This window comes from Delphinapterus leucas, chromosome 20 (genome assembly GCF_059928025.1).
Source record: "Delphinapterus leucas isolate spDelLeu-1000000601 "Yukka" chromosome 20, BTC_Dleu_Yukka2, whole genome shotgun sequence".
Classification (NCBI taxonomy): domain Eukaryota; kingdom Metazoa; phylum Chordata; class Mammalia; order Artiodactyla; family Monodontidae; genus Delphinapterus; species Delphinapterus leucas.
In genome coordinates this window covers 52347788-52924503 of record NC_143148.1, presented here as the reverse complement: position 1 = coordinate 52924503, position 576716 = coordinate 52347788, and the positions used below count along the sequence as shown (strand labels likewise).

The 576716-nt window shown below is 45.1% G+C and overlaps 1 protein-coding gene and 1 long non-coding RNA gene across 5 annotated transcripts; both read left to right on the top strand.

Annotated features, from left to right (window-relative positions):
- The first annotated feature begins 175134 nt into the window (after positions 1-175134).
- LOC111179479 (uncharacterized) lies at positions 175135-459008 on the top strand. 4 transcript variants are annotated; one of them, XR_016390888.1, is made up of 16 exons: positions 175135-175673; positions 212304-212414; positions 222735-222929; positions 223464-223613; positions 309666-309749; positions 311763-311866; positions 324151-324252; positions 383093-383202; positions 429074-430319; positions 430941-434060; positions 438231-438392; positions 438555-438988; positions 440205-440402; positions 446622-446811; positions 450553-451756; positions 458928-459008. It is a non-coding gene; the product is annotated as an uncharacterized LOC111179479 (long non-coding RNA). The 4 variants fall into 4 exon arrangements; XR_016390887.1 differs by lacking the exons at positions 175135-175673; positions 212304-212414; positions 222735-222929 and adding an exon at positions 222937-223276 and having other exon boundaries at positions 429074-429227; positions 433872-434060; XR_016390890.1 differs by lacking the exons at positions 175135-175673; positions 212304-212414; positions 222735-222929; positions 450553-451756; positions 458928-459008 and adding exons at positions 222937-223276; positions 447472-448597.
- On the top strand, positions 452883-458920 carry MAF (MAF bZIP transcription factor). Its single transcript, XM_089902461.1, is given in 3 exon segments — positions 452883-454172; positions 458358-458412; positions 458415-458920. Coding segments are annotated over 3 exon segments (1221 nt in total). The 5' UTR covers positions 452883-453045; the 3' UTR covers positions 458454-458920.
- Positions 459009-576716: the final 117708 nt, after the last annotated feature.

Genomic DNA, 576716 nt, shown 5'->3' with positions numbered 1-576716 from the left:
ATTTCCATTACTCTAGGAGGTGGATCAAAAAAGATCTTGCTGTGATTTATGTCAAAGAATGTTGTGCCTATGTTTTTCCTCTAAGAGTTTTATAGTGTCCGGTCTTACATTTAGGTCTCTAATCCATTTTGAGTTTATTTTTGTGTATGGTGTTAAGGAGTGTTCTAAATTTTCTTTTACATGTAGCTGTCCAGTTTTCCCAGCACCACTTATTGAAGAGACTGTCTTTTCTCCATTGTATATCTTTGCCTCCTTTGTCATAGATTAGTTGACCATAGGTACGTGGGTTACCTCTGGGCTTTCTATCTTGTTCCATTGAGCTCTGTTTCTGTTTTTGTGCCAGTACCATATTGTCTTGATTACTGTAGCTTTGTAGTATAATCTGAAGTCAGCGAGTCTGATTCTTCCAGCTCCGTTTTTTTCCCTCAAGACTGCTTTGGCTATTCGGGGTCTTTTGTGTCTCCATACAAATTTTAAGATTTTTTGTTCTAGTTCCATAAAAAATGCCATTGGTAATTTGATAGGGATTGCATTGAATCTGTAGATTGCTTTGGGTAGTATAGTCATTTTCACAATGTTGATTCTTCCAATCCAAGAACATGGTATATCTCTCCATCTGTTGGTATCATCTTTAATTTCTTTAATCAGTGTCTTATAGTTTTCTGCATTCAGGGCTTTTGTCTCCCTAGGTAGTTTATTCCTAGGTATTTTATTCTTTTTGTTGCAATGGTAAATGGGAGTGTTTCCTTAATTTCTCTTTCAGATTTTTCATCATTAGTGTATAGGAATGCAAGAGATTTCTGTGCATTAATTTTGTATCCTGCAAGTTTACCAAATTCATTGATTAGCTCTAGTAGTTTTCTGGTGGCATCTTTAGGATTCTCTATGTATAGCATCGTGTCATATGCAAACAGTGACAGTTTTACTTCTTCTTTTCCAATTTGTATTCCTTTTATTAAAGAAACTATTTATATTGCATATTAAAATTTTGGTTTTGCTTTAAATAGGCGAATATGTACTTGAAGCTAGAGAAAAATCTCAATTTAGAGCTGATATGTTGAGTTCCAAAGGAGTGGAATGACTACCCTCCAATTTAATTTAAAAAAAGGAATTTCACTGCTTTTTGGGTTCAATGAAAGGGAGATTTTTTAAAATTGATTTTTGTTTTAAAGTTCAATAAAATTTTATTCATTTAATTCATTTCTATCAATTTTTAAATAAGCAGTAGCTTAGATTAAATTTGCTCTCTCTCTCTTTCCTTATTTAACCCAAACTCCTCCGAGCGTATTAATGGATCTGGTCTTCATTTTTCAGTTGGGACATTATTGGTGATTGTAAATCAAGTGAAAGTTTTAGACCAGGATTTGAGGTGTTGTTTCTGTTAGGATGTTGAGGTGTTTCCATTAGGGTGTATTTTATGGAAAAACAGCATACAAACGAGGAAAAAACTTTTCACTGGAAGCAGGAAGGGGGTCCTGGTGATGGTGGCTCTTAATCTAAGACAATCGCACCGGGTGTCACATTCAGACAGGTGGTTTAAGAGTGGAAGTGGTATCAGTTGGCATCTGTAGGATGGTCTGAGTTCACCCTCCAAGTACGTGGGGGCCTGGGGGGAGCTGGAGGAGGAAAGGGATCATGCAGTGTGATCAGAAGTGGACCAAGCTAGAAGACGAAGGACCCACACTTCACCGTTCTTTTAAGGGAGAATTAATAACTTCCTGTCAGGATGGAAACCACAATCCAGAGGAGGTAGAAAATGGAATAAATAGGTAATACGACTGGAGTTAACTTCTGAGGAATGACGGTCCGAGTGTGAGAAAACCTTTTCCCTAGTGTTTTCTTCCATGCTCTCATTCTACGTGATGATTTCCAAAAAACAAGGATGTGCAGTCAAATAATTTTGCAACCTAATGGCTGTATACTCTACCCCCACCCCCCAAAGAAATGCACGATGGGCGCTGGTCTGTTTAAAGCTTTGACAGGTTTTGTAGTTAATAAAGGCATTTAGGTTTGCTTAACCAACTCCTTTGAGCATAGAATACATTTTTGGCATCACAATGTACATTCTGCAGAACCACATCCTGCAGAAAATCAGTTTGACATGTGGGATGGCAGAAAGGGCGTGGACTTTGGTCCAACACTCCCAGACCCAAAGTCTGGAGACAAGGTCTGTCAAGAGACTGGCGTAGCACCAGGCATCTAACAGACCCTCAATACACTGTGGCCTGAATCCTCCCAGCGGGGAGGCAGGTGTGATTCTGAAAGAAGGGCTGACCTCACAGGGGGAACCAGGTGGGCTACTTGCTGTCTGCAAGGTTACCTGTCTGGAGCGAGGGCGTGAGTAGGTCCAAAGAAGTCTACAGAGTCTAAAAATCTGACATTGACTCCTGACTCTCCTCTTTTCTTGGGCACAAACCTGAGTTGATCGTTTCACCATTTTGAGCCTCGTTTTCCTCAAGAAGAACTAACTTTTGTCAGTGACAGGAGATTAGGGGCCCCAAAAATCAAGTATGGGGCAGATAATGAATATGAACACAGGGTCAGCCTCCTGCTTTTGTTAATGACAATATCTGTCCTTGAGCATCTGTTTTCTTCCCTTTCCAGAAATCTGTAAGGAAAGAGTTGTGTCTTCTGGAGGCTCCCAAGTTCCAATATGAGAGGATTAAATGAAACAATGTTTGTAAAAACAGCAGGGCTCTGGAGAAAGGGAGGGGCTGTTTGCATTGTGACGATCTTCAAGACTTCTTGGATGGTTTTCTTGGTGTTTCTCCAGGGGTGCGGATCCATCCCCCGACCCCGGAGTGGGGTGGGGTGCACCGTGGGATTTGCATCCAGGGAGTCTTTTCCCAGCTCTCCAGTCTTTTTGAACACAGCCCTGCATTGGCTGAGTCATAGTAGAGGGTGGGTTCTGATATTCATTTCTGGGATATTCACTGTGCCAGGCCCTGTGCTAGCTGCTGGGAGCACTAAGATGAAAACAGAGCAGCCCCCTCCCTGAAATCACTCGTGGGCTGGGGAGGGGAACAGATGTACATACCAACTGATCATTAAGCCACAAAGCAGTGAATGCTGGGAGAATCCAGGAAAAGTGCTTAGAATACTGTCTGAGCACATGATAAGGGCTCAATACATCTTGATTACTATTATGATCAATATAATTATTATTATTAAGCAGGCAGGTTGCAGTGGGAACATCAAGGAGTGGGAGGCAGGGGGATGGGGGTGGCTCATTTTGCCTGGAAGCTCAGAGAAAGCTTCACTGAGAGAAGGTGACATTTGAGCCTTGAAAAAATGAGAATGTGGCCAAGTTCAGGAAAGGGAAGGCGTATCCCTCTGGTCAAAGAGAGGTGTGCAAAAGCTTTGACGTGAATATATGAATATCCAGGCATGTCAAGATAACTGCAAGTATCTCAGCATGGTTGAGGCAGAAGGAGTGTGTGTGTGTGTGTGTGTGTGTGTGTGTGTGTATCTGTGTGGCCAGAGACAAAAATGGGAAGGTGAGTGGATAAAAGTCAGCTTGAGAAGGTGCTCGCTTTTCCTGTTGTCAAGTTTGTGATTAAGCCTGTTTGCAATAGGAACATGGCTGTTTTTTTTTCTTTAAGAAATGTAAATTAAAATAATTAAAAACTCTATGACCAATTGACCCTGATTCAGGGAGTCTATCCTCATAAAGCAGAATTGTTTATGTCAAAACATTAGAAAGAATCTGAATGAAGAGGAATTGTCGAATACACTTGAATATGTCTCCATGATTCCATTAAGTAACTATTAAGATTGTTATTAAAGAACAATATGAAATAGCTGGGGAAAATGCAAACAGTGTAGCATCAAGAGAAAAAGTCTAGAAATAAAACTGACCACAAGAAAGAATCTCAACTCTATTACCAAATGTGCTTAGCTAGAAGATTAGAAGGCAATATTCTGAAAGGTTAAAGTCATTATCTGTGGATGGAGGGGTCATGGGAATTTTTTTTCTTTTTTTTTTTTTTGGTATTTATTCCAATCAAGGGAAAAACATGGGGGTGGCGTCTTGTATTCCAGTGGAGAACCCCGGTAATCACCCTGCAGGTTACAGCCTCTCCAAAGCTGCCTGGTTTGTGACTTGCCTTCCCGAGCTCCCGGGACATTGAGCCGTTCATCCGGGCTGACGGTGGAGCTGAAAGATAAGGCTTGGTGAGCTAGTGAGCAGAACGAAACCCCACAACCGCAGGTGGTAACAGTAAAGCTGAGCCTTTGTCTCCACCAAAGGCTACGGGAGTTCTCAGGGGAGAGGTCAGGGTGGCCGTGGGGAAAGGGAAGGTGTCTTGAAGGGTATGGAGGTTTAGATGGGTAGAAGGAAGGAAACTTAACCTGAAGCCTCTTATCTTTTCCAGCTCTTTAATGAGGAGTTTAAACCCCCATTCTTGAAGGTCTGTTGCCCACTGGAGCCATATTTACCGGTCGATGGTTCTTAGTGGGAAGTGTGCTACCCTGAGCCGGTGGCTGGTTGGATCCATGTTTATAATCATAGAAGTGGTGATGATAGCTACCAATTGCTGAGAACTCGCTATGCACTTTCCCTGCCTGGCCTCATTAATACTCACAGGAGCCCTGTTATAAATTGCTCTTTGTACAGATTGGAAAACTGAGGCTTTGAAAGATTCCCCAGGACAACGCATAAGTGCTAGAGGTAAAAGGCAATCCAGGCCAGTTGAGCTCCAAAGTACGTGAGGGGAAGCAATGGAGGCTTTCCATGGCATGAGTTTTCGTTTTGTAACTATTTTCCTTGCCTTTATTCAATTACTATCTCATCTGTTCTCATCACACCTGGTGAGAGAATCAGGATCCGCGATATCCAGGCTGCATTTTCTGGATGAGAGCAGTGAGGTACTGGATCCGTTCATTCGGTCAACAAGTATTTGAGTGTTGGTTGAATAAGTACAGTGTGAATAATGCTGAGCTAGGTGGGGTGATGGCAGTACACAGGGAGCTATTAGAATGGACCTGATTACAGAGCCCCGAGGCTCTGGGGGCTGTGAGGGGAGACCGATGCTTTAGTCCTGAAGCCCTGCATTCACTGTGGCTATCAGTGTGGGAGCCTTATCTTCGAGGGGAGAGACCTCGGAGCAAGTTGTGTGAATTTTGGGCAACCCTCTGCCCATCTCTGTGCCTCCTTCTCTCACTAAAAAAATGACAAAACTGAATTCATCGATTTCCAAAGTCTCTCCAATTCTCTGATATGACCCTCTGCCCCACCTTAGAAAAATACAGCGCCTCCTAACACAGAGGCGGGATGAATCATACAAATGAACACAGAGTGAGGAAGCATTGCCACGTGTATGGCTTACTTTGTATACAGGTCAAAACAGGTGAAACTCACCTGTGGAGTTAGAAGTCGGGACACTGGTCACCCTTGGAAGGAATGGGGAATGGGAGAGAAGGGGCTGCTTCCAGGAGGGCTGGCTCTGCTCTGGACGTGGATCGAATGCTGATTCCACAGGTGTGCTCGCTTTGTGATGTTCTGTCAACCTGTACACTTACGAATCTGGGCTCTTTACGGTTAAAAAAAAAACCAAAAAACTTTAAAAAAAATGCAAACAGCATCAGAAGAGAGTGGTAGGGCGGGAAGTGTCCCTGATGGGTGGCAGGGAGAGGGCAGGGGCTCTGGACTGGCTTTATGACTCAGGCAAGTCCCTGTCCTTCTCTGAGCAGTAGGAGGTCGCTGGGGACTACAGCATCCCTTTACCAACGGGTAATGCAGAAGGCGCTGGCTGGCGGCACTGGCTGGATTTCCCCTGAAGCATCCCGCCCTAAGCCCGGAGCCCTTGGAAGGAGCACGCTATCGCCAGCACTCAACAGGTGGCAGTCTTCCCTCAGCCTCGGCAGGCTCGGGGTGCCGGTGAGGGCTGCGCTTACCCAGCGGAGTTAGCTAGGACGCTGATATCCAGGGGAGTTCTCTCCCTTCCCTGGCATGGGGGTCTCATGCCCGGGCTCCCCACTCAAATATTCTGCGCCTGCCTACTCTCCTAGGACTCCCAGTATCCCTAGGAAGAGCCTGAAACTTCCTCTGCCTGCGCCACCCCCAGTCCCCTCCTCTGTGGAGGAGTGCTCCCACAGCCCCTCTGCCGGCCTCAGCTGGGGGGTCCTAGGCCTCAATTTGGAGCGGGATTTGAAAACAAGAGAGAGAATTTCCGGGAACCGGGGTGACTGCTCCAACAGAGAAAGGACTGTGGATATTTCATTAAGGTGGTTCAGCTAGCAAACAACATTACAAAACTGAGTGTGTTGGCAGGAACCTGAGAAGCACATTAACATGGGTGAAATAGTGGAAAAAGAAGCCCAGAGTGGGAAAAGCCCCTGGGGGGGGTCTCTGAGCAGAGATCCCACTTCTTCAGACCCCTCCTGGTCTGCCTGAAGTGGCCTCCTGCACACCGGTACCCCCCTTCCAAAGACATTCCAAAGGGGGTCTCAGAAGTGGCAGGATGGGGTAGGGCGGAGCCCTTCCGGCACCGCAGGGACTTTGGCTCTTGAGTCTGGGTCCTTCTGGAGCATGGGGCTCTCAGGCACCACTTCCCTGGTCTGAGAGGCCCAAGGAGCTGGAAGAGACTTGGAACCCAGAGTTGCCCCAAGAGGCTGCCCTAGAGTCTCAGGTGCCTGAGGCAGGGGATGTCAAGGCCGGACAGATGGTGAGACCTGCTTGTCACAGTGAGGGTGGGTGGGATCCAGCATGGGGTCCTGTGACACCTCTGGACCACCACCGGGCTGGATGTCTCCCAGGTCTTCCCCCAGGCGTCCCTCTGGCTAAAGGACAGGAACACACAGAGGCCCCTTTGTTTGGCCTGCACCAAATGCTTTAAGACATCTTTCCTCTGCATCTTGTGTGTCTCCCCCGGTGCAACTCAAGGCTACTTCTGTGTAGACTCTTCTGTGTTATTTCTGTACGATATAGTAACACAGCAACATGCATTGAACTTAGCACTTTGCATGTTTAATTTCTCATCAAGCTCTGAGGTAGATGGTATTATTATCCCCATTTTACAGACTAGGACATTGAGGCTTAGAGAGGTTAGGAAATTGCCGGAAGTCACATTACTAGTAGATACAGGAGAAGAATTTACATGCAGGTTTGTTTGAATCCAGAGTCCTCCTCAAGCCATCTTGGTGGGAGAATGTGTCAGAAGCCTCTGGTTCTCCAAGTCCCTGACAATCCCAGAGAGAGGCATGGGGGAGGGGAACTCATGAAGGAACCGCAGAGTAAGGGCAGGGGAGCAGGAGAAAGCCAGGCCATTTATGAAGTCTGCCATTCACTCGAGGCCCTTGGGCGGACAGCTTAGCTGCTTAGAGCCTCCGTTTTCTCCAGTTGCTGTGAAAACGACCCAATGGAAAACCTGTGATGTGCCACACCTGGTGTCTGGCAAGAATTGGTGCTCAGTAAATGGTACAGCCCTTTTTTTACTTCCTGCTGCTTCCTTTGTCTGCCCAGCTACACGTGGTTCTCTTACAGGGTCAGTCCTTCTACCCAGGCAGCGTTTCCTCAGAGAGGCTGTGACTGGTGACTCCAAACCCAAGTTACATGTCAGCTGGATGTTCTCTCCCTGCACCTTGAACTCCTCCTATCTCAGTACTTATCACCTTGTTCTGTAGATTGTTTAATTATCCACATATCTCTCCTCAGCTGAGGACTTGAGGTGGCAGGAAATGTGTCTACCTGGTTCACTGTGGAAAATCAAGGTACCGTCCAAGAGCCTAAAATGTTAGAGTGCTCAGTAGATACCTGTTGATGTATGGATGTATCGATGCATGGATGGATGGGTGGATGAGTGGATGGAAGGACTAACGGGTGGGTGGAGGGATGGATGATGGATGGGTGGATGGGCTGGTGGAAAGATGGACTGATGGGTAGAGGGATGGATGGGTGGATGGATGGATGGAAGGTTAGATGTGAGGGTGGATGGACTGATGGGTGAATTGGATGAATCATTTGTATACAGATAATCAGCTTAAGTACCTTCATTTATAACATTTTATCTCATGTATATGCACTGGTATTTTTAGGAACACTGTCCTGCTTACTATTATATTTTTGGCTTTTACCATCCTGAGATAGATAGAAGCAATAACTAAGGCTGGCCCTGCCCAAGTAGATAAGGGCTACTGTACAGCTGAACACTCACAAACAAACAAAAGCATTTCCTAAGCCTTCTCCTTCTTCACAAGCTTCTGGAAAATTGTTTTTTAATTCTGTTTGGCGAGAGTAGATGCCACACTCTGTCACTCATTACCACAACCTGTCCTCCGCTCAGGAAAAGGGGCTGCCTTCTGCCTTCTGGAATCTTAAGCTCCCCCCCTTTTTTGGTGTTGATAGGAAGGAGGGGGACTGATAACCACTGATAACCAGGTTGCTAATTGCTCCACTTATCAGAAGATGGTCTTTCATTGCAGTGCGTATGTGGGCAGCGTGTGGTTCAAAAGGCGGAGCGGTGCTGGGGTCTGTGGCTTGGCAGTGACAGGGTTCCAGTGGAGAGATCAGGGTTCAGAGAGAAGTGAGGGAGGGCAGGGTCAGTGGAACGCTCTCAGGATCATCTCCCGTTCTTATCGATGGCTCGTTTCCCCAACACACACGCTCAACGTACTTGAACTTATAACCCCGGGAAGCCAAATAGCAGCTCCAGCCTGTTGGGCCCCGAAGGAAGCAGATTCTGGTTCTGGTTCTTGAGAAGGCTTGACTGGAGAGCCCCTTCTTCCTTGGAAATGTCATTGGGGGTTCCCTTCATGCCCACCCCACACCCGCTCCTGAACAAGTTCTCAAAGTATTGATAGAATCAGATCAAGGTAGATCCATGGAGGTTTTAAGGACTGAGAAAGCTCTCAGCTGCACCGGTGATTGGAATTATACCAATTCCAATCGGTATAATCGGAAGCTCCCGTTTGCATTTAGCCAAAGACACGAAGTTCATGTCTTAGAATAACGGATTCCCCAATAAAGGAAGGTATGGATGTGACCTTGTCAAGAGCTACTGCAATTCTTCCTATAGGAGGGAGAAACAGGATAAAAGGATGGAAGGAAGGGAAGGGGAGCCCAGGAGGAAGGAAAGAAGGGGCATTTGAAAGGATGAGTGGTAAGAAAAGAGAGGGAATGGTGTAGAATGTTTATGGAGCATCTGCTTCAGTCAGGGACTAAGCCACACGTACGTCTTTGCTAATATCCACAGCAATCTGGCCAGGCAGATTTGTTGACTTACCGTTAATAGATGAGGAAACCTAGGCCCGGCAAAGTTAATTAATGGTGCACAAGGTCACACAGCAACTGGAACTGAAGCCTGGAAATCTGACTCTTGCAGGCTGCCTTCTGTCTCTCCCTCTTGCTATGATTAGGTGGGTCAAGCAGGGCCCAGTGGGGTTCGTATGGTCAGCGGGACAGCACCTCACTCTTAAGCGGTGACTAGGGCCTCCTTCCTGGGCCAATTCCTCCTTCTCCAACTCAGGAGCTGGAATTGTCAGATCTTAGAACCCACTACCTGGAGACTGAGGCCCAGTGAGAGGAAAGGCCTTGTCCGGGGACCCACAGTAGTTGGAGGCAGGAGCTGGGACTAGATCTTTAGTCTCTTGAATCTCAGTGTGGCTGTTTTGGGTCTACTTCAAGGCCCCTGTGCAGTCAATTCCATTATTGTATCTAAAGTCACAGTTCAAGGGGGAAATAGCATAGGAGGATTAGATGGAGCATATGAGGCTATAAATCTCTGGCATCTACCTTCACATAGCTTATCTGTGAAATGGGATTGCTATGGGCTGGTGTGTTCAGAACAGTCCTCATGACCTCATCCTTTCAGTCTATTAGTGGAGTATTTTGAAGACATTACTAGAAAGCATTCTGTAGATATGAACTATATGCAGTGACCTATGACTCCAGAAGCAAGTTCACGGGCGTGATACTTTGAACTCTCATTATTGGGGTTGGTCAATACAGCTGATAGGGATTCCAGGAAAGGAGGTCCTTAAGGCGAAGGGAAAAGACACCTGGAGTCAGAATGCTTAGCTTGTGCTCAGGCTTTGACTAAACTTCCTGGTGTCAATTTCCTCATTTTTTAAAACAAATGAAGATGATATAAACAAGCTTTCCTGTAGCCTTATTTCACCCAGTGCTTATGAACAGCAGCTCTGAGCAAGTCTCTTGCCCCTTTAGGGCCTTTCAGTGGTCCTCATCATCCTGGCGATAAAGCCCAGTTCTTTTTTTTTTTTTTTGCGGTACACGGGCCTCTCACTGTTGTGGCCTCTCCCGTTGCGGAGCACAGGCTCCGGATGCCCAGGCTCAGCGGCCATGGCTCACGGGCCCAGCCGCTCCGCGGCACGTGGCATCCTCCCGGACGGGGGTACAAACCCGTGTACCCTGCATCGGCAGGCAGACTCCCAACCACTGCGCCACCAGGGAAGCCCAGGCCCAGTTCTTTAGAGTGGCCTGTGGGGCCTCTTCTGGGAAATCTCATCTTCCTCCCTCCCCGTCCCATCCTCAGGTCGTCAGATTGTCATGCTGCCTCCTCTGCGGGGCCGCTGTACTGGGATGCCACCCCCACCACATTTTCCCGTCCAGTTCCTCTCCTCTCCCTCTGATCTCGTCCCTGTTGTCATTTCCTCAGGAAAGCATTTATTGATCCTCACATGCATGTCCCCTTGTGTTGTGTATCTTCTTTCCCACATAACTCTTACAATCACACTTTTATGTTTATTTGTGCGTTACCTTTAAAAAGAAACTGAATGATAAACTCCATGAGGTTTGGGATCATGTTGGGTCATGCTGAACATTTTATTCCTACGCTGAGAATATAAAGTCAAACATTTGCATGAATGAGTGAAGGAACAGATGGAGGGAGGGTGATCCCCAGATGTAGCTGACTTCTCCAAAAAGACATTTATGGTCGATTACTAATTGGTGGACCTGTCAAATGTGATGCCAAGGCAATACGGCTCCTTTGAATTCCTTCTGATTCCCCAAGGCTGAATTCTCGTGGAAGCCCCACTCTGGTACTTGAAGTCCTGAAAGAAGATTCCATACTTTCTGAGCTCTGGCCAGCAGACTGTGCACATTATTTATTGCTAAGGACTGGTGGCTTGCTTAATGCCCATCCCCGTTCTTTTATTACATACTTTCTTGATCAAACTGTAAACCAACAAGAGAGTGCTTAGCAATCATTAACAGCTGTTCTTGGAAAAGGACTAGATCACATAATTGTACCTTTTACAACGCTCACCCTGACCACTGTTCCACCTCCGTGGCCACGCGTGTCCTCTGGAGCTGGAAGCATCACAAACAAGTCTCTTGGCTAAAATCAGAATAGGAAGGAACAAGAAGATGGGGAGAAAGATCCAGAAAACAATTGACTCATTATAAAGTTGCTGAGAAGCTTAAGGCCGCTGCATTTCTGTTGGCTGCCAAGTGAATATGTAACTACTTTATATATTTCAACAAAATTAAACTTAAACCTACAGAATTAGGTTTATTAATTTCTGTCAGGGCTCAGTGGGGGAATAAGAATGGCCATTCATTATGGACACACAATTACTGGAGACAAAAATGAAGCCCAGCACTATTAAGTATAATAAAAATGTTGAACAGTGAGGAAATTTTCATTAAATATAATCTGTTCTTTATATTACTACACTTAATCCTTGCTGTCTGCTTCTCTGTTTTTCTCCAACCTATTTAATTTTATTACTTAACTTTTTATAAATGTTTCTTAATACAATTATGATTAAATATTTGGGAGAAGAGAAGAATGTTATTCTCTTAAAAAAGAAAAAGAAAGGAAGAAGTCTCCTTCCATGTCCTCTTTTCTTCACTGCTAAGATGGTGAAAAATGATGTTTTTTTGGAAAAAGCAAGTGCTAAGTGGGATTTTATTGTCGGGGCAAGGCCGGAGCATGAGAGAAGGGAAGGCAATAAATAAGAAAGAAGCTCCGATCAGCAATGGTAGGAGAGGTCTTTATATTACGCATTTAAATGAAAGTCCATTGCCTTATAAAAATGTCTGCAAATATTTGTGTGGCCAAACCATGTAATTAAAAGATGGGCCCGGCTAATGTTATTGTTTGCACTACATGAAGACATTTGTGATCTGAGCACTTTTTTTTTTTAAGTCACGATGTGTTCTTCTGTGAATTGCTCTCTGTTTTATGGAGTGGTGAGGGTGGATAGTGGGAAGTGAAATGGGGAATTTCATTTTCTTTGCCAAAATACGGCTGTCATCGTGTCTCCAAGCTTCTTGTTGGGCCTACCATGGTCTTACGTATTTTTCTTAGCACAACTCAATCAAGAAGCAGCCATCAATCCAAGCGTGGGAAATAGGGGTACTGAAATAAAACCAAGACTCAACCTTCTTCCACTAACGACTGCTTTAATGACTATGTTCAGAACAGAGGAGTTTTGGTTCCATGGCCACGTCATTTTGGGAGTTCAGTTCTGGGCCTCACATGTTGGGTTTTAAGAGTTGTCTGTTTTCTTCCAGCTATGTAAGATGAGAATTGAACTTTCGTTCTTCACAACCACACAACCCTGCCCAACTTCCAGGACCCACTCCACATATTCGTATTTCCCAGACCCCATCCTCCCAATATGCTTATGTGTAACTTTACTCAGCCAGGTGTTTGATGTTTATATGGTAATGGTTGTGTATGATACTTAGTATGATGCCTTTTTCATTCAGGGATTTGTTTCTTTGGAAGCTGACAATGTTTGTCATCCTTGTTGGTGCTGATATTATTACTATTTGCATAGTTCTTGACATAATTTTTCTTCCCCTAAGCCTGCCCACCATTGGTGTAAATCCTCTCAAACTAGGATATTCTGTCAATACCCTCTTCTTGGAAAAAGCTCTCTGAGCCTTCCGACCTGCTCCAGCCTGGATTGGTGGCTTGCTTGGTGGCTCCCAGCTGTGGTCTTGGGATCTCCTTTCACCACTGTCCTAGGTGTCCTTCCCTGCCTCTCACACTGTGTCCCTGTTTCCTGAGTCCTCTGTGTGCCTGTTGATTTCACCCCATGTTTTGTAGAGCATATCTTCTAGTAACTTCCAAAGATGGAATGCATGGGAATTAAACCTTGGGGAACTTGCCCTGTTAGAGAAGACTTCTCTACCAGAACCACTGAAGTAATCTCCTCCTGTTTCTCTCTAGAAGATCACCTTATTTTAGTCCTCTGCATAGCCTTTATGTAAACTGGTGACCCTCATTCTTACTCACTAGCTTACATTAGTTTTGGGCAAGCCTATAAGAAAGTAAGGTCATGAGTGGTGAGAGTTCGTCTGCTTTGCTCACTGCTGAGTCCCAGTGCCAGGAACAATAACACATCTATTAGACACTCAGTAAATATTCATTGAATAAAGGAATTGACGAATTTATTAGCTTGGTTGAACATATGCATCTACACAGAACAGGAGGTGTTGGAGAAGTCTAGCCCTCATGTGACATAGCCCATCTTGAGACAGAGGGCATGTGGTTCTCTATATGGACCAGAACGTGCATCAGCCTTTAAAACTGAAATCGATAGCAGCCTTCCACTTGGCCACCTACTCCTGACACCTCCAGCATGGGGCTCCCCTTTGAGCGATGACACAGAAAACCTGGATTTCAGGCGCTTGCTGGAGCTCTCTTCTTGAGAGATTTGCTATTGCCCTCCTGCCAAAAGTGCAGAAAGACAAAATCCAGAGAGGTAGACTAAGGGGTGTCCTCCCCAAGGATTCAGTATTCCAGACTGGGAGTCTCCGGACTGTTTTGAATATGTGTGTGTGTGTGTGTGTGTGTGTGTGTGTGTGTGTGTGTGTGTGTGTAAACACATAGACATGGTATACATACACACTAATTTTTTTTAAGTAAGTGATACATTTAGAGTATTGTACTAACGTATTATAGCCAGTATAAAATATGTGAAAAATTGATTTTAAAAACAGAAGAAATAAAAATAACCTTGAAGACAGAAACGTTAATATTTTCTTTGTATACTCTATAGGGTCACTCTCTTTTCGGAGACCCTGATGTACATTAGTATTTGCCAAACTTTAGCGTGCTGAGGAACCATCTGGATGGCTTCTTAAAAATGTAGGTTTCCAGGCTCCTTTCAGAGGGTGACTCATTAGGACGTGTAAGTCTGCATTCTCCCCAGGCACTCCAGTTGTTCCAATCTCTGTGGTTCACAGATCCCATCCACCTAAATACTCTGGGCACTGCTTCCTTATTTGGGCAGATTCAAGCAAAGTGACGTATTGGGAGCATGTTAGCTTAGCTTCTGTTTGCAATGCCTTCACAGAAACATACAAAATAGTAGGGAGGGGGTATCAGTTAACAACAGCAAAAAAGGACCAGGATCTTCCATTTCTGCATCTCTTATTAAAGAGTTAGTATCAGTGCCTTCCATGTAACTGTTGATGTTCCTTAAGTTATAAATTCTTCAAATTTAGCGTTAAGTAGTGTTGTTACTGTTGGTGTTGTTTTTTACTTAAAAATGGTGCAGTAATACTGATAGCTATCTATTTTGGATCACGTATTTTGCACCTCATTTAGTGCCAGTCACTTTTCTTTTCTTTAGTACTCACAAGAAAGAGCATAATGGGGTAAGTAATGTTATTCCCGTTTTATAGATGTAGAAACTGAGGCCTAGAGAAGTAATTTCGTCAGTCACTGTGCTGCCAAACAAAGCAAAACAAAACGAATGGAAACATAAACCAAAACCTCTTGACTCCAGACTTACAAAGTAATATATTAAAACTTAGAGCAAGTAAGTGGTTGGTGGGATGTGAACTGGGGCCTCCTGACCCAAGTTCCATGCTCTTTCCATAAGATAGTAGCCGGCTTCACTTCCTAACACCCCTCCACCAGCCCTTGGCTCAGTCAGCAAGTACACGGCAGAACCCTTCAATCCTTTGCTCTGTTTTTCTTCCGTTAAATCCCCAGCCAGCTGCTCAGCTTTGTAACCTTCCTGTGATAAGCAGCGGACGACACAAAAGGCAGTTCAGCTATCATCACAAGTTACAGTGTCCAGTACGCCGCCAGCGAATGGGACCCTAAAGTTCTGCTTCAGTGATTCAGCAATACCCCATTTTGCTAGGAAACCCTTCACATACTCGGCCTTGGGGATGGTTTCCTGCTCAGCCAGCACCCACACACCCATCACTCCATCCACATGCTGGGCACCAGCTGAGCAAAACAGGAGGATGCCAAACAACTTTCTCTCTTTTCATCCCGATGTTTTGGCAGTGTGTACACATGGCCTCTGGGGGCATTTTGATGGATACCTTTTTCCCCCCTCCATCACAGTAATATTAACCTTCTTTAATAATCTATTAACAAAGAGGATAAAGGTCTTATTAACATTTATGTGCTTTTCTTGCCACTGAAATAACACTGTCTTTTTGTGTATTCAGAAGGCTGGTTTTTGGGTTTTTTTCTTCAGTGACAGAGGGTTGATGGATGTGGCGGCAAGGACACTGGTAGAAAGACAGTAGTTCACCTGGTTCAGACCCCAGCCTGCCACTTACTCTCTGTGTGACCTTGGTGAGGCCACTTAGCCTCTCTGAGCCTCCATTTCCTCATTTGTAAAACGGGGACATTTGAATCTACATCCATTGTTACTTTGAAGGTTTGAGAAAACTTACAACTTGGGATACAGAAAGCGTTAATATATATTGGCCCTTTTTACAGTTCTTCCACCCCATGAAATGAGTTTCCATGGAATTTTAATTAGGGCCATCAATGAGTGATACATAACCAAGTTCCCCCTTTAAGATGCTTGCTTTTGGCTCCTGAGACAAAAACCACCCTGTCCACCACGATAGCTGTGTCTCTTCATGAGCTCAACCAATACCTGATGAAAAGAAAAAGAAACCCAATGGACAAAGCTATGCTGGATGTTAGGAAACAGTTACGAGGAAGAACAAAGATTCTGTTTTCCTCTGAAATGGCTGTTTTCATAAATGACATGTCTCCAGATCATCCTGGGCTTGAATGAATCAAGCAGCCTCTCTGGCCATTTATATTTATAGCTAGTCAGAAGCTGCTGAGTGACTCACAGAGTCCAGTCCAGTTGTGTGTCCGTGAAGAGCTGTCATGGAGAGGAAGAGAAAGCGGGGGACAGCCATTAACTCCAATCACAGGGCGGTTCTGCTGGCCTCTCACAGAATACCCAAGAGGTGTTTCTCAGACTTGCCATGCCTGTGCATAACCGGGGTTGTATTAAAATGCAGATTATGGATTGAAAATGCAGATTTCCAATCTTGGGGTGGGGCCCAAGACTCCATTTCTGAGATGTTCCCCCTTCCTGCTGGTGCTGGTCCTTAGACCACACTTGGAGTGACAGGTGCTAGGCATTCTGCACACCTCACTCCGTGGGCACAGAGACATGTTTTTTCCTGCTCCATTTATCAACCCCCCTTCTGCCTCCATGTGATTTATATCCTTCCTTCTTCTTAGCCCTTTGATGCTGTGACATCCCCTTGTCCTTCTCTGGTATTCCTGTCATTCTCTGTCTTGTTTAGAGCCTGCATGGCCACAAACAGCTTCTAGTTTGATCTCTAAAGGAGGAGAGGGCAACAAAGCAACACAAAACAAACAGGACTGCAAAGCTACAGAACAAAGTTATCACTGAGGAGGGTAAGATATCAAACACTAGTTAAAGGAGAGAGGTTGTCCTTCCAGAAAACCTCACATTTCTGAGGTCCTGATTGAAAATTTAAGATACTTGGCCCTGCTAGGAAGTCTGGGGAGAGGCGGTCAAGATGCTGCACACACCTGTGGAGACTCTTACCTTCACTGCTACCAAGTGGAACTCTTGCGTTGGAAGGCTGGGAATGAGAATCTGACTTCTGGTGTGTTGGCCTTAGAGGCAGTGAAAGAGAGAGAGAGACAGAGAGAGAGAGAGAGAGCGAAAGGAAGGAAGGGAAGGAGGGAGGAAGGAAGAGGGAGGGAGGACAGAAGGAAGATAGATATTAAAATCCACTCCCACCTCCTCTCCCCATCCCAGTCAAAGAATCTGAGGTGAGACTCAAGTATTGATTTTATTTTTAAAAGCCACTATAATTGAGAATAGTGCCCCAAGGCGAATTGTGGGGCTGGGGGTGTAGGCTGAGAGGGACATACTCTGCCCCAACCCCCAATTCAGGGTTATTTGGCATAGAAATGTAAGAGTACATTTCTATAGGGATTCAGAACTGATATCTTCATTAAAAAAATAATAAAACACGTCTCCCACGTGCTATGCTTTCCAAACACATTCTTCAACAGAGAAATATTCATTTCCCTCCTGGATTAATTGCAGCCCTGTTGCTGATGGTTTTTGCGTTAAGTTCAGCTGCTGCTTCCCGTGGGTAAAGGCGCTGTGATTGGGAATGAACACCAAAGCAGAGGGGCAGCTGCAATTCTTGGGGAAATTATTACCATTTCACATGTCACTCAGCTTGATTTGTGATTAAGGGGAACGGGAGTCTCCTCCCGTCTGGACTGCTACAAAAAGTGGAAATCTCTTCTCCAGGCCCAGCGCGATGCATTGTCATAACCAATGCCTGTCACCTCCCAGCCGCCTCTTCCTGCACACCCGGGAGCCTGAAACATTTAGCTTCAATTACACACGTCACTCGTCGTGTCTGGGATGCCAACTACATTAATAAACTTTTTTTTTCCTTTTTGGAGAATTTGATCAAAGTGTCTTGTGGATAAATAACATTTCCCTATTTTCCTTTCATTCCCATGTTGTGTCAGGGAACAGCAGGAATGAAGAAACACCTGAATTTTCAGGTCCGGAGTGGGCACATCTCAGTCTGTACTCCAAGGCTCTTGCACAATCTTAGGGAGGTTTTTGTTTAACTTGATACACTGAACCTTTCAACCAACAGCCTTCCATGCACACAGGGATGTGGTGAATTCTTGGAAGAAGAAGGAGCCAACTCTGCAAAAAGTGCAGGGCCTCTTGGAGCCAAGGCGGGCAGGCTGGGCTCAAAGGTGTGGGGAAGGGGGCACATGGCCAAGGGGGGCAGGAGACGCGAAGATGACCCATTGGCAGGTGTTTTCTTGCACGACTGCAGTTTCCATGCTTACACAATACATCTGTGGTTCCAGTCCAGCTGGACCCCAGAGCACATGGCTCTTACCAATGGCAGCAGAGCTCGTGGGGAAAAAGATAGGGGCTCTAGGTTGGACAGAAATGGGATTGAGTCCCAGCTCTGTCCTCAGGCACCTTGGTCCAGACACGTATCTGGGCCTCAGCCTTCGGTAGAGAGGAACAAAGTAATGGGGATTCCGTGAGAATACTCCCTTGGCAAGTGCCTCTTATCACTGCTGAGGTGTGACCCTCAGTATGTAACAACCAGTAAGACCTGTCACCACTGGCACAGAGCTCTGGAGCCAGGTTCTGGAGGCCCCTGCTGGGTCGGGCCTTAACCCTTTCCTTGCTGAATTGTAGAGAAAAATAGGAGAGCCACATGGGGATAGTGGGAGACAGCTTGCACGGAAGTATTTCAGTGTTTTAACAACTGAACAAGTGCATTAGTCCAAACAGGCTGAATAGCAACCTTGGCACTACAGGGACTAATGGAGTGGCCTGCTTCGTGCCAGCCCTCTGTGCAGGCTGGGCAAGAGGACTCCGTGGAGGGCGCTGTAACCCCAGGGGCTCATGGTGCAATCAGACCCACCCAGAGGTTCCTGGCGAGACCCTCTGGCTGATTCCCGTGTGCCGAGCACCTTCTGCGTATGAAGTAGGTGGTTAAACAGCAAGTGACAGAGGTGGGCAGGAAATGCCTCAGCCCTCAGTGAGCACGTGTACACATGAGGGAGACACGTATGTAAACAGATAATCACGAGACAGAACATTCAAATAATTCAAAAGCGTACAGATGCCAGGGGAGTGGATTCTGCCAGGGAGACTTAGAGAAAGTTTGGGAGACATTTGAGCTTTTTGAAAAATTATGAAATTTTAGTTATTCCAGATAACATACATTATTAAATATCACCTGTAAAAAATTGAAAGTTTGGAGATAAGGCTAAAGACCCCTAGGATCCCCCCGTCTCCATCCCCAAGACCACGGGTAACCACGGTTGTTAGTTAGATGTGAATCTTTGAGTCTGTTGCTCTGGGAAACATAGTAACAGTGTATCTGTATGTTTGTGTGTGTCAGTGGATGTTTACATAAATTGTATCAGATTACACATATCAACTTTCTACTTGCATTTTATTTCTTGCCAGTATGCCCAGAGGGCTCTCCAGTGAGTGCTCAGAGAACCAGCTGATCTTCTAACATTGACAGTAGGTTCATAATTGGTAGAGCTGTTCCCCTGTTGATGGGTATTTATGTAATTTTTGATTTTTCATGTTATAACCAGTATTACACTAAACATCCTATTCTGGTCTTCTTGTTAGTAAGCGTGAACATTCGATGGGGGAGATGTAGAAATATGCGTTTGTTGAGTCATTAACTATGCAGTAATTGTCCCCCTCTGCCCACAGCCCAAGTAGCCGTACACATGCAAGTATCTCCCCACCAGCTGGGGGATAGAAATACCAGTTTTCCACACCCCTGCCATCTATGTGATATTATCAACCTTTTTCCCTCCCCTTACCTTACAGCTGAAAACATTAATCATTCTCCAGCAGGATGTGTGGGTATCACACTTTAATTGATCTTCCCCTGAGCATTATTTTAAAAGTACACCAGCCATTTATATTCCTTTGGGTTTGGATTTAGAAGATGATTAAGGCTCTACCGGGCAAGTATGTTTACCATGGAAGAGAAAGCAGTCAGGGCAAAGGTAGCAAGCATTGTCAGAGGTCTGCAGGTTTGGGGAACGTGTTGTGGACGAAATATTAGGCGCCGAGAGAGGCATGTGGATGAGGCTGGTGAGCGTATGAGAACCAGAGGTGCAGGGTTCCAGACCGCACTGAGCAACCTGCCTTTCATCATGTTGTCAATGAAGACATATGTAGCAGGACCTAAGAAAGGTCCTGAAGGTTTGAGGTGATGTTTGAATTTCAACAGGATGCTTTTGGCCCCCTTCCAGTCTGAAGAAGGACTGAACACAAGCTAATTGAAGAATAAATGGAGAGACGCAGGACCTATTTCAAAGGTAAAATCAACAGGGCTTGATGACTCAGTAAATATGGAGGCTGAAGATGAAGTTGTCCTGGACACATCTTATGCAGCCCCAAAGAGCTTTTTTCTGTAGCCTTCCAGCTGGATACAGAGGTCCGTGTAGAAAGGTTCTGCTCAGAGTATGGTCCACGGACCAGCAGCATCAGCATCACCTGGGACCTTGTCCAAAGTGCAGATTCATGGTCCCACTTCACACCTGCTGAATCAGAACCTCTGCTGGTGGGTCACCCTCTGAGAGATGATTTTGTACGCTAAAACTTGAGAAGGGCTGATGTCCAAGATTCCATCCAGGTTTCCAGATGTGCGGAATTTGGATACCTAGTCACCATTTGGAGGAGGGCCTCTCAGGAGAGCCAGCTGAACAGGATCACCTGCATTGGATTTTATGCAAGGGAAAAAAGAAACACATCTGGTGAAGTGGCTGAGATCATTACTGTGTGTTACAGCACTTAGCCTTGTCTTCAGTGACCAGTACACAGTTAATTTGAATGAGGATCCAGGTTTCCACTCAGTGCCTCTCCTAGCAGACATTTGCAACCCCACCTCTGGGAGAAGAGTGTTTTTATAACCAATGGCCGGGTTTGCAGCTTCCAGGTCGCCACCGGAGAACAGGGCTAGGATAACGTCCTCGCCCTCCTATGGAGGGGGGCTGGGCGGGGGAGGGACCAGGGCCAGCACAGCTGGTCAGTCGCCATCTTGATTACTGATGAAATACTTTCAAAGACCAGTTTCTTCCTTGTTCGGGTCTGACATTCTTCAGATTGAGCAGTGACCACAGAGGTTTCTTCACTGGGAGGAAGACCTGGAGGAAAAAAAAACATCTCTCTTCTCACATTCTTGTTTCCCATTCACCATCCCTGACTTCCTTAACCACAGCTGCCCTGAAGACGAAACACCAGCATCGCAGCTAGCCAGGTGCCTTCAGCCGAGGATCCTGTGGTCCTCTATCTAGAAAAAGGAAAAAAAAAAAAAGGAAAGAAACGTATTTGATGGCAGACTTCACTTTGTGCGCTTGCATCACGCTGTTGAGAGTGTCTGCCCAGATCACTGGGTTGTGAAAGATTCTGAGGTTTTGTTGTAACAGTGGGAGACGGCGCTAGTCAGTTAATGAGCCTGTTAATTGTGTTGCATTGCTACCTATTGCCAGTCCTATTCTGGTTAATGCCCTGCTTGCTGTATCTGCCAGCCTCCTCCTCTGACCCCACACACTTTCTTCTCTGCCTGCAGAATGAAATTGCACTCAGGGGTCCTGGAATCCTCTCTGAGGCTCCTTCAGGATTCCACCCAGGAGCCCTGTCTCCTGTGGGAATTCCCCATTGGCCTCCCAGAGGGTTAGTGTCTCAGCAAGAAGGTACATAGAGAGAAGTGACACCAACCACCTACTCTACGCCACAAAGAGCAGTTCTGGGTTCAACAGAGCATCCTTGGATTTGGGTGCTGCAGGAGGCATCTGAGGCCATTCAACCCAACGCCCTCTATACCAGGAGTCAGCAAACTAGATAGCCTGTGGGCCAGATCTGGCCCAACAGCTGTCTTTGTGCAGCTCGCAAGCTAAGAATGGGCTTTGTATTTTGAAATGATAGGAAGAAAATCAAAAGAAGGAAATTTAGTGACACATGAAAATATTTAGTGACACATAGTGAAAAATTACCTGAAATTCAAATTTCGTTGTCCATAAATAAGTTTTACTGGGACTCAGCCACGCTCATTTGTTTACATAGTGTCTGTGGTTGCTTTTGCACCACAGTGGCAGGGCTGACTGGTCTGAGATGGAGGCTTGTATGACCCGCAAAGTCTAAAATGTTTGCCATCTGGCCTTCTCCAGAAAAAGTTAGCCAATCCCGGTCAGTCCAGTTGGGGAACTGGAGGCTTTTAGTAACACTTTCCCATGCTGTCACATGGATTTCCTGGACTGACGCAGGAACGGTGTGGCTCCGTTTACAATGGTTCAGAGGGATAGGGTGGTTTTGAGGGTTTTCCGATTTGAAAATTGGGCTTCAGGCAGGGCGTGGAGTCAGGCGGACGTTTTGCCTGAAGTGCCTGGGGAATCACACAGGTGTGAAAGAATTTGCCTGGTTGGTAGTGGCTTTCACCTGAGGGAGGAGGCCAGAGGGAAGTTTTAATGGTGAAGGCTTTGCTTTCGCAGGTGCCATTCTTTTTTATTAGGGTGTGGACTGGTGAGGCCCAGCTCCACCCCAGAGGCATCACGGGAAAGGGGTGGAATCCATCAGACATCAAACAAATGGCTTTGGGTGAGAGCATCTCACCGCCGGCCTGCACAGACATAACCGTGGGACTCATGGCTCCCAATGGGAGCTCAGGAAATTAAGATGAGATTCAAGATGGCATTTCCCACCTCCCCTGGAAATGGGGGGAAATCAGTTTTATTTATTAATTCCATCTTGCCGGCTCCCAGTTGGGTGCGGACAGTTATGTTTTGCAGCCTGCTTCCGCCTTGCAACTAGCAGAGTTAATTTAATGGAATGAGTAGTCTTGTGATGACCTGAAGGGGAAAACACATTAATCTGGAAACTATCAAAGCCATCTGACATGTATTATTGTAGGACTCAGAAAAAATAAACAATTTATGCAGAAGACTAAGTGGCAGTGTGGATTTGTTTTTGACGTATCTTCTTGTCTCCAAATCTAAGTTGAGGATTTATTATTGCGCTATCATGTCACAGCTATCTCATTTATATGATAACACATCTGTAATGTTTTACAAGTGCAGCACTACTTGCTCGAAATGGGGCTTTTTTAAGTCCTAAATTATAGTACCTGGAGAGGCACGCATAATTATAGTGCGTGTTAGCAAATGAGAGGGTGCATTTTCCACCCACACTCAGCATTAATCGTCAGCACAGTGGGCACAATAAAATCATAATTGCTTCTTCCAAACTTCTCATCTGAGCTGTACAGGTTGACGTTGGTGGTTTGGTGGAGAGACGCCTACCGTCATGCCTACTCCCCTGTTCACCGAGAGCCCCTGGATTGTATGGCCAGAGACAGCTCTGAGTCCAGACAGAGAGCTAGACCCCACTGGGGCTACACACTGATCTCCCCTGATCTCAATTATACTCGCAAGTCAGTATATCAGAAGGCACTCTAGAATGGTAATTATGGGTCCTGGTGTTTGGAACTGGGTTTGGATTCTAGCTCTGCTTTTCAAGTTTGGACAAATTATCTTACTACTTCTCTGAACAATTGTTTTCTCATCTGTAAATGAAAGTTGCGAGTCCTGAACTCAAGGTGTTCTTAAGGCAATTAACAATGTTTATAAAGCACAAAATACCTGCGTGATAAAGTCAGACGTTATTACAACTCTCTCCTAAAGATAACTGCCTGAGTCTTTGCTGTCCAGTATGGCAGTCACTGGCCACATGTGGCTATAGAGCTCTTGAGACATGCCCAGCCCAACTTAGAAAGGCCAGAAATACAAAATATACACCACTTTTTGAAGACTAATTATGAAAAAGAATGTAAAATACATCAATAATGGTTTATATTGATTACATTTGAAGTGATAATATTTTGGCTACATTGGCTTAAATATATTAACATAAGTTCCACCTCTTTTTGTTTTTTTTTTACTTTTTCATTGTGACTAGAACATTTAAAACTATTCAAGAGTCTCACATTATAGTTTTATTGGACAGCACTGGTCTAAACAGATGAATGCTGACGAAAATGTTATGTATGTGTTTTGAGTTGCAACTCATGGTTACTGGTATTAATATTACTGTTCTCATTGATTTATACTTAGCCTCCTTTGGAAAAGGTATTTTAGATGGTTTGCTAGAGAAAAATGCAGAAGAGTTAGTGATTGCAATGAGGTACACAATTTAACTCTAAGCTCCCTGGTAGCTAAGGCCAAAAAAAAAAAAAAGCACATATTTGGATCATATGGGTCTTTTTATTTTTTTAACATCTTTATTGGAGTATAATTGCTTTACAATGTTGTGTTAGTTTCTCCTGTATAACAAAGTGAATCAGCTGTATGTATACATATATCCCCATATCCCCCCCGTCTTTCATCTCCCTCCTACCCTCCCTATCCCACCCCTCTAGGTGGTCACAAAACACTGAGCTGATCTCCCCATGTGATGCAGCTGCTTCCCACTAGCTATGTATTTTACATTTTGTAGTGTATATATGTCAATTCTACTTTCTCACTTCGTCCCAGCTTACCTTTCCCCCTCCCCATGTCCTCAAGTCCATTCTCTACGTCTGTGTCTTTGTTCCTGTCCTGCCCCTAGGTTCATCAGAACCATTTTTTCTTTTTCTTTTAGATTCCATATATATGTGTTAGCATACAGTATTTGTTTTTCTCTTCCTGACTTACTTCACTCTGTATGACAGACTCTAGGTCCATCCACCTCACTACAAATAACTCAATTTTGTTTCTTTTAATGGCTGAGTAATATTCCATTGTATATATGTGCCACATCTTCTTTATCCATTTATCTGTCGCTGGACACTTAGGTTGCTTCCATGTCCTGGCTATTGTAAATAGAGCTGCAATGAACATTGTGGCACATGACTCTTTTTGAATTATGGTTTTCTCAGGGTATATGCCCGGTAGTGGGATTGCTGGGTCATATGGTAGTTCTATTTTTAGGTTTTTAAGGAACCTCCATACTGTTCTGCATAGTGGCTGTATGGGTCTTTTTAAAAGGTCGAGGATTCACTTAAGTTCATTGGAAAAGAAAGGCTTTCTCCCAGCAGGGAATTCTCCAAGGACCATTTCCCGGTGCAATCCTGAAATTTGCAGATACACCTGCACCTCTCCTCCCTAAACAAGGCTTTTGTGGACTTAGAATGAGTCATACCGACGCAATGATGGTAATTACACCTCCCTTCATTTATGTAAATGATCTGATTTGATCCTCACAGCAGCCCTGCAGGATGGGCTGTGCAGGGACTATTGTTCCTTTCTTTATGGATCAGGAACCTGAGGATCAGGTAGGACTTCAGGGACTTGTTCAAGTTTTGGTAGCCAGTTAAGTGGTGAGGCCAAAGCTCAAGCCCTCATTGCCCCAGAAGGAAACTCCTTCTGCTTTTAGCAGTCATGTACACTCCAGCATGAAAGAAAGCTCAGAGGAGTGACTGATGCGAGGGAGAGAGCAGGGAGCGTCAGGGCCCCTGCCAAGAAAGGGGACACACATGCAGCTGGGAGGCTGATCGCTCCAAAGACAAACTTTGCTTTAGCCAGAGAGAAGAAATCGCTGTTTATACACATGCGTTCCATTATTTTACTAACTGCGGCACACCCAGCTCAAGACAGCCTATGCCTGGGCCTCAAGGGATGACTGATACTAGAGCATATTAGCTTGCTTACCTCTGAGATGAGCTCTCCTGCAACGTTAATGCACACACCCATCATCTAGGACCTTGTCGCAGTGCAGATTTCATTCAGAGGCCTGGGGCGGGGGCTGAGCGTTTCTCCCAAGCTCCCAGGTGATGCCCCTTCTGTCGGTCTGAAGGTTGAGTAGCAAACTCTGTCTTCTGCTTTCCCCCCAAACTGCCTCACCATAGTGTTTTATACAAGGAGTAAGGATGGATTCTTCACCTTGGCTATAAATGAAAACCTCCTTGGGGGCTTTTCAGCAAAACCCATGCCCAAGACCCACTCTAGATCAATTAAATTAAACAGTTCCTGGGAGCGGGGCTCTGAGTTTGATGATCTTCACCGTTCCCCGCGTGTCCTAACATTAGAAGACTACATTTGTGAACAATGGGATCTTGTAGCTTAGATATTTTTTGCCCACCTAGGAATTGCCCGAGTACCCCAAATCCGAGCGCTGGCTCAGAGGGCTTTTACCCTTTTGCCACCTAAGGCAAGGTGTGTTACACCACCTGGTCCTTCATTCTTGCATTCATCTATTGAGGGCCAGCAGCCAGCAAAGCAGGAGTCTCGCTGTGGATGCAGACTGGACGCAGCAGGCAAGGTCCTTGCCTTCTCAGCGCTTATATTCGAGTGGGTTAAATTGCTAATGTAAGTGTGACCAAGAAGAGTGACAGAGCCATTTCAGGTAGTGATAAGTGCCATGAAAGAAATAAAATAGGGTGGGGTAGAGAGACACTGATAGAGCTTGATGGTGAGGATTTCTTTGGGGTGAGCTCAATTCACCGAAATGTTGACTGTAAAAAGTGTATGAAGATAAGGCCCTTTGGCAAGGGGGTGGCACTCTGGAGAGGCTTTTCTTTTCCCTGTCCTATTAGATGCTTTCCTTGATTCTAAGGCTGAAATGCTACCATCAGCAGCAGTTGACGTCCATGGTGTGGCCAAGGAAGATGCTGAGGGGAGCTGGGAGAACAGGGACCGGGCCCAGGAAAAGCAGGGGAAGGGGATTCTAGTGGGAGGGGAACCCGAGCTCACAGGCTGTGCTGGCTACCAGGAGACCAACACTGGGACATCAGCTGTTTTCAACCCAGGGCGGCTTTTAGAGACACTGGCAGGGGATTGTAAAAACCTGGATCCCTGGGTCCCACCTCCATCCTGGTTCATCAGAATCTGCAGGGTGGGGTATGAACGTCTGCATGTAGATGTTAAAAGCAACTGGGATGACTCTGATGAGAAGCCCCAATCTAGACTTTGAAGAGCGCTGACATTAGCCAAAAATAGAAGGTACGTTGTCAAGCCTTCTCACGGCTAAACAAATAGCTCGCATATCTTCTTTAAAGTACAGGCACAGTCCTCAAAGCAGCCTGCACAATTCCCAGATCACTCCCTTTCTTTTCCTTTTGAATAAACAGCTGGCGAATATGACATCAATTTAACTGTAATGACTGCTTTTAATTTTCATTTTAAATCTATACCATGACTATATATTGGGATCCTGGCTGTGCGAACTGCTCCGGCCACACGTCTGGTTTTCATTTAGTCTCTGAGTTCCTTTTGGGTAGTCGTGTTCAGAGGCCTGGTTTAATGCATAACCCTAATTGCAACGTGGAATCAAGTTGGTGCTGACTGTAGCATTTTTAGTCTTAGAATCAAGGAAAGTATCTAATAGGAGGGGGAAAGAAAAGCCTCTCCAGAGTTCCACCCCTTACCAGGGGCTTATCTTTATAAATTTTTTTACATTCAACTTTTTTTTTTAATCGAGTACATAATATGGCTATAAAACATAAGTTTAGGTAATGTGCTCAGCCTACTGGTTTATATATGTCTCTTCTCGGTTTCAGAATGTCCCCTTCTCCTCTTCCTAGTTTGACACTGGCTTCACTTCTCATTGAAAATGTTGGCAACTTGGAAGCGAGGGTAAAAATGCAGGCTGAGTTCCTTCTTCCAAGTTCTGTTCGGCACTGAGTCCTTCCTGGAACCCTCAAAGCTTTTGAGGGGAGCTACGTTGCCAGCTGGTAGTTATTTCCAACAATGTTTGGCCAGAGAATCTCCTACGTAAAGGATTAAATGTAATCTTTTCATATCCAACGTATAAGAAAACAACATACTTTCTCTGTGATGGCAAGTACCTCTTGATAAACTAGGCTGGGGCCACGGTGGTGAAAATTTACCCGTGTTTCTAGTTCATGGGAAAACATAGATAAAAGGAGAAGCTGAATGGAGTTTGAGCAGTGGATGGAAAAGAAGCTGAGCTGGTCAGGCTCTATTGGGGTGGGATGGGAGGGATAAATCAGAAGCAGGAACAGTGCCCAGACCTGTGCTTGACACATAATCCTTCACTATACAAATGTTTGCTGAATGAAAGTTAGTCATTAGCGAAGGCAGGTTGATTCCCCTCCAACATAGTTCCCTCGCATTGGTTTCTCTCTTCTGTTTGTTTCTTCGTGCACTCATTCAATATGCTAATTGTTGAGTAATTGCTGTAGTAGGTGTTGGGGGCCATGGGAAACCCTGGAGATAGCGAATGAGCAAGAGGGCCATGTCCCCACCCTCCTGGACCTTCTAGTGTAGCGATAAATAGGGAAGAAAATGTGCAATGAGGGGCTTCCCTGGTGGCGCAGTGGTTGAGGGTCCGCCTGCCGATGCAGGGGACGTGGGTTTGCGCCCCGATCCGGCAAGATCCTACGTGCCGCGGAGTGGCTGGGCCCGTGGGCCATGGCCACTGAGCCTGCGCGTCCGGAGCCTGTGCTCCGCAACGGGAGAGACCACAGCGGTGAGAGGCCCGCGTACCGCAAAAAAAAAAAAAAAAAAAAAGTGCAATGAGAAATGTCCTGGCATATATACACTACTATGTATAAAATAGATAACTAATGTGAACCTACTGTACAGCACAGGGAACTCTACTCAGTGCTCTGTGGTGACCTAAATGGGAAGGAAAGCTAAAAAAGAGGGGATATATGTATACGTATGGCTGATTCACTTTGCTGTACAGCAGAAACTAACATTGTAAAACGACTGTACTCCAATAAAAATTAATTAGAAAAAAAAAAGAAATAAGTGTTCCAGGTGGATTTGTAGGGGGCAGGTAGCGATGCTCTTGAGCACCAGCAAGTGCCTGACCCAGGTTGAAGGGGCTCAGTCCTTACCCAAACCATCAGAAAATGGCCTGTTCTTAGAGCATTGTCCTGGGATCACACCCGAGGCCCAGCTTGGAGGCTGATGTGAAATGATCACATGGGAAAATTTGTATTGACTGAAATGATACTGTTGAAGAAGATTTTGAGTCTATCATAGTTTCTTTTTGGGTAGACCCACAGCAGAGATGTCTCTCTGGTCTCCATACCAGGAAATGCTGTACTTTTCCTAGTTTGGTGTATCTTCAGAGCAGTGCAAACTTTGTCACTGAAGATATGGGTTTCCCTTGAGAGCTAGATAACTCTGGTCACACTTGCATCTCCCTTTTGGAAATCATGCAGGATCATAGAGTGAACTGTTTAGAAGTTAATATCACCCCGATCTTACTATTCCTCTACCCTTATTTTCTCATTTTACCCTATTCCTTTATTTATTTTATTTTGTGTTTTATCCATTTTTTAGAAACCATCTCCTGTCCACCAAGAAGGAAAACAAGGGAGGGAGGGCGGAAGTTTGGTTTCTGTTGAGAATAACTTCCAGGCTGGTCTAGGAACACATTTAGTGTCAGTGAAATCATTTGAGAAGATAAGCAACTTCCAATGGGACGATGTAATCAGAGTAGAGAGAAAGGAGAAATCGGGGGGTGGGGTGGAGCTTAAAAGTCAGGTTTGAACTGTAGCGGTGATTCAAAATAGTTAAGTTAAAAAACAAAAAGGGAAACAAGAGCAAATCCTTCCAGTTTCTCCAAATCCTGAACATCTGACACCCAGCCAGTGTCATTATTAGCTAAAGAGGTTTGTCCCCTGTTCAGTCTGATCAAAAATAAATTAGGAGGATGCTTGTAAACAGGGTGAGGGGGAGGGACACACACACACACACACACACACACTCTCTCTCACACCCCACAAGTAAGGATAATAATTACAGGCTTTTAATAAATGCTAATTTAGTGATAACAACTTTACAGACAGTTGTTTATGCCAAGGTCTGACATTAGCTGATTTGGGATTTTAGCCATTGACTTAGAAGCCAGCTGGTGCGTTCACTCGACATCTCCTGCTTCCCCTCCCCACTGCTTCCTCCTCCCCCATTTCTGACCTGCTGCTTGCCTGCTTCGCATTGGCTTGACCCCGGCATAGCTCAGGGTAATCCCCGTGGTGGGACCTGGCATACATCGCTGCGCCTTGATGCCCAGTCTCTCTCACTATGCACCAGACCGAGTTTCTTCACTTGTCTATGGAGGGAATGTTGAATACGTAGCATGGGAATTCTGGTTGTTAGGGTCCAGGTTTTCCTTCCTCCTTTGCTTTCCCTCTGGTAGGTCTTGGCTCCAGATTTTTCCAGATCACAAGAGAGAGAAAGGTTTTTTCAACTCTGCACGGGCTGCGTTGGGAGTAGTAGGGAATAGAGAACTAAAATTCTAGCCAGTGATTCTAGCAGAAGCTTGAGCATGTGGAGCAAAGCTGCATACTAGGTTGCCCCTTGCTCCAACTAAGCCAGAACGGTCCTTGTATAGCTGTGTAGACACAGCGACATATTATCGAAAGCATGGGTTTTAGTTCAGTGGCTCTGTGTCCGAACTTGGGTCCCCCATTTGCTAAGTATGTGACGTGGAGCCCACTTCCACCTCCTGAGTTCAGTTTCCTCATTTGTAAAAGAGCAGGAATGTTAACTGCTTTATAATATTATTCTGAAGATCCAAAGTGATGGTGAATAGAATTCAAGTTCTATGGCAGTGCCTGCTATATGGTAGATCCACAATTAATCACAGCTAACATTTCTCTTGGACCATTATGTGCCAGGCACTGTGCTCAACAATTCGTGTGTAGTTTTTTTTATTATTATTATAATCTTCCCCTGAGAAAGCTCCAAGAGAAGTATTCTGAGGCCATAGTAGATACTTAATAAATTCTTGTTAAAGAAGGGCCAGTTCCATTTCATCCTCTAAAGAACCTCAGTTAAGTTTGTACCATAAGTATCCCCCATTTGTCAGATGGGGAAACTAAGGCACAAGCAGATTAACTAGTTTGTGCAAGGCTGTGCTCGGCTAACAAATGCCACAGTGAGCATTTAAATGCAGACGCTCCCATTTGCAGCAACATGGATGGACCTAGAGATTATTGTACTAAGTGAGTCAGACAGAGAGAGACAGAGACCGTATGATATCACATATGTGGAATCCAAAAAACTGAGACAAGTGAACCTATTTACGAAACAGAAGTAGGCTCACAGACATAGAAAACGAACTTACGGTTACTAAAGGGGAAAGGAGGAGAAGGATGAATTAGCAGTTTGGGATTAAAATATATGCATTACTATATATAAAATACACAGCAAGGTCCTACTGTGTAGCACAGGGAGCTATGCTCAATATTCTGTGATAACCTATAATGGGAAACACTCTAGAAAAGAATACGTGTGTGTGTGTGTGTGTGTGTGTAACTGAATCATTGCACACCTGAAACTAACACAACACCGCAAATCAACTTAAGTCCACTAACAATTAAAATAAATAAATAAACAAATGCAGGCACTCCTAGAGCCTCTGGCCTTGCCCACCGCACTCGACCAGCTCTGTAAATATTTTGAAGGTGGAGTAAGCAACTCCCATGGTCTTCTCCAGTCCTCCGCCCGGCTGTGCCCAATGCTAGTGTACACACCAACCCTGGGGCACGTCCTGAGCGGGGCCGAGCCGGCAATAAGGCAGCGCCTGGATTTAGAGCCCGTGGGTGTGTGCCGGGGATGTAAAACAGCACATGCTACAGGAAGTCCCGGGAAGGACTCCTTTGACACCAAGGAAGCTGTGAGCCTCTTGGTGGGCCCCAGCTTGCCACATGCAAGTCGTCTGTGAGCGGGTGATCTGGCCTCCATCCACAGCGTGTTCACGGAAGCTCCATGCCAAGGCTCAAGAAGGAAGGGGAAGCTCTCCCTAAGACTGTGGTCTCTCAGCCTGAATGGCTGGGTGGGAGGACGGGTGAGGGACGCTGGCGGAGGCAGCGGGCGAAGCAGAGGCAGGGAGAACTTAGAGCGGGCTGGGGTTTCTACTCCCCCCACTGCTGTTCTCTCCTTACCCTCGAGTCCTCAGCGACCTGCTCTGTTCTCCCCCTTCTTCCTCTCTTTCTTCGCTTCTCTCTCCATCTTTACTTCTTCCTTTCTTGCTCGTTCCTTTGTAACTTTCTATCTCGATCTTTGTCTCTTTCTCATCTTCATTTTCTTTCTCTCTTTAAAAATTATTTTCCTCTCTTTCTGTTTCTGCATCTCTCTTTCATTCCATCTGCATCTCTCTCTGTCCAGGTGTCCTTCCCCTCCACCCTTCTGTCTCCTTTCGATGTCTCTCTTTCTCTCTCCATCTCTGTGTCTCAGCTCATTTCTCTCCGTGTGTCTCCTTCTCCCCACCCCTCCTTCCCTCTTTTTCCCTTGAAAATTTGAGATCTTTTCTCAGAGCCCTTGCAGTCCAGGGGAAGAGTTAGAGAAACCAACAGTTAACTGCCGGAGACTGAGACTCCCCTACTCCCCACTCCCGCCATGATGGTACAGAGTCCAGAAAGAGGCAGCTGTTTGGCCACCTGTCCTACCACTGATTTGTACCGGCGGAGAAATACTCTAAGGTTTTGGTTTTAGAGAGATGCCTCTGGCAGCTTTGATGGATAGATTGAGTGGAAGTGAGACTGAAGGCTGGGAGAGGAGTGGATGGGAGCAAACTGCGGACGTCTGGGGGGATCTTTTCTTGACTGAATGAAGCCACTGCTGGTATTTAAGGTCTAGGAAGGCATTGTTTGGATGTCACTCATGGAGAACTAAAAACATTTAGGACAGTGGTGGTCTGCCTTAGGGTTTAGAGCCAAGTTATACCTCAATTTTTCCATCACTTGTTGGCTGAACACAGGGCACAGTGACAAGCATCACTGTAGTCACCTCCCTCGAGCTCACAGTCTGGTCTGGCGCACTGAGGGAATTTCTCCAGTGCAGGAGCCATGGGAACAAGTAACACTCAGAGGCACAAGCTAAACGCGAAGAAGAGCTGAATGACGGCTTGAATTTGGGCTGCAGAAAAGAGACTTTGGCTCAGCTCTGCATTGTTCTACTGCTTGGGGTGAATTGTGCCCCTCCAAGGGTTAGAATAATGATAATAGTAATAATAACCCCATATCAGAGAGCCCTGTGCAGGTGAAGAACCATCTTATACTTTTATATATTCCAGTCACATTAAATGTCCCTCACGAGGCAAAAAAGGGAAGTTACCATGGTTCAATTATGTCAAAATTATCTCCAAAAAAGGCAGGAAAAATAGCTATTTCTCGTGGACCTGCTATGAGTCAAGTACCGAGCTAGGCACTTTATATTCGATGTCTAATTTAACGCTATGTAGCTGGCACTTCTACACCGCCTGTCACGCAGCAGACATTTATCCAGTGCTGTTAAGAAGCTACTGTTAGTTATTATCCCCATTTTACAGACGAGGAACCTTAAGGAGTGTCATGAGAGAGGCACAGAAAGGAGTTGGGGACCTTTGGCGTGGGCTGTCTGTAGTGACTTCCACAGAGTTCAGTGTGGACAGAGGGGTTACAGAGAAGCAGGTGACCCAGGGTGATATCAGCAGTGATGTCATGTTGATAGCTTATACTTTTGATATCACATGATGAAAATGGCACTTTTCCCTGTGGTCGTCTTCCCCCAAACCCATAATCCCAGCATAATCATGAAAAAAAAAAAGTCAGAGAAATCACAACTGAGGGACATTCTATGAAGTGCCTGACCAGAAGTCCTCAAAACTGTCAAGGTCATTAAAAAAAGAAAAGTGTACGAAACTGCCACAGTCAAGAGAAGCCTAAGGAGACATGATGATTAAATATAACGAGGTGTCCTGATAGGATCCTGGAACACAAAAGGGACATTAGGTAAAAACTAAGGAAATCTGGGTAAAACAGGTACTGTATTTAATAATAATCTGCCAGTGTTGGATTATTAATTCTAACAAATGCATATCTATAGTTTGTATCTATGTCTATTGCTGGGTTTCTTATTAAAGTTTACTATTTATCCTCTGTATTCACTTTTAATCTACATGTCAATGGGGCGAAGAAACTTTTATTCATCATGCTTCTAGCTACAACATTTAGTTTGGGCTACATAAAAAAATGTGTATTATTATTATTTTTTGGCCATTTAAAAATCCTTTCTTTCTTTCTTTTTTTCTTTTTCTTTCTTTCTTTCCTTCTTTCTTTCTTTCTTTCTTTCTTTCTTTCTTTCTTTCTTTCTTCCTTCCTTCCTTCCTTCCTTCCTTTCTTCCTTTCTTCCTTCCTTTCTTCCTTCCTTCCTTCCTTTCTTCCTTCCTGCCATGCCACGCAGCAAGCAGGCTCTTAGTTCCCCAACCAGGGATCAAACGGGTGCCCCCTGTAGTGGAAACGCAGAGTCCTAACCACTGGAATGCCAGGGAAGTCCCCCCTAAATGTGTATTATTTTGTTGAACTGAAGTGTTTGCTGAACAGAGACCTCTTGCATCTGTAAAGCGCTACATTGCCATAAAGAATAGTTTTATCTATTAAAATTCTGAACTTGCAAGAGAGGCTCATTTGCTAATGATAAAATAGTTCTCTTTACAGATGCCTAGTGATTCTTCTAGATTTGCCCAAACAGCTTATCAGCTGTCTCCTGCTTCCTCTTATTTTCTCTGGGTTCAAATGCATTGGGAGCCCAAATTCCTCACTCTGTTATTGCTGACAAATGAAACATCTGGCCAAGGCTATTACACAACCCACTGGGATTGACTGATTGGAAGAGGGTGAGAGATGAGACCCTCCTGCCCTGATACAGATGTGTCAGTGCCATTGTTCCCCAGCCATGGTCCCATCAGACAAGGGTGATTCCCTTGAGACTGAAGCCCTCAACTTGGTTTCCTGTTTATGGCACCACAGCCAAACTCTGTTGGCTGATACCAGGGTACTCTCTTAGCAACCAGACTGGACCAAGCTTTATGTTACTTAAGATGATGGTAGTAGACACAGCTGAGGAGAGGATCAAGAGTTGGTACCGAAACAAATACCCATTGTCTATCCAGGGGTTCACCAAGAGGTGATGCAGGAAGTCAAGGCCAAGGATTCCAGTTACAGGTCAGGAAATGGAGTACATGTTGATTCAAGACCAAGTCTACAAACACAAAAATAGTATTTTCCCTTAGGTTCTTATTAGTTGCTGAATCTTATTGTGAGAAAGTTCACAGAGGGAAAAGGCAGAGGACTAGGGTGACGCCATCCCATGGAACAGGCGTCTCTTACTGCCTGGTGACACGGGAAGGGCAGCATTTCCACCATTGTTCACCTTCCCCTCTAAGCTGCCTGGTAGTTTCTTTTCTATGGTTCTTTCAGCACTAACCTGTCTGTTCCTTGAAAACATTAGCCATCCTTAAGGGTTCTTTAGAAAGGGAGTTAAATAGCATTTAGTACTTTGTCCATTACCCTATTCTAATGAAATGTGTTCTTTGAAAGAATTATTTAAGTCTATGTAAATTGGTCAATGCGAGAAGATGTGGTGCTGGGGTGAGGGCCAGCAGAGTTGAGCTGGGTGATAAAAATAGAGAGTTTTCTCTCCCTTGGGACTGATTTTGAAAAGGTTTTTAACCATTGCCACTGAATCCTTTTCAGAACCCTCCTTTTTTTTTTTTTTTTTTACCCGAGTTACTATGAGACCATGAATCATCTCTTTAGCACAATGACAGCAAGTGTAGCATTTAGGAGCGGACCCTGATTTTTCACTGTTTGTTCTTTGCTCTCAACAAGATAAGCTGTTGTTATTTCTTTCTTCTTGAACAAGCACACCATGATTGCTGAAGTGGGAAGAATAATTGGACCAAATAGTCATGCGATTAATGCAAACAGAGAGAATTCATCTGTTTCGAGTATAGTAAATGCACTTCTGAAGATGTGGAGAGCTTGCTTTCTCTGTTTATTCTTGGGCTGGGTAACAAATGTTGCTGAGTTCACTGCCACAGATTCCTGTGTTCCTTCCGTGGGGCGGAGACCTTAAATGAACTGAGTTCAGGGAGAAACCAGTCCTATCTGGGAAGTGGCTGGGCTTGGAGTTGGGGGCTGCGGGGTGAACAGGAAGCGCAGAGAAGACCGCTGGGCCCCAGCATGACACCCTCCTCCCCACCCACTTCGTGGGCGCAGGGGTTGCGAGGTGAGCTCTGCTTTCTTAATGATACATTTTGATTACAAGTTGATGTGACCAACTGAAACAGAAGGGGAATCAGCACTGATCAGAGCCTTCACAGAGCCCTAGCTCTGAGCTCAGCATTTCTGTTGCTTAGATGCCTCAGGCATGAGGCGGGTTCCATTGTCCCCATTGGACAGAGAAGGAGACTGAGATCCAAACTCACAAAAATGGTTTGATGAAGCTCTGGGGTTTGAATCCGGGTCTTCTGGCTACTGTTGTGGTGAAGGCAAAAGGCCAGACTGTCTGCTTTTGAATCCCGATTCTGCCACATAGTAACTGGGTGACCTTGAACAAGGGGCTTCACCACTCAGGACTTGAGTTTCCCCATCAGTAGAAAAACTGGGAATGATCATCGTACTTACAAGGCTGTTTCAGGATTAATTGAGTTATTACATGAAAAGAGCATAGAATTGTGCCCGGCAGACAGAATGTCCCTAATTCACAGTAGCCACTCTGATGACTTAATGCCCAGGTGCTTCTACTATAGAGGGTGACTTTCACAGCATACCTGTGGTTCACTACAATGGTACCCGAACTCATCTGTCTTCATGCTGTCACCCTGGCACAACCTAGCCAGGCGAATGGCCTAAAATCCCATTTTCCAGGTCACTTGCTAACTTCGGCAGCTGCCCATTGCCTATAGGGACAAAGCTTGAATGTTCATCCGTTGACTGACCGTGTCCCATCTTCCCCATTGATTTCCCACTGCACCCCTCACCGCCTTTGGAGGTGCTCCCTGCACACATCTGTCAGCTCCCACCTCTGGCTCTCAGGTCACTCCCCCTTCTATCATCAGTCTGTCTACATCATCCTGGGCATCTCTCAAGTCCTCCACCCAATTCCATCTTCTTCCAGAAATGCCCCCTGCAACATGAACTCACAGAGATCTCAGCCCCCTCCCCAGCCCCCAGAGCCTATCCTATGGGTGGCCCTCAGTCAGTGCTTTTTATTCACTCACCAGTGCCACCCCACAAATCCCTGTTTCTCTTAACGGCAGATGTGAGGGAGGGGACCAAGGTTGTCTGTTAACTTCTCTTTTCCGATGATATGCAGAGGGTACTGTGGTTCTGGAAGCCTAGGAGACTTCGAAGGTCGCTGCAGGAGGAGAAGTCAGAGTCTTGAAGGATCAGGTGAAGTTTGGCACCTAGGAAGGTAGACGAAGGAATCCTAGGCAGAGGGAAGCCTTGTGCAAAGTCAAGAAGGCAGGGAATCTATGCAGATGCAAAAGTCTGAGTGTCAGCAGATGTTGGAGAGGCCGCACCGTGAGGCTGGAAGTTCTCAGTGACCAGGGGCAACAAACGTGATTCTCCTCCTGCGCACACTCCCTTTGCCCTTCACCTCTCCTCTAGAATCTGCTTCAGCTCCGAGGAGCTTGGTTTTTCTTTCAGTCTGATAGATGGTTCCACCCTTTTGCTTAATTGTTTCCTTCCAGTATTCACTAAACAGAATGAAGATTAAATCCAATTAAATAAATAAAGCACATTGCATCAGCTTTGGCCAGGAGCGCCTCATCCATTTGTGTTTGTTTGGAGTGAAGGAGTCACTGGATGCTAATTACTATAAATCAGTGGTCTGTCCTGGGTTGGAGAACGTGGGGGACATCTGTCCTCCTTCTGGGCCCTTTCTCTCGGTTAGAGCACCTCAGTGTCTCTCAGAGGATCTGACCTCTCCCCTGTCCTCAGCGCACATCTTTAGTTCCAGGAATGGCTCTGGCCTGTGGTTCTGGCCAATTAGCTCGTGACATTCTCCAGTCACTGTGACTGGTTTGGTGACGAGGACAGGATCCACATTACAGACAGACAGCGGGGCCGTTGCTGGGTCGCCCGGGAAAGAGATGTTAATCTGTAGAGGAGCAAGCCCGGCCCTGCTGCCCCACCTTCCCCTCTGTGTGGCTGACACAAAGGAAGGAAAGGGAGGAAACTGATGCAGAAGTACCGAATCTGGGAGCCACCGTGTGGTCCCCTTGGTTAAGCCAGGCCTGAAGCTGGACATATTCCAGGAATTTTCATTTAAATGAGCCCAGATATTCCATTTTTGTTTAAACAAGTTTGGGTTGGGCTTTCTATCTTCTTGCAAACCAAAAATATCTCACTAATTTATGGACATAAGAATTTCACTGAAAGTGGCTACCACGTTATACATACATTGAGCCTTATAATGCATTGAACTTCTCTTTGGCCCAGCAATTAGGAAAAATGGGCTTCCGAAATTAGTGCGTGGAGGTGGTAACTTTCTTAGCATCCTTTGCTTCACCCCACCCACAAATCCTATCCGTCCCTGCCTATAACTGGGCACCTTCCCTGCCCCAAACAGTGAGAGAACTGACTCAAATGGCATTTTATATCTCAAGCAGCAGACACTTACTATGGGCATGAGATGATTTCCCGGAGACTCCAGCCAGGCCTGAGGTCTTTGTGTTCTGAATTTACCAGTCAGTGGCAATCTGCTAAAATAACATCTTCACATTTGCTGTTAATACTCGTGCTTCAGGCCGTTACAACCAAATTGTTGGTCACTTCCAGTAATGGCCAATTTTTCAGGGATTATTGCTAAAATGATTAGGTGCATTGTGATTTCCCAGGGCACATGCTTTGGAGTTGAGCCATTAACAAATAAAAGGCTTCAGGGCTGATTTGGAAAGTGGGGAATGCTTATCTGAAAAGGTAAATAGATGTCATCATGTCTGTTTTTTTTTCCTTAGCCAAGTGCTAGCTTTACTTTTTTTCCTGCCCGTTATTGGTTCATTATTTAGTCACTAGACAGTGTGCTTCTTTGCTTGCTCTAAGCCGTTCATTGGGGCTGATGGGCCTGGGAAACCTTTTACAGCAAACCAGATGGATCAATTAACCTCCTTTTAGGAAACATCCGTTCTTGGATGAGCCAGGCACCAGCCTAGAAATATCTCATTGAATTTTCTCTGCAAAGTCCTGGTGCCCACTTTGCATATGAGGAGCTGAACCCCAGAGAGGTCATTCACCTATTGCATGCCATACAGCTAGTAAACTCATGGCCTACTTTTGAATCCAGTGTTCTTCCCACTGCACCAGGATGCCTGCCTTTCTCATTCAGCTCCACTTGCCCAGGTCCCCACTTGTGCCAGGGCCGAGCGTGGCACCTGAGAGCCCAGCCCCAAGTGGAGGCAGGTTAGGACACCAGTAGGCGAGCATGGGAAACCACAGCGAGAGCAGGCCCGGTTTGCGTGTGGCTGCCTGGTTCACACCCAACACCAGCATGTCTGTTGCAAACCCTGGGCTTTCAGCCCCAGCTCCTGCAGCTGGAGACACAAGGTGAAAGAGGGGAGAAAGAAAAGAGACTTTAGGGAGGGCATTCTAGGCAGAACTTGACCTGAAAATTACTCTTATCTTCCAGAACAAAGAGGGGGAAGTACCTTCTCGTTGCAGTTGTAGTAGGCATTTTATAGACGCCATCCACAGACCCTCAACTGAGAGTACAAAGATGTCAGACCTTGATCCTTTCCTTTGGCATTGAATCAATGCACGTAGGAGTAAGTTGGGCCACAAATTCTAGAGAATTAGGGGAAAATGAACAAAATTAGAAACAGACATTGTCAGGTCTTTATAGAATAGACAGCATTTGGGGCAAAGCTGGCCATTCTCTGCAATTTGAACACTACCTATGACACCAGGAAGTGGCTGTTCTAAAATGGATCGATGTGAGCACTAGAAAGAGATCCTTACATGACACAGAAGCTCAATATTGAAAGGGAAGAAGATCCCACCTGGATCAGAGCAGACATATCTCTAGACACACCTGGCAAGATGTTTCACCAACAAATTAATGAGAAGCCTTTGGTAACTAATAGAAGAACTGCACTGTACTTTTCTGGGTATTGTATCCTTGAATGTTTTACTCTTAAAAATAAATTGTTTACTTTTTACAACAAAGCTACTACTTATTTGCCTCAAAATGCAAGTGCAGGACCCTTTCTTAACTTGATAGACATCGTTCGTGAAAAATCAACATCAAATGTTCACCTTAATAGTAAAGTGGTGAAGGCATTTCAGTTAAACCCTTCAGGGTATCCAAGCTGGACATATTAATACTTACGTTCAGTCTTAGTAAATTGTACAAAGTTCATTCTGTGGGGTAGGCTAATTGATCAACTCTGGCTGCTTGGAGAGGTTACTGTTGCTTTCAACTCATTGGTCGGAACAGGTGACATGATGCTGACTTAACTGCGAGGGGCTGAAAAGTAATCTTCAGTGCCTAGGAACAAGAGAACTGGATCCGGGTAAGTTCAAAAGTATCACTTCCGGGACAAGGCAGGCGAAAACCCATGTACCTGTCCTTGCTCTCTTCCCCTGCTGAGATGACCTTGAAAGCCATGCACTTCAGATGGCTCAGCCACATGATGGTGGCGTTTCTGTTAGCCTGGATCCCTGAGTGACACTGTGGAGCAGAGGTGCCCATTGACCCAAGCTGGGGATCTTTGTGAAGTTAAGTCACTGAAATTCCAGGGTTAATTTGTTTTCTGTAGTGCAACCTGGTCTCTTCTGACAAAAACAGATGAACTGAGAGACCCAAATTCAAAGAATCTCTGCAGGTCTTTCAAAGGACGCATATCTGAAACAGATGAACTTAACTGGTGTAATCAATCCCTGACTCAGTGTCCACATTTGACAGACCAAGACAGGGATCCTAGCAGAGATGATTCCTTTTTGAGGGAGTAGTTTTTTGTAACTGCAGTAGGATTTAAAGCACGAGAAGAAGAAGTGCGTGCCACAATATTTGCTCCTGCTCTTGGAGGATAAAGAAAATTGTTCATAAGAACAGAAGGAGAATGACCTAAGAATTGAGGAAGCAGACATGGAGAAAAGGGAGTCAACCGTGTCTGCACCTTGGTGCTATGCTGGATGTTGAAGCTCTGGGTTATCCCCTTGTCTTTTGCTTTGAGTCCCTAAGTTAGAGTCTCTCGAAGTGGATTGACATGATGAATCATTCTTTCCCAAACCAGAAACAAACTTTGTAAGCAGGTGATGACTAGGGAATATTTTCAAGGAGGGTTTCTTCAAGTGGGATTTTGCAACTGCCTGATGTAGAATTATTTAGTGAATCAGAAACTCAAAGGCTGAGGCTGAGAGAGGTTCCTATGGGCAAACTCTGCAGTAATACGCTCTCCACTAATGTTTGAAAATAACTGGTCTAAATCCTCCCCTCTGGCTAATATGTCATGCTTTGACTAGTAGATCTACCCTGAGTCTCTTGACTAGATTATTGGAAAGCACTTTCCTCCTCTCCTTTTCTCCTCAGTCATGATAACTATCAAGGGAAGCTAAGAAAAATGATGATCCGTGAGAAAAGATGTCATAGCGAACTGGTCACAAGCAAACGTGACCAGTCTCACAGGTGCCGGTTTGGGACAAACCTCTGCTTTCCCTGTTGATGCAGTCAGAGAAACCACATACCTTTCCTAGAACAGGTACTCCCAGAGGTCTGGGTGGCTGAGCACGGATGAGTCACTGACTGCAGGTGGCCAAGTGGCGTGAGGTTTACGTGCATTAAGACCCTCTACCTCTTCCTCGTTGTGAACCTGCCTCCAAGTCTCAGGCTGGAATTTGTCATGGGCTGCAACCACAGAGGAAAGCCCAGGTTTTGGCACCCCTTCCTCCTTTGTGGAAGGTAGTACTTTCAGTCATCACCTGAGGCGTGCCAGAGACTTGGAGACTTGGTCTGAATTGATGTCTGAGGCTGGGATTTGCATCTGAATTAGAACTGCTCTGTACACCATAGGGCTTGCCAAGTGAATCACTACACATTGTGCCACAACAGACTCGCAAAAATTAAGTAAAAGTAGAGCTACTTCCCGGGAGATGGAAAACCTTTTCGGATTTTGTTCACCTCCTGGCACACTGAAAACTAAACTGACCTAAATGAGGTCACCGCAAACTACAAAGCCCAAACAAATTTTAAGGATTACCATTAAGTCAGGGAGCTTTTTCATGAGTTCTCCTATGTGTTCTGCAAGCGAATGCAATGGGATGGGCAGGGCAGGGATGATCCTGATTTTACACATGAGGAATCGGGTGTGAAGGGATCAAATCCCCTGCAGGGAGCGGCAGATTCCTCTGATCCTCTGATTCCAAGTGTATACAATCATTTTGCATGTGGAAAAACAGAGAGAATCATACTCAGAGCCTGAGTTTCAATCCTGGAACATTTCCTTAACCTCAGCTTCTTCTCTTGTGTAATGACTATAATATCTTCCTCACAGTGTGATCGGGAGGTTAAATGAGATTACTTTTAGAAGTACCTAGTATAGCAGACCTTCATGCCGCTAGACATTCTACAATGCACAGGTCAGCAACAAAGAATTTTCTGGAACCAGCGGTCAACAGGGCTGAGCTTGAGAACCCTTGCTACAAAGTAGTACCAACATCCTTCCCGACATTTTGGGGTCCCCCTAGAAATCCTACCGTAATTGGCACCCTCCTTAAGGACATCTACAAACCAAGTCCGTTTCTTTTCAGTTTTCTGACTCCTCTAGCAAAGACATAATCCCATGATGGGAATGAGTTCCTCAAGCATGTGGTAACACTGCCCCAGAGGGGGTGATGTGAGAATTGGGTAAGAAATTGCATATCTTTAACTAGCAAGAGGCCTTCCCACAGTCAGGGCATAATGCATGGGGGCTCTTCTTGCTACATTGTTATTATCGCTGATCTGGAGACATCACTGTTACTCTCCCCACAATATCTGTCAGTGATCCCTTGTCTCCATGCGAGGCTGCCTCTGCTTCCCTCTTCTTGTCTTTCTGGTCATTGCCTTGGGAACCCCTGTTACCCCTTTCGATGCGTTTTACCAACTCCAAACGTGCCGGGGGAAAAAAGTGAATTTAATTTCCTGTAGCTATTTGTTTACCTTGTGAATACCTTTGGCCCAGACTCAAGCTTGCATCAGAGAGTTTCCGTTTCCAAACCATGAGTCACTTAGCAAAGGAGCAGGCTAAGGGCGAGACACCCCAGGGCTCTTGACAGTGGTGGACCATGTCTAGGCTCAGGGACCCTGGACGTGCCACTGCTGACCTGCAGCAGAACTCACAGCTCCCAGCACGGGTACCTAGTTAGAACCAGAGAGATCGTGTTATCTCCTATCTGGGGGGTAGGGTGGTAAGCAAACTCTTATCTTAAGAGGATGCGTGAAAGCTCACCAGATACACGTTGTAGATACATCAGAACCATCTTTGCAAGTTCACCAGACACACATCCCTGGCACCTCAGATGCATTAAAAAATGTCTTATTGGAGTATAGCATATATTCCAAAAACTACACACATCCTAAGTGCAAAGCTTAAAGACTCAACCAAAAGAATATCACCATGTGACCCACGACCCAGGCCAGAAAACAGACAGCTATTAGCTCCCTGGAAGCCCCCTTGTGTTCCTGTCCAGTGACCACCACCCCTCTTCCCCAAAATAGCCAGACTGCTGATTTCTATCATCATAGATTAGCGTTCCCTGTTTTTGAAATGCATGTAACTTATTATATGGGATGTATATTTAGTTTTTTTCCGCAGTATCTGAAATTCAACCCCGCTGATAGTATAGCAATAATTAATTACTTTTCACCATTATATATGGTACATTTTAAAGTATGTACCATAATGTATTTATCTTGTTCTATTTTTGATAGACATTTGGGTTCTTTTCCAGGTCTAACTATTATGTAATGACCTCATGGGCGCTCTCATCGCTGTCTCTTGGTACACATACACGTCCTTGGATTTATACACAGGAGCGGCATAGCTCCACCACAGAGGTCTCTGGGGTCTGGCTTGAGGAGATACCGCCAGTTTTCCAAAGTTGTTGTACCATGTTACTCTCCCACAATAAGTGCGGGGGATTTCTAGTTGTTTCACATCTTTGCGGACATTGGTGATGTCCACTACTTTTGTTTTTTTTCATTTTAGCTATTCTGGATGACATCTTCTCATGGTTTTAATTTGCATTTCTCTGATGACTGATGGAATTTAGCATATTTTCATATGCATATTATCAATATGGTTGTCCTGTTCTGTGAAATGCCCATTCAAGTCTTTTGCCCACATTTTCATTAGATTGTCAGTTTTTTATTGATTCATAGAATTTCAGTTTATATTCTGGATAAGAGCTCTTTGATGAATATCTATCTATCTCTCTAGCTAGCTAGCTATCCATCCATCCATCCATCCATCCATCCATCTCTTGTTTCCTCTATATGCATCTATCTATCTATATGCTATTATTCCATTATGTGTCTTATCCTTTCACTGAGTTATTGGTGTCTTTGGGTGAATAGACATTCTTTATTTTAAAGAAATCCAATTTATCAATTATTTTCTTGAAGATTAATAATATTTGTATGTGGTTTACTGTTTTCTTATCTTAAGCTCATGAATATATGCTTTTTTTATATTCTAGAAATTTGACTGCTTTAATTTTCACCTTTAGGTTCACAATCCATCTGGAAATGATATTTCTGTACGGTGTGAAATAGGAGTCAAAATTCAACTTTTTCAATTAATTGCTTCAGCACCATTTATTGAACAAACCATAATTTCCCCACTGCACTGCTGTTTATTTATTTAACATAATATTTATATGCTAAATCAAGCAACCATATATATGTGGATATGTTTCTGGACTCTCTATTATGTGACACTGATTCATTTGTTTATCCTTGTATCAATAACTACACTTTTAATTATCATACACTTAGGATGTCTTGATATCTTGTAGAGTAAGTCCTTCAGCGTTGTTCTTCTTCAGGATTGTCCTGGCTATTTTTGGTCTTTTGCATTTCCATATTAATTTTAGAGTCAGCTTGTCAATCTCAACATACAACCTGTTAGGATTTTGATTGGCATTACATTGACTCTGTAAATCAGTTTGGGGAGAATTAATATCTAACCAATATCGTTTTCATCCGTTTACTTTCAATATTTAATGATTCCTCGTACTGCAGTTACATCTCTTATAAGTAGCATAAAATATTTTTCAGGTTGACAATCTTCGTATTTTAATTTAGATGCTTGAAAATCTATCCACTCCATTTATATTTAATGTAATTACATTACATGTGTATTTCAGTTTTAATCTGCCATTCTGCTCTTGGTTTTCTATTCTTCCCGCTATTTATGCTCTTTCCCACCCCCACTTCTTCCCTTATTTTGGATTAATCAAGCATTTCTTATTTATCCATCCCCATAGTATTCTTAGGTGTATATTACTCTTTTTTTTTTTTTTAACCTTACTGGCCACACAAAAGATTAAACCAAACGTCACTGACTGATTAGAGTTTAACATAAATAAGTACCTTTACCAATTCTCAGAAAACATGACAAATTTAGGGCACTTTAACTCCATTTATTCCCTCACACATGATGTATCTTTTTTCTTCATGTATGTTAATTGACAAATGACATTCTGTCATTTTATTCAGCTAATATTATTTTAGAATTATCCATATACTTACCTTTTTCACTGTTTTTCATTCCTTCATGCATTTCTGATTTTAAATCTAGGATCATATTTCTTTCACCTGAAGCACTCCGTATAGTGATTTCTTTAATGTGCTTCTGTGAGGGGTGATTTTCTCAGTTTATGTTTTCTGGAAATGTCTATTTTTTTCCTTCATATTTTAAAAATATTCTTGCTTGGAATAGAATTCAAGTTTGGATATTATTTTCTTGCTGTTTTTGTAATGGTGTCATTACAGAATCTTTTGGATTCCATCTTTTCAGTGGAGAATCAGCCATCATACTTACTGTTGCTCTTTGAAGGTAATGCGCCTTTTTTGCTCTTCAGGCTTTTAAGATTTTCTCTTTATCTTTGGTGATGTTGTAAATGGAATTGCTTCCTTAATTTCATTTTCAGACTGTTCATCGGTAGTGTTTAAGAGTACAACTGCTTTTTTGTGTTATTTTTTATCCTGCAACTTTGCTGAATTTGTTTACTAGCTCTAATAGTTGTGTGTGTGTGTGTGTATTCTTTAGGATTTTCTACACATAAGATAATGTCATCTGCAAATAAAGATAGTTTTGCTTCTTTCTTTCCAATTGGGATGCCTTTTTTTTTTCTTGCCTATTTGCCTTGGTTAGAACTTCTACTACAGTGCTAAACAGAAGTGGTGAGAGCAGGCACCCTTGTCTTGTTTCTGATGTTAGGGGAAAAGCTTTCAGTCTTTTACCGTTAAGTATGATGTTAGCTGTGGGTTTGTCATAGATGCCCTTTATCAGGTTGAGGAAATTTACTTCTATTCTTAGTTTGTTGAGTGTTTTTATAATGAATGGGTTTTGGATTTTGTCAAATGCTTTTTTTGTATCGACTGAGATGATCATGCATTTTTTCCCTTCATTTTATTAATATAGTGTGTTACCTGGATTGATTTTCATTGCTGAACCACCCTTGCATTCTTGGGATAAATACCACTTGATCATGATATATAATCCTTTTAATATGCTGCTGGATTTCATTTGGTAGTATTTTATTGAGGTATCTTTATCTTTTTAGTAGTTTTTCTATGATATGCCTAATTGTGTTTTTCTTTGTACTTATCTTCCTTGGAACTTGTGATGTTTTTTATATTGTGGCTTGAAGTCTTTCATCATTTTTGGAAAAGTCTTAGCTATTGTCTCTTCATATATTGCTTCTGCGTCTTTTTCTCTTTCCCTTCCCTTTAGGTCTCAAATTACACGTATAATAGACCTATTTCCCATTCCTCATAGGTCTCTTACACGCTTTTATGCATTTTTATCCTTTATTATCTCCATACTTCAGTCTAGTTTCTGCTAACTTATAGTTTCTTCCAGTTATCCACTTCCTCTGGGTCTAAACTGCTGATAAACTCATCTGCTGAGTTCTTAATTTCACCAATTGTAGTTTCTAGAATTCTAGAATTTCCATTTTATTCTGTTTATAAATTTCTGTTCTTTTGTCATGATTATTTAAAAATCTGGGGGGGGGGGCATTCCCTGGTGGCACAGTGGTTGAGAGTCCACCTGCCGATGCAGGGGATGAGGGTTCGTGCCCTGGTCCGGGAAGATCCCACATGCTGCGGAGCGGCTGGGCCCGTGAGCCATGACCGCTGAGCCTGCGCATCCGGAGCCTATGCTCCGCAGCAGGAGAGGCCACAACAGTGAGGGGCCCACGTAATGCAAAAAAAAAAAAAAAGTCTGGGGACTTCCCTGGTGGTCCGGTGGTTAACACTCCACAGTCCCAGTGCAGGGGGCCCAGGTTTGATCCCTGGTCAGGTAACTAGATCCTGAATGCTGCAACTAAAAATCCCACATTGCTGCAACTAAGACCCGGTGCAGCCAAAAAAAAAAAAAAAACCTGTCTGACAGCTTCAGTATTTGCTTCATCTGTATTCTGTTCCTTTTGTTGGTCTTTTTTGTTCAGTGTTTAGTCCTGTCTTTTGTTAGCTCTGATAATTTTTTTATTGAGCACTGAACATAGACATTATATATGAAAAATTAGAGAAAGTCTAGATGAGCCTTCAGCTTCTGGTGGGCAGATAGAGTAGGACTGAGCTATTCCAAGCCTGGGTAAGATCTGGTCTATTTCTCTTTGCCTTATATAGAGAGTGTAGTTCTCTCAGCATCCCAGTGGAGAGCCTGGTGAGTTTACCTCTGCTCAGCCTCTTTGATGGAAACTGAACTCCAAATTTTATCCCCCAGGACAGTGAGACACCTGAAATCTCTGTCTCTTCAGCCCACTGCCTGCTATTTCTTCCTGGACCTTCTTGGCCTGTAGAGCTCATGAATTGGCAAGTGCCTCCCTGGAATAAATCATTCAGACCTTTACACTTTTTCCTCTCTGCTTCCCTTTACACGATTGTGGTCCCTCAAGTCTTGGTTACCTCAGAAGCCTAAACTTCAAATTCTCCCTTCCTCACACCATAGGACTGTCAAAAGTTCTGTTTAGCTTCTTTGCTTCATACAATCTGTCACCACTTGGCTTTTTACTCTGTCTGCCCAGGATTCTTACAAATTGGTAAATGCCCCAAAGGACAACACTGTATAGGGTGCTGTGCTAGCTTCACTGAGCTTTCCTTCTCTTCAGAGGTTGTCCCCTGTTGTTTTGGCTGCCTTGATAGCTCTTTAATGGTATTTAGGTTTTCTAGTCATCCTCGGTGAGAGGCTTGTTTACTACAGGTTAGTCTGCTATTACTGCAAGCAGAAGTTCCCCAGAGCGGCTCTGGACTGTGTATCTGTAAACGTGAGACGACTAACAAGTGTGAAGTGAGTGACGCCTTTAACCACAGAGAGTGCTTAGGGAAGCTCCCTTCACTTCCACCTCTGAGGAGACCCATCCTCAGGTCCTTATCATATCTTACTCCCTGTCAGTCTCTCGGCCTGAAGTCTGTTTTCCAAAAAAGACCCTCAACCTTTTGGACTAGAATGATCAGTGTTACACTGAAAGTATAAATTAATAGCATGTGGTTATGTTTAAAAATATATAGTCCTTATCTATTAGAGATTTATTCTAAAACATTTAGAGATTAAATGATGAGTACCTAAAATTTCCTTTAAAATAATCCAGCAGGGGTTTCTAGTAGGGAGAGGAGAAAAGTTGCTGTATGTTGATATTTGTTAAAGCTGTGTGATGGGTACATGGTGGTCCATTATACTGTTGTATGTCAGGGTGTTTGGATATTTCCATAATAAGAAAATTAGGCATGTAAAGAGAGTCACAACCATGAAAAATATATACCTAGCCCTCATAGAATAAAAAGCAGAATTTCTAGGCTATTATACAAAGGTTCATATACCCTTTGCACCCCCTAGTTATGCTGTGTTCTCAGTCCCTTACAAATGCTGGTGTATTTGCTTGTTATATTTCTTGCCTAATATTCTTTGAAAAAAATAATAAAAATAATTGTCTTTATTATTGTTAAGACAGTGAGTTTCAAAAGAGTTTGAAGGGGAATTTATAAGCTATTGGAGGTACAACAGAACCCCCTGAGAAGTTTTGCACACTGTCACATTCCATAAAGGTACAAATAAGCATTCCCCTGCCCCCAAGCCTCTACCATATTATAAAACCACTGCCTTTGAAATCAGCATTAATCTTCACTGACTGTTTGATATGTGCAAAGCATTATGCTAAGTGCTTTACCTGGATTACTTCAGTTAATTCCCTAAGATTATTATTATGCATTATTCCCTTGCCAGGTGGGGAAACTGAGGTTTACAAAGTCTAAGTAGCTAGAAACAGGTAATAGCTACCAAGTGGCAGCCTCGAGCATACTTAATTAATAGAACAGTGGTCCTCAAACTTTGAGTGGAGGGTTTGTTAAGACACATATTACTGAGCTTACTACCCCGCAAGTTTCTGATTTACTAGGTCTGGGTGGGGCCCAAGAATTTGCATTTTGGTAAATTTCCAGGTAATGCTGATGCTGTGTGTTCAGGGACCAGACTTTGAGAAGTGTTGTACTAGAGTATATCATTTTAGGGAAGCAGTAATGTGATTTGTTCCCCTTAGGCATGCAAGAGAACCTTGGTGGTTCCTCTGGGTCCTGGGGAGACCGGGACTCTACTGAGGGCAGAACAGATGACCTGTGGTTTTGGGTTCTTTCCCTAGTGGATTGGACCCCCTCTGGTAACTGCCATAGCCAGAAGGAGACTAGACTTGCCCCTTGGGCCTGAAACACTTTCAGTCTTTCCTGTCGGCTGGTAAACGTGGCCATCTTCATCTTGCAGCAGCACGTTAGATGGTCTCCATTTATGAGCTGTTTTGATAAGTTCCTTAGCACCTCTCAAGGCCACGGTGTTGGGCCCATTCGGTCCTTTCTTGGTGAGGCCTCGAGTGCACTCACAGTAAACCGGTGAATCCTTCCTCCTCTCCTGGCCCCATCTGCCAGTCCAGCCTAGTCTTCCATTCTTATTTTTCAGCTCCCAAAGCTGCACATTCTCGCTCTTTCTTCCCAGGGCATTTTCTGCAAGACTTACAGTCTAGTAGGGGGATGGTTACATTCAACAGCGGTGTCTTATATTCAAAAGGGTGAATCAGGATAATGGCGATAGAGAGGTTTAGGGGCTCTGGGGTCCTACTGCCTAACAATGAAGGACCTGCCTGCCTTCTAATCCAGCTATTGTATTTTGGAGCTGGATGGTCTTATGGAAGTTACTTGGCTACTTGGTGTGTCAGTTTCCTCATTTACAAAATAAAATAACTGTGATGTATGCCAGAGTTGTTTGGAATATCAAATGACTTATTGCATGCAACGGTCTTAACAAGTCGTCTGGCACAGAATAAGAGCTTAATGCACTAGAGAAGAGTTCCTTCTCATATACATAAAGGTCAACAAGAGCATGGAGGAATGACGTTCGGACTGGAACTCGCAATGACCAGTTATTAGGATTTGGATGAGAACTGTCTTGGTGGAAGGGATGGGATAAGCAAAGGCACAGAAGTGGGATGCAGGGTTGGGTCTTTAGCAAAGATAAGATCCCTTGCCTGTTCTTGAGCCTCTTCTTCCTTTCTACCCACCACTCCTGCTGGACTAGAAATTCAGAGAACGGTTCACCGTCCTTGGAATACTGGACCTCTACAACCCATGAAAACATCACAACTGGCTAGGCTTACCTGGGCTTCCTCACACCATGTTTTGGAGGGCTTGCCCTTACTCATGGCTGGAATCACCCCTGCTTTGTGCACCATGCTGCAGAACGAGTCCTTCTGTTTTAGATCTTGTCATGTTCTATTATAATCATGGTTGTGTGTGGTGGGGTTTTGTTTCCTTGTTGAACTGATTTTTCTCTTTGTTTGCCATGGAGATGTGCCCATCTTTATTTTCTCAGTGCTTGACTCATGGTGAGGGTTCAGTGGATGTTGGCTGGATGTGTAAATGGACAATGAATGGGTAAAAAAATGAAGGAATAAGTGAATAAAATGTTTTCCAACTAAATAATAGCCCAAGGCATAGTGAAAATACTATAACATAGAGCCTTTTACTCAAACCCTGGTCCAAGGACCAGTAGCATCTGCCTTTCCTGGATGCTTGTTAGAAATGCAGAGTCTTCGACCTGCCGCAGACCTGCCAAATCAGAATCTGCCTTTTAACAAGACTCCTGGGTGATTCATGTGCACCTGACACATTAAGATGACTGGTCTGGTGGTTAAGAGAGAAAGCTCTGGAGCCTGGGTTCAAATTCTAGGTCTGCTTCTTACCCAGCTGTGTGGACTGGACTTGATCAAATCACTTACTCCCACTGGGCCTTAGTTTCCACATCTGTCAAATGGGCATAATGGTATAGCCACTTCTCAGTCTTGCTGTGAGGATTCAATGTGCTAACAGATGTCAAGTGCCTTGGGTGACACCTGGCAGACTGTAAGGGCTCAAAAATATCAGTGATTACTTTTATTATTCATGTTCCTCTGACTGCCCATGAGGCAATGAGGGAAGGACTGAAAGTCACTGAAGATGTAAACAGCTGCGGTGCCCTTGTGTTTCCTCTCCGCACCTGGGAGCTGGGTGGAGGAGGCCACTGGCCTCAGGGCTGTCCCTTCCTGTGCGGGGCTCCCTCTGAGGGGCATTGCTGACGTGCGTGGCGTGGCGCTGAGAGGAAGGCCGCTGAGCTCCAAGTCTGGAGCTTCCTGGAGATGAGGACACTAGCCAGACAGAGAGAACCACCCTTCCCTGGTGCTGAGTCATGCTATCTCTGTTCAGACAGGGATCAAGGCTGGTGGGAAGCTCTAGGAGCCTGGCGCTGGTGCCCCAGGCAGGAGATTGGGTGACGCATCCTGTAACATGACTCATCCGTATTACAAAAGGGCAGATCAAGAGCATTCAAATGCCACACAAGCCCAAATCTGTCCCCACAGACTGGGGAGGGGAGGGGGGGGTGTCAGGGGGAGATTTTCCCAGAGACACGTCTTGGAATCTTCAAAACAATTTGACTCCACTTGTCGTAGATGTCTTGTTACATACGTGCCCAAGGACAATGTCATCATCACCGTCATCATCATTGATGTGGTTATAATTTGAAACAGACAGGAAAATTACCTCTCAGAATCAGAGAAAAGCTGTAGATAACTTACTTTAACTTAAAGCGATAGAGATTAGTTAGCGCCCAAAGATTGGGGATATGGAACAGCATTAACTTTTTCTTAAAAGCTACGTAGTAAAGAAAAAAAAAAGCGAAGTTAGAGTAAAAAGCAACTCAACAGAGGAAGTCCATTTATTTAGCAAACAAAGGAATAAGGATTTTATACCGATTAAGTGAACAAAGATCTTCTCTTAACATATGAAAAGTTAGGGATTGTGAAGGTAGGGAGGGATGAACACCCACGCTCCCAGTGGTGACAAAAAAATCAGTCGACGATTTCTGGTAGCAAATTGGCCTTAGAGAGACCTGTGACATTCAGCCTTCTAGGTTCATGCTAAAGACACAGTCTGAAACGAAAGATGTCTATATATAAAGAGAAAAATGTTTACTAAATTATTACTTATAATAAGGGCATGTTGAAGGCGTCTTTTTAGCCCAACTTTACAGGTGGGTTGTATCTATAAATATTAAACCTACTGGCCATGCAGCTATCAAAAAGGCCTTTGAAAAGCCCTCCACACCATAGAATATGCTATCGCTCAAATACTAGGTAAAAGAATAACGCAGAAAACAAGAATTTTTTTTAAGCTTGAGGATCAAAGTTGCATTAATAACAACAACAAAAGGTTGCCCTACTTTGAAAAAAAAAAATCAAAATGTGAAAGACTCAAATGAAACATTAAAAAGTGACTAGTTGTTATCGGGATCCAGTAAACATTTTTTCTACCTTGGGTAAATTTTCAAATTTTTCTATAATTAACATTATTTTTATACTATAAATAGGTATATATATATATATAAATTAATGAATATATGTTGGTATATAACACATATGAATATATATTATAAAAGCTGTATATAGCATCTATAACAAATATAATATGCAGTAAACTGTAAGATTAAACTTGAAAGAAAGGGTCTTTATATCTAGTGCTTTATATTCATTCAAGTCTTGTTCTGTATCATATTCTCCTTTATATTTATTTGCAAATGCTGACCAAAGGTTAGGTAATTTATAACTTGCGTCCAGAGGAAAACTCTATGGGTGTGGATTACGCACTTTATTAATCTCTCTGGACTATCCATTTCTGCATAGAGAACTCTGGATTGGTTTCCCTGTTGCTGGCTAACGAACGAGGTACCAGCTTTTACTTGTAGTAGTTACAGGTCTTTAAGCTTCACAGTAGGTAAATCAGGTGGCACCTGAGTGCGTTATCCACTCTTTCATCCTCTCCCTCACCCCTTCAATAAATGCTAATGAATTGGGTTTTCCTGGGCCATAGAATATCACTGTCATGGCCAAGTTCACCGGAATTCCCAATCCAAACACAGTTGTGGAAACTCCACATCCACCTGCATGGAATAGGGTTCTCTGGCCCTACACCCCAAAATGTAAAAGAGTCTCCCACCCCCTATGCAATCTCCAGAAATCCATTTTATGAAAAGGAGGACATTGGCTGAACCAGATACCTCTCTCCTGATACATCAATCTGGCTAATCCTCTCATTGGACTAGGCAGCAGGGACTTTGAAACACACTCACCACTAATTGTAAGGCATAAAGTTCTTTCCAAGCCCTGATCCACCCTGCAAACAGCTGCCATATCCACTTGACAAAGGCCGTCCCTTCTCCTGTTGTCCCCTAACCAGGGCTCCACACACTGCAGCCTGGGGTCCAAATACAGCCAGCTGCCTGGGTTTGGTTTGGTGTTGTTTTACAGCCCTTGAGCTAAGAGTGACTTTTCTTTCTTTGTTTTTAACACAATGGTTTTAAATGCTTACATAAATAGGTACCTATTAGTCCTGAGTCTGCCTTTTGGCCTCAGTTTTGCCTAAAATATTTACTCTCTGGGTCTTTAAGGAAGCATTTCCTGAAGGTTTTCGTTGTTACCACTCCAGCCCAAGCTATTACTTCCTGTTGGAGCTACTGCCAGGATCCTTAGTGGTATCTCTGTCCCACTTGCCCACACCCCCATTTCTTTCTGCACATAGCGGCCAGAATGCAAATCAGAGCACGATTTTCCCTTGCTTAGAGCCTTCCAGCAGCTCCTCGTTGCTCTTAAATAAAAGTTCAAGCTCCCTACCCTGCTCCCCAAGCCTGGAGCCCCTGCCTACCTCCACTCTGGTCACCAGCCATCCCATTTCCTCACTGGGTTCCAGCCACCCAACCTTGCCGATCTTTCTCACGTCGAGCCTTTGAACACAGCCCTAGGATATAAGCCTCACAGAGGTATGGACCTGGTCTTGGTGACATCATCCTCCCCCAGAATGGTATCTGGCACATAATAAGTACTCAATAAATATTTATTGACTAAAGACCTTAAATCTTTTTTTTTTTCTTGTCTGAGAACCATTTTCTCCCAAAATACTATAGAAATTGTGGACAACGTATTTATCACTCTCTAGACATGAGCAGAGATTTTAGAAACTAAATCTTGTTCTAAGCATCCACCTTGGAAAGACCTTAAATCTTCAAAGCACCCCTGTAAAGCAGGATTTTATTTTTTTAAATCACCATTTTTCAGATGAATAAAGAGGTTCAGGAAGGAGGGAAAATCCAGTAAGTTGTAGAATTGGGATTAGGATTCAGGACTTTCTGACATCCCCCCCCCCCCCCCACTGCCCCACTGCATTAGGTTCCCTTCATTCAAGCATTATGGCTGCCTAACTACATAGAACAAGTCACGGCACCTGGCAACACATGAGCTCCTCCTAGAGGAAGTGTCTTCCTCCTTGGATCAGTTGTCTGCTCAAGGTGCCCTGACCCTGGCTGCCTTGTGGTACTAAACAATTCAAATTGAAGTTTGCCTGTAGTCCCCTAAAACCAGTGTCTGGCTTTGGGCTTCGGAGCCTTGTTTTTATGCTGGAACATTCCCATGTAACTACTGCCTAGTAGAGGACTTAAAAAACACCGCCTGTCCATCTTCTCCCCTCCCAACTGGGAAGCATGAGGCCAACCCTCTGATCAGAAGTCTGGGCTCCGGCTGCTTTTTGCTGATGCTCAGATGTCTCCCTATTTATGGTCAGAATAGGGATTTGGGGGGGATGGGGATCTGAAACATCACTGCAGCCTTGCTGTCCATGTGGAACATGACCCTTTTACTGGATTTCCATCATCAGCCATAGTTTTTCCCAAACTTTGGTCATGCTGTTGCTACTCTCCTGACTTGTGCTATACTTACCCAATTAGCTCATTTTTTTAAAAAAACTTGTTATTTTGAAATAGTTATCAGAAAGTTGCAGGAGCTCTTATATACATTTCATGTAGATTCTCTGAATGATAACATTTATTGCATTTGCTTTATTATTCTCTTTCATATATAAGTGAAATAAATTTATATATGTATAAATTTTCTGAATTTTTATACATATATGTCTACACATATATGTATAGATATAATTTATGCATATGTATAATTTATACATATATATGTATAGACATAATTTCTGAACTGTAGGAGAATACGTTGTAGACATGAGTATGTGTTTCTTAAAATGACGGACATTCTCACATAACCAGAATACAGTTATCAAAGTTATGATGAACTGTTCCAGGCTCATATTAGACTTTCCCAGTCCCAGCTCTGGACTCAGCCATTTCTCCAAGGAGCCCCAGGTTCTTTTAGAGTATGATGACATTTGAAAACTAAGTAGCTCATTGTTATGGGGATGGCATTGCTTCTAGGCCCTTTCAGTGAGCAGAGCTACAGAATACATGTATGATACCTGGGTATATGTATAAGTCCATACGCACACCCATACACATCTATATCTTATAAATCATGAGTGCAAGCCAGTACCTTGAATTCCAATCCAGAACACAGGGTTCATGCTGATCTGGACCCTTTCCGCATTTATTTCTTCCTTCTCTGACTGTGAGAAACCACGATTCCATTATCCACAACATATTTACTTATTTCATCAACCCTAGAGTACACAGACAGTGGTTTCAGAATCACTAATCCATGTTACTGTGAAGAACAAACCTACTAACTAGATTTCAATATTTACGTAGTTATTTTTGTCTGTATTGTGAGGGATATCATCCAAATACTGTGTTTAGGTTATTTGGGCTCATTTCTTATTCTCCTTTCGGTATGGTCATCTGATTCATTTGAAATAGAGTTAGCTCATTTGTCACTGTTCATGTTCCACTTTAGGGTTTTTCCCTCCTCCTCGATGATTTTTTTTTTCCCATGGGAAACATTAACATCCTTCCAAATGTCACTACCCTACAAAAAGAGATCCTCTGAGAAGTATCCCTCCCCCATCCCTGCACCCACCCCTCTAGTCTTTTCCGTCCTTTCTGATCCTTTCCCGCCCACCCCTGGAGATAACCAAGCTCATTAGTTTCTGATTTATCCCTCCTGTATTTCTTTTTGCATAAATTAGGAGGTGCAAGTGCATCTTCTCATTTACCTTTCCTTCTTACACAAGAGGTAGTGTATTGTGGATACTCTTTGTACTTTGATCTTTTTCACTCAGCAATAATTCCTGGAAATCACTCCCTATCAGTTAGTAGAACCCATCCCCCTTCTTTTTCACTGTGACATTGTTCTCTACTGTGTGTGGATGTCGCAGAGTTGATTCACCCGTGTCTTCTCTGGGTGGGCATTTAAGTTGTTTCCAATGCTGAGATGAATAAACTTGCGCACCTCTTATTGTTGGAGCTATATCTCCAGGGTAAATTCCTAGAAGTGAAACTGCTGGGTCAAAAACTAAAGGCATGCTGTTTTGTTAAATACTGTCAAATTCCCCTCCACAAGGGTTGTACCAACCCACATTCCCACCAGCGATGTATGAGAGCGCCTCAGGCAGTTCACTTTTTAAAAACTTATGCAGACTTTGAAAATAAATATATGTTATCACTAACATTATTGAACTAAATCACTGTTCAGAAAAAGACGATAATCTGGGAAATAAATGCAGTGTCAAGAAAAGGTAAAATGTAGTATATTATAGCAGTGACAGTGGACTGACTGCCTAGGCTGCATGCCTGGGGCCCTGTAACTATGTTAAAAAGGGAAATCAGCAAATGCTCAAGCAATGCTGATGATCGGCTAGTGTCAAGGTGAGACTTCTTAGTAACATAAGCAGAAGGTTTAAAGGGGGAATGAAAGGTCAGGAACACTGTCTCTGTGATCCAGGGTTGGTTAGTGCTTGGTCAAGGTACCTTGTAGAATCTGACACCTTCTACTCACTTCACATTTGTGATATTCGAGTCTGTGGACACCGGACCACACTTTCAGAAGGCTCGTCACTCTCTGCCTGGCCTGTATCTCGGCCAAGTCTCTGTCTGCTCCCCATACATCACTAGATTTTCATGTGACTGGAATCTCATCATAGCCGCTGACGGAAGGTTTGCCCAAGGGCTTACCTTGTCCTAGGCTCCTGTGCATCATATTTAGTTAATCTTCCCGATAAGCCAACCATTTGCCAAGGTCTCACAAAGATGAAGCAAGGCAAAGCAGGGGTGGAAATCCTGGGGATGTTCCCATACTTATTTTTTCCAGGTCCAAACCACCCCCCATCCCCCCAAAATGACTTTTCTCTCTCAGTCAGGATCCTTCAGCTATAAGCCCAGAAACAAGCATGCATTTGACACTTTCGGTCTTTTTCTAAAACTGCCCAATGGCTGGTGACTGGAGGGGACCATTTCCAAGCTTGACACCTGTGCCACGGAGTCCAGGGTCTGAGGCTTTGTTGTATTGGCCAGAGGAGGGAAAAAAAACATTTAAAAAGATATTTTCATGAAGAGATGAAGAAGTAGGCATACACTGGTCTGCTTCCAAATCGGCAACAGATAAAGGGTCTCGTTTATTTATTTTTTAACCTGGTGCCAACTCTTCTTTATCCAGAAAACGCATTTACTTTGCTTCTTTTATTTCCCCCTTGAGACGGGCTCCCGAGGCCAGGGAATAAAAGGGCCACAAGCCGTAAGCCATGGGTAAGCTGGCCTGCCATTCAGTGTCTTTTCTTATACAACATTTATTTGTAAACTAATCAATAAACTTTTCTTATTTTGTGTGCTCCTTTGGAACTCTTAGCAGCTGCCTGCTGAACCATGAAGAAACTTAAAATAGCGATGATCTCCCTTCCACGCTGCCTCTTTTCCCCCATAGAACCCGCAAGCCAATCTGTGGTGTTTATACTCAAGGCCCCTATGAAGCTAATCTGTATGGAAATAAAGGATAGAAATATTCAGATTGAGTTTTACTAAGTGAACCTGAGGTTTTTCTGTTCAGCAAAATCGGCCAGGTAAATGCGTTTCTGATACAGAATAAATCACTCGTATGAAGACCTGTATTTCCCTTTTGCCATTTTGCTTAGAAGTGAAGAATTCACAGCCTTCTGCATGGACTGTGGAAAGCCCAAGTCCCTCCCCCCGAGGCTGTTCCCTGAGCTGGACTCATTTTCCTCTTAGGGTCTGAGGGTCCTGCTCTCCCAGCCTGGGGCTGAAGCTGCCGGGGCTCTTCATAAATTGCCAAGGAAGAGACAAGACAGGGCAAGGGTCAGGGATACACTGACAGAGCACTTTACAAGCCAGACCCCGGGTCCTCAGTCAGGGAATCTTGAGCGTGAAAAGGATAGTGTCTGGCTTTGACTAATAGGTTGTGGTCGCACAGTTATTGTTGTAAATGTGCAGAGGTGCCGTAGGGGAACATAGGAGGCGATACCCACCAGCAAGGCCTGTGGCCAGGCCAACCTTTCTGAAGCACTTGATTCTAGACTAGGTCTTTTCATTCATTCATTTACTTAGTCATTAATTCAACTAATGCCTATTGAATGCAGGTAGCTTTTTAGGAAGATAGCAATGGACAAGACAGACAAGGTCCTTTCCCTCAAGAAGCAGTAGTCTTAGTGTGTCGTAAAACAATACTCAAGGTTTGGGCAAGAAGGATGTGGAGAAAAAGAAAGGCAAAGGCATTTCGGGTAGAGCGAACAGCAGGTGCAAACACAGGGAGGCGAGAAGTAGCTCAGTGCTCTCTGCAACTGCACCACTGGGTTCGTTATTACTTCACTGTAACGGGAGGCTGGAAATGGGAAGAAATAATCATGGCAAAGGCCATATCACGAGTTTGTCTAGTAGGTAGTAGAGAAAAACTAGAATCTCCTCTCTTTTATGACTCTCCTATGTGCTTCTTCAATGTCTCAGGTGGGGAGGAAAGTAAACCTTATTTTATTTTAGAACAAATTTTAGAGCACATCTTTCGTAGACAGCTCTTTGGTTCTGTACGGCCGACATATTTCAGTCTGTCTAGGGACATAATGCCACGTGGCAGAAGCAAGGGAAGCAAAGCCATGGACAGGTACTGACTTGGTCTTGAGAGAAGACCATTGGCCCAGGGCACCCACCTATGGCAAAGTGGTTACAAACTCGGTGACAGCGCTTGTATAGATGTGATTGAGTCCATTTAGTCCACTTAGAGAATCCAGTTGAAGGGGAAGCATCTGAATGTGCTCTGGTTTATGGATCCTGAGCCATGAATAGCCCTTCCTGAATTATGAGAATTCTGCCAGGAGTGAAATCAGCTCCTGTTAACTGACATTTATAACTTAAACCGTATGAAACTGTCAAAAGATCAAAAATGACAATTTCATATGGTTTAACTAGTATGTTGCAGGGACAGTATGGGGCTCTTGATATTTATCATCTCCCCGGATCTCACATCCCCTAGCTGAGGTATATACTTTGATGATCCTCACTCCACAGCTGAGGAAATTTGCAGCTCAGAAAAGTGATGTGAATTTCCCAAAGCCACACAACCAGAGGAACCAGGACGCGGGCTTAAGTCTGTTTGACGTCGAAGTCTGACTGTGATTGAGATACAGGAGATCTGTTCTCTCTTTATGGGAGCCTCTGGGGCCATGGAGAGCCCCGTGGCCTGGGTGGGCCCAGCTGGACCTTTTCTACTCTGCAAGTCAGCCTCCGTGCTCTGAAGCCAGCCTGACTGTGGGTGTGCCAGTCCCCTGCGCGGACAAGACACAGACGTCTACTGAAGACTTGGCTTCTGATGATGGGGAGAGGCCAGGCAGGATTCTGGAAGTGTTTCAGAGGTGACTCAGTCTCTACTGGGGTTTCTCTTAATGAGTGTCTCAGCACCTGTTTCCCCCACCTCACCGCAGACCCTGTTTTGTCAGAAAGTCTCCATGACTGAATTGTTGACGTCAAATCTTGTAGAGCTGCCAGCCCTTCCCCAGACCCCTAGCCCGCCGAGCGTGAGAGCAGCCAGGGTGGGCAAGGTCATGCTGGGGACACCAACATCTTGCAACTCTCAGAGCCTTAACATCAATTCTCCTTGGGTCTCTCTCTTTCCCTCTGTCTCTTTCATGCTACATCTTCAGCAAGGGTCCGCCAGGAGGCTCTACCCATCAGAATCACACAAGGTCCCTGGCTGAAGGAGGCTTCGTAGCAGCATGTGCTGCTACAGTCCTCTTGGTGTAGGGAGGGGACACGTCCAGTTGTGCACTGGCTCTCACAGCTTCCACAAAGAAGTGACACACATCACCTATGCTCGCACTTCACTGGCCAAACCCAGTCACTTGGTCATAGCTATCCTAGAAGGGGGTGGGGAAGTACAATCTTACCGTGTGTCTGGGAGACAGAGCACAAGAGATATTTGTTGAGAGTGTCAATGACTTCTACAGCTGTTCAACGTAGTGCAGAGGAATGGGGGCTCATCCCTCGGCCATTAAACACGGCTCTGCCAGACATGCAGGCTCATGAAGGCTGGTTCAATAGGACAAGATTCTGAACCACGCAAACTCTAACAAACACAGAAATCATGAGGGCACCTCTGAGTGCAGTCCCATCGCTGCGTGTGTCTATTGTGATAAGAGACTAGAATCCAGTGAGCAAGGAGAGTTTGCTTTCCAGCATGTCTCTGTCTTGCTAAGGCATCTCTTTTCCCTTAGTCTCCTACCTCAAGTAAGCCTGGGCCCAGAAAGTAGCCTTACTTGAATAAGTGATAATAAAAGTTAGACATTACATCTAAATAATCCTTCTAGAGGAAAGTCAATGGTAATTTTATGGGAAAATATGCCAAAATGCCATTCTAGGATCTCTCTCCGAGTTAGGCAAGACAAATAAACATTCTGAAAGCTTGCTTTGAACAGATGTCAGTCACTGGGATGAGTTGCACACTCTAAATTGATGACATTTAATGTTCATACCAAATAAATTAAAACTGTTTACATGTAGTTTATGTCTTTATGTAATAGAATACATTGATGAGTTCTTACAAATTCTGACGTGTCTGATGTGAGTGCAGAGAGCTTATAGGCAATACTAGGAGTAAAGTAATAAAAAGAGAAAGCTACTGGTTTACTGTATATTGTGACATTATGTCACAATATACAGTAAACCATTTGCTTAAACTCCATCTAACTCTGGAGGAGATAGAGCTAGTGGGTAGAGATTTACATAAAGTTTTGATGCCAACACAAGCTGTCTTCTCTTGCTGCTTTTCTTATTTAAGCCAAATGATCAGGCCTAATGTGAATACAAAGAAGCGAAAGTGCTGAGAGCATTTCACAATTATTATTATTTCTACCAATACTATCAATCATTTCTACCAGTAGTATCAAGTGTATCATCAAGAAGTGTTTCTTTAGCATCTACAATGTGCTGCATATTGAACACTGGATGAGGTGGGTGAGGTCCTTGATCTCATGGAAATTATATTCTAGTGGAGACATGGGCAGTGAGTGAGGAAAGAAATACTGGTATTACGGAATTTCAGGCAATAAGGCTCTTTTAAAGAAAAACAGTGCGAGGAATGAGGTTGATGAATGACATGTTGGCTTTAGGGTGGTAGTCAGAGATTCTTCTCTGAAGAGGTAATATTTGGGCCAATAAATGAATGAAGTGAGTGAGTAAGTCATTTAAAGGTTTGGAGGAAGAGTTGCAAGCAGGGAGAACTACGGATACAAGGGCTCCGACTTGGGAATGAATCTCGTGTGTCTATAAGCATTAAGGCCAATACAGTAGATCAGAGCTAGTGAGGCTAGAGTATGGGAGGTGAATCCAGAGGGATAAGTGAAGGTAAGATCATGACAGCCAAGGTGAAGAGTCTGGATTGTATTCCATGCTTGTTACAGAATCACTGGAGTTTTATGAAAAAAGAAGTGACATGATCCAATTTACGTGTATCTTGACCAAGCTCACTCTGGCTGCCGTGTGGAGAATCGACGGTAGGGCCAAGACTGGAAGAAGGGAGACCTCTTAGGATATTTCGCGGGTCCAGCTTAGAAATCATGGTGGCCATACAGGTGCTCAGAAGAGGCAAATGTTGATATATCTTAAAGTTAAAGCCAACAGGACTTGCTGATGGGTTGCATGTAAGGGTGATGGAAAGAAAGGGAGGCCAACCCCTTCATTTTTTAATTGAGCAACTGAGTACAAGGCAGCACCTTTCACTGAAAGAGGAAAGAATGAGTTTGAGGAGGGAAATCATGAATTCTATTTTGCATCTCTAATGTTTGAGATGCTTATTAGGCATCCAAGTGGAGATACCAACTGTGCAGATGAATATATGAGTCTGGAGTTCCAGGGAGACATCATAACTAGGTATAAACTTAGAAGTCATCAGCAGAGAGTTGATATTTAAAGCCAAGAGGCCATATGAGGTCATCGTGAGAATGAGTTGTAGTTATGCGAAAGAAGAGGACTAAGGTCAAAATCCTTGAATGAACCAATATTAAAGATTGGAAAAAGACTAGGATGGGCCAGTGGTGAGGGAGGAAAACTAGGGAAGTGTAGTGACTGAAAAGCTAAGAGTAAAAACAGGCTTTGGGAGGGACTTCCCTGGTGGTCCAGTGGTAAAGAATCTGCCTTCCCATGCAGGGGACGCGGGTTCTATCCCTGGTTGGGGAACTAAGATCCCACGTGCCGTGGGGCAACTAAGCCCACGTGCCACAACTACTGAGCTCGTGTGCCTCAACGAGAGAGCCCACGTGCCGCAAACTGCAGAGCCCACGCACCCTGGAGCCCGCGCGCCACAACTAGAGAGAGAAAGCCTACACAACACAACTAGAGAGAAGCCTGTGCACCGCAACAAAGACCCGACGCAGCCAAAGGAATAAATAAAATAAATAAATATTTTTAAAAAGGCTTTACGAAGGAATGTCTTGACCAGGTGTACCAAATGACACTGAGAATTCAAAGACACTGCAGTCTAAGATATGGGAATTGAGTTGAAAGAGATGAAAAACTTAAGGGAGTTTCACAAGAGCTGTTTCAGTGGAACAGTAGTGAGGAAAGTTTTGAAGTTTGCTGAAACGGTGGCAAATAAATGGGTTGAGGTACTCTACAGAGTTGTGAGGTCAAGGGAAAGTTTCCTTATCTGTCAGTGGGAGATCTCTTGGCATGTTCAGATGCTGATGTGAATGATTCAGTTGATTGGTGATGCAGGGGGTGGAGGAGTAACTTTGGGAACCAAGTCCTTGGATGGGTGAGGGAGGGTGGGTTTAGAGAGCAGTAGGGATGTTTGAGTCATCATAGCAGAGAAGAGGAGGCTGCGTCTACATGTAGAGATTCAGGTAGAAAAGAGAAAATGCTCTTCTGATTGCTTCTACTTTCTCAGTAAAATAAGAATCAAGGGGGCTTCCCTGGTGGCGCAGTGGTTAAGAATCCTCCTGCCAATGCACGGGACACAGGTTCAAGCCCTGGTCCCGGAAGATTCCACATGCTGTGGAGCAGCTAAGCCTGTGCACCACAACTACTGAGCCCGTGTGCCACACCTACTGAGCCCACACACCTAGAGCCCGTGCTCCACAACAGAGAAGCCCCCGCAACGAGAAGCCTGTGCACCGCAACGAAGAGTAGCCCCGGCTCGCGGCAACTAGAGAAAGCCCGCGCGCAGCAACAAAGACCCCACGCAGCCAAAAATAAATAAATTAAATAAACAAACAAAAAAAAGAATCAAGGTCATCTATACACAATGAGTGTTGGCTGCCTTAGGAGTGAGAAGACGTGTCAATAGTCATCTGGATAAACGGAAGGAGGTTTTGACTGGGGAAACTGTGTTTAGCTTTTCAGATGGTGCTTAAAGACCCACTTGTGATATGTGGTCATACATCTAAAGTGAGGCAAGTAAGCATGGTTGTAAATTTTCCTCTAGCCACGTTCTGCTTCTCAGGTCGAGGCATAGAGCAAGAAGGGAGGTGAGTTTTAACAGGGATGAGGTTTACCATGGCAGCAACAGAAGGGGAGCAGGAACTGAGAGGGAACAGGGATTATTGTAGGGGTGGACTGTGGAATCCAAACTGGAGAAAGGTGGGTGATAGTGTGTGAAGCTAAGATTAGGGTCTCTGTGGTGTGTAAGCACTGTTTGTTGGAGAGTGTAGATTAGAAGAAGCCATCTGTTTGTGGCTACAATGACTGATGGTTAAAACCTAGATACAGGAAATGGTGTGGCTATTAACAATATACAGCTTTGAGGTATATCTTTGGAAGAGGATGGCTGATGTGTGCTAGAGGAAAATCACTAGAAGGTCACTATCCAGGGGGAAGAAAATGTAACAAGAAAATATTGACATGTTATTTTTAGACTGCAGCTACTGAAAAAAAAAAAAAAAGTGGGGAGGTGGGAATGAATTCCTAACTTGAATAAGTTATTTTGACTGGTGAATCCTACCCCAATGCATTGACTCTTAGCAGTTTTGAGGTCTGCTCCCACAATTTGTGACTAATAACAAAGTGTTAACAGTGAGATAAATGACTTTTTTTAAAAGAAAACAAGACAAGGCTAATCTTGATAATAATCTGACAGCGTATGACTCACGTTGGCCATTTTTTCTGAATGTGAGAGAAGAGATAGATTTAGAACAGGGTGGGAAATGCTATGGATTCCACAGCCTCTCTTGGCAATAATGCAAACCGCAGTGAGCAACCTTGAACTGATGTGCCATTAATAGTTGCGGTGATTGTGCAGTTTTGTGGTATTGTGTAATTCCCATGTAATCTGCGGGGTTTCATGAGCAACTGGACACCACCACGGGTGCACGTTAGTCATGTGAACAACATCCAGTGTGCGAGTCTTTGTGGAGACATAAGGGAGGAGGGTGTTGTGGGCTAAGCTGTAGGCAGACAATGCGGTCGCTCGTAGAAATGGCCCCGGTGAATCACACTCCCTGTGCACACACGCCTTTGCGACGTGCCTTTGCTTCTTCTACCTAGAAGTGGAGTTTATTTCCCCTTGCTTGATCTGAGCTGAGCTTGTGGCTTGTTTTGACTAACAAAACGTGGTTGAAGCAACATGGTGTGACTTCTCAGTCTAGGCTTCTAGATGCCTTGTGGTTCCTGCTCTTGTTTTACTGGAATAGGGCTGCCTCCACGTAAAGGTCCAGGCTAGCCTTTTGGAGGAAGAGCCATAGGCAGTGCGAGGCCCTGCAGACAGCTGGCTCTAACAGCCAGACTTGTGAAGGAGGCCATCAACCAGCCACTATTAAGTGAACGGATCGACCAGCCCATTTAAGTCAATAGCTGACTGCTGCCATAGACAGGACCCAAATCAAGGCCAGCAGAAGAACCACTCTCCTGAGCTCAGCCCAAACTGGCAACCCCTGGAGTTGTGAGCTAAGGAGTGGCTATTGTTTTATGCCACTAAGTTCTCGGATTGCTACACAACAATAGGTAGTTGATGCAACCCATAAGAGTTACTAACAACAAAAACAAAGGGAGGGGGAGAAGTAGCATTTATCGAGTACCTATCTGGCGTTGAGTAACTCCTGAGAACATTACCTTGGTTTTGCTCGACAACACCTCTGGGAGGAGGGATCATCTTCTCCCCAGGGAGGAAACTAGAGGTCTAAGAAACTTAGTAATTGGTCCAAAGTCACATATCCAATGAGTAATAGAGCTTAGATAAAACATGCCCAAATCCCACTCTTGAAATGTATCAGTTTCACAACCTCAACTTCATAGAACATCTTCATAAATTTTGGCATACCTTTACACTATCTAAACTATTATTTATTTAAGAATATATTTTTTAATTGGCTCACCTGAATAAGTGACTAAACAAATAAATATGTGTAAAGCAGAGCCACTTCGTTACTAGGACAAATGGCCATGGCTAATATTAATTGCATGCTTTCCTCCAGTGAACTCCCTCCTGATTGCTTTGCATGAATTAATGGATTTAATCCTCACAGCAGCTCAGTGAGGTTGGAGCTACTGTCTTCATCATCCCCATTTTACAGATGAGGAAAAGGAGGCAGGGGGAGAAAGAGTTGCTCAGTGTCACTAAAGAAGTGACATGGCTTGTGCTTCTGGCATCTAGTGGGTGGAGACCAGGGATGCTGCTCAATATCCAACAATGCACAGTACAGCCTTCCCACCCCCAACAAAAAATTATCCAGCCCAAATGTCAACAATGCCAAGGTTAACAAGCCCTGTTTCTGCCTTTCTAAATGGTAAACAGAAACAAATATCACGTGCAGTCAATAGAAACTCTGCAAAAACCAAAGCTGAAGAATCTCTCTAGAAACTGTTGCTTGCCAAGGCTAAGAGCCTTGTGATCTCTCCTTTTGTTGAAAAAGCGATTAGCAAAATGTTAGAGGTATGGTAAAGGCTAGCACCCTACAGAGACTTTCTCCTTGGTGTATCAGAGGATTATAAGAGACTTAGATTGGAATGAAATCTCCTCGTGTGATTCTAGGTCATTTACACCGTGTCTGTGTACCTACCAAATCAGCCCACAATCCACCGGCGCATAGCCCATCTGGGGAAATGTGATGCTATACCTGGGTGGGCAAGCTGTGCTCTAGCTCATCACCTGTTTTGTAAATAAAGTTTTATTGGAACATAGCCACACCCATTCGTTTACGTATTGTGTATGGCTGCTTTTGTGCTACAAACAAGAGTGGCTTAGTGGCCGTGGAGACCGTTTTGCCCTCACAGCCTAAAATATCTACTCTGGGATGATTGACAGAAAAACTTTGCAGCCCTGCCTAGAACTATGCTTGGTCCGTAGCAGGCACGCAGTAAATATTTGCCGAATGAGTCAAGCCCAGGCAGGCACCGCTTTGGGCTAAAACCCTCTTTCTCCGTTTCTCTTTCCTCCCTTTCTAGTGGCATTCCCTTCCTCCTGCTCCATCCCACTTGTCCCTACTTAATTCATTATTTGTTAGTTTGTTGATCTCTTTTGCATTTCCATTTCTCTCATCACAAAGCCATGGTTCCACTCTTAGAACAAACACTTGTCGGCTGTGTAGCTGGTCACTGGGAGCTGCTCCGTTGTAGGGCTCAGAGGTATAAATGGATCTCCCTGTAAGGCGATGGTGATGGATCACCAGCATCTCAGGAGTTTGAGCTGTTTGTTCCCTTTCTCCTCGTAGCTGTTGGCATTCACCACGCTCTCTCAGTTCCAGAGCTAAGGGATATGTAATAGACGTGGGAAGACCTATAAAAGTAACATCTGAAGCTGCCGCAGAGCTGAGTATTGATTTATTCATTACTATAAGCTTTTTGTCATTACTGGGCAATTGCTCTATCTCAGGAAGAATTGATAGATGTGATTGGAAGCTGCAACCCACTGTGCAAAACTTTTTCCCTCTTCTGTAGTTCCCCGTAACTATTCTAAAGAATCATTATTCCTTATTACATGGTTCTGGCATGCCACCTATTTAGATAAATGCGTGAACAAGTGTGCAGTAAATATTCATAGTGGCCCATGTGTCAACGATGTATGTCACTAATTAGATAATTTAGTGGCTCAAATAAATAAATAAGAAAATAGAAGCACACCCAGGAAAACAGTGAAATAAAACACAGACTCCTTGTAGGAATCTAGGCAAAAAAGGACAGGTTTTTGGGCTGTAGTATCATGTTATATGTTGGAGGCCAATCAAAAGGTCACAGGAGGGCTGCATGAGGCTGCTTACGCATGGGAGAAAGCCGAACCCATGTGTGCATAACATCTAGTTGGGTCTTGTCAGCAAGCCACACACTCGTTACCTAGGCAGGTCTGTTCTGGAGGGTCTCAGGGGGTTCAGTGGCCCTTTGTCTCTTCCATCCTCTTTGTTCTGTTGAGTCTGCTATTAATGATCCCATTAATACAAAGAGAACTGGGCTCAGAGTCTGAAGATGATGAGTTCAAGTTTGACTCTGACTCTGACCGGAAGTGGATAAGTTCCTTATTCAACTCGGGCCTCAGTGTTCTTATCTGTAGAATGGGAATCGTTATAATTTTGATGATAATGACAATGACGGTGATGGTGATACACAAATGAGGTAATGGACATGAAGGCCCTTTGCAAAGTTCAGAATTTCAAACAGACATCAAAACAGGTTGTTTTTTTTAAAAAAATAAATGATCTCAAAGAAAGTGAACTAGGCAGACAGAGCAACTATTCAGAGAATCAGGAAATGAGGGTCTACTATTTATTGGGGGCCATCTTTGTATTATCAGGTGTTGAGCTAGACTCTCATGTAGGTTATCAACTGGAGTCCAACTGTGTGAAGTAAAGGATACTTTTCACATTTTCAGGATGGGGAAACTGAGGATGAGAGACATTCCGTGTACTTTGCCCAAGACCACAGATCTAGTAAGTGATGCCTGGTGAAAATCTACATCTCTCTGGCTTTATCCCCATGTCCTCTATGCTACTAGTGACATGCTGTGTTGCCTCCAGGTTTAAATTTAAAAGACTTACTTATTTTATTTTTTAGAAATCAAAGTCAGGACTTTAATCTGTGTTGTCCAGATAGCTTGACTGTCTTGACCAAACTCAAAGAGTGATCTTCCTCAACTGAATACATCAGAGTTCTGTTTATACAAATGTAGTTATCCCAAACAGTCAGTTTGATTAAGGGCTTCTGTGGAGGCCTCCTGATGTGGTGTTAAACAAAAATAATTGGATCTACTGAATTCTGCAGTCTGACTGGTTAGCCCCTGATACATGGATCTGGCTTCAGCCTTTTCCAGTGGTGTGTTAGAACCTGAGGGAGATGGATTCACTTTGTCAAACAGCTAAAGCCAAGTCTTGTAGACATGCCTAAACTAGTCATGGCCTCATCTGGGCATATTAACTGCTTAAGTGTAGTTAGGGTAAATCCTGCACAGTACCATTAAGCAATCGTATAAAAAGTAAATGTATGCATATCGGCCCTAGTGCCAGCCAAATTATCTGCTCAAGGGGCCACATTTCTGGTTGGGTTTATCTCATCAAAACTGAGAGCCCTCATTCATTTATTTAGCAAATATTTAATTTGCACTTGCTGTGTGTCAGTAGCAATGGAAGAGACTGGGAATGCAAGGATGAATTAAACTTATGTGATTGTACCTATTCATGAAACCCTGGTTAAGACCCCCTGCTATAATGGTTGAACAGTAAAAATGTAGATGGATGGATGGGTGAATCCATGGATTTGTGAATAAGTGGATAGATGGATGAATTGTTGGATGGGAAAATGGAAATGTCTTAAACATCTCGGCACTTCTATTTTTTTTAATTTTTATTTTTATAAATTTATTTATTTTTGGCTGCATTGGGTCTTTGTTGCTGCGCGTGGGTGCAGGCTTCAGTAGTTGTGGCACGCGGGTTCAGTAGTTGTGGCTTGCGGGCTCTAGAGCGCAGGCTCAGTAGTTGTGGCACATGGGCTTAGTTGCTCCATGGCATGTGGGATCTTCCTGGACCACGGATCAAACCCGTGTCCCCTGCGTTGGCAGGCAGATTCTTAACCACTGCGTCACCAGGGAAGCCCTCTAGGCATTTTTAAAGCTTCCTTCTGACCCACAAGAAGGCTCAGAACTCTTTATTAATATCTCTGTGACTAACTTCAGTACCAGAAGGAATCTCCAGTTCCAGACTCTTGTCTCTAGTCTAGTTTCTGTCTTGTAGCCAAGTCCTTCCCAACTATCATTTTGGTTGCACCCTATGCATGGACTTGAATCAGCGTTCGTCTCTACTTCTCTCTTTGAAACTCCCTGGGATCCACCCAGTAACCAATTCAGGGCCCACAGGGGTGGAATTCTACAGGTTCGATAAATAAATAGATGCCAATCAATGGGAGATTGGTGGGTGGTTGGGGGAATGGGAACCATACTGTTCGTCCTTGTTCTTCTAACATCAACAGCATTGCCTGACTCAGAACAGGTGATTATAGATTTTGTAAGAAGGTGATTAGGTGATTGAATAAGTAAGCAATTGAGAGACTGAGTGAAGAAACGGTGGGTACTGAGTAGGTGATGAATGGAGACATGCACCTATGCATGAATAAATGGATACCTCCCTGGGTTCGTTATTGAGTCAGTGGGTAGGTAAACAGAGGAATTGATAAGTAGATGAATGATTAAAAGGGCGTATATGGGTGGATGCCTGAATCAATAAATGAATGAGTGGATGAGGGATGAATAGATTAATGGATGGGTGGCTGTATGGATGTACAGGTGCCGGGATACAACTTGGGAGGATCTAGAGGTAAGTGTGAATAAAAGAATGGACGGTGGGATGAATGTTTAGATTATAGCTTTAAAGCCTCGGGCACTGAGAGAGGGCAGGCTGATTCTTAAAATCTGCCCTGATTATGGCCAAAGTAAACAATTCTCTTGGTTTAGGGAAATGAGGCTGCTGGCTTAGGAAAGATTAAGGGCATCACACATAAGGGCATGGAAAGTCTGACTGGCTGGCCAGAAGAGTGATAATGACTCGTGGTTTCCAAGCACTGTTTATAAAATAACCAAAGAGGCAATGAGTGTGTTTCCTGGGTTCCTTGAGGCCACGGTGAGGCGGGATGTAACCTCAGCAGGCATAGCCTCATGTGAAAAGCCAGCCAGCAAGCAGTGCATGACTGCCTGGAGCTTAGAGCCCCACTGTTAACTGGACAGCCTCTCTATTTTCTGCTTTCCTTTTTCTTTCTCTCCTCCTTTCTCTTTCTCCTTCCTCCCTCCTTCTTTCCTCCCTCCCGCCTTGCCTCCCTTCCTTCCTTCCTCCCTTCCTTCCTTGCCTTCTCACTGTCAGGGATGACCCAAGGCCAGGAAGCAGAGCCTTCTGGAAACCGACCCATGCTTTGCCTTGCAATCTGGAACTTCACCCAGGAGGCCAGTCTAGACTTCTAGCTGAGCTGGCGGGATGATTTACCTCATTTGTGTTCAGATTAACGGAGGGGGAGCTGTGCCATAGTGGATGGGCAGAGGGCTTGGAGCCAAAGAGTTATCATTGTCTGGTGACCTTGGAGAGTTTCCTACACTCTCCAGCTCTGCTTTTCCTGCTAAAAATAATGGAGAAAGGGTATAAAATGAAAAACACTTGCTTCATATGGTTATCGTAAGAATCGGAAGAGGTAATGTGAAAAAGTCAGTACCTGATGGGCGCATTCTAGATGTCTTATAAAAGTTATTAATTCTTTTTTGTTGTTAATTGCTAAATGTCTCTTCTATAGTTAGGGCACACCAGCCCATATGAGACCTGGGTATGGGTTAGGTATCGGGGGGCTCATTCATCTGGTCTGTTGAAGACTTGTGGCAAACAGTTACCGTAAGATATGGCAATGACACAGATATTCAGTTCTTTCAATATCCCCAAAAGAATCGAAAGCCAGAACTCAAACAGGTGTTTTTACACCAATGTTTTATAGCAGCATTATTCACCCTAGCAAGAAGGTGGAAACAGCACAAATGTTCATCAACAGATGAACGAATAAACAAAGTGTGGTTTTTGCCAAACAATGGAATATCATTCGGCCTTAAAAAGTAATGAAATTCTGATACACACTATGACATAGATGAACCTTGAAAACAATATCCTAAATGAAATAAGCTAAAGGACCAAAGGATGATTATTGTCTGATGCAGTTATAGGAGGTAAATTCATAGAGACAGAAAGTAGATTAGAGGTTACCAAGGGCTGGGGGCGGGGGGATGGGGAGTTATCGTTTCATGGTACAGAACTTCTGCTCGGGATGATGAGAAGTTTTGGACATGGACAGTGGTGTTGGTTGCACAGCACTGTGAATGCACTTTATGCCACTGAATTGTGTACTTAAAAGTCATTAAAATGGCCAATTTGGGGCTTCCCTGGTGGCGCAGTGGTTGAGAGTCCGCCTGCCGATGCAGGGGACGCGGGTTCGTGCCCCGGTCCGGGAAGATCCCACGTGCCGCGGAGCGGCTGGGCCCGTGAGCCATGGCCGCTGAGCCTGCGCGCCCGGAGCCTGTGCTCCGCCAACGGGAGAGGCCACAGCAGTGAGAGGCCCGCATACCGCAAAGAAAAAAAAGGCCAATTTTGTTGTGTATATTTTAATCTGATTAAAAATCGCCCCCAAAGAAACCTAAAAAAATAAAACAACAACCATACTTGTGCCCCTGAGCTACAAGGGTGAAGACACTGGTGCATTCCCATTCTTGGGTCAGAGAGCCTGGCTAAGCTAGTTAATCTCAAAAATATATTTACAGCTTGGCTTTCTAGGATGGGAGGCAGGGGCGATCAGCATTAGTGGTCCTTTCGCTCATATTCCTGCAGGCATTGCTATCTCATCATTAATCTCATTGGTTTCAATGAGATGGCTGTTTACTAACTGTGCTTCAGACCATCCAGCCCCATAGAGGGCAGGATCCTTCCAGGTCCCAAGATGAGTTGCTGGTTCTTTAGATGTGCTCAAGTTACACTCTGAGCTTTTCCTCACATAGCACTTGCATGTTATATAGTAATGGCTTGTGCAATATCTTTCCTCCCCCTTAGACATTACGATCTGTAAGGAAAGAGCGTGCGTCGACTTGTTCACTGCTGGATGCCAGTAACACACACATAGTAGGGACTCCAAATAAAATGTTAAAAAAAAAAAAAAAGAATGCTCAACTTGGTCTTATTCAAAAAAAATCCAAAGAGAGGTTTTGTTCACTATTGAATCCCCAGCTGCTAGCACAATGTCTGGAAGGAGAGGAGAAGGATTTAGTTGGGGTTCTTTGATTATAAGCGATAGAAGCCAACTCCAGTGATTTTAAGCATAAAATATGAGATGTGTTGAAAGACACTGGATCGGTCACAGATTACAGGGAAGAGCTGGACCACCAAGACTTGGAAAGGACAGTGGCCGGGAATTCACAACCAGTCCCTTTAGCACAAAGACACTGGAAATGATTTAGTTGCCATCGGCTTTTGACTGGATGATTGTACTCAAGGTTTACATTTCTGAAAGTGGAAGAGTGACTGGCCTAAGGTCCTAGCAAAAGGACAATGGACCCTGAACAGACAAGAAGAGCAGTGATGATGAAGGCGATGATGTTAAGACTATTCTCACTCCCCCCATCATCACCCAGAAGCCTTGAAGACCATCTTACCCCATCACCCTTCCTGTTCCCAGATACTTAGGAGCTTTGAAAACTTGCCTGCGTCACACTGGGGAGGCCACAGAACGAAGCAAGACTTTTCTGGCCCAAACAGAGAATGGCATACGTGGAAAAGCCAAGCCCTGCTAGAGTCCTGTTACAGTATGTGAAGAGCCAGAGCCTCAATTATGGGTACTCTGAGGGCAGAATTTCAGACTTTGCTCTGGCTTTTGTCAGCTTAAGACTCTTAAGGTAGTTTACACAGAGATTTGTATGTCTGAATTTTTCCCTGGCAGGTTCTCATTATAACCTAGATAACACAAACCCTAAATATTTGTGGTTGGCAACAATGAGGAATTTTCAAGTTGTCTGACATCTTCTAACTGTGCAGATCACCTCCCAGGATCAGCATTCGGCCCTGAGACAAAAGGAGACAGAAGGATGGTGGGAGATTTTTCCATGGTTTGTGCAATGTCTGAGTTTAAGCTCCTCTAACACCTTTGATCTCTCTCTCTCTCTCTTTCTCTCTCTCTCTTTTTCTTTCTCTCTCTCTCTCTGTCATACACACACACACCCTCCAAACCTTTTTGCCCTCCAAAGGGTTCTCTCAGAGCTAAGGAAAGAAAATGTTGATGTCAACCATTGGTTGGATGGTGTCACCTAACCTAGTGTCACCATCAAACTAATGCCTTCCAACACTGCAGAAGAGGGAAGGGGCACTTCTAAGTGAGGTTTTTGTGTTCTCTTTCCCTGGCAGTCTCCCGGCCATGGGTTATACCCTTTGCTTCCATGGCAAGCTGGTTTCATATCTTCCAGAGTTGAGCAAAACAACTGGACCACGTCGGTAAACAGAAGACTGTTTACATAAAAAATATAGATTTCCTTTAAGCACTTGGCTTAAGCCTTTAGTCAGTCATACTTACGTTATTATTGTTTATGTTCCCAGAAGTCAGCAGGAGGATGGCCTTGCTGCAGTGTATGTGGTTTCATGATTCACACTTGATGAGGCAGCTATCGCATGGGGCGGGGATGCGGAGGGGGGCAGAGTCAGGGAAGCACAGAGAGGATTAGAGCAAGCTCGCGTGTGGGATCCACGGCCTTAACGTAATGGTCCATCCGAGGACCTGGGAATTTCTGAGTCAGTCTTTCAAATTCCCAGACATGTTTATCAGTTTTGGGTTTCAAAACGGGCCCACCCAGAATAAAGCTCTGTTTGCACCTGATGTTTCGTTTTGGCTGCATTTTGGGAGATGCTTCTGAGCTCTGAGCTCCTTCCCCAGCTGTCAGCTTGACAATGTACTTGGCACTGTCCCTGGGTCCTGTGAGCGCCATGCGGTGACCTGCTCTGCCAGCCTGCAAGCAGCTACTGGCTGAGCTCCTTCTCTGCACAAGAGCTGCCCATCCAGATGTGTTTCTGGACTCTGGTGGTGGCGGGTGTTGGAGGAGGGGCATCTGATTCCCAGGGCCAGAGGTTTTCCAGCATGAAAACTTGGTGGGCCACCACCGTGAGTTCTCACCTATGGGCCTGTCCCCTTAGGGCCACGTTAGCGAGTTCAGAGCCAGATTTCCAAGACAAGATGAGGGAAAATAACAAAGAGGACACACTCTCTTTTACGAGGCATTGAAACAGAGCGGATAAGAACCTGGGTTTTGGAGACATTCAGATCTTTTTGTTTGCTTGATTCTTTGTTGTTTGTTTTGTTTTTAAGACCTGGCTCTGCTTCTTGTTAGCCGCATGGCTTTGGGTAAATTTCTTAACTTCTTTGTGCCTTATTTTACTCGCCTGTAACTGAGAGATACTCTCTACCTCAGAGGCTTCTTTTTTTTTTTTTTTTTTGGCTGCACTGGGTCTTTGTTGCTGTGCACGGGCTTTTCTCTAGTTGTGGCGAGCGGGGGCTACTCTTCGTTGCGGTGCGCGGGCTTCTCATTGCGGTGGCTTCTCTTGTTGCAGAGCACGGGCTCTAAGTGCATGGGCTTCAGTAGTTGTGGCATGCGGCCTCAGTAGTTGTGGCTCACGGGCTCTAAAGCGCAGGCTCAGTAGTTGTGGCGCATGGGCTTAGTTGCTCTGCAGCATGTGGGATCTTCCTGGACCAGGGCTCGAACCCATGTTCCCTGCATTGGCAGGTGGATTCTTAACCACTCCACCACCAGGGAAGTCCCGTCAGAGGCTTCTGAGAGGATTAGATGAAATAATGAGTGGAAAGCACTGGGCATAGCAAGTGGTAAATAATAAGCTCATAATGCCTGGTAGCAGGACATAAAAAGTATTTTTATTATTAAAGGCAGCAAGCAGGGAAGCAGAGAGGCTTCTGAGTTGGGAGGAGAGTAAACCAGGAGGAATTTCCTGGGCCATGTTTCCCGTGGAGGCATTATGGCTTTGGTGTGAGATGCTGGGAATATTTCAAGGAGCCTCAAGTTGCCAACTCTCCTGGGAGTAGCTCAAGAACCAGAAGGATTAGGGCATATGTCCACTTGGGACGCCTCGTCCTCTGGGACGTCACAGGACCATCCTTTAACCAATTCTCTGGGCCCCTCATGTCCTGGACCCTGGATATTTTAACTTGTAAGCTTTCTTCAACTAAAGCTCTAGTCAGATACGGCCACTAGATTTGATTTAATATTTGGGGACAATGTCTGTTATCAAAGTCTGCTAACTTTGACCACCAGATCTCTACTCTGAAGCTAAACCATTTATTCCATTATTCCTTTATTACTTTATTCAACAAATGTTTATTGAGTACCTACTGTGTGCCAGGCTTTATACTTAGTGCTAAGGATATTATGGTGAGTAAAACACACAAAACATTATCATCATGAACATAGATCCTAGTGAGGGAGACAGTTATAAATAATCATAAAAAGAAGTACAGATTATAGCTTATTATCAGTGTTATGAAGGAAAAGTATGAGTTGCTATGAGAACATATGGGAGGGTGCCTGAGCATCTGGGGTGACAGAAATGTCCCTCTGTGGGAATAATGTTTGAGTTGAAAAATGAGAAGGAATTAACAAGTCTAAATGGGCTGGAGATGGACAGAGAAGTGTCCTAGGGTGTTCTGGTTATCTCCTGCTGTGTGACAAATCACCCCAGAATGGTAGTGGCTTTTCACAGCACTTTACGATTGCCTCTCCCAGTTTTGTGGTTGACTGGGCTCAGCTGGGTGGGTTTTTGCTTGTAGTTGCAGCCAGTTGTTGACTGGGACTAGTCTGGACTGGACATCCAAGATGGCGCCTCACATAAGTGGCAGTTGATCCTGGCTGTGGATTAGGAGCTCAGCTGGGCTTGTTCAGTAGAGCATCTGCATGTGGCCTCTGGGCTTCTCAAAGCATGGCACCTGGGATCCCTTGAGAGGGATCCAAGGGGTCCAGGGGAACCTGTATGACCTGGCCTCAGCAATTCCAGAATGTCACTTCCGTCCCATTCTAATAGTCAAGAGAATTGCCGTCGCCAGCGCAAATTCAAGGCCAAAGGAGAAATAGATTACGCTTCTCAGTGGTGGGAAGGTATCAACATACAAAGAGGCAAGAACTTGTTGGTGGCCATCTTGGGAACAAGTTACCACATGTGGCTTTTTGCTCTTGCTATTTGGTCTGTCTGAAATGATCCTCCCAAAATATTCACACGACCTGCACCATTTAGACCTCTGTTCAAAATAGCTCCTCCTCAAAATATCCTTCTCAAAGAGGGTTTCATTGACCTTTGTATCCAGTCACTTTCTCTACCACAACCCTGTTTAATTGTTTTCATAGTACGTATCATGGCAAAATTATCCTTTTGTTGGATTATTTGCTTCAGTCTTCTCACAGTGACCCTCATACACCCATAAAACATAAGCTCCATGAGGCCACAGTCTTGGCCACCAGCGTATCCCCTATGAAAGTGCCTGACACTTTTGATTGACACTACTGAGTGAAGGAAAAGGACCCTAAGCAAAAAGAAATGGTGCATGCAAAGATCCTGAGGCAAGAAGCCAGCACGGTGATCTGAGGCAACGGACAAAGCCACATGTGTTGGCACATGGGAGTGCCACGGGGCTCGGAGTAGCATCTTGCTTGTCCACATCCAAACTGATTCAGCCCTGACCATGGCCACCATTTCTGAAATGCAAAAAGTGTCCTTATTTTCCGGTATATAAACGCTCCAGTTTGAACATGTCTGTGTGGCCAAAATTATTTATTCCACGGATACATGGAGCCCACTGAATTTGGGCTATTTCCTACTCTTTCTAAAAATAACTGAAAGATCAACAACAGAAACCAAACAACTAAGCGATGATCTGCTTATGATCAGAGGAGAAGTTTTGCCCTTTTCCAGGTAGACACCAGGATATTGTTTCATTTATTTCTTACACTATCTCTATGAGGTTGATGTTTTAAACCCCTCCATTTTAATGCAAATGATGACCCCCCAGAACACAGGAAGGTTGCCCAAGTTTCTCCAGCCTGATACTGGTAGATGTTGGGTTCAAAGAGAGGTCTGCTTTACGTCAGAGCCCGGCAAGAGTGTTGGGTAATGGCTTAAGATGGAAGGAGAAAGAAATCAGGGGAGATGAATGTCTAAACCAAACCCCAGAATGATATATTTTCCCTGCGGCATTGAATCAACTTACTGAGCCCCATGATAAGTGGCCGGCTCTGATTATAAGGCAAGGATCTGATTCCTGCCTCAACTATGACTGAATAACCACTAGTTAGGAATCATGAAAAGACCCAAATGAAGGCAGTGGGGATGAGGAGAGGGCTGCTGGTTGCCAGAGATGGAGGCAAGGGCTGTCAGAGGTGAGAGCACTTCAGTCAAGCCTAAACCAAAGCCATCAGAACATCTTGTTCGCGACCAGGCCGAGGGGAGGGGGCTGTACTTGTGAAGATTGCTGGCGCTCCGTCTGCCATTCCCCATCATTTCTAACCGGGGGTCACTCTTGGTGAATATGAGCGTGTGTGTAAGTCACGTCAGGGGGCTTCCAGCTGGCTGTCACTTACACTCTCCGGCCCCGGGGCTCTCCCCACTAAACCCATGTGAACCATGGTCATTTCAATATTTTTCTGTGCTTGAATAGCCTCTCACTTTAGATCTCAGTCTCCGTTTTGAGCTATTTTCCTCTTTATTTTTGCTCCATATAGGGAAACCCTAAATACATTTTTTAAAAAGACGGCTATAAAAACTTTTCTTAAGTCAGACCATCTGTGTTAGTGGAAACTTTAGCCTTTTGTCTGGGAAAGGAAATTTCTTTTTCTTGTTTTCTCCTGTTCTTTGGGAAATCCAGGGAATGAAAAAAAAAAAAAAAAACCTGCAAAGAAAAAAAGCTTTCAAAGGAGAGCTGGAAACAAAAAAATTAAGATACCTAACAGATTTTGCAGCCAAGTTTAAAGGGGGATAGATTGAAGAACTTGTATTGGACTTGGAGAGCCAATGGTATGTGTTGCTTATTTCTTACCTAGATTGTGTGTGCTAAAGCCAAGATCGGCTTCTCAGAATAAGTTCTAGGTAGGTTTGGAAGTTGAGGAGAAAAGTGGAGACAAATGGTAGAAGGAAGGGGAGAATCGTTCAGCCAGTGTTGCCCATCGTTCAGATCGGTGTTCCTGGCCTCCATCTCTTACCTTGATGCCCTTCAGGGTAACTGTGACCTCAGCTGAACCCCTACCTGGCACATGATACCCAGAACCTTCAACTCCAGTTCTTGCCCACCCCAGATCCTTCTCTGGCTCATTACCGTCTTTGGCACCAAGTCTGACTCTGTGAATGGTGAATGAATCCACTAAAAATGGACTGCCAAGGCAACAAGAACCTCCCCACCCACGGGACCAGTGTGGCAACAGCTGATGGCACTCCAGTGGCTGCCCTTAGTGGTGAGGCTGTTGAACTCAGGCATGGATGGGGGTTGAAGCATCTCATTGTCTATCATTTGTTTAAAGCCAACTGTGGGCAAGGTGCGGTGATATTATGCCCGTTTTACAGGAGAGAAAATTGAGGCTCGGGGCTGTTCACTCACGGGTCTTCAGTGGAAATGTGATTTCAATCAAGGCCTCTCTGACTTCTAGGACTGAGTCAGTCAGTCATTTAAAATTGAATGTAGGAAAGGTCCAGCTGGAGGGAAGCTGTAACGTTATTCGTTCATTCGTCCGTTCATTCTGTACTTACCTGGGGAGTGCCTGGGAGGCTCACCAGCTGACTACCAGGCCCCAGGGCTGCAGAAGTAACGGGCAAGATCTCTACCCTCAGGGAACTCATGGTGCACCTGAGTCTTGCTACTCAGAATGTGGTCTACGGATCAGCGTCCCTGGGCTCCTGTGAGCAGTATGGGGTCTCAGGCCCCACCCCAGAGTCCTAAATTAGAATGGTCATTTTAAGCTGGTCTCCAGGTCGTTTGTGTGCACATTAAGATTTGAGAAGATGAATAAAACCTAAGAGCAAGGCAAATGGAGAAGAAAGTGGAAAATGGAAACTGGCCATCCAGGCAGTGGGCAGGCTGTGTACAAAACGTGAACCATCTGAGCACATTCAGAAAAGCGGGTGATAAACCAGAGCAGGAGAGAATGTCTGCCTCTCACTGGCTGCAAGATCTCATCCAGCCTCAGTTTCCTCATTTGTAAAAGGGAGATAATATTAGTATCTGTTTCACAGAGTTGCAGCGAAGTTGAGTCAATCTCTGTAAAGTGTGTAGTAGAGAACTTGGCACATGGCAAGTCCAAGGTGTATTGGCTACTGTCATTGTCATTGTTATTCCTGTAAATTGGCTGCTCTGAAGACTTCCTGGGTGGGACACACTGCCCCCTTGAGGAACGTGCATTCAGAGTAAAAGATGGAACAAGCATGTTAGCTTGGCTGTTGAGACTGAAGGCAAATGCCCAAGATGCTTTCTAATTGTCTTCAGAAAGGAGCCTAAGTATCACCTCCTCTTAAAACCATCCATGTATTTCTTCTTATGTTTTTATTAGTATGAACAATATTACATGTAATCATATAATTAATCATAGATAACGTCAAGAAAGATAATAGCCAATGTTTATTGAACGTCTATTACATTCAGGTACTGTGTAAGTCCTTGTACAAACGTTGCCTCAATTTAATCCTCTCAAATCTCTATGAGGCTATGAGTAATCTCACCCCCATTTTCACAAATGGGGAAATCAAGGCTTGGCAGATAGATAAGAAATCCATCTGTTGATGTTGTCATACAATGGAGGCACAGGCAGGATGCTACGGGGCAAGCACAGGCAGGGGCCATCAAATGCACAGCCCCTCTCCAACTTCTCCCCACCTACAGCTCAGATGCCCATCCTCTGGTGCCCAGTTTTATCCCTACAGTGAGCAAAATTCTAAAGATCTTCCCCCAAGATTCCCATCCTCTGATTATTTAATTGAATGCTAATCTAGGTACTGCTGGGAAGAGGTTTTGCTGAAGTAATTAGAGTCCCAAGTCACCTTAACACATGGAGATTATCCAGTTTGGCCTGACCCCATCAGACAAGCTCTTTAAAAGCAGAGAGTTTTCTCCCGCTGGTGGCAGAAGGGGAGTCAGAAAGATTTAAAGCACCAGGGGGACTTGACGTGCCATCTCTGGCTTTGAAGATGAAAGAGACCACGTGATGAGGACCCCAGAGGGGCTTCTAGAAGCTGAGAGTGGTCCTACTGATAGCCAGGAAGGAAGCTACACTTCAGTCCTACAGCAGAGAGGAACTGGATTCTGCCCATAACCTGAATGCATTTGGCAGCAGATTCCCTCCCAAAACCTCAGGATAGAGCCCCATCCACCTGGCTGACACGTTGACTCTGGCCTTGTGAGGTCCTAAGCAGGGAACTCCACTAAGCCCACCTGGACTTCTGACCAATGGAAACAGTTAGGTACTAAATAGTTATCATTTTAAGCCACTAAATTTGCGGAAGTTTGTTACAGCAGCGGAAGACATACTGTAGTACAGTCTCCATCCATGAAAACATCACAGTATATCACACTGTTGGGTTTTCACTCCACAAATTTTTGGCTGTGAAATCAAAGGACATTGTTTTACTTTTCTCTCAAACAAGTAAACATAAAAGTGATAAAAATAAAAGGATGTTTCCTGAAGGAAAGACTGGAGGGGGCATAGGTTTTTCTCCTTTTGATATTACACTTCCCTGACTCAAAGTTCAACTTCTTCCCTTCGTAATTGTCTGGCCTTGAGTTTTTCAATCAGTCTCTCCAGGACTCACTGTTATATCCATAAAATTGGGATAATCATAGGCTTATTGTATCATTGAGGATTAACTGATACAATACTCATAAAGCATTTTTTCGTGTGTGTGGTACGCGGGCCTCTCACTGCTGTGGCCTCTCCCGTCGCGGAGCACAGGCTCCGGACGCGCAGGCTCAGCGGCCATGGCTCACGGGCCCAGCCGCTCTGCGGCATGTGGGATCTTCCCGGACCGGGGCACGACCCCGTGTCCCCTGCATCGGCAGGCGAACTCTCAACCACTGCGCCACCAGGGAAGCCCATCTCATAAAGTATTTGATTCACTGCTGAGCACACAGTGATCACTTGATAAGTGTTTTCTGTACAACGGGATCTCTCCCTGGGTGGGTTAATGAATGAATAAATCCAGCAAGAAGGAGATAAGCCTATTAACATCATCACCATTAACACAGCTCTCAGGTTTTGCATCCCAGGCCGTGTTTTGTACTAGGTCAGATCAACGCGTATTCCCAGATCTGTGAACCTGATGGATGATTCTCACAATGGGTCCTGGAATGCAGAGGTATATCCTAAAGGAAATGGATGGGCAACCTAACTGGAGACTCTAATTGGAAACCGGAAGAACCACATGGCTCAGCTGGGATGACTCCGCAGGTGTTGGAACCACCAACAATTCAGTCATCCAAACTGCTAACTCAGGGAGTGGGCTGCTCACAGAAGGCTCACTGAATAACAGGACTGTCCATTCATTCAATCCTGAGCCAGCAGCCCCAGGTTGACAAAGCCAGACTCAACTCTAGCCTCATTTCACGGCATCTGTTCATTTCAAGCCTCGCCAAGGAACCAAAGGTAGAAATCTACAAACATGTCTGCTGTTTTAACCAAGTGTGTAATACTCTTTTTAATTTTTCTGAAGGACAAGTAATCTGGACCAATATTTGTATGGTCTGTTTTTGTTGTTGCTTTTAAATCTAATGTGCTTTGTCAAGAAAAACAGGTATCTTAAAAGAAAACAGTTTGTCACTGGAAAAAACAAAACAAAACAGAAATATTTAATGTCAAACCTCAGCCCTGCACACAATGGCAACTGGATTTTATTAGAGCTGGGTATAAGCTGTCATCCTAAAACATGCTGTATAGGGAAAGAGGGGAGGTTTCATCCACACCCAGACAATGACTAGAGTCTCTCTTGCACTTTTCCCCAACCGTCTATTATTTACAAAGCCCTCATGGAAGTGCCTTTTTCTACCTTTCTTGCCCTATACCCCTATTCTCTAATTTTAGCAAGTTAGAAAAGACCATGGCACGCTGTGGAGGAGGAAGCTGGAATACTTGTAAATAACTGGCGGATGCAAAGATCCAATTCAGCTGAAGGGAAAAAGAAGAATGCAGGGTGCCGCGTGGTCCCTGCATGGGTGTGCATTCAGGGTCTGGCGCACAGAGGAGGGGACGACAGCAGAGAGGGCTGACCGGAACAATGGGCCGTCACAAATGCCATGTTATGTAACTGGGTTATTTGAATTCACAATTGTGAAGGCCACAATTGTAGGAGAAGGCGTGTCCCCCGGCTCCGTGGTGGGAGGGAAGCAGGCTCCTGTGCTCCCACCCAGGTGCCCTGGGAGCCGGCTCTGACCCTCCTGATGAGGCCAACAGCTGCCACTCAGGAGAGAAGGGCTGGGTTGCTCCTGGCATGGCAAAGGTGCCCAGTCACTGTGTGCAGCTGCACTTTTGGATGGTGGTAACAAAAGAAGGCAATGAGCGCATCAGATACCTTTCCCCATACAGCAACGGGCCATTGTGAATGACCCGGGTATTTCCATTCACTGCATACTCCTTGAGCTCAAATGGTCTTCTCTGGGGCTCTCTAGAGAGTGCCTTCAGGCTGTAATTCACACGTTGCACAGCTGGGTCAAAGGACATGGACATGAATTTGCAGAAATTCATAGCCTCGCAGGGAGTCAAGGAAAGCTGCTTGGGAGAGCTGAGCTGTGCAGGCAGCCTGGCCGTGGCCGTGGTAGAGACACCCAGGATCACTCTGAAGGCTACTTTCCATCGTGGTGGCTCGCGCATAGCGCCTGATGAACCGGGCAGGAGCAGTGAAGAGACAGGCTTTCCCGGGCCTGCCTCCCAGTTTCATGTGAGCGCCCTGTTTGTAAGCCCTGAGCTGTGGCGACGGCGACGCCCAAGAGTGCCAGGGTCGCCTTCCCCACCCCCTCATCCCTGACCATCCAGCTCCTCAAACCCAGCTGCGATCTCCCTGCCTCTGTAACGCCCTCTTCAGGGTCCCTCCCCTAACCAGTCCCTCTTTGGTTACCATGCCCTCTTTCCTGGGATGTTTATTAGTTCCTGCAGTCACTCCCCCACCCCCCCCTCCTGGTCTACTTGCAGACCTGCTCCCTCACTAGAGTGTGACCTGCCTGAGGGCCGAGGCCAGATCTTTCCACTTCTTTATCTTTCATGTTCAGCTCTAAGGCGGCTTTATAATGTCCGAGTAATAAGAGTGTTTTTCCTGGATTCTGGGTGGTTGTAAAGAAGCTTTAGAATCAGTAAGCTCACTTGGCAGCAGATACAGGCTGAGTCCTCTCTTCCTTGCGCTTGCGGTTGTGTTGCTGTTGTGTATTTAAGCTGGACGTGCAGTCAGAGGCTTGGCTCTCAGTCTTCAGCGATTCCACCTGTCTGGGCAGGTTCTGTCGGAGGTGATTTGCAATTCTTATTGGAGAGCGTTCCAGGCAGGAAGGGCCATGGGAACAAATGCCTCAGGGATTTGCTCACTCACTGGTGTCCTCAGGTAGAAATAGAGGGATGACGTTGATGACGATGACGATGTTCGTGATGATGTTGATAACTTGAATGGGTGTTTCTGCAGTGCTTAAGAACTTTTCATTTCTTTCCATGCTCACACTACAGAAGATAAGCGGAGGGGAGGTATGATGATTCTTCTTCTTTTTTCTTTCCTTTAAAGAAACACTTTATTGGGTTATGATTAACGTGTAAAAAACTGTATATATTTAATGTATACAACTCAGTGAGTTGGGGGAAGAGTGTACACCTGTGACCCCATTACCACCATCAAGGCCATAGACATACCGATCACCTCCCAAAGTTTCCTCCCACTTCCTTTATTAGTGTTACTGTTAAGTTATCATTATTTATGAACACTTAAGATCTACCCTCCTAGAAAATGTTGCATATACAATAGAGTATTGCTAGCTATAGGCAGTATGCTGTATAGCAGATCTCCAGAAATCATTTATGTTGCGTAAAACTTAAATAATGCCCCTCCCTCAAGCTCCTGGCAACCACCATTCTACTCTCTGCTTCTGTGAGCCTGACTATTAAAGTCACGCATCTTAGGGAAGCGACCACTGGTGCCCGAGCAGCGCTATACGTCCACATACTTCTCATCACTGCTTCCTGGTGTTACAAGTGTGTAAGCACGTGCACCCTTACGTTCATATGCACACATGAGTAGATACTTGCAGAGTTGGGTGTCTTACCTATGCTACGTGCATGTGGGTAGGTGTGTGCTAGGGCATATCTTGTTTTGTCTGTTCACAATAGAATGTCTGTATATGTGCGCGCCGTGTTTGTATGTGTCTCTCTCAACTTGGAAAAAGTATCGGGGTCCGAATACGGCCATTATTAACATGGTGAAAAGTTCCCCTGGTGGCAGGTGCCCCCACCCCTGGTTCCCTCCCTCCTTGTCCTCTTTGAAACAAGAAGACATTAAGTAGAGCCTGCCTTGGGTGGAGTGTGCATCCTCACCTTACCCCAAGCAGTACTGCAGAGAGAGTTGCAGATTTGGGGGAGGTAAACTTCCACCAGTGAAGACTTGCCTTTCAATGGGAATTTACATTTCAATGCACCCTGTCATTGTTAATCTCAGACACTTGGCACTATCACCTACTTCCAGCCAGGCAACGCCCAGTCTGCAGGAGTCCATTGTAGACTCCAGGGTCCAGAGGCACGTATGAGTGTGGATATATGCAGATTTCACCGTCAGTGCCAAGGGGCATTTTGTGTTACCAGGCCATGGGTGGTGTCCCCTGAGACAGGAACCCTCCTGGTAGGAGCTGGGACTGCTGGGTGGCTTGTTCAGTCCTATTAAAGGTGAGAATACATTGAAGGTAGATGACAAGGTGAAGTTACCCTTTGTCTTATAAAGACAAACCGTTGACAGTTCAAAGAGGGAAGCAGGTTTCCTTGAAGTTCCCATCATTGCTCCCAATCCCAGATTCAGGGCACAGAAGCCTGGCTGGGGTTTATTTCTTCCCTTCATTGTCAGAAAGTAAGCTGCTTACTCCCAGGGTTTATTTTGCTTTGTTTTATTTTATTTCACATTATTTCATTTTGTTCAGATCTTCAAGTTCATGATTACTAGCCATGCCCTCATGGATCCTAGTACATAGGTACATGTTAGACCTTTGTTTCTACCCCTTGTAACTGCTCGTCTTGTTTTGAGTCTGTATAAAATCTTCCTACTTTTTCAAAAGTTCCTATCTGAATTGAAAGCCCACAGCCTCTCTTACAGCATCAAGCAATCCAAAAGGAGTTTTCTAATGTTTGCTGTGGGTCTGGAGCGTGAAAAGGCTTTTTGTTTTACACAGAAAGACACTGAACTCGGGGTCTGGCAAAATGCCTGAGGCCACTCAGTAAGTAGCTTTAGGAGAGCCAAGAGCCTCAGTGTGACAGGCAAAAATATCCAATAAAAGTTTCAACTTGTAAACTTTGGCAGACCACTGGGTGATGTGAAATGAACCATCTATCATGGAGGATCCATTCAGACAAGACTTGAGTCTTTATGAGTCTATCGGATGAATGTCAGGTACGGAAAATAGTAAAGGCATATAACAGTTACTGATTTTTGAAATTCTAAAATAGTGCTTTTTCCTTATGGAGGCAAAATGGCCAGAAGGTATAAAGGAGGAATTTTCTTAAACATTTATATTTTCATCACACAGATGGAACCCAGATTCCCTTCCAGTCTTTTTTCTCCTTGTGTAAGAATATCGATACTGGAGTTGGAGGAGGGCTGAGGTCTCAGCTGGCTGTGCGGCAGGGGAATACATTTCTGTTTTAAGCCACCCAGTTGGTGGTATTTTGTTATAGCAGCCCCAGGAAACTAATACAGTAAGATTCTTGTTTCTGTCCCTGTGTGAGCGCTGGCCACCATTTTTGTTGGTTGGTTTTGTTTGGTTTGGCTTTTGATAGAAAAAGCACAGGTCATAAGACGTAAACGTTTGGGATTCGTGAGCCGAGAGGTTGCCTAGGGGTCAACAAAGTACAAGAACAGCTCCTGGAACAGACATTAAATGCTATGTGTGTGCTTACCTGTTCCTCTTCCTGGACACACAGGGGGCTTCCTGGGCTCCTTTAGAGTTAAGTTGATGACAACATCCTGCTGCCAGGCCTTCAATTTCTCTTTCTGCTGCTGTGACCTTGGAGGCAACTGCTCTACATGCACAGAGACAAGATGCAGGGGAGCCATCCACTCCCCATCAGACTTTGTGTGCCTGAGAAATAAACTTTATTTGTGTTATGCTGGGATATCGGGTTTACTTTGTAATTTAGAAAATTCCTATCCCATCCTCTTACCCCACCAGGGGTTGTTCGCAAAAGGTTTAAAGGGGATGTTCAGGGAACTGAGAATACAGCATCGTTGACCCTGGTGGCAGACTTTTAAAAGAAGTCCACACTCTGAGACCCATCTCCTCCTCCCACCCATATCCTTGCAGCTTGGAGAAAATGTCATTAAACAAAGTGCAGTAATTGCGGGCTTGGGCTCAAGAGTCAGAAGTCCTGGATTTTAATATATACTAGCTACATGACCCGGGGCAAATTCCCTGTATGCTCAGAACATCAGTTTGCTCATGTGTAAAGTGGGATGGTAGCAGCTATCTCTTAGACCCGTTGAGGGGTTTCAACCCAATATGAGGGCAATTGATAGCGTCCGTCCACTGGTAAATCACTAAGCACAGCACCTGTGCTGTGTCAGTTTGATTACCGTACTTCTCTTACTTAATCAAGAAGGCTGATATCTTTGGTGATCAGGATGAGCTTCTCTCCCTGGTGGTTCAGAATCTTTGTATGTCTGAGCACCAATGGGTACATACAAACCCATGAACTCCCTTCGCAGTTCCATATCTCTCTCTTAAAATGGACGGGATGAACATTGCCTGTGGACTAGGGTTTCCATGTTTTGTCCTCCAGATAGTGACGGTTGGCTTTGCTACACTTAGGGACTTGGGAACATACTTTAGAGTACATTTTAAGACAACGTCATTGCTTATTATATCCAAAAAGAGAAGATACTATAGCAATGTGTTTAAATAAAACTCAATTAAAAAGTAGGGGTGGGTGGGTATTTCTTGATGTGGAAGAGAGTGATATTTCAGTTTAAATAATGGACATCAACATTTATGTTTAAAATGCTCTTCTTAAAGCTCTAGTTTTCACCCTTGACTATGTTCTGTTTCTTGTACCTGGAACAAATAAATCGCAGTTTCTGGAGTGGGGTCCTGGGAAGATGTGTTTTTTGAGGACCCTGAAGTGATTCCAGTGGGCAACCAAGTTGAGAAACGCTCCTTTGGAGAAAACTTGATCAAAGACCCATAGTAATAATTCTTACCATCTTGGGGGTGCAGTTGGCAAAGGCTTCTAGAATTTTCCAAGGCACTTTTTTACAAAGTGATGACGAGATAATTAGCATTCTCTCCATTTTTTAGATATGGAAACAGAGCCTCAGAGAGTTGAAGTTAGGAAGTTAAGAAGCAGTGGAGTTAAAAATTGAACCCTGCTTTGTCTGCATACAAAGCCTTCTGCAGAGTGGACAGTCCCTTATTCTGCTGATTTCTCTTAGAATGGCTTAAGCATAATTCTGGTCATGAACATCTGAATCGGTTTGTTGCCTCTGGTGGTAAACCAAGTCATGAATTTCTAGGAAGCAACGTTGTCTTGCAAAATTTTCAAACCAAGAGACAATGATATTGGTCATAGGGAGGACAGTTAAGTTCCCGCGCATTTTGTTCTGAAAATTCTGACGCAGAGGCCAGCCTGTTAACTGCATGGAATCACAGAATAGAGGTGATTAAAATCAGTAAGAGTGAGAGAGAAGGTGCATCTTCTTGGGTGGGGTTTTTAAAGGACCAACTTCCTGAGTCATACTCTCTGCACACAAACCAACCTCCCCATCCACCCAAATGGACCCTCTCATAATTCTAAATGTGCTTTGATACCCCAGCCTTTGAAAATGCCATCTCCTCATTGGTCCTTTCCCCCAAACGACTCCTACTTTTCTTACAGGAGTTTAAGCTTTGTTGTTGTTTTTTGTTTGTTTGTTTGTTTGTTTTGCCTGTTCTGTTCTGTTTGCTTTCATGGCCAGCAGTCTGCTCTGGAATGGCTCTTTTCACACTGTAATCCAAAGGTCACTAGACCTGGCATTGGTCCCACAAGAGGGTCTGCCTCTATAGGGCTGGGACTACATCACATCACGTTCATCTCGGTATCCCAAGGTCTGGATTCAAGAACACTGTCTGGCATGTAGCAGGTGCATGACTTAAAGAAATGAACAAATGGAGAATCCATGGGGAGTTTGGTTCCTCTGAGCTAGGCCTAGAGATTTCACAAACCAAAGAATCCCTGCTAGCCCTCCAGCTATATTAAAAATAAAAGCACCAGTGCAATGTGTGGAGCCATTTGCTGTCACCCCCTGGTTCATTGTATCATGGGAGAGTCACTTCAGCTTGGAGCCCAAGCACCGGCTGAGAGGAGCATGAACGTACCATCCTCTGCCCCATTAAGAGAATGAGAATTCCGCCCCCCCCCCGCCCCGCCCCAGTAATTACAGGGTAAATGACTTGTTAAATCCAAAGCCTTCACAATACATGTCTCGACATGTAGTTCATATTCCTTGGGCAGTTTATCGCACTTTTGAGTGGTACATATTTTATAGAGAAAGGAGAGCTCTCCAATTAATAGTAATTGTGATCGAAGCGGTAGTGCCCGTCTCCAGCCTCACTGCGCAAGAGGAGACTGGAAGGCCCATCTTAATTGCCACAAAGAGCTATGCCTATCCGCGGCAGTATATAAATAATAAATTAGAGGAAGGGAGAGCATTGCAATTCTTATGGTCTTCGAGGAGGTACAGATATTTATGTAGTGCTGATTGCTAAAAATCCTCTCCAAGTAATTATTAGTAAAAGCGGAATGTCTACATTTGTGAGGGAATTTTAGTTAAGGGGAAGGTGACTCTCATTATGGGGAAGCAGTAGCATTTGGGGATTAAAATGCAGGTCCAGGACTGGAGCATCAAGGTCTGATTGGCTCCCCTGCTGTCGTTTGGGCAGTGGCAGGAAACTCAATTCCTCTGGGTTCAGTTTCCCCTGGTTTTTAAACCAGGGGAAATAAAGCAGTTATAAGTGCCTGAAGTTCCATTGGATAAACAAGCCCCACAGTTGGAGGCTCCTGATCTGATTCAGCTCAGGATTGCCCAGTAGGTATGGGACATATCTCCACTCTTTTGAGCCTCACTTTCTTCCTCTGTAGCATTTGAATATCACCATTTACATGGTGACTTCAGATGGAGAAATTGAGACCAAGTATGCAGAGGACATGGGACCATTTCTGGTGTATTGCAGACTTTCAATAATACTGTGAGAACAGCTTTTGTCTATTCCTTCAATTTTCTTTGATGTAAGTACTTTGGCACTCAAGATTCAGGAATAAGGAGGGTATTCATGATTCTTGACCCCCAAGCTACTCACCATCTACAACAGAATGAGGTTCTCTCAATTCTTCGTCACTCTTCATTTCCACAGTGAGTACAGAGGTTCTTAAATATTTATTTATTTTTGGTAGGGGTTAGGAGTGGAGGACAGACATAGATTCCTTTAAGGAGCTAATATAGGCCATGCAGTCTTTTCCCAAAAATTGCACATATTTTGCAGAATTCCACATTTCATGAAGCCCTATGTTGACCATCCATGTACCTTCAGTTGAGGACCCATGGCCCAGAGGGCTGGGCTACAGAGATTTCCAGAGCTGGGTGCAGGAAATGGAGAAGCAAATGATCCCAGGTGACTTACGAGCCCTAGGAGTGATGAGTAGGATCCCTCTTCCCCTGTAGGAAGATAAGTTAATTTCAGACTCAGTCCAGCCCCTTCTGTACACACCAAAGAGGATGCTCGTATATCCTGGACATGCATCCATAGACAGATGGTCAGGGATTCTCATTTGGCCTGTGGGAAACACTGTTTAGTCTTGTCTCCCAACCATCCCAAATGTTAGAAATAATAACAGTTAAAGGGTCTGGCCCTTGGAAAAGAGGAACAAAATTCAAATAGAAGATGTAATGTGCAAGGAAATAGACCTGACAGAGGAAATAGAGACGTTTAAATTTATCTATTATCCCTTGACCAATTCAGAGGGACATCGTAACATTAATATGAAGACAGCTCTTGTTAAAAATCTGAGTTCTCTGAAATTAAATCTTCAGTTAGTTAAGGGAATGACTGGCAAAAATTGTACAATTAAAGATCACATTAGCACCCTAGAGCAGGGGTTGGCAGATTTTTTCTTAAAGGACCGGAAAGTAAGTATATGCCGTTCTTTGGGCCACAAAGTCTCCGTCACAACTATTCAGCTCTGCCCTCATATCTTGAAAGCAGCCACAGACAACAGGTGAATGAATGAGCGTGCTGTTTTCCAATAAAATTTCGCTTGTGAATACTGAAATTAGAATTTCACGTAATTTTCGCATGTCACAAATATTCTTCTTTTCATTTTTTCTAACCACTTAAAAATGATCAAGCCATTATTAGCTCATGAGTTGTACAAAAATGTCTGATGGGCTGGGTTGCCTGCAGGCCGTAGCGTGTTGACCTCCAACATAGAAAATGAGGCTGAGTGATTTTTTAAAAATTTATTAGAAATGGGCAGCGGTGTGGAAATTCTGAAGGAGGAAAGAAAAGTTGAAGATAGATTTAGCTAAAGTTTCTTTCTCACTGAAATTAAAAATGTGTTTGTTTATTTATTTGCTGTCTGCAGTGGGTCTTCGTTGCTGTGCGTGGGCTTTCTCTAGTTGCGGTGAGCGGGGGCTACTCTTCGTTGCGGTGCGCGGGCTTCTCATTTTGGTGGCTTCTCTTGTCGCAGAGCACAGGCTCTAGTTACGCAAGCTTCAGTAGTGGTGGCACACAGGCTCAGTAGTTGCGGCTCACAGGCTCTAGAGCGCAGGCTCAGTAGTTGTAGCATGCAGGTTTTGTTGCTCTGCAGCCTGTGGGATCTTCCTGGACCAGGGATGGAATCCATGTCCCCTGCATTGGTAGGCAGATTCTTAACCAATGCACCACCAATGCACAGGGAAATCCCTGTACCACTCTATTTTTTTAATTCATTCGTTCACCCATTCATTCACACTACCCTAAATAACTGGCAAGTGAAGAGAGAAATTAACATGTGATCAATCAATGTTAGCATGTTAACAAACATGTTATTTTTATGCCTCACCTTCCTGAAAGGTAAGCATTATTTTAGTTTTCAAGATGAGGCACCTGATACAGAATAGGTAAAGTATCTTAAGCGCGAAGTACACAAGCAGAAAGCAGGGCTACAAGCTGAGGCCAGGTTTGTCAGCTTCTGAAGCCCATTGTCATTCTGCTTCATGATGTGAGGGTTTTAATGATTCTTGACCTGGTCCTGGGCCCAGTATTCTTTATATTTTGTGTCTCATTTATTATCCCAATGTAGTTGAGAAAAATCAGCAATTAAGAGGAAATTTCAATCCTGTACCGCTGGTAAGTGGCAGAGCCAGGAGTCAGCATTAAGAACCTAAACTTACCAAGGCACAGACCAACGCACTAACCTTAGTAAGTTAGTAACTTAATGATGCAGATGTTTTTTCATTCTATAGAATTTAACTCGCAAGGCCAGACAGAGATAAGGTATGCCTTATATAAAATGGCAGTGGCCTGCAGGCTTGGATATCTCTTCTTTGCAAGGAGCTGTGATAAGAGCATCCCTTGCATCATTTGCACAGTGGATGCGTGGAGACAAACACTACTTCAATCCTGGTTTTGCAGAAAGGAAACCAAGGCACAGGGAGGTTGAGTAACTTAGGCTCTGGAGTTAGCTTGTAGTTATTCATTTTCTTGTTTATCATTGTCTCTCTCCTTTAGAATGTATGCTTCATAGGGAAAGCATTTTCCTCTGACTTGGACTACATTCCCAGAATTTAGAACAGTGCCTATTGCATATATAGATACTTTAAAAATATTTGTGTAATAACAGAATGAGTAAAGAAATGAATAAATGAGTGGATGAGTGAGTGAATTTACCCACTGTGCCATAGCGTATAGGTACCAGAGCAGGGGTGGCTAAATGTCTGCATCTCATTAACTCCTGCAAAGAAACTATAACAGGAGTGTGAAGAATGACTGACGGTCAGAAATGAAGGAGAAATTAAGAGGAAGATGAGTGTCTCTGGATTTATAGTAAGCTCTATAAAAATAGTGCACGATTTATGAAAACCCAGTATCCACCTTCATGGCCGTATCTGATCTGCAAAGCCACGTATTGCAATACTGTGCCCACCATCAGACAGAGCACTGGTATTTTCTAAACCACATCATGTTTTCTTAATGTATTTTAAGCAAAGCTACTCACATAGGAAGCACTGCATAAATATTTGCTGTTAGGATTAGTACAGGGTACAGAAGGTGGTTTGTTGGTGTGGCCAAGGGGAAAGACTTTAGTAAAAGTGGCTGCAGACGGTTGTGTCTGGGTTGGGCATTTGGGGAGGAAAGAAGGGAGGACAAAGGAAGGCCAGAGGGAGGGAGGGAAAGAGGGAGGGAGCAAGAATTGTTGATTTGGGCTGGTGGGTAGGTATAGCAATAAAAATATGGAAGCAGCCAGAGAGTTTTCTAGTTTCTGAGACTTCATTATTCTATTCTTGTCATCAAGGGGGTATACTTATAAAATTTCTATTGAACTTGTATTGGAGCTGGAAGGATCTGGAAAACCTGCAGAGCAGGCTGATGAAATGCTCTTGGGAGGTGGCTTGGCAGTCACATATGAAAGGACACTGCTTTGGTCCCATCGGAGGTCAGAGCTCCTGGCAGTCACCAAAGCCACTGTTGTTCAGCAGACCCTTCCTGTGTTCCCCTGTGGTCCTGCCGGTGGGGTTCCTGCAGTCCGTCCATCCAGCCGCAGGGTGGCAGCTAGGCTGTCTTGTGGGGAGGAGGCCTGGCAGACTCAGGCGGCTTTGGCTGGTGTCTCCTCCAGGGGGGTTTCACCAACTCGACCTGACGTCTCAGATAACGGGTGCGTGCACACACACACACACACACAAACTCAAGTACACATAACAACACAGGCATATACCACACACACTCACGAGACTCATAGAGACACACAGATACTCATCATACACACCTTCACATGTACACTCTCGTTTCCCCACACACCCTAATGCATATACACATATTCACACATGTACACTCTCACATGTGCACACCCTCACATACGTACACACACACATACGACACTCACGATGACACATACACATGCACATGCATTGTCATGCACACAAACATACACACGTGCTCACACACTCATACATAGGAATACTCATGTCCGCACACGCTCCCACGCACAGAGACACAGACACATACACGATCGCACGTACACTCACACGTGTACACTCTTGCCCAGATGCGCCCATGCACATTTGGACATGTATTCTTCTGAACATGGTGTTTATTCTCAGACCTCAGAATTCACTGCGTGGTCCCAGAGAGACCTTGTAAGCCATGCTCCTTGAGCAAGAGTCACGAATCTCTCACAGGAAGATTCCTGCTCAAGTGAGTTAATCGGATTCCGTCAGGCTACCTGCGTGGTTCAGGTCGTCTCCCCGCTGCTGCAAAATTCTTGAAGAACCAGGTCAAATTCGTGGAAAAGCTGGACAGAGCCGGGGGGTAGGGGCCCCCTCTCTGCTCAATAACGTTGCCATTGGTGTAGCTGCTATTATTCGCCCGCCTTTGTGTTATTCAGAAATCCATACATTGTGTTTGCCTTTTGTGTCCTGTGCCCAACAAGCCTCCCTTTGTCTCCGTCACACAGCCCAGTCAACTCTGTGTGGCAAATAAGTTTCAGGGACTTCTGGACATGATGACTAATTGTAACGCAGTCTATATCCTTGAGACTCTAAGCTGATACGAGACGACAGTGGCAAAGAGGGAGCCCATTGAGATGAGAGAGTCCCCTGGTCCCCCGCCCGGGGGCCGAGATGGGCAACAAGGCGACTATTGATGACGGCCACCCCAGCTCAGACCCCGGCCGAGGGGGCGTGGGTGGCACGACCACATCGCTGGGCTCGAATGCCGCTTTTGTTTGCCCGGCAGTGAAAACTGGCACGTTAGAATTAGTTCTGTTTAGACTGCTCAGAAACTCGGAGAAGAAAATTTTTAAAAAAGAGGGAGAGAGGCCTTCCCAGCCCCCTCCCCAGCCCTGTGCGTGAACACAGGCCTGCTCTGCCACGAATCCTTGGACGTAGTACCACGAAGTTCAGCTTAACTACGATGGATGTTAAAAAGATACGGAGGAAAAAACTGATGGACACCCGTCTCACTTCCGCGCACTAAAAACTACCCCTTCCACCTGGCTCCTCTCTGCTCTGTCACCAGGGTACCTGTCCTCTTATGATGACAGGGTCATTGGCTCTGCCCAAGTCTCTAACACTGAATTCCTGGAGGAGAGCTGATCATTCTTCCAGAGGCAAATAGTACTTGTTTATTCATTCGACAGATGTTTCCCGCGTGCCTTCTGAAAGCCAGGTACCAGAGAGAGAGCTGTGGGAGAAGTTGGGGAAATGTCTAACCTTTCTCTCTCTGTTTTTTTAATAATAGCCTTGATTTGATTTACTATTTTCAGATTTAGAAATGATTTCTATTTTGAAAAAATGTCGAGCAGCCATTGAAATGGCTTTTTCTTTCTGTCACAGAACGTCACTGAGCAACTAACTTAGGCAAACAGTGTGCAGTTAGGGACTGCTGGGAACAGCCTGGACAACCTGAGATTCCAACGCAAATCCAAATGCTGGATTTTATTCATTTTGAGGCTGCTTCTGAGGAAAGTGGGCCCCTAACAAAAAGATCATTATGATACCATATATAATGTGCTCTTTTATTTTTCTGTCCCCCGTTACTGATTAGACTCCTTCCTCTTATTCACATTCTTATTCCCAGTGTGGAGAATGGAATAGAACTCAGTTACCTAGCCTATTTTTTAGCTGAAGGTCAAGAAAGTGAAAAGGCAGTGGAGTTCGAAATGTAAGGAAACGTCAGAGGCTGCTACGTTTATAACTTACAGGAAACAAGTTTGCAAAGGAGAAAACTTTCCCCAGCAAAACACCAAAACATTATCACAATTCTAAAAGTAAATCCATTTTCAACAAACACCTTTCACAACATTACTGGTTGTAAAACCGTAATTTTTACACTTTTAACATCATGGCTTAAATTTTCCCTATTAAAAGATGTAATCTCCGTGCCCTCTCGGGGTGGACATGCTGTTAAGAGAGGGAGCATGCCCCTGAGGACAGATGGCGACAGGTATTCAGAGAGAAAGCATGGGGACTGGGTGAGGAGAGCGGTAATGGACTATTTTACACGGAGCTCCCGGGAGGCCTCGTATTGAGGTGACTGAACTGAGACCCCAGGATGGGGCCTCAGCATGCTAGTGATGGGGAGAGTGGAAGCAGGTGACCTGGGGAGTGTGGACGGGGCCAAGTCAGGGGAGGCTGGACTCTTCCTCTGACTGACAGCTGTACCTAGGCCTGAGTTCCACTCCCATCACCTACTTCTTTTTGTCTCTGTGCCCGTGGATGAGTTGCTTAAACTCGCTGAGCTTTACTTGTCTCTAAAATGGATAAACAATCCTCCCCTTTGGATAGGGTTGATGACATAAGTCCATAAAGATTCTCGTACAGTTCCCGGCCTCTGTCCAACATGAAGTGCGTACACTGTCATCTAATGGTCGAGGCTATTGTTATTAATAGTCAATATGATGATGCTGCTGTCTGGCTCAAATTTTCCTCTCAAGCCAGGCAAAATGTTATCCAGAGCAGAGATCCACGGGGTTAGGGAGGCCTTTCTCAGTACCCAGTGTTTGCCAAACTCAGTCTCTAGTGCTGGGTATAAAGAGATGTCTAAAGATTAAGGGAGGTCACAGACTAACAGGAAAAGTAGGTAAAAATGTTTTAATAAAATGTGTTAGGGGATGCACCAGATGCTGGGGAATACCGAGCAAGGCACGGAGCCAGAGTCAGAAATGGAGCCGGGATGCTCCTTGGAGCAGGTGATAGTTGCCCAGAGCAGGAAATTCTAATAGGAATGAACCCGGCAGAGAAGAGGGGAAACAATGCAGGCCCCAGGTTCTACACGTCCAAAGGCAAGAAGACGCAGGTGCCCTCAGCATTCCCATGAACTCCCTGGCAGTACGGTCGGCTGGAATACAAGGTGTGGAGATAGAGGAAATGAGGCAGTGAGGCAGGAGAGGTGGTACCCAGGAAGCCCACCTGCGAAGCTGGAAGACAGAGGAGAGAAGGCCCTAAAAGCAGTGTCGGTCACCCTCACCTGTTCCAGAGCTTGGTTATATGAACTTCCCTCTTTGCTTAAGGTAGTTTGAATTGGAGTTTTTCTCATTTACCACCTATGTGATCCTTACACAATGGCAGGATAAGTGGAAGGCTTTTCAGAGCAGAACAACAAGTGCCCTAAACTCAAGTGTGACCACTCAGGGCCATGGAGCCCTTGGCCGGTGTTCTGAGGAATCATCCACCAGCTAATCCAATTTTCAAAAATTAATTACAAGGAAAATCCTGTCCAATCGATGGGCACGGTGTTTGATTCTCTCTCTCTGGCATGGTGCTCAGAGACTTACATGATAAGAGAAAATCCTTGTGTAGATTTTTAGGGCAAAGTGTTGTCAACTTTGCTGCGTACTCATTCTTTCACATGAGGAGTTTTAACATACATATTCTTAGTTCACTTCTTCCGAGATTCTGATTTAGTTGGTCCAGGTTTTATATTTAATTCCTCATTCGATTCTCATGTAGTTAAAATGTATGATGCACTGATTTAGAGAACCATCTTTCCTGAAGGAAACAAAACAGTCAAAAGGCTTTAGGAAGAAATAAACTTTGGGAACTCAAGGAGCAGAACGGAGGACCGAGAAGCTAGGTTACAATGAGAGCAGGAAGTGGGATGGGAGATCAGTGCCAGAGGTCAGAGGTGAGCAAAGGCAAGTTCACAGTAGGTCAAGTTAAGGAGTCTGAGTTTTATTTTGATTGCAACGGGATGTCATTGGAGTAGTATCTTGCGTAATCAGATCTAATTTATACTTTTAAGATATTCTGTCCGTGAAACAGTAAGGATGGGTTAAGAGAAGAAACTATTGTGGGAGGGAATCTAGGAGAGAGGATGGTAGCTTGAACCAGAGCGAGGAAGAGAAGACGCTGAAAAACAAATTGGATTCCAGATATATTCTGGACATAGAACCATCATGGCTGGGTAGTGAAAGGAAAAATAGAAACGAAGAGTGACTTTTAGGATTTTGGGTCTGGCAACAGGATGGACTGATGTGCCATTGACATAGGTAGAAAAGATTGCCAGAGGCACAGAGTGGAGTTGGGGGGGAATTAAGAGTTCTGTTTTGGACACATCCTGTTAGAGATTCTTAGTAAATCTCCGAAGGGCGATATTGGTTGACTTCTCTGGAACTCAAAGAAGAGACAAAGTTGGAGATGTAAGTAAGAGAAGCATCAGTGTATAGATGGCATTTGAAACCTGGAGTGTTTCTAGAAATGACCGGTCAGCTGTGTCAAATGAAGCTGAGCCATTGACTGAAAGGAATTCAGATAATTGACCACAGCTGCTTAGGTGGCACATGGAAAGAAGGGAGGTTGAGGAAGTGGAGGGTATGGGTATGGGTGACTCTAGAGGAGTTTTAAACTTAAAAGATATGAAGAAATTGGGCTTCAGCTCAGGTCTGCTATTACTGTGTTTAAGATGGGCCATAAATGAGTGTATGGATGGACGGATGGATGAATGAGTGAATGAATCAATCAATCAATTGTTGATGCCTTAGGTGAAGCCCAAAGCTAATTGCTTGATGCTGTGTACACCCTGCAAATGGTCCTCTGGCCTCATGGAGTCTGCACAGTGCATTGTTTGGCATTGACTTATCAAAGACACAGTTCATTCTCAAGTGCCCTCATGGAAAAACAGCCATAAATTTTCCTTTCAGGATTGGGGCTGTTTCCAGGTGTTTCCTGGATGATCCAGGTGGATCTGTGAAAGCACTTCCCAGGGAGGCCTGGTACTTTCCTTGCCCAGCAGGCTAGGTTCTGAGAAATCCCATTGTAGTTATCAGACATGGAGTTTGTATTGAGTCTGCAAATAGATACAGCAGCTCACAGAGAGAGTTTTTAGGAGAAAAACTACACTTGATGTCAGTGTTCTTCCCAACAACCTGCCTTAATTTTTCCCCCCATAATTTTCTTTTCCTCCTTCCTTAAAAAAAGAAAAAGAAAAGAAAAAGAAGAGGAAAAGAAACTCGAGAAAGAAAAACATGCAAATGAAAAAAACTCTCTATTTTTCAAATTAGCCCAAAGCAAACAACATCAAATCAGGGGCCCTATCCTGCAATCTGTTATTTTGGCGTGGTTGTGTTTCACTCCCCTGTACCTGAATAATGTTCTTTGAAGGCTGCTTCATCAATAAACTGCTCTGGTGACATCTTGCAGGCCTAGAATAATGAATAACAATTAAAGGCATTTAAAAAGTAATATTTTTTCCTGCAATTTGGTAATTGATTTATGAATTTGGGGATCCTCCAATTTCATCAAATAAATGGTTTCTTCAATTGAGTTCTTTTGCCAGCTGAGAAAAGCCCCCTGAAACCTGGCAAGCTTGTGGAAGTTTCTTGCCAGTTTATTGATTTTGATAGAAAAGAAACTTGTGACATTTAACAAAATTTGACTATGTGCATGAAGAAAATCCAGAATCATTTTCACCTAGATAATTCCTACTTGGGAACCATTACTCAAGCAGTTTGGATTTCTCATCACTTGAACCCAGTTTTCTCAAGAGGTTTTGTCTAAGGAGTTTGGTTAGAATATTTTATAAATATGTCTCGAAAATTTATGAAAGAGGATAGAGTCTATTCTCTCATTATTAGAAAGCAGTAGATCATTGATACATAGGTGATACATGGTAAGTAGTTAGGCACATAGAGAGATAGATAGATAGAGATAGATAGATAGGTAGAAGGTAGATGATACTACATTGAGAGAAAACATCACATCTTTGGAATTAACTTTGTCTCAAAGTTCTCTTCCTCCCTTTCCATACATTTTCCACCATCAACAAGCTACTTCCTTTTGTGTTCCATCTTTTCTGAATGTTATCACATCTCACGGCTGCAGATGCACGAGGAAGCATCATGTGTCCTCCTACAAGGTGAAATACATGAAGAAGAATTAGAGATGTGGCCAGATTTCCCTCCTCACATCGTTTCCCAAACTGAGCCAAAACATTCCCTCCATCTGCTTAGACTTCCTTGATTCATTTTGACCAATTTGAGTCATCTCGTCAGTATACAACTCCTATGATCCTTTAACTTACAAGGATTATTCATTCACAAACATTTATTGAGCACTTACAGTGCTCCAAGAACTGACATGTGCCTTAAGGATACAGAAATGGACGAGATATTTTACCACCTAATAAGATTCTTAACCTAGACTCTAGAACAATAGAGAGGAATGAAATAAATAAAATAATATAAAAATGTACGTCTGTATATTAAGCTACAGCAATCAAGACAGGATGGTACTGGCACAAAAACAGAAATGTAGATCAATGGAACAGGATAGAAAGCCCAGAGATAAACCCACGCACATATGGTCACCTTATCTTTGAAGAAGGAGGCAAGAATATACAATGGAGAAAAGACAGCCTCTTCAGTAACTGGTGCTGGGAAAACTGGACAGCTACATGTGAAAGAATGAAATTAGAACACTCCCTAAAACCATACACAAAAATAAACTCAAAATGGATTAAAGACTTAAAGGTAAGGCCAGACACTATAAAACTCTTAAAGGAAAACATAGGCAGAACACTCTATGACATAAATCACAGCAAGATCCTTTTTGACCTACCTCCTAGAGAAATGGAAATAAAAACAAAAATAAACAAATGGGACCTAATGAAACTTAAAAGCTTTTGCACAGCAAAGGAAACCATAAACAAGACGAAAAGACAACCCTCTGAATGGGAGAAAATATTTGCAAATGAAGCAACTAACAAAGGATTAATCTCCAAACTTTACAAGCAGCCCATGCAGCTCAGTATCAAAAAAACAAACATGGGCAGAAGACCTAAACAGACATTTCTCTAAAGAAGACATACAGATTGCCAACAAACACATGAAAGGACGCTCAACATCACTAATCATTAGAGAAATGCAAATCAAAACTACAATGAGGTATCACCTCACACGGGTCAGAATGACCATCATCAAAAGATCTACAAACAATAAATGCTGGAGAGGGTGTGGAGAAAAGGGAACCCTCTTGCACTGTTGGTGGGAATGTAAATTGATACAGCCACTATGGAGAACAGTATGGAGTTTCCTTAAAAAACTAAAAATAGAACTACCATACGACCCAGCAGTCCTGAGAAATTTCTCAGGTATATACCCTGAGAAAACCATAATTCAAAAAGAGTCATGTACCACAATGTTCTTTGCAGCACTATTTACAATAGCCAGGACATGGAAGCAACCTAAGTGTCCAGCGACAGATAAATGGATAAAGAAGATGTGGCATATATATACAATGGAATATTACTCAGCCATTAAAAGAAACGAAATTGAGTTATTTGTAGTGAGGTGGATGGACCTAGAGACTGTCATACACAGTGAAGTAAGTCAGAAAGAGAAAAACAAATACCGTATGCTAACACATGTATATGGAATCTAAAAAAAAAAAAAAAGGTTCTGAAGAACCTAATGGCAGGACAGGAATAAAGATGCAGACGTAGAGAATGGACTGAGGACCTGGGGAGGAGGAAGGGTAAGCTGGGATGAAGTGAGAAACTGGCATGGACATACATACACTACCAAACGTAAAATAGATAGCTAGTGGGAAGCAGCTGCCTTGCACAGCGAGATCAGCTCGATGCTTTGTGACCACCTAGGGGGGTGGGATAGGGAGGGTGGGAGGGAGACGCAAGAGGGAGGGGATATGGGGATATATGTACACGTATAGCTGATTCACTTTTTTATAAAGCAAAAACTAACACACCATTGTAAAGGAATTATACCCCAATAAAGATGTTAAAATAAATAAATAAATAAAATAAAAACACAGGACTTTTTTTTTTTTTTTTTTCACTTTGGTCTAGAGATTTCCTCCCTGATGTCGTATCCACATCATGCTTCTGAATTGAGTTGACTCTTTTGAATCAATGGTGTTAAACCACAAAGTCCACCAGCATCTCAGGTGTGTTGTGGGGAATAACAACTGCCAAGCAGCGAGTCCCAAGCCTGGGCTAATCCCTTGTACTTCGATGGATTGAGTTTTCTGTAGACTCTCTGTCCCTATTGGGCTGTAGGTGCCAAGGAAGGCCACAGGATTGATCTTTGTGCCTTGGGCAAGATTCTCACTAAAATAATATTCAAATGCTCTCTGAGGACTGTTTGATTACCAAGTAGCAAAAGATTTTAACAGCCAAAAGTCAATCCTGTTCTTTGGAATTCTCCACATCTGTGTTCATTACCTGGGTTGATTCTTACAGAATCATAATCTCAGTTTTCATGCTCGTGTTGAAGATTTTAGGTCTTTATTTTTAAGTCCAGCATCAACGTGCTCTATAGATATGGATATTAGGATATATGCCCCCAACAGCTCCTCTTGGATAGTCTTTAAGTGTTTGAAATGAACACATCTAAAGAAGTGGCTTGTCTGATGTCTGGAAGTTGCAGACCTGGGTTCCAACTGTAGCCTGGGTGTTTACAACTGTGTATGAAATTGGAAAGTACCTGCACTGTTGATTTAATTAGTGTGGGGCGAGGCTGGATATGTGTTTCTTTACATGTTTCCTAGGTGATTTTAATACAGTGGACCTCAACCTTTCCTGTTTCAAATATCCCAATGCGCGACCTGTGCCCCACTTTAATTAAATCAGAGCCCTTGGTAAGCCCCGGTATTTTTTAAAGTTCTAAATGATTTCAGTGAACAGTCAAAATGGAAACTAGTGCCCCCAGCCCTGCTAGTTACTAGCTGTGTAATCTTAGTCAGTAGCTCAACCTGACTGAGCCTCAGTCTGCTAATCTGTAAATTGAGGATAATTATCATGCCTGTTTCAGAGAGCATTATAAGGATTATATGAGATGATTTACAGAAAGAACTTCACAGTGTTTAGCACACAATAAATAGTTGATAAATAAAACTATCATCATCTTAGTCAGCTCGCGCTCTCATAACAAAATACCATGGACTAGATGGTTTAAACAAGAGCATTTTATTTTCTCACAGTCCTGTAGGCTAGAAGTGCAAGATCGGGGCTGGGTTCTGGTGAGGGATCTCTTCCTAGCTTACAGGTAGACTCCTTCTTGCTGTGTCCTCACATGGCAGAGCTCTCTCTCCTTCTTCTCCTTCTAAGGCCACAGTCCTATTCAATTAAGACCCAACGCTTAGGACCTCATTTAACCTGAACTATCCCCTAAAGACCTTACCTCCAGATACAGTCACACTGGGGTTTAGGGCTTCAACATATGCAATTGTCGTCATCATTATCCATTTCCAGAGCTCTATTGCTCAGGTGACTAAATGTCCAGGTTTGCCCAGGATGTTCCTGGTTTCAGTGCTTAAAATCCTGTATCCCAGGAAGCCTCTGTTGCAGCCTGTATCAAATTCATCCAACGTAATATCCGAGCTAGAATCCGTTGCTAGCCTGGAATCTTCTCTCACATCTACTTCCTGTATCTGATCAATCATCAAATCTAAGCAGTTCTAACTTTTAAAAATGTATTTTAGTTTTTCCTCCATATCTCCATTCTTACTGCTACCTCCATTGGTTATGCCCTTGTTATCTCCCACCTAGAGCACTGCAGGAGCCCCCTTCACTCTAAACCAAACCCGAGCATGCATCAGAATCCCCTGAGATCTGTTAAAACAGAGAGATTTCTGTATCTCTTTTCTTTCCTCCTTTCTGATCAGATAGGTCTGGAGCGCTGAGAATTTGCACTTCTAACAGGCGATGCTGATGCTTTGGGCTCCACAACTTTTGGGTTCTTAACTGAGTGGCTGGGTGGTTCTCGCTCTGCCCATCCAGAGCCATTGGAGAGATGGAGCCCGCTGGAGATTCCAGAAGCATGTGGGTCCTGCAGCAGCAACATTCCCGTCCAGGGGCTCTTTGTGGATTGCAGAATTCCACATCAGCAGGAAAGACCTGGCACCAAACTAGCCTATTATCAAGTGACCTGCTCAGCTGTGAACTCTCTTTATCCCATCCTCGTTTCTGTTCACAACAGTTACTCCTCATTTAAAATGCTGAGTCAGCCGCTCTTCACAGACGATTTAGGCTGGGACATCCCTGACTTGTGAATTGGACTGTGTTGTCATTAACCATGCTTAAGATCTCAAGTTGTTCCAGACTCCTCACCAGCCCAAGGTAGAGTGGATGTCTCCAAACAACTGGAAAATTGTTTCTCCGGAAAAATCTTCATCAAGTCTAAAATATTTATTAATGTATTCATTCAACCTGGTTAAATTCTGGCTGCTCTTCAACCATTCATTCATGCTTTCTTTCATTCATTCAATAAATCTTTATTGTGCTTGTTATGTGCCAGTACCAGCCATACAGGGATGAGATCATTCAGAGCCTCTTCCAAATCCCATGATGTTTAGAGCATAGGGAAGTTCCTTGATGTCTGAAACTTAAGCACAAGCTCAACTGCCCTGATTCTGGTATTCTGTCTTATATAGAAAACAAAACATTTTTCCTTCTGCTCTTGGGCCTCAGCATAAACAATCTGACCAACTCCTAAAGTCTCTACCTGCTGCCATGTTCTTAATACATTATTGACTAGGGATTTTTGAAGAAACTAATGCCTGTTAGTCAAAAATGTGTCAAGATATGGATACACACACTCGCACTTGCATGCATCTTTCATGTCATATTAATCATCACTTCTTTGGTGACGCTTCCATCAGCTTATTGTATTAGGTATTATTGTTACTAAACAAACGTGGTCCCTAAACTTCTCAATTTAAAATAGCACACAAATCTCAAAGTTTCTTTGGAATAAGAATCTGGGTACAGCTTAGCTGGGTCCTCTGCTTCATGGTGTCTCACATGGCTGCAGTCAAGGGTCTGCCGTCTCAGCTGAAGGCTCAGCTAGGGAAGGATTCATTCGAAACTTCCTTGCTGGTCATTGGCATCATTCAATTTCTTTTGGGCCATTGGACTGAAGAACTGAATTCTCCTCTGAATGATCAGTGACAGACATGATCTGTTCCTTGTCCTGTGGCCTCTCCCACAAGGCAGCTTGCTTCACCAAGAAGGCAATAGAGAGAGTCTATGAGCAAGATGGAAGGCACAACTTTTGTAATCAAATCACAGGGATGGCATCCCATCACCTTTAATCTATATTGTTGGTTTGAAACAAGTCACTAAGTCCTGTCCACACTCAAGGGGAGAGAGATGTGAATATCTGGAGGCACGGCTCCTTGAGGGCCATGTTGAAAGTCTGCCTGCCACATCCACAGATGATGTTAGGTCCTTCTCTTGTGTGCTTTTGTAGAATCCCGTCCTTGACAGTGGTAAGGCCTCTGCTGGTTAATTTGATGTGTCATCTAGACTAGGCCATGATATTTGGGCAAACATCAGTCCAAATGTCACTGAGTAGGTTTGTTTTCAATGAGATCAATATTTACATCAGTAATAATTTAATAATAATAATAATCCATAATGTAGGTGACCCTCATGCAATCCGTTGAAGACCTTTAAGAAATAAAAGACTGAGGTCCCCCAAGGAAGAGGGAGTTTTGCTTTCATATGACCTTTGTACTCAAGCTGCAACAACAACTCTTTCCTGGGTCTCCAGACTGTCGGCCTGCCCTGCAGCCCCACCATCTCAAGAGCCAATTCTTTATAGTAAATCAAGCACACACACACTCACTCCCTCTCTCCCTCCCTCTCCCTCCTTCTCTCCCTCCCTCTCCCTCCCTCTCTCCCTCCCTCTCTCCCTCCCTCTCCCTCCCTCTCTCCCTCCCTCTCTCCCTCCCTCTCCCTCTCTCTCTCCCTCCCTCTCCCTCCCTCTCTCCCTCCCTCTCTCCCTCCCTCTCCCTCCCTCTCTCCCTCCCTCTCCCTCCTTCTCTCTCTCTCTCTCTCTCTCTCTGTCTCTTTGTCTTTCTCTCTAGATAGACAGACACATACATACATAGATACATAGATAGATCTACACACATACATACACATACACACACACACACAGACATACACACACACTCTACTGATTCTGTTTCTCTGGAGGATATGACTAATACAAGCCCATAACCATACTGAGTCAGTTATTTATTTACATGATATTTATTTTCCCCACACACCTCTATTTTCTGTGAGCCTAGTACTGTGTCTAACTTGTTTCCTACTGCATTCTCTCTGGCTATAGTGGACTTGACACTAAAAATATAGTCAATGAATGCTTGTAGAATTCACACATACACATGTGTATAATCTACAACGTTTACAACTTCTTGGCCAACCCAATATTTGAAATCCTACTAAGTGGCATTCATTTTGTACTAGTTAATTCCACCATAAGTCATGCTGTATATTTTAGCCATATATACAGGCATAGTTAGAGTCTTTTAAAACTCTGGGAGCCATAAAGTGAGCCTGCCTAGCCCCAGGAAGTCACTGATCACCCCATGGGAAAGGTGGCACACGTGTGAAAAGGCAGGTGTGTCATCTCTCCTATTGGACAATAGCCCATTTCATCACTTCTTTGAAAACCCAAGGTTTGAGAGTACATTCTCTTTATGGGAAATAGACTTCAAGTTTATTTCCAAGAGAGGAATTTGAAAGTCAGCTATAATTAACTTGGGGGTTGCAATTTGGCAAGCACTGGCTAATTGACATGATGGCTCCCGCACTGTCCTGATGAATCAGCAAAACTCAAACTGCCAGGAGATTCAGCCTATCACTCAGGATGGGCCTAGACAGCTCCACTGTCCAAGTGAACACCTTGCCTCAGTTGCTACTCTCTCAGAACTTTCTCCATGACAAGGGTTCATGGTGCATAATGAGGCTGGAAATTGAGAGTCCAAAAACCAGAGACATTTATCTCCCCCTCTCCTGTAACCCTGGCATATGTGAGATTTGCAGTGCTCAGGCCCAGTGTGGGTTTTAACGTGTGGGGCTGAGTGTCTGGGACACAGAATGACACATAAGGCAGGGTTATTAGTGGCTTACTTAGTGCAATAGCATCAACTCGAGAACACTTCCTCGGATCCCTTCCCGCCGATAAGAACTTATCAGTGCGTATACTGATTGGAGATTTATCTGTACCATCAGTGGCTCTGGAAACGAATGATTTGGGCCTGTGTTTCCTCCAAAGGTGAAATACTGAGCAGCACCGTGTAGATGTGTAGGAAGCTTGCGCTGATAGCTTCTTGTACCCCAGGCAGTATTGCACAGTGTTTGGTTGGGTAGTTCCGGGATTGCAGGCCCAGACTCAGAATGTGCAGGGACAGCACGTCCCAGAATCAGAAAAGGTGGTCTTTTAGCCCAGAAGATCACACGGTCCCGAAAGGGGTGGGATTACAAAGAAGTTGGGCCCATGGCTTTAGCACAAAAAGGGCATAAAATGTGAACTTTTAGCCACGTGTATCTAGCCAAATATCTGTTTATGGCCTGAGGAAGTTTCTGGGACAGTCATGGAAGCAGGGAGGGTCTGCCTAGAACCTTCTGCAAGGACAGCTTCAGTGCCCCATGCAAACCTCCCATGAGCTGAGTAGACAGGGGTCCTTTGAAGAGCCGAGTGGGGTGCCACAAGGATGAGGCGAAGAGAATGTAGATTCCCAAGTGATTAAGGTATTCGGCAAGGGTCCTAGCTTGTCAGAGGCTACGGGAGGGCTGGACGGGGAGACATGAGCCCGGCGTGGATGGAACACACTTTCGACGCGGTAGGCCTTAACTTGGGATTTCTAATAAAGAGTAAAATAGTGAGAAGTGGGGCGAAGTAAATACAAATCTTAATGCTAAAAATGAATACAATTTATTGAGAATGTACTACAGGGTCAGGGTTTGTGCTAATGACATCGTGCATGTGGCATGTGTCTGAGCTGGCCCCATGCCAATCAAGTATTAGTTCGTCTCTCCAGTTTGATAAGCAAACCAAGACTCAGGGAACTTGAGAAAAATGTTCAGGATTAAACACCTACTAAGTGGTAAACTTGGGATTGCAGTTAGTCTCTTTGATGGCAGGTTCAAGCTCTTTCTGTCACACCATTGAGCCATAAAGTCTTCTGGAGAGAGGCATCATTTTGTTCACTGAGCTTCGACAGGAATTCTTAGACATCATTTCTGTTAGAGCCTTACTCATTTTATGTTTGAATATTCTAGGAACAGGAAGCTCACTAATCCCTTCAAGGTAGCCCAATTTACTGGGGAATGGAAAGAAATATTTTAAAGTTTTTCTTCATTTTAATATATATAAAATTTATATATATATATAAAATTATATATCTACATATAATACGCATACCTTTAGAAATTCAGATGTCTGTTTTGTGAAAAATTGTCCTGAAGGGATTCTGAAGCATATACCTACTTAAGAATTTCTTTATACCAGTGGGTTGGCAAACTAGGGCCAGAAGGGAAAATCTGGTTTCTTTTTTCTTTTCTCTTTCCTTTTTTTTTGGTCAAATCTGTTTTTGTAAAGTTTTATTGGCACATAGCCATGCCTCCTCACTGGTGTGTTGTCTAGGGCTGCTTTCAAGCCACAATGGGCTGGGTCAAGCAGTACTGACAGACACTGACTGTCCCACAAAGCCAAAAATATTTACTGTTTGGCCCTTTACGGAGCAAGCTTGCTGCCCTCTGTTCTGAAACATGAGTGCTCATTAAAAAAAAAAAATTCACCTGGAGAAATTGTTAAAAATGTCAGTGAGCTGGGCGAAGAGCTTTCCATGGCTTTGGAATAGCACATGAGAGACCCTAAGGCAGGAAAGAGCTTGGCTTATTCGTGGAACTGAAAGGTGTTCAGTGCTTCTGGAGCAGAGAGGACAAGGGGAGGACAGGGGAGAACACGTCACACAGGACCCAGGGAGCTTTGGAAGATGTCTGGACTGTATCCCATTTACTAAAACAGATGAAGGGTTTAAAGTAAGGGAAGTAACATGAACACATTTATATTTTAAAAGGATTACACCAGCTGCATGAAGTAGGGAGAACAGATTGGGGAGGGGCAGGAAAGGACGCAGGATGACCAGTGGAGACCTCTGTCTCCCAGTTGAATAACAATGGTGACTCGGCAGAACATGAACTCTGGGCAGCAAGGAAATCACCATGGAAGTCGGTGGCATTGAGAGGGGGCTTAAAGGATGGCAGGAATGTGGAGACCCAAGAAAAATCAAGTAGTTTCTTTCTCTCTCACCACATTCTAATTTAGGAAGTGGTCTAAAAGAAACATAGGGAGTAGGCAGTAATTCTTCATAAAAATTCTTGAATTGATATTTCCTTTTCTTGGCAAAATAGCCACCATCGTATCAGAGTTATACTTGTACATAGTTCAGCATTGTTTCTCTAGCCCCTTGAGTTTTGCTTTAAGAATCTGCCATTTTGACTGTTTCATATTAATTCACCTCCAATAACAATTACAAATGTTTACTTTGCTTGATAACATTTACAGTTCTTCTGGTTGGCTAGTATTTGTTATTCTTTTTTTAAAACCTATTATTAGGAAATACTTGCAGCGTTGAACTTTTGAGCATTTTGTTTGATTCTAAAGCACCTAATGCTGCATACCGTGGACCACGTGTGCTTGAGTATGAGCGACGTGAATACACACACATACACATGGTAGGAAAAGCGAATCCTTTCTGATAAAATTAACAGGAGGACTAGTCTCCATTCAACACCATCAAATAAATTTTGTAAAGGCGATTATTGAACCTCCTGGGGGTTAGCTCTTTGCCTTGTAACATGGGGACATTCATGACTAAAGGGTTGAGTCTACCAGTGACACTTACTTTGCTGCTCTCTCTTCTTCCCCATGGTCTGGGATAAACAGCCACCTCTGGCGGTTTGATCACGTATTCTAAATAGATTGCCAAGTAGGTTACGTTAATGTCTTGTGAAAAGGAAATGTCGTCTGTGACATCATCTGAGCCCCATGAGTGATATATTTCAAGGTGGATGAGAGATATCCTACAGGGTGCTTTATTGACGTTCCTCTACATCAGTAAGATTTTTTTTTTTTTTTAAAGAATCAGTATTCATGGCAGAGCACCCAAAGTACAATCCGTACATGGAGCAGGAGAAGTGAGAGAGTGGAGAAAGTAGGTGAGGCTGGGTTCATGGATGCTGCTGACCCGGCTGGGCTCCGGGGATGCTCCCTGTTGAACAGATCCCTGCATTGAAATGGGTGGAGGCTACTCAGAACCCCTTTTGGCAGCCATGGTGAGAAAGGAAAAGAAGGTTGAGGAAGGCCACGTTGGAAGGCACTCATTCCCTGTGAGAAAATGGTGACTGGAAATAGCTTTCGTCCTGGCCAAAGGACGCACCAAAAGACATCGGGCGAGTGTCATACTTATGGCCAGGAAACATCTGGCTTAGTCAGGAAACGGATGGAATTTGAACATAGGCACATCTGCGGTGATAGGAGGGTGGGATCCGAGAATGAAGAAATTTTGACTTTTGGGAGAGGAGATATAATTGGAAAAATGAGAAGAGAAAAATATCTAATAACCTGTGTTCTTCTCCCCCCCCCAATTTTTAGCAAACAGTCTTATTTTTTAATTTTAGTTGGATAGGCTTTGCATCAGGTATGTTACGAACGCTGAGATAGAAGACTCAAGAGACTACATTTCCAGAGAGAAGGGCCCAAGAAAGAAGCCAACCAAAAGTCTTCTGGAAGAGATATCTCAAACTTAGTTTCTCTGAGAAACTATTATCAGGGCCCACTTGGGAAATGGTAGATTAGATGCCTAATTAACATATGGCCCTGTGATTATACTTGATGGCTACTCTCCAGTAGGAAAGAAAACGTCTCCTTCCAAATATTTTGAAGACTGCTGAGTCAGATAAGAGACTTTAAAAAAGGATTAAACAATTCAAAGTCAGAGAAGCAAAGTGGAGATTAGCAATGAGGCGATTTGGATGCTTTCAAGTACGGAGGAAGCAGCTAGCTATCAGGGAGGCATCAGAGGCAATTTAATAAGCCAGGAGCCAGAAGCCCCCATCGGGGCAGGTTTGCATCTCCCACTAATTTGGTTCACCCCTGACTGCACTTCCTCCTGCTTTACTCCTCCCCCCCCCAAAAAAAAATTCCCACCTGTATTAGTATTAAGCCTCATGGCTAAGGAATGGAGTAGGGAAGAAATAAAGTGAAGAAGGGATCTAAGAAATCAATAAAAAGAAGGCTTTAAATGTGTAGAAATAGCAGTATCTTGGTAGTTTGTGTCTTTTGTAAGTTTCAGCTGTGAATTTTGCTCAAGCTTGGGGGCAGAAAGTTCCAAAATAGAAACCCTTATACCAACCTTTAAGTGGAAACAACTCCAGGTGGCTAGTGGAGAGGTAGGAGTGAATGTCCTGAGAATGAAACTGACCCAAATGAGACTTTGCAATTGGCGGAGAAAAGACGAGAGAGTTGAGATAGGACCCTGTTCAACTCTGAACTCAAAGAGAGAGGATCCAGTGAGGACAAGCTCCAGTGCATTCCTAGAAACTAGCATGTCTCTGGATCAGTATCTCCCAGAGTTGGTACTGGCTTTTTTTTTCTTTCTTTTTTTTTTGAGGCGACAGGCAGGACTGAGAACTCCTTTTTAAATCATGAGCTCCTTGACCACAGGGCCTCTCTGATTTTAATCTAAATCCTGATAACTTCAAGACTTAATTCAGTGCTTAGTAACTACTTGTTGACCTGAGTATCCCTTGCACATAGCTCAGCAAACGCTTTAACGTGGCCATCTATGGGAGGGACGCAAAGGGACATAGCCCATCCTTACCTTCTGTGGGGCTTAGCTGCTCTTGCATAAACTGGAGATAACATACCTACCTGGGAAGACTCTCGTGAGACATGAGACTTAACTTGGGTCAAACAGTAACTGTTCTCTTACCCCCTTTTTCGACCTTCCACAGTGCAGGGACTACTCAAAAACCTGAAGTGTCTTCTGATGCAGAATCAGCTTGATTTGTGTGGGAAAAGCCAAACGGGAGGCGTTAGGTGAGGTCCACATTGTCCACAGTCAGACCCATCTGTCCCTCTTCACCGAGGCTGCATCCTGTGGGTATGGTGGCCTGGGAGCTGGGGGGGATGCTTGTGGGGACAAGTGCCAAAGAGGCCAATAATTCTGTCAGGGGGTTGAGGAGATACAATGGGCCCGAGGGCACGGAGCCAGAGGCTCCCTCAGAACAAGTGCAGCCTTCTGTCTACGCCAGCCCTGCTAGATCTGCTGCTTCTCCTCGCCAGGCCCTGGGGTCTTCCATGTTTCTCGTTTTCATTGGTCTGTTGATTGTTCTGTGAGATGGACACAGGAAGCCTGGTTAAGGCAGCGCTCTGGGACGGGCTTGCTTTGACCAGCCTGCCTGTCTGGGCATCACCATCTTAGCCAGACCAGCCAGGTGGTACCCGCCCCCCCCACCCCCAGTCAGGGTGCATTGGGAGGCAGGGTAGCCACTGGTAAGGCACTCAGGCTTTGAACTCAGGCTGACCAGGTCACCATTTCCATTCCTCCACTACTGGGTGGAGTGTCTAGGCGTGCCCAGTCACGACCAGCTTCAGGGAGCCAGTGCTGGGACACATCCCTGTGATCAAGTTTAGTCCAGTGTCCCCTGGACTCTCCTTCCTCTGAAGGAGGCTTTAGAGTTTCACACTGGCTTTGAATCTGGCCTCCTGTATTTGCTTTCTGAGTGACCTCGGGGGAAAAAAATCCTTTAATCTCTATAGATCTCAGTTTTCTCAAAGGGAACTAATATTACCTGTTGGAGGATTAAACTAGATACAGTTTGTAAAACATCTAGCAGGGTTTCTGTCACAGGGTGAGCTTTTATTACATACTATCTATCATCATTTTTCTCTTAGCTGGAACATCTTTCCCCAGGTATACACATGGCTTGATCACTTCCTTCAGGGCTTCGATCAGAAACTACTTTATTTGAGTGAGGTCTTCTGTGTTCACTTACAAAACACTGAATTTCACCTCTGCCCCAGAATTACCCTGTTCTTTCCTCTGCCTTATTTTTCTCTACTTTTCACAATCTCAGACTAATTCATCTATCTATCTATCTATCTATCCACCTATCTATTTATCTACCCAACTATCTATTTATCTACCCAACTATCTATCCAGCCATCCATGCATCCATGCATCCATCCATCTGACTTTCTCGCCATTCATCCATCCATGATCCATCTAGCTGGCTAGGTAGCTATGTCTATCTTGTCTGTGTCCTCCTTATAAAATATAAACTTAAACAGGGCAGGCATTTTCAACTACTTTTTTTAAACTGCCCTATCCACAGAACCTAGAACAGTGCCTAGCACTTAGTAGAGACACAGTAAGTATTGATGGCTTAATGAATATTACGGTTGTCGTTATTCTTCTTTAGGTTGGCACTTTGTGATAGCAATGTACGACTTATTCCACAGTCATTAAATTCATGCACTGATCTGAGAGCTAGCTGTGATAACAGTGGTGTTACCTTCAGGATCAAAGCACACAGGCACTCATTCCTCCAGCTTGTGGGAGTATTGCCTCTTTGAGATTTGCTCTGGGCTGATGAGAGTTGCCTTGTCCAAAGTCATGACTTTTTCCTAAAGGCAGCTCACACCCAGTGACTTGTAGATGCACTTGTATAAAGGGCTGACCCACTTGCCCCAATTCAGGACAAGTCTCAAGGGCAATCCCAGATCCCTGAGAGGTTGGCTGAAACCTCCATTACAACTGCATCCCAACCCAACTTCTCCCTCTGCCCAGTCCTGCTTCCTTTACTGCCATTCATATATTGATCCTGAGAGCTTTCGCTGATAAAGTTTCTGCTTATAAATCTCCATCTCAGAATCTACTCCCCACTGACCTGCGATGGTGACCTTTTATTACAATTTATGGAAACAGATTCTTTGCATGTGCAAAGGCCCAAACTTCACATCACAAAGAGGTCCCACCCTACGCTTTCGGAAAGGCAATCCTCCTTTCCAATCTAATACATATTATGCTCCCCCACTTGTCTTACCTGAGATTAGCGTATTTTGTTCATCCAGTGAATAGACTGTGTGCCCAGCACCATGCTAGACTTGCTAGATGGGGAAGTTAGATCTATCTCTAGCTTCTCCACCATGATCTGCGTTTTTCTGTGACTGGAAGGGTTATACTCCATTCTCTTCATGGGGTTGGGAAGTGTCACTTGTTAGCTATGATCCCAGTTAAAAATGTATATTTCCATCAGGCATAACCATCTATTCCATACTGCTCCCTGGATAACCTTCTTCAGATCAGCTCAGGAGCATGATTCTGTCTAAATATGTACACATATACCATCAAATCTAAAAATAGTTGGGTTATTCTAGGCATCTTTTTCTTCCTCTTTTCGTTTGTCTAATGTATGCTGGAGATTTGTCCAAGCTCATTCATTCAGGTCTCTCTCATTCTTTTGTGAGACTAAATAGTAAGGCTGCATAGTTTTTATTGTTATTTATAACTTATAAATAATAATAATAAATAATTTATCTTATGAATAATAAATTAATAATTTAACTATTCAAAAAACATTTATCAAGTGCTTCTAAAGCCAGTATACCTTTTGAGCTCTGAAGAAGACAAATGATGTCTATAGTACCCGTTCAAATGTACCATGATACAGTCGTAACTAAAATATTTTTCTTCCCTACTTCCTTGAGTCCTAGAAAGATGACTTCTCTAAAGATGTCAATAACCACTTGGTGTTCAGAAATTCTCATTCATCTCAGTGGCTCCTCAGCTGTCTGTCCAGTGTATAGGGTCTTCTTTCTTCTTGTAACGTTAACTCTTGGTGTATTATAACCATTGAAAAGGATTTAGCAATCTAGGTTCTATTTACCCCAGTTCCATTACTAACATCGTCCTGTAGGGACATCCCTGCTTGGAATACCATCCTGTCGACTGATGCTCCCACCTGCCCAAGCCAAGTGGTAATAGACAAGCTTACTTGGTAGAGATAATGAGATAGAAAGCGTGGGGCTTCAGAGTCAGGCTTTTGAAATGTGTGTTTGAAATCTCCTCTTGTGTTGACTAGACGAGTTGCCTTTGGGCAAAGTACAAACGTTATATGAGGTTTGTTGGGCTTTTCCTGATTGGGCATCAGGGCCAGGATTAAGGTGAGGCAAGTGGGGCATTTGCTGCAGGTGCAGAATTTAAGGGGGCATTTTGAAAAAACCTCCATGATCAATATAAATAATATTTAATGTGATATTTAATAAAATTAAATTTTAATGCAAAAAAAATCCATGATAAAAAAAAATAAAAATTTTAAACAAAGACAGGATCTGACAGGACCAGGATTAGGGTAAGGCAAGAGAGTCTGAGTTATGCAAATACAAGGTGCCTCCTTAAATTTTGCACCTGAAGCTAATACCTCTCTCACTCACCCCAACCCATGGCCCTAATTGGCCTAATGCCTTTACTTGATAAATCTGTTATGAAAGTGCATTTTGATAGTCAAGGTACACAGTGACTCATACTCACTGAAGATATGTCTCTCCCCCATGCTCCCCATGTTTGACATCCTGATCTGCTCCCCCAGATGATGCAAGGTAGGGGACAGACCATGGCGAGCCTTCCACTCATTGAGTGCTTATCAGTGCTGTGTTCAACTCATCCACCCCCCTAAGCCCCAGAACATCAATCTAGCCAACTGTTAGCCGCTTCTAAGTGCTTTTCTTGCATATGGGTCTCTCTCCTTCTCTCTTAATACAATGTTGGCAGTCCATTTATTTACTCCCTGCAACAAAACCACTGCAGTCCTAGGCTGGGACAGTCTCTGGCTCCATGAGACTTACCCAGACAGTGTCTAGAGCTATGACTTGAAACTCTTCCCATCAGCCTCCCGCCCTTGCACCTGGAATCCTGTGCCAAGTTCTTGCTTTGTGCGCACAGTTTCAGATCCATTGGCCATTTGGGCGAGAAGCCTAATATGAGCTCCCAAGTGTCTTCTTGGCGCCACTTCCCTGCCTGGTGCTGTTTCCAGCCTCCTCCTCCCCCTCAGGGTTCTCTGTACTCACTGACATGGAAGATGAGGGCTTTCTGAGCTTTCAAGAGTCTGCTCATGCTCCTTCATCATCATGCAGCATTCTCAAACCCACAGAAGCCTTCCTACAGCCCTTGACCTTACCAATCACCTTGGGGGCACAAGGGGCTGACCAAGCCTATTGCCCAGGCAGGTGGGACTGCCAGGCCAACTTGATGCTGTTTCATGGAGGGATGTCCCCAAGGGACGATGTTAGTAATGGAATTGGGGGAAAACAGAAGAGAGATGGATGGCTAAACCCTTTTCAATGGAAAAGCTCAAAAGTTACAACCAAGAGAGAATGGTAAAATGGGACATTAGTGATAGTTGACTGCAATAGGAGATCAAGGACCCGGGTTATACTGAAATGCTAAGGGTTTGGTTCTCATGTCAGACTGAGTTTGAACCCTGGGCTACCATGATCTCTCGACCTTGTACAAATTATGGGAATGAGTATGGTAACATCAGTTTCAAAGGGTCATGAGGATCAAATGAGAACATCCATCCATGTAAAGGACTGGACCACCACAAATGCCAATAAGTGTTAGGTTCATAGTTCTCCAGTGTAATTCAGTTTTGAGTCAGTCACAAAATCTTCCGAATAAGCCTATCTCACCGTGTCAATCCCATCTTATAAGCTCAAGAGTTCTTTCTTTGTTGGTCACAAGAGAGTAAGTTAGAGTATTCCAAAGTCCTGGTGCCTTAACCCAGTGGAGGTTAACTTATTGCTCATGCAAAGTCCACTGTGGGTCTAGGCAACTCTCGAGGACGACTTGTCTCCAGTTTCTGTGGCTATGCCTTCTCAACTGAAAGCTCCTTGGGTTTTCGGGAAGCAGGGGAGGAGAGGGAGAGAGGGGATCCAAGTCTACCTGTTGTTAATTTTAGCTTGGGAGTGACAGCTGTCACATCTGCCCATAGACTACTGGCCAGAGCTGGTAACGGGGCTGCCCCTTCAGGCGAGTGCAGAAATGAGCGTGAGTGGATAGAATGAGAAGTGACCGCTGCTTTCTCTGCCACACTCTCCATCATCAGAATCAAAACAAAATTCCCCTGGCTTTTATCCTGCCATCTCCCTACTGTCTTATCTCCCACCAGTTTCTAGCTTCTATTTTGAAATATTGGTAATTCCCTAGGCACATCATGAACTCTCACACATCTATGACGTCGCCATGATCTTCCTTCTAAATGGAGGCCATCTCTCTACTTTGTCCCCCTGACAATCTCTTATGACTCTGTAAGGTCTCAGTCCCCTGGAGGGCTCTCTCTTTCAGGGATGATGAACTTTTTGTGACCAAGGGTTAAAGAAGATCTCGTTATTTTCATGCAAAGACGCCACTGCTATTCCTCACTCCCACAGGTGGTGTTTGAGTCCGAAGTCTTCCCCATCATTAGTTTAGGCCATACAATTTAAAAGACCATATAACAAACATTATTCTATAGGTGTGTTAATTAGTCTTAGATATGACATCATCTCTGCTCCTGGGATTTTTTATGGTTGTCATATATCTCAAAGGAAAGATTTAGCCATTCTCTACATAACTACATAAAATTCTGTTTAGTTTGCCAGGCACAACAAAGGAAATATATCTTCTGAAACATCGCTATGTATTTATAATAGCAAAGTAATTAGAGAACAAGATTTGGAGAATATTATCTCTCTCAAATAAATAAGTAAACTTTAAATTATTAAATTTTATGATTAAAACTGACTTGTAATCCATTTCAGTCATGTTTTATTGTGTCATTTTAGAAGATTTTAATATTTTGAAGACATTCTAAGATTTATATGTAAGCACAACTTTAAACGTACATATAACATTGTCAGTTTTTGCCTTTAACTCACCATGCCAACCCTCTGAAAACGTCTGCCAGTCTTCCTGATGTTCACTTGGTATATAGATTTAAGGGATATAGCTGAATGTTTCAGTCCTCTCTCAACGTCTGGCACCTTATGACAACAGCCCCCTCTCTTCAAACCCAAATTGAATTGCCTTGAAAGGAAGGCAATACGGTGGACCAGAAACTTAGAATATTTTTTGCAAATCACTCAAGTGTTACTTGAGATAGTCTGAACGGTGTCATTAGAAATGTGTGCATTTAACAACCATGGATTTAGTGTGTGTTCTGTCCAAAGAATAGGGTCATATCAAATTAAAAATATATCATATTTTTCATCTGGTTCATATCAGCTTGATTTGTTTTTCTGTTTCCATTGTAAACTTCTCAAGGCAAAGAAAGAACTGTCTCTACCCTATGGGTGTGAACCTTCTTGTAGCACCTTGAGTATATTAAACGTAGTGATTTCCCGAGGGCATGCAGATAATTTAACCAACAAAATAAATGTAGTCCTCCTACCTTCCACTGAGAATTTTAACATTTGGTCTTTATTATCGCAAGAGGTGATACAAACGGAATGCATAATTATATTCAAGAAGGTTTGGAGGAAAGTATGGAAGCCAGAGCATGTCATATGTTATCCTTAGGGGTCACATAAGTGACAGGGAGGATGAGTCAGTGGTGTCTTTGTTTGAATCGCTACGAGGTTGCAAGTTCCTTGATGGCAAAGAATCTGACGATTGGCATTAGTTTATTCATTTTGCGAATATTTATGGAGTGCCCACTATGTGTCCAACACTGACCTAAGTAAATAAATTCTTAATTACCATTTCTACTTCCTATAATTCATTCAAAGGAGTTAGAGTTATTTTTCTAGTGATGCTGACTACCTTGGCATGCTTTCATCTTCTCTTACCTGTAGAGCCGGTAGCACAAGATGGCAAGGAGCTAGCTGCCTGGGATGGGAAGTTGTATCATACTCGTGAATCAGAAATCAGGCTGATGGCTCCAACAGGAAATGACCCTCACAAATAGCGCCCTGTTTTAACGCATCAGATCCCCCATCCATAAATATTACCTGGAGTACGTCTCTACCAAACTGACATTGTTGACTGACCCAATGAAAAAGCCTGAGCATGTCTCCATGACAACCCCGTCCTGTATATAAGATTCATTAATAATATAATGTCTTTGTGGTAAGATAAAGAAGTGTGCAAAGGTTTTTTTAGAGTACTGGGCAGCCACTGGGCACAGAATACTACAAAGTGGGCTTGTTAAAATTGATTTTAAAGTTCCAGGGAAAATACATTTATGTAGACCATGCAACTATTGCCAAGGACGAGATTTAGTGTACTTCCTGTTGATTGGGGGCGAAATTGCCAAGCAGTGGAAACAAAGTGTTAAAACTTGTTAATGAATTAAATCCTATCAATTAGTGGAAGAAAAGGATTAGATTCAAAGACTAGTAAAGAAGACCCAAAATGTAAAAGCCCATCTTTTGAACAGTTAGTTTGAACTGTTTTTTGTTGTTTGCGTTTTAGGTATCAGATCGATAAAGCAACATTAATAATTAAAGATCAAGATAAATATACCAATTCCATATTAGAGCTTTGAGCTTTAAATTGCTTGTGCCAAACGCTTTTTTTTTTTTTTAATAGACTCTAATCTTTCCAGATGTACTGAAGGGCTACAATATGACTTCTTTTTTTATTTTTTTTAAACCATATATTTGACAAAGGACTAATATAGAAAACAAAGGCCTCTCAAAATTCAATAGTAGAAAATCCAAACAATCCAATTAGAAAATGGACAAAAGACATGAACAGACACTTAACCCGAGAGGATACACAGATGGCAAACAAGCACACGAGAAGTTGTGCAATGGCACTGCCCATTAGGAAAATGCAAAGCAAAACCACAGTGAACCCATTACACTCTTACCTGAATGGATAAAATAAAAGAGGTGTAACACCAAATGCTGATAAAGATACAAAGGAACTGGAGCAGTCATACACTGCCGGTGAGAATGCAAACTGGCGCAGTCACTTTGAGAAAAAGCATGGTGGTTTCTTTCAAAACCAAGCGTGTGCTTAACATGTGACTCAACAATTACATTTTGGGGCACTTCTCCCAGGGAAATGGAAACTAATGTGCACACAAAAATCTGTATATGAATGTTTACAGCAGTTCTACTCACAAAAGCCCAACACTGGAAACAATCTCCAAATGTCCCTCAACAAGTGAACAGTCAAACAAACTCTAGAACACCCATGCCAGGAAATACTTCTCAGCAGCAAAAAGGAGCTGTTAGTACACGCAACAAGTTGGATGGATCACAGATGAATTACCCTAAGTGAGAAAAGTCGTCTCAAAATATAATGTGACTTCTTAAGCTATGGATTTGATAAGAAACATGAGGTTCTTCTAGATGAGGGCTGTTGAGAGGTCCCAGAGCAGGCATCGGGAGGGGGGGGGTCTGTAACAGGAAGGGATATGTATGTCTCATTTAAAAGAGCTGCATCTCTCCCTTGTCTTCCTTCAGATTCAGCTTAGTGGCTCGTAAAACAATGGGGAGAAACAGAATTTTCTGTTCATGGGAGGCTAGCTGGAATTCTGCCTGTAAAGGTCAAAGCTTAGAAAAGGAAGAAGGAAAGATATGATTAAGACTTGATTGAGAAAGTGCTCCTAGGGCTTAGATTCTGCAGGATATTGGATGCACATTGGAGATGCAATGAAAAGGCAGATTCTACCGAGGACAGTTTATGACCAGGCAGGAGGGAATTAGGAAGTGGTGCTTGCCATTAGGAAAGGGTTATGACTTTCCCCAAGGCTGGGGAATGGAGAATTGGAGACCAAATGTGCTCTTCACGAGTCTTATTAGTCCAAGGAGATGTGTATGGATGTCATTCACCAAGCAGCCAATGCCGTGTGAGGGAAGAGGGCAGTAACTCCATCAGGTCAGTGCACTCAGGGACAGGCTCTGTCATGAAGAGGCAGCCCTGTCTGAATCCACATTTCCTGTGAAGCCTTCTGGATGGATTTCCTGAGGAGCTCTTCCCATCGGGAAGGAAGTTGACTATGTCCACACTGGTCTGGCCTCAGGCCAGGAACATCTCATACTTAAAAATAAAAGACAAACCCACATCCACCACTACTTCATGTCCTTCCCATTCTTTCTGGCTCTCGTTTTGTTGTTTAATTCTCCCATTGTCCAGCTGGGTTTTTTCTTTTCTTTTTAATAAACTAATTTTTAAAATTTAAATTTTATTTTCTAAACGTATTTTTATTGAAATGTAGTTGATTTATTATATTAGTTTCAGGTGTACAACATAATGATTCAATACTTTTATGGATTATACTCCATTTAAAGTTATTATAAAATAATGGCTATATTTCCCTGTGCTGTACAGTATGTCCTTGTTGTTTATTTATCTTACGCATAGTAGTTTGTATGTCTTAATCTCATACTCCTGTCTTGCCTCTCCCCCTGTCCCTCTCCCCACTGACAACCACTAGTTTGTTCTCTGTGCGTCTGTTTCTGTTTGGTTATATACATTCGTTTGTTTTATTTTTCAGACTCCACGTATAAGTGATAACATGGAGTATTTGTCTTTGACTTATTTCACTAAGCATGATACCCTCTGGGTCCATCCCTGTTGCAAATGGCAGGATTTCATTCTTTTTATGGCTGAGTAATATTCCATTACACACACACACACACACACACACACACACACACACCCATATCTTCTTTATCCATTCATCTGTTGATGGACACTTAGGTTGCTTCCATTTCTTGGCTGTTGTAAATAATCCTTCTTTGAACATTGGGTGCATGTTATCTTCTTGAATTAGCATTTTTGTTCTCTTCAGATATATGTATCCAGCAGAGGAATTCCTGGATCATACATATGGTAGTTCTATTTTTATTTTTTTGAGGAACCTCCATACTGTTCTCCATTGTGGCTGCACCAACTTACATTCCCACGAGCAGTGCAGGAGGGTTCCCTTTTCTCCCCACCCTCGACGACATTCGTTACTCGTACGCTGTTTTGGTGACGGCCATTCTGACAGGTGGGAGGTGGTACCTCACTGTGGTTTTGATTGCATTTCTCTGATGATTAATGACGTTGAGCATTTGTTTGGTGTGCCTGTTGCCATCTATATATCTTTGCTGGAAAAAAATGTCTCTCCACATCTTCTGCCCATGTTTTAATTGGGTTGTTTGTTTGTTTGATGTTGAGTTGTATGAGCTGTTTATATATTTTGGGTATTAACCCCTTATCAGTCATACCATTTGCAAATATTTTCTCGCATTCAGTAGGCTGTCTTTTTAGTTCTGTTGATGGTTTCCTTTGCTGTGCAAAAACTTTTAAGTTTAATTGGGTTCCATTTGTTTCTTTTTTGCCTTTGCTTCTTTTGATTTAGGAGACAGAGCCAAAAAGATATCACTATGATTTATATCAAACAGTGTTCTACCTGTGTTGCCTGCTGCTCTATTTCTTATGCCCACTGCTCTATTCACTTCTCAGTCACTCAGAGACATCTCTACGAGGTCAGTGCCTTTATTTCCCTCATTCTTCTCTTTCATCTCATCTAAGTTAATGGTCCCTAATTTTGTTACGATGTCTGTACTCTTGGTTTTTCTAACAGTGTACTCCATTAAATTTGACCACTGCTAGGAACATTGATGTGGTTTTCTTATATGGATTCATGGAGTCTTCATGTTGAAAGTAATTTGGAGATTATGTACACTTGTGTTTGCTAAAGACCATTTCATCACACATCTCTTACCTTGTCCTCAGCAAAAAGTTTCTCTTGTTCTATTGGAAGTGATGCATACTAATATCCCCTCTTGGAGAGTTAGTGCTAAAGATTCTATGACATGTTTAACTTAGTTTAATTTAATGTTTCCCAAACTTACTTGACCAGCAAATTATCCTCTCTTTATTTTTTCTCTAATAACTGTGAATATCCTGTAAAAAATGGGGGATGTCGATTTAACCTAACACCCTTGTTCTCTCAGCATTCCTAGTAGATCCTTATCCCATACCATTTTGATGCCTCAAGTGATACAGAGCTCGCTACCTCTCAAGACAGGTTAAAATTCCACTGCAATTCCATTGCTAAAAATAACCACAAGCGTCTTTTCGTCAATATTGCCACCTTTGGCTTTAATTGTGCTGCTTTACTGTAACTGCACGAAGTTTCAAGATTGCTTGTGTCTCTCTTCAGCCTTCAGTTCCTTCAGCTGTTCTCTTTCATATCATGTACCATATTCCCTTTTCTGAATTTGATCCCCTCTTTTTCCTGAAACCCACCTATGAACATTTTTCTACACATTCTCCAGCATGTCCAAACACTACTGAAAATGTAAAAGGCAAGCAGAGGTCTTGATCACACCTATTTCTGAAATTTCCTGAGTTCAAACGCAAGGATTTGTTCATTTTGGTCACATTTTCAGATCTTGGGAAATTAATTTTGACTGTATTCATTCATCAGCAAAGGGAGCCTCTCTTCCTCTGCCCTCTAATTTTTCTTGCAGAGAAATCAAAGCTAATTTTTTTTTTTTTTGGCTCTAGGCACGTGGCCTTCAGCAGTTGTTGGCTCGCGGGCTCTAGAGTGCAGGCCCAGCAGCTGTGGCGCACGGGCCTAGCTGCTCTGCGGCATGCGGGATCTTCCCGGACCAGGGCTCGAACCCATGTTCCCTGCATTGGCAGGCAGACCCTCAACCACTGCGCCACCAGGGAAGTCCCCAAGCTCATTTTTAAAGAACACATATTTCAGACTGCTGGTAGGTCTATTGAATTACACTATCTTCTACCCTACGTATCTGGTCTAATAAGTGGTTTAATAATACATTGTGTTTATTTTTTCCTCCAATCTGTATACAATTTGCTACTAGGAAAATCATCTGTTACTACCCTTTTTTACTGCATACAAGGAATCCACCTCCCCCTTATAATATCCCTCATATAAGTGTTCATTCACAGGTATTTAATTCACCCATACAGTTCCCCCTCTTTGCTCAGTCTCATTTCTTGGTACTGAGCTGACCCTGAGATTTTCAGTTCTGAAAGTGTCATGGGTTACATCCTGGCTATGATAACTGTACTGCCTTATAATGATTAAATGTTATCACGGGCCGAGAAACACTTGGCTAAGTGTTTTACATATGTTATTTTATTTTCTCACTGTAACAACGCTAAAAGGAAAATATCATTTCCCCCATTTTAAAGATAAGGAAGGTGAGGATTATGAAGCTAGGTAAACTCATATGTGGTCCCCCTATACCTGAAGCTGGAGTTGGATTGAAGCAACCTAATTCCGTAGTGAAAACTCTAACCTGCTCAATTGTGCTTTCTTTTGGAGACTTTGCTCCTGTCTTCAATGGACCCTTCTATCCCTCCCTCCTTCCCTTTCCTTCCTTTCTTCCTTCTTCTCTCTCTCCTCCTTCTGTTCTTCCTCTGTCTCTCTCTCTCTTTTTTTTTTTTTTTTTGCGGTACGCGGGCCTCTCACTGATGTGGCCTCTCCCGTTGCGGAGCACAGGCTCCGGACGCGCAGGCTCAGCGGCCATGGCTCACGGGCCCAGCCGCTCCGCGGCATGTGGGATCTTCCCGGACCAGGGCACAAACCCGTGTCCCCTGCATCGGCAGGCGGACTCTCAACCACTGTGCCACCCGGGAAGCCCCTCTGCCTCTCTCTTGATCCCTTCCTCCATTCCCTATCTCTTTCATCCATCTCCTCACCCCTCTTCCCTTCTTTCTCACCTTTTCTTCTGTAATAATATTAATTTTACTCAATTCTCCCTTCCTCTTTCCTTTTCTCTCTTTAAACTACACATGTGCTTTTTCCAACATGGAGAAACCATGGTCTAGAGTAAACGGGACTCAGAAATAGGCCACAGGAGACTTGGATTCTTGGCTCAGCTATGCTAATCTATGCTCACCCTGGGTTCTTAACTCCCACACTGTCTTCCTAGAATGAATTTGACAGACCACGAACGTTTATTATGTGCCGGGCATAGGGATATGAAAAAGCAAAACACAGCTGCTATATATTGAGCTGTACTATTTGCCTAGTTCTGTGCCAACCACTTTCCAAGCCTTTCCTCATCTTACGTATTATTTTCAGTAACAGTCCTCCTAGATAAAGTGTTTTCTTCCCACTTAACAAAGAAAGCAAGCCATGGTCGCAAGCCCCATATCCACATTGAGTAAATGGTGGAGCTGGGATACTGACCCAGGCTCCATGTTCCAAATTTCCATTCTGTGAATCACTGCACCAATGTGGACTCCACAAAACTGTGGAATATCACGAGGCGTTATGCAGTTAAAAGGCTTGTGATCCAATAATTTGGGGACATTCTGGGTTAAATAAAATTCGGTTAGATCACACTGGTGGTAAGTGGCAGTTCATGGTTCAAGACGGGAACCTATGTCTCCACCCTGGTTCTCTTCCTATAGCACTATACCGCCTCTTCGGTGGTTTCCAGGAGAAAACTTGAAAATAAACTTGAACATAAAATATACCGTATTTAAGACTGTGTAGGACCCAAAGACATCAATAAGAATGCATACTTATGCTAAATGACATTGCAAATGTAAATGTCACGCATCCATATTTCTTCTAAGGATAATTCATAACCAAAAGGCGGGAGCGTGCTTCAGTGGTGACGACAGAAGAACAATTCTTTACAACCGATTGCCGCCTTTTTAGTAATTAACATGCTCCGTATAGATTGAAAGGTCATTTCTTATCCTCTTTCTCTAACGGTCTTTAATATTTACCAAATAGTGTTGCATTGTTGGAAATGTCACAGGCTCTACAACACAGGGGTGATTCCACACAGTAATTCATGATGACTGAGTTCATTAAGAAAATTACAACTCATTTATTTGGATGCTATATCTCTTCTGCTCTCAAAGAATTCTCTTTGATTAAAAAAGTGAATTATGTTGACTTGTTTCTGTATTGTAGGTGGCTTTAATTAAAATAAAAAGATAATGTGTCTTAGTCCTAAGTATGTATTTCCTTTTCAGTGACCATTAGAAGTTTCAATAGGAAAGTTGTGATGGCAAATGCAAAGCAATTCAGAGCTGAATTCTCTTTCCTTTTACCAACCACTCGCATCTCATTACATGGCTCTTCCATTAAACCTGATTGTCTAACCAGAGACCTGGGAGCCATCCGAGATACCCACCTCTCTTTCTTCCCCACCACTAACCCATGACAGTTTCTGCCTATTTTCCCTTCAGTACTTCATTAAATCTGTCCTGTCTTTCCACCTACGTGACTACTATTCTAACCCATGTCACTGTCACCAACACAATAGTCTCGCAACTAATCTCCCTTCTTCCAACCCCCTCCCCCTCCTGCTCTGCACAGTAGTCAGAGAAGTATTTTACAAGCTATCTATGGTAAAAGACTAGATATTTTTTCCCCAATGCATCATGGACCAACATTCTTGTAAAATACTAAAAAAAGATTAAAATGTGCTTAGATGTTGCAGCAGTCAAAAACGCTATGAAAGTTTCTAAATGCTTATGGTCTATTTGTGTACACATCTTATCATGGTCTGGTAACAAACTTTGCAGTCTGGCGGCAATCTGAGGCTCACATTTTGAGTGTCACTAAACTGAGAGATTAAATATATATACGTGTGTGTGTGGGTGTATAAATCAGATCACAAAACCCCCTGATTCTGATTTCTACTAAAAATTCAAGCTAAAAGAATTAAAATCACCTACGTGACTCTGGCAGGTAGACCCTTGGACTTCCTCCCAATATGTCATCCAGGCTTGCCACCCTCAGCCACACTTTCTTTCAAGTCCTCTAAATGCCAGGTCTCTGCACTGAGCACACATACTCCTCTCTGCCTGAAATGCTTTCCCCTCAGCTCTCAGTCTGGCTGTCTCCTGTGTTCTTCAGTATCTCTTATGCAGAAAGATGCTTCTGCATCCCGCTACCACTACCATTGCTAATAAAATTGTTACTCCTTCCATTGAAAGGTGGGGTCTATATCCACCCCATTGAATCTGAGCAGGCTCTGTGCCCCTTATCCAATAGAATATGGTGGAAGGGATACTATGCCAGTTTCCAGGCTTAGCCTCTAACATGAACCACTCACATTAGCTGTCTCTTGGACTAGATGGTAGGAGAAGGCATTCGCCATGTAAAAATTCTAACTGCCCAGAAATCTCCATGCTGTGTGGAAGCCCAAGCTAGCCACGTGGAAAGGCTCCATTTAGAGACAGATGCCCATTCGCACGTCAGGGAGATGAGTGAAGAAGCCTTCAGGTGACTCTAATCTCAGCTGCCCTCTGACTGTATCCATAGACGGGACCCCAAGTGAGAACATGTCCGTTGAGTTCGTCCACCCCAGACCCACAAGAGATAATAATATACTATTATTATTATTAGACACTAATTTTTGCTTATGTAGCAATAGATAAATGGAAGAGTTTCCCTGCTGTGTTATTTGATGGTATACTATCATTTTTCCTTTATGGAATGTGCATGGTAAACACTGATATGAGTTTGTTTTGGTTTAGATTTCCCTCAGAAGCAGAACCTGAAACAAGGATTTCATTGCAGGTGGCTCTAGGTCAAATAAAAAGATAATATTTCCTAGGTGAAGTATATATTTCCCTTATTCTGCCCAATAAAATTGTCAGTACAAAACTTGTCACTACAAAATTGTCATGGACTCAAAGAGCAGAGCAGTTCGTAGTTGCGTTTTCCTTTGTCATTATCCCCAGGGAGGTGATCCCAGGAGGCCTGATGAGCAGAACAATGATGGGTCCTCTGGGGGCCACTGAGTTTCCATCCCACTGGGAACCCACTAGAGACTGAGTGGAACATGGCTCACAGCTGCCCCACTGCCAGTAGGGGGAACGCAAGAAAGCTGGGACCTCGATCAACCAGCTCTCACCATCCTTGGTTGAGGGTCACTTTTGGAATGTTAATTCTCTGACACATTAGCCTGTACAGCAAGAGATTCAGCAAATTCCTGAAGCTGGAGATTGGCCTCAGGCAGAGAGATGCAGAGTGTGTATTCAGAAAGCTCTGTGGACGTCTCTGCAGTGGAAGCAGGGCCTGTGGCCACAGTAAGTCCCATGGGCAGGAGGCAGATCTGTTTCATTCTGTGCTTTATACACAGGGCCTGATGCCTACAGGGCATCAATGAATATTTGTGGGATGAGTAAAGGAATGGTAAAGACATCTCATTTTATAAAGATTGTAGCAATAATCTGTAGTCTAGAAGTCTCAGATTTTGCTGTTGACCTTGGCAAGCCCCGTCCTCTCTCTGGGCCTTAGTTCTCTGCATGTGTGATAAAGGGTTTGGGGTTCATAATTTCCACGAGCCCTTCCAGCTACAGTATCCTGTGGCTTATGACTGGAATACATGTAGCCTCATTAGGCCAAGAGATCACAGTCCAAGTTGAAGAAATTCGTTGGTTTTTACCAAGCAATGGAATAAATGTTTCAACAAGAAAGTGTAATTAATGGAATTATGAGAATTACATTGTGATCTTCTGTCCTTCTAAAAAGAAAGGTTAATTATTGAATAAATTGGGCTACATATACACAATGGAATTATTTAACAGCCATTAAAAACCAAATTTATGAGGGGTGTTTATAATATTGAAATGTAAGCATATATTATATGTATAAAACGTGTGTGTGTGTGTGTGTGTGTGTGTGTGTGTGTGTGTGTGTGTGTGAATATATATCTGGGAGAAAAAAGGAAGATCTGAGTTATCATTTTAGGTTGGTGGGATAATGGGTGATTTTTCTTTTCAGATTTAAACTTATTTACACCTTCCAAACTGTGGAAGATAGGCCTGCATTATTTTTACCATCAGAATTTATATAGTAAATGTGTACATAAGTGTGTTTAAATGGTACAAAGAAGAGGTAACAGAATGCAATCAGGGCAGCATTAAGAGGCCCCTCTGACGTCACTCGCTCACTCAGGGAAGGGCTGTAGCACTGGTCTCATGTAAACCTTGAAATTTACACAAGATGAAGGAAAAGTGCTGCCTGTGATATAATTTTAGATGCATATTCAGGCATTATCATGAGACCTGTACCTCTGCTAAACTCTTTTATCCTCAGTATCTATATCTATATAATTGGTATACCAATACTGAATTCACATAATGGTTGTAAAGATTAAAGGATATAATAATAAAAATACAGGTACATTTAAGGACAATCAAGGTTTCATGCAAGGTAATGAGAAGAAGAAAATAGAAAACTATTAGTAGAATACTTTATAATAAATGGAGTTTCAAAGGCAGGAAAATGATAGCCTTGCTTTATTCTGCCAAAGTCTTAGCAACTGTTCCAGGTGAAACGATAGGTGTGCTAGCATCTGTGGTGCTGAGGGCATTGATTGGAGCTTACAGAAGAGGGAGTGACGGCAGGCAGTACGATCATCATTTTCCAGTGTTTGAAAGATAAGAACAAAGGAGCAGTCTTACTCTATGACATCTTAGCATTCTGGGCTAAATTTTGTCCCCTCAAAATTGATATGTTGAAGTCAGTCTGGGATGCTGTAACAAAATACCAGGCACTGAGTGGCTTAAACAGCAGACATTTATTCCTCACGGTTCTGAGGCTGCAAGTCCAAGATCAAGGTGATGGCACATTCAGTCCTTGATGAGGGCCCTCTTCCTGGCTTGTAGACAGCCTCCTTCTTACCATGTGCCCACACAGTTTTTCTCGCTTCCTCTTTTTATAATGACTAATCCCATTGTGAAAGTCCCACCCTCATGACCTCAACTAAACCTAATTACCTTCCAAGGCCCACCTCCAGATGCCATCACATTGGGGGTGGGGGGCTTCCACATATGAATTTTGGGCAAACGCATTCAGTCCATAAGAAGGTGCTAGAAATGAATCATGAAGAAAGAAGCCAGAGGAGGACAGATGTTGATTCTCCATGAAGATGCAATATGGGCTCAGAGCAATATCAGAGTGGCTCTCCCAGATAGCCAGCATGTGAATGTGTTTGCTTAGTACCCACTTTATCCCAGACCCTGTCTAGATTGTTCCCTACTGCCCTGGACAGACCAAACAGAGGCAGGAAATATACTTCCAACATTGCAGCAATGAGTCGATGGCAGAAAATATTTCCAAAGATGACCATGTAAATCTCATATGTTCCTCTTTACAGTGTAATGCTGACACCCTCCGTCTAGAAGTGAGGTCTATGTTCCTTCCCCTTGATTCTGAGAGAGCCTAGTTATGATGCTGCATGATTTCCAATAATAGGGAAGTAAAAGAGAAAATAGCATTCACCTGGGGCTCTCTCTTGGCACATGCACCTTGGGAGCCCAGAGCCATCATGTATGCAGGCCAGCTCCCCTGAACTCACTATGCTGGAGAGTCTGCAGAGAGACTGCACAGAGATGCCCAGGGAACCCCAGACGTTCCAGCTCCCCTCTGGTCAAGTCTCCCCAGCCTAGCACCAGATATGAGAGTGAAGCAGCCTTTGAGATGGTCCCAACCCAAATCAGCATCCACCACACCTGCATGGGAAACCCCAACTAGAACTGACCTGTCTCTCCCGAATCCCTGACCCATAGAAACCATGAGAGATAATCTATGAGTATTGTGGTTTCAAACCAGTAAGTTTTGGGGTGATTCATTCCACAGCGATAGGTAACTAATCAGACTTAGACAATAATCTGACATATCCCTGGGCCACCTCTAATTCCAAATCTGTGCTTGCATCATCATCGTTCATTACAACCAGCATAATACGACTGAAGGTTTCTTTGCGGGCAAGCAGGGTTCAGGGATGAAGCCAGGGTCTCGGATAATACAGCTCCTCTCTCACCTCTGATGTTCCTTAAATGATGACTTACGTATGTACATTGTGCCTTTCATTTCGTTTTGCCCTGTGTAAACACATTTCTCTAACCTCATTATTAACAATGACCAAGTAGAAATTCATCAGGAAGATGAGAGCCAGCTCTTTAATTGATGACTGTGAATGTGGACCCGGGACAAGGCCCTAGTGAAGCACATGGCTGCATTGCTTTTACATTTTTCCTCTGATATTTTTTCCTGCCCCTAATTCACAAAAGCAGACATAGGCTCTATTTAAGACAGTGCAAAAACCTCTCTAAAGGAGGTGAACACAGACAATTGTTTGCTACTTAAACATTACTGGAATTTTAAAAAATGTTCCTCCTTAGGACGTTAGCTCCTCTTTGGATTGACTTTCCAAATTCACTGAGTAATCTGGCACAACATGGAAATTAATAGATTGTCTCACTAATTCTCCATTTTCATCCATAATAATAGGTTCAGTAGTTAAGCTTAGAGGATATTATACAGGTTATGCCTAAACAGAAAAATCTAAGACAAATATCATAATCTGAGAAAGTCTCTAGAACATACATACTTGTTTGTGCATTTGTTGAGGTAGGTGGTGTGTGTGTGTGTGTGTGTGTGTGTGTGTGTGTGTGTGTGTGTGTGTGTGTGTGTGTGTATCTCCTACCACGTGGCAAGCATTGTACCAGCCACTAGAGATGCAATGGTAAAAAAAAGAAAAAGGCACATGTGGTTCTCAGCCTCATGAAATTTATAGTCTAGTTGAAAATATAAACCTTAATTGAATAAACGTAATATCATAGTTGTTGTTTTGAGGATACAGAACAACCAGAAGTTTCTTGAATGACTGATTGAAGAACACATTAGAACAACCACACTTAGAAAACCCATTTGGCCTTATCTACTAACACTGGATGCTCTTGGGTATGTACCCTGCTAAAATGTGTACACGTAGTCACCAAAAGGCATATACTAGAATGTTCACAGCAGCACTATTTGTCATAACTCCAAAATTTAAGGGCCATAAAGATGTCCATCAACAGGAGAAGGTATTAAAAATTAGGTATATGTGGGCTTCCCTGGTGGCGCAGTGGTTGAGAGTCCGCCTGCAGATGCAGGGGACACGGGTTCGTGCCCCGGTCCGGGAGGATCCCACATGCCGCGGAGCGTCTGGGCCCGTGAGCCATGGCCGCTGAGCCTGCGCGTCCGGAGCCTGTGCTCCACAACGGGAGAGGCCACAACGGTGAGAGGCCTGCGTACCGCAAAAAAAAAAAAAAAAAAAAAAAAAAAATTTGGTATATGCGTATAATTGAATGCTCTACAGCAATGAAAACAATGACCTGAAAACTCTACAGAGCAATACAATGAATCTAACCAATATAACAGTGAGTAAAAACACCTACTATATCCTTCTATTTATATGAGGTAGAAAACTGAAAAGCTAATCTGTGCTGTTAGAAATAAGAATAGTGGTCTTCCTTGGTGAGGAAGTGACTAGAAATGGGCTTGGTGGGAGGGAGAGGGTGAGTAGGGAGTTTCTTGGAGCTGGTCATGTTCTGCTTTTTGATCCAGGGGTTGTAACATGCATAGGCTCATTTTTCCATGCATTTTTCTGTATATGTGTTATATAGTATTGTGGAAAGAGGAAATGATCAATGGCTCCCTGTTGTCGGCAAGGATAATCCTAAGGCTGTGTGAAGGAAGGTTCAAACCCTCCACGATCAAGTTCTAGTGTACCCTTACTGCCTTTCTTCCTCCCCCTCCCTGCCGACATCTACCCAACTGAACTAACCCCCATTTCTCAAACAAAGCATACCATTTTCTACCTTCTCCATTCTATAAATGGGGTTTTCTCACCTGGAATACTCCATTTCTCTTCCCCACCTCCCCACCTATAGTGTCCCTTCTCATCAGATGCCCAAGCTCAGCAGTAGTATTAAATTAAGCAGGAAATCAACCCAAATTGCTCTCCCCACTCCCATATTCCACCTCATGTGTGTTTCAGTTCCTTTGCTATATTTCTTATTATGTTGTATATAAAATGATCTATGTACATATCTGATCACCCACCTCTCAACCCCTACAAACCCTAGACTGTGAGTAACTTCAGCACAGGGATCTTGTCTATACTAAGACTTCGTTTACTCCCAATAGGCTGGTGTAGCTCCTGGTGCACCATATGTGCTCATAAGTGCTTGAATAGCAGATGCACAAGTGGGTGCTAGAATGGAACTGACCTGGGATACGTGTACAGCTCGCTTTCCAAATAAGGACAGGAATCTGGCAAACTGCCATTGATAGAAAGAGCAAACCTATCAATGGTTATATAATCAGCCCAACCAGGAGATGAGATTTCTGGAGCATTCCAGAGAAATGGCGGTGATGTAGGCTGGAGTGTTGGATAAAGAAATCTTTGAACGCACAAAAAGGCCTTTGGAGTAAATGAATGTTAAAGGCAGTTTCCATGCAGCAGAAAAATACAGTTATCTCCCTCATAGCTATTAAATTCATTTAAGTCATGCATGCATCATTCATTCATTCATAGCTCTTTACTGAGCAGTGACTGTATGCCAGGTTCTCTACTAGGTGCTGGAGATCACAGGTGAGTCAGTCACTGCCTATAAAGGGAAGAAAAACCTGCAAACTTACTATTAGGTTAATCTAACTTGATTATTGAGAATCAGGAAATGTCTGTACCATTTTGCCTACTCTTGTTGTCTCTGGTATCAGCATTTTGTTTAGATGAAACATTTCTAAATAGTCCCCAAATCACTGCCAAATTTCTTCCCTGATGTATTCCATCAAATTTGTAAGCAGACAATTACACTAACCAAACAGAGAGAGAAATTAAGTAAAAGTTATTCTCCATCCAAGAAGACAAAAGATGTATGTTTTGAATCTCTCCAGAAAAGGCTTCTAACTTGCCATTGGGAAACATTCAGAACATTGAGAATCTTGGTCAGCATTCTTTCTGCTTGGTTGTTAAGTAGGTCATCAGGAGGGAAGTGTTATGGTGATAAAATGTGACCTGTCTTATAACCTTAGTGTCTGTTACCGTCAAAAGTTCCTTTGCCACTTTGGGGATCTATTTTCTTTAAGTATTTAAGTGTCCTGGAAACCAGAATTCACTGAACAAACTTCCGTGTACTTGCTTTTCCACTTTCCTAAGTGTTAATCACAACCATTCTGGTTGGTAATGGTCCGAGGGAGAATTGGCAACTTCCTCCCGTATGCCCTTACCTTGGGTACATCACTATACACGCCCCTCTCTCTCCATACAGCTGTGTGCAGCATACATCTCGTTGCATTTAATCACTTGATTGTGTATCCATCTGTCTTCCTTGACGATGAACTTGTGGAGTGAAGAGAGGGTGCCTGTTCGTCTTGACATCTCAGACCCCTCATTCACTGCATAGCGCATTTCGAAGCTTTTATGTTTACGAAATAAACTAATGAGTGAGTGTCTTTGGCGATTTTCCAACTTATTTCACCAAATATATATGCTTTAGTCTACATCATGCTTTGCTTTGCTTTTGCTCCTACTGAATTCTCTGATTCTAAATTGACTTGGAGGGACTTTGAAGCATTGGGTTGATAAAATATGCACAGAGATTCTGGATGTTGATGCTGTAATCGTGAGGAAAGGCACACTAACAAAAGCAGACACAGCCCCCCAGAGAGAGTGCAAACGTGTGACGTCACCCCTCTGGGAATTCCACTGCCCGCCCGAGGAGGAAGTCTGTCTTTGAAAATTGGTGTGACTCTTGGGCGCTCAGCTGTCACTTTTTTCTCACATTTATTCTGAATGAGCACCATCCATCCATCAGTGCTTAAAGAGTTTTCCAACAGTACATTGACCTTGAATGCGGCACATTGATTTTCAGTAACGCACCACAAATAGGGTCGTTACTGAGTCACCCAACAGTGAATGTGATTGGGAACACATTTCTGAAATTCCAATAGGGTGCCACCTGCCCTGGATGATGGATCAGCCTCCTGTAAACCATCAATCCTTGCCAGGGTCTTGAAAAGGGTGACACCTGTATGAGATTTATCATTATGTACACCACCAGGCAAAGCATAAGACCGTAAGTGGGCTTTTCCACGACGGTGGGGCCTCTCGGGTAAATGGCCTGTTTTGTTTGCAGAGGCATTATTTACTGAAATGCTTTCCTGAGAAGGAACCACTGGTGATGGTGACAAAGATGTAAGCACTATGGGGAATTACATCTGCAGCAAAGATTGAGCGATAGATAAAAAGCCTATGTCTTAAGCTGTTAGAGGTTAACGCCCAATCAATTAAGGTGATTGTTTCTTAGATTGCATTGGACAAATGTACACACACAAAGGGGACATTAGTACAACCAGAAAAGAAGAACAAAGAGAAATTAACTGACGCTAAACTGCAAATCAAACTGGAAAATGATTTTATGTTCTTTTGAAATGCTAAATTATCTTAATGAAGAGTTTTCTTCCAAAACGAAACTCCTATATACTTTTTTTTTTTTTTTACTTTAGTGCAAGGAACCTTAAAATAAAATAAAAGGTATTATCAAGAACTGGATAATTGTAGGCACTGTGCTGATTTTGCAAAAGCATAGATTTTGGAATCTACGTTTATTTTTTTTTCTTGAAAAATGATAGTGTGTTTTATTACTCTCAGTAATGCTAGTTGTCATTTATTATCTGCTCTGTGTAGTCACCACCCCAGGTACATTACAGGCATTACACTAACTTCCAAATAACCTCACTATGTGGATTTGATCTTCTCCCCATTTTACAGATGAGGAAACAAGAGTCTGAGGCCTTGAGGAAGTCGTTCAGTCTTATGTAGTTATCAGTAACAGAACTGAGATTGGAAATCTGGTCTTTTCTTTCTGACTTCAACCTCCACATCCCCTCCACTGTGGCCTGCTGTCACTCATATAGCATGAGAAGTTAAGTCTTGGGCATTTAAATATATCACCCTATTGCAATACTGCCCACCTTAAGAGCAGGAAGTTAGAGCAGATTGCATCCTGACCCTTCGTCCAAAAGGGCTAACATGTTGCTGGGCATAGTTTGCAAAGGTGCTTCTTTGGGAGCTGCTAAGCTCATGATTATCCTTCCCTAATTATAAGCTGCTTGAGAGAGGGCAAGTGTTTGGAGGAGTCTGAGTGTTATAATTGATGCTTGTTAAATGCACACCTCAACCCACCAGCCACGTCTTCTTGCTTCAGATGCTCTGGATGTACATGACTCCCCTCTAGACCCAGGGGCTGCGAGCCAGCCAGGCAGCCCTGCAGTGATGATAGGTGAGGGCTACCACAGGCCAAAACTCAGCCCAAGCTACTCACAGAAAGCTTTGGAAAATGCTCACCTTGCTTCTTGTGATAATTAAACCCTGCGTTGGTGGGGGATTCAATGTCTGCAGCCCGAGTGAGCTTGGGGAGATCCTACTCGTTCCTGGGTGTCTTCTCTGCCTGGCTCAGTTTCTGAAGCAGGCACAGAAGTCTGGCTCCAAAATATAGCATCATGCATTCATTCATGCATTCATTCATCTTAATCCCCACTTCCCTTCCACAATCGCGTTTGGGTTTCCCAAGCTCCCTGCATGCCTCTGAACTGTGAGGTTGTATACAGGCGACGTCTTCTTTGTATTTTATTTTGAGCTCCTAGTATCAAGCTTTGTGTATCTGGATGACCCTTGATGCATGTTCATTGGAAGGCAGAGAAAGTAACAGAGATACCCAGCCATCGTCTAGAGCGTTTGCCTGCTCCCGTTCTTCCACCTCAGAGAGGCTGCAAGACCATGTGTCATAATAAAGGCAAAGGTTGTGGCTTCTCCGTGATGGTGACATGAGTACAGAGAGGACTTTCCTGGATTTACAGGCTCACAGGGAGAACAGGGCAGATAGCAAGAGGGGCCGTCCCTGTGCCTTGCATACAGTAGAAATTTAACAAGTGTCCATTGAAAAACACAACCATTTGTTAAATAAATGGATGAATAAACATCTATCGAATGAATAAAGTTCTGCAGAGTGAATGGATGCTGTAAATAGCAGAATATTTGCTGAATGAACAGACGATGGCTATTTGGTGAATGACATGACTTGGCCGGGTTAAGTTTCTCACAGTGCTAAGAATTCAAACTGAAACCATACAGCAGACAACTTTGAATCTAAGCTCGTCCACATACTGTGTTCAAAGTGCTCGGAGAGCTAAACTTCCCAGCTACACAATTGATGGAATTGCCTGCATAGAAATCTGTCCTCAAAATTCCTAAAACTTCCCAACAATTCTAGTTGCTGTGTCTAAAGATAAACCTCCTACTCATTTTTGTTATTCATTTTCTCATTTTTGAATGACGAGAAAAATGGTGTCCTGGGTGGTGGGCATACTGTGTGTGTGTGTTCAAGGAATGAATGGGGCTTCATAAACTTCTATCCTGGGAGCTATCAGTATTCACCAAGGAAACCGAGCACATGACAAATGTGATTAGAAACGACTGTCAAATAATGACAAATAAGTTCTAATAAAAACAGACACAATCTTAACAATTACTTGAAATGCAGATATTTCTCAAACAGAGTGAGATTAAAAATGACCATGTTGCCTTAAAGAAATCGAACTGATGGAATTTTAAATATGCAGCTTTCTGCTCACGCCTGCTTCCTCAGCAGGCTCCTTGCAGCGAAACGGTGTGGGAGTGAATTTAAACAAAGAGAGTTCTAATGTGCCCTGAAGTATTCGCATTTTTGACCAATGTTATCTCCAGCGTTCAACACTGCAGAAAAATGAGACCACAGTGTAGAGGAGAGTGGGACAGATGACAGCCTCTCAGACTCCTATTGTGAGAAACAATGGAGAGATATACAAACAGCTGAATACGCTCTGCGTGGGTGAGAGGTGCTACTGGGCCCCTTGGAAACTCGTTGAAGGGGAAGGGGCGTGTGTTATTAACGAAAAAGTCCAGATTGATCAGTGCAAACATAACTAACCAGGCATTGATGATTAGCAACACTTACTCTTTCTCCCCCTACCAGTTCATTAATTATCTATCCTCATCTTAGGGACTTTAGAGAAATTCTATGACCCTAGCTACACGGCACCAGAATATTCAATAAAAAATTCACCAATTGCTAGACCTATAGCTTCCTATAGAATTGGTGATCATATTTTAAAATATTGTCACTAATAATAATAATAACCAGGATATATATATTCCTTTATTATAATTGCCCCCATGAGTTCTCACTTAATATGAAAAAAATCTTTAAAAAGCTCTAAAGTAATTAAATGGAATTGCTATCACCTACCATTTAGTGAATTATGTCTACATGCCAGGTCCTGAGCTAAACACTTTCTGGAGCCTGAAGCTTATATAAACTAGGGATTTTCTTTAAGAAAAATACTACAACATTATAAATACAAATTAGGTATGAAACCGAATATTTAGAATGAAAAGATTACAAATCACAACTTTTAACACATTTTCAAATACTACAAGCATTCATTACTCCCAGGGTCTTGGAAGGGGCCTGTGCAAGAGAAAGGCCTCAAGGCTTAAGCCTCATGAGCTTCCAACAGGTACTTGTGACACTGTTTGAGATCATGTTATTTAATCCATTCCACAGTCCTACAAAAGAGATGTGACAGTTTTTGTCATGCTAGAGGTTAAGAGGCTATGGCTCAAAGAGGTTAAGTTTCTGAGCCAAGGACACAGTCAGGATTTGAACTCGGCTCTGAGACCAAAGGCGATGCTCCTGATTGTTGTATGATACTGCCTCAGCGTGATTCTGCCTCTCCATGACCCCTCTAGCTGAAAGTCCAACAGTACATACCACGTGATTCTAGGAATTTCAGGACTGAGTACACGGTGGTCCATATCCTAACAGTTCTCATGCTCAATTAAAAGATTGGGAGTGAGGAAGAAAGGAAAGGAGGGAAGGAATAAAGAAAGGAGGGAGGGAGGGAGGGAGGGAGGGAGGAAGGGAAAATAATCAGGCCAACTCCCATTCTTTGATTATTAGCCTGTGTCAGGTAACAATGTCACGGACCATGGACAGACATCTTTTTCAACTTTTTGGGAGAATCACTGACAGGATGTCTCAATGGTTGAGAGCTGCATCCTGCCTATGTTGACAATACCTCATGGTTCTTTCTGGAAGAATCCATGGTCTATCCCTGAATACCTTCACCACCCAGGGGCCTCAGTTTGCACGCTGTGGCCAGAACCCACTCCTGTCTCTCTTAGATATTAACATTTGGTCAATCATACCCATCTTCCTTCAGAATAAGAAAGAAGATGTCAGACTTTGGACCAGTATCTTAGGAAATTGCTTTTTCCCCATCTCTCTTCCAGCCCTCATTTAGTTCATCTAACATCAACATCATGTTTATCATCTAAAGTCTAAAATGCCTTAATTTACAGAGTTTTTCTTAGAATGAAAGACTCCAGATTTGTGAAGTCCCCCGCCCCAACTCCTCAAGTAGGATATGTGGTGTCTTTATAGAAAAAGAGGAAAATCATCTTATCCTTAACTGTTTTGAAGAAAAACAAAAAGAAAGAAAGAAAAGAAAGAAAGAAACAGGTGGGAAACGAGGACACTGTGAACAGGATGTGGGTGGCTGAGTTTTTCAGCGAAGCAAGGTTTTCTGCCCCAGCATGTTCCGTGGCCCATGGTACTGACTCATGATGAAAGGGAAGGGAGCCCTTATCAGGGCGGAGGCTTCTTCTCTTGCAAAAGTATAGGTCTTGGTTTGGCCGAAGGCAAAAAGTCTAGTCCAAAGAGGGGTGAAGAGCCCTCTTTCTCTACCTCAAGCCAACTCTGACTCTCTTCTTACTTCAAGTCCTTATGTGCTCACATTGGAGAGGATGCACTAGACAGGCTTAGATTATGACATCAACAATGACATCTTAGAGGTCTTCTGATGCTACGTTCCTGAACTTCTGTATGTGACTTGGTACCATTTGACACTTCTTGACTTAGCTGACCATAAAGATGTGGTCTCAAATCCACCAGACCTACCGAGCCCATCTAGAACTTTTGTAGCTCAGCCTCTTACCAACTAGAAGGATGGTACCCATCCTAAGTCTCCCTATACCAGACGGGGCTATGTTAATTCATTCATTTATTCAAAAATCACTTACAAATATTGATTATGCATCTATTCTGTGCCGGGAGATCCAGTGGATTTTTCTATATCAAACTCTGAACTTGATCATAGGCCCAATGAAAAAAAAAAGGTCTGAGAACCTTACCAGCATGCACTGTCTGATGGCCAACTTTAACACAAGATCTTTGGGAAGTTGCTATAGCATCTTTGACTTCCAAGTCAGAAAGTTCCTCTTGTAGCCCATGCTGTCTTCAACTTTCACCACCCAAAACTCATGGGGCATCAGAAGCAACTTCCCAAAGGGGAGACAGGAATGAGAGTTGGAGGCCAGAAAGTTACCAGGACTCATCTTCCTCAAGACATTCTCTCTTTCCTGCATCATCATGTTTTCTCTCTCTACCGGACCATGCCCACCAGCATACAAACATATATTACCTTCCAACCTTATAAATTCTTCAACACTGCACCTCTCTCTATTGATGGACCCGTGGCTGTGCTCTCCTTGTGGTCTCCTTTTCTTTTCAGTCTGTCTTGAACCCATTACGACTAAGTGTTCATGCCCACCATTTCAGTCTAGCTGTCATGGCAACCCATGGACACCACATTGCCCAATCCACGGAACGTCTCCATTCCGCATCTCACTCAACCTACGCCAACATTTTATTCTTGATTATTTCCTCCTTCGTCACTTGCCCTCAGGGATCCTCTCTTAGACCCTCCCATTACTTTACTAGTCACTCAGCCTCAGTATCCTTTGCTGGATTTTTCTAGTGTTGATCACCTCTAAGCATTGGAGTTACCCAGGGCTCAGCCTTCAGACCTCATTTCTTCTCCACCTACCATTCCTCCCTAGATGATGGCATCCAATCCCATGGCTGGGGGCTCTCTAGCCCGAACATCTAGCCCAAGTCTCAAATCCTCAGACTCAAATTCAACTACTTTTTCAGCAACCTGAGATGTCTAATAAACATCACAAACATAATACCTTTAAAATCAAAGCTCAGGGGACTTCCCTGGTGGCTCAGTGGTGAAGAATCTGCCTGCCAATGCAGGGGACACGGGTTTGAGCCCTGGTCCAGGAAGATCCCACATGCCGCGGAGCAACGAAGCCTGTGTGCCACAACTACTGAGCCCGTGTGCCTAGAGCCCATGCTGCACAACAAGAGAAGCCACCACAATGAGAAGCCCGCACACCGCACAAAGAGTAGCCCCCGCTCACCGCAACTGGAGAAAGCCCACGCACAGCAACAAAGACCCAACGCGGCCAAAAATTAATTAATTAATTAAAAAAACTCAAAGCTCAGGTCCCCCATCCAAACCTGCTCCTTCCTTATTCTCCTCCATTTCAATAAATGATAATTTTATTTTCCAATTGTTCAGGCCAGGAAGTTTGGAGTCTTCTTTAATTCCTTTCTTTTCCCACATCCATATTCAATCCATCCACAAATTATGTTAGTTCTCCTTGCCCATCCCCAATGGAATATGGACTTCTTTGGGGCAGGGATTCTACTCTGTTCAACTTTCCCTCTAGTGCTTTGAATAGTACATAACACAGAGGTGTTCAATCACAGTGGCTGAACGGGAGTTGAAGGAAGATCTGTACCCCTAGACTTCAACACCGCAACACCTGTGCTGGGTCTGTTCATGTAGTTTCTTCTAGTACGATAGTGTTTGCTTTCATCCCGCTTAAGACAATTGATAATTATTTATTGTCCTTGTATTACTTAATGATGCCTTTTCTATGTGACATAAGACTCATGAGAATAGAATTGTGTGCCTTTTTGCTCACCGTTTTACCCACAGATCCTTGTAGAGAGCCTGACACATATTCAATATAGTCATTCATTCATTCAAAATGAATTTATCAAGCATTTATTTTGCTTCTGGCGCTTTGAAAAGCACATAACTCAGAGATTCATAAGAATTATTTTCCTAAGAATATATTGTATTCTATTGACAGAGAAAATGATTGAAGCAAAAAGTTGCATATACATCTATGAAAGTATGTAAAACACTATAATCATAGCCAAAATGCTATAGGAGGGAGACACACACACATCCCATAGCACCAGTGAAATCAGAACGTTTCACACAGGAAATGACATAACATAGGATATAGGCCTTGAAACAAGGACTTGATCACAGGAGTTTTTCAAGAGGGTGGTGAGAAGGAGAGAAGAGGCAAAGGCCATTCAGGGAAATAAGAAAGTAATATGCAAAGGTCAGCGGTCATGTTGGCTATGACACTTCTGTGTTGCAGGAAGCAGAGTGAGTGATAGGCATTGGCAGGAGGTTGGAGTTTAGTTTTCCAAGTGACCAATATAGAAACCCATGAAAATTCCAGCGTCTTCTCTATGGTCCCTCTCCAAAGCAAGTCATTCATTAGCCAAGTCCTTTCGCCTGGGCTACCACCGTCCCAAGCTTCAGCTAGAGCCCTGGGGACTAGGAATCCTCATATCCAGATATGCTGGTGTCAAACACGTTGCTTGAACATACTGTACTCTTTAAGACCTTTGAGTCTTTTCCAATGATAATTAGAATAAAATTCTAACTTTCCCCATGTCTGGCAGGGTATGGTCTGGCCTGGCTAACTCTTTAATCTCATCTTATTACCACTTTCCACTATTCCCGATGCTCAGATCCCTGGATTTTCTCAGTTCCTAAAACCTATCAGCCTCTTTCCCAGTTTGAAGGCTTTGCCCATGCTGTCCCCCATACTGGGAAAAATGCTTTAGCTGCCTCCTCTGCGGCCTGCAAAGCTCATCTTAAGTGATGAATCGAGGGAGGCCTTTCCTCCCACCCAACCTATGTTTGGTCCCACCATCTTCTTGTCTTTCTTTGATCCTCATTTGTTTCCTTCTCAGCTTTTACCAGAGGTTATGATTACCTTGTTTTTCTGTTTTCTTATTTTCACCATCTCTGCACTAGAATTTAATCTTCATGAGATCAGGTATAGCTTCAGGGTTAAAGAAAACTCTATGTTGTTCAACATGATTGCCTTGGTATAAATTGTCTTTACTACTTGTTTATTGGAGGAATGATTGTTTAACTGAATGCATGAATGGATAAATCCACCACTAGTTTTGCCCCTCGTGTAGAATGAAGCGCCACAGAATTAGGGACGGACAGTGATGGCCTTTTTTTCTTTTCATGGATGAACAGGATATGCCTGTTCAACTGCAGGGGGCAGGGGTCAAGGGGCAAAGAAGACTCAGGCAATAAAGATTTTGAGTGAATAAAAGATGTATTATTACCCATCATCTTTGATCCATGTGTCTGTGTGACCCGAGTCCACGGTCCTCTTGCTGGTCATCCAAGTGGCAGCAAAATCCTACCTGGAAATGCCACTGCATAGATTATCTCAGGTGTGGAACTGCTCATTCAGGGGATGTGGGGAGGATGACCAAGGCCAAGGTCAGCAGACAAGCTGCCTGGCCGCCTGGCTGCTTTGTGCGAGCTTCCTGTTTACCCTGAAGCTCTGTGTCCAGCCATTGTCCTTCCCATCTCCCTGCAGAAGAACATGGATAAGGGGAAAAGTCAAAAACACATCGTCCAAGGTGAGATGGCTGGAAGCAGCATGGAGATTTAGAAAGAGCACAGGCCTGGGGAATCAGAGAGAAATGGCATGAGTCTTAGCCCTGCCGCTCACCAAGGCGGGGCCTTGGGATTATCCTTTAATCTCTGAGCCTTCATTTACTCATCCATCAGATGAGAGCAATAGAAATACTACGACACAGAACTTTTATATGCTTAAATGAAAAATACGTGTAAAGCATTCACCGCAATGCTTGGTACCTCGAAAGCGTTATCCCAAAATGAATAGCTTCTAGTAGTAGTAGTACTAGCAGGTTAGTGGTGGTAGTTGTAATAATAGTAGGACGAGGAGAAGAAGTTCTAATAGGATGGTGGTGGTCATTGTAATATTAGGAGTAGTAAGAAGAGAAGGAGTTGTAATAGGATGGTATGGATGGTAGTTACTGTGGCAGGAGAAGAATCAGTTGGAGTTTTACTAGAGCAGCAGTGGTGGTAGTTAGTAGTAGTAATAGGTACAGGAGGAGTTATAGCTATGATGGTGGGGATGGTAGTGGTCATATTAGTAGTGGTAGAAATAGAAATAGTAATAGTTTCAGAAATTGTAATGGTATTAGAAACCAGTATTAACAATAATTATAATAGCAATAGTAATAGTAATGGTATAGTATAGTTTTGATAAATGTTCCCCCCGTCCTCTTGGGCCCATGTTCTCAAGATGCCCAGGACTGACCAGTTCGGAGTGTATGCTGCCTAGTTTGGAAGAACCCCTGCCATGTTATGAAGTTCCAAAATTCAGATGAACATGCCCCGTAAAACAATGAAATGGCTTTCAAAAGGTTCTAGCAGATGACCCTGGAGTCCACCACAAGGGGAGCAGTGGGCTTCCTAAAGGACACGCAGGGGAGTGCACATGAGTAATTATGATGCCCTATTTCATTCGTTACCCTTGGTGGTGCAGTAGTGAAAAGCTTAATGAAAGGGAAAGGCTGGAGGGACTGGCCTTGATCTGTGCCTGCCCAATACCAGGCCTTCCTACCTGCCCCGTTTACCCCTATGCAGAAGGAAGAGGTTATTCTCATATGATCAACGAAGAAACAAAGGCTCAGGGATGTGTAGAAACTTGGCCGAGGTCACGCAGACAGACCCTCCAGCCCTCACACCTGCCTCTTCCAAAGGCTGTGCTGGGTTTTTGAGCACAAAAGTCTCTGGATTCCCTTGTTCTCTTACTAACTCATGGGGCGTCATTTGTCCTCTGCTAGACTGTAAACTCCTCAAGAGAAACCAGAGGATTTTCTTGTCCTCACACATGGTGCCCATTAAAAAGAAAAATAATATAAATAAAAAATAAAACGCTGTGTTGCTCAACTAGCATGCGCTAACAGTTGCCCTTAAGACGAAGTTATTTGTACAAATAACCAGAGGGAAATGGAGCTGGTGTTCGGACACGTTTCTTGCTAGAAAGAAAACAGAGGGAAGATAGAGGTGAGGTGAGATCCAGTTCCATCTCTTCTTATCTGAGAAACGAGACCAGCAGATTGCATTGCCTCCCTGAGCCTCAGTTTCCACCTCTCTAAAACAACCACATTTTTCTCTTCACGTCTAGATAGTTGGAAATAACTTCGGTCTAATACACAGCTTGGAGCCTGGCAGTTGCTAAGTAGCAGCTCTGGGCAGAGAAGTTGCTGGATCCCTGGCTCAGCCGTTTGTTTACTAGCTGTGTGAGCTCGGGCAGGCTCTCGGCCACGTTGCCTCAGTTTCCTCAGCTGTAAATGGGGATGATAATAACAGGACTTCAGCGCGGGGGAGGACTCACTGCATGAAGACACATTTCATGTTTTGGGGGGTTGTCTGAGACATAGTTAGTGCTCAGTAACTTTTAGGAATTAGTGGCAATGATTGTCCATATTACATAAGATGCTTTGAGAATAAATATGAGACAGGACAATATAATATACAGAAGAGAGGATATTTGAGGTGAGGGTCGAAGCAGAGGCTGTTCTTCTGGAAGGCCGGGAGGTTCCAAGATTCCGGGCACAAGCAGCATGAGCATGGCGCCTGGGGGGGCGGGGCACGGGGCGTGGCTTTCATAGCAAATGGGGGGCAGATTAATTGCCGGTGCCGCACGTCCGCCTCAGGGAGCGGGGAGGAGAGGGGTGAAGCAGGAGCTGAAGGCCGCTCTTTTGATGCGTCTGGAGGGACCAACCCCTCATTCGGACACTGGCAGATTCTCACGTTTATATTCCACTTAGTCTCCACGTATTTTCCTCTGCACACTGTGTACTGATTTGTCACTTCTTTAGGGTAAGATTATGTCTCTGAGTAAGCTGATTAGTGTTAGACCGATTGTTTTAAAATAACTCGAGCGGCATCTGAATTTATTTACATACATGATATCGCCTTCTATAAACACAGCTGTACGCAGAGAGAAAATGCAACGGTATTTTAGGAAGTTAAGCCAACAGTTTAGCTGTAATAAAGGCAGCCTTCTCATTCTGGTTTCTCTTTATTTGTTTCTTTCTGGGTTAAGTTCTTCCGCGAGGGATGGGCCTGAGCAGTTCTGCCCAGAAGGGTCTCAGGTACCGAGGGAGTTTTAGCTCTGGTGGCCGCGGGGCGCACATAAGTCACCAGCAGGCAGCGTGTGGCTTTGAGGGCTTGACTCTGCAGAGGAAAGTGAGCTGATGTGTAGGCCCGGCACAGAGGACTTCTGTGCCAACATGGAAACCATCACGAGTGTCAGGGCTGCTTCCAGCTTCTACCTGTGTAGGAAAAAGCTTTTTGGATCTTGTCGATCCTACGTGAATTTACTGAACACCATTCTGTGTGGCCAGGCTCTGTGTTAGCTCCGGAGACGTCGTAATAAACAAGTAAGATACAGATCCTGCTCTCAGGAACCTTAAAGTCTACTGACAGAGTCAGGCAATCAGTAAGAAGGTATGAAAATGACTTTATAATTGCAAATACAGTAGATACAGCTGAGCGCAGGAACACATAAGGGGATAAATACACCTAGCCTGGATGTGGGTGTGGGAAGGAGAGCTAGTGGAAAGGGAAAACTCCTTTGAAGATGTGGCATTTAATCTGAGAACTAAATAGATAGATATGAGTTGGCTAGTTGAAGAGGCAAGGAAAGAGTGGCACCTGGAATTTGTCCAAAGGAGCAGAGGTGGGCCTGGGTGGCTGTCTAGGGGAGAGTGAGGCGAGGCTACAGATGAGGTCAGAAGCTGGAGCCGACAGGCTTGTGTGGTCCATGCTATGGATTTTCACTTTATCCTCCAAACCCTGGGAATCCATCGATGAGTTTCAGCCACGGTGTGACACGGTCAGATTTGTGTTTCAAAAAGATCACTTGGGCTGCCAGGGGAGAATGGATTTGTTGGAGACCCAACAATGCACATGGCATAATTGGCTCCTGCAGAGATACAGGTGAGAGGGGAGGGTCCTTCAGGCTAAGGAAGATGGACATAAGTAGTCAGACTTAGATAGAAGTTGGGAGTGTAATCAATGGGGTTCACGTTTGATTGGATGTGAGAAAAGAGAAATGTCAGGTCCAATTTTTTTTTTTTTTTTTTTTGCCTGAGCAACAGTATAGTTAGTGGTGCCATTAAGGATATAGAACAGATAGGAGAGAACCAGCTTGGGGTGGAGCTAGGAAATTAAGAGCTCTCTTTGACCATATAAAATTTAAGATGACTGTAGACTTCTAGTAGGAAATAGTGAGAAGACAGAAGAGGGATTGGACTGTCTCAGGAAGGACTTGGGTTAAAATTTCATTTGGAGATGAAGTATGCAAAACCAGAGGAGTGGATGAGATTACCGAGGGAAAAGGGAGGGAGGGAAAAGAGGGGCCTGTGAAGACAGAGCTGCTTGAAAACATCTTTGTGCATTTCAGGGCACTGCAGACAGAAGTTCTGTCTGGGGAACAGGTCTCTGAAACAAGTTTTGTGTATCACAGGGTGTGACCCAGAAAGTAAGCTCTGCACACAGAACAGGGCACCGATTCCAAAAAGAGGATTTACACCATTTGTCCCCCTGATGCGTCACGTTGCAGGAAAATGTCAACGTTAAACCCACAAAGGATTTATGTCAGCACTCCAACGCCGCCCATTTTTGAAATCCAGTACAGAGGAGATTTATTAGACACTGGTGCTTGATCAGTTTTTCTTGGAATTTTGACTGTAACACTTTATTCTTCTGATTATTTAAGCTCTTGTTATATTTTAACCATTGCCACAAAATCTTCTGTGTAGAGTGGAAACTTTCCTTAGTGCCCAAGGAAAGGGAAAGAAAAGCAAGAAGGAAAAAGCTGATGGGAGGATCATTTTCCTCTAAAAATGCCTCCATGTGGAAGTTATCTTAGTGGAATTGCTCACACATTTCAAGAGGCAGTTTGGTGGAAGCTGAAATGGGCCCAAATTCCATCTCTGTCACTCAATAGCTGTGTTACCTAGAGCAGGTCACTTAACCTCTCTGTGTCTCCCTTGTCTCATCTGTAAAATAGAGAAAATGATAGTATCTACCTCATGGGTTGATGTAAAGATTAAGCGAGTTAGTATATAGATTTGATTAGAAATATTTCTGACCTATATAAGTACCTCCTAAGTATTAGCCAGTATCATTTTATATAGGTGATAGGAGCCTACAGCCGAGAGAAAAAAAACCTCGATTGTTTTCTGTAATCCATCACTGATTAATTCTGTGGCTCAGGCAACCCATACCTTAGCCCATATCATCCTAGGGGAAAAAAAGGATTATTTTATCCAAAGCCCTATGAAGATCTGGGGTTTTTTCGTTGTTTTGTTTTGTTTTGTTTTTGGTTAATGGTAAAATAAAATTGAAGTTCTGAAATATTGGAAAAGAAACTTTTATGTGCAAAAATGTTTATCACATCATTTATGATGGAGAAATATGGTAAACAACTTAAATTTCCAATATCTAGGGAATGCTGAAATAAAATTTGACCCATAAACCTGATGAAATATTAAATAAAGTTATTTTATGTACATGGAGTTACTATATGTACACATGTATGTTATGTATTCAAAAATATGCTATTTTTGCTAGAAAATTCAAAATTGGGCATGGGAAGGAGACATTAATTGTGCATTTTCTGCAGTGATTAAAAGTTATTGGATAGTGGGATTTATTTTTCATCTTTACATATTTCTGTGTCAAAGATAGCTACTTTTTCTACCTTTTTATTTTATATTGGAGTATAGTTGATTAACAGTGTTGTGATACATTTGCTTTTATCACATGTTCTCAGGGTTGTTAGTGGAAGAGCACAACAGATATACATACTTCAAATAAAAGATTATTAGTGTCTGAATACGGAAAAAAAAACAATGTTGTCATAGTTTCAGGTGTACAGCAAAGTGATTCAGTTATACATATACATGTATCTATTCTTTTCCAAATTCTTTTCCTATTTAGGTTGTTACATAATATTGAGCAGAGTTCCCTGTGCCATACAGTAGGTCCTTGTTGCTTATGCATTTTAAATACAGCAGTGTGTACATGTCAATCCCAAACTCCCTAACTATCCCTTCCCCACACCCTTCCACCCCCCCATAACCATAAGTTTGTTCTCTAAGTCTATGAGTCTGTTTCCATTTTGTAAATAAGTTCATTTGTATTATTTCTTTTTAGATTCCACATATAGCATATACGCGATATCATAGATATGATATTTCTCCTTCTCTGCCTGACTTAAACTTCACTCAGTATGACAATCTCTAGGTCCATCCATGTTACTGCAAATGGCATTATTTCATTCTTTTTAATGGCTGAGCAATATTCCATTGTATATATGTACCACATCTTCTTTATCCTTTCCATCTGTCAGTGGACATTTAGGTTGCTTCCATGTCTTGGCTATTGTAAACAGTGCTGCTATGAACATTGGGGTGCATGTATCCTTTCGGACCATGTTTTTCTCCAGATATATGCCCAGTAGTGGGATTGCTGGGCCGTATGGTAGTTCTGTTTTTAGTTTTTTAAGGAGCCTCCATACTGTTCTCCGTAGTCGCTCTACTAATTTACATTCCCACCAACAGTGTAGGAGGGTTCCCTTCTCTCCACACCCTCTCCAGCATTCACTGTTTGTGGATTTTTTGATGATAGCCATTTTGACTGGTGCGAGGTGATATCTCGTAGTTTTGATTAGCATTTCTCTAATAATTAGTGATGTTGAACATCTTTTCATGTGCCTCTCGGCCATCTGTATGTCTTCTTTGGAGAAATGTCTATTTAGGTCTTCTGCCCATTTTTTAAAGATAGCTACTATTTTTATAATCAGATATATTGAAATAAAATTTACATAAAATAAAATTTACCGATTTTGGGAGTATAATTGATGAGCTTTGATAAATGTATCCAGTTATGTAAAACCATTTCTACAATCAAGATATAGGACATTTTCATCCCCGAAAGCTCCCTTGGGCCCTTTTGCAGTCTTCCCTCCTCCCATCCCAGACCCTAAAAACCACAGGTTTACTTTTCATGAGTTTAATTTTTCTGTATCTAGAATTTTATATAAATGGAATCCTACTGTATATAGTCTTTGAGCCTCACCACCTTCACTTATCATGCTTTGGAGATCCAATCATGCTACTGAATGTATCAGTAATTTATTCTTTTTTACTGCTGAGTGATAGTCCATTGTATGGACAGTCTATCTATTCACTGGTAGACAATCATTTGAGTTGTTTCTAATTAGGGGTTAAGTAAAGCTGGAGCACTGTAGTACCGTCTTTGCATAAACACAAGTTTTCATTTAACTTTAGTAAATACCTAGGAGTGGGATTCTCAGGTTGTAGGGTGTGCATTTCACTTTATTAAAAACTGCCAAGTGGTTTTCCAAAGTAGCTGTACCATTTCACATCCCCACCAGCAATGTATGAGCGTTCCAGTTGCTCCACATTCTAACCAGTAATTGGTAGTATCTGACTTTTAAATTTCAGCCATTCTAGTGGATGTATAATTGTATCTCTTGTGGTTTTAATTTACATTTCCCTAGGAACAAAGGATGTGGAGCATATTTGCCATTTGTGCCTCTCTTCTTTGGAGAAGTTTACCTTAAAATGTTTGCCAATTTTTTTTTTTTTATAGAGTTGGTTGTCTTATTGGTATGCTGCAAGACTTATTTTGATATTCTGGTTATAATTCTTTTATTAGATATTCATTTTACAAGTGTTTTCTCCCAGTCTTGTAGTTCTTTTAAACAGCAAAAGTTTTAATTTTGATAAAGTTCGACTTATCACTATTTTTCTTTTATACTTCCTGATTTTGGTATTCTTACCTATAAATTCAGTTTTTTAAATAGATATAAGGTCATACTGATTATCTATTTCTTCTTGAAGGAACTTTTGTTGTTTGTGTCTTTCAAGGGATTTGCCAATTTTGTCTGTTATCAAATGTGTTGAAGTTGTTCATGATATTCCCTTATTGTCCTTTTAAGGTCTGCAAGATCTATTGTGATCTCTTTTTTTGATACTTCCTATTTTAAATTTGTGTCTTCTCTCCCTCCTTCCCTCTTCCTCTTGCCCCCTCTTTCTCTGGCTTCTCTCTTCTGTGCATGTACATGTGCATGTATGTGCGTGTGTGTGTGTTCAGCCTGTCTAAAGGTTTACTAATTGTATAGATCTTTCAAAGAACCTGCTTTTTGTTTCATTGATTTTCTTGTTTGTTGTTCTGTTTTCATTGATGATTGCTCTTTATTTTCTCCTTGCTTCAGCTTCCTTTGTTTTAGTTTGCTTTTCTTCTAATTTATCAAGGTAGAAAACCTAAGACCACTGACTTGAGACCTTCTTTTTTCTAATGTAAGTATTTAATGGTATAATTTTCCCTCTAAGTGCTGCTTAAGCTGCATCTCACAGATTTTGATATCCTGTAGTTTCATTTTCATTCATTTCAAAATTTTATCTAATATCTCTTATGATTTCTTCTTTGGTCAATGAATTATTTAATAGTTTTTAGTTTAATTTTCAAATGCCTGGGAATTTTCCAGATATTCTTCTTTTATTGGTTGCTAATTTAATTCCATTATAGTCAAAGAACATATTTTACATGATTTCAATGGTGTTAATTTCACTGAATCCTGTTTTATGGCCCAGAATATAATTTATCTTGGTGAATATTCAGTGTGCACTGAAAAAGAATGTGTATTATACTGTTAATGGGTAGAGTATTCTATAAATGTCAAGTAGGTCAAATTGGTTGATAGTGTTGTTTGAGTCTTCTACATTCTTACTGATTTTCTGTCAACTTGTTCTGTCATTTACTGAGAGAGGAGCCTTAAAGTCTCCAGATATAATTGTGGGCTTGTCAGTTCGTCATTTCAGGTCTATCGTATTTTGCTTCATGTAATTTGAAGCTCTCTATTAGGATTGCTATGTCCTCTTGATGAATTGACCCCTTGACTGTAAGAAATATCCTTCTTTATCCTTGGTAATATTCCTTTTACTCAAGTCTACTTTTTCTGATATTAATATAGTCTCTCCAGCATTCTTTTGACTAGTGTTTGCTTGGTATATCTTTTATCATATTTTTACTTTAAACTGTCTCTGTTTTTATGTTTAGAGTGGGTTTAGAGCACATAATTGAGTGTGATGGTTAATTTTATGTGTCAACTTTGCTAGGCTATGGTACCAATTGTTTGGTCATACACCGGTCTAGTTGTTGTTGTGAAGGTAATTTTTAGATGAGGTTAATATTTAAATCAGTAGACCTCAATTAAAGCAGATTAACCTACCAAGTGTGGGTGAGCCTCATCCAGTCAGTTGAAGGCCTTAAGAGACTGAAGACCCTCAGGGAAGAAGTAATTCTGCCTCCAGATTGCCTTCAGACTCAGGATTGCAAAATCATTTCTTCCTGGTGTCTCCAGCTGTTGGCCTGCCCTGAAAATTTTGGACTTCCCAGCTCCATAATTGCATGAACCAATTCCTTAAAGTAAATCTCTCATCCTGTTGGTTCTGCTTCTCTAAAGAACCCTGACTAATACATTGGTTTTTGCTTTTTTTATGCAATGTGATGATATCTGACTTTAACTGAAGTCTTTAGACCATTTACACTTAATGTAATTATGGATGTGGTTGAGTTTTCTATCATCTTGCTATTTGTTTTATATTTAATCCTTCTGTCCATTCTTTTTTTTTCTTCTTTTCCTGACTTCTTTTGAACCAAATGAGTAATTTAAATTTTTATTTTATCTCCATTATGGCTTATTGTTCTACCTCTTTGTCTCTCTTTAAATGGAAATCTGGGGTTATTCCTTATTCCAGTGTGAGATATCTATATCTATAGAGAGAGATATAGATATATAAAACTTATTACAGCCTACCTTCAAATATTATACCACTTCAGGTATAGTGGAAGACCCTTACAACAGTATACATCTACTTCCCTTTTCCTAACTTTATGATATTTGTGTCATATATTTTACTTTTATAGATCTACTAAATCCCACAATAAATTGTTGTTTTGCTTAAGTGGTAAATTCTTTTGAAAGAGTTTTTAAAATGAGGGGAAAAACTTATATTTACTTATATATTTACTATTTCCAGCACTCTTCATTAATCTGTTTAAATTAAAATTATCTCCTACCATTTTATTTTACATAATTTTCAACAAGGAGTCCTCTGTAATTTTACTCTTCTTCTGTACATAATTTGTAATATTTCTCTGGATGCCTTTAAGATTTTCTTTTTATCTCTGTGTTTCAGCAATTTGATTTTGATGTACTTTGGTGGGGTTTTCTCTGGGTTTATTCTGCTGTGGTTTGTTGAGTTTCTTGGATCTGTGGGCTTATAGTTTTCATTGAATTTGTAAATTTTTCGAACATTGTTTTATCAAATATTTTTCTGTCTCCTCCACCTCCTTCTTGGAATCCAGCTACTTGAATGTTAGAATGCTTTACATTTTACTAGAGGTTGCTAATCCTTTGCTCATTTCTCTGTATCTTTCCTCACTTGCCTTCATTTTGTTTACTTTCTATTGCTATATCTGCAAGGTTGTTAATTTTTGATTCTGCAGTGTCTAATCTGTTAATCTCATTTAATGTATTTTTCACTTCAGGTATTATATTTTTCATGTCTACATGTTCCCTTTGGGTTTTTAAATTATATATTTCATTTCTCTATCCATCATTCTCATATTTTCCTTTACCTGCTTGAACATATGGGATATGTTTATAATTGTCTTATAATTATAATAACTGTTATTTCTGGTTCTGATCCAACTGATTGATTTCTCTCCTGGTATTTGGTCATATTTTCCTGATTTTTTGTATGTCTGAAAATGTTTGACTTAATGTAGGATATTTTTAATATATTGTTGATTGCTGGATTTTCTTGTATTTGTGACTCCCAGTTAAGTTATTTAGAATTAGTTGGATCCTTTTGAGGCTAACTTTTAAGCTTTGTTATGCTGATCAGAATTTAATTTAGCCCAACTACTAAGGTAATAGCCCTCTGAGGATTCTAGCTAATACCCTGTGTTTTTTCAAGATCTTTTCTCAAAGGCTGGTGGGAAGACAAACTATTCTTGTTGTGTGAGCTCTAGGAACTTTTCTGTCTACTACTCTCATAGGTCATTTCCTCTCACTCATGAACAAATTAATTCTCAGCCAAAGAATCAAGGGGCATCCCCATGTAGATTTCCCAGGCTCTCTCGCTTGCATCTGTCTTGCCATCTTACTTTGTCCCACATATTTTTGTTGCCTTGGCTTTTCTGAACTCTGACTTGTGTCTCCTCAACTCAGACTGAGTTGGGCATGTTTAGGTTTTCAATCTCTGTGCTCTGTCCTGGTTAACTGACTCTGGGCAGTAAGTTGTTAAAATCATAGTTTATTTGTTTGCCTTTTTCAGGAATCATAGTCCTCTGGTGTCTGTTGTCAAATGTCTAAAAACTATTGACTATATAACTATAATTATATAGATATAATTTATTTCTTCTTGTTTAAAGTGAGAAGATAAATCGGTCTTTGTTATTTAACATTGGTCAGAAATAGAAATCTGGAGTTATTTTTTATTCCAGTGTTTTTCTGACAACTAACAATTTAATTATAAATTGTGAACCTTTTATAATATAGGGGGGATATATGTTTTAATAGTGAAAATCAGGATAAATGTTCATGTGTGCATTATTGCTATCATGCCAGCTGTACAAAATCATAGTATAAAAAGATATTGTGGGTCCTAATTGTGGGTATCTTTAGATGCTAGGACTATACAGCATGTTTTTTGTCTTCTTATTTTTTTTATATTTTCCTAATATTTTATAGTGGAAATTTAGAAATTGCTTTTATTTTAGAAAAATGAACTTTATTTTAAAATTATTAAAAAAATTCTTTTACGCTGAGAAAGCAAATCTAGAATAGAAAGTTCTCATCTACAAAAATGTATGTAAATGAATTAACATGCATATGCAGATTACCTCTTTAGTTGCCCAATCCTGGGCTTGACAGTCTCCCCTCATACTGTACTTATTTCCAAAATATAATTGGGGCTTATAGTAAGCACAGATACAATAAAATAATAAAATCAAGATGGAGATACAAGTTCAAAATACAGGAAATAAAGTGAGTGGCAGGTGTATGGGTTGAGTGGAGAACGGTGGGAGGGGCATGGAAAGGAAGCAATGTAATTTTAACAGAAAACCTAGACTCAGGGTAACTTTGGAAATGGAACACAAAACTTATCTGTGAGCTTACTGGCAGCCAGAACAAAGAGGGAAAGAGGGGGATTTGGAGCTTGCAGAGTTAAATCAAAAGTTAGCTCTTCTGGAGATTCCTTTTCCAATTTTGTATTTTCCAGTTCTGACTTCTAAAAGATTTTCACATAAATGAGATCAAAGAAACGCTCAACAGATGGAGGTATTGTGCTCAGCTCTTTGAGGACAAAAGAGAATGCCAGGCACAGACCCTCTGCTTAATGAAACTGGGATCCAAGAAGGTAGGGAAGACACATGCATAAACCTGGAATAGTTTGAGACTAAAACGGGACAGCGCATGATTGATCTTAAAGTCAAAAGCCTGCAAGATTCCAGTGAGAGGTCGACCTTCGGGTTTTTTTAGGTTTAATTAATTAATTAATTTATTTATTTTTACATCTTTATTGGAGTATAATTGCTTTACAATGGTGTGTTAGTTTCTGCTTTATAACAAAGTGAATCAATTATACGTATACATACGTTCCCATATCCCTTCCCTCTTGCGTCTCCCTTCCTCCCACCCTCCCTATCCCACCCCTCTAGGTGGTCACAAAGCACCGAGCTGATCTCCCTGTGCTATGCGGCTGCTTCCCACTAGCTATCTGTTTTACGTTTAGTAGTGTATATATGTCCATGCCACTCTCTCACTTTGTCACAGCTTACCCTTCCCCCTCCCCATATCCTCAAGTCCATTCTCTAGTAGGTCTGTGTCTTCTTTATTCCCGTCTTACCCCTAGGTTCTTCATGACATTTTTTTTTCTTAGATTCCATATATATGTGTTAGCATACGGTATTTGTCTTTCTCTTTCTGACTTACTTCACTCTGTGTGACAGACTCTAGGTCCATCCACCTCACTACAAATAACTCAGTTTCGTTTCTTTTTATGGCTGAGTAATGGATGGATGAGGATGGCTAAGCGCAGGGGAAGGAAAAGGCATTCTAGAGGAAATGCACACCAGAGGAAGGCCAAGAGGGAGGTGAGGGCATTGCAAATGGCCTGGGAAGGTGCTGCGTGTGACCGCTGGGAGCAGCAGGGATGTGGAAATAAACTCACTGCCTCTCAAATGAGAGATTATTCCATTCAAGTCACACCAGTCGTCCTGAGTGTCATGGTGGAGGAAGCATTGACCACAGACCCACAAGCTCTCAGTTCAAATCCTATCTCGGCTAAATTAAAGGAATTAAAGGAAAGAAATGCAATACCTACCACGTTGAGGCTTCAGTGGAGCTAAATGAAGTTTCATATTTTAATACATGCTCTGCACCAGGCTCTGTCACACGTATTAAGGTGTTTTGTTCTATTGTAAAAGAATGAAATAATGCCATTTGCAGCAACATGGATGGACCTAGAGATTATCATACTAAGTGAAGTAAGGCAGACAGAGAAAAACAGCTATCATATGTATCCCATTTATGTGGAATCTAAAAAATGATACCAATGAACTTATTTACAAAACAGAACCAGACCCACAGATGTAGAAAACAAACTTAGGTTACCAAAGAGGAAAGGGCAGGGGAGTGATAAATTAGGAGTTTGGGATTAACATAAACACACTACTATATATAAAATAGATAACCAACAAGGACCTACTGTATAGCACCCGGAACTATACTTGATATTTGGTAATAACCTATAAGGGAAAAGAATCTGAAAAAGAATAGATATGTATAACTGAATCACTTTGCTATACACCTGAAACTAACACAAAATTGTAAAGCAACTATACTTCAATAAAAAAAAAAAATAATAAAACACCTCACACACAGGAGGGAATGCTTTTGAGTCCAAAAGCATCCATAGTTTTCACAATTTTTATAATATACTGATGTCACAAGGCATTTTTGGCCAACAGAGCTAAGGTTCAGAATTTTTCATGGAAAGTTTCTGACTCTGAGCCCACAATTTAGCATAGAAATTTTGTTTTGTCGATTACTCCAAAGAGGAGTTTGGTTTTGTTGAAAGGGCTAGGAAGACAGCAGAACAGATGCAGTTTCTAGTCTGGCTTTAATTTGAACCTGAGTTTGAGAGCCTACAGTTAGAATATTGAGGGCCTGAAACATTCATCTTGCTGGCGTGTGTGTATGTGTGTGTGTGTTTGTGTGTGTGTGTGTATTGTTGTTGTTGTTTTTGTGTTGAGTCTTCTGGAAAGAGAAGCCAGGCTTCTCTGGGATTGAATAAGAGAAACCATGAGTTTCTTTGAACAGCCGTGACCAGCGCTGGCCCTTGTACCAGCCATGAGCCAGTCAGGAAAACACACACCACACGGTTTCGGCTAAAAATTCAGTACAACACCTTGATTACACAGACACTGGAAGACTTAAAAGGCAAAAATGGAAACGGTGAGGTCACATAGCAGTAATACGTGTAGGAGGCAGCTGCCATGACTAGGGCCGGGGAACAGAGGGTAGGTATCAGGATCTCAGAATCCAGGAGCTCAGAAGAGAAGAGACCTGGTGGACCAGAGACCCAGACCTCTGAGGCTTGGTTGATTCCCAGCTCTGGCTCAGGAGAGGGACCCTGGGAACTGGGGCTCCCACTGTTGGTTGACTCCAACAGTGGCTGTAGGGAGGAAGGACAATTGCCAAGGTGAAGCAAGGCTGTAAGGCCAGCAAGCCGAGAAGGTAGCAAACCCCTTCTCCCTTCATCACCCGGCAGTCTGCCTCCAGCACCTGCTATTGGCAGATCCTAAGGTGGCACCAGCTGCAGGCCAGAGGGGTGCAGAGCACCAGCCCGGGCCACAGAGCAGCCTGGAGAAGAGGCCGGTGTGAATGAGACCCAGAGCATAACCAGGTTCCTTTCTGGGATCTCAGCACAGGATGGGAGTGCTGTCCGGCTATGTGAAAATGAGAAGCAACAGGCCTCTTCTTGAGGGACGACCATATAGGCTATGTGCCGAGATGAAAACATGCACCAAACAGTAACCAAGAGATGAGTATTACTAGTTACGTTTTACTAGTAATGCTAGTAAATTGGAGGATCTGAAGCCCAGAGAGTTTATGCAACTTTCGAAGGGTTGCAAAGCTAGTAGGTGGGAGAGAGAAAAAATAAACGGAGAACTTAGTGACTCCAACATAATTCCCTTTTCACTCACACGAACCCGACTTAAACACCCATCAGGCAATTACATCTTTCCCGCTAATGGGCGAGTTCTGTGAGGTCAGGACCACGTAGGACTTGCTGGAAGGTGCATGCAGGTAACCGGCACCCGGTACACAGATGTTCTCTAAATAACTGTTGAATAAACAAATGAATATGTTTAACTCCCTTTAGTCTTCTTTTAGTGTAACAGGAAAATGTCCACATATATAATTTGAGACCCAAACACAGATAAATCATGGGTAATCCATGTGTATGTCTAAAATGTATTTTAGCACTGCACCAAGGAAAGCAAATGCTTTTGAAGCCGGGGGCGGGGGGATGGGACCCGGGACACTAACGTGCTCGTCTTTCCTTCTTCTGAGGGACAACACGTAATTTTAAAATGAGGCAAATGAGAATACACATGTGATCTTTGAATTAACCATCCCATTGAACTCTGGTCTCCCCCAGCCCATCCCCCACCCAAGCTCAGCCTATCATTAGCCGCTCGCTGGAATCGACAGTAGAGTAAATTGAACCCTGGCTCCCAAGGGCCTATTCTTTTACTTCCTACTGTAGGAATACGGGGCGTATTGATTAGATATCAGACCGTAATGGGCTTCCAATCTCTCTGCCTTAAGATATATGACGGAGATGACAGGAAACAGATACCCTGTTACTACTTGTAAATACTCTGGTTGAACAAAATGGTTGCTAACCGCTTCGGTGCCGTGTACTTTTACCGCCAGGAAGAAGCTACTTTAACACTCTTTCCAATATAATTTCTTGGAAAAGGAAGGCCTGGAATTTCCAGGACTGTCATCATCTCTGGAAACTCTGCAGGAAGGAAGACTTCCCTTCAGAGTGAATCCTTGAGAGTTGATCCGATTGCTCAGATGCAAACCCAATAACATCTTCAGCCCGTTTGCCCCATGTGACAGCTGTGAGGGAGGAGGGGTTGGAGGCTGAGCAGAGGCCAGAGCAGGGCTCCTCCCCTTATAAGTAAGACCTAAAGTCAGTACTTCTAGGGGCCTCAATTTCCTCATCTGTAAAATGCAGAAACAATCTCATTCCCAGCACCCCTGCAAAGATCGAGTACAGCAGTGCATTCAGAGGAGCTAAGACAGTGCCTGGTGCCTGCTTCATTCTCCTTCCTTCCCCCACCCCTGCCTGCCCCTGGAAATAGAAGATTTCCCGTTGCTGGAATTATGACAGTCCTTTGGATTGGGGAAGAGGCAGCCACACACAGCATGTCTCCTAGTGTGGCACAGTCCAGACCCCCAAACAGCACACCGTGGTGGCATTTGCAGGCAAATGGACCAAAAGTCCCAAGCTGGGCTGAGCTTTGTGAGCACGGGAGCGAATCCTGGTTCCACATTGCCGATGGCAGGCTGGCCCAGGCACTGATAACTGCCTGTTCGAAGTTGACCTAGGTTTGTTTGGTGGGTTTTGCCCACTTCCTGCACCAGGCCTATGATGTTTGTGTTAGCAGGACCCTGACTCACAGCTTGATAACTGCAGAGCTAGATACGAGTTGACTGGTGACATCGTCCTCCTCCTGGTGGCCCAGGAGACGCCAAGAAGCTTCCACGCTGCCCTCCCTGATATGGGTTTGATTTTGCACAGGAGGGGGTGTCTTCTACTGGATCATCCATTTCCTTCCCTTTTCTTATCACAGCAAAGATGACTCAAAAACAAATTGAACGCTGGTTCCAGAAGGATTCCAAAGGATGACTGTAAACTTTTAAGGGGGAATAAAATGCAAGTTTATACATTTTTAATTATGCCGGGCCTGAAGCTCATACTCATTTATTACTAGTGATATCAGCCAATTACCTGCCATTTCTCTAATCTTTGCCCTGCAAACAGATGTGACCTCTGGTCAAGTAAGATAAATAGAGGAGTAAAAATGGCTACCTGCTGGGAACTGATTGAAAAAGAAACGCCAGGAGCTCAAGTTAATCCTGGACTCTTTCCCAACCTTTTCTAGGCTTTTGCTTCTTTGGGTGAAGACTAACTCAAGTGGACCCAACCTCCTCTTTGCTAACATTTCCCTGTTTCTCCTTCTTCCCCTGCCCCCATTAGAGTAAGGAGATCAATAAAACCAGCTTTGAGAGAGGAACGAAGCGACCTCCAGGCTGGTATCAAATGCCATATCTCCGCAGCATGTGGAAGAGGGCCAGTGAGCAGTGAGTGACCTGCCTGCACGTTCCAAAAACACCGAATTCATATTATTGGCTTCATCAGCATTGTCCCTCCTGGAGGTTGCTCTTAATTAGCCCAGGAGACAATTAAAGAAAAGAACTGTGACTGTTACCTTCAATACAGAGGGATCTAGCCGAGAAAGAAGCAGAGACACAAAATGATAGGCGCCATTGATCCAATGCTCTGTTTGGACCAGGCCCCGTGCTCAGTTCCTGAGGTGCAATATCTCCTTTCATCCTTGTAACAGCTCTTTGAAGACAGTCTTGATTATTCCTGTTCTACAGATGAGCATAACTGAGGCTTGAAGTTAGGAAGCTTGTCCTCATTTGCACTGCTGATCATTCACACAGACGTGTCTGCCCGACCCTTCCTCAGCACCCCAAATCCCAAAATGAAGGCTGACTCTGAGTCCCCATCATGCTACTTGCTCTCCGGAAGCAGAATAAAGGAGGAGGTACAGAGAGGTCATTTAATCCAGCCACTGACTTTTCAGATGAGGAAGCATAGTTCAGAGATAGAAAGTGACTTGCCCAAGGTCACACAGCAGAGCTATGACTCCTGATTCTGGACTGTCAGCCCCAGGCTTTTGGCAAAGATAAAACACACTTGTCTGCTGTGCCTGCATCATTCCCTTATACATTAGCAGGAAATACACAACTCCTCAATGACATGGAACTATAAGGGCCAGAAAAATGGAACTGTAAGGGACAGAAGTTTGACATAATACAAGTGAATTTCATGGGTTATTTTATTTATTCAACAAACGTTTATTCAGCACCAATTTTATATAAAGCATGGTTCAGGTGCTGAAGTTTTGGCAATGAAATATAGGTATATACTAAAAGTTTGTGTGTGTGTGTGTGTGTGTATGTGTGTGTTTCTTTTCTTTCAAGTAGTTACGCTAGAGATAAATTTGAGCTTATAAGTAAAATGAGGTAAACCAGATTTTTAAAAGATTAATAAAAACTGCAACTACCTATAGACATGCATTACAAATTAAGTCATCAAAACATACTTTGCTTCAGAATTTATCTTGGTCACCCAATATGCTTTTCACAGTATTGACGGAATCAAGTTTTTTTGAATTTGCTAGTTGTAAAAGTAAATAAAAACAAACTAAAGTAAAAGCACTTCTAAAGTGGATGTTCTTACCTATGAGTAAAATGCTGAGTATTTTAGAAAGAAGGAATAATGACATGATCATTTGCTGAGTACTTACCGGAGATTCCACAGACATTACCTCACTTAATCCTCTGGAAACTCTTGCAAGGTGCTATTATCTCCATTTTACAGATGGAAAAATGAAAAGAGTAACAGAGTCTCACTAAGACCAGACAGCAAAGAAATAGCCAAATTAATTGCAGAGCTGATATTTTAGGTGAGATACCTCCCCGCTTACCCATAAGAGGATTGTTAGGGTTATATAATAAAGGTAACATCGCAGTGATAAAATAATAATCAATATTAAGCATTTGCACTGTAGCAAGTATTATGGTAAAAGCACATCTCAGACATTGTCCTATTTGATCCTCACAACAAACCCAGGAGGGAAGTACTATTACTAGCTCCATTTTACAGAGAAGAAAACAAGCACAGAGAGGGTAGGTAACCTGTCCAGGGTTACACAGCTAGTACAAAATAGAGGCAGGAATCAAACCCAGTAAGTGTACCTCCAGCCATACACTCTTTCTTTTTTTTAAAAAAAACATCTTTATTGGAGTATAATTGCTTAGTTCCTCCTGTATAACAAAGTGAATTAGTTATATGTACACATATATCCCCATATCCCCTCCCTCTTGCATCTCCCTCCCACCCTCCCTATCCCACCCCTCTAGGTGGTCACAAAGCACCAAGCTGATCTCCCTGTGCTATGCAGCTGCTTCTCACTAGCTATGTATTTTACATTGAGTAGGGTATATATGTCCATGCCACTCTCTCATTTCATCCCAGCTTACCCTTCCCCCTCCCTATGTCCTCAAGTCCATTCTCTATGTCTGCATCTTTATTCCTGTCCTGCCCCTAGGTTCTTCAGAACCTTTTTTTTTTTTTGGATTCCATATACATGTATTAGCATACGGTATTTTTTTTTTCTCTTTCTGACTTACTTCACTCTGTATGACAGACTCTAGGTCCATCCACCTCACTACAAATAACTCAATTTCGTTTCTTTTTATGGCTGAGTAACATTCCATTGTGTATATGTGCATTATCTTCTTTATGCATTCATCTGTCAATGGACACTTAGGCTGCTTCCATGTCCTGGCTATTGTAAATAGAGCTGCAATGAACATTGTGGTACATGACTCTTTTTGAATTATGGTTTTCTCAGGGTATATGCCCAGTAGTGGGATTGCTGGGTCATATGGTAGTTCTGTTTTAAGTTTTTTAAGGAACCTCCATACTGTTCACCATAGTGGCTCTATCAATTTACATTCCCACCAACAGTGCAAGAGGGTTCCCTTTTTTCCATACCCTCTCCAGAATTTATTGTTTGTAGATTTTTTGATGATGTCCATTCTGACCGGTGTGAGGTGATACCTCATTGTAGTTTTGATTTGCATTTCTCTAATGATTAGTGATATTGAGCATCCTTTCATGTGTTTGTTGGCAATCTGTATATGTTCTTTGGAGAAATGTCTGTTTAGGTCTTCTGCCCATTTTTGGATTGGGTTGTTTGTTTTTTTGATATTGAGCTGCATGAGCTGCTTGTATATTTTGGAGATTAATCCTTTGTCAGTTGCTTCGTCTGCAAATATTTTCTCCCATTCTGAGGGTTGTCTTTTCATCTTGTTTATGGTTTCCTTTGCTGTGCAAAAGCTTTTCAGTTTCATTAGGTCCCATGTGTTTATTTTATTTTTATTTCCATTTCTCTAGGAGGTGGGTCAAAAGGATCTTGCTGTGATTTATGTCATAGAGTGTTCTGCCTATGTTTTCCTTTAAGAGTTTTATAGTGTCTGGCCTTACATTTAGGTCTTTAATCCATTTTGAGTTTATTTTTGTGTATGGTGTTAGGGAGTGTTCTAATTTCTCTTTTACATGTAGCTGTGCAGTTTTCCAGCACCACTTATTGAAGAGGCTGTCTTTTCTCCATTGTATATTCTTGCCTCCTTTATCAAAGATAAGGTGACCATATGTGCATGGGTTTATCTCTGGGCTTTCTATCCTGTTCCATTGATTTATATTTCTGTTTTTGTGCCAATACCATACTGTATTGATTACTGTAGCTTTGTAATATAGGCTGAAGTCAGGAAGCCTGATTCCTCCAGCTCTGTTTTTCTTTCTCAAGATTGCTTTGGCTATTTGGGGTCTTTTGTTTTTCCATACAAATTGTGAAATATTTTGTTGCAGTTCTGTAAAAAATGCCATTGGTAGTTTGATAGGGATTGCATTGAATCTGTCGATTGCTTTGGGTAGTATAGTCATTTTCACAATGTTGATTCTTCCAGTCCAAGAACATGATGTATCTCTCCAACTGTTTGTGTCATCTTTAATTTCTTTCATCAGTGTCTTATAGTTTTCTGCATACAGGTCTTTTGTCTCCTTAGGTAGGTTTATTCCTAGGTATTTTATTCTTTTTGTTGCAGTGGTAAATGGGAGTGTTTCCACTAATGACAAAAAAATTGGAAACAGCCCTACACTCTTAATCATTATGCTAAATTATCTTTCCAGTAAGAAAAAATAGTTTAGCATGGATAAGTGCGTTGTCCTGAAATATAGTTTTATATGCCAGGTCAAAAGATTCCAGAAGGATGGGAGGGGAGAAAAAAAGCCAAACATCAGAGAACAATGAAATCAAGAATTCTAGAAATATCATCATCTCACAGTTATCACTTACTTCAGTGAATGCAAATATGGCTTAACTGGGAAGCAATTGCCCCAGACTCTATTTTCACTTAGGAATTGGATGAATTTTTACCCTTCGACACATATTGTATTACATATTTCCTTGTCTAACACAGAGTATACAGAGAGGTCCATGCCAAAAGCTCTAATTTGTATACACTTCTGGTTAAGGGACTTTTGATTCCCCTAATGCATTTCTTACGCAGCAAGGCCATTCCTAGAGGTGAAGAACCCTTGTTCATTGTTTCCTTCAATAAACATGCCTGGATTTTTGGTGCAGTTAGACGTGGGATTAGCAAAGTTTCTTCCACCCAATCTGGGAAGGTTTTCTCCACACTGGGAAATGGTGACTTGCTTTCTCCATCATTCTGCCTTCATGGTTTCCCAGGGGCTTCCAGAATGCTCTCTGAATGCCCTACTCCACTTTACTCTTTATGCTTCAGGGCACAGGAATATTTGGCTGTAGGGGCCTTTTCCTTTGCTGCGCTGTTTGTCTGACTCATAAATAATTCTGCAGGTCACCCTTAGCCAATATGAGCATCTTGTCCTCATAAATACCAACAAGGATTTCACAGAAATATCATTACTACCCATGGAAGAGGGTCATCTAAGAAGCAGAAGGTCAGAAAAGGAAAAAGGGGGGAAAGGGCTAACATTTTTTAAGCTCCTATCTGATGCCAAGTACTTTACATACATTATCTCATTTAATCGTCATAAAAACCCTGAGAAATTGATGTTACTTGCTACATTTTATAGATGAGGAAACTGAGGCATCTGATATGCCAAAGTCTGCAAAATGAGTTTAATGTTAATAATTACAGCTAGCACTCATTATTTTCTTGCTATATACCAGAAACTGCCTTTACTACTCTACAAATGTTAGTTCATTTAGTTCCACAATAACCCTTAGAGGTAAGCATAATTGTTATCTCAGTTTTATAGTTGAGAAAACTGAAGTGCAGAGATGTTAAGCAAATTTTCCAAAGTCAAACAGCTATGAAGCAGTTTGAAACCAGAAAGTGTGGGGTTTTTTTAGTGGGCAGTCTTGAGATAAAATAAACAGCTACCAATTTTCCCAACAAATCAAAGAGTAAGGTTCTAAGACCACCATTTTAGATATATAAATGGAAGGAACTAGCTCTGGGCAATTGCCAGTCTTGGGATTTAGGGTCAGACAGTAGTAACTGGAGCACTGGTTCTGATGCTTCCAGCTATATGGTCTTGGGCAAGACAGCTCTGGGCCTAATCACACCTGCCTTCCAGGCAGAGCTGCAAATAGCACAAGAGAGAACTTAGGAAGTGGAAAATCACAACTGTAACTGAGGTCCCCGTATTGGTAGAACCACAGAAAACCTCAGAATGACCCTGCTTCTACAGAGGAATCAGGAAAGACAAATACCATATGATATCGTTTATATGTGGAATCTAAAAAAAATGATACAAATGAACTTATTTACAAAACAGAAATAGAGTCGCAGATGAAGAAGAAAACTTATGGTTACCACGGGGTAAGGGAGACAAATTGGGAAATTGGGATTGACATATACATACTACTATATAAAATAGATAACTAATAAGGACCTACTGTGTAGCACAGGGAACTCTACTCAGTACGCTGTAATGACCTACATGGAAAAAGAATCTAAAAAAGAGTGGATATATGTATATGTATAATTGATTCACTTTGCTGTACAGCAGAAACTAACAACATTGTAAATCAACTATACGCCAATAAAAATTTTTTTAATATTATTAAAGAATATTAAAAAAAGAGGAATCATCCCCCTAGTGTAGGACCACAGCTTAATAGAAAGGGTTTCCATTTTAAATTTCTCACCAAAACAGCTACTTTTGATTTGGAAAAACAAACAAACAAAGAAAAATCCTTACAAACAGTCCAGGAAATTATTTATGTATTTTTCTTTCATTGGACTTGATTTTTAAGAAAGAAGATAGCACAAAAATGTGTAAAATAAAAAGAGAAAGTTTCCACCTGTATTGCGGGAGAGATTTTTAAGGGGTATGTACTATCGATATTGTTCTGCACTTGCTTGTCTCAGGAACATATCATGGACGTTCTCTCATGTCAGGATGTGTGGGTCTACTTTTTTGTTGGTAGCCACAGCAATCCTGTTATGTGGAGGTTTCATCACTTGTTGTTTCATTCCGCTATTGATAGATATATAGTGTGTTTCCTGCTAGTTTTAGTTATTACAGCTGCAAAAAGCACTTATAGTATATTTATGTATATATTTTTGTACAGTTGCTTTTTATAAATTGCTTTCAATGAAATAAAATGCCAACTTTTCATTTGACTTATAGGAAAAACAATTGAGCAGTTCTGTTAGGTGTATGATTTTCACACATGTGGAAAGGGGTAGAGAGTTTCACCAGATTCTAAAGCTCTCCTCCAGGGGAGGGACCCGCACACCGCCCCTCTGCTTTTCCCCTCTACCCCCGATTGATTCACTCCCCTGTCCCCCCTACAAGTGCCCCCCTTAGAATTCTGCCTTTGATACAGCAGGACCACCAAGGCAGTAGCCAGATCATTAGCTTTGTCCCTAGAACCAGCTCTTTTGACTTGGTCTACCATCTTATTCACAGTAAAAACTGATTTATGACCCCCCAAATTTTTTTTACCTGTGAGTCATGGACTCCTTTTGCTGTGGGGTTCCCAGCAAAAAGTCTATGGCAGTGATTTGGGTCAGACATCCACATTTTCTTAGTGAGTAAAATTTACAGGACAAAAATATCCCCTGTGTCACCTCCTGAAAAGCCAAAGGAATGCTCAGAAAATAATCTTTATCTCCTCGCTAAAACCCAACATGGAAACCAGTTGCCTCTATATCCCAAAGATTTTTTTTCTATTTCCCTTCCTTTTTTAAGAAGAATGACCAGAACATTTATTTCAGTGCCCCAGCCTGGATCATTAGACTCCAAATCTCTTCTTACGGTGAACTGGATGTGAGAGTGAATGTCTTAAATCAATTCTGCTATTTCTGGTTTCAAGCCTCAACTTGTCAGATTGCTTGTGACTCTTGGGGGTGTTTTGACATCTGTATAAACCCGGCCCTGTGCTGTTGAATCCTCCTGGCATTAACACGAAGGCTGTATGGAAACTAACATAATATTGTATGTCAAATAGAGTTCAACTAAAAAAAAATAATTGCCTACTACTTTAAAAAATACTGATATATGTGTGTGTGTGTGTGTGTGTGTATGTATGTATGTATTTGGATTCGTATTCTTATTTATCTTTTTGGTTCCTTCCCCACCTCAGCAGCCAGCCTCACGCTAGCTGGGAACTGACAGTTCTTTTTGGAAAACTAAGCAAATCTCTCCAGTTTTCAAGTCTTGTAACAGCACGCTGGTGCTGCTACAGCTAAGGACCTGTCAGGCCTCCAGTGCTCACCTTGATTTCAGCTCAGCAAAACGGAGCAAAATATCCATTTTGTGCATGAAATCGCCTGTGTTCTGCGTGGGAATCTATACTTCTCAGCACCCTCTGCACTTAGCAGGCTGTGCTTGGCTTTTCCTTGAGATGGGAAATCGGGTCCTGAGAAAGAGGCGCCTTCTTGCTTGATGCTGGAAAAGCCATCCCCGGGGAAACAGAATTCAAAGTGAGAACCATGAATTCTCACTTAGACTGTTTTTCGTCGAAAAAAAAAATTTTTTTTTTCCTTGAGAGAGCCCACAGTTGGTAGGGGTATGATCAAATGTTCACGCTCATCCAATACTCTTGAAAGTCTAAATTGCTCAGAACCCTGGTGGTATGAACTTTTTTCATGCAAACAAATAAACCAGCAAGAAGAATGATGATCAAAGCAGCCCTTTCTGTGCAATTTGGAATAGTACCAAGAGCCTCCAGACCCTTTCATTTCACTTATTGGGATCAATCCTAAGGAAATAAGCCTTTATCCACATTTCCAAGCACATACAAGGATTGTCATCAAAGCGTTGTTGAAAAGGGTGGAAAGAACTAGAAGAAAAAAGTATCTAATCATGGGAAAATAGGTAAATGTGCCACATCAACTAAATGGAACATTTTGCAGTCATTAACATGAGCTTACAAAAGGAGTATACAAAAATGTCATGGGAGATTTTTTTAAAGTAGGTTTTATTGAAGTATAACAGACACAGACAAAAGCATGAATCATAAGCATACAGTTCAATGAACACACACGTATAACTGGTACCTGGATGCAAAAAAACATCACCTCAAAGCCCTCCTCGTGCCCTGTTCTGATCATTACTTCCTCCCAGGATTACGATCAGTTTTGCCTGGTTTTGAACTTGATACATGGAATCCTACCGTGTGTATTCTTTTGTCCCTGGCTTCTTCCTCTGAGTATTCTGTTTGTAAGATTCATCCTTCTTGTTGTGCAGAGTTTTCGTTTCCTCATCTCCATTCCATTGTATTAATATACTACAATTATTTACCCACTCCACTGTGGATGAGCACTTGGGTGGTTTCCAGTGTTATCCATTATGTGTAGTGTGGCCATAATTGTTGTATGGGCTCCTATTGGTGATAACATGCACATGTGTCTGTTGCGTATGTACCTCGAAGTAGAATTGCAGGATCCTTGGCTCTACATATATTCAGCCTTAGTGGAGACCACCAAACAGTTTTCCATAGGATTGTACTAATTTTGATTTTTCCCAGCAGCCTCTGGGAGCCCCAGTTGTTCCAGACAGTCACCGACTTAGTGTTGTGTGTCAGAGTCTCTTTGTTAATTTTGAAAATGTGCAGCTGAATTACAAATACAATATAATCCTAGATTTTTTAAAAATAAATACACAGAAAAAAGCCTGCAAGGATATTACTTAACCTGCCAAGACTCAGTAACTTTGTGTGGATAATGGGATTTTGTTTTAAAATGCTTCTGTCATTTTTCCCTGACATTTTCTTATTCTTTGTAGTGAAGAAGTACTTATTACAGATTCAGTGCCAGACCACCACAGTCAAGTTGACTCACACGGATGTTTGAGTTTCCCAGTGCATAGAAAACGTACGTTTAACTGTACAGAACAACGAATATAGCCAATATTTTATAATAACTTTATATGGAGTAAAATCTATTAAAATAGCAAATCAGGGCTTCTCTGATGGCGCAGTGGTTGAGAGTCCGCCTGCCGATGCAGGGGACACGGGTTCGTGCCCTGGTCTGGGAAGATCCCACATGCCGTGGAGCAGCTGGGCCCGTGAGCCATGGCCGCTGAGCCTGTGCGTCCCGAGCCTGTGCTCTGCAACGGGAGAGGCCATAACAGTGAGAGGCCCACGTACCGCAAAAAATAAAAAATAAATACATAAAAAGTAGCAAATCACTGTTGTACACCTGAAACTAATATAATATCGTAAGTCAACTGTACTTTCACTTAAAAAAGTTATGTTTACACTATATTGTAATCTATTAAGTGTGGAATAGCATTATGTCTAAAAAACCAATGTACATACCTTAATTTAAAAGTGCTTTATTGCCAAAAAATGCTAACCGTGATTTGAGCCTACAGTGAATCATAATCTTTTTGCACTAATACAATCATAGATCACTGATCACAGATCATCATAACGAATATAATAATAATGAAAAAATTTTAAATATTGCGAGAAATACCAAAATGTGACACAGAGGCACAAAGTGAGCAAATGCTGTTGAAAAAATGGCGCCAATAGACTTGCTGGATGCAAGGTTGCCACAAACATTCAATCTGTAAAAAATGCCATATCTGTGAAGCACAATAAAACAAGGTATGCCTCTTGTGTTATAATTCCTGTTCTTTTCATCAGGCAGTAGGTGAGGGTAGGGCATTTAGGGGAGGGACCATTATCCCATATGATGGTCACTTTCAAATGTCACTGGCCCTGGGAGAGATTGCTGTTTTCAATGGACATCTCCGTGGGCCGGTCAAGCATTTATCTATCTAACCATTCATCCATCCACATACTCATCCCCTCGTTAATTTGTTCATGTATTCACTAAATACTCATTAAACACCAACTTTGTGCCAGCCATTTTATGGGGTAAAAAGGAGTCATGAAAAGATTTTGAGGAGAGCTCATACCACATCATTTTGTAATTAGACATCAGTAATTTAAGAACATGGAGGAGGATATGCTGATAAAAGTACAGTACAAATAATAAATATTTTTTAATTGAAATATGGTTGATTTTACAATGTGGTGTTAGTTTCAGGTACACAACAAAGGGACTCAATTATTGTGTAAAGATTCTTTTCCATTGTATGTTGTTACAAGATGTTGAGTATAGCCCCCTGTGCTGTACAGTTGGTCGCTGTTGGTTGTCTATTAATGTATTTTTCAAGGGCTCATGACATACTAGGCACTGAGCTAAGAGTTACATGCAGACAATCATTTAAATCACAATCAACTTCTAAGCCTATTTTTCTTTTAACCTCCATCTAACAAATGTGGAAGCTAGAGCTTAGTGAGATTATAAAACTGGCCCAAGTTCACAAAGCTAGACTGGAATTCACATCCAATCTGTAGAATTTCAGGTCCTGGTTTTCCACTTCCCAACCACATCCTCTCTTCCTGGGCCTTGATACTGTCTACCCAGGTAGAGACGAACGGGGGCATTGGGACAAAGGAGCCAAATGGAAGTGACATTGACCTGGAATTTTAAGACAGGCTTTTGGATTTGATCTTAAAGGATGAAAAGGAATTTTTTTAGGCAGAAGAAGGAAAAAGAAGATTTTAGGAAGCTTGTACATGGAAAGCAAGGATGGTTTCAACTCTGAAGGGAGGGAGGGCTGGAAGTGAGAGATAAGGTGGGAAAAGAGCTTGTGGTGGACTTTAAACCTCCTAAGGGGAGGGTCCCTGAGTCCCCTCCATGTCATCAACCAAGATGCCTGGATGCCTGGCACTGGCCCAGGTTGGGTGATCTCCTCCCTTCTTACTGCTCCTACAGACCCTGTTCATATTCTCATAAGCATGCTGGTATCTTCTGTAGCTGCAATATCTAATATGGTGGTCACTAGCCAGACATGGCTATTTATATCTAATGAAAATGAAACCAAAGTGCAGTTCCTTAGTTGCACCAGCCACATTTCAAGTACTCAAGAGCCTGGCATGGCTAATATATATATGATCTAGAACATCTAAAATAGAATATTCTATTCAAGAGGGCTGCTCTGTCATCTGTCTCCTGTGCATGGAGAAACATCAGGGGACAGGAACCGTGCTCAAAGGATGCCCCAATGTCTTGTCTGGAAGATGACATAAAAAAGATGCTCAGGGCTTCCCTGGTGGCACAGCGGTTGAGAGTCCGCCTGCCAGTGCAGGGAACACGGGTTCGTGCCCTGGTCCGGGAAGATCCCACATGCCGCGGAGCGGCTGGGCCCGTGAGCCATGGCCACTGATCCTGCGCGTCCGCAGCCTGTGCTCTGCAACGGGAGAAGTCACAACAGTGAGAGGCCCGTGTACCGGAAAAAAAAAAGAAAAAAAAAAAAAGATGCTCAGTGGTTGTTAGGTCCATAACTTCAGGACTGGAAGGGAGCTTATATCCCACAGCCTCTTTCAACAGGGAGGAAGTCTAAGGCCGATACCATGACTGGTAATATGGCTTTGAACAAGGGACTCTATACTCAGTGCCTTTCCAATTTCAGCATGCCCATGACTCTCCATAAGGGTGCAGATCCTGATTCAGTGGTTCTGGGGTGGAGCATAGATTCTGCATGTCTGAGAGGCTCCCAGGTAATAGTGATAATGTTGGTCTGTTGACCACACTTAAACGTAGCAAGGCTCTATGACCAGGAGAGAAGACCAAATTAAAATGCTGCCGGATAAATCTGGGAAGTTGAGCTGTTGGTGTGGAGATCTTTCTACAAAACTGGTCCACGAATCCAATTTTGTGAACATAAGGAGAAACTTAAGACACTTGTTTATCTCTGTGTTTTTCGACGCTGAGCCATCCCATTTATACTGCCTTTCAGAAGATGAGAAAATCAGAGAGTACATTCAGAAATCAGATGCTAAGAAAACCACCCTCTCCTTTTCCCCACCGATACTTTCATCATAACCACAATGAAAAGTTAACAGCTACAATCACAAAAGCTTCAATTCAAGGAATAATCAATGATGACTCCATTTAGCAAGAGAAATTGTAAAACGAATAGATCCACACACTTTTGAAACATGAGTCAGAGAGGAAGCAAAAAGGCCAATGTGTTTTTAAAAAGCTTTGGAAAGAGAGGGACATACGCAACACGCTCTTCCCAAGAAGAAAAATCTCTTTGAAAGTCTCTGCCTCCTGCAGGGCTCTCCTTCAGAGCCACATCTGACATGGGTCTAATTTCCCTGCTCGATAGCATCATCATTAAACAGCCACACATCACAAGTAACATGTTTATCATTTTAACATGCCTTCCAAGATTGAGTTCGCATTATGGATTGTGAAAACATAGATTCTGTTGCTTGGGAGGGGGCAAATGGAGATCTATCAGTGTTCTAGAAAATGAATTTTTAATACCACTTGAAAGACAAGTTACAGACACTCAGAGGTTTTAACTAAGACCATTTTCACGCCTGAAACAAATATGTTTAATTAGGCAGCTAACAGCTCTCCTCAATGCTACAAAGCTGAGAGGAGAACACACAAATTCTTTAGGAAAGGAGCAGGCGTTTAGTCCAGAGCGCCGGTCCCATGGCCAGACAGCAACAGTTTCCTCACCATGTCTCTACTCAACATCAGGAATCATAGAATGTACGATATTTGTCAAAATGGATGTGGGGTTAAATCTGGCTCTTGCCTCTTCCTAGCCCTTTAATTTTGGCCAAGCCACTTAATATTTTCTGAGCCTCGTCCATCTGGGCGATAGTAATACCATTTCTGAGTTATAGGAAAGATTAAATTGAAATAATGCATATAAAGCACCAGATACATGAGAATAATTGTTTTAATTGAGGTAGTAATGTTCACAATGGTGTTTGGCCTTCATCCCGGGAGGAAGAATTTGCTAGTAGTGGGATGGGGTGTGAGAATTTTCAAGGACAGAAGATCCATTCCTCCACGAACCTGCTAGAGGACCACTTTTCTGTCTCCAAAGGCCTCTGTGAAAATGCATATCAAAGTGAGGATGTTCAGTAGTAGTGAGGGTGCAAAGAACAGAGAAGGGTGGTGGGTGTACAAGCAGGTTGAACATTGTAGTCAAACTACTGCTTATATTCATTAATTAACACCAACCGCATCCCAAGACGCATCAGGCAACACGGTGAACACTTTGGATATGTGACCCCATTCAATCCTCATAGCAGCCCTGGGAGATCGGTACTTATACTATTTCTATTTAGTACAAGGTTTTCCAAATTCAACACGGTGGATATTTGGGGGCAGATAATTCTTTGTTGGGAGCGCTGTCTCGTGCATTGTAGGATGTTTAGCAGTATCCCTGGCCGTGACCTACTAGGTACCAGTAGCACACTCTCCCCACCCCAGTTGTGGCAACCAGTAATGGCCCCAGGCGTGGTCAGATGTCCCGGGTCAGGGGAACAGTCACCCTCGGTTGAGAATCTCTGGGTGACTAATCAATGAATAAAATAAAGTAGTGAAGTTCAGAGACTTCCCCAGATCACCTGGCAAGCAAGTGTTGGAGCCAGGATCCGAAATCAGGCGGCGAGTTTCCCAAACCTCACCCTTGTATATTGATACCAAAGCTATACTCTCTCCTAGGCCCAGAATATAAGGTAAAGAAAGCTCTGTGTTTGGGGGGATTTGAGTGGTAGGAGGAGCCTTTGTAGCAAAACCTCTGCTGTGACTAATGAGCATAATAAGCCATCTGACAACCTGGCCACATCTGATGGTTCCAGGTAAATACTTTCCCTGGAGAAGCTCTCCCTGATTCCGACACCACAAGCTGTGCAAAAACAAGCCGGAAACTGTTTCTTGGGAACATCTCCCTTGGCCAGTTCATGGCATTTAAGAAAAAATATTTGGCCCCAAACCATTATCTTCTCCTTATTAATAAGATTTGGCAGTAGCTGTGTTTTGGCTTTAAAAAAAAAATGAAGTCTACTTTCAGAGATGGAGACTTGCCTTCACCGAGGAATCCAAATGTCTGTCCTAGGTTCAAAAGGGAAATTAAATGAGAACATTTTGATTATGCTCAAATGTGTGTCTGGTATTCCAAGGGGACAAATTTCACTTAAATAAGTGATCTCTGGAGTGATTTGTTAAAAACAATTCCTCTTATTCCTAGAGTCCTATCTCTGTAGTTTAGCTGGGTCTGTCACAGGCATCTGAGAAAGCCCGTTATTACACTGCCGTGCGTTGCTTTAATAATACAGCTTGTTCACATGTCCCTTACAGCCACAAAGCGCATTCATGTTCATCTCATCTTTGCAATAGCTCCTTAGAGGTATTATTACTATGCCCAGTTTTACATATGTGGAAACCGACGCTCAAGGAGGTTGGCATCCACCAGTCAACAGCTGGCAGAGATTGGGCTCCAGTTCAGGTCCTTTAATCCCAAAAGGGTGGGTAGGTGATGGGTGCCTGGTTGGCAGCAGGCTTTGGGGAAGATGTGAGTCTGGCTTTGGAGGCCAACTCCATCTATTCTCCTTTGGCCTGTGATTGGCCTCATAGCTGGGCCTCCAGAAGGCTCAGGAGTGATGCCCCAGCTAGCAATGCTCAAGGCCCCAAGGCCTGGATATTCCCAGGGCTGTGTGGATGTCTGGGCCTGACAGCAGTGCCACAGAGCCCAAGGCAGTGCAAACACACGAGCGTGCATGTAGGCACGTACAAAGTGCATGAAAACAAGAATACCGGCACACAAACTTCGCACAGGTCAACACGTAGTCAAAGTGGGGGCAAAAGGACTGGCCCCAGGCAGGTCCCCAGTGGGCTCTACTTGTGTCTTTCATTATTGTTCCAATCTACCTTCAGTGCCCACCTCCTCACCCCCCACCCCTCCTTGGTCCGAAAATGTTCACTCAGTGTGCGCAATTTAGGATAACTTCTTCCTGCACTACCTCTAGCTTAAAGCTCCTCTCCATCCTTCAGTGCCTTAAACTCTTCTGGCCCATAGTGTATGAGATCCTGCTCTAAGACACTGATGGAGTAGAAGAGCCATGAGGTCAGAGTCTGAGGGTATTTCATACTCCTGTGTCCTCAGCCCCCAGCTGAGCCCTTGGTACATGGATCGGGAGAGGCGGGAAAAAGCAGAGGCTGAGCCAAGTCACCAAGGCTGGCGTGCAAGGCCTGCCACTCACTGACCATGTGACCGTGAGCGAGTCAGTTACACTGTGGTAGAATAAGGGACTCTGAAGAGGGCCACCTCCTAATCCCCAGAACCTGTGAATATGTGACCTTAATTGGCGAGAGGAGACTCAGGTTGCAGACTGAATTAAGGCTGCTAACCAGCTGACTTTAAAATAGAGAGTTTAGCCTGGATTCTCCAGGTGGGCCCAGTGTAATCACAAGGGTCCTTAAAATTGGAAGCTAGAGGCAGAAATGGAGTCAGTACTGAAGTGATGCCATATGAAAAACACCAGACCCTCTGTTACAGGTTTTGAAGATGGAAGGAGACACAAGTCAAGAAATGCAGGCGGCTTCCGGAAGCCGGAGAATTCAAGCACATGGATTCATGGATAGAGCCTCCTGAATGGAGTGTGTCCTGCCGACACCTTGATTTTAGCCCCGGTGAGACCCACGTTGGACTTCGACCTCCAGAACCGTAAGATAATACACTCGTGTTGCTTTAAACCACTAAGTCCATAGTAATTTACTATAGTGGCATTAGATGCGAACACAAATCTAAGGCTCCATTTTCCCATCTTTAAAATGGGGTCAGTGACGGCACAGACCCTGCAGTAATGAGTAAATGTGACAGCGCGCGGTATATGTAAAGCTCATGGAGGACAACCCGACTAACACAGTAACTTTCAGTGCTTATCAGATGTGCAAAAATGGTCATTGAGCGAATGAATAGATGAATGAATGAATGAACAAAATTGTTGGAGGCAAGAAGCAAGAAAAGGGATCTAGGGTGTGTTCAAGGAAGGATCAAAGTATTTGCAAAGTTAAGGTTGACTGTGTACACAATTAGTTACTTGCCCTTTGCCATTGTCTGCAGAAGCTTAAAGAATATGGTAACCAGGCCCTTCCTTGATTTTGACCCTGAATTTCCCTATTAACCTGTTTCTGCCGTGGTTAGCCTTCGTCCTCTGCGCTCCCATGCTGATCCTTTCCAGAAACTGATACATGCAAACCCCTTGGATCCCTCAGCAAAGAAACTAATAATAATAATAATAATAATACAAGAATTAAACTATGACAATGTGAGAGCAGTGGATAGTGGTATTTCATAATGTTGGGTTGACTACAATGTGAAGTGATGGAGTAGCCTCCATACTATTTCCTCAAAGTCCTGTGCTTTCCACCCTTCATTTTTGCCTGTGGGAAACAATCCACCCTGAAGAAACCTTGTTTCCACCAAGACTTTTTTTATTTTTCCTTTTTTGCAGTTCCCCTGTCCCAGGCCATCAGACATCTAACTATAACCGAACAGCCCGCTCTGCCTTCACACACCAGCATTTTCTAAATATTCGCATTCCTCAGATGCCAGCTCCTTCCTTATTTTCTCAATTCCGTATTTGTTTATCCTCAAAAGCTCCTTTGTAGCTGCCCACATGGATCTGGGAAAATGTGGAGGCCAGCCCTCTTCCCTTGGGCAGCCCAGGGCCCACCAGGAGCCCCATTTCCGTTTCTCCACCTCGGGGGCACTCTCCTGAGAACAGAACTGACTGCAAGGTCCCCGTGGGCCCAGCAGCTGACCCAGCCCTTCAAATGCACAAACGGTCCTCTAAGGATCTGGGGCCTGGTGAGTGCAGGTTCCCTCGGGGGGATTTTTAAACCCATGGTTCCCTGTTTTGCAAGTAGGAGCCCCTCACTTCAGCCGGGTCTCCCTCAGACAGACCTCAGAGCCCGGGGTATTTAAAAGCCAGGGATCATATCATAGCGAGGGTGCCCTGACTGTGAACTTCGCCCTTGAAGGGTGCAGCCCTCGCCCACAGATTATAAGGTAACAAGCAAGCCAGTGACCTGCCCTGAACCCCGACCTTGCCCTCTGCATGGGCTGGGAACCCCTGCAGAAGGCCAGCCAGGAGAGAGTTGGAAAAGAGCCAGCTGTGGGCCTGGTGTGCCTGCCGCGGCCAGTCCCGCAGGAGGATTAGCAGGAAATGGCGTTTCTTTGGTCAACAAGAAGTGAGTCTTCTCTCCAGCATGGGCTAGAGCAGGACTTCCGGTCCTGGAGTTGCAGTCTAGAATCGTCTCTTCTTTAGGGGAAGAAAGAGTCATTTCCTTGCTTCACCCTCTTACCGCCTCCCCGCTGCCTTTAGAGAAGGCTCCAAGTCCCCTTCACAGCCTTCTGGAATCCTGCTTCTACCTGCTTCTCTGCTCCACCCACCTCCTGGCACACAGTCAGCATTCAGCTCTCCTGAACTGGTCGTGAATCCTCTCGGCTCTCTGTGCCTCCCAGACCTCAGTGCCTCTGCGAAGGCTCTCTTCCCCGCCTGGGTAATTCTTAATTACCCTTCAAAGCTCAGCACAGCAGGCACTTCTCCAGCCCCACTAGAGACCTGTCCTTACTGGGTGATAGGTAGGCATAGAAGGCCCCAGCATTTTGCACCTGCCAACTCATTTACTCTTCACTGTCACACCATGAAGTAAGTCAGTGGGACTATAAACCCGTTTCACACATTGGGAAACCAAGTCCAGAGAGCTGAAGCAACTTGTCCAAGGTGGCAAAGTTGACAAGAGGCAGAGCTGGGACAAGCAGCCCAGCTCTGGTGTTAGCCTGGGCTCTGTACTCGGCCAGAGGCAGATTTTCACCAGCTGCGTGACCTTGGACTGGTTACTTAACCATTTCTGAACGTCAGTTGCCTCATCTAGAAAATGGGCTTACAAAGAGAACCTGTGAAGAGGTATAGAATGTGTCTTGAGCGCCTACTGTGCAGTAAACACTCAGTTAAGACCTGGTAACTGTAATATTATTACTACTGATAATCCTTAGTATGGCCTCCCTCACAGCCCTGATGACACCAGACCTAATCGTGACCTGAATCCCCACACAGGGCAGGATCCCAAGGTGGTGCCTAATTCAGAGCTTAGTAGATATTAGTAACAGAGGAATGAATGATTGCATCTAGTCTAATGCATTTATCACACCAGGCCCACCTTGAGCATTCAATTAATATTAGTAATAATTATTATCATCATAAATTAATAGTAATTATCATCGTAATAATAATTATCATTATCACTGTTTTCTTGGATCCTGTAACATAGCTGCATCTCCAGTGGGGGGACTTCTACTTTGTCGTTTGTGTTGAATGAAGGACATTCACAGTCTCCTAGCTGATTCAGAGGAAATACTGCCAGCTTGGCAGCCACATCCACCAAAGAGCAGTAGCAGGAGTCTTAATCATATCACACGATGAACTGAGATGCCTTTTGTTGTTCAAAACAGTGCTGGGGACGGTGGAAAAGTCAAACGAGGTAAAAGCCAAAACAGCCCAATCATTTACCCACAATGGGAATCACTGACCACAGGGCCAGGGTCAATATTAGGGCAAGTTACATATCAATGTGGGGTCATTAGTCTCTGTTCTTCCCAGTTCTGGGAGAGCACATTGGCCCTGGGCCAGCCCATGGGAGCGGGGAGCCGGCAGTGTGGACTCTAACCGTGAAAAACAAGATGCTAGGAGGTTTTATGCTCCTAGAGCTTAAAGGTCAAACCGAGCCGTGGTTACGGTGCCCATCTGCTTTCCGGATGCGCCCTCCGCAGGGATGAACAAAGTCCAGCTTGCGGGAAGGAATCCAAAGGCCGTGTCCTCTAATGACAACGGGGCAGAGACGCTCCTCCTGGCTGTCCGGGAGGGCTCTGGGAAAATGGCACATACTGTGTTTAGGGGCCAAGCTGGGGCCAGTGGAATTAAGGAGGAATATTGTCATTCTCATTACTAATTATAATAGTTTACTCTTCATGGAACACGTACTGGGGGCTGTGCTTTGTGATTTCATATGTGACATCACTTAACCCTCACAGATGCCTCGGGGGCAGGGTGGGGGGATTATTACCCCAATTAGACAAATAATGAAGCTGGAAAGTTCAAGATTGCCCAAGCTGATCATCTAGCAAGTGGCAGGGAAGGGATCTCCTGCCCAGTGCAACATGCCTCCAAACTCAGCCATCAGATGGATGTGGGCAGTTGCTCACCCCAAACCCATCCTCTCCTTTGTCTTTGCTCAGAAGACCCTGACTTCGTCCAGGGCAGCCATGTGTTCAACCCCCAGGAGATGCTGGCTCTCCCAGAACCCCCTGCAGCTGGGGTAACCACAGGACAGAACCGGCAGGGAAAGCTCACTTGGAGGGGGATGCCATTTTAGGCACACATTCACTTCCGGGAAAAAAAGAGGACAGGCTCATCTATCCCTTCTTCTTCTGCCTCAAAGGAGTTCTTGAGCCGGGAGAGAAAGAGGCCTTCTTCTTTTTATAGTTTTCTTTTTTCCCCCAGTTTTACTGAGGTTTAACTGACAAAAACTGTGTATATTTAAGGTGTACAGCTTGGGGATTTGACATATATGTACATTGTGAAATGATCTCCACAATCAAGGTAATTAACACAGCCACATCTCACATAGTTACCTGTGTGCGTGTGCGTGTGTAGTCGTGAGAAGACTTAAGATCTACTTTTAATAAATTTCAGGTATATACAATGCCGTGTGATTAACTAGAGTCACCAGCCTGTGTGTTAGAGCCCCAGAACGTATTCATCATATAACTGAAAATTTATACAGTGGATGAATGGATAAAGAAAATTATATATATACACACACACACATATATATATGTAATACACACACACACAATGGAATATTATTAAGCCATAAAAAGAAGGACATCCTGTCATTTGCAGCAACATGGATGACCCTGGAGGACGTTACACGAAGTGAAATAAACCAGACCCAGAAAGACAAATACTGTGTGATCTCACTTATATGTGGAATCTGAAAAGAAGGCAGAAGCCTCTTTATGCACAGAAGGCCTCTTGTGCTCATGAGGGAAAGACAGAGAACATCTCAGAGACCTCAGAGCTGGGATCATTGATCGGTTGAAGTAGCACCTGGAACCAGGCGCCTTGGGTCTTCTCATTAGTGCAGCAAGCCAAACAAGCAGCTGGCCACGGCTCCTGTGTCCTACAGCAGGGGCAGATGTGCCCGAGAGGTGTCTCCATCACTGCCTTCAGGGAAGGGAAGGAATAACATATAAAATAAATGGAAAATGGACGAAAGGTACAAAAATCTAAACAACTGGGGTGTGGCCTTGGTCACAAACACGCTCCTTAAGACTCTTTCTGCCGCCCTGTTCTTCTCCCTTGAGCTGGAGAACTGGTCCTGGTCCCAGTGGCCAGCAGAGCGGCTAGGAGAGTTTGAACAGTCAGCTCTGACCCTCTAATTGCATTTATCATGTACTAATGAGCATTTAATAAGCAGCGACCAGGCACCCAAACTGAAACAATAAAGCGACCTCATCCCTCCTTCAAAGATGAAGAAACTCAGATTCAGATGTTAACAGTGGCAATAATGAAGGGCGGCAATGCCTAATCGGAGTGAATGGCGCCATTAGAACCCAGAACCGCCTGATCTGGAATCTGCTTGCAGGCGGGAGGCTTTGTAATTAGCCACCGCGGTGCTTCTGAGGCCCTCACTGGTTGGAATAATTAACGCAGGCACATTTTGTTTCAACAGGAGCCAAGTCTCGGGTATCTAGATGGACATTGCAAGGCCCCGACACTCTTTTCTGCCAGGTGTGAGTTCTTGGGGTTGGGAAACTCTGCACAGTGCCGGGTGCGGGCCCCGCGTGGGCTTGCCATGGGATGCTGGACCTTGGCAGTTGTTAAACTGGGGAGTGGTGTGGCTCTCGGAGTGTTCCCGAGGCCGGCACCAAGGACTTGGCCACCAGTGGGCCACATTTTTTGATCCCACTCTGGCCCCCACCCCATTCTCAGCTAAGATTTGATGTTTACCTGGGGACTAGCTGGGCCAGAGGTTCTGAAAGGGTGGATCCCAGACCAGCAGCATTGGCCTCACCTGGAAACTTGCTAGAAATGAACTTCTCCAGCCTCACCTCAGATCCACTGAATTAGAAACTTCAGAGGGAGTTTGCATTTTAAGAAATGCAAACTGCATTTCAGAAATCTACATTTTAAGAAGCCCCCAAGAGGATTCTGATAGACACTCAGGTTTGAGAAGCGCTCCCTGGACTAGTCCTAAGATAGGAGCCCTCTTCATAGCATGAGGCAGGAGTGCTGAGGAGCCTTCAAAGACCTGCAGTTCTTGGAGCAAAGGCCTCCTTCTGTGGTCCTTGTTCAATCCATCACCGTCGCATGGAGCTGCTCATGCTTGGGGACCTTCCTGTAGAGGACGACTTTCTCATCTGCATGTTGCTGATCTCCCCACATTTGTCCTCAATGCTAACTCTGTACAGAATGTCCTTCCTCTTCCGAGAAGCCTCCACAGACTGCTTTCTTTGCTCCACCAGCTCAAAATAGCCTGTGGTCTCTTATGGAAGTTACTTCTTATATGCACTATGCAATCCACAAGGACAGGTACACACTGGCTTGTACATAGTATGTCTTCCATGATATTCTCCTAATGTAAATTCAGTAAATATTTTGGGGGCATTAACTTGAAGAACTTACCCATGTCACATTTTCTTATTTTTACCCTTCATTTTTATTCCCCTCCCTCCTTTGATTATAAATAGAGGGGCTTTAATTTTTCCTCTTCCCCTCCCCACCAATTAAAAAAGGCATAATTTAAGTGTCTCTCCCCTTAAAGTTTGGTCCCCTTTCTCATGTGAGAAAGTCAATGATTAATAACTAGGTTGCTGGACTTTCAGACACCATGTTGTCTCATCATTATTTTTCCCCGGGTCAGCACCTATTTACCAAATGTCTGATCTGGGCTAATAGAGAAATTCTGGAGAAAATATAAAAACAAGTTTCATACAGTGGTTCAGCTCTTCAGATCCTTATAACTTGGGCTGGGACACAGCCTTCAAAAAACCTAGAACAACCCTGCTGTAGTTAGAGGCAGTTCATCAGAATGATCCAGAGACTGCTTCCCCTGGTCAGATCTCAGGCCTCAAGTCAGGGAAGGGCAGAAGTGTGTGCATTGAGACATCTGGGGAGGCTTGCTGGCGCAAGGAAGTCTTGAGGATGCTCCTTGGGGTTGGATGCTAGAAACTTCCACTGCCTTTCTTGTCCACTTACCCATCACCGGGGACAACACTGACAAGAGCCCTGCCTGGAGGGATCTTGCAGTTTGGTTAGGGAAACAGGTAATTTAAACCCACAAGCCTTACATGACTTGAAATATGCAGAAGAGAAATACAAAGGGCTCGGGAATATTGAATCCAGTCAGGGCAGTCCAGGCAATGCCTCCTGGGGGAAGTGAATTCTAGGTAAAGATCTGACATCTGAGTTCTCCAGGGAAGAGAAGGGAGTATAGAGGGGCGTGGAATAATGCCCCATGGCAAGAGCAGATGCAGACTCGAGGTCCTGAAAAGAAGTTTCTGACAGCCAGGACTTGGTGTATGAGATGCAAAGTGATAATAATCTAAAGACATGATTCTTTGATTTGAGCTGCTTCAAAATCCCCTGAAGGGTGTGTGAAATCCTATTTTGCTGGGTCCACCCCCAGAGTTTCTGATTCAGTGGATCAGAGCTGGGGCCCTAGCATTTGCATTTCCAGCCAGCCGCCAGGTGCTGCTGGAGCAGCTGGTCTGGGAAGCACACTTTGAGAACCTAATCTAAGGGAACGAGGGTTGTCAACACGTAAGGAGCTCACACAACCTTTAATAAACCTGAGCCCATTGAATGGGTCCACTATTATTCCCATTTCACAGATGAGGAAGACAATCGGAAAGACTGAATTGTTTACCCCAGATCCCAAAGGTAGAAGATGTCAAAGCTGGTATTACCCATGTTCTTTGAACTGGACCACCTCTGTTTCTCAGACCAACCATGAGCTACAGAAGGAGGAGGTGTGGCCATATATGAAGACACATGTCTTGCCGCTATTTAATAAGTAACTTTTCAGAGGGACGTGAAGGGGAGACACAGAGGGGTGAGGCAGTGAGCTGCAATTACCCCAGCTCTGCCCCATCCCCTTTGCCCTGGACAGGGTTGAAGCGTGGGTAGAATCTTCCCATAACCAGGCAAGGAAATGGATCCCACAGTCTGTACACACCATTTCAGATACAGAAGATCACTAAGACAAATGTTGGAAGGGTCAATAACATGGTAAAAACTGATTATCAGCTATTTAATCCCTATTAAAGGTTTCACAAACAGTGTGAGTTTCTTAAAGGAAAAATAAAGTCACCTCTTTGTTACATGCACTTAATAACTGTGCATTTATACACACACACACACCCCTGTGCAGAGTTAAATGTGTATACCGGATGATAATTTATTTCTAGATGCCACGTGAAGGTAAGATTCAACATGCATGGGTGTGTATGTATAGAAAGTTCTATGATCCTAGTTGATCTTATAGGAAGGTATACCCACATTTAGAAACATACCAGAGAGTTAGTAAGAAGAGCCTGACTTTAATACTCCCCATAATCCCACAAGGGTGGTGCTACATTATCTCATATGTTGTGGGGATTAGATCAGATCATATATGAGAAGCTTACTGCCTGATATGTAATATACTTTCAGTAAATAATAGCTGGTAATATAATTATTACTTGTGAGCGTTCTACAACCGCTTGGTGGCCATGTCAACTTGGGCAGTTCTTTTTGTTTCTCTAAGTTTCAGGTCCCTCATCTGTAAAATGGAAAGAATTGCTAGCTAGATTAGGTCAAAGTGTTCAAAGCATTTCTGATTTTGGCTGAAGAGTCTTGTGTTCAAACGAAATTATGTGTGGGACTGGTCCAAAGTGGAGTTTTTCTGGCTGTTTTGCATAAACTCTTGGACTTTCTTTGAAGTCTCAGACTGTTTTACTTCACATCTCAGAGCCTTAGTTTCCTCTTCTGAAAAATGGAACTATTGATAGAACCGATCTCACGGGGCTGTAGCCATGAAGAAATGAAACGGTGCATGTGAAGTATTTTAGGCCATACAAAGTGCCCACATCTGCCTTGATTTTATCCCCCCCGTCCCATCTCTCCTATATGGGGAGGCCTAGCTCTCACCCTCTGCTGTGGCCTCAGATTCTTCTCCAAGAGAACAGGTCCTTGGAGCCAACTCAGAACCACTGGATAGATGTCATTACTCCCTTCTGCCTTGAGCGGAACAAGGGTCATGATTGATAACCGGGCCCCTGGCAGGCAGAGGAAAAGCACATGCTCAGAAGTATTCAGAGCTCCTGTCGGATGGAGCATTAGGCTCCGAGGAGACTACAGATCAATGAGCTTCTCAATATGCCCGATACATTCCCACCCGAGATCTATCCCACTTGTTTGAGTATTAGCAATCGCAAGATGGGGGTGCTTTCAGGGAATTCGGCTGGGGCAGAGGAGACAGAAGCTCTCGGGGTTCTTCATACCAGCATTTTTAGAATGCGGGCGGGGCGTGGGGGGCTTTTTTCCTGCCCCAGAAGCTCAACTTATTGAACTGAGTCAAATTATTGTACATCCTGACAGAGCCCTCACTGCCATTGATCAGTCCCGAAACCCTCTTCTGCATTGCATCACCATTTCAAGAAAGAACATGTTCTCAGAAATATGTGTGATCTAGGAATGACCCCTGGGCTGCATCCTGCCCACTTGGAGAGAGAGGCGTTCTGAGAGATTGGCAGTCGATGGGCAGAAGACCCAGCTGAGTGCCAAGGGTGGCTCCTCCCTGGGCTGCTGTCAGTCAGTGCACTCCGGGCTAAGTGAGCCAGACTTGGGCTTCTATATGCCAGAGGAAGATTCTCAATCTGAGTGCAAGGAAGGAAGGGGCGAAGCAGAGCTTGGTCGTGGTTCTTTTGATTATACAATTGAGAACATTAACTTCTCAGCACTAGTTTGGATTTTGCAAAAATTGTGCAGGCTTAGGCCATTGTTCGATGTATGTTGAATATTGCTTCTTAATGATGCTTAATGTCGAGTGTGCGGTATGTGCAGTGCACATGTGTATGTGTGTGTGTCTTTGTATGTGTGTATTTGTGTATGTCCAAATTAGCTGAGAATTTCTTTGAAAAAAAAACCCAACTATGTCTTATCACTTTTAAAATCACTAGAGCTAAGAAAACAAGAATGGGACCTTGTTCATGTTAAGAGTTCAGCAAATGTTTCCTAAAATTGGGTTAGGCTTTTAATTAGTGTTTATTATAAAAGAAGTGCAAACTAATTACAATTTTTTTAACATCCAGAGAAGTATAAAATGAAAGGTTACCTCTTTCTTGGTTCCCTAGAGGAAATCTCTGTTAGAAATCTCTTTAATGTGTATCTATCCATATATTTTCTGTGTATACACAAATATAAAGATATACAATTGCTCATTTACATTAATTTATTTATTTTTGGCTGCACTGGGTCTTCGTTGCTGTGCGCGGGCTTTCTCTAGTTGCGGCGAGCGGGGGCGACTTATCGTTGCCGTGAGCAGGCTTCTCATTGCGGTGGCTTGTCTTGTTGCGGAGCATCACGTGAGAGACTAGTAGCCTTTGCTGGAGGTCAACAAAAAAGACAACACAGGGGCGGCAGCTATTCAGCAAAGGTGGCCCCCAGTGACCCAGGCCTCCCAGCTCTCCCATGCACCTGTGGTCCCTTCCACGGTGAATCTGGGCTGGCCCGAGATCGTATTAAACTATAGCACGCAGAGAGTAAAATGCAGTGTTGGCTGCAGGCCCAGCATTTAAGGAGAAGGGCAGCTCCTGCTTCTTGCTTCTTGACATGCTCATTCTTGGGAGCCCTGAGCCCCTGTGTAAGAAGTCCAGCTCCTCAGCTGGAGAGACCATGTAGAGAAAGACCACATTGAGATGCCACATGGAAAGGCATAGCCCCGGGGCAGCACGGCAAAGGAGGGAGCCATAGCAGGTCCTGTCTTTAGTTGAATGTAGCCCAGCCACCATGTGGCTGCAGCTGCTAGCGAAACCCTTAGTGAGACCAGCGTAAGAACACCCTGCTGAGCCTGGCCGACAACAAACTGAGACATAATAAAGTGCTGTGCTTTGAAGGCACTACATTTTGGGGTAGTTTGTTACACAGCAGTAGAGAACACACATCAGGGTAATGACTTGACTCTGTGTTCATTCCAAACCCTGGTACATTCTCAGGAAATAAGGAAATTGATGAGGGAAGGCCCTCCCATCTCAGGCTCTTACTTGTCTCCCAGGTCTTGAGAGAGCTCCCCTCCAAGGTCAGCATCTTACATTTTCAACTTAATTTGGGTTTGGAATTCCTTTGCGAGGATAGGAAAAGGAAAACTCCAGTTTTATTCCTGGTGCTGCTATCATAAAGCCCTGGCAGTGTCCAGTCTAAAAATGGCCTACAAGTTTTTCAAACAGTTAAACATAGAGTTACCATATGACCTGGCAATTCTACTCCTGGTATATACCCAGGAGAATGGAAAACATTTGTCCACACAAAAACTTGTACATAAATATTCATAGCAGAGCAATATTCACAATAGCCAAAAGATAGAAACAATCCAAATGTCCATCAATGAATGAACAAACAGAATAAAATGAAATAAAATAAAACAAAAAGAGCCTACATCTTCTTAAATGGAGGTAAATGCTATGTGGGAACAAGTGAGCAGACTTCAATCTGAGGGTGGCTAATTGCATATCAAAAAGTGAAAAAGAAAAAAAAACAAAAAGAAAAGTATCAAAACAATCTAGAACGTCTCCATATATTCTGAAGAATCCAATAATTGGCAAGCAGATTACTTGCTTAGCCCCCTAGGACATTGGTTGACATAAATAGTTAATTCCTGGGAAGGGTTATGTGCGTGTTCCTTATTAGTTGACATTTTCCTTTAACAAGGAACATGAGGACCAGGAAAAATTGTCATTATCCGAGAGTAATGGGTTTTCTTTTGAGAAGCCCATGTGTTTAACGAGGATAGCGTCTTTCATTCCACAGCATTCCAAAGGTATTTAGAGACTTTATGGGGCTTGAAATGGAGCCACCTCTGGCATGAAACCCGGGAACACCTCTTGCCGTTTGAGGACAGGATGTGCGGAATGCCAACCGAAACTACCCAGAGCACATAATTACCAGTTGGAATTATCAATTACTGACTGGAATGGGTCCAGGTCCCAGGCTCAACTCTTGTGACAAACATCAAGGGTTATTTAAAGACCACACATGATTTGACATCTTTGCTTCAGCCTCTACACCATCTCAGACCCCAGAGCAGAGAGTATGTTACATAGATTAATTCTTCCCCGATGGCTGATGTTGAGTTCTGACTCATGAAAGAGAGGCCTCAGAATCAGGCACGTTTACTGCATTCAGTGATCACCTGGTCTTGGGTGCAAGCAGTGAGCTTTGAAGAGCAGAGGGCTCTAAGTCCCGGGTGCCATCTGTGTTATCTGCTCTGGACCGGGAAGCGCCACATAAGGCTAGCCAGGTGCCGGGCATTATCTAGAAGGATCTTCATGCAGACAGATGTAGCGATGCTGAAAGAAGGTGTCTGTAACAACTTCAGAGTTACGAAGTGTAAACATGTACTGTGCGTGTGTGTAACTCACACTTGTGGCCCTTGTGTGAATGTGCTTCTGAGTGTGGTCAGGAATTCCCTTGGGTTGGGGATGTATTTGTGAGTTCCTATTTGGCTGTGCATATGTGGTTTTGAGTTTGTTTGTTTTTCGGTTTTATTTATTTGTTCAACAACAGGAAAGCTATTGCCAGACAGCAGCACAAATCAGAGCAGAACAAATAAGACTCAGTCCTCTGAAGCTTACATTCAAGGAATAGGTAAAGGAAGGAATCAGGCAGCTATGATCCCGTGTGATAAAAGTGCACAGCAGTTAGTTGCAAGTGAGTTTACCAGTGTGAACGCCTCTGTCCTTCCGTGTGTACATAAGGATGCATACCTATGTGTTATGGCATGTTTGGAAAATAACAGAAGTTTGCCAAATGGCTGCACACTGGGTCACTGGAACAATTTATGGTGATGTGAAGGTTATCAGTGGACCCTTGGGGATATGCCCTGGTGATGGGAGGTGTAGTGCTGCACTAAAGCGTGAACTGCAAAATCTATGGCCACACTAACTCCACTCCATCCCTCCCCAGGAGGGAGGACTGCATGACTGTGGGTTTCATGTCAGAACAGAGGGAGGGGCATGTCTGTTCCTGGGAGTCGGGTTGTGCTATGTAAAGGGCTGGGATGTTGTATATGTGAGTGTGTGTTTCCTTGTCTGGTTCTCAAATGCCTTTTCGGATCTCAGGATCTAAATCCACTGAACATGTGGGAATATCAGGTTTTTCCAGCCCCGTTGCTGCTAGGTTGCTGTGCCTCATTCTGGTTTGGGTTAAGTGGATCGTGGGGGAAAAGAGGAAAGGAGGGAAGAGAAGCACACTTACTTTATTCCACCTGCTCTCAGGCACTAAACTGAGCAACTTTTCGTGTGTTGTCCCCTTTTGACCTGAAAACCTTCCCAGGGAGGTGTCAGGATGCCCATTTTCAGTTGGAGAAACCGAGGCTGGATGGCTCACTCCCGTTCAGTATACTTCTATGCCAGCTTCATTTCTCCTCATTACCTGGGTCATAATGTCTAAAGTTCAGAGCCTTTCTCAACTGGAGCTCTTAATCTGAACCACAGAACACAGAAAGCGATTCAACCGACTGTTTTCTCAACTCTTCCAAAGATGGCACATAACTAGAACATTTCCAGATGCAGAGAAGTCCATTTAATAACTAGAACCGTCCTAGAGGCAGAGAGATCCGTTCATCACATACAGTGGATGGCCTGGGACATAATTCTCTTGCAAATCCCCAACTCTTCCAGAGGCTTCTAGAGTGAAGGTCTCAAGCACTGCTTGAGACAAGCCCATCACCTTCTGAAAAGACTCCTGTGGCTCACAGACTTCCCGTGGCTATTTCCTTATCATTCTTTGGGTGTCCTCTTAATGCTGCCTTTTCAGAGGTCCCTTCCTAAAATAGATGTCCCTGTTCCCGTCAGTCTCTGCAGCCTGGTTATTTCCTTCCCAACAGTTATTAAAAACATTTAAAGTCTTTAGCTGTTTACTTGTTTATTAGCTGTCTCCTCTTACTGGTAGGTAAACTCCATGAGGGGCAGGGTTAATCTTTCTTGTTCACCCCTGAATCACCAGCATGTAAATCACGGGTGCATGATACGTTCTCAATAAATATTGCTGGGGTTGATGAATTATCAATTAATATTAGAATTTATCAAGTCCTCGTAAAAAACTTGGATATACAAAATTAAGTTGTTTTCTATTACGTGCATGTGCGTGTGCACACACACAACCCAGAAACATCTGTTTCTTGATTTTTCCCTCCTTTTTATCAGCTTCCTGAACTGAGCACACCCAGAGACTGCTCTTCCCAAAAGGCAGGGTCATAAATATTCAGCCCAGTTTATCTCTGCCTGATAAGATCACGTTAGCCCGAAGGCTCCCACGGGGTCTTGGGGGCAGGGCAGCTCTCTTCTGGATGGATGGCAGGATGCCCACTGCTGGGGGGCGAGGTAAGGGATGGAGGAGAGGCGGAAAAGGAAACTGCCCCCCCGCCCCCCGTTCATGCCACTGAAAGAATGAGGGGTGCGTTTCCCAGATATCGATAACATCTGCTCAGCTAATAAAATAGAGTTTGTCACCGTCATTCTGTGGCTCCAGTGGGAGAAGCAAATGGGAGCATTCGGGAAGGGCCCACGGAGGCAGTTCTGGAGGGAGCGGGCTGTTGGGACAGAGTGATTTTCTGAGGCAGCGGGGCCTGCCCAGACACGCGACTGCCCACACCAGGCTCAGGCATGCACTTGGAGCAGCCCGCTGTGATGAAATTGGACCTTGCTGAACCCTGAGGAACCAGAGGTGCTCCACAGGCCCGTCACCACGGGGCAGTTTGACTTCGTCAGACTGTGGTGTTGTGATTTCAATCAGTGCTAAAATGAATACTATTACAACATCCCTTTGTGAATACCTAAAACATTAGAATGCGTGTAGGATGTATATCTTTATTCACACAGAACACATTTATATCTATATACTTCCTCTAACAAGAGCTAATTTTAAAAATAGAAGTACAGTTAATTTGCAATGCTGTGTTAGTTTCGGGTGTACAGGAAACTGATTCAGTTGTGCATACATACATTTATATACATATATACTTTTGCAGATTCTCCTCCATTACAGGTTATTACAAGCTATTGTGTAGAGTCCCTGTGCTCTACAGTAGTAGTATCTGTTTTATGTATAGTAGTGTGTATATGTGAATCCCCAACTCCATTTATTCCCTCCCCCTCTTTTCCTTTTTGGTAACCATAAGTTTGTTTTCTACGTCTATGAGTCTATTTCTGTTTCACAAATAAGTTCATTGGTGTCATTTTTTTTAGATTCCACATATAAGTGATATCATATGATGTTTGTCTTTCTCTATCTGACTTATTTCACTGACTATGACAATCTCTAGGTCCATCCATGTTGCTGCAAATGGCATTATTTCGTTCTTTTCTATGGCTGAGTAGTGTTTCATTGTATATATATACCATCTTCTTTACCCATTCATCTGTCGATGAACATTTAGGTTGCTTCCATATCTTGGCTAACATGTCTTTAAAAGCTCTGGTTGACATGTTGTAAAAGTGGTATATGGGTAAGGTTGCCAGATCTAGAAAATGTAAATATAGTATACCAACTAAGTCTATCTCAAATACTGCGTGGGACATACTTATGCTACATATTTTTTCATTTTTTATCTGAAATTTAACTGAGCATCCTGTATTTAACCTGGCAAAACTTTTTATGGGTGTATTAGTTTCCTAAGGTTTCTGTAACAAATTACCACAAACTGAGTGGATTAAAACAATTGAAATTTCTTCTCTTAATGTTTTGGAGGCTGGAAGTCTGAGATCAGGTATTAGAGCCATGTCCCCACGGAGACTCTGTGTAGAATACTTCTTTGCCTTTTCTAAGCTTCTGGTGGTGGCCAGCAATCCTTGGCTTATAGGTGCATCATTCTAATCTCTGTCTCTCTTCCGTGGTCTCAGAGAGGTCTCCCTGTGCATCCCGGTCTCTGCCTTCTATTCTCTTAAACGGATGACAGTCATATTGGATGAAGGGCCCACCCTCCTCCAGTATGACCTCACCTTAACTAATTACATCTGTAACGACCATATTTTCAAATAAGGTCACATTCTGAGATATTAGGGGGTGGGATTTCAACATATTTTTCTAAGAGACACAATTTATTGCATGACTTTGGTTTATATTATTTAATTATAATTCTTTGGATAACTTGATTCTGGTTCACTGCAAAGAACCCTCTTTAACATTTGAGACACTGAGTCGCAGAGAAAGTAAATCACATGCCCAAGGTTGCACAGCCACACAGGAGGTCTTTGTGAGACTCCAACACAGGCAGTCCAGGCAAAGAGCCTGCCTCGTAATCCCTACTCAACAGGGCCCCCAGATATCGAAAAAGTACCCACCTTGAGGAATGAGAGCTCAGAGCAGTGATCTCTGCTTAGAACAGCCTCCTTGTGACCCATAGTCAGTCCCTGACCTGCTTTGGCTCAAGGTCCTTGGGTCTAAAATGAGAAGATCGTCCTCTGGCTGTGCCATCCAAGACAGGAGCCACAGCCACATGTGGCACCCGAGCACTGATAACGTGCTTAGTGGAATGGAGATGGCTTACGTGTCCAACACACACGGGTTTCAAATCCTGAGTCCAAAAGGAGACTTAGGTAAACAAACTCAGTAGTTCTTTCATACTGATTACATGTTGAAATGATACTAATTTGGATATGTTGGGTTGAACAGAATATATTGCTGAAATTAATCCCACCCCTTTCTTCTTACTTTTTTAATTTCATACTTTATAAACCTTTTTTATACCACTATTTTTACTAATGTTTTTCTTTCATAAATTTTAACTAGTTCATACATGGCTTGCCCTGGCTTAGATCATTAAATCTCAGACCGTTTGCTTTCTTTAAAAAGTTGTTTGGGGCTTCCCTGGTGGCGCAGTGGTTGAGAGTCCGCCTGCTGATGCAGGGCACACGGGTTCGTGCCCCGGTCCAGGAAGATCCCACATGCCGCGGAGCGGCTGGGCCCGTGAGCCTTGGCTGCTGGGCCTGCGCGTCCGGAGCTTGTGCTCCGCAATGGGAGAGGCCACAGCAGTGAGAGGCCTGCGTACCACACACACACAAAAAAAAGTTGTTTGTCTTTTAGGTATGGAACCCTTCATTCAAGCACAACATAGGATATACTCAAAACATGAGTTTTATTTATTTAATCATTTGTTTTTTCAACAAAATGTTCATTGAGCACATCCAAGGCAGCACGCACTGCTCTGGGAGCTGGGGTTTGAATGGTGAACAGCAGATAGGACATCTCTTCTCCCCTCCTGGAGCTTGCGTTCTCACAGAGGGTGGGGACCGAAGGTAAACAAGCAAACAGATTAAATATAAATTTAACTGGAATACACAAGTTAGGTATTATTTGTGATAAGTGCCAGAAATGAATGAGCAGGATAAAGAATTAATAGAACACCTTGGAGACCCTAATTCAAGGTAGAGCATCCAGGGAAGTCCTCTCTAAGGAGATGGCACTTAGACTGAGCCTTGAAATCTCTGGGGAAGGGTCTTGAGTCCCTACTCAATGTCTGCTTCCCTGCTTTCCCCTCACCCCCTGCCCAGCCCAACTTGGGCAGCGTTCTCAAATCTGAGGAACTCAGTTCGCTCACTTTTAAGGGAAGGATAACAGCTCCTGCTTCAAAGTGAAGCTGTGAAGAACCAAGGAGAAAGTCCTGACAAAACCTTCAAGCTTTGGGTCTGGGCTCAGTGTTTTGAAAGGGCTGGATGTGTATCCATTTGATGCTGTGCTCGTGTGTGCGTGTGTGTGTGTGTGCGCTGACAATCTCAACCTATGATAATCCAACCAGCAGTGTGGTGTATGTTTCTTCTTATTCTCCTTTTAATAAAATCAACTGATTCTTTTAATGGAGAGAAATTAAACAGAATCAGGTTTAATCTTCTTATAGTGCTGATATATTTTCAATCTTTAACAGTGATATGAAAAGCAAATAAAACCATGAAAAGAAGGGAAGTTGGAAAGAAACACACACATAGAAAATTATGAGCGTTCCATTGAGAGTAGGGTAAAGAATAACAATATTTTAACCCTGACCAGTTGCTCCAATAGTGAACATATATTCATTTGAATGCCTTAAAAACAGTATTTATGTGGGAAGATAGTGTAATAAGGCATAGTGGATACTAACATGTTATTTTGAATATAAATTTGTAATTTTGAATATGCAAAAAATATAACCGGGTCAAGTAAAAATCTAAGAAATGACTGCACTTAAAATTTTTAACAATAAGAACATTAAAAATCATTTTAAGAAAAAGAATTACCACCATCCCACCATCCTAATAGATCTATTTCTACTTTTTTTTTTAAAATTCCTTTCCATCTCTTGTCTACACATGTATATTTATATATTAGAATTATAGTACAAGTCTTGTTTTGTGTTCTTTCATTTATATATCTTTCATCCATCTGTCATAACAAACACCACATCTCAGCTTACTCACATGTTCCTCGGGGAAATATCTAAGCACCCTCATTCCATCACTTTGTCAGTAGTCTCTTTTTAATCATGAAAGGACAATTTTCCTTAACCCTGATCAGAGCATTATTACTTTTTCGTGTGTAATTTTTTGACTAACATCTGCTTCCTTCGGGGGAACCAAAAGTTCCTTAGTGTATCATTTTTTCACTCACTGTTATATCCCTAACCCCTACCAAGTGCTTATTGACCATTTCTTAAATACATGGTGCATAATGTCTCATCATGTTGATGTTACAATATTCCTGATATCATACCACTTACGGTGTACACTGATTTGCTTCAGATTTGTTTCTTGCATAAAATATAGTGCAATAAGCATCTTTATGCACCTAATTTAAAATTTTTAAAATTTATTTCCTCCAAATAGAAATCAGGTCAATAATTATGAACATTTTATGGTGCCTGATGCATCTGACCAAAGTGTATTGAAAAAGCTTTGGACCCACTTATAAACAATGTGTGAATATGGAATGATGAAGCTATTTGGAACCATTTATGATTATAAAAATAAAAATGTATTTAGTTAACTTAAGCACGGTTAACTTAAAAATGTTAAAAATTACAAAAAAGACACTTCATAACATCCATAAGTACATTACACAATGACCACCATGAACGTTCCTTCCAAACTTGGTTTCATGTGTGAGCATTTAGAGATAGGTCCCAATTATGTAAATTCTGAGCCATAGGATTTACATAGTTTAGTACTCTGGTCCCTTCTATCTGCACTACACAGTGGTAATTTTCAATTCTTCTGATCATTTAGTCTTCCTGGCTATCTATAACCTGATTGTATGGATGAGTTGTAATTTGATACTGCCCTACTATCCGAAGATGGTTTCAGTTCTTTCCTATTCATGTATATATTGAAGCAACGAGTGCTGTTTATATAGACAGTAGGTTCTCATTACTCTTGGTAGCAATGTTCTATGAAGTCAGCACAAACACTGAATTCGCTGACACGGAAACACTGCTCCTAGGGGAAGCACAGGGCTAGGTTCCTATGAGCCTCTGGTCACTACATTTTTATCAACTGATCAACACATGACCTTGTTTAATGTGTTTCTGGTTAAAGACACTATTTAATATCTATCATCAATTCATTAAGAATGAACTCGTGGCCAACAGCACTATACTCATGCCTGAATGAAGCTTATCTAACACTCCTATTTTCTCCTTAAGACCTATCACAGCGTGCTTGGTCTTAGGAACACTGGACAGCACTCCAGCACTGTAACTGGGGGCCTTTTTAAACAGCAAAATCACCAACAAAGAGCACAAAAATGTGAAAGATGTGGCGCTAAATAGACTGTGAAAAGGACACTGTCTACAGCATGAGAGCTGAAACAGGAAGACAGTACATCATCTTGTTTGACTTCAGCTGGAATCATGTGCATCAGGCAACTTGAATGTTTTGCTGCTCTGCCATGGGTCCATGAATGACTACAAAAGCACTGCAAGTATTGACCTTGGAGTTACAAGTACATTTTAGCAAACAAGCAAATTCACAAATACAAATTCTGAATAATGAGGATCAACGGTACATCTTTGAGGATATCACTGCATACATCCTTGGGATGAACATGAAATGAAGTCCAGCACTTGCATTCTTTGAGAGGGCTGGAAAGGAAGTATTTAATAGCCATCCAACCAGAAAAAGATGGAGAAGGTCTGGTCTGGGGCATTTTATCTAGAAAAGTAGGTGTTAAGGTTGGACCTTCTGCCATGACTAGTTTCTAAGACCTTCTCAGCCAGCATCTTTTGGCACAGTTGGACCTGGATTCCAGACCCAGGTGTGCTGCTGCATATTTGAACGACGCTGAGTCCATTTCTCACTACACTGAGCCTTGTTTTTTCCATCTGTAAATGGGTTCATCTTAGAACTTACCTCAAAACGTTGTTGCAAAAAATGATTAAGTAAATGTAGGTAGAGCATGTGACAGGGTCCCCAGCAGAGTCCTGGTCAGATTCAGTAAAACCATGACAACAAGAGGAGGGAAAACCTTCGAGGTGAACTCTCTTCAGTGTAAAACGGAGAGGTTGGGAACATGCTTCTCCTGAAGGCCGTATTCTTGCCGGTTAGGAAAGTCCCCACATTTTATCATTCAAGACAGCCCAAGAGGATCTATAATTAAGATTTTCATTTCTTAATTTTTAATTAAGAATAGTTTAATATTCTTAATTAAAAATTAAGAATATTCTTAATTAAAAATTAAGAATATTCTTAATTAAAAATTAAGAATATTTTAATATTCTTAATTAAAAATTAAGAATATTTTAATATTCTTAATTAAAAATTAAGAATATTTTAATATTCTTAATTAAAAATTAAGAATATTTTTAATATTCTTAATGGGGCTTTCAATCACCTGAAAAAGGACAAGAATCCATAGTCCCCACATAGGGATCAAAAGTTACCAAAAGGTCCCTGTTCTGGTTCAAAGCCAGTCTCATCATTTGTTGGCTTCAGCGTAAACATGGAAGTCTTGGATTTTTTCTCAGATCGCCAAGCAATATAGTCTCAGCAATACATTATCTGAAAAAATCAACTGAAAACCAGTATTGTGATGCAGTGGAAACATCGTTGGATTTTTAATTCTATTGACCTGAGTTTGACTTTCTAGACCTTTCTGTTACTCTTTGTGTGACTTTTAGGCCAATTACATTATCTCTCTGAATTTTTTCACTTTCCCATCTGAAAAATAGGTGTCATGACGCATCATTTGTATTTTTGTCATAGATGGTTGTCAAGTTTTTTTTTTAATTAATTTATTTTATATTTATTATTTTTGGCTGCATTGGGTCTTCGTTTCTGTGCAAGGGCTTTCTGTAGTTGCGGCGAGCGGGGGCCACTCTTCATCGCAGTGCGTGGGCCTCTCACTGTCGCGGCCTCTCCCGTTGTGGAGCACAAACTCCAGACGTGCAGGCTCAGTAGTTGTGGCTCACGGGCCTAGCCGCTCTGCAGCATGTGGGATCTTCCCAGACTGGGGCACGAACCCGTGTCCCCTGCATTGGCAGGTGGACTCTTAACCACTGCGCCACCAGGGAAGCCCAGTCAAGTTATTTTTAAAGGACCTAGCCTGGTGCCTAATACCTCCTCGGCACTAAATAACCATAGTCATTGTCTGTGTGCATTGTCTGTGCATTATCAAAAGTCACTTTCACTCTGATTCGTATAAATACTCCTGTAGCTTTCTGTGTATCAGTTCACCTTTCCATTTTGCTTCCTCTTTTTTGATCTTTCCCACTGACAGGAAATGGGACTAACTGTGTCCCAAGACAGAATCTTTACTTGGAATCTGAACCTTCAGCAAGAAGCAAAATATATCTGTGTGTGAATTAAGGTTTTGCGCCGACCTCCACTTCCTTGAAATCTATTTCAAAGATCCTGAGGGAAGCAAGACCCTGATAGGTTGATGGTAGAGGGATGACCTGGAATTGTTATAAAATAATGACTGTTCCAGGGCCAAACTGGAATTTAACAGAAAGGAAAACAATATTCCTCCCTGCTGTCTTCTCAAAACCAAGGAAGCTGCTCAACATAATTACTAAAAAATCCCCATCGCAAATTGTTATAACTTAATATCCTATTTCAAGTACTCTGTTGAAAGCTAAACTGAGAGATTTTTACCCTTAAAGAGAAAAGAGGTTCATCTTTTGCTAGTTAATAATGTACCAATTCCAAATTTGAGTTTGATAACTTCATGTTTTTAAAATAATATATGTATATACCTGTGTGTCCATGCAGTTATGTACTTACATGCATACATATGTGTGTGTGCACATAAACATTTTTGCTCAGAGAGACATGAAGATTCATCTGAGGGAAGTTAACAAGTTGCCATTGGTGCTGGGGCTACTTGAGGATAAAATGGTTGGTTTGTTGTTTATGTGTGCAGCGTTTTTTTTTTTTCCTTAAAAAGAGTGGGAGAATTGAATCAATGTCCATTTCCTGGTTGTGATCTATACTAGAATTATGCAAGATGGGGAGAACTGGATGAAAGGTATATGGGATCTCTCTGTTTTATATCTTGCAACTGCATCTGGATTTATAGTTTTCTCAAGATAAAAAGTTTGAAAAGGGGAGAAGGAGAAGAGAAGGGGGAGGGGGAGGGGAGGGGGACGAGGCGAGAGGGAGGGGAGAGGGACGAGGGGAGAGATCCAGCATCCCTCTCCCACGGTCCTGTGATCCAGGAGCCACAGTGACCACCATCACTCCGAATTCTAATGTTCCATTCTCGCCATTGCTCACACGCCCACCTCTCCACACAGGCTTTTATCTGCGCAATGGCCAAAATCGTGTTTTATAAATCCCTGCAACCCCAATACCTGGAATGGTGCCTGGCATCCAGGAGGTGTTCAATAAATGTACACCGAGGGAACCAACCCTCGTTTTGTGTATCTCCTCTAATAGGTATGGCTATACAGGCTAACGAAATGAGGGTGTTACTGGCTTTATTTCCCCATTTGTGGTCTCAGGGATCCTGGTCTTGGGCGTGAGTTATGGCTTGAGTGACGCAGGTTCCACAGTGGTCACGGTGCACCACACCCACCTAGGGGCCCGGACTAGAGACTGAGGAAACTGGCGACATGAACCTGGAAAACAACGTGTTGCAGAAGATCCAGATGTGGTTGATTCTAATGCACACTCAGGGTGGAGAGCACTGGCCCAGGAAGGAGCTGGAATTTAGCTTTGAGTAAACAAGATGAGCTCAATGTTCCTTTGAAGGGCTCTGCAGAAAGTCAGACACCAGGCGTGAGCAAGTGGGTTTGGAATGGGGTCTGAGGGGATTACCTAGGCTCCAGGGGTCCTGGCAGGGGCTGGGCTGGGCCCAGAGGCTCCAGGAGGGAGGGAAGAAGGGCTGCCTTACTGCTAGCTAGGGTGCCCCAGTGTAGGGCTGCTTCTAGGGGTGTTGGGTAAAGGGGAAAGAAGGGGATATTTTAAAAGGAAAAAGGAGAAAGAAAAAGAAGGAGAAAAAGAAGGAGGAAGAGGAAGAGGAGAAGAAGAAGAAGAAGAAGGGAAAGGAGAAGGAGAAGGGGAAGAAGAAGGGAAAGAGTTGTGCAAGCTTAGAAAGTGAAGGGTCTGGAGTAGCTGTGCATCTGGGAGCAAGGGATGCAGGGAAAAGGCATTTGCAGAGGGTTGCTTATGAGTTAGGTTCTCTTTGGTTTTCGGAAGACAAAAGAAAAGATCCCAGTTTCTTCCTTTTTAGTTTTTCTTGACTGCTGGACTAGGCTTCTTTGAAATGAGATTTCCTGTAATGCTGTGCCACGTGGGACCCCAGTGTGTGTGTGTGTCTGTGTCTATGTCTAAGTGTGTCTGTGCATGTGTCTGTCTTAGTGTGTGTGTGTGTGTGTGTGTGTGTGTGTGTATTGATCTAGGCAATAAATTCAGACTGGGGTCAGTCTGGACCCACACTGCTGAGATTCACAGCCCAACACTGGCTCTTCCACCTGTGTCCTCACAGAGGTGCTTACCCCTTCTGTGACTCAGTCTACTCCTCAGTAAAACGGGAATCATCGCAGTACCTCCCTCGTGGGATTAATTAGGGAATACATAGTAGTACCAGGCACACAGCAAGTACCCAGCAAGGTAAACGTCAGGCATCAGCACGTGCCCATCAGTCAGCAACTCTGGGGCACAGACACCTGTCTTCTCCAGCACCCTATCTCTTTAGGGACCAGGTCCCCTGTTTGCTGGGGACTCAGGGGCTTTCTAGGACCCAAGACTCTTCGATTTAAAACTGAGACAGACCCGGGCCCACAGGAGCAAGTTGGCCACCCTATGGATCATCATCCACCCTGAGTTCCAATCCCATCAAGGTCTGTGTACAACAAACACTTGAGTCCCATTGGTTCTCTGAGCCAAGAAATGGCCTGACTCGGGGGATGATTATTTAACTCTTCCTGGGCTCTTGTTGCACCAATGTGCCTGGGCCAAACCATTGCCTCATGCCTTCTCAGAAACGGACATGGTTAGGACCAGGGGAGGCTGGGAAGGGAAGAGAGGTGAGGTGGGGGGCCTGGGGACACACAAGGGGTGACTCAGCACTGAGTCTGGGGGCTTTGTCATGACAGGCTCACCTTTCCCTGGAACACCCAGGCCCCAGTGACACACCCCGCCCCGTGCTGTGAGTCAGGCTCAGGTGGGGTGAGGCGCCCCTGCTTGGGCCCTCCTGACACCTTCCCCGTAGGAGAGGGGCAGCGGCCAGGACAGCTGGCCAGGTCCTGGGAGAGGCTGCACCCTGCACCTGCCCTCATTTGGTCACCCTGCGGAGAGGCCTGAGCTCTGTCACTAGGATGGAGAGCCTTTGCCGTCTCTAATGATTTGTGAGCAAAGGGGGCTGCCCTCCACGCACCGCTTTCTGGGGTAACCTCCCAATTTCAGTTATTTCCCAGCCAAACTTCTTCTAAGCGAAAGTGTGATTGGGAAGCTTCCAGGCTCAGCTCCCCGGGGCGATAAAGAAATTATATCTTTAGAATGACTTTTATCAGTGCCACCATTTCCCCAAGCACCCACTGTACACCAAGCTCTTTGTAGCCTTTGTATCAGCCAACCCTTGAAATAGCCCTGGGAGGTATTTAGTATTAACTACACCTAATATTTATATTATTAGTGCATGATGGCTCTAAGACTTTGCGAAGTTCTAGAACATGGGCAAAGTCACAGGGCTGTGCCTGGTGAATCCTGGCCTCTTAGTCTCTTCCACACCCGCTCCGCCCCAAACCGGGCCTCTCTCAGCCCCACCCTGCCCTCAGCATACACTTAGCAGATGTTGTGTCCTGGGTTTTCCCCAGAAAAAGTATGGAGAGCTGGATAAGAAATGAGATTCAGAGGCAGTATGAAAAGAAAGGAACCTAAAAGTGCAAATAATACTTTTAAAAATTTGTTCATGAACTCATAGTCTTTTTCCCCGTTGTTTCTGTCTCTGGTGTTTTGTTTTAGTTTTTGTTTTCTTATGTTGATTTAGAGATCATCTTCCATTTAAATATCAATTTACTTCTTAGTGCCTTTCAGGCTAACAGGTGCTGTGAAGGGGTCCTTATAGGTTCCTCGGATGTGTTCCTACATCTATTTGCAATTCTGTCAGTTCAGTGTTTTAACTATACAGTATTTAAAATAGTCCACATGTTTCTTCTTGACAAAAAAACCAATCTGAATGGTACTGTAGTGCACATTTGAAATTTGCTAAGAGACTAAATCTTAAAAGTTCTCATCACAAGGAAAATAAGATGTTTTGGTAACTATGTGTGGTGATGGATGTTAACTAGACTTATCGTGGTGATTGTTTCGCAATGTATACAAATGTCAATCATTATGTCGTACACCCAAAACTGATATAATGTTCTATGTCAATTTTACCTCAATTTAAAAAACCTGGTTGTGGTATTGGCCTACAAAATATGCTAAGGTCTGAAATTCCTTATACTGTCTCCCTGTCTCCCCTTCTCTTTCAGGTCTCTTTGCTCACTGTTTCTGGAACTTTCCAGAACTGTCTGGTGTCGTGATTTTCCCTCTGACAGGGTGTCCCTGGACCCTTCTTCACCTGCCATCTCTTTCTCATCCCTCCCACCTTAGTTCCAGGGTCACCTCGTTCAGTAGCCTTCCCTGAATCCCCTTGACCCTGGCTGTAGCTGTCCCAGCACTTTGCAGCAACTCACACATGGTTCTCAGCATGCATGTCTTTACAGGAAGGTAAATTAGAGTTACCTGGAATTCTGATAAAACATGAGATTCCCAGGGCCCATCCCCAGACATTTTGATTCCATAAATCCAGGCTGGGGCTGAGGATCTTTATTTTTAACACATGCTCCGGGAGATTCTGACTCAGAGGCTTCTCGGGCCGTACTTTTAAGAAACTGTGAATTATTGGAATTATTTATTTCTATCTCTGTTGTCTGCCGACCTGCACCTACCCAGCCCTCAAAGGTCAAGAGCTCTCAGGAACAAGAACAAATTATTTTAATGCCTGAGGTCCTGGCATTTGGCCCAAGTACTGGGATACAACAGACACTCAATAAATGTGGTGACTGAATCTGTTTAGTCATTTTGTCTATAATTACTTATTAAGCACCTGCTGTGTGCGCAACTTTGTTCTAGGCACTGGGGAGAAGCAGCAGAAAGCAAAAGAAATAAAAATCCCTGCCCTTCAGAAATAGAGACACAGATACAGAGAACAAACATATGGACACCAAGGGGGGGAAGTGGTGGGGGTAACAGCGATGGTGGTGGGATGAATTGGGAGATTGGGATTGACATGTATACACTAATATGTATAAAGTAGATAACTAATAAGACCCTGCTGTATAAAAAATAAATAAAATAAAATTCAAAAAAAAAAATCCCTGCCCTTATGGGTGAAGCAATGGATGCATGAATTAGGAAGACTAGATTCCGAATTTCTGAGTTTTAACAGTCCTGTATGGGGACTGCTGTTTGCCCGTCTTTAGGCATCTTCCTGGATACCATATTATCAGACCTCAGAATAAATAAGTAATACAAGAAAATGATTGCTCCTGCTTCTTTATCTAGCACGAAGGAAGCTGAAGGTCAGAGAGGTTGGGACTGGCTGCAAATGACAAGGCCACTCACCTACAGAGTCTGGATTCAAGACTGGCCTTTTCTGTTTCTAGCACTGAGTCCTTGGTCATCTCCCCTGGAGGCATGTCAGCCTTGGCGTTTCTGCAATGCTCATCCACCTGGTACAGGTGACCTTGCTTGGCAAAGACAGCAGACATGAGTCTGAGGCTCCCAGGAGCTGAGCGAATGGGTTACCTGGGACCACACTGTCAGTGGGAAACTCACCTGTGGAGCTACCTGGGCGCCGCGGTCCACTGAGCCAGCGAGGTGAGGGTGCCTTGACATGACTCTGCTTCAGGAGAGGAAGCGTGTCGTCATTCTTCATGCTTCCACTGAGAGGATTTAGAGCAGAAGAGGCTGAAATGGCTTCGTGTTGGCACAAAAAATCAGAGATTAAGAGTAAACCTTGAAAATAGAGAATCCTCTGATTTGGGCTTTTCCAATAACAAGCCCAATAACCCAGAGGAAACTATTAACATACAAATAGACACCCTTCCCATTAAAACAGTGGCAGACGGTTCTGGAGCAGACTTCTTCATGCAGAAAGCAGTTATGATGGGAAATGGAGTCCGATTCGGGCCCATTTGCAGCAAGCTTGGAAAATCAAAATGTAACCACTCATAATCGTGTCGACAACCCTGCTGTGGCGGGGTGGGGGGGTGGATGGCCAGTGCTTTATTATTATTGCTATTATTATTATTTCATTTTCAAAGAATTCAACGTTATAAGCTCTAAATCTCACTGACTTGCAACCTCGGCTCAGAGGGTGCACAGTGCATACACATATATTAACACACAGAAAAAAAAAATTAGCCCACGTATAAATAAATAGGTTTCTTGGTCAGATTTCCAGAGGTTACTAGGGTTGCTTAGCTGAGATGGCACTCAAAGAGAGAGTTCCTAAGTAAGGAGACATCTCCGTGGAGTGTCTACACCCTCTGAAAGTCCGATGCTTCAGCCCTGGGCCTTCCATCGTTTTGACACAGCCAGAACCTCAGACACAGTTGAGTCCAGAGATGAGAGCTGAGACCTAACACAGTTGGAAGCTCCAGGTGAGGACAAAGTCCTTCTGGAAAACGTGAATGTTTTCTTCCAAGTGGCTGTGGAAAAGGTAGCAGACAGGGATGCTAAAGTGAGAAATTACACCTACCACACCGACACCCTCGTGAAAAAAGTGCAAGAGGTTGGTGACATCGCCCAGGATGCCGAGCCAGGAGCCCTGCTGTGCCCGCTCGTATCACCAGGCCATTCTTCTGTGACCGTGTACTTTACTCTCATCGATGGAAAGTTTCTGTCCTCTGTGCTGGGTGTCCAGTGCTCTACAATCTCTAACTACCTTTCAAGAGGAAGACCAGCTCTTCTCATTTGACCTAAGCCACCCCACAGGTGTAGGCCCTGCCCTCGTCTCTAGCAGAGTCTGATGCCCATTTCACCACGTCTCTGTGCCCCAGCTAAATTGGCCGCAGTTAATGTTCCACAGGCCTGCCCCACTCCTCATACTCTGGGCCTTTGCACATGCCTTTCTCTCTGCCTGGAATGCTGTCTGCTGCCACCTCCTCCCTTCCTGCGTCTCACACAGCGTACCTAGTCAACCGCCGGCTACGTGCACTCCTGATATCTGGTTCCTTACCTTCAGCGCCTGTGTCTAAAATTAAGTACTTACTTGGGGTAATTATTTGATACTTGGTAGTGACCACCCCCCTCAAAGCTCTAAGATTCATTTGATCATGGAGTATGCATCACCAGAACCTAAGACGATGCTTGGTCTAAGGATGGACTCAGCTGAGACCATCAACTAGTCGGACTACTATGACCTTTTTCAATGAATAAACTGATTCATACAGGGTAGGACTGGAATATAAGACCTGCGGCCTTTCTATGTCATCACGTTGGCTCCCTGTAGCTACGTAGCAGCATACGGACTTTTTCTTTTTTCCCACTAATGATTAATTTTGAAATAAGAAATATTCGGGCACCAAAAAAAAAAAGTATTTTGAGCAGTCAAGGAACAGATAATGTACTTAGGTTCTATTTTATCTGTTATCACTGTAAACCTAGGGAGAAAGGGAGCGTATACCCCTTAGCTGTTTCTAGAAAGATAGAATCTGGACATGTATTTCTGCAAAGCAGCATCGTTAAGTCCAGCTATCACCGTTTAAGCCTATAAACAATAAGTTGAAATTTCCATTATTTCTGTTTCGTGTTAGGTTTCCAGAAGCCATCAGCCATTATGTGCTTGCTGTTCCTCCCCAGGACCAGGGTCTAGAACACAGAAGGTCCAGGCATGTGACTTCCTTTGATGACAGTGCCCAGGTACTGGGGGTTCCAGTGGATTCAGCCATTGAAACCAGGTCATCCTGGGTCACTCCTTACTTTTAGGCCAGACCTTGCAAGTAGGGTCCAATTCTGCCATGAAGGAAAAGTTTAGAGCTACCTCATTCATGTATTCATTCATCACTGAGTTGGTCAGTCATTAGACAAACATCCTTTGATAATGTGTTGGGCTAGGACAAACATCTCCCCCTTATGGAGCTCATTGTGTAATGGAAGGAGCAGGCAACCAACACGTGAGCAACTAAATACAGTCAGGGATGTGGTGTGATGAAGAAATAAACAGGATGATGAAATAGCCATAGTAATAAGAGTCACAGTAGAAAGTACCACAGAGTAAAGAATTATTTTTTTCTTCCCTCTCTCCCCTTCCTTGTCCCTCTACTCTCCCTCCCTCCTTCCTTCCTCCCTTCCTTCTCTCCTTTCTTCCTTCCTGTCTTCTCCTTTCCTTTCCTTTCTTTCCTTTCCTTTCCTTTCCTTTAACTAGTTCTGCCAGTTGGGATGTTGGGTCTATTCCCTTTACACTGTCTGTCTATGCTACTTACCCCAGGCTAATCCAGCCCAGTTCTGCAAACAAATGAGACCTCATTCCCAGGCCCTGCCTCCAAGGAGCCTGCAGCCCGGAAGGAACAGATACGCCTCTAACCAACTGTGATAACGCTGAGGAGAGCCAGGGGCACTAGGTGCTACACTGTGGTTTTAGAAAGAAATGAGTGGTTCAGAGGAGAGGGGAATGAGCCCCATGTCTGAGGGGGAATTAGCCCCATGTCTGGAGGGGGAATCAGCCCCATGTCAAAGATGACAGGACCTGAGGTTGGTCTCCGTTTTTCCAAATCCAATTCTGTGTGATCCCCATTGTCAGATCTTGAAGAAACACACGGGGATTACGCTTCAGCTCATGGGGCTGGGCAGACTCTTAAGGCTTTTGCCACAAAAGGAGTACGTGACAAAAGAGCTCCCAGAGAAGCTCTGATTGTACGGCATCCGAATTCCGTAGTTTGGTACACCCAGTCTCTTCCACCCGTAAGCATCCCTCCAGAGCCCCCAAGCATGAAAGTCATGTTCTTCTCCCTCAGAAGGGTACCATCCAACAAAGACTTGCAGTCACTGGTGAATTTTCGTTATCCAAAATATTCCACGGCTCAGTCAAGTTGCCCTCCCAGGAGAATGTCTCTAGCTCACCAAGCTATAGAGAATTTTTAATCAGTTAGTAACAGACACTGGAAAGAAAAGTAAACAAGGTTATGGTTTTTATTCAGCTATTGGGATTTTTACATATAAAATAAACTTAACTTTTTGTATTTGCAAGAGATCATGTATGGGATAAGATTGTTTGGAATCACCCTGCTCATTGTCCCCAATCCCTGAACATTTCATCTATCCCTTGTGTAAAATACTTAATATACATCGCCTTATATAATTTTTAACTGTGTCTGGAATTTAGAGTCTGGAATTTAGAAAGAGTTCTGTGCACGTTTGGATGGATATCAGTGGGTGGATGGATGGATGGTTGGGTGGATAGATAGATAGATGGATAGAAGTTACCTCATTTAGACTAAAGAGTGGAGAGCAGCTGACTTGGCACAATGGGGTAGAATGAGATCATAAATATATTTCAGTCTATCGTACCTTTGGGAGTTTTGAAAACATGTTCATAAATGCTTTAATACTCCTTCTTTCAAGCAATAGAACCTAGTCCTCCCTTGCATGTGAACAGGAGTTAGTGATTCCGTTTTAATTAATAGAATGAAGCCGAAGTGATGGTGGGTATCTTCTGAGACTGGGTCATAAAGGGCACTGTGGCTTTTGTCTTGATCCCTCTCTGGAATAACTTGCTCGAGAGGAAGCCAGCTGCCATGTTGTGAGGATGTTCAAGCAGCCCTGGGTAGAGACTCTCGTGGTAAGGAACTCAGGCCTCCTGCCAACAGGCATGTGAGCGAGCTGCCTTGGAAGCAGATTCCCCAGCCCTTGCCAAGCCTTCAGATGACAGCAGCTCCAGCCCACAGCTTGACTGCAACCTCTTGAGAGATCCTGAGCGAGAAGTAGCCAGCTAGGCTCATCTCAGATTCCTTACCCTCAGAAACTTTGTGAGATAAAACGTTTGCTATTTCCAACTGGTTCAGTGGGGGTAATTTGTTATTCAGCAAGAGATTACTAATACACCACCCCAGTCCCGAGATCTGGACCGCCAAGCTAGGCCCCTGGTGATGCGTTGTTTGTTACTGGAATAAACCAGATTACAGAATGTACCTAAAGTCAGCCATAGCTCTTTATCTATTTCTCCAACCATAGTGTGATTTTGTCCGAATTAGAGATTCCATCTGTACAGAATTCTTTTCCCTTCCTCATTTATTTGTTTTTTTATAGAATAACAAGGCTAGTTGCATGGATTTGAAGTTAAGCAAATCTGGGTTCACTTCCTTTCTTTGCTATTATATAGGGAACTGTTGGAAATGTATCTCTTGGAGATCAGATGTTTCACAGTGAAACAGGGAGGGTAGTAGTACTTACTGCGTAGACTTGTACAATCCAGGGGCACCAGGGGTTTATCAGGATCCATTTAGATAATGTATGTAAAACATTTAGCTAGTAGCCATTAAGGATTCAGGTAATAGTAACTATTATCTTTAATAATTGTTATCCAAAATCCCTCACACGAGCAAATTGAAAAGTTCTTTAATTCCAAAGAATTGTCCTCTTTGAACTTAATTCTGGGAGACAACATGTGGTGATAGCTGAGTGTTTTGAAAATGTGGTTCATGGACTTCCTGCATCAGAATGATCTGAAGTGTTTATTAGAAATGAGGATTCTTAAAACCAATTTCAGGACCTTAAGTTAGTATCTTATGGATGGGAGTAAAATAGAGGGAAAGAATGGGAATCTGCATTTTTTTAACAAGCTCCCCCAGCTTGATTCTAGTGTTCAGGAAAGTTCTAGAGTCACTGTTGTAGAGGAAAGAAGAGTCATCTCAGAACTAGAGGACCTGTGGTGCAGGTCTGACCTGTGGCATTTACTAGCCAAAATGCGTTAACCCTTGTAATGCCCAGTTTCTCGTCTGTGAAAAGGAAACACTGATCTGCCTTCTCTACCTTCCAGAGCAATTGTAAAGCTCAGCTGAGATAATAAAAACATTCGCTGACTTCTATCTAGTGTGTATACAGTTTACAAAGTGATTATCCACCTTATCTCATTGAAACTTAGGATGGTCCCATGAACTCGGTTTTCCTCCCTGTCGATGGAGACGGACGCTAAGTCGAGGTTACATGGCTTGTCTAGTAGGTTGCAGAGTTAGTGCACAAACCCAGGTCTGGACCACAAATCACAACTGAAGTAAAATCAAGGCTCCATGTCAATGTGCTATTTATGAGCATCACTTTAGCTAAGACTGCCGCCTTGGTTATGGTACTGAAACTAGAGAAGAGGAACTTCATAAGAAAGTGTCTACATTCTGAATGCCCAGGTTATAATTATACATGCAAAGAGTAATAATTATTTGAAAACAAAAGCTGTGAGGTCATTGAGGTACACTTCCTTAGCCATGGCATTAGAGTCTGTGTCAGTCTTGGTGTGTCAAATATTTCTAACTCATGCACCACTAAATTCACTCATCTTAAATTATAAGCCTGATTAACTTCATTCATTTGATTTTTCTGGGTCATGGTTTTGTTTCTTCTACCTAGATTTGTGCAAGAGAGAAATATTTGGAAAATCATTTTTGTTCCTTACATGCTCTATGAGTAAAAGAAAAGGCTTCCATTGAATGGTTTATAGTTCTCTTAATAAAATTAAGCTTCTGCTACGTATACTCTGTGAAATGGCTGGATGGGTTTTCATCGAATTTGGAGGGTATGTCTGGGATAGTCCAACTTAGAATATAATAGGGTGTGTTGTGTATAATAAATAGATCTTTGGGTGTCAGAGATGGGTACCCTTCCTAAAGACATCACACGTCCTCCAGAGTAGCTGAACAAGAAGCAGCCTTGGGCTTCCCTGGTGGCGCAGTGGTTAAGAATCCGCCTGCCAATGCAAGGGACACGGGTTCGAGCCCTGGCCCAGGAAGATCCCACATGCCGCGGAGCAACTAAGCCCATGCACCACAACTACTCAGCCTGCACTCTAGAGCCCGTGAGCCACAACTACTGAGCCCACGTGCCATAACAACTGAAGCCTGCCTGCCTAGAGCCCGTGCTCCACAACAAGAGAAGCCACTGCAATGAGAAGCCCGCGCACCGCAACGAAGAGTAGCCCCCGCTCGCCGCAACTAGAGAAAGCCCATGTGCAGCAACGAAGACCCAACGCAGCCAAAAATAAATAAATTAATTAATTAAAAAAAAAAAAAAAAAAGCAAGAAGCAGCCTCTGTGGCCAGGAAAGACAAGCCGTATGTATTAGATTCATTGGGCAGGGGAAAAAAGTGCTTTCAAATCTGAGCCAAAATCTGACGTCACAAGGTCAGACACTGAACTGTCAATGCTGATTTGGGATGTGGTCGATTTTCTTATAACCCCAGGTTGAGAGCTTGAGGACAAGGTCAGTACTTAACCACAGTGTTTTATGTTGGGTTCCCCCAAGAGTAGAACTGGATACAAGGATTTGAGTGCAGGTGGTTTATTTGGGAAATGGTCTCAGATAGACTGGTAAGGAAATGGGCAAGTTTGACAGGGGACACAGGAAAGCCAAAATAGGGTTCATGAGGCCTCCGTCCAGCTGGAGGCCTCTGTGAGTCCAAGTAGAACTCACTTCAGAGTTATCCCACCCAGGGGCAAGGAAGCTGGGGGGTATTTATCCTCCAACTTCAATCCATCATGGCTGTTTCCAGGGTGTTAAGACCCTGGCCCTTCTGACCTGCCCTGAAGTGTCCAGAAAAGGCCCTCAGGCAGGGAATCAGGGATACGTACAGCTAAAAGCCCTCAGCTTCACTGAGCACTTCCAGAGTTTCCTGTAACCCAGAGGGCTGTGTCATGGGTGAGTTTGTCTGTGATAATGATGACACTACGTTGGTAATGTAACAATACCCACCTACTGAGTGCCTCTCGTATGGTGGTTGCCATAGTGGGTCCCTTATGTATCTCTTTCAACCCACACATGCCCAATGTCGAAGGCATTAGGATTCACGTTTCCCACGAGGAAGGGAAGAGTCAGAAAGCTTCGGTTACTGGCCTAATTCACTCGGTTTGCAAAGGAAAGCCAGAATCTGAACCCAGGCCTTTGCTATAGAACATACCCTCTCCACAGAGCAGGTAGTAAATACAGATTTGCTTAGTGGCCAAATTGAATACACATAAAGAGTTCCTTTTAACTTTTGGCACTTCAAGGTGGTGTTTTTGTTGACTCCTATCTGTCTTGACTATTTTCCGAAACCCACCCCTTACCTGTTCCTCTCACCTCTAGGCAAGGCTGATGTGTGTCATATAAGAAAATATGGATACTTTTTAGTCCTAGATAAATATGATGTACATGTTGTGTGTATATAAAGCCTCAGAAAGTTCACACTGGAAATGGGGGCAGGTCAAAGGGACTCTGACACCCTATCATTGACTCATGGCAGGAAGAAACGGTTTCCCTCTCTCCCTATCTCACTCCCTTTCTTCAAGTAACAGAATGGGCTCAATGTAGCTTCATGCAACATATACTTATTTTCTGGACTGGTTCACAACAAATATTAAAAAAGTTTAAGAAAATGTGTTGGGCTTCCAACAAAGTTTGAACTATGCAGATGTTGGTGGGATAGAAAATATGAGATAAGCTGTTTCCTACCATAGGAAGCTTCTGCTACTCACCATAGGTTCATGGCTGATAGAGAAAAAAAAAATAATTAGATAGATACATAGGGTTTGAAATGCTATGAAACTGTGTTTTCCCAATGCAGTCACACTGAAACTCTCAGGTAACCTGGTCAGAGGAAGAAGGATTCTCCAGAGGGATTCAGTTTTTAGTCTCTAAGAGTTTCAGCCACCAGCATGCAGGGTTCATCTACTTGAAGGCATAAAATGTTAGATTTTGGAATAGTTAAGATTTGCCATGCAGTAAACTGTATAACAACTTCTTTGCTTATCTCCTCCCCCACCCTCTACCCAAGCTCCAAGGGGGCAACCAAAGCCACTTTTTTTTCAAATGGATCAATGTCTGAGATATTGGCTTCTATTTCTGAAGAACTCACTTTTGAGCTTGTTTGTCCAACTCTGTGGTTCAAATTAATTTCACCCTTCAGGGATTTGTAGGCATGTTGACAGATTCAATGAAAAAAATGGAGTTTTATTGGAAAGGGTGTTAGTCGGGGAAACAAAGGGCTCGGGGGATAGTTTGGTAATGGGCTATGGAGACTTTCTTCTTAGGTCACCGGCTCGGCTCAAATCTAGAACCTGCTTGGCAGTGATTGAAAATCATTACTACTTGACAGCTGCCTGACAGGTGGCCAGTAACATGTTGGTACCCTGCTCCTGCATCCCCTTCTAGGCAGAATAATCACATGACAGGAGGGATAGCACGGATTACATGAAAACACAGGGGCTGAAGTAACAGTTTCCTTTCTCAACCTCTTGTCACTTAGTGGGTTAAATATTTTTATCAATTTAACAGATTATGGCCCACCAAAAGATTTCCATGCTTACCTCTTAACAGTGGTGAAACCTGATTAAAACCAAGGGAGAAAAATGAAACACAATGAGCAATGATTTGTGAAAAAGTAACTGCTCCATTGATCCGCTGCTAATAGCTGAGCTAGACCATCTACACGTTTACATAAAAAAGACCAAAACATCATAAAAGGCCAGGACTGGCATCAGGAAAACAAGCAGGGACAAACCCCAAGTAGAGGTTGGCTGCAGGAAGAAATCTGGCAGGTTTCCATCTGAAGGGCCCTTAAGAGACATGCAAGGCAAAGAGCCACGTAAGACTCATGATGGGCAACTTGGCGCCATGTTAATTTCAGCGTGGCCGTTCTCAGCTGGAACCCAGTCACCAGATCACATCTCTGCAGGAGTCCATCCTTAATGCAGGCTGGGCCCAGATAATGAGAACTTGATTCTTAGTGGGGGAATTGCCTTCTTTCAATGGGCTTAAGCCAAAACCTTTAAAATTATTTTAACGTCAGTTTTCTTTTTAATGGGACATGTAAGTACTAGGAAAATTATAGCATTAAAAGGGTTGCTTTGGACTTTCTTTTTGTAATTGCCTTTTAGAGGGTAGAACTTTTAATTCATTCCAAAAATTTCCCACTGATATGAGGAACCTGATGCAAGCTTCATATTCTGAGTCAAGTTCCTCATATTTTCCCCTAGAAAAACCCTCAAGACACTCACTAGTTTGAGCTCAACACATGTTCATCCCCCATAGGCAATAAGCCACGGGATTTCCAGAGAGGTGGCAAGACTTATCCACTGCTCTTGACCAAAGTAAAGAGTGTGCTACAACCAGTTAAGAGTTAAAGGCATTAAGTCGTGTGTGATTAATTTGCAAACAATACCACAAGCTGCGCATCTAAATGAGTATTGCACCCTTCAAAGTACACCTGTATGAGACTGATGGTTTGAAATGTGAGTTACTGCCTTACGTTTGGCTACAACGATATCATGGACAACTCCCCAAATCTGAGTGGTTATGACTACAGGCTTTTTTTTTTCTTGCTGCCAGGTCTGCATGTTGGCTGTGGCTTAGCTGGCCTTGACCATTATAGGACCCAGGCTGCAGCGGTAACACCTGGAGACTATTCTTCCCATCATGGAGGGCAGGAGCTCAAGAAAGGTGAGTAGAAACACGCAGAACCTCTTACAGCCTCGACGTGAACTGGGATGTGATTGTATCTGATCACGTTCTAGTTATTGGGTGAAAGTGATCAGGGGATGATGGGTCGGGGGAGAGGGGACATTGTTGATCATGAATACAGTCGACTGTAGTCACATAACTTAAAACCACAAAACTTAAAACTGTACAGTTATATTCTTTTATTGACTTAGTGCATGTTTACAGAGCATCTACTCACTACAGGAACTCGTTACTGTATTGAGGTGGGCGTGGTACATTCATTAAATCATGTCATCCTCTCGACAAAACTCCAAGGGAGGTACTTGTTCTCATTTTACAGATAAGTCGATGGTAGCCTGGTGCAGCAAAGTACCGTGCCTTGGCCCTAACACTAGGAAGTCATAGAACCAGCACTGGAGCTTCAGTGCTCTCGCCCTGAGCCTGCGCTCCTTGGCAGCCTCTGGCCCTGGCGCTGCCTTCTTGGCCCCCCAAGACTGGGACCAAGAGAAGAGGGCAGCAGGTCCCCAAGTGCAGATCAACAGTTGGCTGGAATTGTTACATAAAGAGAGAGAATTCTCTTTCGTAAATGAGTTGAGGACATTCTGGAAAGTGAGGTGGTTGATCAAGTTTGCTAATCCCAGTTGAGGTCTGAGGTGAGTTGGGACTCTGCGTTAATGCGGCTGACTTTACTTGCCTTACAACCTGGTCTGGGAGGCAGTTCTGAAGTGTATTCCCACTTCGTCATCATCCACCTGCAGCTGAGGCTGGGGACGCCTCCACAACTGTGGCTCCTGCATTATTAAGTCCAGAGAGACATAGAGGTACACTGTGCCAACACGTGAGTACAGAGGGACTCAGTGTGTTTGGTAACTTTTAAACACTTAGTAGATACTATACCAAGTACAGGAACTCAAAAACAAAACCAGAGATGGTACCTCCCCTCATGGAACTTATGGTCTAGAGGACAAGACAGACTTTTGTTAGACACATTCATGGATATGTAATTACAAAATGGGACACTTTTTTATTTTTTTAATTTGAAAGGAAGGGACAAAGTTCCATGAGAGGATAGGACAAAGGTGAGGAAGACTTCCACAAGAGGTGATGGGACTTTAAGGGAGAGAGCCGGATAGAGGCTAAATGTGTGTGTGTGTTAGTGGTATGAGAGATGGGAAGTGTTCTAGACTGAAGAAGAAGTGTGTGCCCAGACCCTGGGATGGGATGAAAGAAGTAACAGTCCAGCAGGACTTCTGTAAAGGGCTGGTGCCTTGAGTTTCCTCTTGGCTGCCTTGCAGCTGCCTCTGAAAGGGGCCAGTGGCCTATAACTCCCCCTCATCTACAGCCAAGTTCAAAGAGAATAGATGTCACCTCTAATAAGATCTTCCTCAGAGCCTGCTGCAGTCCCTATCTTGCAAAGGGGAGCATTGTTCAGCTATGAGAAATCAACTTCCCACTGCCCCAGAGAGCCCTGAGGTATACCTGAGGACTGGAGCCTGCACAGGTTAGAAGCTGCAGTAACAGAACCACAGTTTGCCATCCGCTGGTGGGGATCAGTCCCTTACTTAGGGAATTCAACACATGTTTACTGAGTATTCACAATATTCCAGAAGCAGAGGAGAGAGATAAGACAGAGACAACCCTTCTATTAAAGAGTGCATGGTCTACAAGAGAAAACACACCCACAGGCATGCAATTGTAAATAATAGACTAGGATACTGCTTTAGAGTCCTGGCCAGCACGGGCGGAGAGGCCCCTCACTCAGATTCCGGATGTCAGGGAAAGCTTCTTGGAAGAGTTGAGGATTGAGAAAACTGTTGGCCAATTAATAGGAGTCCACCACCCAAAGAAGGGCCATCAGTAGCTCCATTAGAGGGAACAGTAAGTGCAAAATCATGGGTGTGGGGCTTCCCTGGTGGCGCAGTGGTTGAGAGTCCGCCTGCCGATGCAGGGGACACGGGTTCGTGCCCCGGTCTGGGAAGATCCCACATGCCGCAGAGCGGCTGGGCCCGGGAGCCATGGCCGCTGAGCCTGCGCGTCCGGAGCCTGTGCTCCGCAACGGGAGAGGACACAACAGTGAGAGGCCCACGTACCGCAAAAAAAACAATAAACAAATAACAAAAAACAAACAAACAAAAAATCATGGGTGTGTGCAAAATACAACAACAATTCCACAATGTATTGGGGTACAGGAGCATTTAGCCTTCTGAGTCAATATCCGACCTGGAAGAAGGCCTTTGAATCAGCCTCCTCTCTGCTTCATCTGCAGCAATGTTGCTTCCTGTTTTTTTTCCCCAGCGTTTATGAGAGATAATCGACATATAAGATTATACTGTGTACACAGTGATGATTTGATACATGTATATATTTCAAAATGTTTACCTCGATAAGGTTAATTAACATCTCCTCTCCTCACATAATTACCATTTTGTTGTTCTTGCTGTTACGGTGAGACTATATAGTTAACCCTAGTTATCTTACCGTAATTAGAGCCCCAGAATTTATTCACCTTAAAACTGAAACTTTGTGGCCTTTGACTGACGTGCTCCCGTTTCCTTCTCCTCACAGCCTCCACCAGGCAACCACACTTCTACTCTGTTTCTGTTTTATCTTTTTAGATGCCACATATAAGAGAGCTCATACAGTATTTGTCTTCCTCTGTCGGACCTATTAGTCTGATGCACCTGTGCTTTCTGCTTCCAGACTCATCTTATCTGGCCTTCCTAGAGTGCCATGAGATGTCCTGACAAAACTCCTGTCTGGATAATGGGTGTCTGGGCTTGGGGCTGCAGGCATGGTCGGTGTGGGAGTTATTGACACAATTACTGGGAGGTTTGGGGGGCTGCAGTGCTGCTGAGCTCTGGAGGACATTTCCGTGGCACACAGCTCCAAGTGAGGTGACAGGACAGGTGCTAGGAATCCTTTCCCCAACTCTCAGTTCAAAGCCATTGGCTCTAGCACTCATCGGGAGTCACCTTTTCCCCCTTTGGTATTCATGGGGGGATTTTCCTCATTGTATCTCTGTTGTATTGTTTTATATACATATAGAGCCTCTCCTGCTAGACTGGGAAATTGTAGAGGGCTCTGTCTAGTTGATTTGGGGCATAGTGTCAGGTAGTGTTTATAGGCAGAGCTTTGAAGCTCTTGCATTTCTACCACCTCCCTGCAGGTAGGTAATTGTACACGCTGAGCCCCTGTTCCTTCTTGCAAAATGTCAGTTAGTCTCTTTCTGTAAGAAATGCCTTTGGGATTTTGAGAGGGCTTGCATTGACTCTGTAGATCACTTTGGGTAGTATGGGCATTTTAACAATATTGTCTTTCAATCCATGAACAAGAAATGTCTTTCCATTTGTTTCCATCTTCTTTAATTTCTTCCCTCAATACTTTATAGTTTTCAGTGTATGTCTTCACTTCCTTAGTTAAGTTTATTCCTAAGTATTTTATTCTTTATGATGCTCTTTGAAATTGAGATTGTTTTCATCATTTCCTTATCAGGTAGTTTGTAATTAGTGTAGAGAAACACAACTGATTTTTCAGTGGTGACTCTGTATTCTACAGCTTTACTGAATTTATTAGGTCTAACAGTTTTTTGTGGAGTCTTTAGGGTTTTGAAAAAACAGGTCTAAAATTCACATGGCACCATAGTGATTCCCCCAAATTATTCCACACATTTAATAAAATATGAATTTAAAAAATCTAAAGAGCTTATCACCAAAGTTGACAAAATTATTCTAAAATTTATTGGGAAAACTAAAGTGCTGAGGAAGCATTTTAAATCAAGTGGAAAGGATGGATGACTCAATAAAAGGCACTGGAATATTGACATCCAAATGGGGAGGGAGACTAATTCAGATCTCTGTTTCACGCAATATTCAATAATGAATTTCAGTTGGATTAAATATCTTAATTTGAAATGCAAAATTTAACATGCCCTTTACAAAGTAGGAGACTAACTTTACGACCTTGGAGTGGGAAAAGATTTCCCTTTTTTTTTTTTTTGCGGTACGCGGGCCTCTCACTGTTGTGGCCTCTCCCGCTGTGGAGCACAGGCTCTGGACACGCAGGCTCAGCAGCCATGGCTCACGGGCCCAGCCGCTCTGCAGCATGTGGGATCTTCCTGGACCGGGGCACGAACCCGTGTCCCCTGCATCGGCAGGTGGACTCTCAACCACTGCGCCACCAGGGAAGCCCAAGATTTACCTTTTTTAAAATGCTAGAATTTTATCTCTACAATTTTTTACCAAAATTTTTGGAAAAGACCGAAATTATTCCTAGTCCTAAAAACAAAGTTTTCTCAGATCTGAGGATAGTCATTTTCTAGTTGTTTGTTTTTTAGAAGTCAAAATTGGACTATGAATTGCTCAGAGTCTTTGGGGTTTTTTTTTTTTTTCCATGATGAAATGTAGCTGTGGCTTTTACTATTAGAAATATCTTACTGGAATCAGGGCTCGGTAGATAGTTTAAGTTAACTAGGAAATGGCAGTTAGCAAGGCTTTTTGTGACTCTCTGTTTTCACCCTTTCTGGTTATTTTTTAGAGATGCTTCAGTGAGCTGGCTATGAAGGGGTGCCTTCTTGGGTTGGGAGGCTAGGTCTATCTTACCCTGATGTTTCAAGGCTAGTGTGCCCTGCCCATAAAAGTAGGAATAGAGTGATAAGTGAACAACCAATAAGAACCATGATAGATCAATGTTTTAAAATAAAATACATAATTAAAACTACTGACCCATGAAAAGGTGCAACTGGATACAGAAAATGTGCATGTACAGGGAAAAGATTTCTTTTTTTTTTCATTTTTAAAAATTGAGGTAGAGTTGATTTACAATATCCTGTTAGTTTCAAGTGTACAGCACAGTTATTCAGTTATACATATATCTCTGTATATCTATTCTTTTTCAGATTCTGGGAAAAGATTTCCTAAACAAGATGTACAAAGTAAAATCCTTAAATTAAATATTTAGAATCTAAGGCTTTTCAACAAAATGTTAATTTAGAAATCTACATATTAAAAGAAATATTTTTATATTACATCTAAATATATAAATAATTCTGGCATATTAATAAATAATTAATTTATTAATATTAATTAATATGCAGGGTGGAGGGAATGGCCAGATGATAAAGAAAATTCAAAAAGAAAACCCAAGCATTCGACAAAAATATGCCCATCATTTCCCTTGCTGACTTACAATACCTTTTTGATTGTTTACCAAACATGGGCATCTGTCTCTAGACTCTCTTCTGTTTCTTTGGTCCACCATATAAAGTCGTTTCTGCCACTTTATCACTATATTTTGCTTTATCACTAAATCTGTGCCCTCCAATAGGGTAGTCATTATCACATGTTGCTATTTAAACTTAAATTAAAATGCAGTTCCTTGGAATTGACATCCAAATGGGGAGGGAGCCGCATTTCAAGTGCTCAGTAGCCGTAAGTGGCTAGTGGCTGCCATATTGAATAGCATACGTATAGAATATTTCCATGATTACAGAACGTTCTACTGGACGTTGTTGCTTAAACTTACAAATTTATAAGCTTTAGTGTCATTACAACAAGGCGAGTCTCCTTTCATTCTTCCTCATCTTAAAAATTGCTTTGGCTCTCACTTTTCCAAATACATTTTAGAGAAAGTAATCAGGGAAATGTAAATTAAAAAAACAATGATATACCACTCCATAGCAACTACAGTGAATGTATTACATGGATCAAAATGGTACGTCTGAACACAGTGGGAGCACAAGAGAGGAGAAAGGTGAAAAAGGAGTGTGTGTGTGTATCTGTGTGTGTCTGTGTATAGGTGTAATGCTATGACACAATTTAGGCAAATTTTAACCCCCCCCCCAAAAAACTATTCTAGTTATTGTGTATGGATCATAATTATAGCTAATCTTTATTAGCATTTATTTTTTCTGGGCTCTGTTCCAGGCACTTTAAATCTATTAACATTTGACTGTTGCACCCAAGATTAATTTACAATCATCTTCCTTATTTGACTGAGGTACAGAAAAGTTAAGCAATTTGCCCCAGCTTACCCAGCTAGTTGGTGCAGAGCTGGAGCTCATGGCCAGGCTGTCTGGCTTCCAAGTCTGCATTCAAAACCATGGTGCTGTCCTGGAATCAGACCAAATGACACTCACCAGACGTGCGCGGGAACGTTTCCAAAGAGGGAGAAAATAGAAATGGGCTGTAAGGCTTTACCTTCTGTATAAGGTGTTAGAGAGAGAGGTGGCGGGGGAGAGAGAGAGAGAGAGAGAGAGGAGAATGGGAGATCTGAAGGAAAGAAAGGAGAAAATATTAATATCAGTCCAATTAGGTTAGTGGGTACATGGGTGTCATCATTTTCTGTTTAAGTTTTTAATTAATAAAGTAAAAAATAATGGGTATATTGTTAGATGAATTATGTCTCCGAGGACTTGCTTATGATCTGAGATCTGCTAACTAGACTTCTCTGTTGTTAAGAGTCATCCCTTCTGTTTTGTAGAGCGAGATATGAGAGCTGAAGGATTTCTGAGGGACAGTTGCAAGGGATGCAAAGCCAGGTGACAGGAGACACAGCTGGGGGAGATTCTTGGGGCACACAAAGGGAGGGGGCAGCTGCTGCAGGAAGCTGGAGCAACGATGGTGAAAGAGGATCTCCCAGAATCCTCTGGTGCTTGATGGAGCCCCCTCCTCCATTTTCCCAGGAAAGCTTCAGAAGAAAACTACGTTTTCCAAATCTTTAGCTGTCAGATTACTATTTTCTTTTGGCACATGGGGAAGAGGTGAGACTGGCCTCAGAGAGACCACAGAGTGCATGATGTGCTGCCCAGGCAGGTAAAGTGATGCTCAGGTTCCAGACCCAAAGCATCTCTTCTTGACACGCAGAAGGCCTTGACCACGGCAGTTAGTGTTACTAGCCAGCATCACTTCCCATGGAGGCCTCTTCTCACCTGGTGCTTTCTGCCCTCCCGTAAGCCCAGGGCCCCAGCTTCGCGCCCATGTCACCTTGCTCCCGTGGCAGAGCTCCCTGCCCCAGTGTCCCAGGCCAAGAGGCTCTCAGGCTGTCTCGCTAATGCTAGTTCACGTGTGGGGCTTTTTGCACAGTTGCTGTCCTGGGAGCAGACGGGTAGGAGTGGCAAGATGGGGCCGACACGGGCAGGTCTGGGGCAACTTAACAGTGTGACTGGCAGACACCTGCCAAGCCAGCAGGAGAAAGGGAGCTGGGTTCATCCAGGGGAGCACGGGGAAGAGCAGAGGTGAAGGAGGCAGCTGGAGGGAGGTCTTCCCTCAATCCTTTTTTGCAGCTGGTCTGCAGGGAAAATGAGCTGTAACTGCCCCTGCCCACCAAGCCCCCTCCACTGCCAATTTATGGCTTCTTTCCTGCGAGCTCATCAGTAATTATGGACCAGCAGGTTCTTAAGAAGCAAACTCCCTGAAAGGCACAGGCTAGCTCTGGCTCTGCTGCGGCCCCCCCTCGGACCCAGAAGGAGGTTTCCAGATCCTGGGCCTGTGGCTGGCCTGCACCTGCCTCCAACTCTGCACATTCCAAGCACGGAGCTGTCGGGCTGTTTCCACACAGGCCAGCACACTTGTTCCCAAGCCAAAAGACTCCAGAGGAGAATGATAAAATGCTGGGGTTTAGGGTATTTTGCAACTGAATTAAGCCCTGTGAGCCCGGCTGGCAAATGCCCCAGGTGAAAGCTTCCCTACTACACACGGGCAGGGCTCTTGGGCTAGCTGAGACGTAAAGGTACCCATCACAGTTCATCACTGCAGCTTTGGCCACCTGCTCCCAGACCCCTTTGCACCCACACCCTGAGGCCTGCCTGGTAGTTTGGATTCATGGAAGAGGCAGGATAGACTAGTAGTAAAGAACAGCGTCTGGGAGCAGACAGGACCAGTTAGCTCCCATCTTTGCTGCAGGTCCTTGGTGGTTGTTTTCTGAGCTTCCTTCTTTTTCTCAGAGTGGAACCCTTACCTGCTTTGAAGATTTCTAAAATTAGAACTAAAAATATACTCATGTGGCTAGCTTCCCTCATTGAGCCTGTTGGACAATGACATGTTATTTTCCCATTTCTCAAAATATTCTGCATGTTATAATGTCAGTCATGGATTGTTAACATGGGTTTGTTTTAAATATATTTACTATTAATGAATTGTCATAGATATGTACATAGGTGTGTTTTTTAAATCTTCTCTGTCTCAAAACTAAATATTAAACAAATGAATGCTATATAGCTCATTTATTTGTTTTATTTGTTTACTAGTTCTATAGAATATAGATGTGTATACACACACATATGGTGCTCCATTTGTATATCTGTATGAAACTTAGCACTGTGGCATAATGAATGAGAACGGAGCTCTGAGTAGACAGACCTGAGTCCCACCATTTGCTCTGACACATCTTAGCTTTGTGACCTTAAGCAAGTTAATTAACCTTTCTGAACTCGCTTTTGCTTATCTGGGGGGACCTTATGCAGAATGGTTCTAAGGGCTTCATCTCTGGAACCAGATTATCTGGGTCTGACTCCCAGGTCCACGAGTTACTCACCTCTTTGTGCCTCAGTTTTCCCAGCTACAAAATGGGAATCAGACTAGTACCCACCTCATAGTGGTGCTGTGAGGATTAAACAAGCTATAACTGAAAGTCAGGGAATGTCAGGAGCTTAAAGGGCTGCCTGAAACCGAGTTATTAAGATGACTATAAAATGGGAATCATAATAAGATCCACCGTAGAGGGTTGCGATGAGCAAAGTTGAGATAGCGTGTGTGAAGCATGCAGCTCTGAGCTCGACACCCAAGCGCTGCGTTGAAATGGCAGCTGTGGTTGTTGACATTTTGCTTCAGGCCGGGCTGCACACTCCCAGTGCCTGAGATCCATGGAGTCTCCTGCAGCACCAGTATCCAGGGATATGATTGCGGGGGAGACCGAGGGTGGGAAATGGGGATGGGGATGGGGAGTGGGGTGGGAAGTGGGGATGCTGTTACCCGGGCTCTGCTGCAGACAGAAGCCGACGAGGCTGCACACCCCACACTCCAGGAGGCCCAGCTCCCGCTGCACCCAGGCCAGGACCATTTTGCTGAGCCACCTCTAGCTGCCAAATGTTGTTCTAACCAGAGCTCTTTGATACGCTGCCAGTCCTTGGGCAATGGAGGCGAGGTGTGCTGGGATCCAGGCAAGGCCCTGGGGTGAGGGCCTGCCGATCCCAACAGCCGTGCCAGCGCAGGGCCGGGGGAATGTCCCGGAAGGGTGGGGCTGGACCGGGTGCCTGAGCCTCACAGCCAGGACAGTAGAAGACGCATCACAGCCACTAAGGGGCTCCGTGCGCAGGCTCTCAGCCTCCTCTCAGCGCAGGCTCCAGCCACAGGAGCTGGGGGTACACTTGGCCCGATTGAGAACCACGCACACTGCCTTACAGTACAGAGGAGAAAGGAGGGCATAGGAGAAAAACGAGAGAGACCAAGAGATGTGGGAAGAGAGGAAGGAAGAGGAGAGAGAGAAAAGGAAACGGCCACTGTGCAAGTGTGGTCTTGGGAGCCAGTGTCATGGCCTCTTCAATCCAGGGACCTCCCTCTGAATGGGCCCCACGGGGCAGATTGTGGGAAAGACCCACTTAGGAGCAGATCCTTCCAGAAAGGCCCAGGGTGGCAGCACTTTCCATGGCATAAAGCCTTTCCCCAGGAAACACCAGGTTTTCATCATCAGTGCCAACGTTTGCAGCCCCCAAATCCCCCATCTGTCCCCATGCAGGGAGGGGCCGGCACTGTGTCCCCTCAGGGCCACTTGTGTCTCCTTGGCCGGTTCCAAGTATCCAAAAGGGATAGTGCCAGATACGTCCAGGGTCCAAGCCCCTTGCAGGGCTTCCCCTCTGCCGAGAACGGCTAACCGTGGGGATGCATGCCCAGAACACAGAGGAGAGGAAAGGCGTCGGGACACACTTAAGTCAAAAAAGTGCATGTTGTTTATCTGAAATTCAGATTTAACTGGGCTTTTTGTATTTTTATTGGCTAAATCTGGCCACCCCTGACAGGCAGCTCTGACCTGACTTCAGTAGCTATTTCAAACTCCTGCCCCCATCACACGTATCCCAGGAAGGTCACCAGCTTGGGAGAGCTGGAGCTTGACCATCCTGCCAAACGGCTGGGTGATTTTATCCTTGGCGAGAAAGGGAAAAAAAGGGGAAAACTGGTCTCTTGGTTAACTTGATGCTAGATCAGGCATTCACCGAGGGCCGAGTGTATCTATCCTAGGGTCTGCAGTAGCCATTCACCTGCGTCGTTTCATTTAAGGCTGATGACCATCTAAGGAGCAGGATTTGCATTTCTGTTTCTCTCCGGGCAGATTCCCTCTGCACCATTGTGGATGCTGAGCCTGCCTGAGATCCAGCCCAGGGCCCTGGCCACAGGCTGCTGGGCTGAACTTGTCCACAGCTGACATCGACTTCGCCGGGGCATTTTACTTCTGATCTTCTCTCTCTCAATACCCTTGCAATGTCCCTGTTTCCAAAATGAGTGCCCGATGGGCCTGCTACTCCAGGTGAGTCAGAATCCGAAGGCAAACACGGTAGGTGATAAGGGAGAAAACCTTAGTCCAAGAGGCTCAGGTGGAAAAAGTGTGGGTTGGTGACACCCAGCCCTGAGTCAGAATCCCAGCTCTTGCATTGCCTGCATGACTGCACAAGTTACATGAGATTGTTTGAGCTTCAGTTTCATTTGCTAAATAATTGGGATAATAATACACACAGCACTGGGTAGTTAGGATTTAATCAGAGAAGGCATGAGAAGTAAGCACCCATCAACTGAGCTATTATCTCCCTGAAATGATGGCTGGAGAAGAATAAAAGGGATCTAAAGTAAAGACGTGTAGTAGATGCTTCATAAACGGTAATTACGACTATTGTTACTAACCCCCTTTGGAATGGGTTGTTTTCCAAAAGCCACTCAAAAATCCTGTCCCTATTGCAGAGAACTGGATAAATGACTCCTTTGATAAACTAGCTTTTCACCTGCGGGAAGTGGGTTGCTGGTCCTACGCAGGTTAAAATGACTGAAAATCAATTTGATTTGACAGCTGCTGAAGAAACGAAATGCGTGTACAAACCGATGAGCAGCAGAGCCCATCGGCGCTGATACAAAGCGAGACCACAGAGAGGGCTGCTGTCTACGATCCAGCCGCCTGCTTCCTGTTGGGGCCGCCAGCCTGGCCACCCATCGACAGCAGGTAAGATCGGAGGTCCCGCTGACGCCGCCGCTCCCAACTCCGGGGTCTGCAAGGTGCACGCCGGAGCCCAGGTGCTGGGGCCCTGGCCTTGGAGACCCACACCCCAAACCGCACACCCAAGAGCGTTCCCTGCTACCTTGCAGCACGGTTAGCTGCCACTAAAAAGGCAGAACCACCGGGGTCCGAGAGCTGAGCTGCTCGTAAGATCAAGGGAGGCAACAGGTCATTTCATCCACCTACCTCTCGCCAAAGAACAGAGGGCTTCAGTCCCCGCCCGCTCCTTGCCTCACTCACCTGCCCCCAAACCCCTATTCCCAGGTCCCCATGCTGTTCCTTTGTTCCCATCAGACCCAACTGCCCAACTCTTGAAATGACACATCCTCTGAGGCCACTAGGCCCATTGCAGGCCGCTTTGTGTGACTCAGGGAAGGCCCTCAGCCTCCTCGAGCTTCAGTTGCTATGGTGGTCAAGTGGGGAATAAATCAGCATTAGCACTTCCTGCTAAGAACCAAGGGGCACGTGAAAGTGCAAAGGCTTTGTCGGCTGGGTGGGCTTCCAGATGGGAGTTTCCGGTATCCGCCATGCTCTAGAACACGGGGAATGTTCCCCGGGTAAGAGTGGGGACGTTACTCATTGACCTACTCCCTCCTGCTGTTTTTCCGTGCGTCCTGATTTTCTTCCACTTGCTACGGGGGAGGGTGGGATTGTCACTGGGTCAACGCCACTGGAGACTATTCTCCCTGAGTTCTTAGCGTAAGTAACCCAGGAACCAAACTAAGGAATCTGGCTACTTGGAATCCTCCCCGTGGGTTTATTTTAAACTAGCTGTTATCATGATGAAATAAATAAATCCTATGGCTGCTTCCCCCGCCATACCAAGTTGCCCTAGTAAGAAACAGCGTCTTCAAAGACCATACCTCCCCTGGAGACATCTATCTTTACTTTTATATTCTCTCTCTTTCCCTCCACCCACGAACCCACCGGCCCCGTCTTCATATATCTTGAACTGCTTTCCTGATCAGTGAGCCACGTGGGCCAGAGGCTATTATCTGTTTCAGCTACTCTGGAAGGTGCTTGCCTATTTTTCTAGGTACAGCCCAGGTAGAAGCCTATCCACCGCTTAGCTTTTATTTTAAGCCAGATCTAAAGACACCCTCCAAGTTTGGTGAACATCCATCTACCCAGTTTCATCTGCACAGAAAAGAAGCTTGTTTTGTTCACAGAGATAAATATTGTCACTGTCTCCAGCCTGAAGGAAAGGCTGCCTTAGACAACCATGGACAGATTGCTTAACCGTGTTCCAAGAAAGTGCCAGTTGCTTGCAATATACCAACGATAGGTTTCATGTAATGAAAACTGACCACACACTATCTTATTTAATCACCAATACCTCCAACAAAGGTTAGGTACAATTATTATCCCATTTTATAGATGAGGCGCGTGAGACTTGGAGAGATGAAGCCATTTGCTCAGAACTAAGAGCTAATAAGAGCCAGGATTCAAAGCAAGGCCTTTAGAACACTTACCACAAGCCCTGCTAGTTAACTCACCATGCTTTTGTGTGGACAAAAGGCCCGTGAGCTGTGTACTGGTACTTTTACAGAGGAGGGGCAAGCTCCGGGAGCCTCAGGTGTGATGAGTTGACTGAAGAGCCTTGAAAGATGTTCTTGAACCTCAGCATCTGGGAGGGGCCTGGGAGCTGCCACAACCCAGCTTACTGGCAACTGAACACTCTGTGTGTGATTATGCACGAGATGGTTTAATTAACTGCACGGCTCACCTGTCACCGTATGTGCCTTCATGAAGCATCTTTCATCTCGGATCTCCAAAGCAGCTATAAAAGTTGTAATTAGTCATAATGATTGTCATGATTTTTAATAGTTATCTACTATAAGATCCCTTTGACAGGTGAAGGTGCTGAGGCTTGGGGTCAGAGGGAGATGTGAAACGTGGAGACCCAAGACGTAAACTAGCCAAGGCCCTCCATTCTTGGGGAGCCTCCCAGGAAGCATAGCGGGCCATGAAACAAAGAACTGCCACAGGCATATGAGTCTGTCTCCTCTTGCCTTTGGGAATGGCTCACGTTTCTTTCTGGATGGAGGAGAGTGGTCACTTTCCATGGCATTTTAAAACAGGTGTAGGGGCTTCCCTGGTGGCACAGTGGTTGAGAGTCCGCCTGCCGATGCAGGGGACACGGGTTTGTGCCCCTGTCCGGGAAGATCCCACATGCCGCGGAGTGGCTGGGCCCGTGAGCCATGGCCGCTGAGCCTGCGCGTCTGGAGCCTGTGCTCCACAACGGGAGAGGCCAGGCCACAACAGTGAGAGGCCCGCATACCGCAAAAAATAATAATAAATAAATAAAACAGGTGTAAATAAAGGCAAAGGGGGGGGGTTAAGATTCAAGATACTCCTCTAGCACACCAACCCCAGTCTGCTTATTGGCAACACCTGGGCAAGAGTCATGATAAATTCTAAATCACAACAGTCTTGCATTCTTTTCCAAGATAGGTGCAACCACAAGAGGAGACACAGAGAGTCTCAGAAAAACAAAGGTTATTCTATCCACAGGTGCTGGAGACAGGAGGCGAGTGGCTCAGGGCACATGGGAAAGACACCAGGGTGGACAGGAGACAGAAGACAGGAGCGGGGTGAAATCTGAGACTGAGGCCTTTATTGGGGTTTCTGAGGGCAAGGCAGGAAAGTGCAGAGTGAACAGCCTAGGACTGGCTAGTTGAACAATTCAGTGAACTTTGGGCTGTGGGGATGGTCCCTAGTTGCCTGGTACCTGGTCCTGGGCTGGTTAAGGCAGAGGGATATTGTCTCCGGGGGTATATGGACCAGATGGAGGATTGGTTAGTTTGCATATCAAAGACGTACTGGAAACTTTCCTACCTCTAAGAATTGTCTGGTCCAGGGAGGGACAGTCTCTTCCCAGGCAGAAGGGTTTTTATTAAGATATCAAAGCATCATAATATATAGAAAATTATATCTATCTATCTATATCTATATATATATAAAATAGAACACGGTGTGTGTGTGTGTGTGTGTGTGTGTGTGTGTGTGTATGCTGGGAGAGGTAGATTGAGATTTGGGAAGAGAGCGGTGAGAAACTTTCTCCCATCTCTAAAAAAAAGGAAAAATTATGAAGAAGATGAACTTTTTTACCTTCTCTTGGAGGAGTTCATAAGATCCCCTCAGTGAGAGTTTCTTCTCTTCCTCCCTTTCCATTGACTCCCCTGACTGTGTATTTGAGTCCAGGACAATCTGAGATGAAGAAATGACAGCAGCCTGGGTCATTGTAAGATGCTTAGTGGATACTTTGTTTAGACTTAGAGATTCCTTTCGATCTGCCTATGTTCTTGCCCTTTCGTCGCATACTAATGACTGTAGCATATGCTTCTAGTTCCGTGTCTTTGGATGCCCCAATCCTGAAAATTTCTCTTGTAATGACACTTCCTGGATTTTCAATGCAAGCTGTGAGGTAAACAAGATTTATCCAAGGTCATTATGAGTAAATGGAAGAACCACGTCTCAAACCAAGGGCTTTCTTCTTCTCAAACTATCCCACTGTGTCAGAATGAGAGAGAGATGAACCTTGGCTGAACAGTCATTTTTCAGGAAGTCATGAAGTGAAAACTCACCTTTGGAAAATAAATTCTGCCAGGAAAACAAGGTGGCTTTTTGGAGCAGAATAATGAGAATCGTTTAATAATCAGAAGGCTTATAGCGGGATCACATCTACCGACTCTTAGCCCCTTTTCAATTCAAAAACTCTTATTCGTATGCATCAGAAAACACATATAAGAATGTCATGTAATCGTATTTCTAAAAGCAAAACACCTGCACCAAAACCAGACAACTGAAAATTACCCCATTATCCTTCAACAGGCGAATAGATAAATGGAATAGAACACTAGACAGTAGGGAAGATAAATGAACTACATATAGGTACATGCAACAACCCGGATGAATCACAGAAACATAATGCTGAGAGGAAAAACCAAGAAAGATGATATAGAACATAGTGGCATTTTTACAAAGCTGAAAAACAACCCCTTGCCCACATACCCACACACGGTTGAGGGTTACCTACGTAAGTATAACTTTAAAGGAAAGCCAGAGAATGATAAAGAAAACTTAGGATAGGCATACTTGATAAAGAAAATAGAGGGGCCTTGGGAAGGAAGATTCATTGATATTATTTTATAGTTCTTAAGACATTGTTTTACAGGTATTTTACATTCAGTGTCATGACTGACATATAGATGACGTACATAGATAATTTTGTATGTCCCCCAAATGCGTATTTCGGGAGACAGCTTCCTAGCACAAATAGCCCAAAGGCAAACAGTTTCATTCAGTGACAGTAGATAAACATGAAGTTCAAGAAAAATACAAGGAATGTGGTGTGTGGGTGGAGGGAATGGGGCCCCAGAAGGAACTCAGGAAAAGAGGAGAGTGGAGAAAAAGGCTGGAAGCAAAAGCTGGGAGAATAAATGTCTGTGGTTCCTGGTTTTATTTCTCGTTTCTCCATAAGATCCTCTCGGTTGCTGACTATGCCCTGTTCTCACACCCTCTAGGATAGTTTTAAGGCCCCATAGACAAGGGATGCCCTTCCCGGGATGTAAGGCTTGCCCACTTTCACGGTGGCAGATACACAGGCTAGAGAGGGAACCAAACTCAGAGTCAAAACCCCAGGGCTCACTTTCACGCTAAAAGCGTGCCTTGGTAGAGGTCTCCGGGCCTCCCAATGGTGGGGACACATGAATAAAATATAGATGAGATTGCATTGTAAGGTGCAAAGCGCTGTGCTTATATCAAGGTCTCTGAGACGTGCTGCACCCAGGATGTGGGCTTGCTTGTTCTGCCTATCAAGTTCCTGGCCTCAGTTTGCTACCCTACTCTCTGTTTCACACAGATGGCCCTTGCCATATTTAGGAACACCTTCTCAGCTTGGGAAGTCAGACAAAGACGGAGAAGTAGTTTTTTTTCCTCCCCCCTCCCTAAATATTACAACTGAAACTGTAACACAAAATATCCTAATGAAAAGTGAGAAGAAAATTATCTGGATATCACAAAGACCTGTCATTCAGCATCTCCAAACACTTATGTTTGAGTTATAGACTTAACGTTTTTTTAAAAAATTTTATTGGAGTATAGTTGATTTACAATGTTGTGTTAGTTTCAGGTGTACAGCAAAGTGATTCAGTTATACGTATACATATATTCATTCTTTTTTAGATTCTTTTCTCATAGAGGATATTACAGAATACTGAGCAGAGTTCCCTGTGCCATACAGTAGGTCCTTGTTGGTTACCTATCTTATATATAGTAGTGTGTGCATGATGATTTATCTCCCCTCCCCCAGGGACTTAATGCTGTTTTGAATTTGTGTAAGAGGTAGACACCCAGGAAAGAACCTTACTGATAATAATAGTAAAATAATAACAGTAATACTGGCAGCTGTTTTGGGGTTATGTCGAGGATATACCGCACACACACTGATAGCCTCACGTCCGGCACCCTGTTTATTTCAGAGCAAGATTTTGAGGTCAGTACCGTCATCCATTGACCGATGAGGGTTGGGGGCAGGCACTGAAAAGTACAGCAACTTTGCCCAAGAATATTCTACAATTAGGAAGAGTCTGTGCTGAGATTTGAACTTGAGTCAGTCTGGCGATGAAACCACTCATGTTATAGCCAGGTTCTGATACATTATTTTCCAAAGATTTAACAGGCAAGAAACTGTAATAGCCAAGCTGAGAATAACCCTATTTCATGAAGGGCTTCAATTTATTTAACACACTCACCTACTCAGAGCAATTAATTACCAAGCATTGGCGAGCCGCCTGCCTCCAGCTCCAGCCCTGAAGGGGGAGGCCAATGTCTGTATCTCAGGGAAGCCAGGGGTGGAAGAAAAAAGCCAATCCACTCTGATCCTGTTTGCCAAGCCACAGGCTCCCTCCAAAAATCAAGAGTTGTCACTCTTGGCAAAGAACGTTCAAAACCCAACGGCGTTTGACTGGAGTGGATTTCTCATCTGCTGCCTGGGCTTCCGCGTTCTCTGGGCAGCTGTCAGGTCCCCTCCCTCAAGCACCCTTCCCTCCAAGGTGAGGTGTTGACCACAGCGCATGGCACTGGGTCCACCGCACAGCTCTGAAAGTTAGGGCCTTTCGTGGGTACCTCGCTAATGAGGAAAGCAGGACCGGAGAGGAGAAGATGGTTGATCAAGAAGAGTTTAAGAACTACTGCCTATTCCAGAGCCCCTGCCATTGACAACCTAGCACACAATCTCTCCAGGGCAGGACTTTGCAACCAGGGGAGCCTGTACCCTCCAGCCCAGGACACTAAGCAATACCTGGGGACATTTTTGGTTGTCATTACTGGGGATGGAGGCTGCTAGTGGCATCTGGTGGGGAGAGCCTGGGGCAGGGGTGCTGCTAAACATTCCACAAAGCATATGACAGCCCCCTCCCCCAACAAAGAATTTTTCCACCCCAAATGTCAATGGTGCCAAGGTTAAGAAAACTCGGGCTGGGGCTTCCCTGGTGGCGCAGTGGTTGAGAGTCCGCCTGCCGATGTAGGGGACACGGGTTCGTGCCCCGGTCCGGGAAGATCCCACATGCTGCGGAGCGGCTGGGCCCGTGAGCCATGGCTGCTGAGCCTGCGCGTCCGGAGCCTGTGCTCCGCAACGGGAGAGGCCACAACAGTGAGAGGCCTGCGTACCGCAAAAAAAAAAAAAAAAAAGAAAACTCGGGCTAAGTTTGGCCTTAAGGAAACAGAAGTGGGAGAGAGTTAAGTCCACTGTAGGAAAGGGACCCTCTTAATAGCCACCTGCCTGCATTCTGCCAGGCCAGGCTCCGGCCACCCTGCCCTTAGTAACTCGTGTGACGGCCCCCAGGCAGGATAGTCCGAAGCATCCAGAGCCGGCAGAGAACGCCGTGCTCCGTCTCAAGTCTCTCTCAAGGGGCAGGCAGCTGTGAAGAGCTGGCAAGGGTAGGAGAGTCGAGGCGAGGGGGCGGCAATGGGAGCAGAGGGAAAGGGGTCCTTTTTCTCCAGATGCATTGGTGATTGCAGGCAGGACACCCTGTGCCCTGCTTGCATCTCTAGGGAAACTTCCTGCTTCTTAAGAATCGCTTCTCAGTGTAGGAAGAGAGCGGGAAATTGTCTGGGAAGGGTTAAGCATGTATCTTCTCTGGTTGGCCTGTCTCCCAGGCTAAGTGAAGGCTGCTCCATCTCACATGGATATGAAAGACAAACTGTGCAGATTGAAAACAGCTGTACGCCAAGTGAACGGGCCACATGGCCGTGGTGCCATGCCGAGGTTTAGCGCCATCGGTGCCCTTTTGTTTGATTTTGGAGGAGCAGCACAAATAAATACAGTAGGTTCTGTTTAAACAAAGGACTCTGATCAATAGAGGTTTGTATAGCTTACGACCTTCCACCATAAACAGAAATTTGAGGTAAAAATCCACAAATCCCAGATCAATTACCAGATTATTTACCCTTTTGCACTGCTAATGTTCCAATCTGCCTTGCATATTAAACAGCCAAGGAAGAAAAGGATTTTTGTTGCAGAGGAAGAGGGAGGGCTGTGTGGATTTATTAGTTGTGGCAATCAAAGCATGTGCCATACGTTTTCTATATAAACCCGGCTGTGGTGATTGTGCAAATCGTCTAAAACAAATTTTAAATTCCAGGACTTTTCAGTCGATGTTACCAGTAGCTTTTTCTTTTTCTTTTCTTTCTATCTTTCTTTTTTTTTTTTTTTGAAGGGGCTTTAACCATCTGCCACAAAACTGTTATTGCATTGTGGTTTGCTGTAAACGAAAGTACATATGTTAAGGGCTTCAGTCCTCACGCTGGTCCTTGGCAGCTGTGAAGCCTTGAGAAAAACCCCTGCCCTGGGTTTCCTGGACTCAGTTTCCCCGGGTGTAAATTTGGGCTTGTGTGGAAGGGTCACTCACCAGCTCTGTGGGCAGGCTGTTTAATCTCTTGAAGTCTCTGTTTTCTTAACTGTAAAATGGGGGAAAAAAACACAAAAACCAATACCGCTTACCTCCTGGAGTTGTGATGAGAATGAAATAATATGCAGCATGTAAAAGCACAGCCCGGCACACAGGAAGTGGCATTTGACAGGCGGAAGCCACTACGATTGTCATCATCACCATTATTCTTTGTTCATTGTTCCTTCTCTGATGTCCCGAATTTCAACATATCCTCCATATTTTGGAATGAATTCTCTGAGTCAGGCGCTTGGGGAAAGGCTGGGTATGAAGAACTGGGGACTCAGGTTGAGGAGCACACATGGTACTACTAGGAAAGGAGGAGAAACATTATCCTAACAAGTCACTCTGACCCCCCAGCAAGCTAAGGTGAGGGGCGCCTGACCACCCCACGGCCCCGCCCTTCCACCCACAGAAATCTTCTGTTCGATGTTTGTTCATTGGAACCTATAGATCTATTCTCTTCAAAGAAATGGCTTGGGTGCCCCCTGCCATGGTAATCCTGTATGGGATGCTGGCTTTAGCAAACACAATTGCCACCCCACCTGCTAAAGTCCCGCCGAGGAGAGCTGGGGACCTATGTCCATCTTGTTCACCTCTGATCTCAAGCCCCCAGCGCTGTGAAGGACCCAGCATTAGCTCAGTACACACTTCTTGGGTCCTCAGAACTTCCCAGGAATCTCTCCCTTCTCCCTGTATCCTGGATCGTAGGCCCTCACCTTTCCCTGTTATCCCGAACTGCCCCTTTCACTCCCTTATTCTGGCCTCCCGAGCCAAGCACAGAGAAAATGTTAGGACTTACTCTGGTCTCCATGTTTTTCTTTCTTCCGCCCGTAATGTAAGAATGACGGAGAAGGCAGTCTGTACCCAGAGCTGTATTGAGAGCTGGACATATATTAGACTCATGAACTCACACAGCAACACCAGTGTATCCACACTTTACAAACAGAGAGAGTGAGTGCTAGGGAGATGATTCATAGGCTGCCGAGTTGCAGGTGAGGATACAGACAAGGTCTGCCCGACCCCTAACAACCGGGCCAGTGGTTCTCAAACTTAAGCAGCATCAGAACGGCTGCATCATCTCTCCCTTTCCTAAATGTCTGGATATCAAATGGAAGACAAGCTAAATCAATAACCAAGTTTTAGCATCATTTTTTGTTCTTGCATTTTGCTGAGGGAACCAACTTGCTTTGAAATCATCTGTGTCCTACCATTCATCCTCAGGTATTTTTTTTTTTAATGATCCTTTTTTTTTTTTTTTGGCTGTGTTGGTTCTTCGTTGGTGCACGCAGGCTTTCTCTAGCTGTGGTGAGTGGGGGCTACTCTTCTTTGCGGTGCATGGGCTGTAGGTAGGTGGGCTTCAGTAGTTATGGCATGCAGGCTCAGTAGTTGTGGCGCACGGGCTTAGTTGCTCCGTGGCATGTGGGATCTTCCCGGACCAGGGATTGAACCCGTGTCCCCAGCATAAGCAGGCGGATTCTTAACCACTGCGCCACCAGGGAAGTCCCCATCCTCAGGTATTCTATAGAAGCTGAACTAAAAGTGAAATTCTCATTCACCAAGTGTTGTGAAACTTAGTTTGGATTTAAGGAGTAGGGGATGGGAGGGAGGTCCAGGAGTGAAGAAAATTCTTCCAAATTAACCAAGAGGTCTAATTAGAGCAGAGGTTGGCTGTTTCTTTAAAAGAAACGCAGTTTCTCAAGTTATAATTATTCTGCATATTATAAAACGTGGAAAGTAATGGGGTGGGGAAGGAGGTCTAGAAACTTGCATTCCTCAGTAATCAACTACATAAGCAGTAAAAGCCCGAGTTAGAGTATTTTTTCCAAACTTTTACTCAATAAATATTCTGTCTCCAAAGTATCACAAATTCCAAATTAGCAGCATGTGGGTTCATGAAATCCATTCATTTCTCCATTCATGCATCCCACAAACATTTATTGAAGCCTCTACTCTGTGCCAGGCATCTGCTGAGTGCTGGAGGGACATGGCGGTTGTGTGCAGTTCTGGGATGTTGATTTGAGAGAAATAAGATACAGGCCATTTCCTTGAGGGACAGGAGGAGATAAAGAGTCATGGAGGAGATGTGTGTGCCTTTGCGTGTGCGTGGAAAAGTTGGGAAAGGGCCTTCCAGACCGAGAGACTAGCATGTACGGATAGAAGCCATAGTAGATTTTTTTAATTTTTATTTATTTTTTATTGAAGTATAGTTGATTTACAATGTTGTATTAATTACTGCTGTACAGCAAAGTGACTTAGTCATACATATAAATACGTTCTTTGCCATATTATTTTCCATTATGGTTTATCACAGGATATAGAATATAGTTCCCTATAGATTTTGACGGTTCTCCTTCCAGATCCTCTTACCAGGCCATTGCATCTGTCCCCCAGCTGCTATGCTGACTGCTAAGGGCTGAAAGCTGTTCCCTTCTCAGCCAACTGGAGCCCCCTTGCCAAGGTTGCACCATCTTCCCTGCACTCCTCCCTGCCCAGGGGGCAGCCCATTGACCTACTGATTGACACAGGGGTACCTCTGGGTAAGGGTCCACCCCCAGCTGGACCAATTCTTTGGTGCAATTCTTATTCCAGAGCTTCTACTGGGATTAAGCTAGAACTAGACTCCAGCTGCAGCCACATCCTTGCTTAGCTTTTTCTCTTGCCCTGTCTTGTTCCCTCGTTCCCTCCCTCCTTCAACAAATCATGTGCCTTAACCCTGTCTCAGGCTCTGCTTCAGGGGAACTTGATCTAAGAAGGAAGTATAGTGGCTAATTGTGGTCTTTGAAAACACATACCTGCATGTGTAAATGGCTCTGACATTTACTAGTTGTAGGATTCTTGATAAGTTATTCAACCTTCACTAGAACTGCTAATAGAAGCCCAATGAATCCAAGAGGTAATTTCCCCAACTCCCATCTTTGCCACCATGCCTTTTAAGGAGCGTGATCAGATGTATGCACATGTGCATATCTAAACACACACACACACACACACACACACACATACATACATATACGTATGCATAGACACATACCAGGTAATGATAAGTGAAAGGAGCAACCATGAGCTTGAGAACTGCCATACAGATAACCTCTCCCTAAAGACTTGGGAGTTAGTCTCTAATAGGGCATCCTCAACCTAATCTGGTATTCTGTAACTCCCAGAAGTTTTCATCCTGGCCTTCAGTCAAGGCCCACTCTGATGGATTTCTAAAACTCATCTATATCATTTTGAATGTTTTTAGAATTAAGCAATAGGAAAATGCATTATTTTGTATATCACATATTGTCCAGAAGTAGGGCAGATTCCGGAACTAGTTGATTCGGTGGTCAGTGATGTCAAAAAGGCCTTGGATCATTTTTCTGCTCTGCTATCACCAGCGTTGGCATGAGTTACCTGAGGGATGTAACAGTAGGGAGCACCATACTTCCTTGTTCCCAGTTGCAGGCTACAGTCCTTCCTTCCATCTGATTGGTCCATCTCAGGTCACGTGTCCGACCAGACCAATAGCAATCAACATGAAAATGCCATGCTCTGATTGGCTTAAACTAGACAAGACCCACCACTAGAGCTGGGAATGGGATGAAGGTAATACAGCATGCTTGGACTCCAGAGTCAGAATGCTGGGATTCAAATCGTGCCTGTGCCACTTACTAGCTGTATGTCTTTGGGCATATTATTGATTTCTCTGTGCCTCAGTTTCCTGATCTGTGTGATAGAGATAATAATATGCCCACTTCATTGGGTGGTTGTGAGGACTGAACAGATCAATAAATGCCAGGCTCTTTGACAGTCTTGGTGCCTGACAAGTACAAGTTTTTATCATATTGTGTTGTATCTGAGCAAAATCGGGGTACAGTTAGGACAGACAAATGGGGCATCAGATATTAGGTAGGCAGCTATCAATGTCTAGGATACTACCTCTCAGCCCAAGTCGATGTTCTAACTACTTGACTGTGTTTAGCTCAGCCTCCTGAGTTGAAACATCCTGGCTAGGTGGGTAAGGTTTAAAAATCACTGTTTCTGAAATGGTTCTTGGCTTTCAAAGTACCTCCCAAGCATTTGGAAATTGTAGCTCTGAGCCCTCCTCTTAGTAATACCATCTCTTACCTAACCCCCACCTGAAGCCCATCATTAAACAACTTCTGAGCTTGGGCGGAGTTGTCAGCTGGGGAAGACGCTACCTCATGAGGGAAGGCTGGGACCCACCTGTCTGCCAGTCTCAGGGGCTACACCACCATGGAGAAGTTGTCCTGAGCAGGCCTGGTTTGCTTCCAGAATCAATGAGAAAGCAGACAGGGCTAATCACATCATGCCCCTTCCAGGCCTGCGAGACCGAGACCCTCGCACTGTGGAGCTGCAAGGACAGGAATAGAGTCAGGCTGGCCAGAGGGGGTGAGAAGTGAGAAAGTGTAGCAGTGAATATGGCGATAAAAGCATCCAGAGAAGGTGGAAATACCTCCTGGCAGGACTGTTTATCATTGTCCATTTTAGTTAAATAGTCTACACTAACCCTAAAGTTGGGGTTTGTACACTGGGACATCTGGGTGGGTCTCAGACCATCACTGAACCCCTTTACTTACATACAGGAGTGTGGGCCTGGGCCTCTGGGTTTCTTTTTAGTGGGAAAGGCTTCAGCTTCTAATGAATTCTCAGAAAGGTCGAGATCCACTGTACTGGAATGAACTCCCCAAATCATAAAATTAACCACCTGGTACTTGTTCATTTCCGGATGGCTTCTGACCTTCAAAGAGAGCTGTTAGCAAGTTGTATCTCTCAGGTCCAGTAATTGATGAAACTGAGGCAAGGATCTTGGGGATGCTGAGAACCCTAGTACATCCTGCTGAGGGGGTGGTCCAGGTCCCACCCTGCCTGAGCCACCAACGGGGAGTCAGGGAAGCTCATTGCTGCTTTAACATGATTCGGTATTTTGCACAAGGATGAAATTAATTAGTGAGAAGGCTGAACTCCGTGGCCATACAGAGCTCCATTGCTCACTCAGCAAGGCTCAAATCCCTTGGGGCAGCTATTTAAGTATGGCCTGGAATTCAGACAGTTCTTACCAGTTCACAACCAGGTAAGTGTAGTGTTAGAAAGTCCACATTTAGGAAATTTTATAGCAATTTGACAGTAATTTTGTCTGCTTGACCTAATAGTTTTTAAAATGGGGCTTGTAATGTATATGTTTCGTTCCTTCATTTCTTTTTTAGATAATTCATTTTTGTTGTAGTTTATATAATTATTAGTCTGAAATAAATATAAAATTTTTTTAAAACTGTTATTCACATTGAGTTTGAGAAGCATTGACCCAGGCAGTCTTTGCCAGGTTCCTCTCCTGGCATCTCGGGGCCGCACTCCCAAGACATCTGTTGGGCTGAGGTGTAGGGTCCATGCATGGAAAAACTCAAAGCAGAAATCCAGACTGAAAAGCTCTTTCTTCAAGAGCTCCTGTAATCTGAAAATTCATGGCATTTTTCACGTCATTCCACAATAGATCCACTTTTGTGGATGTATTTTATATTAATATATAAAAAGTGGTTGCTGTTTGTCATTCATTTTCCAAGTTGTCAAGTAAAATTTTAGCTGCAAGATGCACAGTAAGATTTTGTTCGTTCCTGCCTTTGAAAAAACACACATGTCCTGCATGTGGCTTTGCGTGTCCTGTGAAACGCCCTCACATATCCCCTGGGAAATAGCAGCTTTTGTCATTTGGGGAAGCAGCTTTGCAGCAGGTATTCAACAGCATTAAGGTCTCAATTTTAGATTTAAGAGCAATTGAGTGGAAGAGTGTTTTTATGGTTTGTTTTCCAAAAGCAGATATAGGTTCAATAGTTTTATACAAATGTGGCTTTCAATGTAGTCTGATTCTAAGAGCAAACACTTATGCAGTGTTCACTCTGTGTTAGGGAATGTTCTATCTATGTACTTCTTCCACATCAGCTCATATAATCCTTACAGCAATCCTTGGAGATAGGTGCTTTTAATAATGTCATCTCCATTTTATAGATAGCAATACTGACACTGAGAGGCTAAGTCACTTGCCCGAGGTCACACAGCTGGGAGGTAGTAGAGCTCAGATTTTCACCCAGGCAGCCTGGGGCCAGAGGCGTGCTCTGAACACATCCACTGGACTGTGGATATCCAAAGCCCTCCAAATGGGACAATCTTAGGGGCTGTGTTGACTCAATAAACTACAACTGCATGGAGAATATTATTCCTGTATTTGAATCAGGACCAAAGAATTACAGGGAAGCCAGAGTTATACACAGGTCTACATTAGACTCCCCTCAGAGTCAATTGATTGGGTTGCGAAACTGGTAAATAGACTAACTTTTAATGCGCATTCTGCTGTGCATTCTGCCACCTAAGCAATAGTCTCAAGTTGGGTCCATGTGGAGAAGAATTGTGTTTGGGGCTGTCCAGTTCAAGGCACCCTGGCTAGAGCAATTTGCTGGAAAATTTGGGACAATTTTACAGCCACGAGGACACCATCAATTCCACTAACTCTTTGGCCACGCCTGACTGTGTCATGGCTCTGAAGATGCAGCCTTTGTGAATTATGCACACGCCAACCCACATCAGCATTCGACCTGGTGTTTCAAGCATCCCATTTGGTTTTGAAATTAGTTGAAGAGAATGCTATTTAAGGGCCATGTGAAAAAAATATGTAATCTGTCTTATGCTTATGAAAAAAAATCGCTGTGTTCTGATTAACTGCACATGACGCTGGGATATATCCCTGTGAAAATGACCTCCATTTGCAGTCTGATTTTGATTTGCAGGCTGTGGAATTAGATTCCACCTCATTGGTTTTATGTTTCTCCCATCATTTGTCCATTCACTCACCAAACATTTATTGAGCACCAACTATAGCCAGGACCAGTGCTAGGTGCTTGGGTGGGGGGAACCGAAGGAGGCTATCCCAGGATGGATGAGTCCTGGTCTCTGTCTTCCAGGAGTTCAGTTTTGTCAGGGAGACAGACATGTGAATGACAGTAGTGCAGGAAACAGGCATGGCCCAAGCCGACACTTATTACAGATCCTAAATTAATTCATTTTCTAATAGCTTGGTTACTTTGGTTATTATAAATAACCGGGTTGTATCTCCTGAGAGTCCATAACTGAGCTATTATTTACTATTTATCTACAGCTAAGGTTGAAACAATCAATTGGATGCCTAAAAGGCTAAATTCAGGACGAACTGATGCGGGAGCATTTGTCTACTTGATTCATTCACATCCAAACCAACCCAGCAAATAGAGGACAGAAAACATTTCCCTAACACACCTGTATCTGTAGCAGCAACAACCACTGCTCCATCCACCCCCGGCTTCACAAAGCGCTTCCACGTCCGTCACTACCTCGTGGCAACAATGTCTGGAAGATAGGCAATATCGTCTAGAAAGAAGTTAGGTGGCTTACTTGCCCGGGGCCGACCAGCATGTTCATCGTAGAACAGGGTCTCTAACCCAGGTCTTCTCATTCCAAAAACTGTCGTGCCTGGTTCATCCTGATGCTCTGTTTATTTATTGAACACCTGTCGTACATTTGGCCTTGGATTCACTGTTTGAGTGTCCAGCCTAATTCCAATATCCAGGTGCTGGGTCATCTGGGTCACCTGGCCAGTCATTTTATGACTGTACGTGGATGGCCATTCTGTATCCAAGAAAGGCATCCCCTGCCACAGTAGCATTCATGATGAACCCAGGTGGGACACGTAGACTCTTCCAGAGACAGGTCGCTACAGGTCACTCAATTCACCTTCCTGGCCTCAGAACCCTGGTGTTTTCCTTCATTGTTTGAAGGAAATAACTCTCCGAAAAATTTGGCCAGGGGGGTGGGGTGTGGGTGTTGACTCAAATGGGAAACTCAGTTCGGCTTTTTGAAAGTCAAAGTGGCCTTTGTGTTTGGAAATTAACTTTTTACAGCACCTGGGGGTAGTTGTTACTCATTGGTACTTTTAGGAATTTAAATGCAATCGATCGATTAATTAATGGTAAAAATTATATTATGTAAATGCAAATTCAGAATTGAGTTTGGTGTTCACAGTGGCCTGAAAACATTTTAAAAGGCCAGGTGGGGCCTGAGGAAATTGGAAGTTTCAGTCTTGCTATTAAAAAAGAAAAAAAAAAAGGATGAAAGAAAGAAAAAGTGAGTTTGCAACGAACTCGGTAATGAAGGCCAGAATGTTTTTTCTTTCCTTTTTGACAATGTTTTCTTGATCTGTTATCACAATCTAACTGTACCACAGAAAATCGAATGTAAGGATTCAGACGGGCTTTTGTTCTGTCCTATTTGTTAGAAATTCTACCCTACATATCTTATCAAACTTATAAAGCTCATAAACACTGGTACCCCAAACACCTTAGGAAGATAGAAAGGCAAAGACTGAAAGAGAGGAAGGAAAAAAAAGAATGGTGATAAAATGAAATTGAAGAGAGTAACACAATAGAATCTGGAGCTATTAATTTTTATAGCTGATTCAGCTACTAATATTTTATGAGGTTTAGAAATATGAGTATAAAAAACCACCCTCATATCTGCCCTTGTTTTCTTTCTGTTGTTGTTTTAATTCAAAGATAAGCTCATCATATTTGTACCTAGAATATGGCTTTATTACAGTTAAACACCCGGATAGTAGAAAACATTCTGTTCATTGGAATTTTTCCATATCACTGTCCTTTTGTTTTTGTTTCGCTTGGTTTTCCACTTTTCCCAACAGAAGTTCACAGACCACTTCACATGCCATTTCTTTTCCTTCCTTCCTTCCTCTTTCTTTCTTTCTTCCTTCCTTCCTTTCTTCCTGTCTTCCTGTCTTCCTTCCTTTCTTCCTTTCTTCCTTTCTTCCTTCCTTCCTTCCTTCCTTCCTTCCTTCCTTCCTTCCTTCCTTCCTTCCTTCCTTCCTCCTTCCTTCCTTTCTTTCTTTCTTTCTTTCTCTCTCTCTCTCTCTCTCTCTCCCTCCCTCCCTCCCTCCCTCCCTCCCTCCCTCCCTCCCTCCCTCCCTCCCTCCCTCCCTCCCTCCCTTCCTTCCTTCCTTCCTTCTTTCTTATCAGAGCTTATTTCCAGTTAAATTGCAGCAGGGTTTGTGTTTACTAGCTTTCCCTGGACTGTACTGCCTGCAATGTCTCCATTTAAATGTAGATTTTGACTTTACACTGGGGAGGAGGTGAGAGCCTTTCTGCAGCAGAATTAACATCAAGGTGAAAATATGAGCTTGAGAAAGATGCCATGTTTCCCTAAGTAGGGCTGTGTGAGTCCAGTTCAGATATGCTGAGCCATTTATTTACAAGTTGCCTTGTACCCCGCGGGGGAAAACATTGCCCAAGTCAGATCTATATACTTATTGAGGCCACAACACCAAACTTTAGGTCAAGGAAATCAAATGCTCAGGTAGCACAGAGACTGATACAGTCAGTACCCATAACCCTTTGGAATTAATGATAAATGTGATTGAAAGAGCATATTTAAGAACTGTTCACATCTCTTTTCATAGTTCAGGAACCAAGTGTACCATGAAGAAATGGAATAATATATGCACTGTAAATAACACTTTATCACATGTAAACCATAATGCACTTTGAATCATACTCCGTCCCATATATACTTTTTACATTTTAGCTGAACTATGATAGATAGCTAAGAAGTTCATTTTAAAAATTTAAATAAAAAATAATCATGATTTTGCCCTCTCTCTCCTACCCCATTTTATTGATAGGTCATTTAAAGAGGGGGCAAAATTAAATACCCATACTCACATCTAGATAACTTATTCAGGTTTTTTTTTTCTTAGCTGTTATGAGACAGTCTTACTCCTAACCAACTTTGACCTGGAGCCTTTTGTATCATCCACATTATTCCATGGAAAAAGTATAAAACTTTGTCAAGAGCTCTTCAAATTATCCTGTCCCATGGAGCCCATAAGGACACCTGTACTTGTAAAATTATATATTGGGTTGGCCAAAAAAGTTCATTCAGGATGGTACAGAAAACTCGGATGAACTTCTTGACCAACCCAATATCTTGATTTAGTTTACTAAAAACATGGTACTCTACCGCTCCTAATACCTTAAATAGAACCCTGATCATACTCTGGGGAAATGGTTCCTAGCTTTAATTATGTATGATACTTAATCCAGCACCATGTACAAGGTGTGTGATCTTGATCAAGTTACCTAACCTCTCTGTGCCCCATTTTGTTCATCTGTAAACTGAGAATAATGGTAGTATTTGTACCATGAGTTGTTTCGAAGATTCATTTGTTTAATACATGGAAAGGACTTAGAATGGTGCCTGGTACAAATACGGCTCAATAAATGTTGGGAAGTCTCACACACACACACACACACGTGTGTATATCTCTGTGTGTGTGTGTGTGTGTGTGTGTATGTAGAGTTCTCTCCTAGAGACTTCAGAAGCCAGAGAGAAGAGAGACAAAGGAGTACCTGTAAAGTCAAGTATCATTTACTTTTCTAGAGACCTTGATATAAGAAAAAAAAATAGGGGAAAAAAGTACTTCCATGAACTATAGGCCAGAGATAATGGTTAGGGAGTAATGTGAAAACCAGCAGACCCCAGCAGCAATGAGAGAGGAAGAGACACAGGTAGGTATTTTAGTGAACACCCCCAGATGTCTTGGCTCAGAGGCTCAGGATCTCCAGAGAAACTCAGGGCTAAAAAACAATTAAGCTCCCCTTCCCACTTTCACAGTCAGACCAAGCCAACCATTGTTTGCACCTCATCTGGTCTAAACAGTCAGTTCACAAATGGATGTCGTTCGGCATCATGTGTTATAGATGCTTTATGTTTATTTAAGAACTCAGTTTCAAGGAATATTTTCCAGACGTGTGGTTCACCACAGTGGACAGCTGTTGATATTCTGATCCCATGAGCATTATAATATGTTTAAAAATTGCGACACTTTTAAAACCAGATGTTCCACATAAGCTGCACACAGGGGGATAAAAAAGAAAAAGAGAGAAAGAGAGTAAGGAAGGTAGGAAGGAAGGGAGGGAGGAAGAAAGGAAGAAAGAGGAAGAAAAGAAGGCAGCAGATCTGTCACTTGGCATGACACCGGAGCCCCTCATGCTTCCCGAAAACTCACATCACATTGAAGTGAACGCCAAAAGCCCATTCTGGGTTTTCTTCTGCAGAAAAGATGAAAGGAAAATCGTTTTAACAGGAAGGAAAGTTCTTCCCTCCATAAAGACAAGCGAAAAAGCTGCAGCTAAAGCCTGAAGGTCAACCACTGGCACTGCTGGGGTTCAAGATTGTTTGTCACGGCTGTTTTCTGGGATACACTGAGCATGCATGTACTTAACTGGTTCTTAGCCCTTGTGAGGTTCTATGTGGACAAATCAATTTTACAAGCAACCTCTGCTTTGCTTCTAAGAGCTCCTTTGGGTGGAAGCAGGCCTTGTATGATGTGTGGATGCGGGTATGTGTGGGTGCGGTGCAGTCACGTGATTAAAAGTGGAACTCAGACTACCCGAGTTTACATCCCAGCCCCACCACTTGCCTAGCACACAGGGCAAGATACTTTACCTAAGGCTCTGTTTCTCCCTCCATAAAATGGAGACCATAATGGAACCCACCTAATGAGGAAGACAAAGCCTTCAGCGCACCGCTCGGTCCATAATAAACACTTAATACATTTTAGATATTTTACACAGAAGCCCTTTTTCCAATTTGAACTATTTAAGATGAACTTGCTTTGAGAGAAAGTTTGGCCATTATACAACCTCCCCTGGGATAATTAGATAATTTAGGGTGTCTTCAAATCAGTCTTAGAAATGACTAGTCCGCACAATTGGAAATGATCGGTTTGGGGAGAAGTGAAGGGGTAGCATGGTGTAACAGAAGGGCGGCATAACCAGACAGACAGGTCTACACCCGGGCCCTGCATCTCCCGAGCTGTGTGGCCTCAGTAAGAGCCTCTTCCCCAGGGCCCCAGTCTCCCAGTTGAATCCTCAGCAACACCTTCTCTGCTCAGAGGGGGCATGAAATTAAAAGGAGCCAATTTAGGGTAAGTGCCTTGCACACAGGAAACAGGAAGCAATCAGTGTTTATTTCTTTTATTCCATCATCTATATGGATGCTGAAAACATGTTTTTATACATTTATCAAATATCCTCCACCCAAGTGCAGAATTTATCAGACTGTAACCCTCACACATCGTCTCTGCTAAAAACCAACCCACCGACTAACCATCCATCCAACCGACAACACAAATACAAGCAAAGATAATAAACAAAAATATCAGAGCAAAATCTTTAATGCTATCCATTGACCTTTGTAGAAAGTCCATGACCTGACCCCTAACTTACCTCTCCAGTCCCACTTCTTATCATTTCACCCCATCCCATCCTTCCATCCGGCCACCCTGAAATGAGTCACTTCTTCTCAAATATCTCCATCTCCTTCACCTTCTGACCTTTGCGCTTCCTGTCACATTTTTGTCCCACACTCTCTTCAATCCTCCTGTTTCAGCTTGGACCACTTCTCGAAAGCCTTCTCCATGGTGTGCCCCACTCCTTGTGCTCTTTTAATACTTAATACTTATCCCTATCCCAGCCTCGTGTTCCTCGTGTTCCTCGTGTTACCCTTTCCTATGTAATTGTCTTTCTTATTTGACTGTAAGCTTCTGCAGGACAGGGGTGGGGTCCTATCCACCATGTTATCTCAGCAACCAGCACACTGCTGTTCCTGGAGAGCTGAATAAATACTTGGTGGATGAATGAATGGATGGTTGGATGGATAGATGGATGGATGGATGGATGAATCATCTGGGACTGGAAAGGTAGGTCTCTGACCTCAGCTCCTAGCACATTTTTGGTAGGTTAGTTGGGAGATTCAGCAGCTGAGTGTGACCCATAAAATCAACAGTGACAATGAGTCAATTATGAGTCCAGAAGTTTCCTAGGTGCTCATGGGACTTTATCTTTGGTGAATTCTATACACTCCTCAATATAGCCTGTGCATCTATGGCAGATCTGCTCTGCCTACTTCTCCAGGTCGCTTCTCACCCCTGGCTGTCTCAGACTCACCAGCATTGTCTTTGCTTCCCTGCATCTTCAAGGTCTCTCTGCCTACGGTCGTTTAGGGATATTTTTCTCCCGTATTCACCAGCCTGACTCCTCTTCGTCCTCTTGGGATGAGCTTCAAAGGAGCTCCTTTAAGTGAGATTTTTGTAAAGTGCTCCTTCCTACCCTAGTCTCTACACTGGGTGAGGCCCCTCTGTGATTTGTGCTACAGCCACTTCTCCTGCTCGCCATAGCACTTACCGCAATTCTAATTATGTAGGAATTGATGTGATTACTGGTGTCATGTCTGTCTTCTCAACCACAGTGTAAGCTGGAGGGGACCAAGTGGAGAGTATTCACTGCTGTAACCCCGGGCATTCCCGGGGCCTGACAGAGTGTATCTTCTTAAGAAACAACTGTGTCGTTGAAATTAACATTTAGGGAGTAAGGGTCCATGAATCCCATAAAACTGTTTGCAAAATGCAGGATTGGTATTCAGTTGGCATGAGCTAATATCTTTGTACCAGCTGTTTATAGCGTGTGTCCATTCTGATTAGTTAGATCTCATTGGTTAGTTATGAAGACGGTCAGTATCTCAGATTTTATATCAGATTTTCAGAAAGGTTCATAACAGATCCCAGCCTCCAAAATGAAGTTAAGAGCCACTGCTGTGGAGTCTGAAAGGAGCCCATATCATGGAAAGTTCTTGCAAGCCATCTGGATCTCTGCCACAGTTCCAGGCAACGCATCAGTCTGTGTTTTCCATCTGTGCCTGCTTTGTATGTTTTCCCTGACATGAGGTCCCTCACAGCTATATGTTACACGCGAGAGATATTCTGAGCTACTTGAAGTCATCCATGACTCATCTCTGTGGAATGAGTGGCTCACCAAGAAAGACATACATGGAACAGAACAACATGCATGACAGTTTCTCTCCTTTGAGGAAGAAATGCTCCAAAAATGTCTGGGGAGAAACAGACCTCAGTGGCCCACAAGGCAGACGTGAGCATCTCCCTCAATCATCACCAGGGTGTCAGGAGGAGGAGAAAAAGGACGAGACAGGTAGCCATCACTTCCTAAATGAGGCTGCACAACCCCAGCCCTGCCCAGATACCCTCTCACGCGTGCTGGAGAAAAGGGTCAGTAGTGATAAGACAACACATGTTGTTAGCCGTGAGACAGTTACCGTGCCAAGTGCTTGCTGGGCAGAGTCTTGACTTATTATTTCTTTAAATCCTCATAGTGACTCCACGAGCTCAGTACTGTTGTTATCCCCATTTGGGTATGATCAGAGCCTCAGAAAAGTTAAGTGACTTTCCCGAGGTCATTTATGTCACAAGTGGTGAAAGTGGGATTCAACCTTCGGTCTGGGTCCAGGGTGATCCCTAAGCACTTGAGGGTTTAGGGATTGAGCCCTTGTCAAGGGCTCAAGGGCTGTCCTTTTGGAGGAAGGGGACAGCTATGCTGGCAGAGTTACATAATCATTGAACAGCTGTTTATTGTGCACCTACTATACGCCTGGTGCTGTTCAAGGTGGTGGGCATACAGTGGTGAGCAAGTCGCACTAGCTCCCTGACCTCTGAATGTGGTCTGGGGGAAACGAGCTTGAAGCACTTAGTTACATTGGAAAAGTGCAAGGACGGGAGAGTACAAGTGGTGGGAACCCAAAGGCCAGCCCAGGACACCAGTCATTCAGTCACTAAGAAGATACACCCTGGAAGGTGCTATTGATCTTTTCAACAGGAAAAAGGAAGCCCATGAAATCACGGATCAATGAAGGTTGTGGACGTGTCTTCCACCACACTGTAAGCTCCATAAGAGCAAAGGTGGTATTGGATTCATTTATTTCTGCAACATCTTTGGTACAAAGCACAGGACCTGGCATATAAAAGGAACTCAGTCAGTAAGTGTGAGTGAATGGATGAAAGTATGAATGGAGGTCATAGATGTTCAAAAGAAGTACAGTATGAGCCTACACAGTCCTTATCACGATAATAAACAATGAATAAGTTGGGGAAAGAAAGAAGGAAACGAGTAGTCATGGCCCCAGGACAATGTGACAGTAAATGGAAGGTCTTCTGAGATGTTGGCACCAACCCTCATCCAATCAAGAACCCAAGTGAGAGGAAGGGGATGAGTGAGAGGCCATTCATTAGTTACTACATAGATAGGAGAGGAAGATATGGAAACTCGTCGTGGTTCAGCAACTTGCTCAAAATCAAGACACACCTAGGAAATTAGGTGAAAAGGCCTGGTTTGAAATTCTTGCCTTACTAATAATTAAGTAAAAAGCTTCCAGGGACTGAGGAGTAATTGAGCCTACCTACCATTTGATGTTTAACATCGGCCGATTGGTTAGAATGTTGTTATCGCATTCACAACACCCAGCTAAAAACAAGAGTTGCTGACTTTTTTTTTTTTTGGAGTATAATTGCTTTACAATGTTATCTTAGTTTCTGCTGTACAACAAAGTGAATCAGCTATATGTATAAATATATCCCCATATCCCCTCCCTCTTGGACCTGCCTCCTACCCCAGCCCCCATCCCACCCATCTAGGTCATCACAGAGCACCGAGCTGAGCTCCCTGTGCCATACAGCAGGTTCCCACTGGCTATCTGTTTTACACACGGTAGTGTATATATATCTATCCTAGTCTTCCAATTCATCCCACCCTCATCTTCCCCCGCACCGTGTCCGCGCTTCTGTTCTCTACGTCGGTGTCTCCATTCCTGCCCCACAAATAGGTTCATGCGTACCATTTTTCTAGATTCCACGTATACCGTTACTATACGCTATTTGTTTTTCTCTTTCTGACTTACTTCATACAGGACATGGAACTAGCAATATACGATAATATGTAGCAGTATATGATAGTATATAATAAATGAGGAGTTTAAACAATAACGCCTTTAGATGGAGGAAATTTCTTGTTAAATTTAATGACCCAAGGAGATTTAACAGAGATAGTAGAACTTAAAAAATGCCACTAGTAGCAGTTGTAATAAGTAAAAGAAGTAGTAGTAGTAACAGCTGCAACCCCATCAGCAGTAATAGTGAAACAAATAGTAACTACTATTATTTAAGCCTCCAGTAAGTAGCAGGCCTGAGATATTAGATATATGCCATACGTGTGTGTGTGTGTGTGTGTGTGTGTGTGTGTGTGTCTAGAGAGACAGGAAGGGAGAGAAAGAGAGATCTTATTTAATTGTCATAAAATCTATGATATAGAAGCAACCTAAATGTCCATCCACAGATGAATGGATAAAGAAGATGCAGTACATATATACATGCAATATTACTCAGCCATAAAAAAGAATGAAATAATGCCAGTTGCAGCAACATGAATGGATTTAGAGATTACCATACTCAGTGAAGTAAGTCAGACAGAGAAAGACAAATGTCATATGATATCACTTACGTGTGGAATCTAAAAAAATGATACAAATGAACTTATTTACAAAACAGAAATAGACTCACAGGCACAGAAAACAAACTTACGGTTACCAAATGGGAAAGAGGGGAAGGGATAAATTGGGAATTTGGGATTAATAGATGTACACTAGTATATATAAAACAGATAAACAACAAGGAACTACTGTATAGCACAGGGAACTATGTTCAATATCTTGTAATATTGAATACAATATTATTCCATTATTATAATTATTCCATTATTATATTCAATTATTTCATTGTTGAGTATAATGGGAAAAAACCTGAAAAAGAATATATATGTATGTATGTGTGTGTGTGGAACTGCATCACTCACTGAAGCATTGTAAATCAACTGTATACTTCAATTTATACAAATAGGTCTATGATACATAGTTACAACTACTATTATTTTCCCCCTTTTAATAATGGGGAAATGGCAGCATGATGAGATTAAGGGTGTTGCCAAAGGTTACACAGCTAGTAAGTAGCAAGACAGAATTTGGATCCCTTTTCATGCAATACCAAAGCCCATGATCTTTCTACTGGATGCTATTGCCTTGACACATGCCAGAGTTTTTGAAACTTGGAGGAAAGGGAAAACTTCTGGCAACTCAGCAAAGGCGATTACGAACGAACCAGAAGCATGCTTGGTAAATACCTCTATCTGGCTGGAGTGGAGTGTGAGTGTCGGGGAGAAAAGTAAAGCAGGGTAGGACAGGTTGATGGGGTCATGGGAGATCTCAGCTATCAGAGGATGAGGTCTAGACTCTATGCTCTTGGCAACATGGAGCACCTGACCCGTTCACAGCAGCAGCATAATTTGTTAAGAATTATTTGTTGGGCTGGAATATTGGGAAAGGATGGAGGTGGGGAGGGCAGCCAGAAGGCTGTTGCAATAACTTTCCTGAGGAGTCCCAGAAAGACTTGGCTTGTTATCCCAACGTGAAGACATGCGTGTATTTGCCCAAGTCATTGTTATCAGCTCCTGCCCAAGACATAAAGTTCTGACCTCCGTCTTCAGCATCCTCTAATGCCTTCGGCCCACCCTTGCTCTTGACACTTTAGACCACTGACCTTTCAGTCATTCACACTGGCTCCACTCTTTCCCAACTCAAGAGCGTCACATGTGCTACTTTGGTTACTGGAAAATCCTCTCGGTGTTCTTCAGAGGACCGACTCTGATCCATCTTACACAACCTTCCAGCCTCCACATCAGCCCACCTTCCTCCTGGGAAATTTCCCTGGTCCTCCCGAATGCCTGGCTGACATCCTTCTGTGTGTCCCGTGACTTTTTACATTCACCTCACTTATCGTCGTTTTATTAATTAATTCAATAAGTATGCAGTGACTTGCTTCACATCTCTCACTCCCTCTCTAAACTGAAGCTCCATGATGTCAGAGGTGGGGCCTCTCTTTTTTATGATCATCTCCTTATCCGTGCTGAGCACAATACCTGGCCCACGATCAGCACAAATAAATATTTGTTGAATGAATATGGGGGAGGATTCAGGATGTTCAGCCTGAATGTGTGGGGTGGGGTGAAGTGGGTTTTCATGAGGATGAGTAAAAAGAAGAAGGGCATTGAGGGTTGAAACATAGGCTTTTACTCCACAGCTGGCTATGACCAGCTGCCAGTCTCAGCAACAGGAGGTAGAGACTCAGTGAGTAGCAATTAACTGACCCACTAAACTAAACCAACTCCAAGAAAGGGAGGCAGCAACACCCAGGGCGTGTGGCTCGCACAGGACATCTCTGACCACAACTGCAGCTGTGTTCATGTGCTTGGATTCCTTGCCCATGTTGGCTGAGATGGCCATCCTTGTCAAAACTTCCATCTTTGGGTGGTAGGCATAGTCATGTATAGGTTAAAAATGATATGAAACAGCCACATTATATCTGCCCCAATGTCCAAATGAAAAAACACTTTCAAATCCAATGGAGAAGAACATTTCTTCAATTCTTGCATGACAGAAAAAAATCTGTCCATTGCCCTTATATTTGAATGATAGTTTGATTGGCTAAGTGTCACGGTTTCTTTCCCTGAGGGTGTTTTATGCATTACCCCCAGTCTTCTAGTATTAAATTATCACAGACGTGAGGTCTAAAATCAGTGTAATGTTTTTCCCCTTACACACAATTTAACTGGGTTGCCGTAAGATTCCCACTTTCTTTTTGTAACTTGAGAACTATGTAAGGACATATCTCAGTATACATTAATTTCTATCAGTTTTTCCTGGGGAGCATTATGCTCTCTTAAATTAAATCCTCAAATGTTCTTTCCTCAAACATTTATATACTCAAATATTGGGTCTTTGCTTCAGGCATAACAATTGTGTTATGTTGAATCTCTTTTGTTTTCCAGGGCTATTTATTTTTATCTTTAACCCCTTCTAACTCTTTAAAACTGTAAAATCACATACTATTTTATTTCAGGAAAACATTCTTGAACTATATCATTGAATATGTCTTCTTTCTCTTAAAATTTTTTTCTCATTGCTTTAGTCTAGTGTAGGTGTATCATTTATATCCAACATACACCAGTTACGTCAACTCTGCTTTTTTTTTTCTGTATTCCATTGCTATTATTTTCTCTTCAACCCCTTTTAACTCTTGCCCTTTGTTAAGTTTAATTTTAATCATTTGTCTCAAGTCTGCCTTGTTGTCCCTAATTATTTGTCAGCAATTCCACCTTGAGTGGCTTTCAAAGATCTTGGTTTCTATGATGGTTTTGTGTTTCTTTTTCGCAACTTTCCTGAGTTTGGCCATATCATTTCTCATCTGCTTCTGTTATTTTATCATTTGTTCCTGGAGCCTGCTTTGGTGTCACTTCATAGAGGTCATGGTTGGGTTAATCTCTTGGAACAGTCAGCCAGGTGTATGCAACTGTCACTGCTAGTTTCCCCTGAGATAACCTTCTCACTGGATCACACTGCTTGAGGACAGTCGAGCATGGGATGCAGTTGTCCTGATTTGCCACTTAGGGAATGGGGAGTCTGTAGGATTTAGAAGGAAATAATAAGCACACTGGCAGAGTCAGGTCTGCATTAGTCTCTCTACAACACCATATGTTCTAGAACCTTCCTCAAAATATCCACCATGGCCCAGCAGCATCAGTATCACCTGAGGGCTGCTAGAAATGCAGAATCTCAGGCCCCACTCCAGACCTGCTGAATCTAAACCTGTAGTTTAACAAGATCCCTAAGTGACTTATGTGCACATTACATTTGTGAAGCACTGTGAAGACCACCTGAGAAAGGTCTGCTGCCTCAGACATCATCCATTACCGTGCTGGTCTGTTAAAATGCTGGGCTTTACCTATACTCCATGAGGAATGTCTTAAGAAGACAGCTCACAGCTTGAGAGAAAAAGCCCATGACTATCTTGGAAGCTCCAGAGTTGGTTAATATTTTTCAAAATATGAGTCCTTGTCAGTTAAGATTTACTGCCTCCTGGCGGGGGAGAGTGGCTGTCTGAGAGAACATATGCATCAGTAATTCAAATTAAAAGTCCAGTTTTTAACACACACACCATATACCGAAATCGTGGCAGGACCCAAGTTGTAACTATTACAGACTTCAGCTATCAGAGATTCTACCCTGATTCCTGTAGCCAGCAAAAGGGAAAGAGGAGAAAAACCACTCTGCTTCTCTTAAGAGGTGGTGCTTCTTCGAGACATGACCAGTGGTTTGTATTATCCCTGCAGGAATCTTTCACTGTGGGCCATATCATATTTTGAAAGAGGATTTACTGGGTCTATGTTAATAAAGATGGAGACAGGGGTGGAGGGTAGACTCCAAAGTCCACAAACACAAAAAATTGTTTCCTGAAGACCCAAATCTATCTAACACCCTACATGTGATTTTGAGGCACTCAACACTCTTGGGCTGCGATTTGTTGTCAGAGGGGACAGTTGATGAGAACGTAGTCTTCCAGGGCACCATGAGAAATGTGAGTTACGTGGAAGGGAGAGTTTGCTCACAGCACAAGGCAGAAATCAGCGAGGGGATTGTTGGCGAGTGTCTCCGCTTCGGAGGTGTCTTTATCACATAACGGATGGCCACGTGCTACAGAAGGATATTCTCTCTGGAGGCTGAAGAATGCAGTTGATGACCTTCAGAGGCAGTTCCCAGTTTTTCTGGGCTGTAGCTGTGTGACAAAGCCAAAATATTTTGGAAATAAAGAGTGTAAATCTGTGGTTTGATGTTTGCGGCACAAAATTTGAGAGTATCGATTCCACTGACTTCAACGCCGCTTTCACTGGAAATAGAGAAATCTTCCGTGAAAGTAGGGTGCCCAGAGATGTCTTACGGTTCACTGCTTCCAAATCTTCAATCCAGTTTCTCTTTCTTGATTTATGCTGTATGAAGAACCCTGCTATACTATTTCCCCATCTTTGTATCATCTCACTTTTTAAAATATCTGTACTACCCAGATCAACATAGTTAATCACTTTAACAGACTTGAAGGTGGATACCACAATTATCCTTATTTTACAGATAAGAGAAATGAGGCTCAGAGAAGCTAAGATACTTTCCTCAGCTTCTAAGAGTCAGAATTTAAACCCAAGCCATCTAACTCCACATTCAGTACTCTTAGCCACTAACTGCTTGAAGCCTCTTAGGTAACAGTATTTAGAATCAGGCACCATCCTAAGTTTTTACATAAATAAGAATAGAATAGACAGAACACAGAAGTTCTAAGGAGGTACAGAGTGGAGCTGGGGTCAACTTGGAGGTGGCCCCAATATGCAGTGGGTGGAGCACACAGTTATTCAGTACGTTGTCATGGTAACAGTAAAATAGTGCACACATACCAAGCATGTGTATATGTATATATGTGTGCATATGCATATATATCTCACGAGGAAGGCTTTTGCCTGCAAGTAACAGAACACCCGACTCCAGAAGCTTAAACAAATAAGGATTTAGTTTTCTCCTCTTGCATAAAATCTAGTGGTAGGAAGTTTCTGGCATTAGTCTAATACAGTGGTTCTCAACCAGGGATGATTTTGCCCCCCAGGGGGCATTTGCAATGTCTAGATACATTTTGGGTTGTGACAACTGGGAGACATTTTTTTAAATTGAAGTATAATTTATTGATAATTGAAGTGGAAATTGATTTACAATGTCGTGTTAGTTTCAGGTGTACGGCAAAGTGATTCATTTATACGTGTATAAACATATATCCTTTTTCAGATGCTTTTCCCTTATAGGTTATTACAAAATATTGAGTATAGTTCCCTGTGCTATACACTAGATTCCTGGGAGACACATCTTTGATGGTCACTGTATGCTACTGGCACATCTAGTGGGTAAAGGCCAGAGGTGCTGCTCAATTTTCCACAATGAACAGGACAGCCCCCTACAACACGGAGTGATCTGGCTCCAAATATCAATAGTGCTGAGGATGCAAAAGCTGGACCCAGTAGTAAATGCTATCAAGGCCCATCTGTCTGCATTTCACTTGGCCTTTGCTTCATGGCCTCAAAGTGGCTGCTGAGTGGCATCCTCATTTGACACAGGAAGATGGGGGATAGAAGAAAAGGTGGCTGCCATAGCTGTGTCTTTTCATTTATCAGGAAAAGAAATGCCTTCCCAGAACCCTGAGAAGACTGCCATTTCCATGCGGCTGGCCAGATCTGTGACCCCATAAAGGCTCTGGGATAGACAGTGTCTTACATGGGACAGGGTACATTGTTACCCCACACATCCTAGGGTCTGGTAACAAAGAAGGAGAGTACTGGGCAAACCCCAATTAGTAGGTGCCATATCAGAGTGATATTTTGAGCTGATATTCCTTATAAATGCAAACAGTTCTGTTCAATCAATCCTGTAGAGGCCATAAACGTGCAGTGACTGCACCCTCTTCACCGGTGTTAAACCAAGCAGCATCCTCCGTCTGCGAGTGCCTCTATTTAAAGGGCTAGCCCCATCTCCTAAAAGCAAATGTTTTTAAAGCTGCTTTTTCCATCGATAAATCGTCTGAGCAGAGCCAGATTGAATTATTTATCTGGACTCTGAAAATCCGTATGGGCTATTCTCAATGCGGCTGTGGTCCAACTTTAGAAAATGTATTTGTGGAACCATAAATAACAGTATTAATCCCCAACTCCTTTTCTTGCTGTGTGATTCATTCATTCAAGAGACATGTAGAGGGCTGTGATTATGAGTGCTTGGCTAAGTATAACACTTCAGACATGGTCAAATTTCCAGAGTATGAGCTCCCCAAGGGAAAGAATCATGTCATTCTTTTTATTTTTTTTTAATTTTATTTATTTATTTTTGGCTGTGTTGGGTCTTCCTTGCTGCACGCGGGCTTTCTTTAGTTGCGGCGAGTGGGGGCTACTCTTTGTTGCGGTGCGCGGGCTTCTCATTGCGGTGGCTTCTCTTGTGGAAGACGGTCTCTAGGCGCGTGGGCTCAGTAGTTGTGGCACGCGGGCTCTAGAGCGCAGGCTCAGTAGTTGTGGCGCACGGGCTTAGTTGCTCCGCGGCATGTGGGATCTTCCCAGACCAGGGCTCGAACTCGTGTTCCCTGCATTGGCAGGTGGATTCTTAACCATTGCACCACCAGGGAAGTCCCAGAATCATGTCATTCTTGACCATCATGATATTTGTAGAGCCTAGCTCACTGAATGGCTTGTGAATTTCAGTGTGTTTATTAAAGGCACGTAGTGTTGTTTTCATGGGGATTATATTCCAGTTAGCAGTGGTAGAGGTTATGGAAACTAAGCAGGCAATTATGGTATATTGCACAGAAGTGTCAGAGCCTCAGGATGGTCCTTGATCCAGCTTTGGGGGACTCAGGGAAGATTTCCAGAAGGTAAGACTATCTAAGCTGAAAGATGAAGAGGGATAAACAACAGCGGACCTGTGTTGCACCCCCTACGTACCCACTCACCCCAGAGCACCTCTTCCCTTGTCTGTAGGCTATTAGGGGAATATATGCATAATTCTTCTATTAAGAAGATCAACAACTTAATATAAGATGTTTAAGTTTCCTCTAAGTTCTAACAATTTGTAATTTCGGTATTTCTGGCTTGAGCAAACAAGATGTCTTTTCTTCTTGGGGCCTCACAACATACCAGAGACAGAGGGGAAGAGAAAAGTAATACTGGACCCTCCAGGTGCCCTTGGCTGTTTTGCAGAGGCTGCCTCTGTGGGTTGATCGGGGCGTTTCTGGATGCCGGCAAATGTGTTTCCGTTTCGTTTCCTTCCCCCGCTCCCACCTCAGCCTTCGCAGCCTCCACGTTCTGGCACATGGCTGACCAGGAAGCGGTAGCCTTCTACTTGCTCAACAGCCAAAGGTGGGAGACAACCCAGACTCCTCACACATAACATCCTCCTGGGGACGCTTCTATGACGTCCTGGGTTGGGCCCGCCTCTCTGATGCTTCCATGTAGGAAGGAGTCCTAATTCTCTCCAGATTTGGGAGGAACGTGCCTGGGGTGAGGAAGACTCCATTGCCAGGGATGGACTCACTGAGGGAATGACTCATGGCTCAACTCCAGATCTGTCTCATCCGCAAAGGCTTTGTTGGCCGTTAGGGCTAGAGCAGATTGCTTGCTCTCACCACGCCTGTCTACACTGCCATCAGTGCGCTTATGAGAACGTGCCACCCTTACTTTTAAACTGTCCATCGCTTTCTATTATTTGGAGCACCCTTTCTTTCATACATCCATTCGACTGATGTTCATTGAGCCCCTACGGTGTGCTTGGTGAACACAGTGGTCCACAAGATGAACACAGCCGTCCCTGTCCTAATGAGTATCACACGCGGGGAGGGAAGACAGTCAATGAAATACCCGATTGTGATAAAGTGCAGGAGAGACAGCAGGTGCTTGGGTGACAATGTGTGATGGAGACACCTAGCGAGGCTCCAGAACGTGTAGCAAATCAGGGCGGGCCCCCAAGAAGTAACGGGTAGGCTGAGGACAGAAAAACAACTACACAGACCGTGTCTCATTTGTCTTGTGTCTCTAGAGCCAGGTGGGATGCCTGGAACCAAAAGATGTGTGGTAACGGGAATGAATGAATGGTTTCTACTGCTGTGGTATCTTCCGGGTCCTTCTGCTTCTCTCCATCCCATTGGCTTGCTGCTTGCACCTTCCCTGCTGTCCTCTCCCCTCCCACGGAAGCCTCCATGGGTTCCCTCACCTCCCCTCGTCTACTGCGCACACTCCCTACTCTCTGCCCTGATGATAGTCTTAAGTCACAAGTAGGATCGCGGTTTCCCTGCACAAATCCTCCGCGGCTTCCCCTTGGCTCACCAGTTAGAGTGCAGCTTTCTTCCCTGTTGAGTCCTCTATTTCCATAACATAGGTCTTCACGTGGCTGGCAGGATTTGACACCCTCTTTCTATCTCTTGTACCTTCGAACCTGCTGTCCTCTTTGCCCCATTACCCTTTCCATTTTTCCTCACCTGCTGGGCACCCTGGTGTGCTTGCAGAGCCCTACGTGGAACTCCATATTGCTGATGCTTTTCCCAACTCACCTAGGTAGGCTCACTTACCACTGTATCACGAACGTTGATGAGCCTCACTCCCCCGGTGGCCTGTGGGAGACTTCCTCGAGAATGGGGGTGTTATTTTATTAATCTCTGTTTCCCTAGCACTGTGTCCGAGGTACAGTAGGGGCTCAAAAAAAAAAAAAAAAGTTTATGAAAGGAACAGGACATTTTCACAACCTTCTAGAAATATTCACTGTAAGACACAAAATGAATAGGTTTTTTTTTTTTCTAAAAAGGATAGCTACCATTACCGGCAAATCTTACAGTTGTTTTTTAAATATTTTTTTATGAGCAGCAGCAGAACGACTGCATTTGGCTCTCGTTTATACTGTAAATACTTTACTTCAAAATGAATAATCAGCTTAGCAATGTCGGTGCCAGGGTCTCTTGCCTAGAGAAGAACTTCCAGGGACCTTTGAGGAACACCAAGACACGTGGACACATTTTAAGAGCAGCTTATAGACCTTCTCTTCCAGAAAAGCATCTGGAGTAGACAGCTCTTGCCAAAGGCTTTATTCTCCAACCGTCTGCTGGAAACATGAAGTGGGAACAAATCAGATTTTCTTTTTGAGAAGAGGGCTGTACGCCAATGGAAATAAGGGAGCCCCCTCCACCCTTGCTGGATAAGTTTGACTCCACAGCCCCAGAGCAAAGATCACCTGCAAACGCTCCAATGAATTGGGGTGTTTTCTTAGTTGGTCATCAAGAAATGAAAAGTAGGTATAGCACTGTGCTTAGTATCACCGTGATCACTTTACAAAGCTGATTTATCGTTGCCACTTGTACCTTCCATGGCAGAGCTGAGCCAAAAGCTCTAATGAACTTAAACTTTACAGTAGCTACAGGATATTAAGCAGTGTCATCTCAGAAGACACCACCCCATTCATCAAGTTAATTCCTTCTGGGATTCCATGAACACTATGTTCTGGGGTTAGCGGATCTTTTGAAGCCTGGGGTGACTCAGCAGAAATATCTTTGATAATTTATGTAATTGACCAGGCACGACACATTATTTGCCCAAAGTTCCCAACAAGGCAGCGAAGAAGCTGTTGCTTTGTTTCTGATTTCATACCCACTCTGGCCTCGTCAAAGTGTTATTTGTAAACAGGATTGCTGCCTATTTCAAACTGTGATTCAAAGGGTTTTCAAAACACCTTTCAGTGAAATTGGAAAGAAAGAAATGAGGCGTATTTGATGTTAAGGAGTAAAAATTTTACCTTATTGTCTTGTCTCCCCTCCCAGAGACACAAACACTTCAAGAGAATTTTGAACGCTGGAGTGATCATTTCCATCCAACTCCAAGAATTCACCCAGTCCAATTCTGCTGGCCATAATGTTAATAATACATCTTTTAAAAGTCGCAAGCATGAATTATTTGCAACACAAGTTTGATGGTGATAGCATGCATCATACATTAGTTCTTGAAGCTGAATTATGCAGGGCTTATGCAGCGTGGGTCGATAGAATTTGGATTTCTCCGAATCTTTTTCCCTTTGCTCTCTCACCAAGAACACAGTCCTTCTGAGAGGTGAGTTCCTCGGTGTCAGCAGACGAGCTCAGTTACCTCGCTGGGTGCACAAGAAACAGGGATGCCTCCGCATTTCAGGATTATGCCCTCTGCATCTAGACAACAGATAGTAAGTAATTGATGAGAATTTGTCTTGCAGGCACATTGCTAGAACGTGCGCTCCACTTGCTGCATGGGCAGGAAAAGTGCAAGTGGAAAAGAGAACGTGAGATAGCAAGCCAAAGCACATCGAAAGCGGACCCGGGTAGTAAAGTGGAGAGGGTTTACCTTGCAAGGCACGTCTGGAGCGCCCCCACAAATGACCAGGTCTTTCAAGCCCCTTGCCTTTCACCTTTTCTTTTCTCCCCTCTCGCTTCATCTCTGCGTCACCTGACTCCGGACCTACATTAATGGACCGTTCTCCCAGTTTTTCGTTAGATGTTTTCCACTGCTAAATGCTTAGCATAATGCCTGCTAAATAGTAAGCGCTCAGAAAATACCTGTTGAATGACCTGAATATGTGTGTGGCATGATACCACGTGTGTCCCCACTTCTGCGTGTGCTGATCCTGTCCACCTGTCCCCAGAGAGGACTGGATTGGTTCAGTCAGGCAGTGTTGTCTAATCTGGCCAGAGCTCTCACAGCAGGCTACCCCACAGGCCACCTTTGGGTGTGGGACCCTTTCTTTGCTTGTCTAATCATCTCTGGCCCGATGGGTGAGGATCATTCATCAAATGACAAGTTCTGTGCAAGGACTGACCTTGGGTGATGATGTACAGGCATAGCAAGCGCTCAGGTGTTCTGAACTCCTCATCCGTACGCCAGTAAATATGTCCTAATCTTTTGTGCTCAGCACCATGCTAGACTTTACAGATACCGATAGATTAGAATGAGTGGTTGAAAGATGTCTCCCAGGCAAGAAGAAGGATTAGAAAGGAACACGGGGAAACTTTTGGGGGTGATGGATAGCGTCTTGATTGTGGTCGAGGTTTCAGAGTTGTACACAAACGTCAAAACATCGAATTGTGCACCATAAATATATGCAGTTTATTGTACACCGATTATATCCTGATAAAGCTATTAAAATAGAGTAAAAAGATGTCCTCCAAAATGATGAGGCCACTGTTTCCAAGGCTTGGCCATTTGTTGGCATCTCTAGTTGGGACAAGTGTTTTTACACCTCTCCCGCTCCACAGTGTTTGTCTGACCATGAGAGGAGAAAGATCTTGGTCTGAAGTAATTATAACTGGCTCGGAAGGATAGGGTAAATCAAACAGATGCTATTTGATTTAATGGAGAACAACGTGAAACTCCTTTGCGACTCAAAAGCTAATGACACAAGTATGGGTTTAGGAAGAAACAGCTTCCCAGAAAAATATGTGAAAAAGATGGAGCAAATATAACAGTGCAGAGCAAATTTAACAGTGCACTGTGATTGCCAAAAAGTAAAATTTTAGGATGCATTATCTAGAAGAAGGAAGGAGATCATTTTGTTCTCCTTCTGAGCTCTTTACTTAGCTGGAATATTGCATTTGTTTCCAGTGGATCACAATTTCATAGGGACATTTGGGTGAGATTTTTAGAGGACACAAACCAGGATGGTAAAAAGATTTAAGATGATGTAGCATGGGGAATAGCAGAAGGAGCTAAGAATGTCTAACCCAGAGTACCTTCAATGATTCGCCAACTATGGGGGAATAAAACTTGGCAAGTTCCGGGCATTCTGCAAAACATACATCACATGCTAAGCTTAAATCTTTAAGTCTGCAGAGAGGTGATGTGGGCTTGCCAGGGTCACCAAATTTTTCGAGTCTCCACCTTCTAGGGACATGGTAGAACTGCACTTTAAAATTGGGCATAGCCGTGTTATGTTCTTTGGCCAGTGACGTGTGGGTGCAAATGATACATATAAGTTCTGGGGGAAGCACATATCAATATAAGATCCATCAGCAGGATCACCGAGTGAAGACAGCATAGGTCAGACCCTGCCCCTAGCCAGAGCCACAGTGAACATGAGCAAGAATGGAAACTTAGTTATTTAAAGCTAGTGAGATTTTTGGAGCTGTTTGTTACTGCAGCAAGACAAAGTATACCCTGACTGATACAGATCGTCGTTAGTATCTTCCCATTTCAAATGAGGAAATAATTTCCCTAATATCCTACATCCAGTCAGTGATGGAGCTGTGATGTGAATTCTGATGAGGCTGCCTCTGAATCACATGCACTTCATCACCCTGATACCCAGAGGAGTTAAATCTAACGTGTAATATTTGAGCAGAAGGAAGAGTAAAACTGAAACTTAGAAGAGACCTTATTTTCGGCTCAGCATAAGAGATCACAACCACAGTTATCTGACAACAGAAGGGGCTGTTTGGGAGGTTTTTAATCTCCCCATCTCTGAAAGTGTTGAAGCAGAAGCTTATCAACTGCCTTTCTAGGTTGTGGTGGTGAAAATTCAAGCAGAGAAGATGTTTGAGCTAGAAGACTTGTTATTTTCCTTCCAGCCCTAAGATCCTAGGAGACTGTACCTTTTAAGAGGTAGATATGCCCAGAGGGCATTTCATAAACACGAGCTGACTGTAATAAAACATTCTCAGCCAGAGAGGGGAAAAGCTAGTTCCTTTTCAGCATCCAGGTAACTGGTAACTTAAATCAGCGCTGATAGCCCATACACCCTACGGAAGTTGAGAGGACCTGGCTGAGTCCTCAAATGTTAATTGCAGGAAATTTGTCTGCTAGAAGTGCTAATGCTGCCTAGAGCCTGGGGTCAATCTTTATTCTCTAAGATCCCCCCATAGCAGAATGCATTTTTATCTTTCTGTTTTGTCCATGACCGCACCCCACCCTCATCCCTACCCCAAACCCAGGCTAATAAACTCTGGTGTTTTGTTGTGACCAGAGATTCTCTCTGCATTTTAAATTCCACCTTCCTTTAGTGAGATACTAAGACTCAAGCTCCCCGAGCCTGAGCATCTCAGCCACATAAATCATAGAGCAAGGAGATTTTTATGCAAAATAAAGCACTTTCCATGCTTTTCCCCTTGCAATGATTACATGATTTTCCCCTGAAACTGAACAATATATGTTTCATAAATAGATCCCTCTCTCTCTAAGCAAACCTTGGAGATGGATTATTTGTTGGGTTTGCATTTTGTTTTTCAGTGTTGCAGCTACCAGAAGCCACTTCTCACAGGCCCACGGCAAGGGGGTTGGGGGATGGAAGGGCTGAGAGTCCCACAGACCGTCCTTTTCACTGCTGGGACTCACTGTCTCCCAGTGGCGCATTGCTTCTTAGAACTTAGATCACGAGATGCTCAGAAAGCCTTGAAAAGAGTCGATTCCTAATCCCAGAGGGGTGGTTCTCAAATTATCAGTGAAGGAGGAAAAAAAAGAACAGTAGAAAAAAAAAAAAAAGGTGTGTTTTAACATGTGAAATTCATAGCCTTTCTAAGTGGATATTTATTTTTAGTAACCTCATGTCACTTCTGAAAAAAACAGAGAAAGTTCAATATTTGAGAGAAGTTACCATTCTCTGCTGAAGGTACCAAACAGTCGGAAGTTAGCGGCATTCTTTACGGGGTGATGCCACATTAGACACACAGTCAACTGGGAAAAAAAAAAAAAGGCACCAGCAATCCCTTTGAAAGAAAGGGCACGCTTAATACCAAGGTTGTGAGTACTCCATACTGAAATACTTCCGAAAGGTATTTATTCCCCATGTCACAGAGAACCCCTGCAGTTCAGAACGCCACCCACCATAGAGATGGGGCTGGAGTTGGGGTCCCCTGGCTCTAACTTGTCATGTCCACTGGCCACGTGAGAGCCAGGGCTCCCTGCCCAGCTTGTCTAAAGAGACCAAGTCATTTGATTCCCAGGACAAAGGGGCCTCATCAGAGTGGACACAGCCCAGCGGGGAAATCCTGACATCACACAAAACAGAGACAACCTCATTATTCTGGAATGTGGGGATGGGGAGGTAAAGGGAGAGCAGAGTTGAAATGTGCCTTTGTACTTTACCTAAATCTGAACGAGGCCCATGAGTTTTCACGCATCGCTGAGACTACAGTAAATAATTTCCGCACCCTGCGGCATTTGATGTGAACGATGGATTTGTCCACTTCAAATTAGCCTCCAGTCTCTTAGGGAGGAAATATAGCCTAGTGGCTTCAGAACGGGGGCTGTGGTGTCAGCCTGTCTAAGCTTGGATTTTCCTTCTCCTACTTGTTACCTGTAAGATACTTTGTACAAGCACTTCTCTGAACCTCCGTTAACTCATCTGTGAAATGGGACCAGAACAAACTGTTGTCAAGGTTTGTACAGTTTCTGGCGCAGAGCAAGTAATGTTATACTCACTGTGATCACACTACCATCACGCTGGTAGTGATCATACTACCAGCTGGACACCCTCTGTTACTGTAGTGACATTTCCATGAAAACCCGTGCTCATGTCAAAAGTGCGAAGATCCCAGACATTGTGATAAAAAATGTCTGGTGTTCAAAGCCCGAGCTCTGTACATCCGAATGCACTTGTGTGTGTGTGTGCATGCACTTGTGGGTTGAAACTGACTTGAGTCTCAGTTTTTACATTAACAAAATATTCATTACAATGCCTAGGATCAGGTAGGGTGTAAAATAAACGGGGCCACCTATGTAAAGGTGAGTCCCATCCCTGACACACAGAGTGATCCACGTGGCAGTGCTGCCAAGCCTTTCCGTGAATTCAGATCCCTGCCCTGTGTCTTGACAAGCCTTAAAAATTGTGGGGAGCGATTCCAGGTCAGCATAATGCCCCCGGCTGTTCCCCATGAGGGGTCCCTTGGAACAGGGACCTAACGTCAATATCTATTGTCTCCAACACCGAACTCTTCACCTGATACTGCAGTCACCTCTGACCGTAGCATCTAGGCCTCTCTCCCCTCACCTCCTGGACCACAAGCTCATAGAAGCAGCTAAATGGTCTGCCTCTTTCTCACACTCAGCATACAGAACACAAGCAATGTGTATGCCCCGGAATCATTCACTAGGTGCTTTTTGAATGAGGGAATAATACAACACCACCTTCTCCTACCATTTAACACAGCAAGACGCATTACATTCGCTGATTTAATATCATGTCTTTCCAGGCAGCATCTATATGCTGGTTTTACTTGGTGCCGTGTCCCCAGGCTGAACACAGTTCCTGGCACACCCTAGATGCTTAATAAATGTCTGTTTTGTGAATGAATGAAGGAAGGAAAAAATGAGTATGCCATGGAGCAGCTCAATGAATATTTGATGTTTCAGGCTAAATAAAACATTTCCCATCTGGTGACTTGGGTAAACTGGGGTATATGTATCAGCTCATTAAGTCCATGGCAAAGGATCAGTCATTAAACTTGTCTCTTCATAAAATATGATTTGGGGGCTGTAATAAACCCAGAATGATGCAGGCATGAATTAAAACTTTAGTGGAGGCTTTCCGAAATAATTCCATTCATCTAAATACATTCCATCCTGATTTTAAGGGCCTTTTCTGTAAAGTCTGTTTTCTTCACTCCCTATCCCCACACCTCACCCCTCCTCAGGGACAGACCTGTCAATGCCAGCATCCCTTTTCTGTACTTTTTTTTCAAAAAAAAAAAAAAGCATAACATGGCACGTGATTCACTTCATAGACACAATCCAGGTTGTATTTCATAAAGGGGAGAAAGCACAAGGGGCTCACAGAATAAATGTCGGGACATTACCAAATGTTAGCGTGGACTGAAAAGGACCTCTCGTCTCGTCTGATGATGGTGAGAATATAAAATGGTAAAGTTACTTTGGAAATCTGTTTGCAGTGTCTACTAAAATTAAGCACACACTGACCCTATCACCCAAGAATTCTATCCCTGGGAATGTCACCCACTAAAAAATGGGTGCATATGTCCAAAAAAGACACACAAGAATGTTTCTAGATGATTTATTCATCTTAGTCGAGAGATAGATTCTCCGTCCAGTGGAATATGATAGAGCAATTAAAGGGAACAAACTACTGCTACAACAGTACTGCCCATCTCCACTTAGTCTGGAAGAAACTCACGGATATTCTGTTGAGTGAAAGAACCTAGAGACAAAAGAGTACCTACTGTGTAAATCCATTTGCAGAAAGTTAAAAAAAAAAAAACAAGCAAAATTAATCAATGATGATAGCAGTGTGGATAGTGGATGGGGAGGAAGGAGGCTAAACTGAGAAGGAGAACAGGACGGCCTCCTGGAGAGCTGGAAACGCTTTATATTCCTGATCTCGGTGGTGGGCACATAGGTTACCTGCATCGTCAAATCAGACACTTAAGATTTCATGCTCTGCTACAGCTATCTTGTTTCTCATTTAAAAACTTAATTGCAGCAAATGTCAGGGTTCTCTAACTACCAACATCGCTAGACCTTCTTTATTCATTGGTACACTCTTCTTGTTACTTCTTTTTAGATATCAGTGACTGGCTTTGGCTAGATCTCCCAGGTGTTATTTTAATAGTTCCGTTGCTCTGATGGTTGTAACATGGACCTCTCAGGTCAGAGGACAGTCACTCTAGAGCAGTGATAGCTTGAACTCAGGAACCATGTGACTCAGCTTCACATTCTGGCTTGGCTGTGGATTAGCTGTGTGACCTTGAGCGTGTTATCATAACCTTCTTGAGTCTCAGTCTGTTTATCTAGGAATTGGAAACAATATCTGTATTCATAGGGATTAGCGGATATATGGGGAAGTGGCCAGCTGGGCACAGAGTAAAGTGCGACTGACCGTTGTATTAGAAGTAGCGGTTGTAGTAGCGTGGAGAGTAATTGCAGAGGTACTAACGGCATAACTACAGTCAGACTGGCCTGGGTACGCTGTAGCCTCGCTTGCTGCGTGTTGAGTGGAAGGCATCACAGGGAGGGGTGTGTGAGTGCCCTAAGTGGTAATAATACTACTGTGGCCGTATCATGTCAGAATGGAAACCTCTTAGCTCGGCTTGGAAAAAGGAGAACCCAGCCTGCAAGACGTTTACTTCTGGATCTGGAACACCCCATGCTTAGGGCATGACATTTATCCATGTTCCTGGTGGCACCCGAGCCCAAAGTAAAGCCAGATGTCCTGTGCCCCAGTCTGAACTGCAGGCTGTGGTTCCGTGGGCAGATGGCTCCCAGAATTCTCCATAATGATCCCCTCAGTGGCCTGCCATGGGGCAGTTGTGTGATGACTGTGTAAAAAAGGAAACCAGAGGTTAAACCTTGGTGGAATCCATGTCTGGTTAGATCATTTACATTCATAATTACTTTCCGTCACCACACTGGAGCATGTCTGGTTGTTCATAATGGGAAAAGTGATTTGCTGTGGCGTCCACATGGAGAAGGCGGTGTGACTCACGGGTTCAGGCCCAGCTCAGGGAATGCAGTGTGGCTGAGTCCCTGCTTGGGCTGATTCAGTTGGTGATGTTGCCACTCTTCCTGCCAAGGTCTCCAAGACTCAGAGACAAGAAAGACCACGAACTCAATCAGGACATAAAAGATAGGTTGGTATTTTTCCCAGCAAGTCTTTTCATTGTCAACAATGATGGAAGCTGTCATTGGAGTAGCACCCACTACGTGCCGAGCACTTTATGTGTCGTGTGTCACTATGACCTCACTCCTACTTCGTCTGTCTAGGTACAATCATCTTTATTTTAAGGATGATGAAATGGGTGGTTATAGGAATGAAGTCAAGCTTGTAACTGACAGAGCCAGAAATCAAATTCTTTCGTGTCTTCCTGGGCTTTCCCGATGGAACCTGGCAGACTGTTCGAGAGTCTGGCTTTGCATTGGCTATGACCAACCTCTATACTCAGAACCCCCTCAAGAATGATCACCGTGCTCTCCTCGAAGGACCAGTGTCTGGATCAGGCTAGTTATCCCCCCAGTTCTGTCTGCCAGCTACCAATCCCCAACCCAAATATCACATCCATTTGAGAAGCATTGGAAGTTTAAGGTAAACCCTTGGTTTTTGCAAGGAAGTTGACCACATCAAGAGCAATCCTCAAGGAAACGTGAAGTCAGAATAACTCAGCTTTTTTCAGGTTAAATGAAATACTTGTATTCCTAGAAGATTTCAAGAAGAAAAGAAGAGATGGAAAACCTCATATTGGCTCCATGAAAATTCATGTACACATCCCAAGTGCCGTATTGGTTGGAGATTGATGATAGAGGCCAATAAATAAAAGTAGCTATTCTTGGCTCTCATGCTTAGCACGTAGGGTGTGTTCAATGAGCTACAGTAATTGTTCTTATTGTCATTCTGTCAAAGAAGGGTATTAGCTTTCATCTCCTGGAGATGAGCTGAGAGACTTCCTACAAGGATTTAGCTTCTAAACAAGACTCAAACCCCCAAGAGAGTCGCACATGCCACTATTTTGCACAAAGGGGAGTTTCCACCATTGCCCATGGGCTGCTGGTTCTCTTGGACCAAGCTGCTGCTCACTTCGCCCATGGAATCTTGGGAGTAGTGTGTCTTCCAATCACAGGACAGAATCAAGCTCTGGATAATAGTATAGAATACCAGAAAAAAGAGACCAGAGCACAAGCATTTGCATAGGAGCAACTCACACCTCTCTTGCGATGGAATTTATTTGTCTGCCCATCTGGGGCTGCCAGGAGCCACTGTGCCTAGCTGATGCAGGGGTGTTCTCCACCAGACCATCTCCAGGTGAGTCAGAAGTGCACTTACACAAACAATTTGTTTGTATAAGGTGCTGTGGTTGCCTGCAGTTGCGGCGACTGTACCTCGGGAGACACTTGGAGCAGAATAAATGGCAAGTTTGGGTGTGTTGCAGTCACATCTCCAGATTCACATCTGCTTAGAATATTTTTAGCTCAACACATTTCTTGTCACTGAAGCTGAGCGGGAGCTGTCACAAACAATTCGAGATAGGACCCGGCTGGACTCTGTTTCCAATTTTCCAGCAGCCAAAGGCCCACACTTCAGGACTAATCTGGGTGATTCTGGAAAAGATGAAGTCGTTGCACATTTCATCACTGGGAAGGCCTGCCATGTCTTGTAAGTCCTTTGATATTTACATAGATCAGGCTTTGAAAATAATGAACTCCCAGGAAATATGCAGTGGACACGCCTCCCTAAGTCACAGAGAAGAAAATGCTTAATGTTAGGGAAAGAACAGAGGTCATGGTTTTCAAAGCGTGCTCTGTTGGGAGCTGAAATCTGCATCACTTCCAGGAAAAGAGGGGTCTGTTATCAAATAATGCATACATATTAGAGCCCCACCTTAGAGGTCCCCAAAGTGCATCAGCAAACAAAAAGTTCTAAAGCTCAGCAGTCATGAAACCTTGGTCTCACGATTTTCCGAAGGTTTTGCTCATGGCAGGTTTTTTTCTCAAGGAGCACGTATTAACCTGCAGTGACTTCGAGGGGACAATCGGCCAATGCAACAGCTTCCATTGTTGCAGAGGCCTAGGAAAAACATTCCCTCTCAGTTTGCAAGTCCTCAGAGATGTCTCCCAAGCAGCAGTCCTACTGAATAGATTCTAGTTGGCAAGAATTATTTCACACTGGTCAGATTTTCAGGAAAGGAGCTAAGAGGCTGCAGTAGAATCACCCTCAAAAATACGAGACGTTTTGGACATTTTGTCATTGCCATTTGTCTTAGTCCAAGTAGCACGCTGTAACAAAAACACCACCACCTGGGTGGCTTAAACAACAAATAGTTACTTCTCACAGTTTTGGAGGCTGGGAAGTCCAAGATCAAGGCTCTAGCAGATTTAGTGGCTGGTGAGGAAGTCGCTTGCTAGTTCATAGACGGCCCTCTTTTCACTGTGTCCTCACATGGTGGAAGGGGCAAGAGAGCTCTCTAGGGTCTCTTTTCTCTTCCTTCCTTCTTTCCTTCCTTCCTTCCTCCCTCCCTCCCTTTCTTCCTTCCTTCTTTTCTTTCTTTTTATTGAACTATAGTTGATTTATAATGTCATGTTAGTTTCAGGTGTACAGCCAAGTGATACAGTTATATATTTTATATATCTATATTCTTGTTCAGATTCTTTTCCATTATATAGGTTGTTTCGAGATACTGAATACAGTTCCCTGTGCTATACTTTAGGTCCTCGTTGTTTATCTATTTTACATATAGTAGTCTGTATCTGCTAATCCCAAACTCCTAATTTATCCCTCCTCCACCATAAGTTTGTTTTCTGTGTCTGTGAGTCTGTTTCTGTTTTGTAAATAAGTTCATTTGTATCATATTTTACATTCCATATGTAAGTGACATCATATGGTATTTGTCTTTCTCTTTCTGACTTACTTCACATAGTATGACAATCTCTGGGTCCACCCATGTTGCTGCAAATGGCATTATTTCATTCTTTCTTTGGCTGAGTAATATTCCGTTGTATATATGTACCACATCTTTATCCATTCCTCTGTCGATGGACATTTAGGTTGCTTCCATGTCTTGGCTATTGTACATAGTGCTGCTACAAACGTTGGGGTGCATGTATCTTTTTGAATTAAGAGTTTTCAGATATATGCCCCAGAGTGGGATTGCTGGATCATATGGCAACTCTATTTTTAGTTTTTTAAGGAACCTCCATCCTGTTTTCCACATTGGCTGCAGCAATTTACATTCCCATCAACAATGTAGGAGGGTTCTCTGGGGTCTCTTTTATAAGGGCAATAATCCCATTCATGGAGTCTCCACCCAAATGACCTAATCACTTCCCAAAGGCCCTGCCTCCTAATACTATCACAATGGGGACTGGTTTCACATAGGAGTTTTAGGGGGACATCCACATTCAGTCTATAACATCATCCAAGTTAATATCTCCGAAACTAAATCAAAACTCTAGGCTGGAGACCAACCGTGACCTTAATAAAGTCCTAAGCAGGACCTGGGTTACTGACCTGGGTTCTGGAGTCTAGAACAAAGTCTAAATCCTTTATAACAAAGGTGTGACCTCAGGCAACTTTCTTAGCTTCCTACAGCCTCAGGATCTTGATCTTTAAAATGAGGACAATAATGACAGTAGCATCTGCCTGTGTGGATCTCGCGAGGATAAAATGAGACCTACAGCTGTAAACACTGGGCCTGTTAGAAGCAGTGGATAAATGCTGGATGTTAGAGCTATTTGCTATTTCTTTTCCTTATTCTCTAGTCTTCCCGTAGTGATGAGGGCTGAAACACGTTAAATAATGAAACAACGATTTTATTCCAGGGCAGTGAGGGAGGAGGGACCCCAGGACGTAGAGTTGGTGGTGGCAGCCCCAGAAAAGAAAGGAAAGCAGGCCAAGGGGTGGGACTTGTGCTGGATGGAGAGGGAAGCCGGAAGCAGCCTTGAGGCCTAACAGCCACGTAAGAAAGGAAAGGACGTGATTGCCGCCAAAGCAAACTTGTCAGACACTGCCACAAAATGCCACTGAGATGAATGCTATGAAATGCTGGGCATACCTTCAGGGAAAGGTAGAAACAGCTCCGCGCTTCGGTTGCTTCATTTTTCTCTTGCAATTCTAGTTTAGAGTTTTTTTCTTTCAATAAAACTTTGCTACCATCTGGGCCTACAAGTTTTTCAAGGATACACAGGTCTCTCCTTTATGTATATTACATGGGAGCTTGGTCTGCAAGCCTGAAAAAGTGGGTACTTACCACCTGCTCAGAATCTGTGCAGGCATGTGTGGATGCGGCACCAGACGTGACAAAGTCAGAGCTTGACTTGTGTGTTAGTTTCCTCGGGCTGCCTTGACAAATGACCCCAAACTTGGTGCCTTAAAACAAGAGCTAAAATCAGCGTGTTGTCAGGGCATGCTCTGTCTGAGGGCTCTAGGGGAGAACCCTCCCTTGCCTCTTCCAGCCTCTAGGGCTTCTAGGGCGATGAGGTGGTCCCTGAGCTAAGCGTCTCCACATATTAGCTCATGGAATCCTCATGAGGATGAGTGGGGTGGGGTTAGTGCTATTGGAAGCCCTGCTTTGCAGATGGGAAGCGAAGGTTCGAGGATGCCGTGGCACTTGGCCACATTCATGGAACTAATTAGCGGTAGCATTAGCTCTTGAGTGCAGGTCCAGGTGCCTCCGACACCCGTGCTCTGAAACTTTGTACAGCGTCACAGCCATGCACCACGATTCTCTGGGCCCTGTAGCTGCTCATGCAGAGACCAGCATTCAGTCAACTTCCAGTTAACTGGATAAAACAAGCAAGGTTGTCCTTACCTCTACAGCATTTTCTTTACACTGCTCAGAAGCCCTCCTGCTTTTTTATTTTCCCCATACCACCTCCAACAAATATTCCTCCTACCTTCCCCTTAGACCTGGCACAACATTTACATTTTCCAGAACATTCTTTAACTGGGGATGAGCCCTTGGATGTCTGTAAGAGCAGCGCTATGGCCAAAAAAAAAAAAAAAAAAAGCAGGCAAACAAAGTTTGAAAACGAGCCCCACAATCTGTCTGGCCCTGCTGCCCTGGGTTCTTTCCCTCAGTCTCTGCTTTCTTCTTCCCTGCAGAAATCTCAGAACCCAAAGAAATCCATGCTTGCTCAGGTGGTGTCTTTTCTATTAGTAGGATATTGACCTTCTCTATATTTAAGATGATTCCAGGACAATGTAAACATCCCCTACCTCCCCTCCCCATCCCACTCTTATCCTGCCTGGCCCTTCCCCAGACCTTACAAGAAGCAGGAGCCAGGGGTGCATTTGCTGCTTCTGGCCCGGGAATAGAGCTCGGGCCCAGGTCTCTGAGCTGCTGCAAGAGGCTGGCACCACATTCATTTCTGGGCCAGCCTAAATGCACACCAGTGGCCGGAAAGTGATTCTTCTTGCTAGTGCCGCGTATTGCCTTGTCTCTGGAAGGGACTTTCTGCTTTATTTTTAGTTGAAAAATGACTTGTGTGCCCACCCTTTCACCACCTCCTGAGGCATTCATGCTCCTCGGCCATCAGGAGTCGGGAGACTGTCCACTCTGTGTACACAGTGTCCTGGACGCTCTGGACTAAGTAGAAAGATCTAATGGAGAAAGAGAGGCCTGTAAAGAAAGTCAGAAAGCGGTCACTATACTTGTCCTTATATCCAGTCTCACCGCTTTCCCAGGCTGTGCGCATTGACAGAACAGGAGCTGGGTGGGTAGGTGGGTTAGCCTGGGAAAGATTTCGTGGATATCAGTTATCTTTTGAAATTTGCTTAGAAAATGAAATGGGGGAAAGAAAGCGGATAAAAGTAGCTAAGCCTTCTTAACAGCCCTTGTCCTGAACACTCTGGGCCATTTTGTAGATTGAAGCCCAATGGGCCCTACACAGGTGTGACTGGAACTCCCTCTACTCTAGAGAAGAATTCATTTAGGGAACTGACAGTACTGCCAGGGACAGAGTCACTGATTCATAGTCTTTCCACTGATGTCCTGATGCATTAGTTCAGAATATTTATTGAGCATCTACTGTGTGGTATACCATATGCTAGGCCCTGAGGCCATCATATAGGTCAGGGATCTACGCACATTTTCTGTAAAGCTTCAGAGAGTAAACGTTTTAGGCTTTGTAGGCCATGAGGTCTCTGTTGTAACTACTCAGTTCTGCCGTTGTCCCGGGAGAACAGCCATAGATGGTTCATGAACAACTGGCGGAGACTGTCTTCCAATGAAGCTTTACTTATAAATACTCATCACGAACCAGATTTGGCCATGGACCATAATTTGCAGTCCCTGAAATGGATGAGCAGCATAGAGCTCATATTAATTGGAGAAGACTGTATGTATTTTCTTATTTTTTTGTTGTGTGCCAAAGTGGGATAAACAGGGACAAGGGGGAGTCAGGAAGTGGGGGAGGGAACTGACAGGTTCCCAAAAGAGGAAACGCTTTAGCTGGGTCTTGAAGAATGACTTATAGTTCATCAATTTAGGGGGAGAACAACATTTCAGACACAAAGAACACCGTCTATAAGGGTCCAAATGTGTGAAAGAGCGTGACCTGTTCTGGGAGTGGGCCGAAGCTCTTGGTGCACTTGGAAAAATGGTAGAAAGGAAAGGGGTAAAGCAAACACATTTCTATCACGAGGCTGATAAAGTCCTGCTTTTGCCTATTGCATCAAAAATGATAGAACCGTCCCAAATCCAGGAGTAGAGACCTGTGACTTCAACTACCAGGGCAACAGTCTCAATTTGGACCATAAGTTAACTCTATTCTATTTCAGGTATTGAACTAAGACATTAATCCATTTTAAAATTTAATCCATTCGAGAACGCCGTGAAGATGGTAGTGAGATCCGTTTTACAAATAAGGAAACGAAACCATACTGATGATGCAGTTTGTGAAAATTCACGTAAGGCTTCCTTGGCAGAAGTGGGATTTGAACCCGGGTCTGAGTGACTTCAAAGTTCATGCCCTTAAGCAGGAGCTCAGCTGTTCTCAGACTTAAATATGCATAATAAAAACTTGATGGGGGAGGGGTTTCATTAAATGCAAATCCCTAGACCTGCCCCCTGAGGGTTTCGAACCCCTCGGGGAGGAGGGCCTGGGTATTTGCATTTTTAGCAGACACCCCCAAGTGACCTTGATGTAGGTGGTTCTTGGGGACTACACTCTGGCCAGTAAGTTACACTGCACCCTAAGCTCACATCCAAAGTAGGGTGACCAGCTGCCTCGGTCTTTACCCAGAAAGTCCCTCATCCCAGGGAACCCGGGACAGCTGGTCACCCTACAAGTCTCACTCAGGTCCCCACATAGCATTCCCAACACAGTGCCTGGCAGGTGGTAGACCCTTGAGGAATACTCGTGGAACGAATGAATGAATGAACACAGCTCTCAGTGGAAGCCCTGGGTTGATTGGCAGGGCTCCCCTGCAGCAAGAGCTCTGCGGGCGTCTTCAAGGCCTAACTCATAGGGACAGCTTCTCCCGCTCCCCTGCGGAGTTAGTCACAGCCCCGGAAAAAGTGATGCCTCATCGCGTTCCCATTTGCGCTGACGTGTTCAGGCACCGCTTGTCCTTAATGCAAGAAGAAAGGAGAAGGAGACAGGAGTAAATCTCTTCTGTCATGATTACTCTTTCCGCCTTTCCACTGCCCTTTCCCCAAACTCTCAACCCTCCCCTCCTCTTCCACAGAGAGGGTGGTGGGGATTCCAAGTGGGACCCTGATACGGGGAGACTTTGCCTGGGATCCCTTGGTGACGCTCTTTGGCAAGTCAGTGACCCTCTTAGGACCTGAGAAACAGTACTGTCAAGCTGGGTGGGGCAGGGGTTGAACCCCTTTCCTGTGTATCTCACAAGGCTGGCCTGCATGTGGACAGGACTATGTAAAACAAGCACAGCTCAGATAATAACATATAGAATTATCATGAACTCCCATCCATTTATCATTTACCTACTCAGTGGGTGTCTTGAAGTCCCGGTGAAGAACCAAGTAGGACCCCAGGATTTTGGAATCTCACTAGTTCTGAACTTTTGGTCTCTGGGGGAGAAAGGCAGGTAACAAACCATCACACCCACAGGGGTGTAATTACAGTCATTGCAATCATGACATAGCCTCCAGAAAAGAAGAGCACTTTGTCAGACCACATAGTAGAGGAACTGGCCCAGTCTTCGGATTGATGGAAGATTTCCCTGAGTAAATAACACTTAAGCTGAGGGACAGAGGTTGAGCTGGAGTTAGCCAAATGAGGAAAAGGAGGAATGGCACTCTAGAAAAAGGGAACAGCACACGTGAACACACTTGTACGAAGGGCACAGAGCCTTCTAACCTCGCTTTCTTCTCTTTCTGTTCTCTTCGTCTCTCACTCTCCTCTCTTCCTCCTGTGTCTTTTTCTCCTTTTCTCCTTCATCTCCTTCTAAGATTTTTCTTGTTTTTCTTCTAATGTGGTGAACATATAGTGATCTCTTTGCTGTTGTTGTTAAATAGATACCACCCCCCGGGCTAGAAAACGGGCTCTCAGTTCACATAAGTGCTGTGCGCTTTCCTTCCAAATTTCCACCTAGATATGCCCCAACACAGACGACAGCGTTCAGTGATGTGAAAGAAAATACAAGACCCCACGGGACACCTCATCCTATTGCAAATCACTCCAGACCAGCATTTCTGGTCCTGACCTTGTACCAGCTCCCAAGCCCTCTGTGGGCTCCTAAGGTCTTCAGGTGGGCGACGCAGCCCCAGTGGAATCCGTTCACCTTGCAGATCTGGTAAAGAGCTTGGAAGGCATTTCCCCGGGAGTAGAAACAAGTGGCATCTTCTTGGAGAATCAGAACTTTTTTCACGTCGTTCACTCTGATTCGTGCTCCATTAAAATAAACCTTTGGAGTCAGCTTCTGGTGCATGCCTTAGGACTCTTCTAAATGTATCGTTTCCACAAAGACGTTTCCATTGCTAATCCCCAGGCGCCATGGATTTGACGCCCTGGTATTGGAGTATGAGGTTTGCAGCTATTTACCAAGAGGGAAACAGAACAGTGGTTCCATTTGTTACTCTTAAATTTATTGTCAGTCCTTCTGTGTGGTGTAAAATTTTTAGTCATCTTCAGCAGCTCTCAGAAATAAGCATTCCAAATATATTCGCCTACTGTACAAAGATGTGGGGAAACCACTCCTCGCAATTTTTGCAAGAGAGGATGGGAAATAGTAGATCTAACTGGTGGGAAATGAAACTTGGGAAGAAAACAAAAATCCAGGGCCTTCGTAAAGCTTAGAAAATCTCAGGAATTGCAAAGGTGCCCCCTGGCATGGCCCGCTGAAAAGAGCCTAGGTTAATCACTGCAGATGGCGAGGGAGGGGGCAGGAGGATTTCTGAGGACTGTGACAGCAGTCAGGGCTCAGAGGACGCTTTCTTTGCACAGCGGTCACAACCAGTGGGCCCACTGGGTCTCCCATCCACACTCGCTAGCTGGCAACTTACACCCATCCAGCTCTTCTGCCCAAATAAAGGGAAATGGCCTGACATTGGCCGCAGAACTAGAGTCACTAAAACTCAAGCAATCTGGAAGTCCCCAAACCTTTCTGCCCAGTGGGAGAAGCTTCCAGAAAACAAACAGGAAATGGAGCACAGGTTCCCAACCATTTCACCACCACTGCCCCCCAATCCCCGCCAGCCAAAGGTATGCTGGATCTGGTGGGCGGCAGCTTACGGGAGCTGCCCGAGCACATCTCTTCCCAGCTCAGCGTGCTGAAACCCCTTAATTGGTACTGTGAAATCTGCTGTGGTGGGAGTATTTACACCAGGAAAGTTGGCAATAGTTACAAATCGGACTTCAGTTTTCCTTAGGGCATCATTTTGCCAGCACAGCGATGCCTAATATCAACCATTATTCATTCTCTATCCTCAGATTGCATATCTATTTATTCATTCACGTAACCTGTGTTTACTGAGCGCTTACTGTGTGCCAGCACTTGGGAGTGGGAAATCCAGGCCCCATTTCATCTGTGTGAAAACCGTTCAGAGAAACAAGCCCCCTTGCCCAGAAGCTGTCAGTGCCAGTCCTCTGCCAGGCACTGGGGATGCAGAGTGAAAAAGACAAGACCCCTGCCCTTAGGGAGTTTACATTCCTTCCATTTAAAAATCTTCATGTATTATAAAATTCTTCATTCATTTTCCATTTTTGTAAATGACTTAAAAGCCTGTAAAACTGCCCATCAGAGCTTCGATCAGTTGAAAGAAGCAACGAGGTCACAATGAACTAAAGTCCTCTCCCCAAAAGCAAAGATATTTTATATGACATTGGGCGGAGGAGATGTCTTATCGCCAGTTAGATTTCCATTCATATGACTGATTATCAAAAAGTATCCCAGATGAACCCCTGGAGTGGGAATTCCAGTTCCCACTTTATCTATGAGAAATCTAAAGAGGTGAACCGGCGGAGACAAGGTTTCTCCTTTAGGAAATGGGATAAGAATGGAGCTTGATGCCAGAGACCCCCAAATGGAACTGTGGGTGCTGTGTAAATAGGAAAGTGCTTTGCAGATGCCAGCGCTAACTGCCATGAGTATTAGATGTTAGCGTTATATTACTACTACGATTAATCGTATGACCTTATGATACCAAACACGATCCTAGACTTTCCTTTCTAGGATAAAGAACCTATGTTGCCTTTTTAGGGGTTGTGCCCCCATATCATCCCTCCATGTGTTGTCTCTTGGGACAGTGGGATGGGAGAGGGGAAAAGGGGGTTGGAGAGCCGGGGTTTTCGGTGAGCACTAGTGGTCTGTAGTGCCTGAAATGATAAGCAGAAGAAGATTTCATTGGCTCCCCGGATCCAGCCATCAGGCTCGAGCCAAATCAGAGCCATCACGAGACCCTGAACCAGAGATGAGCAACAGCTGCTGGAAACCGAGGCTTCTCATCCCATCCACACAGTAAACCGCTCTTCCCAGCAAAACAAAATGTTCCCGTTCATAATTATTTATTTTTTTTTAAAGAAAGTCATGCAAGGCGTTAGAGTGGTGCTGAAGCTGGTTGTGTTCAAAAACTCCAAAAATGATAACAAATGTTTTTTATTTTGTTTCATTTTCTTTTCCAAACCATATGGACATGCCAGCTCCATGCATCACTGCTTGTTTATTCTAGAGCAGCTGTCGGCACCCTGATAATGCTATAGTATCTCTCAAGTGCAGACTGCCAAACCACAGTATATGGAAATCATCTCTCAGATTGAAAGAAAAAAAAAAAAGAAAACCCCACTTCACGGCAGATTCCAACCGTGAACTTCTGCAAGCAAGGGGGTCGGGGAAAGGGGTGTAGAATCCTATAAATAGGCTTAAAACTCAGTATTGTTTTAACCAGGATAACGTGTGACTCATCTGGTTAATCACAAGTAGTATTTGACCTTTCGAAGGGTACAATTTATGTTGCGTTGCCAAGTGCAACTTGCTGTTTTCTTCTTTTAATTACTAAACTCTGATTCAGGAGTCAGCCGCAAGAACACAGTTTGGAAACTCGATTCCCTATAGGTTTTAGGCGCTTTTTATGTATTTATTTGTTTTGACCATGAAAAAATAACCACTCATGACAGGGGTAACCAGCCAAAGACACACATCTCAGTCTGCTGTCCTGGAATCACCCGAAACTTCTGTTAGAGTCAGTTGACCAAGTCCAGCCCCTGCATCCTACGTGGAGAAGAATAAGTTAAGCAGAGGATCTGACCACAAAGATACGTCCTCCAGTTGGGAGGAGGCAGACTCTGTGAGAACAGACTGTTGTACTTGAACTTGGCCTCTGCGGAACAAAATCCTACCTGCTGGAAGGATTGTTGTCCACATATTCTACCACAAACAGCTGGGAAGAGGGCTAAGAAGGAAGAGGAAGGCAAGTCATGGGTGAAGCCTTGCTAAGTACAAGACACATGCATTGTCTCAGCAAATCCCCACTGGCCCTCAGTGAGGTGGGTGAGATTATCCCCATTTTACAGCTGCAAGAACTGAGGCTCAGCGTGGGGGAGCAACTTGCACAAGGTTGTTATGGGTCGGGTTGTATCCTCAAAAGAGATGCTGAAGACCTAACCTGCGATACCCGTGAACGCGACCTTGTTTGGAAAAGGGTCTTTGCAGATGTAGTTAAGGTGCAAGTTCAGTTAAGGTCATACTGGCGTAGAGTGGGCCCTTCATCTAACATGACTGGTATCCTTGTAAGAAAAGGAGAAGAGACACAGAGACAGACACACACAGAGACGAATGCCATGTGAAGACACACATGTGCACAGAAAGGAGACAATGTAAAGACGCACAGGGGGGCACCATGTGACATTGGAGGCAGAGATTTCGAGCAAAGCCACGGATTGCCTTGCTGGCAACAGTAGAAGCTAAGAGAAAAGCACGGAACAGATTCTCCCCTGGAGCCTTCGGAGAGAGCAGGGCCCAGCCAACACCTTGATTTCAGACTTCTAGGCCCAGCCAACACCTTGATTTCAGACTTCTAGACTTCCAGAACTGTGAGAGAAGCCATTTCTGTTGTTTCGAGCCACTTAGCTTGTGGTAATTGGTATGGCAGCCTCAGGAGGCTCATGCAAGGGTTAATACGGTTTGGACACACTTTACAATGGCTGGATATCCTTTACCTAAAGTGATAAAGAGAAACACGCTCTGTGCAGGAATTCCAACACATTTCAAAGAATTCCAGAGATAAATGGGAAACACATGACAGGAAATTGAAGAACTGGGGAACTCCCTCCATGCCCCACTTTCTACCAGGTGCCGAGGCTCCAGAGATGAGTCAGCCGTGGTCCCTGCCTTGGAGAGCAGTGATCCAGTGATGCTGGCATCATTATGCCGGCCTCATTCTTAGGGCTGAGGTCCCTGAGAATGGAGATAGAACCATAAAGTGGCTAATGGGAACTTGGATGACAAACCCCCGTGCGGGCAGGAGCTGGTGACATCTTCTTAGAAGAGGGATGCTTCAAGCCGTGCTTGGCGGCTATGTGGGAGTAGATCTGGTGACAGGAAGGGGTGGCAATTGAGGAACAGCTCCAAGTAAGGATCTCTGGCAGTGACATCCACATTAGGTAGGTCGGGCGGCCCTAGGGGAAAGGCTAACTGGTGCCGAAGCCATGTGTGGGCAAGAAGGAGGAGGCTTGAGCCTTCCCCAGAAGGCCTGGAGTGGCAAGGTGATCAATTCCATGGGGCTCTGGTGGCCTGCTGCAGCTTTTACAGACAGACAGGCAGGATGCCCGAGCTGGTTCTGAATGATTAATCTAGCAGGAGAGGAGCTTGAGAGCCAACTGCTGTGTCCAGACACATCCTTGGACCCTGGCTTTCTCAGGTTCGTTTATTTCTGCAACCGGTCAAGCCGGTTCAGGGGCTGGGGAGCTACTGTCATTTATCTAAACCCGTGGGCTTCCAAGCCGTGACATATCTATTTGCCCTCCTCTCAAAGGACATGACATCATCTCAGCACAGACACTTAGATAATGTGCCCCATCGTTGCATTTGCCAAGAAAAATCCAAACCAAGGAGAAACCCCATACCAGTCTGGGGGCCTCTGGGTAGTGGGTTTACGCGTGTAGAACCGTTGTCCCCATGTGAAAAATTCTCTGGGGGCGCTTCAAAGTCTTAATATTCACTTAGCAAATTAGCAAACGAAGTTTCTTCCTCACTGCATGTTGCAGTTCTGACTTCTTCCTGGGGTTAAGGCTTTACAACACTTAGCGTGAATACTTAAATCTCCATGTCTATTTTTGTCATTTTTTTGAGCGTCTATTTATGCCAGGCACTATGTTAGACTTTCACATAATTTTGAACAGTTGTACGTTATCTCATTTAACTCTAAAAGCATCCAGTGTTATGATCCCTATTTTATAGAAGAGGAGACTGAGGCTCAGAGAAGTTAAGGAACTTGTTCAGGTGGACCAGCTGGAAGGTGACAGAACACAGGCCTCCAATACTGGTCCCTTGATTCCAACCCTGTATTTTGACCCGCCATGTTACCTTTTCAAAAGATTCAAAGATGAGTGATGTCCTTTATTTTCTGGACCATTAAAGAACAGGCTCATGGTCTGCCCATTTATTGGCTTAGAGAGGGAGAAACTCCTCTCAAAACAGCATGCTCCTCTGAACCCTATTAACTTACAGATTCTTCTGGGAATTTTCCTATTGCCAAACACACACACAACACACACACACACACACACACACACAACACACACACACACACACACACACACACACACACACACACAAAACTGAGCCCCTAGCAACATCCTCAGCCTTGGAAAGGGTCCCAGAAACAGCATGAAATCAAGGTTGCCAATCTTTTAACCCCCTGATCTAAGAAAAAAATCCTCATAATGTGTTTCAGGTGGTGACATTACCCATCTCTCCCGCTCTAGGTAGTGATTGCTTTGCTGAAAAGTTGTGTGTAATTAATTATTGGTGAATCCAATGTGATTTAAAATTCACTAGCAGAACTTCTCTTAAAAGTAGTTCTACAGTGTCTTGGTTTATAAAGTGAATAGTCCTCTTGTCCATTTACAAATTGTGATTTTTTTTAAAAGCATAATTTTAGGAAGGTGGTGAATCCCATCGGCTAAACGGTTGTTTCTTTTTTCCTTCCCCTCCTCAGAATTATCTCTGACTTAAGGTGTATCAATCCCAAAACATTAGGGAATGGAAAGCTTCTAAATTTCTATTAGGTGTTTAACATAAACTCTTTAAATGAAATCACCTCCCATTGGATATATGCATTCCACATCTTTGGGTCTCAGTTTTCTTTTAAAAAACTGGATGAAATATTCTTTTCATTGACTTCTGTTTCTCATAGTCAAATGCTGTTACATCTCCCAGGCTCTCCAAGACAGAGTTGGTGGATATAGAAGTCTAGCATTAAGCTAGAAATGATGAAGAGAGTCCCTTTTCTCTCTCTCTCACACACACACACACACACACACACATTATGAATTCTAACCAGGAAAGAGAAATGAAAATAAGCAGATTAGGTACTTCCCTGGTGGCGCAGTGGTTAAGAACCCGCCTGCCAATGCAGGGGACACGGGTTCGAACCCTGGTCCGGCAAGATCCCACATGCCGCAGAGCAACTAAGCCCATGCACCACAACTACTGAGCCTGAGCTCTAGAGCCCGCGAGCCACAGCTACTGAAGCCTGCGCGCCTAGAGCCCGTGCTCCGCAACAGGAGAAGCCACCGCAATGAGAAGCACACGCACCACAATGAATAGTAGCCCCCACTCGCCACAACTAGAGAAAGCCTGTGCACAGCAACGAAGACCCAACGCAGCCAAAAATAAATAAATAAAAAGAAAAGAAGCAGATTACTAAAGCCACCTGGTTTAGAAGATGTCTCTTACACAGACCAGTACACCAAGCTGGATGTAATTCACTTACTAGAGTCCTCACTGAGAGGAACAAGGAATCCATGGAAAGAGTAGCCTTTAAAAGAGCATACCCGGGCTTCCGTGGTGGCGCAGTGGTTGAGAATCTGCCTGCCACTGCAGGGGACACAGGTTCGAGCCCTGGTCTGGGAAGATCCCACATGCCGCGGAGCAACTGGGCCCGTGAGGCACAACTACTGAGCCTGCGCGTCCGGAGCCTGTGCTCCGCAACAAGAGAGGCCGCAATAGTGAGAGGCCCGCGCACCGCGATGAAGAGTGGCCCCCGCTTGCCACAACTAGAGAAAGCCTGCGCACAGAAACGAAGACCCAACACAGCCATAAATAAATAAATAAATAAAATTAAAAGAGCATACCCTTTCTACAGCTCCAATCAACCTAATTCCAGATGGAGCCTGCAAGCTGCTTCTGGGAGGAGAGGAATGGGCTTTCCAGAGGTAGACCAGGCCACGCCTAGTGGGGTGTTGGTTTACAAGCTGGGTACACTGACAACTGACTCTGCAAATGCTAGTAACTTGCCACCAGGAAGCAAACACTGGACAAAACTCATGAGGAGTTAGATTTGGTTATGATTGCTGGATGGGAATCCAACAGCTGATCAAAAATGGCAAAAGCTTGAGTTTTATTTAGTTCTTTAGCTCTCCCCAGTTTTTCTATCTTTGTCTTCTCTGAAATAGCTAAAATTAATAGCTAAAAGCATAACTCTACACTTTACTGTGTTTCCTTTACAAAACTTCCGGAACTCTCTAGGCCTCCCTTTTCTTATCTTTAAAGAAAGCATAACGTTGCTGTGAGGATTAAGCAAATACACATTTAGGACTATCCCTGGTCCACAGAAAGCAGACAATACCTTAAATGCCCTTGTTTCTGTTGTTGTAGTAGTGGTGATGGTGGTGTTGATGGTCGTGGTGATGATGGTGTTGATGGCAGTGATGGTGGTGGTAGTGGTGATGGTGGTGGTAGTGGTGATGGTGGTGGTTGTGGTGATGATGGTGTTGATGGCAGTGATGGTGGTGGTAGTGGTGATGGTGGTGGTAGTGGTGATGGTGGTGGTAGTGATGATGGTGGTGGTAGTGGTGATGGTGGTGTTGATGGTCGTGGTGATGATGGTGTTGATGGCAGTGATGGTGGTGGTAGTGATGATGGTGGTGGTAGTGGTGATGGTGGTGTTGATGGTCGTGGTGATGATGGTGTTGATGGCAGTGATGGTGGTGGTCGTGGTGATGGTGGTGGTAGTGGTGATGGTGGTGTTGATGGTTGTGGTGATGGTGGTGTTGATGGCAGTGATGGTGGTGGTAGTGGTGATGGTGGTGGTAGTGGTGATGGTGGTGGTAGTGGTGATGGTGGTGGTAGTGGTGATGATGGTGTTGATGGCAGTGATGGTGGTGGTAGTGGTGATGGTGGTGGTAGTGGTGATGGTGGTGTTGATGGTTGTGGTGATGGTGGTGTTGATGGCAGTGATGGTGGTGGTAGTGGTGATGGTGGTGGTAGTGGTGATGGTGGTGTTGATGGTCGTGGTGATGATGGTGTTGATGGCAGTGATGGTGGTGGTAGTGGTGATGGTGGTGGTAGTGGTGATGGTGGTGGTAGTGGTGATGGTGGTGGTAGTGGTGATGGTGGTATTGATGGTCATGGTGATGATGGTGTTGATGGCAGTGATGGTGGTGTTGATGGTCGTGGTGATGATGGTGTTGATGGCAGTGATGGTGGTGGTAGTGGTGATGGTGGTGGTAGTGGTGATGGTGGTGTTGATGGTCGTGGTGATGATGGTGTTGATGGCAGTGATGGTGGTGGTAGTGGTGATGGTGGTGGTAGTGGTGATGGTGGTGTTGATGGTTGTGGTGATGATGGTGTTGATGGCAGTGATGGTGGTGGTAGTGGTGATGGTGGTGGTAGTGGTGATGGTGGTGTTGATGGTCGTGGTGATGATGGTGTTGATGGCAGTGATGGTGGTGGTCGTGGTGATGGTGGTGGTAGTGGTGATGGTGGTGTTGATGGTCGTGGTGATGATGGTGTTGATGGCAGTGATGGTGGTGGTAGTGGTGATGATGGTGTTGATGGCAGTGATGGTGGTGGTAGTGGTGATGGTGGTGGTAGTGGTGATGGTGGTGGTAGTGGTGATGGTGGTATTCATGGTCGTGGTGATGATGGTGTTGATGGCAGTGATGGTGGTGGTAGTGGTGATGGTGGTGGTAGTGGTGATGGTGGTGGTAGTGGTGATGGTGGTGGTAGTGGTGATGGTGGTGTTGATGGTCGTGGTGATGATGGTGTTGATGGCAGTGATGGTGGTGGTCGTGGTGATGGTGGTGGTAGTGGTGATGGTGGTGTTGATGGTTGTGGTGATGATGGTGTTGATGGCAGTGATGGTGGTGGTAGTGGTGATGGTGGTGGTAGTGATGATGGTGGTGGTAGTGGTGATGGTGGTGGTAGTGGTGATGATGGTGTTGATGGCAGTGATGGTGGTGGTAGTGATGATGGTGGTGGTAGTGGTGATGGTGGTGTTGATGGTTGTGGTGATGATGGTGTTGATGGCAGTGATGGTGGTGGTAGTGATGATGGTGGTGGTAGTGGTGATGGTGGTGTTGATGGTAGTGGTGATGGTGGTGTTGATGGCAGTGATGGTGGTGGTAGTGGTGATGGTGGTGGTAGTGGTGATGGTGGTGGTAGTGGTGATGGTGGTGGTAGTGGTGATGGTGGTATTGATGGTCATGGTGATGATGGTGTTGATGGCAGTGATGGTGGTGTTGATGGTCGTGGTGATGATGGTGTTGATGGCAGTGATGGTGGTGGTAGTGGTGATGGTGGTGGTAGTGGTGATGGTGGTGTTGATGGTTGTGGTGATGATGGTGTTGATGACAGTGATGGTGGTGGTAGTGGTGATGGTGGTGGTAGTGGTGATGGTGGTGTTGATGGTTGTGGTGATGATGGTGTTGATGGCAGTGATGGTGGTGGTAGTGGTGATGGTGGTGGTAGTGGTGATGATGGTGTTGATGGTCGTGGTGATGATGGTGTTGATGGCAGTGATGGTGGTGGTAGTGGTGATGGTGGTGGTAGTGGTGATGGTGGTATTGATGGTCGTGGTGATGATGGTGTTGATGGCAGTGATGGTGGTGGTAGTGGTGATGGTGGTGTTGATGGCAGTGATGGTGGTGGTAGTGGTGATGGTGGTGGTAGTGGTGATGGTGGTGGTAGTGGTGATGGTGGTATTCATGGTCGTGGTGATGATGGTGTTGATGGCAGTGATGGTGGTGGTAGTGGTGATGGTGGTGGTAGTGGTGATGGTGGTGGTAGTGGTGATGGTGGTGGTAGTGGTGATGGTGGTATTGATGGTCGTGGTGATGATGGTGTTGATGGCAGTGATGGTGGTGGTAGTGGTGATGGTGGTGGTAGTGGTGATGGTGGTGTTGATGGTCGTGGTGATGATGGTGTTGATGGCAGTGATGGTGGTGGTAGTGGTGATGGTGGTGGTAGTGGTGATGGTGGTGTTGATGGTCGTGGTGATGATGGTGTTGATGGCAGTGATGGTGGTGGTAGTGGTGATGGTGGTGGTAGTGGTGATGGTGGTGGTAGTGGTGATGGTGGTGGTAGTGGTGATGGTGGTATTGATGGTCGTGGTGATGATGGTGTTGATGGCAGTGATGGTGGTGGTAGTGGTGATGGTGGTGGTAGTGGTGATGGTGGTGGTAGTGGTGATGGTGGTGGTAGTGGTGATGGTGGTATTGATGGTCGTGGTGATGATGGTGTTGATGGCAGTGATGGTGGTGGTAGTGGTGATGGTGGTGGTAGTGGTGATGGTGGTGTTGATGGTCGTGATGATGGTGTTGATGGCAGTGATGGTGGTGGTAGTGGTGATGGTGGTGGTAGTGGTGATGGTGGTGTTGATGGTCGTGATGATGGTGTTGATGGCAGTGATGGTGGTGGTAGTGGTGATGGTGGTATTGATGGTCGTGGTGATGATGGTGTTGATGGCAGTGATGGTGGTGGTAGTGGTGATGGTGGTGGTAGTGGTGATGGTGGTGTTGATGGTCGTGATGATGGTGTTGATGGCAGTGATGGTGGTGGTAGTGGTGATGGTGGTGGTAGTGGTGATGGTGGTGTTGATGGTTGTGGTGATGATGGTGTTGATGGCAGTGATGGTGGTGGTAGTGGTGATGGTGGTGGTAGTGGTGATGGTGGTGGTAGTGGTGATGGTGGTATTGATGGTCGTGGTGATGATGGTGTTGATGGCAGTGATGGTGGTGGTAGTGGTGATGGTGGTGGTAGTGGTGATGGTGGTATTGATGGTCGTGGTGATGATGGTGTTGATGGCAGTGATGGTGGTGGTAGTGGTGATGGTGGTGGTAGTGGTGATGGTGTTGATGGTCGTGGTGATGATGGTGTTGATGGCAGTGATGGTGGTGGTAGTGGTGATGGTGGTGGTAGTGGTGATGGTGGTGGTAGTGGTGATGGTGGTGTTGATGGTCGTGGTGATGATGGTGTTGATGGCAGTGATGGTGGTGGTAGTGGTGATGGTGGTGGTAGTGGTGATGGTGGTGGTAGTGGTGATGGTGGTGGTAGTGATGATGGTGGTGGTAGTGGTGATGGTGGTGTTGATGGTCGTGGTGATGATGGTGTTGATGGCAGTGATGGTGGTGGTAGTGGTGATGGTGGTGGTAGTGGTGATGGTGGTATTGATGGTCGTGGTGATGATGGTGTTGATGGCAGTGATGGTGGTGGTAGTGGTGATGATGGTGTTGATGGCAGTGATGGTGGTGGTAGTGGTGATGGTGGTGGTAGTGGTGATGGTGGTGTTGATGGTCATGGTGATGATGGTGTTGATGGCAGTGATGGTGGTGGTAGTGGTGATGGTGGTGGTAGTGGTGATGGTGGTGGTAGTGGTGATGGTGGTGGTAGTGATGATGGTGGTGGTAGTGGTGATGGTGGTGTTGATGGTCGTGGTGATGATGGTGTTGATGGCAGTGATGGTGGTGGTAGTGGTGATGGTGGTGGTAGTGGTGATGGTGGTATTGATGGTCATGGTGATGATGGTGTTGATGGCAGTGATGGTGGTGGTAGTGGTGATGATGGTGTTGATGGCAGTGATGGTGGTGGTAGTGGTGATGATGGTGTTGATGGCAGTGATGGTGGTGGTAGTGGTGATGATGGTGTTGATGGCAGTGATGGTGGTGGTAGTGGTGATGGTGGTGGTAGTGGTGATGGTGGTGTTGATGGTCGTGGTGATGATGGTGTTGATGGCAGTGATGGTGGTGGTAGTGGTGATGGTGGTGGTAGTGGTGATGGTGGTGGTAGTGGTGATGGTGGTGGTAGTGGTGATGGTGGTGGTAGCGGTGATGGTGGTGTTGATGGTCGTCGTGATGATGGTGTTGATGGCAGTGATGGTGGTGGTAGTGGTGATGGTGGTGTTGATGGTCGTGGTGATGATGGTGTTGATGGCAGTGATGGTGGTGGTAGTGGTGATGGTGGTGGTAGTGGTGATGGTGGTGTTGATGGTCGTGGTGATGATGGTGTTGATGGCAGTGATGGTGGTGGTAGTGGTGATGATGGTGTTGATGGTCGTGGTGATGATGGTGTTGATGGCAGTGATGGTGGTGGTAGTGGTGATGGTGGTGTTGATGGCAGTGATGGTGGTGGTAGTGGTGATGGTGGTGGTAGTGGTGATGGTGTTGATGGTCGTGGTGATGATGGTGTTGATGGCAGTGATGGTGGTGGTAGTGGTGATGGTGGTGGTAGTGGTGATGGTGGTGTTGATGGTCGTGGTGATGATGGTGTTGATGGCAGTGATGGTGGTGGTAGTGGTGATGGTGGTGGTAGTGGTGATGGTGTTGATGGTCGTGGTGATGATGGTGTTGATGGCAGTGATGGTGGTGGTAGTGGTGATGATGGTGTTGATGGTCGTGGTGATGATGGTGTTGATGGCAGTGATGGTGGTGGTAGTGGTGATGGTGGTGTTGATGGCAGTGATGGTGGTGGTAGTGGTGATGGTGGTGTTGATGGCAGTGATGGTGGTGGTAGTGATGATGGTGGTGGTAGTGGTGATGGTGGTGTTGATGGTCGTGGTGATGATGGTGTTGATGGCAGTGATGGTGGTGGTAGTGGTGATGGTGGTGGTAGTGGTGATGGTGGTATTGATGGTCGTGGTGATGATGGTGTTGATGGCAGTGATGGTGGTGGTAGTGGTGATGGTGGTGGTAGTGGTGATGGTGGTGGTAGTGGTGATGGTGGTGTTGATGGTCGTGGTGATGATGGTGTTGATGGCAGTGATGGTGGTGGTAGTGGTGATGGTGGTGGTAGTGGTGATGGTGGTGTTGATGGTCGTGGTGATGATGGTGTTGATGGCAGTGATGGTGGTGGTAGTGGTGATGGTGGTGTTGATGGTCGTGGTGATGATGGTGTTGATGGCAGTGATGGTGGTGGTAGTGGTGATGGTGGTGTTGATGGCAGTGATGGTGGTGGTAGTGGTGATGATGGTGTTGATGGCAGTGATGGTGGTGGTAGTGGTGATGATGGTGTTGATGGCAGTGATGGTGGTGGTAGTGGTGATGGTGGTGTTGATGGCAGTGATGGTGGTGGTAGTGGTGATGGTGGTGGTAGTGGTGATGGTGGTGGTAGTGGTGATGGTGGTGTTGATGGTTGTGGTGATGATGGTGTTGATGGCAGTGATGGTGGTGGTAGTGGTGATGGTGGTGGTAGTGGTGATGATGGTGTTGATGGTCGTGGTGATGATGGTGTTGATGGCAGTGATGGTGGTGGTAGTGGTGATGGTGGTGTTGATGGCAGTGATGGTGGTGGTAGTGGTGATGATGGTGTTGATGGTCGTGGTGATGATGGTGTTGATGGCAGTGATGGTGGTGGTAGTGGTGATGGTGGTGGTAGTGGTGATGGTGGTGTTGATGGTCGTGGTGATGATGGTGTTGATGGCAGTGATGGTGGTGGTAGTGGTGATGATGGTGTTGATGGTCGTGGTGATGATGGTGTTGATGGCAGTGATGGTGGTGGTAGTGGTGATGGTGGTGTTGATGGCAGTGATGGTGGTGGTAGTGGTGATGGTGTTGATGGTCGTGGTGATGATGGTGTTGATGGCAGTGATGGTGGTGGTAGTGGTGATGGTGGTGGTAGTGGTGATGGTGGTGTTGATGGTTGTGGTGATGATGGTGTTGATGGCAGTGATGGTGGTGGTAGTGGTGATGGTGGTGGTAGTGGTGATGGTGTTGATGGTCGTGGTGATGATGGTGTTGATGGCAGTGATGGTGGTGGTAGTGGTGATGATGGTGTTGATGGTCGTGGTGATGATGGTGTTGATGGCAGTGATGGTGGTGGTAGTGATGATGGTGGTGGTAGTGGTGATGGTGGTGTTGATGGTTGTGGTGATGATGGTGTTGATGGCAGTGATGGTGGTGGTAGTGATGATGGTGGTGGTAGTGGTGATGGTGGTGTTGATGGTTGTGGTGATGATGGTGTTGATGGCAGTGATGGTGGTGGTAGTGGTGATGGTGGTGTTGATGGTCGTGGTGATGATGGTGTTGATGGCAGTGATGGTGGTGGTAGTGGTGATGGTGGTGGTAGTGGTGATGGTGGTGGTAGTGGTGATGGTGGTGTTGATGGTCGTCGTGATGATGGTGTTGATGGCAGTGATGGTGGTGGTAGTGGTGATGGTGGTGTTGATGGTAGTGGTGATGGTGGTGTTGATGGCAGTGATGGTGGTGGTAGTGGTGATGGTGGTGGTAGTGGTGATGGTGGTGTTGATGGTCGTGGTGATGATGGTGTTGATGGCAGTGATGGTGGTGGTAGTGGTGATGGTGGTGGTAGTGGTGATGGTGGTGTTGATGGTCGTGGTGATGATGGTGTTGATGGCAGTGATGGTGGTGGTAGTGGTGATGGTGGTGGTAGTGGTGATGATGGTGTTGATGGTCGTGGTGATGATGGTGTTGATGGCAGTGATGGTGGTGGTAGTGGTGATGGTGGTGTTGATGGTCGTGGTGATGATGGTGTTGATGGCAGTGATGGTGGTGGTAGTGGTGATGGTGGTGGTAGTGGTGATGGTGGTGTTGATGGTCGTGGTGATGATGGTGTTGATGGCAGTGATGGTGGTGGTAGTGATGATGGTGGTGGTAGTGGTGATGGTGGTGGTAGTGGTGATGGTGGTGTTGATAGTGGTGATGGTTGTGCAAGCTGTTACTGTGATATCCTTGGAACTAAGACATATTCTCATTCACCACCCTTGATTCAATGTCTACTTTCCCACCAGCCTCTAGATCCACTCAACTTCTATCATTCTTCTCTTGATGTCTCCATATGACTGCCCACCTGATATAAGAATCTCTTGCCATCTCCCCTCTCCTTACTCCCCTTCCCAAAACGAATTCTCCAACCCCAGGGCCATTCCACCTGCCCCACTGAATCCAAACACTCTATTAGGGGTCCTCTATCTCTGCCATGTACCTCTATTTTTTCTTCTTCCCCTTTTCCTCTTTTTAGAGTCACTATGGCTCTTTTCATTTCAATTCATGCCAAGGCCACTGACTCCTGGGAGACAGCTGGTGTGAGAAGGTAGCCTCACACCAGCTACTCCCTCATGGTTTCTCACAATCCACCATGACTCAACCCACACAGGCAGCCACCTGCAGAATGACCCCCAGGGTCCCACATCAGCTTTTTATACTCCCATGGGGTCTCTAGTCCAGCTACAGTGGTGACAAACACTCCCTGCTGGTGCCAGGTAGTGATCTCTTTTTGGTGCCTATCGCATTGCTAAGCTCCCCGCAAACACGGAAACCCTGTTTGAGAACACTGCCCTCCACAGGCTGAGGGAGCAGCCCATGGTCCTTAGACAGCACAGTATTTGATAGCACAAGCCTTGAAGTCAAAGAGGTCAGGAGTTACATCCCGATCCTGACACTATTGGATGACCTTGACCTTGATGGGTTATTAAACTCGGAGTATCAATTGCCTCATCTAAACAATGGAGATACTAGAAGCTACCTCTCAGGGTCAGTTGAAGATGAAATGAAACACTATATTTAAAATGCTGAGGTTGGCACGTAACATATAACAAATGTTCAGTTAATATTTCCCACAGTTATTTCTCCTTCACTTAAACGTACAAAGCATAATCCAGCAATATCCTTATTAAGGGTCATTCCTCTTGTCCAACCTGACAGGGATTCTGACTTCAGATGACAGTCCCAGTCATGGAGACCCCAAATGAAGATGCTGAGACCCCTCAAATAAGCAGAGGGACAGGGAAAGGTACAGCACATGGAGATGAGATCTAGAAAAATAAGAAAATTAGGCCCCACTTAAATTACCTTTACCCAGCATTAATCACAATGAATGTAGCAGGAGGTCTATTTTTGTACCAACATTAGAGGTCAAAGCCAGTGGAGATTTTGAATTCTTTTTTTCTCCTTCTCAAATTACTCAGGACTCAAAGTAGAAAAGATGACCTGTTGGTTTGCTGACTGGAGATTTTAGGCAAAGTCATGAGGCACTGACGTTTCTCTCCCCAGGACAGAGTAAGGTGAAGCTTTGTCAACCACCTGGCTGATGTCATGGCCGTTGACAGTTGATCCTAATAATATCGTCGGCAGTGTAGGCCAGGGGCTCCTGTACGATCTCCTCTGGCTCCTGAATTTCCCATACAGGCTGTCTCCATTGATCGGATATAATCGAGTAATGGCTGAAATTCTGCTTCTCCATGGGCCCTGTAGGCCATTTCTTTATGACATGCCCAAATTGTCCATAGCACATTCAATTTGTTTTAATGGCCAACACAGAGGCAATTAAGCGGATTGACTGTGCAGCGATCCAAATTGTCCATTAAGAAGGTGGCCAGAATAACTGGACCAAAGGCATGTACCCCTCCATCCACTTATTTTGGGATGTCTAGTCTTGGCTGCGCCTTTAATTTTCTTAAAACCCCCGTTAACTAGTTGTGTTTAATGTTGACGCTACAGATTTTTAGAATGAAGCAAAGCAGTTTGGGAAAAGAAAGAGGGATTTTTCAGATGATCCTGAACCTTCCGATCTGAGTGAGGCAAGAGGAAGTAAGCACCTCATTCAAGTTCTGAAGATTTACGAGGATATGAGAAATGAAATGCATTGGTGCTGATTGCTACTAATACTCGTTTTATGAGGGGGAATTTATCTTCCCACATTAGCAGCCCCAAGGTTATGATCTGCCTCTATAATATGTACCTGCGTTTGAACAACTGACAATTGACTTCACCTGTTCCTACTGTGCTAATTCAATCCGCAAAGGAAAACTACTCTTGCCGGAATTTTCAAGATGAAAAATGCACCCATTATATTATTGAATACAATTGATCTTTGAGCATATGCATGTTTAGATAAATGCATTTGATCCCTTTGTGAAAACATCAGAGGCACTGTGTATACGCAGGCTTGCTTGGTAGGGAGGGATAGAGTGTACCTGCTAAGATGCTTTCGCTGAGAAGTTTAACAGTAGAGGGCCAGTTGTTGCCAAGAGAAGGAGGCGAAGATGTTTGGGATCAACCTGATGTCTCAACCTTCATGCTGAGGGTGTTTCATGTTCCTATTTTCTCTTTCAACTGGCACTTTTCCTTTATATATTTGTCATCAATAGTCATTGGGCAAAATCAAGAGAGAGAGCAAATTAATAAATCCATCTCAGCTTCTTTCCAAATGATACATTTCCCCTACCATTTGCTAAAATGAATAGGATCTTACATGGATATTGTGGGTTTTTTCTTTCAAAACACATTTTCACTACAGTCTAATTTTGAATAAGTGAGGGTTCCTTCTAAGATAGATACGGTTATCTCCACTTGATGAAAATGAGGGATTCACCATAGTTATCGTGATCGGTGGCAAACAGAAGAACCAGGGCTGCTGGCTTGGAGCCTGGGATTGCCCTCAAGATAGACCTGGGTTTCCTGACTGACAAGCGGTATCCAACTGAGACTAAGGAGTAACCTGTAGTCACACTGACCGTCTACGGCCAAGAATCTCAGTCTAGGAGGAGGACAGGTCATCTCGGCCACCCCATCCCCAATGTCACAAGTCCCCTGAGCCCAGGCAGTTTTCTTAGAGGCAACAGGTATCAAGGTGAAAAGTGAGGTATCTGGATTCGAATCCAGTCTGTGCCATTGACTAGTCACATCTCAGCTCCTCGTTTTCCTTACCTATAAACTAAGGGTAACAACAGTGTCTACTTCACAGTTGTTCTATTTTCTCTCCTGTCTGGCTTTGTGATTTCTCTCCTGTTGACCAGTATGTACTGATTGGACCACCATGAATACCTAATAGCACTCAGTAAATATCTGTTGAATGAATAAATGTGAAATAAGCAAGATTCAAATATCAAGTGCCTGGTATGTAGTCATAAATAGTCAATACATGCTCACTACTGGTGGTAATAGTATTAGTAACGGATTGTATCAGAAAGGTAGAGACCTAGCTCCTGTGTCTCTAAATTGAGCTAAATAATATTGCTCTCTTAGGATTATTGGATACTCTAGAAAATTCTGTGCAGAATGCCTGGCATGGAATGTACTCTCAGTGTTTCTGTAACCATTATTATCATTATTAATATACAATGCTCTAGGATCCCTCCAAGACTTTATATACCAGCAGAAAATGGAAAAGGTTATTAGCATCCCCACCGTATGCTTACCATATGGCAGAAGTTTTACCTACAACACAGTAGCTAGCCTATGTAGAAAATATTCATATTCTTGATTTGCCGGTGATGGAGGCTGAGGCTCAGACCTATACAAGGTCATGGCTGTGGGACTTGGGTGCCATTGTGCTCTTCTCTCAAGTCTTAGATTTTTTTCAGACAATGTGTCACCTCACTAGTGGCTATTGCCCGTCATCACATTGAAGTGCATTGTTCTCTAGGCATGAATGAGAGAGGGAACTCTGGGGCGTGGGGAAGAATTATGTTAAGACGGTTCTGGTTGCTCCCCCATCGGTTTGAGGAAAGGGCAAGGACTCTTTTTTTTTTTTTCTTTTCCATGGAGGGGCATTTTATTTTAAATATAGCAGTGTGTACATGTCAATCCCAAACTCCTAATCTATCCCCCTACTTCCCCCCTGGCAACCATAAGTTCCTTCTCTAAGTCTGTGGGCCTGTTTCTGTTTGGTAAATAAGTTCGTTTGTATCATTTTTTTTAGATTCTGCATATAAGCGATATCATATGCTATTTGTCTTTCTCTGACTTACTTCACTTAGTATGATAATCTCCAGGTCCATCCATGTTGCTGCAAATGGCATTATTTCTTTCTTTTTTATGGCTGAGTAATATTCCATTGCATATATGTACCACATCTTCTTTATCCATTCCTCTGTTGATGGACATTTAGGTTGCTTCCATGCCTTGGCTACTGTAAACAGTGGTGCTATGAACATTGGGGTGCACGTATCCTTTCGAACCATGTTTTTCTCCAGATACATGCCTACGAGTAGAATTGCTGGGTCATGTGGTAACTCTATTTTTAGTTTTTTAAGGAACCTCCATACTATTCTCCATAGTGGCTGCACCAACTTGCATTCCCACTAACAGTGTAGGAGGGTTCCCTTTTCTCCACACCCTCTCCAGCATTTATTGTTTGTAGACTTTTGGAGGATGGCCCTTCTGACTGGTGTGAGGTGATATCTCGTTATAGTGTTGATTTGCATTTCTCTAATGATTAGTGATGTTGAGCATCTTTTTATGTGCCTCTTGGCCATCCATGTGTCTTCTTTGGAGAAATGACTCTTTAGGTCTTCTGCCCATTTTTTGATTGATTGGGGTTTTTTTTTTTGACATTGAGCTGCACGAGCTGTTTATAAATTTTGGAAGGACTCTTATCTAAATACCTGGCATGTAGCAGGGACTCAGTAAGTAGCTATAGAACGGGTGATGAGCCCCTCCTCAGACAGAGGGAGGGTCAGAGGGATAGTGTTCTCAAGGCCTAGTCACCTGCGTTGGGCCCCAAGCAAAATCCCAGAGGCTCCATATGAGAAACTTGAACACAGCGGCTCTGTGTCCTGACATTACTATCATAAACACTTTGAGGACGTATCTCCTAGTTTCTCTCAATTTAGAGAGCAAATATAGTTTAGTGGCCCTAAGTTAGTGCCTTCCCTTCTGCCCTTACACGTGGCTCCCCCATAGTCCGTTCAGCAGACGCACAGTTGTCCGCATTTGTAGAGTCCACGGCAAATTTCCTAATACCTGTGAACCACGAACCACCTCATCAACCCTTCTCTTCTCTTATGGTGGCACAATCAGCCAGATGGTAAAGCTCTTTAAAATGAAAGAAAACCCTAAAAGAATACTGATTTTCTACAGAGCCGTAATAGTAAATGTACCATTCCAAACTGGAGAGGGGACCCATTTGGAAGGGACCCATAAATCTAAAACTCTCTGCATGCAGTGACATTTTTTAAAAAAGCATCACAAAAAATTATATCTATGGAAATAAAAAAATTTTTTAAATTATATATATGGAGGCTTATCTATCATTAAATTATTCAGTTTGGATTTCCACTAATAAAATAGAAGGACTTGTTACTATATTAGGCAAGTCACTCCCATTATTAATTTGTTAGATAAATGGCTTCTATATCTTGGAACTTTAAATGAAATGGAATTCACTAATCCTAATTGCTTTGCCTTCTACCGGAATTTTTCCCCATTAGTTCAGCATGTTGTTGTTTTTCTCTCTCTCTCTCTTTTCCACTTGAAGAGAGGAGGCTTCTTCAACTTAAAGCCTTAGGGTATACTTCATGGGTTTATTAATGATCAGGTATTCATTCAGAGGGGTTAATGAAGCAGTAACTTTCTGTTGGCTGCGGCATACAAAGAATAAAAGGCTTGACTTCCCTGCTGGTTAAGCTGCTAGTGACCATGCCTTCATTTTCCTCCCTGTGGTTGGGGGAAATAAAAGTCTTTGACCAGTTCTGGTCTTGAGTTCCAAGGCCACTCAGGAGGGCATTTAAAACCAGTTCATATTTACAACTCAAGCCACCTTGAGATCATCCAAAAAAGAGAAGAGATTCCCACTTCTTGGGGGAAATTTTGTTCTTCTCTAATAACCACTCTTCTTTCTTTTTAGCCCAAAGCTTAAACTTTTGCATTCTTCCTTTTTTCAACCAGTCGCTCACGATGCCTCTCTTATACTATGGCTTCCAAAAGTCTATGGCGTGTTTTTGAGCAGCAGAAGAGAAAGAATGAGTTTCTCCCCCAGCTCTAGGGAGTTTGGTGGAATTAAAATAAGTCACCATGATAACTCCACAAGCAGGCGGGAGTGGTGGGAGCTTGGATTTTTTTCTTGATCATTTTCATCTCAGAGTACATCTACTCAGGTTCACGCTCAGTGGTTGTAGTTCCTAAAAGCGAAGTCCGGATAGAAGCACACCCTCCATGCAGGGGTGGTGGATCCCTTGAAGGTTGACCAAACAGCTCATCAAGCAGGAAAAAGAAAAGAGATGACTGAGCGTCCTCTAACAATGCTCCATTCATCGAGCTTTTAGGAGGGAAGAAAACAAGACCATTTTTGAAATGGTCTTGAAATGTTCTAGAATGTTCCTCCAGGAAGAGAGAGGAAGGAAAGCTCATGAAAAACTTACTCACCAGAGGCTCCTAATGCTCTAGTTCACCCGACCTGAAAATTAGGTGGCAACAGAGAAAATGGGAAACGGCACGTCTGGGTTGGCAATCCCATCCTCCGTCTTCCAGAATAATTCAAACCAGATGATACATTACCTGGGAAGACACACAGCATATAGTGTAGTGGTCACAAAATGGATCTGGCATGATTTGCACATGGATTTGAGCCATGGCTCTGCCATTTATTACCTGAGTGATCATGGGCAAGTTATTAAGCTCTCTGAGGCCCACTCACATATGATCTCATTCTTTCCACATTCTAGTTGATGACATAGGCATTTCTCCATGTCATAGATGAGGGAAAGAAGGAATGCAGAGGTTAGGTAAATTACCCAAGGCCACACAGCTATCTCAAATGTTGATATGAAATCGAATAAGATGTATGTAAAATTTTTGGTACAGGACTGGTCCTACTAATTACCTGATAAATGTCAGTGGTTCCTATCATTATTACATCACTCATGCCAACTCAGCCAGCTTTTTCTTAGCTTAAATATTGTCTTTTTCTGAAAGAAATAGGCCTTTACAAGGTGACAACACCTTTTTAAAAAATATTTCAGAAACAAAGCTATTAAGTTTTTTTGGCATGGAGTTCTGACCTCTTAACATACACACACACAAATAATCTCGCTCATAAGTCTTTGTGTTTTATGAAATTTACAGGGTACCACAGTTATCCAGAGAAGCCATTCTCTGTATATGGAGATATACACATAGTATCACATAAAACCACTGCAATATACACCCTCGAGAAAGTACATCATCACACTCACACTGGAGAACAAAAATACATGTGCCATAGCGACTGTCTTCCAGGGGTATATATGGAAAGGGGGTGACAAGAGTAACTGTTTGGTGGAAAAAGCTGACAAAGACTCCTTCAGCCAAGCCACCCAGGTCAACATCAACAGTGGTCACCCTTGTGACAGTATATGATCCTTCGGTGCTGTAAGATGTGACGACAGTGGCCCTTTACCTCTGTGGTCGTCCTCTGCAAAATCCGTAAACCAGTAGGACCATGAGGAAAACCAGACAGATGCCAGCTGAGGACCATTCTGTAAGGTGCCTGAGCAGTCCTCCTCTAAACTGTCCAGGTTATCGAAACCAAAGAAAGTCTGAGAAATCATCACAGCCAAGAGGAGCCCAAAGAGACACGATGATTACATGTAATGTGGGATCCTAGATGGCATATCCTGGAACATAAAAAAAATTAGGTAAAGACTAGGACAAAATCCAAATAAATCACGGACTTTAATTAATACTAATGTATACATACTGGTTCGTTGATTGAAACAAATGTGTTATCCTCACGTGTGACATTGATCATAAAGGAAACTGCATGCAGGGGGGCATGGGAAGGATAATCTGGGAATCGGTACTGTCTGCTCAATTTTTCTGTAAATCTAAAACTGTTCTTAGAGTCTATGATGATAGCAATAAGTTTTCAGTACATTTTAAAGTGCTCGTAACAAACAGAGGCATGCCTTACTGACTCCATGGCAAGCTCCCACTCTGTACCCAGATTCAGGGGGACCACAGTCAGGCAAATCTAGTAACATGAGTGTTCACGACGATGGTCTTCTGCATGTTCACCGCCTAGTCTTTAGTCTATCCTGGAACCCATCTGGCCAGTAGGAAGATCCATAGCCTTAGGGTGCCTCTGATATTGGAAGTCCCCAGTACAAATCTGGGTCCTTTCTGAAGCATGGATCCTTCTTATTGCACTGAGTCAGGGACTCAGTGAATCCATGGCGCCAAGCGTCAACCTCCTCTCTCGCAGTCTGTGTCTTTTGGCCCTGCCTCTCTACTCCAGAGCTGAGTCGGAGATGCTGAGGAAAGAGGCCATGCTCGCTTATGCATTGAAGTATGGTACAAATATTTATTAGATGGTTGTTCTTGCCAGGCTCTGTGTTTTGAGTAAGCCCCCACCTTCAGAAAACTTAGTCCCCTGGAGAAGTCAGGGAGATGCCCTGCTACCGGGTAACACCGAAGTTGTGATCTATAAGAGGAGCCAAGAGAATAAGTGGTGACGGGCAGGAGGGAGATGTAAATCTCCACAAGAACCAAGGGGAAGGGTCTAGAAGGACGGTGCTCAAATGTGGGGTCACTGGTACACAGACCTGGGGTCCCTCCTGTGAGCCCGCAGCCCTCTCTTTAGATGCCTCATCCCAGGCCTCTGGGGAAAAACCAGCCTCAATTCAGCATTTGGGAGAACAAAGGGGAAGCAGTTGTGACCCAGAGACTACAAATGTTTTTCTTAAGCAACCACAAGGGACAGCCTCTTTGGTGAGTGCACTTACCAGATGGCTGGGGCTTGTCAGCTGCTTCCAATCAAATCTTGCACCACTGAGTCGGTGTATCCCACACACTCAGCAAGATTCTGCTGAGTGCAGGAATTAAAAAAAAAAAGACAAAACACTTATTTTGTTCCATACCTAGAAAGTGTGCTCTTGGTGTTTTGGGGGGACAGAATCCAAAACCAACAAGACCGTATCAGAAGAAAGTAGTGGAAAACGGACCACAGCACCCTGTCCCGGGGCATGAGTTTTGTCTTCAGTTTATGGTGTTAGGGTAAAGGCAAGCAGGGGAGAAAACTGGTTCTTCCAGTCGAGGCCGGGTGGGGGGGCACTGCTTTGGGGAGAGATGGGGGAAAAGGAGAGGGGAAGAGAGAAATGAGGACGTTTGCAAGGTCACGGGGTGCCAGAGTTCAATTTATTATTATAAATATTTTGCAAATTATAATTTATCTTGCTGAATCTCAATTATAATTTATCTTTAGTCTTTAAAAAGGACTAAATTCATTGCATCATAAATATATATATATTAATAAATGTCATATAAGTGAATGCAGATATATGTATTGTACTTGATTACTGATATCAGATAAATCAGTGTTCATGACAGCAACTTTGGAAAACACTGGAGTGGAAATTTAAAAATATATCATCCATACCCACCTCTCTCAACATAAAACGGTTTCCTTTTAAAGACACTGCTGGAACAACTGTTTTTCTGGGAAGGGGAGGGGGCCAGTGAGAAATGAGATAATTTCTAATGATGTGGTTGAATATGATGAGGCTTTTTGGTCCTCACACCTCCCCGTACACACACGCCCTAAAATACAGCTCCCGGGTTGGAAATGCTCCCTCCACCAAACAAAAATAGTGGTCACCCTCTGCCTCTGAATCTTCCTAGATACAGGTCATGCCTTTGGGAATTGGAACAATGCTTACTGAATTGAACACCCCCGAATGGCACAGAGGCCCTCACGAACAGGGCATTGCAGAAACGCTCAAGTCTGTTGGAGACATTCAATGTCATTCAGGTCTGAGCACCTAGTACGTCCTGGAGCCACCAGGCTTGTTCACACCTGCTTAATCTTTCCAAGACATAGAGCAGGCAGATTGGTTCCTATAAGACACTTATGCAAAAGGCAGGCAAAGCTCTGCTGTGGGAAGAGTCTTTTATGTGCCCCACCCCGAGCCATTCCAGACAGCAGAGGTGTCAGGGGACTGATAGGAGCTTTGGTGTGGTTTATACTCAATAAAATGCTTAGATTTTGTCTCCTCCTCCTGTCTCCCTCCCCCCGCACCAAATCACACAAACAGAAAAGTGAGGCCCAATAATCCCCTTATCAATGCAAGTAAAAAGAATTACTACGTTAGCCACCTCCTGATATCCAGTGCTCTCCCAAGGCCCGAGATTAAAACTCTATAAGATCCCATTTCTGCATCTATAAAATGGGGCAAAATACCAGCTCACAGGGCAGTGGGAGGTTTAGAGATGAAGAGATGCAAGTTTGCAAGACCCCTGGCACTTGGGTTGCCCCAAAGTGGGAGCTTCCCTCCCCTGTCCTCTTTCTAGTCTGCACAATCCTGATCCAGCAACACTCTTGTGATAAAACACAGTTTGGCAGGCTGTGAAATTGTTAACGTTTGGATTCGGATGATGGCGAGGGAGAAAATTAAATTGCACGCATCTGAAGTAAGACCGGGAGCTCAGGAATGATCCGGCAAAGGGAAGCTTGATTTGGAAAAGTGGTCCCTAGTTTTTACGACTTCCCAGTACAAAAGCACCACTCGAAAGGGTCAGAGCTCAGGACGTGCTGTAGTTGAACGTGACTTAGTGATGGGAGGCCTGGAGGATGAACACTGAACCTCCTTCTGAGGAAAGAGGGAGAGTAGGGTCCAAGGAAGGTAGGAAAGCACTGCTCTTTCCTGGAACTAGAGTGGAAAGCCCCCTTCCAAATCCAGGCAACTTCTCTTTGCCCAGAGGTGACTTTGGAATTCGTGTCTTTCTGCAGCCATTGGTTAACAGTTAGAAATCCATCCATAAAATTTGGTCAGAAAGCTATAATTTTCCCTCTGGAAAATTGCCCCGTTGTGTAGAAATTTTGCTTGTTTGTTTGTTTGTTTGAATTCTTGTAAGATGCTAAAAATAGCATGGGACTCATTGTTGACAAGGGTAGCTAAGTGTTTCTAAATCAGGATGTCAACTGATTTTGCTGCCATTATATGCAAGCTTTCTCTCAGAAAGAAGCAGTATGAAAAGGGTCGGATGCAAATATACTATCCTGTTTATCTTGTATTGATTCAGTCAAGACTTTCCTTGGTCATTTAAGCCTGCCGAAGGCATTTTAAATATTACAGGATCTCAACGTATCTATCTTATTATTCACCCCTGGGGCCCAAGTCCCTCTGCTCGTGTGGTTCCCAGTCTATAATAGATGACCAGTAACTATGGAATGGGAGGATGAAGGAACGGTTGCAGCAAGTAATGACAGAATTAACTGTAAGTGGTTCCAAGGTTCTGGCTATTTCTCTCTTCAACCCACCACTCAAGATTCCATTTCCTAGAAAAACCGCTCACGTTACGCCAGGTGAGACTGGATTACGTGACCTCTAGGCTAGCACTGGCTTCTCCTCCCACATCCTCTTCTTAAAGAACCCATCCGAGAGCTTGCTCCCTTATCCCTAACTTGTAGGAGTGTTTTCAAGCTCCTCTGATTGTAAGAATCACCTGGAATGCACACTGAACACACAGCTTCCCAAGTCCTTCCTGTGGATCTCAACCTCAGCTGCATATTAGATTCAACAGGGGAGCTTTTAAAACTGCTGATGACCAAGCTGTCTCCCAGACCAAGCTCGGGGTGTAGGATCCCAGTCATCAGTGGCTTTAAAGCTCCCTGAGTGGTCCTGCGTGCGGCCAAGTTTGAGTACCACTGTCAAGATTGTGATTCAGCAGGTCTGCTCTGGGACTTTAGGGACCATGTGGAAGTGCCCCAGGTGATTCTTATCATGGTGGAGAGATTTTTGGAAATATCGGGCTACAGTCTGGGGACCAGATCAAGCACAGTTTCTGAAACGTGCATCAATTTCTCGTACGGCGGGTCAGTCCCCTGTGTACAGTTGAATGGTCCAGTGGCAAACACCTAATTAAGTTGGACCAATCACATCCTCTCACCTGGGATATTGGAAAGGGAATCAGTGGGTTGCAGGTGGTGTCCTTTGTAAGACAATATAAAGTAAATTTGAGATGGGATTGTCATGTCTATTCCATTACATGTGAAGCTGGGGGAAGGAGGCAACAGACCCACTGAGAGAAAGAAGTAGTCATAAAAAAGAGAGAGAGAGAAGGAGAAAGATATCCTTAGATCCTGAAAGCTTTCTTTCTGCTCCTGATTCCTCATTCTCATGAGGCCGAGGTATCTGTTCTACCCATAGGTTCGTTCGTTATTCCTTAATTCTTTACACCTTCTATGTGTTTCTATATATTTCTTTATTATTTTCTAGATTAAGTAGGTTTTTCTTTCTTACCAATTCGGATATAATTGTGATGGGACATATTCACCATTCTTCCCAGAGCCCAACGAACAATGGTGTCTGCCCCGGGATCCACATTTCCTAATCACAAAGTTTCTTTTTTCTTTTACAGTCAGGTTTGTGGCACTATAACTTATCAACAACAAAACTAACCTTTTGTGTTCCATTATGTGAACTTTGACAAATGTGACAGTGGTGTAGCCACCTTTATATTCACAATATAGACTATTTCTATCACCCCCAAAACTTCCCTCTGCCCACTTTGTACCTTCAGCTTCTGGCATTCACTAATATCGTGTCTGTACCTATAGTTTTGGGTTTTGTTTTTTTCCTTTCCGTAATGTCACATGATTGGAATCATACGGTTGGTTTACTTTTGAGTCTGGCCTCCTTCACTTAACAGTGCTTTTTTTTTTTTTTTAACAGTGCATTTTGGACTAATCCACATTGTTGCACGTATCAGAAGTGTTTTGTTTTGCCCAGTTGTATTTCACTATATGGCTATACCATCATTTGTTCATCCATCCACCAGTTGAATGACATTTGAGTAGTCTGTTTTTTCTGGGTTTTGGTGATTGTGAATAAATCCATTGTAAACATTTGTCTTCAGCTTTTTGTGTGAAAATATATTTTCATTCTTCTTGGGTAAATGTCCAGGGATGGAATTACTGACTAATATGTAAGTGTATGTTTAAATTTATTAGAACGTGTCAAACTACTTTGTAGAATTGCTGTACCGTTTTGCCCTTCCGTGAGCAGCGTATGAGAATTCCAATTGTTCTTACTCTTGTCGGCACTAGCTATTGCCACTTTGATTTTTAAAATTATTTTAGCCATTCTAATAGGTAATGGTGTCTCATTGTGGTTTTAGGTTGGATTCCCTTTTCTAATGACGGATAATGTTAAGCATTGTTGCATGTATTTATTTATCATCTCTATCTTCCTTGGTGAAGTGTCTCAAGATATTTTGCCCATGTTTTTGTTAGGTTGCTTTCTTATTATGGAGTTTTGAGTGTTCTTCGATAGTAATCCTTCATCAGGCATTTATTTTGCAAATATTTTCTCACAGCTTTCGGCTAGTTTATTCATTTTAACTGTGTCTCCTGAAGGATAGAAAATTTTAATTTTGATGAGGTCCAACTTACCAATTTAAAAAGAAAGGATTGTATCTGTTGTGTTGTATCAAAGAAATCTTTGCCCAAGTCAAGATTTCCTCCGATCCCAAGGTTTTCTCCTATCCTTTCTTCCAGTGTTTTACATTTAGGTCTATGATCCATTTAGACTTAATATTTGTATATGGTACAAGTTATAAACCAGTGTTCATTTATTTTGCATATAGTGTCCAATTACCATTTGTTGAAAAGACTGTCTTCAGTTCTGACTTGTTATTTATACCTGTTTCTTTAGCTACTTTTAGTAGCTGCTTTAGGGTTTACTGCATATATTTTTAAATTATTGCAGTCAACCTACAAATACCATTTTAACCCTGCCTGTATAATGAAAGAATCTTACAACAGTAAACTTCCAGTTCTCCTCTAAGCTAGGCCTGCATACCTGGGCCTCAAAGGTGGGTTTTCTGCCTGTTTCTGTGCCTCTTCTCCATGGCAGCCAACCTCTGCGTTGCATCTGTGATGGGTCTTGTGGAACAGCTGTTTACTGCACTTCTCCCAACAGCAGGTCTCTGTTGGTTATGAACTCTTTCATCGCCCTCCCCGGATACAGAGGGATTTTATATTTTATCCTTCTCTGAGCCTCAATGAGTCTTTACCTGTGCCCTGGATGTTACAGGGTTTGCTCTGCCTCTCCAGGTAGCTTAAGGATTTTGTTCAGTAGGGGGAAAAGGTTCATTCAGATGGGGCTTCCTGCCTCCCCACGGTGGCTGTGATTTCTCTCCCCCAGGCCTGCATCACCTAAGCAGGCTCACTCTGGTCTACTGCTGGTCCCCAGCCTTTCTTGTGAGCATCTGGTGGACCAATTTGGAAATCCTGCCAGTGAGTGAGAGCTCCCAGTGTGTCTGTGGCTCCTACTGGTCCCATATTCTCATGCTGGCCTAGGCTCAGTCTTTGGCAATTTATTTAAAATTTTAAGGTACCTTCTGGTGTTGCTTCTTCCCACAGCCTGCCGTGTGGAAAACTGTGCTCCCAGCCCCCTTGGAGAGGCCTGTCTTTACTTGGAAATTGGGCTACTTTGTGGCCCTGTAACTTCAGCTCTTTCACAGGTTCAAGAACAGTAAATTGATACAGCCACTATGGAGAACAGTATGGAGGTTCCTTAAAAAACTACAAATAGAACTACCATATGACCCAGCAATCCCACTACTGGGCATATACCCTGAGAAAACCATAATTCAAAAAGAGTCATGTACCACAGTGTTCACTGAAGCTCTGTTTACAATAGCCAGGAGATGGAAGCAACCTAAGTGTCCAACATCAGATGAATGGATAAAGAAGATGTGGCACGTATATACAATGGAATATTACTCAGCCATTAAAAGAAACAAAATTGAGTTATTTGTAGTGAGGTGGATGGACCTAGAGTCTGTCATACAGAGTGAAGTAAGTCAGAAAGAGAAAAACAAATACCATATGCTAACACATATATATGGAATCTAAAAAAAAAAAGAGAAGAAAATGGTCAGAAGAACCTAGGGGCAAGACGGGAATAAAGATGCAGACCTACTAGAGAATGGACTTGAGGATATGGGGAGGGGGAAGGGTAAGCTGTGACAAAGTGAGAGAGTGGCATGGAGATACATACACTACCAAACGTAAAATAGATGGCTAGTGGGAAGCAGCTGCATAGCACAGGGAGATCAGCTCCGGGATTTGTGACCGCCTAGAGGGGTGGGATAGGGAGGGTGGGAGGGAGACGCAAGAGGGAGGAGATATAGGAACATATGTATATGTATAACTGATTCACTTTGTTATAAAGCAGAAACTAACACACCATTGTAAAGCAATTATACTCCAATAAAGATGTTAAAAAAAAAAAAGAAATTCCTTAATTTAATACTTTGCCATGCGCAACTTTGCCTCAGATCCAAGGATCCTAGGATTTACTAAACACATCGAAATCACTTAAAAAAAAAAAAAGAAAGAAAGAATAGTTCACCTGGATTTTTCTTGTTGTTAGGGTGGGTGAAGAGTTTTCTATACCCAAGGCGGAAGTGGGACCCCGTCTTTACACAAAGACGTTAAACTTCCAGAAAACACCCGCTTCTCTCTTAGACACATATAGGATATAGACCAGATCAGCAAGTCACTTCAATGTTCAGTTCATCATTGAACAGCTAATCCAATCAAGACAATCTCTCTGAATTATATACCTAAGTATTGATTGATTGAACCTCATGAACTATTTACTGATATACAGATACACAAATCTCATTTTTATCATTTCTTCCAATACATTTCTAGGTAGACGGTTTTAGCTTGGAATTCTTTTAATGCTATTTTAATGCTGTGTTTCTTTCCTTTTTAAAATATGGTAAAATAATTTAGTACTTGTATTAGTTTCTTACGTCTTTGATAACAGATTGCCACAAACTAGTTTTGCCTAAAACAACAGAAATTTACTCTTTCACAGTTCTGCAGACCAGCAGTCTGAAATTGAGGTGTGGGCAGGGTAGGCTGCTTTTGGAGGATCCGTGTTCCATGCTTTTCTCCTAGCCTCTGGTGGCTGCCAGCAGTCCCTGGTGTTCCTTGGTTTGGGGATGCATTACCCCAATCTTTGCCTCCATCTTTTTTTTCTTTTTTTTAATTGAAGTATAGTTGATTTACAATGTTTCAGGTGTACTGCAAAGTGATTCGGTTATACATACATATACATATGTATATATATTCTTTTTCAGATTCTCTTCCATTATAGGTTATGACAAGATATTGAATGTAGTTCCCTGTGCTATACAGTAGGTCCTTGTGGTTTATCTGTTTTATATATAGTCGTGTACATCTATTAATCCCGAATTCCCAATTTTTCCCTCCCCGCTTTCCCCTTTGGTAACCACAAGTTTGTTTTATACCTCTGTGAGTCTCCTTCTGTTTTGTAAATAAGTACATTTGTATCACTTTTTTAGATTCCACATACTAGCGATATATGGTACTTGTCTTCCTCTGTCTGACTTACTTCACTTAGTGTGATAATCTCTAGGTCCACCCATGTGGCTGCAAATGGCATTATTTCCTCCTTCGTTATGGCTGAGTACTATTCCACTGTGTATATGGACCACATCTTCTTCATCCATTCACCTGTCGATGGACACTTAGGTTGTGCCTCCATCTTCACATCGCCATCTTCACTCTATAAATCCTCCTCTCTTATAAGGACACCTAACGTTGGATTTAGGGTCCACCCTAAATCCAGGACCATCTCATCTTGAGGTCCTTAACTTATTTATATCTGCAAAGACCTTTTTTCCAAATAAAGTCACCTTCACAGATTCTGGGGGTTAGGGATCAGATATAGCTTTTGTGGGGCCCTACTGTAGTTCTATTGATTTATGTTTACCCAGTCCCATGTGTTGTGTTCATAGTTGTAAGTTTTGTATCCACTGAGTCACTGTTACTTGGTGAGCAGAAGCTGGGGGGAAGCCTTGGTCATTAAGATGGCTGCCAATATTTGTCAGTTTCACCTAGAACCAAATGATTTAATCAGTGAAGCCATTTGCTAATATATATGTGTGTGTATGTATATATATATATATATATTTTTTTTTTTTTTTTCCTGAAACACCCACCAAGAAAATCATTAGACATACTTTGGCTGGACTGGGATTTTTAGTGCGTCTGTAGTTTCAAAGTGAATGGGGCACAGCATCACCAGAAAGCCCACCCAAAATTAAGATGAAACTGAATTAAGAGTAATTAACAACCCAAAGTTAGTTTATGTTGACCACCACAGACAACTTATGTTTGGCAGGTATAGACTCATTTCTCTGGTTTATATGGTCATTAAAATGAAGCACCATGGAGCCATAATTATCTGAATAATTTAATTCTGCTATTCAGGGATGAAGAAGGACTGAGTTCATATCTCAGCTAATCCATTTATAAGGTATGGGACCCTACACAAGTTATGCCATGAGTCTGTGCCTCACTTTTCCCATCTGTTAAATAAAAATAATATTACCTATGTTCTCTCAGTGTTGTCCTGAAGATTCAATTAGGTGAGACCATGTAGGCAAAGCAGGGGCAAGTTCCAAGCACTAATAAATGTTAGTGACCCTCCCCTTTGACCCCATATTGCTATTCATTAAATTAACCTTTCCCCACATGAACTGATTACGTAATGCTTTATGGCATTTTTCTGCTCATGCAGAAATGAAAGCAAGAAAGAGGCCTGGAATGGAAGTCAGGAGAAGTGGACTCTAACCCAAAGACCTCTATAACCCAGCTGTTTAGGCTGCACAACTGGGCTTCCTTCCCTGGGCCTCAGTTCCCTTAACCACAAAACAAAGGGCTCCAAAGTTATCCGCCATCTCGCAGTCCCTTGCAACCCGGACCGCACACAATTTACATATTGGTTGGCACAATAAGTGTCAGGGATACATCCAGACTTTCACACCATCAGTGATTCACTGATAATCTCCTAACTCAGAGAGTAAAACCAGCACAATCGGGAGAATAAAAACCAGGCCTCTCTTTGCCAGGAAAGAAGACTTGGATTTGGGGGTAAAACAGATGCAGGACTACGTGGGTTTTCTGCCAGGCCCAGTGGATAGTGTATTCAAGGCCTGTCTCCTCCCAGAAGAGCTGGCACCACCCCAACCTCAGCCCCACACAGACCAGCGTTTATGGCCTTTCCAAAACCTCCCAAGTATGTATTTCATAAAAGCAGGGCCTGGTTCAAATCCCTTGTAATGTCTCCAAAGGGAAAGAATAGAGGCAATAATCAGGGCTGTGTCTGTGTGTCGTAAATTCCCCAATCCCCTATTCCCTCTCCCAGCTAGCACACGCGGGCGCACGCACACACACACCTAAACACAGCCATAAATATATCCACTCCCATTGAATAGACTGGGGATTCAAATTACAGTTACAGTGTAATAAAACTGACTAATATGTGGTGTGTGTGCAGAAGTGTAAGTGTGTGTGTGTGTGTGTGTGTGTGTGAGAGAGAGAGAGAGAGAGAGAGAGAGAGAGACTTACAAGCCTCCTCCTCCATTACTTGAGAGATCCCTCTGGGACACTGAAATAAGCTGTCTTCACTGAACCGTCCTGGAAGCTTCTTATCCCTGGATGCAGGGCTGGCTACCTAATTCGCAGGCCCAGTCTTCAAAACTTAAGAATTTCAAAACAGCACCAGCAGAGCCTGAAACCAAGTGTGAGATGAGACCTTCTCACTGTCAAGACCCCATGCGATTGTGCAAGTCACACTCTGGCTTATTAACAAACCAGTGGGTCTGGATCAGATTCTCATACCCTGCACCATTTCTTTGGGATATCTTACACTGAAATGGGCTCGTGGAGGTGTGTGGCATCACAGAAACGGAGTGGTCTTTGGAAGGAGGCTGGCCTGGGTTTGAATCCTGCTAGACCACATACCAACGGTGTCTCCTTGGACACTTCCGTTCCTCGTTTTGAACGTCAACATCCCATCTATTAAATGGAGACAGGGCGAGTCATTTCCCAGAATTACAAGGAGGATTAAATGCAGCAAGACGTATAAAACTGCGAGGACAAAGCCTGGCACACAGTAGGTGTTCAAAGGGCCCTTCTTTTGGGCACAGAACTTGCAGATCTGTCCAAACAAAAACCACACTATTAAAAATGAAGCTATTGTAATTGAGGTTTGCCAGGGGTCGCTGGTGATGAGGACCGAGTGGGATTTGAAAGCCTGACACACCGTTTTCAATCTGTCCTTTCTTTTACCTCTAATGAGGTTTCTCCCTTGGGGGTGGGAAGGGATGACCTTCGAAAAGGCGTCGGAGTTTGGGGGCTCAGGCAGGCATCAACTAAGAGTGAAGACAAGTTGTACGGGGAAAGGGGGAGGGGAGGAAGAGAAAGAAAGAAAAGTTAGCGCTGGAATCTGAAGAGTGCCTGGGTTTATTTTCTTGGCTGGGACGGGGAACTTTCTGGCAGCCAGGTTCTTGGACCGCGGCCGGCGGCTCCGCGGCTCCCATTGGCCGGCGCGCAGCTGTTGCTACGGGGGTGGACCAATGGCGCGCGAGGGGCGTTCTCGCTCCGCTCTTTCCCGGGATGGCCGCGGGAGCCCCGGGGACTCGGCAGGAGCGGGCCTCTCGCCGGGGCATTTTTTTCTTTCTTTCTTTCTTTCTTTCTTTTTTTTTTTATTTTTTTTTTATTTTAAAGGAGGGGCCGGCACTGAGTTGTGGGCGAGCCTGGGCGGGGCGGACGCCTCCCTGCGCCGCGCCCCGGGAGGTTGGTTCACCTGACCGACTCGTTCCTCGGGCTCCCTCGCCCTCCAGCCTTTACACCGCCTGGGGGAACAGGGTTGGACGCGCCGGCTGTTTTATTGTATTTATTTATTTTTCCCTCCTGGAGCCTGTGCGTGTTTTATGTTTTAATAACTTCATCAACTCAGTGAACTTGCGCGAGAGCACCGGCAGCTTCTCTCGCCTCCCTCCTTTTCCCCCCTGTCTCTAACAGGCCTCTGGGTCACTTCCAAAAGGTAAATTCCACCCCCCCCCCCCGCACCCCGGTCCCCACACAGACACTGGTTTTGGAGCATTTGGCCTTGAGGAGCACAGTTTTCTTGCTGCAAAGCAGGGCCTCAGTTTCGAAGTTTTTCAGGAGGGAGATTTCCTGGGTAAGAGGGAAGGAGAGTTGAGGCGTACGCCGCACTCGGTACTTTGGATTAATAATAACATCAGTAGTAAAATAATAAGTATCACTTGCTGTACCAGACACTGAGCAACTGTATTTATTACTCTGTATTAGACGCTGTGCTTTTGCTCTGAAGCAATTTGCCATGCTTCATCCCATTTAGATCTTGTGATAGATGGGTAAACTGAGGCACCGAGCACTGAGGCACTTTGCTCCAGGTGGCCAGGCAAAAGCACGACTGGAAGCCGAGTGTGTCTCTGGCTCCAGAACCCTTGGTACTACCCACTTTCTGTGTTGTTGCAGAACTCTAAGATAGCCCCTGAGGTATGGGGGATCCCGGGTCCCCCATCTAGGCATGCGTCTCAGTTGAGTCCATGCCCCGCCCCCCGCCAGGTAGAACCAGCCTGTAAAAGCGTTGCTCTAACACACGGCTGCACTTAACATAAACCCACCTGCGTGCTGGGAGTCACTATTTCCCAATTTTGTGGAGAACCCCCCAGTTCAGCATAGGTAACAAAATGTGTTTCTCTGTCCTACAAAGTTTCTTTTTTTCTGTGTTTTCAAGGGGCTTCCTTCCAGTTCTCCTTGTTACGGCTTCACCGTTGGCTGGCGTGGTCAATACGGCAGGCAGAATTACCCCAACTCACAGGTGAGCACGGTGAGCCCAGAGATGCAGTGCCTTTGGCCAAGGTCACACAGTAACACAGTGGCGGACCCAGGGCTGGAGTGGAGACTTCTCCTCCTCTGTGTGCTCCCTAGCTAGCGTCTCTGTTCGCCAAGAACTCCATGGCCTATAAATTAGGAATTTAAAACAACAGCAAAAGGTAGGGATCAGGAATGCAGGAGAGAAAAAAAAAAGTCAGTGAGAAATGAACTCAGTCCTGTTTTTTGTTTGGAAACTGCCTGGGAAGTGGCCGCATAGCTGGGAGCAGGACTGTCTGGTGGAGGAGTGTCTGCTGGCAAAAGGCTGGTTTCTACCTGGCAGAAGGCTACCTACCACCCTAGCCCTTGTTTTGAGCCTGGCACTGCAGCGAAGCATGTCTGTACTCAGTCTGCTGTTGCCTAATAGGCTGAGCAGAAAGGCCCGGACTAGCCTTCCCTCTGCCCTTTCCAGGGGGAGAGGATCTGGTCGTGCTCCCCTCTTTCCCTCACACAGCAGAAGCCAAGGGGTGTTTCTCTTCTGATGACTTAAAGGAGATGTGTCTGAACTTCCGTACCCAGGGTTACCCAGCTGCTGAGAGCCTTTCCAGCTCCACGCGTCCCCAGAGATTCCCTGGGTCCCAGAAAGATAGTACTGTCTCCTTCCTTAAATCCCCCTAGCTTAAGAAGCCTAGCCGAAACCCTGCTCATAATCTTTCACCATAAAGTTTATCTTCTAAAACCTACGGAAAATAAAAATCAGGATTGGGGTAAAGCAGATTGTCGTGTTTGTAGAGGCTGATATAGTTGCTGACTGTTTTCCCTGGTATCCCACTCTTAACTCTTTAGGCAGCCTGGAATTTGAAAGAATGTTTGCAAAGCTGCTTTCTTCCTGAACACTAACCTAAATCCCTCTGGTTGCAACCTCTGCTCCTTCCCAAGCCTTACAGGGCAGTGAGACACCTACCCACACAATGCTGTGTCTCCTGTTTTCAGTGTTCTTTATAGCCAAGAGCCACACAGATGTCCTTTCTCCTTCCACAAGCATTTCATTATAGGGTACTCTGCCTCTGTGGTGGGCACTGGGGACTCCCACCCCAATGCTTGCAGTCAAGTGAGAAAAATCTATTACCCAAACCCCATCACAAGCCCAAACTTAAACTGCTCTCCATGTTACAAGAGAGACATACATACATGACACCATCACAGAGTATAAAGGAACTTAAAAGTCATTTATAGCAATCAAGACAGGCTTCATGGAGGAGGTGATATTTGAGCTGAGGTTTCATGGATGGACATAGTGTAGAGGCTGGGGTGAGGGTGGATAGGAAGAAGAACCAGCACAGGCATATGTCCTCTGTTGGGTGTGATATCCACGTATCTGCTCAGAACATTTAGCAGGGCTTCTTGCAGTCCAATCCATTCTCTATGGATGGGAAATTACTTTTTTATTGAGACTGGTAAAAATCAGCTTCTCTAAGAACATGAGTCTTTCACCTAAGACAAGAAATCGGGACCACATGTTTAGGCCTGGTCTTGCTAGGTGGGTGTACAGGTCACCAAAGGGATAAAATTGACACTTTTTTCTTTTTTACTGCTTCCATGATCGGGGAGCAGGAACACTGGAGTGTTCGATTTCTGCCTTGGCCCAGTGTAATTAGTATTATTAAGAAGTGTTAAACTTTCAGTGCCCCAGAACTGAGAGAGTTCACCCTCAAATGCCTCCATGGTTTATGAAGTGCTGAGTGGGAGCCTGGTGCTTCCTAAGTGTGACACCTGGGAACCCTTCCAACCACACTGGGAGATAGAAATGTTCAACCCCTTTTTGCAGATGAGAAAAACAAGGCCCAGAAAACCCTTGGGTCCTGACTTCCAGTGTGTGACATGAATACGGAATAGGATAAAGTCCTCTTTGACGGTTCATCGAATGAGTGTTTTATGTCACAGGCTCACAAAAGGTCAGGTTTGGACAGTAGTTCAGAGCAATTTGTTTTTCAGTTCTTATCCGGTGTTTGATTTGCAGATACCCTGCACATTTTGCAAGTTCTCTTTGTGATGACCTGCGTTGGTTCCCGGTTTCGCTAACTGGAAGAAATGTGAAGAGGATTTTCGCAGTTAGGGAGAAAGGTAATTGCTTCTTAGCGGGGGAAACCTGTGTTAACACCCCTGACATGTCCAGACTCGACCTCAGTCTTTCCTTTAATAGGGAATTCACTGCCTTTTTGATGAAGCCAGGTTGACTTTCAGGTCTTTGATGATTCAAAAAAAAAAAAAAAACCTTCAGCCTCAAGACCTCTGAGCAAAGACATTCATTAAAGGTTTGAACCAAGCTGGTGGGCATAAATAGCAATCAGGTGTACTGGAGATGATAGAAGCCCTGCCAATAAAGGAAGAACCCAGGATACCTTCATAAAGATCCTAATCTACGTGTCTCAGAGCCCTTGAGGGGCTACACTCCCATCGCTCCCCACAATCTCTCCTACCTTCTTAGGAGTTTGAATTATGATGTTAAGGAATTGAGTCAACCATACTTCTCAGTGGTCTCCCTATGGAAACCCTTCTAGACCTAATACCACCAAAGTGAGTCTCTGAGGTCACCTTTCCAGGCTTTGTGCTTGGGTTGGTGGTGAAGGGCCACGGAGGTGCCATTTTCAGACACCTGGAGTCAGCTTCCCAAGCCCACAGGATCCCATACTGTGCTTCTTGTTGCCCCTCCAGTTGGGTGCTTCCCTGATGGATATGAAGTAGCTTGAGCCTCTCCTAAGTATCAATCACAGAAGCCTCCTCAAATAGAGCCTTCCTTGCTTCATCCATCCATCCGTTCCACACATATTTACTGCGCTTCTACTATATGTGACACTGCGGGGATGAAGTTAGCAAAGCAGTCCTATCCTTGCTTTCAGGACACTTACAGTCTAGTAGATGGAAAAAGACAATGTTGAAAGGACGAGGAATGAAATGTCAAATTCCCATGATTACGCAGGATCAGGTTTCCTCTTCAGACAATTCCTCTGGCTCCTGAGAATGAAATAGGGGATGGAGCAGCGGGAACCACTCTCCATTAGCTGCTCACACCGCTAGCATTCAATCACCTGCTTTTTAAAATTCCCTGCAGGCACCACACGTGCCCTGAAGTTACTGCGTTTGTTTCCTTCCTTCCCAGTGGCTGATCTGCCTTCACTCCACTAGAATGAAAGCTCTGTGAAGGGAGGAACTTTCTGTAGTTGGCTCACTTCTGAACCCCCGGTGCCAGCAGAATCCCTGGAACCAAGGGGGAGCCCCGTCATATTTGCTGAGCTAATGAGTGACTTTTACCTCAAACCTGAGCGAGGTGGGAACGCTAGAGGCACCTGGGAGAAGGTGAACGGCAGCTCCAGGAGGCAGTTGCATGCACCTGTACCTATGGGGAATGTCCTGCTTGTGGCATGCGCTGTTGTCACACAGAGAGGCTGCAGCCTGCTCCCCAGGAATCCTTTGGGGATTTGGAAAGAAGACTTCTTTGTTTTCATAACTTCATTACTGGTTACCAATTAAATCCCAGTTCAGAGATAACTTCTTGAATTTGCAGCTGAAGAACTTTTTTTTTTCTTTTACTCGCCCACCTCTCTTCCCAGAAATGGGTGCCTAGCCTAAAACCCGTGTACTTAGCAGCCGGCCGGGGAAGCCCGTGAGCAATCTCACACCTTAATCAAGGAAGGGAGACATGGAAAACCTGATCCCCAGGTGGCAAAAAAAAACAAAAATGGCGGTGCTGGTATCGTCCAGTGCTCATAGTATTTTCCTTTTTTAAAAAAGTCATTATTTTTGTGCTTTGTAATCGCTGCTGAGCATGATTTCTGCGTCAGCAAAGCATTTTATTTACTTTGAGGAAAAGCCGCAGTTGAGGTCAAGCGCGGGTAAGGGCTTCTTTCTTAAGGCATAGCGCAAACAGCTCAGACCCCAGGAAGGATCAACGTGCATAGAGTCCCTGTTGCCCTTGGTAACATCTCCTCCAAAGATTACATCTCCCATGTGGTGAACTGCAAAGGGGGAAGGGCCACACTCTGAAGGGGTTTGACCCACAAAGAAAGAAGCAACATCTTCTCGTGCTGTCAGGGCTGGAAGGGAGGGCTCTGAGCAGAGTACCTGCATCCACCCTGTCTCTGTGGCATGGCGCTAACTATTAGGGATGTCGTCTCTCATCCCCACATTGCAGACAAGGAGAGGGCGGTGGGATGTCACTGGAGGAGATGGAAGATGGATAGCCCTGGACGTTCCTCTGTCCTATTGACGCAGACACACCCGTCTCTCTGTCTCACTGCCTGCATCACCTTCAATTTGGCCAGATGGACATCATGGGGGAAATTTCATCTGGACCAGGAATCTTAAAGCACTAACAAAAAGAGCTGGCTCCTGTGAGAAATGAGGATGGGACCATTAGAAGTTGGGAGCTGGGGCCATTAGGAAGCAGCCAGGCTATGTCGATGCACAGGGGGATTTCTGCTCGATAATGGGAAATGTGAACACAGGTTAGTGCTGTGATTACCGCATCCTGGAGGGGGGGCCCTGAGAGGCCAGGAATAGATTTAGACTCACTCGAGCAAAGACTGGGGGAAGGGAGGAAGGTCACCTCTTCAGATCCTGGCGAAGGTGCCCATGTGGTCAGAGGCGTTCTTCTCCACCGTGCAGATGGGAAGGGTCCTTTCGAGTGTCACACTGGGGAGTGGTACAGGAAGGAGTATTGTATCCTCAGACCTGGGAGGACTAGACCCTCAATCAAGACTGGGGCAGATTAAATGCAAGCCCAGAACAGAACTCTTGAGAGAGCCTAGGAAAGGCTTTGCTACACACTGTGATAAGATGGCCGAGTCCCCCCTGCTTCTGGGGGGCAGTTTGGCAACATCCATCAAGAGCCTCAGAAAACTGACTCAAAGACACACAAATTCATTCTGAAAAAATACTTAGATATCCACACAACGATTTATCTAAGGAAGAGCCTCAGTGTGATGTTTGTAATGGGGAAAAATGGGAAATAATCTACATGACCAACAACAGAGGAAATAACTAAATCGATGGTAGCGCATTCCTGCAGTGGCACTTAGCGCACCTTTAACTATGAAGTCGTGTTAATGACATGGGAGAATGATGACGGCCTGTTAAGTAAAAAAATGCAGGTTACACCAAGAAAGCCGATAGGATATGATCACAACTCAATAGAGAAAAAGGTCCGAAAGAAAACAGACCAAACTGTTAGCAGTGGTTATATCTATGTATCAGGAGGAGGATTCTGGATGATATTTTATATTGTTTTCCTAGTGTTCAAAGTTTTCCAAAGTACCTACTTTCGTACGTGTTAATATGTACAATATAGACCACTCTCCCTTCCTTATCTTTCTTACTCTGCGTTATTCTTCTCCACACCGATGTTCACTGACATCCTATGTATTCAGTTGTTTATTTTCTGTGTGTCACTGGTGCAGTGTCCTCTAGCATATAAGCTTCCCAAGGGCAGGGCTTTGACTTGTTCAGGAATCTAAATCCCCTTCCCTCCCTGGCACACAGCCTTAGACAGAATTCAATAACTATTCACTGAAAAAGTTGATATGCTCTTTTGATAATCATAACAATGGAATATTATTAACATATAAAGGAGAAAAGTTGGAATTGCAGAGAAGGTTATGCTCGCCCCCGCCCCCGCCGTTTTCATGACCATGACAAAATCAAACCAGGTTACAGGATGTATTGAGCTTATCCTCTGTCATGGCAGCTGATCAGTGGTAGCCATTGACTGAGTCCCAAATGGGGAAGGGTAGTAAGAGGCGTTCCATCAGTAGAAAGGTTCCTTTGATGACCCTAGAGCAGATGCTATGAACCATGGGACTCCATTAAGAAAAGACTCAGCCCTCAGGACTGAAATTCCCTGGGTAAGGCCAGTGTGCACTAAAGCCTGGCATTGGCTCTGTGAATTTGGTCATTCCATTTATAATGTCCACCTTTTCCCCTGAATAACTGTTGTCCAATCACAGTAGATGCATCATAAGTTTCACCTGAAGACAGGTTTAGAAGGTACATGGTATACAGAGAAGGTCTCAAATACATATTGATTTAGAATCCTGACTCCACACTTCTTAGCTGTATGACCTCACTCAAGATACTTAAACCTTCTTAATCTGTAGTTGCCTAACCTGAAAAATAATCCTGATCTTACAAGGTTATTCTGTGTATGAAATGAGACTATATAGAAAGGGCCTCACATAGAGCTAAGCATATGGCTTTCCCCAAATTCACATCGTGCACCAACATGAAAATCTGGTTTTCTAAGAATGAACTCAGTAATACTGACGTACAACAAATACCAGTTTCCCCATCCGTGAAAATCAGGGCATAAAGTCCTCTCCTTTGAGCTGTGAATTCCTCTGTCCCGTTGTGGTCTGCCGGCCGCTGACATCCCTACCACCTGAAGGGTTTGTTAAAATGGGGTACGGGTTACAGATTCCCTGGCCTCACTTCTAAGTCACAGTGTCTAGGACTGAATCTGAAGAACCTGCAGTCTTAGAGGGTCACCAGGCGACTCTTACCCACATTCAGATGTGAGATCCATCGCAACTCGTATTTCTAAGAACACGCAGAGGAGCCTGTAGCCTTTTTAAAGTCACGGCACAAAGTTTGCTTCCTTCCTCCTCTTCCAGTCTAGGGTTTTCCTTCTCGTAAAGGGCGACATCTCAGAGTGTGGCCTTACGAAAGAATACTGACATTTGCCATGTAGAATCTGAGCTCCCTCCAAATACTGTTCAGTGACAGAACCTTGACATGCCAAGACTGTGTCTGCAGGGCTGTGGCTAACCACACAATAGTCCTGAATGCCCAGTTCCCGTTGTGAACTCATAGGGTCTTTTTAATATGCACAAATGATCTAATGGAAATCTAAATTAAAGAAAGAAAAGATCTGTCCCTGTTTTCACACCTCCCCACAAATTAATCTTTTCCCCCATTTCTCCATATTTCTCCCCTCCCCTCCTTGAATACTTAAGTTTTACAAATTCAGAATCATTACACTGATACATTTCCAAGATACGGTTCTTTTTATTGCATCATCAGTATCTTCCCTACTCTCTCTTTTCTGCTGTTCCTCCCACACCATAGAATTTCTTTCTTTGTAATAATTAAACCTTAACCTCTCTGTGAGGCTTTGCCACTCTCAACGCAGTTTCATGCCCATTTTCTTATGAACAGAACCAACTTCATTTATTCAGATGTTAGCTTTGTTCTTGCTTATGAAAACCATCTCAGTCGAGATCTATCCAGCAAAATGCTTAGGAGCTTGGGCTCTATGCCTGGAGAGACACGAGTTCAATTCCTGCCACTTAATACTGGTGAATTCAGACAAGTAATGTAACTTCCCACAGCTTCTCTCTCTCGTCTATGCAGTGTAGACAATCAGCACCCAGCCCACAGAGTAGCCTTGAGGATGAAATGAGATAATCCCTTATAAAATGCTCAGCACAAGGCCGGTGTAGAGTACGAGTTCCATTAATGTCAGTTATTGTTGTCATTAAATATATCAGATAAAGACTTTTAACGACTATAGGAAGTGAGAGGAAGCCACCTCCATTTGGCCTGAACTGACCCTCAAATCTAACTCAATCCAGTCCACAGTTTTCAACCCAGATTAGAAAAGAAAGAACCACATTTTGCGCGGTGCCCTTCACTGATTATTTGTCTAATGGAGACATTCTGATTCCATGTTATGTGACAACATCATCTGGGGCAGAAAGATAATTTTTAAGATCTCACCCCCTACCCCACCCCCGAATAAAAAGCAGATACTTGGCATCTCTGGTTAAAGTGAAATCCAAACTTTTCAGAGTTTAGAAGTGTTGGGAAGCTACTTCTCGTAGTCGTCGGCTGGGATCTTTTTGGACTGGGGTGGAGACGGGGGTGAGGGCTTCTTGTTACCAGACTTTTCGTGGGCAAGCATGTTCATGCAGGTCTCAACAAACACCCTTGGTTCCAAGAGTTCAGGCTCAGGTAAGCTTTGGACAAACACCTGAGGCGCTGAGAGGCTTAATTGAAATGAGCCCGAACTTAAATGTTTTATGAGGTACGCCCATCACTAATTTTCTTGGCCAAGTTTTAGGTGGCCTCATTGTGGATATGCTCCTGTTAGCACCTGGGAAACTCAGGTCTCCACCGTGGAGCCTTGGTTTGGTTTGACTTCACCACACCTCCGAGAGCTGCAGACCACCTGTGTGCGTCAGTGCTCACGGTGTGATCACACCTGGACCTGGGAGCCGTTTCCCCCTTGGTACAACTTGTCTTGAAGTTCCAGAAAAGCCAGGCCTCACCTTCCCCTTAGCGAAGTCCTCCAGACTGGGACCAACTTCTCTCTCAATAGTAACAAGTCTCAGGAAGAAGGGAACCCGTAACACAAGCATCTTGCCAAGCTCCCGTGTGAATCGGGAGTGAAACAGAGCTGGTCTTGTGAAAGGAGGCACAAAATAGCTCAGCTGGATGGAGCGCACATGGCCATCGGGAGAAGCTGATTGTTCCACCAAGATGCGCCATCTGCTTTGATTTGGACAAACTTCTCCCCACCCAAGTCCAGAATCGTCTTGGAAACTTCTCCTCAACTACCCACAGCCTCCAGACCGTAAATCCCTCAGGGTCTTATTTGGTTTTTGTTCATAGGGAGAATCATATGCCAACAATACTATTAAAAACTGCATACCCTGAAAGTTTGAACGGAACAACATCTATGATTTTCAGAATGTTCTTTGGACCGACAGGAAACGAACTGAAAAGGCACAGGTCAGATAACAGCAGGCTGAAATTCCAATCCCACTTTTACGTTACCCTTCAGAATGTTCTGGATCAGTCACACTCCAGTCAGAAAGAAGAGTCAGCGCTAGGAGCTCAATGGCAAAAATTCAATATGGGACCTTGTATTACAGGGTATGAAGGTGTTGCCAAAAGGCCAGCAGGGTCTGCGGAGACAACCGGAGATGGGCAATGGCTGGGGTCTCCTACTGCCCTTGGGGCTAGAGAGACAAAAGAAGGAAGTGGTCTTATCCAAACTCAAAAGCCAGAGCTGGGTGACAACAGCTTGGATGGTGGAGGCTTCCTGGGTGGGGCTGGAACCATGAAGGAGAGACAAGCTTAGCTGGAGACGCTGAGGGTGACACAGAGGGAGGGCAGGAAATACCCTGGCTACCCTTCATCTCCTGCTTCCAGACTCCAACCAGTGCCTCTTGTGACCGAAAGTAACCAGAAGCCAGTTCCCAGGGGAATCTGGGAAATACGGTTTTCAGGGGTCAGCATCCCCAGAGAATGGGTCTCACGGAAAGTAATATATGAGCAGTACCCACATATGACCGAAGCCATTATATGTCATTTTTGTACTTGTTACATAAGGGCAAACTGAAAAATCAGAAAGCCACGATTATCGGCAGGCGGACTCTCAACCACTGCGCCACCAGGGAAGCCCCTCACATATATTATTGTGTGTCATCTCTGTACTACCAATTTTGCATGTTATTCCAGATGCTTTATTTTCATACTGCCAGTATCTACGTGTAGTACAGTCTCCATACAAATTTCTGGTTTAAGAAAGAAAGAAGGCCAACTCGATCAAGAGCACACTTTTTGCTAAAAGGAAGAGAGACAGGAACGTGGATGGTGAGCAAGCCTCCTTCACTGGACTGACGTCAGGATCCCACGAGTGATGAGCTTTGAACATGCTGCGTTAGTGTCAGGCCAAGGCAGACACACACATCTTCAGTGCTTCGTGTCACGTGTGCCAGTAAAACCATCCAGCGGCTTTTCTCAGGGTGATGTTGACACATGTCAAATACATTAACATTTCTACTGGCATGACTCATTCGTAGGGAACAGTCAACTCAGAAGGATGACAGAGGGGAGGGGGAGAAGCATTTTATAGTCTTTCAAGATTTGAGGACCAGCTCGACTTTCAGGGGTGTTTTAAGAGAGCAGTCACGGTCTTACTGGTATGGTATCATTTGTTTGATAGCATCGTCGTTGTTGTGATGTGTCTGTTGCCTTAGCTTCACTAACTAAGAGGTCTGGAGGAGGTCACTGAGCCACTGGGTGGACACGAATGGACCTCCCCTGCTGGCTGCACCCCTCCCCCGGCCCCCAGGCCAGGTCCCTCTCTTCTTCAGCGTATCAGGAGGGGGTGGTACCCAAGCCTCCAGCATCTGCCTTGACCACGCCTAAGGCTTCTTTCTCTTCTGCTTCCCCAGGGCTCAGCTCACCCTCCTCAGGTAGATGCTGATAAGACACACTAGGCTGACCTCTGGGGTCAAGTTCAGGGGTCCTGCCCCCCTCCCCTCTCCGCATAGTGAGACCTCCGTTACCATCGTCGCTGTTGCTTGCTCTCGCTTTGTTTTGTTTTGGGGAAGATTTGACTGTGGTTTTGGCTGTAAAGGAACCAAAAATGAAATGATTAATTGCAATTGGATGTGACACTACTTAGAGCCCCAGGCCCAGCCCCTTCCTCCAGGGGCCTCCGCAGTGCTGCCTGGCCTTATGCACCCACACCTCTGTCTGCCGGGAGGGCAGCTCCTCCCTCCAGGGAACGACCCAGAGGAAAGAAAGTGCCTGCCATGTACCCAGGCTTAAGACCAGCCTTCCAACTCTGTCCTAGTGTTGACCGCATCCCAGGATGGTGGACGATAGGGATCTCCATTCTCTTCAAGAGTACACATCTTCATCCCCATCCTTCCACCCCCCATGCACATAACCCCAGACAGGTGATCAGGATGCAGTTGTCCGACAACCAGACAATTCCCCAAGCCTGAGCCATTGAGTAGTCAAGAGGTGTTTTCATAGGTTATCAGCATAATGGTCTAGGGTGGCCTTCGCCCACGTTCTGTTTTCACAGGGACTCCCTGTGACAAGATGAACACGCACTAAGCCGTCGTCTTCTGTTTCATACCCTTTACCAGAAACACACTGATACCAACAAGGACAAGCCATGATTCAGTTTCAGCTACTTTGGGGATAACTGTCTACTTCTCGGGAACTACTGCAGCCCGCACACTGAGATCTATACGTGCCATATCACTTACAGTGGAAGGCAAGCCATCCCAAGGACGTCTTGGACATTTTTGATATTGTCAGTTATCTTTACAAGATGCAGTAACAGTGTAAATAGACAGTTGGTTTTGGTTTTTTGGATTTTTTAATGGATGTGTCATAGAAAACAAAGGGAGAGGGTATTATTGGAAACCGTAGCTCTCCCTGAGAGACTCTTTTTCCGTGCAGCCAAGTCTGTTTTGCCCTCATCTTGCTTCCCTGGGATTGCAGGGCAGGTCTCTCTGATTTCAGGGCCCAGGCTTTCCATGGCACCACGTTGCCTGCCATGCAGTCAGGCGTTGTTTGTCAACCACCCCTAGGTTCGGTGAAGCATCGCTCAAGGCAGTGTTTTGAATTCTACCATCAGTCGTTAAGAAAGGCAGCTTAGTGGAACAGACAGCTTCAAACTAACTTCCTCCCTCCCTCCCTCCCTCTCCCCTTTCCTCCCTCCCTCTCTCCCTCCCTCCTGCTCTCCCTTCCTCCCTTCCATCTTTTTTCCTGCCTGCCTTCTTTCCTTTATTTCTTTTTTAAATTTCTTTTACCAGTGTTGGTTATTTATCTGAATCTACTCTACAACTGAATCTACCATCATCTGTTACCTAAGGTCACCGGAATTGATCTTCTCACAGACATAAAGGCGTCTGTAATTCATTTCCTGAGCTTCTCCTCCAGCTGCTGTCACATTTCTTTCCCCTCTCCTCTGCCCCCTAACAGCCTGAGTGTAGTTTAGGGGAAACCTTCTGAGCGAGCTCCACAATGTGTCCTCTCTTTCCCATGAATTCAAGATATCTGAATCCTCTTTAGGTGGGGTGATCATTTCCCTGGTATATGCCTCGTGTCCCTACATCTTTCAGATGCTCCCTTTAACTCTCAAAAGTGACCTGATCTGATAACTCACACGGTTACTGTCTTCCTAAGAGACCTTTAAACTCAGTTCAGACTCCAACTTCATGGCTTGTGCCCGGCAATCTCAAGCCCTCCCGAAGATTTCCAGAAGTATCTGAGTTCCTGGGGTGCATCGCCTTGTGCTCCTCTGTGGTTTCCTAGATTCTCTGGTTCTCTCAGGGATCAACCTAGGTACAGAATTCAGCTTTCATTGTTGACTGAAAAACTCCACTAACATGGATTCCGTGAGCATTTGGGTATATTTTATTTACACTTGGGGCAAGTGCTGGGAGTGGCCACATTGTGGTTTGTGAGCTCCCTTCCCCCATCTTACTGGTTCTCTTCCTCCTCCCTGCCCCTCATCCTCCCTTATCTCCCCTTCTCTGCTGAGAAGCAATAAACACATTCCTCTCTCTGCCCCCTGCAGAGCAGTTGCTGTTCAAATCAGGTCCCTGAGGTCCTCAGCTTGTATCCCCCCTACTTGCCAAGGAAGTTTTCTAAAGAAATGTCTTATTCTTCGTGAGAAAAAGTCTGAAGAATTCTTTCTTTTTTCTTCGTTTAATTAAACCTACCTACTTACCTACCTACATTTGATTTAATGGTCCGTATCTCCATTCTCACTGGCACGTGGACAAAAGTAAACTTTGGCAGAAAAATATGGGAGAAAAGAAGAAGAGATGAAAGCACGAAAGAATCGACAATCATGGGAGAGGAAGAGAACAGGAGAGAGAGAAGGAGAAACAAAGGGAGGGAGTGGGGAGGGAGCGACCCTGGATGCCCAAGTTTAAGACAGTGGTTTTAAAACTGTCCTGCGAGTGGGTGTTCCTGGGGGTGTTGCTAGCAGTTTAGATTCGTGAAGCCTCACCTCACAAAGGCCTTGACCTGGTAAGTTCCACAAGGACCACACTTTGAAAACTCTGCAACGTGCCTAAGGGAGATAGTAAGATTATATGAAACTAATCGCAACTGAATTGGGAAGGATTATGATTATTTCTCTTTTCACCAGTTCACTTGAACTGTGTGGAGAGCGTTCTGTCAGCCTTGATATCTACTTTTGGCCTGAGAATCTGCAGTCAGCTTAAGTGGCAAAGTATTGAACGCAGGCATTAGAATATCCAGCCCTTTTTCAAATCCACCCTTAGCTTAAACAATATACACGTTAGCCTTACTCCAGTACGTTTGCAGACAGAGACAACGTCAGGACATCCAAGACATTGTTGGCCAAATTCCTCGGACTTTTTGGGGACTTCTTTTAAAGAACATGACAGAGAAGTCGTCATGAAATAATACATGGAAAGTGCCTAGTACTTTGCCAGGAACTGAGTGTTATTATAATGAAAGGACCGTGATTTATCTGTTGGAGACAGAGAATGGCAAGCTCCCTGACATGTGATGTCCAGGGTACCTAGTCAGTGTCTCACCTATGAGGAAAGTACCTACTCCAGGTGGTGAGCAGAAAACAGAATGACGTTGACACAGCCAACTTTGTCTGTTTTAAAGCTGCCGTTGCGAATGCTTTATGTGATCCCTGCTGTTCTCTTATTCCTTCTGCAACTGTATTCAGGCAGTTGTCCCTGCCCCCTCCATGCCTAATCTATTTCTGGCCCCCTTCGTCTTTCATTAACAGAGCAGAGCCTGACTGGAGCAGGCCATCCAGGCAATCAGAGAGAGCTCTCCAGTCAAATTCCAGGGACAGAAGACGATGCCCTTTGCCTTAGTACACTGGGGCTGCTATAACAAAAGTACCATGGGTAGGGTGGCCTAAACAACAGTTATTTCTCACAGTTCTGGAGGTGAGAAGTCCAAGATCAAGGAGGCAGCAGATTTGGTGTCTGATGAGAGCCTGCTTACTTGGCTTTCACCAGAAAGGGGCAAAGGAGCTCTCTGGGGTCTTCTTTAAAAGGGCACTAATCCCTTTCATGAGGTCCCCACCCTCATGACCCAATCACCTCCTAGAGGCCTCACCACCAGATACTATCACATTAGGGATAAGCTTTCAACGTATGAATATTTGGGGGCAGAGGGAAGGGGGCATAGACATTCAATCCATAGCACCTTTAAAATTCACATGGCTCACACATGGGCATCAGAATAGGACTGAGAAAAGACATCCCATAGCAAAGAGTCTGTATGAAATTATTGATAGTTCAGCACATAGTGTACACATCTTGAAGAACCCTCTTAACTAGATAATTCCTGGCCTGCCATCTTGCTGTCTGATTCTAATCATAGCCCGAGTTACATGTCATCCTTTTTGTAAACTCTGGTTTCTTGGTTTCCCCATCTTAGGTTTCTGCTTAGAGCTGGCTGCTGCCCCGTATTCTTCTACATATGTACCCATCAAAAGGGGAAACCTGCAGCCATCACCCAGAGAACTATATTGTCTTTTCAGGAAAACCCAAAGACCTGCATAACATTGTGAAAATTTTTTTCATTGTGCTTTTCTTCTCTAGACCTTCATCAAGTCTGCCGCAGTGGATCAGCTTCATTCCCCAGGAATACTAAAGAGCCTTCATGAGGGTCCTCCAGCGAGTCCTCAGTCTCAGTTCTCACAGGTATGAAAGAGATCACTGACTTTTACCTTCTCAAGTCTGTAAAGGCAGCTCTTGTTTTTTATGTCAAGGAGAAGTTGAGTGTCTTATTAGAAGCCAACCAGTGATTATGTGTGAGATCACATGTGGATGAACAGTTGTATAAAGGACCCATACACAGGTCAGTTCTCTTTGTATCCGCTCCTGATCTGGTATTGAAAACAAGTTTGGGTAGGATCTCCTTCACAGGATCTTACTAATTCAGAGGCCACTGGGCTCATGATTTCATCACCTTCCATGCACATATTAACTTTCAAAATCCCTAAGCAATAGCTTATTTTGAGTCCCATAATTCACTGCATATACAATGGTCATCACAGGGGGAAATAAAAATGCTTCTGGTGTGAACTTAGCTTGGTGTGTTTCACGTACTACCTGATTCATGGGAGTTACTTAAAATACATGAGGGCAGAATAATGTACCCTTCAGAGAGACTGTCACACTGGCTTGCTCTGTACTTGATAGGTAGATGTGATTTGACCTGTTGGAGCATTTTTGCGGTCAGATTGAGAGGGCTTGAACTGTACACATCCTCGTGGCCCATACCTTCCCCTTGACCAGGAATACGGAAAACACACTTACAGCCTCCGTCGTGTTGCTTAACTCGTCTTGGGATGCTTCCCTCAATATTGGTGGTAGTCTGACGTGACATATCTGCAATTAAAGGGTGATGTCAGTTGACACAGTGCCACAGAGGCCAGTTAAACATTGTTCCTTAGAAAATAAGAGCGGGATTCAATCCCGAAAACATTGGTAGTGGTCCAGGGACTGAGTCATTTGGCTCTCTCGGAGCGTCTGAACTAGCTGGAACGTGTCAGGAAACCCAGGTTCCCTTCACACCATGGAAGAGGAAAGCAAGAAGCAGGAAGATGTACTTTCAAAATAACGCACTGCTCTAGGGAGCTGCTAATTCTCTCACAATCCAGGGCTGATCTTCTTCACGGGTATTGACCCCTTGTCCTGCGGCGCGCCAACTGTGCTGGGTGGGAAAAGCAAGAGCGGCACATCTACATTATTGTAATACTCGGCACACTGCTGGGCACTTGGATATTGTTTTTCTCCTTTGCTTATTGCAAAAGAGCTGGGAATTGAAAGAGTAACCCGGTTTAATTTAAGGGAGCCTCCCATTTTGATGGGAATACTTGGAATGTATTATAGACTTGTAAAAAAAAAAAAATGCCAAAAGTCTACCCAAATGACTCTGTAGTTATGTTTTCAGATTTGAAATTTCCCACAAAAATTAAAATACCTCATGTAGAAGAGAGATGCTATGGCTGCCCCTCTAAAGGGGAGAACGTGATTGTGTTTCTACATTAGTTTTCTGTTGTTGCAGTAACACATTACCACTGACTTGGCTTGAGACAACACCAGTTAGCTGTCTTACAGTTCTGCATGTCAGAAGTTTGACATGGGTCTCACTAGGCTAAAATCTGAGTGTGGGCATGGTTGTGTTCCTTTGGAAGTTCTAGGGGAGCATCTATCTCTTTGCCTTTTCTAGCTTCTAGCGGCCGCCTGCATTCTTTGGCTTGTGACCCTTCCTCCATCTTCAAAGCCAGCAACAGTGGGTAGAGTCGTCCTTCTTACATAGTATCCCTCTAATTCTGCTTCCTTCTTGCACTTTGCAAGTCCTTTGTGATTATGCTGAGCCCAGCCAGAGAATCCAAGATAATCTCTCTGTTCTAGAGTTGGCTGATCATCTGCAACCTTAATTCCCATCTCCTATGTAAAGTAATAGAGTCATGTGTTCTAGGCATTAGGACATGGACATTTTGGGGGTGGGGGGCGTTATTCTGCCTATCGCAATTTGTCATTTTTTCTGTAAACCTCATCAAGTCAATTCCAAATGCAAATGAGTCCTTTCCCATCTGTTTTTCTACAAAGGAAATACAACTGAAATTGATTTCATACAACAATTACATAAGTGAATGTGGAGTTATAAATTTATAGTAGAAGGAGAAAGGTGTTTGTTTTCTTAATTGAAATTTTCTTAATTGAAAATTTGCGGAAAGTACCGCTATAAACAGATGACTATTAAACTTAAATCGTCATCAAGTTAAGTTAAATTCAGTTTTACTTAAATATTTATTAGGAGTGAAAGCAAACATAAATGTGGAAAACTCAAATCCTTGTTTCTTAACTGTCTCCTCGTTTTCCCACAATGTACTTCTGGCTGTTCAGAAGTGATTTCCTAGATTTTATTAACCTGTAACAGAAGGGGACAGCTAAATCCATTCCAGAGAATAACTCGTTTGTAACCCTGTGTTGCAGCTTCCCCAGCCAAAGGGGTTAAGGAAAATAAGCATGAACTCAGAGAACCTTGTTGCCTGGGACCCGAAACAAGTTACTTAAAGAAATGTAGGTGACCTGATCCATCAGCAATACGTAGGCTTCCCTTGGTAAAATACTTGCAAATAAATGGAATGTAGACGTTCAAAAAATGTTTACCGGCACCTGTTTTATGCTGAGCGCGGTTTTAGGCGCTGAGGACACAGTCAGATACAGTCATGGAAAAGGCAGGCAGGATGTCTCCTCTCATGAGGTTTACTTTCCTATAGGGAGAGCTAGATTAAAATGATTTTAGAGAATGTATAACAGGACACACACACACACACATACACACACACACACACACACACACAGACATCACAAAACAGATGGCACAAAGTGAATAATTCAGGAGAATTTCATAAAGTACTATTTATGTAGGTGTGGGCAGGTTCAGGGTGAACCAAGGACCCTGACAGGGAGCACATGGCGGGAATCAATACTCTACCCACACCCTTCCCCCCGCCCCTCGACTGCCTGCGAGAACATCTGGTGGCCAAAACCGATTTGTAGCCTGAGGTCCCTGGAGCCCACTGTTGTCCATAAAGATCAGCCTCCCTGCACACAGAAGAGGGTGGGGCAGGTGGACTGGACCCAGAGGGGCAATCACAGCTTCCAGCACCTCCTTCTGTGTACAGATGCTTTGGAGTGAAAGACGGGGGGTGTGACCGGCCATGGGATGGGGCATTGGGGTCGATTTTACAGTTCAAGGAAGATCTCTCTTAGGGGGGACATTTGAGCTGTGACCACAAAAGAAAAAGAAGCTATGGATGCCTGGGCAAGGAGCAGATGCTTCCCGGCAGGAAGACCCGAGTGCCAGTGCACAGGACCTGCAGGGGGATCAACCTCGTGTGCTGGGAAAAGAGTTCAGTGTGGGAGCGAGAGAGGCGGGTGAGAGGCAAGTGGTGGGAGGTGGCGTCAGAGAGACGGGCGGTGACTACCTCAGTGAAAGCCTTGTCTGAGGCTGGTTTCTCCAGGAGAAAACTCTGACACGAGGGTGTGAGTGCAGACAACTGTTTAAGGGGTGATTCCACAAGGCCAGGGAAGGGGAGTGGGGGAATGAGAAGGGAAGGGAAGGCAGTGTCTTTGACCTGACTGCCAGTGGGCAGGTGGGGTCAGTCACCTGCCTTCTCCGGGCCACACCGAGCCCATCTCATCATGCTTCCTCTGGACGTGGACTGCTTATTCCTCCCATCCGTGGTTCCTCATGGCCACTTCCAGGGACATCACTATCCGGTTCTTCTGGAGAAGTTGGTGGGGGGAGGTGAGAAGGTGTAGATGTCTGCGGTAGGGTGCCCCGTGCAGATGTGCTCCGGGAGAGTGAGTGGTGGGCAGTCGGGGTGGAGCCCCACAGCCTCTGCGAACATCTGAAAGTCATTCGGATGTTTTCTGAGTGTGATGGGAAACCATCAGAGGTGATAAATTATTCACGTTTTCTCTCTGGCTGGGCTGAGCTGCTAGAGATAACAATACCAACGGGTTCTTTAAAAACAAAAAACTAAAAAGGTGTAATTCACATACCATAAAATGCACTGTTTAAAATGTGTGATTCACTGGATTTTAGTGTATTCACAGAATTCTGTAATCATTGCCACTAATTCCAGTACATTCTCGTCACCCCAAACGAAATCCCTTGCCTATTGACAGCCATTCCCCAAGGAATGGGTTCTGAAATGGCGTTATAGGAGGGTGCTTAATGATGGTCTCAGTGTTTAAAACACGAGATATCAGTGTAGAGGAAACACCATCGGCTCCTGAGTCAGGCACCCCCAGTGTTGATTACTGAGCCTCTTTCCAGCCCCATATCCACGGGCAAGTTGCTTTCTTCCCTGACCTCCGTGTTCTTAGCTAGAAAGTGGAGGCAGCGGTATCCACCTGTGTTGTTTTCCTGAAGATTCGAGGAAGCACTCTTGTGAAGCAAAGAGTGCCTGACACAGAGTCAGCGCTCACATGTTTACATACTGTACAGTAAGTCCCCCACATACGAACGAGTTCCATTCCAAGAGCGCGTTCGTAAGTCCAATTTGTTTTTTTGTTTGTTTGTTTTAATTTAATTTATTTATTTTTGGCTGTGTTGGGTCTTTGTTGCTGCACGCGAGCTTTCTCTAGTTGCGGTGAGCGGGGGCTACCCTTTGCGGTGCGCAGACTTCTTACTGTGGTGGCTTCTCTTGTTGTGGAGCATGGGCTCTAGGTGCACGGGCTTCTGTAGTTGCAGCACACGGGCTCAGTAGTTGTGACTCGCAGGCTCTAGGCACGCGGGCCCAGTAGTTGTGGCGCACGGGCTCAGTTGCTCCACGGCATGTGGGATCTTCCTGGACCAGGGCTCAAACCCGTGTTCCCTGCTTTGGCAGGCGGATTCTTAACCACTGTGCCACCAGGGAAGTCCCCCAGTTTGTTCTTAAGTCCAACAAACTGTTCACAGGAATAATCCATAAAAAACAAGCATAAAAAATAAAGAGAACATTTTTAATCTTACAGTACAATACCTTGAAAAGTACAGTATAGTACCAGCTATATCACCACTGCTTTTACGCTTGCTTCCAGACATCCTGGGCTTGAAATAAAGATGCTGTACTCTATACAGTACTGTACAGTAAAGTACACCAAAGCACAACCACTTGTAGAGGATGCACGCACGTGACGACGTACGCCAGACATGTGAACTAACTTATGTGATTGGGCATGCAAACAGACGTTCAAATCTTTAAAAGTTTGCAACATAAATGTTTGTATGTAGGGGACTTACTGTGCTCATGGCATGTTGTATGTAAACGTGGGTCAGTGGAACATTCGCTTCGGATTGGAAAGAGAGCCACGTGTCAGTGCAAAGTCTGGGGTTTGGGAATAATGGGAGAGTAAGAAACAGAAGTGGAACGTGACATTGGAAGGAAAGCTTTGGTGAGAAGAGGCAGGAAGTGATGATTTCTAAGAAGGGCTAGTTGGAGGTGTTCTTTGGAGTATCATCTTCCAGTTGAACAGCGAGAGACAGGCAAAAATACAGAGAGCGATGGAGAGTAGCAGCCCAAGGCAATAGAGAACTGGTACCCCTGCAAACTGGCTTTCTCACAAGCCGGGCTAGCTCAGGCAGAGAGCTCTGGCCTGGCTGATGGAGGGATGGACAAGTGTTAGGAAGAGGAAAGAGGTCACTCATGAGGCAGGGTATGACCCAGGAAAGAACTAGACCTGGGCTGGGCACCTACCATATATAAACCCGTGTACCTGCCCTTCTGCGGGTCTCAATAACTGGCTTGGCCAAGAATGATGTTGTAGAGCAGCTGATTCTAAGGCAAAGGAATAACCTAGAGCAGAGTGGCAAAGGGGACAGTTCATCTTCCCAAATCAAAGTCTACTATGGTTTTCTTTCTTTTCTTTGATTAGTTTTTATTGGAGTATAGTTGATTTACAGTGTTGTGTTAGTTTCTGCTGTACAGCAAAGTGAATCAGTTATACATGTATCCACTCCGTTTTATATTCTTTTCCCATATAGGTCATTACAAAGTATTGAGTAGAGTTCCCTGTGCTCTCCAGTAGGTCCTTATTACCTATTGGCTTATTATCTTAGAGTCTATTTTATATATAGTAGTGTATGTATGTTAATCCCAATCTCCCAATTTATCCCTCCCCCTGCACCTTTCCCCCTTGGTAACCATAAGTTTGTTTTCTACAACTGTGACTCTATTTCTGTTTTGTAAATAAGTTCATTTGTACCATTTTTTTAGATTCCACATATAAGCGATATCATACGATATTTGTGTTTCTCTTTTACTATTGCTTTCTAAATAATTTATATAATAAAACATTTTAGCCATCTTAAAGTATACAGTCCAGTGGTTTGCAGTATATTTACAGTGTTGTGCAACCATCACCGCTAATTCTAGAACGTTTCCATCACCCCAAGAAGAAATCCCTTACCTCCCAATTTTCCCCATCCCCCTCCCCCATCCACTGGCAACTACTATACTACTTCATGTCTCCATGGATTTGCCTGTTCTGGGCATTTACTATAAATAGATCCATATGCTCTGTGGCCTTTTGTGTTTGGCTTCTTTCACCTAGCATAATGCTTTCAAGATTCTTCTGTGCTGTAGCATATATCAGTATTCCATTCCCTTTCATGACTGAATAATACTCCACTGTTGGTATATACCACCTTTTATTTATCAGTTCCTTAGTTGATGGACACTTGGATTGTTTCTACTCGTTGGGTGTTATGAATAATGCTGCTTTGGACATTTTTCTGCAAGCTTTTCTGTGGATATACGTTTCTGTTTCTTTTGGGTATATACCTAGGAGTAAAATTGCCGGGTCATATGGTAATTCTATGTTTAAGTTTTTAAGGAACTGCCAAAATGTTTTTTTGCAGTGTTTACACCATGTTATGTTCCCATCAGCAATGAATGAGGTTTCCAGTTTCTCCGTACCTACACCAACATTGGTATTTCTAATTTTTAAATTTTAGCCATCCTAGTAGGTGTGAAGTGATATCAAATTATGGGTTTGGTCTACGTATTCCTAATGAGTAGTGATGTTGAGCATCTTTTCATGTGTTTGTTGGGCATTGGTTTATTTTCGTTAGAGAAATGTCTGCTCAATTTTTTTGCATATATTTTAATTGGCTGGTTTGTCATTTTATTGCCTTGTAAGATTTCTTCATAGATTCTGAATTCTAGACATTTGTCAGATATGTGATTTTCAGATATTTACTATCGTTCTCCAGGTTGTTGTCTTAGTTGGTTTTAGGCTGTGGTAATAAAGTACCACAAACTGGGTGGTTTAAAAGCAACAGAAATTTATATTGTGTAGCTCTAGAGGCTGGAAGTTCTGAGATCAGGGTGCCAGCATGTTTGGGTTCTGGTGCGAATGCTCTTCTAGACTGCAGACTGCCACCTTCTCATTGTGTCTTCCCATGACGGAGAACAGAGCAGAGGAAGCAAGGTCTCTTACGACCCTCAAAGGGCACGAATCCCATTCATGAGGGCTCCACCCTTATGACCTCATCTAATCCTAATTACTACCCAAAGCCCCCACCTGCAAATACCTAAGCTTTTAGGGGGTAGGGTTTCAACATATGAATTTTGGGAAGACACGAACATTCAGTACATAACACTTACCTTTTTCACTTTCTTAATGGTATCCTCTGATGCACAGATTTTAAAATTTTGATGAAATGCAGTTTATCTAGTTTTTTCTTTTGTTGCTTGTGCTTGTGGTTTCATATTTAAGAAACCATAGCCTAATCCAAGTCATAGAGATTTACTCCTATATTTCCTTCTTATAGTTTTAGCTCTTACATTTAGATTTTTGATCCACTTTGAGATAACTTTCTGTATATGGTATAAGGTAGGGGGTCCAGCTTAATTCTTTTGCACTTGGATATCCACTTGCCCCAGCACTATTAGTGGAAAAGACTATTCCTTCCCACTGAATGGTGTTGGTAAGCTTGTTGAAAATCAATTGACCACAGATGTATAGGTTTATTTTTGTACTCTCAGTTGTAATCCATTGATCTATATGTCTGTCGTTATGCCACTATCACACAGTTCGATTTTGATCATTTTTCAATAAGTTTTGATATCAGAAGTATGTCTTCTGATTTTGTTTTTTCTTTTCCAAGATTTTGATTCATGTTCCTTTGCATTTCCTTATGAATTTTAGCATCAGCTTGTCCATTTCTGTAAAAAAAATAAATAAATAAAAAAAGAGGCTGTTGTAATTTTGATAGGGTTGTACTGAACCTGTAGGTTAATTTGGGACTGTTACCATCTTAACAATTTAGGGCTTTTTATCTATGATCGCAGCATGTCTTTTCATTTACTTAGGTTTTCTTTAATTTCTCTTAGCAAAGTTTTATAGTTTTCAGTGTACAAATCTTACCCTTTCTTGGTTAAATCTGTTACTAAGTATTCTTTTTCATCCTCTGGTAAATGGAGTCGGTTTTTAATTTCATTTTTGATTTGTCGTTGCTAACGTATAGGAAAGGAACTGCCTTTTGTATACTGATCTTGTATCTACAACTTTGCTGAACTTGTTTGTTCACTTTAATAGCATTTTTGTGGATTCTTCAGGCTTTTCTGTATATAAGATTATGTCATCTGTGAATAGAGATAGTTTTACTCCTTTGTTTCAGTTTGGATGCCATTTGTTTATTTATTTATTCATTCATTCATTCTTATGATTGCCCCGGCTAGAACTTCCAGTACAATGTTGAGTAGAAGGGGTGAGAATAGACACTTTTATCTTGTTCTTAATCTTAGAAAGTGTCCAGTCTTTCACCATTGCGTATATTGTTAGCTGTGAGTTTTTCATATATGCTCTTTTTTTTTAAAATTTCATTAGGAATTACAAAATGGTTAATTTTTAACTCCATATATCTATAGAAATTTATTATCATCAATTAAGTAGTTATTTCAAATACAATTAACTTAAGAAAGTCAGGATGTCTGATTTTTTTTTTCATTTTATTTAAAAATGCTTAGAGTAACTAGCTTCCTATATGCTGTTTATCAGGTTGAGGAACTTCATTTCTATTCCTCGTTTGTTGTGTGTTTTTATCATGAAAGATGTTGGAGTTTGTCAAATTCTCTTTCCACACTTATTAATATGATCTTGTGGCTCTCTCCCCTTTGTTCTATCAATACAGTATATTACATTGATTTATTTTGACCAACCTTGCATTCCTTGGATAACTACCACTTGGTATTGATGTACAATCCTTTAATGACGCTGCTGGACTCAGTTTGCTAGTATTTTGTTGAGAATTTTTGCATCTGTATTTGCAGGTAATACTGGTATATAGCTTTATTTTTTTCCATGTGATTTCATTTGGCGTTAGAAAGTGTTCCCTCTTTTTCTATTTTTTGGAAGAGTTTGAGAAGGATTGGTGTTAATTCTTCTTTAAATATTTGGAAGAATTCACTAATGAAGCCACTTTGTCCTGGGTTTTCTTCCTTGGAAGTTTATTTTGTTTAATTACTGACTCAGTATCTTTCTTTTTCTTCTTGAGTCTTGGTAGTTTGTGTGTTTCCAGGAATGTGTTCTTTTCATCTAGGTTATTTTATTTATTGGCATGTGACTGTTCATAGTATTCTCTTATAATCCCTTTTATTTCTGTAAAGTTGGCAGTGCTGTTGTTTTTGATTTTAGTAATTTGAGACTTCTCTCTTTTGTTCTTGGTTAGTCTAGCTAAAGGTACGTAAATTTTGTTGATCTTTTCAAAGAAACAACTTTTGATTTCATTGATCAGAGTTAATTTTTGAAGAGAGGTTTTTCACTTCATGACAACTGCATCCAGTGTTGGGAGTTTATACTGGTTTCTGCAAGTGTAGATGTACTGCACTCTCTGAGGTACAGTGTTTTTAAAATAATGGTTCTGTTTAAATTTGGTGAATGAAGTTATGTGTATATTGACCTAAACAGAAAATTCTCTCCCTTCGGTTAAATAGAGTTGGCTACCTTCTGACAGGTGCAGCAGCCTTGGGATGGTAATAAGGGAAAACCATCACTGAGGACACTGAAATTTGTTACAGTCATTTTAGTATTTATCTTCTTTGCCAGAAACAAGTCCAATCAAATATAAATCTCCATATGTAAACATTTCCTTTATGTTGTGACCTTATTCTCAAATGCTTGTTCAACGTTTATCCTCTGCAGATAGGATATGTATGCATATCCTTTTTCCTTATGAGGCCCATCGCATCTCACCCCGTAACCCCACGGAAGTCTCTCTCTGAGGTGAGGCCAGACAACCATGCAGCCATTCTCTTTTCTAGAGCTGACTTATAGTCTGCCTCCTCTCCTTTCACGGTCTGCCCTACCATCTAGCCAACTCCAGTCCATCCTCTAACATCTCTCAGAATAAAGAAGAATCAAGACTGACTTGTTTTCATCAGGAGAATCATGTTGAGGGGGCATGAAGTACGTGGACCTTGATCTGCTAGTTAGAGAAGAGAGAAGACATGGTCTTGTGCCCAAGGCAGGTCAGTCATGCATGAGGAATGGTCTGGGCAAAGGTTGAGTGGCCGGAAAAGATGGACTGAGAGCGGGTCATCACAGGACACCTCACAACGTTGCCTTATAGTCTGAAACAGCCGTCAGCTCCCGCCAGAGTGGTCCCACAAAAGCACAGTAGTCTTTTGGACCTCTAGCCCTTTTGTCTCGCGTTTCCCTCCAGTGGAAATGAAGATGAAAACAAAGTGGAGAGACCTGAGGGCTTCCCCGCTGGGTGGAGACTCCATGGGCATCCCGTGGCAGAAATTAGCGATGACCGATGCTCATCTTGAGCGTGTGTTAGCAGAAGTGAGTCCTACATTTCATGACTTGGATTGTGTGTGTGTGTGTGCGCACGCACACACACGCATTAGACTGTCTACATGCACAGGTACCAACAATTCCTCCCGTTCCTGTGCACACATGCCACTTCTTCTGTCAAGAGGAGGAGTCCTCTTCCCTTGAATGTCAGCTGTCCTTCTGACTTGTGTTGACTAACAGAATCCAGCAGAAGTGAAACTCTGCCTTAAGAAGTCTGGAAGCTTCCACTTCTACCCTTTCCTGACCCAAGCGTCATGGAAAGAAGATTGGGCTAAACTACTGAAAAATGAGAAAAGGTGTGGAGAGGGAAGGTTCATGTGTTTATTTGTCGTTGAAAAAATTTTAGGTGATTTGACTTCTAAAAAACATAGCTCTCGTTTTGAAATGTAAGTGGAGCAGCTGTGTTTGTGAGTGTTGGACAGGGGTATGGCTGAACGTTGGCCTTTAAAATCAGATCTGCAGAGACTACACGTGGATTCCAGAAACACTCATTCAGGACCTGGTTCACGATGCCTTCAAAGTGTCTCTTTGTTTTCAGGATGACGAACGTGATGTTTCTTAGAGAAAAGATAAGACAGGACCTGGGCCAGATGGTGGTCACCTCCTTTGGTCTCAGGCACTGCTTTGTATGGGGAACTCATCCACTGCCCAGGCAGGAGTTATATTTAGAGACTCTCATGTTCTGCAGAGTTCTAACAAGATTCCAGCGCAGCCACAAACAAGTCCAGATCTCACGTTCCATTCTCCTCTCTCACTCATCACCCCAAAGGAGAGAGTTAAGGGGCTAGGCAGGGGTCATTAGTTTTCCCAAGTCTCCTGGGTAAATGTCAGCTGGGTCTGGAACGCGACCCCAGTGAAAGAGGGAATGGGACGCTGCAGAGCCTGACTCATCCCAGCAAAGAGGGATGGGGCTATGAGGGAGGAGCCAGGTTTACTGATGCATTGGTTCAGATTTATTTCATTCGTCTTCACCCTTCATTCCTTGCACAGACGTCTCTCTATTACCAATCAGGTAGGCGTTGGGAAATGTCTTCAAATACACTAATAGTAATCTTCAAAAAACCTCTGAGAGCTAAGTATTTTTAATCTCATTTTACAGTCAGATTCAGAGAATAACTCACCAGTGACCACAGGTTTAGTCCTTGCCAGAGCTAGAAATCTAGCAAAGTCTGCGTATTTCAAAGGTGGCATTGATTATCGTCTCTAGTGTTTCCCCAACGTAAATGAGTTGCCATATTCAATTACTCATATACTTTAACTTAGTTAGTATTTTAAAAATTTACTCACTCTTTAGGTAAATCTGTTTTAATGAATTTTGAAAACTTAGCAGAGAAAAACCAACATTACTTGTCACAGATAGAAAGGGGAAATGAAAATAAAGCCCATTTATTGGCTTCTGACTGGATAAGAAGCCCTCTCCAAGGTCTTGAACCTAAAGCCTGATCTCTCTGTTAAAAAGGGAAGCTAGCAAGCATTACCCGGAGGTGTTAGAAACATACTGACACCCAGCTGAGATTTTTCTCCTGCGTGGAAGAGAAAGAATGGAAGAGAATTGAAAAGGGCAGTGAGTCCTCAAGAGGTATCAGTGTCCTTCTTTGAAGTACCATCTGAAACCGGCTCCTATACCACCTTTGGGTAACACCACCTTTGGTATTCCTTCCCTCATGACTTCCTTTAAAAGGGGTCTTGGAAGCGACAGACAAGAAGCAGCACATACAGAGCTGTGTGAAGAGTATTATGTTATCGTGGTCTCCAACCTTTTTTGACCATGAACCCTTATAAATTTCTTGACCATACTCCCCCATACACATTTCTATTTCCTCTTCTAAAATTAACATATGTGCACTGGTATGCTAATATTTTATGCGTATTGTCAAACATACAAAGGTAGGAATTTAGAAATTAATGCGCTAATTGATTGCGCAATTGCCCCAAGGAAGGCCCTGCCTTGCCCGGCTTTGGAGACCCTGGTTTTAGGCGACAGCGCAGGAAGCTCCAAGAGGAGGCTCACAACACAGCCACAGAGATGGAATCCAGGCTCAGAAAAGGCTCTCTGGAGGCATCGTCACACCCCGCGGTCCCGGATGAGAAATGGAATTCAGAGCACACAGGGTGGTGGAGCCTAGTGGGCGTTCACTGAGCAGCCAGAGCCTGGTCTGCAGAGGAGGCAGCAGGGAGGCGGAGTGGGAGGGGAGGCTGAAGGGAGAGCGTCGAGTCAGTTCATGGAGAGGCTCCTAAGCAGAGCTGAGTCAGGGCTGTGGCCGGCGCCGGCGGGCAGCCACTGAAGGGTTTTAGCGGGGAGCGGCAAGGTTCTTCCTGTGTTCACGGCCCCTACCCCACCCCGTGGACAAGGCGGCGGCCTCCCAGCCTCCCTAGCGAGGCAGCGTGCGTCGCTCACTCGTTCATTCCTTCAGCACACATTTACTCCAGGCCTCCTGGGTGCCGGGCACAGCACGGGGGATGAGTGGTAAACGAGATCCAGGTCACCAGGGAGCTTTCGGTCATGTGGAGGAGACACACTAAAACAAATAGATAAGGCAGGTCACTCATCATCTCAGATTATGGAAAGAAATAACAGGAAATACTAGAGCACGATGGCAATTGGAATAGCAGTGCCTTAGATGAGCTTGTCAGGGAAGGCCCCTGGGAGGGAGACACATAAGCCCAGATGTGAACAATATGAAGAAACCGGCTTGCGCAGGGCTCGGGCCACAGTCGACCAGGCTGTGGGAACGTCAGAGATGACGACCATGAGTATACAACAAAAAAGAGTTAGGGAATTAGAATAAGAAGGAGAGGGGATGAGGTGTGAGATGCGTTTCATAAGACGTGCAGGGCCCTCATGCCCTTGTGGGGAGGTCAGAGGGCATTGGGAAGCCACTTTCGGCATCGGTAAGGAGGGACGCATGTCACATCCCATTTGAACAGCTCACTCTGGCTGTCCGGAGGCCTGGTGATCACCGTAGTTGGTCTCTCTCCAGAGAGTTGGCTTGGGCTATAGACGTTAACGATAAATAAAGAAACAAGTCGACATTCGAGTGACATTGTTGTCAGAATTCAGTGATTATGAGGGGGAGAAGAGTAGAACTTGGGGAACGACACAGGGACCAAGCTCATGATACCCCAGGGAAGGCCCGACTGCACAGAAGAACAGGGGGACACAACCTCCCGGCAGGACGGGGGAACCATCTCGTGTCAAGGCAACTACATGCAGCTTCTGGAAGGAGATAAATCCCTCAGAGGACCCAAGGTATCCTCAAGTCCAAACTCAAAGGGTGGCCTCTTCACATATCTCTTTGTCTCCAAAAACACATGCACCCCTGATGCTGCCTTCCAAAAGAGCATCGAGCTATTAAAAACTCTAATGACAACTGGAAATGTGGTATTGATCAGTGGTGTTTTGTGCCCGTCAGAGCGACTCAGAAAGAGCCCAACGCAGACATGAATCATCTTTCACATCACCACTGTCACCCTTCAAGAAGCCATGTCTGCAGGGCCACTCATCACGCAGTTTGGGAGACCATCTGGGCAAGGGGTGGGGTGGACTCCAGTGGATTACTCAAGCCAGACCACCCCTAGGTGGGAACAGAGAATAGAAGGTTCCTTGGCTGTCCCCATGAAGCTGATCCTCAGCCACATCCAGCCCCAAAGTTTCTGTGTTTCCTCGTTTCCTTCTTCTGGTTTCTTCCACTGATCCTAAGTACGTAGCGCTTTGAGCTGTCTCAAACAGAGGAAAAGAGAACTGGCATGTGTTCAGCAAGAAAACACCAGCGTCCACCAATGGTCTGAGTTAGCAGCTTTCCATGGCTTATCTCACTGGAGGCTCCTGGCAAAGTTTCAACACCGGGAATATTACCTCTGTTTTATTAATAGGAAACAGTGAAGTTTGGTGGTGTCAAGAGATTTATCCAAGAGTCTCACAGCTAACAAGTGGTAGGTCCAGCTACATCACAGAGAACGAGATCATTGGTGTACAGTTATACATTCCATGTGCCAAGCAAGACCTTCGCCCTGAGCCCCAGGAGGAAAGAGTCAGGAGGTGAAAGACCGTAGCAACCCTATGAGGACGGTGCTCCTGTAGCCCCATCACCTGAAGTCATCCGGATAGAAAGGGCTGGGATTTGAACTCAGGCATTCCGGCTCTTCTCCCTGCCCTAGATTTGCTCAAATTTATGTCCTTTTCACTGTACAACTTTGAACGCAGCATCACTTAGAAGACAATCATTCCGAAGCCAGCACCAAGCCCCTTAGTAGGACTCAAGAATGAGATAATCCAGTAAACGCTTTCTATAATGAATGTCACACAGACCCAACCGACTGGGGTCCACACATGTTCACACATGGATCGTCAGTTACGCCGCAAGAGGCGTTGAAGAGTTGTTCAGAAAGCATGGGAGAGAATTGGAGGTTCTCAGGAGATTTCTCTCTAAGGCAAAAACGGTCGTGGTGGGGTGCAGAGCTCATGGCATCTGTGATCACTGACCAGTACAGGATGGCCTCAGGGGTGAGGACTGTGTCTTGTTTATCTCGTATTCTCTGCGGCCTGTCACAGTGCCTGGTACATAGTAGGGGCCCAGGTAGTGTTGAATGAACCCACACCTACGGCAGGAGGATGGCCGTATTGATCCCTGTGGACCCTGCTGTCCTGGCTCACGAATGGAGCCCAGAACCCTAGCAGCGAAGTGGGGTGGAGGGCGCCGAGCGGGGAGACAGGAAGCCGCCAAGTGCTCTATCGCTGAGGGCTGGAGAAGGATGCTCAGGGGCCCAGGAAGAGAAGCTCTGCATCCCTTTGTGCAGTGCACAGGTGCCCGAGCAGCTTGGAGTGAAGGTTTGGGCTCTGTGCCAGGGCGGGAGAAAGAGAAACAAGGAGTTGAGGGCGTGGTGGTGGGAAGCTTTCTCTCCAAGGGCCCGGAGCCTGCCTGGACCTCTTTCAGTCCTGTGCCAACGAGACCCTGAAGCCTTCCACCGCCTCTCACTCCCCCAAACGGACCCTTCTGTCTTCCTCTCGATCTGGACTCTGAGTTGTCAGCCTGGGCTCTCCAAGATCTCAGCTTCAAGCTCTCTGCTGGGACCAGTGATGGAATGGAGTCACAAGGGAAGAGAAAGGACCCTTACTGACCACTCGTTACGTGCCCAGCACGTGCTAAGCGCTTTACCTGCCTCTTCCAGTTCTCACAATAACCAGAAGAGATGATGTTGTCCTGGGTCCACGATGGATTACATGAAGGTCCGGGAAGATCTACAACTCACTGAAGACGGCCCAGCTAGTGGTCTGTCTGAGCCTCAAACCTCCCCCGACAGAGCCGTGTGGGCGTTCAGCCACATGCGTATTAATTGTTGGGCTAGCGATCGGTAGTGGTAGCGGTGGCGAGGAGGAAGGTGACAGTGATCATTTATCCTATTTCATCGCTACAATGCTCACATATTTATAGATAAGGAAACTGAGACTCACAGAGGTTACAGAGTTTGCCCAAGATCACATAGCTGGTAGATGAATCCTTTAAAGGCACCAGGAACCTTTAAAATGTACCACATTGCTGAAACACCCACACCAGCGGGGATCACAGGGTGGGGGTGGAGGGTCGAGTTTAAGAAAACACACTTTTCCCTTATCCCTAGGTTGGTGCATTCAGGCAGATTGCCTTCAGTGTGGTAACCAGTGACCAGGGTGGTAAAAGAGGTCTGACTTGTTGGCTTTTCCGCTGCCATCTTTCAGGGGCCCCTTTCTTCTTATTCCAGGGCCTGGGGGTCTCATCACAGATGGGAGGAAGGGAAAGAACAGTGTGACTGGAGAACCAGCTTGGTGAAGAGCGCCTGGGAGCGGGCAGTCCATCTCGGCCATTTCATACCGGTTTTCATCTCTTATTGATCCATCTTATTTTCCTTCTACAGCAGGAGCATCCCTGCCGTCTAGCTCATCAGTGGCCTTTAAAGGTCTCCTATTGATCTGTGAACCTATTGTCTCGCTTTGCATTATCCTGCTTGGAGACACCCTTTGCTCTTTGGTCGGGTTCCGTATTTCGTTTGCGTCCTCGATGTGGCTTCTTTTCTGGGAGCAAGGAGCAGACATCTGGGGCCCGAGGTAGCAGACGGATTTGAGTTTGTAATGCTTCTGTCACCTTCTTTTGTGGGGGGAGGTGTCCCAGGAAGCCCCCGACTCCAAAAAGTGGCGGACAGTATTGCAGAGGAGTGAGGGTCTAGTGAGAACCTGACGGCCCCTCTCTAAAGAAGGAGAGTAAGAGTGAAAACGAGAACTTCCATTTCTCGAGCACCTTCTCAATGATTCAGCCTCACCATAACCCTGAGAGGTAGTTTTACAGATGAAGGAACCGCAGCTGAGAAATACTTAGTTGTTTGTCCAGACACACTCGGTTTCGAGTCCTGGTCTCACTGGTAACTGCCTGCGTGTTGAAATAATGTGGCAAAGGTTTCACAGAGCTTCAGCTTCCCCGTCTCCAAGATGAGGATCACAGCACGACAGAGTTCTAGAGTTGCCGTAAGGTCCCCCTTGGGTAATGGATCTGAGGCCCTTGGCAGAGTGTCTAGCAGAGAGGAAATTCCCAGTGGATATTTGATGAATGAGGTGAGACCCCCTTCACCCCACTTCCTTAAAAATTCAGCTATCTGTCCCATTCCCCATTAGACGAAAACCTATTTCTTCTTTCCGAAGCTAACATTTCATGTGAAGTCTCGATTTCAGGTGCAGAGAAGATGTATTTGAAAATGGCTACAGTGCCTGCCATATAGTAGTTGCTCAATAAATGTTGGTTGATTCATTTATCTATCACCCCTGGCTCCTAAGGCACTGTACATCCCCAGCATCTTCAAATTTCCTTCTTCTCTACCTTCAAGCACTGTCTTTTCCTCCAACACTCTTTATTGAAACCTGCTTCAGTATTTTTTTTTTTTTTCTGCCAAGTGACTTGAACCTTTATTCAGAGTCTTGATTCCTCACGGATCACTCTTTTCTTTCTAACTCCTAGGAGCTCCTCCTCACTTTTCCAAAGCTCAGATCTCTCCAAGCTTCTGTTGCCCTGCTCAGTTGCTTTGCATCCATCTTTGTCCTCCCCGGCCTCTCTCTGGCTTTTGACGATATGCAGCATCCTCTCTTTCTTGCCCAGCGCTCTCCTCCCCTGGCTTCTGGGTCATTTCATTAGTTCACACATTCATCCTCTGGCCCAGCGGTTCCGTGAGCTGCACAAGACACTGGCGTGGCTTCTACTCATGGAGCTTCAGACACAACAGCAGATTCTGGTTCTTTCCCCTCTCCTCCGCGCTTAACTGCTGGCCCATCCTTATTGGTTCTTTCAACCCCTGCTCAGATGTCATCTTTCCTGTGAAGAAACCCTGACCACTCTCGCCAGGGACAGCTTTTTCTCCTCTGCATTGTTTCCATCCCTTCAGCCTACTTGCGTCATGGCCCATATCCCCTTGGTTTCAAATTCTCTTGTTCTGAAACTGACTAGCCCTCTGAGTTTCTTGGGGGCAGGAAACAGTGAAGGTTCAATAAATGTCTGTTGACTTGAATGGAATATTTTCAGTAACTCCGTCTTCACCTCTGGCTTGCTGCTCCTTTTTCTTGCTGTCCCATTAATGGAGACATGCCTTCAGAGGCCCAAGAATTGTCTATTCATGGTCCTTGAGGCTGTCTGTTGATCATAAAACAAGCTTGGAAAGATGTATCCTGTTTATTCCACCAGGGTCTTCAGCCATCACCTTGCAACCACACAGACTTGAACTTGTCTTTCTTTCTCACCTGAGCCCTCCACCGCCTCAGACAGGACTTGAACATCAGTTAGCCTGGCGATCTCCTGGACTCGGGACAGTCATCCCGTGTTTCCTGTGGTTACTGTAACAGATTACTACATACTGGGTGGCTTAAAACTAGAGAAATTTATTCTCTCGCCGTCCTGGTGGCTGGAAGTCTTAAATCAATGTGTCAGCAGGGCCCTGCTCCCTCCGAAGGCTCTAGGGAAGAATCTGTTCCATACTTCTCTCCTAGCTTCTGGTGACGGCCAGTAATCCTTGGTGTTTCTTGACTTTTAGCCGCATCACTCTGGTCTCTGCCTCCATCCTTACATGCTTTCTTCCCTCTGGGCATCTACGTCTTCACAAGACCTGCATATAAGGACCCCAGTCACTGGATTTAGGGCCTACCCTAAAACTGTGTGATCTTATCTTAACTAATTACAGCTACAAAGACCCTATAATGGCACAATAATGGCACATCGTGAGGTTCTGGGTAGACATGGATTTGGGGGGGGGGGCACGTTATTCAACCCAGTACATCCTCAGTCCATCTTGTCTGCCACCACCAACATCAGGTTCCCGAAAACCACTTGGTTGTATCCTTCCAGGTCTCAAAACCTAAAGCAACTTTAAATGTCCTCATTTCTTTAGCTACGGTAAGCTGCCCCAGCAGCCTGTTTTCCAGTTATGATACAGATTACCTTTATTTTAAGTACTTAAAAAAAATCATGACCCTGATAGACTATAAACTCCATGGGAATAAGAGTCTAATCTGTCTTCCTTACCCCCATTCCCCAGAATGCAGCACAGTTCATGCCTGGGTATTCAGTAACTACCTGTTGAATGAATCCATGGCGAGTCGAGTAACCGTTTCAAGTCCTCTGTCTGACTTTGAAGAGCCCTCCATTACCTGTCACTGCACCATCCCCTCCAGTCAGCATTTGCTGAGCAAAAATTAGGTACTCTCAATAAATACTTGTCGGTTGATTGATTAATCCATCAACCAGGCTTCCTGCTCTGAAGCATTTTTCATATGGGTCTCCAGGGGGCTGGAGTGGGGGGCATAAGAGGGGTAAAGGGATGGGCCGTGGAGACACTGGATCAGCATTCCCACCTGAGAACTTCTGGGGCCCGCCCAAGGTGTCCATCTGCCTGGGTTCCCACTTCTAGGCCTTCCAGGAGAAATAATAGCAATAAATTTGGAACCACAGATAGCGGGGTCCAGGACACAGAAATTAAGATTCGTAATAAGAGCAGGTGACACGGCCCCTTCTCTGTGCAGAAAGTGTTCCAGGAAGGCAGGAAGCTGAACCTAAATTGGAGAGATGCCGGGTGCCTACACTGTCTCCTGGGTCACCAGTGGGTCTGTATTAGTGAATGAAATTTGTGAGAACAGCACCGCACGGTCACACACCTTGTAACACGCCCCACCTTGGTGCAGCTTACACCCACGTCTCTAGAGAAAGGAGAGTCTACAACTCTGATTGAGATTGCCCCGAGAATGAAGGAGAAACTACCGGAAGCAGTCGTTTCTGTAACTAACCCCTCTGTGGACTGGCTCCAGTAGCCCAAAGTGAGTGGCTATTTAGAACCCTAATAGAAAACCAGAAATAACTGAGGGGCAGCAGAAGATCCAGTCATTTTACGTGGAATCGCAGATCATCACAGTTGTTGCCCACATCTGAGTCAACCGCTACCCCACCTGCACCCAAATTCATGTGACCTGACGCAGTGAAGGTCAGGCATCTAGCGAGTAAAATGCGTCATGCCTCCACTAGGTTATTTCTCGGTACTTTTCTTTTTCTTAAGTGTCCTAAGTCACCATCCTCTTCGCACTTATTCCTTCGGGGATTACAGGACTAAAGCTGGCTTTATTTTGTTTCAGTTCCCTTGCATCCGTTTCAGTACCACTCACTAACACCACTCGTTTTCAGATTTTATGTGCTTAATAGATTAGAAGTATGAGGTCATGTGTCCAAAAAGATAATTATCATACAGGCACTGATTGAATGGCTTCATTGTCCTCGAGATATATGGAAAGCTAGAAGAACTTTATTATGGCTTTACCTGATGTGTGTGCGCGCGCGTGTGTGATATTCCTGAAATTTCACGTGACTCAATTTGCCGTCCCAAAATAATAGAAAGTTAACTTTGCTACAGGAAGGGGATTTTTAGTAGCAGATGAATTTGTATTTTCAGGAAATGCAAAAGCCGTGCAAAAGTTGTATTGAGTGTTGTTAGCCTGTGGGATCGAAGTGGGTGTTTATCACATCTGCCCGCTGCTTGCCTCGGTTTCTTAGTTTCCTGAATTCTCAACACTTGGACTTGGAGGGATGGGCAGCACTCTCCTTCGGCTTTTCCACGGTGAGAACAGCGGCTGACGACACCCCTTCCGTGGCCTCTCTCCAGTCCTGGAGGCAGAGAGGGCCCCAGCTTTGTGGATGTGAACTAAGGGTCACCCTTCCCATAACTCTTTGAAGACACGAAAGGATTAACACAAAGGGGGCTGGGAAAGAACCTCCAGCTTCAGACTCAAAGCAGGAAGCAACACATGCCTGGAACTAGGAGCGGGGGTCAGACGATGAGATGCAACCCAGAACTTTCTTTTCATGCCCTTCAGCCCTTCATACATTGACTACTGCTAAGCCAGTTGTGGAGACGCCCGGAGCGGCCCCACCTGGAGGTGTGCCCGAGAGCCCCTGGGAGGGATGCTTCATCTGTGTGGCTCCCTGGCTTCTGTATGGCTCCAGACTCCCCACTGCTTGTGATCAAACCGCCACCACACATGAGCCCAGTGGACTGGATCTACGTGGCCATCTCTGGCCCAGCACGTTTGGTTCCCTTCTCGCTTTCTGTCTCCCCAACACCCCGCCCTCCATTCCACCTCAGTAATATGTATCATAGCATTAACCACTCAGCAGTGCTCAAAGATTAGTCCAGCCTAATCAACAGACCGGAGGTAGAGACACACAGCCTAGGATCTGAGTCTCACTGTGCCACCTGCTAGGTGGGTGGACCTAGGTAAATGGCTGAACCCCCCTTGAGCCTCATGTCCTCCTGTAGAAACACCTACCGCACCCGAGCTGTTGAGATTAAAGGCGCCTGTACCAGGTGCCGTATCCCAGGCGTGGGGCAGGGAGACCCCCTCTCTACTAGAATTCTCAAATGCTGTGTTTTCATTCCACACGTGATCTAAAGTAAAATTTATAAAGCATATTCTGGATTACCTGGATGGCCCTTTAGAGTTAACAGTTGCAGCCACATTTTGATGTCAGTGATTGCAAGCAAGTTGGCACTTGGTAATACTAATTTAATTGAGTCTATAAATGAGAAAAGAACAAAGGGGAAATAAGTTGAAAATCATTCATTACGGTCAAATTAATGCCAAGTAAGCTCACAGTGCCAGCATAGATGGGGAACAGTGTGGAGTAAGAGAGTCGTCATGTTCTGAGGGTGCCTAGAGCGGAAGGGTACCTGTGCTGTAGCATTTAGTGGCACTTTTACGTGGCAAGTTCTGAACCAGTTTCATCAGAACCGTCTTGCCTGTCACATTTAATTAAAATGGTGTCCATGAATTTTGAATATGTTTTACCTTTGTTTGTGTTAAAATTTTTAATTTGTTTTATCATTTCATCGGAGCAATAAGCATTAGGAGGTTAAACAGAATTTTATTTTCTAAATATTTAAATAAGAGCCTCCTTATACGAATATGTCAGACTTTTTTCCTGTACTTTAAGTGGATCCTATGCGTTTAAGTTGGAAAATCCTCTGATAATGGATGTGAAATTCTGTGTATTAAATGACCCACAGAAGGTGCAGAAGAAATGCCGTTTCCTTTTGGGGGTGTGGCATAGGGATGTATCTTCAGCCTGGTGGGGGACATGAAGAACAGAGGAATAATTAATCATTATACGTCTATTTATCCATCACTTTCTGTGTGTACCCAGTAACACACTATACATGTTGCATGTATAATCTTTCTAAATCTTCATAAGCATATTTGAAAACACAGGATGTCATCCATTATATTATGCCGCCTTCCTGCCCTCAAGGATGTGACAGTCTAGTCGGGAAATGATTCATGCGTATAAAGAATTAATATGAGTTGATGAGAGTCAAATGCTACAAGAAAGGTATGTGTGAGCTTCAAGTAAGGAAGGATCCATCAGGGTGGCTTGTCCCGAAGGTTTCATGAAGTAAGGGTGAGCTTTGGATCAGCAGGGCTGCTGCAGTGCCCCCACTGTCCCTCCGGATTCACTGGCCTCCCTCTGCACCCTGCTCTGGACCCTCCGGAGGCGACCTTTGTGCACGACAGCAGAGCCTCTCTTGCCATCTGGCCGCACCTTGGCTTCTGCCAAAGGAGTTGCCAATCATCGTGTTCCACAGAGTCTTGGGAGATTTCTGCCTCTAGAAGTTATCTGCTCCTGGAAGTGTTTGAGTGAGTTTCATGGTTACATCATTGGTAGGAGTGGACGTCCAGGATATAGGGCCCTGAAGTGGTCCTTTACAGAGGAGTTTTAAGATAATTTTCACGGCTGTCACTTGTAACGTGCTTAGTCTCTGGGTTGTGTGTCACGCATCGTTATATCCGTTGCCGTCCTGTTTGGAAAGACAGCTTTCATCTCTCGAGTCTGTATCAGTGCACACAAGATAGCCATCCAACAAGGTCAGAAAGTGTCACGGTGAAATCGGGGGAGAAGCAAGCCAAGATCTTGGTGAAGGTACGAGCAGGACATCAGAGCTGAGCAGGAGAGGAAGCTGGCTCTGTTCGCTGGCCACCGCCTTCTTGGTGAGTTGGCTCCTGCCGTGATAAAGGCCAGAGACCTTCTCAGGTAGCTCTCTCCATAGAGCTGCCCCCCTTGCATTCTTGTGCTGCATCCTCTCCTTGGCCCTCTCTTTGGCTGGGGGGGGGGCGGTAAGGCACCTTCTCATCCCCCATTCCTGCCACCGTGGCCAACCCTGCGGCCTCATGTGGCCCCTTCTTGATCTCCTAAACCCTGCCTTCACCTCGGTGAAAAGTCCCTTTATTATACTCCCCTGCTTTTCCCAATCTTAGTGTGCGTCTGCCCCTCTGCAGTCTCCAGCTGTCCCGTGGAGGGGTGATGGGGGCCAGGACGAGAGACTTCGCAGTGGCTGACGGCGGATGGGGGTCTTCTAGGCAGGTACAAGGGTACGCTAAGGTGAGGAGAACTGTGGCCAAAATCGTGGTCGTTATTAGTATTGGCACTGGCAAGCCTGCTTTGTGCCTGGCCGGAGGCTAGGCCCTTCAGCTGCACGATTCCCGATCTTGAGGATACCATCATGGCAACGCTTGCCCCCTTTCCCGTGCGGGGACGCAGAGCCTCAGCTTAAGTCTAAGCAGCTTAGCTCTTAAGTGGCAGGGTCGGAATTTGACCCAAGCTCTGTGCAATTCCATCTCTGCTTGTTCAGACCAACCTCTCAGGGACAGGAACAGTCTGATGAGGCCGAGATGCTGGGCTCACGTACCAAGTTCTCTCTTGAGGGGACTCAGAAGGAAAAGGAGATCCTCTGCCCACCCACCCTTAGGTCCCGGGGGTCCTCCCGTCCGCCCACCCCTCAGAGGAAGGGCCGGCAGGCTGGACTTTCTCAAGCTCTAGAGGCTGCCCCACCGCGTTCACTGAAGCATCCTCTCCACGTGCAGCCAGAGCCGCCCTCAGAACCCTCTGGGCTCCTCTAAGGTAATAGCGGTCCATTGCGCACCTGGCTGGTGTGCGTGCCTCGAGCCCTGAACCCGGGCCAGCTGCTGTATCTGCGCTGGGGCCCACCTGTTCTGGGAGAGCTGACGCCGACGGGACAAGCGGCCACTAACGGGATTTCCCTGTGGTCACGGCGCCGAAAAGGCCCCGAGTGGCTGTAGGAGAAAATCAGGCATCAGGCCCGCAGACCTGGCCACAGTGTGCTGGAGACGGGGCTGCGAGACAGGATTTAGGGGAGGGGAGATCTTTCTATCACCATGACACTTAGCGCATTTTTTTAATGTTTTCGTGGCATGTTCATTATTAAATTTTGGAGAAAAACAGGACATTTTAGGGAAGGGGGGAAATAAAAACACTCCCAGACCCTCATTTAGACATGACTCTTCTTGAATAGAATCTAGGAATTTTTTCTTTACTTTTATAGAAATAGATATATACATACTCTTTTATTACGAAAGTGTATCCGGTCCATGAACCGTAGCCCTGGAATCACCTGAGAATTAATTAGAAATGCAGACTCTTGGGCCTCACCCCAGATTTAGCAAATCAGAATCTGCATTTTAACAAGACCTCCAGGTGATTTGAGCTGAAAGGGACTTAATGGTATGAATGTACCATGAATCATTTCATTAATCCCCTTTTAATTCAAAATCAGGCTCTGTCTAAATTTTCATGATTATATATTGCAGTGTAGTGAAATACGCTGCAAAAATATCCTTTGCATTCATCTTTGAGCAAATAATAATAACAGTTACCGTTATTACTGTCACGTATTGAGTGCTAATTATAAGCTAGGGCCTGTGTTGAGTGCTTTATAAGAATCATCTCACCTCATCCTTATGGTGGCATCCTGTTGCAGAGGGACTATTCTCACCTTAGGAGGGGTGTTACTGGGGACTTTTAAAATAAAGGATTTCAAAAAACTGGTGATAAGTCCTGCTACAACTGATGGTAATGATGATAGCACTTATGGGTGCTTTCTCTGTTCTAGAGACTGTAGTAACTGCTTTTTTTTTTTTAATTTAAACCTCAAGCAATCCTAATAAACAAGTATTATTATTAATCGTCTTAAAAACCAAGGTAACCGGGGCTTCCCTGGTGGCGCAGTGGTTAAGAACCCGCCTGCCAACGCAGGGGACACGGGTTTGAGCCCTGGTCCGGGGAAGATCCCACATGCAACAGAGCAACTAAGCCGGAGCACCACAGCTACTGAGCCTGCGCCTAGAGCCCGTGCTCCGCAACAAGGGAAGCCACCGCAATGAGAAGTCCGCGCACCACAACTAAGACCCAAAATAAATAAAATTAAAAAATTTATTTAAAAAAACAAAAACAAAAACAAGGTAACCAATGCTCAGAGGTTAAATTTCTTGTCCCGGGTCACATGTCAAGACCACAGCAGGATCCCAGTCTGGACCCAGGTCTGTCCGATTTCACCGCTCGCTTTCTTAACATCAGGCATGAAGACGAGTGGGTTAACTTGCTTCTGGTTCTTCAGCGTATCCTTGGGGCCTCCCTTCCCAGTCAGTGCTGGGCGCTTAAGCAAGCCATTCTCAAAGGCTTCGTGTGTGAATAGACAGAGGGGATTCTCGGCACTGCCTCCTTGGTGGGGACGGGCTTAGGGGAACAGAGGATTTTTTTCCTAATCACAGCTGACCCGGCAGAGCTGCAGGCATCAGGATCCTCAGACATTCAGACTCTCCGGCCGCGTGGCAAACATCCCAGGACTTTGCAGGGAACAATGGGCCCTGAACTGCAGGTGACCCGACCTGCTAATCACTGCCTGATTGCCAGCTAATCAGTGCCTTGTTTGGGACACTGAATCCCAAATCCCTTTGGACCGGGCTGGGCCCTGGCAAGCAGTCACCTGGTTAATGTGCCAGGGGCGAGGCAGGGGGTCATGTGTTCCAGTGCGGAGTGGCCAAAGGTCGCCTTCATGGAAATGGTCACGGGGTCTGTCTCTCCCCAGCTGGTCCTGGACAGCTCCGGCCTTGTCAACAGCATGGAAGTGAATAGAGGCAGAGGAATTCAAGGGCAGCCTATGGAGAAAAAGCTAATCAACACTCCCAGGCACACAGAAAATAGAAGATTCTCGTTCTCAGAAGCTCTCCAGAGGAGGTCTCAGAAATGCCTCCAGAGGAGGGTCTGTGAACAGCAGCCACCATTACCCTCGGAGCTACCACCACTTAGAGCCTCCACGGTCACTAATACCGTGACCATCAGCATCACAACCACTGCCATCATCAGGACCACCACCCCCTTCGCCATCGTCATCACCGGCAAGATGACCATCCCCTCCATCATCGGTGCTGTCATCACCATCATCGTTCGCACCGTCACCTCCACCACCGTTTCCAGCATCACCATTACCCCCATCACCACTACTACCACCACCACCACCTCCATCACCACCAACAGGATCACCATCACTTCCATCATCACCGCCATCACCAGCATCACCACCACCACCATCACAGCTGTCACTTCTGTTGTAGCCACCACTACCAACAGTACCACCACCTCTACACCCATCACCACCACTGCTGTCACCTCGATCACCACCCTCACCTAGACCACCACCACCATTAATATCATCACACCCCTACCACCACCACCAGCACTTTCACCGCCTCTATCACCGTCACCAAGAGCAATACCACCACTGCCATCACCACTGCTACAGCTGCTGTAACACCACGGCCATAGCTGCTACTGCTGTCATTGCCCCACACTGCCATTTCCTAGGAAAGCAATTTTGAGTGGTGTTTTGTTTTTTTAAAAAAACAACAACACTGGTTTGAAAGTCAGACATATTTAGCATCCCTACCATGAAGTACTAAGTATTTGAGTTTGGACAGTTAATTAAACTTTGAAACTCAGTTTTCCCAAATAGAAAAATTGAGATAGTAGTATAACCAGCTCATAGGACTGTGGCTCCTGCAGACCATTTTTCACAGTGTTTGGCACATAAAAATTCAGCAAAAGCTCAGTCATTATAATGATCATAACTCTGCCCCAGCTTCCTTTTAGTGCACAGCTTCTCCTCCAGCATCCCTGCTTGAAACTGGATGGGGAGGGGACAGTTTATCCCTTCATTCCCCGATATCACAGGACCCTCCAGGCTGCCTGACATCCCTTAAGAGCAAATGTCTGGGTTGAAGGAAGTTCCAATGTGGAATCAGCTGTCTGGGTTTGAATCTACATCTTCTTTTCAAAAGCCATCTGACCTTGAGAATCTCTTTAACCTCCCAGAGACTCCCTTTCCTCTTCTGAAAAATGGAGAATGATAATCTCTTCCTTGAAGGCTCGTGAGAGGCTTACACGAGATAAGACAGGGAAAAGCCCCAGCAGATCACCGTGCACAGAGGAGGCGTTCAATACACTGAGTTGACTTCATTTGCCTGATACTTTAGCTTCGAAGAAGTCATTATCAGGAAGTGGAAAACGCATGCCTTGCGCTGGACAGCTTTCTAATGGGGAGAATAAAACCGAGTCTCCTCCCCCCTCCCCAGTGGAGCTGAGCCCTACACTCTGACCAGTTCCTTGGCTGCACTGCTAAGGTCTAACAAAAGGTTACCTTTGCCCGGTTGCTTCAGTTCTAGGAAGCTGTTCAATGTTTGACTATATTTCTTCAAACTCATTTAAAAACAGTTCATCAGGTTAGCCCAGTTGAATTATTGCTCCTTGGGGTTTTCAAAACCCTGAATTTCCTACAGAGAGAGCTGGATTCTGTGCCGTTCTTGGAATTCAGCTCCCGGCCCCTGTCCGTGACCCCTGATCGCAAATACATTGTAAATAACCTGCTGTCTCCTGCACTGAGAGAACTCCCTGGCTTCCTTCTTGCAGAATGGAATCTGTTCTCCCAGGCTTCCCAGAGCAAGTGTGAGACGAGCTCGTCCACTGCCCTCCTTCACTCCTAGAGCTGTCGGGCACTGGCATTTCGCTAGTGCACGTTCATTGGATGGCCATGCTTTAAAATATATGCACGGTAGGAGCAAGAGGGAGAAAAATCTCTTTCCATCCAATCACAATTGGTTCTCCCATAGCCTGTGTGAAATTGACTCCGCATGCTCTGCGAAGCACACGCCAGTGAAAGGACGTCCAACAGATTCCCTCCACGACCGCGGGACACGGGCTGCATGTGGAAGGTCAAGGGAGGCCGTGATGAAAGACGAACCCACATAAATGCAGTGCTAAGAATTAATTTTGGCAAACCTAGCACCTGGCTTAGGGCGACACATGAACCTCAGGACTATAACATCAGGACAGGAGACTGCTAGTCAAGTAGTGCTTCACGTTCAGAGTTTTTCTCCCTGTAGAATCCCCATTTCAGCTACCAAGTGAGAGAGAAAGGACACGGCAAAGAAAACTGGGCGGCCGGCAGTCCACAGATTCCATCTGGAATAGTTCCAGGTACCACCCCCTACCCTCCAACCCGGAACCTTTTGTCAGGATGGGCTGACCCCTCTGATTTCCCACCTACCTGTTGACAGAATCCAATACCTCCTTAGGGCCAGTAGCCGCATTGAGTGTTTTATTGCCGTTTGAGCCTCCCAGCAATCACGACTGTTTGCTTTCCTTACTTTTCACTCAGTGCCGAGTTTGTGAGAACTTCACATACTGCTAATTGCCATTGCCAGTTCCACCAAATTTCTTCTAACTGCTGCCTACGTAGGACTCCATAATGCGCCTCCCCATTGTTCCTCCCCCATTTCCTCAACTAGGGACCCCATGGTTGCCTGCCTTGCCCAGCAACCGCAGGTACCGAGGACATCCTCGTATGTTCTCGCGCATGGACCCAAGTGAGGATTCGTTGGGATATTCCAGAAGTTGAACTGTTGATTCTAATGTACATGGATACTCAATCTCAGGAAACTCTTCTTTAGGAACTAGGCCTCGCCTAGTTCCCACATCTCTGAGTTCGCGCATCTCACTTGGCATTATACTTGGCATTGTCTAGCTCTCTCGTTCTTGCCTGTCTGAGGGGTATAAAGCTATATCTCACTAGATTTGATTTGCGTTCCTCTGATGACTCATGAGTTGAACACCTCTTCCTATCGTGTTAGCCATTTGGATTTCTTTCTCCCTCTGTGAGCTGCCTGTCGTATCCTTCACCCCATTTCCATCGCATGTTATGATCCTTTTCACGTTAATTTACAAACGTCCTTCACATATCCTAGACTGGTTCTTAGTCCGTTTGGGGCATTGCAAATACTGTGTTGCAATTTGTATCTTCTTAACGTCATCTTTGCTATCCTTTATTAAAAAGAAATCCTCAGTTTTGAAATGATCAAAATCATCCATTTTTTTCCCCTTAGACTTTGTGAGTTTGGGTCTTGTTTAGAAAGTTTTCTCCACCTCTAAGTCATAAAAATAGTCCTCTCAATTTTCTTTGTTAACCTTATAATTTTGCCTCTCATTGAATCCCTTATTCATCTGGATTCCACCTTTGTATAATATAGGGATACAGATTTTATTGTTCTCCATATGGTGAGTTTCTCCATACCATCTACTAAATAATCATTCCCGATGATTTATAAACTGTGTTAATCATATTTCAAGCCCTCATTTATAAATAGGCCCTGTTCATGCGGCTCTGTTCTTGAGCCAGTACCATACTGATTTTATTATTATGGTTTTGTAGTATGTCAATATTTTGTGGGCTGAAGCCCTCCCCCATTTCTTCTTTTCCATGGTTGACCTAGCTCTCTGGGGAACTTTGCTCTTCTGTATCCATTTTAGCATAATAGTTCTGTGTTTCACAACAATAAATTCTGAAAAAATAAATAAATGCAGCTGGAGTTTCGATTGGATTGCACTGGATTTGCTTTTGGTTCTTTAAACTAAGAGAGGCATGTGTGTTTCTCAGGTGTGGAACCTGAGTAGTGCAGAAGCACTCACACCACACTTCCTGGGTCAAGTTGAAGAGTACGCGTCCAGTGGCGGAGGGTGGCTGTCTCTTGACCTGCGTGCCCGGGAGCCCAGGGTTGCTGCAGATTTGGTCTGGGTAGTGCTGTTAATGCCTGATCCCTTCTTGAATAATGACTCTGCTCAGGAAACTGTGCCTCAGGGCTCAGATCCCCGCCCCCCCCCCAGCCCCCATTTAAGCTCCGGCTTCTTGGCCTGGAGCCTGTTCCCTTCCCAAAATGTTTGTTAGTGTAGAGGCCTTTTATGGCACTTTATGGAAAAATGAAGGGGGCGGGGGGAGATGACTGCATTCTGCAAACCAGCCTTCGTTTACTGGAATTTGAGTCCTCTGCCTACCTTGTTAGCTGAAAAAACTTCAAATATATTTTTTCCTTCCAAGCTCGCAATTGGAATGTTCTTTACCTCTTAACTCGAGCCAGGACAAATGTGGCCCAGGCTCTGAGAAACAGCCTGTGATTTAGGAGAGCTGTACAGCCTTTGCACAACATTTACAACTGCAGTTATCTATGGGGGCTGGGGAGACGGCCTGGCCCAGTGAGAGTCAGAGGGTAGAGGATGCACCGTCACTGCAAACTTGATCCCGGCGGCAGTGCTGGGGGTCTCACTCCTTGCCGCCCTGAGCCCCTTCTCCAGCTTTAAAAAAGTCATACCTGGGAAGCTCTTGAGTAAAGAGGAGCCCTGCAGGGGAAGGCCGTCTCTCTGCTTCTGGAAAAGGGAGCCTGCAGGCCCAGGATACAACCTGCCTCTGATAAAGGGCGGGAAGTCGGTTGGAGGGACCAAAACCAGGTCCTCCAGAAATGTCATGTTTTTCTTAGAACTGGGGCCTATATTACACACAAATTTGAGATTATCTCAGACAATTATCTAAAATTAACTGTGGTTTTCAAATGAAAAACATTTAGGGGAAGATCAGATAAGAAGGTGGCCTATTTATAATACTTGCCACCAAGGGTGGGTGGGAGGGGGGCAGGAAAAGCAAAACAGGAGTGAGAGCACAACATAAAACGATACCAAATGTACTTCAGGCCCCTTAGGCCAGGATGCTGACTACATCTCCAGCCCTCATTGATAACAGAGAGGAGAACTTTTATCCTGATTCACTGATTGTTTCTTAGAGAAAATTCTGTTCCAAAGAGAAATGCTGGCTTTCCGCCTCACTCTAGAGACAGCCAGAATTGGGTTCTGAAACACTAAGTTTGGCGTAAGTCAAATGTTGGTTCAGAGGGTTTGAAATACGAACCAGTGATTTCTGGCTCTGAAGCGGTTATTTACAGTCTGTGGACCCACCTGGAACAGTTACTAGAATTAGACATGACAGACACGGCAGAATCCAGTTGAAGAACCTCTGTCTGGAAGATACTACTTGAAGATGCCACCATCTGTGTGGTTCGCTAGACACACACAAAACAGCACTTGAGGGGCCCATCGGCATCTGCGCTCTGCCCTTTAAAGAGGGCAGCTCAGCAAAGGATGTACCTGCTGTTATTCCCGTTTCACAGATGAGGATGTTGAGGCTCAAAGAGATCACCTGGCTAGAAAGAAAACAGGCTAGAATTTGAAGCAGCCCTGAGTTCGGGATTCACAACCTTGAATGCCACACCAAGTGACCTCCACATAACTGGTTTCCGTCCCAGCCCCGTTGGCATAATTCCGCTCTGCACAGGGTGCATAGGAAAAGCTTTTCCAAGGGGAAGAGAGAGGGATGGAGAGATATGTGCATTGAGAGGACGAATGTATTCCAAGAGGAAACTTCTCGAGGAGGGCAGTAACAATAGTTGAAGTAGACCGCCGGCGGGGAGCTGAGGGAGATTTGCACTGCTGAAAACAAAGGACCCTGCACTTTCCACCGTGGTACTTCCTCACCACAGAGGCCTGCCAGGTGTTGTCAGGGATCTCCAGGGCTGCAGGCTACATCTGCATTGTTTGTGCTGTTTTCCCCCCTAGACACAGGTTGCAAAGAATAAATGATCCCAAACACCACAAGCAGCCCAGGGGGAAATATTTAACCCCCGTGCTTCCAGACTTTCTGGCATGGACCAACTCCTTGCCCCACCTTTGTTCCTGGCCAGAAGGAAGTGGCATGAAGTGAAGGACAGTTTTTATAACCTCTTTCAGCTCTGAACCGTGTTTCCTGTGCACTTAGCAGGTCTTAATGGAAACCAAACAGATTTCTCAGGCATCTAGATTCTGAACATGCTAAGTCAAGTGCCCACATGGTTGAGAAAATTGCGACAACAAAAACATTTTTCAGAAATATCATAACACAACACGAAGTGACCATCGCTAATTCAAAGAGGCAGACATATTTCATAAAGGTTGAAAAGAGGTGAGTCTTTCCCAAGATTCTAGCTCAAGGCCACATTTGCAAAAGTATAATCATTCCCTAGCAAGGTTTTGTTTATCTGGCCATTAAAAAAAAAATTTTTTTTAACAACTTTTACTTTTGGCTCTCTGGATGAGAACTGTGTTTCAGCTGTGTAGCCTGAGGAGGACACAAGAGGCCTGGTTTGGATATATGTGTGTATACACACACACACACACACACACACACACATACGTACGTGTGTGTGTATATATATATATATATATATATATTTTTTTTTTTTTTTTTTTTCAGAGCAGAAGGAAAGTTTCTTACACAATTTTGCTTGGGCTGAACTGCATACAGAGCAGTTTATTTATACTGTTTTATCACATACCTGTTTGGATACGGGCTGTTTTCTGGTATTTAAACAGACCATTTCTTGCCAGTGGCTTTATCTGCAGTCTCATGCTTTTGCTGCACATTTTTCTTATTAACTCAGAGAGCAACACCAACTTCTCCATGAACGTTATTATTGAGACTAAAATAACCTAATTGTTACTTACTTCTAACATGTTATCCTTGAGGAACTATATCCCAGGAATCCATTTAAAATATGGTAAAGGCCATTTCACTGTACTTAAGGGGGAAAGAAAAGGATAGCAAAGCTTTTTTGGATAAAATCCTTGAATAAAAGCATTTTTTAAGCCACCTGCTTATTTTGAGCTGGTATTTTAGGGCTGAAGGGAAGCAACGCCATTTGAGATTGTAGTGGGCTAGTTTACCCACTATGTAGAAGTTCTGGGGTTCCCAGATGGCAGCCTTAGAATGTGGGTGCAAGGCCTAACTCCTCTTATATGACCCTCTCTAAATCATTTAAACTCTGTCAGTGAGATGTGGGTCATAATAGCTAACTGCTGATGAGATCGTTTAATTTAGCACGTAGTTATTGAATAGCTATTATGGGATAGCCTTGTGCTAGGTCCCGTGGTGCAGAGATGAGTGAGACAAGGTCTTCATTTCCAGGAATCCACAGCCCACAGTCTGGCACATGGTGGGTCTCCATTCAACGTTAAGCAAATTTGAATATTTATGTGTAGATTCAGGAAGAGCTAAATATAAGCCAAAAGTAAATCCGTAGAATAGAGATTCAAGTGTTTATGCACAGGGGTTAATTTTATCCTGCAGTTTAAAAAAAAACATGTTGGAATACTGCCTTCACAAACTGTGTTAGTTATCTGTTGCTGGGTAACAAATGGCCCCCCAAATCTAGCGGTTTAAAACAGTAAACATCTATTACCTCACAGTTTCTGTGGGTTAGGAGCTCAAGTGTGGCTTAGCTGGGTGCCTTTGCCTTAAAGTTTCTCCTAAGGCTGCAATCCAGGTGTTGAGAAGGGCTATAGTCTCATCTAAAGGTTCAAATGAAGGGACCTCTTCCAAGTTCAGTTGTGTGGCTATTGGCAGCACTCAGTCCTTTGCAGACTGCTGCGCTCAGGGCCTCAGTTTCTTGCTGGCTGTTGGCTAGGGAGCATTCCTTCAGTTTCTTGACACGTGGGCCTGTTCATAGGGCAGTACATGAAGTGGCAGCTGACTTCCCTCCGAGAAGAAGGGAGCAAGAGAGAGTAAGCAAGATGGAGACTGCATTATCTTTACAACCTCATCTTGGAAGTGGCGTCCAATCATTGCTACCATAGCCCATTCGTTAGAAGTCAGCCAGTAGGTCCAGCCCATACTCTTGGGGAGTGGATAACACAAGGACATGCATATCAAGAGGGCAGGGGCCATGGGGGACCATGTTGGGGGCTGCCAGCCACCCAGATGGAGACCAAAATGGGTAGGGATGTGAGCCTCAACTGTGCCCCAGCATAACGTGGCTGATAGCACATGTCTCAGCTCCTGACACAGCTGGACAGCCCCAGGTACAACTGCATTAGAAACTTCGGCTACATCTACAGGAGACAGCTGCTGGGGTATGGCCACTGTGGCCCCCTCTCCAACCATTTCATGGCAGCATCTCCAAAGAGGAGCCATCAAGACCCCTGGCAGCTCCTGTGGTGTCCCAAGACTGTACGGTTGGGATAACACAGCCCCGCGCCTTAGAGCCTGGCGTTTCCTCCATCTCTTTCTTGTCAGTATGCATGTCCTTTCTTCTTCTGAAGCCTTGCTGGTATAATAAAATGGGTGTAATGAGCATTCTTACGCCTTGGAGCTGTTGTGAGGATGGATGGCATATGCAGTTAACATGTACATATGTTGGATCTCTTGGGTGCCAGGCCTTCTACACTCCAAAACTTGTCCCTGCTTTCTGGAGATTCAGACATAGCAAAGAAGGGAAATACTCACTGTCAAACAATATAATCATTGGACAAATAATCATAGGGGGGAGTATGAGCCTGGGCTTGACGGACCAAGCAGAATCGGCTGAGTCTAATCAGAGCTGGCTGCAAACCCAGATTGCAGTTCTGCAAGTCCTCTGCAGTGCCACGCAAGAAACCTTGAGTTGCTCAATTATGTAGAAGTGGGGAGTAGGCAGGGGGCAGTGGTCCAGGGAAGGCCAGATTGACCAGAGCTTGGCACTGGGGGCTCAGAGCCATAGTTAATCGTCAACAACTACAGAAATATTTTCAGTATTTTAACTGGTATGGTTATAGTTGTGTGCCCAAGTTCACTGTCTACTATCAGCTCTGAGAACGGCCACTATGGAAGGACTTGAATTTGTCGGAGAGGTTGGGAAAAGGCTTCTCTGAGGAAGAGGCTGTCGTATAGACCTGGAGGGTAAGTAGAGATTAGACAGGTAAAGGGAAAAGAAACAGCTTTGTACACCAAGGGGACAGCATATGCAAAGACTCAGAGCCTGGAGAAGGTGTGATAATATATTCAGATATCCAAAGAAAGTGTGGTGACACTAAAAGCAGAGAGAACAAGATAGAGATTGGGGTCACTCTGGGTCACGTGAAGGATTTGTGCTTTGAACTGACAGGTTCAAAAGAAACCATCAAAGGGATTAAGTCAAGGTGTGATATTATCCTCTGTGCATTCTGAAAGATCATTCTGGCTGAAGATCCCAGCACAACTTAAGCATTCCTATCATTATTATTTTTCCCCTGTTTTCCATGGCCATTGCAAACCCAAAGGCACAAATAGTTAAAGAACACACAGGTTCTGGCTGCCTGCCCTGTTGGGGAACACAAAGTTCCTAGACCTTTGGAGTCAACCCAGCAAAGTCTGGGTTCGAGTCCTCAAAACCAGATAGGCAGCACCATTAACGGCAAACCCATCCCCCTGGTTTGTGCAGTATTTTAAAGACACCAGAATGCCCACAATCGGCTTCTCGGGTTGGGGTTCCTAAACATTGGAGCTCGCTTTAAAGATGATGTGATTCTTCCTGCATGCTGCTAAAGTATCCAGGCTCCCTCTTGCCCTAACCAAATCCAAATATGTTCTGTGTGTCCACACATAAATATATCCCTCAGAGGACAGGATAGTCATTGGAAAGACAAGCCTCAGGAGTGAGCATTTGTTTGAGAAGCACCTACCCAGACAGCTGCGCTCATTTTATTACCCTGAATCTTGATTTCTTTATCTGTAATATTGGAATAATGTCAGGATCCACCTCATAGCATTGTAACGAGGAGAGGAGTCTATGAGCCCACACTATGTGAACCCCTTAGCATGGTGCCCACAAGTGTTGCTCAAAAATTAGTAGCTTAACAGAGACATAGAAAACAAACTTCTGGTTACCGAAGGGGAAGTGGGGTTGGGGGAGGGATAAATTAGGAGGTTGGGATTAACATATACACACTACTATAACATAGATGACGAGGACCTACTGTATAGCAACAGGGAACTATTTTATAATAATGTGTAAGAGAAAAGAATCTGGAAAGGAATATGTGTGTGTGTGTGTGTATAGAGAGGGAGAGAGAGAGACTGAATCACTGTGCTGTACACCTGAAACTAACACCATATTATAAACAAACTGTACTTCAATTTAAAAAAGAGTAGCTTAAAAACATACATGCCTCTTTGGGTTAGCTATAGTTGCATAATAAATGACCACAAAATCTCAATTCTTGTTGCAAAAGTAAGCATTCATTTGATTCCCAGGAAGTGTGGGCTCGCTAGAATGGGCCGTCCGGGCCGAGTGCAGAGAGCGCCCTTGCTGACCCTGCCTGGCTCACTCCCACTCCCAGCGATCAGCCGCGGTGTCAGCTTGACTCCACCCCACGTGTCTCTCATCCTCCTCCTGGGATCGGCGGGCTTGTCTGGTCATGAGCTCTTCACGGCCATGGCAGAGACGCACAAGAGCAGAAAGGAAAACACAAGATATCTTAAGTCCTAGGCTTGAAATTGGTTGCCCTGTCGTTTTATTGGCAAAATAAGACACACGGCTGAACAGAAAGTCAAGGGCAGGGAAGTGCACTCCACTCTTATAGTGGAAGGAACTGGAAAGTCCCAGGACAAAGCACATGATAAAGACAAAGGTAAAAAAAAATCAAAAGTGGGTGTCTTGGGAGTTCAGAGGCTGGCGAGGGGCCTGTGAACCAGAAAAGGGGAGGAGATAGGACCTGGGCTTAACTTGACTTGAAGGATAAGGATTATAAGAATAGAGAGAGAGATGGTGGCATTCTTGGTATGGGAGATACATAAACAAGGGTAGGGAACTAGGTCAGGAAGGAGATCTGTGATGCAAAAAAAGTAATTTATGCAGTGGGAGATGAAACATGAGTAGGAAGACCGCCAACAGGTTCAGGGCCTGAACGTCAGTCTAAATTGGGGGGTGTAAAATGTGTAAAATGGATGGCCAGTGGGAACCTGCTGTGCAGCACAGGGAGCTCAGCTCAGTGCTCTGTGATGGCCTCGACGGGTCGGGCGGGGAGGGGGCAGGTGGGAGGGAGGTCCAAGAGGGAGGGGATATATGTTTACACACAGCTGATTCACTTCGTTGTACAGCAGAAACTAACACAACATTGTAAAGCAAGTATACTCCAATAAAAATAAATAAATAAATGTAGGGGTTTAACCTAGTGGGTGACAGTCAATGAAGAAGAGAGTTCCAAAGAGAAAGCGATGTACTCTGGGACCCTGCTTCTCAAAGTGACATCCACGGACTGGCAGCCTCAGCATCACCTGGGAACGTGTCAGACTGCAGAATCTCAGGGCCGTCCTCCAGAACCGCTGAACTGGGGTCTCATTTTCCCCAGGATTTCCAGGTCATTCTGATACATGTTGTAGCTTGAGACACACTGCACTGGAAGATCAATCTAAAGGAATTAAAATGCACAGAGATTGCAGGCAGCGTAAGAGTCTTCTGCAGATTTCTAGCGTGAACCTCTAAGCGCCTTGTTTGTGATGACAGGGGTCATGGAAAGAGATACATGTTGTGGGTGGAGAATCAACAAGGCACGACGCCTGCAAGGATGGAGGAAGTAACGCACAGGCCACACAGGAATTGGGTGGCCGGACTGAGAATGCTGGCGCCCAGATGGAGGCGGGAAGGTCAGTGGGTGGGGCAGCTGACAGGAGGAGACAGGGTGAGAATTGGCATTTTAGATATACTCAGTCTGAATGATGTCATGGAAGAGTGTCTGGGGCAAAAAGCTGAACGTGTCCCCCATGAGGGAAGGAGCATTCTTAGGTTCTCCATCCAATTTTCAGGGCCCAGAGCAATACCTGGCATAGAGTCAGCGCTCAGAAAATCCTTGTCAAATAAGTGAGTAGCTGGTAGCGATTTGTATGGAGGCGCCAGTTGAAGATCTTAGAAGAGGTCAGTTAGCCAGGATGGAAAGCGTGGAGCAGCGTTGCCCTAGCGTGGCCCCTGGACCACCCTCATGCCGGCCCCTCAGGAGCTTGTTAGAGATGCCATCTCCTGGAGCCCACCCAAGCCCTGCTAATCTCCACCCTGTCAGGGTGAAATCTGAGCATTAACCGAGCTGCCTAAGACATTCTGAGGCTTTCTCAAGTTTGAGGACCTTAATTCTAAAGACAGAGAAATAAAAGGAGAGGAAGACTGAAAATCCAAATTTGGAAAGTGTCCACCATGAGGAGACCAGGGGTGGGCGAGGGAGAAAGAGAAATGAGGCGAAAGCAAAAGTGCGTGAAAATAACCACACTCCATCAGAAGGCTCTCAGCGTTCACGTACCTCAGTTTCCCCACAGTCAATCCACAGTGTTGCTTATTTCACTTCCTGGGGGTAATGGTCTCTGTCAGTTTGCTGCCTGGTAGAAAAAGCCCTGTTTCATTTTCTTCCGAGCACAGAATGGAATCGACCTTTATGACGCGTGCTGGACATGCATTGATTAAGCTCCCGGTATGGACAAAGGCTTGTGCTGAGGCCGGGGGTATAAAGATTAGTAACTGACAGCCCCTGCCCTTGAAACTGTCACTGCCAGGTGTGTGGGCTCACAGTAGCAACCACAAAAGTCCACGTCTGAGAGGTGGTCAAGAGGAGGTGTGTGCAAGGGTTGCTGGGCATCGAAGAGGGGAGGAGGCCTCCTCAGGGTCCAGGGAGGGCTTCTCGGAAGCAGTGGCACATGGGGGTAAGCGGGGATCTGCCGAATGGACCAGGTAGGCCCACGGTATCCCAGGCAGAGGGAGGGCTGTGTGGAAGAGAACTGAAACTCCGTGGTCGCATGGGCGTTTGCCCAGGGCTGCTGGGCGTTTCTGAACAAGGACGGGCAGGTGAGGATGGAGAAGAGGCCCAGGACTGCGGGTGGAGCCCCGCCGATCGTGCCCATCGAAGGCCATCAAGGTGGTGCAAGGGTGGCGGCAGGGGGAGGGCTGCCCCTCCCTCCCTTGCTGCCAGGGCCTCCAGCCCCGGCCATGGAGGGCAGCGCCCGGAGAGAGGGCGTGATCGGAGCAAGTCCCAGCACCCGCCCTCTGACTCACTCTTGGCCCTTGGAGCGCTGGCCTGTGCCGAGCAGCCCGGAGCTGCCGGGGAGGCTTCTGGAAAGCGAGGCCTGGGCTGGGCGGGCCCACTGCACCCGCTGCTCCCTACACAGAGGTGGCGGCAGGGGGGCCGCCAGATGGCCGAGAGAGTGAAGAGGCAGACGGGTGAGGGCTGATGGAGGGCCAAGGGGTCCACTGGTACAAGATGGGGAAACTGAGTCCTGGTGAAGGAAGGCACTTGACAACACCACACAGTCTGATGAGGGCAGAGCTCGCCATCAACCCAGACCTCCCAGTGTGTCACCCGGCGTCTCATGCAGAGTCTCCTGTCATCAAATGAGAATAAAGAAGACCGACTTACACAAGGGTTCCGGCTCCAGGTTCTTTGGGTTGACTGACCCGTCTGGCCCAGAGGTCAGCAAACTATGGCCAGCGGACCACATCCAGTCCCGCCCACTTATGCACCCTCCACAGCTGCTTGCTGCAGTGCCCGGGGGGAGCCATTACATCAGTGACCGTGTGGCCCGCAGAGCCTGGAATATTTACCGTCTGGCCCTTTAGAGAGAACACTCGTTCAGCGTTGGGCAGGCCTAATGTGGGCTCCCGTTTCAGCATGTCTGAGCATCTGAGAGGGCACTGATACATTCGGCCCATGGGGGGAGGAGTCTGAAGGTTAATAGGGGTTGGGATGTCAGTGGCCCAGGACTGCACTTTGAGAAACTCTGCTGGAGCTCTAGCTCCGGGGAGGTGGGGCCGAGCCCGTGGGCTGCAGGGTCCAGGGCAGGGCGGGCAAGTTTCTTCTCGGAGGCCCAGAGCCTGGCCGCTGTTACAGAGACAGGCCCCTGAGGCCTCTGCAGGGTTGCTGCCCAGCTCAGCCAAGGGCTAGTGCAGTGGCCGCAGAGGTGATGGCCCTCCCTTGTTAGCTTGTGGCTGATAGGTCAGAAGACGTATAAAATTCGTGGAGCTGCTTTCCTCCTGGGCCTCAGCCTTCCCATCTGTAAAGTGGGCATGCAGTCCTTGTGTTTGCACGGACGCCCTTCTGCGCTGTGGTGGCTGATCTCACACAAACCATACGCTCATGCCAACAACGCTGACATACCCAGGACGCTGGCAGGACACCACAAAAGCAACAGAGTGACTTAACGCTTGTTGTCTCACTACCAGCCTAGATTCTCAACAAAGTTCACGCGAAGAGACTGAAGGAGAAGTTGGGGCTGAACATTGTGTAGCAAAACCTGGACGTGCTTCCCCACCAACAAGCATTGATGAAGTTTACTAACCATCGTACAGTAGTTCCCGCTGAACACCTGTTATGCTCCAGGATGTCTGCGAGGCCCTGAGGGTAGAAAAAATCATTGTAGGCCGTGCTTTTGAGGAGCTTGCGCTACCGATGGGCCGTGATCCTTGGACATTTACAATAGTCACAGCTTTAATTTGGTCCAGTATTTATAGGAAAAGAGGGAAAATGATTTATATTTTGTGTTCATTCAAAACACATGAGCATGTTTCAGTATTATTGTATTAGGTAAAAAAAAAAAACCAATATAAATATCCAACAACCAGGAGGACTGGTGTTTAAATAAATAAGAGGTTTGTAGACAACAGAACAATATGCAACCATCAAAAAGTATGTCTACAGCCAGGTTTCTCAACGTTGACGTCCTACTGACCCTGGGAATCAGATACTGCCCTGTGCGTTGTGGGATGTTTAAGAGCCATCCTCCTTCTACTTCAGACAGCCAAAAACATCTCTAGACATTGCCAAATGGCCTCTGGGGAACAAAATCACCCCCTCCCCTCATTGAGGAGTACTGGTTCACAGTACATTTTCTATCACCTAAGAATTGCATATACTACTGCAGGCAAGAAAAAGAGAAAAGTCGCATTTAGACAGAGATTATGCTCTTGTCTATGCAAAACAATAGGAGAAGGAGAAGCAGGAGAGAAAAAAAGGGGAAGAGAGAAGAATGGGAGGAAGGGAAGGAAACAAATGAAAAGGACGGAAAAGAAATAGCCTGGAAGTCTAAAAATAGTTGCTTCCAGGCTTCCCTGGTGGCGCAGTGGTTGGGAGTCCGCCTGCCGATGCAGGGGACGCGGGTTCGTGCCCTGGTCCGGGAGGATCCCACGTGCCGCGGAGCAGCTGGGCCCATGAGCCATGGCCGCTGAGCCTGCGCGTCCGGAGCCTGTGCGCCACAACGGGAGAGGCCACAACAGTGAAAAAAAAAAAGTTGCTTCCAAGTGGTGAGATTATAACCGTTCAGATTTTTCTATAACGTTCTGCATTTTCCACAATAATGACGCATTACTTCAAGATTCAGGGAAAGCGTGTAAACAAAGTACCAAGAAAATGCACAAGAATAGACGTTAGTTCTGATTTATTTTGGTGGCTGTTTGGACAGCATGTTCGCCTGGACTTCACATTTCTGAAAATCACCTCTTCTTTCAGATTTGTCTTGGGCCTATGGATGGGGGCCACGTTTCTGAGCTTCAGGGTCTGTGGCCAGCGGGCAGGATGTCTTAGCAAGGCAGCTCAGAGGGATTGTCCCCAATCCGTAACCAACAGTTGGTTCAAACTGAGTCACGTTAATATTGATACAGACTTTTGCTGACTCATCTCCAGTGATATATCCTACAGGCCCTCAGATCTTTCTAGAATCGGCCCCACTAATTTCTGAGAGCCTTCAGGGAATGTTTTGTGAGGTCTTAAGACATCTTTCTGCAGACTTTATGTGACCGTATGTTGATATCGCTATCCAGTGGGACTTCACCCACAACACCGCTGCCTCTGTCCCCCACCCACCCCACCCCCACTGACATCTGTGCCCAGTGCTGCCTTCCCCAGGTGTTTCCCAGGCAGGTAAGCCAGAGATGTCAAACTCCTTTCTGCCCTGAAGCTCCTATGCCTGACTGCCCGGTGAGCATCCTTCTGCTTCTGACTCTACCATCTCCATCCATAGTTCTCAAGCTCTAAATCAGAGGTCGACAAACTCTAAAGGGTCTTTACTCTAAAGGGCCAGATAGTAAATATTTTAGTCTCCATGGGCCATGCTGTCACTGTCACAACTTCTCAACTCTGCCACTGTAGCAAGAAAGCCGGTATAGGCGTTAGGTAAGCAGATGGGCATGGCTCTGCACCAGTAAAACTTGATATGTAGACTCTGAACTTTGAATTCCATAGACTCTTCAAGTGTCCTGAAATACTAGCGTATCAGATTTTTTTTTTCCAACCATTCTAAAATGTGAAAACAACCGTTAACTCATGGGCCACACGAAGCTTCTAGATGTTAGGTGTCGGGCTAGATTTTGGACTGTGAGCCAGAATTTGGCAAGCTCTGCTCTTGTGTGAGGGAAAATGGCAGGAGGAGAATGTGGATGGGACTCAGTAGAAAGACAGAAATGGGAACACAGCCCGATTTGCTTGCTTATGCAGTCATTTACTCATTCCGCGGCATTTATTGAGAGCCTGCTACGTACGTGTCAGGCAGCGAGTGAGGTGCTGGGTCAGAGGAGTGAGTAAGTAAGGTAAGCAAGGGCCCTGCTCTCACCAAGCTTGCGATCTACTGGGGAGACAGAACTTGACACAATATTCAGAGATGTGCTGAGGGCTGCAAAGAATGTCAGGAGTCCCAGAAAGCATTTGTGAGGGAGAATGAAGAAGGTGTTCAATTTTCTCTCGTAGCATAACAAGTTAGCACAAACTTAGTGTCTTAAAGCAACGCACGTTTACCATTTCACACTGTCTATGGATCAGGAGTCCAGGTTCACCTCAGCTGGGTCCTCTGCTCAGGGTCTTACAAGACAGTAATCAAGGGGTTAGCTGGGCCGTGTTCTCATCTGGAGGCTCAAATGGACAATAATTTGCTTCCAAGCTCATCCAAGTTATTGACAGAATTGATTTCCCTGTGTTTGAATGATTGAGAGTTCTAGACTTTTTATTGGCTGGAGGTCGCCCTAAGGTCCTAGAGTGGGCCCACAGTTCCCTGCCATTAGGACCTGTCCAACATGGCTCTGGCCACTCATTTCATCAAGCCTGCAAGAAAAGTCTCTCCCAGGGAAGGCTTTGTCCCTCTCTAAAGGGCTTTCACCTGATTAAGCCAAGTCCTGGAGAGCAAGATACAGTAAGTCGCCTACATACGAACCTTCAAGTGGCGAACTTTCAAAGATGTGAACGTGCGTTTGCATGTCTGATAACGTAAGTTAGTTCACGTGTGTGGCGTACATTGTCACATGCGTGCGTCCTCTACAAGCGGTTGTGCTTTTGTGTACTTCACTGTACAGGACTGTATAGATACAGTAGTACAGCGTCTTTATTTCAAGCCCAGGATGTCCGGAAGCAAGCGTAGACACCGCGGTGTATAGCCGATTGTGTTAGTTGGGTACCTAGGCTAACTGTGTTGGACTTGCAAACAAATTGGACTTATAAATGCACTCTTGGAACGGAACTCATTCGTATGTAGGGGACTCACTGTAATTCCTTCTTGATTAACTCAAAATCATCGGATTTGGGACCTTGTTATATCTTCAAAATCCCTTCACTTTTGCCATGTATTTTATTGGCAAGGGACAAGTCACAGGTTCTGCCTACACTCAAAAAAAGGGGATCACACAGCGTGTGAACACAGGGGCAGGGATCACGGGGGACTCCCTAGGGTCTGCTCTCCACAGGAGGGGAAGGTTTCTCATTGAAAGAGGTATTTCATTGAGACCCGATGGATGAGTGTGACCTAGTTAAGTGAAGCCTAGAGGGAACAGAGTTCCAGGAAGAGGGGACAGCATGTGCAAAGGCCCTGAGGAGGAATGGTAATCTTGCAAAGCTGAAAAGGTTCAGTTTGGCAAAACGGCATTTCTTACTCTTGGCTGTACATTACCTAGAGAACTCAAAAAATTGTTGTTTTCAAGAACTATTTAAACCAATACAGTTCCAAAGTTCGTGGCTTAGGGCCAGGCAACCATTTTTGCTGGTTGGCTTGTTTTCCCTAAAATCTCCCAAGTTATTTTTGAATAGGACAGGGGTTAGAGGTTGCTCAGATGTTTGGAACAGAGAGATAAGCCTATGGTAGCTCAGATCAAAAGTTTTCCGTGAAGAGAGGCAAAGAATAGCTCATTGCTGTTTTCATAATGGAGACATTGCTTAAGTGTTCCTGTAAGGAAATCAAATCCATGGTCTACAGAAAACAGCATTTCTTTTAGACCAACAAAGTTAGACTTCAGTTGGAGACACAGCACAAGATTTGGCCCAAATTGGCCAAAATGCGCTCCATCATGCCCTTCTCTCTTTTTAAAGGATCCAATCAAAATGTAGTCAGGTTTTCTTTAAGTCCCCGTTTGATCCAGGAAGCTGTGCTGGAGACAAAAGATCTTAAAACACCTTGGAAATGAGATTTTGATTTCATAGCGATTAGCACGTATTGCTTTCCAGCCATGTGTCAGGTGATACATTAGGCATCATTGTTTATGACACTATATTTAACACACACAACAGCACAACAAGAGCACAAAGAAGATACCATCAATTCCTGCTTCACGGATCAAGAAAGGGAGGCTCGGAAAGTACCTGGTCCCAGACAGGGTGGCAGATGGGAAAGTGCATAGGCTTTGGAAATGGCCAAAGTCAGCTCTTTGCAAACCCCACCCCCTTTCTCCTGACCTTTGTGAACTTGGGGAAGTTACTCAGCCCCGAAAATCTCTATTTGTTAAATAGATAATACTGGTATCAACCTTCCAGGGTGGCTGGGGGACAAAACCAGACAGCCTTGCTCTGTCCTGGGAAGAAGAGTTGAGTTCTGTCTTTTCCTGTTCTTCCAGCCACCAGCAGGTAGTAAGGGGCGGATGCAGGATCCCACCCCTAAAATCCCAACTCCAAGTCCAGGGGACTTTGCTATGGGTAAAGGAGTGCTCTAGAAGAAGATTCCCACCTAGGAAGAGAGAATATGATTACTCATGTACCTCCAGGAAGTGGAAATGTGTTTCATGTTCCATTTAGAAATCAAGCCGTCTCACAGATATAAAACTGAAAAACGGCTAGATCCTTCTCTCTCTCTCTCTCTCTCTCCCTCCCTCTCTCCCTTTCTCTCTCTCTCTGTCTCTCTCTCTTGCGCGCATTCCTCTTCTGAGACTCAGTTTCTTTCCAGCAAACAGAAGACAGTGATAACTCCTTCTAAGTGCTGTTGACAGGTCTCTACAGGGCAGCGTCTGCACAGCCTTGACTTGTCACACTGGCTGGCTCTTTGCCATCGCTCCAGAAAGAGTCTCTATTATTACAAGGACCAAAGACGGAAGAGTGAATCAAGGAATGTGGTGCAGATTTCCCCCCTATTATTCAGGGAGCAGTCGTATCCAACTGTCCTTAAACCAACGACTATTTGGATTTCCTTATCTAGTCCCCCCTACGTGATGTGAAGTTATGTGAAACGGAGGGAGACACCGTGTTATGTGAATAATGGAAGCTCTGACATCTCTGACCACAGTTCATTTCTAGCTCCTGTTCTGTAGGTACCTGGTGTCCAGGGTCACGTGGGCTGTCACCCAGCTCCAGAAGCAGCCTCACCATGGGGAGACCATTGGCCCTTCATCCTGAGGCTGGCAGGAGGTGTCCTGGGCTGGGGGAGGCCTCTTGTAGACGCGATATTAAAGCGTCCCTTCCCTTCAACCCGGAGCACGTTCTGAGGTTATGAATCACCAGCCCACGGCCAAGAACAGCCAAGCTTGACCCCCCTCGGCCTCCCTGCCAGCCTCAAAAGATTCACTCCTGCAAATTCAAAAGACCCCGGGCCTCCCACCATTACTTGGGCTGAGTGTGTAACTGTGAATTCCTCCTGTTGAGCCCACTACTATATCGAGAAAGTTATCATTAAGAAAAGCAAACAAGAAGGCCCCCTGACTCCTAAGGGCCGTTTCTGAATACATGTACGTTTCTCGAAGAGCAGTGGAAAAGAGCTTTGCAACTCTAGCTGCTGCTCAGAGAAGCAAGAGGGAGACCGTGCTGCCTGCACGGGCTCCCTTAAGTAGCCTGGTGTCTCAGGGTAACTTCTGTTGCTGACAAGACAGGGCACGCATTTCTCATTTCTTGTATCCCCATGTCACCCGTGGTGCCAGCAGAGGCTCTGAATACCAGAAATACAAGAAGGCTGGATGCCCCCAGAAGTTGAGCCAGTGTTAGGAATAATTGCTAAAGGATCTTTCCAGGGTCGCCATAAATTTCTGTAGTGTCTAGGTAGAGCGGAAAAGAAGAAAAACCTAGATAATGTAAACTGCTTAGGAGAGGGTAGGGGGGAAAAAAGCCTGTCGGATTCCAGGAAAAATTGAGATTCACAGATCGCACTTTTCTTAAAGGAAAATGAAGGAAATGTCTTATTTGTTTCTCCATAGAACAGAAATGATTGCAAGCAAGATACAGGAGAAAGTGAAAACTTGTTTTTCTTAGTTAGTATGCCAGGCTAGGCAGGAAAGGAGAGGTAATAGAAAGCAAGGGAGAGAAAGAGACAGAGAAATAAAGGTGGGGTGTGGGGGGGGGAAGAGAGGGAGGAGAGAGCAAGGCTGACTTTTCCATCAGGCCCAGGACACCTAATGTCTAGGATTCACAATACTTTTAGTATTAATTTCTCAATTTTTATTGTTATTAATTTTAATTTCTTTTAATTTTAATTATAATTTCTTTTAAAACCAGAAGAAAAAAATGAATATAATAACAAGCATGTCGTATTGCATCCTTCCAGGATTATACTCATCTTTATCCCAGTGCTGTCATAAAATATAATACTTAATTTTTTTTTATTTTTATTTTTTAATGAAGGAAGAGACCCACAAGCGCAAAAGTGCCTAGGGCTTCCCTACAAAAGCCATAACACAGTCCTAGGAAGGAGGAGAAGGGAGCTGAGCGGCAGGGAGGGGTGAGGCGAGGACAAAGCCAACAGAGAGTTAGAGGCACATATGGTACAGTTGTGAGATCTTGTGCATGGTGATAGCAGTTGTAAAAGATTCTTCCAGAGGTGGCTTTCGTATGCATTATCTAGTTAGAGAGCCTGAAAAGAAGGCTTGTGACTTGGACGCAATTACTAACAGTTGTATTTTAACATTCCTGTGATGATTAACCCGCTAGAAAAAGATTTACAAAGGCCATAAATGACTTCCAGTCATCCCATGTCTCCTTTCCTAGTCTCTTTTGTAACACACTTCTGGGTGTAGATCACTTAAAACCTCTCAAGTCATCTTTGTGATTATTGACCTTTATGGAGACAAAGGTCAAATCTTCACCTTGCCTCACTCTTGGTCTCCTGAATGAGGAGCCATTGCTGGTTGAGGAAATTAGAGAAGTCTGACATGGTTCCCAGGCATCGTTCATCCTATCAGACTTTTGTTTTCATTTTCAGTATTGGAGTCCTGGTAGCTGGCTTCCAGGCCTGGCTTCCCTCATCCGCTGCAGACCCCTGGAGCTGGAGCCCCTCCAGGGAGTCCTTCTAAAGCTTGTTTCTCTGGAGTGCCTGAGGCCCTGCCCAGAGACAGGGGCAGACAGCCATGTCAATGACAAACTCGCCCACGTAACCCTTTATAGCTTGCATTCAGTGAAGCACAATTTTCCACAAGAAAGCATCCTTCTGAGTTTGTCTAGAAAATAACAGTACCGCAAAACCCAGCTCCACCATTTAGTGCGTAGGTAACGATTTAGGCAAGGTGATCTGTGCCTCTGTTTCCCTGTTTAAAAACGTGACAGGCAATACCTTCTGGGCAAGGTTGCTGTCAAGATTGAAATTAAATTATGTATATGAAGCACTTAGCACATGCTTGCTGTGTATAGGTATTAATTAGAAGGTGGCTGTTATCAGTACTATTGTAATTTAATTTTCAGTTCAGTTGTTAAGGAGATGATACCTATTGTACAAAAATTTAAAGTATTGAAAAGTATAAAGAAGCAAAAAAGAACTCACCCGTAATCTTTCCACCTAGATGTAACCAACTGGACATTTTGACATTCCCCTACCCCACTCATATATATTTTTTAAATTTTACTGAAGTATAGTTGGTTTACACTGTTGTGTTCATTTCTGCTGTACAGTGACGTGATTCAGTTACACATATATATTTTTTTCATAGTCTTTTCCATTGTGGTTTATCACAGGATACTGAACATAGTTCCCTGTGCTCTACAGCAGGACCTTGTTTATCCACCCTATATATAATAGTTTGCATCTACGGATCCCAAACTCCCAATCCTTCCCCCTCCCACCCCCACCCCAACCCACTCATATGTTTAAAAGCATTTCAGATATAAAGTATTGAAACTAGTAAGGGAGTTCACCAAAGCTTCTAGATTCAACCCCAGTACACACAAATCAATTGTGTTCTTATTGTATGTAATTACCAAATGCATTATTAAATTAGTGTGATTTACAATGGCAACTAAATAATAAATATTTAGGGGAAAACGCTAATAAAAATGTACACAACTCTATGATAAAAAAAATAGAAAACGTCGTCTTAAGTCATAGAAGAAAATCTCAGTATGTGAAGATACAGATCATGGTCATGGTGAGCAGATTACAAACTGACCATTCTTCCCAGTGTATCTATATTTACATTCAAAATAGTTCCAGTGAAAACCCCAGCAAGGAACTTGAGAACAGATACCAGCATTTCATATGGGAGGTGAGAAAGGAGAGAAGTCAAGACCATTTTGAATAAATAGAACAAAATAAGGGACTTACCAGGTTTGGAGGTTTATTATAGATCTATAGCAAATAGCAAACGTGGCAATGTTATAGGGAGAGAAAAACAAACCAGTGGAACTGAATAAAAAGCTTCACAACAGAGCCATGCATTTATGAAAACCTGACTGTTGAAAAGACTTTCCGGTGAAGGAAAAGGAGCCTTGCTGTTTGCTCTTAGGACCAAGGTGCTCGGCCACTTCCTAACACCGTGGAGCCCATCGCCTTGGCCTGCAAACCGCAGGGTCTACATGTACAGCTCCCTCCCCCCGCCCCCGCTACCCCAGATATCCAGGATCCAGCTCTGACCCCATTGGGTTCCTACGAGCTTTCTGGATGCCTGCAGAAAGGTCTGGGCGTGTCTGTGTCTCTGCCTTTTCTGGGCATTCTAGCAGAGAAGAATCAGGGTGACTACAGACTGTCCCCTCATGGTCCTGACTCTTGGGAGATCTTTCATACCACAGAAGGGTAAAGTCAGGAAGCATTTCACCCAAGCGTCCTCCTACTGAGGAAGAGCGGAGAAGGCTTCCAGAATGGTCTCTCACCATGGCTTTCAAAGGAAGAGCAGAAGAATGAAGAGAAGAAGGAGAAAAGGAAGAAGGAGAGTCATTGCTGCATCAAAGAAGTGTAGAAAGTGCTATTTTTAAAGAAAGCTGGACACATTTTTATAATCACAGTATCTCTCAGAGCTTAGCTACTGTAGCTCTGACCCTGGCCATACATTAGTCTCACCTGGCAGGAACGGAATAGGGGAGGATGGAGAAGCAGGGCATTAAAAATAAAGATGCCGAAGCCTCACCCCAAGAAATTCTGATTTAATTGGTCTAAAGTAGGGGGGCTGGCTGATCATAGAAATTTTGTTAAGTTCTTCAGGTGATTCTGATATGCAGCTGTGATGAACTTCATTACCTTCCTGTGCTAATGTGCTTTGAGATCTGTGAACTCCTTTTCCACATGTAGTTGACCACATTCATCTGCTTCTGTTGGACCCTGGTAGGACGAGTATAGTTCTCAGTAGAAGAAAACATTTGGAACCTGGGATTTTTCTGCCACAGATGTTTTTCTCCTTTAGGTGGAAAGAGGACAAGATTAGGAAGTGAGTGTATTCATCAACTTCAAATTATTTAATGATACCAACAATTGGCATTCCGTGAATCTTAAAGATTTTGTCTTTATTATCTGGTTTAATCATTAAGCCATCTCTGAATGCTTGGTACTGCTGTTACTCCCATTTTACAGTTGAGAAACTGAGACCGAGAGAGATTAGGTGACTTGCCCAGCGTCACACAGGTAGTAACGGTCAGAATCAGGACGTGAATTGGATCTGAGTGCCTTCAGTGTCTGCGTTCTACATTAAGTATGCTCTACTGTCTCTACTTTTAAAATGTGGTCCATGCCACCCAATTATTGATTCTAGAATCCTAGAACCCATCTAGTTCTCCATGAAGGGAAGGGACTTGGCCACCTTTCTGTCGCTGAAACGAGTCCCACGAAATAGCCACTCTGGACCTGTCATTCCCTGGGGTTTGTGATTAGCAAATATCCCCCTGTAACCGGCCCCCTCTCTCCCACTCCACTGCCAGGAAGAAAGGATGACCATTGTGCTCCAGGCTCCCGGGGGGCCCCCTAGGAAGGCAGCGAGGGGCCCCAGAGGACCACTTGGCAGTCTGGGGCACGTGGTGATGGGCGGAGGCTTGCACAGGCTGGGCAGGGTGATTTGCAATCAGTTGCAAGTGATTGCACATTGTTCCCCATCGATAGGCAGAGGGAGCCCTGACGGGATAATGAAATGCAGCTGATGGAAAATCACAGCTGACTGTCAACAGCGAGCGGGCTGTGCACGGCCCTCCAGTGCTGCAGGCGAGCCCTCTCCCCTGCAAAGGCCAGGAGCAGATCAGAAGAACGTTAATGCTAAGCCCCTTCACAGTGCCAAGGAAAACTGACCTGACCCGAGCGTCCACCAGTCAGGTATTAGATAAGCAGGTAAGAAGAGGACACAGGGACTCCCTCTGGACAAACCACACAGCTTCCCAGCCTGGGGCTCCAAATAGACTTCCTCAAATTTAGGAGAGCCCGGTCCCAGCCAGGCAGCCCGGCCAGAGGCCTGGAAACCAGGGCAGCAAGGGATGGGGTCTCTTGACTTTGCCGGACTCCCAGAGAAACAGGTTTCTTTGACTGTACTTTCCCCGGGCAGGGCTAGGGAGCGAGGCTGAGCGTTTTCCTGGCTGTGCTCAATGAGAGAATCTGTTTCAATGATCTTTCCATGGCTCGCTTCGCTAAGGGCCAACTTGAGCCCCCTTTACCCTCCTGTTGTCAAGGAAAAACAGCTGTGTGCCTCAATTGAAGTCTCCTTCCATGACGGTCATTACTGCCTCCCCAGTAAGAGATAATGGGCTTGAATTTCCCAACTAGATGGGAGTTGCTTAAATCTTGACTCTCCTGGTAAAGGCCATCCAGAGTGGCCTTCCTGAGGAAGGTACTATTCAACTTAGCCTCCCTGCTTCATTACCCTTCCCAGGGGGCATGCAAAGAAGTCCCCAGTCAATGAACTTATTAAGAGCACAACTCTGGCACCAGATCCTTAACCCAGTTTTCCCCCAGACCATTTGCATCTACTGAGTTCAGCCTGCATTGTCCCTGCAGAACTTGCTGGAATCCTTTTCAATAAAAGGTAGAATCTGGCCAATTCATGATTGACTAATGAGTGCCTAAAAGAAAAAAGAAAGTGCAAACAGCTAAAATGGTCAAACCCTAAGTGAAACCATTAGTTTTTATTTTGTTTGGCTAACAGCTTACGATGTTAGCCAAAGATGTTGAACATCTTTCATGTGTTTATTTGCCATCTGTATCTCCTCTTCAGCTTACAGTAATAAAATACTACTTTATTTTAACTAAACGTTTTACTTTGAGAAAACCGTAGGTTTACAAGCAGTTGCAAGAAATGATGCAGCAAGAGCCCATGTAGACTCTACCCCATTTTCCTCAATGGTAGCACCTGCAAAATTATGGTATAATGTCACAGCCAGGATATTGACATTGCTACAGTCCACTGATTCTCAAATATCCCTGTTTTTACTCATTGGTTCTATGCAGTTTTATCACATGAGGAGGGGTTTCCTGTATCCAGCACCACAGTCAAGATTCAGAGCAGTTCCATGACCACAGGGATCCCTTGTGCCACCCTTTTGTAATCTCGCCTCTCTGCCTCATGCCTGGCCATTTCTACCATTTCCTCTCTTCAAGGATGCTGTATAAAATAGAATCATACTGTACGTGACCTTTGGAGGTTGGCTTTTTTCGCTTAGCGTAATTATCTGGATCCATCCAAGTTGGTGGGTGAATCAATTCTTCATTCATTTCTTTTTTATCCCTGAGTGATATTCCATGGTGTGGATGTTCCAGTCTGTTTAACTAGTCAACTGCTGAAGGACACCTGGGTTGCTTCCAGGTTGGAGCTGTTATGAATAAAGTTGCTCTGAATATTCATTTACAGGTTTTTGTGTGAACGTCTGGGAAAATGTCCAAGAATGTAATGGCTGGGTCATATGACAATTGTATATTTAGTTGTATAGAAGTTGGCAAACTGATCTCCAGAGTGGCTGTGCCATTTCACAGTTTTGCCGGCAGTGTATGAATGGTCCATTTCTCTGTATCCTCAATAGCATTTGGTGATGTCACTATTTTTTTTAAGTATTTTTATTTATTTATTTATTTGGTTGTGCCGGGTCTTGGTTGCGGCAGGCGTGCTACTTAGTTGCGGCTCACCGGCTCCTTAGTTGCGGCTCACTGGTCCTTAGTTGTGGCATGCAAACTCTTGGTGGCGGCATGCATATGGGATCTAGTTACCTGACCAGGGACCGAACCCGGCCCCCTGCGTTGGGAGCACAAGTCTTAACCACTGCGCCACCAGGGAAGTCCCAGATGTCACTCTCTTTTATTTTAGCCATTCTGATAGGTGTGTGGTGATAATCTCAGTGTGGTTTTAAGCTGTACTTATTCAGTGACTAATGGTGTTGAACACTTTCATGTATTTATTTGCCATCTGTAGCTCCTATTCAGTGGTATGTCTATTCATGTCTTTTGTCTATGTTTTAATTGGACTGCTTTTTTCTTTTATTGTTGAGTTTTGAGAGTTTTCTATATATTCTAGAAACTAATCCTTTGTTGGATAGGTGACAGACTCTGCTCTCTCAGTCCGTGGCTTTCCTTTTTATGCTCTTAATTGGATCTTTCACAGAGAAAAAGGTCTTAATTTTGATGGCGTCCAGTTTACCAGTTCTTCCTTTTGTAGATCATACTTTTGGTATCAAGTCTCTTTGGATCTCTTTGACTAGACCTAGCTTCTGATTTTCTCATATTATATTCTTTAGAAGTTTTGTAGTTTTTTGTTTTCCATTTACAACCATGACCCATTTGAAGTTAATTTTTGTATAAGCTATGAAGTTGAGGTCAAGATTCCCTTTTTTTGCCTCTGAATGTCCAGTGGCTCCAGCCCCATTTGTTGGAAAGGCTCTTCTTCCTCCATCAAACTGCTTCTGCACCTTGGATAGAAATCAGTTGGACGTATTTGTATGATGAGTACTTTTTAAAGTTTAAGTCAAACAGCAAGTCAAAGAACAATATGTATGGTGTGACCCCATTTTTAATGAAAACATAAACATACATATGTATTTATATATTCACGGTGATGTTTATTGTGATTGTCTCTGGAGGTTGAGGCAGGAAGATTTTCACCTTATGGCCTTAAAGATAATAGTTTATTGAGCATTTATTGTGTGACAGGTGCTATTTAAAATTTTATAATTAACTGTTATTGTAAAAAAAATCATGATCACAAGGGCTTCCCTGGTGGCGCAGTGGTTGAGAATCCGCCTGCCGATGCAGGGGATACGGGTTCGTGCCCCGGTCCGGGAAGATCCCGCAGGCCGCGGAGCGGCCGGGCCCGTGAGCCATGGCCGCTGAGCCTGCGCGTCCGGAGCCTGTGCTCCGCGACGGGAGAGGCCACGGCAGTGAGAGGCCCGTTTACCGCAAAAAAAAAAAAAAAAAAAAAAAATCATGACCGTGATTACTAAATTATTACTAACTCTCATATAGCCAGGTGCTATTCTTAAATGCTTTACGCATATCCTCTCACCTAACAGTCACACCAACCCCAGGGGTTAATTTCCGTTATTTTCCCTATATTACAGTAGAGAAACAGAGTTTTAAGACACTGTGTGCCAAAGGCCACAGAACAATAAAGCTGCAGAGATATAGGCCCAGATATTCTGACACTACAAAGAGCCCTCTGAGCCCCTGCATTCCACTGTTTACCTGTGTGTTGTATGAATCACTTGACAACCTAGAGTCATATTTTTTGTCATCACAGAAGGAAGAAGATGACTTAAAATAATGCAATCTGATTTACAAAAAAAAAGACATGCCTTCTTTCTGACCAGTGTAGCTGCAGTAACAGTTCACCAGTTGCTTATGGTCTGTGTATGGTCTATGAGAATATTCTTTTCAGGATTTTTTTTCCCCTGTGAACGTCTAAAACTTCTAAAGTATTCTAATATACTATAGTTTCCAACAAGAAATCATTTTTAAAAGAATATATTTTTTCTCGAGAATTATGCCTGACTGGTTTCATGGTCCTGAGAATGAAGTGCTCTCCACAATATCTCCTGTATATTCCAAGTAAACAAGACAAAGCCAGAGAGCTCAGTGACAGGACATGACCCAAAGGCTCGCTCAAGTCTTTATGGCCTAAAGTCACCTCGCCCAGAATGCTCTCAAAGGCAAACAGAGAGCATTCTTTAAATATTTCTGGTTTAAAAAAAAAAAAAAAAGCAAGCCTTTATATTATTCCTTTTATTAAATAACAAGTCCCTAGAAAGGAAGTGGTAAATAAGTGTTAAGACGGACATTAGTTAAAATACGTAAGTATTCACTGGAGTAGAAACACTCTCAATAGCCCCAGATTCTTCAAATGAAGAAAAATGGGGGTTTGATGTAAAAATTCCAGAGTACTTTCCCTCAATGTCTTTATTTTACACTCTTCGGATTCACTGACACCTCCCTACATCCTCAAACCTCCATAAAAAATAAAAATTATAGATTAAAATAAAACTTAAAAACACTTAAAGTAGAACTATTTTTCCCAGTCCTGTTACCTCTACCCTGGATATATTTCTTCCATTACTCATATCCTTTCTGTTCTGATGACCACTGGCTCAGTCTGGGCTCCTGTGGCCTGTTTCCAGCTGCCAGATTAACAGTCCATCAGGAACTACACCTCTGGCCGTGTGAGTTCCTTTTGCTCAAAGATCTTCACCAGCTCCCTACTGCCTTCTGATACAAGTACAAACTCTGCAGTTTGGAGTTCACAGAATTACTCCAGTGCAACTTGCCCTGCTTTTTTCCCCACCATCAGCCCTGACCTGCCATCGCCCTGTCCGACCTGGAGGGAGGACCATTTCCAAGACGGCCTCCCCACCTGTGTGCTTTTGCTCAGGCTGAACCTTCAGCTGGGCTGTCCTCCTGGGATGCATGGCCCTTTTACCTCCTCCTTCAAAACCATCAGGGCCCCTCCCCCGGAAAGTTTTTTCTTAATTTTCTGCAAACTGGCCGAGACCTTGAATGTTATCTAACGATAATCCTCAAGTTTGCATAGCAGCCTGCAGTGTATAAGCCCTCTCTCGGCGTTCTTGCACTCAGCTGCGAAGCACACCTCCGATTGCAACAGGAAGGTGAGGATAGCTCCTGTGTGAATGTTTGCTGATATTTCTGTTTACATTAATGGAAAGAGGAAGGTGAATGATGTTTACTAGAGCTTTGCTGATTCATTAATGATATGTGCGACTAATTTGTTGACCCGAATAGTAGCTTTCAAATACTGGAAGAATATTCCCTCAAATTTTTGTGCTATTCACATTGTCATAGTTGCAGACACGATTTTAAGGTTAATCTGTACTATTAACATTGTTTCCAGCACGTTCTCAATTCTGCAGAAACAAAACCACGGTAAACTCAGCCTTGATTTGTAGTGTTTGCCTCTTTCCATGGTGTAAATATTCCCAGCATGGCTGATTTCAAGCTACCAACCTGACCTCAGTGAACACAAAGTTGGGAAGAGATGTACAGTAGCACATCATTATGTAATATTTTTATCATACACATACAATGGATGTTAATAATCTAAAGAACATAGCTAAATGTAAACTAATTAGGAATGGTCAGTTAATTTTCGACAAAGGGACCAATGCAATTCAGTGGGGAAAGAAGTTTGTATGGAAAAAAAATACTTTGATTCATCTCTTACATCATAGACAAAAATCAATTGGAGATGGTTCACAGACCTAAACATAAAAGCTAAAACTATAAAGCTTCTATAAGGAAACTAGGAGAATATCTTCACAACATTTAAGTGAGCAAAGGTTTCTTAGAACACAAACATTGGTAAAAATGGACTTCAATTAAATTAAGCAATTTGTGCTTCAAAAGACAGCTAACTTTAAAAAGTGAACAGGCAAGACACAGACTTGGAGAAAATAACTGCAATACATATATCTGACTTAAGATTCATATTCAAAATATATACATACATATATAACCGATGAAACTCATATTTAAAAGATAAATGACACCATTTAAAATAAAATAGAAGGAGCTTCCCTGGTGGCGCAGTGGTTGAGAGTCCGCCTGCCAATGCAGGGGACACAGGTTCGTGCCCCGGTCCGGGAAGATCCCACATGCCGCAGAGCGGCTGGGCCCGTGAGCCATGGCCACTGAGCCTGCGCGTCCGGAGCCTGTGCTCCACAACGAGAGAGGCCACAGCGGTGAGAGGCCCGCATACCGCAAAATAAATAAATAAATAAATAAATAAAATACAATAGAAGACTCAAATAAGAACTTAACAAAGAAAAATATCAAATGGTCAGTAAGCACATGAAAAAATATTCAACATTAGTCATCAGGAAAATACAAACTAAAACTATGACATAATGTTATACACCCGCTAGGGTGGCTAAAATAAAAGAGATTGGCAGAACCAGATGTTGATGTGGACCCACTGGGAGTGCAAAATGGTAAAATCACCCTGAAAATCAGTCCAGCAATATCATAAAAGTAAACCTATACCTACCCCATGACCCAGCAATATCACTCTTAGATGTTGACCCAAAAGAAATGAAAGCATATATACACAACAAGACTCTTAACAAGAATATTTATAGATATTTCATTAATAAACAACTATGAAGAGAGCCCAGATGTTCATCAAAATGAAACAGATTAACGACTTGTGATATAGCCATAGACTAGATTACCACACAGCAAGAAAAAGTAACCAACTACTGACACATCACAACCTGGATGAACCATCAAAACGTTGTGCTGAGCAGAGGCAGATACAATTGTACTGCTGATGAAAAACGTAAGCCTTAAAGCTTTTTTCTCATTACCATGAAGAAAGCCAGTCAGTGTAAACCTCTTAAATGAGCACGTGCGTGCGCATAACACACACACACACTCCCCACACAGCCTTCCGACAGATGATACCAAACCTGACTTAGCCTTCTCCTTCACTGAGATGCAAAACTTGTTTTTTTTTTCCCCTGCTCGTACAGAATCCTCTGTACTTAAGAATGCAAACTGTAAATCAATACCCACGTCTTAAAGGTGACATTTCAACAACTGTACATCCTGGAGCCTCTCAGGATCATTTTGTTCCTGTCAGACGTCTAACTTTGTAAATAATGTATGAGCATCCAACTCCACATCTTGCAGTACAGGATGAAACTCCTTCATTTTGTATGTATATGTCTTCGTTCAAAGAGCCAGTCATTCATTTGCTGACCATCATTGAATCCCCACTGTGCGCCGGGCACTGGATTGGGCAGTGTGAGCGTAGAAGTGGAAAGGACAGGCCCAGCCTGAACTGGGGAGGAGGAAAGGTTAGATATCAGATTATGGATTGCACCGTAAATTTTCCTTGTAATGATTGCTTTTTTAAAACAAGGAGTTAAACAGGGTAGGCCTCCCATGAACACATTTACCAAGAAGTCCTCATCTTGTCTTGGATGGATGGAGAATAAATTAAGAGTTTGGGATTAACATATACACACTACTATATATAAAATAGATAACCAACAAGGACCTATCATATAGCACAGGGAATAACCTCAATATTTTGTAATAACCTATAAGAGAAAAGAATCTGAAGAAGAATGCATATATATATATAAACACACACACACATATATACACACATATATATAACTGAATGACTGTGCTGTACATCTGAAATTAATACAACATTGTAAATCAACTATACTTCAATTAAAAAATACATATATATAAATATAAATATATATATATATATATATATATATATCAAGGAGTACTCCCTGGAGGAAGAAGCTTTTGAGCTGGGCTGTGAATGAAGTGCAAGAGTGTACATGGAGGGGGCTGATATTTCAGGTGGCTGAATCATTGTGTCAATCAATAGTCCTGATACACAGAAGAGCATGTTGTTTTTAAGGTTCCAAGAGGAAACTTATCATTGGGGAAAGTAAAGATACAAAGTGAGTCTAGTGAAATTGCGAAGGTCTGAAATAAGCAGGGCTGTGTTAAGAATCTCTGCTTTATCAACGAATAAAATCAGTGGGATGCTATTACAGAGAGTGGCACTTTAGAGGAGTGTGATCGTCTGGGTACATTGCATAGAACAGACTGGGGAGTATGTGTACAAGCTGTGGGGAGACCAGTTTGACGCCAGCATGTATACATCATAGACAAATACCCCTCCTAATGTCCAATGAAAGACCTGCTCTGAATTCTGTGGACTGTAGAGGAAACTTAGATGGCCCTACTTTGAACAATTAACAAACATCCTGGCATTGCTTTTCAGACAGAAGACTGAAATCTGAGAGGCTTAGCAGAAGGAGTTAAGGAGCCCATCAAGAGGAGGATGGACAGACCAAAGAAAATAGCCCGAGGGAACAGACACCTGAGCTACAGGTATGTTCCAGTTACTTTTTAAATTGTTATTTGGATTCAGCAATTGACAGCTTGTTCTATCTCAGAACTGTATCAAGTGCTTCATATTTATCAGAGTTAATGCTCACCTCCATCCTACAAGGCATGTAGTATTACTAAATATTTTCTACAAAGAAAGAACTGGAAGTTTAGAGAGGGAGAGTTCCTTGAGGTTATACAATCGGTAAGCAGTAGAGGCAGAACTTGAACCCAGGTCTGTGCTGGCAAATGTTGGCTCTTCACCACCGTCTTCTTTTTTTATTATCACTTATTCATTTTATTTATTTATTTGTGGCTGCATTGGGTCTTGGTTGCTGCGCGCGAGCTTTCTCTGGTTGCGGCGAGCGGGGGCTGCTCTTCATTGCGGCGCACAGGCTTCTCAGTGCGGTGGCTTCTCTTGTTGCAGAGCACGGGCTCTAGGCACGCGGGCTTCAGTAGTTGTGGCATGCGGGCTCAGTGGTTGTGGCTTGCGGACTCTAGAGCGCAGGCTCAGTAGTTGTGGCACACGGGCTTAGTTGCTCCGCGGCATGTGGGATATTCCCGGACCAGGGCTCGAACCCGTGTCCCCTGCATTGGCAGGCGGATTCTCAGCCACTGTGCCACCAGGAAAGCCCACCACCCCCACTCTTTAACCTCTTACGCTGGTTTTCATTTGCTCTGTTCCCATTATATTTGGGAACAATTTCAGGTTCTTCTGTACTTTGCCATAAATACATAGAACCTTAGCTCTAAAGGGTCTTAGACATCAGAGGGGCCAATCCTCTTATGTTACAGGGGAGCAACGTGAGACTTACGGCTATGCTGGGAGCCACCCAAGGTCCCCCGGCAAATGTTGGGCAAGTGAGGTACAGAACCTAGAATCTTCCAGCAAACCACACTGCTTGTTCAGCTCAATCATTCTCTTTCAAGATGGACAGATTTTGCCATCATAAAGTTTTACTGAGCCTGTGGCCTCAGTTGGTCAAGAGGGGAAGTTCTTTTTTTTTTGGGGGGGGGGGGCGGTATTTTTGAGCTTTTCTCTCATACATAATTCGCTTACTGAACCAATCCTATAAAGCATATATACATTCTTTTTAATATTCTTTTCCATTATGATTTATCCCAGGACATTGAATATAGTTCCCTGTGCTATACAGTAGAACCCTGTTGTTTATTAGTTCTCTATATAATAGTTTGCATCTGCTAACCCCAAACTCCCACTCCATCCCTCCCCGACTCCCTCCCCCTTGGCAACCACAAGTCTGTGAGTCTGTTTCATAGATAGGTTCATTTGTGCCATATTTTAGATTCCACATATAAGTGTTATCCTATAGTATTGTCTTACTTTCTGACTTCATTTAGTATGAGAATCTCTAGTTGCATCCATGTTGCTGCATATGACATTATTTCGTTCTTTTTTTATGGCTGAGTAGTATTCCACTGTATTTATGTACCACATTTTCTTTATCCATTCATCTGTCGATGGACATTGAGGTTGTTTCCATGTCTTCGCTATTGTGAATAGCGCTGCTATGAACATAGGGGTGCACGTTATCTTTTTGAATTACAGTTTGGTCTGGGTATATGCCCAGGAATGGGATTGCTGGATCATATGGTAATTCTATTTTTAGTTGTCTGAGGACCCTCCATACTGTTTTCCATAGTGGCTGCAGAGACTTACGTTCGGGGTGGCGGGGGACAGTTCTTAAACACTGGTCTGCACACAAAGTAATCATCAAATGACTGATATGAAAAATCAGATGAGTCTGGGCACTAGATGTAGACAATTATTTTGTCTGGTCTCCCCTTCTCTGATGGGAGGAAGAAATGTTACTTAACCTGTATTAAATGTTGAACATTTTAGAACCTGCAGCTGGACTCAGTGCTTAATTATTCACAGATTGCCTAGGGCCAAATGCTGTCTGCTGCGGCAAGGATTCTTTGGTTACCTACAACTCCAGTGCAGATAGGAAAGCTTCATTTCACAACAGCAGAGGAATAGCCCCCCTTAGGTAGAATGGTGGACTAGTTAAGCTTTCCAAAAGGGAAATTGGCATTATTTAGCCTTCACATTTTACATCAGTACCCGAAACGTAGCACAAAGTACCTAGAAGATGTTTGATAATCTCTAGTCTTGTGTAATTAAATGCAATTAATATGTAGCTATTCCAGATTCTGGAACTTACAAATCTGTCGGCAATTCTTGTCGGCAGGAGAGCATCCAACTGGGAACAGTCTCTTCTGGGTGGGAGGGACTCCGATTCAGCAGCAGCAAACTTTAAGATTCAAGACAGACTCTTGGTGTTTCCAACAGAAGACTTGAGGCTCATCTCTGTTGTGAATGGGGGTATTTGGGAAGCTCAGGATCTATCAGAATGCCAGGGCTTGAAGATTTTAGCAGAATTTTTCACTTTCAGAGATGCAGTCAACCGTCTCTGGGTGCACCTAGAAAGAAATGTTATCTTCAGTGCTATAATTGAATTGATTTTCTAGTTTTAAGATAAAGAACACCAACTTTTCCAACCAGAAGGAAATCTCTGCAGGCCGCTTTTCCTACATCTCTGTCTTAACCCTCTCCCCTCTGATGAATAGGTATTAGTTAATTTCTGGCCCATCAGTATGTCTTCTCAACCTCTGGAGAGACACAGAGCTCTTTCTCCTTCCTGCTGGGATGGCACTATGACTTTTCCCTGACTGTTCACCACCACGGAAAAACTCGCTTAGAGCTGTGGCTAGCAAACAAAACCCTGGAGGTATTTTTAAAAAATAAAAAATAAAGAAGACAGGGTAACGCGATGTGTGGAATTGGGCTAAAGCTCTGAAAGGTTTTTAACTCTGTCTCCACTGTTTACTCTTTGTGTGACCTGAGGCAAGGGAAATGACATCTCTGAACCTCAGTTTCCTCGTAGACATAACATTTTCCTCAGGTCATCATGCTGGTAACATGCAATCCCTCCACTCTGGTTTCTTGCACAGTCCCTGGAGCAAGGTGAATCCCATAATTATTCTCTCTGTTAAAAAAAAAATTGGTATGAAGCCCCTATATCATTTTATAAATCCAGAACAGCTACCCTTACTTCAAAAAAGACACTGTGAAAACTTAAAAGGAAAGATAGATAGGACCGAGAGTTGAGCAAGGTTCTGAACGAAAACAAGAGGCAACCAACAATAACAGGGGATTTGCCGTAATCGTTTCTGAAGATCTTTCCTGAGTAACTTGGGGCTCTTGCACAATGGCCAACCGTGAATTTGACAAACAGAATGATTGTTTTGGTCTGTGGTAGGTCAGAGCACAGCAGTAGACCAGAAGGTCATGGAAGGGATTTAAATTGGGTAAATCTTTCAAGCCCTTCTGACAGATTAAGTGTAGTCAGCCCTGATAGAAACCGCCAGTGGTAACTTCTGCATTTCCAAGGACCCACACACAAGCTGACACCTTGGGTGTTAATAGGCATTGCTGTGTTTGCTTTGGATGCGGTAATAAGTGCGAAGAGAATGAGACCTTCCCTAGATTCTTAGACATAATCACTTCTTGGATTTCACTAAGTTGAGGAGTGAGGTTTCTCACTGAGGCTGCAAGACTAGGTGATGAGGTCATAGCCCCTTTTTGGTCGCTGCTTTAGGCCAGAGACCCAAGCCAGACTTTCAGCTTCCAGCTGACACATTCAGAAGAGAAAACATATGGTCATAATGTATATATTCTGTATTTTTTAGAGCGAGTGAGCCTTTTGCTCCGATTGCCTCCCTCTTGTTCGCACGCACGCCCCCAGAGTTCCTGCAATCAGCCACACTCACTAATGGTGACAGACACGGATGGGATTTCAGGGAGCCTTGCATTTTTTTTATTTGATGATGAGGAAAAGAGAGAGTACTGTGTATGAGTTGGCCTGTCTCCTGCAACCCTGTGGTATCAAGATGAAGAAACGTCATCAGGAAAATCAAGGCCGAAAACAGGAGCGCAAACTCCCAGTAGCAAATCTGAAGAGGGAGTCCTGCGGTTTCATATAATGATAATATCAACAGTTGGACTATTTACACTAGTCCTCTCTTATCTCTGGGGATATGTCCCAAGACCCCCCAGTGATGCCTGACACCTCGGATGGTACTGAACCCTGTGTATGCTATGTGTTTTCCTGTACTTCCGTACCTATGAGAAAGCTCCTGAGCAATCAGCTACTTTTAACCTGCTTGTACTGAGACTGTGCCTTGTCATTCATAACAACGCATACAAGTTTCGTTTGGGCTCTCTTACCCTCCCCGACCCACAGCACACTAGCGGCCAGAGTTGACTCCCGCTTAGCCTGGAGAGAAGACTTTTTTAGCATGGGATTTTCTCGGGACTTTGGAGATTTTATGGTTCAAGTCCCCGCTCTTTGTAGCCTCCAAGGACCCTCAACTTTTCAGTCCAGGGGGCTCTTTCCACTTGCTCTCAGGAAGGAGAACTGGCTTGGGGATCATCTCCAAAATAGGTGGCCTGGACTCCTAGTTGGAACATCTTCATCCCCACGCCCTCACCCGGTAGCAGCTCACATAATTTTGCTGGCCTCTGTGTGTGACCTTTCGTTCTTTGCTTTCCTCCTCCTCTTTCCATGACTGAACTTTAAACTTAGGGGTCACAACTTTCATCTGTGCATCCCGGGCAGTTTGCCTAGTATACTGCATACGGTAGATGCACCATAAATGTCAGATATTGTAAGAAGGAATGGGAGATGGCTCAGTCAGCATGAAACCAGAGGGAGAATATATGGGCTTCTGACAGGCCCACTCTTTGGGATCTTTCTACTGGGGTGACTCCAGCCAGGACAGAGAGGGGTGCTTCCCCAGCACTTCCCTAGCCAGGGTGCGTTCCTCACTGTGTTTCCAGAACCATCGCTCTTCCAGAGCCTAGGAAAACACTGACATCACAGAGGAGATGCAGCCCAAGCCTGGAGATTGGGGAGGTATTCCTCACAGAAGGCCAGGCATCCCTTCCTCAGACGCCTAGCGTGCTTTCCAGATCAAGACTTGGAGGAAAAACCCAGCCACCACCTCCTCTTTCTTAATGCCCTGCACTCAGCTCCTGTGAGCCCGTTGCCCATCTCGGGCAGCCCCGGCACATCCCACAGCTGTCCACTTATTGGTGCAATCCTTAAACTCCCTGGGCTCCACTAATGGCTCTGTGCCCACCTCACACCACTTTGGTAAACAGGCACAATCAGGTTTTAACCTCCCTCCCCCTCCTTCCCCGGTGCCTCTGATATTGCTTTACCTACAGATTCTCAAAAACACATCTGTCTCTTTCCTCGATGAGTATGGTGGGAATTATTTTTCCCCGTCCAGCACCCTCAAAATACTTGTCTCTCCTATTGGGGTATATACCCCCCAGATTACATCGTAGCAACAACGTAACATTTTTTTGATTGGGTTCTACCTCCCCTGTAAGGCCCTTGAGGGCACAAATGAGGTCTTTTCATCACCTCCCTGATGGAAATCTAGCACCAGAGACTTACACATGTTTGGCAGTTGGTACATATTTATGAAAAGAAATGGGATAAAACAACCTGGAATGAATAGATTCATTAAATGGGGCGTGATCCTGCATACCAGCTACCTGCAAAAGAATGTAGATATTTAACAAGCATTTAAAGTATCTTTAATTCTTTAAAATGGTCTTAATAATCTGCTTTGGGTAAAGGAAAGTATAAGAAATGAAAATATATGTAGGAATCATTGTGAACCCTGATATACTCACTAGAATGGCTGAGGAGAAAGAGCATGACAGTGTAAAATGATGGAGAGGATTTGGAGCAACCTGAACTCCCACACATTTTTGGAGGGAGAATAAAATTGTCAAAGCCACTTTGGAAAACTGTTTAACAGCTTCTCAAAAAAGTTAAATACACATCTACCTAACGACCCAGAAATTCTATTCCTAGATATTCATCCAAGAGAAATGAAGGCATGAATATACAAAAAGCCTTGTCTGAGAATGTTCATAACAGCTTTACTCATAAGAGCCAACGACTGGGAAAAGACCAAATGTCCATTGATAGGAAAAAAATGGGTAAAGAAACTTGGATATAGTCAAAATGGAATATTATTCAGCAAAAAAGAAGGATAAACTGCATACATGTAGCAACATGGATGAATCTCAGAAATAATGTACTGAGTGAAAGAAGTCAGACACAGAAGTACAAACTGTACATACAATTCCATTTATATGAAATTCTAGAATATGCAAAACTAAGCTACGGTGGTAGAAATCAGACCCGAGGTTATTTCTGAGGTGAAGAATCGACTGGAAAATGGCACAAGGGAGCTTTTTGTGGTGATGGAAACATTGTGTGTCCTGGTTAGAGGCAGTGAGGTTACACAAGTATATGTATTCATCAAAACACAGTCACCAGGGCGCTGAAGAGCATTTCTCTGTGTGTAAATGAAAACTCAGTTTAAGGAAATCACTTTGGATGCATTGTTTCTCAAGTCTCAAACAAAGAAAAGCCTAGAATTGGGGAGTAGAAAGTGACCTGGGGAAGTCATGTGGTGCCACCCAGAATGTAGATGGAGAATCCCCCAGAGAAGTGACATGTTCATGATCACTGAGACTTTGTGGCTGGAGCAGCAGAAGAACTCAAGGCCTCATATGCAGGAGGGCTGGGAGCCACTGAGTGACCACTTGCAATGGGAATGCTGACCATTAAGTCCACCCTGCACTCTCCTGGCTTTAATATTATCAGTTAATTGGCTACTGAACTTTGGTCAGCCTAGTGTACCCATCTACCCACCCCTACTCTGCCCCAGGCCCCTTCACAACGTTTTCTGACGATACTTCACCAAGGAGGATGATTTCCCAAGCTTCATCTCCATGAAGACCAGTGCAGAGCTAGGCTAGCTAGAAGAAACCAGAATTGCATTATCTCAATATAGGAACTCTGGTTTTGAGATCACTCTTAGGCTGTTGGAGAGTCTCTAAAAGAGATTCAACAGCTCTGAGGGCAGGTGGAGGAAACCCTAGTAGCCATAAGTCAGGAAAAGTATCCTGGGACCAGATTCAAGAGAAATCCAAGCTTCTACAGAGACTGAGGAGAGGTCACTGAGTCAAGCAGAAGAGGGAGTGAGAAGCAAATCCACCCATCACCTCACATCGCCCCTGCAAACCAAGCTGGGCTCTGTGCTGTGTTCTAAACCATCTCTCTCACTTGCCAGACTCAGGACCCTCCTGGTGGCCTCCACTCCCACCACTGGCTCTTTACCCTTTACTGTAACCAGGCATCACTTGGATACCCATGAGGGCGGTAGAGAGGGTCCGCCAGGCGCTATGTGGGCTCCAGCCCCATCATTTCCACAGAAGACAGAGAAGGGGCCTTATTAAACCACGGCACAACTCTGAGACAAAACCTAAATTCTGAATCTTAAAAATCTCAGGATGGGACGTTCTCTGTAGAATCTGGCTACATTGTGTATCAACTTAGATGGAAGGCATTTGGCAGCTAGCTGATTCTTTTCCTCCACTGCTCCTTGTTTAGCCAGGGACTTCCTCAGCAGGGCATCCACTCCACCTCCTTCCCTAAGGACCTCCGTATGTCCACTCTTACTGGAAGTGGGAACTCATGGGAAGGCGGCCATGAGTTCCCAGCTGAAGGCTGTCTCTTGGAGAGAGGAAAGCTAGCTAGTAGCTGTGCAAAACTTTTTTTGCAAGCTCCAAGGGGCCATCTCTTATTTCAATGCCAGGCACTTAGTAGATGCTTTAAAAAAAAGAAAACACATACACATATATTGATTGGGTAAAGAATGAGTGAACATTTGCTTTCTGGAATCTATAGCTTTTCATCTCAGTGTATTCTGGGGGAAGGAATCAACTTGAGGTTTGGAATCCAGTCAGTCTGTTATTTAAGGGTATCGCCTTGCCATGAGATGTGCTATGCTATGCTACGCGTAACACATAACTTCTCTGAGCCTCAGGTTGCTCATGTTCTATATGGGGAAAATAATAATATTTAACTTAGAGCAGGGGCTTTTAGCCTGGAGTCCAGGAGTCCTTAAGGAGCCCTTAAAATTGAATGTCATGTTTGATACATATGTACTTTTATGAAGGAAAGAGTTTTAGATTTCATCAGATTCTTAAACTAGGTTAGTGACTTTAAAAAAAAAAAAAAAGAAAGAAAGAAACCACTGTGGCCTTAGACTTTTTCACGTAGACGGAGATAGCATATATAAAGTGCCTGGGAATGCCAGACTCCACTGCAGCTTCTGTACTCTCCCTGGCTGGGTGGAGGGAGCTTTCCGAGCTCTGTACCAGGCTGCCCCAACGCTGTGCGTCTGCAGCCCTCAAGATACACATTTTGAGCGACATACTAGGTCATCATCCATCCACAGACCCTTTCCTCACTCTGGCCTCAGTTTCTTGTCTGTGATGTGAAAACGTCAGCCTTGGTGTTCATTCGGACCTAGCAGGTGTTAATGTCCTCACTGTGTGAGGAAGGACCAAAGTTGTTGGCTCTGCGCTTCGTTCTCCCGAGGGCTAAGGAGAGTGGCCTCTGCCTTTTAGCTCCACGAATGCCTCAGTCGTTGAATGGAAGTTAATTTTGGTGCAAAGACAATCAGGAGTCTGGGAAGAGGGTGGGAAGGCGTTCTCAGGACCACGCGAGGAGCAGAGTAGATGGACACCTCCGGGCTTGTTCACTGGTAAAGGGCGATGGGGTCGTGGTGCCAGGGTTTTGGAGGAGCAAACGGGTTCAGAGGGGCAGAATGCAGGTGGGGTCACAGTTTCTCTGCTCGTTTCCAATTGCTCAAGCTGCAAAAGGAAACTGAGATAAACACGTGTGTTTGGAGGACAAAGCACCGATTTGCCTAGATTTAGGCAGAAAAGAACCTCATTGGCTCTGTTCCTCTGTGGCTTGTTTCCAGGGGCTCTTGAAGCCCTCCTGTGGGAAAAGCACACCTCCTGTGGACCCCTCGTTTAGGGCAGCCTTTGAAACACACACTCTAGATGGCTGTGGGGAGGGAAGATGGGAGACTGAAGCACCCTTCCCCCACCCCTCGCCTGACGTGCAGGCATCCGGGGGAGATGCACAGAGAACCTGGTCACCCTTGGTTAGTTCTGCCATGGGTCCATTAGGCGTCTCCAAGCATAAACGGAGTGAGTGTGTTGAACAAAATATGTTAGATGGGAAATTCTGGCACTGGCTAGAAAAATTGGAGATGCCATCTACCTTCAGGGTGCTGTGCGTCTCCACTCTTTCTGTGAACTGGATGCCTTCACGTTGTAGATATCTTTTTTTTTTTTTTTTTTTTTTTTTTGCGGTACGTGGGCCTCTCACTGTTGTGGCCTCTCCTGTTGCTGAGCACAGGCTCTGGTCGCGCAGGCTCAGTGGCCATGGCTCACGGGCCCAGCCGCTCCGCGGCATGTGGGATCCTCCCGGACCGGGGCACGAACCCGTGTCCCCTGCATCGGCAGGCGGACTCTCAACCACTGCGCCACCAGGGGAGCCCCACGTTGTAGATATCTTAACGTCATGTTAGAGTGTGTCCTACTACTGTCTTTCATTGCCTTAAAACACGTTTAGTAATTTGTCAATGCCGTGAGTTTTCTGGATAGCAGAGCTCCTTGGGGAGGCAGGGGCTGTGCCGAGTTCTTTGCCATCCAAATGGTCATGGGACAGAATATGCCCTGGAGGGGATCACCCTCCCCCAGGGAGCTGCTAGAGCTTGGAATGTGGGACAGCCTCGGGCCCGTCCGCATTTATGGGGTGAAGGGGTGGGAATTGCCCCACCTGCTGATTTGGGTGCCTTAAGTCCCATCCTTATCAGGCTTGTTGGCTCCCTAGGAATTCTCTTAGTCTTGGGCCCCCAAAGGCTGTTTGGGGGACACACCTGTATGGGCATCACCTGGAACAGCCCACTAAGCCCTAGACTCTGTGACCTCACAGCACTTCAACAGCATCTGGTGTTTGCCTCATCCTGTCTGCTAGATTGTGGGGTCCCCTAGGACAAGTCTAGGTTAAAACCCGCCTCCCTCTGGGAAGCTTCCCAAACCAGTCCCTCAGTCTCCACCATGGCAGCAGACTCACAGCCTGGAGTCTCACTTCCCAAGTTGAGTTATAACCGTTCACCCAACGCGTTTTCTCTCTTTGTCTCCTTTGTTCATTCCAGAATTCTTTTCTCTCTCATTTTAGTTCTTTCCCTCCCTACCACCTGCTTGTTGTCAGTTTTAAAGTTCATTTGTTCAGTCTTCATCTGCTCATTCATTCAAAACATTTATTGAGCACCTCAGCCCCTGCCATCATCAAACTCACTGTCTAATTGGTGAGGCAGGCAGTAATCCGATCGTCTTTTAAAATAAATGAGTGAACAGAAGAAAAGGAAAGTTGAAAACTGTGGCAGGTGCCGTGGAAGGGAATTACATTATGTACTGAGAGTGTAGAATATTGGGATATGACTCCGGCAAGTTAGGGAAAGCTCCCCTGAGGAGAGCAGAAGAGTAAGAAACGAGGCAGGGAGGAGAGAGTACTCCAGGAAACGAGAATAGCATGCGCAAAGGCCCTGCAGTAGGAGAAACCATGGTGTCTGCTAGGCCTTGAAACAGGACTAGTGCATCAAGAGCAAAAGGATCAAGGGGCAGTGTGATGCGAGACAAGCTGGAGAGGAGTGGGAAAAGGGTTGATTGGGCGATTGGTTGAATGTGCAGTTGGATGAATGAATGGGTGAGCGAGCGAGAATATTTCTTGCATCGTCACAGGGAATGATGAGAGAGTATTGGTTTTCAAGCCAAGATGGTTGAGTACCAGTTGCGTCCCTCCCTAGCGCTAGTCCCTCTGTGATATGGGTTAAGTCAGCTCTGCTTTCTGAGCCTCCGTGTCTGCATCTGCTGTGATGGGGGCGTCATTGCAGTGACATTTTACATTTTTCCTATGGACGCGCTTGTAAAGTTTACTCCAGGGTGTGCCGGTGGGTGCTCTAGGCAGATGCTTCCCCAGGCACGATGGTCCCACGAATGCGTCAAGGCAGCCTGGTGTCAGGCAGCGGGGGATCGGTCACATCTGCCTTTTCACAACACACCATGCCCAGTGACACAGCACATCCCCAGCTGCCCCTGGCCTCAAGGTGCCAGTCGAGACACACAGGCACTCGGTGTCACCTCGACTGAGGAACCATCTGAGAACAGACTCCCTTGTGCAGAATCACTTGTGCAAAAATAATAATAACGTTAACGGTGAAATGTGAAAAGTCCTAAATCGTGTGAGGAGGAGAACCTGCCTGCTTTGCTATCAGAGGGCAGGAAAGCCTGGTGTGCCCGCCCCTGCCACCTGTGCTGCAAGCTCCCCAGGTGTCCGCGCTAGACACGTAGCTCACCCACACCGTAGCTGTGTGTCCTTCCAGTTGTTTTCAGACCTCGCTTTGGGTCGTTCACCAGACAGCAGTGTTTGCTGTTCAGAGCCCTCGAGAGAGGACTCAGGCTCAGGCGTGCCCTCCAGGGCTTTGCGAGGAAGACAAGAGGAGCCTCCATCTACAGCGTGTTGCGGCCTGTAGATGCCCCAGTGGAGGTTCACTCACTCCGCCGGTCCGCGAGCAGGTATTAAGCGCCACCTATGTGCCAGGCAGTTTTAGGTGCCTGTGAACAAGACCCTCAGAATCCTTATCCCTCCTAGAGGAAGAGACAATAAACCAAATAAATACATACCATATATAGAGCATCAGACAGTAACCTGGAGAGAAATCCAGCAGAGGAGGCGGGTGGCGAGAGCAGGGGCAGAGGGGTGGGTTGCAGTTTTAAGTAGGATGGTCAGGTGAGCCCCACTGAGGTGGTGACATCTGAGCCAAGAGGTGAAGGAAGCCTGCAGGGAACTGTTTTCAGGCAGAGGGAACAGAGAGCGCCTAGACCCTTGGTTAGAGGATGCCTGCAGGAGGGGCAAAGCCTCCCCGCTCCCACCACGGATGTGCCGGAGACAGAATGTTTGAGGTTTCGGCCCCAGGGTGCCAGCCAGACCCCGACCCATTGGTGTATTTGAATTCAATAGAAATCTCAGTGTCGCCAGTGTTTCCTAACCCCCCGACCCATTGCTTGTAGCTCTAACCATCTGTGCCATAACTTAACATATGCCTGTGGTAGACAGAACAGAGGCCCCCCCAGAGGTGTGCCCGTTCTAAACCCAGATCCCGTGAGCGTGTTATCTTACACGGAAAACGAGACTTTGCAGATGTGATTACAGTAAGGGTCTTCATGGGGAGATTATCCAGGTGGGCCCATCATATTCACAAGGGTCCTTCTGGGAGGGTGCCTGGAGGGTCAGAGCCAGAAGAGATGTGACAGAGGAGGCAGAGGTCACGGTGACACAGGGCAACAGGCCAAGAAATGCAGGCAGCCTCTAGAAACTGGAGAAAAGGAGGAGTGGATTCTCCCCAGGAGCCTCCAGAACCAACGCAGCCCTGCCCACACCTTGATTTTAGCCCCCGAGACCCATTTTGAACCTCTGACCTCCAGATCTGGAGGATAATAAATTTGTGTTCTTTTAAGTTGCTACGTCTGTGGTTAGCAGTTATAGAGGCAAAAGGAACTTAATACAATTCCAAAATTATTTTATCTAACAGGAAGTATATGTAGTGTTTATATAGTGCCAGGCCCCTTTCCAACTCTTTACAAATAACAGTTCATCCTTTCATCTCCATAAAGATTCTTCAGAGTCGGTACTGTTAGTATCTTCATTTTACGGATGAGGTCATTCAAGCACAGAGGGTTTAATTAATCTGCCTAGGGTCACACAGCTCTAAGTGGCATGGGCAGGATTTGAACCCAGGCCATCTGGCTTCAGGGGCAGCGCACTTCTGCTCTGATTGATTTTCTTACACTGGCATCAGTGACCCCATCAAGGCCCTTGCCTTTCTCAGAGCGGGCCGTCATCTCTGCTCTTCAGCGTTTCTCACCTCAAGTGGACATCACGATGGTGAACCCATGGACAGTGCTCAGAAAGGACCTCAGAAGCCACTAAATCAATATGGAAACTAATATTTGGTTCCATTTCTGAGGGAAAATGCAGAGATACTCAATCTTTTGTTTTAATTTTGTAGCGTAACCCAGTACTTTTTACAGAGGCACAATTCATAAAATGCACTCTTTTAAAATGTACAATTCAGCGACTTTTAGTGTATTCACAAGGTTGTGCAACTCTCCCCAGTTTCAGAAAATGTTCGTCATCCCCCAGACGAAGCTCCGTACCTGAAAACAGCACTGTGCCTTCCCCTACTCCCAGCCCCTGAAACACAGATCTGTTTGCTCTCTCTCTCTCTCTCTCTCTATGAATTTGCCTATTGTGGTCATTTTATATAAATGGAATCATAGAAAATGTGACTCCTTCATTCAGCATAACGTTTTCAAGGTTCAACCACATCGTAGCTTGTATCAGTCCTTCATTCCTTTTCTTGGCTGAACAATATTCCGTGGTGTGGTGTCACACAAGTGTGTTTATCGATTCACCAGTTGATAGGCATGTGGGTTGTGTCCACCTTTTGGCGATTATGAATGACACTGCCACGGACATTCGTGTCATCGGTTTCCTCGTGCCTAATTAGGAGGGACTTCCAGACAGAGCCCAGTAGCTTCCAGAACCCTGTTGGCAGAACCCTGCAGGTAAGTTGCTGTTCTTACAGCCCATGGTCCTGCAGTGAGATGCTGACACGCCCCGGAAACGAACGTCAGGATTCAAGGGGCAGCAGGTCCACCTGGAGGGGGCTGCAGTGTCCTCTGTCGTGAAGGTGGCAGGAGGAGATTCAGGAGCAGTTGTTTCAACCCTGCTCCTCCCTCACGTGCCATGCCAACCCGAGCATGCCCTTCCCCTCGCCGGGCCTCAGTTTCCCCATCTGTAAAGGAAGCTCTTCATGAAATGGGGGTGCTTATGCTTGAAGACTGAACAGCTCCGAGCTAACATGCTGTTGTGGTTATTTCTTCTGTTGGGTCCGCTGAAATACACGATGTTATACTGGTTTATGGTGTGCACTTTATGTGGATTGCATACGCTGAACAAAATACTGTTATCTTTTAAACGTAATATGGTATGTAATTGTTTATGACCGAAGGTTTTCAGCATTCACTTTGAATAGGATCATGCTTCTTAGGATCAGTTGGAGAGAAGGAAAAACAGTTCTGCCCAAAAGCTCTACTAACCAAAGGCCATGGATACATGCTTTTGTCAATAACAAAGGAGAGCTATTGAAAACCTTAAACACGATAATAATAATAAGGGAATTGCATCACGTGATCACAACCACCTCTTCCAAGTTCATGTCTACACCAACCCTGACTCCAAGGAGGCATGTACCCTGGGCCTGAATGTGAAGCCAGGAGTCCCAAGGCTGCGACCACATACCCCACTTGTCCCAGGGTGCCCCAAGGGACATGTCGGCCAGCAGCATTGCCGAGGGCCCCCACTTGTCCCAGGGTGCCCCAAGGGACATGTCGGCCAGCGGCATTGCCGAGGGCAGGGACACAGTAACCACCATGGCGGTAACACATTGAATAAGTGCTATTTCCATTGCACATACAACGGCAGGAACCAGCGAGGATGTGGCCTTCTCCTGCCCCGAAGCAAGTTAAAAATATTGCCTGCTTCTTTGCTCGCTCCCGTCTTAGCCCTGCACATTTAAAAATACACCCGTCAGTGGCTCTGCATTTGAAAATGTATTTTGCATCTGATAATTATGATGCATTTAAAGGGCAAAATTAGAAAGCGCAAAATTAGGCTGGCAGGCTTAATTAGCCCATTCTTTTCTCTAATGGGTGGAATTTGGGCAACTGTCTGCTCAAGGGGCACAAAGACCCCTAATAGGGCTGATGGAAATTCACCAGCTCCTCTGTCAACCCCGTCACTCAGCAAGCGGGATGGGGGATTAACTGCGCACCGAGAAATGTGAGACCCTCGAAGCAAGAAGATTACACCCTCTTGTCCTCAAGAAAATGACATGAGTGCAATTACAAAGTCATCTATCAACTGATAATAGACACACTCAGGGCTTCCCAGAGGCCTGGTGTAACCAAGGCGGCGATGGGATTGTATGTAAGTCAGCAGCTTGATGTGTTTGGTGATCACACCCCCATTCTCACCTGAAGATCCGTTTCCCCTCCAGCCCTGGTCTTGCTAAGCAACTACTAAATGCCTTCCTCTGCTCACTGGGGCTGGCCACTGTTCCCAGGCTCCTGAGCTATTCTCGGAAGGCGCAGTGAGCTGGCCAGGACAGGTTTGGAAACTTCCAAGGACCTTCCAAGTGCCGCGCGCCTGGATTTTCTGCAATTTGATTCCACGTTCCTAATAAAGTTATCTTGATGGCTGCACTGAGCTTTCTCTGCACCCAGACGGGCGGATCCGTCCCCAGCTTTCAAGAGGGGAGTTTTCTCTCTTCAGGTCGCCATGGCCCTTCACAAGCCGGGACAGGCCCCACCGAGTGGAGGCGAAGTGATCCCAGGTATGAGTCATCCTGATGAATCAGATGTGTCCCTACTTTTTTTTTTTCTAAGCTGCGGGTTTCTTCATAACAGAGGCTGTGTTGTTCTTTTTGCAGCCAGATCTAGAAGCCCTCTGCACGCTGAGAAAGAGGCTCTGCTCTGCTGCGTCCAGCAGACAGAACGCAGGATCGGCCGCCCCCGCTTCTGGCCGCCCAGAATTTTCTGACACAATCCATGGGGCAGCCTCAGAGCTATGGAAAGGGCCTGAGATCTGAGGTTGAACCCGGATTCTGGAGACCTGGGTGGTCTCAGACAAGACATTTTGCCTGTCTGAGGTGAACCCTCAAACTTGTAGAATTGCTATAAAAATGCATTCATTGGAGAGAGTAGTTCTCAACCAGGAGCCACTGTGCCTCCCAGGAGACATTTGACAATGTTTTGGAACATGCTTGATTATCACAAGTGTCATCTTTACCATCCTCTATGTTGCATTCGGTGCCACAGAAAAATCCTTTGTCGCTAACCATCAGTCAAAATTCAGGAATTTGTTTTCAGTGTTTCATAATCTTTAAAAAGAAAATGGATATAACTCCAAATTACATAGGGAAGTGGGGGACAGAGCAGGGGGGAGAGAGCAGGGAAACCATGTCCCTGCCATATTCATACTGTCAACTTTCTTTGTTTTTTAACCTGTTTAACTTGGCTTCATGACCATTTTTGGCCATTTCCTTCCAGAGAGCCAAAACAAAACAAAAAAAGAATAGGTTGCTAGAAAAAAAAGAATAGGTTGCTCGAAAAGGTATAAAATATTTCTAAAGCCTAGTGATTGGAATTTCTCCAGCCCCAAGCAGAATGGCTTTACCCAGAGTCCACTTGAAAGCCAAAATGGTAGCCTCAGGCAGGATTCCCGAGACAGAAAAAAATATTCAGCAGCTGGAGCCTGGCAGACCCCTTGGAAGGGTGAGAAAAATTGGGAAGGTCTGAGTAGGGATCTCCTGGGGCCTCTTAACTCCTTGCAGAAACACCTTCCCTCTACAGCAAAGAGGACTCTCTCACCCCTTGTATTTGCAACACACAAAGTAGCGGAGGAGAGGACAGACAGTATTCTGATTGTCTGTAATCGAGAAAGAAGAAATCCAGCAAAACCCCACCATGGGATAAACAGAGCCCAGGCAATGCTGAAAAAACTTCCACCCACCAGGTTTTTAGGGTGCTTGATTTACCATTCAAGTGAGCACAGCTGCGAGGAGGGGACCCGGCTCAGAGCCAAGAAGGGGAGAGAAGGGTAGCACGTGAACAAAGAGGAAGAGGATTGTTTGCAGACTAGACTATTAAAGTGACTTGGAAATAGTTCCCCTCGTTCCTCCCTGCATAAAATAGTTGTCTCTTTCAGAGGGAGGACCCCAAACTCCCAGATAGAGCCCTTAAGTGCTGTTTACGCAGTGTGCTAATTGCAGTTATGGGACCCACCCCTAGCCGTTGCTCAGCTTCTGTCCAGTTTTCCCTCAGGAGCTTCCTTGGTAGCAGCCCTATTTGTGGATCTTCCTCTCAGCCCCCAACAATGAGCATAAATGGGAAATATGATGCAGCCGACGCTGAGTGGCTGTGGCTTCTGGACAGCAGGGATGCTGTCCACACGGAGTGGGTCTGTCTGGAATCAGAATGACCTTCTTTCGGGACAGGGTCTGAGGCTCAGCATCACCAGAGTTTTCCCTACAGAGCTTCTGGGAGCCTTGGTTTGGGGTCACGTTCACGTTGTCATGGGGAGTGGCTACATTAGTCACCGGTGGGTCTCACGTTTATTTTAAAATTAGCAGCAGGAATGATATAGCTTCCCTTAAGTAGCTGTTCATAGCTTGGTGAAACGCTCCCGTCACTGCATAGAAGTCAGGGTCGACCAGGAACTTGCTGCGCGTGGGCTGTGACCATCACCTTGAGGGTATATACAGCTGGAGCTTGCTCCCTGGCTCTTCTCATTCAACATTCCCCGCCCTTTATCGTGCCTTTAGCCCCTCAAGCTCCCAGGCAGATCCCATTTTATCCATTTCCGGTGACTGCCCTAACAATCGCCTCAAACTCAGTGGCTCAAAACAACACACGCTCATTCTCTTACAGTTCCGGAAGTCAGAATTCCAGCAAGGGTCTCACTAGGCTACAGACACGGTGCTGGCAGGGCTGCGTTCCTCGGAAGCTCTAGGGGAGAATCTATGTCTTGGCCTTTCCAGCTTCTAGAAGCTGCCCACCCGCTTGATTCCTGGCCCCTTCCTCCGTCTTCACCTCTCCGTCTTCAAAGCCAGCAGTGGCAAGTCTAGCCCTTCTTACATCACATCACCTCTTTTGCTTTCCCTTGCACTTTTAAGAACACCCTTCTAATCCGGGATACTCTCCCTATCTTAAAATCAGCTAATTAGCAGCCTTAATTCCACCTGCAACTTTAATTACCCTTTGCTGTGTAATCTCACATATTCACAGATTCTGGGGAGTAGGACATCTTTGGGGGCCATTATCTACCTACCACACTTTGCGTTCTGACGGTCTGTATCTCATCGCCTCCAACTGGCGGTTACACAGCTAGCCTTGCAGGTAGCATCCTGTGTGATCATCTTGGATTTGGGGACTTACTGCTCACAGATAGAACACACTCATGCACACATGCACACACACCATCCATCCCAGCCTCCTGGGATGGACCAGAACTAGAATTCAAGCTCTGTGAGGACAATCTGAGGCTGTATCCTGAGTGCTTAGGGCGCTTGGTGTAGCAGAAACGCTCAAATAATTCTTCAAAAAAATCAGTCGGAAGAGTAAGTCCCGACCCAGGAAAGGTGTAACAATAACGCCTGGGCCCTGGGGTCAGATACAGGGCTCACTTCTTGCCTAGGTACTTAAAAGAGTCTGTGACTCTCTCAGGGAGCCTCAGTGACCCCATCTCTAAAGTGAGGACACAGTCCCCCGTCTAACCAGGCTGCTGCAAGGATGTGAGTGTATTTAGTAGATGGCCTGGACTGTAAAAACTGTCAAAGAGCGGAGGCCGACGCTGTCTTCCTCACCCCAGCAGTTACCGTCTCGGACAGGAACACGGTCACGGAGGTGAACAAGCGCCTCCAACGTTAGAGGTGCCGTGGGGGAAAGATGCTCGCACTCCTAGTTGGGAGACAGAGTAGGAAATGGTCAGTTTCCACGGCCACATCAAGGAGGCTTCGCAGACGTGTTAACACTTGAGCTGAATCAGAACCCATGAGGAGGTGTCAGAAAGGTGGGAGCGGGGAGAGGTATTCCAGGAGAGGGCACAGCACGCGCAAAGGTCCAGAGGCCTGGAGCAACCTGGCCTGTTCAGAGAGCTGGAGGTGGTTTTACAGGATTAGAGTCAGGGGAGCAATGGGGGGCGGGGAGGGCACCAGCACGGCAGGCAGTGGGGCTGGAACAGAGGGTAGGAGAGCTTATGAGCAGGCAGGCTCTGTGTGCTGTGTTAGGTTCTGACGTCTTGAGCTGGCCGTGGATAGGCTGGCACTCATACACTCCCTGTCTACAGTCCTGTGCTTTCTCTCTCACTCATTCACACGAAGGGACACGTACATCAGACACACATAAAGTGGGTATGCAAAAAATACATACATGTGGGCCACGCACACCCACTGGATGCGCGCACAATACACATACTGGGATGACAGACACATTCGAGGCCAACACCTTGTGGACCTACAGACTCGTAGCCCACGCACACACAGAGGACACGAACCCCCAAAATGCATCACTGACCATGTGGCCCAACGCACACACACTCGTGCATAGCCGCACGTACACACTGGCCACACACACCCAGGGCGCTCAACACACCGGCACACGAAGAAAGCACGCACTTACTGCCCGTGTGTCCACGCAGAACAACACGGGCCCTGCATAGCCTCCCACACACTTATTAAATATGTCTACTCTCAAAATAAACACATACTGAACGTAGACTCACACTGTTTCAACACACACACACACACACACATCTTGACCACGCACACACAGACCCCCTCATTTCTTTCTGGAATGCGTCTGGGTTCCAAGGCAGGCACTTGTCTGGCCTGAGGGAGGCTCTGATTATTCTCCTAGCCCCGGCAGGCAGAGCGACTCCAAGACATCTTTCAGATTTACACGGTTTATACGCACCTCTCTCCCCCGGAGTGACGGGCGGGGCAGAAAACGAGCACTCGCGGGACCCCAGCACCCAGCTCCCATCTCAGCACCGGCCCCAGCCCCCTGAACACTCCACAGCTTGTGACAGCAGGGCAGCGCCCAAAAGCATTGCTGGGTCTTTTGCAAGAGTTCCCCATGTGCGACTCACCGCCTGGCCCTCCCCTCCAAGCTCAGCTGGTAGGGGGCTAGGGAGCGGGGACAGAGCCCAGCAGCTCCCAGCACTGCGGATGCCCTCATCAGCCGTCTCCCTGGGGCCCCGTTTGGGTGATGAGCCCAGCCCGCTCTCGAGCTCTGCAGAGCGGAGTCCCAACTCGACATCTGCCGGGTCTGTCTGGAGTCAGTCAGGCCCAGCTCCCTCCTCTGCCTGCGCGCCTCTGCGAGTCGGGTTCCAATGAGCTGGAACCTCGTGCTTTCGCCTGATGTTCTGACAAGTTATTTCCTGGTGGCGGCCAAGATGGAGCTGTGACCTCCATCCGGGTTAATGAGCGGAAGACACACCACGTGCCTGCCACCCTGTCTCAGTTCACTTGCCCTCCTCCGAGGAGCTAATAAACAAGGTCACGCCTCGCCTTGGGTGCACGGTCTCCTCCTAGGAGACCATTCCACACCCTCAGTCAGAGCGGGCCTCAACAGATGGAGCCCGAGCCTCTGCTCTTTGTTAGAGAAGGAAAGCAATGGCGACGTCAGTGCAGGCTCGCGGAGGGATGTCAGTGCAGGCTCGCGGAGGGATGTCAGTGATGGAAGGCAGATGTTATCCGTGCCCCCCCCCGCCCCCGCCTAGGAAGTTTAGTGTGAATTAGTCCCAAATCCGAGCTCCACGGATTGTCAAGAATCCAGGGTTGTGCTCACATCTGCTGTGAATTCCGCCGACAGTCATGTCCTCATATTTCTCCCGGCTCCTGAGCTCACAAGCACCTGCACGTGGCTTCCGATTCCTCCCTCATGGAGCTGAACAAGAGGCCCGCATTTTAAAGGGATTTCCCAAATAAACGCACTCATCGGAAGCCTTTCGAGCGTAGTGGCTTTACCGGAAGGGCAGTGACCACAGGAAGGGGGACCTCAGGGCAGCATGCGTCCCACCCCTACTTCCTCATCGTCCTCTCCCATCCCTCTCTGGAGTAACACACTAGTCCAGCCCCGTCTCCATCCGCGTGCTCGCGTTCAGGCCCAGAAAGATCAGTTCCCATCGTCACCTATCCCCAAAGAGACCTTTTCAAATATTCTTCTCTCCTGAGAGTGCGTGTCTGCCCATAAGAAATTCTCACGACAGCTGCCAAGGAGATACAGTATCCCCACAGCACTGCATAATGAAGCTGTGTGTTCAGAAGAGAAATTCCTCCAGCAAAGGTGAATAAACGTCACAGAAGTGAGCCCGCACAGTGAGGGTACTTTCAGTGTTAGAGAGAAGCCTGTCGGCTTCCCAGCCGGAGAGAATGAGATTACTGGAGTTTGGGTGTCCAGTCTGACTCTCGTTTCCCCAAGCAATGGTGAGACAGCTAAAATCTGAGTCAGAAGCCAGCATCCCTGATGGGGCCCCAAGAAATATCTCTCCAGCCAGGGTCGAGGCCTTTGTTCCAGGCTGACAACAAAGGCCTGAACTCCAAATACCCCCCCACCCCCAGCCCCCAAGTCACTGTGGTTTCTCCAGGCCCAGGGGGAAGAGGGGGCCGGAGCAGGTTACAGTCCTCCTCCAAAGAGTTGACTCTGAGCCGTTCAGACACAGGAGGGTTTCCTTTCAACAAAGTCTGTTTGTTTCCCCCAAGAGCCCTGGGGACTCTGTGCCAAGACAGAATGACTCACTGGCTCACAGGCCTTGCCTCGCTCTGGGAGACGCTCAGCCGGGGCACTTCTCCCCGCAGACCAGGCTCCAGGTCCACCTCGGCTCTACGGCGTTAGCTTGGGTGGAAATACCGCCAAAGGAGGGTTCCACGCACGAGCCTTCAGGCCTCACCCTAGCGTGGGATGCCCCTGTCCAGGTATGCTGGCTCCGTCCAGGAGTTCAGACAGTACCACTTCACACAGGAGTCTTATCTCCCTCCAGGAGCCCCCTCCACTGGAAATCTCTGAAAGTAATGTCTGAGCTTACGTGCCAAAGCATGGATCCTCACGCCACATGGTTTGAAAAACACCCTTTTCAATATGTTAGGAGCTTCTAGAAAAGCTTTGTTGATAAGAGAAATCTCCTCCTTTGGATCAGTCAAGGTCAGTCACAGACACTAGTAAGATCTCTTCATGGGCGCAAAACTGGATACAGTTTCAACTAGTTGGCCTGATTGAGATTCAGTTGAAGCCATCCTCTCTTAAATGAAGACTTGCTACTGGACCCGCATGATCGTTGTAAGGACTGAAAGAGGAAAGAGTAACTCCTGTGGCAGGATGATTACTCCAGGCCAAGCAAGGCAATGGACTGAGTCCATTACAAACACCATCTGACCTCATCCCCATCATCCATCACAGGGCTCCCGGAAGTGCCGGCGTCTTCATACCCATTTTGAGGAAACTGATGCCCGGAGAGATTAAGTAGCCCAAGTTCACACGGTTCATAAACATCAGATGACTCACCAAATGAGTAGGGCAATATCAGATGCAAAAGGGGAGCGCTCAGCTGCCGTAGAGACCCAAAACTGGCCTAGCGGTTCGTAGGTGCTTTAGAAGCTCGTGCATTCATTAGCAGGGGGTATACTAATTATAAAGCTAGCTTATTCGTTAAGCACGGTTTCCGTAGGTCCCTGACCATATTATTCCCCAGGCAAGTTCTTTCCTAAAACAGAAAGTTGTAAACCTACAGGGGATCTTGGTTGGTTTTTCTCATGCTTCCTCCCAGTAAGGGAGATGTCACTTATTCATTCAACAAACACTTATTCAGCATCTCCTTTGGGCCATGCATTCTCTTGGGGCTAGAAATAAAATTGGTGACCAAAAGAGACATGAATTTGCAGTCTGGGGCAGGTTTATCGACCTCAGCACTGCTGACGTTTGGAACCAAGTCATTCTTTGTTGGGGGAGTCCACCCTGTGCCTTTGAAAGACGTTTAACAGCATCCTTGACGTTGACCCACTAGATGTCATAGCAACCCCCAGCTGTGGCAACTAAAAATGTGTCTAGACATCACCAAATGTTCTCCAGGAGCCTAACCTCCCCGCTCAAGAACCAGTGTTCCACAGAGGAACAGAGTCATTCATCAAACACTAATAGCTATCAGCCCGGGGGTTCAGGTGATCAGCCCTAAACCCGATTTTCTGGGTACAGATGACCTGTGAGCGGAGGTGCAGGTCCTGGTGGAGCTAGCCAGGAAAAGCAATTGTAGGGCAAGGGAGACAGGCTTTGGAAACATCTCAGAGGCAGAGGCAACAGCATGACCCAAGGCATGAGGGGAAGTGGGGTCCCGATTTGGAGTCTGTGTTGTTCAACGATCAGATCAGAATTGTGGATGAAGACGAAAGCAGCACGATTCCGTGTGCAGTTGACACAATGCAGGGAGAAGCGACAGACTGTATTCCAGAAGGCTTAGACAAGCTAGAACCTTGTGCCAAAATTAGGATGCGCTAATAGGAACACAAGGCAAACTCCTGCATGATGGTTCAAAAATGCCAGCCATTCAAACAGGGGAAACCTGGCTGAAAGGCAGAGATATGAGAAGGCTTTGGGGATGAGCCGTTTTCACGCTCATTCGTGCCTCAGAATATCCTGGCAGGCTTATTAAAGCACTGCTTGCTGGGTCCCACCCCCAGTGTCTGTGATTCAGGAGGTCTTGGGTGAAGCCAGAGAATTCGCATTTCAAACTAGTTTCCCAAGTGGTGCTGACTCTGCTGGGCCAAGGATTAACCTTTGAGAATTACTGGTGGGAGCCTCGGTTCCCAAAGATGTTAATAACGTTGGGGTCAAATTAATAGAAACCTGGCGTCTCATTGTAAGAGCAGGTTAGCGCTTCGGTGCTCAAACTACAGCTGGTGAGCCAGAAAGAACACCGAGCCCCTTATCTGAAGGGGGACTGGAAGGTTCCAAAGAAAAGTGAGGAAACTAGGTTATATGAAAAGTGGGTGAAGGACGTGGGGTGTTTGGCCCAGAAAAGAGAAGTTATGGGAAGAATCTAGGAGCTGCTTCAAATAGCTGAGGGGCAGTGCTGTGAATATGGATAGGATTCATTTTGTATCCCCCAGGGTCAAGCACATTAGTTCAAGATAAGGAGAACCAGGGTGGGAGTGTCAGGTTCAACGTAAAGCAGAACCTTGGAACAGTTATAGCTCTCGTGCAACACTATCCCGTGGAAATAGAATGTGAGCCATATATGTACTTTAAAACTGTCCAGCAGCCACAATGTAACAAGTAAAAAAAAAACAACAGGTGAAATTAATTTTAATAATACTTTTTATTTAACCTACTATTTCCCAAATAGTTTCACTTTGACATGTCATCAGTATAAACATTATTAATGAGATACGTTGCATCCTTTGGTTCGCAGTGCGTTTTCTGAATCTAGGCTGTGCCTTACACTTGAAGCGCATTGGACCAGCCAGATATCCAGCCAGAAATGTGGCACATGTGGCTTAGGGCTCCCGTACTGGACAGTCAAGCTCTAGTGACTCATGAATCCGTCACCACCAAGTGAATGATTCCTAATTTTAATCAGTTGCTCTGCCCCATTACTGTCTTTTGGCTTTAATGACATTCATATCCCACGTGTAAATTCCTATTTTAAATTCAAATGAACTCATTATAAAGTTTTTAAATGTGTTTTGAGAATTTCATAGCATGCTTTAAGTTATCTGGAAGCAGCCTGGGGCACCCTAAATAGAGATGGTATCAGGACTCTTGCTTATAAGTGACAGGAGACTCAATTCAACCCAGCTTAAGAACATACCAAAATAATTTCTTAGCTCACATTTTGAGAAGTCCAGTGGTGACACTGGCTTCTGGCATGGCTAGATCCAGATACAGCAATCGTGTCACCAGCAACTTGATTTTATGGCCCCAAATTCACTTACTTCTGTGTTGCCTTCATTCTTTGCCTGGATCCCCTGGAGGTAGAAATACGGCCTGAGAAATTCCAGTCTTAAATCATCCTTACAGCGAGCATTCCCTGTAGAATAAGCTTCTCTTTTCAAATAGCTCTAAAAAGCCCTAGATTTGAGGCTTATTGACTTGGATTGGAAGTGTACCACTTATCCCAGAATCCAGCATTGTGGATTTGGTCAGGGCTGTCGCCTCCAGAGCCAGGACCCTAGGGAATCAGCCCCATGTAAACCGCAAGAATGGGCACCGGGGATGGGATCCCCAGAGGAAAGGGAAGGGTTCGACAAACACAAATATCAGATGTCCATGAGGGAGGCCTTAACGATAGAGGCCGATGGATCACTTTGTCCTGGGTTGTGAAAATTGCCTTTGGAGAAAGTCCACTTTCTCTTTACTATAAGGCACTGCTTGGAATTTCATAGGTGAGGAGCTCAATTTAAGACACGAATCTTGAGTGCTTGGGCCCGGCATCATGAGTCTTGCTTTGCTTTTTTTTTTTGCGGTACGCAGGCCTCTCACTGTTGTGGCCTCTGCCGTTGTGGAGCACAAGCTCCAGACGCGCAGGCTCAGCGGCCATGGCTCACGGGCCCAGCCGCTCCGCGGCATGTGGGATCCTCCCGGACCGGGGCACGAACCCGTGTCCCCTGCATCTGCAGGCGGACTCTCAACCACTGCGCCACCAGGGAAGCCCTTGCTTTGCTTTTGACCAGTCTACTTTAAGAAGTCTCGTCCCGTGCGGCTGAATTTAGGTGACAGACTAAGATTGGAATGAGGCGTAGAAAGTCTAAAGAATAAATCTAAATGTATGCACTGCTAGGAAATTTAGAAGAGTGGAACGTGACTCAACTGGGTTATAGTCTGTTCTCCTTCCCTCCCCCAGTGACTTTTCAACCAAATGGCGACTGATCTCTGGGGTCAAAGATGTGAAGATCTTACAAAACTCAAAGTCTAACTTCTTCAGATCCCCAGACATCCGAATCACAAACAGGGTGTGCATTTCGGCTGAATACCTGCAGCCCTCGCTCACAGGCATTCTTTATTGGTGCCAGTTACTTGTTTCATTTACCCACTAATTTCCTCCCATTGGAGTTGTTTCCCCAAAGTCATGTACTTTCTCTGCTCGTGTGTACCTAAGTAGTTCCCAAATCCAGCCAGCAATTTAGACAGGTCCATGGCTGATTCCTGAAATCTTTCCATATGCGAGTTTCAGAAACAACAGAGAACTTCAAAAATGTATGAAGCCAAAGGACTTTTAGAGACAGAGTATCTTTTGTTACATAAAATAGAATTCTTTATCTCAAACTAAGGTTTATTTAGAAGTAGCAATGGTCAGAAAGTATTAGTAACAATGTGGCGATTTCCGTCCCCCCCAAATACCAAAACTTCCCTTGTGCAATTTGTGGGTAGGCGTATTCATCCTTCGAGGGTCTCCAAAACATTGTGGACTCTTCTCTGAAGAATTCTCCATGCACTGCTTCGTTCTACCACTTTACCTGAGTCATTGCACTGACCAGAGGCCCTGAGGCAATATGGCTTAAGGGACTTAGAATGTCCTGGTTTCAAATCTCAGCTCTGTTGTTTCTTAACCGTGTATCCAGAAAGTTCTTAAATTTGTCTGGGTCTCAGTTTCTTCATCTACTAAAAAACCCCGAAAATCTTGTCTTGCTGAGTTGCTTTTAAACAAACATGAACTAATGTATGTAAATTGCTTGGTGCCTAGGCACTCAATGAAGAGTAACATTATAATTATTATTACTGCACTGTGGTTACTTGTTTATAAGTCAGTCTTTCCCATTAGACAGTGGCATCCTCTAGGGCAGGGACTGTGTCTTATGAAACTTTATGTCTCAATCCAGAATATATAATATGTTTGTTGACATAATAACACGGGTAAAAAACGGAGGCATACAGATGAAGAAAGAAAAGTCAATGTACAGTCAGTCTCTAGGGGACCATGGCCCTAGAACAATAATATTATACCTTACCAAACCCTTTCCTTTTCAGTTGAATGTTTAGACCCTCTTAGACCGAACCACATGTTTCTGAAGAAACAGTGCCCATGGTCACGTGGGCAATATCGTATGATTCAGACTGATTAAGAGATAAGAGCCTTGAGTTAAATTTCAGTGTCTTTCAGGTATCACCGTGTGATTAATTGTATTAAATATGTTCCTCATCGACCTCTTTCCAACCACAGTGACCAAGCAGGGGCTTGAAATCAAAATAACAGTGTTTGTAAATTGAAACCGCCTGCTTGCAAATCAAGTTGTAAGCATCCCAGGCCTTGAAACCCCAAAGTTTGATTTCGGAATTCAGCCACCAACTCCTTTAGAACTAGAAAGGCTGCCTATGTATTTTCAACTTAAAAACAGACACATGCTCGTCCCATTAGAGTCAACCACGTAACATCATTCCAGATACCTTTAAACCTAAAAATCCAAGCCAGGGAGTCATGAAAGGCAGTGGGCACCAAAATCATTTCTCAGCCCAATTGACTCAGAAGCAGTGTGGCTGGGCAAACTCCCTTCTAGAAAGTGTCCCTTATTTGGATTTGAAAATCCCTTCAGTTCATGCTGTTAATCTCGTCCTAACCGTATTTTATAAATACAAAAACCTGGCTCAATGGTCCCACTGAGACCACATTTCCCAATAATGAGGGAAATGGCATTTACAGGAAGGTCTGAAACTTTCCTTCAGTAGCCTGCGATTTTGTAAGTCCCGTATGAAACCTCCATGTGGGCATGACTAATGGATCCACCTAATTAAATTTTTACAGCATTCCAGGGCTGGAGTGTCAAATGTTTGCTTCCAGCTTGTCTCCTTGTAACACTGTCAAATAAGCCTCCCATCCCATCCCCCTCCCACACACACCTTTTTTTAGGGTCTGTAGGCTGCATTCCAGTGTCATGCGAAATCAGAATTTGGTTGGTGAGGATGAAGAGATGGGTTGCCAAATAGATTTTGCAAGCCAACCTACCTTCACCTATTCAGAGAGGTTAAAAGGATAAAAGGGGGGGAAAAGAAGAACAAAAAAAACGCCCAGCTGAGGTAGGATTCTTTATGGGAAGTTGAGAAAGTCACTTTCAGTGGGTAAGAAGACCATGACTGTTGTGATAAATCCTCACTCCAAAAGACTGCACCGTGCGTTTAGCAAGATGGAATTTTGACTTTGAAAATGTACTTAAATTCAGTAGATCCTATGGACTTCAGGACAGAGGGGTTTGTTGCGTCTAACCTGCAGCACGTGATTTCTTGCTCTTGTTGCGTAATTGGTTTGAAAGAAAAGCATGCAGTTAGATCATTTGCTTGTCTGCTAACTGGAGGGTGAGGGTTCATCACAAAATGGGTAGATAATTTGAGGATGTATCTGGAGATGCTCAGCCAAAAGCAGAAGTAGAATCTGATTTCAGCGCTGAACACATGTCAGACTCAAGATAGGATGCTGTGGGTTCGAGACAGTGTGCTTCCCCAGAGAAATCACAGAGCCTGTTGGAGGCACCTTCCTGGAGTTAGATGCTTAGGATGGACACATGTCAGTCAATCCCTGAGAGCTCTCCAAACCAGAGAGTCCCCAAGTGTGGTCCATGTCATCTACATCAGAACCAACTTCGGATCTTGTTAACATGCAGGTTCTCGAGCCCCAACCCAAACCTTCTGAGTCAGGATCTGGAAGTGGAGACAGGGACTCTGCATGCCAAAGAGCTCCCGGGGAAGCCCCACCAGCCGAAAGTTGGAGATCTTTGCTCTGGAGCTGTGGGGAAGATTGTAACTCCACGCAAAGAGGGGCTGGAGGTCACACGTGATAAACAGGGCATGGATTAACTGAGGCCAGTGGAGACCCTTCCCAGGGAACCAGGTCATCAGCACCAGGAAACGGTTGTTTGCATCCAGCCAGAAGATCCCTGTGGACACACAGAGGCTCACCTTACCCCGCAAAGAACCCAAGATGATTCTTCCAGCCCAAGGTCTTCAGGAATCAGTCCTAGTGGGGAACCTCCGTCTGAAGTCTTCTACTCTGTCTTCCCCGAGCCGCCCACCCCCTACACGTGTACTCAGAAATACGCTTGCATAGACACTCAGATGAGTTCACCTTGACGTACGCATACAGACCCACGTTTGCAAACAGACGTGTGTGTGCATATGAATTGTGCCCATACAGCTGCACACACATGCCTGAGCATGGACATACATGTCCATCTCCATAGCTGCTGGCCCACATGTCCTAACAGAGAGATGCTACAGCTCAGTTCTTGCTGAGGCAAACTAACCTCCCTTCAAAATAGTTTCCTTTCTAATTCGTCTTAGGAAAATCACCAACCACAAGCAATTCCGAAAACCATCTCTCTCCAAGAGCTCCATCCTAACGTGGAAACCAGCCACTAACTCCACGGCAAATGGTTGACGGGAGTGAGAGTAAGTTGAGGTGGTCAGAAGTTTATGATGCAACCGAGCAGGACTCCTTGGCAGCCGTTCCTCCTGGTCCCTCATCCTGGGATGAACTCAGCACCATATTGGCCAAATAACTAGAACAGTAGGGCAGACTCGATAGGGCTTTGGAATCAAGTGGCCGCACAAAAGTGTCTTTGGCTAACGTCGGCTGTGTCAGCCTGGGCAAGGCTCGAGTTCCTGTTCTATAAGCTAGAAGTTTATGAAGGTTAAATGAGGCCATGTGTGAAAGCCTCTAGCCCAGGGGCCAGGGACACCCAGTAATAGGAGGTGATTGATCAGGGATTGGCCTGGCAGAGTGCCTACATTCCGTAGACTTCAGATTCTAAAAACTCTCACTTTGAATCCTGGCTCTTCCACCTATTGGTTGGAGATTCTGTGCAAGTGTCTTAACCTCTCTGAATGTCAGCTTCCTTGTCAGGATGGAAACAACACCTCCACCAAACTCACAGAGCCGTTGGAAGAATCCTGTTAATGGGTCCTAAGAGCTTAGCCCGTGCTCGGAAGGGTGACTGCTTAGAAAGAGAAGGTTATTGCTGCTCTTTTTTCTTCTTCTTCTTCTATAAAAAGAATAGCCCATGAGAAGGAAGGATAGAGGTAGCTATTTCCCCCTTAGGGGAAAACTCTAGACAGGAAACTGGACTGGGGCGAGGAACGTGCAGCTGTTGGAGAAGAATGCATTGCCTGTAACACGGGTCACTGAATGATCTTGCAGAACAAGCTCACCGCGGCTTCCTGCGTCACCTGGGCTGAAGGAAGCCTCCCCTTGCCTGTGTTCAGTGTTTGGATCAAACTCCCCCCAAAAGGGAAGGGATTCTCCACTTGAGCTGAGGGCAGTTCTTTCTGAAGGGTTTTGCTTTTTTAGGCAGGGAACCAACAGCCTTTTGAATCTGGTGAAATAGTTTTCATAGCCTTTAGACGTAATAAGGCTCGTTACTTCTTAACCGTGTATCCTTGAGTAAGTGGATTCATCTCTCTGAATCTATTTCTTCATTTAAAAAAAAATCGGTAGGGCTTCCCTGGTGGCGCAGAGGTTGAGAATCTGCCTGCCAATGCAGGGGACACAGGTTCGAGCCCTGGTCTGGGAGGATCCCGCATGCCGCAGAGCAACTAGGCCTGTGCGCCACAACTACTGAGCCTACGCGTCTGGAGCCTGTGCTCCGCGACAAGAGAGGCCGTGATAGTGAGAGGCCCACGCACCGTGATGAAGAGTGGCCCCTCCTTGCCACAACTAGAGAAAGCCCTCGCACAGAAACGAAGACCCAACACAGCAAAAATAAATTAATTAATTAATAAACTCCTACCCCCAATATCCAAAAAAAAAAAAAAAAAGAAGATCCTTAAAAAATCGGTAAAGTAATGCCTCTCCGCAGGGTTTTCATGTAAACGAACACTCAGTGCCATATCGAGTGCATAGTTAACTATCGTGGTGATGGAGAAAAGAGGGCCTCCAAGGGGGGTGGTCTTTGCCTCTCTTCATCCTTCTCATCCCTGGGCAGAGCCAGGAGGTGACCTCAAGTTTAACTCTGGGCTCCTCGTGGGTGGAGGACATATTAGCCGACTGGATACTAAGGGTGGTTGGGAAATGAGGGCCTTAAAGAATTTCTGATTCCTCAAAAAGTTAAACACAGAATTACCATATGACCCAGCAATTCTATTTCCAGATATATAGCCCAAAGAACTGAAAACAGGTCTTCTAATAAATACTTGCACATGAATATTCATAGAGCACTATTTACAACAGCCAGAAGGTGGAAAGAACCCAAAGTCCATCGATGGATGAATAAATAAAATGTGACAAATGTGGTCTATCCATAAAATGGAATAGTATGCAGCCATGAAAAGGAATGAAGTGCTGACACAGGCTATAGCATGGGTGCACCTCGAAAACTTTTCACTTAAGTGAAAGAGGCCAGACACAAAAGGTCACATATTGTAGGATTCCATTTATATGAAATCTTTAGAATGAGTGAATCCATAAAGTCAGCAAGCGCATCATTGCTTTGCAGGGGCTTAGGAGAGAGTCAGATGAGGAGTGGCTGCTTCATGGGCGCAGGGTTTCTTCCGGCGGACGGAAATGTTCTGGAACTAGATAGAGTTGACGGCCACACAACCTCGTGAATGTTCAAAATGCCACCAAATGGTACCTTGAGAAATGGTTACTTTTAGGTTATATCAATTTTACCTCAATAAAAAAAATAAAAAATAAAAAATCTCCCTCTCCCAATGTGTGGGTGTCTTGATGCAGGACTGGAGAAAACAGAAGAGAAAGGAGGGTGTGATTGCTGAAGCACTGATTAAAAGTGTGCACTTTGAGGGCAGAGCAGTCTCCTAAATCTCTTTAATGGAGACAAGGAAGGCAAGAGCTACGTATGTGGGAAACAGCAGTTCAAAAGATAAACGACGACGCGAGAGACGCCAGCCATTGGCTTCTCAGGAAGGGTCGGCAGCTCGGATTTTTTTTTTTAAAGTCAGTCGACACGTGAAGTGTGCAAACACCACCGTGGATTCTTTTGTTCCCGCCGCGCCCCCCTCCCCGACCCTCTCCATCAGCTGGCTCCACTTGGCACGCGGCCTGTTTTCCGAACAGCAGCTGCGTATAGTTGAATAGTAAATCAAACACCCTAAAAACCCGTTGTTTTAAAACAATGTCTCAGATTTCCCAGATATTTCATTTCTCTTTTCCTTCCCCCAAACCCTTGCCTCAGACAGCAGTGGGAATCAGCTCATTCAGGTACGAGCCTCTCTCCTGTTTGCCGGGGATTCACGAGTCGCTTCCCACTGCGAAGTGTTTTCGGGGCAGAATTTACAGGCAGAGTATATCTCAGGCTGATCCTGTACGCTGTTGGGAAATCTGTTGTCAACAAATGCTCTTGAGCGGGAAGGGATTGGGTGGCTAAGGTTTTCTGGGGACACACATCCCCAGGATGAGCCCCAAGATTTTAAGGATTTCGGCACCATGAGGTCTCCCCAGCCCCTTGGTTCTTGGGAGCCGTTCTACAGAAAGCCCATCCTGGCAGCCCCCATCGGAGGCTATGCCGGTTCCCAACTCACTGTCTGGGGTGGGGAGAAGTTTCCTAGGGAAAGCGTCATGTGGCTGTGGGGAGGGCTTTTCCCCAGGGGGCAGTGCCGGGCTTCCTGGCAGACCCCACCGCCATGCCCCGCGTACGCACACACTCACAAGCCCTGGCCCCGCGGGTGCTGGCTCAGCCTCCAGCTTCACTTAAGTCAGGGTTTCTCAGCCTCAACACTGTTGGCACCTGGGTCAGATCATTCTTTGTCGGGGGAGTTGTTGAAGCTCAGAAAGGTCAGACGGCTCATCAAAGTCAGATGGCTGTTAAGTCACAGAGTTGATCAGGTATTCACTCAGCAAACATTTTATACCACCTATCGTGTAGTGAGCTTTATTACAGGCACTGCCGGCCAGCAAATATTTATTGAACATCTATAAGATGTCAATATTATAGATACACGAAAGAGCAAGACATGCCTTCTCATTGTGGAGGAGACAGAAAATAAGCATGTGTACGATGTTCAGCATCATCGTTGGCCTCTACTAGATTCTAGTAGCATCCCCTGTCGGGACGACCAGAAATTGCTCCAGACGTTGTCACTTGTCGCCCGGGGAAGGGGGAGGGCAAGATCGTCCCCTGCTGAAAACCACTGACATAGAGGGAATTTAAGAAAACAACCTTAAAGTGAGGTGGAGCGATCTGAGTTAAAGTAGAAATCTGTCTGTCCAGAGAGAAACAAATGTATTCCAGAGATGACCTCTCTTGCGAAGGAATATTCAGAGATGAGAGCTACCCCGGGGCTGTGACAGAGCCAGCCCTGCTGAGAAGGACGGCAGCATTTCCGTCAGTAATCGGACCAGCCGGTTTCTCTGCAATTTGCTGTATTGAACCACTGGTTTATCGTCAGTGTCCCCCATTAAACAGTAACATCTGTGAGACCAGGGACTTTGTCCCGCTAGGTAAGTGTACGATCCCCAGAACCTAGAACCGTGCCAGACACAAATGCCAGAGGGCAAACGACAGAATGAAGAAATCCAGATAATCTGCTTGTGAGACTTCGGTGACTTCTCCTCCTCTCTTTCTGACCCTCTCTTATTCCTCCCCGCTTTGTCTTCTGGCCTTTTTTCTCCCCCTCGGTACCAAAACATACACGTGCACACGTGCTCAAGGTCAAAAGCAGATACACTCATCCTCCCACAAACAGACGCACATACCCACCAACACACCAGCAGGAAGTTAGAAGGAAAGACCAGAACACATCCTTGACTCAGTGTTCTGAGAAAATCAACCAGCCCAGATCCAACAGCAGATTATACTGGAAATCAGCTGGCCTGTGAGCCTCTTGGCAGTTGTCGATCTGTCACAACTGGAGGGCTTGATGCTCTCACCACGAGGTCACCAGAAGTTCTGTGTTCAGGTCAAGAAACTGTGTGACCCTTTGCGCTCGGAGTAACACACTTTACCGTCACACTTATGGTGAAAAATAACGTGAAAAGGCCGCCCCCCCACCCCTGCCACCAAAATAAATAAATCAATAAATCACACACACACACACACACACACCCCAGCTCTGTGGTTATGAAGCCCATATAAAGCGGTTCCAGTCTCTTGGCAAAGACTACCAAAGGCTGGCAGGGCCGGCAGAGAGGCAGTTCAGAAAACATAATCTTTTATTTACCCAGATAAATATGATACTGGCTACATGAATATGAAGGCACTTTGTTAAACACTTGATATGCTGTACTGCACCCAAAAGGCCATAACTGCCTTTCGATTAAGGACAGTGATTGGGAAAGAGCAAACCAGGCAAATAAATAAATTATATGTACTTATTTATTTTTAACATGCTTTGCCAGACAGGCCACAAGGCCTGTCTCAGGTAACACACACCTGGCAACCTAAACTAAAAAGGGACCTCTTGATAGGAAAGAACTGAGCTCCCCTTCCCTCTCCTCCTGGGCTGTGGCTGAACATCTGTCCATCTGCCGTTCTGGGTGAAACAGAGGAAGTTTAGATCCAGTGGCCGCTGTGCTGTATCAAAGCATCCACCTCCTTTTCCAAAATCTGTGCAGAAGGACTGTTACAAATTAGGAAGCAGTCTTATAAATGCATAGAGTCAAACCCCAAACTGTATCTGAGTTAAGAACCAGGATATTCATGGAATACAGAGCATGAGTCTGAGAAATGAGTTTAGAATCCTTCCCAAATGCCAGCAGATCTCCTGTGACCAGGAGTATTAAGGTGTCCCCTGGACTGGCACAGGCTCTGAGGGAACCCCTCTTTATTTGTACAGGTTCCTTTGCTCTTTGCATTCCCCCCAATAGCATGTATTGAGCATTATTTAAGTGTCAGCTTGTTCTAAACACTTTATGTGACAGTAATGTTATCCAGAATGCAATGAGGTACTATTGTTATCCATGTTTTACAAATAAATAATTACGACCTAGGGAGTTTAGGTAAATCTCCCAAGTTAACACAGCCGGTAAGTGGTGACAAGGGGATTTGAATCCAGGTCATCTTCCATCAAAGCCAACACTCTTTAAAACTACAGCTGTGTATTTTACTAGATATGCCCTTTCTACCGAGGGCGCTCCCAACCCCTCCATGGCTTCAGTCATCATCTCTGTGACAGCCATCAAGAATATTTCCATTTCCATACCAGCTCCAGTCCATTGGTAATGGCTGCCTGAATCATGGTGCTTAAGCAGCCAGGCTCAATGGGGGAAAAAAAAAAAAAAAAATCCGCAATTGATTAGTGATGCCTGTTCTGGGTGCAGAAGGGGCAGTTTGTGGCACACATGCTACCTATTTGCATGTTCAGTTTCCATTGCCAACGAATACTTTATCTTCTGAACTCCAAAGCCAGATTTTCAACTGCCACTGAGCTATCCCACTGGGATATCCTGTTGACATCTCAGATTCCCCAAATCTGGCCTCTTCTCTCATGGTCCCCAATGAGGTTTAAAAAATATTCACCCAGATTTCAAGCTGGAAACCTGAGAGCTGAGCTGAGCTCTTCTCTCTCCTTCATCCAGTACTCTAATCAATCGTGCATCTTTTCCATTCTGCTTTTCAAAAGTCGTGAAGGTTTCCTGTGAGCTATCACATTCTCACTCCTTGAGTGTAGGATAGACCTCCGTTTACACTATTGCAAGAACCAGCTAACCAGTGTTCCTGCCTCCAGATCTGCCAGTTCACTGCCAACTGTTCTTTCTGAAGCATGAATCTGGATATATATTTCCCTTGCCCAGTACCTTTGTGGCTCCCCTAAGGTCCAGACCCTGCAGCTGGCATATGAGACCCTTTACCATGAGTTCTTATTCTAACTGTTCAGAGACCTCCCTTGCCCCTCGATGAGTCATCCCGTCACACACTACCTGTGCTTCAGCAACCACCCTGCTCTACCACCCCATCATCATTCATGCCCATGTGTCCTTGCACAAACTGTTTCTCCCACTAAGAATATCCTGCACGATGTAGTGATTCTTTACAGAGACCTCCACACCCTTGCTTGGCAGGAGCCAGCCATCACAGATGACACCCTCAGCTCTAAGAAGCGTTGTCTGGAGGAGCCAGTGTGGCCATAACAAGCCCATCCCCAGAGGGGCTGGGCCTTACCCTGGCCTGTCCTTTCCTGAGTCTCCTTCAAAGCAGCAGCTGTTAGGATGGGGTTTACAGCCTATACATCCATAAACAAAGGTATCCTTCAGAGAGTGTACCCATGGAAGCTGGATGGTGAGACCCATGACCCTGAGTTACCCCCAACAGTGTCCCCAGGCACCTTGGCTGATGGGGTTTTGCACCAGCTTACAGTTTACCATTTCGGGGCACACAACTCACACCAGCCTCATGGCATTTGGCATTGATACAAAAATGCAACCTCCTTGAGGGCAGGGGCCAGTCCGAAACATCTTTACCCTCCTGTTATACCTGGACTTGGAACCTGTTACAAGGCAGGCAGTCAAGAAATGGCCGTCCATGGACTTAGTGGAGTGAACCAGAAAATAGATGAATCTGTCTCAGCATTGTCCCTTATTAGCTGGGGGATCTTGGTTTAATTTTGTAACCTCTCTACTTCTGTTTCTTCAGCCACAGAACCGGGATAATAGTAGTGCCATATTTAGGGGTTCTTCAGACTTTGTTATCAGTGAGTAGCGGATGGGTGGGTGGATGGATGGATGGACGGGTAGATGAATATTCCTGTTGATGAACAGTGGATTAACAGATAAATGAGTTATTTAATAGATTCACTTAATACATGTTTAGTTAAAGAGAAGTGAGTGCCAAAAGCCACCACCAGTCACACACTAAATAAAGTGACCCAAACACAAATGGTCCCTCAGGAAACAATCAAATAACAGTAACTTCTGCAGGCCTAGGGATGGCGTGGAGGTTCCCCCTCTGGGCACTCTTTTCACCAGATACCCTTCCCATGAAGAAAGGGGCAGGGAAGGGGGGAGGGGAGGGGGGGAGAGATGAAGGAAGGGACAGGATGGTAAAAGTGCACACATGCGCACATGCTCAGAGGAACAACTTAAAGCCGAGCCCTCCTGTCACTTCACCCTAAGCCTCTGCCCTTACCCCGAGCCTCCCCGGGAACAGTCTACGGGTCCGAGGTTTTCTCTTGCAGAAGAAGGTGGTGCAGACAGGATCTTGAGCTCCCCGTCGCCCTGCTTTTAAGTTGATCTGTCAGCTTGGTAGCGCTTGTGTGTGTGAAGGCAAGCAGGTGGAGAGAGACACAGAAGAGGACGTCTCTGAATGCTTCTTCTCTAACCTATTAGAGGTCACCCCTCACCTGCCTCGGATCGCTCACCTGTGGCTAAAAGGCCTAACCCACTCTGAGAACCCAGATTCTCCTGTTGGGAGCTTTATGGACCCCCAGGACTTCTCTGGCCCCTCCCGGCTCGGCCGTATCAGCTGAGTAATCTCCCTGAGCGTTCTGACACACAGCTGCAAGAGATGAAAACTGTACTGTTGATAGCTGAAACTTTGGATAAGATTACATGGTTTTGAATATCTTGATGACATATTTGTCTGAAAAGTCTTTTAGAGGACAGCCTAATATAAATGCGCGGAAATGTTTCTAATGACTAGCATTTGTCTACAGACTTCGTTGGAGAAATTAGCATTCATGTGTCTCTGGATGTCATTTGCATTTGTATGTGGGGACCAACTTTTGAATAATCATCTCTTCCAGCCCAGAAGTGTTAACTATTTACTCCGAACACAGGCTGGTTTCCTTCTCAGGCTATCTGGCTGGGTCTGTGATGTCCAGAAATAGGTAATGTTGTAAAGGACATATATCCCATGGCTCCAAGACCACTGGAACCTTCTAAGGAGTCGTCAGATACCATTTGCCCTAGCAAATATTTACTTGCTCTGCTCTGTTCTGGCCTCACCCACCCCGCTGTTTTAATCACCTCCCCTCATCCCAGCCAACCTTGCTTCTTGCTATGAGCTCCAGACCTCCTAGGTTGAAGGCTGAGACCTACCTGGTCTCAAGTATACTTGGGATTCTCCCCAGGACAACACAGATTCCACTGAAACTCCACGGAAAGGAGCTAGCGTGTGCAGGCAGCATGGGTCCCATTCCCTTCTGTGGTTTCATAGGTCCTTTGGCTGAAGTCCAGGGTAATTTTCCTGGTCCAATTTTGCTTTAAGTAGAAGGAGAAGACAAGGTCTGGATAAAGCCGAGCAGAGCTAAGTGCTCACAAGGCTCTGATCTGCTCTGGGATGTCCAGGAAGAAAATTAACCTCTGTAAGGCATCAGTTTTTTCATCCGTAATGTGGGGAGGTAATTCTACCAACTACCCAGAGTTAAAAAGACAAGAGTTGATCATGCATCTAAAATCCCAGGACTGGGCACACAGTAGACACTCAGTAAATGTTCCTTTCCGGCCCTGTCGCCTCAGTATTTCCTAGCACGCCGTCAGCAACAGCGTTAAGGCTCCTAATGGCAACTTTAGCAAAGAGCAAAAAATGATGCGCTGGTTTCAGCGTGAGATTCATTCGGGAGAGTGTCGCAGAGGGCGCGTTCGTTTGGGGATAGCTGGACAGCTTGGGAGTCATTCTCTTTGTGAGCTCTGGGTCTCCAGTACAATTTCCCTGCGCACGTTCATTCTCCGAGGTCTTACCCGTCTGTGTCAGAAGGAACTCCGGACTGTTCTGCCTGAGAGGGTTGCTCTGGAGGCAAGAGGCCCAGCGTCAGGTGAGGCCCCCGCGTGGCTCTGCTTTGGGACCTAGCACCTTGCACAAAGTAGGTGCTTCATGAACGCCGGGTAAGTGAATTGGTGTGAGTTCGTCAATCTCGGCAGCGCCATGCTGTCTCCTCTTAGAATGTGGAGCAGGAATACTGATGGACTACGTTCCAAGAGATAAGTATCTCTAACAGTAAATGAACAGCAACAACAATTGTAACATTTCTGGAGCCCTCGGTCCAGGCCAGACTTTGTGCTGTGTGCTGTATGGTGCCATCTGGTTTTGACACACAACAGGCCGCCCAGCCATCAGCTGTCATCTCCCATCCCAGTGGGAACTTGGATGCAGAATGGGAAGAGGTGTTTGCTGTTTCTTCCACTCAGCCTGCCCCTTCTCTGTTTTGAGGTAAAACACAAGTAGCTCATTTCAGACATCACCCTCTCTTAGAAATATCCCCCAAACCCCCAGGTTTGGGGGGAACTGTGCTCCCAAATATGGCCGCGTGCAACCTTCTAGAGACTCGGAGAGCTGGAAGATGAAAGATGATGGTAACCCTATATGTAATTACAAATGGCAACTCTATCAGACTGGAAGTGAACAAATGAAGTCCAACAAAGTTCAGCTTTTTCCACAATAACGACTAATTTGTGTTTTCAGTTGCTGTCAATAGAAACAACCTCGGGGTCGAGGGGTGGGCAGAGCTGCTTTGCTGATACCCGGAGCCCGTGCCCTGCCTGTGATTCGACTTGGCGCCGGTCCTGGGGCATCCCAGCTGCCTTATCACAGGACGTGTTACTCCCGTCCTAAGCTCAGGCTTGCTTGTCTGTCTGTCCACTGCCTGGAAACCTCCGGGAGGACAGGCGCTGGTGTTGAGATGAAGAGGGTCAAGGAATGTCTGCAGAATGAATGAACGTGTTCACCTGCAGTGTCCTCTCAACCCGCTGGTGTGTCCCAACCGGCAAACGACTGTTCTGGGGTCTTGCTCTGTGTCTCTCTGTCTCCCTCTCTCTGTGTGTCTCTCTGACTCTGTCTCCGTTTCTCTCTGTCTCTCTTTGTCTTTGTTTCTCTCTTTCTCTGTCTCTGTCTCTGTCTCTGTCTCTCTCTCTCTCTCTCTCTCTCTCTCAGGATGATGCTGACAAGGAGGGAGGGAGGGAGCATTGAAACCTGATTTGTAAGAATTATTCGATCTGTTTCCATCTTTCTGTTGGGCCTCACATGAACACCCCGACAAGTTCTCTGCCGCCATGTTAATGTTCCGGGCGATGCTCTCTGGCGGCCCTCATCTCATGCCAGAGACAACGCCTGCTCCCAAAGAATCCCAGGCCACGTTCCACCCTTCCTGTGTCTGCAAAGGCACATTGGGAGAGGTAGAGCTGATCTTCCTTGAAGCCTGGGTTGCTGAGGGTTTTTCTTCGTGGACACTGTGCCTTGAGGACCTTTTTATGTGCCTCTTGCCAAACCTGAAACTTGATGTTGGGATCGTTGGTGATCCTCTGAGAGTCAGAAGTGGCACCAGAACACACCTGACCACTCCCAAAAGCACATTTCCCAAGCACCAGAAAACTACACCTTGTCCTCAGGGTAGGATCAGCTCGGCAGAATGGCCCAGAATCTTCCAGCATCACTTTTCATTGTTGTCCTGAAAGAAACAAATTAACCCGCAGATGTGGCTACTGTAGCCTCTATTTTGACTGAGTTGATGGGTCCACTGGTGCAAACACGTCATTAAATGAATAGACACATAATGTATTCATGTATAATTGATGTGTATGTATGCTTTCCCCTTTCTTTTGTCACTAGCCATTCGTTTTTAATTTATTTATTGGTTGGTTGGTTTATTTATTTATTTATTTTTGGCTTTGTTGGGTCTTCGTTGCTGCAGCGGGCTCCCTCTAGTTGTGGTGAGTGGGGGCTGCTCTTTGTTGCGGTGTGCAGGTTTCTCATTGCAGTGGCTTCTCTTGTTGTGGAGCACGGGCTCTAGGCACGCGGGCTTCAGTACTTGTGGCTCGCGGGCTCTAGAGCGCAGGCTCAGTAGTTGTGGCACACGGGCTTAGTTGCTCCGCGGCATGTGGGATCTTCCCGGACCAGGGCTCGAACCTGTGTCCCCTGCATTGGCAGGCAGATTCTTAACCTCTGCGCCGCCAGGGAAGTCCGCCATTTGTTTTAAATATCTACTGACTGCCAATCACATGGTTCCTCCTCGCACTATTATTTGAGACGTGGACTGATTTAAAGAAAAATATATAAGTATCTCCCTCTGACACACCATTGATTGCACCCACATCCCTTAAGGGGATGTATATTCCTACAGTTTCGATCACATAATTTATTGATGAAAAGGATACAGTGACAAAACTGGCACTGCGTTTTCGTCCCCAGAGTGTAACTCTCTGGGGGATCTTTTTTGTTTGTTTTTGTTTTTGTTTTGTTTTTGCGGTACGCGGGCCTCTCACTGCTGTGGCCTCTCCCGTTGCGGAGCACAGGCTCCGGACGCGCAGGCTCAGCGGCCATGGCTCACGGGCCCAGCCGCTCCGCGGCACGTGGGATCTTCCCAGACCGGGGCACGAACCCACGTCCCCTGCATCGGCAGGCGGACTCTCAACCACTGCGCCACCAGGGAAGCCCTCTGGGGGATTTTTAAGAGGAAACACCAGGGAGGCTATTTCTAACCTTCTGTCACGAAATTTAGAGCATGGGCTGAGTAGTGAGGATGGGTGAGCAGTGAGGCGCTGAGTATAAAGGTAGAGAACGCCATGGCAAAGGGGCCGACGTGTGAACCCCATCTTCATGTGCTCCATGGAAGCCTCTGGAACATTCACTGGTGGGGGTAATTGTAACAGCACAAAGGACTGGGGGAAGGGTGTTAACAGCCTCTTTGCCCTCATTCAACTTTGTGTCCCTGTTGGGCTCTGTCTCCACCCAGCCCCACCCCCGCCAGGTCCATTCTCTACTTCTCCCCACTCAGCTCTGGGCTCTGGGAGACAGATCAGTGTGAGTGGGCTCGCCAAGCCCTCTGGCTTCCAGCTGGGTCAGGCCTCTGAGTAACACTGCAGGGCGGTGGGGTGAGCTCCTGCCTCCCAACCTGCAGGATCACTCGTGCCCTTGACTGAAGGTTACAGCTATAGAGTCGGAGTCAGGCTGCCCTGTCTAGTCACCCACCTCTCTCTCTCTCTCTCTCTCTCCCTATCTGTCTCTTTCTCCCTTTCTCTCCATCTCTCTCTCTCTCTCCTCCCCTCTTCCCTGAGTCTTGGAACCATGCACCCTTTCCTTACCCTTTCAGGCAGCAAGAGGTGGTCCTGGCTCCCTGAAGGTGGAAACCCCAGGAAATGATACTTTGCCTTAAGGCTTTTCTATATCCTGTGTTCCTGTGCTCTGTAAACATTCCCTTTATTAAAACTACTCTTGGTTCCCCAGGCCCACTCCTTCTCGCTAGGACCCAAGAGACACAAAGCTGTGGATCAGATAGAATCACATGGGTGTGCTTCTCCCAGGTGCCCCAAGGTCCACCCGGAGTAGAGCCTCCTTTGTCTCTCTCCTCCTCTCCCCCGGATGCAGTCAGGGTTCTCTACAGAAGAACGTGAATGACCTTCACCCTTTTCCCAGGAGAGACCAAGCTGGGGTCCTGTGTACCTCAACAGGCCCTTACTGCCTTCCCCAGCCCACCCCACAAACTCTGGACCCCTGAATCAGAGCTGAGCTATGCGAAAGGGCAGAGCACGGACCAAAGTCAGAGGGCCTCTGCTCTTTTCCTGCCCTGTGACTTTGGGTTATACACATGCCTCCTCCTTGGGGATGATGTGACATTTCATCAAGTCAAGCCATGAATAATCTTGTAGCTGAGAAAGGCCATGTGACTCATTTCTCATACATAAAATATAAACATTCCAATGGTACCATCAATTTCCCTTTTGTTTTTACCACCTTGCAATGCAAACACGATGGCTAGCACTTCAGCAGCTACCTTGGGAAGATGAGGTGATAGCAAGAGGGGAAAGATGAGAATTGCAGAGATGGTGAGATGGTGACCTTAATATTAGCAACCCACTGAACTAATGCTAGCAATCAGCTACCTCCACACCTGTGTGGTGTGTGTGTGTGTGTGTGTGTGTGTGAGAGAGAGAGAGAGAGAGAGAGAGAGAACATTAATCCTTCTTTGTTTAAGCCCCCTCTTAATTAATTTTTCTGTTGTTTGCAGCCAAAGGCATTCCTGTCTGATATAGTAAATAATGTGTCAATAAAATAAAATCACTTCTCCTTCTCCAACACCCCATTGGCTTTTTACATTGAAATCTGTGTAGTGTAGATTTTTTAAGTTAGAGGGTTAATCCGTTTAACCCCCTTTCACCCTCTTTTCAGCAGCTCCTGTAGCCCCTTGAGAGCAGATGCCACATTGACATTTACATCCCTAACGATCAACACCACAGTTTCCGTATAACTGGCATTCGATTAAAGATGGGCTTCAGAAGGTCCACGGAGGATAGTACAGTAACTACCATTTATTGAAGGACTAATACATGCAAAGCATTTTCCAATTCTCATTTCAGACACATCGTATCTCTATTGAGCAAGTATTTTTACCCTCATTTTACAGATGAAAATCCTGACGCTCAGAGAGTTTTCGTAATTTGGCCAAGATCCTGAAGCTCATAAATGACACAGAGAAAACGTGAAGCCCCAGTCTCCCAGCTCCCCTATAGACATCTTCCCTGTGAGACAAACAATTCAGACTGTAGAAACCACCCCCGGGGACTTTTTCTCGTTTTAGCATCTGAAGATACCAACACACCCAGCCAGGTGCCGACCTGCATTGAAGCAGGCTCTGCATTAAACCTTCAAAGAGTCTAGAATTCGATCCCCGGAGGGTTCAGAGGATGATGGCTTTGGGCTATTGAGAAAGTGGCCCTTTCCACTCTCTCATTTGCATGCTGGATGTCTACTGAAAGTTGCTATGGTGATCCGTTTGACCAGAAGTTTCCGCTGAATCATCCCAACACATATGAAAGCAGAGATGTGGTTTGGGGGCCCAGAGCCCCGTAGCCGGGGGAAACGTCTCCATCTTTCACTTGTGACTCACTCGTGGTCACGCGTAGGCCCAGCTGGGACGAAAGCGAGACCTCTGGGACAGGTGTCGCTCCCTGGAGACATTTTGCACAGCAGGGCACGCTGCAGTCGCCTCTGGGGACCTGAAGACTGGAGAAGGAAAGGTGGGAGCCGGCACCTGAGCCACGCCCTGCTCTGCAGGGTCATTCCGGGGCTCAGGTCTTCTAAGCAAATGTCTCGGTTTGGAGACCCCTAACAGCAGAGGCTGCAGTAGGCACGTGGGTTCAGGTAGTCTATCTGAGAGCTGATCTGAGGAAGCAGAAGGGAAGGGAATTCTAAGCCAGCGTGAAGGGAGAGCCTTACCAGTGTGCTATCTGGGTGCTGCCGTGGGCGCTGCCCTGCTTTAGGATCTGTTTCTAGAGTAACTGGTGACAGAACACAGAGGCGATGGAGCATGGGACTCCATGTTCAGGTCTCCTGTGTTCAGGTCTCCTTCTGCTTGCCACAGTCCTGGTTGTAGGCCTTGATTTCCCTATGCACAGAAATGTAGAAAAGAATACCTCGTGTGGCTTAAAAAGAAATCATGTACACAGTGGAAGCTGGTGCAGGGTCTAGCACGTGGCACATCTTCAGTCAGCTTTGCTTTCTCTCCTTCTCTTCACCAAAGAGATTCAGCTAAGTGATACTGCTGCTCTTGGCTGAGAACCAGGCTTAGGAGCTTATGGACAAACAGTTAATTTAAAAAATGTATAGATATGGGACTTCTCTGGTGGCACAGTGGTTAAGAGTCCGCCTTCCAGTGCAGGGGACACGGGTTCGAGCCCTGACCCTGGAAGGTCCCACATGCCACGGAGCAACTAAGCCCGTGTGCCACGACTACTGAGCCTGCGCTCTAGAGCCCGCGAGCCACAACTACTGAGCCCTCGTGCCACAACTACTGAAGACTGCGCACCTAGAGCCCATGCTCTGCAACAAGAGAAGCCACCACAATGAGAAGCCCACGCACCGGAACGGAGAGTAGCCCCCGCTCGCCACAACTAGAGAAAGCCTGCGCGCAGCAGCAAAGAGCCAACGCAGCCAAAAATAAAATTAATTAATTTAAAATATAGAGAGAGAGGTAGAAAGAGATTTAAACATAGCTCTCAAAAATTGCCCTTTATTTTGAAGTAAACGTTATTTGACATTTGATCTTCTTTTGAATTATGTCCTGTGTAACTAGATGAACTTGGATATCTTTAGAGATAAACAATGTAGATGCATAGAGGAAGTGGTGCCTATTCCCTTTTATTTTTTTGGCTACTTGGAGACATTTAAAGGATGCTACTGGTTGGGGTGCAGGGGTCTGTGTGGAACAGAATGTGGAAAAGTTGTCAAAGGAAAAACTCCAGGGCAGTCTGTTGGAGTGCATTAAAGGAGAGAGATTGCCGTTCAAATGGAGGTTGAGCTTTAAAAATTATGGAACACATTACATTAGCAACATGTTACATTTCTGTGTGGAAAGACAGGTACAACTTTTCTAGAAAATACTTTGTCATATCAGCACCCTAAAATACGTATACCTTTTAGCCTGCATATTAGTCAGGGTTCTTCAGAGAAACAGACCCGATAGGATATGTATATATTTCCTGTTGGATAGCTATCTGTGTAGCAATCAATCAATCAGTCAGATAACCTGTAAGCTGGAAACCCAGTAAAACTACTGGTGTCATTGAGTCTGAGTCCAGAGGCCTGAGAACCCAGGGAGCCGACTGTGTAGATCCCAGTCTGCAGGGATCTGGGATCCCTTTTTTTTTTTTTTTAATTTTTTAAAAACATTATTTATTTTATTTATTTATTTTTGGCTGCATTAGGTCTTCATTGCAGTGCGCGGGCTCGGGCAGTGAGACAGGAAAAAAAAAAGGGGCTGGAGGAGCAGGGGTGAGGGAGGTGAATCCCTCCTTCCTCTGTCTTTTGTTCCACTAAGGCCCTCAACGGAGTCACCGATGCCCGCCCACACTGGGGAGGGCGTCCACTTTACTGAGTCCACAGGTTCAAATGCTGAGCTCCTCCAGAAATATCCTCACACCCAGAAATAGTGTTTCATCTGGGCACCCCACGGTCAGCCAAGTGACACGTGAAATTAACCATCACAGCCTGGTAACCCCAGTTTGTTCTCTCTGTCTTACAGAGATGATCAGATATTCAGAAATGTACAAGGGTAGAGATCAAAGCAGTATGTATCTTACTGAAAAATTGGAAAGTATTTGAAAGTCCCGCAATAAGTGAAGTAAATTCTTTTATGATCATGTGATTAAGTGCTATGTGGGCAGTAAAGACACTCTTGCCAAGAGTACTCAGTGATCAAGGAAAGCGCTGATGGTAGATTATGAAGTGAAAAGTTGGTTAATAAAGAGTCCATCTGATTCCAATTCTCTTAAACATACCCTTTCATCATACAATTGCATATCTGTGTATATATTTTTGTATACTCATTACCCAAAGAATAACTTAGGGGAAACACTATTAACAACCACTGTTTCTAAGTGATTCTCTTCCCTTTATTCTTGCTCCTTTTTGTACTTTCCAGAGTTTCCATAAGGAGTAGAAAACACTGTCATAATCAAAGAAGGAAACGATAGCTGTGATTCCTAAAGATGCTGAAGAAGTCAAATGTTCGATTCCTGCTCCTTTTGCTTCGGCTTCATTTCTCTTCAGAATACAGCCGGATCTGCCCCCGGAAGGTGAGGGTCAGGTGAGCTGCAGGGCCACGGGGGTCAGGACACCGCGCTTTGATGTGTGGCCTCCGCCCCCCAGGACAGAACAGTGTGGAAGGCAGCCATCAGAGGACAGCGTGGAGGGTTGGTTAGTCTCCCCAGGACTCAGGGGTGTGACATTACAGTGCCTGCCGTCGCTCTGGACCTTTGGGGGTGCGTCCTTGACCGTGCAAAGAGGATGAAAACTAGAAGCTCCCCGCATCCTAACCTCCTGACCGGCTGTGTTTTCTCTCCTTTGATGGCACCTCCATTTCCACGTCCCTCCCCCTTTCTCTATGGCCCCCACCTGTGTCGTCCAGCCGGCTCCCAACCCACCGGTCTGCTTCCACTCACACCAACATCTCGTGTCCCTCACTGACAATGCCAGAGGGTCACAGAGAGAGAGTGACCACGATTCCACCCACCACAGAGATTTGTGAGACCCACAAAAACATCAGAATTGTAGTCAGGAGACCGTGTGGTTTGAATCTCTCTCTCTTGCCCTGCCAAGATGTGTGGGCTTGAAAAGGTATCTTCACGTCTCTGAATTTTAGTTTCTTCACCTGTAAGCAGCCTGCCGCCTAATCGTGAGAATGACGTGAGTCTATTAGCCTCAGTAATCACGAGAGCTGCACAACAAAGACCGCAAGCTTCGCGACTTGAAACAACGCCCACGTATGATATCGCGGTTCTGTTGGTCCGAAGTCTGAGTGGGCTGAGGCAGGTTCTCTGCGGAGAGGCTCATACAAGGCCGCAGTCAAGATGCCGGCTATGCTGAGCTCTTAATTGGAGGCCTTGGGGGAGAATCTCCTTTCAAGCTCATCCAGATTGTTGGCAGAATTAATTTCTCTGTAGCTGTGGGGCTGAGGTCCCCATGGCTTTTGTCAGCTGGGAGCCACTCTCTGTTGCTGGGGAGCACCCACCTTCCTTGTCACATGCTCCCCCCCCGACCTGAAAGCTTCAAGCCAGCGACAGCCGGCCCAGTGCTCCTTGGGCTTTGAACCTCTCCGACTTCCCCTTCTGCTTCCAGCTGGAGAAAACCCTCTGCTTTCAAAAGACTCGTGGAGATTGGAGACAATGGTGCGTGTAAATCGCTTAGAACGGTGCCTGGCATTTAGTAGATCAAGGTTGACTTCAGGACAAATACAGCCCAGGATACCTAGAAGGTTCTGAATTGGCTTTTATGGAATAAATGAGTGCATGAATGGATGCAGGAATGAATGAGCAAATGGGAAAAAAAAAAAAAATCAGCTGTGAAGTTGAGTTCCTATTTTGGAGGGCGGAGGCAGTCAGCGAGGGACATCTCCAACAGCGAGGGGACCTTCTGATATGAATTCCATCAATCCACCCAAAGTGAGGATTCAATTAATACAGCTACTAAATAAGGTTTCGTCCTGCAGCGTGAGAGTACCTGGGGTGCGTCATCTGAGCCCGGCTTCTCTGCTTGGAAAGCACCCCGCTCCGAGGCCCCAGGAAGTCTTACTGGCAATTACAGCCAAAGGAGCAAAATTCTGTCTCTAGGCACTTCCCCCCCTTCAGCTTCAAATTGCTCTTGGGATCGTTATGTTTCTCCCACACGGGCTCTGCGCTAGGCGCCCAACTCGCTTCCTACCGCAGGAGGGGCAAGGACGTGGATTCTGGATCTGGCCAGAGGGAGTCTGGTGATTCTACCCTTAAAGTCTCAAATCCTTGTCATTTTAGCGGTCATCGGAGCATCAATGAATCATTACATCGAGCACCTCCAACACCTGTGAAACACCTCAGGTACCAAAGAGAAACGGAACAAAGATGAAACCTGGTGTCTGATGGGCAGCAGTGCACTTGGTAAACTTACAAGCACCCCTGGCTTCCAGACCTCCTCCAAAGGGCTTTTATAGCTTCCTGAAAATGCTTTAGCACTGGGTTTTAATTAAACATTTAATATGCATCATGCAAATTTATTGATTCTGCCAGGGGGAAAAAAGATGAATCTTGTTATTTGGACATCTCCAGCTAAGAACACTCATATTTTCCCGGGGGTTACTAATGGAGCCCCTGGCTGCATCCAAGTTTGAACAGCACTGCGGGAGCTGGGGAACATCCTGGTCTGCAAAGTCACCGGCTCAGAGCAATTGTGTTCATTTCAGCTTCTCAGACTCAGACCTAATACTAAGGATGTAGGGAGATGCAAGCTGTTGAAATTAACACGAAGCACTTAAAATGGACCCCTTTGTCATAGGGTCTCCTTCTGTGTTCATGTCTTCCCCCTTCCCATTACTCCAAAGTTCTGATCTCTGAAAAGGATGATCCAAACTACCCGGAAAAATACTTTGAGGAAATGGCTCAGTGTACAAGATCATACTATCCTGGGTCAGGATCCCACTAAGTTGGTATTTATTGACCAGAATTTTGGAAGAGTGAGGAATCTGGCATATCAAATATTCTCATTTACTGCAGATCAATCACAAACTCTTTTGATTTCCAACCTTGTTGTTCAGATTTCTTCTAAATTCATATAGGCCTCATGTCCTGCCTTATTAAAGGGGAATTGGCTAAAACTCTTTGGTAAGGAGGGGTTGGAAATACCCTTGGCTGGTCTCAGCTCCAGTATTCATTGAACAAGACAATAGCCATAGAGTAGTGGTTCTCGGCTGGATGATTTTTTCCCCCAAGGGACCTTGGCAATGGCTGGAGATATTTTTGGTTGTTACAGCTGGGGAGGTTTGGGGGGCAGGAGTTGCTACTGGCATCCAGTGCATGGAAGCTAGGGATGCAGAAACGTCCTACAACACGCAGGATAACCTCCTCCACAAAGAATTATCCATCCCCAAATATCAATAGTGCTGAGGTCGAGAAGCCCTGATACAGAGGCTAAAAAAAAGGTTTGTAATACAGGCTGATATATTAGATGGTCATCTAGAAGGAAAGATTTAAAACAAACACACAAACAAAAAGCCTTTGTTACGAGAATCCAGCGGGGAGTCTGCCATCAACCAGCTGTGTGGCCTTGAGCAAGTTAATACATTGAATATACTGAATTCGATTTATTTACTCATTCCTTTGGGCAGCTTTGTGAAGAATGGCACGTTCTAATCTAAGCAGAGGAAACAAAATAAATGGTATGTGCAAAGGCTCAAGGCGGGAGAAAGCCAGTGTCCGAGGAAGGCCAGAGCGACTGGACAGTCATCAGCAGGAGGAAGGGAAAAGCAGGGGAGGTGCTTGTGGACCTTCCGGCCCCGAGCTGTGCTTTTATTCTGGGTGTCGCGAGCCAGCTGATGCTTTAGTATCAGCTGACTGGACAGGACCTTGTCTCTCTGGTTCCCTGGTTCCCCATACAGGCTCTAAAAGTGTCTGCTGGGTGAGAGACTCTGCTCCCTGCTGCTGTGGTGAGGAGACCTGGCCGGAGGGAGGGGACAACACTGGGGGCAGAGAGACCACTCAGCAGGCCACTGTGTGGTCCCACAAAAAAGAAGACAGCGGGGCAGTTCCTCACACAGTTAACGTTGTGCCACCATGTGACCTAGCAATTCCACTCCTAGGTATGGACCCAGGAGAAAGGACGCCATATGTCCACCCAACACCTTGTACACAACTGCTCATAGCAGTGTTATTCGCAGTGGCCAAAGGGTGGAAACAACCCAAATATCCGTCAGCTGATGGATGAAGCAACAAAATGTGGTGTATCCATACAACGGAATAGTACTCAGCCATAAAAAGGAATGAAGCACCCACATACGCTACAACGTAGATGAACTTTGAAAACATTAAGCTAAGTAAAAGAAGTCAGACACACAGGACCACATTTTGTATGATTCTGTCTATATGAAATGTCCAGAAGTGGCAAATCTATAGAGACAGAAAGGAGATGGGTGGTCGCTGGGGAGAAGGGGGAATGGAAAGTGATAATAGGTACAGGTTTGGGGGGGGGTGTGATGAAAATGCTCTGGAATTAGATGGGGGTGGAATTGCACAAACTTGGATACTAATGGTATTTGCGGGGAGGGAAAACCAGCAACGGAGGCTGGCTGCCTGCTTTCTCTGTTGCAGCTGCGGCCGCTGCTCTGATCTCTTCCTTACGGGGTCACATTCAATAACTACATGACAGTTTTCCCCACATCTACCTCTTTCTTCTTATTGGAGTGTAAGCTGCGGGGGAGGAAGTGCTTTGAGGAAGGCAATTTGCTTTTTCAGAGGAATCAGAAAACTTTCTTCTTGGTGACCTTTCCACCCTTCATTGCCAGAAGAGTTTGACCTCTGACCGCAGGGATGCTGGGGGAACAGGCTCCGGACAATAGAGCATTACAAATGCAGTGCGTTTTTCATGGACAAGATGTGGTACATTTTAGTGCAGATGGCTTTCCCCAGGTATTAGTCAATGTACAGAGAGAGAATGGTGGTGCTTCCTTTACTTTGAAACTTATCTTAGCCTTTCCTACACAAATAAGTGTCATTTCTGGTAAAGTCAAAAAGAGAAAGAACATTCTTTTGTGCTGATGAGAAATGAAGATAAAAAAAAAAAGAAAAGCACGACTCAGGAACACAAAACTCATGGACATTAGGCATCAAGTTCTCATGTCATTTTGGGAGGAAGGGTGAGTTTCAATCTGGTTTTAATTATGCTGACAGATAACAAACACACTTCTGTCCTCACAGGAGTGTTCAAGGCTGGGGCAGGAGGCGACTTTCCTCATCGGACCCTGAGACAAGGAGATGCCCTCTGGCCCCAGAGGCCCCCCAAGAAAGACAGTCGCTTATGTTCAGAGCAGTAGCTAATTTCCAACGTTACTGACTTTTCATTCATGCAATAAAGCATATGCCTTTGGAGTTAAGAAAGGGATGAAGGTAAGATTCCATCCCTGCCCTCAAAGAGCTCACAGGTATATGGAGATAAAGACAGTCAATGATAAACTGTAGAAGTAGTATTCAAAGGGTAATATGAGGAGCATCCATTGATTAGGAGGTGGGTACACGATGTGGATTACCAAGGTGAGTGCATCGTCAAGATGCAACTGGCCTTTTATAGGGGCCCCGATAAACCATGCACTGGGGGTACTGGGAAGAGAAATAAGGGACTTGGGTCATTATTTTCTTGTCTTACGTTCAAACGTCATTTAAGGTCTGCACTAGAATCAAAGGACCTGGGTTGCTCTCCTGGGGTTTCTCAAGGCTTAGGTTAGACCTCCAGTCCCATCTTTCAAAGGCCAAGTGGTTTGGTGGCTCCATTCCCTCAACCAGGCAGCCCCCGCCCCTCCGGCGGCCCTGGCTTCCCATCAGGGGAGACAGACAGGAGGCGGGTCTCGATTCCCAGGCTCCCACCCCTCCCCACACGCCGTGCGCCCTCCCTCCCGCGCCTACCCGCCGGCACGGTCATCCTGGCTGCTTGTGTGGAAGGCTGTTCACCACACACTGCTCTGAGCCCTGGCTCCTTGCCCCGCAAGGCTCCCCTGCAGCCCCCTGGGGACTCGGCACCCGCGGAGGCTCCGCTGCCCAGGCCGCTGCCCTCACACACCACACGTCCTCCTTTCCCAGGCCCTGCTGCCCTCCCCTCCTTGGCTGGTGGCCCATCATGGCTGACCGACAGCGGGTCTATGACTTTCTTCCTTCCTTCCCCGGGCACAGACAGGGTGGAGCCATCGGGGGGAGAAGCCGGGCTGTGGTCTCCCTCTGCATCCCCAGGGCCCCTCCCAGCTTCCTGGTTGCTGGGCTCACAGGCGCAGAAGAAGCTGGCGAGCCATCCCATCTGAAAAACCAGCTTGCTACCAGCAAACGGAACAACTGTAATGCGGAAGTCACCAGGAGAGTAACCAGGGAACCCTGCGGACTGTGTCATCTCCACGGAGTGGCTTTGCCCGGTCCTCTCAGGCTCCAAGCCAATTAGAGCCTGGCTAATTAGTTCTGGGCACTGAACAGCATTTGTGGGGGAAAGGTCACTTTGGTATACGATTTTCTTTCTCTCTAAGGCACAGAACTTCCTCCAAGGAGCAGGCACTTACCTCTGGTTCTCAGAAGCGAAGAAGCCAAGTCACACATTTCTATGAATTCTCTCAGAAAGCCAATGATTAGTAATAATAGCAGTAGCCGTGTCTATTGATTGAGCACAGGTGCCAGACTCTTCACAGATCTCGCCTGTAAGGGAGCCTCCCAGAGATGTGGGCAGCTCCTTTCATAGCTAAGTCAACAACATCTCAGCAAGGACAGTGAAGAGAAGCAAGGTCGTCTCTTGCAGAGCACCGGCCGGAAGTCCGGAGGGTCAAGGTCGTGCCCCGGCCCCAGCCGACCCAACGTGGCTTGGGCAAGACTCGTCTGCCAATGGACATTCCAAAGCACTGTACCAAAGAGTTATTAACTGCAACGAGAAGGCACACGCTGGTGATTTGATTGAAATGAAGTGTCTGTACAATGCGAGTGGTACCCCCAGCAGATATACTGACACCTCCCAGTGCATCCCAAGTTGGAAATCAGAAGGAAACCAGTTTCCGGCTGCTGCGTGCCAGGCACCGTGTGGGGTTACTGCCACACGCTTTGACATAGAAACAGCTTTGAAAAACGTGGGTGCACATATAGACGCGTAGACTTCTAAGACATACTTCTGTGCTCCTCTGATGTAGCTCTGACATTTTACGGAGAAGAGACTCCCCTAAACATCTTACCCAGACAGGTTAGTTAACACAAGGTATAAGTACTGACTCCCTAGAGCAATGAGAAAAGCCCTGCCTCTGAGTGTGTCGTCAGTAATTATTCCCCAACCCCGTAAGTTGTGCAGGGGTATGTGGCCTTGACGACTTCAAACCACAGCACGGTGCCCCGACTCGGCTGTGCCTGAAGACAACATAAGCACAGTTTTAAGCCCAGGCTTTATTTTTTCTTGTATCTTCTCTCTTTCCATTTGTTTAGTATGTGTTTTCTCTTCCCAACTTCTGTTGCGTAACATCAGAATTTGTGCCAAACCTCTGTAGACAAGGATTTGGCAATAGGGGCGCTTGCAGTGAGACTCTGTCACTGTATTTGGAAAAATTAGGTGACCAGCCAGTTGGATTTTGTTTCTAATAGCTGGGAAAGATCATCACAGTGCAGAATGATGGGAGTGTTCATTCACGGGCACCAGTGAGCTCTAAACTGGGTTCAACGAGACACGCCTTTAAGCCTTCAAGGGAATATTCCGTTCCATCCAAATCCATTGGTTCTCACAGAACCACAGGAAACCAGTGAGAATGACCCAGTCAAGGTGCCCTCCTGTCTGTGAGATGTGTCCTGTCACGATGAAGCTTCAGGAAGCCTCAGCAAAGTTGTTCAGGAGAAATTTTCTACTTCCCCAGGTGAAAGGGAATAATCACAGGGAATTCCATATGAAGTAGATTCCCCTAGAGAGATGAACAGATAGATACCAATGAGGGGAAAAGTAATATATTTTTTTCATTTCCCTGAGATTTTCATTTCTGGAAAACCAAAACACGAAATATACTAAGTGCCGGGGGCACGAGGGGCCTATCCACAGCAAGGGTTTACCTTTCTGTCGGATTTTCCAGTTTTCTTACTTAGAGCAGGAGCGTAATAACACTGGTTCCTTTTGTCACCAATAAGCTGTCCTACGTGTATTCTAAGGGGCTGATGTTATGTCTAAGAGCCAAAGATGCGTTTGTGCCTGGAAATTGCCTCAAAGAAGTTCAAAAAGCTACTGCTTTGGGCTTCCCTGGTGACGCAGTGGCTGAGAGTCCGCCTGCACGTCTGGAGCCTGTGCTCCGCAACAGGAGAGGCCACAACAGTGAGAGGCCCGTGTACCGCAAAAAAAAAAAAAAAGCTACTGCTTCCATGGCCTTTCCCATGTCCCCTGGAGCTACTAAAAGAAATTTGCACTCTGTACATAAAAATGGGTGGATGGACAGACGGATGGGTGGATGGATAAATGGACAGGCAGATGAAATGATATATGGATATGGATGAGTAACAGGGTTTGTTATCCCTCTGTCTACCCAACTAACACAAAATCTGACACAGGACAAGCTTTCAGTGAGTAAAGACCTGACGCTTAAGGATTTCAATGACGGTCAACTGGTCACTCCCTTTCAAGACTTGGGCTGGGGGAAAACTCAGAGTCATCTTACATACGTTGATATTTGTTCATTCATCAAAACCTAGGTGTCTTCATGCATCAGTGATGCACGTGAGTAGGTCCTTGAGGATCCCTGCTCCTCCAAGACAGTTTCCAAAAATCCTAACAGTAGTAGGATGAAAAGCAAGAGTGGGCTAGCGACCAATTAAAGAAAACTTGCCTTCTTCCAAGTCTGTCATGAGAAAGTCTAAAGAAAAATCCCAACACTCTTGCTGACGACCTCCAGTTCCTTGCTCAAGGCACTGTCCCCATCAGGGGAGATGTCCCCATGGCCTGAATCACCACGAGTCCATTTTCAAGTGCATTAACCTCAGAGCCCCCATATTCATGGAAAGATGATGCAAAAGGAATAAAATTAGGACCAAAAAATAAAAGTCAGGTGTACATGTTTCATTCTGCAGCGAAATCTACCCTTCCCTTAATGCAGGTTTCTGTTTGAATCACCCGAGGGGATGGTATTTTAAGGCCGTATGATGCCAGAGTTACCACTGAGATCTCCACAGTCCTCTCTAGAGGAAAAGTTCCCTTAAGGTCGTACGTTGTTAGTGCTTCGTGCCTGGAGATGTTTTCTGTCCCTCTTGGCCAAACCCTTTCTAGACAGTATTCTGAGTCTCCTCCTCTCTTACTGTGGTAGAATTTGAGTCTATTCTGCAAGCTTTCACGTAGGAGCGCCTAGAAGTTAGGTGCTGGTATGAGTTAGCTTGAACCAGGGCGCAGAGGTGAAACATAAGACCCTTGGATCAAGATGCTCTCAGCATCGTGAGGAGAATAGAGAGTAAACAGGCAATCACAAAAGTCTAGCAGGAGAGACCATTGTGATGGAAATGGTGTGCCTCCTGACCATGTTGGTGGCGATCATACAAATCTACGCATGTAATAAAATTGCATTTTATTCCTTTCAGCTGCATGTGGGTCTACAATTGCCTCAGATTTTCAAGAAGTCAAATATATATGGATAATTGCAATGCACAGTCCCAAAGGCCGTGCTGGCGTTGGAGCATAGAGTGGAAACGTACCGTCTCACTGTGATTAGGAGAAGCAACCAGAGAAGGACCTCATCACAGGTAAATGTGAGGACGTGGGAAAGGCCATGCAATGTAGACACTGGCCCGTGCCTCCCCCGCAAGCCGGCGCTCCCGCCAGTCTACTGCTGCCTCTCTTTTAGACCTAAAAGAATGTCTGCTTTAATCTGTAGCAGTCTCCCTTTCTCCCCCTCTCTTTCACAGGTCATTCACTTGTCAAAGAACCTGGAGCCTTTGTCTTACAGAATTGCCCATATTCTGGATTTGAATGGTTACTTCTTCATGGGGTCTGGATCATTTCTCTCTCCGCTGTTATCTCCTGATAGTGGTAATTTATCATCACCATCACCATCGTCACCATCACCACATTGTACCAAATCATCCCAGCATTGTTGGAAGGGTGAGAACGTAGGCAGTCGAGTGCTACTTCTAGAAGTCTAATGCCCCTATCGTGTAACTTTAAACGAAGCCTTTCTTCCCCACGACGTAGAACACGGACCACGATCTCATGTTGGTGCTCAAGCTTGGGGACTGATTCCCGTACAAAGACAATGCACGGACTTGTGCAATGGCCAAGAAAGGCCGGCCCTGCAGCTGCATTCAGAGCAGGGAGTTTCTGGAAACAGACCTTTCTGACGGTAAGTTCCAATAAAGCTGGTGGGTGTTATATTAATGACTAGGCTCTTAGTCACCTCAAGGGAACTGAGATCAGGTGACACCAGGACGGTGGAGGGAGGTGAGATATTCGCAATTTGGACCGCAGATGCGAACATAATTTCACGGGCATTTTCATAATCGTTCTTATGCTTCGATTAAATGCGTCACATACTGCTGGCCTACAAGCTGGGAGGCAGGGGGTGAAGTGAGGAAATCCAAGGTTATTTATTTGCCTTAAAACCTATGCTCTGAGACGGCCGGGAGAGGGGATATACCTCATCTTTAAAACACAAAATCTTCACTTCTCAGCTCAACCTGTGCACTTTAGCGCTCAAAAACAACCCACAAACAGACCAGTGCATAATCGTGTGTAGCAGACACCAATTCAGGGATAGTAACAGAGACTTCAAAAGTGTCAAAGGCACTTTTATAAAAGGAGGGGAAAAGATTAAGTACAAAAGCCCTGTACCATTTGCCTTTGACCCTTAACTCCTTTTCCACCTGCCTGTAAAACAGACTTCCTGGGGTCTTTTCCACCTGAAGGGTCCAATAAGACAGTCTTAGGGACACACAGGGTCAGCCTGACATCTCTAAACACCCACTACCAGTGGAAGCCAGAGGGCTATAGGCCTAGAGATTTCAGCTCACCTGATCTTTCCTCAAACTTTCTTCTTTTGATTATCTGTTCTTCTTGGGTGACCGAAACAAACATAGGAATGTAATAATAATGATGTTGCCATGGCAGAAACAGGGTTCTCAGATCAAAGGATTCTCACTGTACTCATAGAATGACTCATTTGGTCAGCTGGTCAACCCTTATCCAGTACCCGTGATGCTCCGTGCTGGTGATGGGTGTTCTCGGGACGGATACAAAAATGGGCCACTTTCTTGGGAATTCCCTGGCGGTCCAGTGGTTAGGATTCTGAGCTTTCATTGCCGAGGGCCCAGGTTCAATCCCCGGTTGGGGAACTAAGATCCCACAAGCCGAGAAGCACAACCAAAAAAAAAAAAATGGACCACTTCCCAATGCCTTTCCTGATATAATATATGATATGATTTTACATACAACGCTATATTATATTATATAATGCTATACTAACTTATATGATACTATGCTATACCACATTACATTATATAGTATCTCACAGTATCTGTTATTTGTCTATGTGTTTCTGGTATATCTCCCTCTCACAATAGATAATAAGATGGTTGGAGCATGAACTTTGCCGCCATGCTGGATTCATACCTTGTACCCCTCACCAGCTGAGAGACCTTGGAAAACCTCCGCCACGTTTCTGTACCTTAGCTTCCTTCTCAGCTACACGGAAATAGCAGCACGTATCCCTGAGGGCCGTTGTGAAGAGCGAGTGAGCTAAAGCCAAGGGCAGGGCCCGGGTGAGTACCGCGTTCGTTCTGGCTGCCGGTCATGTTGTCGTTTGGTGAGGGGCCCCATGCTGTGGAGGACACCTCCTCCGTCACACGCCGTGATTTCCCGTGTCCCTGCCCGTCCAACCCCTGTGGCAAAGGGATGAAGTATGCTCACTGACTCAGACTCAGACTCACTTCCCGCGTCCCTGCCCACCCCATTTCTGAGTCTAAGTCTGAGTCAGTCAGCATATTTCATCCCTTTGCCACAGGGGTTGGATCGGGGTGGGCGGATAACCAGTCACATGAGCCAGACCACTTCGACCCCAGCCATGACTTTCATGTGCCCAACTGGGGACTCAGACCGGCTCCCATTGGACCTGCTGGAGCTGGAGCTGGAGCTGCTCCCACAGGGAGCCCTGGCCTGGAGTCCAGGCACAAGAGGCGTGAGGAAGCCAGTGCCAAGGACATCGTGTGGCTCCTGCCTGCAACCAGCTCTGTTCCTGCACCTTTTGGGCACGTGGGCCCATAAGGTCCCTTTCTCCTTAATTCAGTTTAGGTCACAGTGTTTTCACCTGCAACACCAAGAGGGCCAATAGTTGGCGCCCCAGCATGTGCTGAAGACCAGGACTGGAGGAGCACGTAAAGGACTCAGAGCTCACACGGCGAGGAAGTAGCAAAAGCCCGCCTTGAACCCGGTTCTGCCCAACCACTGCACCATGAGCTCCCAGAGCTCCAGAAGGCTCCAGAAGGGAGGTCAAGATGCACCTGCGGGGATCCACAAAGAAAAGGCGGGAGTCGGAGACGGCTTCTGGAAGCAGCGGCAATTGCATTAACGACCGACCTTTACTAAATGCTTATCAGAAGCCAGTCCCCGCGGTCAGAGCTCCATGGAGCCTTGCGCCAGAGCTGCGCCTGGGGGATGAGCACGATTTGGGCATGTGGAAATGGGGGCAGGCGGGCTTTCGTATTTGAAGATGACGAAAGAGTGTCCGTGTCCCTCGAAGCCCTGGGGAGGCAGCTGTGACTCCAGGCTGGAATGGGGCCTGCTTCGGTGGTGGCAGCCAGTGCTGGAATACGGGTGGCACACCTTGGTACACCGGCGTATTTAATCACTTCCCTCCGTTCATCCCGAATTCCATGCCAGCAAGACTTGCTGATTTCCACCTCAGTTCCAGGGCCCGCACATCTCCACCATGTTTCCACCCACTTCCAGCTCGGGAAGACGTAGGCCGATTAGGGAACAAGATAAGCATCCTGGTAACTGAGGGATGCGCCACTGGACGAGTGAGAGGTGAGTGTGGGGACTGCCTTGTTGCAACATAGCAGCCACCTGGCGCCTCTTAGAGGCGCGTTTTCTGGGACACTTGGCAGGACATTTTGTGTGCCTTAGCACTTCAGAAAGCAAGGCGAGGAACCGGAATGTTCGTGTAGTCACTTTCATTGAATAAATATGTATTGAGCACCTACTGTGTGCAGAGCACTGCAGTAGGCAAAGAAGCTGGAGACATGAGAGCTGTCATCCTGGCTTCAGGACACTCACAGGGCAGGTGGGGAATTCACGTGGCACCATGAGGGCTCAGAGGCAGTGAGCACAGGGACCGGACACCTAGCCCACCTTGGGGCTAGTGGACTGGCACAAGGACTCAGGTAAGGCTTTTAAGAGGAAACCCAAGACCTGAAGAAGGATCAGAATTAGCCAGGAGATAGGACAGAGGGAAGATGGCGGGGGGGGGGGGGTGGGGGGTGGCGTGGAGTTCCAGGTGGGTGAAATTATACAAAATCTCAGGAGAAAGGGAAAGAAAGAGGAACTCTGCCAGGTTTGGGGGTGACTACAGCTTGAAGGCAGGAGCAGAAAAGACAGAAGGGGAAACGTTTCCTGAGACCCTCGAATGCACGAGGCGCCATAGATGGAAGCGGTATACGTAGGACGTCAGCACGGCCTTTGGCACATACTAAGAGATGAGTTCTTTTGAGCACTCACCAGGGGACTGGCTGACATATGCCAGGCACTGGGTACCCATGCTCATCGTGGTGACAAAAACTCTCTCCACCTTTGACCCAGGGGGAGAGTGAGGCCCAGAGCCTGGGTCAAACAACTTGCCCAGGTCTCACACCTGGGATGAAGCAGGATTCAGACCCCATGTCGGCCTGCTGCCAAAGGGCAGCATCTCCTGGCTCAGCAACCCTCAGAAATCCATGCTTTACCTTCTCACTGCTCGGCCACTAAAGGCTCTGAACATCGTTGACCTAAAAGCCCAGCATCGTTTGGCCTGGAGATGCAGGAGGCTTTGGCCCTCCCATTCTGCCCCACCTCACTGGCTCTGTCATTTTGACCTCAACGATATTGTGACCTTGTCATTGAGACCCACCAGTGCTTTACAGCATCACAGCATGTCAGCTCTGTCTGTGCATATGGGTATCTGGGCCATGCTTACCTAGCCCGTATTCAGCCTCAAAGGGCCGAGAACATTCCCTCCGTGCAATTCAGATTTGTTTTTTAACGTCTTCGTGCAGTCCAGCCCATTTTCAGCTTGAAAAATGAGCTGGAGAAGACAGGGAAGCTTTGCTGAGGTCAGAGGGTGAATCAGCAGCCTGTCTCCATGCCGACCCACCTTTCCCAACCGGCCAGCGCCCACATCACTCAGCCCCGATTAGCAGCTCCTCACAGAGCCTGGAGGCCACAGTCGGTGACGCTCGCCTGGAGAGTCCCCATCACTCCCCCGGAGCCCCGGTGACGATCCCCGGCCGAGTCTCCTGCGGCAGCCAGCACCACGTTCTCAGGCAGGACAGAGACCCCAGAGAGCAGGTCATAAATACCCACCGGCTCCTTCCTGCTTTCATGCCCAGCTTCCTCTGCAAGGCGGTGAGATGGGCACCAAGAAGGGCAGATTCTGCGAAAGCCTGCACATTGAGATCCTTTCAAGAGAGACCTGGGGGAACCAGTTGCAGCTCAAAGGTGGACACTGGCAACTCTGAACTCTTCTGTTCAAGAAAACGCCTTGCCATTGTAAAGCAATTATACTCCAATAAAGATGTTTTAAAAAAAAAAAAAAAGAAAATGCCTTGGAGCCTCCCGGCTTCAAAACTGGCATTGGGAAATGGCAGGAAAGGCGGTGATCGAAACAAAAAAAACCAGGGGGGAAGGAATGGATCGCTAAGAGGCTTTTATACACACACAGAGTTCTTCTGCTTAGTTTTTCTAGGTTACATCTATTTTTTATTAGTCTCTGAGGTCCCAGCTTTGGACAACTACTATATTTTGACAGGGCGAAGGTTTACAAAGATCAGGGCAGGTGAAACTTCAAACAGTTGTCTAAGTCATCTGCCATCTGCGACGGGGAGCTCTGTCTATACCAAAAAGAATGTAATTTTAGAATTGATTAGAAGGGTGGGTATAGGACATCCAGATGGGGTAAGTTAGTTTAAAATTATTCCAATTACCAAATAGGCCAATTCCTTTTTTTTTTCAGCTTTATTGAGATATAATTGACAAATATAAATTGTATATATTTCAGGCGCACAATGTAATGTTTTGGTATACGTATACATTGTGAAATAATTACCACAATCAAGCTAGTTAAAATATCCATTACGTCACATAGTTACTATCTTCTTTGTGTGTGTGTCTGTGTGTGTGTGTCTGTGTGTTAAGAGCACTTAAGATCTACCCTCTTAGCAAATTACGGTACTCAATATACAACACAGTATTGGTCACTACAGCCAACATGCTGTAGAATAGATCTCCAGAATTTATTCATCCTGCATAACTGACACTTTGTACCCTTTGATCAGCTTCTCCCCATTTTCCTCCACCCTTTAATCCCTCATAACCACCATCCTAATCTCTGATTTTGTGAGTGTGACCTTTTAAGTTTCTACATATAAGTGAGATCACACAGTATTTGTCTTTCTGTGTCTGGCTTATTTCACTTAGTATAATGTCCTCCAGATTCATCCATGTTGTCACAAATGTCAGGGTCTCTTTCTTTTCTAAGGCCGAATAATATTCCATTGTATATGTATACCAGATTATCTTTATCCAGTCACCTGTGGATGGACACTTAGGCGGTTTCCATATCCTGACTATTATAAATAATGCTGTGATAAATATGGGAGTCCAGCTATCTCTTTGAGATACTGATTTCATCTCCCTTGGACATATACCCATAAGTGGAATTGCTGGACCATATGGTAGTCCTATTTTTAATTTTTTTGAGAAACCTCCATACTGTTTTCCACAGTGGCTGCACCAACTGACATTCTTGCTAACAGTGCACAAGGGTTCCCTTTTTTTTGCCACATCTCCACCAACCCTTGTTATCTTTTGTCTTTTCAATAATAGCCATCCTAACAGGTGTGAGGTGCTATCTCATTGTGGCTTTGACTTGCATTTCCCTGTTGATTTGGTGATGTTCTAGGCCCATTTAATTTTAAATGTCCACTAGGGGACTCGAATAATCCAGTGGGTCATTTTGTATAATGGGGGGACTGGGAGGGGCCGTCTCTACTGGGTTGCTGAGGGGCTCGGTCCCTTGCAATGCTGTCATCAGCAGGTCAGGGGGAGGGTCAGAAGTGCAGAGGTCCCCAGCCATTTATACAGCTGCCCTGTGGCCTCATGTGGTGAAAGCCACTTCACAGGCACAGTCTCTGATCCTGCCCACCTCCCATTTTGCAGGTGAGGGGCCTGCTTCTGAGAGGTTAAGCGCATCAGTTTCATTTGCAGCTGGTGCAAAGGTGGGAAGCGAATTAAAACTAGTCGATGGCACATCCTAGATTCAAAGAGATTTAGGCAGCAGGGAACAGTCTTGATCGAATGAGATGGACCCTAGGGGGATCGTTGTATGTTTCCGTGCTTGGGCTCAAAAATGTTAGCCCACAAACAGAGGATAGGGGAAATACGAGGAGAAAAGGCCTGGGGCCGTGCTCGATGAGTCCCTGGTGTTATGTGTCTGCCGGAGAGGTCGGGAAATTGTGGTCTAGCATGGGGAGCAGACAGGCTGCAGCTCAAGGAGGCAGAGGGTGGGGCTACAGCCTGGGGATCCGAGTTCAGCTCTGGAACCTGAACCCTCAGGTGGGGGCAGCGACCTCAAGGCAGGGGCGCTTGAAATGCAGGCATATGTGGAAATGCTAAAGGCACTGACTATGTCTAGAAATGAAAAGGAAAGGCACGGAGAGGGTGTCATAGTGGTTGTCTTCTACTCCTCAGAGCCCCCAAAGGATGTAAGTGTATAATCCCCAAAGGATTTTGAGTGTATAAAATCAAGACTCATGTAGAGAAGAAGGGATATGACTTGATAGTAGACAAACAGACAAACAAACAAACAGCTCTCCTGACAGTCTCAGGACTGTGGGAAGATAGAAGGTAAAATAGGGAGGTAGTGAGCACCCAATCACTGGAGGTAATCAAGTACATGCTGTCAGGACCACACACGGACTTGTGTGGGTGCTACGTGCTTTGGTTTCCATGCACTCCTTCCACAAGAAAACTTAATTAAATTTTATGGCTTTGTTTATATACTGACAGAATCCATGCTAGATGATTTTCATTTCTTTAACTCTGATTTTAGAAGAAATGAAAATGTTTTCCTGGGCCCCTCTCCGAAGTGAATTCTGCCAAAGAACAGAGGAGTGCCCCAAGCTGCTTTTTGAGATGGTTAGGGTGCGTGTGTTGCCAGGAGCATGGCGTGAAGCATGGCGTGCCTGCTACGATTCCATTCTGTAAAGAGTGTCCACCCGGACCCCAACTGTCATAGATGGTCACACCTGAGACCACGATTAGGGGACCAGAGTGGAGATGAGGAATTGTGGTTCTTTTGTTTGATGTCCTCCCATTTCCGTCTTGTTCAAATGTTTATATTTAACCAAGAGCATGGATCGCTGTTTATAAAATGACAAAATAAGAATACTGGCAAAAGGTCTATAAGTTGGACTTTCATTTTTATTGGGGGTTAGGGGCGGGGATGTTTCACTCAGTTCTCTGTTCAACCAGCAACACTGCCATGATGGATAATGCCGTGAGGGTGTCACTGGGCGAGTTTGGTGTTTTCAGTGCACAGAACAACACGCGAGAAGGTTCAGCAAAACCCATGATGCAACCAAGAACAAAGATACAACACAGGCCACAAGGGATCTCTTCTCTCAGGTCCAGCCAAACAAACTGAGAAACACACAGATTGAGAAATCGCCTGCATCAGCGCACTCTCGCAGTCAGCACACACGTATTTAAGTTTGGTTTGTGTCTTCTAGAGCTCCAGGTTCCAGCTCCCAGGCCGAGTGGCTGCTAAATGCCTCTGGAACAGGACCTAAGAGTCACCCCAGACCCAGGGGGAGGAAGGAGAGTGACCAAAACTCTACAGAGGCAGCACGACCACCAGCCCGTCCCCTGGGTTCCCCTGCACAGAAGACACATCCTGAACAGACACTGTCCCAGTATCAGGTTCGTTTCTTTATTCCTGCCTTTTTAAAAAAAAATCAGTTCTGATTTCAGCACAGTAAATCTTTGAAGGGTTGAATGCTTTCGAGACAAGTTCCCTGCGTGGTACAGCCATGAGTAGGATCAAAAAGGGTAACAATGGAATGGTGAATTGCAAGTGGTTCCTAATTGAAGGAAAAGAAAAAGCTAGGGAGATGTCCATGGCCTGAAAAAAGGAAAGAAGGGGAAAAAAACCAACAAGCGTGGAAATCTGTTGATTTGGAATGGCGAGAGTAGGAAAGAGGCCCCATCATTTTGGATCTCCATCTGGTGCCTAAACCCCGAAGAAGTCCTTTCGTTCAAATGCCGGTGTGTGCACAGAGCTATTATCAATCACGTCCTGTCTGCCAGGCCACACTGGGTGTCTGTCGGGTGAGGGAGGGAGGAAAGCTGGAGGAAATCTGGGAGGCTGTCCCGGGAATTCTCACTTGAGAAAACATCTGGCTTTTCCACATCTCTAGTGCAAAACAAACAAGAATTTTATTAAATGATGTGTATTGTGTTCTAAGGTAGAACTCTCTGACACAAACAAGCAGACAAAACAAACAAGACCCCAGACTCGAGCACTTGCTACCAGGGTCCTTCACAAAGGCACAGGTGACGAGTTGTGGGTTTTTTTTTCAGAATCCACTTTCCAGTAAACAATGTAAACAGTGTATGAAGACCCCAGACCCTTCTTCTGCCCTCGTCCCGCTGCCCACCCGCACCAGGCCTATACCCCCATCGAAATGATAACCCCCCCCCCAAAGAAACCTCCAGATGCCATTTGTCTACTTTTCGCTCTCTCCTCACGATTACTCCCCTCCTCTGATGGCCTGCCTTCCCCGAAACCAAACGTGAGCCGTTCTCTAACTGCACTGGAAAATCAGAATTTACTGTACATATGTTTGTGTTCCACTTAATAAAAAAAAACCTATATTTTAAGATAAACTTTGTTAGTAATTCATGAGGTAAGTGACTATTTATGCTAATCAGGCAGAAATATATTCTCAGGCATAATGCATTACATAAATTTGAATGTAAAATGTTCAATTATGAAGTAAATACAGGTAATGCAAATAATAAATTACCTCTAATAAAAATTATAGAAGATGTGTCTTCAAAGAGAGAGCGGCTTTAACTTACAACTGTGAATTGCTTAAAGAGAAAAGAATTAATAAATGCTGATTTACTCTGATGATTATTTAGCACATAATTCACCTATTCATAACGACTCCCAGTAATCAGACTGTTGTCTCACATTCTCCAATATGAGGCAAGACTGTTTCCTCAGCAATTTTACCCTTATCAGATTATCTCGTCTGATTCGATTAATTTTCGTCCATGAATCTGCTAACAGTGATTTCTGACTTACTTGCCCTGCTCACTAAAGACTGCTGAAAGGATTTTTCTCTAACACTACAGCTAGGAACAACACTCCATGCCTTATCATTCAGTTCCTCTGAACAACTCTTTTCTCAAATCGATTTAGTTGGTTTCAGAGTGAAACTCAGTGGACACTGGTTAGTTCTGCACCGTAAAATCAGCTCCTGGATAAAAAGAGTTCAGACACTACCCTTGATGCATCTTGTTCTTTTTAGATTATATATGTCTGATTCCAACATGATATACCTGAGTTGCTGTAACTCAGAATCAGGAAAACTATATTATCTTTCACTTTTAATCATTATAATTTGGACGTAAACAGGATTTAAAATAGTTTTTTTTGCAAAAAGTTATTATGTATGTACTGACATGAAACCAAAATTGTGTTTTTGATGTTACGGTTTCACAATCTCCTACGTGATCCGACCCATGCCCTCCTCCCTCCCGCAAATTCTTCTATAAAGATTCACTGCTTTCAGGAACCTGAATGCTACTGGTTTGAACTGGTCAATAATGACAAACGCATGGTTTCTAAATTACTCTGTATTGTTCTACAGAGATTACTAGAGTATGTATAGCAAGGGAGTATTAAGCAGTAAGAAGGCACAGTTCATATTGTATTTGGATTAGATTGGCTTGGAGCAAAGTGAAACAAACAATGTTAGCAAAGAAATCTAAAGAAATGTGGCCTGCTATAATTGTAGAGACTCAAAAACCTGAATAGTACTAATTAAAATGAGAGAGCTCAATTGTTACAAGAGAAACGCCACTAACAGAAGACTGTAAATGTTTAGACACCCCTGTGAATCACCAAATAATAAAGGAAAAAGGACAAAAATGAGAATTAAGTTATAAGCTTGAGGGCACCGCTGCTCCACGTCTAAAAAATAATTCGGATCTTCCTTTTTTTTTTTTTTCAAGAGAAAATGAGAGACTATAAATGATTCTGCAATGAGAGAAAAAAAAAGATACCCTGTCTGGTTTGACAGCAGTGTACAAAAGTAAACCATAAAAATGTGCAGATAATAATACATTTATCTGACCAAACATGGGTATTTAATATCTAGAAATGACACATAATTGCAACAATTAGGTGCATGGCCATGAATCTATATCTCATGGTCTTCCTCATTGGTGAACTTTGTTTATAAATGTTGTTTATTTATAAGTGTAGCAGTTTCAGTGTTCCTGACCAAAAATACTTTCATGAAAGGCAGGGATCGTATCTCACAGCTTTTACCAAAACTGTGATGCAAAAGGATTAAAGAAAAAAATTCTCGTAAAAACTGAATTACTTCTTCCTAAGCATGCTGAAATTCATACTTTACATGCAAAATATAAACTTCAGACATTTGTGGCTAGTGATTTTAAAAAGGCTTAGAAAAGTATTGCTATAGACAATGCTAATGACACGATATGTTTATGTAATTTAAGCAGTAAATTTTCCTCTGAATACATAAGCTGTAATCCCTTAACTTCATTACTAGGTGAAATACTGTTTGAGAGGAGGAAAGCAAAGGAATTCTGTTAGGTTGCATAAATATTGACATAATCTTCACTCTTTCTTCCCCAAACTGGTAATAGACATACCTCATTCCATCCCGACAAAGTACTCCCATAAAACCAAAACTACCCATATAAACAGCTTCTCTGCAGTGATGATGAAAAGAAAAAGTGCTTTTCTAGAAAACAGCAACAGTGCTGTCCTTTTAGGGTAACGATGCGCCTACAAACGTTTTGGGGAATCTCTCGTTAGGGATTCCAGGGTTTGCTGAAACCCAAGGCTGCCAGCATGAGAGAAATTAACACAAGTCTAATCTGGTGTATGAAGCCAATGAGTGACACCTAAGGTCTCGTTATAAATAGTAAAGTATGCTGTCCGGTGGGTGAGAGCATTCTGAAGTGCAGTGTTCAAGAAGCTGGCTTAATATATGACTAAGTGTCAGAAGTCAGGTTTTCTGAGAATTACTTTTCAGATAAACAACTTTATAGCACTGCACTTAATCTTACTTACTAGAGACATCTCATTTATCACTGAATTACAAGTAACTTTAATTCTATTGATATTGCCATAAAGCCCGTCGAAAATCCATCCTGGCACTTTTAAAGGGTTTGGGGCCCTGTTTGTTACATGGGATCCTCTTGCATAAGCCTCTCAGCCATAGTTACACTTGGAAGGCTCCTGGGTCCCCTGGCCTCTGTATTCACAGTCAAGGGGGGTGGTAGGGAAAAGTGATTCTCGCACCTGCCAGCACTGCCTTCAGCCCCTTTCCTAACAAAGTCGGGTTCTCCCACTGCAGTCAAACTAACTTTCTGTGCCTCTTTTCTCCTCCCACCTAGGGAAACCAGCTTCTTTTCATTTCATCAACAAAACTGGACACGGATCAATTTCAACTGACCTTTGCCGAAAGGTGGCGCTGTTGAGGTAAAAACCAAGTCGGTCCAACAATAGTTTTCACTCTTCGATCGTTTTGCAGGCTTTTCAGAATTTTTTTTTTTTAATGCACCGTCCTAGCGTCCCCCCCCCGTCCCATAAAATAAGATAAATATGATTAACACCAAATGCATTTCATTAATTGGAGGAATCAACAGTCCAACATCCAAGAGGGCGGGCTGGTCTTTCAAACGCTGGGTCGGCTTCACGCACTCTTGCTTCCCCCCAAGTCAGTCTCGGCTTTTCCATCTGGTCTATCGCTTTAAAATCTTAGAAACAGAGTTGTTGGTTCTTTTTTCTTTTCTTTCTCTTTCCTTCCTTTTTCTTTTTTGCATAAGCTTTAGAAGGATCGGTCTAGAAAACTGAATAGTCAGTAGCATCCGCGACCCCGAGGGGGAGATGCGGCCCCCCACTCCACTCCACCCCACCCCCACTCTAGGTTTCCGGGCCCGTCCGAGAAACCGCCGTTTAAAATTTAACCCTTCGAGGGGAGCTGGCGAAGGCTGGGTGTTTGTTTTTTTTGTACCCCTTGTTCCACGCCACGATCAAGTCTGAAATAATTAAGTGAAACGTAAAAGTGCAAAGGGCGCGCGGGACCCTGATAAACAGGAGTCAGATTTCATAAGGGTGTGTGTGTGTGTGTGTGTGTGTGTGTGAGTGAGTGAGTGAGCGGGGGGAGAGAAATGAATCTCAAAGGCCAAACTCGGGCCGGAGTCGGAAGCCGGAGGGTGAGCCGGACTGACCTGACTCCGAGCTTTCCCGGAGTTAATTCGCGGAGGAGTTCGCTCCCCCCGCAAGGGCATGCGACGCCAGCGGGCATCCAGCCCCCGCGCGGAATGGCTCCCGAACAACTTAGTTCACCTCCTTTAAAAGAGGGTGATAAAGCGCGCTTTCTCTTTCCGCCGACTCCAGACCGCCCCGGCAGGCGCGCGGCGGGGCGACGTCCTCCGCGCCGTCTGGACCCCTGCACACCCGCGCGCGGCCACCGGGAAGAGGGACAAAGAGTTTGGGCCAAGTTTGAGCTCCGGGCACTGCCAGGCTCGGGGGAAGGAAGGTCCCCCGGGCGGACACCTGGGTGCCGAAGGTGGAGCAAGGAGAAAAAGCTACCCGGTGAATTCACGACCCTGGGGATGGTGGTCGGCGGGGGGGGGGGGGGGGGGGGGGAGGGGGCGGCGGCCAATTCCGGCCGAGCGAGTGGCGGGCGAGCTGGGGCTCCGGAAGGCAGGCCTTTCTCGCTCCGAAGTAAAGCCAACCGTCCTGCCGGTCCACCCGGGTTTCCGCAGTCCCCCTGGAAAGCTCCTTCCCCTCTTGCACCAAACTTTGCGCCGGGCTTTGCAACCTCCCGAGGAGGCTGCGGCACAGGAAGGGTTAAGACTGCCAGTCCCAGCTGACAGTCAGCTGATTGGGCTCTGATTGACAGCTCGGAAAAGTTTCCTTGTTTCTATATTATGCTAATCGCGGCCGCTCTCGCCGCCTCCCATTGGTCCGGAGTACCAGTCAATTTCCCTTTTGGGCCTGACGTCACAAGTGCTATAAAACTCAGCAATTGCTTTAAACTCTTCTTGCTGGATCAGAGGCTTTAAAATCTTTTTTTCATCTTCGAGCTGTAGCTCGGGCTGCTCGTCGGCTCGGCCTCTCCCCTTGTGCTCTCCGCCTCGCCTTTCCCCAGGACTTCGCTATTTCGCTTTAAAAAAAAAAAAGGCAAGAAAGAACTCCGCTCCCCCCTCCCTTTCCTCCAGCCCGGCTGCACCTCTGTCTTGCACTTGGCACGGAGGGAGGAAGACCGCGAGGTTGAGAGAGAGAGAGAGAGAGAGAGAGAGAGAGGAAAGGAAAAAAAAAAAAGCCAGGCAGAAGAGGAGGCGAGAAGCATGAAGTGTTAACTCCCCTGTGCCAAGGCCCGCGCCGCCCGGACAGCGGCCCGCCGCGCCTCCAGCCCCGAGCGGCCGCCGCGCGCGCCCCGCCTGCAGCCCGGGCCGGCGAGGCGAGCACTCCTTATGCAAAACGCGCAGCGGAGCGGCGAGCGGAGGACGCCGCGCACCCAGCCGGGCTCTTCTGGCTTCGCCGCCGCCGCCGCCACCGCAGCCCGCAGAGGACCTTCCCGAGCCTGAAGCCGCCGGCTCGGCGCGCTAGGAGGCGAGCAAGCGAGGAGGGGCCGGGGCGAGCGAGCAAGCACATTGGCGTGAGCAGGGGGGAGGGAGGGCGGGCGCGGGGGGCGCGGGCAGGGCGGGGGGGGGGTGTGGGCGCGCTCGGAGGTTTCGGGCCAGCCACCGCCGCGCGAGCTAGAAGCGCCCCAGCCCGGCAAGCTGGCTCACCCGCTGGCCACCCAGCACAGCCCGCTGGCCCCTCTCCTGCAGCCCATCTGGCGGAGCGGCGGCGGCGGCGGCGGCGGCGGCAGGAGAATGGCATCAGAACTGGCAATGAGCAACTCCGACCTGCCCACCAGTCCCCTGGCCATGGAATATGTTAATGACTTCGATCTGATGAAGTTTGAAGTGAAAAAGGAACCGGTGGAGACCGACCGCATCATCAGCCAGTGTGGCCGTCTCATCGCCGGGGGCTCGCTGTCCTCCACCCCCATGAGCACGCCGTGCAGCTCGGTGCCCCCTTCCCCCAGCTTCTCGGCGCCCAGCCCGGGCTCGGGCAGCGAGCAGAAGGCGCACCTGGAAGACTACTATTGGATGACCGGCTACCCGCAGCAGCTGAACCCCGAGGCGCTGGGCTTCAGCCCCGAGGACGCGGTCGAGGCGCTCATCAGCAACAGCCACCAGCTCCAGGGCGGCTTCGATGGCTACGCGCGCGGGGCGCAGCAGCTGGCCTCGGCGGCCGGCGCCGGCGCCGGCGCCTCCCTGGGCGGCAGCGGCGAGGAGATGGGCCCTGCCGCCGCCGTGGTGTCCGCCGTGATCGCCGCGGCCGCCGCGCAGAGCGGCGCGGGCCCGCACTACCACCACCACCACCACCACCACGCCGCCGGCCACCACCATCACCCGACGGCCGGCGCGCCCGGCGCCGCGGGCAGCGCGTCCGCCTCGGCCGGTGGCGCGGGCGGCTCGGGCGGCGGCGGCCCGGCCAGCGCCGGGGGCGGCGGCGGCGGCGGCGGAGGCGGCGGCGGCGGCGGCGGGGGCGCGGCGGGGGCGGGGGGCGCCCTGCACCCGCACCACGCCGCCGGCGGCCTGCACTTCGACGACCGCTTCTCCGACGAGCAGCTGGTGACCATGTCGGTGCGCGAGCTGAACCGGCAGCTGCGCGGGGTCAGCAAGGAGGAGGTGATCCGGCTGAAGCAGAAGAGGCGGACCCTGAAAAACCGCGGCTATGCCCAGTCCTGCCGCTTCAAGAGGGTGCAGCAGAGGCACGTCCTGGAGTCCGAGAAGAACCAGCTGCTGCAGCAGGTCGACCACCTCAAGCAGGAGATCTCCAGGCTGGTGCGCGAGAGGGACGCGTACAAGGAGAAATACGAGAAGCTGGTGAGCAGCGGCTTCCGAGAAAACGGCTCGAGCAGCGACAACCCGTCCTCTCCCGAGTTTTTCATGTGAGTCTGACACGCGATCCCAGCTAGCCACCTTGATAAGTGCTCCGTGGGGGTCCGACTCGGGTGTGGGCTTGCCACTTCCAGAGCCTTACTCGCCACCGCCTCGCCCCCTCCCCTCCCGAGCTTGCCCCCCCCCAGTTGCCCCCTGCGCGCACGCACACGCACACACACACACACACACACACACAACACACACCGTGCTCCGAGTTGGTGGTGGTGGCGACGGCTGTTTTGAAGTCGGGGAGGGGCAGGTTGTCTGGCTCATGCATTGCCAATCTGAAATTCTCCATAACTCGCTAGCTTGTTTTGTTTTTTTTTTTTTAACACTCCCCCCCCAACGTGCTCAATGTTCAGCGATCTCGGCAGAGTTCCTCATGCTCACCTTTGAAGCCTGCATCATTCACATATTTTTTTCTTCTTCAGTTCATGAGCTGGTGTTCATTTTCTGTGTGTGTGTGTTTGTATTGTTTGGATTTTTTTTTTTTAATTAGAGTTTTTGGAGCTTGCTGTGTTACCTCCTTTTTTTTCCTCCCCACACTCCACCCTCACTCCCTCTCCACCCATCTCCTCTGAGATAAAAGAAAAAAAAGAAAAAAAAAAGCTAAGTTTTTTTTTTCTCCTCCTGAGTTCTTCGTATGAGATTGAGCTTGCAAAGGAAAAAAAAAATGTGAAATGTTATACACTTGCAGCGTGCTGAGTTCCATCGGGTTTTTTTGAGCATTGTTATGCTAAAATAGAGGGGAAAAATCCTCATGAACCTGCCACAATCAAGCCTGCATCAACCTTCTGGGTGTGACTCGTGAGTTTTGGTCCTTATGATGCCAAATCTGAGAGTTTAGTCTGCCATTTAAAAAACTCATTCTCATCTCATGCATTATGATGCTTGCTACTTTGTCTTAGCAACAATGAACTATAACTGTTTCAAAGACTTTATGGAAAAGAGACATTATATTAATAAAAAAAAAAGCCTGCATGCTGGACATGTATGGTATAATTATTTTTTTCTTTTTTTTTTCCTTTTGGCTTGGAAATGGACGTTCGAAGACTTATGGCATTGGCATTCATACTTTTGTTTTATTGCCTCATGAGTTTTTTGAGTTCAGAACAAAAAAAGTGCAACCGTAGAGCCTTCTTCCCATGAAAGTTTGCATCTGCTCCAAAACTGCTTTGAGTTACTCAGAACTTCAGCCTCCCATTGTAAATGCACTGAAGGGATTCCTTGTTAAAGATGCCAGAATGGGTTAAAAAATTTAACACGGCCAACAGTAAAGAACTCTTAATGCTTTCTTTTTAATAAGAATGACTGCCCCACTGGGGAGACTAAAATTGTGCTGTTGCCGAAAGCAGTCTAAAATTTATTTTTTAAAAAAAGAAATCTGCCCCGTTATTTTTTTGGTTTGTTTTCTTTTTCCTTTTTTTTTTTTTTTTTTTTTTGGCTTTTGGTCATTGTCAAATGTGGAATGCTATGGGTTTCTAGTATATAATTTAATTCTAGTTTTTATAATCTGTTAGCCCAGTTAAAATGTATGCTACAGATAAAGGAATGTTATAGATAAATTTGAAAGAGTTAGGTCTGTTTAGCTGTAGATTTTTTAAAAGATTGATGCACTAAATTGTTTACTGTTGTGATGTTAAGGGGGGTAGAGTTTGCAAGGGGACTGTTTAAAAAAAAGTAGCTTATACAGCATGTGCTTGCAACTTAAATATAAGTTGGGTATGTGTAGTCTTTGCTATACCACTGACTGTATTGAAAACCAAAGTATTAAAAGGGGAAACACCCCTGTTTATATCTGTAGGGGTATTTTACATTCAAAATGTATGTTTTTTTTTTTCAAAATTAAAGTATCTGGGACTGAATTGCACTAAAATATAACCTGCAAGCATATAATACAAAAAAAATTTGCAAAACTGTTTAGAACGCTAATAAATTGATGCAGTTATAAAAAATGGCATTACTGCACAGTTTTAAGATGATGCAGATTTTTTTACAGTTGTATTGTGGTGCAGAACTGGATTTTCTGTAACTTAAAAAAAAATCCACAGTTTTAAAGGCAATAATCAGTAAATGTTATTTTCAGGGACTGACATCCTGTCTTTAAAAACAAAATGAAAAGTAAATCTTACCACAATAAATATAAAAAAATCTTGTCAGTTACTTTTCTTTTACATATTTTGCTGTGCAAAATTGTTTTATATCTTGAGTTACTAACTAACCACGCGTGATGTTCCTATGTGCTTTTCTTTCATTTTCAATTCTGGTTATATCAAGAGAAAGAATAATCTACAATAATAAACTGCATTTTTTTTTTTGATTCTGTACTCAGTTTCTTAGTGTACAGTTTAACTGGGCCCAACACTGCGTTAGAAGTGTAAAAGGCATCCTTTTCTCCAGAGGAAGGATTAATGGACAAGTAATGAGGCAATAATTCAGAGTGAAACATAGGCTGTTTTGTGAGGTGGAAGGCCAGTCCCTTCCAATAATTAGTAATATTTAATATAAATGTAAATTACAATCTCTCAAAATCCCCCTCCCCCAGAGTTTTCAGTTTTCAAATAAGTAGAGACATCATTGCCCTGGTGGAAACAAACAAACAAAAATCCCAACCAGAGAGCAGGGCCTTCTCAGCCTCGCCCTGAGCTTCTCATCCCACCACACACCCATCTAGAGGGAACCGAGTCCGGCAGAGAAGGCATTGGCAGAGGTGGCTTGGGCACATACGCATTCAATGGTAAAGATAAACAATTCTTGCCTTTTGGCTCAAATTGATTATTTTTCCTTCTTCCCTTACATGCCATGATTTTCTTGTTAGCAAGGCCTGACAGGATTTCACATCAACACTTTGGACAAATTACAGTTGTTTGTTTGTTTCTTAACTTTGAAGGTCATTTGTCTTAAATAGGAAAAAGAAAAATCCACCTCTCACAGAAGTCCAAGTACGTATCTGGGTTTAAACTGTTATTAAATCATATTTCCCTGTGAATATTTAGCTGAGGGCTTCTCCACGTAGATGAGCTGGTAATGATTTCAGAGCACCTTAGCTCCTGGAATACAAGCAGAAAATAATGCCTGGTTGGAATAAAGGCTGTGCTTTGATTTATCGGTATTTACCCCAACACAGGCTACGTGTGCGGGCTCACTTAAAAGATCCCTTGGAAAGTCTGGAGCTACTTTCACTAACAGCATTGACCTATTTTAAAATGACACAAATTCATGCAACTAATGTTACAAATTCATGCAGTTTGCATTCTTCAGCAACTTCCCCTAGATGGCTAATAGAATGTTAGACAAAGCCAACACTGTTTTGAAAATATAGCCAAACACGGTGACTTTTGTTTTATTTTGTTTTCTGTTCTTCAAAAAATAATAATAACAATAATATTGCAACTCTGAACGAAGGCCTGATTTTGAGGAAAACAGGTTGTGCTTGGCGCTGATGAGCTCTGGCCGGTGTGTCAGCCTTCCTACCCTTTTTCACAGAACATGAAGACAGTGGATAGGGCCCCTGAATCCACACTTTTTTTTGCTTTAACACAGGTCTTGATAGTAAACCTACCTCCATGTGCTTGAAGTTAGCTGTTCTTCTCTGTCTCAGAGTTCTTGTTTTGTTTTGTTTTGTTTTTTTGGTCCGATCCCAACGAGGAGATTTGCAGTCTCCCCCTGTAGAAGCAGAAATATCGCTTATACAGGAAGCCCAGCATCTGACACAAAATTTTAGGCAAACATTTTCAAAATAACAGTGACCTGGATGGAGTTACTGCAGTTACCTCATGAGAAATGCCACTTGCGAAAAAATACAGTGGTCCAACAATTAAGCATTTTGGTAGGCCCCTACAAGGCCATTTAATATAATAAGCAGGTTTTTGCCCCAAATATGAAAAAGCCAAATACAGAGGTGCTGGCAAAAAAGTGAGGTTTTGGTGGCTGCCTTTAAGAGAAGCCTAACTCCTAATGAAAGGCACTTTCAGAAATAACCATTACTAAAAACTTTGAAATGTAATGAGAGTGGTGAACACAAATACATGCTTTTTTTTTTTTTTTAACAAAGAAATCCTGCCTGAGTGCCCTTACTACAAATAAGTCTCTACATTTTTTTTTTAATCATGTAAGGAAATCTAGCTTTCCCTTTACACTGCATTTGAGTCTTTGTCTAAATAGTGTTAAAATTCCTTTCATTCCAAATACAGAACTGAGCCCACTCACAAGTTGGAGCCATCGGTGGGATACACCACATTTTGGAAGCCCCACAGCGTCATGTGCTTACCCCTGTGTTCACACAATGAAATTTACGTGAGAACTGTATTTTTATTATATTTTTTACTATCTGCAGCCATGGAAAACAGCCTACCCCTGACTTCTGTTTAGTTTCCTTTTTAAAAAAAATAAATGTGTTAAGAGATGAAAGCTATTAAATGTATAAGCTCCATGCTAATTAACTGTGCCTCCTGTCTGAGGATCATACAGACCCACAGAAAAGCACGCTGGTGTTTCTTACTTTACGATGCGCCAGAATGAATAGATGCGATTGTTTTCAACCTGTAATATTGGTTTTTAAAAAAAATCCACTGAAATTTACAAGGTGTATGCGTTGCTATGAAGGGAAGTGTCACAGAAGGTTAACAGCTAGCATTTTTAAAGCCTATGTAGACGTGCACACTCTAAAGAGTACTTTTTCACGCTTCGTTGTTTCTCTGGCAGATAATTTTACTAAGAAGAAAAATAAATAAATAATTGACCCCCCCCCCCTCCCCAAGCAGATGCCACGGGCAGAAGCTTTAACAGAGCCGAGCACCCTGATTTTCTCTCGGGCCCTGGATAGTATTGTATTTATCAGTGATGCCAAACGTGGTCATTCATCAGACAGAGCCGTAAGTGAAACTAATGTTAGTTAAGTACACCCCCTCCGTGTGCTTTTTTTTTCCTCCCCCTTCTCTGCTCTCAGGCATCCACAAAGTCACCTCCCATGTTTTCTTTTTTTTCCAGAACCGTGTAACAATTTTTTACAATGTATCCGACACATTAATAGATTGACATCAAATAGGCAGAGATTCTACTTCCTGATCTCAGTGAGGAAATGATGTGTAGATAATCATATTTATCTGCCTTCATGCCATAACCACCTGGGCTCTCAACAGAGGCCATTCCAATGCGAGAGGGTCTATTTATTACTGAATGCGGGATTCTAAGGCTCTGAGCTTTTCCCCCTTATACCCTTACCCCGGTAGTTTTTATTCAATAACGTTGATTCGAGATACTTCTGCTCTTAAATAGGACCTCCCCTTGCCAAACCACCAGCTTTAAGGTTAAACACAGCGTACAGGGGGCAAATGGTAACCACACTTGCAAACATGGGGCGCAGCCGTCTCAGTAGCCACACTCCCAGCGTGTCCTTGTCTGAAATGACTGAAGTGGCTTGTGACACATTCAGAGGTTCCCGAGTACAGTAGTTGGAAGGTTTTTGCTGTTGTCTTTGTTTTTGGTTCAGACCAACCTACTTCCGTATTCACCCTTGGCTTGATCAAATGTACTCCCCCGGTGTTCTAGGCCAATCAATGTATTTAAAAGTCTGCTGGCCACACAGGTATCTCAATTTTTTGCCTGTCGGTAGTTAAAGACTAACAGAGATAGGTTGGAAGACTGAGGTCCACGAGTGACAACCTTTAGCCGTCTGATTTCCGTGCCAGTAAAACACACAGCCAAAGCTGTGGGGCTTACTTCTCATATAAACATGGGATCAGAGAGGCTAGGAAGCCAGGTTCACCCGCTTTACACTGCTCGCCCGCGAGGCTCCCCACTGCGATTTACTTTCGTTTGATTTATTTTTAAATTTTGTCCCTTTTCTTGAAGAAATGTCTTCATTCTTAGGGAAGAGTTAACTACCGTGAGAGGTTATCCTTTTTACCACTTCTGATTATTACTCAGGAGGCTAGATGAATAATTTGGGGTCGGTGCCTTCCTTGTTGTCCAGAGTAAAATAAGAGAAACCTAGTTTGTTCTCACTCTGGGCCCATCCTAAATTTAAAAGATGTCCCAAGTCCAAGGCTGGGCAGACAGTAGCCATAAGGGAGGTGGTCCAGCCCTCCAGCCCACTGAATCAGGATGAGTTCGTTTGTTTTTGTATTTGTTTAAAAACAGAGCAGGAGCCTTCACCCACCTTCTGATAACACTGCTTTTCTCACTTTTTATATAAATCTTCAAAATCTAGACATCACACAGCCCCAGAAAAGGGAAATTCTCTCCAAGCCTGGCTCCACCACGGCTCTTGAACAAGCCCAGCTCTGTCTGGCATTTTTTTTTTTCTCCAGCGGGGGTAGGGGACAGGGTGAGAGAATTTCAGTCTCCCAGGCTGTCTCATGATTGCCGGGGCATAAAGAAGTACAGTCCTGCAACAATGTGGGAACATCTTTACCCTTTAGAGAGGGACAAAACAAAAAACAAAGCAAATCAAATTGCTTGGCACGAAGGCGTAGCAAAACCCCAGGCTCTCCATTCCTTGTAGCATCTGTGGGAGGTGAGAAATGAGGCAAGCCAGAGAGAATGGTGACGCAGACTTCGAAGGCAAGAGTCACCCAGTGTACACATTTGCACACAGGTGCAAACCAGGTTCAGCTGTCCGTTTCTTTCCTGTATGTTCACGTGTGTTTCTGTTTTGAAAATTTTAGAGATCGAACCCCAATTAAGAGCCCCGAGGAAATTGCAAATGTCTTAATTTGGGGGCATTTATAAATATTTCAATCTGTGATTTTGCAGTGGGGACATTTGAGACATTGGATGTGTTATGCCCGTATTTCTGTGGTCACCGCAGTAGGTTTGATGGCATCGTGACTGTTTTTATTGCTTAAATTTGAAAGCCCTTTGTGTGTTTTCCCTAAGTTTGCCCAATATAACAAGGCCAATATAGAAAGAACACATCAACGGCACGCAGAAATCAGACCTTTCTATGAATGTGCATCAGAGTTGGACAGTTTTAAGAAATTCACAAAATGCATTTTCCACAGAGAGGCTATGATTGGAATGCACAGTTCTCTACCCAGATCGCAGTCATCTGCTAAGCACCTCTTCCCTGTTGAACACAATTCATTTTCTTTTCCTTTCTTTTTGTCAAGTAACAATTTTTTCTATAATTAGAACTCCGGATTGCAAAATCACATTCCTCCCTTCTCCACAGATTCTTGGATCTTTAGTTAGGATTAGAAAGGGGCATTAATTCAAGAAGGGAGGATGAGGGAGGGGTGTCTGTGGAGCTTTGGGAGAGGAGGAGAGGAAGTAGAAATAGTTCTGTGCTCACCTCCCCACGCCCCCTTGGCCTCCACCCAGCCCAGGCCTGGGTGTGAGTTACACGCTGGGGATTTGGATTCTGAATTTATTCTAAATATTCTGATCACCAACCTTGAGTGTTTCCAAGCTAAGATGCCAAAGAATGGTTTTTCCTTGTGGTTGGTTCTTTCGGTTAGGAAATAGGAGAGGCCATGAAACCTTATAGAACTGGGAGAGGAGGCGTGGTAACCGCTCTCCTGAGAGAATCCCCAAAAAGGATGGTTGTGAAGGGAATCCTGGGCTGAAAACTCCGGTCAGCAGTGCCGAGTTCCCTTTTGCAACCAAAATCTGTCCTGGTTCTGCATGACTTCATCCACTTCTGGAAGGCTGTGGAAGTGGGTTTCTGGTCTCCTTTGGGGGATTTTCCAGAAGGAAAGCAGGCCTGAGGGTCCCAGAAAAATAGGCAATCCCAAACTAGGCCCAGAGGAGCAGAGGGCAGGTAGCGGCTGGTGTGCAGGGGCTGGGGGGAGTATTACTAACAAGAGACGGACCTTGGCTTATGACCCCCAGTTGCCAGAGGTCAACTCTAGGTCATTCCTAGGGCCCTAGCTTCCCACCAGGCTAGATGTGTTTGCAGGGTGACTGACAGGCCTCTGGCAGACCCTGAAATCCCCGTGATCCCTAAAAGCAATAGAGATGTCCTTAGCTCCAGGGCTTTGGCCCCTTACCACCTGGTCCCTGTCCCATCCCAGTGTCCTCTCTATAATTTCTGGCACCTCTACCCCCCATGCCTAGTCACCAGGGCCATCAGAGAGACTCAGAAATCACTGCCTTGTACCAGAAGGCAGTCACCTAAGCTGAGCCTTTGGACCCATTAAGTCACTTCTGGGGCAGGTCCAGTGCAGACAAAGGCAGGGATGCAGAGAAGAGCTGGGAAGTGGCTCTGGCATGTCTAAGGCCAGCAGGAGCTTCCCACGCCAAGGACTTTGAAGCCTGGAATGAAGAAGATGAAGGCGGGGAGGATGCTGAGGTCCCGTCTCCCAGTTTCCATGCATCCCCTCTCCCCACGCATGCCCTGCACCCTCCACCCCGCCCGACCCCCTCCCGGTCTACGTTTTTCTGCGGGGCCCATTCACTCTGGGCATCACTGCCCTGGCCAGGTGCACTCCGCATCCTCAGGGTCCCCTGGCCACTGCATCAAGCGCAGAAGGACAGGAAGCAGGGCCCGTGCGGTCGGGTCCGGCGGCTGCCTGAGGCCAAGAGGAGTCCTCGCGTGCCTCAGGCCCTGGGCTGCGCCCCGGGGGACCAGCAGGCTCAGGACGCTAGCAAAGCAGCTCCCCTCCGAGATGCCCGCGGCCGTGCTGGGGCACCACCGGCGGCCACTCCCAGCAAGCCCCAGGGCCCCACACCCACCCGGTGCCCGCGACCCAGCTGGGTACTTGGATTTGTATTAGGATTTGGTTTAAGGTTTCCAAGAGGACTGCCCTGGCCACAGTGGATCCCTTGGGGACATTGAAAATACCTGCTCTGCTGCTCTCTGGGGTGGGCGCATGGAAGGAGGGAGTGGGGTTCAGCCCTAAAAGGCTCCGCCTTTCACCTTGGGACACCCCCCATCCCACCTTCCAGCTGCCCCAGGAACCTTCTGCAAATAAGAGCATCAGCTCCAGATCATTTGATTTTTACTCTATTAATTTTCCGGCCCATTTCCAGATCTAGATTTTTTTTTTTTTCCTGCTCTGGTTAGAGACAGTGAAGAGGCAAAAGAAAAAGAAGGAAATCTAGATAGAGTGTTTTAAAATCTTTCTAGAAATCTCCATACAGTTGGGGTTTTCCTTGATAGAGTTTGACGTTTATTGTAGAGGAAAGCTACTCAGGAAAACTTTATTAGGATTTCACCCACAGCTCCAGCAAGAGGGGCTTGCTTGCATTCCCAGATTTAACACAGTTGCTGTCAAATCTCAGGCACTCAGAAACTGTCTAAAGAGGAGAAACTTTAAAACAACTAATTTCAGAAGGGAGACCTTCCATGTAGGATTTTTTTCTTACAGGGACCTTCAGTTTTTTGTATCCTTGAGTGTGAAGCAGTTAAGCATCATTGCACCTTCTTAAATAAATCCCCCCCGCTTTTTTCCTTTTTCTTTGCTTAAGGAAGGATTCATAAATGTGCAGATAAATATGTTGAAACGAAAGCAATGATCTCAGCATCTGGCGCACTTTTACACTGTCAGATTCTACTGACATCTTTTTTCTTAGAATGGGGGAAACCTGCAGTCATCATTCTCAGATGAAATCTATTCAAAGATGATAGTTGAGTCTGTTTTCAGGCAATGGATCCAACATATTCTTTCATCTGCCATTTATCTATCTATCTAATCTATTTTTGGAACTGTAACACATTGTAGGGGGTAGGCTATTAAAAGATAAATCTACCATTTCCACATTAGGACACAGACATGATCACACGACAGAGTTCTTTTTGGCCTACTCTATGTGTTGGTAGGCGGGAGCCAAACCTAGCCTGAATGGTCTGTCTTAGAATAATGATCTTCCCATAAAACCTTCGCTGGACTTGGCATGACTCAGAGCATCGCAGGGGTCAGAGACTCAAGAGCATCTGTATGTTCTCAGGGTGCACTGTCCGTGTTAATTCCCTGCACTGTACCGGTAGTGAGACCTTTAAAATCTTCCTTGGAATATCACTGTACATTCCTATGCTATTTTAAAAGTACTATTTAATGGTTAGGTAAATAGGTCCCACTTTTCAAGGCTCTGTGCTAGCAGACATCTGGCTTCCACTACACCGCTGTGGTCAGCATGGAAAATCTCCTCTCCTGCTCCGCTGTGAGACCCCTTCGCCCTCCACCGCCCTTCCCCAGTGACTAGCCTAGGTGAAGGCGATGAGAACAGAAAATGGCAATGGCTTTTGGACCCCATTCAGGTGTGCAAACAGAATCTCTCTCTCCCCAGCTTTTGAAAGCGAATGCCTTGATAACAGGATGGGCTCCCCAGGTGGCCAGAGAATAGAGGTCATCTTGAGGAAAGGGACACCAATGATCTAAAAAGGACATCTACTTTATGAGATTTCAGGCAAGATTCCAAATACGCATTTAATGAGGTCCGATTCTTTTTCTCCAGAAATAACAGAGGCTATGAGTGAGCTGGTCAGGAAGGCAAAGGGGCATTTTGCAAAGTCTCCGTTCAATTATTGCTTTGTAATATTGTTCTAAAATTGAAAAATGCCTCACGAGTCTATGATCTCCTGTAAATATTCCTTGCAGGAGCTTAACATACGTTTGCACTGCCCCAAAGGAATTACAAAAATATTCCCTCCACAATCTCTTAAGCTTTTAAACTCTATTCACTAGCATTTCTAAAAGAATCTGTTGTTCCTAAAGACTTTTTTTTTAAGTGACCTTATATGGGAAGTTTTCTTGTTTTGTTTTGTTTGTTTGTTTGAGATTAGCCATTTGAAGTTGAAATGGAGAATAATTGATATCACAGATAACACTTCCAGGTTTTATAACTTCAGTATGTTTCTTGTTTCTTTTTTTTTTTTTTTGGCATAGAAATAATTTATTTGGCAAAAGCTTAGTGTATACTCTGACATGAAAGAGTATTTTGTGCCGTAATGTTTTAAAAGCATTTCTAACGTGAAATGTGGATGAAAGCCCATGATGTATTTGGGACAGCTCTGACAGATATGAATACAAATTTGTTTATATGAGTATTTTAATGCATAGTCAGACTATTTAGATAAAGGGAACTGGGAAAATTATAGAGTTACGCTAAATGAAAATTTAAGTAAAAGATTCTGTCAGTTACAGCAGCCTACAGATTTCAGCAGGTGTATGCGTTGTGTGTATTTTTTCACACCAATTGTAAAGTAATTCAAATAAAAGTGGGGCAGATTAAAGAAGAATAACTGAATCTCCACGTTGGAAAAAAAAATTAGATTGACTCACTGGTTTATCACAGTTATTGTACCCAGATTGACTGTAAGCATGTTGAATTTTTTAAATTAGATTTTAAATATATTTTGACAGTCTGAACTTGTAGAGTATGGCTAACTAGGGGGAGAAATGACAGGTCTGCTTTGTTATTAAACTGCTGTCTGGAAAATATTGGACTCCGTACAGTAAATGATAATTATTTTGCCACTTACATTAGTATAGCTAATAGCGATAAGGGGTTTTTGAACCATAGAAAGCTAACTGCTTTGAATTACTGTGCTTTGTTATTCACTGTGAAGCAAAAAGACCTTTTTTTTTTTTTTTCTAAAACAATCTCATTTTCATATTGTCGTTCTAAGCATTCTCTACTACTAATTTAAACAGAGAGGAAGTTAATAAATAAAAGGGTGGTCTCTAAATGGTTCTGTTTGTTAGAGAGCATCTGCAATTAAGGTCATCAGTGCCAGCGGAATAGACCAGGGCCATGGAAGAGGAGGGGGGAAGATGGAAGAGAAACAGGCCCTAGTAAAGAGCCGGGGTTTGGTTTTGGTTCCCTGGGGATGGGCAGCCTTTGAACACTTGAGAGACACCCATCAGAGACCATTCATATCCTCCTCCACTGTGAACCCAGGATCGCTTGGTTCTCTGAACTGAGGGCAGCTCTAAAGCTGATCCAGGCTGCCAGGCCAGTGGGCATCACTGTCTCAGCCCCCCAGGACCAGAGCAAGAGTGAAGAGGGGTCGTTGATAAAGCATCCCACGCCATTCTCTTCCATGTGAACCCTTCCTCTGGCAGGGCTGAGACCAGGATGCCAAGGCAAATGGACCTAAATCACTCTTCTTTTGGTCTCATTCTGCCCTTTTCATAGGTAGTTAGGCTGCCTTGAACATACTGTCCTTCTAAAGCCCTCTTCATGGTTATTAATGACCCTTTGTTTATTTTAATATATTTACTAAATCAGGTACCCAAGGGAATCCTCTACATCAGTGATGTGAAAAATCCTGTTGCCTGAAGTCAAAGAGGTACATCTTGATTTCTGATTTGCATGTGCTTGTTTTAGTGCATTTTCCATGAGGGAGACAGCAAGCAAGCAAAGCAAGTGAGGAATGCTGATCGTTTTCGAGGTGCCAAGGTCTCCTGCTTCAGTGGTTTTAGCATTGGGGTTTCACGTGTACGTAAATGGTGATACCAGATGCTGAAGTGAAGGATGCATTGTGTGTTGAGATGAGCATGCATGCATTTTTATATTGATTTCATGACGTAGGCGTGGTGTACAGAGTACTAATCCAGTCCGAGTAGATCTCAGATCTTTAGCCTTAACTAGCGTGAGTCTGTTGACTCATCTTTATATTTGAATGTCAGACAATTTGCGTTGTCCCCCTCCTGTGTCCAAATGTGAGTTTGGAGCCACTCCTCCCTTCAAACGTAGGCAGAGGGAGGCAGAAATGTGATTTTCACCTATGAAAAAAAATGAAATTAAGCTATTTAAATGGGTTTTCAATTACAGGGATCCCGGGGTGAATTTAATTATGAATCCTCTTCGTTTAGAGAGCTAGACCAACACTCTTACACCAATAATTACTTAGTGTTATCGTTTTATGTATTCCTGTTACGTCTTATTGGCTAATGGAATGAAGTTTGACTTTTTTTTTTTTTTTTTTTTATTAAATTTGCTTGCTGAGAAATTTGCATGAAATACAGCTTTGGGTTTAAGTCCCACCGTCAAATTGCTACTGTTTAAGAAGGAGACACTTTAAGAATCCAGTGAATTGAGGGTGTCAGGAAACAGACCCGGATTTTTTCCTGCTCTTCTGATATGGTATCTGATTACTTACTTTTACACGTTGTTATAAGGACAGGCTTTGAATAACTGGACTGTGAATATTTAACATGATTTCTTTCCTAGCCTTAAACAAAATTAACATTTTCTTTAATAGCTCTCATACATAGATTTTAACTAAGTGTACACCTTTGGGATTAATTTGTGTATCCTTTGTATGCATGCCATACCAATACTTTATTTCTTTCTCTTTCTATTCCTTTCTTTTATCCCTGTCCTTATAATTGCAGTTTGAAAGCCATCTATTAAATATAATGATCCAGACACACCGGGCAGGTTTTGTTACACCGAAACCATCCATTTTGAGCAAAGAGTTAATGAACTTTTAAGGCAAGGTTCACCCGGGTCTTGACCGCCCCCCCCCCCGTAATATTTCATATAAGGTTACTGGCGGGAGAGAAATCAAATTTCAGCTGTGAACACGATTGACAGGCGAGAGTGAGGAAGAGAAAGGCATTTGGCTAGATGGGGAATTTGGAGAGGAGGACAATTCCTCCAAGTTACTCTGTGGTATTAGATATTATAAGCTGATATATGAAAAGTTCAATACTTGATACTCCTGGGAGAGTTACTTAGTTTATTTTCAGAAAGTCACTTTGGTTAAGAGATTTCAGTCCTGGAAGCCAAAAATGGGGAATCACTAGCTTTCTGCTGTCTTGCTGATTTCCACTATGTACAACTTTGTGGCTTATTTTTGGCAATTTTCTAGGCTAGAGTGTGAGAATTAAATCACAAGCCATTTGGGGAGGCATTTGATTATTTTATTTATTCTCAGAAACACAGTCTAGATTATATTCTGGCTCTTGGGCATATTACAGAATAGTCATCCTAAGTGGTATCACAAAAAGATCAAATTCTCCATTTTCATAGCATCCCTTGATCCTAACATTTTCCATTAGTGCACGTTCCAGCTTAACATACGCAAATCTACCCAAGTGCATGATTTATCAAGGTTGTGCCTTCTAAGCAAAGTCTTCTAACATGACGATCAAGAGAGACAACAATCCCACACTGCTGTTTGATGTCAGTTTCTCCATGGTAGCATCCCTGGGTCAGGTGTGATGTTAGCATCGTCACCATGGAAAGAAGTGATGGTGTTGCTTGACCCTAAGACAAAGAGTGGCTTTGGAATTCACCTTAGAGGCTGTCTCTTAGCGTGAATTGTCAAAAGGAGGTAACACAACTACTCGTGGTTGGCACCAAAACTGAAAGCAGGCCTTTAATACATGCTCTTTCATCTTGTGTGTTGAAACACTGATTTCAGGAGATACTGGTGGACCTTAGCCTGCTGATGTGTATGCTCTACCCATTACAGATGTTCCTGACATTGGCTAAGACCCATCCGGATGCAACCGAGCCTTAACAGAGCTGCCTTGGGGCAGGGCAGGTCGGACACATATAACATAGGGGAGAGGCCTGTTGGTAGCTTTCCTGTCACCCGTGGGAGTTTCCTGATGGAACTTGTAAAAACAGCTCTTCCCGGGTTCTAAGTACCCGTCACTTTTTTTTTTTTCCTAGTCTTAACAATTAGCTGAGTGGATATGTTTTATCCTGACTGTACCTATGCTGACGTGAATTCAAACCAATGTAAGGAAGGCTTTACTCTGTTATGAACTGGGATATAAACAAAAAACACAGTAAAAGGACTCCGAAATCTTGTTTCTACTTTGTATAACGTGTCCTCCCACGTTGCCAGGAATCACCCAGAAATAAAACGCAAGCATGGTTTCCCAACGTCCAGTGTCAATGTGGGTACCTGAGCACAGCTATTTAATTCCAACATAAAATTAAAGATGTCATAAGCATATTTCCTTTGCAGAGTCCATCAAAATATTTTAACAGAAATGGTGAATGAGGTGTTCTCAGGCAGAGGCCATGGGAAAACACAGACAGTAAGTTTTCGTCTCCTGGTGCCTCGGTTTGAAAAACCCAAGTGAGAACCGTGGCTGGTCTTGACTGTGGCTTCACTGCAGACCCCTCAGGGCCTCTTGGTACTCAGTTTTTAGAGTAACTGCCCCGTCCTGGAAGACAGCAAGGGGCAGGATGCTGTCTGGCACGCAGATCTGGAGAGCAGACCAATCCGTCACAGATGCCATGAGTATGTCTTAGGCACATTACATCACTGTATTTGTTGGCACTGAGAAAATAAGGGAAAATAATTCTGTTTAAAGCGTTTTATTACTGGGACTAACTTACCTAATTGTTTGTTGTTGTTGTTTGTTTAATCAGATTATGCTCCTGCCTAAGCCCCCCCATCCCCCTTTCCATACAAGGCTGCCTAATGTCTTCCTTTCTGTGGACACTGGCCCACTAGTGAGCAGATTTAATCAATTAATTATGGCAGAGCAGGTACAGGGCAAGCAGCTCAATGAACTCACATTATTTCCAGTCAACGTTAGAATGCTATCAAAGGGGCTGCTGTAAAGAAAGGAACATTATGCGTTTGGGAGCATTTGGGGGTGGGGGGAAGGAAGAAGGAATTTTTGCACTAGTATAGCACTCGTTATTTAAAACAAAATGATGCTTCTGTAAAGAGCTTTCGTTCTAAAAGCACACATTCAGTCACCTGCCAAAATCTCAGATTTATTGCTGCCGTTCACAGATGCCAATGTTGAAACTCTCCTCGCCTGCCGCTTGCTGAGTCTTTCATTTCCTCGATCCAAAAATTACTGTAAAGTTGTTTAGTGTCTGCCTTTTTTTTTTTGCTTTTCCTGGCACCTAATGAAATTATCAGCAATAAATGAGCTATACAGAAGGGTTGGGTTTGCTTTTATTTATTTATTTATTTTTTGGTCTTTTTTTTTGGCAGTATTTGGAAAATGCTGGGACAAGGGTAAGCCGGTGGGAATATTCGGAGTGCCTCCCTTTCCAGCGTCTACAGGAAATAAAGCTATTAGCATTTATATAATTTCAGATGGGAACTAATACTGAAGGGGGGAGGGGGGAGGAAGTTTCAGGTGTTGAGTGGGAAACAACACAGCCCTGACCTCCAGTATAAACTGCTGGAAGATATTACCACCTAATTAACAATCCAGGGGCGCATCCTACACCTTCATCACTGGTGAGGTGAAAATGACAAAAAAGAGAGGAAGGGAGTTTGTTTTTTGCCATTCCCTCAGCAAGCAATCATCCTCTAATGACGGGTCATCCACATGCAGCAAGTGACGATTTCTTTTTAGTCCTTTGAGTCTATAGAAAAGCACAGTAACTTCATTTGCTGGCAGGTAGGCAGTAGAGGTGAGAATTGAATTGATCTGAAATTGACCCTGCGGTCACGCCTCCTTTAAATTGGGTTCTTCAGACAAAGTTTCTTTTCTTCTTCCTGGGCTCCTGCCAGCAGCCAAGCTGAGTCTTGAGTGGGGTGGGGTTGAGGTGCAATTATTTAAAGGGATTCTGACCCCAGGGTTGAACCCCCAACGCAAAGTTACTCAGGATGGAGACCTTTTGTTACAGGTGGTGCTTAATTAAAGGGCTTGAGTCTACCGCGAAGGCGTGCCTCCGGTTTGTTTATATTTTAGAATGAGGTTCATTCCTGATGTACAAGAAATGGCGGAGGAAGCATCTCTTACTGGGCTGAAAGTTTTGAATGGAGAATAGAATTTTCTGTTTCCTTTTAAATTTCTCTTCCTTATTTAACCGCCCCCCCCCACCCCGCCTCTTTCTGATGGAGCCATTAAAGGCCTTTCAATAAATCTTAGGGTGCACACGATACCTTTGACAGTGTTGGAAATCCTGCCTTGCTTTTCAGATGGCCAGGCGAGCCTGCTGGACAGGAGGCCTGGCCTCTCTCACCTCCCAGCGGCGAGGGTCGCCAAGAGAGATCAGAAATTCCTTCACTCATTTTGACCTTTTGGACCTCAGCTGAGAACCCCTGTCTCATTCTTTGCTCCAGTGGTTAGTGCCTCCTGGTAGTTCTGTCCTGATGCTCCAAGGCTGTTTTGTTTATGTGATATCCAGTTTTCCCAGCCATTTTCTTTTCTTTTCTTTTTCTTCTTCTCTTTTTCTCCTTTTAAAGCCCGGAAGCAGTTCCTCACCACTGCATAGTAGAAGGAAGGTGCACGTGCTTTAACAGGCGTGTTTGGAGATGTGAGCCGCAGTTCCCCCGTGCAGGGAAGGAGCCACAGTTTGGTATGAGGACAGGACTTCTGTAGACCTCGGGGCTGCCCCGCGGCCCAGGGCGGAGGGCCCTCAGCCGCGGTCCTCTCGGCTCCGGCAGCCTCTGGAGACTCAGCACGCATGCGCATGCGAGGCACCTTTCCCAGGAAGCCTGGCTTTCCCCCGTGCTCGGCGCTCTCCTGATCTAGTGGAGCCTCTGGAACCAGAACTCGCTGCTTTCAGAGTGTTCCCCAGCTTAGTTCTTGGTGATAAAACTGTTGGTAAAAATGGGATGCGTTCAAAACACTCTAGTCTCCACGGGGAACCTGGTTAATTAGAATGTTACCTCTGTTGGCTCTGATCTTTGCTCACTTTGTAGCGTCCTGACAAGCCCTTGTGTAAAACGCCCGAAGGTCAGTGGAACAAAATAGCACGTGGCTCGTGCGCTAAGCCCTCCCTACACGTTTGTGGGCGGATAATAGGCCCAGCTCCCAAACTCAGCTGGGAGGACTTGAGTTGGAGTGTGTTTGGGCCTTGCAGTCTGGTTCCTGCCCCGGAGCAGAGGGTTCCCTTGTCCGTCAGAGCTTGGAGCATTCATAGCAGCGCGGAGACAGTCGCTCGGCTCCGGAGAGGGAAAAAAAAAAAAAAGTAAGGAAGGATTTCGTTTTATTCTTTTCGAGCCCGCTGATATTAGTAATGAAAACTTTTCCATCCCTGTTGCTGAGAAATTTGTGTTTTTTAAGGCATTGGTGGGGATGTGATGGCGAGGGATGGGGGGTGAGGTATTAGATCCAGCAAGATGTTTCTGTCTGTCTTTACTCAGAGCCTTACAGTGTTCTTCAGATTCTGCATCCTCTCCAGCATCCTTTCCTAATACAATAAAAAGAAGGCCCTTTCCCATGTTTGCCACGGTTAACTTATCAGATGTTTCACTTTAGGAAAGATGGGATCCAAGTGTGTGATTTCATTGGAAATTCGTCAGGTGTCACTTGCCAAGCTATTGAGGACGCAGTTATTCTGAGAAGGCATCTTTTTACTATTTCTTTAAAATTTAATTAAGATCAGGCCACTGCCTGGTTTCAACTGGACGGTTCCCCCGCCCCCTTTTTTCTTTCTTTCTTCTTCTTTTTCTTTCTTTTTTTTCTTTTTCTTTTTGGCTATTGCAAGCTGCAGTTAAGTGACCTGTAATTTATAATCACAGTTTGGTGTCGTTAAACTGTAAAATCTGACTTTGGCGTTTTGCTCATAAAATAAATAATTGAAAAAATATAGCAATGAGGCTTGTACAGTAGAGGCAACGTCAGTACATGTATATCTGTGTATCTGAATATATGTGTATGTATTTTTTTGCTGGAGGCTCTTAAGCTAGCCCTGAAAAAGCATCTTAGAAAACTGTGACTGTCAACATCCAAGTAGGAGGATTCCCTGATAAGAATATAAGCACATTTTCTTTAATGAACTTTGAATTTGTTTTGTAAACTCCCTTCGTCATTCACGTTATTTTTTAAGGTGTATTATTTCGGCACTAAGGAGTCAGCATATACACGCTCGAATTCTCTGTCTATAGGCTATAGCGTGCCTTAGCTAGAAAGACTTATTTTTTCCTTTTCTTCTAACAAGGATGCTCATTTAGAAAGAAATGTTTATGTGAAGTGCTTGTCAGTTGGCATTTTTACTGGGTTGCTAACCCAAAGGTAAAATATAAAGCCATGTCTTTTCCTCACTGGCTTGTTGGCTTGTTGTTACTGGAAGGGTCCCTCCCTTGTTAGCTTGATAAATAATTTTACTAGGGGGACTCTGCTGTATTTTTATGCTTGCTGTCTGTTTTCTGCTTGCTGCAAATAAATTTCTGTACTCAGAGGGCACTAAAACTCCAAACACATGGTATTTTCCCATTTTGCTGCTGGTCGCCTGAAATATTTATTCCATCTCATGTTTTTAATTAATTTTTTAAAGGGAAAAATAATTTGTGATTAACAGCAAACAAAAATTAGCCCTTTATTTCTCAGGACCATTGGGTTTGAACCTGGAAGTGTAGTTTTTTTTTGGAAGGCTTTGCGTGTCAAACCCTGTTTCATATTTGTCACATTGAAGACAAGAGTTATTCATTTGGGGAGTCCTGAAGTTTTCTAATTATAGATTTCCTTCTCTGCCTTTCTAGCTGTACATATTAAGCTGTTAATATGAGAAATCAAGAGGGGTATAGAATTCTGCCTAGAAACAAGACACTACACAAATTCTTTACATTTGAAAAATGATATATTTGTGTGAAAATGGAGATGAAATTGATCATAGGTATCAATATAGCTGTCAGCATCCCCCTGACTCCCAGGCCTTGAGACTTGGGGTTCATTACTGAGGAGAGATTGGTGTGTGTCAGTCATTGGGGCAAAATGGGAGGTTCCCTGGCACAAACCTAAACAAACACACCCGAAAACATTCCAGTAAAATAAAATACAATAATAAAATAAATGAACATATTCCACAAATTACAAGCACAGTGAACACAACACATAGTAGGGGTACAATAATATGTTTAACGAAAGAAGGATATTTATGCTGGCAAAAACAAGTGATCATTTTAAATCATTGCCAGATTATCGCATAAATTGAAATATGATTTTTTCAAAGCAGATCTTCTACTTGCGGTTTGCTCATTAGCGGGGTCTTATTTTCTGAAACTGGAACATATTTTTACAAAGGTACCAGAGACATACATTTGAAGCTAGAATGCCAGCTCACATAACCAGGATGTTGAGGGGACTGAGTCACAGGTTTTCTGGAGTTCAACTTCTGCGAAGATCAGCAAAAGGAAGAGGAAAATGTAGAAGAAGGGGCAGTAGACATACATATTGATTATTAAAACGTGTATGTATCTTATCAAACGTGTACACAGTTTATTTTCCTCTCCCACTTCTCAGGGATTTCAGAAATGAGCTAGGCTTCAAGCGGATGACTTGTTTTTCCCCTCTAACTCTGCAATTGTAGAGACTATGAGAATCAGATTTTTAAAATATTTAACGCAGAGTTGATAGTCACCATTTCTTCCGGTCACTTTGGGGTGGTACACGTTAGTCAGGAGTTAGAGAAAACTTCCATGGAGTTGAAGACCATGATATTCCACCCAGCCCTGCCCTTTGGAGGTCATCCAAAGCCTCACGGGCGACGCTGACGACAGCTACCATTGATTGAGCATCTCCTGGTAGCCAGGACCTATGCCACCTTTGATCCTCACAAGTAGAGGGGGCAGATACTTTAATCCCCTTTATAGAGATGCAGAAACTCAGGCACAAAGCAGTTCAGGTAGGATTTGACCTTACACCACAGTCATGCAGATTTTCTAGCTAGACACCATGCCACCCCTGCCTCAGCCAGCTCATTCCCTCCTTCCCAGTTAAAGAACTCAGTGTTTAACCTCAGCACATGTTGTGTGGCCTCAGCTGCCCTCCCCTCCCCGGTGTTCTTTTTCTGAGTGGGGTTGAGTGACGCCTAGAAGAAAATGCATTATAATCTCAGAAGGATCTAGAAGATCGGGGCGAGTACTTCTCATGAGCTTGACCCTAAGGACCCCTCTGGCTCTAAAAGCAAAGGATTCTGTGGTTTGGGTTGTGGTAGGTAATGGAGCAGCCTTTATTCAGAGATAAAGATTGTCATTTCAAGAGCATTTAAAAAATAATAGATGGTACATTTCCTTAATACCCTGTAATGTGTAAAGTGTCAGGTGCACAACTGACACTCAGGAAATTGCTGGATAGTGAAGATAAATTAGCGTTAAAGCACTCCATTGAAAGGCCCATTTAATAAAAAGTTGTCAGCAAAACCTGTAGTCCCATGAAAAAGAACACACACTTTCTGCATCTGTAAAATAGGGGTAGTCCCTCAAAGGCGTCTGCAAAGGATTAAATACGGTAATGTGTGGAAAGCGCCTGGCACAGAGTAAACATCCTGCCATACTTGGCCCTGATCGGTATTATGTGGAATAAAACTTTGACCTTGACACTGTGCAAGCTCTGATTTGTTTTAGAATAACTTCGTGGTTATGATATTGGACGTCTTCCCTCTGCTTTAAAATAAGCGTTGTCACAATTGGAAAATGGGGAAGTACCTAGAACAGTAGTTTATTATCTGCCTTCCCCTCAAAAACTACCATCACCCCTAAAAAAAATTTTTAAAGGTGTACTTGGGAAATTCTGCGGTCAAATAATTTAGGGAAATCATGGATTAGACCAAGTTAAACATTTAATTTTGCTATCCTCCATCTCGGAGCCTTTATATGCTAATATGTATTGTGACCCTCCATAGGGAAGGACCAACGTGGGTGGCACACAACATCTTCCCAACTTATTTGAACATGGAACCTGTTTTCTAATCAGCCATCTTGTGGAAATAACAGTAGGGCAGTTTTGAAAAATGGTTGACTAGGTAAAGAAGTTCTGACTTAATTATTCTATTTAGTACCAAAGGACCCCTTTACTAATTTCCTCCTGTGAAGCCCATGTTCTCAAGGATTCATTTGTAATTCTGTGTGTTTGTTTTATTAATCAGAGCCCCCTCCATAAAAGCTCTAGGGCTGGGCTTCCCTGGTGGCGCAGTGGTTGAGAGTCCACCTGCCGATGCAGGGGACACGGGTTCGTGCCCCGATCCGGGAAGATCCCACATGCTGCGGAGCGGCTGGGCCCGTGAGCCGTGGCCGCTGAGCCTGCACGTCCGGAGCCTGTGCTCCACAACGGGAGAGGCCACAACAGTGAGAGGCCCGCGTACGGCAAAAAACAAAAACAAAAACAAAGCTCTAGGGCTTCTGATCAGCAAGAGAAGTGGTATAATTCCATTGATGTATATTCAATCAAAAGCAAAGAAAGCCTGATCATGGGGGTTATCCTGTAGGTCTTTACGATGATAGCAGTGGTTCATGGGTGCCGTTACTGCCTTCACAGGCTCCCTGTGGGCTTTTAGGATGCCGGTTTGGGATCCTCTGCTCTGATTAAAAAACCCAGGATCACTGTCAAATTCGAACTGCTGTTTGTGATTGGATGAGCCTTCCAAGGGACTCTGAGGTCTTGGCAGGAGCCTGTCAATTTCTTAGAATCTTGGACATAAAAACTGCCTTCAGGTTTCTGTTCCTTTATTGTAAGGATACAGGTGTATATTAAAGGCATGAAATGCAAGATGGAAGGTGGGCAGTGTTGGCGATGGGGGCTCATTCTCTCTGTCCCTCTTCCCTCCCTTTTCTCTGTCTGCACATCTGCTTCATTCTCCCTACAGGAAGCAGGCAGGCCTTCTTGCTTTGAAGTACCCCTGATTCCCACCCTCACCCCTACACATCCCCAGCAGAGGTTGGTTAGCAGCTCTGCTGTCCTGTTCGGAGGAGATAGCTGATAGGTTCACCTTGGTGAGGTATATCTTTTGTCCAGTCAGCACTGGCTAGGGGTGGGTCTTTATGGCCAGCTGCTGCCTAATCACATTTTCTGAGAATGGAGTTCTGCAGGGACTGGGACATGGGGGAGATGAGCGTTTCCCAACGTGGGGGAGGGAAACTGGTACCCAAGAGTCACGTACACCACTTAAGAAGATAGGAATGAATAGAATTAGGCCATGAACAGGTCTCTGAACCCAGAGACTGGATCATCAACCTTGGATGCACCCATGGGGCTTTTAAAAATGTTGATGCCTTGCACCAGACCAATTAAAGCAGAACCTCCACAGGCTGGTGGGGCTCAGGCATCAGTATTTTTTTTTTAATTAATTCCCAGTGATTCTAATGCACAACCATGATTGAGAACTCCTAGTAGAAGTGTCCAGAGACACAGCTGTGGAAACCCAGAAAGTGAAGAAGCTGCTGGTGAATTTCCCATATTTTATTGTATTGTCTTACAAGTCAGCATTTTTCAGGTCCAGTTTAAAATTAAAAGGGATGAACAATTGCTTTGTGTTTTTCCTGCTTCCTCAGGCCTTCCTAGTGCTCTATTAACATCAACTCTGTTTTTTATAAGGAGGGCTCAGGCATTCAGATAAGGCACACAGGGAAAGAGAATCTGAGTTGATGCCCAGAAGCCCCATTTTTTACACCTGCCTTGACCACTAGACAGCCTTGTGACCTGGGCAGGCCACATTCCCTGGATTACCCTGCTGGGCTTGATTCTTGTGTTTTGGGAAATGGATCAGTTGAGCTCGAATCAGAGGCCTTCTATGAGTCTACACAATCAGCTAAGGGACCAGTTTGTCAGGGATTCAGCACGTGAACCAAGAGAGATGCTAAGCATTTTGAGCCGGCAGAATGGCTGATTTTAAACATGGGATGGTGTTTTAAAAAACTCTGCGTGGAAAAGAAAAGAACGTATTTGGTCGTCAAGTTACAAAGAGAGACATCGTGCAAGCTGTTTGCACATACTTTTGCAGTTACCAGTGAGATATTTGTATTACTGGTCATCATAACCAGCAGGCACTTAGTCAATGGGTGATCGGGGTGGTGGTAGAAACGGGACCAAGGAAAATGCCTCTGGTTAGAGTTAACCAAGATGTGTGATCACGCACTGTCCGGCACACTGATTCTCCACTCAAGCATAACGTTAAACCACACAGAAATGGGCCCGCTCTGGAGGCACTCTTTACCTTGTAAGACAATTACCTCTTAAGTTTCTCGTCTTCTCTTAGGCTCTAAACTCTGTGAGCCTGGAGTACGTGCCTCATTTATTTTTGTACCCAGCACAGCCCTCTCCCAGGGAGCAGCACGGGGCATCTTTGTCTCAGATCCTCCTGGGAAAGTGGCAGAGTGTACCTGAATCAGGTGCTCAAACAAACAAACAGGGAACAAGAGCCTGGTAAGAATTCCTTAAATGATGAAGATGACATCTTTGCGGTCTGTCACAATGAGAGGGTGCTCTCTTAAACCTCGCGCAGCTTTTCCACAAACCCACGTCCCGACATTTCCTTGACACTTTTGTGGGCTGAGCTTCCTTTCCTGGACAGCTTGTTAAATATGGTCTACACCAGACCTATTTCTTAACGTCCTCTTTTGGAGAGCTATTGGAAAATAGACGCTTTTGCGGTGGCTGGTTGGGCCTCAAAGTTGTTATGCTTTATTTTAAGATTTAATTCAACGAACACTTGTTTTGCACCTGCTATACACTAGAATATGGATTTGGTGCTGAAGGATTCAGGAACAAATAGGGCACAGTTCTTGCTCTAGAGATTTATTATTGATGCAGACAGACAATTGCAAACAGTACATGCTGGTCCTATTTGATAAACGCTTCCCCAAAGCTGTGGGGTTTGTGAAAAGGAGGAGGGTGGCTGTTTTGTGAACTTCCTATGTGAAGGCAAAAGCTACGAAAGTAGCAAAAAGAAACTAGTTTTATTTTTTTTAAACTTAGGATAGGGAAGATCTTCCTTGGCCTGACGCAAAACCCAGATGCTGTACAGCAACGGATTGATAAATCTGACTACATAAGCATTTAAAACCTACGCATAGGAAAAATGCCATGAACAAAATCAAAAGACAAACAACCAAGTCGGGAAAATCGCAACCCGCAAGATGGTCAAAGACCCAATTTCCTTAATATGAAGAGTTCCTTTAAATTCATAAGAAAGAAAGTAAACAACCTGATAGGAAAATGGGCCGCTTTTAGAAAAAAATAAATACAGATGACCAATAATCTTCTGAAACTATGTTCATCTCACTCCTAACCAAATAATAATAATAATCCCTTTGGGCTGGAATCTGGGGCCATGGGCAGTCTCATACACTATTGTGAGCCTGTACATTGGACAACATCTTAGGGGGCTAATTTTTGTAATATCTAATAGCACAGAACATTCACAGACCAAATACCCTCTTCTACACATTTTGTGCTTGGGGATCTTAATTCAACACAGCAGTGCGGGCATAGCTGGAATAAACTGTGTGTTTCTGTATGTGAGCTGGGGAGGAAGGATTGTCCTGGGCATGGACCGAGACGGGTAAACAGGGTTCCGATGGAGAAGAAATTGCAAGGCCAGGCCAAAGAGGGTATGGAAACGGAAGACAAAAGGAGAGAGAGGAATGAAGTAGTGTGGCTGGTGCCCTGAGGGTTGGCATGTTTCCTTTCTCTGGAGCCACTTGTGCCCAGCACTCATTTTGACAAATGTAAAACCATTCAGGTGTGACCCTTTCTCTTGAGTAATCCATCTTACTCCACGCTCCCCACCAGATAAAAGACACCTGTGTAGTAATGAGTCCGCGGAGCCCTGTTCCCGGAGCCCTGGCAGCGGTCCCTCTATTCTAACCCTTTTCTGTGTCATCTGCATTGTCCCAGCCAAAAGTGTGAGCAAGAAGAGAGGGAGGGGCATTTTTCAAAGAACTATGTGGGGATTTGGTCACGTGTCCGTCATTAACATCAATCGCAGATGCAGGGCAGAAATGCCTGGTAAGTTCCTACACACGCCTCTTTGAAAAAGGTCCCCTCTGGTGTGGCTCCCAGGCTCCCCTCCACTGATACAGGATTTGGAGCCTTTGAAGTCGGTTGTGGACATTTCACTGCTTTCTTTGACTCCAGCAAATTGCTCCAAAATGCTACAAATGTGAAAAAGTGGAAGGGAGTTTTAGCAGCAGCTTAGAGGTGCAATCCCCTTAAGCCACTGACAGAAAAATGTGTTTCTTCTTTCAGTTTTTAATTTGGGAGTTATATGTTAAAATACAGCAATGCCGTTGCAGTCTTCTCTTAGGAAGAGAAAAATGAAGAGTGAGTTGGGTACCAGGTGGTGAGTAAAGGGGTAGATTTTGCAGCCCTCGTTCTTTGAACTTGTCGCAGGGGCCAAGATGCCTGCAGAGAAATTGTGTAAAACAGATTTTGTCTAATGTGGTTGAAAAGCGTTTCCAACAAGGGGGCAAGCGTTTCCAAGGTGAACCTGGATTTGACTGGATGTCAAGGCAGGTTTCCTATGCTGAGCCAGGAAATCCTGCAGACGCGTCCTGCAGGAACCCAGGAAAGGACAGAATAGGGAGATTTCAACCCACCGGTCTAGGGGCAGGGGTTACTGGTGTGCTTAAAATTTTGCCTTTAGAGTGCTCCTTTTGCAGGGAAGGTACTTGGCCTTGGGTGCATTTTCTGAAAATTTCTCCAAAGTTATTTTATTCCTGTAGTATGCTAGCACTGTAATAAATTAGAAAAAAATATGGGGTGTGGGGATGCCCACTAGAAGGACCCCAGGCTTCAGCCACCACCTACATACATTTCAGGATTTGGCACAAACCAGACGTTTTTCAGACTCATTTTGTTTCGTTTCAGCAGAGGAAGCATTTATTTGTAAAATGACAGGTTATGTGAGATCACTGGGTAAAAGAGAAATGAGACGCTTATGGGGGTAGAGATGACCCTCCAAGTTCTGGGCCCTTCTCTCTCTACCCCCTAGGGCTCCAGGATGTCTGCAGCCCACTTTGAATACCTTTGGGGAGTCCTTCTCTAAGGGAATGCCAGCTCAGCAGGCTTTGATGTAACAAAGGACCGCTTTCCCTCACTGGAGACCCTGAGAGATTGCTCAGGGTGTTACAGACCTCAGTGCCAGACCTTTCCAGCTTTGTGACTTTGGGAAAGTCTCTTCCCTTCTAGGTGGGCATGATAGAACCAGCCTCCTGGAATTTTCCCACGGGTTAAATGAACCAGTCAGGGCAGCGTCTGCTAAGTGGGATGCCAGCAGGCTGTGGTCCCCACTCAGGCGGCAGCAGAAGTGACCAGTGATAACTGTGTCTCCTTTGCCTCAGAAATGTTCAGGATCCTTCTCCCCAGGATTCAAAGCAACCTCAGAGTCTAGTTGGTCAAAGTTGACTGCTTCCTCCTTTTTATTTTCCTTTTACCACTTTCTCTGCCTGTGATGGGTCCCTCTGCAAGACCCTTTTTTCCCTTATACCGCTCTGGACTCTGATCCAGGACCCATGTCTTTCATTCCTTTCACTCAGCATTTAGCACAGGGGATCGAACAGAGCATACTTCCAGTAGATGTTTGCTAGATTGACTGTCGTTGGTGAGCTAGCAGCGCCCACTCCTGCGGGCTCCCGAGAGCCAGCTGTATGCGTCTCTTTCAATTCCACGTTCAGTGATTTCACGTCGCGGTAGCATGAAATCGGCTGTGGTGGGAATATTTGCAGCACGGAATGCAAGTGCTAATAAAATCGAGCCCCTTTCTCTGGCCTCCATCCTCTGCCAAAGAACCAGTTGTTAAACATTTAGCAGCACACCGCTGCATGAGATGCCCAGATGGAAAAAAAAAAAAAAATGGAAATGGAACAGAGCAGGATGGACTCTATCAAATGCATCACGGACATTGCTGCTCTGATGGTAGCACAAAAGAAGCAGAGAAGGGGTGATTATTGTAGACTGGAGGCATCAAAGAAAGATCTTAAAGGATGGAGAGTTATGGGCATCTAGGAAAAAGTGGTCAGATGTTCCAGGCTCTGGGGAACAGGATGGGAGAGGACACGGCCAGGTTAATAAGGGAGTGACTTTGGACTTTGCAAAGGATGGTGAGGAGATGGGCTTGCCCAGGGCGGAGGAGGGGTAGGTGAATAGTAGAACTAAAGGCAATGGCTGGAGGAAGGGATTGGGACCTTGGAGGATGCTTAGGTACTGTTAAAGGAGAAGTTGAATTCCATTCCCTCCTGCAGCAGTGATTCTGTTACCTTGTAGATATGCCTGACTTAATGCAAAGCATTCACCTGCCAATTTTCGTGGCCTCCTTCACCTCTTGAGCTGGTGCGGAGTCCAACTAAATGCCTTCCAAAACGTTTTGAGATTTAGGTAAATCGATGAAAGAGGGATCCAAAAAGAGGGTCAGTGACAGGAGCTGGGCCGTGTGGGGCTGTGGCTTGAGGCTGAGAGTGGGGAATCGCTACCCGGTTCTTGCCACTTCCGTCCAAGATTCGGGCGGATGGGTCAGGGGACCAACCTCAACTGTTTTTAATTTTAGTGCTTGGACTTCGACCCATGCCTCCCTGAGAACCAGGGGCAGCTCCCTCGAGGTTGGTGGTTCTCAACCTCAGCTCCCCATGAGAATCGTCTGGAATACTTCCCAACTCAGATCAGTTAAATCGGAATCCTGAGGTGGTACCCGGGCATCAGTGTTGTTTGCAAAGAGCCCCAGGTGATTGTAGCGCACAGCCAAGGCTAAGACACACTGCTGTAAGGTACTGGGTCTCAAACTTCAGCGAGCACCAGATTACCTGAAGGACTTGTTAAAACTCTGATCGCTAGTAGACCCCATCCCTCGAATTTCTGATTCAGGCATTCTGGGGACGGGGCCTCAGAGTGTCCATTTCTAACAAGTTCCCAGATGATGCTGTAATGGGGCCACATTTGAGAACCTCTGCCGTAAGGTAACTGAAACAGCATTTGGAAAACGATTAATGGGGGATTCAGGTAGACTGGGGTGCCATTTCCACCTCTGCAGTCCCACCTGCATGACCTCATTGTTTGTTTAAAGCAGGGATGATTTTGCTCCACAGGGGACATTTGGCAACATTTTTGGTTGTCACCACTTAGGGGACTGGATGCTACCGGCATCTGGTGGGTGGAGGGCAGGGATGCTGCAAAGCACCTTGCAGAGCACAGGACAGCTCCCACAATAAAGCCTTATTCAGGTCCAAATGTCATTCGTTCTGACACAGGAAAACCCTGGTTTAAAATCTCTGAGCTTCTTTGGACTTCATAAATGAAACAGGAATGGTCATGCTTGTTATTCTAGGTTGTTGGTGAGAATAAATGACGTCCTACAGGTAAAGCACAGTAGGCAGTTGTACGTGGTGGTGGTTGTTATCCTCCCAGCTGAGTCACTTGGTGATGTACACTTGGTGGAAGGACCTGACCTCCATGGACCTGTTTTCTCATCTGTAAAATGGGCACAGTAATAGGTCCAAACCCCTGAAGGGTAGACGTGAAGATTAGAGATACTCTATGCAAAGTCCCTAGAAGCAGTCAATAAACATGATCCATTATTATGACTTCCCGTTATATCTTGACCCGGACCATGATTCTCTCCCTTGAAGAGTCTAAGATGCTGACTGACTCCTTCTCACTTTGTAGGTCCTGTTAGATAGGTGAGAAGTCAGCTAGTTTCCAGGTTGTCAGGACTCAGGAGCAACAGCGGGAACAGGGCAACCTCCTAACATCCCAGGCCAGACCGAAGACTCTCAAGCCAGATGGCGCTTCCAAAGTGCCCAGCTCTGTGCGGCTGATCAGAAAAACTGATGTTTCATTTTGGTTCCAGAAACTGTTTCCCAGCCTTGGTACAGATCTCCTTTAATGAGAATTTGGTGACGTGAAATGTTTGGAAAACAAAACACCTCCGGGACCCACATCCCATAGGTAGACCAGTCTCTCAAGGCAGTAAGTGATTTAGGGTGCCCCTCCCCCCCTCCCCATCTTCCAGATGGAGTATGAATTTGAACCGAGGTCTGCTTGACTCCCACGCCTGGTTTCTTGACCAGCCTTTGGCTCACGATGTAAGTTACAACAGGAACCCAGAAGACACCAGGGTCCACCAGGGGCCATCCACAGACACCTGGGCCTGCCAAGCCTCCTTTGCAGAGGGCCTCCTGCCCCCAGCCTCAGAGCTAAACTGTCCTTTCTCTAATCTTCACGCAAAATGGATTTTAGTAGCTGGATTTTATTGAGAAACTGACTCCCTCATCGCCCCACCCCCAGCATTGAAAAACATATTGTCTTCTTTACTGTAGCTCATTTTGCTTTCCGAGGTGATTAATGAATTAAAGATGCAGCGTATTTATTCTTTTGCCTGATTACCATTCTGTAATAAGTCTAAGCTCCAGAGTCTGTCGATACAGGACGGCCAACCTGCCTCTTTGGAAAATAAAGGTTTGTACATTAAGCTGAACTTCCAGCTCTCCGACGCAGGAGAAAATTCAGCTTTTAGAGCCTTAGAGAAATAAGTGGGAGGCTCAAAGAGATACTGGCCGCCAGCTAGAAGATCCCATTTCTGTGGATGGGAAGGCACTTTGCTGACACCTACCTGGACATGGGAAGGCCTGTTAGCCTGTAGAGGGGATTTCTTTATTGGAAGTGCTGAGTATCAGTCTCTTCTTGGAGGTAGCGGTAAGGAGGGACGTGACACCCACGAAGACCCCGTCCCAGACCCACGAGATTTTATCATCAATGTAAAACGGTGCTCTCTCTGAATTTCTCTCATCTCCGGCTGGGTGGCCACGTTCTGAGCGTCATCTGACTGAGCACGTGGGAGTGAGGTTGCTGGTTCCCAGGGAGATCTCCTGGAGGGCAGGAGAGCACGGCGGCTGAGAGCGCTGCCGATGCAGACAGACAGGCCCTCCTCCGGCTCTGCCTTGTCCCTAAGTAGCTGAGTGACCCCTAGCAAATCTGGTTCCTCATCCATCCAATGGGGGCACTTCACCACCACCCCATCGCTGAGGGCTCTTGGGAGGTTGGTTGGCCCATAGCACCTGCAGGGAGTGAAGCCATGCTTTGCCTTCTGAGGATCTGACCTCACGTAACCCCCAGCCAGTTTGACCTGTGCCAGGACAGGAAAGAAACAAACGAAACCAGGTTGGTGATGTCATTGGCCATTGCCTTTTATTTATTTATTCATTTATTTTAAAAAGAAAAAACAAACAAAATGAAAAGCCAGTGATTTATATAGGTTCATTTCTCAGCTGCCACTGATCAAACAGAATATATATGTTATATATATTTTTATATAAGATTATTGCTGTATTATGAAATGTATATATGTAAAATACATAGATAATGAAAAAAATATATACATATAGTTATTTCATTGTATATTTATATTCATACATATTTTTTTCATTATATGTTTTACATATATACAATATATGTGTATATGTATTTGTAATATATATTTATATATATATTACACATATATGTAATATATATTTCAATATATATTACATATATTACTTTACATAATAAAGTAGTAATCAAAAATCAGATTAGGGCTTCCCTGGTGGTGCAGTGGTTGAGAGTCCGCCTGCCGATGCAGGGGACGTGGGTTCGTGCCCCGGTCCGGAAGGATCCCACATGCCGCGGAGCGGCTGGGCCCGTGAGTCATGGCCGCTGAGCCTGCGCGTCCGCGGCCTGTGCTCTGCAGCGGGAGAGGCCGCAGCAGTGAGAGGCCCACGTACCGCAAAAAAAAAAAAAAAAAATCAGATCAAATGAGTCCCCCCTTTCTAGATAATATTTGCATTTTGATAGTAGGTAGCCTTTCTTTATATGCAGTTTATCCATCCCCAGACAGCCCAAGACGTACCTTCAAGGACCTTATAAAGTCCCCTAGACCCGGGATTCAAAATTCCATCCAAGTCCCTTTTTCTGGAAAGAGAGTCCCTGCATTCATCAGAGCCTCAAAGGGACCGATAGCCAAAGAGAGTCTGAAAATCAAACCACAGGTACCGAAGGCCTTCTCTCTCCTCGTGAGATTCCCAGGCCCAGGACTTGTGGGGATAAGTCAGGAATGGGTAGTTTCTCAGCGCCCTTAACTCTACAGGGGGACACCGTGCACGTCACACTTTGACCTTGGTCCCCTCCCATGGAAAATAGGGATGAGGGGATGCAGGCTGTGGCATGGTCAGAGACTTAGGTGGCTGGGACGCAGCAAGGTGCCAGGCTAGCATCAGCCCTCCACACGTGTCTGGTTGGCGAGAAGTTTCCACGATGTCTTCCCCCTGAAGCCATCAGCCCCTCATCAAAGGAGATTCCACTTGCTGGGCCGGGCAGCAGCGTGGCGCCCGACTTCTCATCTGTACATCTTTCCTGACCAGCCTAGGCCCTCCAGGCCCCGCCCAGTCCCCCCAGTTCCTTAGAACGCTGACCAGTTGAAATCTCACTCCAGCAGAGAAGTTATCAGACTCACAGATGTATTATTTTCAAATGCGCCAGCATGACGGGTTCGTAGGGCTCCACTGTGACACCATGGCCCTTATTCAGCTGTGGACTGATTCCTCACTTTCCTCCCCCAAATTCCTCCTGCCTCCCCCACTGCGACCAGAATACGAAATTTCCAGGTAACAGATGCAAGAAGGTGTTCCAGCAAGGTTGGCATGCTTCCGAGGACTGAGGAAGACTCCTTCCACTTTCTCTCCAACAAAATTAAAAAATTGCAAAGGTGGAGAAGAGAGAGGCTGCCCAGCAGGACTGTACGTGTAATTATGCAGTGACAGCCTCTTAGTGGGAAGTCCCAGGAGGCCAGAGGAGGTGGCCGTGGCCATGGGGATGGGGACCTGCTGAAAGCAGGGCTTGCTACACTTGAGATGCATCCCGCTGGAAGGTTCACCGTTCTGACTTCGAAATACATGGAATTGTGAACTAGATTAAGAAGACGCTTCAAACCCAAGCTAACAGTTTGAAGCTGCCTTTCCCAGCATCCCAAAACAATCACAAGTGATTGTGCTCTGGGGAGTCTGCATAACAAGTTTGTTTTTGTTTTGTTTTTTTTTTGCGGTACGCGGGCCTCTCACTGCTGTGGCCTCTCCCTTTGCGGAGCACAGGCTCCGGACACGCAGGCTCAGCGGCCATGGCTCACAGGCACAGCCGCTCCGCGGCATGTGGGATCCTCCCAGACCGGGGCACGAACCCACGTCCCCTGCATTGGCAGGCGGACTCTCAACCACTGCGCCACCAGGGAAGCCCTGCATGACAAGTTTTGAAAGTGAAAAACTTTACAGGGAGCAAAAAGTTTCCTCTTTCCCAACCAGAAGTGCCAGAGGTGACCCCCTGAATCAGGATGAGATATGAAATCAGATATGACAGCCCCTGAGATCATCCAGGCTGTCAAACCCATTTTACGTGTTGTGTTTGTTCTGCTAGCTTTTTTTTTTTTTTAATTAAGACACCCAGACCACTGCTGTCCCATAGAAATAAAACAAGCCACATTTAAGATTTTCACTTTTCTAGCAACCACATTTCAGAAAATAAAAAGAAACAGTGAAGTGAATTCTAATATTAGTTAAAACCCAGTCCCTCAAAATAGCATGATGGCAACACATGATCAATATAAAAATGTATTGATGAGGTATTCTACAATCATTTCGTGTGTGCAAAGTCTCTGAAATTTGATGTGTATCTCAGTGTGGTTGCCAAATGTTCAGTGTTTACTGTGAAACAGAGTGACCCAAACAATCAAGGTGTGCTTCACGGGGAAAAGAAAATGTACATTGCTTTAGTTGATAAATTTAAAAGTAAAGCGGTTAAAAGCAGAGACAACTAAAAATTCAGTTCGTCAGCCACACCAGCCACTTTTCAAGTGCTCAGTAGCGACACAGAGCCAGTGGCTACATCATTGGATGGTATCCCGAGCTCTAGAGTTTGGGAGTTATCTCAGTTACTGGGTTGAAAAACCACCAGCTGCCAGTGTGAGATTTAGCTTTGTCTGGTACCTGGAAAGTCCGGTGCCCTTACAGACATGGCCTTCACCCTGTGTGTTAGATCCACCAGAGTGTAAGCTCCAGGTGCTTGTGTAGTATAGACACCTAGCATGGCACCTGCGTGTAATACGTACTTAATAAATATTTGCTGAATGGATGAATGGACAGGAGAAGGGACAAATGAAGAACTTCTTGACAGGTAGATACGTGTGAATTTAAAAGAGGACCCTGAAGAGTTTTTTGGTTTGGGTTTTTTGTTTGTTTTGTTTTGGGGTGGGGTGTTCTGAAAATGGAGGGAGGCATCTACTCTGTTTCCTGGACCAGGAGAGGGGCTGGATCCAGAAGGACAAGGATGGGGAGGTCTCCGAGCCAGAGCCAGTCCTCAGTGGGATGATGTTTTCTTTCCCTCTTGAACTTGTTCTTTTAAGGAGTAAGTCCTGGGTTAGAACTCCAGATAGCAGCTAGGTAGTGTGGGACCTTCTCCCAAGCAGAGAGGCTTACAAATGGGGGTTGGAGAGACCTTGAAACTCTGCACATGTTGGGAAATCTGCGTTTTTAGGTCTGTGCTTAGGGACGAGGCTGAGAAGTGTCCTGTACTGTTAGTTGGCTCCCAGGGTGTAGATAATATACATGAATGATGTGTGCTTTGGTTAGACAATGGACCTTTATGCTTTGAAAATGGATTTTTCTAAGGGCTAAGAACTGTGTCTCTGACTACTAGATCCTGGAACGTGATGAGGAAATCCATTCACTTAGTCATTCTTTCCATTCATTTATTCATTCACCTGACACATCACCTATTAAGAAACTATTGTGTGAGGTAGTGGGGTGCTGGAACATCATAGGTGGGCACAAAGCAAACCTTGTCCCTGCCCATCTTCAGCTTCCCAATCCCTTGGCATACCTTGGCTTTATTTTTTTCTTGTGAAGCCAGAAATCAGTGTCTATTGATTTATTTGCTATTTATCAGTATTTTTAAATTGACACATAGCTGATTTACAATGTTGTGCGAATCTCTGCTGTCCAGCAAAGTGACTCAGTTACACACGTATATACACTTTTTTCACTTTCTTTTCCCTTACGTTTTATCATAGGATACTGAGTGTAGCTCCCTGTGCTGTGGAGGAGGACCTTGTTGTTCATCCATTCTGTATATAAAAGCTCACATCTGCTCACCCCAACCCCTCACTCCATCCCTCCCCCAACACCCTCCCCGCCTTGGCAACCACCAGCCTGTCCTCTATGTCTGTGATTCGGTTTATGTTTCATATATAGGATCATCTGTGGCATATTTTAGCTTCCACATATAAGTGATAGAATATGGTATTTGTCTTTCTCTTTTTCACTTAGTATGTTTATCTCTAGGTCCATCCACGTTGCTGCAAATGGCATTATTTGGTTCTTTTTATGGCTGAGTAGTATTCCACTGTGTATATGTACCGCATCTTCTTTATCCGTTCATCTGTCAGTGGACATTTAGGTTGTTTCCATGTCTTGGCTCTTGTGAACAGTGCTGGGCATCGCTTGGCTTTATGGAAGTAATTCACCGTCATTGTGCTCAGTGTCTTAAAGTCTGAGAAAAGAGTGCTGTGATGAGACCTGGTCTGGATATTAGGAGACGTGAGATTGACCTTGAGGATTTGAGGATGAGAAGGATTATGTATGCCTCGAGAAGTGAGGGGGGTAAAAACGGAAAGGGGACGTGTTTTGCAGGGAGAAGTGGGAACATGGAAGGCTGAGGACAAGGAGGCGCTGAAAGTTGACCAGCGAGTGGTTGTGAGCTTGGGACCAATGGTGCCTGTCGTGTTGTGTCCATTCTTGGCTCCTATGTACCTCGCGTGCTGCCCAGCACAACGCAGGCTCTCAACAAATACACTGAATTAATGAAGGCAGGTAGTTATCCCCGGGATTCCTAGCTTTGGGGGCCACTCTTGTCAAGCACCGGACACATCTCTTCCTCTTTTCTCAGTCCATCCGGTTCCGTTCTGAATGGTGTGGATAATTGTTGTAACTCGCTTTGGCTTTGGAGAACATTTTCTGTCCCTCTTCCCAAGACATCTCCCACAATCCCATAGGTTTGGAGAAAAACAGACACCATAGTTCAGGATACTTTTTATGCTTAGCTACACAGCGTATGTTTTTGTTTTGTTTTTTTTTAAATTTTCAACAATAGGTTGGTTCCACTTAATTTGCAACGCCCAGATGGAGGATTGCATAGGTTTCCCTGCTCTAGCCCTCATCTCCAATTCTTTTGATTTCTCTGATTTAACCAACTGGATCTCCAAAGCAATATGTGACTTACAGAATTCCTTTGAAGAATAGTGTTAGTGACAGAGACAGAAGGGAGAAACAGAAAATAAAACGAAACAAAATAAGCCAAACCAAAACAATCATATGTTAGTTAGAACTTTCAAAGACCCATGTTCTGCTTTCCTTACCACATGTGCCCATCAGATATCCAAACCATGAACTGATGTGATCGAGAGGAAGGAAAACAACAGAGTGAAATACAGCTCATCAGCATTTTTCATTTCCGCTGGCTCCTCCAATTTAAAAATGGAATCATGTTTAACATCTTAATTAGGGACGGTAATGTACAACAGTTTTCTTTTTTATGAACATCTAGTAATTTACTCTCGAAGTAAATTATAGTCAATTTATCTGCAGTGACAAGTCAATAAAACAGTGGAAGTCTCAAGCTCTTTCAATCACCTGGTAGTTGTTTCTCGTTTTTACTGTTGAATGGAAGCCAGGGAGGGCAACAGGTAAGGGGTATGTCCAGCTCAGGGTGAAGGCTGTGGCTTTTGAATCGGCCACTGGCAGGCTTCCCCCATGAAAGACACTGTCTGATTTTTGCCAGCTGTCAAGGGTTTAGAATTTGCATAGAGATGCACATTGTTGAAGAGAAAGGATGACTGGAACCTTTGGGTGTTGCTCTGTAGATGGTCGGGGCGATTCAAGTGGTAAACCAAACTCCCATCTGCTTTTAACAGTGGGTCATTCTAATGAGAGTGCTACGTTCGTGCACAAACCATCAGTAGCCGGAAGCAAGGCGCCTCCTCGGGCTCTCTTCTTGGCGGTGCAAGCTTGGTTAATAGCTAAGCCCGCTCAAACCACGGCCAGTGTCCTCAGGCACGATGCTTGTGTTTGACGAGTTGTACTGTGGTTTCAGAAACGGCAATCAGATCAAAGTCGACAACCCCCAAACAAGCACACAGCGACCAGGAGAGATCACTAAGACACACCCTGGGTAGGGGTTTTTGTGGTGTTTCTGTTGGTTCAGCAGAGAAGTGCATGTGTCCAGCCAAGAATCAACAAATTCTCTGAATGATTTCCTGACTTCAGAGAAAGGAAGCATGAAGGTTACCCTGTCATCATCTCTTAGAGTTTAAAAGCTTCCTAAGGATTGGAAGCCCCCATTACAAACATGAGAACCAGGTTAAAAGGGGAGATGGGTGGTTTGTTTTGCTCTCCCCGGGGAAAGCCACTGGACTCGTGAATGGAACCGCAGTTAGATAGTAAGATTCAGGAAGACAAGGGATATCGGTTTGGCTCGATGGTGCATCCAAGCAGTTAAATTCCAAGCCTGGAACTGTTTTCCAACTTTCAGTGAAAACTCCCCCATTCTGTGCTTCTTCAGGGGGCTCAGCTACCCCCGTGCTCTGCTTTTTTTGTACAATATAATGGAGCTGATCCCCAAAAGTTTGACCCCAGCCTTCCCTTTGCTCTTAAGTGAGAAAATAAATGATGATATAAAGTCAGCTCCAATAATGCCTTTTAATGTTAACGAGATAGAAAGCACTGAACCGTTTGAAATGACAAAGCTGATCAAAGTGGTTCACCAGAGAGAAGGGTACATGACTTTAAACCATGGCATTTCCTTGCGATGGGCTGCTTCAACCAACCAACCTCCGCCCCGCCCTCCCTCCCTCCCTCCCTCCCTCCCTCCCTCCCTTCCTTCCTTCTTTCCTTCCTTCCTTCCTTCCTTCACCATCTAACTCAAGCATAAATGGACACCTTCCCTTTACCACTTTGCTTTCCGGCTTTTTACGACACTGTTGTGCTACTGTAAGGGCTCCCGCAAACCCAAACAAGCGGAGACCAAAGGGTTCCGACTGTAAGGTATGTTGCCTTGGATGGTCTGTGTCTGGTCTGCCCCATGCAGTGGTCAGGTTCTAGGACAGAATTTCACATTCCCATCTGTGCAAGTGGCCGAGAGAAGCCATTGAGCTTCACCTGAGCTGCTCCCATCAACCTGGAACGTTCACTACCCTGAAGCACCTTGGCTTAAAGGTCACTCCCCCCAGGAAGCCTTCTCTGATTGCCTAAGGTTTCGAGTTTTAGATTTATGGCCCCTGCCCACCTGCAGTCTCCTTCCGATGTGCAGCTCAGCTGGCTGGGATGAATCCGTGTTTCTCCTGTATCCTCACCCGTCACAGAGTACTCCGCATACGCCAGGCACTTCATATGCATTAGTTGAAGAAAGAAGAAATTACAAATGACCCCTGTTTTTGTGAGAATAACTAGCATTGCTGAAGGATGACCCTGTTCAGGCATAACAGTGATCATCACACTTAATCTTTACAACACTCTGAAAGTTGGCCACTGTTATTTTTTCTTTTCCGTTATAGTTTATTACAGGATACTGAATATAGTTCCCTGAGCTATGCAGTAGGACCTTGTTGTTTATTTTATATATAGTAGTGTGTATCTGTCAATCCCCAATTCCCAATTTATCCCTCCTGCCCCCTTTACCCTTTGGTAACCGTAAGTTTGTCTTAGATGACTGTAAGTCTGTTTCTGTTGTGTAAGTAAGTTCATTTGTATCGTATTTTAGATTCCATATGTAAGCGATATCATGTATTTGTCTTTCTTTGTCTGACTGACTTCACTGATTACGATAATCCCTAAGTCCATCATATTGCTGCAAATGGCATTATTTCACTCTTTTCTATGGCTGAGTAACATTCCATTGTATATTTGTATCACGTCTTTTCTATCCATTTGTCTGTTGATGGACATTTAGGTTGCTTCCATGTCTTGGCTATTGTAAACAGTGCTGCTATGAACATTGGGGTGCATGTATCCTTTAGAACCATGGTTTTCTCCAGATATATGCCCAGCAGTGGGATTGCTGGATCATACAGTAACTCTACCTTTAGTTTTTTAAGGAACCTCCATACTGTTCTCCATAGTGGCTGCACCAGTTTACGTTCCCACCAACAGTGCAAGAGGGTTCCCTTTTCTCCACACCCTCTCTAGCATTTGTCATTTACAGACTTTTTAATGATGACCGTTCTGACCAGTGTGAGGTGATACCTCATTGTAGTTTTGATTTGCATTTCTCTGGTAATTAACAATGTTGAGCATCTTTTTGTGTGCCTATTGGCCATTACTATGTCATCTTTGGAGAAATGTCTGTTTAGGTCTTTCTCCCATTTCTTGATTGGGTTGTTTGTTTTTTTTGTTATCGAGTTGTGTGAGTTGTTTCTGTATTTTGGGTTTGTATATTAAGGGTAAATTAAACCCTTGCTAGTTGCATCATTTGCAAATATTTTCCCCCAGTCCATAGGTTGTATTTTCATTTTGTTTATCGTTTCCTTTGCTGAGTAAAAGCTTGCAAGTTTGATCAGGTTCTATTTGTTTATATTTGCTTTTATTTGTTGCCTTAGGAGACTGACCTAAGAAAACATTGGTATGATTTATATCAGAGAACGTTTTGTCTATGTTCTTTTCTAGGTGTCCTGCCTTATATTTAAGTCTTTAAACCATTTCGAGTTTGTTTCTGTGTATCGTGTGAGGGAGTGTTCTAACTTCATTGATTTACATGCGCTGTCCAGCTTTCCAACCCCACTTGCTGAAGAGACTGTCTTTTCTCTGTTGTGTTCAACATATCCTTGCCTCTGTTGTTGAAGATTAATTGACCATAGGTGTGTGGGTTTATTTCTGGGCTCTCTGTTCTGTTCCACTGGCCACTGTTATGATCCCTGTTTTACAGATGAGAAAACTGAGTCACAGAGACTCTGACATGCCCAAGGCCACATAACTAGTAAACAGTTGCCAGGGTACAAATTGTAGGCTACAGCCAGCTCCAGGGGCCAAAATACTGTTAGTCCATTTGTGCTCTGCATTTGGGCTGACTGTAGTGGTGGGTCGCTTTCTTCTTGCTTACAGCCAGGGGTGTTTTCACACCCCTCTGCACTTGGAGGCCTGGAAAATGCTGTGACAAGATCGCTGGCAAAGAGAAGCTCCAGCTTTCTCCTCCTCCACCCTCAAACTGCTGATCTTGGCCATTGTCTCATTTTCTCCTCCAAAAGCAGAAACTTTGGGAAATCACCTTGGCAGAAAAGTCTTTCCTAGCTCTTCCCCAGCAGCCCAAGCATCGATATAGCTGGCACTAGCAATGGAATTGAATTAAAAAAAAAAAAAAATCTCACTAGCTGAAGTCAGTTAGGGTGTTGGCTGAAAAGAGCTTGTATGTGTACAAAGACGGCAGAGAACCCATAATGGAGAATCACCAATGTGGCTGACGCTTGTCAAGCACCGTTCTAAGCTCTTCACATATATTAAGTCCTTAGAGCAACCCTATTAGTGTGGGTATGATGAATTATCCCCATTTTTTGGATGAGTAAACTGAGGCACAGAGAGATGATCTAATGGCCTTGATCACATAGCTCATATGTGAAGGTGGCAGTTGTGCTTGGGATGAAGAATACCGAAACAAATTTTCCAATGCTGCTTAAGTGTCTGTTCTCCCAGCTCAACCCTCACCCATCATTTCTGTTATTTTATTGTCAAGTTGGTCACAAAACATCACCAACATATTCCAAGGCTTCGACTTCTTTAAGGCTGTGATTCCCTCATATGAGATCCTGCAGCTTAAAAATCTCCTTCTGAAGGTCTATTCTTGTGGGTTCAGGCAGTAATGGCCAGGGACCAGAGAAAGCAGAACCCAACATAACTGTCTATCTAAAATAGATATGCTGGGACTTCCCTGGTGGTAAAGAATATGCCTTGCAAGGCAGGGGACACCAGTTCGATCCCTGGTCGGGGAACTAAGATCCCACATGCTGCGGGACAACTAAGCCCACGCGCCTCAACTAGAGAGCCCGTGTGAGCAAACTACAAAACCCATGCAGTCTGGAGCCTGTGCACAACAACTAGAGAGAGAAAACCCACACACCGCAGCTAGAGAGAAGTCCGCGCACCACAGCAAAGAGCCCGTGCGCCGCAGCTGAAGATCCTTCATGCCACAGCTAAGACCTGACGCAGCCAAAAAAAAAAAAAAAAAAAGCATAAAATCAATATGCTGGACCAAATCATGGCAAAGCTGGTGGGCACTCAGGATATGCTGTGATCAGTGGCTTGAGCTAAGTGGTAAAGGCTGTACAGGAATTTACTGGCTACCCAAAGGGAGATGAGTATATCCCCCAGAGATGGAGTAGCATGACTGCCCGTGTGAGGTAGTAAACTGCATTGGATGTTACTGACCACCTGATATGATAAGCTTGCACTACCTTACACAAGCTGATTGTCAAATTTTCAAACATTTTGGGACCCAATTTATTGGGAGCTATTATTTAAAATTAAATTACATATAATATTACAACTAAATCATATTATATTAGGTAATTATATTACAATAAGGTAGTAAGTAAACAAAAACATCACTTCCTGATTACTGTAGTGTGTTTTACTATTTATGCCCTTGAGGTTATTTCTATCTGTTGTATCTGTTGGGTAGAAATACTGTATATTGGTGTGATAAGGTACATCTCCTCCCAGCTCTGCAGTTAGTGATGTCCCATCGGTGGTTTAAAATCAGCTACAGTGAGAGCATTTACACCACAGAAATCAGCAAACACAGGGCTTTCCCCCTCCCTGGAGAGCTGGTTGTTAGACAATGACCAGCTCACCACCAGAGGTAAGGGTACCCAAGAGATAAGAAGGGCCCAGATACCGAAAGACACCGAATGTGTTTCAGAGACCTCAGACTGTAATCTATAGAGTATTGGTTCTTGACTTAGCTCAGATTCCTGAAAAACCAAAGCCTGAGGCAAGCATTAAGCATGATTTTTTTTTTTTTTTTTACTAGAAAATGCAATCCCGGGGCGTCACAGGTAAGGGCACAGGGCAGTAACAGAGTTGTGGATGGGGCAATACAAAGCGATGGACTGGTGGAGAGGTGAGGCCCAGGGAGCACGCAAGATGTGTCCTTTACACTTTGTAAGCTTCAGGGTACGAGAGTCTCACTTGCGGTAGCTTGTCCCGAGGTCAGTTTTCTGCAACTTAGCTTGAGAATTACAAACCTTTAGAACTGGGGCTGGGCTCAGAAGTTGCCCTTCTAGGGAGCATCGTGGGAGAGCCTGATGCCAGGGGTCTCCCGGAGCAGCCCTGAGAGAGATGAACGGGACCTTGCTCTTTCGTAAACGTCCTCATCCACCCTTGCCTTCCTGCCCTCCATCTTGTCACATTTTCTCACTGAAATGCTACTGAGACCTCTACAGTTCTGATCAGATCGCCGCCCCTTGTCAGCTCCCAACGGCCCTCAAATTCCCTTGAGACGGCCCTTCCCTGTGTCTCAGCATCTTCGGAGTGGCGAACGCTTCCATCGTCCTAAGGAGTGAGGACCAGAGTGGCTGAGAAGGGGGGCTCGGGGAGCAGCGTACACAGATGTGGGATACTTTACTTGGTCTCTTTACCTGTTTCAGGTCCTCAGTTTCCTCATCTGTAAACCGGAGACCCTGGTCCCTATCTCAGGGGGCTCTTCACCTTAGGAAATCCAGGTGCTGCCGTTTGCACAGTTTCGGCGTGTGGGCACTGAACAGTGCTTTAGCTACTGCTGTTGTTTTGCTAGTTGTTATGAAGCATTGGTGAGAGCTAAGAAACAAAGATCTATTCCCCGAGGGAAACAGCCATGGAACCGTGGAGTTGTCCTGGGTGCCAGGTTAGGGAGGCCTTCAAGAAGGCAGGGGAAAGAGCGCTAAGGGCTGTGCCCTTCTTTGGGCTTCCTGTGAGGCGCCGGTGTTGCTGGTGCAGGGCTGGCCCCCCCGCTCACTTCAGCCCCGCCGGTCCCCGGGCTCCTGCAGAATGTCAGCCTCTGTTGCAGAGACGGCGTGCAGAGGCATCTCCTTGACAGAGGTGCTTCCTAAGCACAAGCTGACTCCAGGCTGTCTGCCAGGGCTTCCCCCCGAAGGAGGCTTCCGTAACCGGGGTGGCATAAGGTTCCAGAAGCCCCCAGGTGTGCTCATACCAGCCTCTCCTCTCAGTGGTCTCTAGCTCTGGGCCAGCGGCTCAGAGGGACTGGGGTCTTTTGGAGGCTATCCGCCCATTCTGGGCAAAGTGGGTTTTTCTTACTTTATAGAAAGTTTGAGACACCGTGCCTTGAGGGGAATGGGTGCCTCCCTCAAAAGAGACCCACAGCTGTTGCCAAGGCAGAGGTTCAGGGTGACAGCTGGCATACCTGCTATGTGCCAGGCACTTTGTCTTCCTGCTTCATTTAATCCTCCCAGATCTGCCAGGTTGGGGATGTTAATAACCCATTTCGCAGGTGGAGAAATTGAGGCTCAAAGGGCAGATAGGTTGGAAACTCAGACCACAGGTTGCCCACATCCCTGACCTCCCTGCTCCTTCAGCTCTGCCTTGTGGAAGTGTGGGACCCTCACATCTCCCTGCTGTTGCCCACAAATCTAACTGGCGTGACAACGGAATCTGGTGGATATGGGCTGGAGGGCATTGGAACCACGGTTCTGCCCTCTCATCAGTTAGCGCTTACCCAGCACCAGCACGCCCCAGCCCTGGAGCTAAGTACTGTGGAGCATGACCACAAGGAAAAAGAAAAATGCCCTCGCGGAAATTACAGTCCAGCGACCGGGGCTCCAAGAGGGCGGAAGGCAGGGCCGGCTCCTTGGCAGTGCAGCCCATGGTTTAAGAAGCCAAATGATAAGGGCTGAGATCGCGTCCAGAGCAGGGAATAGGGAGGGGCCAGAGAGGCGGAGGGAGCGTCACACTACCGGGGAGCTGACACCGTGTTACGAAAGAGGTAAGACTTGAAATAGTCTTACGGGAGGATAAGAATTCCCCAGGCGGTTGGGCGGGGGGCGTTTCAGATGAGAGAACAGCAGGTGCAACGGCTCAGAGCACAAGGGAGCAGGACATTTTGCGGGACAGCCAGCGTTCCCCTTTGCCCTGAGAGTAGGTTACAGCAGTATGGCCATGTGGACAGGCCAGGTAGGTCTTAGAGCAGGTAGATCTCAGAGGAGGAAGGTCTCAGGTCTTTATACCAAGCTAAGGAAGGTGTGTTTTATCCTACAGACATTTTGAAGATGTATCTTCCTTAGAATTCCAGTGTATAGAAAAGACAACAGCAAAGCTGGGTTGAAGCAGGAAGCAGAACTAGGTAGAGCAAGGGCCAATCCTGACCGGGAGTTGGCAGAATTTTTCTGCAAACAGCCAGATAGCTAATATCTTCAGCTGGCTCTGTCACAGCTACTCAGCTCCGCCTCTGGAGTGAGAAAGCATCCCTGGATGATGTGTAAATGAATGGGTATGGTATAGATACATTTCATTTGCAGACACTGAAGTTTGACCTTCACGTAATTTTCATGTGTCACAAAATACTATTCTTTGGATTTTTAAAAACAGATTTAAAATGTGAAAACCATCCTTAGCTCTTTGACTGAACAAAAACAGGCAGTGAGGACCTGGTCCCAGGACCATGGTTTGCGGCCTCCCGCTATGGGCCACTAGGTGGTCCGTGAAAGAGGGTTACAACACAGGGATGCAGCCGCAAGCAGGGAAGTGAGGGACGTGACCTCAGTTTCAAAAGATCCTAGAGACAGCAGAGTACATGTTCTTCTCACTTGCAATGAACTGTCAGGGCCAATTTGGGAATCTCATGAAAAGGCGGAGGACCCAAGCTTGATTGTGCCCTCATGGCTTCTCTAAGTGAGCACAGGGCATGCACTTCTGTGATGAAAACAGTGCAAGAAGGGCAGCGGGTGAGAAGCCATGAATGAGAGAATGGCCATACGTGAACCTGTTTCAAAACTAGAAATGATGCAGTGGCTGCCCTTTGCTGCCTGGCCTTCCGATGGAGAGGAGGAGAAACCCAGTCGAGGACCATGGATGCTGCACGTAGTCAGAGGGCAGGGGGGAGGGGGGAGGGAGGGAGCGAATCCTGGCTGAGGATCCTTCCTTGGGTGACCCATCTGGAACAGCGGGGGTGTGATCCCTCAGGAGAGGGGACTGGGTTAGGTCCTTGGAAGCGCTCTATAGCTCCCTGCTGTGTGGTTCTGGAGTGCGCCTGTGCACAAAGGTGTTTGCGTGCTCAGCCTTGCTGTCTGCGGGGCCGCAGGGGTCTTCTTGATGTGCCATGGCACCTGCCACGGCGGAAACAGCCCATGGTGCCCCCAGTGCCGTGGTTCTGGGGGTGACCTTCAGTCTAGAGAGGTTCTTTCTTTCTTTTTTTCCTTTTTTTGGGGGGGGGTGCTATGCCATGTGGCCTGCCGTTCCCCGAACAGGGATTGAACCTGTGTCCCCTGCAGTAGAAGCACGGACTCTTAACCACGGGACCGCCAGGGAGTCCCGAGAGGTTATTTCTTGAGCCATAACTGCCACTCCCCCGGGTCCTCTGGCTTATGCCTCCCTTTATAATTTGGCTGGGAACCTACATACCGAAGAAATCTTACATGTGCCTGAAACTTCAGCAGAATAACGGAAGGAGACTCCTCCCCCAGCCAGAGCTTAGAGGGCACGGAATCCTACCATCCCTGACCTGGGTGATTTCCACCCAGTGAGCACAGCCAGTGAGCCTGGTAAGGACAGTGAGGAAAAGAAGGGAGAGCGGCTTTTGTTTCAGGCTCGACCTCATTGCAAGGAGGGTAATCTCATTTGCCGGGTGTGGCCCCTGACTTAAGCTGTCTACTTTTGGCTGTGATAAGGCTCAGCTAGCTGCTGATGTAGCCCAGAGAGTGTCCATCCTCGAGGGCCACGTGGAGAGCTGTCACAGGGTGAGATCTCGCAGGGTTTTGTGATGGGAAGAGTCAGAGAGCTGGAAATAAGAGTTAATCAGCTGGCCCAGCGATGAAAGCAGAGCAGGCGCCCAACTGGAAAGCGTCGTGAGCGGAGAGTTTCCCCTTCTCTCTCTCCCCACCTCCCCCTCTCCTCCTCTTCCTTCCCTCCCTCCCTCCTTCCCCTTTCCCCTAATCTCTGTGCAGGGGAATAAATATGTTACCCCCTTCTGTCCTCCTACGTAACCCCCAGCAGATCTTCACGGTCACTTCACTTTTCCTTCCTTTTTCTCTACATGCCCTCTCTTTGGTCATAACGTTCAAGTTCATTTTGGTTAATGGTCCCTATACGTCAAGCCAGCGTGTGTATCAGACACCAGGCAGGTTCTAGGCTCTGCAGACACAGTGGTGGGCGGCAGCCATCCTCAGGGAGTTGCGGGGTTTGCGGGAACAGCACATGCAGGAGGAAAAGCCACTGTGGCTGGAGTGGAGAGAGGGGGCTGGAACATCAGTGGTAGAAAGAACTTCTCTCGCTTCGTTCACCACCAGTGCTGGCCAGATTGCCCGTGTCTAGGAACTCAGCTACTTGGAGCTCATGCTCTTGAAGTGGAACCATCTAGGAGGGTGCTTCCCTTCTAGTTGTTTTTACGGATCCTCCTTAATTTACAGAATCATCACTCTCTAAGGTGGCGTCGTGGAAATGGCATTTCATCTGTAGAATCAGGGGAGAGAGGGGTGATGGTCTTTAACCTTCTGGGTTAGTGGAACTCAGGGCTGCTAAGAGGAGGTGACTCCTTCTTGCCTTTTCTGCCAAGGTTTTGGCCGTGGCACTTTTTCAGGTGCTGCAAGATGACCCACATCGGTGTCAGGCTTCAGATGGACAAAATGGAACCAAAGGGGGTTGTTTTCAGAGGAGTGTCAACCTGAAAGGAGCTTTCCACACTGGGGACGTGGCCAGCGTAATGGAAGCTGGGATTTGCCGGCCACGCCAAGGGCCAGGTAGAGAATCAATTGAGTTCAGTCCTTGCTGAAAGGACACAAGTTCCTCACCTTAAATTTGACACTGATGACCCAAAATAGTTCAGTAACATAGAGCTCCAGCATGCTTTCACAGATGCTGTCTTGTGGCTTTCTTGTCATAGAGAAGGCTGCCCTAAAAAGTGGTTGGGCCCCAGCTTGGAGTGGAGTCTGGCTCCGCTGGTGCTAATGGACCTTGCCTCAGTTTACCCAGCTGTCAGTGGGGTGTTGTGTATAGTACGACCTCACAGCGTGGTTCAGGCATACCGGAACTGCTCCGAAATGCCACCCAGAACCCTCTCCGTGGTCTGTGTTGTTAGCCATCCTCTTCCTTTGAAATAGATCACAGCAGCTACCATCGGCGAACCCTGGGCTCAGCACTTTGTATATATTTGCTCAGGTAATCCTTATAAGCACCGTCGACCGTAAGTAAGATGCTTCTTATTTTACAGATGAAGAGACTAGGCTAAGACTCTTTGACTGTGGGTGGGGAAGATGGAGCGGATCTTTCTTTTCTGAAGAATAATATTTGCTGGTGTAGATGAATCAGATCAGCCCCAATCCCACAGTCCCAGAGGTGCACACTGGTAACTAGTTACTTAGCATCTTCTTATCCAGAGAAGTTTAAGGGCCATGGACAGGAGGCAGGTGTGAGGCTTTGGGCTCTCAAACACAGCTCTGCCACATGGCTGCCTGATTTCTGGGGTGTGGACCACCCTCCCTGGGTCAGCCAGCATCCCAGGGTCCTGCTGTGCTATCTTGTCACGAGTCCACGAGTCTAGTGGGCAGGGTATCAAGGCACTGGCTCCTCTGGAAGTCTGTAAAGAAGCGCCAAAGAGTAGAGAAGAAACAGAACACCGTGAGTCCATTAAAATAAAATGTTTTACCAGAATGGTCCAAGAGTCTCCATTTTCAAGGCCATCCATGTAGCCACAGACTAATTGATGGTCACTGGAGATGTCATCCTGGAAGCTTTTCTTGTGGAAGTGTTTTATAATGCATTTATAAAGCCAGAGATTGAAGACCAACCAACCAAGTGCACCCCCCCACACACACACACACAAGCTATTCTTGTTATAGGTTAAGCCTCTTTCTTCAGTGAATCTGGGATGTGCGTAATTCATTACACAATTGGACTTTATGGTTTGTTTATGCTGATTCCGATTACGGAATAAATGACTACCTGGCGTTTAAAAAAAAAAAAAACGAATGAAAAAGCAGGCATCAGTCAAGAACATTTATGGATAAAGACTTTAAACATCCATATTTAGAAATATATATGATATTTAGAAGTAGATCTGAAAAGACTTATGTAATGCGTTTTAATCAAACCTTGAAGAGAAATTGGCCAATAAATCAAATCTCGAAAAGAAATTGACCAATAAATCAAATTTGGAAAGAAAGTGACAGATAAATCAAGTCTAAAAAAGAAAACAACCACTATATCAAGTGCATGATATGTTTATTAAAGCAACTGATCTCGGTGTTTTGGAAACCTGTGTCTTTCGTGAGCCCATGCTTTAGGAACGTATTTAAGATACAAGATACTTACACTATATGTGTGTATACTTACACACACATATACAAGATACTTATGCTATTGTATACGTGTGTGTGCGTGTAACACACACGAATATAATTTGTAAACCGAAATAGGGCATCTGGAGTGAGATAGAGGAGAGAAGGGATCAATTGTAGACAAACACCCAACACCAGCGTCGCTTTTATGTGGTTTCTAGGATTTATTTGTATATAAGGCATCCACATAACACTAGCCTTTAGGACATCAGCAACTGAATTCCTTGGGGATCCAAGGCATATCTGATGAATCTTAAATACTCTTTCACAGTGAATTAGGTTATACCGATGCCAGAAGTAGCAGTGTTTTTGCATCTGTACAATGGTATATAGAATATGGTATTTCACTTCTTTTAGAATTAATTTCATTTTAAGAGTTTTCCACAAAAATATTTCTAAGTGTATTTTTGAGATCAAGTCGTGTGTGTGTGTGTGTGTGTGTGTGTGTGTGAAGAATGCTTCTGAGTGACCAGGTCTCTCTTCATTTCTCTGTCTCATTGCCTTCACTCACAGGACTATATACCTTATTTCAGAAAGGAACTTTTCAAAGAAAAAAAACTTTAGACTGGTGCTGATGTCCTATCCAGCCACATGTCCTGCATTTCCCAACATAGACAGGAATTTAAATTTTCTGCTTCCTTGTCCCCATGAGGGGACTTGCAGTTGTCAATCATATGTCCCAATATCTGGGCTTAGAAAATTATGTTCCCTGTGTTTAGATGCCTCCTTAGTTTCCAGCTCAGAAATATGTCACATAAATGCTCCCCATGGTAACTTCCAATGATAATAGTTGGTCAGTTGACAGGTTAAGTCTTCTTTTTTATTAGATAAATTTGACATGCAACATTGTGTAAATTTAAGGTGTACCACGTATTGCTTTGGTACATTTATATATTGTAATATGGTTATCATTGTAACAATATTTATTACATTACATAATTATAGTATAATATTATGGTCTATATTTAATATACTGTATTATGTGCCTTATCCCTTTAGTCCACACATGTCCACATGAGGCAGGTACTCATTCTACCCATTTTACAGAGGAGGAAACTGAGGCAGAAAGAGAAAGTAACTTACCCAAGTTCCTACAGCTGGTGAACAGTAGAGGCAGGATTTCAAGCAGTGTGTGCTCCTAGCCAAGATCTTATCCCCCTTCCCATGTTCAACAGTATTACTCTGTTTCATAAACATACAGTCACGTTGGTGTTTAGGGCCTTTAGGGCCAGATCCCGAATCCCCATCTTTCTCTTGACCACATGATGTTGCTGCCTGAGACCAGCAATAAAATCTAAGAGATAGAGTTGATAGACAACTTCCTCCAGTGCTTGTAAAAATTAGGTAATATGTCCTTGTGTAAAGCAGGTTGCTTCTCTTAACACCATCATGGTCTTAGGTGAAATGGAATAGTTTTAAGTTTTAGAAGTTTCCATAAAGATATACTCCCCTCCTGGGAACCTTAAAAATGATCTTATCATTTCCTGCATTTTTCAAACTTGCCAACAGATTCTAGCCCTTCCGCCATCCCAAGTCACCCCAATCCATATAGAAACTGATGTAAATTACGGTATGTGATTGAAAAGCTTATTCTGCGAGTGTGGTTTCAGGGTTAAGTCTGTAAGATCCCACGCTGAGAAGAAAAAATAATTAATTCTCTGGTCGATTTTGATTTTCATCTGCGTTATAGAGAAGAAAACAATAATTTTCTGGTTGACTTTGAGTTTCATCTGTGTCACTGAAGGATAAGTTTAGAGTAAGATGTATCGGATTATCTTACAATAAGGTGGTGATAACCCTGTGCTCACAGTTAGTGGACTTTTCTTTTTGGCTTTTTTATCCAATGAAATGAAAAGTTAGGGCTATTCAGTCTCCTTAATCCTTTGATGATACTGGTAGATACTTATATGTACATATCTATAAATTACCAGTAGATTTTGGAGCATCTGCCGTTTACTTACTGGAATCACATTTTCCCCTGGTGCTTTGTGGAGAATTAAAGTGTTGCCGTCAGGGCCAGCTTCATGGGCCTGTGATGTGTGTAGTCATCCAGGGCTCCCTGCTCAGAAGGGCCCACACTTGCTTTAATGCCCTGAAACACTTCTTGAAATTCTTGATAATTTTTGAGCAAAGGGTCCTGAATTGTCATTTTGTGGTAGGCCTCAAAATGTATGCAGCCGGTCTGGTACTGCACTCCCCACCTTTAACCAAATATGTATCTTCTCCAGGTTTGATTTGCTAGTGTTTGAGGTCCAACACCGCTCCAAATTCTCCGGTATATTTCGTGATGTCTGTTCTGTGGTCCTTTCTTCTCCCAGGCTTACTTTCTTCCACCCACACTATTTAAGGGTAGAATTTAAAACCTTGGAGGGAAAGACTCAAAGACCATCTATTTAATGTTTGGAGTTAACCAGGAAAACAGACAAACAACAGCAGTGCATGCCAAATGGCCCCTTGGGAAGTGATGAAAGGTACCGTCCTGCTCAGAGGGAGCCCGAGGTCCCTAGCCCCAGATTGTTCGAGCTCATACAGGACAGCTTTGGGCCTTTATGGGACTCAGCTCTGGCCAGATGTGAAGAATACTCGTGTATCGGTCTCACCTTATTTGGTATTATCAGCTTAGCTCCTCCTTTCGTCATGTCAGGTTTGCCATTTTTAGGTAATGGTGATATAATAGTATTGATCAATTTACAGATACGATATCAGGGATGTACAGTATGGATGAATACATAAACTAAAACAGTGTTTTAGTATTTTCCTTTGCCTGTTGATACTTAAGTTTTTTGTAGGAAAAAAAATGACAATAGCATATCATTTAGGAAAATTACACTTTGAAATCACTCAGAACTTCTTCATCTCTAAATCAGCACTGTCCAATAGAACTTTCTCTGGTGATGGAAACGCTGCACTTCTGAGCTGCCCGTGTGGTAGCCGCCAGCCCTGTGCAACTATTAAGTACTGGAAATAAGGCTAGTGTGACAGGGGAGCTGAACCTTTCACTTCAGCTAATTTTAGCTAACTTAAATTTAAATAACTGTGTAGCTAACACTTACTGTATTGAACAGCGCTACCGGGTCATTCCTCTTATTTTTGATTTTATGTATAGTCGTGTGTATCTGTTATTCTCAAACTCCTAATTTATCCCTCCTACCCCCTCCCTTTCCCCTTTGGTAACCATAAATCTGTTTTCTATGTCTGTGAGCCTGTTTCTGTTTTGTAAATAAGTTCATTTGTATCATTTTTTTAGATTCCATATGTATGTGATATCATATGACATTTGTCTTTCTCTGTCTGACATCACTTAGTATAATAATCTCTAGTTGCATCCATGTTGCTGCAAATGGCATGATTTCATTCTCTTTTATGACTGAGTAGTATTCCATTGTATATGTGTACCATATCTGCCTTATCCATCCCTCTATCAATGGACGTTTAGGTTGCTTCCGTGTCTTGGCTATTGTAAATAGTGCTGCTATGAACGTTGGAGTGCCCGTATCTTTTTGAATTAGAGTTTTCTCTGGATACATGCCCAGGAGTGGGATTGCTGGATCATATGGCAACTCTATTCTTAGTTTTTTAAAGACCCTCCGTACTGTTCTCCGTAGTGGCTGCATCAATTTACATTCCCACCAACAGTGCAGGAGGGTTCCCTTTTCTCCACATCCTCTCCAGCATTTGTTGTTTGTGGACTTCTTAATGATGGCAGTTCTGACCGGAGTGAGGTGATACCTCATTGCAGTTTTGATTTGCGTTTCTCTGATGCTTAGCCATGTTGAGCATCTTTTCACGTGCCTGTTGGCCATCTGTATGTCTTCTTTGGAGGAGTGTCTATTTAGGTCTTCTGGCTTCAACTTAACATTTTTGAATAGCCATACGTAGCTAGTGCTTACCGTACTGAATAGCACTGAAGAGTTATTCCTCTTATTTTTGTATGTGCTTTTTTATTCCATATCCAAGCTTATATTTTTCCATAGTTGGCCCCATCTTTCTATCTGCTGTGTGCCTCTTATAAACGTATGTTTGCAAACCTTTCCCCATCTCTTAGCCCAGGATTAAATGATGGAGGGTCTTGGTGTACGGCCCATGTGTTGGCACAGAAAGAGAGGGCTAGAAATCTCCTGGCTACACACTTAGCACTGAAATTCGGCCCAATTTGAGGAGTACCGTATCCTGGCATCTCAGAAGATGGGACACTGAGGCAAAGGAGTACTGCTTAGTGGCTGTGCTTTTCTCTCTTGGCCGCAGGGGGCTATGGAAATGGGAGAGAAGGAAGTAATGGGAATGTGGGAGGGGCTGCCTTCCCGAGAACACTCACCCATCGGCTGAACATCCTCTATGTATCAGATATAAACACTTTGCACACACAGCCTTGTCATCTTAGCATCAAGCCTTTGGTGTAGGTACCATTCCCATCTTACACATGAGGAAAGCACCCAGGTGATATTGCTTGCACACTGCAGTGACAGCACTGCACCCCACTTATCTCCGCCTCCAAAACCCATTCTGTCTCCACTCTGGCCTGTCTGCCAGACATGGAGGAATAATACTCACAGACACAGGTAGTATGGGTGGGACTATCTTTGTCTCTTGTCCTCTTTTAAAAGCATGGGAAGAATCTACTTGTATTACTGTTGTCAGTGTTCATGATGTTATCACCTAAATAACTTTGTCCAGTGGAATGCAGAATTCACAGTGACATGGTTGTGCTTTTCGAAAAAATCATAAAGTTTTACTGATTTGTATGGCTCACATGGTTGTGAGAGAGACAGAGAGAGAAAAAGGCAAGTGCAGGCACATAACACAGAGACACACACAAAACGTTAAAATGTCATACAATGGGATATAGTCTCTTTTATAGCGAAGGTTCTGCCAACTTATGATATAAAGGCCACTCAGAGTCTAAATCACTTAGAAACCGAGCATCTCGATGGCTCTCACGATCTGCTTGCCATGGTCACTGCAGATTAACCAAGGCCAGGGGCAGGGCTGCGGATTGCTGCAGGGCCGAGGTGTGAGTCCCACAGGGGAAAGAAGCTAATCTCTCCCAACCCAGGAAACCCCGTTGACGCATCAGAGCACAGACCCCCAAAAGTCCAAGCTTGCAAGATCCCCCAGGCCCTGAGCGGCTTGGTCACAGTCATGAGATCCGGCCCCGTGCGCACAGCGCGGAGTGCCGGGTTGGCGGGGTAGGGGAGCAGTTCCCCCTTTCCCTCACTGCTTCCCTGTGTCATCCACGGGCCTTGGAGGGCTCTAGGGGGAGTGGGGGCGGTGTGACTTGGAACCTCGCCACAGGCCTCGACCCTGGAGCCACTGATCCGAGTCGCTTGGGCGACACCAGTCTGGAAGCCGGCCTTGACTCCATCTAATCCAGCAGGCACTTACTCACCACGTGGCCCGGTCCAAAAATAACACGCACCGGGGGCCTTGGGGACACCAGGCCCAGCTAGCAGGAGGGCCCTGCAGGCCCAGGGACCCGCCTTCCTGTTTGCCTTCCTGGCCCTCAGCACCTCGGCGCCTTGCCAGCACACTGAGGGCCCGTTTACTGTTCCCGCACGGGCGTCCCTCCAGGGGCCCAGCGCCCACCAGGGGCGGACGGGCAACTCGCTGCGTGAACTCTTCTAAGCGGGCAGGGGAAGTTGTCACCAGGAGACAGCCGTGCTCGGCATCGGGAGACCTGGGAGGACCCAGCTCGGCTTCTTATTCCGAAGCCGATCTCAGGCCACCAGGACGCCGGCTCCTGCCAGCGCCTGATGCTCTTTCGCAATCACATAGAGCCCTAGCAGCTTAGTAACAGCAGGAGCCCGGGCGGAGCTTTGTTCGAACTCGGGCCCCATCGTTCACCCGCTGTGCAGCCGTGGGCCGGTGACCTCATCACAGGGACCCTCGGCTGCCTCACCCTTAAAAGGAGAGTCGTTCCCGTGTGGCAGCGATGGGCGTGGCAGTGCGGTAACGGTGCACGTAGCGTGCCCGCCGGGACCCGGCGCGACTTGCATCCACGCCTCGGCATCACTGCCTCACTCGGCAAGGATCCGGAGTATGGGCGCAAATGTTTTGTGCACCAGAAGGTGCATCGTGAGACAGTTGTGAGAGAGCTTTTGGAGGTGAGGCAGAGTCATTCGAACCAGGATTCTCTCCCCCAGTTTGGGAATGTGCAGTGGCTGTAAGTGCACGTGGGCTTCTTGGAGTAACAGTGGTAGCAGTAAAAGTGGTAGCAATCGTGGTGGTGGTGAACATCCACCGCGGTAGTCATGGCAATAATAGTAGCAGTTACAGTAGCAGTGGCATTAGTGTTAGTGGTAATGTAGTACTAAACCAGCAGTGTAGTAACAGTAGTAACGTTAGTAGTTAATAGCTGCAGTGCTATAGTAATAGTGGTGCTAGTAGTACTAGTAGCAATTGTAGTGGTAATAGTTAGCAGTAGCCGCTAACCGTGGTTATTCTCCACTCTTGCATGGACCAAATCCTTTACTTCTCCCAGCAGTCCTAAGGTGGCCGCTCTTCTCCACGTGCAACAGAAAACGATCAGTCCTGATGCCCACGGCTAGAGGCAGATTTGTTTATTTCCAGCCTGGGCTGTGAAAAAGTACCTCAACGGCAGCTACCTCGTTGGAACTTGGCCAGCTCGTGCTGCCATCTCCCCAGCAAGGTGGCCCACCTTCCCACGGCAGCTCCCAGGGAGGTCACCACGGGCGCCAGGCACCTGTGGAAGATGAGCGGGGTGGTGGCAGAAGGGACCTCGCTAGGGGCAGCCCCAGTCCCCCAGCTAGTCTCCTCTAGGCGGCCAGCAGGTCCTTTGGCGCGTACACGCCCTTGGGCTCAGGGCACCTGATTTCACCGTGACGTTGAGCGCTTGGTGGGTTGCTTCCCAGAGTGTTTGCTTCTCGTGACTCTGCTGGTAACCCGGGAGGCCAGAGCTTAGGGTCTGGGGAAGCAGATCTCCTGAGCACTGATGCCTGAGCAGTCCCCTAGACCTGTCTGGAGACGGCCTCTCAGTGGGTGACAAGGAGATGCTGTGCTCTGTCCAGGTGACCAGTATTTCCTCTGTATATCTTTTTTTTCCCCATCTGTCTGATAACCGCCCCCCGCCCTCCCCGTTCCTGAACAACCTCCACGTGCCTGGTGGCCATAAGGGACCTCTCGGGCTCCTTTCGGCGGCTCTAGGGATTCAGTCTCAGTTCCTGCCTTTGGCAGCAACAGTCTTACAGTTGCAGCATCTCCCAGCAGTGGCCCCAGGAGAGACTGAGCTGGTGGTGTTGGCTTAAAATGTTTTTTTATTATAGAAATAATATATTCTGATATTTAGAAAAATGGACGCAAAAGAAACCAATAATCACTCATAATCCCGTTAGAGGAAAAACTACTGTTATTACTTTGGAGAATGTTTGTTGTTACAGACGATTTTAGAATTTTTCTATCATTGTTATCCCACAGTATCATGATCACAGGTGTGCATCCTGTGTGCATACCTGGCTATAGGTGTTTATATGGGTATGCATCCTGTATTTTTCTACTTAGTGCTAGGCTCTGTGTAATTAACTTTGTCCAAAAATTATTTTTGGAAGTCTGATGAATATTTAACTTTTTGAAGAAAGCAATTTAATCGTCAGACTTACATTGGCTATTTAGGTTGCCTCCATTTTTTCCTGTTACAGGTAACACTGTACTGAAAGTCTTTATTCCTGAATCTGTGGTGGAATCTCTGGTTATTTCTTTAGTATAAATGCTAACGAGTGGAGCTATTTGTTAAACCGTGATTTTAAAATTCAATACACAAAATAAAATTGCTTTCTGGAAAGATTGAACCAGTTTATACTATCACAGCACTCTAAGGAGACTTCACTGTAACTACCGTATCAGATCATTTTATGGAACTTCCTTTGGGAGTGAAGTATAATATCTTATTGTGTTAATATCTTTATATTACCTATAATATACAATGTAGTGTTTTTATATATAATATATAATCTCATGTGTTTTTATTTACTCAAATATTTTTCCTTATTTTTATTTATAGCCATTTTTATTCCCCCTTCTATGAACTGTCTATTTTCTTCCCTCCTCCATTTTTTTTCATTTGACATGACTGTTGGTGTTTTCCTTGTTAATTTCTCATAGCTCTTTATATATTGCATATTAATCCATTTTTCATATTATGGCAAAGTTTTTTCCATGTTTCTCTCTTGCATCTGAAGTATATTTATATTTTTACATGTACAATATTTGCCTTGTATTCAAGCTTAAATATTCTTTCTTTGCTTTTATGTTTAGAAAGATGTTCCCATCCTCTCCAGTTAACTCTTCACCCATGCTTTCATTTTTATGATTTTGATTCTGACTTTAAAATCTTCAATCCATCTGGAATTTATTTTGACATTTGATAGGAGAGGCTGACTTGATTTTTTTCATAAATAACCAATTTTTAATAGCATTTGTCGAAAAAGTCTTCCTTTCTCCATTGGTTTTTTTGCATCTTTTATTGTGCTTTAATTTTACACACACACACACACACACGCACATCTGTATCAAGGGTGTTTCACTTCCCTGATTGATTTGTTGATTCTTGTAATGGGACATAATTCTTTTATTATCTTTATGATAAATTTTAATATATTCTAGAGTGATCATCCTTCACACTGTGTATTTTCAAAATTGTCTTGGAAATTAAAAAGTAATGCCTTCAAAATTTTTTTCTCTCAGTGCAAGATATACAATAGAATTCCCACTTTGCAGCCAGAAAGGGACTCAAATTCTAACTTTTTGGATCACTAACCATAGGCTGAAGTTGTTTTATTTCCCTGAGACTCAGTGTACTCACCTGTGCAGTGGGGTAAGATGGTGTCCGTGTCATGTGGGTACCTTGAGCACCTCCATCAAGCCTGGAGTTCAGGGCCTGGAATATAGAAGGTGCTCAATCAATGGCGACTGTCATTCTCAGGTTCAGAGGTTTCACATTCCATCTCTGACCTCATCTGTTAGGGTAACAAGATGCCAGCTGTCTCCCTGGCACCCAGGGCCCCTGGGTTTGAATTTTGCTGCTTTGACATTTCAAGGTGGAAGATCTCATGGCACCTGAAGAATTTCTAGGAGCCATGTGTTCTCAAGTCCATGTGCCACAGAGAACAACCTGCTCCTGGTTTAAAAGACCGATGGGGTTCAGAGAGCACACAGAGCACAGTCCAGGGCGATGTCCTTCTACGGTCAGGTTTGGTTGGGAACATAGGAGCGATGAGTCTGGCTTTGGAGGCAGACTGGCTGAGTTCATTGACCAGCTGCACCGACGTCCAGCTGTGTGACCTTGGACGTACTACTTAACCTTTCTCAGTGCTGGTATCCTCAGCTGTGAAATGGGCGTTGCAACAACGCCTTCCTTCTAGGATTCCTGTGAGGAGTAAACATGACTTTCAATAGACAGCACGCATCAAAGTGCCTGGTGCAGTAAATACTCAGCGACTATTCGAGGCCCCTGCTGTCCACGTCATGACAGGGTATCGTTGTGTATTTAGATGTACCTGTCAGCGCAGCCTCACAGAGGAAAACCGGGTGGCTCCAGAGTTGCAACAGCATGTCTGAGTGTGACTCTGTGCTAGCTGAGAGCAGACTTGAGCTGAGAATAGATTCACCAAATGACCCACTTTATCATGTAGGAAAATGTGCTGACTGAGCAAGTTGAGATCACGGTCTTCCCAGGATCTTAAGGTTATGCAGACATGGTGAGCCTCTGGGTGCACACACACACACACACGCACACACACACACACACACGCACACACTTGCCCCTGCAGATGCCTGCTGCTGCCTGAATCTGACAATCTGCTGCATGGCACCTAACATTTTTTTTTTTTTTTTTTTTTTACTAAAAGAAAAATAATAATAAATTACACTTGGATTCTCTTTTCACTGGAAGACATAAAATACACCGGCATGCAACTTCAAAGCTTAGGAATGAAATCTTGCCTCTCTGTTCTCAAGTTGTACTTCTCATAGCCAAGTTTTAACCGGTCACCTACCCGAGCTGATTCTGGTCTCTTTCCTCAGGGGGTGGTAGTTTAAAATAGAACTGAAGGCCAAGAGAGCTCCTAAGAGTAGCCTGTAAGGATGGTGGCAGCGAGGACTCCAGGTGAGCTGGGGGTGGGGTGGGGCGGGGTGTGGAAAGCTGGGGGCACGAGTTTCCCACGGCCCGGCCTGTCCTTGCCCACACTCCCCCCTCCCTCCTGTGCTCTCATCCAGGGAGGGTGATGGGGGCCCTCAGCCCGGCCTGGCCTAGTGCACCGCGTTTAGCACTTATTGTTGATGGCAAGGGAGGAGGGAGAATGCTATTTCTAAAGGGAGGACACCACTGGATAAGAAAATTCATTTCTCCGAGTGCTCAGAAGCGGAGTTAATCACTCAGAAGGTCGTGCAGAGGTCGCTGGAGCTGCAGGCCCTGTGTTGAAATAAAGGTGACAGGAAGTGAGGGCTGGATCCCTGTTACTTTTCCCCCCCAGCAGATCTTCTCATTCCATTTCTGGAATCCTCACCTCCGGACAAAATATCAGGTTATGCGCTCCACAGGCCCCGAAGGAGATCTGAACAGATGTCCAACTCTTCTCCCATGTTTCCTCCTTTTTCTCTCTTTTTCTCGATTCAGAGGATGAGTAACATTCAGACTAAGACTTCAGTGCTTGTGAGTGACCATATCCCTAACGACTGGGGTTTAGAGCAACAACCTTTAATATAAGGAATTTTCTAGAGTCCGTACATCTACCTTTCATTTTTGATTCAGCTGCATAGAAAATAGAGAAGCAGCAAGATAGCTGGAAACCCCTTCTGACGGACCCTTCGTATGGAAAAGTGATCTTCAGAGACAGAGAAACAAAATAGAGGTCTACGGCCATCACGCGACCGCCTTTTAAAAGTATAAGCTTCTCTTCTGTTGATAAAAATGATAACCCTTTGAGGATTAGAGAAATAATTTCTTAGCTGATGTTCTTGGTGCGTGGCTACAGTCTAACTTTTACACAAAGAGACCAGTGAAGAGAAGATAAATATAGAGAGAAAAGAAAGAAACTAAGACACTAAGTTATCCCAAAGGGCATTCCTGTATTAGTCATCTTATAAAAATTATATGTACCACAGAATATCTATTTTTAGAGGCCAGGAGGTTATGTGAAGCAGTTCAGATGTCGGCAAAGACCCAGAGGCTAGCTCCCAGCGATGATATTGGATATTTAGATATTTGTTTTCTTTATTTTAACTGTGCAAAGCTGGTACTGACCACATGGATATGGTGGCCACTTGGGGCTGTGAGACAAGACCCATGTGCTTCTTCAAAGACATCCGAGGCCCTGAGTGATTCTTTTGTGTTATTTTTGTCCATCTTCTAGGCCTGGGTAACACACACACACAAACGCACGAGTTTGTTATGCACATTCTCTATTATAACACCCGCCAGAGGCCTGTTTCAGGAGAGGAAAGGATGGCCCCAAATCTCACCCAATTACAATTCAACTTTTATTAAAAGTCTGAAAGAGCAGGAGAAGAGACCTCCCCATTTCTCCTAATGATCTGATTAGGGTACTTTATTTCCATCGTTTCTCACTAGTTAAACCTCGTCTGAGTTTATGGAGGCCAGACGATTTGCAGCTTCTCCCCGGAGCAGGGTACACTCAATTTGGCCACTGAGCAGTCGAAAATCTATCAGATTGAGCGACCTGAGCTGCAGTGAACTGCACCAGAAATGTACAGGCTTCTCTCCCCTGCACATTTGCTTCACATTTCTTTACTTTCTTCAGTGAAGCCCTGATCCGAGCTGCTTCTCACGGCTCACCTCTCTTGTTTGCCCAAATAGTCTCCAGGTGGCTCAGGCCGGTGCTGCCACAGACGACTCTGTGGAACATGGTGGTGACACATCCACGCGTCTACGGTCACCCTCCCTTCTCTCAAAACTGGAGGCAGGCCCATTTCTACCCCATGCACCACCTGAATAATCAGAGCCATCCTTCGCTGGAGAAGGAGCCCAGGCTGCCCAAGTGCTTCTCTCTATGCTGCTGTGGTAGGTTTGCCAGATTTAGCCACTAAAATCACAACGTGCCCAGTTCAATTTGAATTTCAGATAAATGACAAATGTTTTTAGTATAAGTAGGTTCCACGCAATATAGAGACCTACTCATACTAATAAGTGTTCGTTGTCCGAAATTCAAATCGAACTGGGCCTCCTGTACTTTACCCGCTGTGCCCTGCGCTGGGGCCTGCCTTTGGGGCGTTTGCATGGGCTCCAGCCCATCCAAGCCCCTCATCAGGGCTCTTAGGAAATAGGATAGGACATCACACCTCTTAGATCCCACTGGTGCTGATTTTCTTGTCCTTTCGAGGCCCTAAAGTTTCCCTGGCGTAGGAAATGACTCCCAGGGCCCTTTCAGAGGAAAGAGAAGCAGGACGTGGGGGCTGTTTCACCCCAACTCCACTGCCCTCCTTTAATTTTTTGCAGTTGGGGAGACCTGGATATTATCCCAAATGCTCAGGCAGAGCGGTATGTGATTAAACAGCTCTACAGCCAGAGAATTACAATGTCTCGTGATGGTTGCTGTCTTTCATCTAGAGTGTTCAGAGTATGTGCTTTAACTCCCTTGTTCCTCAAAACTCTGAGGGAGGCAGGAATTTTAGGAAAATAGACCTTGGGGAGTTGTGACTTCACCCAAAGCCTTACAGCTGACTACCGGCGGGGTAGGTCTTGGGCAAACCTCCTTTCACTGGGCCTTTTCACACCTAGTGCTGCCTCCTTACAGACACAACGCTTGGCTGGGTCTTGCATCCTTTCTGGCCACAGGGAAATGGCTCAAAGTAATCAATTGTCATTTCTTCCTTCCCTAATCCCACCATTTTACTGTTTCCACAATAGTAATTATGCAAGGAGGTAGCCATAACTATTTCTGAAAGGAGACAGTGAACCACAGTTAATCATTAATTTCTTTTATTGGTTTTTAAAATTTAATGTTATTATTTAATTTATTTACATTAGAGGAAGTTTATGAAATTCAGAAAGACACAAAGATGAAAATAATGATCACTTAATCATACTCTCAGTAATGAGAGAACATTTTGGTCTTTTTGTTTGTATCTGCTTTTTGAGACACATGTGAATATGTGTGTCCATACATATTTGTGTAAATGCCTAGGAACACACTTTATAAAATTTAAAATGTCTTTAAATATTTTATCCAGATTTTTCATTTAGCAAACTCCATACACATTTTCCAAGGGCATTTAAATGTTCTTTGAGAAAATGGGGTTGAAATGTTTCCTGACATTTGCATCTGTTGCCTTTAATGCCCTCGGGGGCTCTGAATTTTAAATAAACCCTTTAGGGCCCTGATGTGATGCGACAGCCAAGTAGAAAAGGCTTTGGATGGTTGGAGATGAGTGTCCACTCCCTGGCCCTTTTGAACTGCTCTTGAGACCTCAGAAAGCCAGCCCACTGTTTGTGTCACAGTGTCCCCAAATGAGAAATGGGAATGTGTCCTGTGTCCTTCTGAAGATAGGTGAAATGTCCAGATTAACAGGACATTAACAGAAAACATTTGGGATGTCTTTGAGTTTGGGCACTCCATAAATATACAGTATTATTAACCTGCTTGTTTGGGGCCCACTTATGGGCCCAAATATTATTCTAGGAATTTGAGAGGAAATAGCTCTCCTGACACTTGATGAATGTGATATGCATCACCCCCTGTTAGAAATGATGTTAAAATAACGTTTACTGAGTGCTGCGTATCCATACACCCATCTGTGCATTCAGCCAACATTTATTACATGTGTTTATTACGTGTCACCCCCTGCTAGGTACTGTGCTAGGCGCTTGTACAGACATGATGCCACTTGACCCTTCCAAAGACACCTTCTGAGTATTATTGTTACTGTAATCATTAATGCTACTTTAAAAAACTATTTTTAAGTAATTATAGGCTCACAGAGGGTTGCTTAAAATAGTGCATGGTTTTGAATACCCTCACCAAAGTCTCCCTAATAGTGAGTCAATCAACCAACCTTCCTTCCTTCCTTTCTTTCTTTTTCCCTTCCTCCTTTCTTTCCCCTTCCTTCCTTCCTTCCTCCTTCTTTTTTTCCTTTTTTTAAAACACAAGGAAACTGACACTCAGGATACCTAAGCAGCTTTCTTAAATGAAAAATTCAGGATAAAGTATTCAAGGACATTGTTAATTTTATAAAGTGTATTTCTAGGCACTCACGCACATATGAATGGACACATGTATTTTTGTATGCCTCAGAAATAGATACAAACAAAAAGACCAAAATGTTAATTTTCTAGTTAAAAAGAGTTCAACTGAGTGATTGTTATTTTCATCTGTATGGTTTGCTTTATGTCTTCATGTTTTCGTTGCTGTGTTTCCACCCAGCTAGAGGAGGGTGGAGACTTGGATCTCACTCGGGTCCGTTTGAATCCTAATTCAAACAAATCCCCTTCCCACTTTTGGAAGCCCGTCCGTGATTAACGAGAGCCCAGGTGGAGCTGAAATCTCTTAATCTGGAACCAGGGGGTCCAATCAGCCTCATCCCACTTCCCAAGCTGCCTCAGGACGCCACTGATGCAACTACGGCGGTTTCGTTCTGCTCAGCAGGGGAAGAACTGGGGCTGGCTCGTGAAGGCCATAGGTGGGAACGAAAATAGAAACTCCTGACAGCTTGATTTCCTTCTCTTGGCATCAGGCTCTGTTCACTGGAGCTGGAGGAGACCCTATAAATATACAAACACAGGGCAACCCTGCACCCGGTCATCAACCGGCTCGACGGGGCTGAAGGGAAGGCAGGTTATTGCAGGCAACCAGCTCCGAGAAATCTCTGCATTTCTGAGAATCCCCGAGTAGTTAGTGATTGCAAATAAAGGAGCCGAAGACAGCCAATTTCATTCTCAGAGTTTTGGATTATACCGTCAGAAATGCATATAAGCATATGTATTCAATAATAGCACTAATACAGTGGGAAGCTCTCCCCTGCCTTCCCTCTCGCCTCTTTTCTGCCTTCAAATTGATATCTCAAAGCCTTAAGTCAAACTGTGTTTTATTAAGAGAATGGGTTATTTGAGATATGGTTGTGACATTAACCAGGGCCGAGCCCAGCTGTAGTTCTGCCAAGATCCTTCATGCTGAATCTGGATTTCAGTGCAGAGAGCCCTGCTCTGCTCCATTTTGCTTGGCTTGGATGATTTTGCTAAGCTCCTACCCAAGTGGCAGGGTTTTTTTTTTGCCAAAAGCAGGATGATTTTCCGGCCACTGGGACAGTGTCTGTTGATAGCGTGGGTGGTTCACAGAAGCTAGATGCATCCAACCGCATGAGCTTGGCTGTCTTCTCTGCGAACGGGATTCCAGAAAATCATACCATTGCTCCTGGGACTGCCATGAGACGGAGCAAAGGGCTGCTGGCACCTTAGAATTCGACGTGGCCAAGGAACCGAAGGGGGCAGAGAAAAACTCTTGGAATATGAGACCCCTGACAACTTGAACTGAATCCTCAAATTCACTTTTTGAAACCATTGCCTTCTTTCCTGTTGGTCATGAACCAGCACATTGCTGGCGCCATCTTACCAAGAAACCTTTCTCAGGAGGCTCTCCCAGATCACCCGATAGCTTTTCTTTTTCAAACAGCCGTGAGAACTCTTACAGATGCCCCCCAACCGTCATCCCTGAGAAGTGGTCTTAATGAGCGTGAGATGAAATGCTGGGACCGCCATTAGGGTGGGAACGCTCACATCTCCTGGGACCCCATCAGGGTGGAAGCACACAAGTCTCCTGGGACTTGGTCAGGGTGGAAGCACCGCACATCTCCTGTTTAATGAGGTCACCGAATATTGGCCTTAGCAAGGGAATTTGGTGAACGTTTAGTCTCCTTTCTTTTTCCTAGTGGAACTCTATCCTCTGGGTCTGGAGAAAGGGAAATATTTACAGGATCTTCCAACGTGAGATGCCATAAAGCTGAATGACTTCTTTTGTCTGAGGAGTTGATGCCTCTCTTCTTGAGGTTATTTAGATTCCACTTAAGCAAGGTAAAAAAGCCAGCTTAGAGCTCTATTTGGAGACAATGAAGCGAATGAAACCTTATATCAGAGAAGCCAGGCAGCTCTGAGATTTTGTGGGCAATTGTATTGGAGGGGGGAGAGCTTTGGGAGGACCAGAACCAAACTGAATCTCTCTAGTACAGATCCAAAAATACGGTCTGTCCCTGGAAACAGGCAAGTTTACTAAACCACAAATGACACACAGCCATTTCCAACTGAATGGAGCCAGGTTCCCCTACAGCACTGATGTGTTGAAGTTGGCTTATACTGGCTCACAAGGGCCCATTGTTAAATTTTCAGAAATTTTGTGAGTCGGCTGTTATACACAGCCATGATTAAAAACTAAATCATGTAAACTTACAATCAAATCAATTCTATTTTTTAAAATGTACTAAGTACTCACAAGCCCTGCCTTCCTAATTGTCTTATGCTATTATCTGTGCTTTTGTTGGGATCTGCTTCTTGCTGTGCTGTATAGTGGGGTCCTACTGCACATCCCTTCCCAACTTCACACTCGGTGGCTTAAAATTGGCCATAGTGGGAATATTTCCATCATAGAAGTGAGCAGATGTTACAAGTCAGCCCCCCCTCCCTTTTTTGTCTGGGAGAGCCAGTTGTAAAACATTTACCAGTATATACCACTAACCTACAGGACCCATCTCCCAATATTTAAAACCAGGAGCTGGACGCCCAGAGTCAAGGAGGTAGGTGCCCGTGCCTGAGCAAAATTGTCTGTGGCCATTTGTCAGAGTCTTCAGTTAGGATAAATCTATTCACGTCTGAGTCAAAAGAGGCAAGAAGATTATTGTTCATGAGGTCGAATGATGTTAGCTCTCACAGTATTTCATTTTATTTTCACTAATCAGTGAAGAGCCTCTCGTGCTGTTTGGCTACTATCGTACAGACACTTGGCATTTTAAGGCAAGGAAGTTGATTTCCTTGCGTGTCTCCAAGAATCTTCTTTCCAGGGAGGGATCTAGGGAGTTTGACTTAAAGGGTACGAAGGTTAGTAACCATATTCTGTCTGCAGCGTCCTTACCTCTTTCTTGGTACAGAGCACTCTCCGTGAAACCCGTAGTTACTGAGAGAAAAGACATTGACTCCTGATTATACTGGTTTTGTGACAAATGTATTAATCTTTTCTATAATATCATTTATAGATATCATCATTATATGAAAAAAAAAAAACACCAAAACCTTAGCAGGTTTAAAACCAGGCATCTTTTTTTGTTGAAATGAAGGGAACTCAAATATACAGCATCAAAAACCATTAACAATGCAAAGTAGCAGCCTAAATTGAACAGTTAATTTTTCAACTTTAAAGGGATTCAAAAGTTTACTATGTTTTCTTCCTTTCTCCTCTCTCCTGGAATAATCTCGTTCTGCTTCATCTTGCTTGCCTTTTTTTGAAATCGATCACATCCCTGTCACTCTTCGGAAGCAGAATTTTTTTTAAAAAAGATCCGACATACTGTGTCTTTGTTTGCTCCCCCAAGACCAGGCCGTCCCCTCCCGGTGCATGGCTGTGGACAGAGCTACGTTTTAATTTCTGTCGTCTTGCCAAGTCAGAATGGGATTCACTGTTCTCAATGTCTCTGGACTATCACTTTCCCCAAAACATCCATCCTGGCTGTCGCAGGAGGCAGAGAAGCTCCGCATAGCTGTTTATTTTAAGTGCCTGATTAAAATTTCATGAAAACAGGAAGTCAGGGGAAAAGAATAGATTGCAAGAGCGATGAAATCCGGGGCTTTGTAATTTTTAGCTCGCGGGAAAAAAAAAAGCGTTAAATCGTAAGGAAGGTATATTTGCAGAATCGTGCTGTGGCCACTAATGGCATATTTTGTCACTGGCTGGGGAGTTGGTAAACTAAGAATGGGTCCAATTTTTAAAATCTTATTACACAGTTTTTCTCGCATTTAGAAATTGTCACCTTAAAGTAACCTAATGCTGCTCTATTTAAAGCAAACCTCCCGCAGTCCTCTCTGTGTGTACGTTGGTCACGTTGTCTTCTATCTAAGTAGATATAAATGTTGTCCTGACACAGTCGAACGGCACAGAATCTGTCTGCTCCCTAAGTTGATGTAGCGTAAGAACTTAATCTTATCTAATTCCCATATCCAATGGGATAAAGAATTCAGGAGAAAGAAAGTAATGACATATTTTTTGCTGGCTGATAACTCAGTGATTTCTATATTTGGTCAATGGAAAAACGTTTCTCCCAAGAAGTATCTGTCAACATCGAGCTGTCGAGGAAATCAGCATTCAAAAAGAAAATCCCATCACCGAACTAAAAATTGCAATACGACCACGTGCAATTAGCGGGGAATGAACGGCAAATAAACCATTCCTGTCCTACTGCTGTACCTGGAAATTCCAAAATCCTGGCTGAATGTTGGATCGCCAACTTTCACCTTTGGGATCTCCAGCTGAGCTCTCATTTGGCTGACCAGACAGAAATCGTTGCAGCGGACTAATGGCCAGATATGTTTTATTTGTCCGTCTCAAATAAATCCCCATCTGAAAAACCAGCCTCAAAGTCCAGTCACAGAGGAAGGCATAATCCTTATGAGAGATGGGTCAGAGCGGAGGGGGAAATGGAGCAAGAAGGTATTGCATGGCCTCCAGCTAAGGCAGCAAATTAACTCTCCCCGAGGAAGGGTTAAATCCTTTAGATCTCTTTCCAGGCTTCCCATTTCCCCATTGAAACTGACCTGAACAGGGATCAGAGGGTTTATCAAGGAGGAAAAGCAACTGGGGATTCTGATGGGCACAGTTGGATGCCAGGGCATCCCTTCAAAAGCTCCCCAAATCCCTCAGGGCCTGAGTTGGCATGAGGATATCTGGGGAAATCCAAGTATCTCCGGGATAGGTGTGTGTGTGTATTTATACTACTTGGCTAGAGGTCATTTCATGCTGATGATCAGAGGGTCATCACAACCATGTTATTTCCAGGGTGGGGAACAAAAGAAGAAATAAACTATAGGAAACTCGGCAAGTCTCCTCAAAGTTGAAAAAATCAGTCATCTCGTTTAGGCTGTTACTGGCCTCATGAATTCATTTCCACGGGACTGAATCGCTCATAGGGAATGAGGATACGCATGGTTCAAGGGTGTGTTGCTTGAACAGTATGTGACATGGATGAGTTACTTCTCTGTGCCTCAGTTTCCCCTTCTGTACAGCGGGGCTTCTAATATTCGTCGAGCCCATTGCTCTCCGCGTCCGTCACCGCTGTCTCAGGAATTGGCTTTGCTTACCTTGAAATTCTCTGTTTACTTCTCTGTAAACCTCAGCAAGCAGTCCGGGGAGTTAGTGTCTCTTGTTCACCAGTCTCATCATTTAGCAGCGTGCCTGGCCACGGTGGGTATTCAGTAGTAAACATTTGTAGAATGAATGGAAGAGTGAATGCATGAATGCTTAAAGAGTATTGTGAGGGTGGAAATAAGCAACACAGGTCAAAGTTCTTTTCAGATTTTTAGAGATTCAGCATAACCTCATCTTCTGTGCCGGAGTTTGGTCTAGTCTTCCTTGTCTGCAGCGGGAGAATTCCCCCTTCCTGCCTTGGGAATGGCTTGCAGAAGGATGCTCTCTCCTTAGCTATGGTGGAAAATTCTTCTTAGAACAACGATTGCTGGAAGATGAACAGTTAATTGAATCAAATAGATCTTACTTTGGTTTTGCCACATAGAAAGCCCTGTGCTCTAATAACATGCCGATATCTACTATCAAGCAATATTGACCAATGGATGAGGAAAAGCACAAGGAAAAAGAAAAAAAAAAAAAAATTAGGGAATTCCCTGGCAGTCCAGTGGTTAGGGCTCTGCACTTCCACTGCAGGGGGCATGGGTTCAATCCCTGGTCGAGGAACTAAGATCCCACATGCCGCGCCGTACAGCCAAAAAAAAAACCACACACACAAAACACAAAAAAACAAAAACCTACCAAACAAAAACAATTAGATGCTAGGAGAGAAATCTTGAGAGTAACATTTTTACAGTGACTGCAATGCTATAATCATTAGGAAACCCTCAAAATTCTTTTTCCATCATTCTGTCTCTCTCCCTGTGCTGGATAAGATTTTGAGGAAGAAGACACAGTGTCTGCTCTTTGGAATTTGGAAATCTAAACACGATTCTCCCAGGAGGTGTGCTACTCTGAGCTCTCCAACTGCATGGTATTTATGAAGCAACTTTCTCCAAGGAGCTCCAAGCCTTTAGGATCTTAATCAGATTCAGCCTTACAACATTGGGCGATATTAAATGCCTTTTGCCCAAAGTCCCAGCAAGCAAAGCCATCATTGGATTGATCCCAATGCAAGAAGCCTCGTTGATTTAATCACAGGCTTGTCTCGACTCCCTGAGCGCTTTGCTGAGACCTTGCTCACAGCATTGCTTCGCCTTCAGATATATGCACTTTTGCATGCATTTGTCTCCCTAGCTTGACTGTGAACTCCCAAAGGGCAGGGGCAAATGGCCTTGACATACCCACCCTGTACCAGGCACGTGGATAGTCATATATGTCTGTGGAATCGTGTAGGTCATTTATTTATTTTTTTGGTAGCAATTCCTTCCTCTGGTGCAGGCAACTGGAGGTGAAACTACAAGCTCAGCTTCTTTAGCGGCTCCGTGTAGGGGAAATGGGCTTCTGTTTGCAAGCTTATTGTTCTTGCGTGTAATGGAATCACTGGGGCACTGTCCTGCCTACCCAGAAAGACTCCTGCAAAAACGGAGAGCTGTGATTTCTACCCCGGAGAAGCTGAGAGTGGAATTGAGGCAATCAAATGACCCTGGAGCAGTGGAGGGTCCATGGTTTCAGGGCTGAGACCACCTGGATTTCAATCCAGGCTTTACCTCCAAGTAGCCCTGTGTCCTTGATCAAGATACTTAACCTCTCTGAGTCTCATATGCCCAGGACACCATCTTGGGCCACCTCCACATCTGAGATTCTCTGCCTGTGCTCTGGCTGAACCCTGAGGTAACACACCTCTCTCTTGACAGGACTCAATGTTCCTCTTTGCCCACCTAGAAGCTGAGCACTTTGGAGGCAGTGACTACATTTTATTCATCCTTATTTCCCTGGCAAATGGAGATGATAATACTAATACCTGTCACATAGGATGATAAGATAGAGCTATATTTATTCACTTGCTTAGTATGGGGTCTCTTCCACATGGAAAGCATATGAAAGTTACTGGCTCTTGTAAGAGTTTATTCAGTAACTATCTGAAATGAGCAGTTGTACTGAAATTGATGGTATTATCCCCATTTTACAGAGGAAGTAACTGAGTCTCAGACACACGAGGCTGTCAGAAGTTCTTATAATAGAAAGACACTGCTTGTGCTGGTGGGAGGGTTGCTTTTTTTTTTTTCTCCCAAGAGACTTAGACTAAGAAGAGGGAGGCAGCCCTTGTTCAGAGTGATTGGGAAACAGTTCCGTTTGGAAGCCTTGAGCCCTCGAATTCCGGAGTCCACAACAGGAAGAACCCGGAGATCCTGCAGGAAACGTGTCCTGAGGATTAATGGTGGGTTTAAATGCTGAGCGAGGACTTTTTCCTCTCTTCCTCATCTGCATTTGGGAGATCTTTACTCTCCCTTTTTAAAGATCAATGTGCTATATTTCTTTTTTCTGAAGGTACATCTATTAAACCAACAGTGGTTGAGCTCGCAGACAATTCCCCACCATGTAATTAACCCCCTCGGGGTCCCGTTTAGATCCGATGAGATTTTGTGATTTTATTAACTAAAAGCAAATAGGGACGCTGTGTACTGTGGAGCTCAGGTTTGGAACTCCCTGTCTCCGGAGCACAAGGGGTTCGCTGTAACCAGCTGTGCCTCTTGTCCCCCTGAATGATGCCTAAGCATTCTCCTTTTCCTTTTTTGTGTGTACATCAAATACAGATCTTTGCTTTGCGGTTACCATGGAGTTTTTGTACAGCAGTGTCTCCCCCCCACCATATATATATGATTGTTTTAAGTTGCTCATCTCTTAATTTCAAATGCATTTTAGATAGCCTGCATGTGTACTCTCCTCCCCTTATGATGACTGGTTTTGATACAGTATTTTACATCTAATTGTTTTGTGTATCCTTTAACTACTTATTGTGGATACAGACGATTTTACTTTTGTCTTTTAACCTCTGTACTAGCTTTGTGTGTGGGTGATTTTCTACCTTCACTGTGTGTTTGCCTTTACCAGTGAGCTTTTTCCTTCCGTAATTTTGTTGTTTCTAGTCGCGGCCTTTTCTTTTTCATCTAGAGAAGTTCCTTTAACATTTGTTGTAGAGCTGGTTTGGTGGTGCTGAATTCTTTTAGCTTTTGCTTGTCCGTAAAGCACCTGATTTCTGCATCAAATCTGAATGAGAGCCTTGCTGGGTAGGGGATTCTTGTTGGTCGGTTTTTCCCTTTCATCACTTGAACTATGTCATGCCACTCCCTCCTGGCTTCTGGAGTTTCTGCTGAAAAATCAGCTGATAGCCTTATGGGAGTTCCCTTGTATGTTATTTGTTGCTTTTCCCGTTTGCTTTTAGTATCTCTCTTTATCTTTAATTTTTGTTATTTTGATGACAGTGTGTCTTGGTGTGTTCCTCTTTGGGTTCATCCTGTATGGGACTCTCTGTGCTTCCTGGACTTGGGTGACTGTTTCCTTTCCCAGGTTAGGGAGGTTTTCAGCTATTATCTCTTCAAACATTTTCTTGGGCCCTTTCTCTCTGTCTTCTCCTTCTGGGACCCCTATAATTCATCTCTGTGTGGTTGTTCTTTATATTTTCTAGCTCTTTGTTAAAAAACTTCTAACTTCTCGCTCTGTGCATCCGTTCTCCTCCCAAGTTCTTTGAGCATCTGGGCGATCATTACTCTGAACTCTTCCTCGGGTAGATGGCCCATCTCCACCTCACTTAGTTCTTCTTCTGGGATTTTATCTTGTTCCTTCGTCTAGAACATATTCCTCTGCCATCTCATTTTGTCTAAGTTGCTATTAGTATTTTTACGTATGTGGTACGTTAGTTACATTTCTAGACCTTGGAGAAGTGGCCCTCTGGAGGAGGTGTCCTATGCGTCCCAGCAGTGCACTCCCCTCCCGTCACCTGGGCTGTAGGCTGTAGGGGTTCCCTGTAAGAGGGCTGCATGGGTCCTTCTGTTGTGACAGACTATGTGGGCTGTCTGGCAGGCTTGGTTGGTTCCTCATCTGGTCGGTTGCCGGGTCCTGCTTTGTACAGATGCTGCCGGCTGCTGTTCAGCAGGGCCTGGTCACAAGGTGGAGGGCTGCGGAGTCCTAGGGGGCCCGAGGCTAGTGCTGGCTCACTGGTGGGTGCAGTCAGGGCCCTGAAGACTCTGGAGCTGTTGCCCACCCGCTAGCAGGTGGAGCCAGACCCTGGGGTTAGTGCCAGACTCCTGGCAGGCGGAGCTGGTTCCTGGAGTCCGGCTGCAGGGCTCAGGGGTCCCAGAGCTCGTTTCAGATCCTTACGGGGTGGGGTGGGGGCCAGTCCCTGACAGACTTGGGTATGGATGGGGTCCACGGTGTCTGGAAGGTTATGTTCACCTGCTGGTGGGCAGGGCCAGGGGCCAGCTGGTCCCAGGGCGTGGTCTGGCCTGCGTCGCAGGATCACGGCTTTCTTTTTTCTGGTGTCAGCCCCCTCGTGGGGGAGGCTGGCCTAGAGGCTTGTGCAGGCTTCCTGGAGGGAAGGGCCAGTGCCTGCCCACTGGTGGGGGGAGCTAGGTCTTGGCCCTCAGGTGGGCAGGGCTGTGTCCAGAGGCAGCTGTGGGCTCTTTAGTCTTTTGGCAGCCTGTCTGCTCGTGGCTGGGGCTGGGTCCCTCCCACTTAGTGGTTTGGCCTGAGCTGTCCCAGCACTGGTACCTACAGGCTACAGGCTGTTGGGTGGGACCGGGTCTGGGCACTAATGAGCTCCAGCAGGTACAGTGCACATGGCCCAAGACCACCCAAGTGTCAAAGTTGGGACTGAAACCAGGTCTGATGGACTCCAAAGCCAGTGCTCTTTTCTACTCTGTTAATCCAGGATCACTGTTTTCCTGTCAAATGGGCCACTGTTTGGGAGGCACCAATTAGACAGTAAATAAGAGAAGGCGTTGCTGTGTATTTATCCGGATTTCAGAAGCTTGTGGGTGAGAGCTTGCACTAGGATGGCGTGCGGGAAGACGTTCGGGGCTGCCCGAGCCCTTCACGGGCCCTGGGCTGGCTCCCGGAGGTGGCAAGGAGCTAGGCATGGCCTCAGGGGAGGCGAGAAACGCCCACGGCCAGGAAGCAGGTGCCGGACAGTGAAGGGTCTCTTAGGCCAGGGTGAGAACTCTAGTTTCCCTTCTCGAAAGGATTGAAGGCCATTGAAGGACCCAAAACGGGTGTGACTGATCTGATCTATAAGAGCACCCCGGCTACTAGATGGAGGCAGATTTGGAAGGTGCGAGTGGTTGGCAAGAGGAGAGGTCAGAACAGTTAGCACCCAGTTGCCCATGGGGTTCCCAGTGTATGTCCCATACCCAGAAGAGACCCGGATCTCTCTGTTATGTACGCAATCCTTTTGGCTCCAAGGATGGATACTCACACCCGGGGTATCTGTCGCATGCAGGTTTGTCTCCCCAGAGACCCCCATGTCACCTGCTCAGACAGGGAGCTGTTTCAGCAGGAGAGGAGAGTGCCCTGGGAGGGACACATTCTCGGGATGGGGACATACGGTGGGCCCGGAGGGCCAAGTCCACATGGGTGAACGGTCACAAGGGTCCCGGGCTCTAGTTTCTTTTCAGGTCATAGCATAAGGCTGGCTACCTGCGCGGTGAACCCAGAGCGTCCTGGAGGAACCCAGAGCGTCACACCAGCCTGTGAGTTAGGACAGGAAATGCAAACCAGCATGGTTACAGTGACGCAAACCACAGGTAGGAAACTTGGGGGTATGGGGTAGCGCATCGCCGGGCTTGGCCTGCTGCCAGGCCACCCGGGTCATAGGCTCTCCTGGTCCCCCAGGTCCAGGTGTAGTTAGCAATGGCAAGCGATAAGGAACCGGATTTTGTATTGCAGCCAGTAAGGACGGAGAAAGAGAAAGAGAGACCAGGGAGCCAAAGCTCACTGCTTCAGAGGTGACAGTGCTCCAGGGGTGCCAGAGATAGCGCCGGGCACATGCAGCCTTGAAGGTGGGCACTGAGGGCTCTTGGGAACTGCTCTCTTGGCAACTTTGGGGTAGAGACTCCCCGTAATGTGCTGTTTAGACAAAGCAGGTCACAGACCTCAGATGCAATCTATCAGGGGCAGAGCTCACCCCCTCAGCAAGTTATAATAGCACGCCAAGCCTTCAGAGCCTAGGATGTTTTGTACCCCATCTCCTGGGGGTTCCTCCCTCCTTGGATGTCCCTGAGGAGGTCACATTACTGTTTCTAGGTTCCATGAGTTCAGGGTAATAGCTTCAGGTTTGCTGGTCTGTGCTGTTTGGCCTTGGGCAAGTCACTGAACCTCTCTGATCTGTTCTGTAGTCCTTTCTTCTACCTCTCAGATCCTGTATAGCCTTATGTGTTACAAAGGTGATGATCACAGTGGCCCTGCCACAGGGGGGTTATAAGGATGAACCAAGAAGAAAAGCATGGAGGATTTTGGAAAGTAGAATATAACTATATTATTAGTCTTAGGAATGGTAGAAGTAATAAATTAATATCAACAGACTTACTGATGCTGATTGAACATCTACTATATGCTAGGTGCCACGGAACCCAGATGTGTGACACGTGGGTCTTCCACCTCTAGGAGTTTATAATCCTCAGGTATATAACAGAGTTAATAATACTAGGTAAGACTTATAAAGCACCTACTATGTGCCGGGTACTGTCCTCAGTATTTTGTGTGTATTAACTAATCTGATCCTCACAATAAACTTACTCTGGGAGCAAGTCTCATCACCATTTCCCAGACGAGGAAGCCGAGGCGCAGAGAGACCAAGTAACTTTCCCGAAGTTCAGTAGCTGCTGAGAATCGAGACCAGGATCACATTCGGGTCAGCTGGCTGTGGAACCCCTAGCCCACATGGTCTGTTGAGTAAGAGACTCGTTGGTGGTTTTCAGGATTCCCCGTGAGAATTATACAAGATGTATCTGTCTGCGTTCAAAGCTTGGGGCACTAACCACTTCCCCATGCAGCCTTGGGAGCTCACCAGTGAGAAGCCCAGAGAAGGATAACTGAACTCCATGGTGAGCGCCACATCGGTTTCCCAAGGGGCAGTCCAGATGTCCTCGGCCATCTCGTGCAGTAGTTACGGGTCCAGCCTCTGGAGTCACGTGCTTCTGGTGACATCTCAGGTCCCTTGCTTCCCAGCAGTGTGACATTGGGCAACTGACTTATCCTTTCTAAGTTTCTGTTTCTTCATTAGTAAAATGGGAGATGTAAGCTCTTGTGAAGAGGATGTAATAAAATAATATCTCGAAGGCACGAAGTAAGTGCCATCCATATATTGATATATGACACATGTACATCTCCATATATATGATTAACCGGTAGCACAAGGAGGGGAACACAGGCGGGGACTTTTTTGACACTTTGAGACAAGAAGCCACTATTGAGTTGCCAGCCGATAGAAGCTGAGTTCTGTGTCCTGGCGAAAAAGCTGTGAGTCAGGACCCTGGCTTTTTTGTTAAAGACTAAAGCAACCGTCTACCCAAACACCCACAGTAGGAAAAGGACCCCAAGTCTTGGAGATAGATTAGACCTAGAAGGCTAGAACGGTCACTTACTTGAACATTATTTGCTTGTTTAAATTGTTTAAAATATGTCTGCTGCCTGGGGCCTCTGGCTCAATGGCCCAGGTTATGAAAATATGTAATTCTCTGAAACAACGCAGGAGCAAAGTATGTGAGCAGTAAGCAGTCCTCCAGCACGTACGGCTGCCTCATTATCAGGCAATTCTTCGTCTCCAGGTGTTTCCCAAGCAGTACTGTTTGGTGATTCTAGACCAAAGCCTGGTGGGATTGGTTGGTCTTTGTGATTTTTATCTTGCAGAGGAAATTGGGCACAGGTAAGCTCAGAGCCACAGAGCCAAGACCAGACTCAGACCTTAGTGGCTGTAGAACCTACATGGGTTCTGTAGACTAAAGGACAGATACCTGGGTGGTACCAGCTGGTGCCACATGGCTGAAACAAACGCACCAGAAAGCAGTGTTTCTTGGCCCTAGAGAAAGAAAACTGGAGACTCCCATTTACAGAATCCTAGAAGATTTAATGTAGGTGGTGCCTTACACAGCCTCTAGCTCAGAGGTCCTCATACCTTTTCTGGCTATGGAAACCTTTGTTTAAAGAAAGTCTTGTGAAAAAAAACGCCACCAACAACAACAAATAAAGCAGATGAAAGCTTAGCTGCTTTAGTATAAGACGGGACAGGAACTTGGCCATGAGACCATAGGTCTCTTCTCCCTTGCTCCTGAGAGGATTCCATGGACCCCCTAGAGCTCCATGGAACACAGTCTGGGAACCGCTGCCTAGTGGCAAAGAGCTTAGAAAATGAGAGCAGGGCTTGAATCGGTTTTCTCATTTGTCAAATGGTGATAATAAAATTGGCATCTTCATAAACACATTTCATAAGTACATCATAGATGAACTAAACAATGGGGAGGGCTTAGCAGTGCCTGGTACAGAGTAAGCACTCGATAAATGCCAGCAAAATAATTATGTATTATATTAATAATCATGACTGTGTTTATTATCACTAGCTTTATGACCTTTGCAGATTTACTTAACCTTTCTGAGCCTCTTGCTCTAACTGTAGGCAGGGATCATAATACTTGTAATACTTGTCTTGTTGTTGTCAGAAACTTTTAAACAGAAAAGATTTGTAAATCACTTAGCATAGCATCTAGTCCTTTCCCCCTTTGTCATGGGAGCTCAGAAATGGGGCCAAAGTTGATGTTCCTTCTGCGCGTCCCAGAGTACATCTTGAGATTTCATTCTTAGAGAAATTCATTCAGTAATAATCTAAAGCCTCTTCCCACCTATCTGGAAAATGGCTATAATCCCGATACCGGGCCCTCTGTGGATGCCTCTCCCCGTGTGTTAGGTAAGCACAGCTTGCCCCTGTGCAATGGTCTTCTTTCTGCAAGCCTCTAAGGGGGCTCCCAGCTCAGAGTCAAGTAAGCTCAAAGTAAGGGAGACCTTCTCTAGAGATGGCTTCTTGCACCACCGTCCAGCTGTGTGACCTTGAGCCAGGACTTTCGCCTCTCTGTTCATCACTTACCTCAGCTGAGGGACAACAAAAATAGTTCAGTTTTTGTCCAAGTACTGTGTCTATGTGGGGGGCCTCTACTCATTGTTGTCACTCAGGGACCCCAGGTGACGGAGGCTCCCTCTGAACCCCGTGTCCCTGTGCTGGGGGGAGGGGAGAACGGGGTGAGCACCACACTGGCTCTTAAAGCTTCTTCCTAGGAGTGACATATGTAACTGACACTCAGATCTCATTGGCCAAAGCGGGTCACATGTCCATGCGCAAGGGGGCCGGGGCGGGGGGTGGGGGCAGGAGGTGCAGTCCTGCCTTGTGCCTGGGAGGAGGAGAGCAGGAACCATTCTGATGAATGGCACCAATCACCTTCACAGACATCATCAGGAACGACTAAGGTTAAAGGTCAGCGGTCTGGAAATCTAAGTGGATGATGACAAAGATGATGACAAGTCACGGCTGCTCTTTATTGAGCAGGGAGTCTGTGCCAGGCCTGCCTCGCACAATCTCATTTAATCCTCATGCCTTGGTGAGGTGGGCGCTCTTCCCGTCGCCCACTGCAAGGGGAGCTGAGGCTTGGAGAGGTGAAGTCCCTGAGAGGGTGTCACCCAGCCAGTATGAGGCATCCTCCACGCTCACTGGAGCAGAGTGACAGTGGCAAGTTAACGAAGGGACCATCAGGTCGGAACCCAGAGACAGTCCCAGAGAAGGAGAGGGCTGACATCAAGGAAAATAGCTCCTGGAAACGTGTGATCCATCGCAGAGGGAGCTGGGAGAATACGCATCCCAGCACGCTCTCATCCAGCTGCCAGCCGTCGGCCAAGCCCAACCAGCGTCTGGAAGGCAGTGGAGTCCCTGCAGTGCCACTGCTGGTCCTTACAGGCACCCTTATGCACATTAGGGAAAGGTAAAAAGGCACCCCTGTGGGCAACAGTAACCCCCTTTGTATGGGACATCGGCCCCTCGCCCCTCACCCTGACTGCACAAAGCCAGCAGCCTCCCCAGCCCCCCCGCCCACCCGACCCAGGTCTGGTGCGTGTGCGTAGGTGGGTGGTGTGCGCCTGGAGAGCCCTCCACAGGACCCATCCCAGGAACACAGAGCCATTCATCTTCATCCGTTGGAAGAATGGCATCAATACCAGCAAACCCACAGTTGTTCCTGCCACAAAACCTGAACTCGGGCGCATCTGTTTCTTTCTGATGTTTCTACCATTATTTTCCTCACTTCAAATATGGATGATCTGGCGTCTGCTCAGCAGTTGTTTCCGTAAACAGCACACCCTCGCCTTCCCAGGGTCCTCGAAGGGTTTCCGCACTGCTGGGTAGAGAGGGGTGGCTTCTCAGGACCGTGCAGCTTGGATGGTGACTTGAGAACCTAGCTAGGCCCACGTTGCTCCCCCCTGGACCCCTGGGGTGGCTCTGGATTCAGAAGCCAAGCAGTCTTCCACCTCGGGAGCCCTGGATCGCGTCCCCTCCATGGAATGCAGAGCCCACTGCCCTTGCTGGCCCAAGAATGTGCCTACAAACCCCAAAGGTCATGTGCAGATATGCAGAGCTGGAAACCTGTTGTTTTTTTTTTTCAGACAGAGATCAGTACTATGAACTGGTTTGAAAATTGCCTGGAAAGTGGTTTGGGGGAGAAACAATAGAGAGAATCTAGGGGGCTCTAGGTTGAGACGGGAAGAGTCCAAGAGGCTGGGGGAGCCTTTCCTGAGCATGAGGGTTTGCTTGATCTTTGTGCCTCCAGCTTGGATTCAGGAAGGAAGGAGGGGCTTCCCTGGTGGCGCAGTGGTTAAGAATCCACCTGCCAGTGCAGGGAACACGTGTTCGAGCCCTGGTCCGGGAAGATCCCACATGTCGCGGAGCAACTAAGCCTGTGAGCCACAACTACTGAGCCTGTGCTCTAGAGCCCGTGAGCCACAACTACTGAGCCCACATGCCACAACAACTGAAGCCCACGCGCCTAGAGCCCGTGCTCTGCAACAAGAGAAGCCGCCGCAATGAGAAGCCCACGCACCGCAATGAAGAGTAGCCCCCGCTCGCCGCAACTAGAGAAAGCCCACACGCAGCAACGAAGACCCAACGCAGCCAAAAATTTTTAAAATAATAATAATAAAATAAATAAATTTTTAAAAAGGGTGAAAGAGAAAAGATCTGTCTTTCAAGGTAAAGACAGACGTTCTCACTCAAAGAGCTGTGGGATCACGGAAGAGTCTGCCTCAGTAGGTAGTGAGCTTTCTATCCTGGGGAGTAATCAAGAAGGAATCTCTAGTAGGGGGTGTTGGAGCAGACGTCCAGGCGTTGGGGGACATGTTAGAAAGATGGCTTCTCAAGTCTCTCTCCCCTGAGATGTTGCATTTGTAACCAGTCGGCAGTCTTGTCGAGCCTGGATCTGTGACTGTTATTTTTGCCACAGCTGATCAAAGCGGCTCATGTTTAGAAACCCAGGCTAAGGAGGTTATTGAGAACTCATGCACGTGAGCTCTGGGCTAGATGGATCTGGGGTTCCAGTGTTGGCTCTGACATGAGCTGTGTGACCTTGTGGAAGTTTATTGAACGTCTCTAAGCCTCAGCTTTATCCTCCAGAAACCGGAACACACCTATGTCTTAGGGAGTGGTGCAGATTTAATGGCCTAAGAAATGCCAGATGCTTAGTGGCAAATGACCATGCACAGAGCAGTGGGTACCAGGACCCAGTAACTTGTGGATTTTGTGATGCTGCCCTGGCATGGCTCTCCTGCTCCAAAGGCATTCGTGTCTCCCCTTAGTTCTGAAATTAAAGGTACTAAATGCAGCAATGCTTTTATTGTCAGTAAAGATAGTAACTCTTTCCTGGGCAGTCTGGCCTTTAAAAATAAAGACCTGAATTCATTATTATTGACAGTCAGACTTTGGACTCTCATATAACTAACCCATTTTAAGTCTCTCTCTCTCACACACACACACACACATATTCCTATTTTTAAATATATGTTCCCTGTGCTATGTGAATGAGGTGAGGTGTTGGGGGTTATTTTCTTTCCTCCCCCCCCCCCTTTTTTTTTTTTTGCAAAGGAGACACCTTTTCGGTGTTGGCATGACATTAATAAAAATAATAAAGGAGAAGGTTTGGAGGGAAAAGGTAAATAAGGCAATTCATACATCATCCGGGAGAGACACAGGAGTTCGGCAGAGAAAAATCACCATCCCGCCACGTGAGCTGGGAGATTTTCATGAGTCAGCTCGCTTGCTGCTTTCTGGGTGCCCAGGACTGCTGCCACGGCGTTGGCTTCATCCTCTCAGCGGGTCCTGGCCTGGTTTGGAGACCTCTTGTCATTAGCTAGGCTGCTTTTCTGCAAGGGGCGCTAATAGAGGCATCTCTTTAGTGCTGCAACTTAAAATTCCAAAAGATCTCTCCCATCCGCAACCCCTCCCCATACACACACACACCACACACACACGCGCGCGCGCACACACACGCACAGAGTGTACCTTGGAAGTGCACCTACCTGCAGGAGTGACTCACTACATGATATGCAGGCCCCACTGCAAAATGAAAACGTGGGAACCCTTTCTCAAAAATATTACAGGCTCAGTGCAGCAACAGCAGAGCAATAAATGCACAGAGAACTTAGAAGCAAGGGGCCTTGTGTGACTGCCTGGGAAGCCATCCCCAGCTGCTGCCTTTAGAAGTCACAAGCCATGTGGGTATGGCAGTAAATAGAGCCCGGGTGGCTTTACATGGTGTCTTTGATCATTGGCTACCTGGCAGGTGAGTGACAGTCACCAGAACCTTCCATCCTGCATCCCAGTAAGTCAGATGAGTAAAGTGTAGCCACATCCCATAGGTTCTGAAGGCTGCTCTGAACAGGGCTCAGTGACAGTCCACAGAGTGTTGCGAGATGCCCCACCTCCAGGGATCAACTGGCAGACCTTATTAAAATCCCAGAATCGTACACCTTTACAATTTCAGGAGTCCCTGGAAATCATCTCTTCTAACAGCCTTGCTTTCCAAATGTAGACACCGAGGGCAGGAGGGAGGGGAGAGGTGTTCCTAGTCACGCTTCACCTTTATTGCATCCCTGAGCACGTTGCGTGCATTTAACTCACAACCGGCACAGGAAGTCAGCACAGCTGATAGACCCATTTTAGAGAAGAAGCAACTGAGACTCCTTCAAGTTCAATAGCTTCCCCAGGGCCACACAGCCGGCCATTGGTGGAGCTGCCTTCTGAACTGATTCTGGAGCCCTTGTTAGCGCTCTGCTGTTTCCAGAGCAGTTCAGGGCAGGGTCCCCTGTTCCTACTCCCAGCTCTGTGTACACTTCCCGTCAGCTGCCCGTCTCCTCTGGCGCGGTCTGCTATCTCCTCTCTGTCTTGCCACTCCATGACAGCTGGAGGTGGATCTTTCTGCCAACTGAATTCTCACCGGTAGACACAAGAAGAGGTATTTGGGGGGGGGGGGCGGAGAAAAAAAGAGAGAGAATCAACAGAACGTAAGAAACAAGATAGGTTTAGGTCCTTTTGTGGAAGAGAATGGAGTGATCTCAGAAGCGAGGCCTGAAAAAGCACGCATCCCCAGGGAAATGGAGGGCCGGGCGTCCACCATGCCAGGCCCCAGGCCCCCACTGCGAATGAATTGCATGCTTGGGCCAAGGTAACAGAGGCCTCGGCCAATATCCCCAGGTCTTTCCTGCCCTGCGCTGGCCTAGACCCGGCCGTACCCAGCCAGGAAGGGGAGGCTGGGTGGGAAGACAGGAGAAGGCCTCATCGGAGCTGGTCTCAGAGCCCCAGCAGGGCCTGGCGTCCCACCCAGCAAGGGCTCTGCTGCCCAGACGCTTGCCAGCCAAGCTGAGTAAACATTCGAGGGCTTCTGGCAGAGCCGGTGACAGACGGGAGAGACAGAGGCTTCTCACCCGGGGCTGGATGTGGCCGTGTGTGCCCTTCTTCGTGTGGCCTTCCTGCCTCGGTACCTCCTCGTCACCCGTCAGAACCACAGGCCTGGGGGCTTTCTTAGAGACCCATGTGGTTCACGGCTCCGTTTCCCCTTTGCAAAGACGGGTCCTATTTTTATTCGGTTTCTGCTTAGAATACTGGGGTTTGCTCTCCTCACTTCCGCACCTCGGAGCCGGTTTCCCCAAGAGGCAGAAAAGCCAGAGTATTTCAGTGATGTGGCCCATGAGTGCGTCCGGGGAGGGAACGTAAGGACGTGAATATGACGGTTAAGCCAGCGGCGATCGTGAATGTTAGTTTAGTTTAGAAACAGACCCTTTCCCGCATTTAAAAAGAATGGTTTAAAAAGAAGGAGATTTGATGAAACCCAATTCCAATTTCTTTTAGGTAATGATAATTAGACACTTTATGTATTCATGATGCAAACACACAAAACCTTAAAAAGAGAAAATGGTTATGAATACTAAATAAAATGGGGTATTGGCAGCTCTTAGTGCAATGATTTATATATTTATCAGTTGACTTACAGAGATTTCCAAAATATGTTGTTAGGTAGAATGGCAGTGGGACTTCCCTGGTGGTCCAGTGGTTTAGACTGCATTTTCACTGCTGAGGGCACGGGTTTGATCCCTGGTTGGGTAACTGAGATCCCACAAGCCACTCGGTGCAGCCACAAAAAAAAAAAAAAAAAAAAAAGGCAAGACGCAGAGAAGTTAGTAAAATATGCTGATTATTTTAAAATATAAATCAACATAGATTAAATGGATGGATGAATGGATGAAAAGAAGGATGGAGAGAGAGATGTTTTATACACTTTCTTTATTAGAGCAGTTTTGGGACTACAGGAAGAGTACCAAGTACACAGAGTTCGCATGTACCACCCCCCACCAAGTCCAATTTGGCACTTTTAGGCTCTCAAATTCCCAGTTGCTTCCTATCTCACAAAGAATCAAATCCAAATAACTTATCAGGGCTTACAGGGCTGCATCTTGAGCGTCATCCACCTCTCTTTTCACTCCCTCACCTTCAGTCTGCTTGGTCACCTTGCTGTCCCTCAGCCAACAAGCCCCCCATGGCTCTCTCAGGCCCACATTCCTCTACGTGCGTCCTGTGTACACAGCCTGAGTGTCGGCTTGGCTAAGCTCCATCCAGCCCTTTCTTTGAAGGGCCTGCTGCCCTGCACCGGGAAGCTTCCTCTGGGTCCTCGTCCTGGCCTCCTTCTGGGCCCCCCTTCTTGGTCTCGTGCTCCACCATCTTCCTTTCCTTTTACAGGCACTTGCCAGTGTCAGACCTTCCCACAGCCCCTCCTGCTGTCACATCACTCCAGCGTCCTGACCAGAGTACCCTCACCCCGATGGGTGTTGGGCTGGGGGTTTTCACCTGCTGCCTTTCTTGTCAAAGACACGGAGATTCCAGTCATGTGTGCAGACTCTGAGGTTGGGCTGCTCTCATTTGAACCCTGAATCCTTCCCCCAGGAAGTGAAAGGCATGGGCAGAGCAATCCAAGGACCTTGACTTCTCTGAAATGCAGCTTCCCTAGCACTGAAATGGGGCTAAAGAAGGTGTCTGTTTCAGGGGATGTTGGAAAGGACGCGCAGAGAAAGGGCACAGGGTAGTACCTGTCACAGGACAACTGCTCACTGGATTTTACCTCCTTTGACTGTGTTGTGCTAGCATTAGTCCAACTCCAAGCTGTGTCTCTGCATTTTTCACTTCGGGGGATTGAATTCCACTGCCACGGGGGAGATGGCTCCTTCCCTGTTGCCTAGGAAAAAACGATGGTTCTTCCAACTTCCTTTCCCTCCCACTTCTCCTTCTGTTCCTCCTCTCTCTCCTCCTTTTCACCTTTTCCTTTCTCTTCTTTCTTTCCTCCTCCTTCTCTGCCTCCCATCGATTGCCCTTCGTGTTGGGCATGCAGATTTTTTTTTTTTTAATGTATTTATTTTTGGCTGCGTTGGGTCTTCGTTGCTGCGCGCAGGATTTCTCTAGTTGCGGTGCACGGGCTTCTCATTGTGGGGGCTTCTCACTGCGGTGGCTTCTCTTGTTGCAGAGCACGGGCTCTAGGCGCACGGGCTTCAGTAGTTGTGGCTCTAGAGCGCAGGCTCAGCAATTGTGGCTCACGGGCTTAGTTGCTCTGAGGCATGTGGGATCTTCCCGGACCAGGGCTTGAACCCATGTCCCCTGCATTGGCAGGCGGATTCTTAACCACTGCGCCACCAGGGAAGCCTGGGCGTGCAGATTTCATCTGCATGGCCTGAGCTGTCCTGTGTCTCAGGAAGTACCTTTGTCCACTGGCTGAATGAATCTCTCCCATTTATCCCGAGCGCCTTTGTCCTCTGGTTCCTTGTCCCCAAGGGCAATCCTCAGGCCTTCTCGCCCTCCAGGGAGAGCTTGGCCCTGGGGATGCAAGGCACAGACCCCAGGGGTCTCGGGTTATGGATTTTGCAGACCACTTGGCAACGTGTATCAGGCCCTGGCTCCCCCATGCGGTGTGGCTGCTTCACCTCCGGTCTGAGCGCCCTGGGAGTGGCCCCTGGTCCCAGCACTGTGGTTTTAGACGGGAAGCAAGGCCTTGCAGACCAACTGGCGATCGGAAGACTCTTCCCCGAGGAACAACAGGTCCCTCTTCTGTGGCCTTTTTATAAATGTTAATCTTCCTCCTTTGTCAAACTTCCCCCCTCTCCCGTGACCAAGGGACAAGGGCGAAGCAGCCCCACAAAATCCGTCAAACCTTTTAAAATGTCACCTGCTCAGCGGAAAAACCCTCGCTACCTCAGCGCTGCCTCACTCCGTAGAGAACATGGGGGCAGAAAAATCCATCATCTGAATCTCAGATGACATGCTGAACTGTGTTTTGTTGTTATTGCTCAGAAAAGAAGAATGGTAATGCTGTAAGAATTTTGGTTAAGTGTTGAGATCGTTCCCCTGTTTTCCTCCTACTTGGAATTTGTAGTGTAAAAATGAGTGAATAAAATAACTTGCCTTTTGGGTCAGACGTGGGTTTGAAAAGGTAGAGGGAGGCATTCTCAGCTTCCCTTTGGGCTCCGCTTTCCTGAGATGCACACACGATGTGTACATTTGCCCCTCCTGGTACCTCCAGAGGACAAATATGGCAACCCTGAAACAGAGTCGGACAGCGCCGGGGAGACAGAGTGTAGCTCCACACTGTGAGTGGGGTGAGTGTGTGTGTGTGTGTGTGTGTGTGTGCACAAACGTAGCCACAGCCTTGAGCTATGGGGAGGGAGGTATAGCCGAGAGTGTGTTGTCCCCTCCAAACTTGGGCAAGAAAATACAAAGAACAGACCCCTCACCTGATGTATGGCGTTGCCCTGTCCAGGGGCATAGTCTTTTCCGTATTCATCCATCCGTCCATCTTCCATCCCTCCCTCCCTCCACCCACTCATCTAAAAACTCTTGGGCAATTGTTCTGTGCCAGATTTTGTGCTGTGGCAGTTACATGGGATTCTCATGGAATCCTCACAAGAACCCCGTAAGGAAAGGTGCTTTTTATTTCCTACTAGATAAGAAAGCAAAGGCTCAACAGAGTTAGTAACTTGTGCAAGCTATGCAGCTGCAAGAGGCTGAATGGGAATTGGGTCTCTCATTGTCTGACTCCAAAGCCTGAGCCCCTTGTTTTGTGTCCTGCTTTCCCGGGGTGGCGTGGGGTGTGTGAGAAGAGAGAGGAGGTGTCGGGGGTGTGCCGTCAGCCGGAAAGGTTAAGAGGGGAAAAGGAAGGGACAGCTCATCACAGGCATATGGGTTCAGTTCTGCCTCCTTCTGAGAAGAGTTTCAAATGGCTTGGCTTAAGTATCTTTACATTTGGGTTACATCAAGATAGCCGAGTCGAGATGGCTCAAACAGAAGATGAAAAGTCTCATCTAAATGTCTAATTCTAAGATACTCTTTGATAGGTAGTATTTAAAATAGTATGAGTGGAAGTGCTCATCCTTTCATGAAAACTGTGAAGAGTGGGAAATACTGACCGACCCCTGGCTATATACCCTGCCATGTACTATGTATGTGTATAACATACGCAACCCACATTGCTAACATGTATCTCTAACATGCTGTGTATGTTAGAGATAGAGATTGTAGATTAATAATTTCATTTACCTTTGAATACTTGGCCTAATTCCATAAGTGGTTTATGGGATATATAAACAAAGCAATGATTAGGAGATAACCAGAAAGTAAAAAGAAAAATGATAGAAATAGCATGTTATAAAAGGAAGTCAAGACCAGGGAGTGACCACAGGACAAAGTGCAGACCCAGCGATTCTACACAGCTGCACTGATTGGTCCACACGTTTGGTTTTGAGCTTCCTGGTGAACAACGTGAAAAGGGAAACAGAAGCAGTCATGGAATTTTTCTTGTCCAAAACGAGAAAACAAAGCAGTTCTTCTAGGGGTAAAGAAGAAGAGAAGTTCACACTCTAGTGGGTAGGTTCAATGATACCCACAAATGGCCACGGATTCCAGTCCAGTATGGAAATGTGTCTCATACGAAAGAGAAGGGATTTTAAACTGATTCCCAGTGGCTTACATTCTCAGTCTGAGAATTTGATTTACTTTAATTTTGCAGTTAACATTTTTTTTACTATCAAATAAAAAATGGTCTTGGAAAATGTAGGCTTTTTCAAACAAAATTTGTAGCTTATCTGAATTCTGGTAGCTTTGTGGTTGTGCTGATGTATCGGGATATTTAACGAGGAGTTTTAGTCACTTAGCATAGTTTCTGGAGAGTCGTAGACACTCAATAAAAATTTGTTGAGTGAAGGAATAGAATATAAACAAGGTGACTGTTGAGCAAAAAGAAACAGAGGATGAATTCAGTAGAATATTGGAAATTCTTCAAGTTCAGAAATCATCGATTTCTGAATTTAGTGTCCTGTCACTACATCAAGCCACCTCTCCCAGCAACTTTACGCCTTGAATTTAATGCTCAGACATTCCTACAGTGCTTGAACTGGAGAATATTAGTTGATTGTTTTTCATGTAGTTCAACCCCGTTCCTCTGATAAAAAGCACATGGCTTTTTAAGCAACATTATTGTAGCATAATTATATATGATAAGACGTGCACAGTTGAAGTGAAGAGCCTGGTGAATTTTGGTGAGTGGACCACCCCACGTAACCACCACCTCAAAGAAGATATAGAACATTTCCAACACCCCAGAGAATTCCCTTCACCCTGAATCACCCCCCGCTTTCCTCAGGCAACCAGTGATTAAGCTGATGGGTTTCTAATTTGTTTCTCATGCTGTTCTTTATTTTTTTAATTAAAAAAAATTTTTTAATGAAGTATAGTTGATTTCCGATGTGTTAATTTCTGCTGTCCGGCGAAGTGATTCAGTTATCCACATATATACGTTCTTTTTTAAATTGTTTCTTTCTTTGATGATGAATAGAATCATATTGCTCTGAAGATGGAACAGATCATAAAAGTTTTGAAGCTACTCATGAAGCATAACCCCCCTTATTCTAGTGATAGGGAAACTGAGTCCAGCAGGCTTGTCGTAGACTGGTTGGCCATGAACTCGTGGACCCATGGTGGTCTCAGGGGCCAGTGCAGTTTCTCCTGTGTGTCTTGTCTCAGCAGTTCTCGCAGTTAGGACCGAGGGGCTCTTGGGATAGGAACCGGCGGGGAGAGTAGGTGACATACATTTCACTGAAGTTAAAAATTGCAACTTGGTGGTGCCTATTATTCTGAATTATCCTCAGAACGATTAAGAAAATGATACCCTTAAATAAATGTTTGAAAGAAATGAGTTTTGTTGGGAATAATACCTCACAGCCACTTCTCAGAAGTCCAAAGAGAGAAGCAAATTAAGGCACGCCCTTCAAGCAGTTGGGGGGAAAGAAAAAACACAGAGTTCCTAATAAATATCTCACCAATCCAATTATAACATTCAAATCAAGGAGAGAAAAATATAATATCAAATATAATGAAAGCTGTTTCCCATCGAAAACACAGTCTGCTTCTCATTGCCCAGTGCTGAAGGGGATTTCAAAGTCAGCATTTATAGGAGAGGGGGGGGAAAAATGCCATGTAAATCAAAGTGAAATAATCAAATTTTTCTGGTGGAAATAAGTGCAGTTGTTTGATGTAATTTTGACATTCAGCATAATTTCAGCATCACCACTGAAGTTAGGAGATCAGGGTGTCTCCGTGAGACTTTTCTAGTGAGAATTTACCAATTGGGAAAATCTAAATTAGACTTTGAATGCAGTGTGGCCTTATGCACAAAGACCTGTTTCCATTTGTTAGTGGGGTGAATAGCATCCCCCCCAAATGCATGTCCACCCAGAACCTCATAATGTGGCGATATTTGGAAATTGGTCTTTGTGGATATAATTAGTTAAATTGAAGTCATCCCGGATGAGGGTGGATTCTAAAGCCAATGACTGGTGTCTTTCTAAGAAGAGGAGAGAATACACAGAGACACACGCACGGAGGAGAAGGATGTGATGATGGAGATGGATGTTGGGGTAATGCAGAGGTAAGTCAGGGCACGCCAAGGATTGCCAGGAGCCACCAGATGCTGGAAGCGGCAGGGAAAATCCTTCCTTAGAGCGGTGTCAGAGGGAGTATGACCCTATGGCACCTTAATTGCAGACTCCTGGCCTCCACAGCAGAATTTCTATTGTCTTAAGCCGCCCATTAAATGCACCCTTTGTGGCATCCCTAGGAGACCAATACATCAGTCCTGTGTAAGACCGCTTCTGCTTCTAGAAACAAGAGCCCGCTTATGATGATGTGGGAATATCAAGGAATCTGGGAGGTGACTTTCCCTAACAGAGCGACTGGGTTCACAGGATTTTGAGTCAGCAGTTGAGATTCTTCCAGACACCTTCTTTTTTTTTTTTTTTTTTGCGGTACGCGGGCCTCTCACTGTGGTGGCCTCTCCCATTGCGGAGCACAGGCTCCGGACACGCAGGCTCAGTGGCCATGGCTCACGGGCCCAGCCGCTCCGTGGCATGTGGGATCCTCCCAGACCGGGGCACGAACCCATGTCCCCTGCATCGGCAGGCAGACTCTCAACCGCTGCACCACCAGGGAAGCCCCCAGACACCTTCTGAAAAGTTCTGGCCACTCGTCCCCTCCAGTGACTGAGGAGCAGAAGCTTCATTGAACCCTGAAGCTTCCAGCAGGAAACCAATCTGCATCCCTGCTGATGCTCGTTCTACTTTGATAGTGAGAAACCCAAGTGATGCTGACACATGGACCAGAAGACGAGCCCCGAATGGCTTCCTTCCCAGAGAGCGTGCTCTGAGCACAGGAGAGGTTGAACAAAGAGATACTTGGGTGTCTGCTCCGCCTGGAACCACCCAGCCTCTCAAAGGAGACTGGTCAGGTTCATAGTCTCCTGCCTGGTGTGGAGAAGGCAGTAGCTTCCACGCACGGCAGTGGGTAGAATTGTCTTTAAGAGTTCATGCATTTCTGCTCTCCCCACTTGCCCTCCTGCCACTTTGCCATGAAGTGAGTGCCACCCCAATAGCAGCTGCTCTTTTCTGCTTCCAATTCATTAACTAATCCATTCAGTAATTCATGAACACGTATTTATTGAGTCCTCATCACATGCCAAGGATCGTGCCTGGTGCTGGGGCTCAAACAGTGAACAGACTGGACCTCTGGTCTAGACCTCACCAAACTCCTGGTCTCAGGGCCAGTGCAGGCCCACGTGGGGCCTTGGGTTGAATTAGATAAAGATACCCCATTCCTCTGGGCAGAGTTCATGGCTTAGCACATGTAACAAGGACTTGCATATCAGTCCATCCCTTCCTAGGCCAGAGACCTTGTGCAGTGTACAACGAACACAACTGTACCTGGCGCTGCGTCTCCTGGAAGGTACTAATAGCTAACAGGGACAGGGCAGACACGGAGGATGGGCGGGGGGGCAGGGGGTGGAATTGAAGGGCATACAAGGCAACATCTGACCCAGCCCTGGTTGAGCCAAAAGAGGCATCTCAGGGGAGGTCGGTACTTATAGCAGTGAAAATAGCCATACAGTAAGCATTTTTGGTTTTGTTGTTACTGTTTCTTATAAATATGGAGATTCTAAGGCATAGAGAGTCCAATTAATCCTTTGCCTATTTCTTAAACTTCCTTTGTAAAAGAGAGAGAGAATTTATATGCCACCATTTAGCCCTTTTTCAGTACAGTCACTGGCATTGCATTTTGGCAGAGGTGCTAAATGACTTAAGAGAGTGGGGAGATGCAGGAAAGATTTTTTTTTATTATTATTCAGAAGCTTTTATTTGATCATATAAATTGTTACAGTCACTCAAGTTTCTGCCTCAACCAAGACCAAGTATTACGCCTACCAATATTCTCAGGCCCACTGCTACCATATAGAACCTTAAATTGGAACTTGCAAGTAAAAGAAATAATAGGAGGGATTTATCATGATTGGAAAATCAGATTCTAGAAAAGCAAAACACACTTTGCTACGGAGATGAATTTGCATGTGTGGCAGGCTTGTACATTAAAACAACACTGGATGGTCATGGGTAAGATCTGCTTCTCTCTCCACTGGTGTGTTTATTTTCACATCCCCATGGTTTATTAAGCATCCTTGAATTTAAGGCATCTCTAGACCCTGTCATCTGCATTTTGAAAGTGCCGAATCCTAGCCACTAGACCAACCAGGGAGCTATGTCGTCTGCAATTTGAAGAGAACACCTTCCTTATGGGAACCCCCTCCTTTGAAAACTAAATCCATATGGAATTCTCAACCTATATAGATGAAGGCAGATATACATGGTATGTTATATAATACCACAGTAAGAAACTGCTCTGTTAATAAAACTCAGGGCATTTCTACTAGCAGCTGTGATAACAGAGCCTAGAGAGTGTCACGCAGGGAGAGTAATAAAGTACAGTGAAAGAATTCAGGTTGTGTCTTTGAACCTCACTCTGTATGACAGTTCTCAGCCTGCTGGTTGCACTAGTCAATGCCAAAAAACCCCACCCTACCCAGAAATTGTAGCGGGCCAGAAGGCTTTCTTGAGTCCCTTGTTTGTTATGATATCATGTGGAACCTTCCCAGATGACCCTTTTCCAAAATGCAACCCAACTCCCGTCTGGAATTCCCTATTCTCCTCCTTTGCTCTATTTTTTTCTACTAAGACTTGTCACCATCTGACATGACACATGTATCAGTTAGCTAATACTTCATAACAAATATACCGGCACTTAGTCGCTTTAAAACAACACCCCTATTATCACATAATTTTTGTGGATCAGAAACCTGAGTGTGGCTTAGCTAGATCCTCCAGCTCATGGTATCTTACGAGGCTGCAATCAAAGTGTAGGACTGTGGTTATCTCAAAACTCAAATAGGGAAGGATCCAGTTTGGGAATTGGTGAGAGTCATTTTATAAGCTGCATATCAAACTACATATTTTAATTATTTATCTGTATGTCATCTTTATCCCACTGAAATAAAAACTACATAAGGGCAAAGGTCTCCCTGGTTTGTTCCTCACTATATCCATGCTGCCAGATATTTGTTGAATGAAAGAACTCAAATATTTGTTGAATGAATGAGTCAACGTAGAGACAGCTTTTTGGTCCCCTAGAGAAGTCCAATGTGTGTCTTATTTATTTTCTTTCTTCTTGTAAATGAACCTGGAGATTTTTTGAGTGTCAAAAAGCTGAGATAGTATAAAAACTATTTAGAAGAAAACATTTATTTTAACAGTTATGTAGGCAGAATAATGCCTCTCCAAAGATGCTCATGCCCTGATCTCTGGAAACTGTGAAGATGTTACCTCACTGGGCAAAAAGGAACTTTGCAGCTGTGATTGAAGTTATAGACCTTGAGTGAGGGGATTATTTTGGATTTTCTGGGTGGGTCCAATCTGATCCCATGAGTTCTTAAAAAAGGAGAGGCTTTCCTGGGTGTGCTCAGAGAGAGAGCTGATGACAGAAGAAGGTCCCAGGGCTGGAAGCTTGTGAGGGACTTGATACCTGGGGCTAGTTCTGAGATATAGGGAGATAAGTGCAAGGACCCCAGAGAGCCTTTTAGAAGCTGAGACCTGGAGAGAGCCTTCTAGAAGCTGAGAACCACCCCTGCTAACAACCAACAAGGAAACAGGGGCCTCAGTCCTACAACCACCTGGAACTTCATTCTGCCACATCCTAAATGCGCAAAACTAACTCGCCCTTAGAACCCTCAGAAAGCAGCACAGCTTGCTAACACCTCAATTTTAGTTCACTGGGACCCATCCTGGACTTCTGACCTCCAGACCTGTAATACAGTAAATTTGTGTTGTTTTCATCCACTAAGTCTGTGGCCATTTGTTATGGCAGCAAAATAAAACAGATAAAACTGTGTTCAACAGCTCTGGGTGCCTGGCTAAGCTAAGCATGATAGAGGCTTTGGAAATAACAATGAAGGTGTTCAGCAATTGCTGTCACCGTGGAAATAACCCAAGGACCATAAATCCTAGGTCTTTTGGAAGAGCCCAATTTTCAAGGAAACCCTGATAGAACCAGGGATTGTGGACCTCAGGAAAGAAAATTCCATTTTTATTAATACCATCCAGAAAGGATTAGAGACTCAGGATCAGATCTTTGTTCATGATAAGATTTTGGGGAGAGGGAAGTCCTCCCCTGGAATTTGTTGTCTCAGGAAGTATGGGTACCGTCCTTCTAGGTCAACATAAGGAGAACACTGCCCACGAGAAATACCTGCTAATGAAAGAGGAGTGGGCTGCCATTAGTTTTGCTCTTTTGCATTTCTTTAAGTAAACTGTGTGTTGAAGTATAACAGATATACGGAGAAAAGCACCAATCAGTGGATTCTCATGAAGTAGAAACACTCCTGTGAGATTCATTGCATGTTGCACGAAGCAGTAATTGGTTTATTCTTGTTGCTGAGTGGCAGTTGGATGGATAGACCACAATTTACTTAGACTTTTCCCATTGATGGCCATGTTGGTTGTTCTGCTTTGGGGCTGTTGTGAATGGTCCCGCCACGAAGTTCTCATCCGTGTCTTTTGGTGAAAGCATTTCTATCGGGTCTATACCTGGGATGGGGGATTCCTGGGTTAAAAGCATCCTTTTCTGTTCTGCTAGATACGTGGACGACGTGAGTTGAGAAACATGAGTTATGCAAATCCAGGGTCAGATCCTGTCTTTATTTAACATTCCAATATTTGGTCATCATGGACTGTTGTGCATTAATTTTGATTATATTAATTGTTATTTTGATTTTGGGTACTCCGTTAAATTTTTCACCCAGGGTGAAGGCCTCACTCACCTCACCACAGTTCCAGTCCTGAGCAGATCTCAGAAATGTGGTAGATGCTTGCTGTCTACATGCTTGGTGTCTGGTCCCAAAAGATCCATTGAGGCTGTCCCGGCTTAAACCAGTGCGTGAAACACCCGGCCCTCAAAGCTCATGCCTGTGCCCGCAGGACCTTATGGGGGCCTTTTGTTTTATATTCAAATAGACTTTTTTACTCACAAAAACCTTTGCAATCTGGTTTGAGATTTGTTGGCCTGGGGGGGTGGGGGGCGGGAGGCGTGGGCAGGGAGGGCTTGGACTATTTCAAGTTCAACCTTTAATTAATTAATTAATCGGGTTGGGGCGACTAGGTTGGCTTCTCAGGCCCCCATTCTCGGTTTCGAGGCTATGTTAAAAAAAAGTGGGGAGCAGGGGTGGGGAGTACAGGAAGGGTGCTGTTTAGGAAGGTCTGGCTGGGTGGAGGGGATGCAGAGGGGCTACTCTCACAGCCGCCAGATCAGGTCCCAATGCTCCTCACTAAAATGCCCCTTTCCTGTTTCTTTAACACAAAGAGATTCTCCATCACCCATTTCCTATCTCTTTAGCCAGCTCTATCCCAAGGCTTACTGGAGCAGGTATCAGCCTGATAGGATGAGACTTTCCAGGGCTGGGTTTATTGGGTTTAGGTAAGCCGATCCTCTTAAGAAAAACGGTTCATCAGCCAGCCTAATTTACTCACCCGGAGCAGAACGTTTTTTATTTTGTTACGCGCCGGTGGTCGGGTATTCTGGGCATCGCGGTAGCGTGTGCAAATCCAGGCTCATTTACGGCTGGGAGGCAGGGGAGACGTGGGGCTGGAAACTGAGGTTCTAATTGAGATGGTGATTGATGTCACTACGGGGACACGGGGCAGGGGAAGAATGACTTCAGGATTGATTGGGACCCAGGGCTGCAAAGCTGCCTCTTCGCCTGTTTCGTGTCCCCAGAAGAAGAATCTGCGCTAACAGTGCAGTCATCCCACAGAGAAAGATTTTTGTTCGCTTGTTTGTTTGACTCTCCAGGGGTTCTAGCCTCATACCTTGCTCTGGTTAATTTCATGAGGCAGCTACTGCAATCAGTCCGCTCCACCACCCATCTGTGATACTGGCTATGCCTCCCTGTCTGGTCCTCATGGCCGCTTTAAGCTGTCAGTATCGCAGAGTACATAGTCAGCTCCACGTCATATCAAGCTGGTGGGCTCCCAGATAGTCCTGACTTAAGTCTAACCACTTGCCCTCCCACCTCACCTCCACTTTCCATTCTCGTCTTCTCTGAATTCGGACTGTGTGTGACACGTTCCCGTTTATAGACCCTCATTCCCATTTTTTTCTGATTCTTAACATGATTTCTCCAACTTGCGTCTGTGGTTCCCCTTGTTATCACAATTTGGACTCTTCATCTACCGATAATGCAATCAGACATCCTCGATAAACTGCAGTACCTGCTCCCTCTTCTTCCTTCCCCTCCTCAGAGAGCCCTGAGCGCCAAGTACTGCTGGGAGACGGGACAGCCCAAGAGTGGGACCTGGACAGTTAGAAATATCAGATCGTGTCACCTTCACATCTTTATAGTCACCATTCTGTTCATTACAAAACAAATAAATATCTGAATATCTTAATGCATATAATTTAGAAAATGAAAGCACCCTTTGATCCTTCCCAACCTTTCCAGCAGTTTGGCATACGTTCACCCAAATCTTGTAATATATTTATGTATGTGTGCATGTGCTTCGCTTAGCCGTACGCCTGAGATATCCTTGAATGGCAGTGCATAGAGGTCCGTCTCATTTGTTTAACGGCTGCAGTGAGTTGTACTGTATGAATGTACCATAGTTTATTTATCCAATAAACCCGGAGAATCTTACCACACAGCTTGTGCTTTCAGACAGAGGAATTCCCTCTCTACCATCTCTGTGGGATGCTAGCCCTGACCACACAGGTCTTGGGTTTCCTTGGGTACAGACAGTTTTGATGAATCTAGGTCTCTGGGGTGGTGTCTTTATTTCTGCCTCGTTTCAATGGCGGGCTGTTAAGTCACGACTAAGAGAGACTTCCAGCTGTTTCTGTGTCCAGGATATTTTAAAGGTGTACAGCAGTTCAGGTAGATAACCTGCAGAATCACGGCCACATAGACGTTAGAGTTCCCCAATGGTTCATCCTTGGCCCTTTTATCTTTTCAGGCTATATAACCTCATCCACTTCTTTGACTCTCAGATCATTTTTTCTGGGTTTGATATATAACTGCCTCCTGTGCATCTCTGCCTACAGGTGTAGACACTTTGACCGTGGTCACAGCTGACCCATCTTTCCTTCAAGCGCCCTCTTCTCCTCCAGAAGTTCCACCTAGTTGGACCCTCACGAGATACTGACTTTCATCCTTGTTGATGCCGGCCATCCACTCCAGGCCTATCATCACTTCTCTTATTCTGGCCATTGCAGAGCCCCTGACCACACTTGTCTTTCTCCAACCCATGCGGAGTCCCTTTCAGAAAAAGCTCATCTGACCACATCCCTTACAGACCCCTTCCCTCTGGCTCCCCGCCTCCTGCAGAGTAAAGCCCAAGTACAGAACACCTTCCATATTCTGACGCGCTGCCTTCCTTTTGACCCTCATCTGTTGCTCTGCACAGGTATTTGACTGCCATCTCCTTGGCTACGCTGAATCTTCTCTTTGGATCACCCTCCCCACCTCTTTCTTTAAGTCTGAGAAGATATTTCTTCCTGTGAGGAGGCTCCCCTGATCACCTCGACTAGATTAGATACTTCTGTTTTCCAATAAGACAGCCCCTGCCTCTACCACTGACCTTACCTCATGCAGTGAAATCATCCTCATGCGCTCTCTTTGTGAATTCTCCAAGGGGAAGACCCTGCCTTACTCGGCTTTATATGCTCAGCTCTCATCACAGGAACTGATGCATGACACACATTCGGTGTGCACGGGATGGACGGATGGATGGATGGAAGGATAGATGGATGATGATGGATGGATGGATGGATGGGTGGATGGATAGATAAGTGGATGGATGGAAGGAAAGATGGAAGGGTGAAGGATGGATGGATGGACAAGTAGATGGAAGGAAGGATGGAAGGGTGAAGGATGGACAAGTAGATGGAAGGAAGGATGGAGGGTGAAGGATGGATGGATGGATAACTAGATGAATGGATGGAAGGGTGAAGGATGGATGGATGGACAAGTAGATGGAAGGAAGGATGGAAGGATGAAGGATGGATGGATGGACAAGTAGATGGAAGGAAGGATGGAAGGGTGAAGGATGGATGGATGGATGGATGGATGGAAGGGTGAAGGATGGATGGATGGATAAGTGGATGGATGGAAGGAAGGAAGGATAGATGGATGGATAAGTAGGTGGATGGATGGATGGATAAGTAGATGGATGGATGGATGGATGGATGGAAGGAAGGATGGGAGAGTCTGAATACCTGCCAGTGCCACTCTGGTTTTAGGCATCAGTGGAATGGAGCTGGGTAAATTGAGGTAGCTCAGATCCTTCCCTCTCGTTCATGGCACAATGTCCTCTGCCCTAGAAGGTCAGCAGGGAGGTAGCAAAGTCTGGAAGGAGAAATGATTCTCCCTTCACCTTGTCTCGGGCAGCACACTAGGAGCCTCTCCTGCGAAGTCTGAGGGAAGACTGGCTCTCTCAATATGCTGCGAGAAGGCTCATAAATAAAAGGTGAGGGAGGGGGTGTTGCTGGCTGCAGTGCAGGCTTCCAAGGTACCTGGGCCAGAAACAAAGTACAGGTTAACTAACCAGTGGCCAACAAGGTGGGTTTTCCCTTAATGGCAGACTCCTTTGGTCTCTGTACCTAACAATATTGATAATATTAATCATTAAATAACGAGAGCAGTCTACAGTATAAGGAGCACAATCTTTGTTCCATACACCATAGGCAGCCTGTTTCCATCACTGGCAGTGTCATCCTCAGGGTAACCCTAGCACTTAGTACCACGTAGCATATGGCCTTCCATTTACAGGGAGGGTTCTAGGGGCTATGAAACTCGCCCAGGTAGTAAGTGGCAGGACCAGACTCCAGTCCTAAGCAGTCTGACCCCCAAGCCTGCCCTCCAGCTGCACCCAAAGCGGGAAGGGTTGAGGACCCAAAGTTTCATTTTCTTCACTAACTGGAAAAGAAGCTGGTTCAAAAGGATTCCAACTGGCTGGGAAGTGGCCAAGCCGAGTGGGAGCCCAGCTCGTTCTCTGCCCGCTCTTCCACGTGGGCACGAGCAGGGGGAGGGTTCCGGGGTGGCAGTGCCAGGCGTGCCAACACGCCGCTCCGGGTCTCCAGGGACAGACTTTTTAAGTCCCGAGCCCTCTACTTCTCGATTCTCAATGCAAACGCCTCTCCCACTGATTTGTAACCACGTCCCTCTCAAATAAGTGGATTGACAGGCTGTCTAATTTCCTTGTGCCTTCTCGACACGAGCGAGCGCTGTGAGCAAGGGCCTGATCCTCCGCACTGGAAGTTTCTCATTTACAATGCAGGCTGGAGAGGCTCATCCATATGCAAAGACAAGGGCCAAGCTATCAACCATCAGGAATGAGGGAGAGGGGCTTTGTGAGCCAGCAGAGACTACCGGTGACCTGGGGGTGCTCTGAGACCTCCCAGAGTCCCCTCCAATGATTACGTCTTCTGAATCTAAGAAACATTAGGTCAGCGTAGACAGTGAGCATTTTTTTTCTTTTTTACCTTCACATTAATCTCTTACATCTTGGCTAATAAAATAGAATTTTCCCCCAAGGGGTGCCTTGAGAATTATCATATCTTTTGAAGAGATCCAGGTAGATAAAGGACTTCTTATTCTTTTTCATTTTAAAATAAGTTCAGAGTTGCCCCAAATGGGGAAAATGCCTCCTTCCAGTCATTCTAGTTTTTTTCATTTATTTTTTTTACTGAACTGTACAATGCAGTAAAGTATGCAATTCTTAAGCGCATAACAGCTTGATGAATTTTTACTATACGTGCACCCATGTGTCCACCACCCAGATCGAAATATAGAATATTCCCAGTACCCAAAAGGGGGACACCCTCATGTCCCTTTCCAGTTGATAGCCTTTCAAGTAACCACTGTTCTGGCTTCCATCATTATGGATTAGTTTTGTCTGATTGGAACTTCATGAAAGTGGAGTCACACAGGACGTATTTTTTTGTGCTGCATCCTCATTTGACAGATACTTCGCATTGAAAGCTGGGTGTTCTCTAACCAAATATGTAACCATATATAACCAAATGGTCCCTGGTTAAAAGGTCTTTGTGAAAGTATGTGAAACAACTGATGTTCTTCGCAAAAAGGAGAGGAACTTAAAGGCTTTTTATCTACCCTAGCCCCTGTAAGCGAAAACCATGGGATTAATCTGCACCACATCTGGGTAGCCTGTTGAGAATGGATTGCTTGAAATATTTTAACTGCTCTACTCAAAATCCACTTTGGAGGAGGTGGAGGAGCCCCTCAAAGGCTTTAGCCAGATGATGCAAGAGAAGCTGCAAGCACTGGTGTGTGGTAAAGTTTATTTCTCACTGTGGCCCACCCAGGGTGAGTAGCAATATGGATTTATTTATTTTAGGATAGTTAATGATTCTTCTAAATGATGTAGTAGAGGACAGCGGGTGGTCAAATGAATTTGAGAAGTATTTCATGCTCTATTTCCATCTTGGAGATTTATAATGCTCATTATCAATTAGCATATTAAAGGCACTGATAAGTCCTGCTGCAAAGATAGCTATTTAATTTGGTTGAATGAGCATCAACTAAACATCTTTACCACAGAACTCTCTTCAAATGGAGATTCTTTTTCTATCTCAGAGAGCTCATTTTCCTATAATCTAGGTACTAAAATCCAGCAGTAAGTAAATCAGTCTTTGGGTAGAAGATTTTTACATTTACGTTTTAGTTCTGATAAACACAGGGGCTGCATCTGTATTTTCTCAGATTTTCCTGAGATTTAAAAAAATACTTAAATGATCAAAGTGAAGATAATATCACCTTCAAAACTTTTTCAAAATATGAGTGGAAATACCCATTTAGGGAAAGTTTATTTTATTGGTTTTATGTAAACTTCATTTTTCTTATTCTGAAGCTAATTATTTTGAATCACAGGAGCACCAGAAAGGCTTCTCTCTCCCATAACTCTACTGCTGCCTCAAAAAAATCAAGAGAGATGAACCCCAAATGGAACTGAAGGCCCCTGAGCTGGCAAGGGAAGGTCATGGGTGAGCAGGGAAGCGATGGTTAGAGAATCATGCAAGACAGCCTATAATCAGGATTTATTATCTCTTTTAACATTTTCTTTTCTCTGTGATGTGTTTTGGAGCAATCAATAAATGCTTCCAAAATTCTTCCCCGTTCTCCACAGAGGTCCAGATTTCCTGTCTGCGGGTATCCCATAGAGTTTCATCAGTTAAGAATCTATCTCATTATCAGAGGGACATCTTATTAGTTTTTTAGCAGAAGTTGTTTCTGCTAACTTTCTAATTTACTCATATGCTCTCTGCCAGCCTCTGGGCATCCATGGACCATTTTCAGTTTACTTTTGTTTGGCCAGACAGGAAGTCTGCTTGCTGCTTTTAATTGTATTAAGTCCTTCGGAGAGAGGGAAGGTTCACGGGGGACCTGACAGATTTTATTGTTCAAAGAAGACACATTGCAAGTTTCGTGATACTTTTGCATCGTCTGATCTAAACATTAGCACGAGAGATTGAAAACAAGAAAGCCTTCTTCATGTAACGTTTTACTGTCTCAGATTGTCAGTCTGTGCTCATGGACTAAATTCGACTAAATTCAATATATAATCGACACACAATTTTAGCACTTTTATCCTGTGCTGGATTTGGAGAGGGATTCTCAAAAGAGAAGTCTTAGCCCTGCTTCTCAAGGAGTACACAGCCTGTTTGGAGATTCAGGCCATCTAGTTTAAAAAGAAAAAAAAAACTAGTCATAAAATAATAATAGATGGGTGGTATAGATGGAAAGGACCGCGCTTAATGCGACCTATCACTGTCCTTAGTGCTATAAATGTATTAACTCTTTTATTCCTCAACCCTATGAGGTATATATTATTATTATTTCTGTTTAAACGTGAGGAAACTGAGGCACAGAGAGGTCAAGACACTTGCCCAGGGTCACACAGCTAGTCAGTGGCGAGGTAGGGCTGTTATAGGCTTTCAAGAGGAAACTGACTTTTATTGAGTATATACTGTATACCAGCTCTCATGATAAATTATTTCACATACTGTTTGGTTTAATTTTCAAAAAAGCTTTTAAGGCAAAGACGTATTATATCCACTTTTATAGATAATGAACTGAGACTCAGGGATGTTGAGTAGCTTGCCCAGAGTCGTGGAGCATCTAAATGGCAGCTCCAATGTTCAAATCCAGGTCTGCGTGATTCTAAATTCCGTTCAACTGCACCGTGTATGTTAAGCCAGACCTATAGCTTCTTTCTGTAGCTAACTAGCTTTTTATAAAAATACATTCACACACACACACACACACACACACTCACAGACCCCTCTTCCCTAGCCCCCAGTGGCTCGATTTACTCCAGCCGTGGAGTGCTGTCACAAAGCGGCCCACTGGGAGTGGCCTCACCTGGCCCCTCTGTCGGAACTTAACCCAGAGCTGGAGCGACCAGGGAACGTTATCCCCGCCTTCATGGCAGACACCTGGCCCGGGCTGCTCCTGGGAATGTGCCCTGAAAAATTATTTAAGGGAGGCTATCTCCTGCACCCCTTTCTGAAGATAAGGGCTGGCCCCTCTACTTCTCACCAGTGCAGGGACCCTGAGCTGCAGAAGTGAGCCTGGCTGACCCTGGGTAAGGACTCAGCTCAGGGAATGCCCAGTAGACGTTCGTGTGGCCAGAAGGGCTGAGTCACCTCTGAGGTCATCTGCAGATAGCCTGCTTGGCTCCCTCCTCGGCCACTGTGGACCCGGGTCACTTGAGTGCTCTGGCTCAGCCCGGGGAGAAACGAGGGCTGATCTGGCAGAGAACGCGCCTGGAGGAGCTATGAGCATCTCCCGCACCCCAGCCCCACTGTCAGTTGCTGAGTGAGGAGGGAATTCGCTTGGCTCTCAGGGGACCTGGAGTCCTGCCCTGGTTCTGCTGCTTGCTTGTTACGTGACAGTGGGCCAGACCCTCACTCCTCTCCTGGCCTCCTTGTCCTTTGGGTAGAACAATGGGGTTTAGTAACAGACCCCGTCAAAGGATGCTGGGTGATGAAATGAGACAGTAAATGGAAACTGCCCAGGAGGGTGCTGGAGGCTGCAGGCTGCTCTCCCTTTCCTTAGGGGTCTTCTCGCCGTCTCTACCCCAGCCCCCCGCAATCTCATGCGCTCTCCCACCCCTAGGGCTGCTGACACTTGTCAAGAAGGCCACTGTTGCATGAGGGCCAACTCAGATTCTTGCCTTGCCACCTGGGGACCGGTCAAGAGAGAGCACGAAAGGCAAGGGCAGTCACGTCACCTAGGATGGAGATCAGCTCCTTCCTCGGGGGCCCCAGGACCTTCCTGCCTGTTTGCTCCAAATCATGCCAGCCTTTGCCGCCCTCTCTACCCCCACCGAGCTGACCTTTGAGTTCAGTGAACCCATAACTTCCCTCTTCCGGCAGGATCTTTGCATCTGCTGTTACCTCTGCTAGAAGAGAGAAAACGTGTATTTTCATTCTCAGTTGTCACTTCCTCGGAGAAGCCTCCTGACCTGGTCACTCCTGCCTCACGATACCATGCACCTCCTCCTCTCGTTAATTTAATCACTTCCCTTCCCCTTTTCCTTCTGCCCCATGGTATCCCCATGGCCTCCCGCAATGTCTGTACACGGCGGTCCTGATTTACATTTATGGAAGGAAGGAAGAAGGAATGGTGCGTGCCCCCTGGGGCCTGGCATGCACTGTGAGAAATCGGCAGCCTGTCCCTTGTACCAGGGCTCGGTCCAGTCACAGCGTCTTCACCCTGTGGGGTGCTGGCTGCCTCGTGATCACCTCCTGCAGCCGCCACCCCGCCCCTCCTTGTGCGCATGCTCAGTGCTTCATTGTGCGTGGACGTGTGCGCAGAACTTCTGATGGCGCGTGGGAAGGAGCAGGTGGCGACCTAGGTGATGGGCTGGAGATTTCCCGTCAGGCTCCCCTCCCCTTATCAAGAAGGAAGAGCTGGCAGGCTGTGTTTTAATCAATTGATAGCATCACTTGGCACCCAGCAGGCAGCTCAGGTTTTGTAAAAGACCAGGTGGCTGGTTTTCACATCTCTCCATCCTCGCAGAGATTTCAGTTTGGGGGCAGAAAGCGGCTGCCAGGCTTCTCCTGGAACATTGGAGAGGGGCCAGGGCTTTGCATGGTGCACTTCCCCTGCAGAAGGAAACGAACCCCAGATAGAAGGGAGAAAAGAGAAGAAGGAAAGTGCCAAGAAAGTTCTGAGGGAAATGAAACTGTCATATGACTGTGGTCTCCCCCTTTTGGAGAGGAGGGGCTGTTAGCAACCAGGACGAGTTTAGCTCAAAACTCAAGTCAGTCGAGTCCCTTTAAGGCAAATCTTGTCCATCCGCCCAGCCCTCTGCAGTGACAGACACTTCACATCTCCTCTTCTCCTCATGGCCCCCCTAGACCTGCTCCCAGGACCCAGCTCTTTCTGCTTGCATTGTCCGTCCTCTATCTTAAGTCTCTGCTGGCTCCAGGCTGACCTCCAGTTTTGGGTCAGAATAGTTTTCCCAAAGTCTGAGCAGGTCATACCCTCTTCCAATGGTGGCACCTTCCTGTGACTGTCCCTCCTGCCCAGATGGGTGTTTCTCACGGCGCATGCCTTCTGATGCTCGCCGTTCTAGTGCCACGACTGGCACTGAGTCTGGGATGCAGAAGGAACTCAGAACATGTTTATGAATAAATGGATTTATGGAGGGATAGATGGATGGATGAATGGATATATGGATGGATAGGTGGGTGAATAGATGGATGGATGGATGGATGGATGGATGGATGAATGGATATATGGATGGATGGACAGAATGACAGATGAACAAATGAATGGGATTGTTAGGGGCAGGGAGAGGTAAACAGGCCTGGGGGATGTGCTGAAATGGGGCAGAAGTATTAACAGTGGATATACTGACGTGGTACACAGTGGTCAACACCAGACTCTAGAATCAGACTGGCAGGGTTTGTGTCCTGATGACTTTGGGCAAATTGTTTTGAGTGACCTAAGGCCAGCCTTTCTCATCTGCAAAATGGCATTGGTAGCAGTGCCTCCTTCAGAGGGTAGCTGTGAGGAGTGAATGCAATAAATCGTGGGATGTGCTTTGTACCAGACCCGGCAAGTAGGAGATGCTCAGAAGCTGAGAGTGGTGTTTAAGATACTGATGAAGAGGGGAGGAGGTGGAATAGGTCATGACGGAGAGGAGCCTGTGTGCGGGCTCTACATTGCTTTGGTGTCCTTACAGGTCCTCAGAGCCTCTGTAACTATGCCCAGGCTCCCTGAAAGTGTTCTTTCTTTTGTGCTTGCCTTCGGAGCTTTATGTGGTTTGTCCACAACCCTCCCACTTCCTGTTGCCTTATCTTGTTAAGGACCCTAAATCTCCCCAGGACAGTTCTTGCTCTCACTACGGTACCTTGCATTTGACATTAGGCATCTTGTTTATTGCTCAGGGTAGGTTCATAGCTGGTTTTAAAAATCAGTGCAAAAAAACATACAGGTTTTTTTGTTGTTGTTGTTTTTGCGGTACGCGGGCCTCTCACCGCTGTGGCCTCTCCCGTTGCGGAGCACAGGCTCCTGACGCGCAGGCTCACCGGCCATGGCTCACGGGCCCAGCCGCCCCGCGTCATGTGGGATCTTCCCTGCCTGGGGCATGAACCCGTGTCTCCTACATTGGCAGGCGGACTCGCAAGCACTGCGCCACCAGGGAAGCCCAAAACATAGCTTTTATGCAGACAGTATTCAACATTTTACAAGACAAATTCAATGCGGGTGTTCCTGGTTAGGTGCATCTCCTTCAAGTAGTGGTTCAGGGACGCCAGAGTGTGACTCTACCATTTCCTAGATCACTCTTCTCTCTGCTCAGATAGCAGATGGCGAGAGAGAAGGAAAAGAATCAACTGGGAAACATTTATGGACCAGGCTGGAAATGGCATCATTTACCCTACCCACATTCTATTGGCTGGGACGGAGTCACATGACCTTATCTTACCTGCAAGGGATGCTGGGGAATGTAGTCTAGCTGTCTTCCCAGAAAGGAAGGGAAACCCACCTTCCATGTTCACTCTTGGCTGAGACACAGCCTTTGGTTCATGGTACACTGAGCTGTCACCTCCAAGCCAGCCTTGTCTGATTCCAGCCCTAGCCCCTGAGATTCCATCCTGTATAGAACCACTGCCGTCCCTGCCCAGTCCTCCTGTCACATGCCCATAGTGAATTCTGACAGGACTCCTATCTGGATGCCAGGTCCAAAATAGAGCACATCACCTGGCCTTGGACACTTTTTTCTTCTGTATAATGAGGTACACACCCTTGACCGATGACCTGGAGGAGGACCCTTCTCTCCTTTCCTTTCTCCTTTCTCCCCTGCTTATCCCAATCTGGGTCATACGGTTTGTGCTTGGCATTTTTTTTTTTAAATCCAAACCAATTAAAAACGTATTTTGCAAAAGAGTGAAAAGAAAATGTCTTTCACCTCAGCTGAGAATTCCACCTGGAAAAGAATTGAAAGCGACAACATGTTACTAATTGGAGAGTTTGAGCAGTCCCTTCTGTTTGGCGTGGGTTTCAACATAACTCATTCCAGCGCGTGGATATTCACAAGTTTACTGTATTGGCAGTTGAGGTTCTGAGAGGTGGTGGCGTCTCAGATAGACCAAGCCATGTAGGCAAGGTGTATTTGGGGACAGGTCAAGGTGTCTCTTCATCCTGTGCCCTGGAGCTTGACTCAAGGGGGAGAGTTAGTCTGGGTTTCCATGATGTCCTCCCATTGTCGGGATGTCTGTGTCCTTTGTCACCAGTGGCCTGTCTCCTTATTGCTTTGCCCATTGCAGGAAGTAGTGTAGGACTGTGGGCATTTGAGCCATAAAGACCTAGTGCAGATTCCAGCCTCATCACTAATTAGCCCTGTGATTTGAGCCAAGCAACAATTTCTCGGACCATCAAGTTTCTCATCTCTAAACCTGGGTCAACCATGCCAACAGGATCAAATCATTGATAAGAAGTACCAGCACGGACCTTAGCACAGAGCAGTCTCTTTCCTTCCTTTCTTTCCTGTGAAGGAAGTACCGAATCCTGCCAAGGGCACAGGGTAGAATGAACTTCCAGACACTCCGGACTGTGGCTGGCACGACTGGCCTGCCGCCCTGTCCGAGGAAGGCAAGCTGGCTCTACTCTGTGGAAGGAGGTGGTGGAGTCCCCCTGTCAGCAGGGAGTTGATCCCTTACAAAGTGCAGCTGTTGAAGCCTGTAGTGATAGCCCCTCCCTGGCAAATTCCATGCAAGCATGGAACCACAGTAAGGAAATGGAGTGCCAAGGCAGGTCTTGCAACTGACGCTTCTTCAGACATTGGAAATAAGCCATTCACTGCGACACATATCCAGTGAAAACAGTTATGGTTCTTGATTTTTCTGGAGCCCTCACAGGGATGGTAGACTGGCGTGTGGAGCTACAACACAGGTATGCTGTGATAGTATGCTAGGATGGTACCTAGATATAATGGGATGCAACACTGAGACCGTACGCTGGTATACTAGGAGCATAGCTACACTGGGATTGTGCAGTCAGATGGTACGTTGAGATGGGACATTGGTACATGGGGATGGTACATAGGTGTGCTGGGATGGTACCCAGAGATGGTACACAGGTACCCTAGGATGGTATATAATAATGGTACACACGTGTGCTGGGATGTTTTTACACTGGGATGTTACCCAGGTACACAGGCAAGCTGGGAGGTGAACAGAGATGGTACATGGAGATAGTACACAGGGATGATACATGGACACACTGGGATGGTCCACTGGTATACTGGCTGCTAGCCATGTACACAGGGACGATACACAGGTGCACTGGGATGGACCGCTAGGGTGGTGTATAGGGGTGGTATGCAGGTGTGTTGGGACGGTACACTGGGATGTTACACACGCATGTTGGGAAGTATACACGGATGGTACGTGGAGATGGTACACAGACAGCCCGTGGGGACCCTGGGACAGTTCACAGGGATGGTACACCCCAAGATGCTATAAATAAAGAGGCTAAATGGCCTCTGGAAAGGGCCCCACTATTGCCGCATCTGAGACTCACCCCGCTGCTTGTATGTGGCTGACAATGCTGGTTTGCTCTTTTCTGATGGAACCCGTAGCTGTGTACAGTACAGGCTTTAGAAATAAGCAGCCTGGCCTCAAGTTCCGGCCCCTCCACTCTTGGCCGTGTGACCTGGGACGGGTTCCTGAGCCTCCTAGCCTTCAGCTCATCGGGTAGATAAACCTTCTTCATGGGCTTGTTGTAAAGTACAAACGCACATAGTGAGTCGTCACTCAATGTTAGCTGTATTACCATGGGCTGTTACAAACTCTCCTGCAGGGGCGTGGCAGTGAGGGCCTGGGAGGCTTAATGGACCAAGTTGGAAATTGGAGCTTTACCACTCAGTAACTTTGAGGCATTGGGAGAGTTATTCTCTCAGCTTCAGTCTTCTTATCTATATAAAACAGGGGTAACAATGCCTAACTCTGAGTATTTGCTTATTTTTTTTGAATCAGTAGCTTCATTCCACAATGAATTTCGGGCAGGTTGCAAAAACTCACCACAAATGAGATGCAAATAGAGTTCAGGGTGAAGGGAAAATCAGGATAAGGAAGCTCATAGGATATTTATGTAGGCATATTAAGTCATAGAAATATAAGGGAGCCACATGCACAGAGCCACATGCACCGACCACGCTAGGCTCATGGTAGCAACTCAGTAAATGTTTGGTTCCCCTCCTTGGATGAACACAGGTTTTTGAGGTAGTTTTCTTAGGCTGGAAGAGAATAGGAGGCAAACGGCATTTTTTCTCCCGAGGGAGCCAGCCTCACAGACTCTCGGGCTGTGCAAACCTGATCAGGCTGGTGCTGACCTGCTCGGTGACAGAATAACCCCTTGGAGATCCACGTCCAGCAAATCACAGCCACTGGGAGGCGAGCCGGAGTTCCATCCGCGTCCACCCCCAAGCCCAGGACCCTGGGTCCTGCAGCTCTTGAAGGGGCATCTTTCAGCTGCAATGCACAACAGAGGCCCTCGTGGTCATTAAAATGATCCCGTGGCACCTCTTCTCCAAGAAGAGGAGTGTCACTGACAGCTCCAGCCAGTGCCAAGTTCAAATTAAAGTAATTACAGCAGTTCCATCTCTGGATCCTTTCAACTGTTGCTCCTGTCCTTGTTCCCTTATGCCCTGCAGTGCTCTGGGGACTTCTGTTGGCCTTGTCAGAAATGCTTGATGTCCTTGAGGTGGGGATCATAACCTGTGACAGGTGTGGGTTGCACTTGACCTTTTGGAGCAAGAAGCCCAGAAAAGGCCTTCAAGATGGCCATGGACAGTAACACGAATTTCTACGGCACCTCTCCCTGAGCCTGCACACATGAGCACTTACAGGAAATCATAATTTCAAAAAATTTCAGTGATGGAGACACCAAGGCATAGAGATGACAGGCTTCGTTGCCTAAGGTGAGACAGGAAATTGGTGACAGGAGACCTCTGTCACGTGACTCCAGAGTCACTCACTCACTGGCATCTTGTCACCCTCCTCCCCACAGTGACACCCGTCCTCTCACCTAACACTGTCACGCACTTTGGATACCCAAATCCTCCTCTTTTACCCTCACGACTTCTAGGAGAGGATCCTCCTGTCCTTCTCCATTTTTTTTTTGTTTGTTTCTTTGCGGTACGTGGGCCTCTCACTGTTGTGGCCTCTCCCGTTGCGGAGCACAGGCTCCGGACGCGCAGGCTCAGCGGCCCTGGCTCACGGGCCCAGCCGCTCCGCGGCATGTGGGATCTTCCCGGACCGGGGCACGAACCCGTGTCCCCTGCATCGGCAGGCGGACTCTCAACCACTGCGCCACCAGGGAAGCCCATGTCCTTCTCCTTTTGAAGATGAAGAAACCGAGGGTCAGAGAGGACATGTGAATTTGCCAAGACCACGATTCAGGGCAGGAGTAGAGTTGAGATGCAGACTGATGTCCATCCTCTTAAACACTGCTCTTTACGGTCTCTAATGGCCATGCACACTTGATTGTCTTACCTTTTTATTACACAAAATTTCACACATAGGCAAAGTAAGCAGAATAGTGTCATATTAGTTGTCTGCTGCTGTGTAACAAACAAGTCTCCACAGGTTTAGCAGCTCAAAACAATTCCTGTTTGTTATCTCACTTACCTGGGTCCCCTACTCAGGGTCTTTCTTGCAAGGCTGCAGTCAAGGGGGACTCATCGGCCGTCAGAGGTCTTTTTTCCAAGCTCACGTGCTGTTGGTAGAATTCCTTCCAGCTGTAGGATTTGTTTCTTCAAGGCTAGCAAGAGGGAATCTCTGCTGCTGCTTTGAAGTCTCTGAGCTCAGGGAAGACCTAAATCCTCTTCCAGGGGCTCACCTGATTATGTCTGACCCACCTAGGATAATCTCTCACTTGATTAACTCAAAGTCAAACTGGGTAGGGACCTTAATTACATCTGCAAAATCCCTTTACCTTTGCCACATAATATAAGATATCACAGGATGACAGCCCATCATATTCGCAGGTTTCACCCCTACTCAAGGGGGAGGGGATTATACGAAGGTGTGCGTCACTGGGCTCCTCTTAGAATTCTGCTTGCAAGTATAACCGCGTGGACTCATCACGTAGTTTTGATAATGATGAACATCCTGCCTTTCCTGTTTTGTTTCCCACCCCTGCTTAATCATTATTCATTTTTACGTTTTTTTAGGTAAAACTCACACACTTTGAAATGCAGAAATCTTAGCTGGACAATTCTGACAAATGGATGCACCCCCATAACCCCCACACCCTTACGACAGTTTAGAATATTTCCACCTCCCCAGAAAATTCCTTCCTAGTCAGACACACTTACATCTATCCTTTCACTTTAAGAAAGCTACCCCTCACAAGAAATACCTAATGTGCTCTCCAGCAGAATATAGGCAATGATAAATGTTAGCTTCCTTTCAGTTTTTCTAACTTCAAATCCAAGTTCTTTACGAGATGCCATGAAGGCCAAGGGGAGGGACGCAGCTGAGCTGCACGCGGCCATGGAGAGGAGACTTCCGGAAATTCTTTGGTCAGGATGCCTGGAGGAGCCATTTGTATGCAGTGCTTTATCTTGGGAGCGCAGTGCTCTGATCCGCATTGTGTGAGTCCAGACGTTCCTAATTGCGAGGTCTGACCATACTCCTGTGCTTCCAGATCTCTCTCAATACAGCTGTTTGCTCTGAACACATCTGGGGCTAGAGGTGGGGAGGAATCTCACCACTGATTTCCTGACATTGAGTGGGCTCTTCTTGCCCCCAAAAGGCAGGTCTGGGTCAAGGCCATGCTCAGGACCTTCCTCCCTTCCCAACAAAAACAAAACAAAACAAAAAATAAAACAGGGGCTCAGTGGTTGAGAGTCCGCCTGCCGATGCAGGGGACGCGGGTTCGTGCCCCGGTCCGGGAGGATCCCACGTGCCGCGGAGCGGCTGGGCCCGTGAGCCATGGCCGCTGAGCCTGCGCGTCCGGAGCCTGTGCTCCGCAATGGGAGAGGCCACAGCAGTGAGAGGCCCGCGTACCGCAAAAAAAAAAAGCAAAAGACAGGAAGAGCATGGCATCTGGAGAAAAAAAGGGATTGTGGAATCAGACAGACAGATACTCTGTGATTTGGGCCAAGTTACTGTAACATTGGAGCCTCTCTCTCCATGTCTCCTAGCCCAACCTCATTGGGCTTCTGTGGGTCAAATGCAGACACGACGGTTCCCGGCAGAAAGCTCCAGAATTAAGCGCTCCCCTTTGCTCATTTGTCTGTCTGTCCAGCCAGCCACCATCTCAGCCACTCTCACACCTAATCTACATGAGGGATGGAAACATGGATTCCTCAGACAACCAGCTCTCCCAGTTAATATACATGAGGGATGGAAACGTGGGGTCTCATCAGATGTATTTTGTGCCCTTAGCCGGGGAGATGGGTATTTTTATAAATACCAATAGTATGAACCAGGCAGGGGTAATTTCCCCCAAAGAGGTAAATAACAAAATGCATTAAGGATTCCTGGTGGGATTATTTTTTTCTGCACCATCTGGAAAGATTTGGATAAAGGGGGACCCTCTGATCTTTAAAGACTGTAAAGAATTCTAGGCCATCCTTCTAGGCCTTTGTTCCTTCTCCTGTTTCCTCCTTGTTTCCCCTCTCTCCTGCCTCTCCCCTTCAAGGAGGTTCTCTACCCACCTCCTCTCTCCTGTTCCCTTCCTCTTGTGTTCTCCCTGATCCTTATAGACATGGGAACCCTCCTTTCTAATAAATACACTCCCTGCCATGATTTCTCCCCACCTGACGCTTATGAACCATAACCCCTAATCCCTCGGGCCTGTGGATGTTATAAGAACCCCACAAAGAGCGACACTGGTGATTTCTCATTTAATTTTTTCAAAGATTTGATTTTTTTTTTAATTTAAAACTCAAAAACGCCATTAAAACCCGCGCCCAGATCAGCTGTATCTTTAAGTGTAAAATCCATTGCAGTCGGCAAAGCCTTCGATATGGTTAAGTACTTATTTTTATTGTCTGTCTGGGCATGGTTTTTAACTGCAGGTGCAGGACTGATCAATTGTGTCATAAAGACGTGCTCACCCCATGCCCCTTCCCCAAGCCTGAGCCCAGGGCTGAGGTCTGTGTGCCCTGAATGGTCCAGGGTGTACCAGGCCCGTGGATGTGCTCTCTCCTTATCTTGTCTGATGTTGTTTGGTATAAGCTACACGTTTTTTTCACGGTTCCCCCAGCTTGTTGCAGAGGGAAACATCTGCTGGACATTTGCACCTGGGCAAGGGCGCCAGTGAGAGGATGTGATGGTGTCCTTCCTGTTGTGAGAGGCCTGGGGTGTCTCCACCTCTCCAGCACTTACCCTGGATGGTGGCAAGTTCAGGGAACAGGAATTGTCATGTTCAGTGTCCTGGTTGCCCCCTTGGATGGCGGTGCCAGGGGACCACTCCTCCATTCACTCATCTTGTTGGCACATAGAGATCCAGGGCTTGTCAAGAGAAACAAGGATTCTTTCTCCCTCCCTCCGGAGAGGAAAGCTCCAGGGAGGAAATGATGGGTCGTAGATGTTTTTCTCCCACGATGTGACAGTGGGGTACACACTCTGAGTGAGGGGTGTGGGTGATGAGATGGGAGTGCAGGTGTGCATACCTGCCTTGATCAGTGAGTGCAAGCCTTCAGTTCTCATTTGAGTTCAGATGAAGGAAAAGAAACCAGAAGGACCCAGTTGCAATCCAAGGAAGAATGTGTTTGAATCACTGTTTTCCGTTGACCTAGGCTTAGCGCACTCTAAACACCGTGCATGTCCAGAGTCAATAGTGGATTATACCATCAAAGCCCTTTAGGGAGGGGGCACAGGAGCTGTGTCAGTGGATTATACCATCAAAGCCCTTTAGGGAGGGGGCACAGGAGCTGTGTCAGTGGATTATACCATCAAAGCCCTTTAGGGAAGGGGGACAGGAGCTGTGTCCCAGGGAAATGGACTACAGGTTTGGTGTGGAAAGCAACAAGACCCCTTGTTACTTCCCCAGTCCTGTGACAACATGGACTCTCATCCACTCATTTATTCACTCTTCGTGTTTTTACTCCATGCTGTGTGAACTAACAGGCACTGTGCTCGCAGCCACCAGGACATTGGGATTGATGTCCTCTGGGAACAGCCTGGGGAGAATGACTTTCTCCCCATTGTTTGGCTAGGGGACCACCTATTCACCCTTCAAAACCCAGCTCTAATGTCACCCCTTCTGTGAAATATAGCTGCTTCTCAACAAGCACGTTTTAGCCTCAGGGCCTCTGCACTTTCTGTTCCCTCTGCCTGGAAGGTGTCACCCCTGGATACCCTCGCGGCTCACTCCATGGCTCCATCCAGGTCACTACTCAAAAATTACTTTATCCTGGGGCTTCCCTGGTGGCGCAGTGGTTGAGAGTCCGCCTGCCGATGCAGGGGAATCGGGTTCGTGCCCCGGTCTGGGAGGATCCCACATGCCCCGGAGCAGCTGGGCCCGTGAGCCATGGCCGCTGAGCCTGTGCTCCGCAACGGGAGAGGCCACAACAGTGAGAGGCCCGTGTACCGCAACGGGAGAGGCCACAACAGTGAGAGGCCCGCGTACCGCAAAAAGTTACTTTATCCGAAAAGCTTTCCTTTCTCGACGCTATGACAGATAGCATCCCAGCTCTTTAGTCCCTTACTCCACTTAGTTTATTTGTCTTCACACCCCTTATCACCACCTGTAGTGTGTGTGTGTGTGTTTCTTCACTTATTGTCTGTCCTTCCCACCAGAGTGTAAACTCTGTAAGGACAGGGATCCTGATTTGTTCATGCCGGTCCTCGGTACACACCTGCTAATCACTGATTGGCTGAATCTTTCCAGAACTGGAATGTCACACCTTAACCACTTGTTTCCTCTCTAACAGTTTTACTGAGGTATAATTTACATACAGACCATAAAATTCACCCATTTAAAGAGTAAAATTTAATGGGTTTTAGCATACTTATAAAGCTGTGCGACCATCACTGTACTCTAACTTTAGAACATTTTCATCACCCCAAAAGGAGGCTCTGCACCCACTAGTAGTCAACCCCCATCGCCCCCCGGCCTCCAAGCCCTGGCAACCACTTACCAACTTTCTGTCCCTGTAGATTTATTTGCCTTTTCTGGGCATTTCAAATAAATGGAATCATGTAACATGTGCTCTTTGTGACTGGCTTCCTTCATTTAGCATATAATATTTTTGAGGTTCCTCCATGATGTGGCGTGTATCAGGATTTTGTTCCTTTTTATTGCCAGATAGTATTCCATTGTGTGGCTAGAACACATTTTGTTTGTCCCTTCACCAGTTGATGGATGTTTGGGTTATTTCCACTTTTTTGACTATTGTGAATGATGTTTCTGTGAACAGTCACAAGTGAGTCTTTTTGTGGACACGTGTTTTCATTTCTCGTGGGCAGATTCCTAGGAGTGGAATTGCTGGGTCTCTAATGGCAGTTTGTCACTTTATTCGTGTCATAGATTTCTTCTTTCCATTATGAGTCTTTGAGCTGCTTGAGGGCTGGCTGGGAGTCTTAGTTATCTAAGTATTCCTCTAAGACTTAATTCAGATTCTTACATATGGTAGCACCTTATAAATGATACTAGAACCAGGGGAAGTGAAAGAAGCCGAGCTGAGCCCAAGACCTCCTGAGTTAGGGGAGAAGCAAGGGAAATTGCTGTGGGTTCTTTTCTTACGAGGAAGCTGAGCTTTGTCTTATGTATGAGGAAGAAAGTGTGTCTGTACTCAACAAGGACACTTTCTCCCAAGTTGTCAATAGTTTTGTTCCTGTCACCTTTTAAAAGGTTTTTCGTTTAACAATAAACATATATGACACCCCTGATGGAAAACTTGATAATACAGAACAATAAGAAAGAAAATGTAATACTACATTCCTGACATGGCCACTTAACAGATGACATCTCTGAGCTTCGGGTTTTTATATTTGTAAAGTGGGGAAAATAATAAATGTCCTGGTGACCCCAGGAGTCTGCAGTGAGGTCAACCTGGGTCAAAATGTCTGAAAGTCTTTATTTAAGTCTCAGCATTCTTAATTAACCCTCTTCTCCTAAGCCAGGTGTGCTGAAAATTTGGAGTTGAAAAGACCAAGCTCCTCATGAAGTCCCTGAATCTTTTAAAATCTGTAGGAAAAGAAGGAAGAAAACGTTTGCAGGTTGTTGGTCAGACAAACTCTGTTGTAAAGCATAGAAAGATGTCCCTTCCACCTCACCACCCTACCCTTGACTCAGGCCTCTACAGGCATGAGAATGGTCAGCAGTGAGGCGGGCCAGTAAGAAAGTCCAACCAGTATGGAGCTGTAAAATGGCACTTCTCTTGCAACCTGTCCAGCAAACACCTGCAAGAGTAATGGTGATGATTATGGTGGAGGTGATGTGATGTTAATGAACATGGTGATGGTAGTGGCTTCCATTTAGTGGATACCTACTATCTTCCAGGCATTAGGGAACGCATTTTACCTCTCCATCCATCCACCCATCCATCCATCCATCCGTCCACCCACCACCTGTCTGGCTCCTATCTATCCATCCATCCATCCATCCAATCTTCTCTATCCCTCAGAGCAACCCTGGGAGGTATATATCATCTCCATATTACAAATGGTGTATCTTTCCCAGCTAATGGCAGACCTGTGGGAAACCCTGGTCCCTGTGATTCCAGTCTCTTGTCCTTTCCCGTAAACTAAAAAATCTGAGTGCGTCTCACTGTGTTGAATAAGAGTCGGGGGTATGTAGTAGTAAAGAGCACACATTCTGCAGTCAGAGAGACTCGTGTCACTCACTCACCTGTCTATCCATCCCTCCCTTCAAAGAATGTACATATCGAGTGCCTTCTATGGGCCAGGCACTGTACTGGACAGTGGGATCCTGGCTCTCCTTCCTGATGACTAAACACATCATCTACGCTCTTTAATCATCCAGCCTCAGTTTTCTCGGTTGAAAAATGGGGAGAATAATAATGATACCATTGGGTTGTTGTGAGAGTTAAATAAATTGTACTTAGCACAGTGCCTGGCAAGAGTGAATTGACAAATGTTGGCCGTTGCTGTTATCAGTAATAATGTTTGTATTGAGTGGGAGAGGACATGGACCAGTTCTCTGGGAGTTGACACAGGCGGTTGGTGTCACCCTATAGTTCTCTGTTTCCCTAACACTTTCTCTAGCCCCGGGTAGTGGGATGCCCTTGTTGCCATGCCCCCAGATGCAGCCCTCTTCCCTAGTGCCTCTGACCTCCTAGGGTCCCAGCACCGTGGCTTGCCCTGCACCCACTGACCAGCTCTGTCAGGAAAGGGCGGACAGGCACCCCTGTTGGCAAAGATCCAACCAGGCCGAGTGTTGGGGTTCAGAGGACAAAGGAAAGGGACACTGCAAGGAAGTTCCTACTTCCTCAGAACCACTGTTCCTATCTCCCTCGCTCACATGATCTATTGGGACATCCTTCACGTTCGAAATGTAAGCATGTCCCGGAAAAATGCCAGTGGTGGTCATGTGATGAAATGTGTTCTTTACAAATTTACTGGCATTGTCTGAGGGAATGGGGGATGGGGAAGAAAGGAGCAGATTTCACGTTTCTGAGCAGGGTTGAGATGGTATATTTGTATTATTAATCACTTTTTGAAATCGAAGATAACTTGTATCTGTACAATGGGAGTGCTGTGAATCCCTATTATGAGGGGATTTATGAGTTCAAATGAAACCTTGTACATAAAAGTGCCTGGTTCTGCACAAAAATAACCATTTTTTTCCACCTTGTAAGTTATTTCATCTTCGTATCGCTCAGCAAAGTGACAATGTTATTATCCCCATTTACAGGGAGGAAATGGAAGCTCAGAGAGGTAACTTTACTCCCCTAAGACCACACAGCTAATAAGTGGGAGAACCCATCTTTGAGCCTAGGTCTGTCTGAATCCCAGGCTTTGTTCTGTGTTCTTTGTGCTCTGTTCTTTTTATATATATATGTATTTTAATTTATTTTTGGTTGCATTGGGTCTTCGCTGCTGCATGCGGGCTTTCTCTAGTTGCAGAGAGCAGGGGCTCCTCTTCGTTGCGGTGCGCGGGCTTCTTATTGTGGTGGCTTCTCTGGTTGCAGAGCACGGGCTCAGAAGTTGCAGCACGTGGGCTTCAGTAGTTGTGGTGCGCGGACTTCAGTAGTTGTGGAACGCGGGCTTCAGTAGTTGTGGCTCGCGGGCTCTAGAGAGCAGGCTCAGTAGTTGTGGCACATGGGCTTAGTTGCTCCACAGCATGTGGAATCTTCCGAGACTAGGGATCGAACCCGTGTCCCCTGCATTGGCAGGTGGATTCTCAACCACTGTGCCACCAGGGAAGTCCTGTGCTCTGTTCTTAACCAATCACCATATCTTTACCACAAGGGTCAGCAAACTTTTTCTGTAAAGGGACAGACATTAACTCTTTTCAGCTTTGTGGTTCAGATGTTGCCACCATTCAACTCTGCCTTTGTAGCATGAAAGCAGCCATAGACAATATGGAAACTAGCAGACATGGCTGTGTTCCAATAAAACTTTATTTACAAAATCAGGCATGGGGCCGAGTTGGGCCCACGGGGCTGTAGTTTGCCCAGCTCTGCTTTAGAGCCAGGCCTGGGCACCTGGAAAACACCATGAAGGGGGTTAAGGCCTAAACGCCTGCTGGCATGAGGGCAGCTGTAGCCTCTCCAGAACACTTGCTTGTCACCCCAGCATAAGTCTTCATATGGAAGATGGCTCTTAAAAGGAAGGGTGAGCCTGCGATTGATTGAAGGCGATCAAAGAAAGCAGGAGGATTAAGTACAAGAGATCTCCATTAGAAGGGTCTCCTCAGTGTAGCCTTCCTGACCGAGGACAAGAATAGCCCAGCTGATTTATAATGCTCCCCGGAGGATTTGCTTCTCTGGTTTCTTTTCTGTCCCCTGGATTATCTTGTCCTCAGCCACCCCCTTTCCCCAGATCCCGAAGAATTTGGACCTCTCCAGGCACGGAGGCCACGTTACCACTGTCTGCGCCTCCCACCAGTACTCTGTCCACCCCTCTGTGCCAGCACCCCTGGGCGGGGTGAGCTGGGGTGGTGCAAATTAAGGATACGTGTGTCTTGAGGCTGGTGCCCCCTGGGTCTGCTCCAGACCTGTTTCTGGGACAGCAGGTGCAGCCGATCACTGACACCAAAATACATTCTTAAGGCAAGGGCAGATGGGCCAAACAAGAGAAGGTCTCCCGCCCTCCCAGGACATGGCTTTCTCCAGAGGACACATTTGCCGTGAGGACACCCCAGTGTTAATCCTTTCACCCAGGAGATCTAAGCGTGGGTCAGCATTTTAGCTGAGGGCTGGCCTCACGCAGGGGCATCCCCCCAGAGCTGTCTGGCCAGCCCAGGGCAGCAGTAAATCACACAGCAGAAGGCCCTTCTTGGATGGCATAGCTGGTGGGGACTCCGTGGGTGTCATAAATCAGGAGCTTACCCCATTTTACCCGTACCTTCCACGTGAATATGCAGGGGCCTTCCCGGCCTGGGGAAGAGAAAATGGTGGCGGATGGCTTGAGCCAGGGCTGGGCATCCGTGGAGGCTGTCTCTTTGTCAACTTATTACCTGCGATTTATGCGTGACACAGCCAGGTCTGCTCGGTGACACATTCTAATTTAATTAAATTTCTGTTGGATTGATGTCTGATCAATCAATAATGTTAATGTTTTTGCAATTTGGAGATTAAAGTATGGTCAAGCCATGGCAAAGCCCCCCACCCCCAGCACCATCCACTTACTTTAGAATGTTCTTTTGGAGGAGATCTCCCTGCCTGTTTGCCTTGTTTTTTCCCCTTCTCCCTTCCATAGTTAAACAGTTATTAAGTGCCTAGGATGTGGAGGTTGGACAAGATGGAAGTACGGCTTAGAGCACTGGTATGCAAACCTGAGAGTCCCCTCGAGGATTTGTTAGGAAAGCGATCCCTGGGCCCCATCCCCCAGAGTTTCTGATCTGATAGTCTGGGATGGAGGCCAGGAATCTGCATTTCTGTCAGAGCCCAAGTACAGCTGATGCTGGTCCAGAGACCCACTATGAGGACCACTGGCTTGGAAGTTAAGGACTCAAACTCTGGAATCACCTGGGTTCATATCCCACTTACAGGCTGTATGGCTTCAGGCAAGTAAATTGATTTGTCTGTGCCTCAGTTTCCTCATCCATAAAATGGGGAATAATAATGGAACCTAATTCATAGGATTGCTGCAAGCGGTAAGTGAGATTCTGCAGTGCCTAGAAAACACCCGGCATGGTTCCTGGCATTCAACAAGCACTTGGTCATTGTCACCTCTTTTTGTCCTGGAGAGGAAAGCAGCTATGGTACTGCCTGCCTGGAGCTTCCCACCTGGAAGGGTGCACAAATATTATGATCAAGGCAATGAGAGGCTCTGATAGGGGTATTTAACCTAATCAGGGAGGCCAGAGAGGACCTCCTGGTGAAATGGAGCTGAAATTTGAAGGGAGGGAGGGGTAAGGAGCTAACAATGAAAAGAGGAGTCTGGGAGGCTGGCGTCCTTGGAGGCCATTTCAGTGGGTTTGACCAGTATCCTTAGCCCAATGGGGAGACAGTGGAGTATTTTACACAGAGGAGGCAACAAAACCGTATATGAACATTGAAAAGATCTTTCCAGCTGCCCTCTAGGCGAATGGCTTGCATGGTGGTGAGAATGGATATCCCAGTAGGATAGACTGAATTAGCGAGGCCTTGAGCTCTGAGATTCTGTTTCTCTCTGGAGATCTGACTCCCCAGTGGTCCGTCTCCCATATTGGTGGGTGCGAGATGGATTTGAAAGACCCTGTCCCAGTCTATGTGATAATTAACCTGTATGGTGTGGAAGGTGCCATGTTGAATGGTCATCTGAGACTCTGAAGACCTAGAACACGTATTGTCTTTTCTTAAGGATTTTACTAAAATGACACACATCATTTATCTGCAGAACAATTGCCAACAAGCACATACATTCAAAAAATCTTTGCCGGGCTTCCCTGGTGGCGCTATGGTTGAGAGTCCGCCTGCCGTCGCAGGGGACACGGGTTCATGCCCCGGTCCGGGAAGATCCCACATGCCGTGGAGTGGCTGGGCCCGTGAGCCATGGCCACTGAGCCTGCGCGTCTGGAGCCTGTGCTCTGCAACGGGAGAGGCCACAACAGTGAGAGGCCCGCTTAGCGCAAAAAAAAAAAAAAAAATCTTTGCCGACAGCCAGTTGGGTGGACCAGATCAGGAGGTTGGAGGTGCCACACTGAAGAAGACTGACCTTTAAAGTCTCTGGGTTAGTGTGGGAGACCAGCTGTAATTCAGGATTTTAGTTTAGTTTATTATTACTTTTTTGAAATCCCAGAATCCCTATCGAAGGTGCATGAATATTTTTCATTGTTGCATTCAAAACAGAGCTCAGATCAGTCTCAAGTGATGTAGCCTGAAGAGAATTACTGAGCGAGAGATGGCTTCAAGTTCAGGATGACATTAATGGGCATAATTTAAACCTATGAGTAATTTTTTCTAAATGTATACTTTTTAAAAATTTTTTTATTTATTTGTTTGTTTGTTTTTGGCTGCGTTGGGTCTTCGTTGCTGCGCGCGGGCTTTTCTCTAGTTGCGGCGAGCGGGGGCTACTCTTCATTGTGGTGCGCAGACTTCTTACTGCGGTGGCTTCTCTTGTTGCAGAGCATGGGCTCTAGGCACACAGGCTTCAGTAGTTGTGGCACGTGGGCTCAGTAGTTGTGGCTTGCGGGCTCTAGAGTGCAGGCTCAGTAGTTGTGGTGCACGGGCTTAGTTGCTCTGCTGCATGTGGGATCTTCCCCGACCAGGGCTCGAACCCGTGTCCCCTGCATTGGCAGGTGGATTCTTAACCACCGCGCCACCAGGGAAGCCTTGTGAATCATTTTTTATTCATACGGATTTGAGAGCACATCACTGTCTGCCCTCAGTTACCTGTGCCAAAGGAGGTAGGAGATGGGGAGTCCAAAGGGAGTGAGGTACAGAGGAATCCCAACCCCCATTGCTCCAGGATTCATGATCCTGTGTCTCATCAGGGATCATAGAGGCCTGAATTAGGAGGGCTGGACTTGCCTGGAGAGACCTAAAAACCAGAAAAACTCTTCACCTCTTTTTTTTTTTGCGGTACGCAGGCCTCTCACTGTTGTGGCCTCTCCCGTTGCGGAGCACAGGCTCCGGACGCGCAGGCTCAGCGGCCATGGCTCATGGGCCCAGCCGCTCCGTGGCATGTGGGATCTTCCCGGACCGGGGCACAAACCCGTGTCCCCTGCATCGGCAGGCAGACTCTCAACCACTGCGCCACCAGGGAAGCCCTTCACCTCTTTTAAGATATCTCCCAGCCTCAGAATTCTCATTTTGGGTATCAGACCCATTCATTTATTCAACGATTCATTCATCCCTTTAAGGTATCTCCCAGCCTTTGAATTCTCATTTTGGGTTTCAGACCCATTCATGCACTCATTCATTCATCCTTTTACTCAACAATCAAGGAACCGCAGCAGGGGACATCTTTGCCAGGTCCAGGAGATCTGCAAAAAGATTGATATCTACAAATGTATTGATCAGAATAAATATTAATAATTGTTAGCATATACTGAGTGTTTTCCCCATGGGAGGTACCAATATGAAGCCCTTTACCTGTATCACCCCATTTTTTTCTCACATCACCTATTGGACACCGAACCTATTATAGCTTCCACTTTGCTAGAGAGGAAATTGAAGATCAGAGAGATTAAGTCAGTTGGCCAAGGCTACACAGCTAGTGACAGTGGCACTGAAACGTAAACACACGTCCGTCTGATGAAAAAATAAGAATACATGTTTTCAAGTATGTTTTTAAGACCTGTTCTGCGATCAATTCTTCATCCAGTTAGTTACTGAAAACACATAAAACGTTCGGCCCCTGTGGAATGATTCTAAGGGCTTTCTCCCTGGTGACTGTGGATCATTCAGTCAGCATCTGTGGGATTTGAATGGTTGGTTATCCAGCTACAAATTCACCTAAAATTACTATAAACTGGGCCACATTTCTCCTTGCTAAGATTTTGTCCCATGCCTTTTAAGCCATTTCTACACAATTTCCTTGAACTCCCAGTCTATTGGTCCTTTATAAAAGTCCTTGTCCTTGGGTTTCCCTGGTGGCGCAGTGGTTGAGAGTCTGCCTGCCGATGCAGGGGACACGGGTTCGTGCCCCGGTCCGGGAGGATCCCACATGCCGCGGAGAGGCTGGGCTCGTGAGCCATGGCCGCCGGGCCTGCACGTCCGGAGCCTGTGCTCCGCAACGGGAGAGGCCACGGCAGCAAGAGGCCCGCGTACCGCAAAAAAAAAAAAGGTCCTTATCCTTAACCCAAGCCGTAGTGACAACTGGGTCCTTTCTTGGAGTACTTACTCTCTTCGGTAACCTGTTCCTGAATTTGTTGGAAATCAGGGTCAAGGGCTAGCCTACTTCTGGGAATCCATCTTGACCCTTTTAGAAACCTAGGACATTTTCCTGTGACCTGTCACGTACCTGGTTTTTAACTGCCTGCTATTGGCAGTATTCAGTGATGCTATCTACCATGTGCCCTGCGGAGCTACACTTATTTTAGAACAGAATTTCCAAAATGTCAGCCTTGGGCTGAGCCTACTCTGCAGGTGAGTATTCTTTGGGTCTGCGTGCCATTTTGAAAAGCATCTGAATTCTATGCCAGCATTTAAAAATCTGGGCATTTCACTCAGGGTCTGGTTTACCTGGAAGAATGTGAAGATGGGACAGCCCTGTTCTGTATCAGCGGTGGTCCCCAGCTCACTGGTCCTCTTACTTAGTATCACGAGGCCACATCTACACCCGCTTTATAATTTACCTGCCTGGTCCCAGTAGCTGTCTGAGTCATCCCCCCCAGGGGTATGCATTCACCCTGTATTCTTCCAAAATTAATGCTTAATTCATTCTTCACAACGCAGGCTTGATCCTTTCCAGCTTCAGATCTCATTCCTTAGGGGAGAAGGTGCAAGCGAAGTACGAGGAGAGAACTTCTGCTTTCTTGCTGTCATCTGTTCGAATTGCATCATCTGTTCCCGATCCGTTCCTTTTCCTTCTTGCTCCAAACATAGCTCAAGAAGCCCTTTTTCTCGTCCTTAGCAATTTCTTGCAAGCCTCAGCTCTTTCTAGGGTGTTGTCTCCTCACACGCTTCTTAGGGATGCAGTGTCAGTACACATTTGTTTTAGGGTAGGATGGTGCGTCATAGAACGACACATCTGCAAAACAACTAAATTAGAAATAGAACCACATTTCCAAGTTCACGGTGGGATCTATCACGTCAAAAAAAAAAAAAAGGTGAATGCAGTTTAGAAAAAAAAATCTTAATGAACAAATGTTAAGAAATGTTCAAAATCGAGGCCTAAGGTGTTTGAGAAATTCATGTTTTTACACATCCAGTGCCAGTTTAGGTGTCCTATCCTGACTTGTGGAAGGTCCAGGAAGGGTTTGACTTGACCAAGGATTTGACTGTATGTCAAACTTAGTCTTAATTGGAGCCTTAAACAGGTGCAGTTCCAGTTTCCATAATGCATGGGGCCCAGTGAGTATATTTGGTGTGGTAGCCAGAGAAGGTTGACGTTGCCTGCCGTGCAGGTCTGCCATAATTCATAGAAGACATGGAATTTTCCAATCAAATTGTCATTGGATGTTAATGATATCTGCACCTGCTGTCTTCAAACAGGGCTGGAAGGAGGGCTTTCAGGGCGTCAGGCTAACTTGGCATTTAACAAGAGCAGCAAGAGTGATCTTATTAAAATGTAAATTCAGATCAGAGCATTACTTTCCTTAAAACTATCCAGTACCTTCCACTGCCTGTAGATGAGAGCCGAACTCCTTACCACGGCCCACGGCCCTGTGTGAGCCAGCTCTGGCTGCTTCTCCAAGCCCCTCTCTGGCCACTGCTGCCTGATCTTTTCTTTCTATCCCAAGGGCCCTTCTCTGTGTCCTCTAGACAAGCCAAGCTCCCTCCCCGCCTTACAAGTCTTTGCATTAGCTGTCCCCTCTTCCTGGGATGGCTTTCTTGCCTATCCTTGTGGGGCTGCCATTCTCATTGCACTGAAGACCCCAATGACTAAAATATTCTCTCCCTGGAGTGAGCCTTCTCTGAGCACCCTGATTAACACAGCCCTGCCTCCTGCCACTCTCTAATCCCTTGCCCTGATGTATGTGTCCTCATAAC